Source organism: Dermacentor andersoni, chromosome 11, assembly GCF_023375885.2.
Source record: "Dermacentor andersoni chromosome 11, qqDerAnde1_hic_scaffold, whole genome shotgun sequence".
NCBI lineage: Eukaryota > Metazoa > Arthropoda > Arachnida > Ixodida > Ixodidae > Dermacentor > Dermacentor andersoni.
The window spans coordinates 4,185,242-4,761,957 of NC_092824.1; the positions used below are offsets into that span (position 1 = coordinate 4,185,242).

The following is a 576,716-nucleotide window of genomic DNA, read 5'->3' on the forward strand; positions in this document are numbered from 1 at the left end:
TCTTGTTTGCTCATTCAATATTATGTGCCAGATATGAGTCCTGAGTGGGCGATAGATTGCGGTTCTTTTTTTTACTTCTAAAGTTTCATGTGTGACTCGGCGTGAATAACCTACATAAGGCAGGCTTGTTGCGGAAATAAACTTAATTGTGAGTGATGCCGCTCCTGTCGTTTGTGTTCTTCTTCTTGAGTCCTGGTCTTCTGCAACTTGCCTTTACTACTTCAACTCACCATGTACATCATAAACAACAGCAGGGATAAAGGGCACCCCTACCTGAGTCCCTTGTTGATATGAATTTTCTCCTCGCTCCTCATCCCTTCCCATTCAATGCAGACGGTATTTTCTAGGTAAATCTCTCTCAAAAGCTGTAGACAATCGCTACTTAAGCCTTCCCCTTCCAGAAAATCACAGAAAATGTTAGGGTCTACGTTGTCGTATGCTCCTGTAATGTCTAAAAAGGTCACATACAATGGTCTACTTTCTGCTTTTGATATTTTAAAACACTGAGTAAGAACAAACAAGTTATCATCCAAACGCCTACCTATTCTGAAGCCATTCTGAAGCTCTTCCAAAATGTCATTCTTCTCTGCCCATGCTTGAAGTTTTAATCTGATTGCCTCCATTGCTAGCCTGTGTATTACCGATGTATTGGTCAACGGTCTATACGAGTGAATTCTGTCTTTCTCCCCCTTACCTTTATAAATTAAATTAATTCTACTTTGTCGCCAAGTGTCTGGTATTCGTCTATCGTTTAAAGTTTTTTTCCACTGCTTTCACCAGAGCTTCCTTACTTTTTGGTCCTGGTTCATCTATCAGCCTAATGGGAACCTCGTCTAGCCCTGTGGCTGTGCGCTTGGGAATTTTCTCTTCCACTTTCTTCCAAATTAAATTTGTCAGCACCAGCTCCACGTGGGTCTCTTTCATGCTCTTTTTTTTCTTTAAATATAACCTCGTCATTGCCTTGGAAAGATTCGGCTGTTACTTTTCGGATCTAATTTATTGCCGCTTCTCCTTCCAGTCTGTTTTCATCTTCGTCTAGGATATGTTGTTGTATTGTTGTTGACTTCCTGCCTAATAATTTTATGTGGTTCCAAAATATTCTAGGTGCGGCCTTCTCTTTCTAACATATTTTTGACAACCTACGTTCACTTTCGCCTTTTAATTTTGCTTGCACCAGTATTTGAACCATAGACTTTTTCTCCCGGTATATTTCCCATTTACTGGTTACCTTATCCTGCGGCAACTGCGCCTTCTTTGCCTGCCTGTGCTCTCGAGATGCTTTGTGTCGTTCGGCGATCGCTTCTCGTATCTCCTTGTTCCACCAGCATTTCGGTTTCTTTTTTTCCTTTCCAACGAACATGTTGTTTCTCTTACCGTATTTCTGTCGTTATTACACTTAGAAGCTCACCATATTCCCACTCTTTACGTGGCCATTTGCAAAGTTCTTCCTCATCTCTAGTGACTATGTTTGCTATTTGTTCAGCGTTCAAATTTGGACTGGCCATTTTGCTCTCCTTGCTCTCTTTCCCAACTACATATCCCATTTTCAATATGATGCTTTTATGGTCACGTCCCATGCTGCTAAACCTTTCCTCATCGATGACCATTTCTCTCAACTTATCATGAATCCCTTCTGTCATCAGACAGTAATCAATGATCGATTGCCGGATTGCCGGATGCGCTCATGTGGGCGCCATCTGGTGGTGCTTCAAGGTGGCGTCCTGCACTTACCTCCTCGCGCACTCTTCGCTATCGCAGTCTTCGGATTTTCTCCTCACCCTTTCTCCGTACTCTCCTCTCCTTCTTTCTTCCTCGCTCTCTTTCCGCCATCGCATTTCATTCCTTGCTGCGCTTCCCGTTCGCTGGGTTACGCTTAGGTAGGACGAGGCACACCGATGCTCAACGCTGGAATGGGCTCCTAAGAGCTGCGCTTTATAAGCAGGAGTAATCTGCACATCCACTGTGTATAGTATGGCTTTTATCGGGTTAAGGAAAACGGGTTCTGTGCCGCTACAGACACCAAGCAGCACGCAAGATTTTTGAAGCGTTTCCCGTGATCCGCAGAGGTGACGTTTGCGGCTGAGCTCCTTCGATCGCTCTTATTCACAAAGAGTTTAGGTATCTCCGTCTCTGATCTTTTAGTGCATTTTATTTCTATTCTCCCTAGTTCACATTTAAGATCACATGACGCATGTGCGGCTAGAAGTGCGTAATAATTTCCCCTCACCACAATCTCCTTTTCAAACGTATATTTCTCTATGCGAATAATAAACCCAAGTAATTGGCAATCAGAACTTGTGTTGTATCCCTCTCTAGTCCATGCTTACTTCGCGCTCTTTTTCACCGATGAAGTACACAGCGCAAGAACAAACCATGAACTATGTTAAAGACTTCTTCGTTTTCAGGGTCGATCAGTCAATTTCATAGTTCCACCTGAGAATTGTTCAACTCTAAGGCCAACACGTTTATTAGAACTGATGTCAAGAGTGAAATGGCACAGGGCTACCTACGAGATTTAAGCCGTACTTCATTCTTGCTGTGAAATTGCGCTGCTGATATCTGGGCCACTTGACAGCTGTGAATCGTGTGAGCTGCTTTGTAAGCTAGTTGGCATAGTCACTGCGACGTTGCTGTTTGCATCGACCTTGTCAATGCTTTCGATGTTCGTTTTCGCGCATTACCTCATTTTCGGCACATCCGCTACCGTGGGGGGCTGGGGCATCATTACACTGTTTTGTGCCTCCTTTGTGCTACCGACGGTGTTTTCACGAGCATGGCAATGAATAATCACATTTCTGCCTATTGCCGTATTCTCAATTACAATTCCTGCGCCGTGCAGTTAATTCATCTTCACAGTATTTATCGTTCTGGCCTCCAAACTGCATGCGCATACGACACTTCTCTCTGAGTTTGTGCCTCAGATATACTGCTGTTGGCGGTAGTTCTTCAACAAGATCTTTACACAGGGCCCTACGGTTCACTAACGCAAGGTGTTGCAACGAGAAATTCATTTGTATAATGCGAAAAATTGGCACAGCTTGCTTTGATTCTCTGTGACCTTTCTGGCCGTCATATCGCGTGACGAGACAATCAACTCTCACTTGTTTTGAATTCGCGTTTATGTTTGCAAAAAGATATTGTCGTGATCCATTAGAAAGAGGAAGAGAGAAACTTCTTGGTCTGATAAATTAACTGGCGAGTCCCAACACCCCTCACTTGACACTCCCGAACCCTTTACTTTGATTAGTGCACTCCGAAACCAAAGCCCACATCAAAAACCCAAATACATGGTGGACGTTCTACAGAATAAACCACGACACACAGAAAATGCGAATCTGCAGCACCCTAACATAGTTAACATCGACGTACCTAAATGAACAAGGTCTCAAGATTTCGCCAGAAGAATGCACATTGGTCGCATTTAGCGGAAAGCTAATGAAATCATACGATGTCTCTATCGACGGTCGAAGCATACCTTATGGCAGGACGCACGGATTTTTAGGCGCAATCATCGATCGTGACCTCTGGTGGAGTCCTCATGTGGTCTAGCTAAAGAAGCGCCTGGCCGATTTTTCTAATGTGTTCATCTTGGAGGAAAAGACTGGGGTTATGTCAGTACATGCAATGACGCAACTATACAGGACGATCTTTTCGGGTATTTGCGATACAGCTTGTCTGTGCTGACCAACACCTGCAGAACTAACATCCGTACGCTCGAAAGCGTCGAGGCCCAGACACTCAGAGTGTCTTGGATTGCCGCGATTCTCCTCAACAGCCGAAACAATCACGATTGCACACGACTTCCGAGCCAAAACCCATATAGTGATGGAAGTGCTCAGAGTACACGTAAGGCACCTTGCTGGAGCCCCTCCCATCATCTAGCCTCACTGCCTGAGGACCGACCACGTGCGTCCTTTTGTCAGACAATTCTGTCTTATTGTGCATACCTTCCATTGGGTTACACAGCTCCTGCGAGATTTCCGTTTCTCCCATGGTGCTTGGCTCAAGAAAAAGTTCGACTAATGGTACCAGGAATATGAACAAAAGCACAACTCTTATCTCCAGCACTCAAGCAGATTTCACTGCTCTTGCTGTGCGAGACCTGCAACGAGCGTCAACATCTATATACTTACGCTTCAACCACGGTGAATGAGTCTGCAGGATCGGTAACCTCTCCGGCAAAACGCTCCACCGTAAAAATTCGACTGTCACACCAGACTACATCGACTGCCGCGGAACTCACTACTATTTGTTGTGTACTTCGTGTAACTTCTGATGAACTACCCAAAAAATGGAGTCTGTTCTGTGACTATAAGGCTGCTCTTCATTGTTTGGTTTCTGATTTACGCCGTGGATCCCAGGAACTAGTTCTAGAAGTCAGACTGCTGCTTCACCACCTCGTCAAGCAAAGACGCGACATAACGTTACAGTGGCTTTCAAGCCACTGTGTCATAATGGGCAATGAACATACCGGTGCAGCAGCACGATCTGCACATGAGGTCGGCTTGCAAGACGCCATACCATTCTCAAGAAAAGACGCAGCTCTGAAAATACATGTGCTTGCAAATGAAGATATAAGATCTTTATGGAACACACCAAGCTTGAAGCACACGTCAGCACCGACTGGACACGTCCCTTCGACTTCGAGCCCCCTCTGGACTCTCTCGACTCGAGACAACTCTACTTTGCCGACTGTGGCTTGGTGTCGCTTTGACAATGTATTTTGCCTTTCGCGTCTTTATGGACCAGAGCCTGGTTTGCAGTCACTGCGGCGGCGAGGAGACTATAGAACACATACTTTCCCGCTGTCCTCGATACAGCGAGTACCGGCTGTCGCTAGCGGCCGTATTGGCACACCTTAACGACAGGCCACTTTCAGAACAAACAGTCTTGGAATGCCGACATGAACTGTCATTGCACCGAAAGTCGGTCAAGGCATTGCTGTCCTTTTTACGTGGTAGTGGCATATTAGAAAGACAATGATGATCTCGTCCTTTTTTTTTTGCACGCGTTTCTTTTTGTCCACGCTCCTTCCGTCTCTACTTCCCCTTTCCCTTCCTATAGTACAGAGCAGCAAACTGGATGCTTTAACTATGGTTAACCTCCCTGCCTTTCTCTCATTTGCATCTCTCTCTCTCTCTCTCTTTTTGCACCACTCTAGCTCACACGAACATATTGCTTATGGTCGTTCCCGTGAACGTGAACCGAGCGCGACTGCGCCAACTCTCGGCTTTGATCTTCAGCGTTTCAGTCTCCTCATTCCAGTACGTTTTGCTTATACACCAGTGCTGCAACAGTGCAGCCAAGTACTTGTTGAGTTTGGTTGTGTGCTGCATTTTTCCGAAAACAGCGTGCTTTTGCTTCCAGCCGTCATGCCACATGCCTTCGTAATTGGCGCAATTTATTACGCTGTAAGATTGAGTGCCAAATTACGCCGCGCCCTTGACAACTGGGCTCACGCTTTCGTGGTCTGTGCGGAATACTGTGGCATCATCTGCGCAGGATAGGACATTAATCTTACAAGCCTGAAACTGAGAACCCCACACGGCCTGAGTCACGTATCGACTGTGAAGGTCGCAGATGCGATGTGTTAAAATTAGTTAAGCGAATGCCAATAAAACCGCTATGATAGAACCTTTTATTTTAGTTGCGGTATTTGCACGTGAATAACGCGACCATGAATGTAAAGCGAGGGGAAAATTGCCCTCTGGAAAAAGAAAAGAGTATATAACACAATTACACGCACAATAGTTGCGCATAAAACAGAAAGTGGCCCATTTCATCTTTCGTCGCCCTGCAAAATGCCGTCGCAGTGTGAAAGGACCAGTAATGCATGATTCACTCGTTGCCATTGGGGGCATCTATGGAACTGTTTGCGAGAACGCTGTCCTTCCCCATACCACCAAGGCTGTGGGATAGGCAGCACTTCAGTTATTCCCGTAACACATTCAAACATGTCAAAGCTTTTCGTGCACTGTACCGTGGCCCACCACATGACTTCAAAAAGCACTGGCTTGACACACCTGCCAAGGATCTCCAAACGCCTTGCTTACGACAGCAACTAATACACCGTAACCACATAGCTGTGGCACTAACAGCGCTAAAAAGCGTTCTAAATTAGGAGACGAAAGACCGCGCAAAACGCAAAGCGACGATTCAGAGCTGTTGCACGAGGCGAAGCGGCAACGGGCCTGGAGAGGCCTGCCAGCAGGCGAGCCGAGCCACGTTCACCGGTGCCACTTGTTCTTACGCCACTGAAACCGTCTGTAGGCACTAGCCTACAGACGGACTCTGCCTCATACCACAATTACGGCGGAGCAATACGGCGCGTTTTTTTCGCGAGCACTGCGATACGCCAATGTAGCAGGCGCGGAAGGCCCTAGTTGCGGTCACAGTGGTGCCTAGTGATTTCGCTCAATGCGGTTTTAAGCACGAACGAAAATAAAAATTAAAAAAAAACGTGTTACACTTGTGCCGAGAACCTGAATGTAACGCGAGGCCTGTCCGAAGCTACAAAATTTCAACAAATAAAACTCGTTATATTCGTAGAAATACGCTAAAAACCTTCTTCCAGTGAAAGCTTGGTTACAGGTGATGGATTTCATTGTGCAATGGGCCCTAAACTAATTACTCTACAACAAGCCGAAAATAATAGAGCATCCATTCATATATTGCGGTAACGCAGTATCACAAGCACGTCCATCAGTGCAAAAAAAAAATCATTACCTAGCGCGGCACTTGCGTAACAATCACGGCGTAAGCTGGAGGAGTGGCTCTATAGGAGGTCCATTTGCGGCATCACCCACTACGGCATCTTCATGGTGAAGTCTCTTCGCGTCGTTTTCACGAGAACGATATGTACTGTCCGTACAGCGTCGACAGTAAGCTGCGGCTTGTGCAGCTCTCTGCGCTGCTGTATGCTGATCCCAATGCTGCCTGGTTGTAGCCACACGTATAACTCTACGATTCACTTCTTCAGCAGCCGTTCGTACCTTGCGACGAGGCGCCATAACGTGCAATGAAGAGTGAATACAGATACACGGACTCCGCGGCGCACATCACATTCTTGACCCGTGGCCCGGTATGCTGATGTTGTTGATGATTATAATGGTTTACTGGCGTCCCACTCGAAACGCGGTGCTGATATTCACCCAGCCTGCTTGAGCTAACTAGGTCCAGCTACATGCTGCTTGTACCTGCTATATTCAACTGCTGTTTGTCGGGACACCTGGTGGAATATAACGGAACTACGATTCAAAGTTTGTACGTATCGAGGCTAGACGGCGCGCATGTCACATCGCGAGTCCAATGGCACGATACGATGCTAATGACGATGGTGATGATTTACTGGCGTTCCGTTTCAAACGGCACCGTGACTATCACATAGCCTGCTTGAATTGATCAAGTATGCCAAACATGTTTTCATTACAGAAAGATCTGCACACTGTTGCAGCGGTAGGTTATGTCTCGAACCCGGTCCATATGGTAGCGTTTCGAGGCTTCGGGCTGAATAAATCAGAAGCTCAGAAGTTAGGAAAACGGTAACCAACAGGTTTACTGGCACTTGAACGATGCTCATTTACGTCGTTGAATGGGCCAAACAGAAAGAAGTCAAGTTTGTAGCAACGAGCGTCTGAATGAGCCACATTTTCATGGCCCAGAGCAGTTTCTTTTATCTCCACCCTCCCGGCGGTAGCCAATCGCACACAGGTCACAACCTACCAGGACGACAACCCACGAAGAAGCACATACAACACGTCGCAGGCGGAATATCGGACAGACCGATCCCTCCCCTCCCCCCCAATTTCCAGCGAAAGCAAAGGTGGAGAGTGGGTCTAGCTGTGGTAGTGGCAGAGAGAGGTCATCTTTACTCTCAACTGGTCTGCTCTGCTGTTTCTTAGAATAGGGCAGGCATTGGTTCGTGGCGCCTTTCCTTGGGGAAACGTCCATGAGCTCTTCGCATCGTCTCGCCTGCCCCGGAGTGGCCACTCCTTCTCTTTGTGGCGCTTCTTCTCTAACGAGGGGAGCTCATTACGGAAAAATTAGCAGCGCCCAGCATCGCACGGACACTGTCCTCAGACTATCTTCACAGCGTGGCTCTCGCATTGTACTCTTGCATTTCACAAACAGCATGTTGACTACTGCAACCATAACAGTTTCCTCCCCCGCCAAAATAGACATGTAGGGTAGCGGTCACCGTTTGTGCACGGAGAGACGACTTCTTTTTCTGCTGATGAATGCCAGATATTCGCCGTCGATTGCAACATTGTCGGGTATGGGGCAATCAACGGCGAGTTTCTGGCATTCGTCTGCGAAAAGTGAAGTCGCCTCTCCGTGCACTATGGTATGTCGTCACTACGTCATCACTACGGTATGTCGCCGACCAGATTCTTCGAGCTGTCTCTGAAACTCAAGCACGTGCGTAAGCAAGCACTCAGTCTGCTCTGAACAAACCAGGCCAAAAGAGGCATTGCGATGAATATTTCTTTAGTAGCTGTTTGTGAAATTCACAAACTCAGAACTATCTGGACTCGCTTATGCTGATAAACCAGACGTGCTACGTTAAGCATCTGCACACACACACATATCATCATCATCATCATAATCATCATCATCATCATCACCATCATCATCATCACCACCGCCAGCCTAATTTTTGTCCACTGCAGGACGAAGGCCTCTCCCTGCAATCTCCGATTACGCCTGTCCTGCGCCAACCCATTCCAAATAGTACCCGCAAATTTCCTAATTTCGTCGCACCACCTAGTCTTCTGCCGTTGTCTACTGTGCTTCCCTTCTATTGGTACCCATTCTGTCACCCTAATGGTTCAATCTAATCTGCGTATTACATGACCTGCCCAGCACCATTTTTTCTCGTAATGTCTATTAGAATATCGTCTATACTCGTAGGCTCTTTGTTCCAAACCACTCTCTTTCTGTATCTTAAAGTTATGCCTAGCATTCTTCGTTCCATCGCTCTATGCGCGATCCTTAACTTGCTCTCAAGCTTCTTTGTCAGTCTCGAAGTCTCTGCCCCATATGTCAGCACCGGTAAAATGCACTGATTGTATACTTTCCATTTCAATGATAACGGTGAGCTCCTAGTCAGCAGCTCACAATGTCTGCCGTATACGATCCAACCCATTTTTATTCTTCTGTGAATTTCCTTCTCATGGTCAACGTCCCCTTGTGCGACCCCTTTCTTGATAGGTATCTTCCTGATTTTCTTGTGTAGAATTAAGGTGGCTGTGGAATCTCTGCAGATATTTTCCAGGGTATTTACGTAAGCGGTCTGTAGTCCTTGATTACGCAATGCCTCTATGACTGCTGGTATCTCTACTGAATCAAACGCTTTTTCGTAATCTATGAAAGCCATATAGAGAGGCTTATTGTATGCTGCGAATTTCTCAATAACCTGGTTAATGACGTGGATGTGATCCATTGTACAGTATCTCTTCCTGAAGCCGCCTGTTCCCTTGATTGACTAAAGTCTAGTGTTGCCGTTATTCTATTGGAGATTATTTTGGTAAATATTTCTACACACAAACACACACACACACACACACACACACACACACACATCTACACACACAATTGCACAAACAAATAAAACTCGAGTAGCAATTTGAGTAATGGCGAAGAGCTACCCCGGACCGCTTAGGAAGACCGACTAAGTGCATCCGCGTTTTCAGTCAATTAGCTCTTGTTGTATTTTATGTCAAAATGAAATTGCTGTAGGATGAGGCTCCACCTCAGGAAGCGACTGCTCTTTGATGTCGCGGTTGGCAGCCAGGCCAGGGGACAATGGTCCGTCTCAACGGTGAGTTGGATGCCCCGAAATAGCATTGCAATTTCTGAATGATCCTCACAATACAAGTGCATTCTTTTTCCGACGCGCAGTAGGCCATCACACCAGAGCTATCTTTTCCGCTCAGATAGAGCACTGGATGTTCGTTACCGTCGTCATCCCTCTGGCAGAGAATGGCACCTGGTCCTCGATCACTGACGTCACACTGGACCATGAATTCTTGGTCAAAATTTGGATCCCGCAATACTGGACGGCTAATCAATACCGCGTTCAGGCTTAAGAAGGCAGCTTCCTTCTTTTCATCAAAAACTGCGTTTGTCGGCTCTGTCCCGCGGCGAGCAATAGTCAGCACGCTTGCGGAAGTTGAATAATGCCGGATGGAATGAGTATGATGCCTAGTGAGCCCCGAAAATGCCCGTATGTCCAACTTAGTTTTCGGTCGAAGATAGTCCGCTACCGCTGATAAGTTAACCTCCATGGGTGTCTTAAAACCTTCACCTATGTGGTGACCCAGGTAGTGCACGTTCTTTCTTGCAAAATAACACTTCTCGGAATTTACGGTGCGCTCAGCTTGACGCAAACGGCTGAGCTCCGCTCTAAGACGTATGAAATTGTTTGCCCTTGAATCAGAAAAGACTGCGCTCTCATCTAAGTAGGACACAGCAAATGCTTCACAATCCTCCAGAACCCTGTTCATGAGGCGTGAAAACAAAGGGGAGCATTTTTGAGTCCGAAGCTCATCATTGCTGGTTAATAGCTGCCTGTTGCTATGACGATTGAGGCGTATCTGCTGGCTCGCACAGTGAGCGCTACTTGCCAGTATCCTTGAGTAAGGTATAGCGTAATCACATAGGCTGCTCGACTCACGTGCTCCACCCTCTGCTCAATATTTGGAACTGGATACACTTGATCCTTTGTGAGAGCACTTAATTTCCGATAGTCTACTACAGGCCGCGTGTCTTTATACGGAACTTCCACCAGTATCACAGCTGAAGCGTATTCGCTCTCTGAGGGATAAATTATACTCCTAATTCGAACATGCGCTTCACTTCTCTGTCAAGGACTTCACTTCTCTGCCTAGGAAAGAATCAATAACACTTTGTTTGCACTGGGTCCTCCGACATCAGCTCAATACCGGGCTCCATCAAATCACTTCTTCCCGGTTTGTCGACGAAGCATTATTCAAACTCTGCTTTAATCATGCCGAGATCAGACAACAAGGATTCCTTTAGTTCCTCTCTCTGCTCAGTCCTCTTCAGAAGTTCTTGAGCGCTACTTCCCCTCCAATTAGACAAACCAGGTAGTTGGTACCACAGAACTTTGCATCTGCTTGAGCGGGCCCTTCCTCCGTACTTCGAGCCTGTTTGGTTTTGAGGTTTTTAGTAACATTACCTTCTCACCGATACGGAACGTCCGCTGACGGGTGGTCCCATTTTAGTAGACTTTGGATCGAGCCTGAACTGACTTCATGGAGGCCTCCACAAGTTCTTTAGCGTTATGCAGGGACTGCAGCAGATTCAAAACGAACTCCACCGTGGTAGGGTCTTCGCGCATTTCCCAGGTTTCCCGCACCATTCTTACAAGTGAGCGCAGTGGCCTTCGTGAACCAACTCGGCGGGGCAGAAACCAGTGGATTCATGTGGCACCGACCACAAAGCGAAAAGCGCTGTTGGTAAACATGCGTTCCAGTTGCGCGTATTTTCATAACACATTCCTCTAAAGACGCGCTTGAGAGCTGAATGCCACGCTTTGGCGCTGTTGAACTGTGGATCATGAATTTAGCTGCGCTTTATTTTTATGCCCCTTCGCTCTATGAATGACGTGGTGAAGACACTTGTGAACACGCTGCCTTGATCACTTTGGATCTCGGAAGGGAATCCAACTTCGGAAAATATCAACAGCAAATCCATAACACGCCCCGACGTCATCTAGAAACTTCGTGGCTGGGCATAATATAGTTAGAATCTACCGGTACCCTGTCTTTGCCACAGGAAGTGGCCCAACTGCATCTATCACTAAGTGCTGAAATGGCTCGGTAATAATCGGTACTAACACCATCGGTGCTTTCCAGTCATCCTGCACTTTTCCGACCTGTTGGCAAGTCGCATGACCGCACAAGTTTCTCCACGTCCTTAAAAAATCCATGGCAATAATACTCTTATAACAGCCTCTGCTTCCTTTTGCTCGTTCCAAGGTGACACGACCACCAACTGCCATGAGAAAGTCGCAACAAGTCTGCGCGATACTTCTGGGGAACAACTAGTTCATCTCCACTCTGTGCTTATCCTCGTATAAGCGATGCAACACAGCGCTGCTCAGCTGGAGACAAATGTTCTTTTGTGGAGTTTTCATTCTCTGGCGCTCTCTCATCTCCTGAGCGGTGGGGACCTCCAGTAGCTAACTCTTCTGTATTCCCACTTTGGAGTGTGGTGAAACTACTTGACACTGGCGGCAATAACGCATTCTCAACGACACCCTCGTTCTGCGGTTCGCGACACTGATTCTCCGGCTGACCGGACTCGGGTGTCTCGTTATCGCGGTTGTATGCACTGTGTTCATCTGTTTCTGCACAGTCTCATTGGGTTTGCCTCCATAATGTTACTCTCGGAAGCCAGTTGAGTTACCATTTCTCGCCCCCTTTGATGGGCTAATGCTTGTACTACCCGGTCACCGAAAATAATGTCCACTCTCGCAATAACATGTGTGATCTGTTTGATAACAAGTACGGCTAACATTTAGAGCGCTTTCCTGAACGGCTCCTTCGGTTGTTAGCTTACCGAAAAGACCCTCGATGACCACTGTCTCGATTGGCAAGCAGACGCTCTGTTCTTTCACCACCTGGTGGATCCATGCACATTGGCCTGAGTAATCCGATGGGGACACATACGATGGATGGACAACGTTCATTGTTACCGCCGAGTCGAGCAGTGTTCTGCACGGTTTCCCGTTTACTGCCAGGACCAGGTCAAGCATGTGAGACTTCAACAACTTGATGTTTTCTTTGCAGTCATTCGCATAAGAAAATGCAACCGCTTCTTTTGTGCAGTTTACCGCTATGTGATCCAGCTGATTGCCCTTGTAGCAAACCAGCGACTTCCTCGCCTCAAAAGCGCTCTTTGTCTATTGTGCGTTGGTTCACTGTAGTCCTTGTTTTATTTTTTTTTAATTTTTACCTGAAGGGACCTTGTTTTCCTCTCTCAACTCGAGGGCTTGAAGGGTGCTTCACATAACAGTTATCCGCACTTTGTTTGGAATCGGTGGCCCCACCAACTCCTAGGCTGCTGCCAAGCTGCTGGCGCGATGCGTACGCCTTGGCGACTTCAGCCGCTTTGTCGCAGAAGGCCCGCGACGCCGGTACTGTAACTAATTCCTTTCCTGTTCGGGGAGACAGTTGCAAAACTTCTCTAACAGAATCCTCTCTACTACAACGTCCCTGTCACTGTATGACTCAGTGCCTTTTAACCATGCGGTTAAGTTTACTCTTAAATTGTACAAACACTCGGATTGTTCTCGTCCCTTGGCTTCTTGGCGCGCCGAAAGCTTTGTCTAAGCGCTTCTGTGCTAAGCCTGTGCTTTCTCAGAAAACAAGCCTTGACCTTCTCGTGGTCATATGCGTCCTCCTAGCTAAGCCCTGCAAAAACCTCTGCTTTATCGCAGGGCAGAATCATCAGAAACCTCTGAGTCCACGTGTCTCGCTGAAACGACAGTTTCTCGCACGCTCGTTCTAAATTTGCAAGATAGAGACCGATATTCTCTGACAACACATAGGGCTGGGCATACCTAGACATTTTGAACACTGTGTCTTTGCTCACACGAGGTAGGAATTGCCCGACCGATTACGCAACTCAAGTTCCAACTTGCGCAGCTCAATCTCCCGCTCCAGCCTTTTTGCCTCATACTCCTGTCTTTTCTACTCCCTTTCCCTCTCTCGCTGCTGTCTGCGTTTCTCTCTTTCCTGTGCTTGTTGCTGTCTGAGTTCCTCTTCCTTTTTTTTGTTCAATGAGGCCCCATGCTTCACTGAACTCGTCATCGGCCCCGAAGTCAATGATTGTCTGTCTAATCATGGTTTTTCGTGCCAAATCCTTTGAATCAACCCTTAGCGTCCGGCTTCCGCAGCCTCTGCAAGTCCTAGATCCATTCCAGTGCCCGCTACTTCCATAACAACAATCCAAAAGTACCTAACCTGTAGTCTTTCAGCAAAGTTATCTGCCAGTTCTAAAATGTAACCCTCCTTTAGAACCTGGTTCACATCAAAGGAAAAGCCAAGCACTGACCCACACGTGATCGATGTATCGAAACAGCTGATCGCTCGCTGGCGAACTGTTGTCACCATTTTTAGCTTCAGATGAGGATAGCTATAGGGCCTTGTTGGTATGGCATATCTTGTTTTGTTGTAACGCAGGCAGTTCTTATTTAGCTTGCGCTACAACAAAATAACTTAGCTTCAGATGTCACCGCTGATGACCAGTTGTTGCTGCGCTAGGCTATGTATCAAATCTGGCTCCATATGGTAGCGTGGCGGAGACTTCGCGTAGAAGAAATCAGAAGCTCGGAAGTTGCGAAAACAATAAGTAACATGTTTGCTAGCATATGAAGAAAACATATTTACATCGTTGAATAGGAAAAACAGGAAAAAGTCGAGTGTTTAGCAATGAGCGTCTCGAAGCCTTGTTTCCATGGCCCTGAGCAGCTTCTTTTCTCTCCGCACTGTCATTATAACACCTCTACTGACACACTCCATCTCGGCGGTAGCCAATTACACAAAGGTCACAACCCACAAGGACGACAGCCAATGAAGAAGCACATGCAAGACTGTCGCCTTAAATTTATGTAGCTCTTTCTTTTTCTTGTTTTGCTGAAGATTCTGCTCCCATGTATTATAGAAAAAAAGCGCTCGCATGGCTCAGTGGTAGAGTAGCTGCTCATGGCAATCCATCTCGCCGCGCCTCGTGTGAGGGAAGTAGAAGCAGTGTCGGTCGGCATCAATTTTTTCACTGCACTATCAACGGATTGGGCTTTTTTATGTGCACAATAACCACGGGAACGATTTTAGACAGCCGTATCTTCGCGATTCGACCTCATATTAAGAATTCACTATATCCTGTATGATGGTCCACAAGAAAAATTAGACGACGATCCCGCAAGCTTCGCATTACGCGTGCGATGCTCTACCAATTGAGCCATCGCCGCACCGTTTCCCCCGCCACATTCTCGGGTATTAACGTTTCCTAGTAGAACCCTGGGAGTGTTAGCCAGCGCCACCACTCAGAAGCGGAGGTTGCGGGATCGTTCCCCACCTGCGGCAAGTAGTTTTTTCATCCACTTTCATTTTCCTTAATTTATCGTTTCTTTACCTCATTTATGGAGCACAAGTAATTTCCCCTATGTTGTCCTTGGTGTCACTGTTAGTTGGCTTCCTATGATATGGCTAATAAAAATCGGGGCCCTCGGTTAACCTTTGTTCTTCTCATTTAAGAAAAATTAGAGACAGACATATTCGGGATGAATAAAGTTAAGGAAGACATTGTCTATAAAAGAATAGCTGCAGATAAAATGTAAAATAGTCCACTTATCCTCGAATGTGGATACAGACAACTGGATTTACTGATGTTGAGGTCACGTTTTTTGTAAGTAATTTTCTTACGGCATGCATATTTATATGCATATTTTGCACGTGTTGACATGGACCCTATCAACATGTAATTCTATTTCGATCAATATGCGCGCATTCTTCAGTCTTACTTCCAGGAAGCGATCCTAAACAACCGGCTTCACATTATGAAGGACATGATAAAGTACTCCTACCCGATCGAGAGCCTTGTTCTACATTGCTTCATGAAGACCACAGCGGACACCTGTCAGCCATTCTCTTGCACCAACATGTAAGCGTACGCTATATTTCTATTCAGTTTTACTAACTGCTTTGGTGATGTGCATTGTGGTGTCTATGTTTTTATTCAGGATGTGTACAGCATATTTTGCACAATATTAAGTGAGCGTCGACCGTCAGCGCCTTATGACGGCTAGAAGAAGCATGAGCATGCTGAGGCTGCCGAGCACTCTCCAGTGTGAGCATCTACAATAGCTCTTTAAGGAGGACCCTGCAAGGGTGTCCTGCGCCTAAACTTACATGAGAAAAAGCTGTGAGCACACGTGTGTGGGCAAGGGCTGAAATCGGCGATCGGCTTTCCACTTTTCGTGCCACTGGCGCCCTCAGATGTGGGAGAATAAAGGGACACTAAAGGAAAATATAAATTCAAGGGAGATTGAAAGTTTAGCCATCTAAAATAAAGAAAATCATAGCTCTCCGCTAATGGAGAGTTGATACAAGCATCAAATGACTACCGGTAAAGCAGATTGGTTGGAGATGATACTACCTACAATCGCTAAATGGGTATAGTGCATGTTTGCAATGGCACACCCCGCCACACCACACCAAAGCACACGAGCCTGTTTTGAACTGAACTTCAATGCAAGTGTCATCTCGGCCAAACAGCCATCCGCAGCGCAGTGGACGCTGTCAGCTTGGTCACTTAGCGTGGCGCCATCTCTCGAGCTGCGGAACTCACGGACTGCTGGTGTTGAACAAGCAACAGTGTCTCAGTGCCAAAAAATAACAGTAAAATATATGGTACCTTGCATCTGCCTTTTGAACATCGCTCCCTCCCCCCCCCCCCCCCTATTGGAAATGACAAATAAAACTTCAGCGTACTAGAAGTTACAGCTTGAGTAAAATTGTGAACAAACATTAGGCTCAGTCGGAAGCAATATTTTTTGTAACTTGTTTGGGCAGTAATAAGCGTATGTAATGCGGTCCTGTACAGAGACCAGAGACCGCATTCTTATAGGTTTTGAGTGGTTGTCCAGATAATTTCTTGTGTTCTCTCAACTTGCCCGGATAACGGCTCTGGCGTTTGGATCAAGGTCACTTGAAGGTGGGCTACAACAGGAGCTAAAAGCATTTCATGCTTAAAAGAATCGTCATTTGTAAAAAATAGAGTTCTGTAGACAAGAAAATTACGAGAATGGAAAATCAGGATGGCCCCATCTATTGTCGTCTATGGTAGCTCTCAGGTATGGCATCAGCATTTTTTATTCAGGGCGGCTGCTATGTCTCACGTCCCGCCATTACGAGTGACATGATTTTTATCGCCGAGGAAACAACCAAGGCAACCATCACACCGGCTCCTACGGCCGCGAATGCTCAAGTGACCGTGCCCCCGTGTCGGAGAGCGACTCGCGCATCACCTGCGGTGGCCAAGCAGTACGCTTCGTACAGAGAGATAAATAAACAGCTTGCAAAAGACACAACAACGGAATATTTGGGGTGACCAAGGCTTCGTAGCGGACGGTTCATGTTGGACAGCAGAAACAAGACCTTCAATGGCCATCTTCTTACCAACAGAGCAACGTATTGGAACACAGAAAACATTAATTGACTTCTGGGTGGATAGTCCGTCGATCCAGCTCGACCTGAAATAGTTCTTTGCTGTCCTTTTACGATACAAAAAAAGAATATTTACCAAAGCACGCAAGACATTACTTCGTCGTACATTATCTGGCAGAACCCAACTCACAATGAATGTCAACGGTACTGCGTTTAACATTGAGTCAATATATCGACACGCTCCACTTAGAATAATCGCCACTGCGTTGTCAAAACACTAATGTGGGTGTTCCTATGGAAGAACAAGGGCGCCATCCACCTAATTGCACGTGCGAGTAACAGACGAGTGAACCAAAGCTCCGAAAATTCGGTTCTCAATGCCGGATAAATTACTATCACACAGAATAGGTAAAATGGATGATCCGATACGAATGACGGTCCGTTGGATATAAAATTGTGTACTATCTTCACTAACTACGGTGACGGACCCAGTTTCACCTTCGAATTGCGTAATAACGATACCCTTAAGGATGCACATATTTGACCTTAGTTGTTAAGCCCAGCAGACGTGATTATTGGTTGAGAATGAAGTCTGATATAGATATCAGACTTCATTCTCAACAAATTATCGGATCGACGCGAGTGGCTTCCCTGGACCGTGGCGGATGCTTTGCGACAATGCCCATTGAAAATTGATGAGAAGGGGCATTTCCCCAACCCGCATTCAAGCTGCATTTGACGAGCCCTGTGAGCACCAAATGAAAAATCGCTTGTTCAATCGCAAGAGCACCTAAAACCTGCCGGGTATCCGTCTTCCATCACCACACCTGTGCATGAGACACTTCTGAAAAAAAAAAGCTGTTCAGAGAGCCAAGTATATCCGTACTAAAAAAGGGAAGACCAGTGCACTTCATGCCGTATAATTACAGGCTTGTAGAAAGTATCCAGCAGACATCAAGCAACTTAGTGTTCTCCGCTGTCTCCAAGTTATCGAAACTGTGCAATGGTGTTGTGATAGCGCTGACAGGCGTCATTCAGTGTTTGTTATCGGAAGCGGATAAGCGACCGCCAGCGTGTATAAGAAGCACGCGCTGTTCCGAATAAAGCGTTCTCTGTTCCGGAGCCCGTTGGTCTTGCTCGTCACGCTGCGCGCCTGGGCGCGTCCCCGTCCGCACGTATTACACAACACATGGCGACGAGGATGGGATCGACGCGAGTGGCTTCCCTGGACCGTGGCGGATGCTTTGCGACAATGCCCATTGAAAATTGATGAGAAGGGGCATTTCCCCAACCCGCATTCAAGCTGCATTTGACGAGCCCTGTGAGCACCAAATGAAAAATCGCTTGTTCAATCGCAAGAGCACCTAAAACCTGCCGGGTATCCGTCTTCCATCACCACACCTGTGCATGAGACACTTCTGAAAAAAAAAAGCTGTTCAGAGAGCCAAGTATATCCGTACTAAAAAAGGGAAGACCAGTGCACTTCATGCCGTATAATTACAGGCTTGTAGAAAGTATCCAGCAGACATCAAGCAACTTAGTGTTCTCCGCTGTCTCCAAGTTATCGAAACTGTGCAATGGTGTTGTGATAGCGCTGACAGGCGTCATTCAGTGTTTGTTATCGGAAGCGGATAAGCGACCGCCAGCGTGTATAAGAAGCACGCGCTGTTCCGAATAAAGCGTTCTCTGTTCCGGAGCCCGTTGGTCTTGCTCGTCACGCTGCGCGCCTGGGCGCGTCCCCGTCCGCACGTATTACACAACACATGGCGACGAGGATGGGATCGACGCGAGTGGCTTCCCTGGACCGTGGCGGATGCTTTGCGACAATGCCCATTGAAAATTGATGAGAAGGGGCATTTCCCCAACCCGCATTCAAGCTGCATTTGACGAGCCCTGTGAGCACCAAATGAAAAATCGCTTGTTCAATCGCAAGAGCACCTAAAACCTGCCGGGTATCCGTCTTCCATCACCACACCTGTGCATGAGACACTTCTGAAAAAAAAAAAGCTGTTCAGAGAGCCAAGTATATCCGTACTAAAAAAGGGAAGACCAGTGCACTTCATGCCGTATAATTACAGGCTTGTAGAAAGTATCCAGCAGACATCAAGCAACTTAGTGTTCTCCGCTGTCTCCAAGTTATCGAAACTGTGCAATGGTGTTGTGATAGCGCTGACAGGCGTCATTCAGTGTTTGTTATCGGAAGCGGATAAGCGACCGCCAGCGTGTATAAGAAGCACGCGCTGTTCCGAATAAAGCGTTCTCTGTTCCGGAGCCCGTTGGTCTTGCTCGTCACGCTGCGCGCCTGGGCGCGTCCCCGTCCGCACGTATTACACAACACATGGCGACGAGGATGGGATCGACGCGAGTGGCTTCCCTGGACCGTGGCGGATGCTGACAAGCGCGGCAGGTAACTAGGCCAGGGCGGCGGAATCTCGAGGAAACGGCCACATGTCAAAGGTGGGAAGAATCGATTGCTTTGACGAGAAGGCCGAAAGTTTTGACTCGTACGTGGAACGGTTCGAGTTGTATGTGCAGGCAAATGAGGTAGCCGACAGCAAGAAATTAGCCGTATTCTTGACGATCGTAGGACCGAAATCATACGAAATACTGAAAAACCTGCTCGTACCCGATGCGCCGTCCAGTAAAACGTACGATGAAGCTAAAGCGGTTCTGAAGAACCATTACAGCCCCAGGAAAGCCATCGTAGCGGAACGGTACAGATTCAACCACCGCGTACAGTTTGAACAAGAAAGCGTGACAGGCTTCATACTCCAGCTGAAGAATTTAGCCAGAAGTTGCGCATTCGGTGACTTTCTTGACCAAGCCTTGAGGGACAGGCTCCCAGCGGGGCTGCGATGCGCGCACACCCAGCGGGAGCTGTTTGCGGCTGACGCCCGGGTTCCGACTTTTGAAGGGGCTTGCAATATTGCTCTGAACCGCGAAATGGCATCGAAGCAGTCGCAACAAATTAAGTCTGACGAAGCAGCTCGTCAGACGGACCTGACAGCTGAAAGCAGGCAAATAGGCAATCTCTCAGGCCAACAACGCCCTGTCAGAGAGAACCGCAGGCGAGGAGTCGCGACACAACCAATAGGATGTTTCCGATGTGAAAAAAAAAAAACACTCTGAAAGAACAAGTTGATACCGCAGGTACAAGTGCCACAAATGTGGCACGCAAGGTCATCTCAGGACGATGTGCAGGCGAGGAACCGAACCACGCAAAGAACTAAATTGAGTGGACGACTCCACGGAAGAATCGGATAATGATTTGCGGATTTGTAGTATCACCAGCAACAAGTCCGCGTATTATGTTGCCGTGGATGTAGAGGGCCACAATGTGACCATGCAAATAGACACGGGCGCCTCAGTGACGGTGATGCCAAAGGCAGTCAATCAGCAGAACTGGGCGCACCTGCCCCTGGAGGCGGTGGCTGATCCGTTAAGAACGTACACGGGCGAACTTGTCCCAGTTCTTGGTTCGGTCGACGTGCAAGTAAAATACAACAAGCAGACTTGCGTCCTTCCCCTGATAATAGTCGATGATGCAGGAAAGCAGTGGTCATGCCTATTGTGAAGAAACTGGCTGAGTCGACTAAAGGTAAATTGGAACGAAGTCACCGCCATAAGGTCAGTAGAGATTGTCACTGAGCTGAAACAGAAATTTTCGCCTGTATTTTTCGAAGCAGTTAGGAGCAATTTTCGGGTGCAAAGCGCAAATACTAATAAAACCGGACAGCAAACCCGTATTCTACAGAGCACGTAAGGTACCTTTCGCTCTTGTTGAACCAGTGGGAAACAAGTTGGATACTTGGGAGGAAGCCGGCGTCGTGAAGCGGGTAACACGGAGCGATTGGGCAACACCCTTGGTTGCTGTGCCAAAGGACGGAGGGGCAGACGTCCGGTTGTGTGGTGACTATAAGCTCACTGTGAACCCCGTGCTGAAAACAGAGCATTACCCGCTTCCGCTACCAGAAGACTTGTTCGCAGCTTTAGAGGGCTTGAGTGTTTATTGCGTTTTGCATCAAGCCTCTGCATACCAGCAAGTAGAGCTATGTGAAGACTCCAAGTCACTCTTGACGATAAACACGCATAAAGGGCTCTTCCAATACCAGCGTCTGCCCTTTGGTATTACAAGCGCTCCGGCAGTATTCCAGTCGCTTATGGACAGAATTCTCAGTGGTATTCCTCACGTAGGATGCTACATTGATGATGTAATCATTGGAGGTACCACCACGTTGGACTGTCGCGAGCGGCTAGAACAAGTACTCCAGCGGTTTCAGGCCCACAATGTAACTCTTCAAGAGGAAAAATGCAAGTTTTTTCACAGGGAAGTTCGGTACCTGGGCCACCGGATATCTGCAACCGGAATCCAGCCTTTGGGATCAAAAGTTAAAGCAATTACGGCTGCGCCAGAACCCTCAAACGCAACGGAATTGAGATCATTCTTGGGCATGGTGACCTTTTATTCCAAGTTCCTGTCGAACTTGGCGACCGTGGCAGCACCGCTTCACGCTCTTTTAAAGAAAGGCCTGCGGTGGCACTGGTCCAAAGACTGCGCTGCTGCTTTCCACAAAACAAAGAAGCTGCTCACGTCGAGCCCAATACTCTGCTACTACAACCCAAAGCGACCGCTTGTACTCAGTTGCGATGCATCCCAGTACGGACTGGGCGCAGTGATTTCGCATGTGCAGCCAAACGGGGACGAAACGCCTATTGCGTTTGCCTCTCGAACATTATCTGAAGCGGAAAGCGTGTACTCGCAATTTGAAAGAGAAGCGTTGGCCATAATGTATGGGTTGAAGAAGTTTCATCGATATCTGTACGGCCGTCGTTTTACGCTTTTCACGGACCACCAGCCATTACTCGGCATTCTAGTTTCCTGCAAGCCGATACCAATTTTGGCCGCTGCGCGCATGCAACGATGGGCGCTTATCTTGGCGGGATATCGTTACGAGCTTAGGTATCGGAAAGGGTCCCAATTGGAAGTGCCCGATGCGTTATCGAAATTGCCACTTCCAAGTCAAGCAAAGGATGAAGAGGCCGACTGTTTGGCAGTTTTTGAAACGACGCCGCTGTAAGCCAGAGATGTCGCCAAGGCTACACTGTAAAAAAAATTTTCCTTACCTTACAGCAAATTTGCTGGTAATTTGTGACCGAACACTCTTCCGTAAATTAAGAACGGTCATTTCCGTAGAACGGACAACTGTAAGAGAGAGACCGTAATACAAGATACGAGTGCTTCTGTATCTAGAAAACGGAAGACTCTGTATGCTGAATCTGTACTATAACCGTTAAAGTACGGTGCTTCTCGTATTCAGAAAACAGAACACACTGTATGCGGAATTTGTACTATAACCGTTAAAATACAGGTGCTTGCCGTATTCAGAAAACGAAAGACTCCGCATGCTAAATCTGTACTATATCCGTTAAAGTACAGGTGCTTCCCGTATTTCATCTTGCAGAGCATATCCATTGTTCGAAGAATGTGCCATCGGGGACACAATTGCCCAGGATGTGCGAGAGTCGACCGAATTTTATGGTGCACTATTTGCTGGGATCAGCCGTGCTACCATCTGCTTTCAGAATGTGCATACGTGACCCACTGTTTTCAGCGGTCTTGAACAGAAATGCAATTTGGTCAACGCTCGCACTTCCAGGGTACTTTTGTCCACGATAGTACATCGCCTTTAATGCAAATGTCATGAAGACAGCTCATAGACAAAGCAGCAGGTCACCATTAAGAAAATTGTCTTGCCAACACACTGACATGGCTGCAGAGATAAAACACTTTGCACTTTGTGATATGAATGCACTGCATAGCATATATACACAAAGGTGCAACATTTCAGTCCTCAAGTTCTTAGATCACAGAAGCAACTTTATTTTCTTCAATCACTCGTCTTGCACTTCTTCCTGGTGAAAGTTGTTCTTGACCCAAAATGCTTGCAAGGATAAACTTGCTGCTGTTAGGAGAAACAAATAGTATTCGTGAATATCCATCCTAAAGAAAGCGGCAAAAAAGTATAATCACAGAAAACGACAAAGCAGTAACTTCTGTGTTAGAAAAACATTTAAGTAGACCAACATTGTTGGAACAAGGGATGTTGCTATAGCCAACATTTCGACATAGGTGCTTGTCATTAGGGTAGCAAATGTTTTCCTTGGCTGTGTTGTTTTGGATTGTGCATAGCTCACTGGCCCCTAGCCTCATTGGGGGAGAAGAAACTGGTGCATATAATAGGTCAAGAGAAGCCAAAGTGTTAAAATAAAGGAAGGAAGGGCGTGCTTAGCAGTGGTGATTGTGATGGAGCGGGTATGAGCACTACTATCAGTTCTTGCAAAGAGTAGGGGTGACCAAAACAGAAAATGATGTACACATGTAAGCAGTCATTAATCCAGCAGACCTAATCTTCCGAGAAGACAAAATAGGTATCAAGATAAACAGTTTGCACTTTTGGAAAAGGAAAACGAAGAATTAAGGAAAATAAATTTTGTATCAAGATTCATCTGGTTAAGATCACTGTAAATGGTAAATGAAGGCACATTACGAATATATATTTTGTTAAAAGCCGATGAAGAAAAGATATATTAACGAAATATTAAAAAATAGGGACATTAAAAGTAATATGAGTATGACCATAAAACAGTAAAGAACAGCCTGTGGAAAAAAATGGGATGGACAATATGATAACCAGGTGCAAGATTGCAAAACGTCGAGCGCTGTTTATATTCATGCTGCTGTTGACGGCTTCAAGTTTCTGTCTTCCTGTGGAACCTTTGTCTTACTTGAACAAGGAAATGGGTCATTTTTTAAACAAGTCAGTTCATATGCAGTTCAAAGCTTCAGCATTATTATATTGAAAGAAAATATTATGGTCAGTTCTCCTGGGTGTGCTTTCATTCACCAGTTATTTCCACCGGTGTAAGCTCAAAATTTAATGGTCTAAATGAACCTTAGCTCCTCGCAAACCATTAGCCGGTCTTTTTTTCAACACAGATGCCTGCACATTATATGTGTTGGCAGGAGTGCTAGCGAACTACATTAAACTTGTTGCCACAACCAAAGTGAAACTTGGTAACAGTGATTGAAAAAAAAAAACCAGCATTCCACAATATTGATTCAAGTCGTCTGGAAAAGTTGCTTAAGTTAATGTACACCCCCCACCCCACCAGACAATTATACACCACACTGACTCTCATGGTGTCAACCATGCTAATATAGCACTAGGCATCAAGTAGGAGAATTAGAAGATAAGAGGGCACAATGCTTTTTGTTAGAACATCAAATGTGCTTTACATAAATGCTACATTCCAACTAACAAAGGAGCAGCCGATAGTGACCAATGCATACGAAAGCTAATGACATTCTGTGCAGCAGAATGTTGACGATGAGGTGTTATGCGCACAAGTGCACTCATTCACACAAAATGACATCCCGCAGACAAACCTTGTGCCAACATTACAGTTTGAAAAACAGCACAGTGGAAAGCAAAGAGTGCTAAATTTGTTGAAAATTACTAAAAATTATTCGATTATTCATTATCCTTACTGTTCGTTAAAGATTCACAGATTGTTCCCTACGGGTGCTGTAAACTGCTTTTATAGTGGTAGCAACAATGATCTGTGCCACAGACAAGAATAAATGCTCATGAAGTTTATGCAAGAGTATACCCTACAAATTACACCCCATTTCACATTCCAATGTGGTAGAAGAGGAAGACGAAAAAAACTACTTTCTCGTGGAGGATGCATACCCCAGAACAGAAGAAACAAGTGTACCCTAACTATTGCTGCTGCCGATGCCAGTGCACTAGCAGTTACATATAATATGGCAGTTACAATTGTTTTTCCACAAGCACTGCAAGCTGCTGCCAGTTTACCAGTACAGAGCTGTAATAAATTTAGGGCAAGTTAAAGCTCTCTAATGGATTCATCTCATATGACACAATTGGAATGCAATATTCTGCAAATAAGTGAAGAGCGATGTGCCGTCCCATCATGTGCAATCCCGTTATCAGCATGATAGCATTCCCTTTCGGGAATGCTATCATGCTGATAACGCGCATGCCGTTCGTTACTGGAAAGTACAGGGCTCGCAGCGTTAAAGAAAGGAAACGCAACAAGGCAGATGACGATTATCGTTGTGTGGCACAAGGGGCACTCCAAAGGGTGTAACTTTGCCTAAGAGTGTGGGCAGTGATGAGGTAAAAGAGTGTGTTCTGTGTAAAGTAGTGCACCTGTATAACCTAAAGCTGTGGAGAATGTATTTAGTATCAGCTGTGAAGGTTTCTAATTTTAACTGCACACAGTAAAAACCTCCATGCAGTTTTGCAAAACGCAAACCCCCTACCTTTTTGTTGTTCAAAGGCAATGACACGTAGGGCCATAACATGTACATTATGAGTTTTGTTCCCAAACAATCAAAGTGAATAGCACCACCTTGTGTGTTATGTGCCTTCTGTCTCACATTTTCTGTCAAAAATTGTTAGTGTCAAATGCTGCGATCGGCAGAGAAATGGATTTGTGGAGCAATATAAAGTATTAAGTACCGTGATCTCAGTTCTTTCACTGCTGTTTAAGCATTATCGGGTCTTAAAGTAAAAAAGCGAGGAATAAATACACGCATATTTTACGTCACAACCCTCATGAGGCATTTAGTAGTCTGGATTATAAAGGATTCCAGATTTACAACGCAGGACAGATTTTATTCCACTGAAAGAATGGCATCATGCCAATGATTCTGCATTTGGTGCTATATTTATTAGTATTTAGTTCCGTTGGAATGTGTGTGTACTGTCAGCGATATTGCTTGACATGTTTTAGATTGACTGTTTTCTAAATTTAGGCAAATTCGTATTCGCAAATAACCTTGTATGACACCAAGAACTTGCTTAGCAGGAGTATTTCTAACATCTGCAAGATATTAGGCTCTTGAATGCATATCTAAGCCTGGGGTGCACGCCACCCCCTAATCTCATCAGCAAGTTTCTGGAACTCATCTACAAGGTATGTTATGATGAATGTAAAGTTGCTTGAACGGGAGAAATAGGGAATTTAAACAGGTGAATTATGCAGCATAAGAATGATGTCAGCAAGAAGCAACCATCAAGAAGCACTGTCACTCAATGCGCATAGACTATCAAACGCAAGAATTATTTGGGATGATTTAAAATTCTGGCATTGGAACGAAATGTCTTTTAATCTATACATAAACTGATAATTCGCTCTACTACCACTACCTTTACCAGAAACATTCATAATCATTATCCTATCTATGCCACATCATCCTAGCTAATATTCAAGCCTTCATAAGCTGCTGTTTTTACTGCTAATTCTCTGTGGGAAAGAGGTGTCCGTATGAAGACCATATCATATACTTATTACCCGTTTTTTGATAAATGATAAGGGAAAAACTTCACACCAAAAATACGTTGAGCTTGAGCAAGTTCTACGTCTGAAGCTGTTGATCCTTTTTTCCCTTTGCCATCATTGACCCACCTGGTTAGCTAAACAGACAGAAAAGCTGCAGGAGAAAGGTAGGGGTCCCAAATTAGACTTGTGCCCCAGGGACCTTTTCACGGTCACTGGAGGAACTGCCTGTGGCCTCGGCATCTTCCTTGAGGGCCATGGCCATGTCTAAGAAACCTTGTCTCCACAGGCTGCATAAAGAAGGATAATTTTCTGAGCCAAGTCTTTTTCTTAAAAGAACCCATTTAAGGTGTATTCGTGGTTTTGCACCACAAAACTGACACATGACTGGCCACTCAAGACACTTTATGTGTATTCGCAGGCTTATTCCTTGGAAAAACACTTTTATGTAGCACACAATGAGTAACAGTAACAAAAAAGTGTATAAGGAGGCTTTCATATTGCTCTACAACTTTTCATTGACACATTTCATATAATTATTTGAGATATTTATTAACTAATTAACAATTATGTAATTAGGCAGAATGCAAAATATAATCAGAGTATCTCCAAGCGACGGCAAACAACATTACCTTCATTTTGTCTAGTTACATCGCATTTACATATTTCTAAATCTTGGTGCACGACAGTTAAGACACCCTGGAGATCAAAAAACAATATTACAATTTTCATAATCAACTCTTGCGTGTTATTGGTGGTTATGGCTGCTTCAAGTTATTCTTTCAGTACGGTACAAGCAGTTTTGAAGTGAAATTGTTTTGCATCGAGGGCGGTAATCTAGAAAATCAAGCAAAAGGTCAAGTTGTGTTCACTATTCAGATGTTTAACTAAGAAGCTGCAGGAAAAGGAAACAGGACACAACACCTAATAAACAATGCGAAATTTGAAAATTTAAACTGAACAAGAAACCAGTTTTTGAAAACACAGAAAAAAGCCAGCAGCTTACGTCGAATACGCCCTCGCTATGTACTCCAAGTGAAGTTGTTACCGCAATGCTTGGGCACCATATGAACGTAACAATCAACAACTTTGAGCAGAATATTAACACCACTAAATGAACCGGCCTTTCAAGATTCTTGATCTGAAATCCTCAACGACTTGTTCTAGCGTTTAATCTGTCGAGCTCAATCTGTATTCTCAAAAGCTGGCTCTCGGCCATAATTTCTCTAAACGCAACATCAGCTTAAATCTCAAGATAGGGTTGACCTGTAAATAAAGTGGATAATGCATGGCAAACATCATGAACACTCTTACATGTTAACCAGAGGGTTCACTCATGCAGCCATGAAATTGTGATGCAGACACGATATATTGAAGCTGGTTTTGTGAAGTGTTTCATGCTTCCAAGGCTTCTTCTCCAGTTGTGAAAGCTGTCTTCACTAGCTAAATAAGCGATGAGAATAAAAAAAGAACTTCAACATGCTCACAATACGTTGGCCATTTGAAAGTAAACAGCAGCCCTTTTTGGGCGCCCAGGTTGCCTGGTGCAAATCTACTATGCCACAGTACTTGCGTTACCCAGTAACAGCCACTTTAAAATGCAATGTGTTCAGAGCCCTTTCCCTCTGTTTTTTTGCTTTGGAAACAGTTTACCAGGTGTTCAGTAGGTGTCGAGAAAGGGGACAGAAAACACTGTGCACCAGTGATTTCTAATGTTTTGCTGGATGCAGCACACCGCACCGGATGCAGGTGAATCCAATGGAAATGCGGTGTCATGCAGGCGCTTGTCCTGGAAGCAGGGCATATGGTGGACTAACTAGTGCATGCGATCAGATAATATTGCTGCCGAAAAACATTTCTTTGTGGTTTTTCACATTTTAGGAGGTCTCTACATGTCTGGTAAGCGCTTTTATGACAATCTGAACCCGTATACGATAGTGTTCTCTTACATCAAGTTTTTTCTCATTTACCAGTGTTTCCATTGCACGCCACTTATGTTAGCTACACTGTAAACACTGCAATGGAAAAATTCTGGACACCTCGAAACACTGCTTGTGTAGTTTATGGCACATCTGGCAGGCATGTTAGGGGAAGAAATGCCACACACCCGTGCAAACGAAGTGCTGCCGCAAAGTTGTGAAGCACCAACTTCCGGGACAAGGTTGGCTTCAGTCGAAGGTGCTCGATGTGCTGTCCATCCCTTGTAGTAGAGATCAGTGGTGTGGACCCTTTTATACTGGCTGTCTTTTCTGGTCGGAACCTTGGCAACAGCTTCCACCATACTTTTTTGAACCTGCAACATGTGCAGAGAAAGTCACATCACTGTGCGTTGATTGTATGGCTTTATTGTTCTACACATTCTATGAAATTATTAAAAAATACAGTTCGCACATTTTTACTACTGTATATAGACAGTCTAGTTGATAGACACGCGAAACATTACCATCCCTCTGACAGAATGCAACAATAGAAGCGTACACTGTAAAGCTACACTAAAATTTAAATTGATGTGACACCGTATGAGCATACAGTATGCTCACTGTATGCTCTAGCCCTGTGTCAAGTAAAAGTTAATCGTCAATCATTTATGGTGTATTTCTACTTATTCTGGGTCACCAAACTGTACAATCAATGTTCCAAGTTTACACATTGTTGGCTTTTGATTGCCTATGTGATCCGTTTCCTACTTACACATGCAGTAATCCCACTGCAATAAGGAAAAAGAGTTAGAAAAAGAAATGCCATGATAATCTTCCACATTTGCTGAGGGCAGGAACAATGGCCAATAGCATGTGGTTGAAGCTACATAAATACTCAGTTTTCACACAGCTCAATTGTTCAGCAAGTAATAAAGAGGTACTTTGTGCGCCTCTGCATAACCAATAAAATCGGACTACTTGACAATGTACTAAGGCTGCTGCTTGATAGTGTTCGGCAGTTCGGCTTTGGTTTTCTGATATACAGAACTGTTTAGGTACCAGTAGTTTACTTTGCGATAAAATGGAACTTGGAGCACTGGTCATTTGCACATAAATAATGCGACAGCAAATATAACACAAGGATAGGAATATGGGTCTCTTAGAAAAAGTACATACACATTATGAATATAATGTGATGTGATGCCACAATGAAACAGAAAGTAACGCATAGAAGTGGACGGCACTTCCATGCCACCAAGGTTATTGGACAGACAGTACTTCAGAAGCGCCCGCAACACAGTCAAAGAAGGCAAAGCAGCATTTCTTTGCGTTCAACACAATGCATCGGCGGGCTAGTTGGTGCGAATCCATAAATACTTTGTTTAGCGCAAAACAATGGACACAAGAAAGACGACCAGCACAAGGCGCTACTCTCAACTGGCATCACTTTATTGCGTCACTCCTTTATAGATAGTAGAATCTAGAAGAACATGTGCAGTGAGCACCATGTGCAGGGACCACCAACAACAGATCACAAGAGCGCACTCATGCGACGGGATCCAAAAAACCATATTGAGCACTGCACAAGGTTAAAGAAGGCACACTAATGCACTGTGACCCCAATGACTGTATGAAGAAAGCTTCCGATAACTCTCGGGCGGTGGTATCACAGCACTTTTTCAAAATCATAGTGTCACAAAACATGGCTTTGCACTTCCATATTTTACAATGTTGAGCCAAATGGGAACCTGTGCCTGTTGGTATGGATCGCTTATGTTCGCAATGTTTCCTGATACTACGATTTTGAAAAAGAGCCGTGATACCACCGCCAGAGAGTTATCGGAAGCTTTCTTCATACAGTCATTGGGGTCACAGTGCATTAGTGTGCTTTCTTTAACCTTGTACAGTGCTCAATATGGTTTTTTTGGATTCTGTCGTATGAGTGTGCTCTTGTGATCAGATGTTGGTGGTTCCTGCACATGGTGTTCACAGCGCATGTTCTTCTAGATTCTGCTGTCTACAAAGGAGGGACGCAATAAAGTGATGTCAGTTGAGAGTAGCGCCTTGTTCTGTCGTCTTTCTTCCAGTGTTTTGTGCTAAAAAAGCAATTATGTATTCCTCGTGTGTGTTTGAAGACAGCTCCACACGCAGTAGCGATTCCAGTATTGCTGCCCAGTGGTTTAGCTCGCCGCAGCTTGAAGTGCCACAAAATATAAGGAGAGAAACCTGCATTATACTTTTGTTGCAAACAAGAATATAACGTGAAGTGCATTCTGAGGCCAGAAACTATAGAAAAAAATTTCATGATGCACCACTGTGCAGGGTTTTATAGCAAAGTCAAATACATTTAGTGTAAGTATCACACTATGATGGTACACAATGGTGGTAATCTGTAATAATATAAAGGGCGCCTTAATGTTACAACAAAAGTTGACATTACTTAATAATAGCCCTGTAAAATTTAGCATGCAGGGGCACCACTTGGTTAAACAATAGTGATGTAATGTCTATGTACACAAGTATTGCCCATGCATTTCTGCCATTGTCCACATGGCATAAATGAATGGGTAATACTTGTATACATAGATATTACATCTCTATTGTTTAACGAAGTGGGTAAACTATGTCTGCCTCATACAAGATTAGAATTAAACCATAAATTATATATAGTCACCCGAACAGTAACACCTCATTTGAACTTCACAGTAAGTAGACGTCACCTATTCAAAGTTTATATGTTGAATGTAACGAACCCTCATTACAGCAGCGCAGAGCATTCCTCACATTTCCTTACGTACACAGAATTCAGTCATCACCGCAACACATATGCTACAACATCGTCACACAGTGCAACTCACGCTTACACTACACAAATAAACCAAACATGTTTAGGCCACTTGTACGGCAGTATGAGCAATAGTGTCGGGATTATGAAATTCCCCACGAAGTCCTCCAGGTTTCCAAGAAACCAGAACGGTTGGCCCCGTGGTACGATTTCACGCAGTTGTGCGACTGGACATTAACACATTTAAGGAAAAGAGACACACCTCACGACCACATTCTACAAGAATTCCGTGCTCTTCAGGACCAATATCAAAATCACATGCAATTCTACACTGATGGGTCCAAAACAAAACAACACGTGGGTGTAGGGGCCGTAACAGAAAATTGGGAAAGAAGTATTCGTCTACCAAAACATGCCTCTGTTTTCACTGCTGAAGTTTACGCTGTATGGGGTGTAGTGAAAAAGATTATCACTGGCAAGCACAAAAACAGTCATTTACACTGATTCCTTAAGTACACTGAAGGCTCTAAACCTAAAATCTGCGTGTGAACCCCTGTTTAGGGACATACTAAACATGGTCGCACTTAACAAATATGGGAGATCAATCCACTTCTGCTGTGTACCAAGTCATGTTGGGATACCGGGTAACGAAGCAGCCAATAGATATGCATCGATGGCAGCGAACAAAGAGATAACAAACACAACACTTCCATACAAAGATAGCATCCGCGCGATTAGAAAAGCCTTAACGGCGAAATGGCAACGCGAATGGGACCATTGTGCTGACAACAAACTACATCTCACGAAACCCATAGTTGGCGAGTGGAAGTCATGCTACCATCAGGAGCGGTTCATCAATGTAGTTTTATGCCGACTACGCATTGGGCACACACACCTCACACACAATTACTTACTTACGAAAGAAGACACACCAACATGCGAGAAATGTCAACAGCCACAAACAGTTATGCACATATTACTCACATGTACGCAGACTGAAACACACAGACGAACACTTTTGCACAAATTATATCAACTACACATACCTTTACACCATGCTCTAATTTTATGTGATGATCCGCTAGTCCCATTATGTGACGTTCGTAAATTTCTAGAAGACACTGGATTTTTACACATAATATAGATTATTAACAAAGCCTTTTCCTTCATTAACTGGATTTTAAAACACCTCATGTTTTGCGCAGCACAGCCTTAGCCGCTTTTGCGCCATTAAACCCCATTTAACTAAGTAAGTAGACGCCTCTTAATGCCAGCCTCCCCCAATGCTAAACTGTGCTGCATGCTTTACAGAGAAATTATAGTGGTATCACTAAACTCTGAAGCTATTCAGGACTGCAGCATTGTAGAAGACATCTACAAATGTCCCATTTCATGTGTAACAGCCTGAATTGCTTGCACATCTAACCAAGTGCAAATTAAAATTACTTCTCCTTGTTTAGCATTTTTGCCTGCTAGACTACAATCCAATGTCATCAATATATTAACATATTACCTCAAAGAACCTAATTTGGCTTATAGATTAACACCTTCGCATACTGCCACAGCTACACTCTGTCATATGCGTTGCAATCATAAAGGAGTGCTTGTCCACCAGCACTCCAATGTCACTAACAGTGATCATCTACACAGCTTGATTCAGGTGGCAGTCATGATTCAGGTGGCAAATAGCTAAGAGAAAAAAAATCCACCCACTTTGAGAGCTACAATACTGCGATAACTTGAGAGATGGACCCATTGCAGGCAGCAGACCTCTTCTCAGCTCCAGCACAACAGCAACTTGCCTTTCAGTAAAAGAAAAGGATTGATTAGTAATGATAAGTTACCTTGTTTTTGCTGAGTATCAATACAATCTGACTTTCATGCATATCCACTCTCCGCTTTAGTAATACAACTGAATTATTCGTAAAATAAGAGAGTCAATGAAGATACCATTCGCTTCTCTTGTATGTCCAATTTTTTTCGCACTGATACCCCGTTTACTGCTTGCTTACTGACACGAATGCCTTGACTGCCCAGACATCATTCGAAGCAACACGTCTTGCTGCACTGCAAAAAGTTGCACCGAGGAAACACAGCAGAGCAGCCAGAGCAAAGAACTATTTTTTCTGGTCACAATTAAAACGTGCACCCAAGCAAGAAAGTAACGATCACAGGTAGTGAGCGACTGCTATTGCCTCGAAAGTTTATTTCCGTATTTTAACAGAAGTTCTTGTATCGGATACAGTATGCTCTCAAGCCAATACAAGCGTCAATACAAGTGCGCAACTGAACGCAGTTTTATTCTACGCTTTTAACGCGAGTGAGCAAAAGGTTAGAAGTACCTCACGGAAATTGCGATCGAGCCGATCGCGCTACGACTGGAATCGATCTGAAAAGATAGGGTGATCCCTTTCCCCATTCATGCGTCAGTTTTGCCCTAAGACGTTGCATAGTGGTCTTTTGAAAGAATATTTCTGTTCGCGACACCGGCTTACCACACATCACTTTAATACCTACGTTATGCAAACGAAATAAGATTAAAATGGGCTTACCTCATGAGCAAGTTACGAGTGCGCGTAGACTGTTGAACACCCGTTGAGAGCAAACAGGATATATCCGTGTTCAAGCGCATACGTGCACCCAAACACAGGACAACTTCTTCGATGCCGCAGCGTGCAGAGTTTTGTACACGAAGTGAAAGACATCCAGCGGAAATATCTCGGCGCGATGACGGCAAATGACGAGCGCACAAGCGTACAAAACACAGCGACTAATTCGGAACTTTGCCAATTCGAACGTGCCGAGACCCAAGCAGCGTAACCATCCATCGTTTCTGTTCTTCGCTCCCGATGCGTCAATCTCTCTTCCTTGGAGTCTTGCTTCACTCTTGAGTACAAATCAAGAGATATTTACGGCAAATTAACAACTTTTACAACACGACACGAAAAATTCCGGCTGACTACACATGTGCAGCTCCGTCTGCCACTCCTAACGGACGCGCAGCGCGCGCTGCCCCCTGGTGCCGCACTCTGTGAGCGCGGAGAACAGAATCGGTTTCGTTTTCGCATTTGTGCTCTAGTTACTGTATCGTATCAGTTCAACGAGCACAAGCTATCTTGGCAAGCTGGAACGACACGTGCCTTTCCTTGCCCTCTATTTCCACTACCCCCTTTCCCTCGCTCTGGTATAAAATGCCCAGCGCAATAAACATAACTGTTCACTGTTGTCTTGAAACGCCTGCTGTTGGTTTCTTCGACCGGGACCCGGTCGATACAGCTACTGGAATTGCAATATAATTGCTTGACAATTAATTGAATTCTAAAAGAGGAGAACACTTTCTCTCCCACAAGTTAGTGCGTTTTATACAAAGGGAGAGAGAATGCAAGAAGCAGAAAGGCAGGGAGGTCAACCAAAGCGTTCGCTACTGGGGATAGCTAACCCCTGTGCTGCAATGAAGTGCAAAGCAATGCACTGCGATGCGTCCATAATCTCTAGCATAGAGACAATTTGGGCTGGTTGGTGCATGTAATGAACGGGTAAATAATGAGTTGTGTCATAACATTACCCATATATAAAGCACATGGAACTAATGGTGTTGCATGCTAGGTCAAAAAGAAATAAAGCTTGAATCGTTACATCTCGGCACTGGGCATTCTTTCTTTCCGTATTATTTTTTTCTTCTTTTTGACAGTACACACAGTACTAGCACGGTAATAGGTCCTTCATCTTCAGTCACCTTCCAGTAGTTTACACACATGTCGGTGCATGTTCGCGTTCTGTATTCTACCGTACAAGAACGAGCGCGCTTACCGGTCTTGGTTCAAGATGAAGAGCCAAATGTTTGCGATTACATCTTATCGCAAGAATTAACACATGAACAGTGAAGATTATGCGTAATCGATTTGTCTCAATGAATGGGCAGTTATTGTCAGAGACGAGATATTTTGTAAATATTATGGGAATGAGTTAAACCAACTACATTGCAGTTCAGCAATGCCCTTTGACACTTGGGTTAATTGCTTGTTGCATTCGAAAATTTCATCCCACCGTTGTACTTGGATCTATAGGCCGCCAGCCCCCTTCGAGACCATTTGTTGCAAAATGTAAATGCCGTTACGGTCATTATACCACTCCCTGCGTTTCGGTACTGATTTAGAGTGCACACAATTTTTGGCGTATACAGAGCACCAATGTCATTCCCAGTGCACCAGCAACTGAATGCTGCAAGCTTGTTTACGTATGCACGTATGTCCACGGCTCTTCGTTCACTTAAACTACAACTATTAACTAGAAACCGTTTAATTTGAGAACATTGCGAGAACACGCATATATTTGCGCATATGATCAGCGAGGCCCATATGCGCGGCAAACTGCGACCGCAATAGAAGATGCGTATATATATTTATACGATCTGTTATTGCAGCTTTTGGTAGAAGGCTAGCTCTCACATTTTGTACGCATCTTCATAATGCGTACAGTTTGCGTGTTCAATAACATATTGTTGGCTGAAACTTTACGAGTACGAGCGCTCATTCAGACAGCTTAAGTTTTCTCACAATAATACGGATGTTCGCATAACAAAAATACGGAATTCTGTATGTTTCGTTCAAAGCAGTGTATAGCCGTACATATTGACACGTGTACTTATCTTTATCGGGCAACCACGTTTCGCCGCTTAACAACTGTAATCGCACAGCGAGGGACGCGCCTGCATGTATCCGACGTTTCTGGAAAGTTATCGACGCTTCTATCCGCGTGTCTGTTGTCGCCGAACCTTGTGTTATCAGATTTCATCGCGTGACACGAATGGTGTAGAACTTTGTGGAAGACACGCGGGTCCCATCAGTTAATCTGGAACATTCGACGACTGATCTATAAAAGCCGATGCGCTTGACCCGCTAATCAGTTTTCCGACGATCGCCTAGGCCATGTCATCAGCAAATCTGGAGTGCGCCCCGACCCGCAGAAGACAGCTGCCATCGCAAAGTTCCCGCAGCCAATCGACAAGAAGGCAGTGCGCAGATTCCATGGCATGTGTGCCTACTATAGGCGCTTTGTCAAGGACTTTTCGCGCATCGCGGAGCCGCTAACACATCTAACAAAATCTGATGTCGAGTTCAATTGGGAAACGCCGCAGGCCGACGCATTTCAAGAACTCAAACGACGCATGCAGTCGCCGCCGGTACTTGCACACTTCGACGGGGACGCCGATACTGAAATCCACACTGACGCCAGCAGCCTAGGCCTTGGTGCCGTCCTAGTCCAGAGGAAAGAAGGACTTGAACGGGTGATATCGTATGCTAGCCGGTCGCTGTCAAAAGCGGAAAGCAATTATTCTACGACTGAAAAGGAATGCCTCGCCATCATTTGGGCTACAGCTAAATTCCGCCCTTACCTCTATGGCAGGCCATTCAAAGTCGTCAGCGACCACCAGGCGTTGTGTTGGCTAGCTAACTTAAAGGACCCTTCAGGACGGCTGGCGCGGTGGAGCCTCAGACTACAAGAATATGACGTAACGGTAATATACAAGTCCGGAAGAAAACACTCCGACGCCGACTGCCTATCACGCGCCCCAATCGATCCCCCGGCGCAAGACGACGTGGACGACGACGCCTTCCTTGGGATAATAAGCGTGGAAGACTTCACTAAACAGCAACGAGCAGACCCGGAGCTAAAAGGCCTCGTCGAGTATTTGAAAGGGAACACCGACGTTGTCCCTAGGGCATTTAAGCGCGTGTTGTCTTCGTTCACGCTACGAAACAACCTGCTCGTGAAGAAGAACTTCTCACCAGTCCACGCCAGCTACCTTCTTGTGGTGCCGTCAGCGCTGCGTCCAGAAATACTGCACGCCCTACACGACGATCCAACCGCTGGGCACCTCGGATTCTCCCGGACGCTGTCGAGGATAAAGGAAAAGTATTACTGGCCGCGTCTGACCGCCGACGTCGCCCGTTACGTCAAGACATGCAGAGACTGTCAACGACGCAAGACACCACCGACAAGGCCAGCAGGATTACTACAGCCGATCGAACCTCCTCGTCGACCATTCCAGCAGATTGGGATGGATTTGTTGGGGCCGTTTCCGATGTCAACATCCAGGAATAAGTGGATCATCGTGGCGACGGACTATCTCACCCGCTTTGCTGAAACCAAAGCTCTACCAAAAGGCAGCGCAGCCGAAGTGGCGAAATTTTTCGTCGAGAACATCCTGCTGCGACATGGTGCCCCAGAAGTCCTCATCACCGACAGAGGAACGGCTTTTACAGCGGAGCTCACCGAAGCCATTCTGCAGTACAGCCAGACGAGCCACAGGAGGACAACTGCCTACCATCCGCAGACGAATGGTCTCACGGAGCGCCTGAACAAGACCCTCGCCGACATGCTAGCAATGTACGTCGACGTCGAGCACAAGACGTGGGACGCGGTCCTGCCGTATGTCACCTTCGCCTACAACACGGCGGTGCAAGAAACAACACAGATCACGCCATTCAAGTTGGTTTACGGCAGGAACCCGACGACGACGCTCGACGCCATGCTGCCGCACGTCACTGACGAGGAGAATCTTGACGTCGCTACCTATCTCCAGCGCGCCGAAGAAGCCCGACAGCTCGCCCGCCTACGGATCAAGACCCAGCAGCGTACCGACAGCCGACACTACAACCTCCGACGACGCTTCGTCGAGTACCAGCCCGGCGACCGTGTTTGGGTATGGACCCCGATACGCCGGCGAGGACTCAGTGAGAAGCTGCTGCGACGCTATTTCAGACCCTACAAGGTCATCCGACGTATTGGCGCACTAGACTATGAGGTCGTGCCAGACGGCATTTCGCACTCACAGCGGCGCCGCGCACGATCTGAAGTGGTCCACGTGGTGCGCCTTAAACCATTTTACGGACGCTAATGAACTTCCTTAGTTTGTTGTTTTCTTTGGTACGAGTGCTTTTCTTTGTTACGTTCGTTTGTTAGCAGCATCGGGTCGATGCTTTTTAAGAGGGGGGTAATGACACGTGTACTTATCTTTATCGGGCAACCACGTTTCGCCGCTTAACAACTGTAATCGCACAGCGAGGGACGCGCCTGCATGTATCCGACGTTTCTGGAAAGTTATCGACGCTTCTATCCGCGTGTCTGTTGTCGCCGAACCTTGTGTTATCAGATTTCATCGCGTGACACGAATGGTGTAGAACTTTGTGGAAGACACGCGGGTCCCATCAGTTAATCTGGAACATTCGACGACTGATCTATAAAAGCCGACGCGCTTGATCCGCTGATCAGATTTCCGACGATCGCCGACCGTGTTCGCCGCTATCGTTGTGCTATAAGTGTAGCCTGTTTTGTGGGCACAGGTTCGCCCAATAAAAGCTAGTTTTGTATTCCACCGTATTGCTTCTTTCTTCACCGTCACTACCACGTGACAATATGATTTCAGTGAAAATGTCCGTAAAGCTGAAAACGGAGAGCACTTTCCGTATATTAACGGCAGATTTTGCCGTATTTTTGAAATATGACATAGTTTCCGTATTTTTACCCTGCAGTTCTCCGTATAATGACGGAAATTTTTTACAGTGTACCAGACAGGACGAAGTGCTGTGCAAGGTTGCTGAACTTACGCGGAGTCGATGGCCCCTGCAAGTAGAAGCCGAGCTACGACCATACCAATCCAGACGAATGGAACTATCGCTAGAGCAAGGATGCGTGACATGGGGTAGCAGGGTCGTTGTTCCGCCCAAACTGCAAGAATATGTGTTGGCATTACTGCATGCTGAGCACCCTGGAATAGTCCGAATGAAGATGTTAGCTCGCGGCCTAGCGTGGTGGCCTGGGCTTGACGCAGCCATCGAAACCGTCGTGAAAAGTTGCAAAATCTGCCAAGCAACGCAGAGTAGCGTTCCCCGCGGCCCTTTGGAACCCTGGCCATTTCCCGCTCGCTGCTGGCAACGAGTACACGTTGATTTTTTCGAGTGCGAAGGCGCTTCATTCTTGCTATGTGTTGACTCTTAGTCGAAGTGGATTGTTGTCTTTCACATGAAGTCGACAACGGCCTTGAACACCACTGAACGGCTTCGTACCCTCTTTGCTGCATACGGGTTGCCGGAACGGCTAGTGTCAAATAATGGCCGCCAGTTTACGGCACGAGAGTTCAATGATTTTCTCGAGTCATGGGCAGTGCGTCGCACGTACAGCGCACCTTATCACCCGCAGTCTAATGGAGCAGCTGAGAGGTGTGTGCAAACAGTAAAGAAAACCTTGCGTAAGCAACTACTCCATGATAGTGCTTCCGGCAGCCACAGGACGCTACGAGAACGCCTAGACCATATTTTGCTTGCCTATCGGACAACTCCATGCGCAGTAACGGGCCGCTCACCAGCCGAACTGTTTCTAAAAAGGGCGCCGCGTACAAAGCTGTCGCTGCTAAAGCCATCATTTCAAAACGATATGCTAAAGTGGCAACAAAAGTCCAAGGCTTAACGCGACCGAGGTCGCTCTCCATGGCGCTTCTTCACGGAAGGGGACCGCGTTTACGTTAAAACGGTCAGAGGGGAGAAAACAGCGTGGACTGAAGGCCGAATAGTGAAGGTCATTAGCCCTCTGACGTACTTGGTGGACACGATGAGCAAAGAGCATTTCGTTCACGTTGATCATCTTCGTCTGGCCACTTATTCCCAGCACGCAGATACGTCTACGCTACATGCCAGTCATGCCGTACGCGGGCCCCCAGACAGTCCCGGGCGGGTATGCCCGGGAGCACGACGGGTGTGCACGAGCGGGACCAACCCATGGAGGGAGACCGTAAGTCAGTGGGTCAAAGAGAGCATCTTCAAATAAATCCTGAGGATGAGGCAACCATTCAGCCCACGACCCCCACACCAGCACGGCCCCTATGTCCGGCACCCATCCAGCCCACGTCACCCGAGCCCCCTGCCGTATTACGTAGAAGTTCACGAAAGCGGCACCAACCTGTTCGTTACGAGTCGGAGGACTTTCGCAAAGGAACTTAATTTGTGGGGGAAGGAATGTGATAGCGCCGACAGGCGCCGTTCAGTGTTTGTTATTAGAATCGGGTAAGCAACCACCAGCGTGTATAAGAAGCACGCGCTGTTCCGAATGAAGCATTCTCTGTTCCGGAGCTCGTTGGTCTTCTTGCTCGTCACGCTGCGTGCCTGGGCGCGTCCCCGTCGGCACGTAGTACACAACAGGTGTAACATATATTTATTTATATATATGTTTAATTATTTATTTATTTGTTTATTTATGCAATTTATTCTTGGATTGTAGCTAGCTCTAAATGTAGATCTGAAACGCCCACAATGTTCTATAATTAGGAAACCAAATTCACCATGTGCAGTTTACATACAGTCTACGAAGTACCTTTAAGCTGTGGAAATGTGTACATTGGAGAATCTTGCTAATGTTTCAATGATATAGCAAGTCAACATAACAGAATTGTAAAAAAAATAGGTTAGGTAGCCATGTAGCCAGTCATTGTAATAAGTGCACATGCACTCCACAGTTCAGTAGTACTTGTTTGCTGAAATATAAGATAACCAAAAAAGAACGAAAACTCATAGAGACATACTGCATAGCTGAAGCATAAGAGGTAGTGAGCGCGGCGCCACCTACACTATCAAATTTAAATGATGAATAAACTTCATTTATAGAAATGAACTGGCGGTGGAATCGCCTCGGGCGGGCGGCGTCCACACTCCAGCATGATGTGGGCCTGAGCCGATAGTTTAACCCTGCTGATCAGACGGCGCTGGTTTTCAGTGCTTGGCCTTGTCAGTTCGGCCTTCCACTGATCGACGGATGGTCGGGTGATGTGTGGTGTCGATGGCCTGTGCCCATACTGAGAGGGTATGTATTGGGCGCCGAGCAAAAGGCGCACTTGTAAATGTATCTCGAAAAGATACATGGCGTGCAGCAGGGTGCCGTGAGAGAATGCGTCGGTCTGTTATTTCCAGCCGTCTGTAGTTTCCGGTCACCACCACTTCTTTGGTGAGCTTGGGATGCGGGTGTGGTTGGTCCTCCTATCTAGACTGTAGTGGCTCAAGATATAAGTGTATCCTTCCGGGACGTCATCGTGATTATCCACCGCGGCTCGTGCAACCGGTGGCATAGCCTGGAAAATGTCATCTCGGATATCGAAATGAGCCGCTACACTACACGCCAGGGACTCGGGTCCCGGTGCCCAAACAATGGATATTTCTCGAAAACTCTCCAGTTTCTCTGGGACACTCAGAACTTGCTCAGAAATGCCGCTGTTTTAGTCATTTCTGCATGCAGTTTGTGTGTCCAGTATGACTATGATGTGATTTTCCTCTCGCTTGCCCGTCGTTGGCGCCTGGGTTATCACCGTTTCTTTCCCATAGTCGTTGTCTGGAGTGTTCACTGAGGCTGTTGCTATCTGTTCTGTCCGGCCGTTGATCACGCTCTGATCTTGTACTTTGTCACGTCAGTGTATCTGACTTCTCTTGATTCTTCGTAGGCCTTAAGTAGGGCTTGTACTCTCGCTTTCCTCCTTTCTCGTTTGTATTCCGGGTACATGCTGCTCAGGATGCTGGCCACCATGATCTTCCTCAGGGGTAGAGGGACCTGCTGTTTTCTGGATTCATATTTGACTCGGTAGCCCAGTCTTCTTAGCATATCCTTGCCCGTGCTGGTGAGCTTCATTCGCTCTACCTGACTCGTCTTGTTGGCCTGTGGAAGTTCCTCCCAAGTATTGTAGGTGCCCAGGCTAAGTAACTTCACCGTCGACATCGTCGGGGAAAGTCCCAATGCCAGCTTGTAGAACTTGCGTATTAGAGTATTCAGTGTGTCCCCCTCGCGGTTCTTGAGACCCAGATACGGGGCACCGTAAGCGACTCCGCTGATTATTAGGGCTTGTATTACATTATCAAATCAGAATCCACTTTATTTCCAACACACTAGTTCAAAAAAATTTCAGGTGGTAAACAGTAACTACTTGAAAGACAGAAAATTCCAGGTGAGAGTTGGCGATACATTTGCCCTCCCCCCCCCCCACCAACAACACAGGCCTACTACAAAAACACTACAGTCTAAGGCGGACTACAGTCTATGGCGTACTACAGTCTCTGGGAAAGCTATCTTATGCAGAAATCAAGCATGATGCAACAAGCTCTCGACAACACTGCTAACTTTCTTGGCCAGTCTGGCCTCTCGCTTTCCGATAAGTCAGCTTACATTGAGGTCGGAGAAAAGACTATAATCAGGAACCACCCAGATAGCACATTCTACTCAACATAGCTGGACAAATATACCCGCAAGTCAACATCCACATATCCTCAGCTAGTGTAAGGCCGTCACGGCAGAGCCAGCACGTGGGTGAAACTACTATGCCATGCCTGGACGCAAATTCTACAGCTGGTGAAAAGAATAATCTTGAAATCGTAGGGGGGTGGACGAGTCGATACTGTGGAAAATTGCAGATGCGATGCTTGTGTGCAAGGTATTGTACGGTATGAATTACCAGCAGCGCACAAAAAAGGCAACTCGTCGAATACAGACATCGGGTAATAACAAGTCTTTCCGACTTTACCATGCTTGAAGACCTTTATGAGAAAGAGCAGACGTACAAGGGCCTAGACAGAGTAGAGTTGCACTTTGCAGCACAAATCATTTGCCTCAAGAGCAAAGAATCCGGTCCCAAGATACTATGCCAGCTAGCATATGAGATGCAAAGATTGCTTCCCCTTCCTTCAGAAACAACTTTGGGAGCAACTGAACTTGAAACACAACAGGCCCATACCGTGCAATAAGGGGGCAAACAATTAGACCAGGAGACTATATGAAACTGTCAAACACACAGAGGAGGTTGCCAATCACGAAGATGCAAGCAAACATCAGGCACATTTAGTACACTGATGTGGCAATAGCAGTGTAACAGTGGTATGACACTACATAAAATTGAACCACATATAACTGAATACCATTCCAAGTAATCCTACACCTAGAAAAGCTGAACTGAAAGCAATCAAAGCTGCACTTGTAGGGCAAATTAACAATGCACAACACCCTGCACACCTGCATGGATTCACCAGAAACTGCCTGGGTCTGCACATCACAGGAGATTGTCAGGAAAATCAGGAGATTGACACGCGACTTGCAAGTACATGGCCAAGGATTAAAAAACAGGATACAGAGCCATGCAGATATTCCAGGACACAAGCGGGATTATAAGCCTGACATAAGAACTGAAAACTGGAAGAGTTGGTGTGTACTCATTATTAACTAAAACGCAACAGATAGACAACGAACAAGAACGAAGCGCTCTCTGTGCTCGCTTCGTTCTTGTCCATCGTATTTCTGTTGCACTATAGTTAATGAATTCATGAGGCTGCACAGGAGAAGAATGATACCTCCGCCAAAGGGACCGATTTCACATCCAAATCCATATGTGCGCACGCGCGCGCGCGCGCACACACACACACAAACACACACAGACACACACACACACACACACACACACACACACACACACACACACACACACACACACACACACACACACACACACACACACACACACACACACACAAATGTTGCAAGGGTGCATAGCATGAAGCAGTATCAACAGCATGACACTAGAGATGGATAAGGACTAACTTTCAACTAAGGTTCTTTGTAAAAAAGTGGTGACTTTTACAAATTACCAGAAAAAAACACATCTTTGAAGGCTAGATAAAAATTAGTGCTAGATGCAGCCAAACAAAAATAAAAATGCTACAGAAATAAAATACAGAAATATTCCAAGTGCAGGAAAAAAATCATTACAACTGCCAATCCTGCATGCCAGCACCTTTCAAACACTGCTCTTATTCCAATAGACAGACTGACAGCTTGCTTATGCAAGCACACTTTTTCAGTTTCATGCCATTGGAAATAAAAAAAGGAACGAGTTTCTTGGAAGGTAGCCACATGCGCATTTTGTGGTGAGAATGTTTTCTTACCTAGACTTGTATATTTATGTGTATTTTCTCCCTTTCCCATTGTAATGTTTGGTTTCATGAAGCACTAGTTTTTATCAGGTTTAATTGGTGTACTACTTTCTGGCAACCTTTATAAATCACTGTATTTTCGCAACAAACTTTTTAATTAAAAGTTACCGTACCCTGTTCTTACTGCTTCACACATACATTCTTGCTACATTGGCCAAATAAAATATTTTATAAGGTACCCCGAAGCATCATAAGGGCCGTCAAAGTGACTTATTGCAGTCTAAAACAATGAAGAATAGCCAGGCGGCAAATGGTACCAGAGAACATTTGGACGAACAAGAAAACCGAAATGATCTAACAACCAAAAGTTTAATGTACACGCCGAGTAAATGCTGGCTGATAAGCAATAAACCGAACACACAAAAAAGGAAAAGCAAAAATTAATATGTGTTTCCTGACAGGAAATGCATCTATATCTAACGGAGACCATGCTGACAAGATTCTCCCAGCGTTTTTAGATCTACAGCTTCCATAATATCCCTAGGCAGCCGATCTGGACATGTATGGCTGCATCTAGCACCAATTTTTATCTAGCCTTTAAATATGCCTTTCTTTTTCTGGTAATTTCTATAACTCGCCACATTTTTACAATGCTAGCTTTTTCCTGTACAATGCACGCTCAGAGGTCGAGAGTGCATTGTGAAGGAAGAAGTTAGATCGGCTGCCTAGAGAAATTATGGAAGCTGTAGATGCAAAGACAATGAAAAAATCTTATGTCAGCATGGCCTCTGTTACACTTTCAGAGATGGATTCGTTTCCTGCTGGGATCTGTATGAACACACATCAGTTTTTGCTACTGCTTTTTGTGTAACTTTGGTTTATTGATTATCAACCAGCATTTACTAGGCATGTTCAATTAACTGCTAAGAGATTTATTAGCAACGGGCGCGAACGGTTAGCCGTCACAAGCGTTCGGCGAAAGACAGCAACCAAGAGCTCATGCCGGTAGCGATGGTGCTGTGGCGCAGGCAGGCTACTCTTCTTCGTTACAATCGCCCTCCGCAGAAAAAGGCGCCATCCTGGCGGCTTAAGGCGAAGAGACTACTATTGGGTTGTAGTACAGCTTAATGCGAGAGACGTGGACAAGTTCGCGGCTGCGATGGCGTAGGTCCGTCGATGGTGTGAGGGGCTCTACGATGTAATTGACGGAGGACGTTTGCTCCAGAACGCGGTAGGGTCCTAGGTACTTTGCGACAAATCTTGAGGAGAGGCCGGGTGTAGCAGCGGGTACCCGAAGCCTTACGAGAGAGCCAGGCAAAAAAGTTGGTGCAGAACGGCCGGCAGGCTGACGGGATTGCTGCTGCCACTGGTCCTCGATGGAAAAAGAGCGGGCAAGCTGGCGGCATTCCTCGGCATGACGAGCAGCTTCAGATAGCGGAGTACTTTCGGAGGCGTCAGGTGTATATGACAGAATGGTATCGAGAGTAGTAGAAGGCTCTCATCCGTATAGGAGAAAGTAAGGGGAAGAACCAGTAGTTGCTTGGGCCGCAGTATTGTACGCATACGTCACGAAAGGGAGAACTTGGTCCCAGTTTGAATGATCAGAGGCGACGTACATGGAGAGCATATCGCCAAGAGTACGGTTGAAGCGCTCGGTCATGCCGTTAGTTTGTGGATGGTACGTTGTACTGGTGCGGTGAACGATTCGGCATTCGTCGAGTAGTGCCTTCAAAGCATCGGAAAGAAAGGCGCGGCCTCTATCGCTCAGAAGTTCGCGAGGGGCACCGTGGCGAAGAAGGAAATGTCGTAACAGAAACGATGCAACGTCGCGGGCGGTGGCACTCGGCAGAGGAGCTGTTTAAGCATAGCGGGTCAAGTGATCCACTGCAACAATGATCCAGCGGTTGCCTGCTGGAGTGGAGGGTAGCGGTCCGTAGATGTCTATACCAACACGATCAAAGGGCCGACTAGGGCTGGGAAGGGGTTGTGACGGGTAGACTTGTCCGGGAGGTAATTTTCGGTGTTGGCACTGTGCACAGGAGCGAATGAACTTTCTGACGTAGTTATACATGCCGCGCCAATAAAATCGGATGCGTAGTCGAGCATAGGTCTTGAAGAGGCCGGCATGTGCGTACTGAGGGTCTGCGTGGAAAGCGTAGCAGATAAGGTCACGGAGATGGCGGGGTATCATGAGAAGCCACTTGCGACCGTCAGAGAGGTAATTACGACGATAAAGAAGGCCGTCGCGAATGCAGAAGTGGGTAGCCTGGCGGCGAAGAGCGCGAGATGGTGAAGAGGTGGATGGATCAGAAAGGATGCTGATGAGAGCACTGATCCAGGGATCCTTGCGCTGCTCCGACGGCATGTTGCGCAGTGCATGAGATGGAACTGTGGGCTCGAGGACGGATAGGCAAGAGCAGTCAGCGGAGACCGGTGAGCGAGAAAGGGCGTCAGCGTCCGTGTGTTTGCGGCCGGAGCGGTAGAGAACGCGGATGTCGTACTCCTGTAGCTTAAGAACCCAGCGAGCAAGTCGGCCAGATGGGTCCTTAAGGGTAGACAGCCAACAAAGGGCGTGATGGTCAGTGACGACATCGAAAGGGTGACCATACAAATAAGGAGGGAATTTTCCAAGGGCCCAAATAATGGCTAAACACTCTTTCTCTGTAACAGAGTAATTAGCCTCGGCCTTTGTCAGAGTTCGGCTCGCGTAGGCAACGACATATTCATAAACCCCGCTTTTCGTTGCACGAATACGGCGCCAAGTCCGACGCCGCTGGCATCGGTGTGGACCTCTGTGGGCGCTGCAGGATCGAAGTGGCGGAGGATAGGGGGCGAGGTTAGCAGGCGGCGTAATTTCGTGAAGGCGTCATCACAGGCGGGCGACCAAGCGGAAAGTTCTTTGTCGCCACTTAGAAGGGCTGTCAGGGGTGCACTTATGGAAGCGAAATTTCGAATGAAACGTCGGAAGTATGAGCATAAACCGAGGAAACTTTGAAGCTCCTTTAACTTCTTTGGCTGCGGAAAGTCGGGGACAGCGCGGAGCTTGGCTGGATCCGGAAGGACGCCATCTCGTGATACAACATGGCCAAGAATTGTGAGCTTTCGTGCGCCGAAACGACATTTTTTTTAAGTTAAGTTGAAGTCCCGCGTCAGTAAGGCATTTCAGAACTTGCTCGAGACGGCTGAGATCCCTATTGCAAATCCCAGTGCCACTGGGACCCAGTGCGCCGGATTATGGGCCCAGTGCAAGGCGCTGAATGCTGGGGCGCTGGGAAGACGCAGGGTACTGGGAGGCACTGGCTATTCGTCCAAAAAACAGCTCTAGCGCGTTAAATCTGTGGTGCCTGGACGCCGCATATATTTTTTTTGAATACAAAAAGCAACAAAGAGCGTTTTAGTGCAATAAAAAAAGAAAAAAGAACACGTAAAAATAAAACTGGTCCGACCAGGACTCGAACGTCCTACCTAGAGATCCCAAGTGCGGCAGCGCAGCACTTCACCGCTACGCCACGCCAGCAGACGGAAATAGGTGGATAACTTGGCATGTCAAAGCCGAAAAGCAGTTTGTTTCGCAGAGCTACGTCTCGTACACACAAGGTTGATGCGCTATCGCCCAGCAACTAAAACTCACGCCTGTACCAGAAAGAAAATGTTGTTGTCCGTATTCAGCAGTATCCTTTGTTGGAATCTCAGCGCTGACTCCCGTTATTGCAATCGCACCGCTGGCACGAGTTGTTGCAAATTGGTCGCAAGCCCCAAGGTTAGCGTTGGCCTGGCGGCTTGGGGCACAACTGGAAGCATCCGAAGGTCCGAGCAAAGCATGAGTCGACTGCTAACAGAACAACTTGTTTATTCTAGCATGGCAAAAGAGCGGGCGGTCAGGTCGACCAAGGTGGAGAGACTGGAGAGCATGTAACTCAACGGAAGAAATCGGAGCCTCTCTCTTGGCGTCCGGGGGCAGCTGCTCTTATACTCTCGGAGTTGAGGGCAAGAAGGAACGTCTCGATAGAGGCGCACGTGACGGGTCACAGACACGCTGAGAGACAGGTTGAGACGAGGGTAGTGACGCGTCCGCCAGGCCGGCGCCGGTCAGACCTCCTCGCTTCACACTTGGGGAGCTCCTCTCCCCGGCTGCCGCGCTTTGACAAGCGTGGGCACCAACATGCACACACACACACACGCACACTTGAAGACACGTGGCATTGAAACATGCCTGGACGCGCTTGGCGGGGAGGCGTATCGGCGGCGCTGAACGGGCCAAAATGTCCGCCGCTTTGAACAAAGCCCCGGCGTCCGTTGCATCCGCGCCGTCTATACCGCGCGTCGTAGGCGAAACGTAACAGACCGCCCCGCCGGGGGAAGGAGATCCCGATGGTCAGAGGACTGCATCGCTGTCCGGAGGGATGTCGCTCGATGATGCTCATAACCGAAGTCGGGCGTCCCTCGGCGTTTCTTGAGCGCAGCGCACAGAGAAGGCCTCGTTCTCACGTTCAGGTTCACACAGGACACTGCAAAGTGACTTCGGGAGAGTTGCCATTTTTCTCTCGTTCCCGGCAAGCGTTAGAACTACGCCGAAACTCAACCGCTCAGTCAGCAAGCACGAAACAACCCACACCAAGTCCTGCCAGGCTCTTTCCCCTTTTATACCACTGCCTAGTTCCTTACTGTAGTCTAGCAGCACTCGGAACGCGTCCACAAATTGGAAAATTGCACTAGAAAGCACATCATGACTTTGAAACACTAAACAAAAGCAATATGTTAAAAATCTTGCCTCAGGAAGAAAACATCAGTAACAAACAACTCTGAGGCTGATTCCTACGTTAGGGGCTTCGACTTAAGCCATCGGCGTTACCGTTGAGTCTCCCCTTTTTGTAACGCACCTCAAAGGAATATTGTTGCAAAGCTAGGCTCCAGCGCAGGAGGCGGCCATTTGTGGAAGAGATGGTCTGCAGTCATTGGAGAGGGCAGTGATCCGTGATCCTCATCGCCCACTTCAAAACGACGGGCCCTGGCTGTCCGATCATAAACCTTGGCCCTCTGCTGGGCCTTTGCCATTGCTTCACCTGACAACTCCTGTGCCCTTCTTAAGCGTTCGAGGAGCCTAAGCACGTACTCCACCACGACTGGGTCGTCGCCCCTGCCTTCCCACGATTCTCGAAACATGCGAAGCGGAGACCGCAGCGAGCGATCGTACACCAGCTCAGCTGGCGAAAACCCCGTAGCCGCATGCGGCGCGGTCCTTAATGCAAACATCACCCCAGGCAGACACAGCTCCCAGTCAGTTTGTTGTTCAAAACACAATGCTCTCAACACGCGCTTCATGACGGAGTGGAGCTTCTCAACGGAATTCGACTGTGGGTGGTACACTGAGCTCTGTAACAGCTTTACCCCACACCTTTCGAGAAAAGTTGTCGTCAAAGCGCTAGTAAACACTGTGCCCTGATCTGATTGGATTTCCGCAGGAAAACCAACTCGCGCAAATATGGACAGCAGTGCATTGACTATCTCAACTGAGCTGAGTTCTTTAAGCGGCACTGCTTCAGGGAACTTTGTCGCTGGGCAGATCACAGTCAAAATGTGTCTGTACCCCGTGGCTGTTACCGGCAGAGGTCCCACTGTATCAATAACGAGTCGTCTAAAAGGCTCCGTAATGATAGGTACCAACTTCAACGGCGCCCTCGATTTGTCCCCTGGTTCGCCCACCCGTTGACAGGTGTCACATGTCCTCACAAAGTGGTCTGCATCCCGAAAACACCCTGGCCAATAGTACTCTTGCAAGAGACGGTCCTTAGTTTTCCTAACTCCTAGGTGTCCGGACCACGAACCCCCATGCGACAAGCGCAACAGATCCTGACGGTAGCACTGAGGCACGATCAGCTGATCGAACTCCACTCCCCTGCGGTCTAGATACTTCCGGTACAGGACCCCACCTCTTTCCACAAAGCGAGCATTTTTCTTGGCGATACCTTCCTTGACAATGCAGCGTATGTTTTCTAGGCTGCGATCCTTCTTTTGCTCGGCTATCAAAGCCGCCCGGCTGACTTTTAGCAGCCTATTGAGTCCATCTGACGTAGGCGGGATGAGCAAACCTGCAGATAGCTCTTCTAACTTTCCCGTGTCGGGCATTTCCTCTCCCGTATCTGGTGCCTTCAACGCTACAGGCTCAATTTTATTCAGTTCGGGCGTGCTCTGAATATCAGCTTGCTGCACCTCTGACCCTTTTTCATTGTTCGACAACGTCGGCCCCGCAACTACCGCCTTTGCAGCGAGCTCCCGCACTTTCGATCTGGTTAAGGCCTGAACGCTAGCCTCACCAAACAAAAGCCCCTTCTCGCGCAGGAGGTGATCGGACCTGTTCGAAAATAGGTACGGGTACTGGGGGGGCAGCATAGATGACACTGCGGCCTCCGTCTCAAGCGCTCCGAAAGGTCCTTCAATAAGCACTTTTGCTACGGGCAGACACGCTATGAGCTTCCACGGCTTGCTTGATCCATGCGCACTCGCCCGTGAACAGATCGGGTTCTACGCAGGAGAGGTGAACTACATGCATTGTAGCTGCGGAATCGCGAAGCACTCGGCACTCTTTCCCGTTCACGAGGAGGTCTCGCATGTAAGGCTCGAGAAGCTTCATGTTCTCGTCGGTGCTGCATAATGACAAAAACACGACTTTTGTTTTTGTTTCTGGACACTGCGCCGAAAAGTGACCCGGCTTCTGGCACGTATAACAAACGCGCGCTTGCCTCATCTCGAACCGCTTTCTGCGTTCGGCTTCGGCTGCCGCCGTCTCCTTATGTTCGGTCGGACTGCTTTCACTCGCATCCGCACTACGTGTGTCCCCATTTGCTCTCATGGGTGTGAACTTCGGCCATTCAAACTTGGAGCCAAATTCACCCTTTTGACCGTCTTTAGCTCCACGAGCCCGACGCGTCACAAACTCCTCGGCTAGCTCAGCGGCTCTAGCCACCGCACTAACATCTGGCCTATCCAAGACCCAGTACCGCACGTTCTCAGGTAACCGACTATAAAACTGTTCCAGCCCGAAACACTGCAGAACTTTCTCGTGGTCACCAAACGCTTTCTCTTCTTTGAGCCACTCCTGCATGTTTGACATAAGCCTGTAGGCAAACTCTGTATATTGACACGTGAACTTATCTTTATCGGGCAACCACGTTTCGCCGCTTAACAACTGTAATCGCACAGCGAGGGGCGCGCCTGCATGTATCCGACGTTTCTGGAAAGTTATCGACGCTTCTATCCGCGTGTCTGTTGTCGCCGAACCTTGTGTTATCAGATTTCATCGCGTGACACGAATGGTGTAGAACTTTGTGGAAGACACGCGGGTCCCATCAGTTAATCTGGAACATTCGACGACTGATCTATAAAAGCCGACGCGCTTGACCCGCTAATCAGATTTCCGACGATCGCCGACCGTGTTCGCCGCTATTGTTGTGGTATAAGTGTAGCCTGTTTTTGTGGGCACAGGTTCGCCCAATAAAAGCTAGTTTTGTATTCCACCGTATTGCTTCTTTCTTCACCGTCACTACCACGTGACATCTGGTGGAGGTGCTTTTCGTCCATGTACAGGACGCCCCCGACAAGCCGTGATCCCAGCCCAGACCACAAACAGAACACCAACGTAGTCCCGGACCACCGAGCAAGCCGCCGTCTTCAACAGCTGCCCCCGGAGCACGGACTTCTACTTGAGAAGACCAAGAAGATTGTGGCCAAGGCAACCGCAATGGCAGCCCCAGCGTCCCCCATCGTGCTGCAGCAGCCCAGGGAACCACCAACGTTCCGCGGTTCCACATTTGAGGACCCGGAAACCTGGCTGGAAACGTATGAGAGGGTCGCTACGTTTAACAACTGGGCAAGCGACGACAAGCTACGACATGTCTATTTCGCATTGGAGGACGCCGCCAAGACGTGGTTCGAGAATCGAGAAGCCACCTTGACGACGTGGGACCTCTTGCGAAGCGGCTTCCTGCAAACATTTCAAAGCGTCGTGCGAAAAGAGCGAGCCCAAGCTCTACTGGAGACAAGAGCGCAGCTGCCGAATGAGACGATCGCGATTTTCATTGAGGAAATGAGCCGTCTGTTCCGCCACGCCGACCCAGAAATGTCCGAGGAGAAGAAAGTACGTCTACTGATGCGTGGTGTAAAGGAGGAACTTTTCGCCGGTATGGTAAGAAGCCCACCGAAGACCGTCGACGAGTTTCTTCGTGAGGCGACGAGCATGGAGAAGACACTGGAATTGCGGAACCGGCAATTTGACCGACGCACCAAGCCAACAAGCTACTCCGGAATTCAATCACTGGCCACGGACGATTTATGCGAGACCATCAGGGCCATCGTGCGCGAAGAACTGCGCAAGGTCTTGCCATCGTCGCAGCCTCAAGTGGCCTCGATCGCCGACATCGTGAAAGAAGAGGTGCACCGATCGCTAGGAGTTCCTGAGGTGCAACCACAATTACCGCAGCCCCAGCCAGAAGCGATGACTTACGCCGCCGTCGCACGCCGTCAAGCTCCCCCTCCGCGACAACGCCAGGGCCCTGTAACGCCACAATTCCGTCGTCCACCGCCGCCGCCGCCAGCACGCCCACCCGTCGCCCAGCGCACCTACGCGAGGAAGACTGACATTTGGCGCGCCCCCGACCACCGCCCGCTCTGCTACCACTGCGGCGAAGCCGGCCACGTGTACCGCCGATGCCCATACCGCGACCTGGGATTGCGAGGCTTCGCCGTGAACGCACAGCGCCCGAGGGAAGGTGAACGCCCTCGTGACATCGCCGACTACCTCGCCGCTACTCAGTGGAGCCCTCGACGACCGTCCCGTTCGCCGTCACCAGGCCGCTACCTGTCGCCGCAGCACCGACCATACACCGGCCCAGCCCGGGGCCGCTCTGCGAGCCCATATCCGGAAAACTAAAAGCAGCAACCGATGGAGGTGCGGTTGCTGTTCGTCGAACTGACGAAGATCCTCCGCCGCCGACGAAGACGACGAAGAAACCATCTCGACGACCTAATGACGACACGCCGCCGTCCCGACGAAGTCAGGAAGCCAAGACTACACCGACGAAAGACGACTTGACGAAGCGACGTTCCAGCTTCAGTTCAACACGACGCAGCCGTGATCCGACGCCACGACCTAACTGCAACGCCAGACAAAGAACCACCGACCTTGACGTGCTTCTCGACGGCCACGCATTCACTGCCTTAGTCGACACAGGGGCCGATTACTCCGTAATGAGTGGACACATCGCCGCCCAGTTGAAGAAGGTTAAGACTGTATGGGAGGGCCCCCAAATTCGGACCGCTGGAGGACACCTCATTACGCCGACTGGAGTCTGCACGGCAAGAATTACCATTCATGACCGGACTTACCCTGCCACCTTCGTTATCCTGCAACAGTGTTCACGAGACGTCATTCTCGGCATGGACTTCCTGAACCAACACGGCGCAATCATCGACCTGAAGTCGCAGTCAATAACGCTGTCGGAAGATCAAGCGATACCATCGGAGAGCCCTTGTAGTCACCACGCCTTGAGTGTGCTCGAAGATCAAGTGAGCATCCCGCCTCGCTCCAGCATCGTTATTTCGGTCGGCACCGAAGCACCCGCTGACGTAGAAGGCGTCATCGAAGGCGACCAACGTCTACTACTCGACCGTGAAATTTGCGTCGCAAGAGGGATCGCTCGACTGCATGGAGGAAACACGAGAGTGTTGCTGACAAACTTCAGCCAGGAGTTCAAGCACATCAACAAGGGCACGACGGTCGCATTCATCGAGGAAATACAGGAAACCAGCGATGCCTTTGTCCTCTCGGATTCTGTTGCATCTACCCCGACGACCGCAGTTCCCGAGCCAGACTTCAACATAAATCTAAGTCTCCCCGCGATTAAGCAGCAACAGCTCAGAAGTCTGCTTCGACGATACAAAGACTGCTTTTCGACGTCATCAAGGATTCGACAAACACCAGTCGCAAAGCATCGCATAATCACCGAAGAGAGCGCTCGACCACTACGCCAGAGCCCTTACCGAGTTTCGACGCGAGAACGCGAAGCTATAAGACAACAAGTCGACGAAATGCTGCGCGACGACATCATCCAGCCGTCGAAAAGCCCGTGGGCGTCTCCAGTTGTTTTAGTGAAGAAAAAGGACGGAACCCTACGTTTCTGCGTCGATTATCGTCGACTGAACAAAATCACGAAGAAAGACGTATACCCCCTCCCACGGATAGACGACGCATTAGATCGGCTCTGCAATGCTAAATACTTCTCATCGATGGACCTCAAGTCTGGCTACTGGCAAATAGAAGTCGACGAGAGAGACCGCGAAAAGACTGCCTTCATCACGCCAGACGGCCTCTACGAGTTCAAGGTTATGCCATTTGGACTGTGCTCGGCGCCTGCAACGTTCCAGCGCGTGATGGACACGGTTTTAGCAGGATTGAAGTGGCAGACCTGTCTTGTTTACTTGGATGACGTCGTCGTCTTCGCCGGAAATTTCGACGATCACCTTAAGCGGCTTGCGACAGTATTAGAGGCCATCAAGTCATCAGGGCTCACCCTGAAGCCGGAAAAGTGTCGCTTCGCTTACGATGAGCTTCTATTCCTAGGCCATGTCATCAGCAAATCTGGAGTGCGCCCCGACCCGCAGAACACAGCTGCCATCGCAAAGTTCCCGCAGCCAATCGACAAGAAGGCAGTGCGCAGATTCCTTGGCATGTGTGCCTACTATAGGCGCTTTGTCAAGGACTTTTCGCGCATCGCGGAGCCGCTAACACATCTAACGAAATCTGATGTCGAGTTCAATTGGGAAACGCCGCAAGCCGACGCATTTCAAGAACTCAAACGACGCATGCAGTCGCCGCCGGTACTTGCACACTTCGACGAGGACGCCGAGACTGAAATCCACACTGACGCCAGTAGCCTAGGCCTCGGTGCCGTCCTAGTCCAGAGGAAAGAAGGACTTGAACGGGTGATATCGTATGCTAGCCGGTCGCTGTCAAAAGCGGAAAGCAATTATTCTACGACTGAAAAGGAATGCCTCGCCATCATTTGGGCTACAGCTAAATTCCGCCCTTACCTCTATGGCAGGCCATTCAAAGTCGTCAGCGACCACCACGCGTTGTGTTGGCTAGCTAACTTAAAGGACCCTTCAGGACGGCTGGCGCGGTGGAGCCTCAGACTACAAGAATATGACGTAACGGTAATATACAAGTCCGGAAGAAAACACTCCGACGCCGACTGCTTATCACGCGCCCCAATCGATCCCCCGCCGCTAGACGACGTGGACGACGACGCCTTCCTTGGGATAATAAGCGCGGAAGACTTCACTAAACAGCAACGAGCAGACCCGGAGCTAAAAGGCCTCGTCGAGTATTTGAAAGGGAACACCGACGTTGTCCCTAGGGCATTTAAGCGCGTGTTGTCTTCGTTCACGCTACGAAACAACCTGCTCGTGAAGAAGAACTTCTCACCAGTCCACGCCAGCTACCTTCTTGTGGTGCCGTCAGCGCTCCGTCCAGAAATACTGCACGCCCTACACGACGATCCAACCGCTGGGCACCTCGGATTCTCCCGGACGCTGTCGAGGATACAGGAAAAGTATTACTGGCCGCGTCTGACCGCCCTCGTCGCCCGTTACGTCAAGACATGCAGAGACTGTCAACGACGCAAGACACCACCGACAAGGCCAGCAGGATTACTACAGCCGATCGAACCTCCTCGTCGACCATTCCAGCAGATTGGGATGGATTTGTTGGGGCCATTTCCGATGTCAACATCCAGGAATAAGTGGATCATCGTGGCGACGGACTATCTCACCCGCTTTGCTGAAACCAAAGCTCTACCAAAAGGCAGCGCAGCCGAAGTGGCGAAATTTTTCGTCGAGAACATCCTGCTGCGACATGGTGCCCCAGAAGTCCTCATCACCGACAGAGGAACGGCTTTTACAGCAGAGCTCACCGAAGCCATTCTACAGTACAGCCAGACGAGCCACAGGAGGACAACTGCCTACCATCCGCAGACGAATGGTCTCACGGAGCGCCTGAACAAGACCCTCGCCGACATGCTAGCAATGTACGTCGACGTCGAGCACAAGACGTGGGACGCGGTCCTGCCGTATGTCACCTTCGCCTACAACACGGCGGTGCAAGAAACAACACAGATCACGCCATTCAAGTTGTTTTACGGCAGGAACACGACGACGACGCTCGACGCCATGCTGCCGCACGTCACTGACGAGGAGAATCTTGACGTCGCTACCTATCTCCAGCGCGCCGAAGAAGCCCGACAGCTCGCCCGCCTACGGATCAAGACCCAGCAGCGTACCGACAGCCGACACTACAACCTCCGACGACGCTTCGTCGAGTACCAGCCCGGCGACCGTGTTTGGGTATGGACCCCGATACGCCGGCGAGGACTCAGTGAGAAGCTGCTGCGACGCTATTTCGGACCCTACAAGGTCATCCGACGTATTGGCGCACTAGACTATGAGGTCGTGCCAGACGGCATTTCGCACTCACAGCGGCGCCGCGCACGATCTGAAGTGGTCCACGTGGTGCGCCTTAAACCATTTTACGGACGCTGATGAACTTCCTTAGTTTGTTGTTTTCTTTGCTACGAGTGCTTTTCTTTGTTACTTTTGTTTGTTAGCAGCATCGGGTCGATGCTTTTTAAGAGGGGGGTAATGACACGTGAACTTATCTTTATCGGGCAACCACGTTTCGCCGCTTAACAACTGTAATCGCACAGCGAGGGACGCGCCTGCATGTATCCGACGTTTCTGGAAAGTTATCGACGCTTCTATCCGCGTGTCTGTTGTCGCCGAACCTTGTGTTATCAGATTTCATCGCGTGACACGAATGGTGTAGAACTTTGTGGAAGACACGCGGGTCCCATCAGTTAATCTGGAACATTCGACGACTGATCTATAAAAGCCGACGCGCTTGACCCGCTAATCAGATTTCCGACGATCGCCGACCGTGTTCGCCGCTATTGTTGTGCTATAAGTGTAGCCTGTTTTTGTGGGCACAGGTTCGCCCAATAAAAGCTAGTTTTGTATTCCACCGTATTGCTTCTTTCTTCACCGTCACTACCACGTGACAATATGACTCACTTTTGCCTTTCTCATTTTCCCGAAACTTCCGACGGAACGCCTCCGCTGACAGCCTGTACTTTTTTAGCAGACTCGATTTCACTTTGTCGAAATCCTCTGCCTCCTCTCTCTTCAAGCGAGCGACTACGTCGGCCGCCTCGCCGGATAACAAGGTGAGCACGCGCTGTGGCCACGTTTCCCGAGAGAACCCCTGCTTCTCGCACGTTCGCTCAAAGTGAACCAGGAACAAGCCAATGTCCTCTCCAAGCTTAAACGGCCGCATCAGGTCAGTCATTTTGAACAATACTCGTTCTCCTGCACCGTGTGCCTGACTTCCATTACGAGCGCGTTCCATCTCTACCTCGAGACGCTTCATTTCCAAAGCGTGTTGACGGTCGCGCTCCTCTTTTTGTTTCTCTTTTAGCTCTTTAAGTTCGCGCTCCTGTCTTTTTGCCGTCTCCCTCTCCTCAATGGTCTCAAGGCATTCCGACAGCTCGTCATCCTCAGCTTCTAACTCCAGAATAGCCCTTAGCAGTTCTGGTTTTCTGAGTTTGTCTGAGACATCCAGACACAACTCTCTTGCAAGCTCCAGCAATTTCGGTTTGCGCAACGACTTCAAATCCATGGCTGCTCTGAATGCTGCTTTCTCTACTGCCTACTATTGTCTTGCCGCAAACTAACCCGGCAGCAACGACAACCACAATTACCAGCTCTGTTTCTGACACTAACAAAAGCCTGGCAAAGCTCAGAAGAAGAAAGTCCCGCACTCACCAAACCTCGCAGCCAAGAATTCAGCGCAGTCGTTCCGCTGCAGGCAACCAGTCATCACACAGGGCTCGTTGCACTGCTCCCGGATGGTCGTTGTTCTGCTCAGCATACAGTCAACCGCATATCTTCGCTGCTGGCCTCCGTTGTCGCGATCTCACCGCTGGCAAACAGTTGTTGTAATCTCAGCGCTGACTCCCGTTATTGCAATCGCACCGCTGGCACGAGTTGTTGCAAATGGGTTGCAAGCCCCAAGGGTAGCGTTGGCCTGGCGGCCTGTGGCACAACTGGAAGCATCCGAAGGTCCGAGCAAAGCATGAGTCGACTGCTAACAGAACAACTTGTTTATTCTAGCATCGCTAAAGAGCGGGCGGTCAGGTCGACCGAAGTGGAGAGACGGGAGAGCATGTAACTCAACGGAAGAAATCGGAGCCTCTCTCTTGGCGTCCGGGGGCAGCTGCTCTTATACTCTCGGAGTTGAGGGCAAGAAGGAACGTCTCGATAGAGGCGCACGTGACGGGGCACGGACACGCTGAGAGACAGGTTGAGACGAGTGTAGTGACGCATCCGCCGGGCCGGCGCCGGTCAGACCTCCTCGCTTCACACTTGGGGAGCTCCTCTCCCCGGCTGCCGCGCTTTGACAAGCGTGGGCACCAACATGCGCACACACACACACACGCACACTTGAAGACACGTGGCATTGAAACATGCCTGGACGCGCTTGGCGGGGGCGTATCGGCGGCGCTGAACGGGCCAAAATGTCCGCCGCTTTGAACGAAGCCGCGGCGTCCGTTGCATCCGCGCCGGCTATACCGCGCGTCGTAGGCGAAACGTAACACCATGGAAGTGCCACAACATCGATTTTCACTTGCGATTGCTATTTTAACTTCGAAAAATGTCCTAAATAAACTGCCGACCCGGGACGGTGTACGCGCTGTTACTGCCGATTTCGATAGCCGTTTCTTGTTCTTCACGCAAAGGATATGCAATGTTTCCTTAGTTCAGTCATGCCTTTCAGTCAACACGCCTGTGTAGTCCTATATCTTCGTCAGAGAAGCGCAGGCTAGTACTGGGAGCCTTCGGTGATAGCACATATACCTGTGTTTATGACGCGTCACATCTGCGGTCATCGCTTCTTGTGCTGGCACTGTAGAGATGAAAAAATTTTTTATTTAAGAACACTGATGCGAAAGCTGAAATAGAGAGTGATTTATCCTTGTTAGATTTTGTGATTCCTGAGCCTAGACTCACCGATAGCGTGAGGACGAACTCGGCGGATACGCTAGGCCTAAGCTTCGGTTGGGACGGATCTCGGCGCGGGTAACTGGCGAAAGCTAAAATGTCTGTATTTGAGCTTTATAACTTTTTTTAGTACAATAGGGAAAGTGGAAGCGCACGAATCACCTCAGCTTTGTTGTCGGTGCGATAATATCAGTCAGCGTTAGGCTTCGAACTCGGGTTCCGTTCGCGCGCGTCTGAACAACTTCTGCATTTCATGTCCACTCCACAACACCGCGATAACGGCGACAACTCCCAGTCATATGTTACGTGCGAACTACTAAAAAACGCGGCGTTCTCTGCATTTACGTGGTTTTGTTCAAGAATTTAGCTATCCGCCCAGTCAAAAGGGCAAACGAAAAAAACAAAAACGAAGGTGATCTTCAGTTTCAAATGTCCATAAATAAACAGGGCAGCTCACGCACCTTTATTCCAAGCTGCGACATGAAATAGGGTTTTATAACCCCGAGATATAGCCTCATTTAGGACAAGAGACTAGTATCAAGCGATGAAATTGTATAAAGCATGTATTATTCAGCAGCGCTCGTCCTTGCGTACTGGAACCAGCGCGGAACAAACACAACCAGCGCAGTTTCCAGTGCGAACCAGCGAACAGCAGCGAGAACCAATGCCTGTACAGCACAAACCAGTGCGCCCCAGCGTCATGGCAGTGGAACCAGCGTCTCTTCCAGTGTCACCCAGCCCCTTTCCAGCGTTCTCATTGGTGTCCCACTGAGTCCCAGCGAGTGCAAGCGTACCCAGTGCCACCCAGCGCCAAAAAGTGCGCTGGTTTTACACTGGAAGACGCTGGTTTTCGCAATAGGGATGGATTCGGAAATCAGCGGAAAAGACAACTACGTCATCCAGGTAGCATAAACATGTGTTCCATTTGAGGCCGCGTAAAATATTATCCATCATTCCCTCAAAAGTGGCTGGAGCGTTGCACAGGCCGAAAGGCATTACGATGAATTCGTACAATCCATCAGGCGTTACAAATACTGTTTTAGGTCGATCAGATGGTGCCAAGGGGACTTGCCAGTATCCGGAACGTAAATCCAGCGAAGAAGAGAACTCAGCTCCCTGCAAACAGTCGAGGGCGTCGTCAATGCGCGGTAACGGGTAAACGTCCTTGCGCGTTATCTTGTTCAGACGTCGGTAGTCGACGCAGAATCGAATAGAGCCATCCTTTTTCTTAACGAGGACGACCGGTGATGCCCAGGGACTGTTGGAAGGCTGCACAACGCCGCGCTTGAGCATGTCAGCAACCTGGTGGTCAATGACACGGCGCTCAGAGACGCATACTCGGTACGGGCGCTGCCGTAAAGGTGCATGACTGCCGGTATCTGTCTGGTGAAAAACGGTCGATGTGCGGCCCAAACCGGAAGCATGGCTGTCGAAAGAAGCGCTGAACCTCTGCAGGAGAGCAATAAGCTGGCTTCGTTCTGAAGATGACGTGCCATCGTCGATGGAGCAATGGAAAGCGTCGAGGAGTGACTGATGAACCGCAAAGTGACAAGTAAGTGCGTCAAGGCCCGCAGAAGTAGAAACGGCAGGAGCGTCAAAGATGCAAAGGGTGTCGACCGGTTGAACAAGGCCTAGGCATTGACCATGAAATAAAGCTAAAGGCCAGGCTGTGGGATTGCAGACGACCATTTTCGTGACGCCATTGCGAAGAGTAAGGAGAGCAAAGGGCAGCGGAGAACATCGGCGGCGAATGAACAGCTCAGAGGGCGTAAAGAGAACATTGGCATCAGAAATAGCGGCGCACGACACCGGCACAAGCAGGGAAGAGCGTGGAGGGACGGAATTGTCTGCGGAAACAAACAGTTTAACACTGGAAGGGTCGTTTTCGATAGTCTCGACGTCGGGAAGTGCAGAAAGTTCGAGTTCGGCGTGACAACAGTCAATAACGGCGTTATTATTTGCAAGGAAGTCCCAGCCTAATATGATGTCATGGGAACACGTGGGCAGCACGACGTATTCGACGGTATACAGTAGACCTTGAATGAAGACGCCAACAGTACAGGCAGCGAGAGGCGTTATATTTTGAGCGTTCGCGGTTCGAAGGGAGAAGTCGGAGAGAGGCGTCAAAACCTTTCGTAGTGTGCGGCAGAGTTCGGCGGAAATTACGGATACGGCGGCTCCTGTATCTACAACTGCCAGGACGGCGATTCCTTCGACAGAGACTTCAATTACGTTGGCTGGAGAGGGACGAGGACTTGGGCATTGCGACGTGTACGCAGTTCGTGCCTCGGGAACTGCGACCATCAGTTTTCCTGCTCGGTGGACACGGGACCGCGCCGCATCGGAGAAAGCGAGCGACGACGGGGAGATGGTGAGCGGCGAGTAGAGGCGGTTGGGCGGTCAGGGGAAAAGGAAGAGGTAGGAAGGCTGGAAGGCGAAGAGGAAAACGGAGCGGGAAAAGGTGGCGCTCGCCGGATGTTCTGAAGAGGAAGCATGCCACGACGACAATGGCGCGCCACGTGACCAGCACCACCGCAAGCAAAACATATTGGGCGGTCATCGAAGGTGCGCCACTGGTGGGGGTAAGGTCCGAGTCGCGGTTGAAAATTCGGAAAATGCTGTCGGTCGGGCAGCGGCATAGGAGGAAAATGCCGTCGGTCGTGAAGTGGCATAGATGGCGGCAAAAATGTCGGTGGTCGATGCATAGAGGGCGGCAGGGGCGTTTGTGGACGAGATCGGGAAACTGCTTCAGCGTAAGTGAGAGGAGCCGTGACTGGTGTCTGCTCAACGGCTGGAGGAACGGCTTGAGATACTTGCTCTTGAATGAAGTCGCGGATCGTAGGATGCAAAGCAGGTGGTGGTTCCTGGACAGAAGATATCAGATAGCTGGCGGGCGACCTCTGAGCGAACGAATTCCTGGATTTTTACGAAGAGAGCAGCATGGTTGTCGTCGACTCTAAGGCTTGATAGAGAGTCGGCGGGCGGGGTGGGACGTCGGGTGTGAAGCCGTTGCCTGCGCAACTCGTCGTAACTCTGGCACAATTCTATCACTTCAGCGACAGTGTGAGGACTCTTAGATAATAACATTTGAAATGCGTCGTCCTGAATACCCTTCATTATATGTTTGATCTTCTCCTCTTCTGACATCGACGCATTCACCTGTTTGCAAAGGTCGACAATGTCCTCAATGTAGCTGGTGAAGTTTTCTCCGGCCTCTTGGGATCGTGTGCGCAAACGTTGTTCTGCACGAAGCTTTCTTACTGCAGGCCGACCGAAAACTTGGGTAAAGTTGGTCTTGAAGACCAACCACGAAGTGAGGTCGGCTTCATGGTTTAGAAACCATAGTTTCGCAACGTCCGTAAGATAAAATGCGACGCTTCTCAACTTGGTAACGTCGTCACATTGGTTATGGGCACTCACTCGCTCATAAGACGAGATCCAATCTTCAACGTCTTTGTCATCTGTGCCGGAGAAGTTAGGGGGATCTCACTGACGCAAGGCACCGGCACAAACCAAGGTGGCCGGCGCCGTTGGAGGAGCTGGAGGAGTGCGTGCATCGTCGGGCATGATGGGGGTAGAGTGCGACTCCGAAGTTCCAGGGTGGTCGAAACCGAGCACCTCCACCACTTGCTAAGAGATTTATTAGCAACGGGCGCGAACGGGTAGCCGTCACAAGCGTTCGGCGAAAGACAGCAACCACGAGCTCATGCCGGTAGCGATGGTGCTGTGGCGCAGGCAGGCTACTCTTCTTCGTTAGAAAACTTTCATTTGTTAGTACGCCTCATGATCGTCTTGGTCTCTAGCAAAAATACGTTAATTCTTTTCACAGTGAAGCTGTATATGCCTAGGCGAAACGTGGTCCGATCACAAAAAACCCTTGTGGGGGGGGGGGGGGGGGGGGGGCGTATGAGCCACTGCATTCTGCTTACATGATGGACGGAGATATTGCTCGTTGGGTAGACATTGAAATGCTTATGTATTTAAAACATGTACATTTATCTACGTATTATTGCATGGAAGGGACACAGAGCGGGACGGGGTTAAGACAAGAACATGATATCATAATTATCTCGCAGCAAAGGTGTGGTGGGCATTGGCTGCAGCGATAGTGACGTCGTTTCGCTCTCGCAGCAGAGCACATATGCAGCAGTCTCTTTCTCACTTCCCAATAGGTTCAAAAATGTGTCCCTGTATTATAAGTAAATGAAATGTGCAGCCACGGTGTCTCAGTTGGTAGCTACAGTGCATAACCTAGTCATAAATACTATGATTAACGCATTACAAAACACAAAAATTCTATCATAATTCAGAAAGACATTGATTGACCCGCTGGATTAACAAAGTGAACCACTCATTGCACTTTCCACAATGGTGATGTTGTGAAGCGCGGCGTGTGGCATTCCAAATAAACGTGATAAATCCAAGCCAAACGTGTGCATAACTTCATTAAGAAACAGACGTAACCAATAATTGAGAAAGACTTTAATAAACCGTTGGAATTAACTAAGTGGTAAAGAGTGGAGCCGCACATTTCAGCTTCGCCGGTTTACCATCTGTGCGGGGTGCATGGGCGGTAATTTTTTCTGTTATTGCTTGTTGAGTATTGTATAATGTTGTACCCTTCTTCCTGTTGTAACTACTTTTTAATTCCCCCTCACCTAATATTCCAACCTTACAGCCTGTGAGGTATATAGATAAATAATGAATTAGAAGAATTCTACGAGGAATTCAAAACGGCCTTTCAACACCAATCTCATCAAACAAATTGGCCTCTTTTTCAGAAAAAAAGTGCCACTCTTAAATGAAAAATACATACCAACATTATCGATTCAAGCTAACCGCCATAAACCATGGTTCACAAGAAATGTAAAACACTCGGGAATAAGAAAAGCGCCTCTTTCGACAAGCTAAGCAAAACCCGAAGGATCACACGTGGAGTAAGTACTACGAAGCAGAACGCATTTATCTATCAGCAATCCGCTCACGCAAATACACTTTTTTTCATTTCGACCTGCCTAACGTGATAAGTGAGAATCCAAAGAAATTCTGGCAAATAATTAGCCCGCTGCGATCACGCGCTATCTCCTTGACGAATGAGCAGGGTGAAATCTTATGAAACTCGGACATTGCTAACACATTTAATACAGCCTTTTCTTCAGTGTTCACTAAAGAACGAGACACTCCCTTACCTACGTTTCTTGCACCCTCTCTACCTACAATTCGGGCCATCACTTTCTCGATACATGAAATTTCAAATATAATATATCATATTGAACTTTCGTTATCCGTAGGTCTCGACGAAATAACATCCAAGTTTTAAAAAAACATTGTTGTTTTCACAGTCGTTGTCTTCTGGAAACCTCCCGAAAGACTGGAACATGAGCAAGGTCACTCCAGTCTACAAATTGGGCATTAAAAGTTTGCCTTTGAACTACCGCCCCATTTCCATCACGTCTGTGCCCTGTAAGATCATGGAACATGTTATATACACCCATATAACTAACTTCCTTGACACTAAGAATTTCTTTGACCAATCCCAGCAGGGATTCCGCAAGTGACTAACTTGCGAAACACAATTGGCTATTTTTCTTCATGATTTACACTCAAATCTCGATATTAACATACAAACTGACGCAATTTTCCTTGACTTCGCAAAAGCATTCGGCAAAGTAGCTAACCAACGACTGCTACTAAAACTTTCAAAGTTAAACCTACATCCTGCAGTTTTAACATGGATAGTACAATTCCTCACTAATCGCATGCAGTGGGTGTACGGAAAGTACAACACTTCTGAGCCCCTACCCGTAACGTCAGGCGTCCCTCAGGGCTCTGTACTAGCCCCCCCCCCCCCCAATTTTAATATACATTATTGATCTACGATTACAAGTGTCATGCAAAATCTGCATGTACGCTGATAGCTGTCATTTACCGCTCAGTTACTAACGATAATGATCCAATCGCTCTTCAGGAAGACAAACAATATTCAAAATTGGTGTCAACGTTGGTTACTGGTCCTAAACCCTACTATATGTAAAGCAGTGTTGTTCTCTCGTCATTCTAACCTCTTGGTATTTCAATACGAAATCGCTAACGAACAAATTCAGTGTGTAAACAGTTATACGTACCTGGGTGTTACCGTCTCAAATGATCTGGACTGGTGTGTGCATGTGACTAACGTTATCTCTTGAGCTAACATTTCACTTGGGTTCTTACGACGTCACTCAAAAAATGCACCGCAGCAAGTGAAACTATTAGCTTATAAGACACTAATACGACCCAAACTAGAATACGCAGCAGCCATTTGGAGCCCTCGCCAGACTTTCCTCATTACCGCCCTTGAGGTATTTCAGAATCCGGCCATCCGGTTCATTCACTCTGCTTTTTCATACGATGTCAGCGTAACTTCGTTAAAAGCGGAATCTGGCATACAAACCCTTTCCCACCGCCGCCTAATTGGCAGCTTATCATTATTTCACGAATTCTGCCACAGCATACTCAATCGTGCAGCACATATCACCATATGCCACCATCACGCATATCCCATCGCATAGGACACTCCTTAAGCGTAGCTCGTCCACACGCGCGTACTATCACTTTTTCAGCTTCTTTTTTCCCTCGAACAGCCAAAGACTGGAATGGCCTTGCGCACAACATCGTTTCCATACCCAGCTCATCTACCTTATATAAGAAATTGCCTCGCATTATGCCTTGTAACATTTTGATCTTCTTTGTTTCTCATATTCTTTGTAACCCACTCCTTATGTAATACCCGAAGAGGGGTCTTTAAAGGGACACTAAAGTGAAAAATGATTTCTGCTGCATCAGTAAATTACCGTTCTACAACACCAAAAACACCACTCTTACAACGATAAGACGTTTGGTAAGCCAGAAAAAGCGCAAGAACGAAATACGGGTGGCGACGCCTACTTAAGTTCCCGCACCTGGGGGCTGTGACGTCGTGGATTTTGATGGCATCTTCTAGGGCCTACTAACTATATATAGCGGTACAGATTGACTACATTGTGTTCTAAAGGAGCCAAATATTAAACATGGCACGTTTCGGGAACCTTTATTCAGCCAACGCGGCCCAAATGCGAAAACATACTTTGGAATCCCTGACGTCACGCTGACGCACAGGCGCTGGGGTTTCGGCGCGAAATTCAAATACTGATACTTGGACCTTCATTTTCTCATCTAATAATCAAACTATTTTTTTTTTCAAATGACTGCCTGCAGGGTTCTCAAACAATGCTTCATTAGTCTAAATTGATTTAGTGTTTCGCTTTAGTGTCCCTTTAAGCAAATAAAGTCAAAGTTAAAGTGAAAGTACATAAGCACATGTCATTCATTCATCTGAATGCACCTCGCACCATCCCACCCTCAACAAACGTCATGGCGTTGATGTCTCGCAGTGTGCATCTACATTAACTGCTGTTTGCATTTTGGTATAGTTTGTGAACAGTGTAGCGCATAAACATTACATAATATTAAGATTGTGACCTATGCGGTTCATAAACAAACCTTGCAATAGATGACAAGTTGGATTGTTGAAAATAAGATCAATTGTATATATCGCAGTTATGTTAACAGCATTTAATTGACCTCTTGCATAGATTGACCACTTCGCATAGATTCCAACACGTGTACTGAGTCTGCAGTTTGTTTTATGCTTAGTAATATGTGTGCGTGCGTGTGTGTGCGTGCACATATATATATATATATATATATATATATATATATATATATATATATATATATATATATATATATATATATATATATATATATATATATATATATATATATGTGTGTGTGTGTGTGTGTGTGTCTCATCGTGTCTCACCGTGTCTCATCGCACTGAATTTTCACGAAATTACGTCGCATTACAGACACAGCGGAAGGAAATTCCCTCCTCCCAGCCCGAAACTGAACAGGGCTCAGGCTGTTACTTTCGGGCTTTTCCAGACGAGATCCTACCTCCCCCCCAGAGCGCTTAGTTGGATAGACCCCAACTTCCCGCAGTCGTGCTCCAAATGCAGTCACGCGTGCTGGTCCTTCGACCACGTGCTCTGGCTGTGCCCGTACAACGCTGGCTCTAACTTTCAGTACAAGTCCAAGTGGAACGCCTTGCTGAAGAGCTCGGATTTCGCAAACCAACTATAGGCTGTCCAGAGGGCCCGCGACGTGGCGGAGAGTCACCACCTCCTTGACCCGTCGTGGGCGGAGCCACCAACTTGATTGCGGAGCCTTCGGTTCCTCCAATCAAGTTCCTCAGGACACTCTAAAAAAGTTCTTGTCACTGTTACTGAATTTGCAAAACCGCCTTTGCGCACTCCAAAACAAATCTTAACTTCAACCCGTTTTTAAATTACAAAACACGCATATTATTTGCTCCTAATAAAAAAAAGCCCACAATATTAAGATGTAAACCTTTTATTCATTACAATAAATGAATTATGCAGCGTGTGCCACGAAACCTGGCAGTACGCAACCCTGGCCGTCGCCCCAGTTGCATTGCTGAAGTCGCAATCATGTGAAATGGGCCCTCTAAAAATCGCATTGCGATGCATGCGACTGCACCGATTTTCGTCATTCCAGTCGCCGCAGGTAAAACAGCCTTACGGCTGTTTTTTTTTTCAGCCTGTTTATTCCTTGTGACCTCGACTACTATACCTTGAAGTTGGTTCTTCTTGACTACACTGTTTGTAGGTGAACTTGTTTTTAACATTTATTAGTTTATTACAATCGTATTCTTACTATCATTGACGTTTCATGTACACAGGGCACTCTCACGCCCTCAAGTCTAATGCTTTGACATTTTACCTGAGCGCGTCCTCATCGTGATGAAATAAACGCAACTCAACGTAACTGATTTGCTCAGAACCAGAGGTGGAGGAAATGCTTACACCATCCCGAACAACGTCAAGGGCCGCACTGCTCAATCTTACGATGTCTCAAATTTCAAGCTTGTTTTTTTTTTTTCGGGTGCAATCTTTTACCATAGAAAAGTCCCCCCGATGTCTCTGACATGTAGATGTTATCCTCTAGCACCCAATAAAAACTATCATAGCGCAACTTCATGAGGCCCTGGTGCATGAGATCGTGAAATGTCACGGATGTCTGACCATGCTGATTCTTTTGGGATGGTTTACACACTTCTGTGCGTCGTTACGTCGCCATATACGATCTCTGCCAAAGCACAAAATAGCCATTCAACTAACCTGATTATCTTTTTTGATAACATACGAGCCCTTTCATTGTGATGTGGCTTTGTCTTTCTTTGTCTCCGTCTCAGTCGCACAGTGCCTTTGAATACACTTTCATTTAGTTATTTTTCAGCTCACTTGGCCTTCCCCTTTGTTCATATTAGCGATGTGCGTATCTGCTGCTGCGTTTGCCAAATACGTCAGTCAAGCTAGCAGTCAAGCCATCCCGGCTGCGTGCGCTACTGATGTTGCCGGCTGTCTTCTACGCAACGTCCACATTTCAATATGGTGATCCTATCGCGGACTGAGGTCACCGCTTTCTCTCCAATGTCATCGGTGGCATTACTCGCTCGTCGTAGGCACAACGCAAACACGCCACAACCTTAATGAAGTCTCAGTCAGACTCATTTCTACAAGCTGTTAACGTACATTTGCGCTCATCGCCTGGATAGAGACGTGACCCGATCTTTGGTGCCGTTCGCTTGTAAGTGCTCGCTCTATGACACCACTTGTCAGCCTTAACTGTTCCTGTTATTGCGATAGCAATTATATGGACACTCCAGGCGCAGTTCTGCCGTCAGCGTCGCTGTGAGGTTCCGTATAAAGTCCAAAGGCGATATAATCGTCGCCGCCCGCCGTATGCTGTATGCGCGAGTGAAAGCGGGTGAAGGTGAGCCCATAGAGAAAAAAAATTAACAAGAGAGGACACTTGACGAAAACTGGCAACAGGAAGCACGTCACGCCTAGTGTCAATCTCATCAGTTAGTTTACGCGAGCATCGGAAAAAAAGAATGCGAAATGAACTTACAGACAACGTTTTATTTATTTGTTATTCTTTCCCGCTAAAACTACAAATTTTTGCTTATAAGTTCACGTATACTTCGCGACCTATTTTTCTTGCGTTACCTAGCAAGAATTCTCAGCTTAAGCTTACAGCGCAAACACCACAGATGGACAACAAAAGGAAGATACGATACACACTGGCGCTTGTGTGCGTCGTATCTTCCTTTTGTGGTCCGTCTTAAGTGTTTGTGCTGTAAGTTTAAGTTCAGAATTAAGTACCAACTACACCCCAATGACGTTTTACTGACCTAACAAGAGGGTAGCGGCACGCCAAACGCGCCATATGATGCGTCATGCGCCAAACGTGCCACCGAAGCGAGCGAGGCCGGCTGCGCATGTGAAGTTCGCTTTTTCGGCGACCCGTGTCTTTTGGATGTAGCACGTTTGTCGGGTTCCTGGTGTTTTCTTGCGTTCCTTCTGCATTTCGACACGCCATCACTGCACTATTGGACTACGGCAAGGGGAGGAATTTTGTTCGACTGTGTGAGACACTTTTCAAGCAAATTTAGGCTTACGTAACAAAACCTAGATTTGGTGGAGGCATAATCTTTACAAGCCTAGGTGGAGGCTTCTAAAGATCGTCCGCAATCATTTTTACTAAATAATAAAGAGATTCCGCGCCAAGGCCGCGCGCGTTTCAGCAGTAGAAGCGAAAGAAAAATAGATGCCGCGCCGATCAGCGCAGCCGGCGTGGCGTATACCAGCTGGCGTTCAAACCGCGTGCGTCCAAAACTGCAACGGGAAGTCGACTTCCTGGTCATCATGACTGGATGTAGGGGCGTAGACCTGTACGACCTTCAATTTGTACCTCTTATTAGGTTTCACAACAGGACCTGCCCACTCTTGTTAATGCTACAGAATTATTGTATGTTACAAGCTATATTCTTATTAATCAGGAATCCGACTCCAATTTCTCTTCTCTCCGCTAAGCCCCGGTAGCACAGAACGTGCCCGCTTTTTAGCACTATGTGCTTCATTTTTCCTCCTAACTTCACTGAGCCCTATTATATCCAATTTACTGCCCTCTAATTCTTCTAATAGCACTGCTAGACTTACCTCACTACATAAAGCTCGAGCGTTAAACGTTGCCAGTTTCATATTCCAATGGCGGCCTGTCCCCTGTCTCGCTCATCTCCTATTTACGGGAAACTGACGGGTGCAGCTTCGAGAGGTGAAACTGCTAGAACAATCGGAATTGCAATTGCTCTACTGACCTTACCGACAGAAAGGAATTTCCTTGATGTGACGTAGATGGTGTACCTGTCGCTGCTCTTCTTGGTACAGGCGCGTACGTCTATCTGATGAGCGATCAGCTTCGTAGAGTCCCGACACCTGCGACGTTCTGTCTTGTGCGACTCGCTAGCGGAAGAACACTGGCCACAATAGGAATGTGTGCCGCTCTCGTTGGTGTCTGTGCCCGCCAAACATCTGTTTTGTTTACTGTTATTCGAGTGTCCCCATGCTAGGCCTTGATTTCCTATCCGCTCACTCCGCCCGTATGTACGGCTCTGCTGGTCTTGTTCCACTTGATTTACTTTGTACTGACCCTCCTGAGGAAGTTCCCAGCAGGCTCTGCTTCGTTGAGCAGATTCGATTCGCCCCACAAGCCTTGACCAGCGTCCTGCTTTATACAGTTCCTCCTGTTCCTGATGGTGACTGTGTTGTGTCTCGTCTCGAGGAAGTCCTCCTTGCTCATCACGTTGCTCTTCCACAAACGGTCGTCGGTTTCACCAACTCTACCAGCCTTCACCTCGTCAACTTCAGAATCAGTGACCACGTCCTATCACAAGGCATAGCCTTAGGTAAGCTGTCTTCCTCCCAACTTTGCCTGTTTTCAGTCTTGACTGCATATATTAAGTCGTCTCCCGTTGACTCTTCTTTGCCGGCTGTCCTTCCTCAGCTCACAAACGTAAGTTCTCCCGAACTTCCGCCTCACCACGCCAACTAGTTATGGCAACTGCTCTATGCGTTGAGCGACATTTTTGACCTAGGGCGCTCTTCAGGCCAGACCTCTCTCACGACACAACATATTGACACCGTTGACGCACAGCCTACTCACAGGCGACCATGCCCTCTGTCCTTGCACGAACGAGAAGTAATTCAAACGGAGGTGGGGAAGATTCTCTCTCGCGGAATTGTTGAACCATCATCCAGTCTTTGGGCGTTTTCTGTCGTTCTAATTAACAAGAACACCAGCTGGTGCTTCTGCGTGGAATATAGGCACCTCAACAAGATCAACAAGAAAGACGTTTATCCTCTACCAGGCCTTGATGACGCCTTCAACTGCTTCCACGGTGCGAAGTGCTTTTCTTCCATCGACTATGGTTCCGGTTACTGGCAGACTGCCGTAGACAACATGAACCACGAGAAAACCGCCTTTGTAACACCCGATGGCTTTTACCAGTTCAAATTTATGCCCTTCGGCTTATGTAATTCTCCATCTACTTTTGAACGCATGATGGACCTACTCCTTCATGACCTCAAGTGGTCCATCTGTATTTGTTACTTAGATGACGCCGTCGTTTTTGCTCCTACATTTGTCACGCACCAGGAGTGCCTCTCGTTCGTTCTTTCTGCTTTTCACAATGCTGGCCTTCAACTTAATTCGTCTAAATGTCACTTTGGACGCCGCCAACTGGCTATCCTCGGTCATCTTGTTGATTCGTGTGTTGTGCGCCCAGACCTGGGCAAAGCTCGTGCCGTACAGAAGCTTCCCGTGCCAACGAGTGCCAAATATGCCCGGAGCTTCGTGGGCCTGTGCTCGTACTTCCGCCGCCTCATGCACAATTTTGCGGAGGTCACCCACCCTCTGTTCTTCTGAAGGCAGACATTTCATTTTCTTGGGGACCTGAACAAGCAACTGCCTTCTCGAAGTCTATCTCTCTCCTAACATTTCCATTTCTTCTTGCGCACTTCGACAAGACTGCTCCAACAAAAGTCTGCACTGGTGCCAGTGGTCATGGAATCGGTGCCATTTTTTGCGAACGTCAACTCTAGGTTACTCGCCATTTTATTACTTGCAGGGCAGAGATCCAGTATTGTCTTTTAATACAATGCTGCCTACCGCTCAAGAGCCCGTGTTTCAGTATACCCGCCATGTCATTGCTCGAGCCCAAGAAACATGTCAGGTTGCTCACCGTCGCCTTTGTGCTTCTTAGAAAAAGCAGAAAAGCATTTGTGACATTAATCACCGGGACGCCGATTATGTTTGCAGGGATCTTGTCATTCTGCGATCTCCCACCCGCCGCTTCTGCCGCTGGCAAAAACGAATGCCCCGCTATTCCGGCCTTACCAGGTCCTTTGTCAGGTAACCGACGTAACCTACGAGATCTCTGCGATCACAACTACTACTCGCTCCATCCAGACGTCCCATGACGTCGTTCTTGTCAGCCGCCTAAATCGCTACTAGTCCGTTTCCGCATAAAAAGCAGCGGCATGGCGCTTCCACGCGAGGTGGAAATACGTTGCACAGCTCTGCACAACGCTGAGGAAGATGGGCAGGAGCTTGGGACTGAAGAAGACAATGCTTCAGGGACCAGCCTGCAGTAGTATTGTCTTTGACAATTGCTGTAAATCACTGCAGATTCTGTAAATTCAAAAATTAGATCATGGAGTTTTACCTGCCAAAACCACCATCTTATTATGAAGCACGGCATAGTGGGGGACTCAGGAAAATTTCGACCACCTGGAGTTCTTTAACGTACACCTAAATTTAAGTACACTGGTGTATTCGCATTTCGCCCCATGGAAGTGCGGCCTCCATACTGTAAATACGCTACCCGTCTTGCTTCTCCTTTCAGCGACAATATTCTAAATCGAACCTAACGGGAAGCTTTAGCTCCTACATGGAAAATGAACAATCCTTTCTACTGACAACCACTGCCCGAAATTAATGAATTATGTTGAACTCAAAAGAAACAGTCAAAATGCGATTTCAGAAAGCGAATTTTATTTAACTTCCCCTTTTTCTAAAATTCGAAAAAACATGCGAAATTTGAAGAAACAATATCTGAAGTATACAACCCTGCACCTCAGCAACAAAAATTATATCGCAATTCTGTAAGCTGCACCTAATATTTAATTTAATGCGGACGAAAATGATATATCATATGCCTTCCCTGAAATACACTCTAACTCCTGAATGTGGCATTCGCAGAACCTTGACAAGTATTGTAGCAACTTCACATACGTCATAAATTCATACGTCAAATTTGCCCGATTGAGATGCTCCAACGGATGCAGTTTATAGAGATGTGACATTAGTTTTTGATGCTATCCAATTTGTACACTTCGCACTTCTATTCTTTTTGCAGATTTACCGATTTCCGACCAGTCTTGTCAATGCTGCCATTGACTAAATCAAAATTATTTTTGCTGCAATCACTGTGATTCAACGTTCTCTCTTAAATGCAACAATTCTTTCAGATCGTTGAGCAGTTTTCTCATAACATCATGCCTTTTATATTTATTTGAGCGGCCGGCATTGAATATAGGGCCGAGCTAAAGCTTCCTCTTATTGCATCACACCGGTTCTATCGGAAACCCACGAAAGATAAAGATGACTATACGGAAGCCCGCGGCCGCAGTGGTACACAAATAATAGGAAAAAACAATGAAGGAAACCAAAGGGAAGGTTTGCGGGAGCGGTTATCTCGGCCAGACATCTCACCCAGAATGCCAACGAGCTGTCTGGCAAGGTGTCTAGCAAAATCGTCGATTCATTGCCAGTCGAGCACGTTGTCTTCAACATAAGGCTGATACATGAACGCGCTCGTTTTCAAGTACCAAGGTGAAGCAACAGTCTCAGGGTTTGCTTCTCTTATTATGTTTTCCTTTGTTGTGCGCCATCGCATACGTCACGGCGCGAATTTCAAATCTTTAAGGTCGATACACCACGTGGTGGCGAAAAAGGAAACTAAACGCATGTCCAGAATTCCTGGGTATGGGTGTTCATCCCATCTGCTTGGTGCGCTACAGTCATTTCGGCCGCCGGGCTCTATGGGAGTGTCCTCTCTTGTAGAATCACTTTCTCTATGTTGAGCCGGCGAGCGCGCCGTCTCCTGTCGCGAACGAGGCACGGGGCTGAAGCGAGGGAGGGGGGGGGACGATCTTCTCCGGCCTCTGCTGCTTACGGTGCGGTGGTGCGAACGCCGTATCTTGAAAGCGAGCAGCGGCTTGACCGAATTGCGCCTTCACGTGGACCTAATCTTCAAAGCGATCTGCGGTGTTTGCAAAGTGCGCGCAGTGCTCGTAGCTTCGTATGCGGTGTGCTTTCGACGTTCCGTTCACGTTGAAGCGAGAGACGGACGAAGGTTAATTGCATCGCTGCATCGGCTGCGATTCATCACTCCAGCATTTTCACAGCGAGCTTCCGCGCTCATCGAGCGAGATGTGTTCTGTGTTCCTGGGCGCGCGTGACGCTGTGCTTGTTAAGTTGAAACACGTTGGCGGGCTGGTTAGCTCAGATCCGTGATAGAATGTTTAAGCGCGACTGAACCAGTACGTGGAAAGAAATAACCACACGGAGACAGCACTGTCTCTGTGTGCCAGTTTTTTTTCTATGTCCTCGTTCACTCGCGCCTACACATAGTCGCATTGTTCATTTAGGTAGGAAGCGAATGTTTACATTTTATTTGACCGATAAAACTTCTGCTCTTATTTATTTATTTATTTATTTATTTATTTATTTATACAATACTGCAGGCCCGAATGAGGGCCCAAGCAGGAGGGGCAGAATACATAAATATTTACATTTGATATATACATACACATGCACACATGAAAAAGAAATACAATAGCAATGCAACATATGTAAATATCAGAAGAAAATATCAGAAGAAAACTAAAATGAAAGCGACGACTAATAAGATTAAGAGAAGGTACACTGAAGAAAGACAACCCGCCAAACATTAGAACAGTATCACACGCATATATGAGCACTTGCAACCACTATCAAGAGAGGAAAAAAAGGAAAAGAAACACCAGAAGTTGAACGAGCGACCATTGCAAAATATTGAAAATAATATAACAGGGGAGATCAGGAAAGTATCAAACAAAATTAACGTTTTAAAGAACAAAAAAGGGAAACAGTAACGAGGCTTGCCGACATGGCAATACACTCTAAAAATTTTCACACCCTTATGGGTGTAATGCGGGTGTATTCATATTTTCACCCTTGTAAACACCCTTGAAACACCCTTTTTTAATGGAAAAGGGTGTTCAACAAGACAACACCCTTGGAACACCCCAGTCTTTCTAATTTACACCCTAATTATAAGGGAGTAAGTGAACGAGCTTACAGTATATGATAAATGAACATTGCCACTTAAGGCGTTGATATTGGCTTTACATGAAACGCGCGCTACCTGCGCTTGAATCAGGTAGCTGGAATGATTAGATCGGGGCATCTAGGCAGCAGCGCGCTGGCTCGGAACAGCGGTCAAAAATAAAGTTTCCCACGAATGTTGATGTCGAACGGATGCCACTAACGCGCAGACTTTGCATAGCCAGATATCTGCAAAAGGCTTCATATGATCAATTGCAAAATATTTACAATGCTATCACTGAATACTTAAAGGTGTGCAACCAGTTAGACTGGGAATTGTTAGGAGTGAGGGCTAACGGTAAATACCTCACCAACTTACGGTTTCTAGATGACATTGGCATACTCAGCAAAGCTGCAGACTATTTGCAACAAACGTTTGAGGACCTTGGCGAAGAAAGTGTAAGAGTCTGATTGAGAGTTAGTATGCAGAAGAGAAAAGTAATGTTCCGCAGCCTGGCGAGAGAACGAAAGCCTCTAGAACCTGCGCAGAAATACGTTTATTGAGGTTAATTACTCGCAGGGGCCTCTGATCAAGGAAATTAACAAAAATGAAAAATTAGCTGGAGAGCTTACGGCAGGCATTACTAAATCATGACCAGGGAGCTAATCATTGCTTTCTACCGTTACTAACGTATGGGGCCGAAACTTGGAAGTTACCAAAGAAGCTTGCGAAGACGTTGAGGACCGCGCAACGAGCGATGGAATGAAAATTCTTAGGCATGACGATAATAGACTGGAGGACAGCGATGTGGATTAGAGAGCGAACGGGGATAGCTGATATTCTGGTTGACATTAGGAGGAAGAAGTCGTGCTTGGCAGACATTGCAATGCGTAAGGGAGAGAACTGCTGGTCTATTGGAGTTGCAGAATGGGTGCTAAGGGAAGGGAAGCACAGTCGAGGACGGCAGAGAATAATGTGGACGTGATGGAATTGGGAAACTTGAAGACACATGGAACCAGTTAGCACAAGACAGGGGTATTGGAGATCGCGGGAGAAGCTTTCGTCCTGCGATGGACGTCAAAATAAGCTGATGATGATGATGATGATGTGACGACATCCATGCCAGCTTCGCGGCATGTCATTCATGTTATGACATGCGTGCGTGTCATGCACGTTCTGATAGCTCGATTTGCGTCGATTGCGGGGTGCGGGGGGGGGGGGGGGGGCTAGTAGCGGCGTAGCCAAGTGGGGCACGCCGGGCACTTGTAACGCTCACTAACAGTAAATTTTTTCCTACTATGGCAATGGCCACGCTCCTTCCCCCTCCACCGTCAATTGGGGCCCCACCCCCCTCACACGAAAAAATTTTCTGGCTACACCACTGTGGGGAGGGGGGTGTAAGATTGCTCCAGACCCCTCCCCCTAACTTGTCAACGGTAACGGGGGAGGGGTGGGCCGCTGCCACCGGGCCGCAAACCTTAGGCAGCCCAATTACCGGCTGCATTTCCCTTTGGACGTGAATACTGCTCTAATGTCATTACACTGTAGGATTCGTGGCGGTGCGAGGGCCCCCATGCGACAATAAAAAAAAAACACATACAGCCATTAGCAAGTTAGCTTGAGCAGATCTTTGGGAGCTGGGCAAGACTCTCATAAAGAAAAAAAAAAGCTTGGCACCCCTCTTACATGCATTGTCAACTCTGGGTCACCGCTGACTGCACATTTCCGGTAAAAAAGATCACACAGGAACTCCTCTCGGATTTGTCTAAGTATGCGTAAGCATTGTGACTCTTCCTCATCCACACGCAGTCCATGTCGTTATCAATGTTATGAGACTTGATCCGACGAGTATAGGCGACAGCGCTGCGGCGACACGAGCTGCTGTGGTCGGCGGCGCCAAGTGAATGGCGCAAGCAAAGTACTGCAGGTGGCGGGGCCAGGTGCGCTGGTGACGTTACGTTCGTTTTGAGCCGTTATCGCTCTTTAGCACTTCTCATCCGTGTCGAACCATTATCAACCGTTCTCCGGCGGCGGCTGCTTGTGGCACGGCCGCGCGAACCGTATTATGAAAGCGAACTGCATTGCGGACAGAGTGTGCCCACTGCTGAAAACTTCACGCGCTGTGTTCTCACCGTTTACTTCGCTTTGAAAACAGACGCGCGTACACCTATCTTGAAAGTGATCTGCGGAAAGCGCATAGTGCGGCATGAGCTGAAGGCTTCGTGAGCGCAGTGTTCTCGCCGCTTCGGTCGCGTTAAAGCGAGAGCTAGCACGAAGGTGAATTCACTCGCTGCTGCGGGTTCTATCTTGAAAGATATCGTGCGGTACGGTCTGACGGACAGATGGTTTTTCTTGTTGGGTAAGCATTTCTAAAAAGATCGCAGGGTTCGCGAATTTCGCGATAACAACCAACACCAAGCTACTCCCCCGCCCCCCGCTGAGCGATGCCGTCTTGATCGCCCCCTCCCAACCCCGGGAAAAGGGACACTACCCCTCTATCTCAGTTGAAGAAACGATGATGAAACGTTAACAACGACGAGAACGGCATTTCCTCACGCGTAGTCTTATGGCCTCCGAGATTTGCGCGCGAACCTGGGAGGCCACAATTGGCCGCTTAATAGCATAAAAAGACAAAAAAATAATGCGAAACGACACAGTAAAAAATTCACACAAAGAACTGATCTTAGCTATACTGTTTGGGGAAAAGAAATAAAAAATTAGACAGCCGCAACACACGCCACTAAATCCACCACCGCCGGCATAACGCGGAACCAACAGTTGGCAACATTCATTCGCGCTTCATTGTCCGCTTCGTCTCCGCAGCGAACGCCGCCATCCTTTCGCGCCGGCCGTTTTGTCATAGTTTTGTTTTTCTGCAAGTCCGCGCACGTAGCTCATCGGTAGATGCACGGGTGCACGGCGTCGCATTGCGACCTGCGGCATTTTCTCGTGTTCGCGCAATCGGTGTGAGACATGTCGCATGTGAAATATTTGATAGAAGTGCCTCACGTCCAAGTCAAGCTGCCGTACGGGTGTATGGCTGTGTGCCCCGTTCTCGGAAGCGTCGACGGGTTCCCGGCATGCGGATTTCAGGTACGTGCAAATGCGTTTCGCCCTCCTATTGAGCTCCGGAGCAAAGCGTGCAATATTTCATGTGAAACCTGCAGTGCCCGTCATCATGGTGTGAATTTCGAGCGGCAAACGAGAACTGTGGCACTTAGAGCACACCGCGGCTGCTAAGTCAGCGTGGAAATTGTTTTACGTTACCGTAATATGTTGCTGTCAGTCTAATCTGCGGCTTGTGGGCAGCTAGCCCATTGACTTTTGCTTGTGGCAGCGATAGGTATATAAATGGAAGCGGTAATAATTTTCGAGAGCAGACAGTTGTTTCGCGCGATGTTTGGTCGTGTTCATGGCGTTATGAAAGCTAGAAAACTAACTGGCTTGATCGTGCTTAGTTCCAACTCTAAGGGGCGTAACGTTGGCGCTGTATATGTTTGTTTTCCGTGCCGCGAATACCACTTTCATGCTTTTGTTGCATGAGAGTGGTAGCTGCTGCATGTCGTCTGGGCAGAATACAATAAAAGCAATTTCCTCACTTTCATACGTCTGCAATGTGACGTAACAAAATTTCCAGCGTTTTATTCGGAGCGTAAATATCCAGTATAGTTTAGTAAGAAACTCAAATTCCGTCTTAGCTTAGTAGGCGTGAAACAAGTGAAACTCTCATTCCTTTTTGAATTGTTCGCCCAAACCGCACCGCCCGCAGATGCGTCATCGGGTAATTGACAGTAGCTTCGCTACGCGAGTTGTTTTATGCGCCAATATTGCCCGGTTAAGTATCCTGTTAATTTATGCTGACGCTCGTTCATCTTGATTTTAAGCGATTACTATCCCCGAGTACCGGACGATGCCAAACTTGTTGTGAGGTGTAGCAAACGCGGGAAATTCAAAGTGGCATGGCTGCAAGTTCCTATTTTTACGTTTCTTGCATTCAAAGCCAACAGACACAGTATCACTGATTTATTTCCATTTCTGCTGTACTTGATCAATCTAATGTGACAACTGCATTTGCTCTTTAATGTTCTCCATTTATGTGTATTCAGCTTGGCTGCCAGAAAACGCTTGAATTTTTTTCAGTATCCAAGTGACGAAATATTTCACTTACGGCCGTGTGTGAAACACGCAAGATGACAAAACTGATAGCAAAATGATGAGATGTTTCTTTTATAGCGTTTGGACTTGACTTTTGGTGAGGATGTCGATCAACCTTGGGCCTGGTGACAGCACACCCGACATGGCCAGAGTGCAGCCTATCAGTTGAGTGCCCCCGAATGGACCATCAACATCGGAAAATGAAACAGAGCCAGGTAGGGGCAATTTTTACTTTGGAACAGAATACTGACAGCTGCCTCTTTATTTAAGAACTAAATAACATATTTACAAACCCATCCTTTCTCTTTGTGCAGCCTACATAGAATTGTTTTTTGCTTGTTATACAGATCTTCAGAAAGCAGTTCTTCTGAACCCTTTTTGCATGCACAAATAAATAAAGAGGAGTGCACTTTCTGAAGAAATTGATGCACTGAAATGTGCGTTCGACACACAATGAGATGCAAAATAACCAATAACTTTAAAGCGGTAAAAAAAAAACAAGTTTGAAACATGTTCTAACATCATAACCCGCCTTGGCATACGGATCTAAATATAACAGAAACAGAGGTGCATGCAGAGAAGTGTTTGTAAATGTTTGCAAGATATGTACATTGTCTAAGAAATTGTTTTTACTTACTCGGAGCTTCTTGGTGCCATGGCAGTGCAGTAAAAGCTCAAAATGATGCCCCTGCTCCTAATAAAGCACCTTTAGATTTTAAAATTAAATTATGGGCTTTTACATTCCAAAGTCACAACCTGAAGTTTTGGCAACCTGGCCTTCTTTAATGTACACCCGAATCTAAGTGCATAAGCGTTATTGCATTTTACCCCCATTGGAGGGCAGCTGCCATGGCCTACATTGAAGCTAGGACCAGCTGACTGAGCAGCATGGCATCATAGTAAGTGGGCTATAACACCAGGTCAAAATGAGAAATACTGCTTAGAACTACCAACTTCTTGGCTCACAAGCACTTTGCACTAAGTTAAAGGAGTATGGAGTACTGACAGCGACCATTTATGTACCAATTTCTTTTTAGGCTGACTCCGTTATTAGGGTGCGAAGCTTCGATTAGTCAAAACCAGCCTAAATTACAGAACCAGCTCAAAACACGCACCATGTATAGCTGGATTTGGACACGAAAATGGAGTCAATTCATGTCGCCGAAAATGGAGGTGGCAGTTACACTATTTCATGCATTTTGCCTAAAACATAGTCAATAATAATTAATCAATTTCTAAAATATTCCTTTCAAAATTTTTTTCAAGCATAAAAGGAGGAGCCAAATGGTGTTCAGGTGCACGAGTGCTTAGTTGCACGGCACTTTTTGCATGTATTCACTGGCTTCTTTCAAGCTTGAAAAAAAAAAAACTTGTTGCACCTATTGAGCAGTAGAAAGCTGGATTGGGAATTATTCAGGATGCTCTACAATTTTCGCACTGACACTTTTGCTTTGAATATAATATTTAAGCAGTTAAATAATCGTTAATAACTAATTACCTAATTAGGAAAAATGCAAGAATTGGTTTCACTTCCTCAAAACAATGGCAAACGACATTACCTTGGTGCTGTCCAGCTACGTGGCACTTTTACATATTTAAAGCTTGCACATGTCAGACAGACCACCTGGTAATTACAAGGCATATATAGCAGTGGCTAAGTTGTGTGAGCCAGCCATGTGTAGCGAATCATGCGAAACGGCCATGTTTCTTTGACCTAAGGGCATGATAAGATTTACATGCTCGACACCTTGTATCAGTGTGTTCTAGGCCTGTTCGTAGTTTAGCTGCTACATAAACAATATTTCTCCACGTGTAAGCTCATATGCATCTTTCAAGTATATTGCCTCGTGTGTCCAAAATAAACCATCCTCGCGCTTCCTTCATTATGTCTTCATCTGTTGCTGTGCTAAATTTTTAACATGCAACTGCACAAATTTTCATCTAGTTTTCATATTTCCTCGTTGTTTGGTGGCTTTTTTCTGAACAAGTTGTTTTCGTTAAACCCTGTTGCACACAGCAGTGCACAGTATTTCTGCCTAGAGTGGGATTTTTTTTTTCAGATTGACATTAATACACCTTGCCTGGGCAATGTAAGGCATTCTACATAACACGGCCCTGCAATAATGCTTTATGTTGCATTCCAGCATCATGCAAAAGCTGTTTACTTACCAGATTAGAATATGTATAAGTGTTGGAAGTAACAGAACTGGAAGAAGCCAGCAGATAATGAGGCCAAGGAAAGCATACAGGAACATGTTTTAAGTTTTTTATATGAAGTATAGAAATGATAAATTCTAGGTAAATGAAAGTGGATTAAAAGATATCCACCTGTGGGTGAGGAACGGACCCATAACCTTCACATTACGCATGTGATATGCTAACCACTGTGGTACTACGGCCGTGTTCGAGCGTCGACAATCTGAGGGGCCATTGTGGACGGTTGAATGCTGCCTCGGTGGCACAGTGGTTAGTGCATCGCATGCCTAATGCAAATGCTGTAGGTTCGTTCTCCCCCCATGCCTGCTTTTTACCATTTTCATTTCCCTTTATCATTTCTACATTTAAATAGAAGATTACAAATAAGTTTCCACGTGCCTTCCCTGGCATCTTCCAGCTGTGATTCAGAAAAATTTTGACCCTCAGTATCCTTTCTTCTCATTTGGAAGAACAGCAGCTTCATTTTAAAAATAATGAGTTCACTTTGTTCAGCATCATGAATGTGGTCTCAAATCTTATCACAGCATGTGTATTACTAAGTGAAGTTTTTGTTAAGATGATGATATAGCATGGGACCTAATTAGTAGCCTTTGTGTACAGATATATGACGTCTAATTAATAGGAGGATTTTAAGAAGCACATCTAACATGGTCTGATCATGTGTTTAAAACAAACTAATCTAGCATGATTTCAGGTATAGCTGTTGCCCCTAAAAATATTTGGATCATCTGCATTGGTATTGTTTTTAGAGAGCACCAATACTGCTTTGATTGAAGTAGCCTCGTGGAACATGAAGCATCGCTTCTTGCTGAGTCAAGGAAATATCTGCATATCTGAGGTGCATGTGTCATATGCTCGAATGCTGTTTAAAGGCTGCTAATAAGAAAATTACTTCACTTGCCTTCCAGAGATTGCTTCAGTAGTCTATGCTACTCGATCATAAACAATTTACCAGAGTGAACATTCATCACAGTTGGCTTTGCAATGTTTATGCAAAATACCACAATTGCCTACTAGACATGTGACTGCACTAAAACTTGGAATTAATGACCAGTAAGATTTATGGGACAGCAAAACTTGTGTTTATTACTCCAGAACAAAATGCCAGGCACTTCGGGTATTTCTGCCATGGAGTTTCTTACAGTAATTACTAGAGGGAACTCTGACGCTCCAGTCGTACCACCATGGGAATGATGGGAAGCACATGGATTTGTCTGATATTCGTGCTTGTGAATTCAGACGTTCTTGTGGCTTCGTATATTATACGCTATATAAATCTTATTGTCGTAAATTTCAGCGCAGTCTATACTCTTCGAAGTGCAGAAGACGGCGCCAACACGCACAATTGCTATTAATTGCAACGATTAAGCTTGTCCAGGTGGCCAAATCGAAAGGCGCCAAGCGTCTCAAGGCACTGGTATGCCCGCGATAAATTCATCAGGGCGTTGCACTCGCTTGTCGTTACATGCCTCCGTGGCTGAATGGTTTCAATATCAGACTTCTGTTCTAGAGTTCCTGTGTTTGAATCCTGTCGTTGGACGATTTTAGTGTTTATTTATTTATTACACAGTATATTGTTGAAAATGACTAGTTTACAAAGTCACAAAGCCGTTTGAAGCCAAACAGACGAAGTTTAGGCAAATCCATGTACTTCCCATAATTTCCATGCTGGTACAGCCGTTCTTGTTTGATCTCCTGTAGACACTAATGTCAGAGTTCCCTCTAGTAATTATTGTATGAAACTGATTTCTGCACCTAACTTTTGCAGAAGCGGCACCACACCTGCTGCGTAAACATGCACTACCTTTCGTCCAAGTGCAGGGAATGCTGTGAACTCGCCCTGTACAAAGCCTGCACTAAGTAAAACAAATCACAACGTGCAGTTGCTGCCACGTTGAACTGGTGGAATGAGTATTGAAATGCAGCACCTCCTGAACTAGTTCAGGAAGTGCAGGTTAATCAAGTGGAGATTATATAGTAACAGAAGTTGAGTGATTCTGCATTACATTCACGAAATATACTTCATGATACTTTTCCATTTCCTCAGTTATTAAGAATCCATTTTGCATTGTTGGACAAAACTACAGAATGCCAACATATTTTCTAGCATTCACTGTTAGCAAACGTGTCAAAACTTGTTCTAGTTTCTGGATTGCCGCTTTAACCGTTAACCCCCAAGTTAATTCCGGAAAAAATGTACAAAATTTTTTACGTACTCAATTTTTCGGTGTCATTCTCATTCTAAAAATATATTACTTCATTGGTCTCTGGTTAGAAATAACACAAAAATAAGAGCTGCTCTTGAGGGCAGCTTTCGCTCAATGCCGACTGTAACTCATCTTTGACAATAAGAGCAGCATAACATCGGGCAGAAAGAGTGCGACTCGTCATTGGCGACATTGGTACTACCTGCAGTCACTAGTACAGCTTGGGATCAAGGGTTAAAGGTTGCGACTTCGTTGCTGCCCAATTTTAATTCTGCAGCTGTTACACTTGGGTGTAGCGTGTGTATGTACGTGTGCATGTATTAAAATGACTTCACGCTAGAGCAAAGCAACTGTAGCGCAGAGAGGCATTAGTCATCTTTATATATTTGCTTTGTAAAGATGCGCTAAGTTTATCTTTTGCAATATAGACTTGGTGCTCTTTGGCCAAAGATGACCTTGTGCTACTAAAACCTATCAATTAATTAGCTTTTTGCAGTAGCAGGTGCTTATTCCTTTTTCGGGATTGGTGTGTGAGTTTTAATTTGTTTTTCTTGAACTGTGCAATTCCCACTCAGAGGACTGCATGTCATCTGAGGTGTTCCTTTTTCAATCAAGAATGTTGAGGTTGTGTTTGTGAAACTCGATTTCTTGCCTCAAACGAGCTTGTACAAACTGACCAAGCTGATAATTCTACCTGCTTATATATGAAATATGTTGCGGTTATGAACCCTCATAATGAATGACACATAGTATAAAAATTTTATCTATTAAAATTATTTAATGAAATTTTTCATGTTTTTCGCGTTCGTGTGCACTTCTCTACTCTCGTGTCCTGTCTGCATGCCTCACCTCTTTTTTACCACAATGCAGGGGGAAAAGGTTCCGGTAACACCATGCATTCAGTATGGTGGCCCAGACGTTTATGCAAGCAATCTCCTTCATGTGGACCAAGAACTACTGTGCAGTGTCTCGCAGACTTCCATGCGAAGTCCTCAACATTCTCGTCTCAGTGGAATGGCTGCTCATCTATCTGCGTGTCCATCACCAAGACGGCCAGTTGTAAAGCTCCTGTACCCGTTTAAGAAAGCTTAATGATTTTTTTATTTAGTTTTTACGGTTGGCCGTAGAATCTTAACATTTTTGATGTTTCTAACATTTTTACCTGGCACAAAGTGGTGCAATAACTTTAAACCAGTGTAATGTATTTAAGTGATGCTCACTCTAATGCCTATCTGGTTTTGTTAGTGTTTAAGAAATTTGTATGTCTGATGAGGTAACAGCATTTGAATTTGTCATCGTGGCTCGTTTCAATGAGCTGCTAGGAAATAAGTCGCAAAACTTATCACACGCCAGTTGTAGCATTTTTGTTTTCATGACTACAGTATACACGTTTCAAAGATGGAAAGGGGGGAAGAAAGCCTCAAGAACATAATCATCCTAGGATTGTCATGTCCTTACAACTCTGCAACGATAATGCCTCATACATCTTGGGAGCACATTGGTCACAATGCCTACAGGTATACTTGATAAGAGAATAGCTTGCACCCAGATTTGCCACACAGTTGATGGCTGATGGCTTTTGTTTGTCGTCTTCATGTTACTACTATGTATTCAATATTCATTTAGATGTAAAGTACACTACAGGCACTGAAGTACCAAATGGCACTTGCATTTCAGGGGACAAAGTGCCCAGCATGCCTGTCACAAAACGTGTTCTAGGGGCTACCTTGCCTCTATAGGTAAATGGACACCAGATGCTCTGTGTACAGTGTAATCGGTGTACTTGTCTGAAGTGCTTGAAAGATGTGCTACGGGCCGTACTGGCACTGTCTGAAGATAATGCATGGTTCTAGAAAGCCTGCAGCTGAGCATCTGCCACCATACTGAAGGAACTGTCCTAATTTTGTTGATGTTGAAATTTAGGAGCTGCAATAAATAGTTGTGAATGTGGCAGTGCTGCCAAACTAAAGCACAAATTACACACCTCGACTCACACAATGCACTCTGAAAGTTTTGCTACGTGGTATCTGTGTTTGCTGCCTGACCTTACGGCACCTTTACGAGCAATCGCAGGTGATTGCAGCTGCTGAGGCTTTATCAACTGGCAAGTTGAAAAAATAATGCTGTGCCACCAGTGTGGCTGCACATTCCGAGATGCAAGCTATCTTGAACCAGGTGTTCGGTAGACAGTACCTGTGCAGCCAAAACATGGTGTTTGAGCCCTATAGGCAACTACGTTCACAACTGCCCACAAGTGTGCTGTCGGAACAGAAAGTTGAGAACAAGCACCATTTTTACCGGGGTTCAAAACATTAGTGCAAGTCAAAGTCATTCTTTCACCAAGGCTGGTAATCATGCATATGTAATGAGAACAGGGCATTTGTTACACACAAGGGGTCATGTGTCAAGTTTAATTAGATCAGTAATCTGTGAGATGGAATTATAAAAAGTATACCTTTTGTTCCTCAGTGGTCTCTTGGAGAGATGACCATTTCCAGCAGTTTAGTTTTGACTTTTTATGTCTAGATTTGGTGTGCATATTGCAACTATAACTAACAGTCAGTGCTCTGTCCTGCCCAGTTTTTATGCTGCCTTTGTGATATTTGCAATATTTTGCAGTTCAACTGAGAAATATTGTCTATACTATTATATATTGTCTATGCAAGTATATGTCTTTACTATTACTAGTTTCCATGTTCAACTTTTGTGCAGTGCTCACTAGTTATTACTAGCCACGTTTTCTTCACACATGCTCTTGGATTGTTGCGCGAAGTGACACGGACACAGACTACAAGCAGACAGGATGAGCGCTAACTCTCAACTAAATATTTCTTGAAACGAAGAACATATATATATATATATATATATATGTATATATAAAGTGATTGCAGAAAACCGCAGCATAAGAACATGACAAGGTATGAAGACATCAGTTAAACATATCAGGAAGTAGGGAAGTCAAAAAAGGAAACAACAAAAAGACGCTACTTCAGATTAACACACGTTTGTGAAGATACTGAAATTCGCATTCTAACAGACAAAGATGCATGGCTAATGCAAGTCTCTCCTAATCTTTTAATGTGGAATGCCTTGATTATTTCCCGTGTGGTTTGACATTTGTCTCGAAAGAATTTTTGTGTCTTCAAACAAAGGTTTACAACCGCAATTGAAACAATGTGATGCTAGATGTGAAGCATTAGGGTTGTAAAGTGAATGTTTGTTTTCTTTTAGTCTAATATTAATGCACCTGCCGCTCTGTACAATGCAAGTCTTCCCGCACTTGAGACGAATCTGATAAACTATACCAGTGTTACAAGGCACAAAAAGGGACACATGTCTAACGCAGCAATTATCTTTTCTGTTTTGCCACCCTGTTCAAGTTTCCTATTTATCACAGGCACATGATAGACAACTTGCGGGGCCGAGAAAACTTTATCCACATCATATGTATTGGCCACGTTCCATAAACCATCTGATAATCTATGTACATAGGGCACCACAGGAAACCTTCTTTTTCTGTTTTTCTTGTTTCTTAGCCTGGCCTTTTACCCATTTTAAAAGCTTTTCGCAGGTTAGTGATAATAAATGCACAGGATAACTAGCCTTCTCGAGCATATTTGTTGTGAAAAACTGTTTCATATTGTGTGGACATGACTAGCTTACTCAGCTCTTAAGTTTGCCATTACTAATCATGTCCACACAATATGAAACAAAGTTTTTCGCAACAAATAGATAGAGAGGCATTCCACATTAAAAGATTGGGAGAGACTTACATGAGCCATGCATCTTTGTCTCTGTTAGGATGCGAATTTCAGTATCTTCAGAACACGTGTGTTAATCTGAAGTAATCTTTTTGTTGTTTCGTTTTTTTACTTCCTTACTTTCTGATATGTTTAACTGATGTCTTCATACCTTGTCATGTTCTTACGCTGCGGTTTTTTGCAGTCACCTATACATATATGTTCTTCGTTTCAATAAAAATTTAGTTGAGAGTAAGCGCTCATCCTGGTCTGCTTCTAGTCTGTGTACGTGTCACTTCGCGCTACAATCCAAGATCATGTTACTGTACCAACTCGCCCAACTTTCTATCCTTGTGTTTATATAGACACACTCAGACTTGTTCTTACTTATGTGACCGGTTATTTTTGTACTTTATAATAAGATGCAGTGCTTTTCGAATGAAAACATGTGATAGTTCGTAGTGAGGTTATTTAAAAAACTGTTCTGCTTAAAATTTAATTGAGCAAGCCTGTGCCATTATTCGGTGCTTATGTCTTTGTATTGGTATGGTTTTACTCCTTATCTTCCTTTTTACTATTAAAATGTGCAAACATTATTATGTAACCATTTCTCTTTAATGAAATAATAAATACTTCTGACATTTCGTCAAGTTTTACAATGATTTTGTTCAATTAGGTAACCTTAGACTAGCTGATTGTTATTCTGGTAGCTTAACTTACTATGCCTGTGGGATATTCAATGCAAGCACATGGTGAAAAATAAACTAAATTATTGGGTATAAGCAGGTCACTGGCAGTAAATGGAGCATACATATATTTCAGGAAATAGTGCATGCTTATATATTGAACAGCATGCACAGCTACACATGCTGTTTTGTTCGTAAATGCTGAAACAATATTCGAAGTGGAAGCGCTTTGTTGCACTTTGTTCTTTGGCTTTCAGTGCTACCTTAAAGTCATATATGTGAAAGTACTAGTAGAAGCATCCCGTGGAGATAAATGACAACTTTGATGAATAGAGGTATAATATGTGCGCTTAAAACGGCAAAAAACTGCTTCACAGGCAAACGTATGCTTCTGTAGTACTGCACTTGTTACCGTGGCCAATCCATGCATTGCTTGCACTCTATTGCATTCAATATGAGCTACGACAACGAGCTGTGGTGTCTTTCCCTCCTGGTCGAGCTGGTGTTGCGAAAATTTTTCACCAAGAAAAGTGGAGGTTTTTAATTATTTCTAGAATTCATGCAACCGTGCTTTTGGCTGTGTGCTGTTTCCACGGAGTGATAAGTACTGGTGCACCAAGGTGCGGGAGATCCTGTGTCCTTAGTGCAGCGCGCGTTGTTATTGCGCTCTGCATCCTGCCGGCAGTGTACTATCACTGCAGAGGAAGATTACGAAAAGCATAGGATGTGTGCATTTCTGCAATCATGAAACTTAAATTTTTTGCCTGAAAGAGTCGCACGTTATGCTACCACATGACGGACCAGAAGCGCAATATGACGACGCCTCACAGATTCGGTCTCATACTGAACAAGGTAGTACCATAGCTAAGGCTAGGCAGCATTCACAACAGCTAGTCTGCCCATTAACTACATGGCTGTAGTGAACGCTAAAATACTTGCAGGGATAACGCCCTTTTGGAAGGGTGTTGTCCATGCTACACCCATATTGAAAGGGTGGTGTCTGTGTTACACCCCATATAGAAAGGGTGTTGTTTGTTTTACACCCATAGGCAAGGTGACGTCATATTAACACCCCTTCTTTTGTGGGGTGTTAATTTGCACCCCTTTGCTTGGGGTGTAGCAATACACCCAAAAAGGGTGTCACCCATGGGACAAGTCATTTACACCCTTAAGGGTGTTAAAATTTTTAGAGTGTACCCCTAGTATTAAAGACACATGCGTTCAATAGAATCGGTGTTTATCAATTGTGATAATGGCAGGCTGTTCCAATCTGTTACAGTGGGCGGGAAGAAGGAAAACTTAAAGAGGTTAGTTCGGGTGTTATAAGGTGTTAAAGAATCAGCGTGACGATGCCGTGTTCGGCGCGCTGTAAGTGGTTTAACATAAGCCTGTGGGTCGAGAGTTTTTAAGCAAGAAAAGAAACTTCAGTCGTCGTATTTTCCTGGGTATTTGTAGCATTTGAATATTGTGTTGATTCATTAGGCTAGTAGGAGAGTCACTCAGTCGATATTTAGAAAAAATAAACCTGACAGCTTTACGATGGACCATCTCTAAAGCGTTAATGTTAATTTTCTTATAGGGATCCCCCAAAATGCATGCATATTCTAGTTTCGGTCGGATGAGTGAAGTGTAAGCCAATAATCTAGTATCAGAGGGAGCGTGTTTTAGTTTGTGCCTGAGGAGACAAAGCTTCCTGAAAGACGAGTTACATACGTTAGAAATGTGGCTATTCCAGCTGAGGTCACTGGTTATTGTGATTCCAAGATATTTATACTGGTTAACTTTGGTCAGCGGTTCAGAGTCGAGGTTATAGACAAACGACATTTTTTTTTTTTTTTTTTGTTATGGGCATGTAAACAGTCTTTTCTCTGTTCAATTCCATGCCCCACCGACTGCACCAGGAAAGAATGTTTTGAAGGTGCGAGTTCAGCATTAATTGATCTTCGTGGCAAGTAACCTCGTTAAACAACACACAATCATCAGCAAATTGTATTGCTATCTACAAATTTCCTATCACAGTCGGTGCTTCGCCTTTTGGGCTGAATTAACTGCTACTTTTTTCATGGACAGGTGCATCGCATCTAAAGTATATTCAGAAGAGCTATAATTGCCCACAGTTCCGGCTCTGGTAAAAAAAAAAATCTACGAACTGTTACGTTGTAAACGTTGCACAAGAAAGAGTAGCGTTGAATTGTTGACATACTACGTTTCCTCTCAATATACTTTATAATTTAAATGCAGCTGCATAATATGCTCGTGGCTGTGTTCCCCTGATTGTGCGACAATCACCACCGCACACAAGTCAACTAACTCGCTCATGCGCACTTATCCCCACAGCGGCACCAAAGTCTTCATGCGAAAGCCAAACGTGGGTCGCCTGCTCATCACCAGAGCCGGTTGTGCTTGTCAGTTACCCTTGTTGCGCACAGCACCAGCGTCGGTGCTCTGAGCCTGGATCCTTATTGAAGCGACAGCATCGAATGGCCCATTGAGCGAAAAAACCGGCGTCTGTAGCAGCGAGGCGGCTCCTAGATTCCCATTGGCTGCGACGCCATGTCACGTGCGTGTCTCGACGGAGCGGTGCGGCAGAAAAGGAATACCTGCTGACTAGCTGGCGCGCCGCGTGAGGGCATCGCTACGACGCCACGTGACCCTTGCTATCAGAAGGCTGCGTTATCCACACATCTTATCTGCGCAAGCTCTCATCTGCGTTCTAACTTCGCCTCGTTAATCGCTATAAAGAAATTAATTTATGACATGTAAATAAATTCAAAATGAAGAACCCTGGCGGTAGTGAGTTTCGAACTTACGACCTCTCGCTCCAAAGCCGAGTGCGTCACGCACTGTGCTAAGCCAGCGCCTCCAAGAAAGCAGGCCTGTTTAGTCTGCTTTGAAAAATCATGCTACCTAAATGTTGGACCCAAATTTCCATTGGCATTAAACGCGGCGTGAGGAGAGTGGTGACGTCAGAATCACCGTGGCTTATTCTGGAGCGTCCCCATTAGATTCTGCAGCAGTCGGGCAAGGCAGCATGACATCGCGGATAAAAGTGCACCGGGCTTGCGCTATCTAGGAGGCGCTGGCCAAGCCTCTCGATCAGCTCGCTTCTCCGCGAGGAGATAATAACTCGAAGAACCGCTCAGCAGCGTTTATTCGGGCATTATTGCTTTTGAATTCACAAGTCATAAGAACTGCTTAGGTGTCCTAGAATATTTATACGTACTCTACCTGTACATGTGAGCGAAACAGTACATGACTGCCCTCTTTTGATGTCACTTCACAGCTCTCCATTGCTGACAATTACACTCTGACATGTGGAAGTATCAATGTAAATTCAACTTTCAAGCGTATAGGCGAATGCGAACTACAGCAGAAAGCATGTCCTTCATTATTCCTTCTTTATACGCTTTCACACTAGCATAAATCACTCGATTATAAGTTATAGATTGCCAGATGTTTTACTTGTGCGACGTTCTTCCAGAAGCCTCTCGTCCAACTAGTAATGGTATTTCTTGTGTATAGTAAAACAAGGTAACGCAGAGCTTCAACGTCACTCTTTCCTCGGTAACTCTTACGATGTTAGAATTCGGAGATTTTTTTTACATGAACAGAAACTGTGGAACACGCTGTAGACTTCAGATTTATAGTGCAAGCTAAGTGCAATCTACAATGTGCAGTGGATGTTCCTTAACTTGCTGCCTTAATTATGCAGCGTTGCATTCGTATTTATAAGTATTTTCTACTTTGTTTTCATTTGTTATTTTCAATGTTGTAACGCAGCCCTGCTCGTAATAAAAGAAAAGTGTGAACTGCATTGGAAGATTCGGAACAAGCAATTTCTCCCACTTTAAGATTGGTAATCGGTAGTGGAGAACTTTCACATCAACAGATTATGTTACTGTCAAACTGCGAATCTCCATATGCGTGCGAAACCAGAAATCGGGCGCTGATCAGCGCATTCAGCCGCGCCCTCAAAGACATATAACTGGTTCTTAACACAGATGGCGTTTTATTAACTGTTCAACGACATACAGCCCTATGGCAAAATCCAGTGTCCAGTGTCATGCGGGATTATGGGCCCAGTGACGCGCGCTGGGTTCTGTGTTGCTAGGAAGGTGCGGCGTACTGCGAGGTTACTGGTGCGAGAAGGAGCTGTAGCGCTTAAAATACGCAATGCTTGGGCACCGTATATATTGTTACGGTGGAAAAGCGGACAAGGTCGTCGATGGTGAAGACGACGAAGTGGCAACAGCCTCTCGAGATTATCGGCTGTTGTTTATATATGCCTTGTAAATACATCTTGTAAATAGTTTTATCCTCTTGAAATTTTGGTGGACGAGTGGGGTACGCGTATTCGCCACGGAGCTCCGCAGCGGACGTGTCACCCAGCCTGGGACTATGCTTCCATTGGAAGGCACCGCATCTGGAGCTGCAATGCCTGTTTTTACTTACGTTTGAATACAGTTGGTTTAAAAAAGTTAGTTGGTGGTGTTCTTTTGTTTAAAGAAAATTATTGCAGTTGTATGCAATTGATTCATTTCCTCATTTAGCACTGCGACAAAGAAGCATAACATGTAAAATTGGTAATACAATAATTAGTACGAATACCACAGTATCACAGTGATAATTATTTTGTGCAGTTTAAATGAAAGCAAGGAGACGGAATAACTTTTTGCTTCGCACACACATGTAATCTGCAGAAACATAGCTGAAATACATTTGCCCTATCCAGTGAAATTGTCTATATATAATGTTTCTTCTACTCTAAAAAAAGAAAGACTTCCATATATTAGTAATCGAACCATTTACTTCTCCGTGTAAAGTAGAAACGTTACCACTGCTCTATCTAAAATAGTTGCACTATTGTATTTTTTGACATATTGTAAGGCTGTTTAGTTTTGTTCGCGATGCTTCTTTATTTATCTCGGCTTGTTCAGAAACCTTTCTTATATTATTATATGCAAATTATACACAAAACTTGCTTGTGTCACAAATGCAGTACCTGCGGTCGCTGTTACAAGTGTTTTCCCTTTCATAACTGGGGGTGTTCGCTGTGTTAAGATGGGTGGTCGAGGAGATGTACGACAGCACGAATTCCGCAAATGCTTGCTTGGGTGCTCAAATGAATAATTTATTATTGTCTGGCTGAGCAATGAAAGTAGCGAAAGTAAACCTAGCGCGGCCGTATCTGTTTGTTTACACGTGCGTACAAATTGTACGCTTGTAGCACCTCGGCAGAAGCTCCAGCTGCTGCAGCACGACAGCCATCGCCACGTTTTGTCGTCTTTATTCCTGACGTTAAGAGGAAATATGGTTTCGCTAATTCAAGATGAGGGCACAGATTATCAAAAAGACGGCACTTGGTGCCATAGGAAGCCTGCGTATGACCGGTGGTTATGAATTCGTGCTCGGTAGTTGTCAAACGAGCCCGTAGGCCGGCCGCCATTGCAAGCAGACGTGGCTGCACGGGCACCACGTTTAAATTGCTCATGTTGCCCAACTAAAGTTCGCTCATCGTTCGGCTTAAATCCCTGGATATGTTTATAAACGAGGAAGCCTACCCAGGGACTGTAAGCGCAACAAAGGGGGCATAAATACCGGCCCTCCTTCCAGCTACGACTTCCTTTGAGTAACAAAATCGAATCTCGAAGGGCGTGCTTTTGCAAACTGCATGCGCCTGAAGCGGATGCGAATCTTGGAGGCGAGATCTGCTTTGTTAACCGCAGTATGGCGCTGCTGCAGTGTTTGTTTTAACATCCCTTAAACTTCGTAAAGTAGCGACACTTTCCTCCGATACTGCTCGTTTCTCCTCTCTTTCCCGTTTCCCCCTCGACCATGGCGCCGCCTACACCGCTCGGGAGTAGCAACTGCGCCAGCAGGCGCTCCTCGCCACTCCGTAGGCGCTTCTGGAGCGAAAATGGCGCTGAAGCACGGCCAGAGGTCCCACGCGGTGCTACTAGGTCAATAGCGACGCGGCGTCGGCCAGAGCCCGCGAGGAAGAGACGGCAATCTTCACCGCGAGAGGCAGCATGTTCCTCCCTGCTTTCCCCCGTTGCGTGCGCGCGATTGAGCCTCGATCGCCGGCTCACCCTCGCACATACATGCGGCGCACGCCGACGTCGTCCTTGATACGGAATCTCACGGCGACGCCGAGGGCACAAATGCACCTGAAGTGACCAAGTAATTGCTATCGCAATAAAAACACACGGTGAAGCAGCTATAGCCCAGCTTTAATCGTACCCTCTTTCGATTGTTAATCGTACGCTACGGCGACTTGAAAACCTACCTCTTGTTAGGACTCTGGTCCGGGTTCGTGGTTCTGAGTTCGCCGTCACACAGCCTATGCCGTCGGGGCGCGTAAAACCTTTTGGGTACACCGGGGTGCGCACTAAGCCAGCTCATCGGACACGCGCCGTCATCCGTGTGTATCGACCAGAGTGCTTGTCGGTGAGGATATCAAAGCAGAAGCTTGAAGGAAACAAATGGGTTTATTTTGCATTTTGCAAACGGGTTTAATACATGCCTTTCGCATGGAAGTTCAGATTCATGATTGGAATCACGTTATATCGTGTACCGACGCAGATAGCATGTACGAAGCGTTCATTGTGGATTTTAAAGCTATATGTAAAAAACATTTTCCAGATATCGTAATCAGAAAATGTAAGAACTCTCCGAAACCTTGGATAAACACTTCCCTTTACAAGCAGATAATCTTGAAAAACCGCATCTACTGGGAATTTGTGAAAACTAAGGACATTGACAAACTTAAGGCCTTCAAGGTGTTTAGAAATAAGCTCAACGTTAAACTAAGTGCCGCGAAAAAGGAGTATTGCCAAGCCTATTTTAACGATGAGGTGAGCAACCCTGCTCTGTTCTGGAAGTGACTAAACAGCCTTATAAAACAGACCAATGTTTCTAATGTTAACAGCATGCTTGTGAACAACCGCGTTGCCGGCGTAGCATATCCTTCAAATGTTTTGAATTATCATTTCATAGCTGTTGGAGAGCCTACAAGTTGCGACAGAACAAGCATACCCTCGATTCATAAAACAACACAAATTTCTGGTAGTATGGTATTTTTTCCCACAAGTGAGAATGAAGTTAAAAATGTGTTGTATAGCCCAAAAAATTCCAAATCACATGATGTAAATGATGTGCAAGTTAGGCCTGTCAAATTCGTTATAGACATAATTGCGCCCATTTTAGTTGAAATCTACAACTTATGCTTAGAAAAGAGCTGCTTTCCGAAGGAGATGCAGATTACAAAAGTGGTAACAATCCACAAAGGTGGAAATAAAAACGAACCAAATAAGTTTAGGCCGATTTCCATTTTGCCTGTCTTTTCGAAGGGCTTAGAAAAAATCCTACACAAGCAATTGTATGGTTTCTTAGACAAACACTCGCTCATCTCGACATCATGGTATGGTTTTCTCAAAGGCAAATCAGCGGAATTGGCTTTAATAACACAAAAAGAATTTATAGCTACAGCGTTTGATGCAAAAGAACTGGTCATAGGTATATATTTAGATTTCACGAAAGCATTCCATATTGTTCATCATATTACGCTTTTAGCTAAGCTTGAACAACATTGAGTACGTGGTCACGCAAACGAGCTTTTGTCTTCGTAACTGCATCATCGGTGTCAGTACGTTTGCCATAATCACTCAAACTTAAAGATAAAGCCTATCCCACATGGTGTGCCACAACGGAGCATTCTCGGACCACTTCTTTTCATTGTTTACATGAACGATCTTTTTTCGACCGCTGAAAATATCAAATGGATAGGCTATGCCGACGATACCACCATTTTTTCAGGGGCGGAAATCCGGACACTCTCGTCAATTATGCAAACATTGTGCTCCCGGATATCGCAAACTGGTGTGATAGAAACTGTTTAAGAATTAATGCTCAAAAAACGCAAGCGATCATGTTTCGCCCAAAGCATAAGGCCCTAATTCTTGAAGACAGGTTGTATTTAAAAAGTGAGGACATTAAAATATTAAATGACGTTAAAACACTAAGAGTTATATTTTCAGAAAATCTGCTTTGGAACAAACATGTGGAATCTCTTTGCGGAATGCTAAATAGAATAACGGGACTGTTACATAGACACCGACATGTTTTGCCTACCACTGTCAAACGAACTGTATATAACTCACTTTTTCTTTCTATACCAAAAAATTGTCATCTAGTCTGCGCAACAAAATCAAAACAAAACATCGCTAAACTAAAATTATGTCAAAAACGAGCAATTCGTGCTGTAGCTAGTCTTTCCTCCAAAGAACACACGTATAAATATTTTTACGAATACAAAATAATGCCGGTTGAATTCATTTATTCATTTCGTCTAGCATGTATGTACAGAACAACGTTGAGCAGGGGAAATGTTGATTATGTAAATTTGTTTAACCTGAATCGTCGCGAAATTCCCTATAACACGAGACAAGCCGACATTTGGTTAACAAGCTTTTGTCGTACTAATTATGGACAGCAATCTGTATTCTACTGCATAGCTGATCTACTAAACACCCTTACTACAAGTGGATTAAGCCTGGATACTATGTCTCCTCGTTCTTTTTTCACTTATTTCCTCTCGCAAAATCCCGCTCTGTGATTCCTGTACATGTATTTGATTATCGTATACATATTAGTGCATATATTGGTATTAGTATACATCAGTATTAGTGTATGTATATATATATATCTGCAGATATACGTATGTCGTCTATGTATATCGAGTTTGATGCGTCTGATGTATACAATTTTGTTTTCATTTTCTTTTTACCTGCGTTATCACAACTTATTTTCTGAAATTATTTCGTATGCACCTTTCTTTTCTTCCTTCTTTTGTTGTTCTTTCTGCACAAAAAGAATTTACTGCCTGTACGTCCATGTTACCATTTCTTTTTTTTTCTTCACATTTCCTGTAAAGTGCCTAGATTTATGTTGCTATGTACCTATACTACTGCTGCACAGTGTCGAATTGTATCATACGGGACCGGGCTTAGTCAAGCTGCAGTAATGCAGCTTTTTCCCGCCACCCCCTTTGTCTCTTTGTTGGGAGATGAAATAAAATTTAGATTTCGTTTGATATTTACAACTGGCACCATGGTTATGGTAACACGCTATATCTCAGCAGTCTGCATGACCGAATGAATCACACTACATGTCGCAGCACTTTACACGCGGCACATAGCACCTAAGATGCCCACTCTTAAGCAGTTGTCTGCCCGAAGTCAATAGATGAGGGAAATTGATTACCTTGTCTCGGCCAATAAGAATGGTCGAACTCTTCGCAGTATCCCGCCCACGATGTCGCACTATCCCGCTGGACTCCGCCTTTGATGCTGCGCCTTCGCAACCGCATATCACACAGTGATGAGGCAATCGGGAGGCAGATGTCGAGGCCGTTACCACAGATGTCGGACGTCGGCTCTTTTGCAGCGAATAATGGAGCCAGGCCCTGAGGGTTCTTACCGCTTTCAGATTGGGGCAGCTGCAGACAGATCAAATAGACTTTGTTCTCTTGCATGACAACGAGGCACGTACGCAAGCTTTTTCTTCGGAGAGGCAACCCAAGGTAATTTTTATATACAAATGAGGAGGGCGAGCACCTTTACTAGTACAAGTGGAAACAACGCCCACCATTCGCCATAAAGATGCGTAAACCCGCAAAAGAGAAATGAAATAAGGTGTACCTCACATGTACACATGAATACTTTGTTTAGCGCAAAACAACAGACACAAGAAAGACGACAAGACAAGGCGCTACTTGAGAGTAGCGCCTTGTCAAGTAGCGCCTCAAGTAGCGCTTTGTCCTGCCGTCTTTCTTGTGTCTGTTGTTTTGCGCTAAACAAAGTATTCATGAATTCACATCAACTAGCCCGCCAACGCATTGTGCTGAACTATCTCACATGTACACCTTTAAGGTACACCTCTCCTTGACTTGTCGAACAAGGGACTACATCAAATGGATTCACGTAGGAAGGAATCGTAAAATGAAAATTACTATAGTAGAGTACAACTTAAAAAAAAATATAGCCGTTGGCAACCAAGGCACACGGACCGCGCGGGGTTGTGTTACTCCGCCAGCGAATCACAGAAGCAAACAATATCGTCGTCATGTGACCTTTTCAAAATGGCGTCGTACTTGATACTCCCGGAGCGTCTGCTGTTCTTGAAGAGTCTTTTCATCAGCGGAAGCAATGAGATATGCAACAGACATTGGCAACGTGTATGGAGCCTGACCATTTCACTCTTCAAAAGTCTGCGGCACAGTTCATTTCACTGCTGAATTCGTTTTACTCATGAAACTTCACTGCCAACTGAAGTGAAACTTTACAGAAAATAGTTGCAGCAAAGCAAGCGTTTTATTTCAGTTCAATGAAGAATTAGGCTTTCACCGTCCCGCTATAATGGACGAATGAAAACGTACAAAATTACACGCTAATAACTTTATTTTTGTGATTACCGCCTTATTTAGGTAACAGGAAAGGTTTGAAGTACGAGTTATTTACAGCCTGGCGGAGTGGCTGGCGGTTATGAGGGCGCAGGTGGGGCTTCGCTGCAGATTTGAGTTGCCATGACCGAGGTAGTTGAAGAAGTATGGGAGAGGCATTTGCCCTGCAGTGGGCGTAACCAGGCTGATGATGATGATGATGATAGTAGCGTTTTTTGAATTAGCTCTGGAAGAATTTTAGAGAAATATTTGCGGAACAATCAGTTATCTTGCATTCCTCATTTACTGCTCTACCAACATAAGTGCCCAAACCGACTCGTATTATTATTTGGGAGGTTGTGTAACGACGCGTGGCCGCCAGTACCGTACAGCCGCGTAAAGCGCAGGACGCTGCGGTTCTAGACGTACTGCGCCCACCGCGGAAGGTTAGAAAAACACCCACTTAAGCACAGCAGAGAAGTGACTACGTCAGGCGGCTCGACTGATAACTGCACTAGACGTGTCATTGAAAACACACAGAATTGTTCTCCACTTCCGGTAGAGTTTTCTGTACTTCCTTTTTAAATAAAATGATGTTCATCCATAAATATTTTCATAAGCAGTTAAATCTTTTAATTCTCGTTTTTCTTTCCTGTTTGGCTGTTACCTTGGCTCTCTCCCTTAGTAGATTGCTTAATTTCTCAACTCCTTGCAATTTTTGTTTCCAGTTGCCAATTTCGCACAAAAAGTGCTGTACAATTAGGGAAAAAACCAGACGAGGTAATGGGTGACAGTCATATTGCTTATGGAATAAAGGTTATTGCAGGGTTTGATGATGGATGCTGTTTCGCATGATTTTATTTTCCACCTTATCTAACCCATATCGCGGGTATATGGTTCCGAGGATCTGCCAGCGTCGCGACGAGTGGTCACTCGAGGAAATAATAAAGCGAAAGGAAAAGCCAAACGCAACTGGCGTCTTCTTCGGCCGCAGCTCGTTCCACTAGCATGTAGACCAGCTGACCACGAACCTAATGACTTTCCTGGTCGCTGCATGACTCTACACAAAGAAGGTTGAACTAATGAAGCAACAGCGATGCGCGTTACCGTTGAATAGATGGTGACAACTTAACGCATCTCGAGTTAATCGCTCGGGCACCGAATCGATGAGAAAATTGAAAATTGGCCTTCACATTCCAGGAGACGCCAATAACTACAGCCATCGAAAAGGAGGAAAACCGGCAGCAAAATGTTGACCGCCGAATAGCTGTCAAGTCTCAACATTGATTTGGCGGCGCTTTAGGAATGTGTGTGAGGAGTGGTGGCGTGGGCAGGGAGAAGGGGGGTATGCCGTTTAATTTCGGGAAGGGGGGGGGGCCCGGGGGGGGCCCGGGCCCCCGTCTGGTACGTACCTGATGACACCGCAATCCCGGACGCACGTGGATCTGCCGTTGTCTGGTCTTGTCAGCTGTTCTATAACTTCTATGACTGCGAAGTCCAGTCTTGACGTTTGCTGTCCTTGTTTTCCCATGGCCTATGACGTTTGTGCTGTGAACTACAAACGTTCTACTGGCACTGTCTACAGTGACTTGGCAGGAATAGCGTTGTCAGTTGTGGAAAGGCTTGTGTTCTCTGAGGGAATCATTGATTCAGCGCTTTTTTTTCCTTTTTGCTAACATGTACTAACTGGTACAGCTCACCACATTCTTGCACCTTTTCCTTGCAGCCTCCAATAGGGTACGTGTGCTTTGCTCAAGATATCTAACACTCTATAATTGTACATGGTATTTCAATCGCCTGAGTTCACAGTGGTCGCCGTAGTCTTAGTCCTCCTCTGAATACAGGTGGTATATCGAGTACTCCTACTACAAGACAGGCGTGTGTTACACCATGGACCCAACGCACTCTGAAGTGTATCGCTCGTGCGGAGAGCCTTGGAAATACAGTGAGTATCACTCATCTCCTGCTAACATAAAGTCAAAATTGTGCTAGGGCGCCACGGTGAAAGACGACGCTTGTCACTGACAATTCTTGGTACAGTGAGGAATGTATATATTACCCAAACCAAATGACATCTCAATACTTGTTCTGTTGATAATCCTGCGGCCCCTGCCAAACACACGCAATATTACTCTCTGAGTGCCTAATAAGCAACTCTTTCTTGTGTCCCAAGAATCCCAGACAGCGAAACACACTTCGACAGGCCAAGTTACTCATTGTGCAGAAAAATCACACATCCTTTTAGAACGCTTTGTACCTATTTTTAAAGCGGGCAATAAGTTATTCGCGGAAAACCATCGGCCAATTTCCATTACATGCTCCGCGTGTAAAACGTTAGAACACACAATATCGAAACATCTAGTTGAATATATAGAAAACAACAACTTATTCTACAGTAAGTAGCATGGCTTTCGCCAACGTCTGTCAACAGTGACGCAGCTTTTTGAGGTGTCTCATGCTTTCGGCGTCGCAATTAACACCAACGAACAAATTGATGTTATAGCAATTGATTTTTCGAAAGCTTTCGACCGGGTGTGTCACACAAAACTTATTGAGAAATTGTATAAACTTGGTGTTAATACGCAAATTGTGAAGTGTATCCATGCGTACCTTACAAATAGAAAGCAATATGTTCAAATAGCAGGCGAAAGATCTTCCTCCTTACCTGTTTTAGCTGGTGTGCCACAGGGTTCGGTTTTAGGACCAATTTTGTTTCTGTTATATGTAAATGACATTGCTAATGATCCTAACATTGAACTGCGTCTATTTACGGATGATTGCCTTATTTATTGTCGCGTTAAGAATCTCCAGGATCAAATGTTGTTGAACGAATGCTTGCAAAGAATTTATGACTGGTGTGTTATGTGGGACATGAAAATTAATTTCGATAAATCAGCTTACATGACTGTATCTAACAAGAAAACCCCGTTGCTTTTTTCTTACAGAATAAATAATAGCCCACTTCAACATGTTAGTAAGCTTAAATATCTTGGGGTCACAATCACGCACAATTTGAATTGGAACGCACACATTGAAAACATTTGTGGTTCTGCTCAACGCAAACTACTCAACGCAAGGCGAAAGTTGAAAGGTGCTACACCCGAGGTAAAGCTCAAGGCGTACAAAACAGTTGTACGGCCCACACTGGGATACGCATGTATAGTCTGGGATCCGCACCAATTGGGCTTGATAAATAAACTGGAACGAATTCAAAGGCTAGCCGCACGGTTTATCTTTAATGCTTATCAAAGGACGCAGTCTGTAACTGCGTCATTATCTCGTGCCGGTTTGCCCGAATTCGCAACGCGCAGAAAGATAGCCAGGTTGAAATTCTTGTACCAACTGTATAACAATAAGTTCAATTTGGACTCCAGACTGTACTTGCGTCCCCCTGGACGAGTGTCCCCACGTACAGCTCACCTTCATGCTGTAATGCCCTATGTGCCACGCGTTGATGCCTTCAAATTTTTCTTTCTTGTGGAAACTATAGTCGATTGGAACAAACTTGATGCAGATGTATTTATTGAAACGCACACAACTCAATCATTTGAGCGTAAACTGTCATGTGTTTGCTGAATGCATTGTTTGTTGATTGCGGAACTGGTGTTACGTGTTTGAGGAAAATTCTTTTGCCCCACCCCTGTAACAGCCCGCAAGGGCTAACAGTATTACAAATAAATAAATAAATAAAAAGTCACGCAGTGGACGCAGTGCAGGAACCCCTACAAAATGTAGGCGACTGACTGCCGTCTCTCGAACGATTATCGGTACCTTCACACGATGCGTGACTATGAGGTGATGGAGGTGCCACTTCTAAATGGCTGCCACACTGGCAACATATTTTAATGCAGGCGCCACGTTCAGGCTGGCCACAGAGCTCGAAGGTGTTCCGGCCAAAGAGGCTATCATGTCCGCCCTCTTACACCAACAGGGACAGTTCACGGGCGGAGTCAGCAGTAGCGCCATGTTCCGACCCGGAAAGCGCTACGTGCTAAGCGCGCAACAGGTACGTCAAATCCTTTGGGATCGGCTCTGAAACCTCACTATAAGTAGCTTAATTGTAAACATTGCACCGGGCTGGCACACACTGCGGGCTTCGCGACCCAAGCAGTAATTTCATCAATAAACAATGAAGGTTAACCAACCTGCGGACCAATATGCGGGCGTAAAACGCGCCAAAGAGCAGCATGTAAACATTTTCCTTATTTACGCTCTCTATTTGTCACCTCTTTGAGAGCCGAAACTCATAAAGAAGAATATCGGCAAGTTCGGAATTGCTGATTTCATCAATTTCACGTAGGACTGGAAAGCCTTACGAAAAATACCGAGGAGTTCCATCGAGAACTAGGTCATATGAAAACCGAGAATGAGCGACGTCGCATAAAAAATGAAGACTTGAGTAAACAACTGGGAATCTACGTGAAAAACTAGAATATGAATAGCACGCAAAAAAGATGAACCTTGATGTAAACGGGTATACTCTAATCCAGAATGAGGACGTGAAACCATGAAGAAAATTGCGGACCGCTTGGGCTGTAAAGTGCACAAAGAATGAAATTTTCTGGATAAGGCTCTGTGGCAACTGGCTACGCGCTCAACCTTCACGTCAGCATTGTATGGGCATGCTCCCGGAATTCGTTTCACGCTTGCATCACATTCAGAGAGTTGAAGTGTTTGTTTATAGATTTGTTTCATTTCAGTAAAGGTTTGAGTTCACAGTTCAGCGTCTGTCCTGTCGATTGCTTTGCTCTTGTCCCTGTCTGTATTGCGCTATTTACTCAATAAGAAGATATACTAAACAAGGCCAAATATCAGACAGGGACGACATTGACGCCGCACATTGCGTGCAGTTAACAGGTAAGAAGAAATCGCACCTCGTTGGAAGTTTCAACCCATTGAAACAAACGTTTTTTGCCAATGAGCACCGTTGCACTGAAAACGAAATTGTTCTGAGCAAAATGCGAAGGGTTGGGTGAGAGTGGAAATTTATTTGTTAATATTCGAATGAGGAAAACAGAGCAATCACGTTAAATGTGTTGGAGATCTGCAGCAAGTAAGTTTTGTTTAATAAACGGCTACAATTCGCTTTCTGTCACCATAATGACATCCTTCTTAAAATATAGAAATGAAAATAGAAAATACAATTAAATTTGTTAACAGTAATGGTAACTCCAGAGTTAGTTGTGCTGGCAACACTGTCCAAGTAGACAAAGATGGCTGTGACATCCACGTTCGCGGCCGCTCTCTCGATTGGTGATGTGCTCACGTTTGTCGTTTCTGGTGTCGAATCGAGGTTTTTCGTCGAATCCAAAATGGTTTTTGTTGCCGATCACCTAATACAGATCGGCCTCAAGGTTTCCGGCGATGAAACCGCGGAGATAGTCCCGCTGTGCGTGCAAACGTCCAGCTTGCCCAGCGAGCCGCATCAGATTTTCTCAATTGCGAAGAGCCATTCGAGCTATCCGTAGGTTAAAGAAAGGAGGTTGTGCATAGCCAGCCTCTTCGAAAGGTGCAAGCACTTGTTCGAGGCGTTGCTTCGTGGTACAGGTACGATATATGCCTGTTTTTTACCTTCATAGGTAAATTCACGCTGCGACTCGTGTTGTACTACATCTCATATACCATCTCGCAATATATAGGCAGTAATTTCTGCTGTTCTTTTCAGAAGCTAAGTACAGATATTCCGCACAGACAGAACGAGGCTAAAAATTGTAATGTTACCTTATCAGTGTGTCTGAGGATAAAAACAAATGATAGTTACGTTTGTTGGTCACGTCCACGGAGGAAGACATTTAGGAGGTGAAACTCCCGTCAGCGCGAACGAGCGCGCGCGACCAGATAAGGTCACAATTGTATGCGCCGACGTAGCCGTATGCAGTGGCGGCGCCATGCGGCGCGTAGAAGCCGCAACGAAAAAACAAAAAACAAAAAAAATTGGAAGACGCTTAAGCTTCGCCTTCTAGAGTGGAACGCGACAGCGTTCCCGTCGACCCGCCAAGGGGTGTAAAGACAATGGGCTACGGCGCAGCGATCACTTACGAGGCGCCCCGCATCGGACGCGGTGAGCGTCGAGCCACGGAGCGTTCGGTGCGGCAACCACCTCCGCCCCCGGTCCAGATCGCATTCCCAACAAACTCCTCCGAAATCTTGATGCCCCTTCGGTCGTAGCCCTCACTTCGTTCCTGAATGAGTGCTGGCGCTCCGGCAACCTCCCCCAGTCGTGGAAACACGCTCGCGTGGCTTTCATCCCGAAGCCGGGCAAGAAACTCATAATCGAGAACCTCCGGCCCATCTCACTCACTTCGTGCGTCGGCAAGCTCATGGAGCACGTCGTCCTAGCTCGCTTGCAAACGTACACAGACGCTCACCACCTCCTTCCCCACGCCATGATTGGTCTCCGCCCCCACTTCTCCACACAAGACGTCCTCTTGCAACTCCACCACGACCTTCTCGATCCGCCCACCTTCTCGGACACTCTGCTTAGCCTCGACCTTCACAAGGCGTTCGACAACGTCTCCCATTTGGCTATTCTTACCGAACTCGCCACCATCAACCCCGGCTCTCGCACCTACCACTACATTCGCTCCTTCCTCACGGCCCGCACGGCCGAAATCATCGTGGGAGATCTCTCGTCTCCCACGTATGCGCTTGGATCTCGTGGTACCTACCCCTCAGGGCGCCGTCTTGTCGCCTTTTCTTTTATGCGAAGCATACTAGCCGCACAACCACGCTCTTCCTTGCTGCGCCGCGCGCGGCCGCGTAGCTACCATATGACGTCATAACAGCTGCAAAAGCGGAGGCTCAACTCGTGCGCTCGCTTGCGGCCGCGTAGCTACATAGCCGGGTCTCAGCTCGTGCGCTCGCCTGCATGAGTTGTTTCTTCGTCTAGCCGAACCAAATATAGCCAAGCAACAGCAGTTCACCAGGCTAAACAGTGCTTCAACAACTAAAATAAAGGCTAGTATGCTTCGCATCCTGGGCTTAACCTTAGCTAAGCCACAGCCATTTTTTTTAATCTCGCCCTTCGCTCACTTCCCGACAAGCTCGACCGTATCCCCGATCTCAAACACACCCTGTACGCGGACGACGTAACTCCTTGGGTTACGTCTGGCTCCGACGGGCACATTGAGCAGACGTTGCGACGCGCAACTTACGTCATCACAAGTCACGTGCACGCGGCCGTTCTCGCTTGCTCGGCGGCCAAATCCGCCCTCCTCCTCATGCGGCCCCCCGACCAGCGTCGCCACAAGACGCCTCACCCCACCAACACGATTCACGCCAATTCCACTCCCGTTCCCGTCGTCTCGCATCTCCGGGTGCTCGGGCTGATAGTACAGTCAAACCGCCATAATGCTCACACCATCGACCAGCTCTCGCTTTCGGTTCAGCAAACCGCGCGCATGCTCGCTCGTGTCCGAGCGCGGCGCATCGGCATGCGCGAACACGATCTCCTCCGTCTAGCGACGCTTTTGTCGTTTCCCGTCTCACGTACGGCCTTCCTTATATTGGTCTTCTCAGATCGGAACGCGACAAGGCCGACGTCCTCATCCGCCGTGCATACAAGACTGCTCTCGGCCTTCCCCCCAACGCGTCCACGGCGCGTCTCCTCCGTCTGGGAGTCCACAACACGCTCGACGAACTGATCGAAGCTCACCGCACCGCTCAGGTGCAACGCCTTCATCGTTCGCCGACCGGTCGCTACATCCTCTCTTCCATCGGTCATGACACGTCTTCTCACCCGCCAGACCTGGTCTCACTACCTCATGCTCTTCGGGCAGCCTTTTCCATCAAGCCGCTACCCAAGAATATGCTCGCGGGACACCACGACGCCCGTCGCCAAGCCCGTGCGGCCATGCTTCACGCCAAGTACGCCGACCACCCGGCCATCGCCTACGTGGATGCGGCCCGATACGCCTCGCCCGGGGACGCCTTCGCAGTCGTCTCCGTCTTGCCCTCCTCGGCACCCTCGGCACCCTCGGGGCCGACAATCACGGCCGCCACCTTTCGAACGCCCTACGTCGTCGAGGCTGAGGAGGCGGCCATCGCTTTAGCCGCCACGTCGACGGACGCCAGCGTCATACTCTCCGACTCCAAGCACGCCATCTCCAATTTTGCCCGAGGTCTCGTCTCGCCTACCACCTTACGGCTCCTTCGCCCACTTCTACTGGAGGACGAATCGTGTCACATTGAACTGGTCTGGGTCCCCGCCCACTCGGGTCACACTGGCAACGAGTCGGCTCACCAACACGCTCGAGGATTCGTCGACCGAGTGGTGAGCCCCTCCACGTCGGACGCCCCGGTGCCGGAGCCCCTGGTCACCTACCACGACATTAGCCAGCACTATCGCCTCGAACGGTACGCCTACGCACCCCCACATGGCAGTCTTCCCAAGCGGTCCGAGATCGCCTGGCGTCGCCTCCAGACCCGCACCTTTCCGTGCCCCCTAGTGTATTCGCACATCCACCCTGGTGTCATTGATCCACGCTGCTGCCTGTGCGGCGACGTCGCCTCCTTAAACCACATCCGCTGGGGCTGTCCGGAAGACCCCCCGCCCGCCGACCTCGTCTCGCCACCCCCCACCGACGAACAATGGGAGGCCCTTCTCTCCAGCACCGACCGAGACATCCAAACACGGGTCCTTTCACGAGCTGAAGCACAACATGGAAGCCTACGTAGCTTAGCCTCCCTTATCCCTTCTAATAATAAAGTTGATACTCACTCACTCACTCACTCGGCGCGGCAACGAAACGTGCGCCTGAGCAAGCGGAACGAACCAAAGAACTCGGTGTCTCGGAGCCCCGGGGAAACGATGCACGCCAGCCAAACATCGTGATCGGCACGGGCAGAGAGATAGACAGATAGTGATCTAAAGAATGGAAGGACGCTTGATTCTGCAACCCGTGAGGAAGCAAGGAGAAACGTCGTCAGGGGAGAGGAGTCCGGGACGCGACGCGCCTCGCACCTGTCCCGCACAACCCCAATGCGCGCGTGGCGCACCACCTGTCGGGGCAGCACCGTACATTGAGAGGAGGGGGTCTTCTGTGTTTGCCGCAAGATGGCTCTGCGTGTGCGGAAAGCGCTGAAGAAATGTAGCGCAAGCGCACTTCGCTACTCATGTAACTGCGACTTCTGTAAGTTACATGTTCATAATTACCGATATACACCGCAGTATAACTTTCTACGGCTCGTTTCTAAGGCAACACCGCATTCACTAGAGGCGCTTTTGCACCACTTTGAAGCGTCGAACTCGTGGCTGAGTGGTAACGTCTCCGTATCACACTCCGGAGACCCTGGTTGGATTCCCACCCAGCCCATCTTGAAAGTTGTTTTTATTCATGAAGTGCCTGCCGGGATTTATCGCTCACGGCCAACGCCGCGGACGCCGACACCGACGCCGACGACACCGGCTTTTCTGCGACACGAGCTCCTTAACGCTGTCGCATTAAAATGCAGCGAGCGGGCAGGTGGTTCTGGCGCGCTCTCCGGTCACTTCCTCCGTGCCCTCAATAGAAGTCAGGCGTTCGCGGCCGAACGGGAGCAATACGCTCGACCATTTGCCCTGGCAACCGAAGCGGTGGTAATTCCTTTCCACGCCGCCAGGCGCCGCCAGCATGAGAGAGCCTCTAAAACCCCTTGATAATTAGAAAGTAGCGACACTCTCCTCCTCACGGCGCTTTCCTCCTCGATTCTCCTCGCCCGCCGGCTGCGCCCGGCGCGCTTTTCCTCCTGGGCTCCCGCGGACGGGCCGCAAGATTCTATGGAGGCATGTTATTTTGGGCCAGTTGCGCGGCCCAGTGGGGTTGAAAATTTTGAGAAATGCTAATAATAGCATCGGTAATGCTGGAGGCAACGTTTATGAGGAGGTTGGTTTTTTTTTAAAGCGATATGAACTGGGTATACCATTGTAAACGGAGCTTTGACGCGAGTTCTATACTCCACACAATTTTTCGGCCACGTGATCAGATGCTTTACTTCGTGCGTCTGATCTAGTATTGCTTGTGACACATCCCTTTGTGTGTGGCTTATTAAGCGAAATGCTTAGACCTGTTTCAAGGTGCCGTTCTGATCTACAGAAAATATCACGTGACCGAAGGAAGGCGGGAAGCGAACTAAAGCATGTGCAGCTGCGTTAAAAGATTATTAATGATTAGCAAAGTAATTATTGATTAGTGGTTGGATTAAGATGAATTCGGGTGTATTAGGGAGGATTAAGGTGATTAAAGTCGATGAAGGTGCATTAGGGTGGATTAAGGTGCATAAAGGAGGACTAGGTTGGATTAAGGTTGATGAAGGTGAATGAAGGTGCGCTGAGGTGCATTACGGACGATTATGGTGGATTAGGGTGGATTAAAGTGCAAGAAGAAAGATAAGGGTGGATTAAGCAGGAATAAGGTGCACTATAGCGGATTATCGTGGGCTAGGGTGAATTAAAGTGAATGAAGGAGGATTAGGGTGGATTGAGGTGGATTAGAGTGGACAAAGGTAAATTAATGTGGATTCGGGTGGATTAAGATGGACTAAGGGCGATAATTGTGGATTAGGGTGGACTAAATTGAATGATGGAGCATTAGGGTTGATTAAGGAGGATTAAAGTGCATTAAGGAGTACTTTCGTGGATTATGGATTATGAATGAAGGAGTATTAAGGTCGATGAATGTGGATTCGGTGGAATAATGTGCATTAGGAGGATTATGGTAGACTAACCGGTTTTAATACTCAATGAACCCTAATTCACCTTAGTCCACCCTAATCCACCTTACTGCTCCTTCATTCACCCTAATCCAGCTTAGTACTCCCAATCGACCTTAAAACAACCTAATCAACCTACATCGCCCCTAATGCACCTTAGCCTACCCTATACGGTCTTAATCCTGCTTTACCAACCCTAATCCATCATATTCGGCCTTAATCCTTCATCCACTTTAATCCTTATTCATGCGCGTCAATCCAACTTAATCCTCCTTAATAGTCCAAATCTACCTTGATACACCGTAATCCACCTTTATCAAACCTAATCTAGCTCGATGTCCGTAATCCACCTTAATCTATCCTAATCCAACCTAGTCGGTCTTAATCTTCCTTTATCAATGCTAATTCACCCTAATCCACATTATTCGACCTTATTCTTCCATTATACACCTTAATCCTCCCTAATCCTCGTTAATGCACCCTAATCTACCCTAATCGGTCTTAATACCCTTTCATCAACCCTTCACCCTAATCCACAATAATCTGCCTTAATCCACCTTCACCCACCTTAATATTTGTTCATGCACCTTAATCCTTCTTAATGCACTCTAATGCACCGTAATCTTGTTTAATACACTCTTAGCAACCTTAGTCCTCCCTAATCCACCTTGTGTCAATAACTAATGATTCATTAATTAACTTGGGTAATCATTCTCTTATACAGGGGTGGAGATCACCTCTGGCCTTACTTGGGTCACGTGATACTTCCAGTTTACAACGCGACCTTGAAACATACAGATCTAAAGGCTTTCGCCTTAAATGTTAAAAACAAGCTCGATGTTGACTAGCTAACGTTCATCACCTGCAATACCGGATATAATATACGGGTATAATTGCCACTAATTTTTTCAGGCGCAAAGCAGAATCTATAATGCTGCACTTCCGACTGAACACAACAATTAGCGACTTGCAAGGTGATGGAGCCGCCCCAGAATATTAAGCATTCTGAGGACAACCGCAACAATAACGCTGGTGAGCAGGCCGGAAGAATGAAAAAATAATGCAGCATTACGCGATGCTTTGCTACGAGCTATAAGAAAGACGCCTCAGCTCGCAAACAAAGCTGTTCTATGTCGGAACAAAGTTCTTTCGGCCAATGTCATGCAGCCACAGCCTCCTGCGCAAGCCGTCACCTTTCCTTGTGGTATCATAAAAATGGTATAACCATCTTGAGGCTTCTTGCTGCAGTTATATGCACAACAGCCTGGCGTAGCGCTAGCACCTAGAGCAGGAAACAGCGCACAACGTTCGCTACGCCGAGCTAAAGCGCCGAGCCAGCCGTGTTCAGGAGGAAAATGGCGCGAACGAAAAAGAAAAACACAAGCAAAACTCAAGATCCGCGCGTTTCCAAGGGCAACGGTAGGGAGACCAATCGTCGTGCAGAAAAACGAGGGCAAAACTGGTTGCCGCGGGGGGAACGCGCAAGGGGCGAGGAGGAGGCGAGGAGATCGCGCGGCGGCGGCAGAGTTCAAAGAGTGTCCCTTCTTTCAGATTATCAACGGACTTTAAGTGCCTCTCAAACCCCTTAAATTTCGTAAAGTAGAGCCACGCTTTGAAGAATGCCGCCTCCTCCTCGAGCGCTCTGGCCGAAGCCGACGCCGCGTCGCTATTGGCCTAATGGCATCACGTGGCCCCTTGCGCCGGCTTCGTTTGTTTACAGTCACGCTTCAGTGCCATTTTTGCTCGAGCAGCGGCGCTTGTTGGCGCCATTGCTTCCATTCCTATTCTGTGTTGTTTTGATATTGTGAACGCCTTGAAGGATGTTTTGTGGCAAGTGCGATGTCGCTTCACGTCATTTTCTGTGACCATGACCTGCTGCGCGTCCGGATGCCAATGTAGCTTTAGCAAAGGCAAGAATCTGTTCGCGTTACCGTCCGGTAAGCGCGACGGGTTAAGAAGAAAGACATGGCTTCACCGATTCGGGAGGGGAGAACTGCCGACCAACTTCCTCCGCGCGACTATGCGAGGTAAGTTTTGAGTCTCTCAGAGTATAGTATGTGCCAGGCTTCCGTATTGCGCTGCGGGTAATAATGTAGTAGATATTGCACAGTTCACTGTGCATGTAGTCATTTGTACGCACGCTTTAACACGATTTTTACGCAACGTCTGCTTTGTTTATATACGCACTACGTGGTCGTGTTAGTCATATCTGGTGCGCTTAATTGTTTTGTACGCCAACTGGCTTGAGTTCACGGGCACGCGAGGTTGCGTGCCATAACATGATTACGAAATTTTTAAAGGATTCAGCGCAGTCCTTTTAAGAAAATTTCGGTCTCGATCATGAAAGCGCCTCAGGAGAGCAACTCTCTGCATTTTGTGGTTACTTACTAGCCTTCTTCAGATAGAATAGCTTTGTTTGTCTCACTTGTTCGTGTTCCTCGTTGCCAGTCGCCCGGTGGATTTGCGATACAGAGGCACCGATGAAAAGCGTGCGTGCTCTCCCGAAACCGTGTTACGCGGTGCGTTCGTTGCCGAGCGACAGCATGATAGGTAATTGAGACGTGTGTGCTAATTCGCGTGAGCTTTAAAGTGTGCGAAGCTTCAGATGCGGTGGTGGAGCACTCGCAAAGAAAACGTGCTGTCGCCCGCCCGCTCCCTGGCTGATTTAGTCGCCGTTCGTGCTTAGTCGTTTGCTCGTTCGTTCGCACACTCGTTTAGTCGTTCGTTTAGTCGTTTGCTCGTTTGTTTAGTTCGCTTGCTCGTGCATTCCACTATTAGTTTCTACAGCCACTAGGCCTAATTGAGACGCGCTTGCTGTAGGACTCTTAGGCTGGTGTGTTTATTTACGCAATGAGACAATAAATGGTGCACACGGACTTTTGATTGCAAAGGCAAATCTGTAATGCATCTATGCTTAAGATAAACTGTTAACTTTCAACTCGAATGCCGTTTCATATCATTTTGACCTATAGATAAAACATTTCACTTGCCACAATTTCGGCCGCGTTATGGCGGGGGGATTCTTTGCGCGATCATGACTTCACTAATAAAGTCATGTCTCGCAAATGTTACTTCGGAGGGAGTGCAACCGTCCTTAGTACATTCAACTCAGTGCAACTCGATTCGCGACAAGTACGTCACTTAGTAAACGGACAAACCGACGCACAATGAAGTGTTATTAGTGATAAGTCATTAACCTGAAAAAAATTACTGACGCCCACAGTGGTCTTGTTTGAGATTGAGTCAAGCATTGTTATCGCGTTCCCGCTTCGCGCACGAATGCTAAAAACTTATTTTATTTTCTTGTGTACGCAGAGTCCCGACTCGATGATAGGCCGCGGTATTTCTCTCGACGTCGAGACACGAGAAACATAATAGCACCAGCGCCCACCTCTGAGCCTTTGCGCGCGCTTAGATTGGCAAGCACGCACGTTGGCGGCACTGTAGCTTGTAATACACTTTAGAACCTTCAGAGCAGTGATCTCCGTCAGCCTTTGTACGTCATAGCTGATACGCGCCGCGAATTCACATGGTAAGGCCGGCGCGGATTCTTTAGGCTGAGGGCTTGCTGAAGTCAAGATGTTGTCATTCGATCGTAAACGTGTTATTTACAACCATTCGCAACAAGATCTGACGACACGCCCTTGACAAATGTTGCGTACCTAATTGCAGGGCACGCGATACATTCGCAGTTGTCAACGCACAGCGTTAACGCTCCTTCATATACTTTTTTAGGAAATTGTTAAAAGAAAATGAAACAAAAGCTTCCGTTACTGAATTTGTATAACCATCAGACTAGAAATTCTATGCTGTACACGAAGTTACACGGAGCTGGAAAGCCAGCGTGAACGCCTAAAGAGCACTGCCTTGCTATGCGTGCATTGACTCTGCGAAAGATCGTTTGCTGCGCTCGAGCATCGTAGGCTGCGCCACGGTCTAGGAGGGAGCGTAAAAGAGAGGAGAAACGAGGAGGAGTGAAGGCGGAGAAGGAGAGTGTCACTACTTAACGAAGTTTAAGGGGTTTTAAGTGGCTCCGCGGACTTGTGACCTTGTCTGGTCGCCGCAAACAGCGGAGTTTCCACTCCTAAAGGTTCCTTGGTCCGGGCGCACCTTTCCTTTCATGCTTACCCAATACGTGTGATAAGATTGTCTGTGTACGATGACTGGCGCGTGTTTGCGCTCACAGTACGCAGTGTTCAAGGCAGGACCCGGGCTATCGCGAACACAGCGGACACCTGCCGCCCGTAGAAATTTCCCAAGCGCCGGTTAAGCCTGAAAAGAGAATAACACATTTGACCAAGTGGAGTCTCTGCCACCGGGCTTCCAAAGTAGAGCGATGGTTTTCTTTTGGGCAAGGTGACTTGTACTACGGTAAATGCAATGCAAACCGATTGCACCAGTTGTAAGAGAATTTAGCTGTGCGCACAGTACCAGAAAGCAAACTAGCCGTGCTGTACGCCGGTCAAACGCTCCCAAGCTATTTGCAGTTGCTTCGAAATTTCTTATGGGGAAATAAAGTGGCACTCACCGTGCTGAATAAAAAAGATCTACTGCTTGTGCCGCTAAACGGAAGTATGCAATGAAGACGATATGTCGCCTCGCGGCATGATTTGCATGATAATCGGCTTCAGACCTTCTGAAGCAGTTCTCATTCCTGCTACCGCGCCTGAAGACAAAATTACATTAACGAGAGTATGCCTGCTCCTAAAAACGTTAGTAACACTAATTCTGTGACAGAATACCATGCACAAGGAAAACCAAATGTAACCTAAGCTTACATCACTGTAATTTAATAAGTGACTGCCTATAAACAAATTTGACTCCGCGATTCGAGGCGACAGCAAGATGTTTAAAATAAATTTAAATAAAGGAATTGTCTACTCGCCGTGAAGAAAGAAGTCGACCCGATTGAAGTGTTTGGAAGAAACCAGCATAGTGTCAGTCACCTTTTCCTAATAAGGAAGCTTCTTATCCAAATCGCTATCCGATGCGCGTCGTCTGCTTCTTTTGGGAAAAGACGAAATCATATATTGTTGTCTTTCATTCACGATGAGACGCATAAGGACACGCAACAAAAGTATTTCGACATTAACGGAGAAAGTTGGGATGGTTGCTGTTGAGGCAGTTGCTGTGACGTAGTAGCTAGCGCGAACAAGACTAACGGAAAGAAAGGCGGGACAGGACAGAGCGCTGGACTTCAACTAACCAGCTTCATATAGAAAAACATGCAGATGCCACCGTATGCTTAAATAAATGCGACAGACGCATACACGAATGTTACACGTAGGAGGCAACCAAATGCGCGACAAAGCCGATAAGCGCCCACAGCAAGCCATTACAAAGTATTCACCAGGGGCCGACTTCACAAAGCGTTTCGTTTGTAAGTTCTGTTTTTCATTGGCTGACCGCCTTCGCTGGTAATATGTCCTACATCACTATTGGCTGACATGAACGCTTCTAGCGTAAGAACGCTTTGTGAATACGGGCCGAGGTTCTTATCGAGGTACAAAACTTCTTTATCAGTGAGTACCAGCGATGAATGTGTTATCGCTTACGCATTTATCAGCAGCTTTTGAAATGCAATACGCTTCAAATATTTCTCTACCTAACTGCCTAGCGAACCGTATGAGCAGATGCGTGTTATGAAAACACGGGGAACCTTTACGTGTACATCTGCGGAAGTGGTCAGCCAAGTGGCCAGGACCTGCTAGAGTGTTCTAGCGTTCCCGAGCTCCCTAAGCCGGTAATTCAGGCACCTGCCTGTTTGTCCAATATAGCACTTTCCACAGGGAAGTGGAATATTGTATACCCCCCCCCCCCCCCCCCCCATTGCAATTAACTAAGCAGGTGGCATGCTCCTTAAGGCATGTACCTTGACTCCCGGCGTTGTTTGCGAGGTTGCACATTCTTGCGAGCTTTAGTGGCACTGAGAAAACACCGCACTTGTTCGCCACCTCTTTTAGGCGGTGGGACACCCTGTACACCTATGGCACACCCACAGGGCGCCCACTGGGACGTGCGTCATTGCGCCGAGAGACTGCAGGTCAGCTTTTACTTCTTTAACGAGGCCCTCAGTGAATGACACCAAGGTGTCATTGGGATACCCGACCCTACGTAAACGGCTCGCTTGTTTCTCAACGCTGCAGGAAGCCTGGTGTACACAAGATTTAACCAGAGCAGCTCTCAGGCAGTTAATAGCTATGGCTGTTTTAACTAACTTAATGTGCGCCAAGCCGTAGACAGGCAAGTGCTTCTTGCTCCTAGGAGAGTACGTCCAACAAAGAAAGCTATCATTTAGAATCATACGAATATCTAAGAACTGTAGGTGACCATCGACCGGCCACTCATATGTGCACTTAAGTCCTACTGCACACTTTTTAAGAACACCCAGAACGTGTTAAACAGCATTGCCGCTTCCCGCAGGCTTCAAGCTTTTCAGCACAGGTACAAAGTGATCGACATAACCTAAAAGACTTGGCTGCAAAGTATTATCAAGTACCGAGAAAATTCGATTGTCAACAAGAGATAAAAGAAACGACTTAAAATAACCGCTATGCGCGAACCGCTGCACACACCATCTCATTGGAGAAATGTGTCTTTTTTCATTTTCGAGCTTCTGCGCGGCAGCACAAGGACGATTTGAGAACTACGAGGAATTCAGCGTATGCTTTGATAGCAGAGCCTCTCTCGCTTCAAGTCAGAACCGGGATCGACGGTTTCTCGGTGCGATCACAAAGTGGCGAGCGTTTACTTGGAGTCACGAATGCTCTTCAGGGGGCTGAGGTCATGTAGAAATGGTGCATACGTTTTCAATCAATTATGGGGTTATGCCTGCCAAAACCACTTTCTGATTATGACGCGCGCCGTAGTGGAGGACTCCGGAAATTTCGACCACCAGGGATTCTTTAACGTGCGCCTAAATCTAAGCACACGGGTCTTTTTCTATTTCGCCCCCATCGATATGCGGCCGCCGCGGCCGGGACTCGGTCCCGCGACCTCGTGCTCAGCAGCCCAACACCATAGCCACTGAGCAACCACGGCGGGTTATTGGCATCTTCAAGGGGGTACGGTAGCGCGATACAAAGACGGGACAAAAGAAGACACAAAGGGACACACACTTCTTTTGTCCCGTCTTTGATTCGCGCTGCCGTACTCTCCTTGAAGATGCATTACCAACAAGCCCACATTGCAACCCTCGTGAACTTTATTGGCATGCTTTACAATGTGCCTTGGTTTGTTTCCATAACAATGTATGGAATTCTGTTCTTTTTTCACTATTTTATTACTGCGTTCCCATTTGCTTTTCTTACAATTGCAACTGCTTTTAGTGGCTTTCAAATTTTCTAAGAATGTTGCAAAAGAAGTCATGTTGTACTTGTACAGACTGTGTATTTCTCTATTTTGTACTTGTATAATTACTATGGTATTCCTCCCCTCTGTCTTGCTTCATCACGAAGCCCGAGGGTATCACTATTAACTGAATGAATGAATGAATGAATGAATGAATGAATGAATGAATGAATGAATGAATGAATGAATGAATGAATGAACCGTGTAAACGCGCCTATTAGGCGAGGACCAAACAAAGGACAAGGCAAATGTAGACAAAGAAAGATACGTTTCCTATGTCCTTGTTCTTTTTTTTCCTCACATAGTATTCGCGTTTACAGGCTAGTAATGATGAAAAAAAAAATGCGAGGTCACCTAAACACTATTTATGAGTTGTGAATGCTAAAGCATTAATGTCGGACTAAACGCCGCTGAGCGGCCCTTCGAGTTATGCTCTGTCAGTGATGTTTTCCAGTTTTCCTTCGGAGTACGTAACAGAGTTTTGCGATTAAATTGGTGCAGGTTATTTTTTTTTTTTGGCGTTTCTACGTTAGCATATTGGCTGTAGACAGGAATCATTTGGACGATATTGCGGGGGATCAAGACGCCGCATGCCACCGACGTTCTGCACGAGGAGAGACTGAGGAAGCAGTGGCGGCCACCATGGCGGCAGGTACGCGCAGCAGCTAAGCCCCAGGGGTGCGAGATGCACACCGCTTCTGAGACCCAGACGGTGACACCCGCGCGCGCACACGTCACGCGACTGCCACGCCGACGACCACCCGTCGAGGCGCGCTGGTGACATTGCGTCACGGCGTTTCCCTCTCGCCTCACGCAACATCTGGGGCGCTACGCGAAAGACGCTGCGACTCGCCCGCTTTACTACGTCGAAGCGCGCTCGTGACAGGGCGTCGCAGCCAACGTGAATTTAGGTGCCCTTTCACTGCTACGGCTTTTTAGCTCAATGGGCAATTTTGTCCTTTCACATCGTTAATTCTCCCAACTAGCTTCGTTGAAGAAGTCTCGGTATGGCGCAACTAGTACGTAGAGACATATGAAGAACAAGACACACACACCTCTTACTTCAATCAAGGACTTTCCTTCCGGGAACAAAGAACAATTATAGCTTCCGCACTTCACGTCATGGACACGTGTCCACTCGCAGTTATAACTAAATGAGTGCTAACATTTGAAACACTGCTGAACAATCCATTCGCTACTATCACTAGTGCATGTGTAAGAAATCTCCTTTCTCTGACAGTGACAATAGCAATGACGCTCATTAATGCTTCGTTGTATGCAATAATGCGGGTGCCTTCAAGGATTAGGCTGGTCAATTCACATTTTTTCCCTTTATTTTCATTGACAACTGCACATTCAAAGCGGGGAATGCAACCTCATTTGGGACATTCCATTTGTTCAGTCTCTTAGAGTGCTCTTAAATCTGTTCATTCACCCACCTACGAATTTGCCCAATATACCTTTTCCGATAGAATATATATTACACAAGTCCTGCATTGAGCAAACTTATTTTGGTTCTTATTCTCACATGCGTCTGCTATTTTACTACCTGGTTTACTTTCTTGGCACAGAATGACTAGATTGTTCGGCGTGAAAAAAGAACGTTCACATTTCGATATGTAGGCCTGCCTTCTTCAAATTATGTGACCGATCTTGGGCAATCAAGATCGCGGCGAAAATTTTCTTCTTGTTGGACTCAGCTAGCTGGTGTTGAGGATACACTCATTTCTTATTGTGCTTCGCTGTAAAATATTTCTTCGATCGACACCCTCACATTTCTCAGAAACGTAACCTTGCTTAACTCGTGCAAACGGCTGTTGAAAAGTGTAAGACAATAAACAGGGACACGACTTTGTTAGTGCATTGATAAAAATAAATCTTGCTATGGCCTCTGCAAAATGTGAATTGGCTCAATGGTATGAAAGAAGTGGCTTATTCGCTTGAGGATGGTAATACCAGAGTGTGTGGTCTTCAGAAAACACAGGTTTACTTCGAAGATTCTGGTGGTTTCATCTAATGGCATTTCGCAGGTCACTTTCTAGGATATCTTTGTTGGAGAAGAGTAAAAAATTGAGCTCTTTATTGTTTTGCGCAACGCATAGCGACCTGTCAACGAGATACAAAGCTAGGCGTTTTACAGGAATCCTTGAAAAGTGAGCGTTAGAGCGTATTAGAGTGTCGATACATTCTGAGGTAAATCTTGCTTCTTCGTCCTCAGGGCAGGCTGGCATACTTGACGCATCAAGGAGAGAAATTAATTTCTGGTCTTCGTGGCCTCTCCGACAAACTTCGGTCCAGGTTATAGAACTTGTCGAACACACTGGAAGAAGGAGTCTCTCAGGAACGTAGACATTGCGAACAGACGTCTTGCGGTTTCTTGTCAAGCGGCCCTGGAGATACATTAGCTGAAGCTGCCAAAGGCCTTCAGTGACCTGGTCCGCCTTGCGCATGTACTTATATGAGTGCGGGCAAAGTGTCAAACCGCTGGCACCAGGAAGTGCGGCAGAATCACCAAGCGTACTCCCTTCGTACTCCCTTTCACTTCAACGCCAACTAGACTTTGGACCTGTGTAGTAACTGGAGACCTCTTTCAATATAGGGGTGCGTCTAAATGTACAAAAATCCGTCACGTGAGCAGATTCTAGATGCCTAGGGGCAGAATCGTTTGAGGACTTTTGAGAAGGCAGGACGGTGGCGCAACTGACGCCGTGGCGCGTTGGTTTTCTAGCGCACGCCGACCAAGTGTTGTTCAATGGTGGTTTTGTGATCTCTTAGCAGTGGTCTGTATCTTGGCGAAAAACTTGGCAGTAGTGATGGTGTGGCATGGCGGCATTTCGTCTTGGTGAATTATGGTAGTAGTTTACCCATATTTCTGTATAATTACGTTGTATTAGCTGACGATGAAAACATTGAAGTGGCATAGCGCATCGTCAACGGAGTTCGCGAACCAGCTCAGCGGCGCTATGGGCACTTGCTTAACCGACTACGAGTGATGTTCTGCACCCTACAAGCCGGTAACTGATTGCGTCAACCGCGCGCCTGCACGAAGTGTGTGGCAAGACAGCAATGCGCGTTCCTGATTCTTCAGACTTCGTGGAAAACATACGCAATATTTCTCCGGCTGAAGACGACGTTGTGGTGCCCTTTGACGTCAAGTCGCTCTTTACATCTCTTCCCGTCGACCTGGCCCTAGCGACGTGCAGGGATGCCCTGCTGACGGACGATAAGCTCGCTGAGCAAACACATTGGAGGTAACTGAGTAATACTTCTTGGGGGGCTAGTTGGTGCATGTTTCTAGAAGACGGTTGTAGCGCCGAAAAAGACAACACATAGCAAGCGAGATGGGACAGGCGCAACTTCCAACTGTTTATTCACCGCGTATGCGAATGAATATAAGGACAAATCAAGATGGGTAGCATGAACCACACATGCGCGCGAGGGTTTTTTTACAAAAAAAGCGGATAAAAGACAGGTGAGGCACACACGTATCTCACGCCCGTGTATCTAAAAAAGCAGTTTTATTCTTATAAATGAAGATAGATGGGGCGCTACCACAATCGCTACAGTTTCTTTTAATATAGAAGGCCTCCAACAGTTCACTGGCTGTCTAGTCCTTACTTCTGTTTAAAACCTTTGCTTCTTTCAGCCTTGTCACACACTTCATCTTCCTTTCTTCTTCGCAGGCTTTACAATGATGCGGCAGATGAGAACCAGTGCCATTTTGTATATCCCGATTATGTTCCGCTAATCGGTCGTTAATACAGCGGCCAGTTTGTCTGATGTACTTCTTTCCGCATGTGAGAGGTATTTGATATACGACTCCCACGGAACATTTAACAAGCGGAGCTGCATGTCTCTTTTTACATTCAGTTTTGTTTACCTTGTTGGGATGAGTTTTAACGCACAAGCCAGCCAGTTTCTTTGGGGCGCAAAAAACCACAGGAACCTTATATTTTGTCGCCACATGCTTCAAATTGTGCGCTACATTATGGGTGTACGGGATGACAACCGGTCTACTTTTGCTTTTGGTGACATCATCTTCGTCGCCCTTTTATCTACTTTCTTTCTTCAATTTTCACATAAAGGCTTCAGCTACTCCGGTTAAGATCGAGGTTGGAAAGCCTGCTTTTTCCAACTTCCGAATCTGGGTGCGAAAGCTTTCCTCTGCCTTATGGCAACAAGATTTCTTCAGCGACGCTTCCAGGCACATCTGAGCAATGGCGTGCTTTACTGTCTTTGAATGGGAGGAATCATAGGGCATTAGTTCTCTTTGTGCGCGAGGGCGATACATCCAGCAAAAGCTTTGGTCTTTAAGGGTGATGTCAATGTCTAAAAACTACAATCTCTTGCCTTGGGCAAGCTCATGGGTGAAGTACAAACCTTTTTCAAGTAGTTTAAAACCAGATAAACCTTCTTCCACTATTTGTGGGTAAGATGGGGCAACCTGTTTAAAATAATTAAAAGATCGTAAACATCGTCAAACAACAGCTACTTCACTCTGGACAAACAGTTTTATAGACAGATGCACGGAACTGCTATGGGAGCCTCCTTTCCGTGACTGCTGCTAACCTGGCCATGGAGGTGACAGTTCTCGCTGACTTTGCTCTTGCACCTAGCATTTTCGGTGCGGGCGTTTGGGGCTTATCTTGCCCCACAACGATAGACAGTTTTAAAATAGCGTTTCCAGCCAAATCTAAGCGCATTACGTAGGTAAAGAAATGGCGTCTCTTTACTGCGCATGCTCTGAATGTTATTGGTTTTCAGTGGTTTACGTGTGCTATGATAACGTAGGTCATTGGGCGAGTTTAACGTTTGTAATGTTTACGGGCGCTAAGAAATAGCGTTGTCGAACATGGCGGCACCGTTTGCTGCCACTTCAGCGTGAAGTCTCGTGAAGGGTACGCTCTCACTCGCGCTGATTGCCGGTAACTATTGAAATGAGCTCTCGATCTTGATACTATACCTATGAGCGCAGTGCGCGTCCAATTGCTGAGATTCTTCGGTGATTCCTGTGCCTTTAGTCCTAACGGTACGCGTCCGCAGAGAAATAACAGGATGGTTGCTAATGAATTGTCTTTGCTTGTATTCTTTTGGCATGAGGCACCAGACGGCGCACTGTTTTATGACGTCTTCTTTACGTTTGCGTTCCCGCACGGTATACTAAATGTCCTGAAAGGACGTGCACCATCCCGTCCCGTGATGTTGCTTACGTTTCACACACGTAAGGCGACAAACACTATTCTCAAACTGTCTAATAATCATCGTCTGTCTTACCCGCATTTACTCCCTTTAACTCTGCAGGCCCAGTAATTCCAAGTCACAAACGGCATGCGCGCTTTCAGCGTGACATTGCTATCTCACAAGAAAGTACCGCGTTCAGAGTTTTCAAGAAAGAAAACGGAACGAAGGCGGATGTCTAGTATAGTTGAGGAACCAGAAAAGGCCCAAATGGTGCAAATTTTCTTCTAAGAGTGTAGGCGACTGCGTCTGTATTGTGGAAAGGCAAGACGCCCCACGCCTTCCGCACTTTCTCAACTCAGTAGAAGCGGCCATTCAAGTTTTTACAGAATAAGACTGCGACAACAGCCTCCCACTCCGCGACGTCCCCTTACGGAAAACCGGAACTGTACTCTCGTTTTCTGTCCGGAGGAAGGTAAGCCATACAGGCTGTTATCTCAATTTGAGCTCGTGCCACCCGGCTAGCACTCACAAGCGTTCGTATATATATATATATATATATATATATATATATATATATATATATATATATCTACGAACGCTTGCCACTGTTACTCATTCGCCTGCGCCCGTTGCTCACAAATCCCTTAGCAAGTGGTGGAGGTGCTGGGTTTCGGCCACCCTGGAACTTCGGAGTCGCACTCTACCCCCCATCACGCCCCACGACGCCCGCACTCCTCCAACTCTTCCTACGGCGCCGGCCACCTTGGTCTGTGCCGGTGTCTTGCGTCAGCGAGATCCCCCTTTCTTCTCCGGCACAGATGACAAAGACGTTGAAGATTGGATCTCTTATGAGCGAGTGAGTGCCCATAACCAGTGGGACGATGTTACCAAGTTGAGAAACGTCGCATTCTATCTTACGGACGTTGCGAAACATTGGTTTTTAAATCATGAAACCGACCTCACTTCGTGGTTGGTCTTCAAGACCAGCTTTACCCAAGTTTTCGGTCGGCCAGCAGTACGAAAGCTTCGTGCAGAACACACACGATCACACACGATTTGCGCATACAATCCCAAGAGGCCGGAGAGAACATCACCAGCTACATTGAGAACATTGTCCACCTTTGCACACAGGTGAACGCATCGGTGTTAGAGGAGGAGAAGATCAAACATATAATGAAGGGTATTGAGGACGACGCGTTTCAAATGGTATTATTGAATAGTCCTCACACTGTCGCGAAAGTGATAGAATTGTTTCAGAGTTACGACGAGTTGCACAGGCAACGGCTTCACATCCAACATCCCACACCGCCCGCCGACTCTCTGTCAAGCCTTTGAGTCAACGACAACCATGCTGCTTTGTTCATAAAAATTCAGGAATTCGTTCGCGCAGAGGTCGCCCACCAGATATCTTTGATATCTTCTGTCCCGGAACCACCACCCGCTTTGCCTCCTGCGATCCGCGACTTCATTCAAGAGCAAGTATCTCAAGCCGTTCCTCCAGCCGCTGAGCAGACACCAATCACTGCACCTCTCACTTACGCTCAAACAGTTTCCCGATCTTGTCCACAAACACTCCTGCCGCCCTCTATGCATCGATCGCCGACAGTTCTGCCGCCATCTATGCTGCTTCACGACCGAGAGCATTTTCCTCCTATGCCACTGCCCGACCGACAGCATTATCCGACTCCTCAACCACGATTCGGACCTTAACCCCCCCCCCCCCCCCCCCCGCCCCAGTGACGCACCTCCGACGACCGCCCAATATGTTTTGCTTGTGGTGGTGCTGGTCACGTGGCGCGCCATTGTCGGCGTTGCGTGCTTCCTCTTCGGAACATCTGGCGAGCGCCACCTTTGCCCGCTCCGTTTTCCTCGGCGCCTTCCAATCTTCCTACCTCTTTTTTCCGTTAACCGCCCAACCACGCCTACTCGCCGCTCACCATCTCCCCGTCGTCGCTCGCTTTCTCCGATGCGGCGCCATCCCATGTCCACCGAGCAGGAAAACTGATGGCAGCAGTTCCCGAGACACGAACTGCGTCCACGTCGCAATGCCCAACTCCTCGCACCTCTCCAGCCAACGTAATTGAAGTGTCTGTCGAAGGAATCGCCATCTTTGCACTTGTAGATACAGGAGCCGCCGTATCCATAATTTCCGCTGAACTCTGCCGCACACTACGAAAAGCTTTGACGCCTCTCTCCGACTTCTTCCTTCGAACCGCGAACGCTCAAAATATTACGCCTCTCGCAGCCTGTACTGCTCGCGTCTTCATTCAAGGGCTACTGTATACCGTCGAATTCGTCGTGCTGCCCTCGTGTTCCCATGACATATTAGGCTGGGACTTCCTTGCAAATAATAAAGCCGTTATCGATTGTTGTCACGCCGAACTCGAACTTTCTGCTTTTCCTGACCTTGAGACTATCCAAAACGGCCCTTCTAGTGCTAAACTGTTTGTGTCTGAAGACAATGCCATCTCTCCATCTCTTCCGTGCTTGTGCCTGTGTCGTGCGCCACTATTTCTGATGGCACTGTTTTCTTTACGCCCTCTGAGGTGTTCATTCGCCACCGATGCTCTCCGCTGCCCTTTGCTCTCCTTACTCTTCGCAGTGGCGTCAATGCCACGGCCTGCCCTTTACCTTTATTTCATGGTTAATGCCTAGGCCTCTTTCAACCGGTCGACACATATTGCATCTTTCACGCTCCTGCCGTTTCTACTTCTGCGGACCTTGGCGCACTTGTGACCCTGCAGTTTTTCAGTCACTCCTGGACGCTTTCCACTGCTCCATGGACGATGGAGCGTCATCTTCAGAATGAAGCCAGCTTACTCTCCTGCAGAAGTTTCGAGCTCCTTTCGACAGCCACGCTTCCGGTTTGGATCGCACATCGACCGTTTTCCACCAGATAGATACCTGCAGTCAAGCACCTTAGCGGCAACGCCCTTACCGAGTATTCGCCTCTAAGCGCCGTGTCGTTGACTGCAAGGTTGCTGACATGCTCAAGCGTGACGTTGTGCAGCCTTCCAACAGTTCCTGGGCATCACTGGTCGTTCTCGTGAAGAAAAAGGATGGCTTTATTTGCTTCTGCGTCGACTACCGACGTCTTAACAAGATAACATGCAAAGACGTTGACTTGTTACCGCGCATCCACGACGCCCTGGACTGTTTGCAGGGAACGGAGTTTTTTCTTCGTTGGGCTTACGTTCCAGACACTGACAAGTCCCATAGGCACCATCTGATCGACCTCAAACAGCATTCATAACACCTGACAGATAATACGAAATCATATTATGCCTTTCGGCCGGCGTAACGCTCCAGCCACTTTTGAGAGAATGATGGATAATATTTTACGCGGCCTCAAATGGAGCACATGTCTATGCTACCTGGATGACGTAGTTGTCGTTTCCGCTGATTTCCGAACACACCTCAGCCGTCTCGAGCACGTTCTGAAATGCCTTACTGACGCGGGACTTCAACTCAACTTAAAAAAATGTCGTTTCGGCGCCCGAAAGCTTACTATTCTTGGCCATGTTGTATCGCGAGACGGTGTCCTTCCGGATCCAGCCAAGCTCCGCGCTGTCACCGACTTTCCACAACCAAAGAAGTTAAAGGAGCTTCAAAGTTTTCTTTGTTTATGCTCCTATTTTCGATGGTTCATTCGAAATTTCGCTGCCATAAGTGCACCCCTGACAGCCATTCTAAGTGGCGACAAAGAACTTTCCGCTTGGTCGCCCGCCTGTGATGACGCCTTCACGAAATTACGCCACCTGCTAACCTCGTCACCTACTTTCCACCTCTGCGATCCTGCAGCCCCACAGAGGTCCATACCGACACTAGCGGCGTCGTACTCGGCGCCGTACTCGCGCAACAAAAAGCGCGTTTTGATGGATATGTCGTTGCCTACGCGAGCCGAACTCTGACAAAGGCCGAGGCTAATTACTCTGTTACAGAGAAAGAGTGTTTAGCCATTATTTGGGCCCTTGGAAAATTCCCTCCTTATTTGTATAGTCACCCTTTCGATGTCGTCACTGACCATCACGCCCATTGTTGGCTGTCTACCTTTAACGACCCGTCTGGCCGACTTGCTCGCTGGGCCCTTAAGCTACAGGTGCACGACATCCGCGTTCTCTACCGTTCCGGCCACAAACACACGGACGCTGACGCCCTTTCACGCTCACCTGTCTCCGCGAACTGCGCTTGTCTATCCGCCCTTGAGCCTACACTTACATCTCATGCACTGCGCAACATGCTGTCGGAGCAGCGCAAGGATCCCTGGATCAGTGCTCTCATCAGCATCCTTTCTGATCCATCCACCTCTTCACCATCTCGCGCTCTTCGCCGTCAGGCTACCCACTTCTGCATTCGCGACGGCCTTCTTTATCGTCGTAATTACCTCTCTGACGGTCGCAAGTGGCTTCTCATGATACCCCGCCATCTCCGTGACCTTATCTGCTACGCTTTCCACGCAGGCCCTCAGTGCGCGCATTCCGGCCTCTTCAAGACCTATGCTCGACTACGCATCCGATTTTATTGGCGTGGCATGTATAACTACATTCGAAAGCTCATTCGCTCTTGTGCCAGTGCCAACGCCGAAAATTACCTCCCGGACAAGTCTACCCGTCACAACCACTCCCGTGCCCTAGTCGGCCCTTTGATCGTGTTGGTATAGATATATACGACGGCTACCCTCCACTGCAGCAGGGAACCGCTGGAATATTGTTGCAGTGGATTACTTGACCCGCTATTCTGAAGCAGCCGCTCTATCGGCTGCCACTGCCCGCGACGTTTCACCGTTTCTGTTACGACATTTCGATCTTCGCCACGGTGCCCCTCGCGAACTTCTGAGCGATAAAGGCCGCGCCTTTCTTTCGGACGCTTGGAAGGCACTACTCGACGAATGCTGAATTGTCCGCCGCACCAGCACAGCGTGCCATCTGCAAACTAACGGTATGACCGAGCGCTTCAGCCGTACTCTTGGCAATATGCTATGGATGCACGTCGCCTCTGATCATTCAAACTGGGACCAAGTTCTCCCTTTCGTGACGTATGCGTGCAATACTGCGGCCCAAGCAACTACTGGATTTTCTCTTCGCCAAAGTTGTCGCAAAATACCTAGGACCGTACCGCGTCCTGGAGCAAACGTCCTCCGTCAATTTCGTCGTAGATCCCCTCACGCCATCGACGGACCTACGCCATCGCGGCCGCGAACGTGTTCACCACTCTTGCAATAAGCCGTACTGTGACCCAATTGTCTCTTCGCCTGAAGCCGCCAGGATGGCGCCTTTTTCTGCGGAGGGCGATTGTAACGAAGAATAGTAGCCGGCCTGCGCCACAGCATCATCGCTAGCGGTATGAGCTCGTGGTTGCCGTCGTTGGCCGCCGAACGCATGTGACTCCTACCCATTCGCCTGCGCCCGTTGCTAATAAATGTCCTGCATTATATATATATATATAAATATATATATATATATGTATGTGTGTGTGTGTGTGTGTGTGTTGTAACAAAGAAGAAGCGCCGGTTAGCCCGGCGCATCTCCAGCGTGTGAAATGTAACGGAGAAGTGCCAGTCAGTCAGGCGCATCACCAGCGCTTTACGCATGGGGCCAGTTCTGACTGCGCGCAGGGTTTTGACTACCGCACCGCGTTCGACCTCTCACTGCTTGCGTACCCTGTGAATAAACACCTTGATATTTGGTGGAGAATGCGGGGTACGACTCCATCAACGCTGGATCTTCGAAGCGGAAGCCTTCAACCATCTCGGGCTATGCCGGACGATCCTGCCCAGCCTTCTCGAAACACGCCTGACGATCCAGCTCAACAAGCTGCAGTCACGGCATCAACTGTCACTTGTCCTTGCGCGCAGCGACAGCGGGATCTTGCTATTTTTGCGCGTACCGGTGATCAGGACGTTGAGGACTCGCTCGGCTCGTACGGGAGAGTCAGCGCGAACAACCACTTGCACGATACCGCATAGCTCAACAACGTAATTTGCTACTTGAGCAGCGTTGCACATTTGGGGCATCGTAACCACGAATCTGACATCCCGGCATAGTCGGCGTTCAAGACCAACTTCACGGAAGTGTTTGGTCGTCCTGCTGTCCTCAAACATCAGGCCAAACAACACCTGCGCGGACGCGCCCAGCAACCAGGTGGGAATTTCACCCGCTCCATCGAAGGCGTCCTTAAACTGTGCAACAGAGTTGACGCAACGATGCCAGAAGCCGACAAGATGAGGCATATCCTCCAGGGAATTGAGGACGACGCCTTTCAAATGTTGGTCGCCCGAAACCCGACCACAGTGTCCGTCGTTATTGCGCTGCGTCAGAGCTACGACGAACTTCGAAGGAAGCGAGTAGTCACACGACATCCGTCCTCAGAATTCGCCGCTGTCTCAGGTCTGACGCTAGATGTTGACGACTCGCCTCTAATGTACCAGATAGAGGAATTCTTACGAGAAGAAGTTGCTCGGCAGCTTTCCCTGGTGCCTTTTACGAATGCGCAACCATACTCTCCATCGACACCGGGGTTACAGAGTGTAATCAAGGAGCAAGTCACCGAGAGCCTGCCAGCTGTTATTCAACCGCCTACCGTCGCGGCGCCCCTGACCTACGCTGACGTCGCTGCGAGGCCGCCCTTCGCTTCACGTCCACCTCTCGAAGCTGTTGCGTGACCGCCCCCAATTCCCTTCTCACCGTGTGCACCACAGCTACCACGTAAGCCAAATCCATAGGGCACCGCGGACAACCGCCCAATTTGTTACCATTGTGGTATTCTGGGAACGTTGCCCGCTTTTTCCGACGCCGTGTGCTGCATATTTATGAGAACCGCCATTCCATGAGCACTTACGCCCCTCGACAGCTACAATATCCTGTGCTGCCGGATGAAACCCCTGTTTTCAACCATGCTCGTCGTTCTCCAGCCCCACGCCGCCGCTCCATCTCACCAATGAGACGCCGGCCAAGCCCTATACCTCAGCGAAACTAGTGTCGCAATTCCATAGGCGAGAACTGCGTCCCCTTCGATTTGCCAAAGGCCTCGAAATAACCCCTGCAACGTCATTGATGTATACGTCGAAGGTATTCGAACATTCGCACTGGTCGATACGGGCGCAGCAATTTCGGTGTTACGCGCAAGACTTTGCCGACGAATAGGAAAAGTAACGGCATCACTTTCCAGAGTGTATTTTAGTACTGCGAACACACAGCCTGTCAGACCACTAGGAGCCTGCACTGCACCTGTTGTCATCGAGGAGTCGCTTCATGTCATTGAATTCGTTGCGCTGCCATCCTGTTACCACGATGTTATCCTAGGCTGGGATTTCCTTTGGTCAAACAATGCCACTATTGAGTGTGCCCGTGCCGAGGTGGAGTTGTCTTGCCGATGCCGCCATGGACCAAGATCCTGTGACATCTACAAAAATGCTTGTGACCGAAATTACTCATATCCCTGCTCAGTCAGCCGCCGTCGTCTCCGTATCTTGCGCATCAGCATGTGACGCAAACGTGCTATTCACGCCATGTAACTTCGTCCGTCGCCGTTCCCTTCCGTTGCCCATTGCCGTTATTGCCCTCAGTGCTGGCCCTCATGTCATGTGTGTGTGCAATGCGTCTTTTCTGCCAATTACTTTGCATCGCGGAGACTGCTTCGGTTACGTGCAAACTGTGGATTCTTCAATGCTCTTCGATGCCCCCGACGGCGCACATTCGACGTCCCTCGCCGCCCTCGACAGTGCCAATCGACCGCTGTTGGAGTGCTTCCATCCGTCGATCTCCGGTGATCTGACAACTACACAACGCGCGCACCTTATCAGCTTGCTCCGCGAATTTACCGCCTCCTTCGACTGCCATCGACATTATCAAGGCCACATCACCACAGTATCGCACAGCATCGACACCGGTTCGCACGTCCCACTACGGCAGAGTCCTTACCTTGTCCTCAGCTTCAGAACGCCGTGTCATCGACGAACAAGTGAGCGTTATGCTTCGGCGTGGCGTGATTCAGCCGTCCCATAGCCTGTGGGTATCGCCAATCGTCCTCCTAAAGAAGAAAGATGGTTGTATTCGCTTCTGCGCAGATTACAGACGCCTTAACAAAATTACGCGCGAAGATGTATATCCTCTACCACGCATAGACGATAGTCTTAACTGTCTACAAGGTGCCGAGTTTTTTTCCTCTTTGGATTTGAGGTCTGGATATTGGCAAGTCCCCGTGGCAGAGGCTGACTGCTCGAAAACCGCCTTCGTCACGTCGGACGGATCATAGGAATTTAATGTCACGCCATTCGGCCTATGTAATGTTACCCCTCATGTAATGTCCTATTTTGGACCCTTGAGGTATTTGTAAATAATAAATAATAATGCGCCCGCTATTTTCGAGCGTATAATGGACAGCATCTAGCGCGGTCTGAAGTGACACACCTATTTGTACTACCTAGATGATGTTGTTGTCTTCTCACCTGATTTTCCGACTCACCTCCACCGACTAAGAGAGGTATTAAGCTGCCTTACTAAGGCTGGCCTGCAGCTCAACATAAAAAAATGCTTCCTTTCTGCCCGTAAGCTTACCATTTAGGCCACGTCGTATCCAGAGAAAGTCTGCTTCCGGATCCAGCCAAACTCCGTGCAGTTGTGGAGCTCCCCAGACCCATAAACCTGAAGACACTACATAGTTTCGTCGGCCTCCACTCCTATTTCCGCCAATTTGTGAAAAACTTCGCTATGATCATCGTCCATTTGAATCAACTGCTGGCTGGAGACAACGCCCTATCCGCCTGGTCGAAAGCATGCGATGACGCGTTCACGACCCTTCGCCATCTGCTCACCTCTCCTATTTTGCGACATTTAGACCCCGCTGCACCAACTGAGTTCCATACACATGCTAGTGGAGTCGGCCTTGGGGCGGTTCTTGCTCAACGTAAACGTGGTCCTGAGGAATGCGTCTTTGCTTATGCTAGCCGCACGCTGACAGTCGGAGCTATATTACTCTGTTACAGAAAAGGAGTGTTTAGCCATACTCTGGGCTCTTAGAAAATTTCGACCTTACTTATACGGTCGCCAATTTGATGTAGTAGGGACCACCATGCGCTGGGCTGGCTCTTGTTGGGGTCTCGGTGCTGACGCCCGTTATTGCGAATGGGTCGCAAGCCCCAAGGGTAGCGTTGGCCTGGCGGCCTGGGGCACTGGAAGCATCCGAAGGTCCCGGCAAAGCAAGAGTAGACTGGTAACAGAACAACTTGTTTATTCTAACATAGCAAAAGAGCGGCCGGTCAGGTCGACCGAAGTGGAGAGACGGGAGAGTACGTAACTCAACAGAAGAAATCGGAGCCTCTCTCCTGGCGTCCGGGGGCAGCTGCTCTTATACTCTCGGCGTCGCGGGCCAGAAGGAAGGTCACGGGATGAGCCCACGCGACGGCGGAGCATGAGCCCACGCGACGGCGGAGCACGGTCGAGCCGAGAGACATGTTGAGACGAGTGTAGTGACGCATCGCCAACCCGCCGACGGACAGACCTCCTGGCTCCTCACTTGGGGAGCTCCGCTCCCCGGCTGCCGCGCTTTGACAAGCGTGGGCACACACACACACACGCACACACGAAGACACGTGGCACTGAAACACGCCTGGACACGCTTGGCGGGGAGGCGTTGCGGCGGCGTCGAAAGGGGCCAAAATGTCCGCCGCTTTGAACGAAGCCCCGGCGTCCGTTGCATCCGCGCCGGCATTACCGCGCGTTGTAGGCGAAACGTAACAGACCGCCCCGCCGGGGGAAGGAGATCCCGATGGTCAGGGGACTGCATCCGCTGTCCGGAGGGATGTCGCTCGATGATGCTCATAACCGAAGTCGGGCGTCCTTTGGCGTTTCTTGAGCGCAGCGCACAGAGAAGGCCTCGTTCTCACGTTCAGGTGCACACAGGACACTGCAAAGTGACTTCGGGAGAGTTGACATTTTTGTTCTCGTTTCCGGCAAGCGTTAGAACTACGCCGAAAGTCAACCGCTCAGTCAGCAAGCACGGCACAACCCTCACTAAGCCCTGCCAGGCTCTTTCCCCTTTTATACTGCTGCCTAGTTCCTTACAGTAGTTTAGCAGCACTCAGAACGCGTCCACAAATCGGAAAATTGCACTAGAAAGCACATCATCACTTTGAAACACTACACGAAAGCAATAGGTTAAAAATCCTGCCTCAGGAAGAAAAACATCCGTAACAAGCAATTTTGAGGCTGATTCCCACGTTAGGGGCTTCGACTTAAGCCATCGGCGTTACCGTTGAGACTCCCCTTTTTGTAACGCACCTCAAAGGAATATTGTTGCAAAGCGAGGCTCCAGCGCAGGAGGTGATCGGACCTGTTTGAAAATAGGTACGGGTACTGGGGGGGCAGCATAGATGACACTGCGGCCTCCGTCTCAAGTGCTCCGAAAGGTCCTTCAATAAGCACTTTTGCTACCGGCAGACACACGCTATGAGCTTCCACTGCTTGCTTGATCCATGCGCACTCGCCCGTGAACATATCGGGTTCTACGTAAGAGGGGTGAACTACATCCATTGTAGCTGCGGAATCGCGAAGCACTCGGCACTCTTTCCCGTTCACGAGGAGGCCTCGCATGTAAGGCTCGAGAAGCTTCATGTTCTCGTCAGTGCTGCATAAAGACAAAAACACGACTTTTGTTTTTGTTTCTGGACACTGCGCCGAAAAGTGACCCGGCTTCTGGCACGTATAACAAACGCGCGCTTGCCTCGTCTCGAACCGCTTTCTGCGTTCGGCTTCGGTTGCCGCCGTCTCCTTACGTTCGGTCGGACTGCTTTCACTCGCATCCGAACTACGTGTGTCCCCCTTTGCTCTCATGGGCTTGAACTTTGGCCTCTCAAACTTGGAGCCAAATTCACCCTTTTGACCGTCCTTAGCTCCACGAGCCCGACGCGTCACAAACTCCTCGGCTAGCTCAGCGGCTCGAGCCACCGTACTAACGTCTGGCCTATCCAAGACCCAGTACCGCACGTTCTCAGGTAACCGACTATAAAACTGTTCTAGCCCGAAACACTGCAGAACTTTCTCGTGGTCACCAAACGCTTTCTCTTCTTTGAGCCACTCCTGCATGTTTGACATTAGCCTGTAGGCAAACTCTGTATATGACTCACTCTTGCCTTTCTCATTTTCCCGAAACTTCTGACGGAACGCCTCTGCTGACAGCCGGTACTTTTTTAGCAGACTCGATTTCACTTTGTCGAAATCCTCTGCCTCCTCTCTCTCCAAGCGAGCGACTACGTCGGCCGCCTCGCCGGGTAGCAAAGTGAGCAAGCGCTGTGGCCACGTTTCCCGAGAGAACCCCTGCTTCTCGCACGTTCGCTCAAAGTTAACCAGGAACAAACCAATGTCCTCTCCAAGCTTAAACGGCCGCATCAGGTCAGTCATTTTGAACCATACTCGTTCTCCTGCACCGTGTGCCTGACTTCCATTACGAGCGCGTTCCATCTCTAACTCGAGACGCTTCATTTCCAAAGCGTGTTGACGGTCGCGCTCTTCTTTTTCTTTCTCTTTTTGTTCTTTTAGTTCACGCTCCTGTCTCTCTTTCTGTTCTTTAAGTTCACGCTCCCTCTCCTCAATGGTCTCAAGGCAATCCGACAGCTCGTCATCCTCAGCTTCTAACTCAAGAATAGCCCTTAGCAGTTCTGGTTTTCTGAGTTTGTCTGAGACATCCAGACCCAACTCTCTTGCAAGCTCCAGCAATATCGGTTTGCGCAACGACTTCAAATCCATGGCTGCTCTGAATGCTGCTTTCTCTACTGTCTACTATTGTCTTGCCGCAAACTAACCCGGCAGCAACGACAACCACAATTACCAGCTCTGTTTCTAACACTAACAAAAGCCTGGCAAAACTCAGAAGAAGAAAGTCCCGCACTCACCAAACCTCGCAGCCAAGAATTCAGCGCAGTCGTTCCGCTGCAGGCAACCAGTCATCACACAGGGCTCGTTGCGCTGCTCCCGGATGGTCGTTGTGCTGCTCAGCATACATTCAACCGCATCTCTTCGCTGCTGGCCTCCGTTGTCGCGATCTCACCGCTGGCAACCAGTTGTTGGGGTCTCGGTGCTGACGCCCGTTATTGCGAATGGGTCGCAAGCCCCAAGGGTAGCGTTGGCCTGGCGGCCTGGGGCACTGGAAGCATCCGAAGGTCCCGGCAAAGCAAGAGTAGACTGGTAACAGAACAACTTGTTTATTCTAACATAGCAAAAGAGCGGCCGGTCAGGTCGACCGAAGTGGAGAGACGGGAGAGTACGTAACTCAACAGAAGAAATCGGAGCCTCTCTCCTGGCGTCCGGGGGCAGCTGCTCTTATACTCTCGGCGTCGCGGGCCAGAAGGAAGGTCACGGGATGAGCCCACGCGACGGCGGAGCATGAGCCCACGCGACGGCGGAGCATGAGCCCACGCGACGGCGGAGCACGGTCGAGCCGAGAGACATGTTGAGACGAGTGTAGTGACGCATCGCCAACCCGCCGACGGACAGACCTCCTGGCTCCTCACTTGGGGAGCTCCGCTCCCCGGCTGCCGCGCTTTGACAAGCGGCTTTGACAAGGGCACACACACACACACGCACACACGAAGACACGTGGCGCTGAAACACGCCTGGACACGCTTGGCGGGGAGGCGTTGCGGCGGCGTCGAAAGGGGCCAAAATGTCCGCCGCTTTGAACGAAGCCCCGGCGTCCGTTGCATCCGCGCCGGCATTACCGCGCGTTGTAGGCGAAACGTAACACTCTCCTCATTGAAAGACCCCTCTGGCCGCCTCGCACGCTGGTCGCTCCGTTTGAGTACGACATCCGGGTCGTGTACCGCTCTGGACGCAAGCATACCGATGCCGACGCTCTCTCCCGCTCGGCCATTCCACCTGACGAGCACAGTCTTCGCCCACTCACCTTTGTACTGTCAGCACTTGCCATCGATGACATGCGATCTGAGCAGAGCAAATACCCGTGGATTTCTTTGCTTTTGTGGTTTCTCGCTGATCCTCCCACTGTTACAGCATATAGGACGCTACGCCGGCAGGCGCATCACTGTTGTTCGCGACCAACTCTTCTACCGTCGCGACTATCTCCCCGAGGGTTGGTAATGGCTCATCGTAATACCGCGTCATGTCAAGGTGTTTATTGACAGCGTACGCAAGGAGTGAGAGGTCGAACTCGGTATGATAGTCAGAACCCTGCGAGCAGTCAGAGCTGGCGCCGTGCGTAAAGCGCTGGTCATGCACCTGACTGACTGGCACTTCGTTACATTTTGATACGCTGGAGATGCGCCGGGCTATCCGGTGCTTCTTCTTCGTTGCAAGATTATATATATATATATATATATATATATATATATATATATATATATATATATATATATATATATATATATATATATATATATATATTGCAATGGGGTTTATTGCAGCTCGTTCGAGGGATCGCAGGTAGCTCTAGATCACGAGTCCTAGCGCTTCGCATCAACAGCGCGAGATGGGGTCTCGTGCCGCAGCGGTGGCAGTCCGCACTGTGCCAGTTGCATATTACCCACTACAACTTCCCCCGCGGCGAAGAGGAGTCATCCTGGCGACCTAAGGTGATGATACGATAAGGGGGTCGTGGTACGGCTTCAGGCGGCTGACGTGAACGATCTCGCGGCCACGGCGGCGTTTGTCCGAAGATGGCGTCACCGGTTCGACCACATAATTCACAGGCGAAGTACACGCGACGATCTGGTACGGACCTTGATATTTCGGAGCAAGCTTTGGGCTAAGGCCTGGAGCTTGGAAGGGCAGCCGATGCCAGACGTGAGAGTCCACGGCGAAGGACTGTGTGGGCTGGTCGTTGTCGTGGCGATCTTTGTGGATTCGTTGGGTATCCGACGTGAACGAGCGAACCAGTTGGCGGCACTCTTCAGCATGGCGAGCAACTTCGGAAAGAGGGGTGAATTCAGAGGCATCCGGGTGATATGGTAGTACGGTGTCGAGGGTAGTGGATGGTTCACGTCCATAAAGAAGGAAAAATGGTGGGAAGCCTGTGGTAGCCTGAACGGCGGTATTGTATGCGTACGTCACAAAAGGGAGGACATCGTCCCAATTGGAATGATTAGACGCAACATACATGGTCAGCATGTTACCAAGAGTGCGGTTGAATCGTTCCGTTAGACCGTTGGTCTGTGGGTGATACGCCGTAGTGGTGCGGTGAATAGTGCGGCACGCGGCGAGTAGTTCATTAATAACTTCGGACAAGAAGACACGCCCTCGATCACTAAGCAGTTCTCGCGGTGCGCCATGCCGTAAGACGAAATGCCGTAAGATTAATGCGGCGACGTCACGAGCAGCAGCCGAAGGAAGTGCAGCAGTTTCAGCATATTTTGTGAGGTGGTCTACTGCGACAATTATCCAATGATTTCCGTTAGCACTGCATGAAAGAGGCCCATAAAGGTGAATGCAAACCCGATCAAAAGGACGTGCAGGACACGGTAAAGGTTGCAGAGGGCCTGTCGTATGAGATGTCTTGCGTCGCTGACGGGCTGCACATGACCGAATGTATTTGCGGACATAAGAATACATGCCGCGCCAGTAGTACCGCTGGCGGAGCCGCTTGTAGGTTTTCAGCACGCCAACATGAGCTTGTTGTGGGTCTGCATGGAAATACGACGCGCATACGTCGGAACGCAAATGGCGAGGGATGACTAGCAGCCATTTGCGACCGTCTGGCTGATAGTTTCGGCGGTACAAGATGGCGTCCCGTAGCACGAAGTGGGTGGCTTGGCGACGAAGGGCTCGAGGGCATGTAGACGTTGAAGAACTGCTAAGAATGTCAATGAGAGGCACAATCCACGGATATTTTCTCTGTTCAGACGGCATGTCAGTAACAGCAAGCGTAGCAACCGGGCACTCTATGGATGAAGGTGGCGTTTCGTCGGATCGCATGGGCGAAAGGGAGAGCGCATCTGCATCAGAATGTTGGCGCCCGGATCGATAAATGACGCGAATGTCAAATTCTTGGAGCCGAAGAGCCCAACGTCCAAGACGCGCCGACGGGTCTTTCAGTGACGCAAGCCAGCAGAGCGTGTGGTGGTCTGTCGCAACGTTGAGCGGACGGCCATACAAGTAAGGGCGAAATTTGTTTAAGGCCCAAACTACAGCCAAACATTCTTTTTCCGTCGCAGAATAATTGGATTCTGCCTTCGTGAGAGCATGACTCGCATATGCAACCACATATTCTGGAAAGCCAGGCTTCCGTTGTGCAAGGACGGCTCCAAGTCCAACGCCGCTGGCGTCGGTATGAACTTCAGTCGGTGCACTCGGGTCGTAGTGGCGTAGAACAGGCGGTGAGGTAAGCCGACGATGCAAAGTGATGAAGGCTTGGTCACATGCCGGAGTCCAGTCGCGAAGGTCACCAGGGCCAGCCAGGAGCTTCGTCAGGGGAGCGACGATGCAGGCAAAATTGCGCACGAACGTCGAAAATAAGAGCAAAGACCGGCAAAATTTCGGAGCTCTTTCACTGTAGTCGGCCGCGGAAATTCTGCGACAGCACGAAGTTTTTCAGGGTCGGGAAGGATGCCGTCTTTGGACACGACATGGCCAAGTATGGTCAGCTGGCGGGCTCCGAAGCGGCACTACTTCAAGTTAAGTTGAAGGCCGGCGGTGGTAAGGGAAGTAAGGACTTCGCGTAGACGAGGGAGGTGAGTGCTGAAATCAGGGGGGAAAACTACCACGTCGTCTAAATAACACAAGCACGTCTTCCATTTCAGGCCTCGTAGAATATTGTCCATCATCCTTTCCAATGTCACGGGTGCATTGCAGAGGCCGAATGGCATTACTGTAAGCTCATACAGGCCATCAGGCGTAATGAAAGCTGTCTTCAAGCGGTCGGATTCATCCAATGGCACTTGCCAATAGCCCGATCGCAAGTCCAAATAAGAAAAGAATTCGGCCTCATGAGGACAATCCAGGGCGTCATCTATGCGCGGTAGAGGATAGACATCTTTTCGTGTAATCTTGTTGAGGCGACGATACTCCACACAGAAACGAATCGAGCCACCTTTTTTCTTAACGAGTACTACAGGAGACGACGAAGGGCTGCAGGATGGCTTGATAACACCACGTTCAAGCATGTCTTCAACTTGCTCGGCGATGACACGACGCTCGGTGGATGACACGCGGTACGGACGCTGGCGTGATGGTGCGTGATGTCCCCTATCAATGTGGTGGGAGACGGTACTTGTGCGGCCTAATGATGCTTGGTTGCAGTCACAAGAGGCGTGAAAATCATTTAAAAGAGTAATAAGCCGCTCACGTTGTGTCGGCTCGAGGTCATCGGCAATAGAGCGACAAAAAACATCCGGCGATACTCGGTTAGATGGCACATGGGGTGCCAGTGCTGTTACGTTGGCAGTATCCACGTCGTCGGGAACAGGGAAATGCACAACAACGTCAGCGTCCACAGTCTGGATGGTACCAGTAGTCTCGCCACAGTGCAAAGCCAAAGTGTACGAATTAGGGTTAGAAATCAGTATTTCTGCAGCCCCATGGTGAACCGTGAGGAGGGCGAAAGGCAACAATATAGGCTGGCGGCGAATGATGACGGAAGCGGGTGAAAACATGACCGTCGCTTCGGCAAGCGATGGGCATGAAAGAGGGACAAATACCGCGCTGTGAGGGGGAAGGTCAGTATCTGAAGCTACACAGATCCTGGTAACATCATGAACTTGAAAGTCGCGAGGTGGCAAATCGCACAGAACGGAGAACTGAACCTCAGCACGTGCACAGTCAATGACGGCGTGATGGCGCGACAGAAAATCCCAACCGAGAATCACATCGTGGGAGCAACAAGTTAACACAAAGAAATCAATCGAATACAAAATGTCTCGAATCAGCACCCTGGCAGTGCACATAGCGACTGGCTGAACTTGTTGTGCACTGGCTTTTCTAAGCAATAGTACCGAAGGCATCATGGTCACTTTCCGTAATTGACGGCAAAGTTTCTCACTATAATCACGGATACAGCAGCACCTGTATCGACGAGCGCAAGACATTTGGTGCCATCAACGGACACTTCAATAACGTTAGTGGGGGAAAAACGAGGACTTTGATGTTCCGACGATGACGCAATTCGTGCCTCAAGAACTGCGGAAATAAATTTTCCGCCTCGGTAGTACTGGCACTGGGGCCACGACGCATGGGTGAGAGTGAGCGCCGACGAGGGGAAGGCGAGCGACGAGTACTGTAGAGCTGTGACTGCGGTGCTGGTATGTCATCAGCAGCGTAGACTTCCGGTGGTGGTCGCTGAGGCATACGGAATGGTCGGAAGCCGGAGCTGGGTGGTGGCTTGGTGCCCACGAAGGCCGGCAAGCGCCGGCGGCAGAAGCGCGCTACATGTCCCGGTGTACCGCAGGCATAGCATATTGGGCGGTTGTCAGCAGTGCGCCAAGTATTTGTACCTTGCTGCTGTGCGCTGAAAAAGGGAGCCACCGGCTGGCGAGGCGAAGGTGGATGAGAGAACACCGGCGGTAGAGGCGCTGAAGGCGGAGGAGAGAATCCTGGCAGACGAGGCGCCCGTGCAGTGGCTTCAACATACATCAGAGGCGCGGCCACGGGAGCCGGCTGACACGGAGGTGGAAGAGCTTCGGTCACTTGCTCTTGAATTACCTGTCGGATCGCTGGAGCCAAATGTTGAGAAGGCTTCTCCGTGGTCGGCAAAATCGAGAGCTGTCGTGCGACCTCCTCGCGCATAAATTCTTTTATTTGCGTCAGCAAAGTTGTGCGGTTGTCGCAAATAACCAATGCTGCTAACTGAACTAACGCAGAAGAGCGACAACGGTCCAGGAGCAGAAAGGCAACTGTCTTTATTGCCAAGAACGGCTTGTTCTTATACAGAAAACCCTATGACGTCACAGGGTCATGTGGCGTCACTATATCAGAGCATAGTTAGATATCGCAAGACGTCACACACGAAGCTTGCGCTACGAATCTTCCGTAGGCGGTGGGCGCCCAACTAAGAGGCGTTGTTTCCGTAGCTCGTCAAAACTTTGGCACAAATTGATAACTTCGGCCACGGTACGCGGATCCTTCGCTAACAACATTTGAAATGCGTCCTCATCAATGCCTTTCATAATGTGTTTTATCTTGTCCTGTTCCGCCATTGACGGATTCACGCGCTTACACAGGTCAATGACATCTTCAACGTAACTTGTGGACGTTTCACCGTGATGTTGCGCGCGCCCCCGTAAGCGTTGTTCTGCGCGAAGTTTGCGCACAGCGGGGCGCCCGAACACTTCTGTGAAACTTGTTTTGAATCTTCTCCACGTTGTGAAATCGTGTTCGTGGTTTCGCAACCAGAGGTTCGCGACGCCGGTTAAGTAAAACAGCACGTTGTGCAACTTGGTGACGTCGTCCCACTTGTTATGCTGGCTCACCCGTTCGTAAGATGACAACCAATCCTACACGTCATGATCATCGGTGTCGCTAAAGATGGCAGGATGACCGTCGACGATGACGAAACGATGACCGTCGGAGGCTGTGGTGCATCTTCCTGAGTGGTTTCGTCAGGCATGGTCGCAGCAGTCGGTAGCGTCCGGCTTCGGAGTTCCAGTTTTCAAGGTTACCCCGGAGCTCTACCCAATGAAATGGGGTTTATTGCAGCTCGTTCGAGGGATCGCATGTAGCTCTAGATCACGAGTCCTAGCGCTTTGCATCAACAGCCCGAGCTCGGGTCTCGCGCCGCAGCGGTGGCAGTCCGCACCGTGCCACATGCATATTACCCACTGCAATATATATATATATATGTGTGTGTGTGTGTGTGTGTGTGTGTGTGTGTGTGTGTGTGTGTGTGTGTGTGTGAACTTGGGGCACTGCGTAAGTGCACAAATAAAGAACATGTTGCTGGCTAAATTAAGGCACAGTAATAACTTCAGCGTATGGTACGTGCTACTGTTAAGTGCTCATTCTTGAGTTACCCCTAGGTACGAATGAGCCACTGTGACTGGAGGGGTGTCAAGCCTTTAAAGTATTGAGATATGTTTCGTATTTCACAGTATCACTGCAGGGCCATCTACTCATGCTCACTCACGTTGCCGAGCTGCAGATAAGCTCAACATTTCCCATCATGAGTTTGAGCACATTCTCGAACTAGGAGTCACGCATATGATTTCTAGCCAATGAGCATCTCAATTGCACATGGTACCCAAGAAGACTACAGGTGACTGGCGCTTATACGAGAACATCCGTTGTTTAGCGCCGCTATCCCCGAACGCTACCCATTGCGGGCTTCGTAGCGGTGCTGCACGGAGCTGCACTCTTCTCCAAAACCTCTCATCTCACTCAGCCTGTCAACAACATTTTTCCCTTTACAAGCATCATACATCGCCTCCATCTTTGACGCAATGAGCTAACAGCTACAGGCGATGATGCTGTGCTCGTGTAGATTGCTACGGCTTCTACCTCACAAGCTCAGACAATTTTTGCACCATTCAAAATTCAACGCTGCGTTAGGTCTGCATGTTTCTTTATCGTGAAAGGTGTAGCCACTATGCGATAAAAGATAGGGTACGGAGAAGGGCAACTGATTATATATTTTTGAGAGAACTCCTTGCCTTTTTTGTTTTTGTGAGGCTGCGCACATTTACGTGCCTACCGTAATGCATTTTTTTTCTGCATGCAATGCAGAGATATATTTGTTCAAGCTGTTTCTTTTCAACCCTAGTTCAATAACAAACAAATTTAGGAGCTGTAAATCTAGCTAACTTGAGAAGATTCTGTTGTTTTAGCTACCGATAGTTGCTTGTTGCTTGGTTAATTTTCTAGTCAGGTATGATGCGCTGAAGAGCCAAGCAGTTTACTTGAGACGCATTAGAAGCTCTAGGTTTAAAGAACGAACTTTTCTAGGACTCCATGGTGTTATACTGGAACAGGCAACACTGCCAGCGAGAGCACTGCTTTTGTCGCAAGATGAGGCAACGCGCAACGCGGATGGTGCTACGCTTGTGTAATATTTAGCTTGTAAAGAACATAGAAGAAACATAAAATTCGAGTTATGAAGTTTGAAGCCCTATGGCTACAGCCTCTTTTTATACTGCTGACATTCGAGACCTTTAGGTTAGAGGATGCAAGCAGGATGTCTGCCCAAGATCTAATGTTTGAGTTTCGCTGGGACCCATCTGGCTAGCATAATTAAAAACACAGCTAGCTTGCGTCCCCTTACCTGAAACTATTGTCTTTATTGTGAAACAACGAGCATCACGTAAGCTTGATTTACCTGTATAAATGCTAAAGTACTTTGTGAATTTTAAGCAGTTCAGGGGCGTGATCGGAGATCATTCGAAACGAGCTTTCTGTTTGCGTTCAGTTTCGCCTCACGCGATTTGCAAATAAAGTTCATTTCACCTCACCTCACCTAGGCCGGGCCGACTCGCCAGCCGCCAGCCGCGGCTCTCATCCTACGTATTCGTGAGTGCCCACCAGAAATGGGGCGGTACTCATCAACTGCCAATTTTGCAAAAAACTCTGCGCTCCATTTAAAAAAATACAGGCGCGAAAGACAGATAGAAATGCAGATGACCACCACCGGACACGTTACTGAGCTCTATTCACTCCGTTTATTGCGCTCTTAGTACCAATAATTTCGAGCATCTACTTTGTATTTTAGTGTGTGATGTTCTGGCCGCCTATCTGATATTATTAGAGCTTCATTAGGTTCAGAGCATAAGGCGATAATTGCCGTAAAGCTTGCAATACAACTAAACTACATGAAGTTACAAACAGCGCTCTAGCGCTCAAGGAAGAAGAAAACATTCGCTTGCTCATTGCACGGACGCGTGAACACGTTGTGAGCGACCACCATTTTAAGCATAATATTTGTGACGAAGAAGACAGGCGGGTGCTTCGGGCGCGTCGTCAAAGCCTCGCTCGAGGGTAGAGCTCGCGAGCTTGATGCCTCGCGCTCGATCAACCGACTTGCCTGTATGTCGTTCTGGCTTTGTGATTAAACCACGTAGTATATTGGTGGAGGTTGCTACGCTTTCCCCAACCCTGGAAATTCGCTGTCGGAAGTTGCCGCCCATCATGCAAGACGACGCAAGCCAAACACCATCGCCGGTCTCGCCCACCCTTTTATGTTCCGGCTCGTTGCGTCAACGAAATCCAGCCATAGAGTTTCTCACCATATTACCTAGAGGGGAATCTGGTGCTGCTGCACTGCGGTATGCATGGGAATGCCGCTATAATCTGACTTCGGATTGGCATCGTTCTCGGAGAGCCAGGACACCTTGAAGACGTGCCTGGCAAGCACGGTTCCGTCCATCAAAATGATTCGTTTTCTACTAAAACAGCACGTAAAAAGCTGTTTAACTTTATTACTACACAAAAACATGTTTTCTTTAACTATGAATACTTGTTATTGCATCTACAGTCTGTTTCACACTTAGGGGAAAACTCGGAGCGCATTGCATCGCGATTCGGCGAGCGCTTGAGTCAGGCGGCGGCAGCAGCTCGCACAGGCGCTCGAGTGGCGGGGTCTTGAACGGCGTCATCTGCTACGGCGGCGCGCGCTGGCCGCATTGTCGGGAAGCGTGCTACTGTCAGGGGCAGTGCGTGGATTTTATCGTTACTGCGTGAAATGAGCCGGTATTCCTTACTGAGCGTTGTGCGACGCCCACTGATATGCCTCGAAAGTAAGTTCATCGCTGAAAGGTGCAGGGAAACCATAGACGATGTACTGATTCCATACGTTCTTGACGGTGCGTTCCCGGAAGGCGACTATGGTATATTCCAACACGATAGGCAGCCGATCCACACTGCTCGTGTTGTGCAACTGCTCGAAGAGCACGCCGTCACTCTCCTGGAGTGACGGCCCCAATCCTCGGGCGTTAACATCATTTAAAATGTCTGGGGCTCGTTGAAAGTATCGCTGTCACACCACTCTCTCTATCAGTCGCCTGAGAATAGGCTTTGGTCCACCATCGCCAGCGAATGAGACGTGCTGCGAATGAACACGTCACTGACCAAGTCAATCTACACTTCACTGCCTTCCAGGATGAGCGCTTTTATCGCTTCCGCTGGGGACATGACGGGATACTAATGGTATCTTCGACTAGTCGCCTCCATCCCCCGAAGCAGCGTCGGGCAGATCCGGCGTTCCCCGAGCTCAGACGTAGAGGACAAGCGCGCAAGCCGAACGTGCGACTCGTTCTCAGAGGAGGAAATGGTAGATGTGGAACCACGTGACTACTGCCAACGTCCAATGATTCGTCTATCCAAAGCTCCCGGCGCTGTCGGGAAGAGCGGCGGATGCGCCGTTGGGACGAGCGTTCGTCGAGACGCCAGCATTCAGCGGCCTAAGTTGCCTAGGTTACGGTGGGCCGTCGCCAGCAGCAGCGACGCAGCACTGCAATGACGTTTCAGTCTCGACGACTGCTCCGATGACAGGGCTCGGAACATAGAGTTTCCTACAAAAATTACTAGAGGCAACTCTGCGCTGCAGTCGTTGTCCTACCATGGGAATGATGGGAAGTACATGGATTTGTCTGATCTTCGTGCTTGTGGATTCAGACGTTCTTGTGGCTTTGTATATTACGCTATATAAATCTTATTGTCGTATATTTCAGCGCAATCTATATTCTTCGAAGCGCTGAAGACGCCGGGAACGCGTACAATTTATATTAATTGCAACGTTGAGCTTGTCTATGCGCCCAAATCGAAACGCGCCAAGCGTCTGAAAGCACTGGCATGCCCGCGATAAATTCATACGTGCGTCTCATTCGCTTGTCGATACATGCATCCGTGACTTAATGGTTTAAATATCAGGCTTCTGTACTAGAGTCCCTGTGTTCGAATCCTGCCGTCGGGCAATTTTAATGATGATTAGTTAATTATTTATTACGCAATACACTGTTGAAAATGACGAGTTTACAAAGTCACACAGCCGTTTGAAGCCAAAAGGTCGAAGTTTAGGCAAATCCATGTACTTCCTATAATTCCCATGCTGGGACAACCGCTCCGATTGTAGCTCACGCAGACACTAGCGCCAGAGTTCCCTCTAGTAATTTTGTAGGAAACTCTATGGCTCGGAACACCTCAGAGCGCTCGAAGATGGAGGAGAGCAATCGAGAGGAACCAGCCGAACGCAGGGCGGGCACCCTCTTTCAACCAGCGGCGATGACAACGCCGCTCGCGAGAGCGCTTCAGAGTGCTCAGAAACAACCAGCCGAATATGGCATAAGGGAAGTTCAGCGTCTAATACCCCGCCGGCGGGCAGGGTCTGTCTGGTGTAGTGAATTATTGTCGACAAAAATAACTTCCAGCTCATTGTATTAATCTAAAACATTCCTTTATTCGTATCCGTTTGTTTCATCGTGTTCGGCCCCCGTAGTTATCATGGTTGGGTGCTTTGTTTTATTTTCGAGTCGAATAAAGACTTAGCATGTTGCGCACATCTTGGTGCGTCTTGTCACTGCATATTACGGTAGCACACACAGTGAAGAAATATACGTGCACACGCGCAGTACCCCGGTCTTTCGAAAGAACAAACGAGGCATGCTGTGAAAAGAAGTTTATGGAACTCCCTTAACTTGGATGAGGGCTCAGAGTTTGGCGTGGCACAACGTTTAGTAAAGAATATCAGCTCAGTCCCCGCAGTAGCAATGAAATCAGTGCACTGCCCCTGACAGTAGCACGCTTCCCAACAATGCGGCCAGCGCGTGCCGCCGTAGCGGACGACACATATCACGACTCGCCCCCAAAGGGGCCCCTGCGAGAGCTGCTGCCGCTGCCCGACTCCAGCGCTCGCCGCATCGCGATGCAATGCATTTCGAGTTTTCCCCTATGTGTGAAATAGACTGTACAATTATATGAAATGTAAAAAGTATCAGCGAGCCGCTAAAGTTGGAGGATAGATGGCAAGAGTCGGGCTAGCTTTAGGACAGTTTGTCGTCTATTGCTGCTTTTCTTCGTTTTGTTATGCATTGTAAGTGAGTAAACTTCACTGGAAGATGTAATATCTGTGAATGTAAACATCTTATGAAGATTGTATTTTAGGGATGTGTTTTTGTGCAGCCATATCCAGGTTTTAGGCACAACACCAGCCAATAGAAGCCTTGCAGACTCATATACCGTCATTCCAATGACGGCACGGTGTCCCTTATGGAACTTCCATAGATGGTGACGACCCATTTCCATCTAGGTGTTATAGTGAGAAACTTTATGGATCCAGCAACCTTCACTGGCCCCGACGAAAACGACGACGAAGACTGGCTCTGATCCCATGAACTCGTACGTGAGTGCCCACAACTAATGCGACGATACTCATAATTGGAAGAATGCGGTCTTCTACCTCACGGGCACCGCGAACGTGTGGTTCCGCAACCCCGAATGTGACCTTCGCACATGGTCCGACTTCAAGATGAGTTTCACGCAAGTTATCGATCGCCCCGCGGTGCGAAACCTTCGTTGCGAAGAGCGCTTGCGCATCCGTTCCCAACATCCCGGTGAGAACCTTCCCAAACATATAGAAGACGTTGTCGACATTTGCAAGCGCGTCGATGCATCAATAACCGTATCAGACAAGATCCGTCATATCTTGAAGAACATCGAAGCCAACGCCTTCAAATGTCCCTATCGAAAAACCCACAAACCATCGTCAAGTTCGCGGACCTTTGTCAGAGTTTGATGAACTCCGTAGGCAACATCTCCTGACCCGGTGTTCTTCAACGAAGGGTGTCTCGGTATGAGCTTAACCGCAGCTCCCAAGCACAGCCCCCTGCTCTGCGATATCAAGAACTTCTTTCGTGCCGAATTCGCTCGGCAGCTCTCTTTACTCACTGCCGCTCCAAGCCCTACACCATCTTCGACTCCAAGCCACAGGCGATGCAGAAGCAAGTATCTGATGCTATTTCGTGTCCGCGTAAACCGCCGTCGGTGCTGTACCTACAACTAGCGCTGAAGTTGTATCGCGGACGCTGCCGCCGACGTTCTCGCTACCACTGCCTGCCGTGCCATCATGTCGACATCTTCCCGAGTTGCCCACCAGGTTACCAGCCAACACTGGACCATGGAACACGCCCGACAATCGCCCAATATGCCTCCATTGTGGTTTCCCTGGTCATATAGCACGCTCCTGTAGGCGTCTCTCATGGCTTCCCCGAGCTGACGAACCTGTGTACTATTATGCCTCTGCAGTTCTTTTATTCTCGTCATCTCCTGAATCACATCACACTTCTCCACGCACCGCCAATCCATCCGCTTATGACTGCTGCGCGCCAACTCCATAACGCCGTTCGCTTTCCCCAATGCATCGTCGTCCGGCTCCTACCGAAGAGGAAAACTAGTCACCGTATTTCTCGAGACAAGAACTGCGTCTGCGTCGAACAGCCTCGCGTTTCGCCTACGAGCGTTTTCAAAATATCTGGAGACGGAATTGTTGCACTTGCGATAGTCGACAGAAGAGGTGCCATTTTTGTAATTACTGAATCATTTTTTCGCTCGCTAAGAGAAGTAATGACGCCCTTGTCTGCCCTGTCGCACCGCACAGTGCAGAGCACATTACCCCTGCTGCTGCATGCACTACCCGCATCAGCATTCAAGGACTCACGTACACAGTAGAGTTTGTTCTGTCTTTTTGCTCACACTACGTCATCTTGCGGTGGTATTTTCTTTCCAATCACAAGGCCGGTATTAACTGTTCTCGCGCCGAAGTCGAATGGTCACCACTTCCTGACGCCCAATTAGATGATGCTGATGATTCCGTCGAAAAACTGCTCGTTGCTGATAACACTGCGATAACACCGCACTCATCTATGATTTCGAATGCCTGCTTCAACTGTGTTACAGATGTCATTGTCCTTTTAAAATGCAGCTCTTACGCGCCCGTTCCTACGGCGAGCGTTGACGTTGTCCCTCGTAGCCGAGCAATCGAACACAGCGAAGGATGAACGCGAACGCGAAACGTAGCAGAAACGCGGGAATGACAGGTGACTTCAAACTTAAAGCAGAAGCAAAACAGCCATGAAAGGACTGCATAAACGCAGGGAAAGGCTACAGTAACCTTCACCTCCAAAAAGACCGTAGTCCTGAGATGTGTTGATATATCAACAGTTTGACAACACTTCATTTGCATTTATGGTAAAGCAACATTTTACGACTATTTTGCTCATTTTTCTAAAAAGCTGCAATGCGTATGAGAACTAAACTTTCGGAACATTCAAGCTAGTTCCTGATAAAAATCTGGATCAAGGAACATTATCCGCAGGTTATTGACAGTTTCATGAACAACTAAAATGCACGTCGTAGTGGGTGTTGCACTGTGAGAAAAAAACTCTGCCATGCTTTTTTTTCTTTACCTACATAGTTGTAGTTCTGGTCGTTTAGAGTACAAGTGTCCTTTCATGTGAAAAAATTTGAAAGCTCTGCGTCTGTACATTTATGAAATGTACATTTATGAAACAAATTTATTTAAAAAAATTTAAATATGTTCTCCTAATGCAGCAGAAGCTTGATGTGGGCGAGTTGGTTTAACATCTTAACAATGTGAACATTGTCAATCTTGTCTTTAGCGCACCATGTAAATTGGGTAAGATATGCCCTATGCGAACAAAAGCAAAAGCCGAACCATGATCTAAGAAACATGCAGCGCAGTACAAGGAATGTACTAGAAATGTCGTATATTAGATACCCCTAATTTGCTACCAGGTTTTTAACTGGCAAACGGGAAGGTGTTACAAAGAAAGGGCAAAAGGTGTGAGAGCACAATTGGGCCGTAAATAAGAATGCGAACGGTCATCTGGATGAACATTGTAAACGTCACAAATTCCGCCAGTATCTTCGCGACACCAAGTTTCTGGCTCGTTCTAGAGATATACTAGAAAGAGAGATATTAGGGCGTTTCACATTGCTAGGGCCGAGGGCATGTGCATTAGCTGCCCGTCAGTGGCACTTGCCGAAGAAGACATTGCTTTTCTGGTGCGATAAAGAGGTCGTAAGCTCGCGGTGATAGTATATGTGTTTCTATTTATATAAACCGTGTTTCTTCAAATAAACATTTAGTTGGAAGTTAGCGCCTGTCCGTCGTACACGTTCTTCTTTTGGTCCGCCTTTTCGTAGCGCTGTTTTTCTTCAAGTTTTGCTATTGATTCTGAGCTTTATAGAAAGCCCAACTCTAATTGATAGCATACAAACAATTTTGAAAATACAACCGTGTTCCCGACCCCTCTGATTGCACTTTTTCCTTAACCCCGTTCAAAATTTCACACCACCTTAAGTACGTTTTACTACCTATATATAAGTCGGCTGTCTGCGTGTATAGGCGGAAGACTTTCTTCGTTGAGATTCTTTTTCTGCGGTCTGGATAACAAGGGACTAGAGATAGCACCTTGAAATCTATTTTCTTTCTTTGGCAATGTTGAAGGTTTGTCCCATGTAGTGTCGTATTAACAGGCTGCCACGTGCACCGTAAGTCCATTGGAAACGACATTCTTCTTTTTCCACTTGTATTTCACTTGTCAGTGTTATTTTTACATCATACAAATGTTGCTGCAAGCGCTTTCCAAACTCCACTCTTGCCGATGTAAAATTAGTAACGATTTGCGCGGTTTATTTAGTATACAACGTCTGGAAACCTCTCCTTCTGCACCTCCGTCACATACCAGCTCATACTGCAACTAGCAGACGAGAACCTTGGCTTCATTGATTCATGCGTTTTCCGAGCATGTGCCAAGACCTGACTCACTCAAAAGACATAAGGAATGACGGCGAAAGCTTCAGGGCCCATGATATGAGATGTCGCGAGACTTCCTAAACAATATTTCACGGCACGAATTAAATTTTCAGGTTCTCCTCACTCGGCCGTACTCTCACGAAGTCTCTGCCGTGTCCTAATAAAACAGATATTACAGCTACCACGGTACATTTGCTCTAATTAGGGTGCTCATCGCACGCCGCGAATTTACCTATGGCGGGTTCCGAGTGCGGAATCTTGTAAGCGCTTGAAGCTGCACATGTACCAAGTCAAAGTGGGAAATTTTTTAAAACGTCTACACTATGTTTAGAAAAACCTGATATTTCAAAATTGCTGGCGCTTGTAGCCATCCTGAAACCGTCTGGTTTCACGATGGCTACAGGACCTCTCAAGTTAACCAACAAGGTTGCGTCCAGACGGTCGCACCTTATGAATCATGCGAAGGCTTCTTGAAGACCTCTTGTGGACGTTATTACGTAATTACCAAGACGGCTTGCTAATATTATCCTTGCGCCTTCTAGATGGCTAAGAGTAACATGCATGCTGAGTGGGTTCCTAGCCTTATTATAGCTAAACGCTTTTCTCAAATCAATGTCTCTTCTTTTCCCTCCTTTCTTTTCAGACGAATGTACTTTCCCTAAAAACGCCGTACGAGACTCAGTGCACTGACTATGAAGAAATGACGAAGCGATTCAACTACACAAAGGACGTTATTCAACAAGAGGTATGTAAACAGTAGATGATAGATCACTCTGTTACATTTAGCACTTCGTCTATAGTATTGTTCATAGTTGACATTCTGTATCCGTGATACGTAAAGCACATTGAACCCAAACACATAATTAGTCAACCAGCTGGGATAACATTATGCAGATCACTTTACACATCATAACCTCCTCACAGTGTTCAGCAATGGTCAGCCTGTTGAATTCTAGGGCTTTCGTGTTGTAGATATAATGAAATTGTTTTTCACTTTCTCTCCGACGCCCCGGTATTTAGGCAAATCTCGTGGATTTGCAGCTGCTTAAGAAGGAACGCGCTACTGAAACTACCCGTTGGATCATTTGTACATGTATTGTTTTGGGTAGGGGCACTGTTTTGCACGAAACCAAAAAAAGGCTAGAAAAGGGAACATGACGGGTGTGTATTCGTTTCGAAGTCCTTGTTGGTTGTAGCAAAACAGTGCGCTCACTCGAAATAAAGAACTGCTCCTTAGTGATTTGCATAGGTTGCGTTGAAGGCGCGCTGCTTGATGAAAGTCAACTACACCGAAGCAAAACATGGCAACTTAACAATCTCTACACATTCACATAACTGTTTAGGCAAATGTCACACGGAAAAGTGGCGGGCTGCGCGATCACCTGTATAGAGAGTGTTGACACCGTGGACCACTCATGCAATCGGTGTGTTTTGTATGTATAAAAGCTGGTATATTTTGAGCCATCATCACCAGCACTTACGGACAACGACAGCTGGGTCCGCTATAATCATATATTATGTGCACCGAAGTGGCCGGTGCGAATACACTAACTCAGTTGGTGATAAGAGGACGAGGAAAACTGACAATAAATCGCTAGGTAACTTTCAAGGCAACAACCACAACTACTCTCGCAAAATTTCGGGCCGCATAAAAAGTGTTGTTTGAAATAATACAGAGCAGCCTCCATGCAATGTTTAGCTTTTAGCTAATGTTTAACAAAACCGCCACCATTATCGCTAGCTGGGAAGAACGCATCTGCGAGAACTCACGGCTCCTCCGTATGACCTCGAAAATAAGGCGATGCCCACGGCGCGCTGAAAAATAACTGAGGCAAATGACTCGTAGGCGTCCTCGGGTCAGGGGCTATGTATATGCTACTAATGAAAAACTAAACAGTTAGGAGCCCTTTTGCCTTGCCATGATAGGTTCAGGAGTATATACTACCTTTGTATATCCCGTTTAGCCAAAATGAAACTTCGTTAAAGGTGGCCTTCGGAGGAGTAAGGGCAAAAAAATGGTTAATTCCTCTTTGGAGTAATTAGTCGTAGCACGAAAGTGAAACGTGTGTTCAAGAAGAAGTGACAGCTTTGTTGCAAATTAGCAAATACAAGTCCTTAAATGAGTGATCCTTTATCAATTACACTTTTTCTCGAAGGGCGAAGCAATGAGTGCGATAGCAAGCGCGCTAGGTCTGTGTTGGTGCGCAGCGTATGTAGCAGCATTACCAGATTCATCTTGCTAATTCGTTTGCTTCAAGTACGTGCGCACATGCCCCATGGTGTCCTCGTCGTCGTTCTTATTTCATCGTCAGTCGCGAATGATGTTTTCGAGAAGGTAGCCGCCGCCAAAGTAGACGTGTCCGATCTTGTACATGCGTAAGAAGCTTAAAACTGACCGCATTTTCCACGTGGTAACCCTGCCCATTCTGAGAACTTAAAACAGCAGGTTGCCATTATCCCTCAAGAGAAAAGTTTATGACAGCTGTGTTTTACCAACACTCACCTACGGGGCAACAACCTGGAGGCTTACGAAAAGGGTTTTACTTAAGTTGAGGACGACGCAACGAGCTATCGAAAGAAGAATGATGGGTGGAACGTCAAGGGGGGTGGGGGGGGAGGAGAAGAGAGCAGAATGGGTGAGGGAACAAACGCGAGGTAATGACATCTTAGTTAAAATCAAGAAAAAGAAATGGGCATGGGCAGGGCATGTAATGAGGAGGGAAGGTAGCCGACGGTCATTAAAGGTTACGGACTGCATTCCAAGAGAATGGAAGCGTACCAGGGGGCGGCAGAAAGTTAGGTGGACGGATGGTTAAGATGTATATGGCCACAAATAGCACATGACCGGGGTAGTGGAGAAGTATGGGAGAGCCTTTTGCCCTGCAGTGGGCGTAGCCAGGCTGATGATTATGATGAACACTGCTGGAACAGCTTCTTTGCCTTCCGCAGATAGATGCCTGTAAGCGGCGACCCAAGTATATGATACCACCGCACTCGGTAGCAGCCTCACATCCACATGGACGAAAGCAACTTGGTATTTGTTTTCTTAAAAATAGACAAGTAAGAGCAGAGTGTTGCGTGGAATTATCATGGCAAAGAAATGCGTTCATTCTTCAAAGTTTCATTAAGAACAGAGGCGAGGTAAGCGGAAAATAGCTTGTAAGCGCGAAACGCATGACACGACTAGAACAGCGTTGCGCCACGGGTGACACTTGAGGAAAACTGCTGAAGCAGCCTGCTTTAAAAGGCACAGCATCGTAATACCGGACCAGCGATGAGCAAAAGCTCAAGCAACATCAAAGCATAGTAGGCACAATTATCATAAAAGCGCGTGATATATCGTTGTTGTAATAATACACAAGACTGGTTTTCTAAATATATTGTCACCCAGCTATGACAACTAAAACAGTTTAGCACCGACAGATTGAGAAAAAACGTCTGCCTTTAGCGATGGCTGGTCCTCGGAGAGCACGTGCGCAACCACGAACTTCATCGTTCTCGCCTTAAGGGTCCCGTGTCAACATGTGCAAACCTATTTCGCGTCATTGCTCCCCTCTCAAAAGCGACCGGCCCGGTCGCTTCAAGGGCAGCGGGCGCGCACTATGGGCAAGAGTGCCAGCATGAAAAGACAAAAAAAAAAGCGTACAGGAATGTACACAATGCTGAAGCGGTTTGTGAAGGTTGCTTAGCCCTGGCGTGCGTAGTACGGTTTCATCCGTACTACGTGGACGACTTCAGCACGGGGACGGCGTCGGTTCGAGCCAGGATCAGAGGTTTGAGGCACCACATCGTAGTTCACATCACTGAGGCGGCGTACAACTTCGTAGGGGCCGAAGTAGCGGCGCAACAATTTCTCTGAGAGCCCGCGGTGTCGGATAGGTGTCCACACCCACACGCGGTCGCCTGGTAAGTACTGGACATTCCGTCGGGTCCGATTGTAACGGTAGGCGTCGGTATTCTGCTGGGTGCGGATGCGATTCCGAGCAAGCTGGTGAGCTTCCTCGGCTTTCTCGACGAAATCTTCAGTGTTGTCATTCCTTGTGGCTCCGTGGTCTATCGGGAGCATGGCGTCTAAGGGGGTTGTAACGCGACGTCCGTAAACAAGCTCGAATGGTGTAAACTCGGTGGTCTCCTGCACAGCGGTATTGTACGCAAACGTGACGTATGGCGAAATTTCATCCCATGTTTTGTGTTCCACATCAATGTACATGGAGAGCATGTCGGCTAATGTTCTGTTTAGGCGCTCTGTTAAGCTGTTAGTTTGGGGATGATAGGCTGTGGTCTTTTGGTGGTCGGTGTGCGTCAGTGTGACGACTTGTAGCAATAACTCCGCTGTAAACGCCGCACCGCGGTCAGTAATGAGTACAGCGGGTGCACCGTGGCGAAGCACGATGTTGTGGACGAAGAAGCTGGCGACTTCAGCAGCAGTTCCCCGCGGCACAGCTTTCGTCTCCGCATAGCGAGTTAAATAGTCAGTTGCCACGATTATCCACTTATTTTGCAAGGAGGACGTGGGGAACGGCCCAAGAAGGTCCATTCCCACTTGCTGGAACGGCACCGGAGGCGGATCCAAAGGCTGAAGGAGGCTGGCAGGCTTGACGGGTGGAACTTTACGCCTCTGACAGTCACGGCATGTTCGCACATAGCGCTGAACCGACGAAAATAGGTGTGGCCAGTAGTATTTTTGCCGTATGCGCGCTAATGTCCTCGCGAAGCCTAAGTGGCCGGCACAGGGATCGTCGTGACACGCCTGTAAAACTTCCTCGCGCAGTGCCGCCGGAACGACGAGAAGGAACGTTTCCTGGCTGTTCTCGAAATTTTTCTTGTACAGGACATCGTTTCGCAGGCAGTACGATGTCAATCCTCGTGAAAGTGGGCGTGGGACAACAACGTCAGCTCCCTCGAGATATCGGATGACTGGAAGCAGCTCAGAGTCTGCACGTTGATAGTCAGCCATGCGCACCACGTCGACGACACCAAGAAACGGCAAATCTAGCTCCAAGTCGGAGGATGTCAAAGGAATAGTAGAACGTGACAAGCAGTCAGCGTCGCTATGCTTATGGCCGGATCTGTAGACAACAGTTATGTCGTATTCCTGGAGGCGGAGGCTCCAACGAGTGAGGCGACCTGACGGGTCTCGTAGATTGGCAAGCCAGCAGAGCGAGTGGTGATCACTGATCGCTCGAAATGGCCGGCCGTATAAGTAGGGTCGGAACTTGCTGATGGCCCACACGACTGCTAAGCATTCTTTTTCGGTCGTTGAATAATTAGCTTCTGCTTTTGTCAGACTACGACTGGCATACGCAACTACACGTTCTGCGCCATCTTGCCATTGAACCAGAATGGCCCCGAGTCCTACGTTGCTGGCGTCGGTGTGTATTTCAGTTGCCGCGGTGTCATCAAAATGCGCCAGCACTGGAGCGGATTGAAGGCGTTAACGCAATTCGGTGAAGGCCTGCTCTTGTTCTTTCGTCCACGCAAAGGGCACATCTTGTCGCGTCAGTCTCGTGAGCGGTTCAGCAATCCTTGAGAAGCCTTCAACGAAACGACGGTAGTAAGCGCAGAGGCCCAGGAACCGCTGAACAGACTTTTTGTCTTTAGGACGAGGAAACTCGGCAACGGCAGCGAGTTTTTCTGGGTCTGGCCGTAGTCCTTGGGAGCTGACCACGTGGCCTAGAAACTTGAGTTCCTGGAAGCCAAAGTAACATTTTTCAGGCTTGATGGTGAGGTTGGCCTTGCGTATTGCGGTAAGAACACTTCGTAGCCGGGTGATATGTTCATCGAACGTGCTGGAAAACACAACAACGCCGTCTAGGTACACTAGACACGTCTGCCACTTTAGTCCAACGAGTACAGTGTCCATCATTCGTTGAAACGTAGCAGGAGCGGAACAGAGACCGAAAGGCAGCACTTTAAATTCGTACAGCCCATCGGGAGTCACGAAGGCGGTTTTTTCACGGTCACGCTTGTCCACTTCGATTTGCCAGTAGCCTGACTTTAGGTCTAACGAAGTAAAGAACTGAGCATGATGCAGACGGTCCAAAGCGTCATCGATCCGTGGCAGGGAATAAACGTCGCGTTTGGTGACTCGGTTAAGCCGTCTGTAGTCAAAGCAGAAGCAAAGTGTGTTGCCTTTCTTTTTTACTGGTACGACAGCGATGCCCACGGACTTGTCGACGGCTGGATGACGTCATCCTTTAGCATTTCTTGAACTTGACGCTTAATCGCCTCCCGCTCCATAGGTGACACGCGATACGGATGCTGACGAACAGGCCGCGCCGACTCCTCTGTAACTATCCGGTGTTGCGTAACGGAAGTGCGCTGGACTTTGGATTCCGTGGAAAAACAGCCGGAGAATTCTGTCAGTAGGCCCAGCAGCTGATCCTTCTGGACATCTGCTAAGTCAGCATTAATGTGGACGCGGGTATTCAGGCTGGCGTGAGTTGTTGCGTCCGGTGAAGTCACTTCTAACGTGCCGATATCGGAGAAGTCAGCAATTTCGTTCAGGAATGCCACAGCTGTACCTTGAGGGACGTGCTGATACTCATGGCTGAAGTTTGTCAACAAAACTTGCGAGCACTTATGCTGTATTCGAACAAGGCCCCGGGCGATGCAGATGTGTTTTTCAAGCAGCAGCGGAATATTTGCCTCGGCAATACCCTTATAGCCGTCGAATGCGTCGCAGGTGACGAGGGTCAATACGCTGCTCCTTGGCTGCACCGTGATGTTCTCGTCAACAATCCTCAAGGCGTTGACATACGTGTCGTCAGTGCTGCTCCCTGCTAAGGCCTGCGCCGTCGAAAACGTTACCCGCGACTTTTGTAAGTTGATCACAGCTCCATTAGCCTGCAGAAAGTCCATTCCCAGAATTAGGTCCCTCGAGCAGCTTGGGAGGATAACAAAATCTCCGAGGTACGTAAACCCACGAATGCTCACTCGCGCTGTGCACCTCCCTACCGGGGTTAGCAGATGGCCTCCTGCAGTTCGAATCTGCGACCCTGTCCACTCGGTAGAAACTTTCTTCAGCTTGCAGGCAAGGTCCATGCTCATAACTGAGGTGTCCGCTCCAGTGTCGATTAACGCCGTTATTTCTTCGTCGTCTATGGTGACGGGAATGTTCGACGTTACTACCTCTCGTAAGGTGTTCGACTCCGTCTGTACGTCTGCGTCGTTCTGTTTTCGTCGTTGTCGTCGTAGTGGAGGATATTGCGTACGGTCGTCGTCAGCGGCCTCACCTCTGGAGGTCGCTGAACTCAGCTTTCCCGACCCGCCGGGCTAGGCGAGCGGCGTCTCAGAGCGCCGCGAGTAAAAGCTTGGCTTGGTGATGGTGATCTGTAACGAGCAGGAGACGACGAACGGGGCTCCGGCCATCGCTGATCATCATTGCGACGATTTGTGACGAAACTCTCTATTTCCGGCGGCCGCTCACTAGGTCGTGGACGAGGTGCATTCGGCGAGAAACCACGAAGCCCCAGATGACGATAAGGACACATTCTGTAGATGTGCCCGGCTTCGCCACAATGAAAACAAAGGGGTTTGTAGTCTGTGGTGCGCCAGACGTCGCTCTTCCTAGTCCTTGCTTCGGCGATGTGCGGTGGGCTGCGAGGCGGCCTGAAGCTTACGTCCATTTGTTGAGTGGGGTGTACCATGCTGCACACGCTTGAGAGTGGCGGACGGCGTACTGCTTCAGCGTAACTCATTTCGGCGTGCGGTACCTGCTGTGGTGCCTCGTACTGTCCAGGAACATGGACGGCCTGTCGGACCTCGGCGCGCACCATTTCCGCAATGGAAAGTTGTCCCACAGGGGCAGTGGTCGTCTGCATCTTCTGCAGTTCCTCCTTGATGACAGCCCTGATGAGTTCTCGCAAGGCGCCAACGTCGTTACCGAGGGTAACGGCAGAGAGCTCCCTTGAAATCACGGCGTCGCGGTTGTTTTGCCTGGCCCGCTGTTGAAGGGCCTTTTCCATAGTACTGGCTTCGTCATGGAACTCTGCAAGTGTCGTCGGCGGATTTCGAATTAGGCCAGCAAAGATTTCCTCTTTGACGCCGCGCATGAGATGGCGCACCTTCTTTGTTTCAGTCATCAAAGGGTCCGCACGTCTGAAAAGCCGATTCATGTCTTCTACGTACGCAGTCACTCGCTCATTCGTACCTTGAATTCTTGCCTCCAACGCTAACTCCGCTCTCTCCTTCCTGTCCGCCCTGGCGAAGGCATTGAGGAACTGCCTACGAAATTCTTCCCATGACGTCAGTGTCGCCTCGTGGTTCTCAAACCATGTTTTCGCGGAATCTTCAAGAGCGAAGTACACGTAACGTAGCTTACGCTCGTGGTTCCCAGTCGTTGAGGTTGGCAACCCGGTCAAAATGGTCAAGCCAGACTTCGGCGTCCTCTGAAGCACTTCCGTGGAACAGATTCGGCGTCCGGATGTGATTGACGACAACGTGCGATGCTGCAGGAGTGGCAGGAGGTGGTTGGGTCGTCATTCTAGTTCGTTCAGGTAGCAGACCGTGCTGTGGCTGGAGTCCCTGGAGGCGTCGGCTGGCACGTACGTACACAGGGGTAAGCTCGGTTGAACTACTCGCCGGGCTTAGGTCTGGGGTATGCTCCGGAGATCTTAACATCGACCGTACCCCGCACCTCCACCAGAAATGTCACCCAGCTATGACAACTAAAACAGTTTAGCACCGACAGATTGAGAAAAAACGTCTGCCTTTAGCGATGGCTGGTCCTCGGAGAGCACGCGCGCAACCACGAACTTCGTCGTTCTCGCCTTAAGGGTCCCGTGTCAACACGTGCAAACCTATTTCGCGTCAATATATACGAGGGCCAATCAGAAAGTCTCTGCCCCTATTTTTTTAGCCACATTACGGCTGTCCATTCCCAGTGGTGGATCTTTTTTGGACTGGTACGGTCTTATCTGCGGGTAGCTCGGCGGCACAGCGCTGCTGTCAATTGATGAAGATGGCAGTTCTGCTTCACACGTCCACGCCGTTCAAGCAACGATTTGTGATTCGTTTTCATCGAGCAGTGGACAAACGCCCATCGAAATCCACAGGAAAATGCAGCCCATGTATGCGGAAACGTGTTTCGCTTTCAAAAGTGTGAGGTGGTGGTGTGCGTTCACAAAACACCGTGAAGACTTGCATCACAAAGAGTGTTCGGGGAGGCCGCGCGCGCCGCTGCTACCACAGGGGCATGTAGGCTTTAGTGTTGCGATGGGACAAATGGTCTGAACCGGTGCGGGGACTACGGGGAAACATAGTGTTTAGTACGTAGAATAGCACGTATATTTGTAATTACCTGTATGTACCTTACTTTGGCCAATAAACAACCATACCCAGGAATTCTGGACATGCGTCCAGTTTCCTTTTTCGCCACCACGTGGTGTATCGACCTTAAAGATTTGAAATTCGCGCCGTGACGTATGCGATGGCGCACAACAAAGTAAAACATAATAAGGGAAGCAAACCCTGAGACTGTTGCTTCACCTTGGTACTTGAAAACGAGCGCGTTCATGTATCAGCCTTATGTGGAAGACAACGTGCTACTTACTCGACTGGCAATGAATCGACGATTTTGCTAGACACCTTGCCAGACAGCTCGTTGGCATTCTGGGTGAGATGTCTGGCCGAGATAACCGCTCCCGCAAACCTTCCCTTTGGTTTCCTTCATTGTTTTTTCCTATTATTTGTGTACCACTGCGGCCGCGGGCTTCCGTATAGTCATCTTTATCTTTCGTGGGTTTCCGATAGAACCGGTGTGATGCAATAAGAGGAAGCTATAGCTCGGCCCTATATTCAATGCCGGCCGCTCAAATAAATATAAAAGGCATGATGTTATGAAAAAACTGCTCAACGATCTGAAAGAATTGTCGCATTTAAGAGAGAACGTTGAATCAGTGATTGCAGCAAAAATAATTTTGATTTAGTCAATGGCAGTATTGACAAGACTGGTCGGAAATCGGTAAATCTGAAAAAAGAATAGAAGTGCGAAGTTTACAAATTGGATAGCATCAAAAACTAATGTCACATCTGTATAAACTGCATCCGTTGGAGCATCTCAATCGGGCAAATTTGACGTATGAATTTATGACGTATGTGAAGTTGCTACAATACTTGTCAAGGTTCTGCGAATGCCACATTCAGGAGTTAGAGTGTATTTCAGGGAAGGCATATGATATATCATTTTCGTCCGCATTAAATTAAATATTAGGTGCAGCTTACAGAATTGCGATATAATTTTTGTTGCTGAGGTGCAGGGTTGTACACTTCAGGTATTGTTTCTTCAAATTTCGCATGTTTTTTCGAATTTTAGAAAAAGGGGAAGTTAAATAAAATTCGCTTTCTGAAATCGCATTTTAACTGTTTGTTTTGAGTTCAACATAATTCATTAATTTCGGGCAGTGGTTGTCAGTAGAAAGGATTGCTCATTTTCCATGTAGGAGCTAAAGCTTCCCGTTAGGTTCGATTTAGAATATTGTCGCTGAAAGGAGAAGCAAGACGGGTAGCGTATTTACAGTATGGAGGCCGCACTTCCATGGGGCGAAATGCGAATACACCAGTGTACTTAAATTTAGGTGTACGTTAAAGAACTCCAGGTGGTCGAAACTTTCCCTGAGTCCCCCACTATGCCGTGCTTCATATTAAGATGGTGGCTTTGGCAGGTAAAACTCCATGATCTAATTTTTGAATTTACAGAATCTGCAGTGATTTACAGCAATTGTCAAAGACAATACTACCGCAGGCTGGTCCCTGAAGCATTGTCTTCTTCAGTCCCAAGCTCCTGCCCATCTTCCTCAGCGTTGTGCAGAGCTGTGCAACGTATTTCCACCTCGCGTGGAAGCGCCATGCCGCTGCTTTTTATGCGGAAACGGACTAGTAGCGATTTCGGCGGCTGACAAGAACGACGTCATGGGACGTCTGGATGGAGCGAGTAGTAGTTGTGACCGCAGAGATCTCGTAGGTTACGTCGGTTACCTGACAAAGGACCCGGTAAGGCCGGAATAGCGGGTCATTCGTTTTTCCCAGCGGCAGAAGCGGCGGGTGGGAGATCGCAGAATGACAAGATCCTTGCGAACATAATCGGCGTCCCGGTGATTAATGTCACAAATGCTTTTCTGCTTTTTCTAAGAAGCACAAAGGCGACGGTGAGCAACCTGACATGTTTCTTGGGCTCGAGCAATGACATGGCGGGTATACTGAAACACGGGCTCTTGAGCGGTAGGCAGCATTGTATTAAAAGACAATACTGGATCTCTGCCCTACAAGTAATAAAATGGCGAGTAACCTAGAGCTGACGTTCGCAAAAAATGGCACCGATTCCATGACCACTGGCACCAGTGCAGACTTTTGTTGGAGCAGTCTGCTCGAAGTGCGCAAGAAGAAATGGAAATGTTATGAGAGAGATAGACTTCGAGAATGCAGTTGCTTGTTCAGGTCCCCAAGAAAATGAAATGTCTGCCTTCAGAAGAACAGAGGGCGGGTGACCTCCGCAAAATTGTGCATGAGGCGGCGGAAGTACGAGCACAGGCCCACGAAGCTCCGGACATATTTGGCACATGTTGGCACGGGAAGCTTCTGACCGGCACGAGCTTTGCCCAGGTCTGGGCGCACAACACACGAATCAACAAGATGACCGAGGATAGCGAGTTGGCGGCGTCCAAAGTGACATTTAGACGAATTAAGTTGAAGGCCAGCATTGTGAAAAGCAGAAAGAACGAACGAGAGGCACTCCTGGTGCGTGACAAATGTAGGAGCAAAAACGACGGCGTCATCTAAGTAACAAATACAGATGGACCACTTGAGGTCATGAAGGAGTAGGTCCATCATGCGTTCAAAAGTAGATGGAGAATTACATAAGCCGAAGGGCATAAATTTTAACTGGTAAAAGCCATCGGGTGTTACAAAGGCGGTTTTCTCGTGGTTCATGTTTTCTACGGCAGTCTGCCAGTAACCGGAACCATAGTCGATGGAAGAAAAGTACTTCGCACCGTGGAAGCAGTTGAAGGCGTCATCAAGGCCTGGTAGAGGATAAACGTCTTTCTTGGTGATCTTGTTGAGGTGCCTATATTCCACGCAGAAGCACCAGCTGGTGTTCTTGTTAATTAGAACGACAGAGAACGCCCAAAGACTGGATGATGGTTCAAAAATTCCGCGAGAGAGAATCTTCCCCACCTCCGTTTGAATTACTTCTCGTTCGTGCAAGGACAGAGGGCATGGTCGCCTGTGAGTAGGCTGTGCGTCAACGGTGTCAATATGTTGTGTCGTGAGAGAGGTCTGGCCTGAAGAGCGCCCTAGGTCAAAAATGTCGCTCAACGCATAGAGCAGTTGCCATAACTAGTTGGCGTGGTGAGGCGGAAGTTCGGGAGAACTTACGTTTGTGAGCTGAGGAAGGACAGCCGGCAAAGAAGAGTCAACGGGAGACGACTTAATATATGCAGTCAAGACTGAAAACAGGCAAAGTTGGGAGGAAGACAGCTTACCTAAGGCTATGCCTTGTGATAGGACGTGGTCACTGATTCTGAAGTTGACGAGATGAAGGCTGGTAGAGTTGGTGAAACCGACGACCGTTTGTGGAAGAGCAACGTGATGAGCAAGGAGGACTTCCTCGAGACGAGACACAACACAGTCACCATCAGGAACAGGAGGAACTGTATAAAGCAGGACGCTGGTCAAGGCTTGTGGGGCGAATCGAATCTGCTCAACGAAGCAGAGCCTGCTGGGAACTTCCTCAAGAGGGCCAGGACAAAGTAAATCAAGTGGAACAAGACCAGCGGAGCCGTACATACGGGCGCAGTGAGCGGATAGGAAATCAAGGCCTAGCATGGGGGCACTCTTGAATAACAGTAAACAAAACAGATGTTTGGCGGCCACAGACACTAACGAGAGCGGCACACATTCCTATTGTGGCCAGTGTTCGTCCGCTAGCGAGCCGCACAAGACAGAACGTCGCAGGTGTCGGGACTCTACGAAGCGGGTCGCTCATCAGATAGACGTACGCGCCTGTACCAAGAAGAGCAGCGACAGGTACACCAGCTACGTCACATCAAGGAAATTCCTTTCCGTCGGTAAGGTCAGTAGAGCAATTGCAATTCCGATTGTTCTAGCAGTTTCACCTCTCGAAGCTGCACCCGTCAGTTTACCGTAAATAGGAGATGAGTGAGACAGGGGACAGGCCGCCATTGGAATATGAAACTGGCAACGTTTAACGCTCGAGCTTTATGTAGTGAGGTAAGTCTAGCAGTGCTATTAGAGGAATTAGAGGGCAGTGAATTGGATATACTAGGGCTCAGTGAAGTTAGGAGGAAAAATGAAGCACATAGTGCTAAAAAGCGGGCACGTTCTGTGCTACCGGGGCTTAGCGGAGAGAAGAGAAATTGGAGTCGGATTCCTGATTAATAAGGATATAGCTGGTAACATACAATAATTCTGTAGCATTAACAAGAGTGGGCAGGTCCTGTTGTGAAACCTAATAAGAGGTACAAATTGAAGGTCGTACAGGTCTACGCCCCTACATCCAGTCATGATGACCAGGAAGTCGAAAGCTTCCTGAAGACGTGGAATCGGTGATGGGTAAAGCCAAACAAAATGCACAATACTGATGGGCGACTTCAGTGCCAAGGTAGGCAAGAAGCAGGCTGCAGACAAGTCAGTGGGGGAATATGGCATATGCACTAGGAATATCAGGGGAGAGTTATTAGTGGACTTTGCAGAACCGAATAATATGCGGATAATGAATACCTTCTTCCGCAAGCGGGATAGCCGAAAGTGGACGTGGAGGAGCCCGAATGACCAGACTAGAAATGAAATAGACCTTATACTCTGCGCTAACCCTGGCATCATGCAAGATGTGGACGTGCTCGGCAAGGTACGCTGCAGTGACGATAGGATGGTAAGAAATCGAATTAGCCTAGACTTGAGGACGGAACGGAAGAAACTGGTAAATAAGAAGCCGACCAATGAGTTAACGGTAATAGGGAAAATAGAGGAATTCCGGATCGAGCTACAGAACAGGTATACAGCGTTTACTCAGGAAGAGGACCTCAGTGTTGAAACAATGAACGACAATCTTATGGGCATCGTTAAGGATTGTGCAATACAAGTCGGTGGTAACTCCGCTAGACAGGATACCAGTAAGTTATCGCAGGAGACGAAAAATCTGATCAAGACACGCCAATTTATGAAGGCCTCTAACCCTACAGCTAGTATAGAACTGGCAGAAGTTTCGAAGTTAATCAACAAGCGTAAGACAGCTGACATAAGGAAGTATAATATGGATAGAATTCAACATGCTCTCAGGAACGGAGGAAGCCTAAAAACAGTGAAGAAGAAACTAAGAATTAGCAAGAATCGGATGTATGCGTTAAGAGACAAAGCCGGCAATATTATTACTAATATGGATGAGATAGTTCAAGTGGCTGAGGAGTTCTATAGAGATTTATACAGTACCAGCGGCACCCACGACGATAATGGAAGAGAGAATAGTCTAGAAGAATTTGACATCCGACAACTAACGCCGGAAGAAGTAAAGAAAGCCTTGGGAGCTATGCAAAGGGAAAAGGCAGCTGGGGAGGATCATTTAACAGCATATTTGTTGAAGAATGGTGGAAAGATTGTTCTAGAAAAAGTGGCCACCCTGTATACGCAATGCCTCATGACCTCGAGCGTACCGGAATCTTGGAAGAACGCCAACTTAATCCTAATTCATAGGAAAGGGGACGCCAAAGACTTGAAAAATTATAGGCCGTTGCCTACAAAGCGTCCGTTGCGTACAAAGTATTTGCTAAGGTAATCGGAAATAGAATCAGGAACACCTTAGACTTCTGTCAACAACAAGACCAGGCAGGATTCCGTAAAGGCTACTCAACAATAGACCATATTCACACTATCAATCAGGTGATAGAGAAATGTGCTGAATATAACCAACAGTTATATATAGCTTTCATTGATTACGAGAAAGCGTTTGTTTCGTTCGAAAACTCAGCAGTCATGGAGGCATCGAGGAATCAAATGCTATTCACAGCGCGTTTACAGGAGGTATTCAGTGACCTGGATTGGCAAGAATACCTTAGTAACTTGCGATTCGCTGATGATATTGCCTTGCTTAGTAATTTAGGGGACCGATTGCAATGCATGCTCACTGACCTGGAGAGGCAAGGCAGAAGCGTGGGTCTAAAACTTAATCTGCAGAAAACTAAAGTAATGTTTAACAGTCTCGGAAGGGAACAGAAGTTTACCATATGTAGCGAGGCACTGAAAGTGGTAAGAGAATACATCTACTTAAGGCAGGTAGTGAGCGCGGATCGGGATCGTGATACTGAAATAATCGGAAGATTAAGAATGAGCTGGGGTGCGTTTGGCAGGCATTCTCAGATCGTGAACAGCAGGTTGTCATTATCCCTCAAAAGAAAAGGGTGTGACAGAAGTGTCTTACCAGTACTCACGTACGGGGCAGAAACCTGAAGGCTTACGAAAAGGGTTCTATTTAAATTGAGGACGACGCAACGAACTACGGAAAGAATAATGATGGGTGTAACGTTAAGGAATAAGAAAAGAGCAGATTGGGTGAGGGAGTGAACGCGAGTTAATGGCATCTTAGTTGAAATCAAGAAAAAAAAATGGGCATGGGCAGGACATGTAATGAGGAGGGAAGACAACCGATGGTCATTAAGGGTTACGGACTGGATTCCAAGAGAAGAGAAGCGTAGCAAGGGGTGGCAGAAAGTTAGGTGGGTGGATGAGAATAAGTTTGGAGGGACGACATGGCTACAATTTATACATGACCGGGGTAGTTGGAGAAGTATGGGAGAGGCTTTTGCCCTGCATTGGGCGTAACCAGGTGATGATGAGGCAGGGGTCGTCATAGTGAGGGTGAATGACCCTGCCGTGTAGATCAGGACGCCTGCGTAGGGTTGTATGGCTCTGTTGAATATGCCGTGATAGACAAGTACTGTACCTGCCGAGTGGCGGTAATGTTGGAGCGCAGACTGGTATTGGCATGACGTTCAAGTACTGTGGCAGTGGCGAGAAATTTGGCCAACGTTCTGGTACTTGATACATATCGGCCGGTCATCGGATGTTCACCATTCGCTTGGTAGTGGGAAGGCCGACAGGGGTACTGGGCTCACGAAGAAGATTTTGTTGGAAAATGTAGGTGTCCCCTCGGTTAACGGAATAGACAGACTGAATTACAAGGTTCCCCAACTCTTCGCGCACAACAGACTGCACAAGTGAAATCATCGGTCGAGAATAGGTTGAAGAGGTCTGGAAGCCAACCAGTGCCGCGGCTCCTATCTTCCGGTGAAGGATACGGACGAGGCTCTCAGGCGTTGACGGCTGATGCACAGAGTGAAAGTTCTCGCACGAAGACGTAGCAGCCGTATTTCGAATACGCATCAACTGGTGTGCGTTGCGAAGTCGTTTTGCTTCTTCGAAGCGTCGACATTCATTAATGACGTCGGCTATGGTGGAAAAAATTTTATGCACGAAACGATAACAAGCGTCGTCTGCTATGCCCTTGAGTACGTTGTTCACTTTCCTCTTCTGACATGATCTCGCCAGCCTTTCGGCAAAGGGCGAGAACGTCCTGGATGCATATAACATGATTCGGTTCACACCTCTACGCGGGACCCAAATTTCCTTTGCGGAGCTCGCTGACGGCCAACAGGTTCCCCGAACAACTCGTGGAGTTTGTGCTTACATTGCTCCCAGCTCGTCAGTTCTTTGTTGTGGTTTCGAAACAAGAGCCATGCCATTCCTTTCAAGCAGAAAATTATTTTCGCCAGCATAACAGTTTGGTACCCCCTGTTGTGGGCGCGGAGACTCTTGTACATTTGAAGCCGCTCATCGACGTCAAGATTCTCGGTATCAGAAAACGTTCCTGAGTCACGGGACTACGACGAGATGACTGTCGGCGTTGCAACCCCTCGTAACAACATATGCGCTTGTCCCACTTAGTCGGAACATTGATGGTGCGTTAAAGCAGTGTTTTGGTCACGAATCAGCGTTGAAGCCACATTTCACTTCAGGAGCAGCTTCTTTTGCACCCTCCCGGCCAAGGGAAAGTTAGGGCTATTTTTTTACCTTGACTTCGTGCAGACTTCTGTACACGAGTGTAGTGCTGGGCAGAGGTTATGACTTTGTGTGCTGCACTTGGATCGCTGGGCTGTCGCCAATCACAGCAGACTGCGCGTCGTCTTCTGCATCAGCAGACGAAAAGCACGTGAATTTGCACTTACCGGCTGCATATTTGTCTTAGCGGTGACAACAGCCAAGGGAGCATCACATCGAGCCTTTCTAGTAGCCGCTTGCCATCGCCCCTCGTAGGAGCAGGTATCGCCGCCACACACGATGGTATCGCGGACTGACGTCAACGCGGATGGCCGTAGCATTAACCACATCACGCTACCGTGAAACTAACTCCAGTGTACGATTTTTCTTTCGTCAACAAATCTATACAATCTGCAGCTAAATACATGGCCAATGCGCACTGTACGAAGACAACCCGGAGTCCAAAACAGCCTGCACCATCCATGAGTTCTTGGAAGGAACCTTCTTGGAAGGTTAGCTCACCTCCCTCTGTGACACATGGTCGAGCATGCACTTCGCCACCGTCTTCAGCGAATATTTACTATCGTCGCTAAATGACTAATATTATTTGATGTCCGCCGCCTGCATTTACTGAGACTGCAGTGTAGAAAGTGTAGTTTTCATGCTACACTGCAGCTACAAAAAATGACTTCGTGTAGGTAGGCGGAGGTAAACTTTTCTACGCCAAGTAAAAATATGGCGACTTCCTACACTAACTACACTCGTGTAGCCAGTGTAGATAAAAAATAGCCCTATTGACTTCAAGAAGCACCAAATTTAAATCGTAAGGCGATTAACTACAGCTGGCATTGGAACTGTAATTGCAGAGGAAGGGGGATCCACTCCGTGCGCAGTAGCTTCTTGAGAGGCAGCAGGGAGGCAGAGGGGAGTGTATATGCGTGTGCACGTCTTGAGTGTGCGTGCGCGTGTACTTGAGGTTGTGTGTTCGCGCGCGTATCCAGCTTTTCTGGACATGAGTGTTTAGTCCGCGTGAGTGCCACCACGTGGCGTACTAACCTTAAACTTTTCAAACTTCCCGCGGTGACGCGTGATGACGTCAACCAAACAAAATAAAAAATAATAATAAAAGCTATCCCTGCGCATTGAACTTCGCCACAATGCTAGTCCCACCGATGTTATCAATGTTCTTGATCAAGCGTATTCGCTCGTCGCCTAGAAATTACTCGTCATCCTAAGAGCGTTTAGTCGCGACGAGCAGTGGTTGATTCTGGGCTTCTGATGCAGTTCTTTTCTTTCTTGTTTTCTTGTCCTTTTGTTTTTCTTCTTTTTTTCATTCTACGGAGTAAAGAAGCTAGCCTAATCGTCAGAAGTACTTCGCGGCAGCCTTTCTTCAGTCGGCACACATTGTTAACGTCCGAACATCGCACAGTGTCTCCTAGAGATGCCGTCGTAGACGGATTTTGATTTTCCCCTATCGAATTCGTTAAGGTGCACACAATTATTTCACTAGCGACTTTGCAATGCGCACTCATGGGCTACCGCCGCAGCTGCAAATCTAGAAGTGCTTAAGTATTAAGACATATACATGGATAAATTGGTTTTTCACCTTGACACAAAAGTCACGATACAAGAGTTGAGCAAACTGTCCCTGTGTCGTCGCAGGGTGTGAGACCGGGCTAGTTGGCATTCCATGCTAAAGAGACTAGCGCAAGAGTGGACACGGCACACTAAAGAGGCGACAAGGATAAGCGCAAATTTCCAACTGGGCGCTTGTCCTTGTAGCGTCTTTAGTGTTCCCTGTCCACTCTTGCGTTAGGCACTTCAGTTTGTGTCGTCGTCCGTTAGCATGCTATGGCCGAAGCTGCTCGCAATATTACGTCACTTTTACGGGCCACCAGGCCAGGTACACCCTTTGGTACGACATATACAGTACTTGCAGTTAGTTTCCAAAGTAGTCTCCTATGGCGGTTATCCACGTGCGTGAAGCAAGAACGATATTTAAAATTATTGTGCAGTAATATATGCGGGATTTGTATGTTCTCCACATTCTCTACCATGTTGCCGTTCCGCCTTTATTATATAGCCGCAATGTAGACTAGCAGCTATCGAACGCCATAAAGGCTATCCACATACTCAAAGACCTCGCGCAGAACTCCTGACACTTAGTTGTATTCAAGAATTGTGCGACTGCACAGGACATCCTTAACGAATGTTACATAACACGTTATGAGGTTTTACTTGCCAAAACCACGATTTAATTATGATGCACGCCGTAGTGGAGGATTCGGGAATAATTTAGACCACTTGGGATTTTTTAACGTGCGCCTAAACCTAAGTACGCGGGTTTTCGCATTTCACACCCATTGAAATACGGCTGCCGTGGTTGGGATTCGATCCCAATACCTCGTGATTAGCAGCCGAACCCAATAAAAGCTAAGCAACTACGGAGGGGAAGGAATGTTGGCAGTAGGAGGAAGGTGACAGCCGGCAGGTGAGACAATTTGTTCCCATCCTCACTGCGCGAGAATCGGTACTATCTGTCGAAGAATGACACCGTAGAATGCACTGTATTCAATGTGATGGAGTCCGCGTCCAATATTTCAGACCCGAATCGTACTGTAACTACTGACGACCAGGCATCTCGCTAATACGTGCAGTCGCTTGACAGCTGCCCAGCGCTGGCGTCGGCCACAGGACCTACTTGACCTTTGTTCAACACTTGCCGACATTCTCGCCTTATTTCGCACCATTGCGTTTCAACTGAACTGCTTCAACAGCCAATTTATTTGCGCCAAAATTTGGCCACCCTGTCAACGTTATGGTTTCTTATTTTTAAGTCATCTTTTATATTTAGGCTAATGCTATCCTGAAATTTCTTGCTGTTTCACCTTTCCCGAAATTCCTGCGTTTTTGTCGGCCCTTGTTCATATTTTGGCGGATTTTTAGTAGACGTGGAAACCGTTGCGTGGCCCCCTGACCAAGCTGCCCAAAAAGTCATTTTATATCCCTGAGGTCTTGTGCAAGCTTCTGCCTTCTTGCCGTTCATCAACCTCCTGGTTTCCCTGTGAACTGTATCCCATTTTGACGACTGCAATCCCACGGAAGTTGGCAACGATATAATGTCCACGGGATTAAAGCCAGTTAAATCAATTCTACTGTGGATACGACAGCCGCTTTTGCTCACTGTGAATGGAAATATTGCGTTAATGAGTGCCATTCCTAAGCATTTAAATTGACAGTGAAAAAATTATGCGAATCCCATGTATGTGCGAATCGATGTAAACAAAGGTTTCTGCGTTTGTTGTCATTGCCATACGTAATCTCCACAGAGTAGAGAGGCACTCTCTAATGAAATGCTGTTAATGTTTGCCTGATTACGCCTGCCATTGTGATGCAAATAAACGGGCCTTCAACTCTTTTTCTCCGGAATAAACGCTGAATGAAATGCTGGCGTGATTGTAAACAAGATCAACAAGCGCCGTAGTGCTCGATCTTATGACGTCCATATTCGGAAGCTTAAATTCGTGAATTGTTTTTTTTTTTTTGGGGGGGGGGGCGATGTGCTCTTGTACTTTAGAAATGTCCCTTGGACGTCTCTTATGTGCTCGTTTGTATTCTCAAGTACGCAATGAAAACTCTCATCGCTGCAACTTCATGATGTCCTGGTGGCAGGCCACCATGGCGTGTCGCGCAAGTATGACTACGCTGATTCATTTGGGTTGACATATACTATATTGTGCGTCATACTTCGCCACATTCATTTTTCGAACAATGCCAGAGCTCGAAAAGGGCGGCCAACTCACTAGGTCCCTTTCCTCTGTTTACTTCCGCAAAATGTGTGTTTATCGCTGTGGTTACCAAATACGCCCAGCAGTATGCTACGACTCAAGTCTTTCTGGCGGCTGAGCAACTGAAGTCGCAGGCTTCATTCCACATGGCGTCGACGTTCAATATGGCTATCCTCAATTACTTTTCGCGGACTTCGCTCACCGCCTTGTCTCCAGTGTCATCTCTTACGGTACTCGCTCCTGCTAGACAGAACACAAACACGCAACGACCTTAATGAAGTATCAATTACAGGCTAGTTGACACACTGTCGACGTATATTTCCGCTGAGCACCGAGATTGGAGCGTTGTCCTGTCTATGGTGACATTATCCGTCTACAGCCTCTCTCAACAACACCGCTCGTTACTCATCACGTTTTTTTTTTTTTTTGTCGGCAAGAGCATAGCGTATTTCCTCTGAATGTACTTTCGGCTTTAAGTGTGACCTTGCACGCCCGCTTATTCTGTTACGTTGACGGCGACCGTTGTCGTCAGGATGCCCCCTCATACTGAGCTTCGCAGTCACCAGAGAGCACAGAAAGCTGTCTTCACAAACAAACCACCGAGATTCGAGCCCATCTCCCAAATGCTCCATCTTACATTTGGGAAATGGGCACGCTAACCATTACGCTACCACCTGCCTCCACCAATTTCTGTTTATCTATCTGCCTGGAGCAATTGCCGGACTTGTTCGCCAGGCTAAACCCGCCTGCTGCTACAATTCACCACCACCATCCCACTTCACGTTTTTGCCGCAGACGCAGGCAGAATGGATGCAAAAACGAAAAAAAAGTAAAGATTGCTTGAGCGGCCAGCTGGCCGCATGACCTTAACTTTGGCAGGTTATTCTCATTGGAGCGCATGTAGGCTTGCGGCTGTGTGCAGATTGTGGGTCGCCTTAGCTTTATTGTAAATTTGCTTTCACAGACTCTTTTCAGCTAGAACTCAAATGCCGGAAAAAATGATACCTACCGTTGAACATTTTTTTCTTGTTTTCTTGGTTTCAACCGAAAACGCTGATTTACACAAATAGTGATCTTTTTAAGAAGTGGCATAAAGATACTACATTTCGAGGTCATGTAATTGTGTCAATACGGGCCGGCACCACGTATCGACGAAAGGGCTTCACAGTGCCGATGCACGCGGCAGGTTACGCAATGAAGAAAACAGGAAGCGACTGTTTTTCAGTTCTCGCAACATATTGTAACAGATACGAAAGGCACGGACAAGAAGAGAAGAAAGAGAGGACGAAGAAAACGAGGAGGTTTGAGAGGCCGGGCTGCGCTGCGATCACGCTACCATCATCGTCCAATTCTCCTGTAAATAGAACCATTTCTTCGCAACTCCTCGTAACAGTTGTGGTGGAAGGCGCTGCGTAATCGACACCCGAAGACGGAGGCTGAACCACAAGTTCTTCGACGGAGCCGTCGCCTTGCTGGACTCCCACCGAATTCACCGGAGCTGAACATGTCCCGCGACGCAGAAGAACAACGGCCCATTCCAACTGCTGCCCCGACAAGTTCTGTTCTGCAACTGAGAGATTCGCGTCCCTTCGCCTGAAAATCGGACGAAGACGTCGAGGAATGGCTCATCCATTATCACCGGGCGAGTGCCGCCTACAGGTGGAACAGCGCTTCTCAGCTTTCGAACGTCGTGTTCTTTCTAACGGATACTGCGTTGGTGTGGTTCGACAACCACGAGGAAACATTCACAACATGGGGAAGATTTGTTTCGGAAATCAAAGAGCGATTCGGCGACTCCGCGACGAAAAAGAAAAGGGCAGAACAGGCGCTACTGCAACGTGCGCAAGTACCAGGCGAAACCTGCACGACCTACATTGTGGCAGTAATAAAACTGTGTAGGATGGTGGACTCTGGAATGTCCGAGGAAGACAAAGTCGGGCACATCCTAAAAGAAATTGCCAAGGATGTTTACAATTTCCTCATTGCAAAAGACAGCCTGGCTTCCGTCGCTGACATCATTCGGCACTGCCGCACTTTCGAGCAACTAAAGACGAGGCGCATAACGCCGAAGTTTGGCAGGCTAGCCAATGTAACGACAGTTGCAAGCGTGGACAGCAACCAGCCCCTTGGTCTTGAATCAACGATCCCACAAATAGTTCGGGAAGAACTCAGCCTGCACGCGCAAGTGACACATCCAGGCACACATAGCTTCCGCCTACCCCTAGATTTTGAGCCAAACGTGGCATCCTTCTCCCCGTATCCTGCGGCAAGGGGCACTGAGGATTATGAACTCACGCCCCGACAGCAGTCACGTCTCTACGACAGAGGCCCTACTTATGACGCTCGGCCACAACGAGAGCAGCTGCGTTTTTACCCCCGAGGCCCTGCGACTTCTGTCAGGCCACGACAAGAACAGCACCGACCCTACTACCACGACGCGACTTATGAAAGATATAACGGATTTCAGCAAGCAGCAGAGACACGTTATCCACATGACCACGAACTTTCTCGCCGCCCGCAGCCGTCTACCATTCGTTTCGAGGAAGACGCTGAGAACCGCGACCCTCCCGTGTGCTGCAACGGCGGTTCCACAGGCCATATAGCTCGGTATTGTCGCCAAGCCCGTCAATCACGTAGGACACCATCGATGTTCTCGCCACTCAGAACCCGTACTTCATATGACCTGCGGACGACCGATTTGCTTCCAAGGGATCACTTCTCACACGAGACCAGACGCAGTGATTCGCCAGCATCTGAGCGGAGTTTGACGCCACCAAATAGCCGTCCCCGTCGCTCTCCGTCCCCTCGGCGCCGTTCTTCCTCACCGCCCCCGGGAAACTAGCATCCGCGACCAGTGGATGTGTGGTCGCCGGATAGTCTTTGCAAGAAATACCTCTGCCTGTTGTGATGTTCAAAAACACAGTGAATGTCTCGATTAACGGAATACCGACCATGGCGTTAGTTGATACTGGGGCGACTGTGTCTGTGATGAGCCTCGCTTTCAAAAACCGGCTAGGCCATAAGGTTATGTTTTCTTGGAACGACGGTATTACCTTTCGTGGAGTAGGCGGCGAGTGGCTTCATCCCCTTGGTGTTTGTGCTGTGAGTGTTTTGTTGGCTGGGAAAGTGTTTGTGTCGGAATTCCGTGTTCGTTCTCGTTGTTCGCACGACGTTATTCTTGGTATCGATTTTCTTGAACAGTGCGGCGCTTCCGTGGACTGTGGTTGTGGCGAAATCGCATTGAACATGTTATTTATATCAGCACATTCCGAACAAAGCTTGAGGGGTGAAGACGGGGACACAGACACACTCAGTGTTCTTGATGAAGTGATTGTACCATCGTGGTGCCTGACGCCCGTTCGTGTTTCTACAACTACTGTTGATGCTGATTGTGTTGACCTTGTATAGTTAGGCTTCTCCGCAAAAAACTGTGCTAAAAAATATACTTGTGCCCTGCTCTGTCGTGTGAATGACGAAAGGAGCCGCCACATTGTGGGCGCTGAACTGTTCCGCCACGCCGGTTGCCCTTCCTCGCGGTATGAAAATCGCTCTTTTCGATGAAGCCGCATGTAGTTCAATAGCGGCACTAACTACCGACGTCTCTACAGCTTGCTGTCCTTGCGATAATCGCCATTCTCAAGAGCTAATGCTTGGCATGATCAGCAAGGCTCTCGGTACATCGGAACGGCAAGCACTGGTACAAGTCCTTGCCAGGCATGAGGCCGCATTCGACTTCACGCATGGAGATGCACCCCTTCATTTACCGTCGTCCCGCGCTCGTCACAGAATAGATACCGGCTCAGCATACCCCATCCGCCAGAAGCCCTACCGAGTGTCATCGTCCGAGCGCAAAGTTATTGCCGAGCAAGTCAAGGAGATGATGAACAAAGGTGTCGTTCAAGAGTCATCTAGTCCATGGGCAGCCCCAGTAATCCTGGTCCGAAAAAAAGATGGCTCCTGGAGATTCTGCGTGGATTACAGACATCTAAACGCAGTGACGAAGAAGGATGTCTATCCACTACCGCGAATCAATGACATCATTGATTGCTTACACGCTGCTTCTTACTTCTCAACACTTGATTTGCGATCGGGGTACTGGCAAATACCTATGGACCCTGCCGACAAGGAAAAGATCGCTTTCGTGACTCCAGATGGCCTATTCGAATTTAATGTTATGCCTTTTGGCCTTTGTAATGCTCCTGCCACCTTTGAAAGATTCATGGACACAGTACTACGTGGTCTAAAGTGGGAGATATGCATGTGTTACCTCGGTGATGTTGTAATCTTTGGCCGCACGTGTGAAGAACATAACGAACGCCTCAGCCTCGTTCTCGACTGCATTGAGAAAGCTGGACTGGTCCTAAACTCAAGAAAGTGTCGGTTCGGCGAACGTCAAACACTGGTCCTGGGACACTTCGTCGACAAGGATGGCGTCAGACCCGATCCTCGTAAGATTGAAGCAGTGAGCTCCTTCAAGCCACCGCAGTCAGCACGAGAACTCCGCTCATTCATTGGCCTATGTTCGTATTTTCGTCGTTTTCTTCCCCGGTTTGCCGACATCGTTTACCCGTTGACAAGTATTTTGCGACAAAATGCATCCTTCAATTGGACACCAGAGTGTGACGCATCATTCTCTCAACTGAAGTTTATACTAACGTCAGCACTCCTCTTGCGTCACTTCGATCTATCTTGCCCGACTGAAGTTCACACTGATGCGAGTGGAATCAGGATAGGAGCGGTGCTTGTACAACGTCACAGTTGCGCAGAACATGTTGTCGCATATGCCAGCCGTTGTCTGAGCAAATCTGAACGCAAATATACGGTTACGGAACAGGAATGCCTGGCAGCCGTTTTCGCCGTACAAAAGTTTCGATGTTATCTTTACGGTAGACCATTCAAGATTATCGATGACCATCATTCTTTATGCTGGCTGGTCGGTTTGCGTGATCCCTCTGGTCGCCTCGCACGTTGGGCGCTGCGCCTCCAGGAATACGACTTTGTGGTATCGTACAAGAGTGGCCGTCGTCACGCTGGCGCCGACTGCCTCTCTCGGATTCCTCTTGCGACTACCGACTGCGAGGCTGAGAATTTTGACGACTGTCTCGCTGCTGTTACTCCTACGTTCCCTGACGCGGCAGACTTTCAGCGAGAACAACAGGATGATGTTACCCTTGATCCGCTTTTTGTCGCCGCCCGTACTTCTAAAGGCAGCGGTCGCTTTACTGCCCGTGATAAATTGCTGTACAAAACTAATTACTCCGGGCATGGAGCGCGTTTTCTGCTTCTTGTCCCCGAGAGTTTTCGCTCCGACGTTCTACGCGCCATGCATGACGATGTGACATCCGGCCATTTCGGCTTCGTACGAATGCTGCACCGCACGCAGGAGCGCTTTTACTGGCCCAAGATGTACGAAACAACCAAGCGCTATGTCGCTAGTTGTGAAACGTGCCAACGTCACAAGCGACCGACCACCGCAGCCCCGGGCCCCCTTCGGCCATTGACACCGCCCAGTACGCCGTTCGAGCAAGTAGGCATTGACCTTTTGGGTCCATTCCCGTTATCTAACAACAGGAACCACTGGATAATTGTCTGCGTAGACCATCTTAGACGGTATGCAGGAACTGCAGCCATACCGTCTTCCACCGCTGCTTGCGTGGCGGCCTTCCTGCTCCGTTCCGTGGTCCTTCGTCATGGCCCACCACGTGTCATCATCAGCGACCGTGGTCGCCAGTTCACGGCTGATGCCATTAAAGAGTTACTTCGTTTGTGCACTTCACAGTTCCGTCATTCCACGCCGTATCATCCACAGACCAATGGCCTCGTTGAAAGGACAAACAGAACGCTAACTAACATGCTTGCCATGTACGTCTCCTCCAATCATAACTGGGACGACGTGCTGCCCTTCATCACTTATGCATACAACACGGTGAAGCACGAAACCACGAACTATAGCCCATTTTATCTCCTGTATGCAAGGTTACCGCGAAGCCCTCTGGACACTTTCTTACCCTTCGTTCTGCACAGTGATGATCCTGTATCGAAGACTTTGTGTCTCGCCGAAGAAGCGCGTCGAATAGCTCGTCTTCGTACTCTGGCCTCGCAAAGTCGTTCGAAAGAGCGATACGACGACCGTCACGTACAAGTATCGCTGCAAAAAGGTGACTTATTCCTCCTTTGGACACCGCAACGCAAGCGTGGATTGTGCCAAAAGTTCTTGTCACAATATTCAGGCCCATTTGTAGTTGTGGACCGCCTGAGCGAACTCACTTACGTCATAGCTCCCCTCCTGTGCAATGGTCGGCCATCAAGTAGAACTCAGCTGACTCATATTGCTCGCCTGAAGCCTTTCTACCCTGCTTGTACATCCTGACTCGCCCCACGGGCTTCGTCTGCTTGCGGGAAAATGTAACAGATACGAAAGGCACGGACAAGAAGAGAAGAAAGAGAGGACGAAGAAAACGAGGAGTTAGAGAGGCCGGGCTTCGCTACGATCACGCTACCATCATTGTCCAATTCTCCTGTATATAAAACCATTTCTTCGCAACTCCTCGTAACAATATTGTACACAGAACACAAGGCACCCACCATCATGACGTTTTATTTTTGACAACTGCGACACAAAATGGCGGACTGATATACTTCCTAAAGGGGTTTAATTTTATTTTTTAATCGCAGAACCGCAAGCACAGGTTGCGTCGCGCGTATACCGCAGCCACGTACTGTGGCCGCACTCCTTTTCCTCTAACAATGTGGCCCCCGGCGGCTTCACGCGCTCCCGTAGGTGGCGGATTGGACTGTCACTCCAGAAGTTTAAATACACAACCTCTTTGCATAGAAACGACGGCATGACTGTTATCATATTGTTGGCTTGGATATGTTTGGCACGAGGCCCAAGACCCTGTCTTCTAACACGTTCTTATGTTTGCGTTCGCGTCTCTGTCTTGAAGGGACTCACACCGTGACATGCTACAATGGTGCTTGCGTTTGGCGTATGTAAGGCGAAAAACGTGGTTCTAAAATGTCTGTTCACTAACTTGTGCAGTAAACCCATGTTTATAGTATTCGCGCAGTATAGTAGTAGTACAGTAAGAGTCACGAGTATGGCATCCGTAACCGCAAGCGCCACGTTATGGTCGTAACTTGTCGGGACAGTGTAGTTGTAATCCACAGACCCTGCCACTAAGGAATACGTGGCTAGGCATGGCTGATGAATAAGTAATTGCGAAGATTGGTTTTCAGTAAAGGTTTGTTACCAAGAACGGTGGGAGCCTAGACTGCCGCAAAGGGCGGATGCTGGGCGGTGACTCCAATCATTTACTCGGCACATCACACATCTACACTGGAATTCAACTGGTTTCGCCAACTCTTGCTTATATTCTCTCGCCTCTAAGCTGCGACTTCGCCTGCCACCCAGGCCCCAGCTTTTCCTCTTTTTCCCCCGCTTCTTTCCCAGTCTACTGAGACGTGCTTCCACTGATGCTTGCTCCTCCCTTTTCTCAATAAATAAAGGCATTCATCCATGCATGCCTAAGCTACTGCAGAAAATAGCGTGTCTTTATCTCCATAACCACACTTTCTCTCACCTGGACTCTCCCATCGCAAAACAAAGTTGCCGTGTTCCAAATGGCTGGGCGTCACATATACAATTTTCTAGAAATGGCCAGTAGCACGGCGGGCAATTCTCGGTGGGTGACGAGACATTATATGGAACACCTTCTCTGCCATATCCACACTCAGTGCTCTGCTTCGTGAGCTACTATTAGCCGCTACGACGATGTACGAAATGAAAGAAACCTAGCTGGGCTGGTCGCGCGCAGCTCTTTTTGGATTCGTGATGCGTCAGTTTAAAATAATAATATTTCTTATCTAAGCCTAAATGACAGCGATATAGGCGAGGTGAGTTACGGTAGCTAGTTGGCTTGGACTAACGACGCTCTTCACGCAGCACTTTCGTCTTATGCGTGTTTGCGAACGGGAATGAAAGACAGGAGGGTAACACGCCTTCCTGAAATGAAACATTCAGAATAACCCTTTGTTTGGCGGTTGGACATATGTCGAGGGTGCCCAATACGAACAATCTGCAAGTCTGTATCACCTTGCAAAGGGGAACTCAGATGAAACGTTGTCAAACGGATAGGCTTTTAATTATCGTAAGTAGATCTTTATTGAAATTCCTTACCATGAAGTGAAAGCCGACTAATAAGCATTTAAATTTTCTGTGTTATTAAAACATCCTGTTAGTAAAAGGTTGCTGTGCTTTACAGCCCCCTAAATTAAAACGTAAGATATGGAAAATAAATTGGTGCGGTAAATATGTAAACGCAGACGCAAGAAAAGGCCTAGTTCATTTCCCAGTATTCTCTCAATAAAGATGGAGCACCTCTATACTCTCACGTTGTAGAAATGTCAAGAACAAAACACTTCCAGAAGAGTCAGTCACGAATGTTACTCATTATAAGATGAGCTTGCGCTGGAAAAGAAAATAACACTCAAAGATACCGATGGCTGCGCGCAAAGTGCTTCCTCTGATTCCGATCTGCGGATCAAGGCGTCGGTTCGTCAGATTGGAATGCTCGTACATCGCAGCGCAATCTCGGGTCGGCAAATGTGATGGAGAATGTACGCCAGTATTCGCTTCACGCGCACAATCTGATAAGATAGCGCTCTTTCGCTATTGAATTCGTGCCAACATACTGGATATTAGAAACACATGCAGGCGCATCTTGAGCTAACTGATAACTTTGGAACTGTGGTTAGACGCTAAAAAAAGCCCCCTCCCCCCCCCCCCCCCCCTTAGAAGAAAGAATAGAGTTGCTTTCAATATTAGCTGAAACATAGTGCTGGTGGTATAAAAAGGGCCCCCAACACTGCACAGCGGCGCCGATTGACATACAGGAAATTCAAGAGTGAACCACTTTACAATTACTGGTATTTATCAAACCAGCATATCGTGGTTTAATGTAGCCCTGTATTCCAGGGGCCAGTTCCACCACGGGTACAGTGTCGGAGCTCATATTTCATGTCAGCATTAATTGTCACAAAATCAAAGCATTTTTTCTTTAGATCTTAACATTAGACAGCCAAAATACATGCAGCGAAACCCTCACCTTAATATTTCAGTACTTTTCGTTCTAACGTACATATCCGTGCTGATCCATATGTTACAAACTGCTGAAAATGTACCCAATGCTTTCCTACAGGAAGCTGTTTTTATTCCTTATGATGCCAGGAAACCGAGTCTGATGCCACCAACGCTCAGAAACCTAATCGGGAGCGCGCACAGTGTTCTCGCACACCTTGTGGGATGTGCCGTAGCGCTGAGGTGCTTCTTGTATAATGTATGAGAATCGGTTGTAAAGACAGACGTGCAAGGTTGGGTCATGTGCTTAAGCTCATGAAGTTGATTTGTGCTAAGATAAGCTGTCCAAGCTTTCACACTTACTTTATAAGAAGCCTATATACAGCACCATCAATATGCCGGCTGCTTTTAACTGCACGAAACAAAACTATTCGAACGATGCAAACAATGTTAACATCATTTTATCATTCAAGTGTTCAGATTGGTAACCTCTAGATGCGGAGTAAGTTGAGAAGTTGTTTGCGTAATTAACAAAGCTACGTTAATTAAATTTTCAGTAATGGTTTTTACGTGGTTAAAGAAAATGAGCAGTTTGGAGCCCGTCCTCGAGATTAAGCGGCCAAGCGAACAAATTTCGACTAAACATGCTTCTGTAAGAGCAATGCGAACAAAAATTTTCCAGGTAAACACTCTTGGAAGACGTAACTGATGCAGAAAAAGAACATCTGTAAAGTCAAAGAAAGAACAGCACTTCACGACGGGACACACACAGGGGGAACCACACACAAACTGCGCTAACATTAGGCGCTGTTGTTTATGTGATAATGAAGCAACTAGCCCGTCAGTCATTCCTTCCAAACCTGTAAAGTCAACCTGACCACATCTAGCCTTTTGTGATGCTATGATCAATAGTATGGCCCCGTGAACATGTGCCCATGGTCACATAGTCGCGTTCCATTTTTATTCACGCTGCTTTCTCGAAGGCAAGCATTTAAAGTTTTAATGTCAATACGGCAGTGAACGTGTGCCGCCGAAAGCTTGCTTGTTCGCAGAAAAGATGCATGACGGAATGATGGTGCAGATTTAGCGTGTCGTCGGCATCAAGACAGTGCACTGCCGCCGAGGGAAGGAAGATAACGAAAGTGAACAGCTTGGTAGCTGCTCACGGAGCCGTGCCGATGGTGGCGGTGCCATCATGACAAAATCTGAGGCGGCGATATTCACGGCTTTTTTTTTTTTTTTTTTTTTTTTTTACAACGAAGTCGTTAAGAGTATGCTTGAACTCGGGCCCACCTCCGACGTGGCTTATTCACATAAATGTAAAACGCCGAAGCGATTTTCTGAGATAACCCCTTGGCCGATTTTAATAAATTTTGCTGGATTCAGGAGAGAAAGGTAAATTCTAGTGACTATTGGAAGCGGAATTTCTATTTAGGGCTTGAATTCTGGTAAAAGATTTTCAAAATCCGAAAGTGCGAAAAATACAGAAGCACGAAGTTTACAAATTAATAACTCCGCATCAAGAACTGATATCGCGGTTATGTAAACAGAATCCTTTAGACAATTCAAAGCGGACAAATGCAATATGCCGATTTATATCTTACATGAAGTCGTTACGTTGTGAACAAGGGTTGTGGAAAAGGTGTATTTCCACATTACTAATTTTTTTTTAGATTCATGCGTAATATATCAATTTTTTCCGCTTTAGATGTGCTGTTAGATGCAATGTACAGAATTGTGATATCAGTTTTGATTGCCGAAAGACAGAGTTGTAAAGTTGGTTTCGTTGTCTGAAAATTTTTGATTTTTGCCAATTTTGAATAAACAAATGATGACCTAAATAAAACATTCTAAACCAACAGTCACTAGATTTTAAGTATTTTTTCTAAGTGCAACAAACCTTGTAAAATTTGATGCAGTGGTTGTGGAGAAAAACGAATTATCCTTTTACACGTATTTATATAGGACCACCAGAGCTAAAGGTTCCTCTTCAGGGCTACTTTCCCCACTATCGCGTCCGCGCATAGAGCAAAATCCCGAAGATAGCGTAATACCGGCCTCACCCGCAGAAGAGGTGCAGCAAGCGTTCAGCTCTCCCCATACGTGGGCTGATCCCGAATGTAACGCCATGCCAGGCCGACCAGCGGCGGAGGTGCAGTTCGCCATTAAGGGGCCCACATAAACAGCTTTGCTGGTCATCTTCCTTCACAGAGTGGGAGGGCACTGAGATTTTTTACTTAACAAACATTAGGTCATCGACGGCGAAACCAGGGACACCAAAGCCGTCCTCGGGCTCCACCTAGAAAGCGCCTTCGACAAGGTTACGCACTCTGCCATCCTGGCGCAGGTACCGCGTCTAAACCTAGGCGAGAGGGCGTACGAATATTTCAAAGGCTTCCTCACCGGCAGATGGCGGAGCTCAGACCCGGCGACCTGAAGACGGACGAGAAGACATTAGGGAGCCAGGGCACTTCCCAAGGCTCCGTCATCTAACCCATGCTATTTAATCTTGTTATGATTCAAGTTGCCAAAAGACTATGCCAGCTTGAAGGACTGAAGCACACGATATACGCGGACGACATTACGCTGTGGGTGGACGGGGGCAGTGATGCCCGCACAAAATCCACGCCACAGACGGCAGTCGACACGGTCGAAGAAAGCTTGGAAGGTACGGGACTGCGTTGCTCCCCAAGTAAGTTGGAGCTCCTGCTTTACCAACCGATCAAAACGCACAGAATCAAGAAGCAAAGGAAACACGAAAAGATCAAGATCCGCACCAGGGATGCTAACACAATACCGACGGTCAGCAAGATCCGAGTCCTGGGCATGACGATCGAAGCGCTCGGCAGGAACGGAGACACCATCACCCGCATCATGGGTAAGGCGTCCAATGCCAGCAGACTGCTCAAGCGCGTTACCACCAAGAAGGGAGTCATGAAGGAGGAAAACTTCATCAGGCTTATACACTCCTTCGTAGTCTGCCAGTGTACGTGGCAGCCTTCCACAAGTGGGTGTAAAGCGAAAAGAACAAGCTAGACATCCTAATCCGGAGGGCTTACAAGACACCCCTCGGTCGACCTGAAACTACCAACACGAAACGTCTCCTCCAGCTGGGCATACACAACACGCTCGACGAGATCGTCGAAGCGCAAAGAGCCGCTCAGTTTGAAAGATTGTCATCAACAAAGGCCGGCAGAAAGATTCTGTGCAGTCTAGGCATCGGTTATCACGAACAGCAGGGACCAAAATGCCCCGTCCCCGACCACGTACGTACGAAGCAACGTGGAGCGAAGACCAAGGAAAACAACTACAGGCCGTCCAGCAGGTCATCGAGGCGATGGCTAGGCAGGAGCCTGGAGAGCCGGCAACGGTGAGCGGGGATCCTCGCAGAGCACCCGATGTAAGAGTTGGCAGTCGTAGCTGTAGGGAGGACCTTGTGGCGACAGGACTAGGCGAGCAGGATTTATTTACCATTTTAAGCAAGATACATTGGCAGTTTAGCGCGACTCCCATATGGAGCCCGCAAGACTATCATACAGCAAACAGCTTACGAGCACACAGCTCACTAGTACATTTCTAGCATGACAACGAACACTCACCTCCCGACGACGAGCACGCTCTAGCAGCCGGTAAACGCTGCTTATAAGCTCTCCGCTCGACGTCATAATTCGACGTCATCGTTCGACGTCACCGTTCGATGTCCCCGTGGACCAGCCCTTCTGGCGGAGGGCTCACAAACACGTGCCGCACACACGCACAGGGGAAAAGGGTCCGGAGCCGACGTCAGAGGGCTTCGTAGAACTCTGCTTTGTCTCGGGTGGCGCAGCCGAGTACCACATTCCTTAGTTGACCGCGCGCCACGTGGCTGTCGGTCATCCGCAGTTCTCTGAAGTGCGCCCCGTCTGGTGGGATTGGAACACGTGCTGCGGGCTGAAAGCTGGTACGTTGCCACCCCGTACGGCCATTCCGAACACCGCCACGATGACGACGTAGGCCATGTTCGAAGCGCGCCTTCGCGCTTTACTGCAGGCTCAATAAACGTTTTCCCAATCTAATCCAATTACTTATCCGCGTTTGTCCTGCATGCGTGTGCGATAGAAACCAGAAGCAGGTATGCATAGAAAATCTGAGGTGGCGGCGGCAGGTCGTAGCGCAGAAGTTAGCATGCCCAGCCCCTCCACGTACTTACATCTGCATTGACATGAGTTCGTGGTAGTGATAGCGACCACAGCTCTACTTTTTCTGCGCGCGCTAGCCATTGTGAAACTAAGGATGTAGTTAGCATGCCCAGCCACTTAATGCAAATTGCAGCAGTTACGAGTGGTGGAACCCCGCTGGGGCTGATTGTGAAGAAAGCTTCCTTTCTCTGCCCACTCTCGCGATGGTGAAGCTAAAATGAGGAGGAGGCCTGACGGACGCAACGTTGATGGCCATCATAACAGAATGGATGGACGACCTGCGGAAAGGACGAAGCACACCAAGTTTTTAGCACTTGGCCTAGAGTAAAGCGCTACAATGTCTAGTATGGCCTCACGGAGATGATAGACCGAACTGCTTCTCACTGCTAACACTGGACTGATACTAAGAAAATACTCCGTTCGCAGACACCACGCTACACTGAAATTAGCAAAACAATATCAGTTTATGAACTGATAGTGTCAATTATCTGGTGTCCTTATTGTGCGTGTGAATGGCATAAAGGTCCTAGCAATGAAATGGTAGTATCTTTGTGTTTGCTGCTGTTGCACACAAACAAAATTTGTTGAAGTGATCGGACAGCGATCTACCAGCAGAGAAGACCAACCCGCAAATTAAAAATAATTGCTGGTTTCAGATCTCCGATGTACTTTGCGCTCAGCTACTATCTGTAATATTTTTTTTTCTTTTTGTGCTCTTATGAAGAGGAAAACTCCACATTACTACAATAACAACAGTACACAAAATAGACTGGCTTTGAAGCTGTGACCACGCACCGCACTTTTGTACATTCAGCCCATGTAGTATTGGGGCAACGCGTTTGAGCAAAATCATTAGGTCTTCGGTGAAAGCGCTGTGACAGGCGGGAAGAAATCGTTGTCATGCCCGGTCGAAATAATACTATCTGAAATCTTATTTACCTAACATATTTTTTGAGAAATCACTATAACCCTTTATACTTTTGCTTCGTACGAGTTATGTACTAGCTTGCCTCGTCAATCTCAAAAATGTATTGTCTTTGTGGGAGAAGGCTTCCGAAAAAACGGCCCAACATAACAGTAAAACATCCAGCATGGTTTCTATTCAGGTGATTGACGAAATTCTGCACTGAGAACGTGTCGACTAGGTGCGATCGAAAGTTGAATTATGATCGTTGTAAGCTTGTGTTGCGTCTAGCATGAGCGAGTAGTGTTAGCGGTGTCATTGGCGTGAAAATGGTTAGCTCGGTCTGCGATTTGTTTTTGTGGATCTCCACATTGAACGTCGCAGTCGTTACGATGAGAGCACTCCCGTGACATCATTAGCTCAGTGGGCTGGGAAGGCTCGAGTGGTAGCTCACCTTGAGAGATATAGGTAACAATTATTGATATACGTACTTTGCGATGATGAAAAATATGCAGAAACACCACTGGTGTTGTCTAACTATTCGTAAACAGGCCCCAACTTTCAATTGGCCCATCCCAAACATTAAGTAGGCCCATCCCCAAATTTCAAGTTGGCACACCCTCAAATTTAAGTTGGCCCACCCTCAAGTTTAAAGTCGGCTACGCCCGATTTTCTTTTTCCCAGCCTTAAACTTCAAGTTGGCTCAACCCCGAATTTCAATTGGGCCACCCCTAATTTTCAAGCTGGTCCACAGAGGAATTTCCATAAATCGTCCTCCAAATTTCGAGCCGACGCACCCCAAAATTTAGGTTGGCCCACCCCCATATCGGCCCCGAATTCAGATTGGCCGACCCCGAGATTGCTCCCACATTTAGGTAGGACCAATCCCATATCACCCCCAAATACAGATTGGCCCGCCTCCACAACACCACCAAATTTAGGTTGGCCCACTCCAATACGACCTGCCACTCGAGGTTGGCCCACCCCCATATCCGCCCCGAACTAACGCTGGCCCACCCCTCGATCACCTCAAATTTCGGATGGCCCACCGCAAATCGCCCGCCAACTAAGGTTAGTACACCCATATATCACCCTCCAATTCAGCGTGGCCCAGCCGCGCATCACCCCCATGGTTAGGTTAGCCTGTCCCCTTGTCAGCCCCAAATTTAGGTTGGCCCACCCCCATATCATCCCCAAATCCAGGTTCTCCCACGCCCATATCAGCCCCAAACTTAGCCTAGCCCACACCTCTATCACCTCAAATTTAGGATGGCCCACCGCAAATCACTCCCACATTTAGGTTAGCCCACCCCCGTATCACCCCCGATTCAGCTTCGCCCAGCCCCATATCAGCCCCATGGTTAGGGTGGCCCACCCCCCATATCCCTCCCAAATTTAGGTTCTCCCACCCCCGCATCCTCCCCAAATCCAGGATGGCCCACCCCCCATATTCCCCCAAACTTAGGCTTACCCACCCCTATATCACCTCAAATTTAGGATGAGCCACCCCCATATCAGCCTCAAATTCAGCTTGGCTCACTACCATTTCACCCCAAATTTATGTTGGGCCAATCCCATATCACTACCACATTCAACTTGACCAATCCCTGCATCACGGCCAAATTTATGCTGACGCCACTTCCAATTTCAAGTTGGCCACCCCACCCCTTTTTATAAAGACCTATGTATTCATATGGGAAATGCGTCAAGTTTTTTGGCGTTACAGACACGATTTCGCACGATTTTGCTACCAGATCACTGGGGCATTCACCAAAGAATGCTTCGCATTAAAAGCAACTGAACCGAACGAGCGACGCCATATGTTGATCCTAAATACTGACGGCTAGCCAAGCTAGCTTCTCTGTAGAGCGACCGGGGCAGACACAGCACGGGACATTTATTCAAATTATTTTTTTATGGCCACACCTACGGATTCATACCACTTGGCTGTAGAGAACACATTACCAGTAGCTATTAATTACACACTGCACATCTTCTCCTATTTGGTGCATTTCTTAATTGGATGAATCTTTAGAAATAATTAACGTTCGGGTAGCGACTCAGCTTAGCAGACACTTTGTTCCGCACGAATGTTGCATAGGAATGGCACTGGCCACCGGGTGGCATTGTAGCCCAGGTGGACCTCATTCGCTCGGAGTATGTGCCATTAAGGACAGGGGAAAGTCGAAGAAAACGCACCTTCCAGAAGGACGCAATAAGAATGGCCATTTTGTTCTCCCAGGTTCCACGCTACAAAGCACGAAATGTTTTTTTTTTTTGCATAGCACAAAGCTTTGCGCAAGCTTCTAGTTATGATGTCCAATAAATAAAACCTTCATAAATGCGATGACTTAACAAATGAACACGACATTGCTGTGTTTTAGGAAGGAAAAATAGAAAACATAATATTTCAAGAGAACGACTCGAAAACCAGAACCGAAAGCAAATAATGAGTTTTGTGTTTTTTCCATCTGGTGGGAGACTATAAAACTAAGTCCTATGCGGCTATAAAAAAAAAAAAACTGCGCCGCTGAAAAACCAGAACCGAAAGCAAATGCTGGGTTTTGTGTTTCTGCCATCTAGTGAGAGACTACAAAACTAGGTCCTATGCGGCTAAAAAAAAAGTCCGAAGCGAGAATCGAACCGCGGCCACCGCGAAGCGTGACTAAAGGTGCGCACAATTCTACCGCTCGGCCACGGCTTCCGAGGGTTCGCGCAGTGGTACGAACATCTTTTTATAGATACCACATGAAATTTCACGACAGTGTTACAAAAAACGCTTTTGGGAACAGTGTTACGCCATGTGTGGAGAGTCGAGCTAGGCATCAATCGAAAGCTGAGTCTCCGGACTACATACGCTGCACTGCGTATTACGATAGAAGCCCTAGTGTAATCACAGCCACGGTTCTTGCCTCGAAAATGGAGTACAAATTTTCGTCGTTTCCATAGGCTTCCATTGCTAAATCTTTAACCGCTGTGGGAACAAAATTCTTACGTGCCATAGAGTGATCACTGCAGTTGGCTCGTGTGGATTGTCTTCCAGAACACGTCTGTCACCTGCGTTTTTTGATAATCGACCTGCAGCTTTTGTTATTCGCGAAAACCCCGCTCGTTCCATTGAAAACGCGCTAGCTTCGTGCCGGGGCCGCTTGGGGCGCTAGTTGGTACGTGTCCAGGAAAGCTGGATATGTGCTTCTGTCTTCGTATTCGAATCTGCGTGCGCACCAGCGCGTTTATGCGTCTGCGAGCATATGCGTTGGTGTATGCGTGCATTTTCGTGTGAGTGCGTGCGTACGCACATTCTTCTGCGTGTGTACATGCGTGGGCGCGTGTAAATGTACATGGATGCAAACGTGTTTGTTATCTGTGCATCTCTATGCGTGAGAGAGAGAGAGAGTGGTGAATGTCTGTTTGTGGGTATATGTGTGCGTGAGCGAACGAGCATTTCCTTACTTGCACCTACTCTCGGATGCAAATGAAATATAGATATTGAAATATGGGGTTTTTACGTGTCAGAATCACAATCTGATTATGAGGCACGTCGTAGTGGCAGACTCCAGAATAATTTTGGCCACCTGGGGCTCTTTAACTTGCACCTAAATCTAACTACACGGGTGTTATCGCCATCCTCCCCCATCGAAATGCGGCCGCCGTGGGCGGCACTTAAACCCGCGACCTCGTTCGTGCTTACCAGCCCAACACCACAGACACTAAGCAAGCATGGCGCAGATATAGAGGTTATTTGAACCTTATTTATATCCACAGAGACAAGAACGAATGACACTGCCTTTATCGCATTATCACTTTCTGAAAGCGAAACCGACGCAAAAAGAAAAAAAATAATAGGAGCCATTCCACTCTGTGAAGAATGATGATCAGCTAAGCTGTAGCACATCACACAGGATTACACAAGGGGACATGTATTTATTTTAATCATTTGGCAATGGTAGCGATGATAGCCTTGTGATTACTGTGATATATACGGGTTGGTCCGGTTACAACCTTAGACAGAATCTTGGCCAAAATAGAATCTATACATGACCGTTGTTACTTAATTGAAGTACTTGGATTGGTATAGCACTACTAACGAAATTCTTCTTGCAGAAACTCAGTGAGCCACTTCTTTTCTGGTTTTGAAATGCTCACATTGAAGTCTCCAATGGCGATCACAAGGGTAGTGTGATCGCGGCTAACCAATGCAAAGTGCGGGGTCATGAACTTCTCGATATCACACTTGGGTGTGCCTGAATATATATGGACAGTGGATATCATAATTCCATCTTTCGTTTGTACGGCACAAAGAACCCCACAGTCGGTGCCCCTGTCCTCTCACGAGTCAAGGTTGTCAGGTTGTACATACACTTCGTCCTCTGCATATATGGCCAAGCTTTCTGCTCGTGAGTCCATGTGCTGTTCAGAAACTATTCCAGCCTACCCATCGACTTGAAACAACGCATCTTATTTTATTTCCTCCTCTTCTTCTTCTTCTTTTTCTTCTTCTTCTTCTTCTTATTATTATTATTATTATTGTTATTATTATTATTATTATTATTATTATTATGACGGGCGCAGCATGACGGCCCGATACTCTGCAACTTCCGGGATCGGCCCACATTTTTGCTCATTGGCACGACAAACGCATTTCGAAGCAGAGGTACACAGCTTCGCTGTGAAAGCGCCTGTGCAGTCAATATTGTCGTCCTATATTTTGTTTTGACAGCACCATCACCATCGACACGCTCCCGCGAGGAGTTGCTACCCGTTCACGTTCGTTATCTTCCTTGCATCGAAGGCAGCCCATTCTCTTGACGGCGATGGCGCGCTAAATCTGCACCATCATTGCATCGTGCATCTCTTCTGCGACCAAGCAAGCTTTCGACAGCACACGTTCGCTACTGCATTGACATAAAGACATTAAACTGCTTACTTTTGAAAAAGCAACGTAAATACGTATCGAAAGCGGACTAGCCGCAAGGAACACGCTCCCGCAGCGATGCAATTGATGACAATATCACAAAAGGCTAGGCTCGGTCAGGTCGCCCTTAAAGGCGTTCTTTTTCAGTATCAGATATGCTTTAAAAGAGCTTATCTGAAAATATTTGTGCAAAACAGAAGCATGTTTATTATTTATTCGCTCAGCTAGATAATCTCGAGGACTGGCTCCGAACTAATCATTCCTATTAGCCGCCTAGGATTAATTATTGAACATTTATTTTCGCAGCTTCGTTTATTGGCAAACAGCTGCTCAACTCACTCTCTAGCTAGAGCTTACTAATTTGTACACTCGAATCATAATAATGTCAGCAAGATTTACATTGCTCTACTAATGTTTGGCGCCGTTAAAAATACCTGCCTGGATATTCATTGTGCATTACGCTTCTGATAAAGCAGGTGAGAATGCTTGGACGAGTTTTCTTGGCGCAATTCAAGTTCATAAACTTAAGCTCATGTGCCCAACAGTACACTTCTGCCTTTAGGACGGACCCTCCTACATTATACAGGAAGCACTTCAGTGCAACGGTATATCGTACAAGGTGCGCAAGAACATTGTGCGCGCTCCCGATTCCATATATGAGCGTTGGTGGTATCAGGCTTGGTTTCCTGGCGTCATTAAGAATAGAAACAGCTGCCTGGCGGAAAGCAATGGATAATTTTTACTACATTGTATCAAATGAAGTTGCGCGCACGTATATGTTAAAACAAAAAGTACTGAAGTATTGGGATGAGAGCTTTGCGGAATATATTTAAACTGTCTATTGTTTACACATAGAAAAAATACCGCCTTTTTTAGAATTAATCCTGATATAAGTATACAGTCAAGTGAAACGTGCGTCCGACCTAGTGCGCGTGTTGGAAGCAGCCCCAAGCAGTACGGCCATATTGGCACACGAAATATTGGTTTCTTAAGGCGAAGGCCTGAACTGACCAGTAGCAATGGCTAATACCCGCAAAAAATAAGCGGCGTCTAGTCTAGTGATACAGAGTAGAAGAGTGACACAACAGAAGTAGATGAATGGTACAAAAAATATGAGCAGCAATGGCTCATTCCCGAAAAAAATTACAATCAGGATTGGTTCATACCCCCGTAAGCAAGCAAAGAGGCAATGGCTGATTATGAAGGAAGAAATAAGAGAAAAAAAGACGAAGAAAAGAAAGAAGGAACAAAAGAACGTAAGAGATAACAAAGAAACAGAGAAAGTAAAACATATCATGGGCCGTTCCACTCTGTGAAGGTAGTTAGCCAGCGAGGCTGTTTAGCATATGACATGGAGGTGACACATAATTTTGAACAAAGGTACGAACTCATTTATTGTCTTGATCAGTCGTCATCATTTCACTCGCAACTGCGATCGCATTCTTTGATAATGTCAAATCAATGCACGTACGCCGCTAAGTAGTCGGTTGGGTCCGGTTGGCGTCCGGTTGGGTCCGGTTGGCGGATATGTCTGCAACACGGAACGCGTAAACCGCTCCCTTTTCGGTATCGACACATACACATTGAAGCCACCGACGACAGCAGAGGTAGTGTCATCGCAGCTGATTCACGCAAAGTGAGTAGCCATGAACCTTACGGGACTTATGAGTCATTGCATTTTTTGCTCGCTTAGGAGGGTATGAGCCATTGCTCACGGGGTATGAGCCATTGATGACGTTTTTCGACATTTGTATGTTGCATACGTGATTAGAAAGAATTCGAGTACTGTTCGCTTCACTTTGCTGAGTGCTTGTAGCCTCTGCCTTACGGGGCTATGAGGCATTGCTGTTAAAGCGAAACAGTGCGCGCCGCTATCGTTGTGCTTTGACCGTTACTTCTTTTCCAGAGGGCAAGTGCACAAAATATGGAGTTAGATTCGCGACTCCCAATTGTGGGACTGTCTTCGTTCTCCACTATATCTTCTACGTGACAGTAAAGACATGCTACATTTTCGTTGATTGAATACTGGTAAATAGACCATAGACATTTGCTCCGCTAGCGCTTACTTTTCTAACACAATATTTCATAAATCACAACCTAATTTTTCCTCTAACGGATTGCAGAGTATTACCATGGGTGTTAGTAGGGTGTCTCAAGAGAAAAGATTTTATTGCTTATTAATAAGGTTTCAGTGGACGGCAGAAAACGGAAATTCAACAAAAAATAACCTTAGTATATTTAAAAGTCTGTCCACATTGAAACGATTCATTTGAGTTCCTGCTTTACATGCCGATACCGACTAGAGGAAAAACGAGGGAGAGATAAGCAAAAAATAAAAGATAAGAATAGTGAAGAGTGAACAACAGAGTGAATAGCCAGAGTGAACGAACTCCAAGATCAATGATCGCAAACAGTCACAAGCGTTCGTATATAGTCTGCAGTCGTTTTCGTGAAGCACAGTTGGTTTTTGTGGCATTAAGCATCTATTAGTACGTCGGACAAGTTCCCGAGACATTTTCCTCCAGGCGCCGTCTGCCATCCAAGCGGCTAATACTGAGCTCCTGGAGCCGGGCAAGGAGCGTCAGGCGTTGAGCGTCCAGCCTCCGTACATCAACGAGGCCTAGAAACGACAAGATGGTTACTCATGCATTTTGATGACTTGGATATGTTTGCCAGGAGACCCCAGAAGACCGTGTCGTCTAACGTCTTATTATGCCAGGCGTTCCCGTCCAGTGAACTAAGTTCGGAAAGGACGCGCACCATTAAATGTGTTAGTGTTGCTTACGTTTAACATATGTAACGTGTTTCTTTTACGTATTTGAGCCGAGATACGTTATTCAAAAGTGCCAAACTGCAAAATATCCCAGTGGCTCATCCGCGCAGGCTCCGTAGGAACCAGGCACGGGAGCGATAAAGCAAGGTGTTTGATGCAAAATACTGGCCTTCGCTGCCACGCCGAAAAGAGAAGCTGCACAAAAAACAGAAATGGTTTCGGCACGCAGCTGACGCAACCCAAGCTGACGTGCCCACTGAAAAATTGTCCGCTGGCGGTTCCTTTATATTTGACCCTGCCGATGTTAATCGTAGCGGGCGTAACCAGACCAAGTTATTCCCATATCGTCGTGGCTTATACGCAAAGGCTCCATAGGAACCAAACGCTGGCCTTCGTTGCCACGCCGAGCAGAAGAAGCTGCACAAAAAACAGAAAGGGTTTCGGCATGCTGCTTACGGGTGGCCAGCTGACGTGCCCACAGAAGAAATTGTCTGGTGGTGGTTCCTTTATACTTCACACTGTCGATGTTGATCGTAGCAGGCTTGACGAGTCCCAGTCATTCCCATATCGCAGTGGCTTATTCCCGCAGGCTCCGTAGGAACCGCGCACGGGAGCGATGAAGCACTATGTTTAATGCAAAACGCTGGTCTTCGCTGCCACGCCGAACAGAAAAAAACTGGACTATCAACAGAAATGGTATTGCCATGCTGGTGACGGGAGGCCAGCTGACGTGCCAACTGAAGAAATTGTCCGGTGGCGGTTTCCTTACACTCGGACACTTTCGATGTTGATCGTACCGGGCGCAACGAGTCGCAGTCATTCCCACATCGCAGTGGCTTAACCACGCTGGCTCTGTAGAAACCAGGCAGGGGAGCGAAGAAGCACAGTGTTTGATGCAAAACGCTGGCCTTCGTTGCACAGCGAACTGAAGAAGCTGCAGAATATACAGAAATGATATTGGCATGCTGCTGACGGGAGGGCAGCTGGGGTGCCCACTAAAGAAATTGTCCGGTCGCGGTTCTATTATACTTGATGCTGTCGAAGTTGATCGTACCGGGCGCAACGAATCCTATTATTTCCCATGTCGCAGTGGCTTATCCGCGCAGGCTCCGTATGAAGCAGGTACGCGAGCGATGAAGCACCCTGTTTAATGCAAAACACTTGCCTTCGTTGCGACGCCGAAAAGTTGAAGATGCAGAAAAAAAAAACAGATTGTTTCGGCATGCTGCGGACTGGAGGCCAGCTGACGTGCCCACTGAAGCAATTCTCCGGTGGTATTTCCTTTACACTTGACACTGTTGCGGTTTATCGTACCGTGCGCAACGCTTCCCAGTCATCCCCATATCGCAGTGGCTTATCCGTGCAGGCTCGGTAGGAACCAGGAACGGGAGCGATGAAGCAGGGTGTTTGATACAAAACGCCGGCATTCGCTGCACTGAACAGATGAAGCTGCACAAGAAACAGAAACGGTATTGGTGACGATAGGCCAGCAGACGTGCCCACTGATAAAATTGTCCGGTCGCGGTTCCTTAATGCATGACGCTGTCAATGTTCATCGTACCGGGTGCAACAAGCCCCAGTCATGCCCATATCGGAGTCGCTTATCCGCGCAGGCTCCGTATGAAGCAGATACGCGAGCGATGAAGCACGCTGTTTGATGCAAAACGCTGGCCTTCGCTGCGACGCCGAACAGCTGAAGCTGCAGAAAAAACAAATTGCTTCGGCATGCAGCTGATGGGAAGTCAGCTGACGTTTCCACTGAAGAAATTGTCCGGTGGCCATTTCTTTATACTTGACGCTGTCGATGGTGATCGTGCCGAGCGCAACGAGTCCCATTCATTCACATAACGAAGGGGCTTATCCGTGCAGGCACCGTAGGAACCAAGCGCGGAAGCGATTAAGCACGGTTTTTGATGCAAAACGCTCCTGATGCTCCTGATGGGACGCCAGCTGACGTACCCACGGAAAAAACTGTCCGGTGATGGTTCCTTTATACTGGACGCTCACGATGTTTTATCGCACAGGGTGCAAGGAGTCCCAGTCATTCCCATATTGCAGGGGCTTGTCCGCGCAGGATCGGTAGGAACCAGGCACGGGAGCGATGAAGCACGGCGTTTGATGCAAAATGCTGACCTTCGCTGCCGTGCCGAACAGAAGAAACTGCACAAGAAATAAACAGTTTTGGCATGCTGCGGACGGGAGGCCAGCTGACGCGCCCACTGATAAACTTATCAGGTGGCGGTTCCTTTATACTTCACGCTGTCGATGTTTATCGTACCGGGCGCAATGAGTCCCAGTTATTCCCATATTGCAGGGGCTTATCCGCAAAGGATCCGTACGAACCTGGCACGGGAGCGATTAAGCACGGTGTTTGATGCAAAACACTGGCCTCCGCTGCCACGCCGAACAGAAGAAGCTGCACAAAAAAAAACAGAAATGATTTCGGCATGCTGCTGACGGGAGGCCAGCTGACGCTCCCACTGAAGAAATTGTCCTCTGGCGGTTCCTTTAAACTGGACGCTTTCCATGGTGTAACCTACCGGCCACAAGGAGTCCCAGTCATTCCCACATTGCAGGGGCTTATCCGCGCAGGATTGGTGGGAACCAGGCACGGGAGCGATGAAGCATGGTGCTTGATACAAAACGCTGGCCTTCGCAGCTGCGCCGAACAGAAGAAGCTGCACAAGAACAGAAATCATTTCGGCATGCTGGTGACGGGAGGCCAGCTGACGTGCCCTCTAAACGAATTGTCCGGAGGCAGGTCTTCTACACTTGACACTGTCGGTGTTTATCGTACCGGGTGCAACGACTCCCAGTCATTCATATATCGCAGTGGCTTATCCGCGCAGGCTCCGTAGGAACCAGGCTCGGGAGCTAAGAAGCACGGTGTTTGGTTCAAAACGCTCCCCTTCTCTTAAATGCCAAACAGAAGAAGCTGCATAAAAAACGGAAATGGTTTCCGCATGCTGCTGACTGGACGCCAGCTGACGTGCCCACTGAAGAAATTGTTCAGTGGCGGTTTATTTATACTTAACGCTGTCGATGTTGATCGTACCGGGTGCAACGAGTCCCAGTCATTCCAATATCGTTGTGGCATCTCCGCGCAGGTACCATAAGAACCAGGCACGGGAGCGATGAAGCAGGGTTTTTAATGCAAAACGCCGGCATTTGCTGCCGCACCAAACAGCAGAAGCTGCACAAGAAACGGAAATGGTATTGGCGTGCTGCTGACGAAAGGCCAGCGGACGTGTCCACTGATAAAATTGTCTTGTTGTGGTTCCTTTATAGTTAACACTATCAATGTTCATCGTACCGGGTGCAACAAGCCCCAGTCATGCCCCTATCGCAGTCGCTTATCCGCGCAGGCTCGGTATGAAGCAGGCACGCGAGCGATGAAGCACGCTGTTTGATGCAAAACGCTGCCCTTCACTGCGACGCCGAACAGCTGAAGCTGCAGAAAAAGCAAATTGCTTCGGCATGCTGCATACGGTAAATCAGCTGACGTTCCCACTGAAGAAATTGTCCGGTGACGGTTTCTTTACACTTGCCGCTTTCGATGGTGATCGCACCGAGCGCAGTGAGTCCCATTCATTCATATATCGAAGTGGCTTATCCGTGCAGGCGCCGTAGGGAACCATGCGCGGAAGCGATTAAGCACGGTTTTTGATCCAAACGCCGCCCTTCGTTGCTATTCCGAACAGAAGCTGCACAAAAACACAAATGGTTTCGGCATACTGCTGATGGGAGGTCAGCTGACGTGCCCACAGAATAAATTGTCCGGTGGCGCTTCCTTTATTCTTCACGCTGTCAATGTTCATTGTACTGGCTGCAACCAGTCCCAGTCACTGCCATATCGCAGTGGCTTCGCCGCGCAGGCTCCGTAGGAACCAGGCATGGGAGCGATGAAGCACTGTGTTTGATGCAAAACGCTGGCCTTCGCTGCCACGCTGAGCAGCTTAAGCTGCACAAAAAACAGAAATGGTTTCGGCATGCTGCTGACGGGATGCCAGCTGACGTGCGCGCTAAAGAATTTGTCCGGTGGCAGTTCCTTTACACTTGACAGTGTCGGTGTCAATCGTACCGGGTGCAACGACTCCCAGTCATTCCTATATCGCAGTGGCTTATCCGCGCAGGCTCCGTAGCAACCAGGCGTGGAAGCGATGAAGCACAGTGCTTGATGCAAAACGCTGTCCTTCCCTGCTACACCAAACAGAAGTTTCACAAAAAACACAAATGATTTCGGCAAGCTGCTGATGGGAGGCCAATTGACGCACTCACTGATAAAATTGTCCGGTGGCGGTTCTTTTGTACTGGACGCTGTCGATGTTCATCGTACTGCGTGCAACGAGTCCCAGTTATTCCCATGTCGCAGTGGCTTATCCGCGCAGGCTCCGTAGTAGCCAGGCACGGGAGTGATGAAGTACGCTGTTTTATGCAAAACGCTGGCCTTCGCTGCCATGCCGAACAGAAGAAGCCGCAGAAGAAACATAATGGGTTCCCGCATGCTGCTGACTGGACGCCAACTGACGTACCCACTGAAGAAATCGTCCGGTGGTGCTTCCTTTATATTTGACGCTGTCGATGTTCATCGTACCGTGTGCAAGGTGTCCCATTCATTCACATATCGCAGTGGCTTATCCGCGCAGGCTCCGTAACAACCAGGCGCGGAAGTGATGACGCACAGTGCTTGATGCAAAACGCTGACCTTTCCTGCTGCACCAAACAGAGGTTTCACAAAAAACACAAATGATTTCGGCAAGCTGCTGATGGGAAACCAACGGACGCGCCAAGTGATAAAATTGTCCGGTGGCACTTCCATTATACTTGACACTATCGATGTTGATCGTACCGGGCGCACCGATTCCCAGTCATTCCCATATCGCAGTCGCTTATCCGTGCGGGCTCTCTAGGAACCAGCCACGGGAGCGATGAAGCACAGTGTTTGATGCAAAAGGATGGCCATCGCTCCCACGCCGAACAGCTGAAGCTACAAAAAAAAAAAATGGTTTCGGCATGCTGTAAACGGGAGGCCAGCTGGCGTGCCCACTGAAGAAATTGTCCAGCGACGGTTTCGTTATACTTGAAGCTTTCGATGGTGATTGTACCGAGCGCATCGAGTCCTATTCACTCACATATTGAAGTGGCTTATCCGCGCAAGCGCCGTAGGAACCAGGCAGGGGAGCGATAAAGCACGGTATTGGATGGAAAACGCTGGCGTTGGCTGCAGCGCCGTAAAGAAGAAGCTACAAAAAGAAAAAAATAGATTCGGCATACTGCGGATGGCAGGCCAACTGACGCGCCCACTGATGAAATTGTCCGGTGGCGGTTCGAGTCCCAACCATTCAAGGAGTCCCAGTCATTCCCATATCACAGTGGCCTATCCACGCAGGCTCCATAGGAACCCGGCACGGGAGCGATGAAGCACGGAGTTTGATGCAAAACGCTGGCCTTCGTGCCGCGCCGAACAGAAGAAGCGGCACAAAACAAAAGAAATATTTTCGGCATGCGGCTGATGGGAGGCCAATTGGCGCGCTCACTGATAAAATTGTACGGTGGCGGTTCTTTTGTACTGGACACTGTCGATGTTCATTGTACTGCGTGCAACGAGTCCCAGTTATTCCCATGTTGCAGTGGCTTATCCGCGCATGCTCCGTAGAAACCAGGCACGGGAGCGATGTATCACGGTCTTTGATGCAAAGCGATGGCCTTCGCTGACATGCCGAACAGAAGAAGCTGCACAAAAATCAGAAAAGTTTTCGGCATGCTGCTGACAGGATGCCGGCTGCCGTGCCCACTACAAAAATTGTCTGGTGGCGGTTCCTCTACACTTGACACTGTCGATGTTGATCGTATCGGGCGCAACGACTCCCAGTCATTCCTATATCGCAGTGGCTTATCCGCGCAATCTCCGTAGGAATCAGGCACGGGAGCGATGAAGCACGATGTGTGATGCAAGACGCTTGCCTTCGTTGCACAGCGAACAGAAGAAGCTGCACAAAAAAAAAAAATATTTTCTACATGCTGGTGACGAAAGGCGAGCACACATGCCCACGGACAAAATTCTCCGGTAGCGGTTCCTTTTGCCTGGACGCTGTCGTTGTTCAACGTACTGCGTGCGACGAGTCCCAGTCATTCCCATATCGCAGTTTCTTATCCGCTCATGCTCCGTAGTAACCCGGCACGGGAGCGATGAAGCACGGTTTTTGATGCAAAACGCTCCCCTTCGGTGAAATGCCAAAGAAGTAGCTGCAGAAAAAACAGAATTGGTGTCCGCATGCTGCTGACTCCACGTCAGCTGACCTGCGCACTGAAGAAATTGTCCGGTGGCGGTTCATTTCTACTTGACACGGGCGATGTTGATCGGATCGGGCGCAACAAGTCCCTGTCATTCCCATATTGCAATGGCTTCTCCGCGCAGGCTCCGTTGGAACCAGGCACGGGAGCGATGAAGATCGGCGTTTGATGCAAAACGCTAGTATTCATTGCCGCACCGAACAGCAGAAGCTGCACAAGAAACAGAAACGGTATTGGCATGCTGCTGATGGAAGTCCAGCAGACGTGCCCCCGGAAAAGATTGTCCGGAGACGGTTCCGTTATACTGGACGCTGTCGATGTTGTATCGTACAGGGCGCAAGGAGTCGCAGTCATTCCCATATTGCAGGGGCTTATCCGCGCAGGATCGGTAGGAACCAGGCACGGGAGCGATGAAGCACGGCGTTTGATGCAAAATGCTCGCCTCCGCTGCCACGCCAGACAGCTGGAGCTGGAGAAAAAAACAGGAATGGTTTCCGCATGCTGCTGACTCGACGCAAGCTCACGTGCCCACTGATGAAATGGTCCCGTGGGGTTCCTTTATATTTGACGCTGGCGATGCTGATCGTAGCGGGCGCATCTAGTCGCAGTCATACCCATACCGCAGTGGCATATGCGCGCAGGATCCGTACGAACCTGCCACGGGAGCGATCAAGCACGGTGTTTGATGCAAAACGTTCGCCGTCGCAGCCACGCCGAACAGAAGAAGCTGCACAAAAAAACAGAAATGGTATCGGCATGCTGCTCACGGGGGGCCAGCTGAGGCGCCCACTGAAGGTAGCGGTTCATGCCTACTTGGCACTGTTGATGCTGATCGCACCGGGTGCAACGAGTCCCAGTAATTCCCATATCGCAGTAGCTCCTTCTCACAGGCTCCGTAGGAAACAGACACGGGAGCGATGAAGCACGGGGTTTGATGCAAAACGCCGGCTTTCGCAGCCGCACCGAACAGAAGAAGCTGCACAAGAAACAGAGATGGTATTTGCACGCTGCTGACGAAAGGCCAGCAGACGTGCCCACTGATAAAATTGTCCGTTTGGGGTTCCTTTTTACTTTACGCTGTCGGTGTTCATCGTACCGGGGGCAACGTGTCGGATTTATTCACATATTGTTAAATAATATGCTCCGAAAAAGAAGGGAAGACGAAGTGAGAAACGAACGTGGAGCCGAGCGCGCGCCTGCATTTTTTTAGTTTTTTTTTTACAAGCGTCGAATAAAGAAGACGTTCACAACTTCGGCTCCGCTTCCTGGTTTTCAGCATATGGTACCCTGACGAGGATATCAGATCTACAGTTGAAAACCGCTGACGATGAAGCGAGCTACCTGAAGAGGACGACCGACCGACGCGATCAACGCGACGACGCTGCGACAGAATGGAAGAACGATCCACGTCATCACGAAGCCGCCGATTCCCGACGTGACGACATGAAAAGACTACGACGGAAGCGTGCTATCATTCGAGCTGTGGTCACCAGGATCATATACGACGTGACAACTCTGATGCAGACGGAACCAATGGCATATGGTGAGCTGGCCGACTTTCTTAACCTATTGAAGATAAAGGAAACTATGCTTACGGACGTTGACAACCAAGTAGAAGAGCATGTTACCGATGATAACCTTGAGAATGAGCTTCAAAGCGTCGGACAGTGTCAAGAATCTATCGTCCTCGCGAAATTCCGCGCTGAACGCATTTTATCCGCTCAGAAAACGACTACGCACGCATTTCACGATGACTTTCATCAAGCACGCGCACACGTTAAGCTGCCTAAGCTCGATGTACCGAAGTTTTATGGTGACCCCAATAAATGGCCAGAATTTTGGGATCAATTTCAGTCTACTGTTCACCAGAACCGGTCCATCACAAACGCAGACAAATTGAAATGTCTTCGGGGCTACTTGATGGGTAAAGCTGCAGGTGTCATCAGCGGCCTGTCGACAACTAACGAAAGCTATAGCACAGCTATAGAACTTTTCAAAGAATGATTCGGTCAGAAGTCACTGTTTCTTAACGACCACATGCGTTGTCTTCTAAATCTACGTAAAGTTCGTTCTAGCGAAGATTTCGAAGGGCTTCAAAGATTGCATGAAGTGCAGACGCGCGTGAGATCCCTGCACAACCTCGATGTCGAAGAAAAAGAATATGGATTGCTTCGACTACTGCTATAATACAAAATCATCCGCAAGAAATGGTACTCCATTATAATCATCGCACCTTGTCTTCCACAAATAATGGCGTTACTAGTGACAGGCTAAATGAAATGTCTGTTCTTCTAGACTTCTTGAGCCTTGAAGTAAGAAGCCGGGAACAGAATATAATGATGACTTCTGACAAGAGATTCCCGAGGTTCTGCATCTATGTTAACCTTGAAAGTGACTTCAGAGAGTTGTACATTATGCGGAGACAAAGATCACTCGGTGGATGTCTGCCCAGCGGAACTAACATTAGACGAGAAGAAAGAGAAACTACGCAAATTAGGATGTTGTTTCCGCTGCGCTAGACAATTTCACAAAGCTAAGGAATGCCGAAACTGGAACAGACTAAGCTGTGCGAAATGCAAGGGGCGACATATCACCACAATGTGCTACCCAAAATGGAAGAAGAAGAATACGCAAACGCAAACTGTTTCCAGCTTGTGAACAGATATGCCAAAGCGCGCAGTTCTTCTGCAGACCGCCCAAGTTTGGGTTCTGGGCACTGGAAGCAAATGCTTTGTAAGAATGTTGATTGATGCTGGCAGTCAACGCAGCTTCATCATAGAAGAATTGTCAAGGAAGCTGAAAGCCACTGTGTTAGGCGAAGACAGCTCACCATCTCGGAATTTGGAAACATTTCAGCACCACGGAGATATTATCGGAGAGTACGAGTCACGTTGCATAGCCAGTACGACTCAAACTCACTTGAAGTAGAGGCTATACAAGTTCCCCAAATATGCTATGACTTGTCAGCATTAACAGAGACAAATGTACTTGCAAAGTTCAAAAGCAAGAACTTACGTTTGGTTGACGTCAACGCTGTTCAGGTCTCGGCGTAGCCTGGAATAAGAGTCCTTATAGGTGCAGACTATTACTGACAGCTTGTCAGCGGAAGAATTCATCGATTGGACGACTCCTTGACCGCCATCGAACCTATCATAGGATGGACACTTCATGGAGATACCAGAAGTCCACCTAAGTTCTACAAGCCGGCAACCGTAAGGAACTTCAACATATGCCTAACGGAAGCCAATGTTTCCCAGCAACTGAGGTCTTCCTGGGAAGTAGAACATCTCAGACTGACTAACGAAGACAGACTTTCGAAAGATGACGAACACGTCCTGGAGAACTTCGTGGAAACAACTGTTAGAAACAGTGGTCGCTATCAAGTTGAACTGCCGTGGCGCAAGAATTGTTCCCAGCTTAAAAATAACCGGGATGTCTCGTTAAAGAGGCTGGAGTCCTTGCAGAGAACGCTACATCGAGAACCAGAGTTTCAGAAGGAATATGACACTGCCATTAGGAGCTACTATAACAAGTACTTCGCTCAGAGGGTCACAATGGGCAGTACCAGTGAAGATATCACGTACTATATGCCACACCGAGCAGCAGTGTGACGCCAGAGAACTACGACTGAAGTGCGGTTGGTATTCGACGCCTCTTCTCATGCTTCGGACTCACCTTCACTCAACGACGTCATGTGGACAGGGCTGAATTTGAACCCCAACATCATCGACTTACTGCTGAAGTGCCGCAGCCTCAAGATTGGAATTTCCGCCGACATCAAAAAAGCGTTTCTTCAAATATCGCTGGCTGAACAAGACCGAAACGTGTTTCGTTACTTCTGGTTTGAAGAAGGGTCTTCCATTATTGACTTGCACATGACAAAGGTTCCTGTTTGTGCCTGCAGCAGTCCCTTTCTCCATGCTGCAACTCTGTGACACCTCTTCCAATGGTAGAAGACAAATGCCCTTCTACTGCCGAACTGTTGAAAGATCTTCACAGAATGGCGGCGACTAATAGTGTGTCGGCTATTGAAGGACAGTCATGGAATTCTTGGGCCGAAACTATCTGCTTGAGGAGTCCAGAAAACAAAGAAGCCGATACAGAGGCAGAGACAGCGAAAAGAGAAAGCCATGCCATGAAATTAGGAAAAGAGTATGTGGAACTTGTCGGATTTTGTCTAGCGTGGGATGATTTCTATTTGGTTGTATGGGAAATATGTAACCAAGTCACAAAACCAAAGGCTCTGCGATATCACTTGGAGCAGTGGCATGGGAGCATTGACACCTTTGTTCGGGGTGACCACACTGCTAATACGTCCGTGCTCCACCGTAGAGGAAAGTCGTCGGGGCACAGCTCCTTGTCATTGTCGTCATCATCGTCGTCTTCAACGTCATCGTCTTCCGCCCCGCGACACTCGAGCGGGCCTGCCGGACGCCCGTCGTCAACAGCAAAGGCTCCGTATGGGTCCTCAATGTCAGGGGGGCACAGCAGTGGGGTGAAAAGGCTAAAACGCAACAACCACACGCTGGCCCCCGTTGTCCGGGTGGAGCAAATGCCACTTCCACGACAGCCTGAAGCCATGGCCGCTCGCAACAGCTCGCCAGGCCTTGAAAACGAATTACCTTCACCCCAGCGGCCACCACCTTTAACCCCTGGAGGGCTAGGAATGCTGTCTGGGCCAGGGCGAGGGCAGGCCAATCACATAACACCCGACGCATGCACCAACAGCACGTCCGCAATGGTGGCTGCGATGGCTCCCAATGCGGCACCTACTCCCATCAGGAAGACACTTGCCAGCAATAGTTCCACCACGAGCACAGCAACAAAAGACACACCGTCGTCACGCGAATTATTTCAACGAAAATGGAAACACAGAGAACATGTGTTAAACAATTTCTGGAGCCGGTGGCGACGAGAGTACCTCCGTTCCTTCGTTCAGCTCACATTAATTAAAATAGACACTCAAACTCAGTGAAGCTTGGAGACAGTAGTGATAAAAGAATTAAACTCGCCAAGACAATTGTGGAAGATTGGACAAATGACAGAATCATTTCCGGGCAGCGAGTCCCAGTCACTCCCATTTAGCAGTGGCTTCTCCACCCAGGCTCCATAAGAATCAGGAACGTGAGCGATGAAGCACGGTCTTTGGTGCAAAACGCTGGCCTTCGCTGAAACATCGGACAGAAGAAGCTGCAGAAAAAAACAGAAATCTTATCCGCATGCTGCTGATTCGACGCCAGCTGACGTGCCCACTGAATAAATTGTCCGGTGGCAGTTCCTTTATACTTGACGCTGTCGATGTGTATCGTACCGGGCGCATCGAGTCCCAGTCATGCCCACGTCGCAGTGGCTTGTCCGTTCAGGCTCTGTAGGAACCAGGAACGGCAGCGATGAAGCACGGTGTTTGATGCAAAATGCTGGCCATCGCTGCCACGTAGAACAGCTGAAGCTTCAGAAAAAACAGAAATGCTATCGGCATGCTGTTCACTGGAGGCAGCTCACGTGCCCACTGAAGTAATTGTCTGGTGGCGGTTCCTTTACACTTGACGTTGTCGATGTTTATTGTACCGGGCGCAATGAGTCCCAATCATTGCCATATCGCATTGGTTTATCCACGCAGCCTTCGTAGGAACCAGGCACGGGAGCGATGAAGCACGATATGTGATGCAGAACGCTGGCCTTCACTGCCGCGCCGAATAGAAGAAGCTGCAGTAAAACAGAATTGGTTCCCGCATGCTGCTGACTGGATCCCAACTGACGTGCCCACTGAAAAAATTGTCCGGTGGCGGTTCCTTTATACTTGATGCTGTCGATGTTCATTGTACCGGGTGCAACGAGTCCCATTCATTCACATATCGCAGTGGCTTATCCGCGCGTGCTCCGTAGGAACCAGGCACGGGAGCGCTGAAGCACGGTGTTTGATGCAAAACGCTGTCCTTCGCTGCCTGGCCCAACAAAGTTGCACAAAAAAAGAAATAGTTCCGGCATGCTGCTGATGGGAGGCCAACTAACGCGTCCACTGATAAAATTGTCCGGTGGCGGTTACATTATACTTGACACTATCGATTTTCATCGTACCGGGCGCAACGAGTCCCATTCATTCCCATATCGCAGTGGCTTATCCGCGTGGGCTCCGTGGGAACCAGGCACGGGAGCAATAACGCACGCTGTTTCATGGAAAACGCTGGCCTTCGCTGCCACGCCGAATAGTTGAAGGTGCAGAAAAAAGAAATTTTTCGGCATGCTGCTGACGGGAGGCCAGCTGACGTGGCCACGGAAAAAAATTGTCCGCTGGCGGTTCCTTTATACCGGACGCTGTTGATGTTGATCGTACCGGGCGCAAGGAGTCACAGTTATTCCCATATTGCAGGGGCTTATCCGCGCAGGATCCGTAGGAACGTGGTACGGAAGCGCTGAAGCACGGTGTTTGATGCAAAACGCTGTCCTTCGCTGCCTGGCCGAACAGAAGTTGCACAAAAAAAGAAATAGTTCCGGCATGCTGCTGATGGGAGGCCAACTAACGCGTCCACTGATATAATTCTCCGTTGGCGGTTTCTTTATACTTGACGCTGTCGATGTTGATTGTACCGAGCGCAACTAGTCCCATTCATTCACATATCGCAGTGGCTTGTCCGCACAGGCTCCGTAGGATCCAGGCGCGGAAGCAATGAAGCACGGTGGTTTGATTTTTTTTTTGCGCTAGAAGACGAGGGCAAAGAAAATAGTGTACAGAACACACGAAGCGCTTCGTGTACCGCTTCGTATCCTTTGCCCTCCTTGTCCTGGGGCAGCGTGCACGAACATTTATTAACGAAAATAATAAGGAATTTAAGAACGCATTCCTAAATGTTCCATTGACAACGCCTAGTCCGCAGAAGAACACGTTCCGAAATTTGTTGTTATTTTCGTTATTAAATGTTCGTGCAAGCCGCTTCTGGTCTTCTAGCAAAAAAACCATTAATATGCAGGACGCTATCTAAATTTGGGTTCTGTGCAACCTGCTTGTCACAAATGGGCCGTTGCTTTCACGCTTCTGCGATGCGCAGAAAAATTCTGCACAATACAAGAAGGCTGCGCAGCAGACGTACGGCGCGAACTGTCAGTCTTCGGCTTTTCGTGCTTGAATGGTGTTGAACCACACATGGCATGACTACCATGTGCTCCCCGTGGTCAAGATGACGCAGGAACTGCATATATCCCGTCCATAAGAGAAGCTCTGAGCGCCGTGTTCTGCTTTCTTAGAAGGTTCAAGTGGGAAACGTTCCAAAACAGAAACTGCGACAATTGCTCCTTAATCTCAAGGACAAATTACCAAAACGGAAATGCCGATACGTAGCGTACGTTGTCGCATGCCCCGATGGCGACTACGTTGCGCAACCGGCCATTTTGAAATGTGTCTTAAACAGCCCATCTACGACTTGACGAAAGGTCTTGTGAAATCCAGTGCTACGGCCGCTGGATAAAAAAAAATCGCAGTTCCGCCCGAAAGGCGAAGCAGCGACTGCGATAGCAAATTTGTAAATAGCTGTACTAAGTAAGGATAGTAGCTTTATTGGCAGTATAAACTGGTAAATATTCGCTTACTAACTAAATTAACGACGATAGAATGTGTAACTTGACTCAATGAGGACATAGAAAGAAACAGACAGGCGTGTCTGCTTCTTTCTATGTCCGTGTTCAGTTGCGCTTGCCCATTCTATCATGGATTTAAACCAACTAGTCTGTCAACGTGTTTTAACCAAATTAACGAGCACGGTGTCACGCGCGCACAGGTAAACGTGAACACATCTCGCTCAATGACAGCGGAAACTGTCTGTGAAAACGGTGGAGTTAGGAATCACGGCAGCAGTCGCGAGCCAATTTAGCTCCGTGCATATGTCGCCTCAACGTGAACGAATCGTTGAAAGCACAGTGCATACTAAGCTACCGGCACTACACACACTCTGCAAACATCTCGGATAGTTTTGAAGATGAGGCCTGCGCGGGCGCGCACGTTGGCCACGCCGCAGATTGCTTTCAAGACACACGAGCGCCGGCAACGCGTCCCTACAGCGTCCGCCAATGGCGTATACTACGGCGTCCGCGATTCGCTTGGCCAACGCCGGAGTAAACGCCGCAATAGAGAGTTTTAGTTTAGGGGACGCAAGCGGCTTGCGTGCGCAAGAACTATGGGCGGCGATACTGCGCATGCGCGGTACCGTGGCCCCTAGTTCTTTCGTACGCAAGCCGCTTGCGTCCCCTAAACTAAAGCTCGCTAATATCACTACTCTGTATGTAGCACCAGGCGAGGAGGACATCAAGGCAGCCTGGCAGCCGCTAGCAGTCGCCGGAGAAGAACGCCCCTCCTCCCTTGCCTGGCCCCCATTGCCTGCATTGCCTCGCGCGCCACAGGAGAGGGCACGAGTTCGGGCCGCGTTCCTCGCGCGCGCGCGCAAGATTGCCGCGTTCGCCGGCTCACCCAAATACGAGTCATAAATACAAGTCATAAATACAAGTCATAAATACAAGTCATAAATACGTCATAAATACAATTCACTCATCAGGTGGAAATAACGTCGACGCATATATAATAAAATTGGCTAATGAACACATTTCACTTAGAATAAGGACAAAGGACATAATTAAAACATAAGTTTGTTGAGAACAAGGATAACAGATTTGTGTTGTTAACTGTCACGACAGCAATGTAAACACTAAAGCGTTGATTCCACCTGTGAAATTCTGCCGATCCACAAGAAAATGGTACGAAAAAAGCAGACGATAGACATGTACTACTGTGGTGCGCCGAACGAACTAAACAACTGGCAAATGAAGCGATCTCGTTCATTGATCACTCATGAGTATATGACGGTTTTTACATGTAATCCACATGGATTTGATGATTACTAGTTATATGATCCTTTTATGCAAATAAAAGCTTTCAGTTGTTCGACCAGCGCTTGTCCGGTCTTTCTCGAGTTTCTTTGGTGTGTGCGCTGCCCAAGAATGGAAACCACTTCTGTTGCATGCGCCAGCAATGGCTGGAGTTTACGCGTGCCGAGATATAGAATACGTGCGTGATGCATTGAACATGAACGGAAATAATTCCTGCATCACCACTGCGCCGATAAATCGAATTACTGGACGATACACGCCCGCGTCTCGGTCGCGCTGGCATAGCTGAAGCAGGAATGATTACTAATACTTTCAACTTCCGTCTCTTCAGCACTGTTAAAAAATGACCATTGCTGCCTCTATTATATATTGTAGGGGACGTACTAGTTAAAGTTGCGTGCGCATGTCGTATTCGGGCTATGCGGCGATATATTTTGTTCATTTCCGCACAGTGTCGATGGAAGTTCGTTGTCGCCAACAAAGGCAACACGGGTTCGTAGGAAACATTTTGTGGGAAACTGCAAAATTTACTTTAGCTAACACGCATCGTATATGCCGACGATTTTTTCCGACGGCACATATGATGTCGTTTCCAATTACCCGCTCAGTGTCACTTACGTGGCTAAGCAGGCGCTGCCCTTTTGCCGCATTGCAGCCATAGAAATAATCTTCAAGCGTACCAATATTCTTAAATGCAAATGGAAGCGTATACGTCGTCCTTCGAATAAAAGGTCCACGCACACACATGTAGGCACACACCGCGCGCGCTACGAAACGTGCCCAAGCACGCGCAGTGCAAGAGGCAATCAAGGCGGTGTGAACGAGATATCGGAGAGCTTTACACCCGCTTGTTCAATTTTGCCCCGCGTGCGCCGCTCGGCGGTGCCCTTCTTGTCTATACGGAACCTCGCGGTGACGGCAACGGCAGAAATGCGCCTAGAGTGTCCATATAATTGATATCCCAATAAAAAAGTGCAGTCTGCCGTGTCGGGCGGGCTGCAATGGCAGTGAACGTGACTGCCGCAGTTGCATTCTCGGTCTGGGCTGTACGGCTCTAGTTTTGGGGAGACTGGATGCGTCGGGCAACGGCGTTCCAAGAGTGTTCCTGGCGCGTCTTCTATGCTGATCCCAGACAAGCAGCCCCGGCTGGCGGCGCCGCGACAGAGTGCAGCCTTTTCGAGGCACGAGAAAGGCTGCACCGGGTTTTCCTTTTTTTTTATTCAGCAGCCGTGCCAGTGCTTTGGCTGAGCATGCCGCTTCGACGGGACACACAATCGTTTGGAGGAAGGCACGTGTTCTTGCCAGAGAAAAAAGGACTATCTCAATGCTTTTATCTCGAGTCGCTCATGATCTCGAGTCGCTCACTCTTCAAACAAGAGGGACGGCAATCTGCCGTTTGTGTATTGCTGCCTACATTGCTGCTACATTGACTCACTGTACAGGTGTTTAAGCCTATTTAAGTGAACACTCCAAACACATTTTCTTTTTCGTTTTTACCTGTGAACGAGGCCCCTCGTGTAGAAGCGAAAACGTCTTTTTGTTTATTAAATCTTCACTTTAGTTAGCGTAGTACCACAGATTCTTTCTACCCTTTCAATGTTTCATCCCTACCAGACGGGTTTCTATCAAGCCCTAATGTTCAGGGAAGAGATTTATAGAACCAGATCCATTACATGCATAGATAGCGGTACAAGGTTGATAAAGAAAGAAGTGAAAAAATATGGAGATCTGTACAAAAATGCTAGACTGAAAAGCATATATATATCATACCTGATTAACTGATTTCATTTTCTGACATTGACCCTCGATAGACACTGTAGGATAAATATGTTTTTTTTTTTTTTTTTTTTTGCGAAACCTTCGATAAAGTTCCTGATAGTAAACTCATTTTCAAACTTGAAACAATAGGCATTCCTCATATACTTGTTTAGATTTTAGCCTACTTGAATAATCGCAAACAATGCGTTGATGTAGCTGGTCAACACTCGCGCTGTCTTCCGGTCACATCCTGTGTATCTCAGGGCAGCGTGTTAGGCCCTTTGCTCTTTATATGTTATAATAATGATATTGTTGACGTTGTTCGCCCTGGTGTAAAGATAAGAGTGTTTGCTGGTGATTGTATTTTGTTTTAAAAAATTAGTTCCGCCAACGATTACAACAATCTCAACACTAGTCTGGACAATATACATCAATGGTGTGTAAAATAGGGAATGATCCTTAGCACGAGCAAATGTATCTGCCTTCCAGTAACTCGGCAAGAAAATCCGCTGTCATATACCTACATATTAGGGTCTTCACCATTACAAGAAGTAAGTTGCTACAAAAATCTCGGTGTAACACTCACTTCAAACCTGTCTTTGAATATTCATATTGATAATGTTTGCTCATCCGCCTTCTTCAAGCTTTGTGTCCTTAAACATAAACTTAAAACTGCTACCACTAATGTTAGGCTGTTCTGCTATACTGCTCTTGTACGGCCAAGGCTGGTATATGCGTGCATTATATGGGATACTCATACTAAGGGCAACATTGATTGTCTTGAACGTATTCGAAAAAGGCCGTAAAATTTATTTTTAATAAATTTTCAGCATTATATTCACCGTCCAATTTAATGCAAGCAAGTTGCATTCCCCTATCACAGGCACGAAGGCAAAAATTTAGATTAGGATTTCTTTCCCAACTCTTCGAAAACAAACTAGCGCTAGATGCGTAAACATATTTGTCACGCTTAACTAGCAGACTCACCCGACACCACAATGAAAACGCTCTAACTCCAAATTTTGCTCGCACATACCTATTTAAGTTTTCTTATTTCCCGAGAACCATTAGTGAATGTCCTTATCAAAAAAAGTGCACTGTGAAGTAACCTATCTGAGCCTGTATTATTGTTGCTTTTTTTTTCGTAGCTGTTTCTGTTGTATTTCTTTTGTATTTGTATCGACCACCCTGCTTGGACCATGAGTCCGCAGTATTGTATAAATAAAAAAGAAACCAAGCAGGCTAGGTCACTATTTGTCACCGCCCCGTTTGAAAGAGAATACCAACATGTCATCATCATCAGCGTAAAACGGACAAAAGGTTCAAAAGAAGGTTCCCGGGCTGATGTGTGCGAACGACATACTACTGCTAGCGGAGAGTGCGATAGATTTTAAGACACTTGCGAATATATGTGCCAATGCAGCGACAATCTATGCCTTAAGTTTAGCATAAAGAAACGGTGAATTATTATTCTTCATTGAAGAGATTGAGTAGTGGCGTAGTATCAAATCAAGAGAAGTCATACCGACAGTTAAGCAATAAGAATATCTGCGTGTATATATAAACGAAGGGAAGACCAACTGAAGCGTCCGCCAATATCATCTAAAAATGAGATGAAAGCCCAATGCAGCTATAGTGAAACATACAGACCTTTTGGGGAACTGTAAACTTTCCAACACTAGCGTTAAGTTGTGTGCTCTAAATCAGAAGTCTTTTCACTGTCCCTGAGAAATCTCAGGAACTCGCTTTGGTGGCCCACTGCAAAACCAGAAAGGAGGCAGTGGACGATGAGATGGGTTGGGCTTCTTTTGAAGCCATAAAACACATCGCGAGATTAGTTTTGAAGAAAGACAAGGAACATGGCTGAAAATAAACAGCTAGATAAAGTGCACAAATATCTATATCTCATAACCGTGTGCAGGGAATGGAGGAAGAGTTGAAGTAAGCTGTAAAGCAACTACAGGGTAATTTAATATATAAATACAAAACCAGGAGGTATAAACATTAAAGTGAGGGAAACACAGACAGTTATTTAGATGCAAAGGATGAAAAAAAAAGACAATGGAGATTTACAAAAATGGCAAGATGGAAATTGGGAGTGAAAGCCTGTAGAATAAGCAAAGGGAAGTGCCTTGCTTTTTTGAGGCCCGAGGAAGCTGTATGAGGTAAAAATATAGGGGAGCAAATGTGCGCCGCAGGATGAGGCCTTTGTGTGCCGGAAAAAAAAACGCGCAAGTGATTTGGCACATGGTCATGGAATGCGAGAATGTTCCCCCTCTGAGACCTGTAGGGAGCCTTTCTCTTTTACAAGCGTTGGAATTCAAAGAAGATTAACTGATTAGAAATCGAAGTAGTATTGGTGAGAAAATACAAGGATGCGATTGATAGAACAGAAGTCATTGCGAGCTTGGGCAGCGGTACGATATAGTGATGATAGAGGCTTTAAATACGAAACTTAAGATCGAGATCAGATAGGGAAATAGACAGATGACGATAGATGTAGTACAATCTGAATATATCAAGCAGGTTTGGTTAGTATTTGCCCCCTCTGCATTTCAAAACGATGGCAACAAACATCATCATCAATCTGAAATGATATTTCTTCAGTAAAATTACCAGTTGGCAGTTTTTGCTCAAGTCGTCTAGTATTTTAAAACACCGGCTGGCCTCCGCACGTGGCACAGTGCTTGGCCAAATAGACGCAAGGAAGGAATCGTAACGAATAGCTGCGCTATTATCAGGTGACCATTTAGAGAAGCAATTGTCTGGCCGATATAGCATCGGCCACGTGTCATTTGTATCTTACATGCAGATGTATTATTGACAGTGCGAGAGAACATGGTTTAGCTGCAATAACTAAGACGCTTGATCACAGATCTGCACATGGCGAAGGGTGCTTGTACAAACCATTGTTTGGGTGTATTATGGCAGTGTCTTCAAAACAGCGCTATGGTCGAGGACGAAAAGTAGACAAACGACACAACGTGCGCTAACCTTTCGTTTCCGTACTTTTCGTCCGCGTCCATAGCGCTGTTTTAAAGACACTGAGAAGATTAACCAAACAGCTTAACCAACCAAAGCAAGCTGAAGAGGCTTGCTTTATTCCTACGGAATTGTGAAGTGCGTAGTGACACCTGTTCCGCAAAGCAAAACTTCTTTCAATAATGGTCAACAGGCCTTTTTCATTGCCTTTTGCCTATGCTTGTCTTTATTGTGCGGAAAGTTTACCTTAGGGATTGTTTCTTTTGATGTGGCGCTTCCAATCGACAACAGTTGGAAGCGAGCAGTGTGCTCCCTCGTCCATGTCAATATTGCCCTCGTTCCAACAATTTAAGTAGATGGAAGAGTTCGTTTTTTGTTTTCTATTTTAAATAAAACTTCATTTGGTGGGTAGTTGTGAAATGCCGGACATGTTCTATTCATTTCCTCATTAGAAGACTACATAACATTGCATTAATTGCATAAATTGTTTTCTGGTTTGAGTGCACTGCTTTATTTAAAAATCATATTTGTACTTCATTTGTAGTCCGAAAAATAAAATTATAGGGTATTACATGCCAAAACGACTTTCTGATTAAGGCATGCCATATTGGAGGACTCCGGAAATTTCGATCACCTAGGATTCTTTAACGGTTACCTAAATCTAAGTACACGGGTGTTTTCAAATTTCGCCCCCATGGAAATGCGGCCGCCGTGGCAGGGATTCGATCCCGCGACCTCGTGTTTGGGGGCCCAACACCATAGCCACTGAGCAACCTCGGCGGGTATTTGTGCTCTTGAATAGCTCCTGCATAAAACAAGGTTCTCAATTTTTTGTCCTTTCAATCTTTATGCTTGATGGAGAAAAGCAATTCTAGATTGTTGAGAGTAACTGAAGAATTGATTACTTTAGCCCCATGGGGTCCTCCTAACGGGCGTGAGTAAAAAGAAGCACCAAAATGTCGATTCAAACAGAAATTCATAACACAAGATATCTTTCCCAATCACTAGGAATGCAGCGAAAAATGCCTCGCCGACCAGTGGAAGAACCAGTGCGACTGCTACCCCAAACTCTACTCTATGAAGCACGTTCTGAAAGGAAACCTGTGCGAATACCTGGCCCACTGTGAGCGCATGTTTTGCCACTGGCACTGCGAGGCTTTTCTATGGTTTCATGTGAGGCTTTTCTCTTTCAGTGAAGTGCAACGACTACATGAAGACGATGAACTGGCTACCTTACTGCCAGAACCAGTGCACCAGGCCGTGCAGGTGAGCTGCGCGCGTCGAGCTCGAACGCCGCTTTACGACAGGCACCTCCGAAAGGCACGATGAGCGCGTGCACTGGCGTGGCCTCGTTGGTGAGACATTGTGAAGCGAACGAGAGGATATAAATCAAACTTTATTCCAACGTTCGGGACGCTAATGGCCGTGGTCAAAAAGCTTGTACACGGGCTTTTCTAGGACCACGACCCAGTGCAAATGGCAGGGACAGACAAATAGAACAACGTAAGGATGCATTTAAGGCGAAAATATAAATAAGAAATTGCGCATAATAAACGAAATAATAAACTCAGACATACTGTGAGTACAGATCCAAAGGAAGCCTAATTGCAATGCATGTTGGTAGTGTCAAAGGCAGTCGATGAATACACTATATTTCTGTAAATGCAACATCAGCAGTTAGAGCAGAATATAAAAAAATACAAGTGAGATGGACCGAATCACCCGGTACCAAAAAAAAAGGAAAAGTGCAGCAGGCATAGAGGAAGCACACAAACCCTTGTTTGCGCCTGCCTGCTAAGTCTGCTTCCAATTGTGCGCTCGACCTTTCTTCGGCATGCATCTGTCGTACGGGAAGTAGACACAGCCAAACCATTTACTAATAAATGAGTAGACCGATTACTGCACTACAAAGAAAACACGAAGCTTTGTTAATGACACTATAGCCAATCGCTGGGACCCCAGACGATCTTTATAAAGCCACTTTTTTAGTAAACGAATAAATAGTTCTTGTATTTTGTGAATGGTATTGGTGGCATGCTCGGCGATTATACCGCGCGTTCAGACGATTGACTTTTCCGCTCCGACCAACCTTCTTATTTGCCACAGGCGGAACATTTTCATATTTACGGGGGGGGGGGGGGGGGGGGTAGCTTTATGGACACTCCAGGTGCATTTCTGCTGTCGCCGTCGTTGTGGCTGTAGCCGTGAGGTTCAGTATAAAGTCCAAGCGCGAGAAAATCATCGCCGCACGCCGTATGCTATACAGCAGGCGATCGCGGATCAATGTCGCCCCGCAATGAAGGGACACGAGGAGGAAGCGCGTCGTTTTCCGTCGCGCGCAAGGCTCCGGAGTTAGGGTAAATAGCAGGTTGACGCGTGCCTGCGCATTTTAAACTGGAGATTTCCTTGCCGAATTCGCCACTGTTCCAGAGTGTGCCACACTGTTCTCGTCCCGCATGCAGTTGGCTACACATGGCAGCATAAGCAATAGATATAACCAGCGAAAACACTCTAGAAAATTTGGCATTAACATTGCAATAGCAGTGAAAAGCGGTTATCGCAAAAACATATATACTGCACACGTGTCGTGTACAGTATTTGTACAGTCGTGGACAGACAAAACGTTTGACGCACCAGCTGGAGTGGTGGTGATTGTGCGGAACAAGAAGAGGAGAATTATTGATGGCGATTACTGAAAATGAAGAATGCGCGCCACGAAGGATGCGACGTGTGGAGACCGTGAGGGCGTGAGAGCGAGCGGGAGGCTCGAACGGCCGCCCGGCGGTCGAGACTCGGATACTGGCGACCTGGTGTCCTGCTACCTGGACTAAGATCTCGCTCGTGGCTGTGCTCTCCTGCACACCTGCGGCCTAGTTTCATAGCGACCTGGCGCAGTGCTTCGCGCTCGGCACCGAGACGTTCCAGAAATGGCTGGCGAGCCGCTGGCCAGTTACAACAGTGGCCTGGTGCTCTTGCGGCCTGCTGTCTTCCGTGTTGCCACGTGCCGACAGGTGTGGCGTGTTGGTGACGGCGAAGAACGTGTTCGTCGCGAGCAACTTACCGGCTGTGCTGAGGAGTCGGACTACGCAGCGACGCCGCGGCAACGACAAGCGTCACGGGCACCGCAACGAGGACGCACACTGGCGAGTCGTGGTGCATGAGTGCTAGGCATATCACTATATACAGGAACAGACGTCTTTAGAACTATTACTCTAGTCCGCATGCATGTAAAGCGTTCTGTACCGTGTTAACGTGTCTGTGTATAGTCTGTGTTGTACGTGAAAGGCTCTCATGTGGCGCGTCATTATTAAAAGGATCCTGGGCCTAAAGGAACCACCAAGTTCTTTCACACACACACATTTAAACACATACACATTAAAACATACCGAACTGCACCTAAGTGGGGCGTATACCAGGTGCCTCCCTCAGCCAGAGTAACGTTCGCACGGACACGCACCAATGCCTCTTCGCGGTGCGTGCTTCGTTACTCCCCAGAACTCGTCATGAAATGTGGGAGGCTCGACGCCGCAACAAATGAGGCGAGCGAAAAAGAAATAGGCGGGGCTCGACGCTGCGGTTCGTCATTTTGCTCCGGTGTGGCAGAAGGCATGGAAGGAACACCGCTTGTGAACGCTAATAGAGAGTGAAAAGCTGCGATGGTGAGCTGACAATGGCGGCTCGATCTAGCGCGCGCGAGGGAGGACAGCTGGAAGGAAGCGCACCATCTTCGATCATGTGCTATCTCTTAGGGGAGGGAAGGAAGGGAGGTAGGGGGCGTTGCATTCTGGCAGCAACTGCGGCAACCGCGCACGCCATGTTATGAAAGTGATCTGAGTTGAGGGCACCGTCTAGGTGCTTCGACGGCTCATACCTTTGTGCGTGCTGCGTTCTCGCCACAAGACGAATGCGGTACCGCCATACCGCACGCCCAACCCACAGCAACTGCCAGAGAAGGTCAACCTAGCGCACCTCCACCTACCCTCCTCCTCATGTCTATATCTCCGCTTCGCTGAACGCTACCTACATGCCGTGCGCTCATTCATACTTTCCCCGGCGCGCGATTCTCTTCACCTCCAGGTGCCTTCCTCCTTCAGCGCTCGTTTACTTCGTGGCTACCGACATCGCATCGCCTATTTCACTAGCGAGGGATGTACGATTGCTCGTAAAAGTTTGACGACTTATCTCTACATACAGGCATCGTCCTCATATGGCGATGCAAGTCGATATGACTTTCGAAGTCACCAGCTACAATTCGTTAAAGGGGGCATGACACCCAATTTATGATCATAATCTGTATTGTGTGAGATAATCCTTGGGTGTTCAAGAAAACGTTGGCACCATTTTAACGCATTTGAGCGAGCCCGTAATTTGTAATTGAATTTTTATATTACACTCGAACGACACAACAGTCGAGCCACACCGCTCGCGAACCGTGACGTCAGAAGTTGCATGCTTGCCGAGCGAGCATTTAATTCCGGTTGTCTACTCCAGCGAATCATTTGTGCTTTAGCGGTGCGCGCGTGCGGGAAACGTCTCCTTTGTTCAGCTTGCATTAGAATTGTTCACCTTGCAGCGACTGAAACAAGGCCACCGTGGCGCCTATGTGATGCTGTGGAGTGCAAGAGCGAACAGAGCAAGGAGTGCTCCGTATCGTTCTTCAGGTTCTCCAAGGAGCGCGTCCAGCCTAAGGCTTGGGAGATGAATGAGGGCAACATGGACTGGCGCGCATCTGACGCATTTGTTTTCTTCACGGAACAGCTCACGCCAGACAGCTATAACGACGATTTGAGCCTGCTTGCCATGTTTGAAATACCTGTGAAAAAGCTGAGGCTGCGGCCAGACTCGATACCGACCGTGTTCGTGCACCGACCCATCCGGCACGTAGTGCCCTGGCCAAAGGTCATCCTTGCTATTTTTTTACTCATATCGCATGCCGTAAATTACGTTCAAGTATAGGTTCAGCCAAAGCGTACAATTTGCGCGTGCGGCGCAAAATCCTTGCGCCGTGGACACATATGCACGGGAATTAGTTTACATATGCCGCACGCAAACTGCTGAGGAAACACGAACTACTGTGTTTTCATATCCCAGTGTTTCCATATCGCCTTCGTTTATTCGTATATCACGTTATTTATAGTCTATTAGCCGAGGTATTTTCTGGCCCTCTATTGCCACTGTCTGTTCACTGTTTTCATTGAATACGATACCAACTGAATTTCTAACGCTAAAATTCCAACCTAAATTCTCGCCTTCCTCTCCACAGATATTAGCGAGACGTTGCAAATCAATTTGCTTGTTAGGTAGCAACACAATGTCGTCCACATAAAATAAACCTGGAAACTACTGCTCTACTACTGTACCCGCCTGTTTGCATGATATATTAAACCCAATATTACTTTCTTCTAGCGCCCTCTCCATCCTCACCATGTACATCATAAACAGCAGTGGGGATAAAGGGCACCCCTGCCTCGGTCCCTTGTTGATATCAACTTTCTCCTCGTTCCTCATCCCTTCCCATTCACCGAAAACGTATTTTTTTTTACGTACATATCTCTCAATAGCTGTAGACAACCGTCGCCTAAGCCGTCTATTTCCAGAATAACCTCCAAAAATGTTGTGGTCTACGCTGTCATACGCTCCTCTAATGTCTAAAAATGCCACATATCACGGTCTGCTTTCTACTCTTCACATTTCAATACACTGAGTAAGAATAAATAAGTTTAGCTTCAAACGCCTACCTATTCTGATCAAAATTAAGAAAGGGGCTGACAGATGGAATACCACACTGTGGTATCAAGTTTGTAAACAGGCTTAAAGTGCCTCAGAAAGGCTGGCCGACGTTTCGATAGGAGGATCTGCCTTCCTCAAAGGCGGCCTCGTCATCCTCGGCATGATAGTTTTAAAGGGTCAGTGCAGCGACGTCACGTGCATTCGTCGTCGGTGGCGGCTGGTTATAAAAGGAGAGACTTCAGAGATAATGAGCGCTGTCGCCCGACATCTGTGAGCGCCGTTCCCAAGACGAGGGGTCAAGAGCAGGGCATTGGGAAGGCGTGGAGAAAAGAAAAAAAGAAAAGGAAAGGCGAGAGCAAAAACGGGCGGGAGGGCACCAAGGGGGGAAAAGGGGAGAAAAAGAACAAGAAAAAAAAGAAGGGCGTTGGGAGGGTGTTGAGGAAGCGAGAGGATAGGGAGCATTCAGAGGTGTCGTTGGTGGCATGCTTTGTGGCATTAGAAGAGCCGGTTAGGCGGTCAGTGCGCGAGTAACACAACAGGCAAAAAAAAAAAAAAACTGAGTTGAAATCCTGACTTTAGTAGCATACAGCAATGCGTCGAGTAATGTTGAAGTAGTTAAGATGGCGACAAGGAGTCTGGGATGCAATGTAGGGCGTACCTGGAAGGCAGCGGCATGATCTCTCAAGGGCCGTTAGCCCCAGTAGCTCAACGTAGGTGTCGATACGACAGCATACAGAAATGGCAATACCCTGTGTGGCTCAGGTGCCGAAAAGGGTATAATGATGTCTGGGACTTCAGAACGTGTTGGCGAGGGCGTTTCAATAAACATATAACAGAAAACAGACAAAAAAAAATAGGAGGGGGGAACCGAAACCGGAATAAAAAATAGGAGGGTGACGTGCGCAGAAGCGGGCAGGGGCTGGTGTACATGGGGAAAGGTGGTCGTACAGTTGATTGATATAAACGTAAAAACATAAAAGAGTATATTAAATTGAGTAGTAGGAAGGAAAAAATTTTCGAAATGGAGGAATAGGTGACGTTAAGAGTTAAGGTTAGCTCGTGGCATAATGTGTTATTTGTCTTCGCTGATGATATGAGAATATCATATTTAAGGTACCGCTTTTAATGATTCTAAGTTGCCACGTGCCAAATTAATTTCCGTCGGGTGTAGGCAGTTAAACTTCTGTATGAGGTATGATTCCGTATATTTCCTTTCGCGAGGTGAACGGAAATTTGTTTGTAAATATAGAGCCTTGCTATGTCAAATATATGACCATGTCCATTAAAGTGGCTGGCTACTGCTTTAGGTATATTGTGTTTTGTGTCCGCGCGGTGACCGTTGAGTGTTGTACGAATTGGTTGTCCAGTCTCACCTGTGTATTGTTTGCTGCAAGTGGCACATTCTGGACAGTAGACTACGTTGCTTGATGTGCAGGTGAAAGCCGAAGTTACCTTGTGTGCGTAATTTGACGCTGTACTTTTTACTGTAGTAGTAGATTGAATACGTTTGCATGTAGAGCAACCGGGGCGGCCACAGGGACCGATTCAGAGACAACAAATTCACACAAGACTCAACGGTCACCGCGCGGACACAAAACAAAATATATCTAAAGCAGTAGCCAGCCACTTTCATGAACATGGTCATATATTTGACAAAGCAAGGCTCTGTACACTACAAATTTACGTTCACCTCGCGAAAGAAAATATACGGAATCATACCTCATACAGAAGTTTAACTGCCTACACCCGACGGGAGTTATTTTGGCATGTGGCAACTTAGAATCAATAATGCGGTAACTTAAATCTGAAATTCTCATATCATCATCCAAGACAAAAAACACAGTATGCCACCAGCAAACCTTAATTTTTAAGTCTGGTTAACCTCCCTGCCTTCCTCTCATTTGCATCTCTCTCTAATTTTTAAACTCACCTTTTGCTCCATTACGAAAATTTTTTCCTGCCTACTACTCAAATTATATATATATATATATATATATATATATATATATATATATATATATATATATATATATATATATACACAGTGAAGCAGACGCGCGACGTTTCGGTCGGGGTCCGGCCTTCATCAGAATGCATTGCATGGTGTCAGTACAGTTAATATGCATGTGCCTATCAACCAAATGAAGATACCCTTACATGACAAACGAATAAAATGGGCGAACAAAATGCATCCGAATCGTTCAAAAGATAGCTGACACGTGTAGGGACCAATGGCGATTGCAAACATATCATCTAAAATACAAAGCATAAAAACGCATCGAAATGAATTGTAAAAAACCAATCGCCACGTGACAACAAAACGTGCGTTCTGTGTTTGCTTGATAACATAGCACATATTGAGCACATTGAGCCCATTGTTTTCACGTGGCGATTGGTTTTTTACAATTCATTTCGATGCGTTTTTATGCTTTGTATTTTAGGTGATATGTTTGCAATCGCCATTGGTCTATACACGTGTCAGCTATCCTTTGAACGATTCGGATGCATTTTGTTCGCCCATTTTATTCGTTTTTCATGTAAGCGTATCTTCATTTGGTTGATAGGCACATGCATATTAACTGTACTGACACCATGCAATGCATTCTGATGAAGGCCGGACCCCGGCCGAAACGTCAATAAACCGCTTCATCCGCGCGTCTGCTTCACTGTGAATATTTACCCGGACCCAGAACTGCCTTTGTTCTGGTACATATATATATATATATATATATATATATATATATATATATATATATATTGTTACGTAGGAAGACACCGACGAAAAGCTATTTACAAGTATATTTACAAGGCAATACGCCGCAGTTGGCCAAGAGGCAACAGCCCGCGCTAGCTTCCAATCGTCGTCGTCGTCTTCTTACTGCTCGGCTCTTCGTCATTGGAAAGACTATCCCGTAGCACTAACCCCGGCGGCAAAAGCGCCGTCCCGGAGCGACTAAAGGCCGGACTCTGAAGCAGTGTAGTAGGTCTTCAGCCTGCTGATGTGCACGAAATCACTAGATGCCAGAGTAGATGACGAAGTTGAGCTCACAGGAGCAATTTCGTACGTCACAGGCGTCACCTGGCGCAGCACGCGGTAGGGCCCTGTGTATCGCGAAAGGAGCTTTTCTGAAAGTCCGACGTGACGAGAGGGCGACCACAGGGGCACGTGTGCACCAGGCGAAAACTGTACGTCATGGTGGTGGGCGTTGTACTGACTCTGCTGCGTGGTTTGCGAGTCCGTTAGTCGAGCACGGGCAAGCTGGCGTGCATGGTCGGCGAGGGCGATGGCGTCGCGCGCATACTCGGTTGTTGAGATCGCAGCAGGAGGAAGTACCGTGTCAAGGGGCAAGGTTGGTTCGCGACCGTAGAGTAGATAAAATGGAGAAAATCCGGCGGTGTCGTGCCGGGAAGAATTATAAGCAAAGGTGATGTAAGGAAGGGCAACGTCCCAGTCGTGGTGGTCCATCGAAACGTACTTGGACAGCATGTCGGTAAGAGTACGGTTAACCGCTCTGTCAGGCCATTGGTTTGAGGATGGTATGATGTAGTCAGCTTGTGTTGAATAGAGCAGGAACGCACAATGTCGGCGATAACTTTCGAGAGGAAGTTACGACCACGGTCAGTAAGCAGCTGTCGCGGGGCGCCATGCACTAAGATAATGTCACGCAAGAGAAAGTCCGCGACGTCAGTGGCACAACTGGTAGGGAGAGCCCGCGTGATAGCGTATCGGGTGGCGTAATCAGTTGCGACGGCTACCCATTTGTTCCCAAAGGATGACGTGGGAAAGGGACCGAGGAGGTCTAATCCAACACGAAAGAACGGTTTCACAGGGACGGTGATCGGCTGGAGATGACCTGAAGGTAGCACCTGAGGTGTTTTCCGACGCTGGCAGGGATCACAGGCAGCAACACAGCGTCGGACGGAGCGAGCGAGACAAGGCCAATAGAAGTGGCGGCGGACGCGGTCGTACGTGTGGGTTACTCCAAGATGTCCTGCAGTGGGTGCGTCATGCATCTCAAAGAGCACAGTCTGTCGTAGATGTTTTGGCACGACAAGAAGATCAGGGCCATCAGGGAGGAAGTTCCTTCGGTACAGAATGCCGCCCTGGAGGACATATCGGCGAACGGATGCGTCGGTAGGTGTAGAGCACAGACGCTTGATGAGTGCTCGCAGCGATAGGTCTCGGTACTGCTCATCGGCGATGTTAGCGAAGGCAGACACAGAGAAAATGCCGTCGGCGGTACTACTGTCGGCGTCGTCAGGCTCGTCTACCGGGTAGCGAGACAGGCAGTCTGCGCCGTTGTGTAGTTGGCCAGATTTGTAGGTGACAGAGAACGAATATTCTTGGAGGCGTAAGGCCCAGCGACCAAGTCTTCCTGTAGGGTCTTTCAGTGAGCATAACCAGCAAAGCGCGTGATGGTCTGTGACAACGGAAAAGGGTCGGCCATATAAGTATGGGCGGAACTTCGCAACCGCCCAAACTAGGACCAGACTCACGCTCAGTGATGAAATAGTTGCGCTCCGCGGGTGAGAGGAGCCTGCTGGCGTAAGCGATAACACGGTCGTGGTCAGGCTGACGTTGTGCCAGTACTGCGCCAATTCGGTGACCGCTGGCATCAGTACGGACTTCGGTAGGCGCAGAAGGATCGAAATGGGCCAGAACGGGAGGCGTTGTGAGAAGGTCGATTAGAAGCGAGAATGCAGAGGCCTCGCTATCGCCCCACTGGAAAGAGGCGTCTTTTTTCAAAAGCTCGGTTAGTGGTCGTGCTATGGCCGCGAAATTTTTCACGAGACGGTGGAAGTACGAGCAAAGGCCGATGAAGCTGCGCACATCGTTGACACACTTTAGAACAGGGAAGTGCGTAACAGCATGGATCTTGCCTGGGTCCGGTTGCACTCTGTTCGCGTCAACGAGATGTCCAAGGACGGTAATCTGGCGACGGCCGAATTGGCACTTCGATGCGTTGAGTTGAAGACCGGCTCGCCGAAAAACGTCCAGGACTGCTGAGAGGCACTCGAGGTGCGTAGCGAATGTTGGGGAGAATACTATAACGTCGTCCAAGTAGCACAGGCACGTGGACCATTTGAAACCGTGAAAAGAGTCCATCATGCGTTCAAAATTGGCAGGAGCGTTACATAGACCGAACGGCATCACTTTGAATTGATAAAGACCGTCGGGTGTCACAAAGGCAGTCTTCTCGCGGTCGAGATCGTCCACGGCAATCTGCCAATAGCCGGAGCGAAGGTCAATAGTGGAGAAATAGCGAGCACCGTAGAGGCAGTCAAGGGCGTCTTCAATCCGAGGTAGGGGATACACGTCCTTTTTGGTAACCCTGTTAAGGTGCCGATAATCCACGCAAAAGCGCCATGAGCCATCCTTCTTTTTTACCAGCACAACAGGTGACGCCCATGGACTACATCATGGTTCAATAATGTTCTTGGCAAGCATTTTGCGAACTTCGGTGTGAATAACTTGATGCTCAGCCGGTGATACTCGATACGGGCGGCGATGAATAGGAGGGGCATCGCCGGTATTAATGCGATGTTTAACAGCTGTTGTTTGGGCAAAAGGACGATCGTTAAAGTCAAAACTATCTTGGTAGGAAATCAGAACGCGGTAGAGCGCACGAGCGTGCTCGGACGGCATGTTGGGTGCAATCATTTTTTGTAAGTTGGCGATGGTACAAGTTGCCGACTGCAATGGTAGAGGAGGATCGGCTGAATTGTCGTCTACTGAAATCGATGCTACAGAGTGATCCTCGAATGAGCGAAGTTGGGCCAGAGACATCCCGCGTGGCAGCACTTGTGTCGTCAAGCCAAAATTGACCACTGGGAGGCAGACGCAATTCGCCGTAATAGATAAAACTGTATGAGGCACTGCGATCCCGTGTGTAAGGAGGACGTCTTGCATAGGAGCCGCGATGTAGTGACCGTCGGGGACTGGTGGGGATGACACGAAGTCAACGTAAGCCAGTGCCGAAGGTGGCAAGCGAACGAAGTCGACGGAACTGAGACGACTGGGGTGTGGTTCAGCGGGATCCAGAACATGCAGGTCAAGGCGGAGAGTACTGGCGGAACAATCGATGAGAGCAGAATGTGCGGAGAGGAAGTCTAAGCCGAGGATGATGTCGTGGGGACAGTGAGCGATGACTGAATAGCACGGTAGTGGAGCGATCGGCGAATGAGACGCGGGCGGTACAAATACCAATTACAGGGGCTGTTCCGCCATCGGTGACACGGACAACAGGCGTCGTGGCGGGCGTGATTATTTTCCTCAGCCGGTTACGAAGGTCAGCGCTCATTACCGACAAATGCGCCCCAGTGTCTATGAGAGCAGATACAGGAACACCGTCGACTTGCACTTCAAGAAGGTTCAGATGAGTGGGCAACGTCAGGAGAGGATTTGGTGGCGTAGGGAGCACTGCAGCGTCATCTCGAGGCGCTGCATCGTCTAGTTTTCCGGCTTAGAGCGGCGTCCGAAGGGAGTCGGCGAATAGGAGCGACGGGGCTGGGGGGAGCGAGATTGTCGTCGTTGGGGCGAAGGCGAACGAGAATAGGGGCGGTTCGGCGCAGGAGAATCGGTGGTGGCATTATCTGAGCGGGCAGCATAGGGACGAGAAAGGCCACCTGGGGGGCGAGAGTAGGCAGTATATGTAGACTGGTTCGGGGAACTCCAGCGACTGCGACAGTGCCGAGAAATGTGCCCAATTCGATGGCAGTGAAAACAAATTGGCTTGTCGTCTGCAATGCGCCATTCAGAGGGGTTGCGGAAACGTGGTGGGTAAGAAGGTGCGGGACGGGGCGGAATCGAAGAAGCCGGGTGGGTATCAGGGCGATGGGCCGAGCAGATGGTGTGAATACCCATGTTGGCGAACTCCTGGCGGACAACTTCCTGGATCAGGGAAACAGTGACTGCAGGTGCATTGGAGGGGCTGGAGTGGAAGGCAGCCGGATAGGCGGCCTCGATCTCACGCCGGACAATCCTGGTAACATCGCCAGTGTTGTTGGGGCGAGGAGCGTCGGCACAGGAAGATGTCGCTGGGGTGTTGGGCAGATGGGCAAACTGTTGGTCGATACGTCGGCTTTTAGCGAGTTCCAGGCGGCGGCACTCTTTTGTAACTGCATCCACCGTCGCCACGTCGTTAAATACGAGCAAGTTGAAGGCGTCATCGGCAATGCCTTTGAGGATGTGGGAGACCTTGTCGGACTCAGTCATCTGTGCGTCAACTTTGCGGCACAGAGCCAAGACGTCCTGAATGTACGTGACGTAGGGCTCCGTTGACGTCTGCACACGACGGGAAAGCGCCTTCTGCGCGGCAAGTTGGTGACCGTAGGGGTTGCCGAACAAGTCTCGGATCTTTTGCTTAAGCGAATCCCAACTGGTGAGCTCATCTTCGTGCGTCCGATACCAAACTCGAGGTGTGCCACCGAGGTAAAAGACTACGTTGGCGAGCATGATAGTAGGGTCCCACCGGTTATTGCGGCTGACGTGTTCGTACAGGCTGATCCAGTCCTCGACGTCTTCCCCATCTTTTCCCGAGAACACGCCAGGATCACGGGGAGCGGGGAGAGTGATGTAGGTCGTCGAAATGGCAGCAGGTGTCGGAGCCGGCGGAGTCGAGTTGTCGTCGCCGGGATCCATGAAGCAAGGCTTGACGTACTGTCCACTGCGAAGCTCCGTGACGAGGTACAGGGAACGTCCACCTCCACCAGATATGTTACGCAGGAAGACACCGAGGATAAGCTATTTACAAGTATATTTACAAGGCAGTACGCCGCAGTTGGCCAAGAGGCAACAGCCCACGCTAGCTTCCAATCGTCGTCGTCGTCTTCTTACTGCTCGGCTCTTCGTCATTGGAAAGACATCCCGTAGCAATTTATATATATATATATATATATATATATATATATATATATATATATATATATATATATATATATATATATATATATATATATATATCTCACTGAGACAATATATATATATATATATATATTGTCGTGAAGCACATTGCGCAGTAAATGTTCGCGACTAGAACGTTGGAGCAGCGAGAGGTAGTGTAGCCGACCGAGCACCGAAACAAGGTTGTTCTTTCTCGTCGTCGTTGTGTCTCTCCTAGACACAGCCCCATTGCCCCCTATTTTACAGTACAGTTATCTCCCCCGCGGCAAAGGAAGCCATTCCGGTGACTTACGGGTAGGACAGCACACGCGGATCATAGTAGGGCTTGAGACGCTGGGCATGCACAATTTCGTGTCCACGACGGCGATGATCCAAAGGTAGCTCGAGGGGTTCCACAATAAAGTTGACTGGAGACGCTTGGTTGATCACGCGGTATGGGCCTTGGTACTTCGACGCGAGTTTCGGTGACAGTCCAGTGGTAGAGGCTGGAGCACAAAGCCACACTAGCGAGCCAGGAGCATAGGATACAGGAGCATTGGAACTTTCTCGATGGTGCTTCTGGCGTTGCTGGTCTTCTGACGTAAATATTGTCACGTGGTGGTGACGTTGAAGAAAGAACACAGTAGCAATACTGTGAACAAGAAAACTAACTTTTATTGGGCGAACCTGTGCCCACAAAACAGGCTACACTTATAGCGCAACGATAGCGGCGAACACGCTCGGCGATCGTCGAAAATCTGCTCAGCGGGTCAAGCGCATCGGCTTTTATAGAGCAGTCGTCGAATGTTCCAGACTAATCGTTTGGACCCGCGTGCTTTCCACAAAGTTCTACACCATTCGCGCTACGCGATGAAATCAGATAACACAAGGTTCGGCGACAACAGACAGCCGGGTAGAAGCATCGATAACTTTCCAGAAACGTCGGATACATGCAGGCGCGTCCCGCGCTGTGCGATTGCATTTGTTAAGCGGCGAAACGTGGTCGCCCGATAAAGATAAGTACACGTATCAATACCCCCCTCTTAAAAAGCATCGACCCGATGCTGCAAACAAACGAAGGTAATAAACAAAAGCACTCGTAGCAAAGAAAAGAACAAAATGACGAAGTTCGTCAGCGTCCGTAAAAGGGTTTAAGGCGCACCACGTGGACCACTTCAGATCGTGCGCGGCGCCGCTGTGAATGCGAAATGCCGTCTGGCACGACCTCATAGTCCAGAGCGCCAATACGTCGGATGACCTTGTAGGGTCCGAAATAGCGTCGGAGTAGTTTCTCACTGAGTCCTCGTCGGCGTATCGGGGTCCAAACCCAAACACGGTCGCCGGGCTGGTACTCAACAAAGCGTCGTCGGAGGTTGTAGTGTCGGCTTTCGGTCCTCTGTTGGTTCTTGATCCGTAGGCGGGCGAGCTGTCGGGCTTCTTCGGCTCGCTGGAGATAGCTAGCGACGTCAACATTCTCTTCGTCAGTGACGTGGGGCAGCATGGCGTCGAGCGTCGTCGTCGGGTTCCTGCCGTAAACCAGCTTAAACGGCGTGATCTGTGTTGTTTCTTGCACCGCCGTGTTGTAAGCGAATGTTACGTACGGCAGGACGGCATCCCAGGTCTTGTGTTCGACGTCGACGTACATCGCTAGCATGTCGGCGAGGGTCTTATTCAGCCGCTCCGTAAGACCATTCGTCTGCGGGTGGTAGGCCGTGGTTCTCCTGTGCCTTGTCTGACTGTATTTCAGAATGGCTTGGGTGAGCTCCGCTGTAAAGGCCGTTCCTCTGTCGGTGATGAGGACTTCTGGGGCGCCATGTCGAAGCAGGATGTTTTTGACAAAGAATTTCGCCACTTCGGCTGCGCTACCTTTCGGCAGTGCTTTAGTTTCAGCGAAGCGGGTGAGGTAGTCTGTCGCCACGACGATCCACTTATTTCCGGTTGTTGACGTCGGAAAGGGTCCCAGCAAGTCCATCCCGATCTGCTGGAATGGTCGGCAAGGAGGCTCGATTGGCTGTAGTAATCCGGCTGGCCTTGTCGGCGGTGTCTTGCGTCGCTGACAGTCTCGGCATGTTCTGACATAACGGGCGACGTCGGCGGTCAGGCGCGGCCAATAATACTTTTCTTGTATCCTCGATAGTGTCCGGGAAAAACCGAGGTGTCCAGCGGTCGGATCGTCATGTAGGGCGTGCAATACTTCTGGACGAAGTCCTGACGGGACAACAAGAAGGTAGTTGGCGCGGACTGGTGAAAAGTTCTTCTTCACGAGGAGATTGTTTTGAAGCGTGAAGGAAGATAATCCGCGCTTAAATGCCCTGGGGACAACGTCGGTGTGCCCTTCCAAATATTCCACCAGGCCTTTTAGCTCCGGGTCTGCCCGTTGCTGTTCAGCGAAGTCTTCCGCGCTTATCATGCCAAGGAAGGCGTCATCTTCGTCATCTTGCGGCGGCGGGTCAATGGGGGCGCGTGATAGGCAATCGGCATCGGAGTGTTTTCGTCCTGACTTGTAGGTTACAGTGATGTCGTATTCTTGTAGTCTGAGGCTCCACCGTGCCAGTCGTCCTGAAGGATCCTTTATACTCGCTAGCCAACACAACGCGTGATGGTCACTGACGACTTCGAATGGCCTGCCATAAAGATAAGGGCGAAATTTAGCTGTAGCCCAAACGATGGCGAGGCATTCCTTTTCGGTTGTAGAATAGTTGCCTTCCGCTTTTGACAGCGACCGGCTAGCGTAAGCTATCACCTGTTCAACTCCGTTTCTCCTCTGGACTAGAACGGCACCGAGGCCTAGGCTACTGGCGTCAGTATGGATTTCTGTATCGGCGTACTCGTCGAAGTGCGCAAGTACCGGTGGCGACTGCATGCGTCGTTTGAGTTCTTCAAATGCGTCGGCCTGCGGCGTTTCCCACTTGAACTCAACATCACATTTAGTTAGACGTGTCAACGGCTCGGCGATGCGTGAAAAGTCCTTGACAAAGCGCCTGTAGTAGGCACACATGCCAAGGAATCTACGCACTGCCTTCTCGTCGGTGGGCTGCGGGAACTTTGCGATGGCAGCTGTTTTCTGGGGGTCGGGGCGTACTCCGGATTTACTGATGACGTGGCCTAGGAACAGAAGCTCGTCGTAAGCGAAGCGGCATTTTTCTGGCTTCAGAGTGAGCCCTGATGACTTGATGGCCTCTAGTACTGTGGCAAGCCGCCTAAGGTGATCGTCAAAATTTCCGGCGAATACAACGACGTCATCCAAGTAAACGAGACAGGTCTGCCATTTCAATCCCGCTAAAACCGTGTCCATCACGCGCTGGAACGTTGCAGGCGCCGAGCACAGTCCAAATGGCATAACCTTGAACTCGTAGAGGCCGTCTGGGGTGATGAAGGCGGTCTTTTCGCGATCTCTTTCGTCGACTTCTATTTGCCAATAGCCAGACTTGAGGTCCATCGAGGAGAAGTACTTAGCGTTGCAGAGCCGATCCAATGCGTCGTCTATCCGTGGAAGGGGGTATACGTCCTTCTTCGTGATCTTGTTCAGACGACGATAATCGACGCAGAAACGTAGGGTTCCGTCCTTTTTTTTCACCAGGACAACAGGGGATGCCCATGGGCTTTTCGACGGCTGGATGATGTCGTCGCGCAGCATTTCGTCGACTTGTTCTCTTATAGCTTCGCGTTCTCGCGGCGAAACTCGGTAAGGGCTTTGGCGGAGTGGTCGAGCGTACTCCTCGGTGATTATGCGATGCTTGGCGACTGGTGTTTGTCGAATCCTCGATGTCGTCGAAAAGCAGCCTTTGTATCGTCGGAGCAGACTTCTGAGCTGCTGTTGCTTAATCACTGGGAGACTTGGATTAATGTCGTAGTCTGGTTCGGGAACCATGGTCGTCGGGGTAGATGCGGCGGAATCCGAGAGGACAAACGCATTACTTGTTTCCAGAATTTCCTCGATGTACGCGATCGTCGTGCCCTTGTTGAGGTGCTTGAACTCCTGGCTGAAGTTTGTCAGCAACACTTCAGTTTTCCCTCCATGCAGTCGAGCGATCCCTCTTGCGACGCAAATTTCACGGTCTAGCAGTAGACGTTGGTCGCCTTCGATGACGCCTTCTACGTCAGCGGGTATTTCGGTGCCGACCGAAATAACAATGCTGGAGCGGGGCGGGATGCTCACTTGGTCTTCGAGCACATTCAAGGCGTGGTGACTACGAGGGCTCTCCGGCGGTATCGCTTTATCTTCCGACAGCGTTATTGACTTCGACTTCAGGTTGATGATTGCGCCGTGTTGGTCCAGGAAGTCCATACCGAGAATGACGTCTCGTGAACACTGTTGGAGGATAACGAAGGTGACAGGGTAAGTCCGGTCGTGAATGGTAATTCTTGCCGTGCACATTCCTGTCGGCGTAATCAGGTGTCCTCCAGCGGTCCGAATTTGAGGGCCTTCCCATGCAGTCTTAACCTTCTTCATCTGGACGGCGATGTGTCCACTCATGACTGAGAAATCGGCGCCTGTGTCGATTAAGGCGGTGACTGCGTGGCCGTCTAGAAGCACGTCGAGGTCGGTGGTTCTTTGTCTTGCGTTGCAGTTGGGTCTTGGCGTCGGATCACGGCTGCGTCGTGTTGAATTGAAGCTAGTACGTCGCGTCGTGAAGTCGTCTTTCGTCGGTGCAGTCTTGGCTTCCTGACTTCCTCGGGACGGTGGCGCGTCGTCATTATGTCGTCGAGATGGTTTCTTCGGCGCTTTCGTCGGCGGCGGAGGATCTTCGTCAGTTCGACGAACAGCAACCGCACCTCCATCGGTTGCTGCTTTTAGTTTTCCGGATATGGGCTCGCTGACCGGCCCCGGGCTGGGCCACTGTATGGTCGGCGCTGCGGCGACAGGTAGCGGCCTGGTGATGGCGAACGCGACGGTCGTCGAGAGCTCCATTGAGTAGCGGCGAGGTAGTCGGCGATGTCACGTGGGCGCTCTCCAAGCTGTGGACGCGGCGCGTTAACGGCGAAACCTCGCAGTCCCATCTCTCGGTATGGGCATCGTCGGTAGACGTGACCTGCCTCTCCGCAGTGGTAGCAGAGCGGGCGGTGGTCAGGAGCGCGCCAAACGTCAGTCTTCCTCGGGTAGCTGCGCTGGGCAACGGGTGGGCGTGCTGGCGGCGGCGGTGGTGGTCGACGGAATTGCGGCGTTACGGGGCCCTGGCGCGGTAGTGGAAAGGGACCTTGACGGCGGGCGACGGCGGCGTAGCTCATCGCTTGCGGCTGAGGCTGCGGTGGTTCTGGTTGCACCTCAGGAACTCCAAGCGATCGGTGCACCTCTTCTTATACGATGTCGGCGATCGAAGCCACTTGAGGCTGCGACGAAGGCAAGACCTTGCGCAGTTCTTCGCGCACAATGGCCCTGATGGTCTCGCGCAGATCGTCCGTGGCCAGTGATTGAATTCCTGCGTAGGGGGTAGAGCTTGTACGGCGGTTGAATTGCCGGTTCCGCATTTCGAGTGTCTTCTCGATGTTCGTCGCCTCACGAAGAAACTCTTCGACGGTCTTCGGTGGGCTTCTTACCATCCCGGCGAAAAGTTCCTCCTTCACACCACGCATGAGTAGGCGAACTTTCTTTTCCTCGGCCATATCCGGGTCGGCGTGGCGGAACAGACGGGTCATTTCTTCCGTAAAGATGGCAACGTTCTCGTTTGGTAGCTGCACTCGGGCGTCCAGCATAGCTTCGGCCCTTTCCTTGCGCACGACACTTGTAAAGGTGCACAGGAAGTCGCTACGGAACAGGTCCCACGTAGTCAAGGTTGACTCCCTGTTCTCAAACCACGTTCTGGCGGCGTCTTCTAAGGCGAAGTAGACATGCCGCAGCTTGTCGTCGGAGTGCCAGTTGTTGAATGTCGCGATTCGCTCGTAGGTCTCCAGCCAAGATTCCGGGTCTTCAGTCGCTGCTCCATGGAAGGTCGGTGGGTCCCGGGGTTGTTGTAGGATAACGGGGGACGCTGGGGCAGCCATTGAGGTTGTCTTGACCACGATCTTCTTTGTCGCCTCAGGTAGAAGTCCGTGCTCTGGGGGCAGGCCTTGCAGTCTGCGGCTAGCACGCTGGTCTTGGGCGGTGTCGGTTTTGTCCTCGGGCTTCGGGCTTGGATCGCGGCTTTGCGGGGGCGTTCGGTACATGAACGCACAAGCACCTCCACCAGATGTCACGTGGTGGTGACGTTGAAGAAAGAACACAGTAGCAATACTGTGAACAAGAAAACTAACTTTTATTGGGCGAACCTGTGCCCACAAAACAGGCTACACTTATAGCGCAACGATAGCGGCGAACACGCTCGGCGATCGTCGAAAATCTGCTCAGCGGGTCAAGCGCATCGGCTTTTATAGAGCAGTCGTCGAATGTTCCAGACTAATCGTTTGGACCCGCGTGCTTTCCACAAAGTTCTACACCATTCGCGCTACGCGATGAAATCAGATAACACAAGGTTCGGCGACAACAGACAGCCGGGTAGAAGCATCGATAACTTTCCAGAAACGTCGGATACATGCAGGCGCGTCCCGCGCTGTGCGATTGCATTTGTTAAGCGGCGAAACGTGGTCGCCCGATAAAGATAAGTACACGTATCAATATACTGGAAAGCTCGCGACACGCTTCTGCGTGTGCAGCAGCTTCGGATAGGGTAGTTGTTTTCGTGGAGTCTGGGCGGTACGGAAGGATAGTATCCATTGTAGAAAAAGGTTCGCGTCCGTACAGGAGAAAGAAATGCGAAAATCCCGTGGTAGTCTGCGTGGCGGTGTTGTAAGCGTAGGTCAGAAAAGGTAGAACATGGTCCCATTTAGTTTGGTCGGATGCAACGTACATGGCCAGCATGTCACCAAGAGTGCGATTAAAGCGCTCGGTCATGCCATTAGTCTGCGGATGATACGCAGTAGTGGTGCGATGAATGATGCGGCATTCTTTGAGGAGAGCCTCGATGACGTCGGAGAGGAATACGCGGCCTCTGTCACTGAGTAATTCCCTGGAAGCTCCGTGGCGAAGGATGATGTGGCGCAGGAGAAACCCGGCGACGTGACGTGCAGAAGCACTGGACAAAGGGGAAGTTTTCGCATAGCGCGTAAGATGGTCGATGGCCACGATTACCCAGCGATTGCCATCTGATGTGGTTGGCAGAGGTCCATAAATGTCGATGCCTACTCGATCAAAAGCACGTGCTGGGCAAGGCAAAGACTCTTGCAAACCCACAGTTCTGCAATAGGGCGGTTTAACGACGAGCGGGATCTTTACGGCGTTGGCAAACCAGACAGGAGCGGACATGGTGGATGAATCGATACATCCCCCGCCAGTAGTAACGAAGGCGTAGACGCGCGTATGTCTTCAGTACCCTTGCATGCGCGCACTGGGGATTGTCGCGGAACGCTGCGCAAATATCCGAACGCAGGTGTCGCGGGATGACAAGCAACCATTTGCGGCCGTCCGGGAGGTAGTTGCGACGGTACAAGAGCCCGTCGCGAATGGAGAAGCGATGTTCTTGGCGACATAATGCGCGATTGGTAGTGGGTGTCGATGGGCTGGACAAAAAACGCAGCATGGACACAATCCACGGGTCTTTCTTCTGCTCCAGAAGAATGTCCGTGGCAGCGAGGGAAGACTCGGACAATGAGGCCTTCGGGAAGCTAGCCTCGTTGGTTAGGGGCGAACGAGACAAGGCATCCGCATCCGAATGTTTTCGGCCAGAACGATTTAGCATGCGAATGTCGTACTCCTGCAGTCGAAGAGCCCATCGAGCAAGACGACCGGGCGGTTCTTTTAAGGACGACAGCCAGCACAGCGAATGGTGATCAGTTATGACGTCAAAAGGGCGGCCATAAAGATACGGACGGGATTTGGTTATGGCCCAAATTATAGCCAGGCATTCCTTTTCTGTGACAGAATAGTTCGATTCAGGTTTAGTGAGTGCACGACTGGCGAAGGCAACGACGTACTCATCGAAGCCAGCCTTTCTCTAAGCGAGAACGGCCCCAAGGCCAACGCCACTGGCATCCGTCTGTATTTCAGTTGGAGCACTTGGGTCGATATGGCGCAGGATTGGGGGTGACGTCAAGAGACGACGCAGCTTTGTGAAGGCGGCATCGCAATCCGGTGACCAGGTCGAAAGGTTGTGGCCACCATGAAGAAGCTGCTTTAAAGGTGCTATTATAGTTGCAAAATTTCGGATGAAACGGCGAAAGTATGACGCTAATCCAATGAAGCTGCACAGTTCTTTCAAGGTCGTTGGTCGGGGAAACTGGGCAACAGCTTGTAGTTTCGCCGGATCAGGGAGTACACCTTCTTTCGACACGACATGGCCGAGAATGACCAGCTGCCGGGCAGCGAAGTGACACTTCTTCAAGTTAAGCTGGAGGCCAGCATCAGCGATGCACTTTAGGACGCGTTCAAGTCGAAGTAAGTCGGAAGGAAAGTCCGGCGAAAAGATAACGATGTCGTCCAGATAACACAGGCATATCTGCCATTCGAGGCCGCGCAAGATGTTGTCCATCATTCTTTAAAGTGTGGCAGGCGCATTACACAGGCCAAATGGCATCACGGTGAATTCAAATAAACAGTCAGGTGTGATGAAGGCCGTTTTCGAACGGTCTGACTCAGCCACTGGCACTTGCCAGTACCCGGATCGTAAGTCTAAGGATGAGTAGAATTCAGCGCCTTGGAGGCAGGCTAGCGCGTCGTCAATACGGGGTAGCGGATAAACGTCCTTGTGTGTAATCTTATTAAGTCGCCGGTAGTCCACGCAAAAGCGAATTGTGCCATCTTTCTTTTTTACCAGCACTACAGGAGAAGCCCAGGGACTGTGCGAAGGTTGTATGACACCGCGTTGGAGCATGTCTGCAACTTGCTGAGCGATCACGCTACTCTCCGTGGCGGATACACGATACGGCCTGTGGCGTAAAGGCGCATGGTTGCCGGTGTCGATGGGCGTCTTGCGCTGGAGCTTGAGGTATAGTAGCGGCGCCTGGTGGCGGCGCGGGAAACCACATCTGGGTCGTACCAGCTTGGGTCGTATTGAACCGTGGCTGTGGCGAAGCACGTTTCTAGGCCGAGTTTTGCGTCGATTCGCACTTTTTTCTGCCCTGTTGCGAGTGAGAAAAAGCTCGTCACTTCTCACAGACCACGCCGACCACGCTGCGAGCTCTCCACGGACTCTCCATGTGCCGTGGCACGTAATGCTAGGAGCAGAAGGAATCGGTGACGCCGATACGGAGAGACCTAGCCCAGCCTCGAAAAGGCGTCACCGTCATTACTTCTGCGTCGTGGGCTGCCATGAACAGGAAGGCCTGAATCCCAACATCAGATTCTACCGTTTTCTTTCAAGGCCTCACGAAGTGGAGGGTCGGGCGCGCTGCATAGCTGAAGTTCGTCGCGCTGAGTAAGCGAAACTTCGCGCCATGCTGACTGCTTCGCCTGTCTTGAAGCTTGCTTGATTATCTGCGTTCTAAAGTTCGGTCTTTTGCACCTACAGTCCCGACAGCAGACCGACATAGCAGCAGGCATGGCTGGTAATTCACGATTCGAGACCCGGCCACAGCGACAATTAACAATTCGACCGATGCGAAGTGGTGAAGTGACCAGGTGTGTGCAAATGAGCACAAATGGTCGGGCTCATTCGATGACAATTCACTACTGCACTACGAGCAGCACAGGTTAAGAGAGTTAAATGCGCTCATCCTTGATCTCAAGCCAGCACGTTGAGGCAGTGCAGCAAGGCAGTATTGATTGCAGCACATCGATGTTCGAGCGCTGTCATTAAAACCTACATCAAGCGAGCAGCGCACGAGCTCGCGCTGCAGCGCGATTCGCACGTACGTGCGAGCTCATATGCATTGCATCAGTTATTACCAGTTATTAAAAGGGACAGATGGCCGCTACTACAACGCAGGCATAACTACTTGTGTAGCGGCATGCAGTCAACAAAGATTGCAGGAGGCCCGCCGTTTCGCGGCATGTCGAAAGACCGCTGCCGTCGCGGCGCGTACGATCGTGCGCTCGAGCAGTTCGTACATCGCGGCGCGTACCGTCGTGTGCTCGAGCAGTTCCGTACACATGATGCCTGCTTATCGCTGCTGTGGATTCATTTATAGCAAGCATTTCCACGCGTTTGTGCGCCTGAATCTTGCAGCTAGCGTGCAAACCTTACCTGAAGTTCCACTTCGTACGCGACTCGCTTCACATGCGATTGACACGGTGCTAAAACTTCGCCGCCTAATTCTTGAACGGTGTACACGTATTCGACACTGCATAATTTCTTGCCTTTACGCAGCGTGCCACCCCTGAAAAAATCTTCGGCGCCCGATATTCGCTGCAGGCCGTGAAACAACACAACCGAAAGTGGCGGGTCCATATTGTAAACGTGCTTTCCGAAGCAGACGACCGAGCTTGGTACGACCCATTTTAGCACAGAGGGCGCTTTTTAGCACTTTTTTCGCAGCGCCCCCTGGGCAATGCAAGAGCCCCATGTGATGGGCAACAGTGGAAGTACGGCCTAAGCGAGATTGTTGTAGGTCGAATGACGTGCGAAAGCGGTCTAGAAGATGGATCATCTGGGCGTGCTGCGCTGGAGAGAGGTTAGGATCAATACACTGGTAAAATGTTGGGTCACACGGCAGCGTGGGAGGAGAAACTTGAAGGGCCAGAGCGTCAACCGGAGGAGAATCCGGGTCGTCAGGTACATCGTAAAGGAAGCTTGGTTCGATTTCGTCGGCATAACCAAGACACTCATTGTGGAGCAGCCTAGCAGGGCAAGGAAACAGGTTCGATACATAAAGTGCGCTCGAACCTTGTCGAATGGCAAGAAAGGCAAAAGGAAGCAAGAAAGGATGGTGGCGAGCAACAAGCTTAGACGGCGTGAAAAGAACTGTGGAGTCGGAAAACCCAACGCAGGAAACGGGTACAAGTGCGGCAGAGTATGGAGGAATCTCGGTGTCGGCGGTGACGAACACACGACTGGAAATGTCATCAGTATCTTCAGAAACGTTGGTTCCGAATGGCGACAGCGCGAGTTCAGCACGGGCACAATCTATAACGGCATGATGAGAGGACAGAAAGTCCCATCCTAAAATCATGGCATGGGAGCAGCGAGGCAGAACTACGAACTCAATATGGTATAAAGCGCCGCTTATAACAACACGCACGCTACACTTCCCTAAGGGTTCAATGGGCGCAGCGCTTGCTGTACGTAATGAAATGGCTGAATAAGTCGTCGCGACTTTTGTAAGGGTAAGACGAAGCCGGACAGGCCGCCATTGGAATATGAACCTGGCAACGTTTAACGCAAGAACATTATCTAGTGAGGCGAGTCTAGCAGTGCTATTGGAAGAATTAGAGGGCAGTAAATGGGATATAATAGGGCTCAGTGAAGTTAGGAGGCCAAAAGAAGCATATACAGTGTTAAGGAGCGGGCACGTCCTGTGCTACCGGGGCTTAGCGGAGAGACGAGAACTAGGAGTCGGATTCCTGATTAATAAGAATATAGCTGGTAACATACAGGAATTCTATAGCATTAACGAGAGGGTGGCATGTCTTGTTGTGAAACTTAATAAGAGGTACAAAATGAAGGTTGTACAGGTCTACGCCCCTACATCCAGTCATGATGACCAGGAAGTCGAAAGCTTCTACGAAGACGTGGAATCGGCGATGGGTAGAGTGAAAACAAAATACACTATACTGATCGGCGATTTCAATGCCAAGGTAGGCAAGAAGCATGCTGGAGACAAGGCAGTGGGGGAATATGGCATAGGCACTAGGAATAGCAGGGGGGAGGTATTAGTAGAGTTTGCAGAACAGAATAATATGAGGATAATGAATACCTTCTTCCGCAAGCGGAATAACCGAAAGTGGACATGGAGGAGCCCGAACGGCGAGACTAGAAATGAAATAGATTTCATACTCTGCGCTAACCCTGGCATCATACAAGATGTGGACGTGCTCGGTAAGGTGCGCTGCAGTGACCACAGGATGGTAAGAACTCGAATTAGCCTAGACCTGAGGAGGGAACGGAGGAAACTGGTACATAAGAAGCCGATCAATGAGTTAGCGCTAAGAGGGAAAATAGAGGAATTCCAGATCAAGCTACAGAACAGGTATTCGGCTTTAAGCCACGAAGAGGATCTTAGTGTTGAAGCAATGAACGACAATCTTGTGGGCATCATTAAGGAGTGTGCAATAGAAGTCGGTGGTAACTCCGTTAGACAGGATACCAGTAAGCTATCGCAGGAGACGAAAGATCTGATCAAGAAACGCCAATGTATGAAAGCCTCTAACCCTACAGCTAGAATAGAACTGGCAGAACTTTCGAAGTTAATCAACAAGCGTAAGACAGCTGACATAAGGAAGTATAACATGGATAGAATTGAACAAGCTCTCAGGAACGGAGGAAGCCTAAAAGCAGTGAAGAAGAAACTAGGAATTGGCAAGAATCAGATGTATGCGCTAAGAGACAAAGCCGGCAATATCATTACTAATATGAATGAGATAGTTCAAGTGGCTGAGGAGTTCTATAGAGATTTATACAGTACGAGTGGCACCCACGATGATAATGGAAGAGAGAATAATCTAGAGGAATTCGATATCCCAGAAGTAACGCCGGAAGAAGTAAAGAAAGCCTTGGGAGCTATGCAAAGGGGGAAGGCAGCTGGGGAGGATCAGGTAACAGCAGATTTGCTGAAGGATGGTGGGCAGATTGTTCTAGAAAAACTGGCCAGCCTCTATACGCAATGCCTCAAGACCTCGAGCGTACCGGAATCTTGGAAGAACGCTAACATAATCCTAATCCATAAGAAAGGCGACGCCAAAGACTTGAAAAATTATAGACCGATCAGCTTACTGTCCGTTGCCTACAAAGTATTTACTAAGGTAATTGCAAATAGAATCCGGAACACCTTAGACTTCCGTCAACCAAAGGACCAGGCAGGATTCCGTAAAGGCTACTCAACAATAGATCATATTCACACTATCAATCAGGTGATAGAGAAATGTGCGGAATATAACCAACCATTATATATAGCTTTCATTGATTACGAGAAAGCGTTTGATTCAGTCGAAACCTCAGCAGTCATGGAGGCATTGCGGAATCAGGGTGTAGACGAGCCGTATGTAAAAATACTGAAAGATATCTATAGCGGCTCCACAGCCACTGTACTCCTCCATAAAGAAAGCAACAAAATCCCAATAAAGAAAGGCGTCAGGCAGGGAGATACGATCTCTCCAATGCTATTCACAGCGTGTTTACAGGAGGTATTCAGAGACCTGGATTGGGAAGAATTGGGGATAAGAGTAAATGGAGAATACCTTAGTAACTTGCGCTTCGCTGATGATATTGCCTTGCTTAGTAACTCAGGGGACCAACTGCAATGCATGCTCACTGATCTGGAGAGGCAGAGCAGAAGGGTGGGACTAAAAATGAATCTGCAGAAAACTAAAGTAATGTTTAACAGTCTCGGAAGGGAACAGCAGTTTACGATAGGTAGCGAGGCACTGGAAGTGGTAAGAGAATACATCTACTTAGGACAGGTAGTGACTGCTGATCCAGATCATGAGAGTGAAATAATCAGAAGAATAAGAATGGGCTGGGGTGCGTTTGGCAGGCATTCGCAGATCATGAACAGCAGGTTGCCATTATCCCTCAAGAGAAAAGTGTATAACAGCTGTGTCTTACCAGTACTCACGTACGGGGCAGAAACCTGGAGGCTTACGAAAAGGGTTCTACTTAAATTGAGGACGACGCAACGAGCTATGGAAAGAAAAATGATAGGTGTAACGTTAAGGGATAAGAAAAGAGCAGATTGGGTGAGGGAACAAACGCGCGTTAATGACATCTTAGTTGAAATCAAGAAAAAGAAATGGGCATGGGCAGGACATGTAATGAGGAGGGAAGATAACCGATGGTCATTAAGGGTTACGGACTGGATTCCGAGGGAAGGGAAGCGTAGCAGGGGGCGACAGAAAGTTAGGTGGGCAGATGAGATTAGGAAGTTTGGAGGGTCAACATGGCCACAATTAGTACATGACCGGGGTAGTTGGAGAAGTATGGGAGAGGCCTTTGCCCTGCAGTGGGCGTAATCAGGCTGATGATGATGATGATGAAGACGAAGCTGGTCCGAAATCACTGATATTGCAGTTCCCTTGTCTACAAGCGCATGAACGGCAATGTCTTCTGCATAAACTTCAAGGACGTTCGCAGGAAATAAATTATGTCTTGAGGAGTTCGCTGAGATCGCAGTTTTTGCCTCCGGAACTGCGGTCCTTAGTTTTCCTCTCGGATAGCTTCAGGACGACGGATAAGCGGCGGTAGAGAACGCCGACGGGGAGACGGAGACCGACGGGTATTGAAGGGTCGGGAAAGAGGAGATGAGGCTTCGAAGGGCTGAGCGGCAGTAGCAGAACGGGACGGAGAGTCGAAACCGTTACTTTGTGCCCTCGGAGAATCCGAAGGATACCATCCACGCCGGCGGCAAAGCCGTGCTACATGCCTAGGTAGGCCGCACGAATAACAGATAGGCCGATTGTCATGGGTGTGCCATGGATTGAGAACAGCGGGCGGAGACTGTTGGAAATATTGGCGAGGTGGGCGCACAGGCTGCTGTGGCGGCCAGTAGCTGCTTGGGGGAGCGGGAGAATATGTTGCAGCTGCTTGCGGAGGTGAGGCAAAGGCGCTAGTAAGTCTGGATTGATTACCTGCAGAAGGAGGCCTTCGATTAGCGGCAACGGCAGCGTACCTAAGTGGCACAGGCGTAGGAGGCGGTTGATGAGCAAGTGGTACTGCGTTAGCGACTTGTTCTTGTATCATGTGACGGAGATCTGGAAACAAGCGCGGCTCTGAGGCTGGAGCGGCTGGCAGAAGAGAGAGCTGGCGCGCCACTTCTTCTCGTACAAATTGCTTGATTCTGTCGAAAATTTCTGAACTGCAAGGAGTAGAAGTGACACCATCACTCAGAGCTGAAAGCGCGACGTCCGGAGCGAGTGCTTGGCGCGTAGAAAGCCGTTGTTTGCGCAGCTCCTCATAGCTCTGGCGAAGCGTTATGAGGTCGTTGACCGTCTGAGGATTCCTTGCCAAGAGCACTTGGAAGGCGTCATCTTCTATGCATTTCAGGATGTTCTTGACCTTGTCATCTTCAGTCATATCTGGGTCGATACGCCGGCAGATGTCAACTACATCTTCAATGTAGCTCGTAAAAGTTTTGCCCTTTCGTTGGGCACGACAGCGAAGCTGTTGTTCCGCCCGAAGTTGGCGCACAGCAGGGCGACCGAATACTTCTTGAAGGGTCGTACGGAATGCTGTCCAGGTGGAAAAGTCAGCCTCATGGTTGCGGAACCAAAGATGGGCGACCCCGGAAAGGTAGAATGGCACGTAACCAAGCTTGTCAGCTTCAGACCATTTGTTGTGGGCACTCACTCGGTTGTATGACAGCCAGTCCTCTACGTCATGATCGTCAGTGCCAGTGAATATGGGAGGATCCCGTTGGCGTGGCGCACCAGGACATGACTGGAGGCGGTGCCATGGGTGGCGCGGTAGGACTAGTCTCCTCAGGCATGGGAGATGTGACAGGGATCGTCCGGCGTCGGAGTTACAGGTTTGCAAAAAGTCCAGCACCTTCTACCAAATGCCGCGAAGCACTTTGAGCAGTAAGCGTTCATGACTAGAACGTTGGAGCAGCGAGAGGTAGTGTAGCCGACCGAGCACCGAAACAAGGTTGTTCTTTCTCGTCGTCGTTGTCTCTCTCCTAGTCACAGCCCCACTGCTCCCTATTTTACAGTACAATATATATACTCTTTCATGTTTATGCGTTTATATCAACTGTACGACCCCCTTTTCCCATGTACACCGGCCGCGCCCGCTTCTGCGCACGTCACCCTCCTACGTTTTATTCCAGTTTCGGTTCCTCCCCATCCTATTTTTTTTGGTTGTTTCTGTTTTCGATTATATGTTTTTTGAAACACTCTCACCAACACGTTCTGAAGTCCCAGACATCATTATACCCTTTTCGGCACCTGAGCCACACAGGGTATCGCCATTTCTGTATGCTGTCGTATCGACACCTACGTTGAGCTACTGGGGCTAACGGCCCTTGAGAGATCATGCCGCTGCCTTCCAGATACGCCATACATTGCATCCCAGACTCCTTGTCGCCATCTTAACTACTTTAAAATTACTCGACGCATTGCAGCTATGACACTAAATTCACGCTTTCAACTCAGGGTTTTTTTTTTTGTCGTGTTACTCGCGCACTGACCGCCTAACCGGCTCTTCTAATGCCACAAAAACATGCCGCCAACGACACCTCTGAATGCTACCTAACCTCTCGCTACCCCTCCCCTTCCTTTTTTCTTGTTTTTTCTCCCCCCCCTTTTTTTCCCTCTTGGCGTCCCCACCCCCGTTTTTTCTTTATCCATTCCTTTTCTTTCTTTTCTCGTCACCCCGCCTTCCCATCCGCCGCTCTTGTCCCCTCGTCTTGGGAACGGCACTCACAGATGTCAGGCGACAGCGCTCATTACCTCTGAAGTCTCTCCCTTTATAACAAGCCGCCACCGACGACGAATGCACGTGACGTCACTGCACTGACCCTTTAAAGCTAACATGCCGAGGATGACGAGGCCGCCTTTGACGAAGAAAGGTCCTCCTACCAAAACGTTGGCCAGCCTCTCTGGGGCACCTCATTCCTGTTTACAAATTTTACACCACAGTACCTATTCTGATGCCATTCGGAACTTCTCCCAAAATGCCATTATTATTTGTCCATGCTTGCAGCTTTGATTTGATTGCCTGAATTGCAAACCTGTATATTACCAATGCACTGGTGAAGGGTCTATACGAGTGAATTCTATCTATCCCCCTTTCAATATCCCCCTTCTACTTATCCCCCTTTCCTTTGTAAATTAAATTAATTCTACTTTGTCGCCAACTGTCTGGTGTTCGTCTAGCTTTTAAAGTCTTTTCAATTACTTTGACCAGAGCTTCCTTACTTTTTGATCCTAGTTCAATATTCAGCCTAACGGGAACCTCATCTATCCTTGTGGCTGTGCCCCATTTCCAGTTGAAATTTGTCAGCACCAGCTCCTTTTCCCATCTGGTTCTCTTTCATGGTCTTTTTTTCTTCAAATACATCCTCGTCGTTGCCTTGGAAAGAATTGGTTGTTATTTTTCGAATTTAATTTATTGCCACTTCCCCTTCCAGTTTACTTGCAACTTCCCCTAGGACGTGTTGTTGTATTGTTATTGATTTCTTGCCTAATAATTTTCTGTTCTTCCAAAATATACTAGGTGGGGCCTTCTTTTTCTCACGTATTTCTGACAATTCCAACGTTCAAAGTCACCTTTTATCTTTGCTTGTATGACTATTTGAACTATACAGCTTTTCTCCCTCTATATTTCCCATTTACTGGCTACTTCATCCTGCGGCAACTGGGCCTTCTTTGCCTGCCTGTGCTTTCGGGATGCTTTCTGACGTTTCGCGATCGCTTCCCGTATCTCACTGTTCCACCAGTTCTTCGTTTTGTTTCCTTTTCAACGAACCTGTTGTTTCCCTTTCCGTATTCTCCTTGTTATTATTCTTAGAAGCTCATTATATTCGTACTCTTTACTTGGCCATTTGCAAAGTTCTTCCTCGACTCATGTTACTATATTTGTTATTTGATCAGCGTTCAAACTTGGACTGGCCATTTTGCACTCATTGCTCTCTTTCCCAGCTACATATCCCATTTTCAAAATGATGCGTTTATGGTCACTCCCTATGCTGCTATACCCTTCCTCGTCAATGACCATTTCTCTCAACTTATCATGAATTCCTTCTGTTATCAGACAGTAAGCAATGGTCTATTGCCGATTTCCCACTTCCCACGTGATCTGCCCTTCACATTTAGGCCCTGTATTCACGATAACGAGTATGTTGCTCACAAAGATCTAGCATTACCTTTACATTGTTGTAGGTACAGACATCTAAATCCTCTATGTAGGCATTCATGTCACTTAATAGGATAATTTGGCATCATTCCCGAAACCCTTAATATCAGCACTTGTGCATTCCACTAACTCTTGGTTCTTCTCTGTGCAATTATTTCTGGTCCACAAATACGTTACGCCCAGCCAAGTTTTCTTTTACCAGTCATTGTACCTGATAACCAAAGGTGCTCTTGACATCTTGAATTTACTCTTTTCCATTTGGCTCCCTGATGAATCAGTATTCCAACTCCTTCTCCCTTTCTTTCCGACTTAGGTCCATTTCACCCTTCCCAAACATAATTCTCAATCACTGGCAGTTCTTCCGAGTCTCTAGGGCGCGTTTCTGTAACCGCATCAAACCATATTTGTTCTTTATTTAACTGCTCCTCAATCTCTGCCCACTCTTCCTTTCTTCTACCGCCATGCATGTTTATGTTGCCTGTTGCGTGCAGAGCTCTTTTTCTTGTTTCCCCTCCTCTTTCTGTTAGTGACCGCGATGCTATTCTGAGGTTCCCCTAGGGGACGTTCTTCAGTTCTACCGACTCTGGCCTGCTGAGCGCCCGTGAGCCCGATAAGAAAGCAACAGCGCGACCAGCTAGTCCACAGCCCACTTCTCGTGCAAGCGGTTAATTGATGCGGATCCCGTGTTGTGCAAGACCACCATAGCTTCTCACTTCCCTGTTTACTTTGGCAACCTCGAAACCTTTCCCTCGGCTCATTTTCTATACCGCCTAATTAGCAGCCACTATCGCTCTTTGTCCATGACTGCCACGTAGAAACACCTCCGGCACCGTGCACGCCACGATCTGCACCTGAGCGCACAGCTCGTGCAAGTCGTCTACCCCCTTCGCCAAGCGCTGGGCTAGTCCTGTCCCTTTCCTGTTTAGGACGTCATTTAGCCCACCTGCCACTATGACAAGCTTGCGCACATGGGCATTTTCCGCGAGCTTTGCGTTTGTCTGCTCTATGACAGAACCCAGTATCCACTCCCGAAATGTCCCTACCGCCACTCTTTTATCGCCTTTCACCCTCTCCAGAATTTCTTCTGAGCACCTAGGCAGATTTGAGTCGCCTGATAATCACAATTTCACTCTCTCATTCCTCTCCCTGCTTTGCGTCTGAACGCACTAGCCTGCTGGCGAGAAAGGATGTTCTAAACCGCTTGTCGAAGCATGCGTCCGTGGCTTTCGGCCTTAGATTCAGATAGGTATGAAAAAGTACCTCGAACTCTTCAAGAAAACTTTGTTTTTGAAATAGAAGACGGCTCAGTGAATGTCTGTGCTGGTTATCGCCGATTAAACAACAATAAACGATAACATGTTTACCCCTTAGCACGAATCGACAACACTCTGAACCACCTTAGACGAGTTGCATTCTTTTCTTTGCTGAATTACCGCTCTGCTGCTTGGGCGATGTTCGAGGCCTTAATCATCCTTAAACAATTTTAGTGACCCGATGGAGATTGCGTCACCTTTTGGCCTCGGTAAAACGCGTGCCACTTTTGCGAGATCTATGGACCTCAGGAGTTCGAACTGACGCGCGTGTTTTTCTTGCTCAGACGACAGTGCAGCGTTTTCGTCAGATCTTACATTTTATCCAACATGTATTGTCGTATATACAGTATAATGACTCTTCCACACAAAATGTTATTTATTCGATTCCTTTTTCTTGCGGCCTACATTATATCGGGATACATCATGTGATGTGACGTCAGGTCACGTGATGTGTAGTATATACTGCATGTTTTCTTGCGTCAAACTTTAATTCTTAGTCAGCGCCCTATTGTGTCTCCTTCTATTTCTTTCGTCCGCCTCTGTCACACTGTAGCTACCATGAAACTTAAGTCCGCACAGGCGCATCAATTTGTTTCAGTGTAAATAGCACCTAATGAGTTAGGCATCTAAAAGCAACTGCCTTCACTGGCCCTTTTCCCACTTTGTTTTTGTCGGTCTTTTTGTGGCTACTTGTGACTTTAACCTTGACACGTGCCTGAGAGCGCCTAGAAGCAGTAGAAAGGTTGCAGATTGGGGGGTTCTTACCTGTGCTCTTTGGCCAAAGGAACGACATCACAGTAGTGCAAACCATCACAAGGGCATTTATTGCACCTTTCATAGATCAATGCCTGCTAGCCGAGTTGCTATCCCCAAAACATGCCGATGGGCGCGCGACAAATCGCGGGAGTCGTACTCACCGCTACCGAATACCGAGCGAATATGTTCGCCCCATGCTGGATCCCAACGCCTGGTCGTTCGCGCGTACGGTCATGCGAACGGTGGCGCGTTCGAACGAGCCCCCGCGGACGGTCTCACAGAAGCATGCTTCGGCGCATGCGCGGCACGTCCGCGTTGCTTGCCGATCTCGAACCAAAGAGGAAGCGCCTTCTCCTTTCCGTGCCTAAGTAACCCTACCATGAGACGGCGTTAGCAGCGCAACACTCGCGCCATCTCTCGTATTGCGCTTCAACCACACCGACCGCCGCGGGCCCCAGACAACGCGGCGAAGCCGGAGAAGAGGAGACGAGAGCTATGCGGGAAAACAACGTATCAGGGGACGCGTGAGAGTCGCGCACAATCCCCACAAGCTGGGAAGCGCTTCTCGTGTTCTCGAAACGACATCGCTCAAAGGGAGCTCCACCCAATGGGAACACAGCCGTGGGGTACACTTTTACAGGTTTCCTTCATGCAAGTTACCACCTGTAGACTCTTGGTACGTTAACCACGTTGCATAACGACAATTTTCTTATACAAGGTGGCTACTTACCTCTTATGGCTGACGATGCACAAATTACGGGACGCTGACGTCGCCGAAATTGCCTGCACATGTATTATCGTATGTGGCTTTGGGGCGTGTTTCCACAATGTTAAGTTTATTTTCAGATCAGCTTCTTGTCGTCGGGCCATAGTTGGCGACGCGCACGTATTGCGCGTAGGGCGAAAGTAAAGACATACAGAGGACCAATTGGATCATGCTGGCTACTTCGTCTGTGTGTGTATTTATTTGTGTCCGTGGTCTATTACCACGCGTCTTCTAAGTGCACATGCCTTAATGCTAAATAAAACTTACCTTTGCTATACGAGGTTGAACATGGTGGCCTAAGGATGAGTTCGTCACTGAAATTAGCAGCGCATGTTTTCACCTGACCCTTTCAGGGTCAATTATTTTAGCCATAAGCGACCACCCAGGGTCAATTTTTTTTATTTCGCATTCCAATTCTTCTGAGGAACATATTTCAAAAAAAATTTCCGTAATTTTTAGGGTGACCGTAAAGTCAGAAAAAAATATTTTGCGTTGGTATGTATGTACAGTTTATTCATGAATAACATCAATGAAGAAAGGAAATAAACTTATAAGAATTAAAAATTTGATGCATTGTTATACACATAGTTCAAGGCTTAGAAAATGCGCCACACGAGAATACTTCGCAACTCTCAAATATTCGTGCTCCTTCACTAATATTTACGTCCGTAGCGTAATCGAACGGCTTAGGTGAGCGCACTCAAGAAAACTGTATAACTTTGTGCCCGTCAAGAAAGCAAAACATGTGACAAACTTCCGCTAATCTTCACCTTATCGCCAACCAGAGGCAATTAGTTTTCGCGCGTTTCCAAAAAACAAAGAAAGAAAGGAAAGGAAATGCATGAACGGTGGCATCCTTCCTATGCCCACCCCTGTGAGCAGTAAACGAGCGACAAACAGGCGGTCGCCCTTTGAGCGATTAGTAATGAGAAGGCCATGAGTTTTACGAGCGCAAGAACCCGAAAGAGTCTGCGGGAAAGAACCCAAACCGTCACCCGCCCGCGCGCACGCCAATGCGCGAGTGGTAGTATATAGACGCGCCGGAGTAAATTGGCTTTTAAACAAACCATGCAATGAAAACCGAGAGGGGAAGCGCGAGAAAAAAATTCCCTGTATTCCCACATAGTGGTAGAACATGTAAGAAAAGAAAAAGTTAGGAAATACGCGCGCTTCTTAAACGTAAATATGTCGACCATCGACCATTTTTGGCTTGTTAGCGGCGCCGAATACTTACGTCGTTGACCCTGAAAGGGCTAATGCGACGTTTTCCCTCGCTGGATCAATAAAGATTTGCATACGCAGATTCCCACAGAGCGCGACATCTGTACAAATCTTTACATGAAAAGATTACGCTGTTCGTAGCGCACACAAGACTAAAAGGGATGCGGACAGCGTAGAAAACTGGTCGCGGTGTTTTCTCATAAGACCCTCAACCATTCCTTATGTTTATTCTGTACATTAGTTAAGAACGGAAATAACGGACCAAATCTTCTTTTCCCTCAACAAGATTGGGATTTTCTATTCAACAAGTACGCAGTTCAATGTAAAGTATGGGTGCACCGTATGCAAATCACCAAAGTGCAATAAAGAAACATAATTGAGAGTCAACAATATAGCAGCACAGTATCTTATGGGCGAGTATATGCAGCAAATCTTAGTATTATTGCAGTGAATCTGCCCGCATTAGAAGAATTGTTGTTGGAGGAAACGAGGAGGAAGAGAGACGACGTGTCGGCCCCCAGTTTGAACCTCGCCTCGAAGCCTATTCAATAAACAGCATTTGTTGCGCGACGTAACATTGTTACCACTACAAAATGAGCATTAGGATTCCAGCGCCAAAAAAACAATGCATTTAAGCCTAAATTTTCTTCATACCATCTTTCATGCGTAAATCAGAGCCACATTATACTTCCAGACGAACAGATCCGGAGCCCAATATCAGGGAATGCTTTGCTGAAGAAAACTTTTCGAAAGTATGTTTGACAAGTTTTGGTACAATTTATAATGAAAGCTTTGTGCCATAATTTCTTTTCGGGCTTCAGTCATTACTGATTTCTTTCCAACATGTTTATTGAGGGCTGTTTGCCATGTTGGTTTTGCTGAAGCTTCCAAGGCACACCCTGAAATTTGTACATTAGAATAGTCATCACTATCTTTATATATTACCTCTGCTGTTAACTTTGTTTGTCTTTTTGCTGTCTTGCGGTCATCGCACTCACAGATCGTGGGTAACAAGGATGTAAATATTAAAACAAAATACATTTTCGAACAGCGGCAACTTATTTCAGAAAACAAAGTAACAAGGATAAAAGTATGACCTCACGCATCAAATTAGAGTTCAACCTCACGGCAAGTTTATGCACCCGCGCATCTTCCGTCACCCTCGTTCTGTATGTCCTCTCAGTTGCTGAGCATTCTCTTCTTTTATAATGTTATTAACGGTCAACGTCCGTCTAGTAACATTACGTGGAAAACATAATCAATACAACAACAACAGATGGCATTAGGTGTGACAGTTTGTGCATGTTCCAAAAGGACTTCTTCTTGGGCAAGTTGGTGCTTAGATTTCCTAGGTATACTTTGTGGCGCAAAATACATTTCTTGAAGGGGGACAAAAGAAAGCAAGACACTGAAGCGCCAACAAAGTATACCTAGTCTGTGCATGGTGTAGCTTGCTGTCCTTGCTATGCCTCCCCCGAAACAAAAAACTTTAATTGCTGGATGGTACAAGTGAGTAAATAAATAAATACTTTCATCGCTAAGCGACATACTTTTTCAGTGTATAAGAGGCCGTTCTACAACTTGATTAAAAAATCTTACTGCTGTTTTCCCTTATTTCAGAGAGGTGCGTTACAAGTCCTACAGCTTCCAGACAGGAAGCGTGAAGGATTACAATCGGTATGGGTAAGTGAAGAATTGGCACCAAGACAACAAAATTGAATCGCGAGCTAACGCACATGTGGTGCGAAACTTACCAGCATATGGAAAACAAACAACGACGTAGAATGACAATCCAGGTTGTTATGTGTGTAAGTAAGAGGGAGGATACGTCTTAATTAGCCTACCACCCCAACAACAAAAAATACTTTTGATTGAATATAGTACACGTGCTCATTTCATGCCAAATGCTTGAAAAAAACCACACCCTGTATTTTCACGCTGTCAACGAGTTGTATCACGTAATAGTCTAAACATACGGTAAACTTTCTGACATTCTTGCTTTTTGGCAGGCGCAACACGACTTTTCTTTTACTGGAGTTTGTGCTTTATTCTCTTCTGCCCACGCATGTATGCCCCATAGCGCTGTATTTATCTTTAGTTAAAATTCCTCTTCTGACTTGCCAGAAACAAACAGTTTTATCATTCGCATAAGACACCATATTGATACATGCATATTGCGTGTTTCTTGTGGCCGATGCGCGTGGGCACCCCGACGAAGACGATGAACGCTCTCTGGCTCTAGAGCTGTCGGCTGAACTCGCCAGCGCTGCAGTTACCTCTTGTAAATATACTTTGCATGTAGTCTCCAGTCTTAATCCTTTGTTCTCGTAACATTTTGCTGGAGCGTGCCGTTCCCTGTCCTCGCCACGGAGATCCGCAGCAGCCGCACTGTCCTGCTTTCGGCCATGGCTCCCAGTGACAACACCTCGTCTCCTTGTACTTCTGCGACCCCGACAACAACGTACGTTACCGTTCCCTATCCCCGCGATCCTGGCATATTCTCCGTCCCAGCTAATGTCGACGTTGAGGACTGGCTCAACCTGCAAGAGCGTGTTAGCCAAAACAACCGCTGGGACTCTACCATTATGCTAGCCAACAACCGCTGGGACCCTGTCATTATGCTAGACAATTTCCTATTCTACTTGAACGGACCTCTTCATGTCTGGTTCCGGACACACGAGAACGCGATCTCTAGGTGGGATGCTTTCGAGAAGCTCGTCAACCCCTTTGGAAATCCCACTGGTCAGCAGCTGGCTGCTAGAAAAGAGCTTGCTACCCGCGTTCAGTCTTCTACTGAATCGTATGTCTCGTACATACAAGACGTGCTCGCTCTTTGCCGGAAAGTCGACGAGAAAATGGCCGAGGTTGACAAAGTCGGCGACGTATTCAAAGGGATCGCGGACGACGCCTTCAACTTGTTGGTCTCCAACAATGTGTCCACCATCGACGTCATTTTCAAGGAATTCCGCGGCTTTGAGCTCGCCAAAAGCCCTCCCATCATTCCACAGTTCTCCCGGCTCCCTAACACGGCTGCGACGTCGTTTTGCGTTGACCTTTCCGCTTCACCACTCTAAAATGAGCACGTCACAGGTATTGTTCGCCGTGAACTCGAGGTTACAAATCCTGCGCCGTTCCATTCACGCCCACTTGAACTCGTCATTCACCAACCAGCGCCGGCGGTCTCTCTCATTCAGGCAGTTGTATGGCAAGAATTTTCAAACCTAGGTTTTCCTACCGTCTGCTCCGTCTTCCGACCTTACGCTCGACTGGTGCTGACTGCTCCGTCTCCCGACCTTACGCTCGACTGGTGCTGACTGCTTCGCCTCACGGCGATCTGTATTCCTCTCCCACATACCGCAACCCTACTGAGTGGAGACCTCCGGACGACAAGCCCATTTGCTTCCGTTGCCTCCGCATTGGCCACGTCGCTCGCCACTGCCGCACCTCCTGGAGGTCACCGCACTCGAGCTCCTTTTTCCCGTCTGTTTGCCCATATGCCAACCCTCGCCGTTAGGGCCAATTTACGCTCGAGCCGCCCATCGCCGCATGCCGCTTCGCACGCAGGCGGTTCATGAAAAGCGGGCGGTCGTCGTAATCGGTCACAAACTTGCATTTACGCTGAAACCGCATGGTGCGGTGCGGTTCGCATGCGCCCTCTTGTCTAAATAGGTAACCAGCAACTGGCAACAGGCATCGGCGAGTTGGAAACCTCGTGTGCTTGCGACCAGCAAAGTTTCGCGCCATGCCAGGATTTTGTTATTACGTACGTTTGCTCTCTTATTAGTCATTTTTATTAACTCGAGCGGTTCGCATGCGCCGGCATCCGCACTTCGATTTGGGGACATGACGTCTTCTGAAAGCTGCCAGACATTCTGCAGTACGCAGAGCAATGCTGTTCGAAGTCGGCAACTATCGCCAGCAGCAGACGATACTGGCATATTTTTGTCGATGTAGGTTGAAGCTTTCGCGTCATGGGGAAAACGCGACTCTTGCACTGTTACATTCTGTGCTGCATATGTGGCGTTTACGTGGTGACTCACCTTTGGAACACTGTGCAGTCGTTTTACCTGTGCCGCTTTTTTTGTTTATAGCTACCGCATAATGTTCTGACAACATACGTACGTCACTATGTGCTCGATTGTGTAGGGCGCGGTGGCGCACTTTTTGTAGCTGTGCTAGTGAAAGCTTGTGTTGTGGACAAGCGACGCATACCGCTCTTCGGCTGGACAAAGCACCGGCGCGGAAGAAACGGAAAGCGACACCATCCCGAGTCGAGTTCTGAGAATCTTCCATCGCCCTCAGCGTCTCGGCTACCGGACAGGGACCGAGAGTTTGCCCCCTCGAACACATGCAGCTCTCGCCTGCGTCTTTTGTAGAAAATAAACGCGGTCTGTTTTCTGCCACCAACCGATACGCACTCCTTTCACGGACAGGGCCAGACCCCGTACGTAACACTGGCGGCGAGGCAGGCGTTGCGAAGCGGATACGTTTTCGAAGGTATGACCTTAGGATGAATTCACGGCGCTGTCGAGCCCCTCTCGGGCAAATCTTAGGAATCCTGGACCTAGCGCCTCGACTTTTACTCCGTGGCGAGTGACGTCATCGACGAAGCGAAAAAGCGGGCACTTCTCCTCTCGCTTTGTGGAGCCGCCACTCTCGAACACTGTGTGCGCGCTGATAGCGCCGAAGCTCGATCCCCGGAGAACTGAACTTCAATGATTTAGTGACACTTTTCAGGCGGCACTTCGACACCAGGACATCCGAGCTTTACAGCCGGTGCGTGTTTTAAAGACCCGACCCAGCTAGACGAGTCGATCAGCAGCTACACTGCGGCTCTCGAACCTTGACAGCTGACTGCAACTTCGGAGCGCTGCCTGCGGCGACAATATCGACGACTTCACCTGACACCCGAACGACCGCTTTAGCAGCGAACCCAACCATGCCGCCCCAAGATGTAATGCTCCGGGACAGGTTCATCCGCGGCGTCTGGGACGAACATCTTCTGCAGAGACTCTTCGCAGAAAAAGCCTGACATTTCAACGTGCTCTGGACTTAGCCCTGTCAGCCGAAAGTGCGTCAAGGCATCAGCGAGGAATCAAGGGAGTGGCAAACTCAGGAAAAATTAACAGGATGTCGCAAATTAAGCCAGGAGGCAAGCATACGTCAGCACGACATTGCTATCGATGCGACGGCTTGCACGACCCTGAAACATGCAAAGTCGAGACAGCCGAGTGCCGGTTCTGCTCCAAGGAAGGTCATGTCGAGCGTGCCAGCATCTCAAAGAAAAGGGAAAACACGGAACCACGCTCCGACAACAAGCAGCTACGGGCACACAGTGTCAACCCACCACCTTTCAGTAAGTCTTGCTGCAAGCTGCTCACAGTGAGTATACGTACACACTGCCCCAAGTTCCTCGTGAACTTCAGAGTGGAGGGAAAGCCAGTCCAATTTGAGGTGGACACAGGTACGGCATGCTCGCTGATAAGCGAGGACAGGACTACAGGATGGGGAAGAAAAACACTCCGTAGCTTTTAAGCGAGCCGCTCGATTCGCGCATATGGCCAGGTAAAGGATTACCCGTTCTGGGCTCCGCACAAGTTCGTGTGAGGTTGAGATCAAAAGATTTATCGGCTGCCGTTGTTGGTTATGACGGGCACCGGGTGCAACCTCCTAGGAAGCGATTGGTTTTCGGCACGTCATATTCAGGTGAAGGGGACCAACTACGTTGGAGAGCAAGCACCAGAAATTACAGAGGTCCCGGGATGACACCCATATGTATTCAAGGAAGACATTGGCAGCTATACGGGTGCTTTAGTTCACCTGGAACTCGAAGACGGTGCGATAGCAAAGTTTTGCAAGACTCGTCTGCCTTCAGTGGCACTGCAAGCGCTTAAGGAACATGAGCTTGATTGTCTACAGCGCCAAGGCATCCTACAACAATGCAGCATACGAAATGGGTAACCCCATTGCTACTTGTTCGGAAGACCGACGCTACACTCAGTGTCTGTGGTGACTACATGAGCACTGTTAATGTAGCAGCGAAGAATGCATCGTGCCCGCTACCAACTACAGATGAAGTGCTCGCAAACCTACATGGTGGAACCCTCTTCGCAATGTCGGGTCTTTATCAAGTATATCAACAACTGAACGTGGACGAAGAAACAGCAGCACTGCTCACAGTGAACACCGCAAAATGACTATTCAGGGTGAAAGGCCTCCTGTTCTGAATTTCCACTGCACCAGCTAGATTCCAGTGCATGATGGAGTATATGGAGTGCATTCCATCTCCAGTGAGACGGAGATGGAGCGCATGATTAGCCCCCAGGCTCCCCTGTATTCTTTCACGCATTCTACAATAGCATAGCTGTGCTCAATCGCCTCTTTCCATTCCACTGAAATGAACATGGCATATATTTGTTACCAAAAAATACTTTAAAGTATATCTGTTTATCATTCTTTACGCCTCCGAGAAGTAAGGACGGATGTTCTGCTTTGCTGTTGTGGCATTTCATAGGTTCTAACCCACCGTCATATTTCTAAAGAAGCAATGATGAAATTATATAGTCAAGCCATAAGTACAACTGAGGTATTGCTTCCCCAGGGAGTCTCACTGCCAGCTCCCCAATTTCGTAAATACTTAGAGATGTTGACAACGTAGGCATGTTGAAGTTAACTTTACAGCCTGCGTTTTAACACGATAAATAAACCAGATTAACCTAACAGACCCTATGTCATTATCTTAATCACTTGAAATACTAACTAGCACATGGCATGTAGTCATATATTCTGTTTGTATGTTTGGTGAATAGCACAAATTATTATTGTCGCCCTAACAGCCTAGCTGATGCTGCCTTTCTTTACAACAATTAAGCAACAACCTCACTTGGTGCATTGCTGTGAGAACTATAACTAGCTTCACAGTAGCACTGCATATGTATCCTCAGACCACATCATACACATGCTTCTATAGATACTAGAGGCTGGCCACAATCAGCATAATTTTGAAATCTAAATGAACAGGGTGCGAATTCATGTGTATCAAATAAATGTCTGTTCCATGGAGAGGCTGTGTATTACAGTGCGATACAGTTGTCAATTCACCATACTTATGGCAGAACAGACTACACAAAACAACAAAATCAAGTTCTCTTTGAAAAGCTGCTTTTTGCCAGTATTTTATGCAGCAAAGTAAGACATCAGAAAGCACACATATGGCTTGGGCGCATCTTTGTGCATTGTATTAGAAGTACAGATGGGCGAATATTAATTTTTTTTCAACACAAGTTTCACAAAAATAGTAAGTATCAAATAATGAATAGTGACACGACGACGTAGACACTTGTAGTAGCAATATTTATTGCCATATATTTAGGTACTACATCTTAACCAACTAGTACAAAAGAGAGCGAACTATTGAAGACAAAGGATAGGTGTTAAATGCAAGCCTACTAATTGTTAATTAAAAAAACTACTTCAGTAGTCTATCAACAACTTTAGAACCTTGTTCCAAAGAAGCTTTCCAAGAAATAATGGCTGCTGTATGAAGAGCTTCCAAAAATGCGCAATAAATTGTTACCAAAAAACATGAAAGTTGTAGAAAAAATAAGCCTAATGAAGGACCAATGTTTTGCGGACACATGTAAAAGGGCTTGTTGCAAAGAAAACAGCACAGACTTGTCGCATAAAAGATCGATCTGTGGTTGTGGTTGGCCAAACCAAAAGATTTGTGGTTGGCATTTACCAAAAAAAAAAAAGCCTATGGGAAATTTTTGTGCCAATATGGCTAAAAGATATTTTCGTCACCGTGCTTGCCTTTGGGAGGCCACATACGCTTGTTCACATGCAAGTACTTGTCACATATTCGTTGTTAAAAAGTTTCCACTTTATATATTGACAAAAGCCTCCTCTGACCACGGAAAAAGAATAGAATTGTCATATGGTATACATAACATTTTGAACATCAGGGTACTATTTTTCACATTACGCAAATACTCATGAAAGACAAAACTGCGAGAAACAGAATAACTGATTATGTCAATAAGTTTCCCATTTCATGCGGCAAAGTTGCATAGGGTAGATGCGATGTGACATCTGCGATTCGGAGATGTGTTATTGTATCTGGGTACAAGTATTATACAACTGATCATTGCAGGAATAAATAACAGGCATTGATTACCACTATGTCATCATGTCACTTCTATCTGAAAAGTGACTATCATTTCAAGCCAAACTTGCAACTGGGAAACTTGCATTGAGCATCATGTATATGTGCCCATATATGTGCACCCAATGAATCGTTGCTTTAAGTTATGACTAGTGTCATGTCATTCCTGTAGGTAATTGCAGTTTTACACATTACACCTATAATTCTTTTGATCAGCATCCTAGTACATTTTCTTGCATTTGCACACAGCCTTTCCGTGGCAACACCCTCTTCGCACCCATGATAAATGCTGCACTCAGTAAAATAGAGCTTTAGATTATTTCCTAAACTGCTTTCATTCCAGCGAGTAGACGCCGAGCAGACGTGGTGCCGCAAGTGAACATTTATGAATACGTTCATCCTCACTGTTTATTAAGGTGGCCGCAAGGTAAATGGAAAGAAAGTGTACAGGTGAAGCGAAGCTCCACTGTTGCATGAACGTAAACAAAGCTTATGGTTATGGCGTGAAAAAAATTGTTTGCGTCAATCCTCCAACCATGGAGCATGTACTGACAGAATGGAAAGCAGACACCGAGCAGACGGTGCAGCGCGATGAACACATCTTGAAGGGCATTCAGCCGTCCTATTAGCTAAGGAGTCCAGCAGCTTCTCCAGTGCTGCAAAGAACTACTGAGATGGAGCACAGCTCACAGAACACATTGTTAGCGTGAAAGGCTGGTGTCGTGTTCCAGGGCTTCCGTGAACCAAGAGGCAGACTATACTTGAAACATGTTTTATTGCATGGCAGCAACCTAACGTGGCAGAATGACAACCAAGAATTATAAGCACAAAAAGCACACCACAGCTCGGTGGCCAGCGATTATATACATAGTGGGCGAGGGTGATGGGATCGAAATATGTGCCGCGCGACAGAAAGGGAAACGCTATCACACATGTACACTTGTATAGATATGCGACAGTTGGGCAGTGGCAGAGAAGGTGCTTTGCTGTGTCGCCACGGAATAAAAAAATTTGCATAAGGAGCATTTGCATAGCTTACATTACAGAAGATGACACCTAGCCCAAAATAAATAATAGCAATATGTGGAGCAGTGATATAACTTCTAAGCTGTTCCCTAGCCTCCACTCTTCTTAAAGTGTAAGATGTGCAGAGACAGCTTTGTAAACAAACGTGTACAAGGCAAGGAATCTGCTTTGATACAATACCTATATTGAGATGCATAAGAGCATACCCGACCAGCGATTTTTCTGCAATGTTTATTACTTCAGAGCACATGCAATTGACAGAAAAAATATCAGACGAATACGATACTCCCTAATACAAAGTTTTAGTGCAGCTCAACACGTGTTGTCATTTCGCTGGTCTCGTATGGCATGTTTCAAACGGAGCGAAGTGTGGTGCCGCTGTCTTGCTAATGTGGAGATCGCGTGAGCCAGCGCATGTATGATGTGTGGGCATGATTCACAACAGCCACCGCCAACAAACCTATCAGACAATGTATGCTATTCTAGCACCATCTCGTAGCTTCCGTCACCGCACTTCGCTTTTATTCGCACACTTTCGCCATACACTCCTCTGCTTTCTGCCTCATGGTTGTGCTGCATCTTGCTCTAGGCTTTCCTCATCATGCCTCTTCTCACCTGCCGCTTTATTCACCTCCCACTGCATGCTGCGTTCGCTCTCATCTTTTGGTGAACTCGTTCGCTCGGTTAAATTGAGCGAACGAGTTGTCCTCACAGCACGACAAAAGCTAAAGGGAATGTGCTCAAAATTAAACGGAATGACCAGCGAAAAGAAAACCCTGAATGCATGCACTACAAACCACGTTAAAGGATTGATTGAATGCACGATAGACGTGGTCTCCAAGATACCTTTGGCACATGGGGCTGATTACGTGGGTCAAACAGACAGGTGCGTAAATGATTGACTGTGTGAACATCGATACAACTACAGTCCGATAGAAGCCCCTAGAGACCTTGCCATATATTGCGCTTCATGCCGTATCTTCCACAGGATGGGGAGCTTGCTTAAATGTAGTAACCAACGAGAAAGAAGTCGTGGAAGCCTACAACATCAAGATGACACCATGTGCCATCTACATCACTCAGCAAAGAGATTCCCTTAATGACTGACAATAGATGGCATGGGTCGACTGCGAAGAGCATCCCTGCACATGCGAGTAGGCTATATGAAGGTCTCGTTTTCCAACAACTAAATAGTTGTTAACTTGCACTCGGGTGTCGTGCATTGTTTTTCTCTCTTAAGTCATGTCCCTTAGTCACTTTGTGCAACAGTGTTATGTCGAACCACCTAGCCCACTGGGAAATTTTCGTAATTATATGTAATATGGTCAGAGTGCACATTTGTGTGAGTCTTGTTTTGAATGCACACGTGAAAGACAGCACAAAAAATGCAATATTACAGGTGAGCAAATAGGGATTTTTGAAACCGCATAGAATAGTGCCAGAAGTAAATTGAATCGAATACTTTTCTAAAAATGGATAGCCATTATCATAATTAATATAAACTGATGATTACATCCCAGTTTTCTTGAAGTTAGCAAGTTTCTGTCATCGTATAGTACCTTGTACGTATTGTATCTGAAAAAAATTGGCTGTGGTTTAGCTCTGGTTAAACCTGGTTGAATTGCGAAAACAATATCTGCGTAGCTACGCTTGCAGTTCTGCCGGTGGTGTAACTTGATGTTGGACTTGGTTTAGCTTGGACTTGCTTCGGCTTCTCGTCGTTTTCGGAATCGTTCCTCTCGTTGTTCCTCTGTTCCCTGCGCACGTTGCAACCTCTTCCTCTCATTCTTCCTAGCTTGCTTAGCTTTCGCCTTAGAATTTAGATGTTCCGATGCAGTAGAGCAACTAGATTGAGATATAGACTCTTCGTCGGTATCTTCCATAGCGAGACTAAACAACCAACGCGTAGGGCACCGCTATACATCCCAGTGAAGCCGCCACGGAGCGAGCGCAAGGCGAGGATGCCGTCATATCAACGGAGAGACCACCTGTTAGGCGCGGCGCCGGCTAGGGGTCACGGCACACGCGACGAGCTGCTCCCTTCTAGCTGAGGCGGGGTGCAATCTGACGTCACGCGTTGTCATAGCAACGGTAAAAGCTGACGCCACTCGACCTGCTAAGCGCCACGCCGGCTCTGGGGGGGGCACGGCATACTCGACGAGCGGGTAGACCTGGCGTAGTATTGTTTTCGCAATAAAACACAAACTGAGCCTTACGAGCTCAGTTTACTTCATTCGAATGCACAAGGTTCTTCAGAAGTTGCAAATGATCACTGTAGAGCCTGTAAAGTGTGGCTACCTGAGTGACCAAGCGTGCTCCACTACGCAAGTTCTCATGTTTTATGGCTATAGTATGCCTGTCGTGGTGAAAATTTACCATACCTTTCTTCAATTTAATGTGTATGTGGGTGTGGTTGGCATATTGAAATACCCGAAAGGTATGAAAGAAACATTCACATTTACAAAATGTGATCAGTGAATTTAATAGCGCACTATTCGGTGCATAGCTACAAAGTTGCAAATATTGGCACACCCCTATGCAAAATCAACAGCTTCAAATAACGGTTTCGACGCTAATATACATGCTACGTGCTCCAGAAGCCAACAGAATATCATATTGTCACGTGGTGGTGACGTTGAAGAACACAGTAGCAATACTGTGAACGACAAAGCTACCTTTTATTGGGCAAACCTGTGCCCACAAGATAGGCTACACTTAAAGCACAATGACAGCGGCGAACACAGTCGGCGATCGTCGAAAATCTGATCAACGGGTCAAGCGCGTCGGCTTTTATACATCAATCGTCGAATGTTCCAGACTAATCGTTAGGACTCGCGTGCCTTCCACAAAGTTACACGCCATTCGCGTCAGGCGATGAAATCAGATAACATAAGGTACGGCGACAACAGACAGCGGATAGAAGCATCGATAACTTCCCAGAAACTTCGGATACATGAAGGCGCGTCCCGCGCTGTGCAATAACATTTCTTAGGTGGCGAAACGTGGTCGCCCGATAAAGATAAGTACACGTGTCATTACCCTCCTTTAAAAAGCATCGACCCGATGCTGCAAACAAACAAAAGTAATAAAGAAAAGCACTCGTGGCAAATAAAGTAGCAAAATAAGGAAGTTCGTCAGCGTCCGTAAAAGGGTTTAAGGCGCACCACGTGGACCACTTCAGATCGTGCGCGGCGCCGCTGTGAATTCGAAATGCCGTTTGGCACGACCTCATAGTCCAGTGCGCCAATACGTCGGATGACCTCGTAGGGCCCGAAATAGCGTCGCAGTAGTTCCTCACTGAGTCCTCGTCGGCGTATCGGGGTGCATACCCAAACACGGTCGCCGGGCTGGTACTCGACGAAGCGTCGACGGAGGTTGTTGTGTCGGCTGTCGGTCCTCTGCTGGTTCTTGATCCGCAGGTGGGCGAGCTTACGGGCTTCTTCGGCGCGCTGGAGATAGGTAGCGACGTCAAGATATTCCTCGTCAGTGACGTGCCGCAGCATGGCGTCGAGCGTCGTCGTCGGGTTCCCGCTGTAAACCCGCTTAAATGGCGTGATCTGTGTTGTTTCTTGCACCGCCGTGTTGTAAGCGAAGTTACGTACGGCAGGACTACGTCCCACGTCTTGTGTTCGACGTCGACGTACATTGCTAGCATGGCGGCGAGGGTCTTGTTCCGGCGCTCCGTCTGCGGTTTCGGTTTCGGTATGAGTATGATGGTAGCCTCTTTCCATTCTTCTGGCAGTTCCCCGTCGTCGGACCATACATTATCGTTGAAATAGGTCGCAAGCTGCCGCAGTGATTCCTGACTCAGGTTGCGCAGCATCGCATTTGTAATGTGGTCCGGACCCGGTGCGGTGTTCTTACGGAAAGATTGTGCGGCTGCATAGAGCTCTGCCGTTGTTATTGGTGCGTCCAGCTCCGCGTTGTCTGGTCCCTCATAGTTGTATTGCACTGATGTTGTGTCCGGTACTCCTATGTAGACGCTCTTAAGGTCCTCAATAAGGGCATCGGCCGTGCCAGCGTATTCATTTTCAATTAATTTCAGTGTTCTGTTTGTGGTGGTCCGTGTTCCTGTCGGATCTATCCTACTGCGCAGAATAGCCCATGTTCGCTTTGTGCTAAGCGTTCCTTTGAGTGCATCACAAAACTGAAGGAAATTGGTGTCTTGCAGCTGCTGCGCGTACTCACTGGCTTCCTGCGCAAGTCTGGCTGTCCTGATCCTGAGTTTTCTGTTGTGTCTCTTCTCTTCCAACGTTTGGTCAGACTTCTCCGCGCTTCCCACAGGTGTAATAGATGCCTGTCTACTGCCGGTGTTTCGACTGTTGTCGATATTTCCCGTGTAGTGCTTCTGTGTATCCTCCTGATGAATTCCGTCCATTCTGTAGCACTATCGCACGGTGTGGCCTGCCTTTGCTTCTGTCTATAAGCTGTCCAATCGGTTATGGTGGCTTTTCCTAATTTCTGGCGAACCCGCGTCGTGTTAACTGAGACACTAATAATGCAGTGATCACTGCCAAGGTCTTCGCCTAGGTTGGTCCAGGTAACACCTCTGTCATTGTTGCTGAAAGTTAGGTCCGGCGTGGTATCTTTGACTACACTGTTTCCCGTTCTGGTTGGCTCATCCGGTGGCGTCAGCAGGACCAGCTTATGCTCCTCCGCGAGGTCGGCTAGCCTTTGGCCCTTAGGAGTGCCTCGATCATAGCCCCAATCAGAGTGCGGAGCGTTAAAGTCGCCTAGGATAATTGCCCGGTCGTTGCTTTCACTTCGCGCAATGCGGCCGTCACTAGCACGTCGAACTTTGCCTTCCTATCTCTAGGTGGGCTGTAGACGTTGGCAATAACTGTTTTTGGCTTGCAGCGTCTACATGGCCAGACCGTGAGAACCTGATGTTGGACACCGCAGTTAGGGACGTAGTCCACGCTCACCGCTATGTCCGCCCGTGTCAGTGCTGCTATCTGAGGATGGTCAGGGTGCGTGTGCATCTTGTATCCTCTGAGGTTCGGTATGTTCTTGCCTGGTTCTTGTATGCATATTATATCCGGGGGAACAGGCGTCGCATCTATAAAACTCAAAAGTGCTGCGTGTTTAGTTCTAAGAGTCCTGCAGTTCCACTGCCAGACCTCGAGGTTTTCGGCTACTCTCGTGTGGCGATTAGCCATCTATAGTACTTTCGCTGTAGGTCAGCTCTCTCTCTTTAGGTCTGCGTGGAGGAGCTCCCGGGCTGGCACATTTTCGTTTGTTCGGTCCCTCTTTCGTAGCATGAGAAGAGGAGTCCTCACTCTGTCGTTTGAGCTTGTACAGCTCTGCGAAAAGAAGTTGGATTTGTCGGGATATGGTATCCAGTTTATCGTCTTTTCCTGTCACCTGTGTGTTCGCGTTCTTGGTTTCTCCTGGCTTGGCTTTGCTCGTGTGGGGCTCATTCCTTTGTTTCAAATCAGCTAGCTCCCTTAGAATTTCTGCAAGGCTGTCCTTTAAAATTCTGTTCTCCTCTAAGATTTTTTGATAGGCTGGAGTCTGAGTTACTGGATCGGCAGTGGGAGACACTATTCGCGCCCAGTTTACCTGTTGTGAGGCGATGGCCGCCGTCTGATGTTTAGGCTGCGGAGCCCTCTCCTGTTTGGGGGCTAGAGGCTTGACATTGCGTGCCAAGGATGTTGACCTAGATCTCTGACGACTCGGCCGCCTGGTACGCGATCTTGATCTGGATCTCGATGTTCCTTCTTGTCTGAATTTGGAGGGGGTCCCCTCTTGACGTTGAGGCAGCTCCGGAAAGTTACTGAGCTCCAATTCTTCGTCTTCTGTTGCAAACCACCGGGGTCGGTGTTGTTGAGCAGCTTTGTGCGATCCGCTTCTCGGTCGGTCTTGTGGTCGTGTTTGCTTCAGGCGTTTTTTGCAGCTTCGGTCGCCCGTGAGGTGCTGCCCCCCGCAAGCGGCACATCGCGGTGAGCACTCGTGCCCGTCTTCGGGCTCGAGCGCCCCACAGATTCCACACACTTTTGTGTCCGGTTGCGGGCAAACGTCCGTGCGGTGGCCGACGCTGTGACAAATCTTGCAAACCTGCACCGAGTTGCGGTATGGATGACACGCCATTTCCCCACCGCAATAGTAGACGAACCGCGGTAGGACCGTGCCGAGCAATGTGATGACTGCGCTCTTCGAGTCCCCTAGCATTCTTGCCTGGATTATCTCGATGCCCTGGGTACGGACTCGGAGCTTTGCCTTGATTGTCTCTCCGGGCGTGTGCGGCGGCAGTCCATGAATGACACCTCTGACGGCGCCTTCTCCTGTGGCAGCGTACGCATTGAACCCGTGCGTCTTGCCATTGACTGTGAGAGCTGTGATCTTGCGTAGGAGATTAGCTGTCTCTTCCTCAGACGTTGAGACTATTGCGATGTTTGAGCCCTGCTTTATGCGCAGTATAAAATGCTCACCCTTTACTTTGTTGTGGCAGGCCGCGATCACTGCTTCTGCGAGCATCGGACTGGTTAGAGTTTTCAACGGGAGTCCTTGTTGCGGGCGGAGAATGATCTTGAAGTCATCCCGCGGCAGTGGTGGTAACTTGTTCCGTCGCACCTTGCGTCGGCGGATGGGGGGCGAGTGCTGTTCCTTCTGCGAAGGGTCGTTCCGTTTTGCCTGCAGGCGTTCCTTCGCTTGCTGCCGTTTTTGGCGGAGCGTTAGCACCGTCTGCCATCCCTCTTCGTCGGCTTCTCTCGTAAACCGCCGCAGGTCCTCAGCGTCCGTGAGAAGCGTTGTATTAGTTTCATCTTTACGAGGAGTTAAGGCTTCGGAAAAATCCATGCCGTCTTCCTCCGTACCAGTCTGGGTCGGTATAACGTAAAACTATTCCGTTCTGTTTCTATTCCAAAATGGCCGACACCGCTCGCTCATTGGCCGAATTTTTTGAGGCCGCGCCCATTTTTCCTGCCTGTCAAGCGACGTCAGGAATGCTCAAAAACTGCCACGTCAAAGTGACGTTTACGCACTCATTATGCTAAATTATGCCGAACAAACCCGGCAAATTCGTGGAATAACCGGTGAGTGCCCCGTTCCGTTTGGAATAGAAAAAAATGGCGGCCTTCGTGATTGCGTTGGCGGTGGCGGCGGCGGCTCGTCAGTCCGGGCGCGGGAGGAGGGAGCCCGAGGATGCGTTTGACATGCCAGACGATCAGTTTCGGCGGCACTTTCGCCTGAAGAAAGAAACTGTGCGGTGGCTGTGCGACGAAGTGGCGGAGGAACTCGGAGGCGTGAGAACTTCAGCGCTGTCGGTGGAGCGGCAAGTGTTGTGCGCGTTGCGATTCTTCGCAACGGGCAGCTTTCAAGCCTCGGTAGGGAGCGAGGAGACGATCGGCGTGACCCAGCCTGCGGTCAGCAAGTGTGTGCGACGCGTGGCGGAGGCAATCGTCCACGCCGGGGCCCGCAACAAGTGGGTCCATTTCCCGAGGACGTTGGAGGAGAAGGCGGCCGTGAAGGAAGGGTTCCTTCGACGCGGCTCCATTCCCGGCGTCATCGGATGCGTGGACGGCAGCCTTATAGCCATCATCGCACCGAAGGGCGAGCAGAAGGCGGCATTCAGTGCCGCAAAGGCTACTACGCCCTCAACACAATGTTCGTAAGTATCTTAATTTTTGTCTAATTTGCCCGTCATAGCAACGCGTGGCTTATCTGCTGTGCGCGCTCTCGTCAGATCTGCGACGCAGGCATGCGGATCCTCGCCGTCGACCCTCTGCGACCGGGGTCAGACCACGACGCCCACGTCTGGAGAACTACGTGGTTGCGTCGTCGGTTCCTGGAGGGGCATATTGCCAAGGCCGGCGAACACCTCCTCGGTGAGCAGCGGGAAAATTTTGTACAGTTGCAATTCTGGCAGCATGCAGCAAAGCGTGCTCGCGCCGTAGGAGAATATTGAAGCCCGAACCCCTTATGTCATAGTCAGGTTATTAAGTATAGGCGAGATGTAGAAATTTTCCAATGATATCTGCACGAAACAAAGTGACAACACACCTGCGTTGCAATTTAAACTAATTCTTAATGTGAGTGTACAGTGCACGCGTTGTCACATTCTTTTTTACACTGACAGTCATTTGTGAATGGAGACTACACAAAGAGCTGCCTTGCTGCAAATAGGGATGCTATGTCCCAGCTATTGTTATCTGTGATCACAGCTGCGTCAGGTGCTCAGCCTGTATATTTCTTTATTGCAGCCTTTCTGTAGTAGGTGCATTTTACATGACCCATGCTTCGCCTACTAAACTTTGTGCAGAGTTCATACCATGTTTTATGATCCTGCAGGTGACAGCGGCTACCCCCTGGAACCATGGCTCCTGACCCCAGTCACAGGCCACCCTCCCATACACACTGCAGAAGGCAGGTACAACACTGCACATGCTGCCATGCGGTCCGTAGTGGAGCGGTGCATTGGGCTCCTGAAGAGCCGCTTTCGCTGCCTTCAGCGGTACCGCGCCCTCCACTACGAGCCAGAACGCGCTGCCAACATCGTTGCAGCATGTGCAGTGTTGCACAACTTGTGTCTCGACGAAGGTGACGTGTTAATAGATGATGTTAGTGATGACAGCAGCAACAGCAGCAGTGATGATGAAAGTGTTAACCCCTCCCCACAGAGAGTTCCCCGAGTGAGGGCATCACGCATAATGTACCTGAGAGGCTGTGCTGCCCGGGACAATGTTATTCGCTCATTTGGCACGACACGGCAGCAGCACCAGCACTACCTGCAAAGGGTGCGAAGGCGGCTGCGTCGGCAGCAGCACCGACAGCAGCAATAAACACGTGTCTGACACTGCAGGCAGATGTTTATTACTGCTGTCTACACACCTAATAGAGAGCAGGAACCAATGTGAAGAAATGTGTGCAATTAGTGGATAGCGTGCTGTTTTTTTATAGTATCCGCTCAATCATAACCACCGTTTTCACGTGTCCTCTGCCAGTGAGCTGTCACTACCGGAGATGATTGCATCATTCCACTGTGACACTACATGAGAGCCTTTCGTTTAGTACCTGTAGATAGAACACTTTGTGTTCATCAGCAGAATGTTGTAGCCACTTCTCTGGGCAGCTAGGGTTTGCCAAATGATTTGCTGCTGCTGCTGTTGCTTCTGTCATCACCGACACTGTCACCGCCATCTGCACTGTGCATGGGAGGATGGTCTTCGTCTTTTCGCTTCCTATTTGGGCTGCTGCCAAGCACAACACTTCTCGCTCCACCATGTGTACTGTTCTCACGCACCTTGTAGGCCCTGCGCTGTTTTGCCACACAGCCACCGCACAGTTCCTTGACAGAAGGCCAAGTTATGCCGAAAACAATCGCCTGGCATGTCGAGCGCGTTCTTCTCCCTTGGGAGAGTGTACATATGTAAATAGAGTTCTGAAATTGAAGGAACACAAATTGTAAATAGTCATTTCAAGTGCCACTTGTATTGTTTAAAATCGTTTATTTATATCTGCATTGTAAATAAAACCATGTGATCCATCTTCAATGCCATCTTTCATCAAAGCAAATGACAGACAAGTACACAGAGCATGGCTTCATGGCGCCAAAATAGCCGTGTGATGTTCACTACATGGGACCCAGTACACTACCAGTGGCAGATGTTAAATTGCATAAATATGACACGAGCATAATGATATTTTTTTGAACTCGCAGACAACCATTTATCTTCATCCAGCAACTTAACAGCAAGAAAGATGTCTTGTCTATTATGTAGTTGGCATGTTTGTAGTACAAAACAGTTTCTTTTCAATGACTAGTGCCGTAATAAGATCACAGTATAAAGCAGCCATGACATGCTTTTAAGGAACAAGTGAGAAAATGCTTGGCACTTCAACGGTATTTCATATAACGGCTGCAAGAGCAGCCTGGCAGTGAATGTCAAAATAGCGGCCACATCGATGGCTCCGTTACATATGTCGCAAACTGTGCTATACTACAATGGGGACTAGATTGTATTGCTATCATAGGTAAGGACACATGAAATATCACAATAACCATCACAAGTAACAGGTGCTTGGTGTTAACAAAAATACCAATTCGGCCACTTTGCGTAGGCACGAATGGTTTGACATTGCAAACATGACATACATATGGCATGAAAATTGATTTCCAGTTATCACAGCATTGTAGTTATTAAGTGCACCTGTATGGTGTGCGAGACAATGTCGTAGTTGCCGTAAAAGTGATTGCATAGTGTATGTTCCGGGGAAGAACGGTGCATATTGAAACATATCAGTAACAGCGAAACAAAAGTGAACAACACCAAATGAAAATATGGCAAAAATTGTACATATAAGTTATACCGTCTCACTTGGTCAAATAATAATACACACGAAAAGGAATGAACTTGGGGAAAAAATACGGTTAGGAACAGAAACGCAAAAGTTCTACATATAAGTTATATAATGCCTCACTTGGGCAAACTTGCACTACAAATGAAAATAAACATAAGAGAAATTACCTTGCAAAAAAAAAATATGATTAGGGACAGAAATGTACGAAAAACAGCCATATCATCCTTTAGTGCTACATACAAAAAAAAAACCCATGCATTCGTGTTTCAAGTGACATCACAAAACTGTCAGTCTTCGCTGCCATGGTCACGCATGACCTGCACATCAGTTCAGAAGACTGGCTACAACTTGGCAGCACAACGGCTTGTGAGGATGTATGGGCACCACCACCAAATGCTGCAGCGGTGATTTGAACGGAAAGATAGGCAACACTTGTACCTACACAGCACTAAAGGATGATATGGCAAAAAAAAAAAAAAGCTGTCCCTTATGCCTGAGGCGGCTCGCGCAGGTGAGCGAGGGCAGCCAGCAGCTGGCGCAGCGTGGTTGCAATGAGAGTAGTCGCCTCTCGCGAACCACGCATCTCGGCTACCAGCTGCTGCAGGACCTGCCGCGTTGCCCTCTGTTCTTCCACCAGCTGCGAAACAAATTCACTTAGTTAGCTACAGGTTATGCAATGTAAATGCTCGATTTGCACTGTTTGCAAGTGTTGCAGTTTCAGCAAGGTTACTCTTGAGGGCAGCGAGATCATTTACATATGACATGACAAATGGCCGTGCAAACGTACATGGTCTGTTATGTTAAAAACGTGTGAAACGTAGCAAATCCTACCAAGCTGCCTCTGCCTGTCAGAAGGCAGTATTGGTGACTAGTTGAATTGTTGAACAAATGATGATCATGCTGTGGCGATACATGCAACCATGGAAATGTTTTGTAAGTTGCTATGTGTTAAAGAACACCTCAAAGGAGATGTATAAACGTGCATGAGCCAAATGACTACAGATGCCTCTCATGTGTAACATGGTTGTAATGTACATTATTACCATGTGCACTAATCACCTCTTCAAAAAATGACCCGGCCAAGTTGTACGCACCTGCCTAGTTTGCTGCAGCAACAGCTGGTGGAAGCTTGCCGCCTCCGCATTCGCCGCCTCAGCTTGCTGGCTTTGCCGGGCATAGTCGGCGGCCGTCCTGCACACCGCGTCCTCGAGGACCTGTTGGCGGGGTGGCGGCCTGCGGGGCTGCTGCCGAGCTGATGGTCCGTAAAAATAAAATCAGTAAACAGGTTAAAAAAACTAATTTCGCTCCATCCTGCGTAGACATTTTACTGGTTCATTATCAGGTGGAAGCCCAGAAAAATAATTCCAGCAACACACCGTTCAAAAAATGAACAGTAAATTTGCATCAACAAAAAGGCACTACACCATCATAAAATACTACACTGATAGTACTTTCAGCTTGTACGCTGCACAAGCTGCATTACAAATGGTGTTAACAGTCAGATTATTGTTCCATTTTGCAGCGACCTTTAGGCAGGCACTTTTTCTTTGCCATGTAAATAATATAAATACACAATTTCTGTTTCAAAGGTCTTAATAGATACTGCTTGGAGTGATGTGTTCGTATTGCAACAGCTGCTGAAGTGCCTTACGTGCCGTGCCACTAGTCCCCGGCTCCGTGCCTACTGAAACGCGGGCAGCTGCTGGTGGGGCAGGGGGCACATCGCCATGCGGCTCCTCTTCACTGGAGGTGTCCTCCTGGAACAATAAAGTACAGGACATAATGTGATTAAGTTCCATCAACTGGTTGCAATGTCTATTTCACTTATAGTTTTTAAATCAGAAAATTCTTAATCCAGCATGCGACATACTAATGACTTGGAGCTTTGACAACTCGTTGCTAATGCTTTTCGGATTAACGAGCCATGAAATCCACCACAAGGTGTTTCTTAACAGCAGTGGGGCAGCATTTCCGTCCTTCCAAAGTACGGATATAATGTGCTGGCATGTGTGTTGAATTGTAAGAAAACACACACAAGCACACAACGGCAAAATATTCACCACGGTGTAACTGCCCGACATCGGTACACATAGCAACGAACATTGCTACTCACCTCGGAATCGCCAGGGAAAAAATCCACAGGGGCGGAAGCTGGGCCGGTACGGCCGAGCACGGCAAGCACGCGACCCTCCAGGCCGCCCAACTTTCCGCCTCCCGTCTTCCTGCAAATGCATGAACACCGTCAGCTTATACGTTCCTAAGATGTTGCTAGTCGCGGGCTCACCTCTTCTCGGCGCCGACCTGCGCCGCGACCTTTTTGCAGTCATAAGAAAGCCGGGCCCAATAGAGGCGCCAGCGCCCGGCTGCCTTTGCTGCCGGTCCGACGGCGTTTAGGGCGGCGGCAATTTCCTCCCACAATTTTCTTTTTTGAGCAGCACTCATACTTGGCGAGAGGCTTGTGGAGCCTCTCGCCAAGTATGGATGCTGCTCCATAAACTGAACTAACATAGCGGCCTGCGCGGCCGAAACGCGCGCGCTTTTTCCATCCGCCATTTCTTTTTCGCGCTCAATTTTCGCCGGACCGCAGCGAATTAATACCAACAAATCGTACCGTTTCAGATATAACATAACAACATAACATAACGGTTACATTCATTTAATGTGTTGGTATTTTATCACGCCATAAATGCCACGTTAGATTTAACACAAGTGAATAACAACAACAAAAAAACTTTTCTCGTGCAAGTTATATCCAGCAGAAGTATCTGTACCGCCCGCACGGGGGAATGGATCACTGCGCAGCAGTGTGTGGCAAAGAAAAAAAAAATGAGCCTCTGTTACAAACCACCCTCGATTTAAATCATGACCTACATTCGGAGATAGTTGCGATCGTTTATAGAAAACGTTTTCTTACCAGCTATCTGTTGAGATGCCTTCCAACCTTCATCGATTCTTCCGTATCCTATGCGAATAAAAGCAAAAGTGAACACCATGCGATCACCCAGATGTTCAGATGCTACTGCTCAGTCACTAAGCACAAGAAAGAATGATGTGTTTACTCACCGAGCACTACGCTTTCACAGTCTTCATGATGTTCACAGCTTCCAGAATTCTCGGGCGAAAGTACCTCGTACGGCGAGATTTCATCTAATTACGTTACGGACAAAAATACACCAAGAGCGGCCCACAGAACCGATCAGCTGTTTTCACGCAGCCGCCATCTTAAGTGTGCGTAGCAAAATGGATTGGATGCGGAATTGGCACGTGTGTGGCTATGACTCCAAAAATTAAAATATTTGTGTTTACATTCAAGCGCGCTTCAACTTCTTTTGCGTTAAAAGATTACGAAACACTTTTACTCTCAGCTACATACAATTGTTCTTTTATCAGACGTTTATATCTAAATGTCACTTGCTATACGGTCCCTTTGCAAATAAAAAACAAGCAAAACATGCTTCCGGCAACGATGGAGGCTGCTGATTGGGCAGATTGAAAAACGTCGCTTGTTCCCGCCCCCATACGCAGAAACTGTCGCGTCATTTTGACGTCCGGAGTTTGGAACAGTTTTTGTTTGGAATAGAGTTACGTTATCGCGCCCCTGGCAGGTTTCGGTTGGGACGGCACGCCATTTGAGGCGCCCGCCGCAACGGAAGCGATTTCTTGAGACGCAATATGCGTCTGTGTCTTGTGCCAGACGCTGCACCGACGCGACGCGGCGGCCGCCGCCGCGCCTAGCTCTGATGCATGCTAGCTCCGACGCCGCGTACCTGGTAGCTTCTTGAAATTGTGGAGCCGCCGGAAACGGGCCTAGGTCCAAGAGGATGGTGTCCCTGGGTTCCGTAGACGTTCACAATTCTGATGATACACAATTTCGGTTGGTTACTGGAACTGTAACCAACGAAAAACATGGATATTGCGGAGCTCGAAACGGGTGCTGCTGCACACCTCGACGCCGCCTATCGGTTTCCACGGTCGTCGAGAGCTCCACTGAGTAGCCGCGAGGTAGCCGGCGATATCGCGAGGGCGTTCACCTTGCTGTGGGCGTCGAGCGTCGACGGCGAAACCTCGCAGTCCCATCTCCCGGTATGGGCATCGTCGGTAGACGTGACCCGCTTCCCCACAGTGGTAGCAGAGCGGGCGGGGGTCAGGAGCGCGCCAAACGTCTGTCTTCCTCGGGTAGCTGCGCTGGGCGACGGGTGGGCGTGCTGGCGGCGGCGGTGGTAATCGACGGAATTGCGGCGTTACCGGGGCCCTGGCGCGATCTTGGAGGGGGACCTTGACGGCGGGCGACGGCGGCGTAGGTCATCGCTTGCGGCTGAGGCTGTGGCGATTAAGGAGCTGCTCACGTACGGCGTCGGCAATCGAAGTCACTTGAAGCTTTGATGATGGGAACAGCTTCTTTAGTTCCTCCCGTACGACCCCTAGGATAGCCTCTCCTAGATCGTCGGTGGCCAGTGACTGAACTCCGGCGTAGTTTGTCGAGTTCGTGCGACGGTCGAATTGCCGGTTTTGCATCTCGAGTGTCTTCTCGATGCTGGTGGCCTCGCGAAAAAATTCGTCGACGGTCTTCAGTGGGCTTCGTACCATTCCGGCAAAAAGTTCCTCCTTCACACCACGCATGAGTAGGCGGACTTTCTTCTCCTCGGACATTTCCGGGTCGGCGTGGCGGAACAGACGGCTCATTTCCTCAGTCAAGATAGCGACCGTCTCATTCGACAGCTGCGCTCGGGTCTCCTGTAGAGCTTGGGCTCGCTCTTTTCGCACGACGCTTGTAAATGTTTGCAGGAAGCCGCTTCAGAACAGGTCCCACGTCGTCAAGGTGGCTTCTCGATTCTCGAACCACGTCCTCGCGGCGTCCTCCAATGCGAAATAGCCATGTCGCAGCTTGTCGTCGCTTCCCAGCTGTTAAATGTAGCAACCCTCTCATACGTTTCCAGCCAGCTTTCCGGGTCCTCAAATGTGGAACCGCGGAACGTTGGTGCTTCCTTGGGCTGCTGCAGCACGATGGGGGACGCTGGGGCTACCATTGCAGTTACCTTGGCCACAATCTTCTTGGTCTTCTTAGGTAGAAGTCCGCGTTCCGTGGGCAGCTGTTGAAGACGGCGGCTTGCTCGATGGTCCGGGACTACGTTGGTGTTCTCTTTGCGGTCCGGGCTTGGATCACGGCTTGTCGGGGGCGTCCGGTACATGAACAAAAAGCACCTCCACCAGATGTTACGGTCTGGTGACGTTGAAGAACACAGTAGCAATACTGTGAACGACAAAACTAACTTTTATTGGGAGAACCTGTGCCCACAAGACAGGCTACACTTATAGCACAACGATAGCGGCGAACACGCTCGGCGATCATCGAAAATCTGATCAACAGGTCAAGCGCGTCGGCTTTTATACATCAATCGTCGAATTTTCCAGATTAATCGTTGGGACCCGCGTGCCTTCCACAAGGTTCTACACCATTCGCGTCAGGCGATGAAATCAGATAACATAAGGTTCGGCGACAACAAACAGCGGATAGAAGCGTCGATAACTTTCCGGAAACTTCGGATACATGCAGGCGCGTCACGCGCTGTGCGATAACATTTGTTAGGTGGCGTAACGTGGTCGCCCGATAAAGTTAAGTACACGTGTCAATATCCAGCCTTTTATCTCTTGTATCATCGCGACCCCGCACTGCCGTTTGACAGCATCGTCCCTTCTGGGACACATGCTGCAACTGAGTACGCTCGTGAAGTCAGCGATCCCGCTCGCAAGGCACGTCATGTCCCCCAATCTCGTTTATTAGCCTCACAGCATATGCAGAACGAGCGTTAGGACCACTGCCATCGCGAAGTTAAGTTCGAACTAGGTGCTCTGGCCACCATATCCTCGGGCTGGCCTATCCCAGAAGCTTCTCTCTCGCTACACAGGTCCTTATGAAGTCCTACACCAAGGTAACGACGTTAATTACGAGATTTCGCCGCTACACTTTGATGCATCCTCAAGACAGACGCCTGTCGACGTCGTGCACGTTTCGCGGCTGAAGCCATACTTCGCTTGCCATTCTTCGCCTGCCATGCGCCGAGACGGTGCTTCGCCATCCGGGGGTCCTGTTACGGAAGGATGAGAGAACAGGGAGGAAGAAGATAGGAGACGCTGGCTGCTGCGTGTTGTTGGTGGTCAGTCACCTTAGCTATTCTGATTCACCTTGTATATATATTGTAAATACACTTATTATATACTCGAAACATCCCCATAACAATATATTGACGTCGGACGCAACAAAAATTTGTCCTTAATCTGTGTCATGTTTGCCTCTTGTCATCATCGCCCTGTAATGAGCGCTGCTATCTTGAAGCTAGCAGCGATGTCGCGCACAATATTTCTGCAGGTCAAGTGGGCGTTAATAGACGTGCTTCGTAGTTTGAACCATCGTCACATTCTTTCCCATTTTCCTAATTGCAAGGCGACACTGAATTTGAATCTAGATAGATGCAGTTAAGGACTACGGGCAGAAATAAAGGTGGCAGCAGTGCGCCGAGAAAAGTTCCTTTAAAGTCTGAGATGGAAGCAATAGCTTGCAGTTGTTCAGCACACTCCGCTGTCGGTGTAAGGCAGACCAGCACGTTACGTATTGCGTCCTCGTTTTCCCTGCTCTGTTGAATTTGCAAGTGGAGCCAACTTGCCCACGATCTAATGTGTGGCGGTTGAGGAATACGTGGGACCATTTCCGACACCAATGTCGCCTCCCGCTGCCCTTCTTTACTTGCATTCCACTGCACTTCAATGGCTTGCCCAACATGCCTTCCTATTTTTTTTATTTTTAAGGTATAATAACCAACATATTTTTTCTATATTTTGTTAACCGCAAGTTCGTGCATAATAAAATAACTTGTAGCAAAAAAGTTCACATTAATGTTAGTGCAAGTAATTAATGAAGGGAAAATCAGACGTCCACCCGTTCGTAGCAATTGCTACAAAGGAAACTCATACGGGTTCCTGGAAAGAAAAGCCTCGCAGTTGAAGAAAAATTCGTCCTGGTCCGGGACTCGAACCCGGGACCACCGCCTTTCCGGGGCAGCCGCTCTAGCATCTGAGCTAACCAGGCTTTTTTTTTCTTTCTTTCATGGTATTTATTATAGTTGCATTCAACCAGACGTTCACCAGTTCTGCATTGTCAGAGAATGGAGGGCACAATAAAAGTCACACACAGAAAGGCAGCGTTCATACTGTGAGTAGAAACGTTCTTGTCACTTTAGAAGGGTGGCAAGGATAAGCACCTCACCAAAATAGGGTACCAGTCCGGTTGTACACCGAGTCCATCATAAACCTGCTTTAGGTGTAGTGTCATTTGGATGAAATTTGCCCTTGTAGGTACAACCCTTTCGGCGTTTCTGTCCATCATTCGCGTTTTCTACAAACTGTGCATTCCGATAACAAAAAACATATCGAAAGGTGCACTATTATCAGAGGTTGGCAGCAGGTATCGCACAGTATGAGCGTTAATTTCAAAGTCTTTCTTTAAAGTCCGTTGCAGGACATCCCAAAATAGGATGGCGTCAGTGCAGCTAATAAAACAATGTTCAATTGTCTCTGGTACATCACAAACGCGACAGTTAACAGAAGAGACAAAGATACCCTTTTTTTGTAGCCATGTTTTAACCGGTATGGTTTCACTATGAACTTTATAAAAGAATGTTTTGCAGCAAGGGGATAAATACATTTTGCGAACTCGCTTTAGCACATCGTGGCCTGGCAATTTAATGTATATTGATCGGTAAAGTGGAGGCGGAAATAGCATGGATAGTAAGTCTTTGTACAACGTTTTGCGCGACACAGAATACAAGTATTCAGTGGAAAACCGAACTGTCAGGAAACGAACCGCCAAGTAAACTTCTTGCATGAACCCCCGCAAGCATAAGCGCGAAGAAAAACTTGAAGAAACAACTAAATCAGGTAACGCATTAACAAGTGTGACTTGCATGTATGAACGAATTACAGGATGGGAAGTATCGCGAAAAAAGAAGAAACGAGACACTATCTGCTGCACATAAAGATGTACTAAGCCCAGCCCACCTTCACTAACAGGCCTAAAAATATTGTCTCGCCTCATGGGCTCAAAAGTTGAAGACCATACGAAGGTTGCAAAGATACGGTGAAAGCGTTGGATGTATAGCCTAGCACAATGGATAACTTGCAATACATAGAAAATTTTTGTTGCCAAGAACTTATTGCAGGCTTCGGCTTTCCCAAAAATAGAAAGTCGTTGTGGAACGAATGTCTGGGCGTAACTTTGTAGTACCGAAACCCGTTCTTTCCAATAGTGTGCGCTTAATTTATATGCGTCTAGCGGCACGCCAAGATACTTTGGCGGGACATCAGTCCACTTAACGCCTGCAAACTGTTCTGGTGTATAGCACCATGAGCCAAACCATAAGCCTAAACTTTTTGAGGAGTTCATTCGCGCTCCTGATACGCTGCCAAATTCTTCTATTTTCGATACTACTTTTTCAACACTGGACTTATCCGTGCAGAAGAACGCTAGATCGTCTGCATAAGCTAAGACTTTAACTTCATTACCCAGTATATTGAAGCCATGGATGTGACTCGACTGAATTACGCTTAAGCATAGCGGTTCCAGGTAAAGAGCGAATAGTAGTGGGGACATCGGGCATCCTTGTTTTACTGATGAGCAAATAGAAATGGGTTCGGAGAGTTGGCCATTAATAACTAAACGAGTAGTACAACATGTGTAGCAAAGCCTAACGCCTTTAAGCACAATGGAGCCAACATTGACATGCTCCAGAAGGGAAAAGAAATAGGAGTGAGTGACACGATCAAAAGCTTTAGCAAGGTCTACCTGGAGCATTGCAAGCTGCTCAGTGGAACCATAACAGTATTGAAGAAGGGTACGGGCGATATGTATGTTAGTTTGAATTGATCGGCCCCTGATTCCACACGTCTGATGGGAACCAATTAGAATTGACATCGCAAATTGCAATCTATTGGATAGAACTTTCGCAAAAATTTTGTAATCCGCGTTTGACAATGTGATTGGTCGATAGCCTTCTACGGAACGCAGTTTCTCTTTATCTGAACTTTTGGGAATGAAAACTGTGTGGGTTTTGCAAAAAGACTGCGGAAGGGCGTCAACCTCTAAACTTGTAATAAGAATATCCAATAATATGGGGCTGATAATTGATTTGAAAGCTTTGTAAAATTCACTTGATAGTCCATCGGGGCCGGGTGTTTTCGACAAAGGCAACTGATCAATAGCTAGCTCAATTTCTTGAATCGTAAGGCTACCACTGATGACTGCACAGTCATCATCCTGTAATGGTTTGACAAGAGATACAAAACTCTCTAAAACTTTTGCATCGTGATCGTCCGGAGGTGCACTAAACAACATAGTGTAGAAAGTTTCGAACTTAGAAATTATGTCATTAGTATTTGTTAGAAGACTACCTTCGGAGTATATTTCCGGAATTACTTTGGAAATACCGTGACGTCGCTCGCCAAGTAAAGCTTGGCGTGTTGGTTGCTCAGATTGCAGAGCACGCCTGTTTCGAGATCGAATTCGCGCACCTCTGTAACGTAGCGCGTCATACTTTTGTAACTCACATATAATGTTTTCTATGTCGACAATGTAAGTGCCTGGCATTTCGCATTCAATCTCATAAAGGCTACATAGGCTCTTAAGAAGCGTTTTTTCTTCATTCTTTCTATAGAATGATTTCACCGATCCAATTTCTATAGCCACTGTACGAACCTCTTGTTTAAAGAGTTCCCAAGCAGCAAATAATGGCAAGTCACTAGAAAGGGAATTGGTTAGAGCCATGCGCACGCGATTAATAAATTCCTGATCATTTAGGAGCTCAGAGTTAAGCTTCCAGAGTGCCCACTGTGGTCGGAAATTAGTTACAGATTTTTCACCAATGTTTGCGATAACCATACAATGATCAGAGAATGAAACGGGGATAGTAATGCAGGATAGTCCTCGAGAGAGGAGTGATGAAGAAACATAAATCCGATCTAGGCGGGCGTAGGAACGACCTTGAATTCTTGTATAAGAGCGAGCTCCCTGTCCCGACACTCCTACATCAACGAGCCCTGAATTTTCTATTATGTTAGACAAAACTTCACCACTCCGGTCCCGCTGAGGGTTAAAGCCGCTTCGATCGTTCGGATCACATACACAATTGAAATCTCCCATTAAAACAATGCAGCGATCACAGTCCAATAGACTAGACACAGTATCAAATAAAAGAGTTCGTTTTGCAGCGTCATTAAATGCATAGACGTTGACTATGCGCCATGGCACACCCTGCAACACAAAATCACAACATATATATCGACCTTCAGTGTCGACATGATAACTAAATGCTGAATAAAGTAGGCTCTTTTTCAGAAACAGGAAACAGCCCGCGGATAAACCAAGAGCGTGTGCTAACCAGGCGGCTAGCAGATGGTAGGGCGAAGTCGAGTTTGTCAACAACTCGAAGCAAAAGCAGGAGTTTGACGTAATGGTTCTGCGGAAACCAGGTGACGTCCACCGTTGCTGAACTGGGCTCCGCACTGCTGAAGATAAGGGGCAGAATCTGTAAAACAAGCCATGCGTGGTTATGCGCCATTGCCGCTGCCATGCTGCCACCCCCATATGGTGACCATTTGCTATTTCGCAATAGAACACATATTCAGGCAGCCTTGAACATACCTGCCTACTAAAAAATTCTTTCTAGAAAACAGATTCAAGCCATGCATATAGTGTCCTTGTTTTTGTGTTTGTGTGTGTCTGAAGGGGATGTTCTCTTGAAGGAGGGGTTGTCGCGCTACCATTTTACAAGCATTTTAAAGATTTTTACTACATCTAAAGATCATCTCTATTTGGCTAGTGCAATATTTCATTTGCAGGACCATATTTGCAGAAACAAAGAAATAAAAGTGACCGTCGTCCTTGGCACAACGAAGCGCCGGATCGTGCAGACCCTTCCACGAATGCTTGTAAGTGACCCATTTTTGTTTGAATTCAATTCATTCGGGGAACGTTTCGGCTAGTTGGTTCAACATCTTGAACTAGGCAACAGTGTGGTTGCTGTGCGTTTTCTCTGCGTCCTAGTCTTTCACGCTGTTCCCTAGCTATACTACAATTTATTCAGCCGGCACACAAAACTCTACAAGAAGATCCGTGTGAAATAACCTGACTGATATCTCCAAACTTTATATATTTCCTCACCAAAAGTAATTAAAAAAAGCTTCTTTATCAGCAATATACTAAAATTCAAAGAAAATTTCAACGACAAGCGTGCTCAGCGGCACTCTGTAAGTCAGTTTATTCTGAAGCTACTAAATTTACTCCGTGCAGAAGACTATTTTTATACTGGATGCTCAAAAGATCTAATTGCTCGGCTGCTAGGCAACATTCTGACTGGAAGTGATTTTCAGTAGAAGTGGAATATTTGCTTCATTCCATGTATCAGACAGAACTCGTAGCTTCCGTAAAGGAGTTCATTCGGTGATTTTTCTTAATTCAGTGGGTATGTGTATCAATAACATGAAGTCGCTAATGCAGTTTTATCTTATGTCTATTGTTATTCGTTAGAGAGCGGAAAGGAAAGGCACATTTGTTGGTTTGTGCATCTAAGTTCTAACTTTATTTCAAATAAATTGGCATTCAGTGATATAAACATATTCAGGCACAACAAAATGTTGTATAAGGACCATAGACTAATCATTGCCCTTAGGTTCTGCAATATTTTGCTGTCGTGCATTGACTGCAAATTACTGTTTATTTCATGGCACAATTTGTTTATGGTTTTAGGCATGTTCGTCACATTTTATTTGCTCTAAAGAAGAACCGCGATCGTAATTTCAACTCATAAAATCCTTTCCCATAACTTGCTCCTGTTTTTAAGCAATTTCATATCCTTTAATGAGAGCCATGTAGTGCAATATACGTGGCTCATATAACCCATGTTGCGGAAATCTCTCATTTGTTACCATTTAGAGCACTGAAAATTTACCCTCTTAAAATGTTGTACCGAAGCGATGCAAGCCGGTTTATACAAAGGATCCGTGAAGCTCCTTGCAGCTGCCAACCGTCCTCGGTATTTAGAGTGATCGCGGAAGCCCTCTTGCAAAATGAAGGTGAATTTCCTGTAATGCTCAGCTGTAATTTTCCTTCATGTAACGGCCCGCAAAGAGCCTACAGTATCGTAAATCAAAACCCGTGAAAAAAAAAAAAGACGCTCGCCGCTACTGCGTCCGTTTATCACGCCAGCGTTCTGGCAGTGAGCGTGCCGGGTCATCGAGTGAGATGTGCTCATATTTGCCTCAGCGCACGTAACACTGTTCTTGTTAATTCACTTAGTAGGTTAATGTTGACATCAGTTTATATAATGTCAATATGACAACCATCCATGATAATTTATATTTATGTATAATAATTTTCTATCGTAATGAATGTTTCGAATTCAGAGTCAAGCTGCACCTTTTTTCTTGTGCATGCAATGCTGTAAATTCAATGCGATGGGACTTGAATTTGTGATCTAAATTTCCTCTCGAAGATAATTTGAAAATTTGTTCTAGGTAATTGTATGCTAACTGATTAGGACATGAGGTGTATTAATTATGAGACGCTTGCAAGAGCTGAAAGCAACGAGTTTTGTTGTTAAAGGTATATCAGCACTTTACTTTCAGAGCACCAGTCTTGCATATTTGGAATAACAGAGGGTTAGATAACGTTATTAAAAGGACAATTGGCGGAATGCAGCGCTATACAGTCATCGGCTCATAATATGTATTTGTAGTAAAGTAGGCGTCTTGATATATTATTAGATACATTAAAAACAGAAGACCTACATAGGCCCTTGGGGAAACCCTACACTAGTAGTTTTGATGTTTGAGACATCATCAGAATAAATTACTATTCCACTAGCAAATAACTTTCAAACGTACGAGAGAAGGGCCATTTCCTCAGAATAAGTCAATGTTTCTAAAGAAAAACTGGTAAATTGCGTTCATTGTTTTAGTGAGCCCGAGAATGTTTACCCTATGAATAATTGTGTGAAAAGGCAGGGCCTAACTAAAATCATCGATGAGGAAAACGACGTCTACGGTTATACGTCTGCCTTAAAAGTAACAAGCAGTTTTTATTTTTTATTTTATTTACCATAGTGCGGTTAAAAGACCAAGCATGGGGGCGTAACAAAATTAGTTGAGAAAGGAAATTCGAAAAACGCAATAAACATGGTAATACGGTGGAAGACTGCATAATACATAATTATAATCAAAAGTCAGCATGACAGCGCAAAGTGCAAAGCATAGCCGAACAGACACACAATATGAAAATAAACACCGTAGTTCGTACTGTGTGGTCACACACAGAAAGGTACAGAGCTTTCAAAGCCAGGATTATCCCCATCACAAAATGATTCCAATGATAACGCATTCCATTCTTTTATGGTCAGAGGAAAAAAGCATACATTGAAAAATTTGTGCGCGCAAAGTAAGCTTCAATAGTATAAGCATGCGTCTGTCTAGTATGCCAAAAAATTCTGTGTACTAAGTAAGTTTCAGGTTTATTGTTACATTTACCAAAATATAGTGGGTCGAGGAATTTCAGCCTAGCGATTCCTCCTCGGTGTTGTAAAACAGGGATGTTATTACTTGCCATGAGCGTTGACGGCGAGTCATTTCTCTGATAAGCATTAAATATAGTATGCACCGCTTTTCCTTGCACCATCTCAAGTTGCTTAATATATTTATTGGGATATGGATCCGAAACGACACTAGCGTAATCTAAGTTAGGTCTTATAAATGCATTATAGGCCAGTAGATTTATTTTTGATGGAGCTATATTTAGTTTGGGCCTCAAGAAACAAAGCCTTTTAGAAGCGGATGAGCATGTTTTAGTAATATGACTTGTCCATGGGAAGCAGTTTGTAATTGTAATACCTAAATATTTATATTCATCAACCCCCGCCAGAGGGCAATTATCGAGAAAATACGTGAAATTAAATGGGCATTGTTCGTGTCTAATGCGCATGAAGACTTATTTATCACTGTTTAGTTTCATGGACCAATCCTTACACCACTTGGAAACCACACAGAGGTTAGATTGTAGGCATTCTTGATCACTAGGAGTGATAACGTTTTTAAAAAATATGCAATCATCTTCAAAAAGCTTTATATTTATTTTTGACGTCTCTGTGGAGGTAACAATGTCATTTACGTACACTAAAAAAAGAACAGGTCAACAAAACGCTACCTTGAGGGACCCCTGATGTTACAGGCAGAACGCCAGACGCGCAGTCACTCACTTGTACGTATTGTTTCCGATCACAAAGGTAGGAACGAATCCCGTTAACCAGGTTAACAAGTAGGCCTATGACTTGTCATTTAGAAATGTGTTTGCTATGCGCGACGAGGTCGAACGCCTTACTAAAATCCAAGAATATAGCATCAATTCCCGTATCAAGCGATGCGGCGAAATCGTTAATGGTTGTGACCAGTTGTGTTGTTGATCATTGTTTCCTAAAGCCGTGATAGAAAGGCGACAGATAATTATTTTCTTTAAGAAAGGAGGAGATGTAATGGTGTGACTATGTGTTCTAATAGCTTACATGTCGTGCAAGTTAAAAAATTAGGCCTGTAGTTTGCAACGCTCAGACGATCGCCTTTTTTTAAACACTGGCGCTACGCGTGTCGCACGCCAATCATCAGGAATAAAGAAATTTTTGAAGGAAAGACGGAAAACATATGTTAAAATTAAAACTGGTTCGGCATACCTACGCAAATATGTGTTCGGAATATTATCCGCACCAGCTGAGGATTTTTTTTTTCAGGTTTAGAGCAAACACAGTACACCTTAATATGTTATAAAATCTGGTTATATATTGCCACCTGGTGTTTTGAGCCAGCGTTGCGTGCGCAGCAAAAACGGTGATTGAAGACGACGAAGTCAAGGATCTTGCGCCAGCTGGTGAACCGTCCTCCTTGTGTCTGACATTTTCGTGTCTGGCTGCTGATACTGCTGCTTATTCTTGCCTTAGCGCGTGACAAACTGGTGGAGGTGCTGGGTAATCTAATCTATGCACCAAACCCCTCCGGGCAGCAGGAGCTCCAGCCCCGTACCGGTGGTTACGCCTGTACACCGCGCCAGCAGAAGGATCCGTGGACAAGCCCCTGAGTTTGGACTCCTCCCAGAGAAAATGGCAGCTCCGACCACCCCAACCGGTATGGAAGGCACAACGCCGATTCATTGTACGCTATTCAATCCGCGAACGCCGAATCCCTTCCACGGCGCCATACATGAGGACGTTGAAGATTGGCTGGTGCACTATGAACGTGTCGCCGCGTTCAACAAGTGGGATGACGCAGACAAGCTGAAAAATGTCTATTTCAGCCTTAACGATGGCGCACGTGTTTGGTACGAGAACCGTGCAGATGCCTTAACTTCATGGGCAGAATTCAAACGGCGGATTCTTGAGACGTATGCCAGCCCTGATCGCCGAGAGCGAGCTGAGCGTGATCTCCAGTCCCGCATACAAATGCCGAACGAGGGTGTCGCAATGTACGTCGAGGACATGACGCGTCTCTTTCGACGAGCCGACCCCAGCATGTCGGAAGAAAAGAAGGTGCGGTACCTGATGCGCGGAGTAAAAGAGCAGCTGTTCGGCGGTCTCGTGCGCAGTCCTCCCAAGACTGTGTCAGAATTTCTTTCCGAGGCCATCACCATGGAGCAGACTCTTCGCCAGCGGACACCATCATACGAACGTCAAGTGAACACTGCCTCACCTACGGACTTCTTCGGAGCTCTCGGGGGTCACGTCGATTTCTTTCGAGAGCTCATTCGTTCCGTGATCCGCGAAGAACTCCAGAAACTGTCGGTACCTTCACAGCCGACGCTCAGCTCCTTGTCCAGCGTTCTCCGTGACGAAGTCCAGCATGCGCTAAAAGAACCACCCTTCAATACAGAGGCTCGACCGCCAAGAAATGACAGCCCACATATGTCATATTCGCAAGCCTTGAGGCAACCTGCCCCACCTCCCTCCCCGCTTCGCGCCGCGCGCCCGGCCATGCTAGAGCCCGTCCAACCTGCCTCGTATTACCAGGACCACCGACAGGCCCCGAGGAAATCAGACGTATGGCGGGCACCTGATCGCCGTCCCCTTTGCTTTCACTGTGGCGAAGCTGGGCATGTCTACCGACAGTGCTCCTATCGAGAGCTCGGACTACGCGGATTCTCAGCGAACTCGCCGCGACCTAGGTTCGGCCAGCGTCCTCCTGAAATTGAAGAATACGTTGCCCAGCAGCGCGGATCTCCATCAGCTCGACACCAGTCACGCTCCCCTTCGCCGCGGCGGTTTTCTCCGACTCGCCGTACGTATTCAAGCGTGGTGCAGGGTCGGTCGCCCAGCCCACGACGGGAAAACTAACCACAGCGACCTTTGGGGGCGAGGCCGCTCAGTCTGGACGTGCTCAAGGACCCCTACTGACGCGTACACGAACCGACGATACATCGACGACGACAGTACCTACTGATTACAGAAAAAGAATTTCCTTGGACATTCCTGTACTGCTTGACGGTCGTGAATTGACTGCTTTAGTGGACACTGGAGCGGATTATTCTATAATCAGTGAAAAACTGGCCACCCTTCTGAAGAAAGTGACCACGCCTTGGAATCAAACGCCAGTTCGTACAGCTGGCGGGCACATCGTCACACCACTCGGCATGTGCACGGCACGAATACAGAGTCGCGGCTCTACGTTTGTTGCCAGTTTGAGCATTCTCCCCCAGTGCTCTCGAGACCTAATCATCGGCATGGACTTTCTCAGGGAGCACGGCGCTATCATCAACATTCGACAACGCCTCGTCACTTTCTCGACAAAAAGCGCCACAGCGACGACCAACACCATCCACCCTCGAGCACCTCTTCGTGTTATCGACGACGCTGTCACGTTACCACCGCGTGCAAGTGTCGTGGTTCAAGTGGCATGTGACAAGCTCATACACGGTGAAGCAGTCGTAGAAAGAAATCGCTCTCTCCTGCTTTCTCATGGTGTTTGCGTAGCAAGAAGCCTTGTCGATCTCCACGATGGCCACTGTGAGGTTCTTGTCACCAACTTCAGCTACGAACACCGGCACCTTTTCCCCGGTACTGTCATCGCCTACGCCGACCCGATCGCCGATGTCACTGAGTGTTTTGTTTCCGAGGCAATCGGCACTGCTGAAGCACCTCTACGCAACGTCGACATTAGTCCAACGCTTCCTGAAGAGAACAGACAACCCCTGCGCGAGCTGTTGCTTGAGTTCCACTCTTGCTTTGCACGGTCGTCGAAGGTACGTCAAACATCGATTACGAAACACCGTATCATCACCTATGACGACGTGCCCCCCATACGGCAACAGCCTTACCGTGTTTCCCCGACCGAACGACATGCTATTCAAACGCAGGTGAAGGAAATGCTTCAAGACGGCGTAATCCAGCCCTCATGCAGTCCCTGGTCATCGCCAGTCGTTCTTGTTAAAAAGAAAGATGGCACGCTTCGATTTTGTGTAGACTATCGGAAGCTAAACAACGTCACAAAGAAAGACGTGTACCCGTTGCCTCGTGTCGACGATTCTCTGGACAGGCTGAGGCACGCGAAGTATTTCTCCTCTATCGATCTGAAAAGTGGCTACTGGCAAATTGAAGTAGATGAGCGTGACCGCGAGAAAACTGCTTTCGTGACTCCTGACGGCCTTTACGAATTTAGAGTACTCCCTTTCGGCCTCTGTTCCGCTCCAGCCACATTCCAGCGAATGATGGATACCGTTCTCGCTGACCTCAAATGGAAAAGCTGCCTCGTCTATCTCGATGATGTCGTTGTCTTTTCGGAAACTTTTGACGAGCACCTTCGACGCCTTCGGAATGTACTCGAAGCCATTCGATCGGCTGACCTTACACTCAAGCCAGAGAAATGCCATTTCGGTTACGAGGAACTGAAGTTCCTTGGTCACGTCGTAAGCGCGGCAGGTGTTCGGCCTGATCCTGAGAAGACTGCTGCCGTAGCAGCTTTTCCCGCTCCAACCGATAAGAAAAGTGTGAGACGATTTTTGGGCTTGTGTGCATATTATCGACGCTTCATTGAAAATTTTTCAAAGATTGCAGATCCGCTATTTCGCCTTACGCGTGACGACACGCCATTCCTCTGGACTGATGCACAACAGACCGCCTTTACGGAGCTACAACGTCGCTTGTCTTCTCCTCCCGTGCTCAGTCATTTTGATGAGGATGCCGACACAGAAGTACGCACTGACGCCAGCAATATCGGTCTCGGAGCTATCCTGGTGCAACGACAAGACGGGACTGAACGAGTTATCGCCTACGCGAGCCGCACTCTGTCACGCGCAGAGTCCAATTATTCCACCACAGAGAAGGAGTGCCTCGCGGTTATTTGGGCTACCACAAAGTTTAGGCCGTATCTCTACGGGCGGCCATTTAAAGTTGTGACCGACCATCACGCTTTGTGCTGGTTGACCAACCTCCGAGACCCTTCTGGACGATTGGCACGTTGGAGTCTGCGACTCCAGGAATTTAACATCACCATCGTGTACAAGTCAGGCAGGAAACATGAAGATGCTGACACGTTATCACGGGCACCTGTTAAATCTCAGAATCCTGATGAGGAAGACGACAGCGCCTTTCTGGGAGCACTCAGCGGGCCGGATCTGCTCGCTAAACAGCGATCGGACGCTGAGTTAAGACCCGTCATCGATCACTTAGAAGGCGGCATCGCGTCCATTCCTCGCCCACTTTCGCGACAGTTGTCGTCATTTTGCCTACGAGGGGGCATCTTATACAAAAGAAACACAGGTTCCGGCGACAAACCACATCTGCTAGTAGTACCTCAAGCCCTTCGCGACGACATCCTATTAGCCTGCCACGACGAGCCAACATCTGGTCACTTGGGCTACTCAAGGACTCTGGACAGGGTACGGCAACTGTACTACTGGCCTAGACTGACTGCTTGCGTCAAACGCTACGTGAAAGGATGCCGTGAATGCCAGCGCCGCAAGTCACCACCCTTCAAGCCTGCAGGCCTTCTACAACCCATCGACCCTCCGCGTACGCCGTTTGATCAAGTTGGAATGGACCTTCTTGGACCATTTCCCTTGTCTTCCTCCGGCAATAAGTGGATCATTGTCGCAACTGACTACTTGACGCGTTACGCTGAGACGAAGGCACTACCACGCGGGACAGCATCTGAAGTTGCCCAGTTTTTTATGCATCACATTGTGCTTCGGCATGGCGCACCGTCATTCATCATCACTGACCGAGGGACGGCATTTACCGCAAAGCTTCTGGATGACATCTTCAAGCTGAGCTACACGAGTCATCGAAAGGCCACTGCATACCACCCTCAGACTAACGGCTTGACAGAAAGACTAAACAAAACACTGGCAGACATGCTCGCTATGTACGTGGATGTGCAGCACAAAACGTGGGACGAAATCCTGCCGTACGTAACGTTTGCGTACAACACTGCCACGCAGGAAACTACACGCTTCCCGCCATTCCGCCTCGTTTATGGTCGAGATGTCCAAACTATGCTACACGCCATGATGCCATATGAAGATACCGACCAGATCGACCAGTTAGCTCCTGACGTGGAGAAGTACATTCAGCGCGCCGAGGAAGCGCGTCAACTGGCCCGCGTGCACATAAGACAGCAGCAGTGTACCGATGCAATAAGGTACAATCTCCACCATCGACAAGTGACCTATGAGCCTGGTGACCAAGTTTGGGTTTGGACACCCATTAGACGGCGAGGCCTCAGCGAGAAACTCCTCAGCAAGTACTTCGGCCCATACACAGTACTAAGGCGTGTAAGCGACGTGAACTATGAAGTGATTCCAGACGGAGACCTGCCATCGCCCAAGCGCTGTTTACCACGCGCAGAGATTGTACATGTGGTCCGCCTCAAGCCGTATTTTACACGGTGAAGTGTACTAGTGAAACAACCTTCTTCTCTTCTGGTTTTTTTTTTCGCTGTCGTCGCGTCTTCCTCCAAAGAACTTTGAAGCGTTCTTTTTTTTTTTTGTTCCCGACCACAGAACACATTTTTCCGTGTGCATTTCCGTATGTGTGCTAGCGCGTCCCCCCCCCCCCCCTTTTTTTTGTTTTACCTAATTTGTCTAGTTTCCATGTACGTTTTGTGTTTGAGCATCGAGTCGATGCTCCATTGGGAGGGGGAATAATGCCACCTGGTGTTTTGAGCCAGCGTTGCGTGCCCAGCAAAAACGGTGATTGAAGACGACGAAGTCAAGGATCTTGCGCCAGCTGGTGAACCGTCCTCCTTGTGTCTGACATTTTCGTGTCTGGCTGCTGATACTGCTGCTTATTCTTGCCTTAGCGCGTGACAATATCAGACATTACTAAGAGTTATCATGCGTTGCCTCGTTCTCGAAAGTGGCAAATACGGAACAGTAGTGATGGTTAAACTACTCAACAATTTTTGGTTAATCATTCACGAGACATCCGTGAATGAATATTTCACGGGGTACAGCATTTGTCTCTTCTAGATATCGCCAGAATTTATCAGGGCTTTTTATCAAGAAGTCAGGCAATGATTTCATAAAATATCTAACTTCGGCGTCGGAAAGTTTAGTAACAAGCTTGTCTTTTAAATCAGTAATTATGCTAAGGGATTTCTTCTGTTCTTTATCTCGTTTTAGCCTACGGCGTAAATGGATCTCGTCCCTGGTCATCCGCGAATTGTTTTTGTTAGTACGAACATATTTGTCAGGAATGAACTTGTCAATGCAATAATGAAGTCTCTTTTGGAGCATCCGAGAGTGTCGTGACGCTGCCCATCATGTTATCACGAAAGTCTCACAAACGGTCCGTTATGGCGTGGTCGTCAGCTTTAGTAAAATCCTTAATTCGATTTTTTTTTCTAGTTTTTTCTGCGACTTTGTAACTCTTAGCGGAAAGGAGAGACACACCGCCTTATGATCCGATATGCCGTCAACCACAACGACAGTGTATGTAGATATGTCCTTACTAATAAAAATTAAATCAATTGTTGAACAGGCGCCAGCTACTTCTCAGATATACTATGCAACAGTTGTTTTAAATCACACATGATCATAATATCTACTAACGGGTTAGGGTCAGCATCAAACAATGAAGGGAGTTACGCCAATCAATGCAAGGAGTATAAAATCACCAGTGAGTATAGCCTTCTTATTAGTGAGAAACGCCATGTAATCGAATAGCTCAGACATGTGTTCAGGGGAAGCCAGAGGGGGTCTACACGCAGAACATAAAATAAAAGAATTGCCCCAGTAGTTAACCCGTCGGAAAAAACTTTCGTGACTATCTATTTCGTTCATAACAACACCAGACAATGGATTTTTTAAGACTATGGGTACGCCACCACCCCTAGTTGAGATCTCGAGGGAAAACGATATAGTTTGGAAGAGATAGAGCCGAATCACTAATGTTATCCTGTAACCAGGTTTCGGTAATTAATGTTATATTTGGCTCATGCTCAAGAAGATACTGTTCAAACTTTCCTACTTTATTTACGAGGCTTCGAGCATTGAAATTTAGTTTCCTTAAATGTTTTGTTTCCGCACGCGCACTACGTCAGCGTGGGACGCCCTGTTGTTTAGATAGTGCTACACGTTCGCTCTTAGCGCCGTCCCATAAAACCGTGAATAAGAGAGACACCCTTCTTATTCTCTCGATCATGGTTGCCCGAAGAAGCTTACGCACGTGCAGTATTTTGTGGCTGTAGTCGTCTTGGATGAAAATATTTGTTCTTTTAAGCTTGCTCGCATTTAGAATGACAGTTCCTTTTTCAGTGTAATCTTGGAAACAGGTAACTACTGGGCAGCGGCCTCCATGGCGGCCAAGACGGCGAATACGGGCTATAGATTTGCATTTGACTTCGAGGTTTCCCTGGAATACGTAATTAACACTTCTTCTGAAAGATGCGTCGCTTTCTTCGCTCTCTTCAAAAATGCCATAAACAATAACGTTCGACCTTCGACTGCAATCTTCGAGGTCGACAAGTTTTCTACTTTGTAATTCCCTATTGGAAGAACCACCGTCTTCCAGTGTGCTTTTCCAGCGCGCTTTTAGGCGCTGGGTCGCACTGGGTACGCTGGCACTCGCTGGGACTCACTGGGACACCAGTTAGAACGCTGGATAAGAGCTGGGTCACACTGGAAGAGACGCTGGTTCCACTGCCATGACGCTGGGGTGCACTGGTTTGTGCTGTACAGGCGCTGGTTCTCGCTCCAGTTCGCTGGTTCGCACTGGAAACTGCGCTGGTTGTGCTTATGCAGCGCTGGCTCCAATACGCAAGGACGAGCGCTGCTGAATATTAAATGCTTTATGCAACATTGCTTGATACTAGTCTGTTGTCCTAAATAACGCTATATCTTGGGGTTATAAAACCCTATTTCGTGTCGCAGCTTGGAATAGAGGTGCGTGAGCTGCCGTGTTTAGTCACTGACATTTGAAACTCAAGATCACTTTCGTTTTTTTTTTTTTTCATTTTCCCTTTTGACGGGGCGGATAGCTCAATCCTTGAACGAAACCACGTAAACGCAGAGGACGCCGAGTTTTTTAGTAGTTCGCACGTAACATATGACGGGGAGTCGTCGCCGTTGTTGCAGTCTTGTGGAGTGGACATGAAATGCAGAAGTCGTTCAGACGCGTGCGAACGGACCCCGAGTTTGAAGCCTATCGCTGACTGATATTATCGCTCTGATAACAAAGCTGAGGCGATTCGCGCGCTTACACTTTCCCCATTGTACTAAACAAAGTTCTGAGGCTCAAATACACACATTTTAGCTTTCGCCAGCTACCCGCGCCGAGATCGGTCCCCACCGAAGCTTAGGCCTAGCGTATCCGCCGAGTCTGTCCTCACGCTATCGGCGCGTCTAGGCTCAGGAATCAAGAAATCTAACAAGGATAAATCACTATATTTTAGCTTTTGCGTCGGTGTTCTTCAATAAAGATTTTTTTTTCATGTCTACAGTGCCAGCAAAAGAAGCGATGGCCGCTGATGTGACGCGTCATAAGCACAGGTATACGTGCTATCGCCGAAGGCTTTCAGCACTAGCCTGCGCTTCTCTGACGAAGATATATGACTAGAAACGCGTGTTGACTGAAAGGCATCACTGAACTAAGGAGACGTTGCATATCCTTTGCGTGAAGAACAAGAAACGGCTATCGAAATCGGCAGTAACAGCCCATACACCGTCCCGTGTCGGCGTTTCATTTAGGACTTTTTTTCGAAGTTAAGATAGCAATCGCAAGTGAAAATCGATGTTGTGGCACTTCGAAGCATACTGCTGAATACGGACAGCAACATTTTCTTTCTGGTACAGGCGTGAGTTTTAGTTGCTGGGTGATAGCGCATCAACCATGTCTGTACGATACGTAGCTATGCGAAACGAACTGCTTCTCGGCTTTGACGTTGCGAATTATCCGTTTATTTTTGTCTGCTGGCGTGGCGTAGCGGTAAAGTGCAGGACTTGGGATCTGTAGCTCCGACGATCGAATCCTGGTCGTGGCAGTTTTATTTTTACGTGTTCTTTCAATTTTTATTGCAGTAAAACCCTCTTTGTTGCTTTCTGTACTCAAAAAAATATATATACGGTGTCCAGGTATCGCAAATTTAACGCGCTAGAGCTTTTTTTCGAACGAGTAGCGAGTGCCTCCCAATACGCCGCGCCTTCTTAGCGCCCCAGCATCCAGCGCGCTGCACTGGGCCCATAATCCGGCGCACTGGGTCCCAGTGGCACTGGGTTTTGCAATAAAGTAAGGTTAGCGTATTCTGAAGGGACACAGACGATGATTGAAGCGCTGAACTTATCGCAGAGTTTTCTGTTGATTCTTTCACAAGTTGTCCTAGCGATCGTAGACGTGAGTCGAGATCACAAATGAGTTGCTCACACTCGCTAAACTTCGTTTTCATCTTGTAATAAGCATGTGATGCCTCATCGGGCATAATCTTTGTGGCCTGCCAGGCTCAGTCAGGCAACATTGGTCACCGCACCAATAAACACCGGCGAGCACAGCTGCTTGGTGGTCAGTAATCGTTCATCACCACCACGCTGCAGAACGTCCGTCTAACGTAGGGTGCCTCAGCCCTCCCTTGTTCACGAACCCGGGCGGGTCGTGACACAGGCTACGAGTACTCGAGTACTCACGCATCGTCCCACGCCACCGCGAGCGGCGAAACACCGCCCCCCGTTGCTGCCGCCATGCATCTGTACGGAAGGCTCGAGCCATTCGAGAGAGATGGGTCCGCCTGGTCAATTTACGAGAAACAAGTCCACATGTTCTTACGGGGAAATGACACACCCGAGGCCAAACAGCGGGACATTTTCCTGGCCAGCTGCGGGACCGGCGTCTTCAGTCTCATGCTCGACCTTCTCAAGCCAGCCACGCCGCATGTTATGACGCTGGGGGAGCTGCTCGCAATACTGCGCTCTCATTTCAACCCAGCACCGTCCACACCAATGGAGCGCTTCCGCTTGAACAACCGGAGCAGCCGGGAAGGAGAGACCCTCGGGAAGTTAATTGCTGCACTGCGAGGGTTAGCGAGTGCATGCGTTTTCAGGGACCGGCTGGACTCACTGCTCCAGGACCGCTTAGACTGTGGCATCAACAACCCCGCCATGCAGACGCGACTCCTGCAGCTTCCCGGCTCCTCGCTTGACGGCGCCATGAAGACAGCGCTGGCAATGGAAGCTGCCGCCAAGGACGCCGGCGAGATCGCCCGTGCGACTGGCTCACCGTCTGTGGAAGCATCGGTCAACAAGTTGGCCACAAAGGGTAGTACCTGCAGTCGCTGTGGTGGTGTCCAATGCTTCACGTGCGGGGAAACTGGGCACCTGGCACGGTTATGCCGAAGGGGGAGGACGAACAGCAAACAGCAGCAGCAGCCTGGTTCAAGCCCAGTTACCGCACACACCCGTGACCAGGCTAGCCGTCGCAAGGGTACGCAGTGGGGGCGTGCAGCAGCAGGCTCAAGTTCATCCGCAGCCAGGCTATACGTCGTGGCCGAGGACCCGCCGATTTTCGACATGTGCCACACAGGCCTTGTACCATCATCTGTGCCGCCGTACATGCTGAACGTCTAAATCTGCGGGCGCCCCATTTCCATGGAGCTGGACACATGGGTCAGCGTGTTTGTCATGGCGAGGAAGCGGTTCAAGCGTACGTTACCCGGCGAGTCCATCGAGGCTTTGGGCGTGATGCTGCGCAGCTACTCCAGGCAGCTCTTCCAGGTCCAGGGTCAGGCACAGGTTAGCGTTCACCTTGCCGACAGGGAGGCAATCCTTCCCCTTTACTTGACCAAGGGCTCGTCGCCGACGCAGCTGGGCCGAAACTGGATTCATGCACTGGGCGTTTGTCTGCCATAATACCAGGCAGCCAGCCTGCATGCGGTGAACGACATGCCCAGCCTCCTTACCGAGTGCAAGTCCCTGTTCCAGCCAGGGGTGGGCACATTGGCCCGCATGACGGCTGGAATCAATGTACCTGAGGGAGCCCGGCCTCTTTTTTCAAGCCTCGCCCACTGCCGTTCGCCCTGAAGGACGGGGTCACCCAGGAGCTGCAACGATTAAGCGAGAGGGCATCCTGGTGCCCATCAAGACGTCTGAATGGGCCGCTCCCATCGTACCAGTCCTCAAGCGCGATGGCAGTGTCAGGATCCACGGGGATTTCAAGGTTACCATCAACCCCGTCGCTACCGTCCAGAAGTACCCGCTGCCCCGTATTAAAGATCTCTCGTCAGCGTTGTCCGGTGGACAGAAGTTCACCAAGCTACACCTCAGAGATGCTTACCAGCAGCTGGTGCTCCAGGATGCCTCCCGGAAGTATGCCACAATACCGACAACGTTGGGTTCTTCCAGCACACGCGCTTACCGTTTCGCGTGGCCTCAGCCTCAGCCATATTTCAGAGGGAGATGGACAACCTCTGCAGGGGCATGAGGCACGTGGCGGTGTACTTGGATGACATCCTGGTTACTGGCAGCGACGACTGGGACCACCTGCAGAACCTGCACAACGTCCTGGCACGACTGCAGGACGCCGGTCTCAAGCTAGAGCTGGAAAAGTGCTTTTTCCTGACCCCCAGTGTTCAGTACTTGGAACATGTCATTTCCCAGGCTGGCCTAGCCCCGGCTCCCCGCAAGGTTGATGCTGTGCTCAAGGTGCCTAAGTCCCAGAACAAGAAGGAGCTTCAGAGCTACCTCGGCCTCATCAACTTCTACTGAAGTTATCTGCCAAACCCGTCGGAGCATCTTCAGCCACTCCATCTTCTGCGTCGAGGTGGTCAGCAATGGGTCTGGAAGAAGGAGCAGGACCGGGCCTTCCAGCGCAGCAAGGAGCTAATCACGAAGGCTCCAGTGATGGTACACTTCGATCCTGCCAAGCCTGTAGTCCTAACCGTAGATGCGTCGCCGTATGGCATGGGCGTCGTTCTGGCGCACAGGCACAAAGATGGCCAGGAACGCCCTGTGTCGTTTGCTTCTCGTCGGCTTCATGCTGCAGAGCAACACTACAGCCAGCTGGACAAGGAAGGCCAGGCCCTCATGTTCCATATCAAAAGCTTCCACCAATATCTGTGGGGTCGGAAGTTCGAGGCGGTCACGGACAAGCCACTGTTGGGGCTGCTGGGGACAAGGCAGTTCCTGTCTCGCATCACCTCGAGTGGTACGCTGGGCCTTGAGGCTGGCGGCTTACAGTTACCAGCTGGTTCACTATCCGGGAAAGGACCTCGGACCTGCTGATGCCCTGAGTCGCCTGCCCCTGCTAGAGGTCCCTGCTGATGTTTCAGATCCTGCTGAAGTATTCATGCTGGAGCATGCGTATCCGGAGGTACTCTCCCGATCTGTGGTTTCCCAAGCGACCAGCCGGGACCCAGTCCTGCTCAGGTGGTCAAGGCGGTGTGCCGTGAGGAGGAATTGGTTCCGCAGGCCTATAGCCACAAGGCCGCTGAGCTGAGCTTGCAGCAGCGCTGCCTACTGTGGGGTTCCAGGGTGGTGATCCCACAAAGTCTCCGGTCCAGGGTCCTGCAGTTGCTGCTCGCGGGTCATCCTGTAATGGAAAAGACCAAGATGGTGGCCCGTTCCAATATTTGGTGGCCTGGCCTGGGCCAGGACATTGATCACATCGTGCAGAGCTGCCAAATCTGCCAGGAGCATTAGCGGGCCTCGCGTCATGTAGAAATCACCCCCTGGCCGTTCCCACAGAGACCCTGGTCCCGCTTACATGCAGATTTTGGGGGACCTTTCAAGGGTTATTACTTCCTGGGGGTGGCGGATGCCTTTTCAAAGTGGATGGAGGTTCTACCTGTCACCACTCCATCAGCAGGCACGACCATTGCAACTCTACGACAGGTCTTCGCCGCCCAGGGGTTTTTGGACGTCATCGTGACCGACAATGGTCCTGCTTTCGCCAACGCAGAGTACCTGGCCTGGCTGATGAAAACTGAATCCGCTGGATGATGGTTCCGCCATACCACCCTGCTCCGAATGGTGCAGCCGAGCGGGTGGTCATCATCATCATCATCATCAGCCTAGTTATGCCCACTGCAGGGCAAAGGCCTCTCCCATACTTCTCCAACTGCCCCGGTCATGTACTAATTGTGGCCATGTTGACCCTCCAAACTTCCTAATCTCATCTGCCCACCTAACTTTCTGCCGCCCCCTGCTGCGCTTCCCTTCCCTCGGAATCCAGTCCGTAACCCTTAATGACCATCGGTTATCTTCCCTCATCATTACATGTCCTGTCCATGCCCATTTCTTTTTCTTGATTTCAACTAAGATGTCATTAACTCGCGTTGTTCCCTCACCCAATCTGCTCTTTTCTTAACGCTTAACGGTACACCTATCATTCAACTTTCCATAGCTCGTTGCGTCTTCGTCAATTTAAGTAGAACCCTTTTCGTAAGCCTCCAGGTTTCTGCCCCGTACGTGAGTACTGGTAAGGCACAGCTGTTATGCACTTTTCTCTTGAGGGATAATGGCAACCTGCTTTTCATGATCTGAGAATGCCTGCCAAACGCACCCCAGCCCATTCTTATTCTTCTGATTATTTCAGTCTCATGATCCGGATCCGCGGTCACTACTTGCCCTAAGTAGATGTATTCCCTTACCACTTCCAGTGCCTCGCTACCTATCGTAAACTGCTGTTCCCTTCCGAGACTGTTAAACATTACTTTAGTTTTTTGCAGATTAATTTTTAGTCCCACCCTTCTGCTCTGCCTCTCCAGGTCAGTGAGCATGCATTGCAGTTGGTCCCCTGAGTTACTAAGCAAGACAATATCATCAGCGAAGCGCAAGTTACTAAGGTATTCTCCATTTACTCTTATCCCCAATTCTTCCCAATCCAGGTCTCTGAATACCTCCTGTAAACATGCTGTGAATAGCATTGGAGAGATCGTATCTCCCTGCCTGACGCCTTTCTTTACAGGGATTTTGTTGCTTTCTTTATGGAGGACTACAGTGGCTGTGGAGCCGCTATAGATACCTTTCAGTATTTTTACGTACGGCTTGTCTACACCCTGATTCCGCAGTGCCTCCATGACTGCTGAGGTTTCGACTGAATCAAACGCTTTCTCATAATCGATGAAAGCCATATATAATGGTTGGTGATATTCCACACATTTCTCTATCACCTGATTGATAGTGTGAATATGATCTATTGTTGAGTAGCCTTTACGGATTCCTGCCTGGTCCTTTGGTTGACGGAAGTCTAAGGTGTTCCTGATTCTATTTGCAATTACCTTAGTAAATACTTTGTAGGCAACGGACAGTAAGCTGATCGGTCTATAATTTTTCAAGTCTTTGGCGTCCCCTTTCTTATGGATTAGGATTATGTTAGCGTTCTTCCAAGATTCCGGTACGCTCGAGGTCATGAGGCATTGTGTATACAGGGGGGCCAGTTTTTCTAGAACAATCTGCCCACCGTCCTTCAACAAATCTGCTGTTACCTGATCCTCCCCAGCTGCCTTCCCCCTTTGCATAGCTCCCAAGGCTTTCCTTACTTCTTCCGGCGTTACTTGTGGGATTTCGAATTCTTCTAGACTATTCTCTCTTCCATTATCATCGTGGGCTCCACTCGTACTGTATAAATCTCTATAGAACTCCTCAGCCACTTGAACTATCTCATCCATATTACTAATGATATTGCCGGCTTTCTCTCTTAACGCATACATCTGATTCTTGCCAAATACTAGTTTCTTCTTCTCTGCTTTTAGGCTTCCTCCATTCCTGAGAGCTTGTTCAATTCTATCCATATTATACTTCCTTATGTGAGCTATCTTACGCTTGTTGATTAACTTCGAAAGTTCTGCCAGTTCTATTCTAGCTGTAGGGTTAGAGGCTTTCACACTGGCGTTTCTTGATCAGATCTTTCGTCTCCTGCGATAGCTTACTGGTATCCTGTCTAACAGAGTTACCGCCGACTTCTACTGCACACTCCTTAATGATGCCGACAAGATTGTCGTTCATTGCTTCAACACTAAGGTCCTCTTCCTGAGTCAAAGCCGAATACCTGTTCTGTAGCTTGATCTGGAATTCCTCTATTTTCCCTCTTACCGCTAACTCATTGGTCGGCTTCTTATGTACCAGTTTCTTCCGTTCCCTCCTCAAGTCTAGGCTAATTCGAGCTCTTACCATCCTGTGGTCACTGCAGCGCACCTTACCGAGCACGTCCACATCTTGTATGATGCCAGGGTTAGCGCAGAGTATGAGGTCTATTTCATTTCTAGTCTCGCCGTTCGGGCTCCTCCACGTCCACTTTCGGCTATCCCGCTTGCGGAAGAAGGTATTCATTATCCGCATAATATTCTATTCCGCAAACTCTACTAATAACTCTCCCCTGCTATTCCTGGTGCCTATGCCGTATTCCCCCACTGCCTTGTCTCCAGCCTGCTTCTTGCCTACCTTGGCATTGAAATCGCCCATCAGTATAGTGTATTTTGTTTTCACTCTACCCATCGCCGATTCCACGTCTTCATAGAAGCTTTCGACTTCCTGGTCATCATGACTGGATGTAGGAGCGTAGACCTGTACAACCTTCATTTTGTACCTCTTATTAAGTTTCAGAACAAGACATGCCACCCTCTCGTTAATGCTATAGAATTCCTGTATGTTACCAGCTATATTCTTATTAATCAGGAATCCGACTCCTAGTTCTCGTCTCTCCGCTAAGCCCCGGTAGCACAGGACGTGCCTGCTTCTGAGCACTGTATAGGCTTCTTTTGGCCTCCTAACTTCACTGAGCCCTATTATATCCCATTTACTGCCCTCTAATTCTTCCAATAGCACTGCTAGACTCGCCTCACTAGATAACGTTGTAGCGTTAAACGTTGCCAGGTTCATATTCCAATGGCGGCCTGTCCAGAGCCAGGGATTGTTAGCACCTTCTGCAGCGTCGCAGGTCTGACCGCCGCCGTGGTCAGTTGCTTCGAAGCTGCAGGGGACTGAGGGCCGGGGTTTGATCGTTGTGTTCATATAGGAGGTTGTGGCCAAGTACTGCACCAGGGTGGCCAATCCTGCTCTGGTGAGGGAGTGCGTTACCGGTTCTAGTCACCGGGATCAGGCCACACTCCAGGCCTGTTTATGCAATTTTATCAGCACGCGGATTTTTTTTTTAATCCGGTGGAAAATTGCGCGGCACGGGGATTAGAACCACGGACCTCTTGCACGCGAGGCGGGTGTTCTACCTCTACGCCACCGCTGCACACTCTGGCAAATGCGGGTGGTGCGAGCCATCAATGACAAGCTCACGAAGAGCCATTCCGGACGCTGATTGCCCGGATACTGTTCCAATCCCGGTCCACGCCGCACGATGTCACGGGCCGTGCCCCCCGTGAGCTCCTGCTGGGTCGCATGGTCAAGACACCCTTGGACGTCTTGCATCCGGACCTCCGATCCACAGTGCTCCTGAAGCAGCTGAAGCAGAAGCTGGCTGCTCACTAAGGATGCCGTACCGGGCCTTTGCCGGAGTCGGGAGCTCCACGTTTCGCCAGGAACTTCCGTCCTGTCCCATCCTGGTCCGCCGGACGGGTGGTGTCTCCCGCCAGGGCCTCATCGCTGCTCACCCGCATGTCAGACGAGGCCACGTGGCACAGACACGCCGACCATGTTAGGCCTCGTCTCGGGACCTGGCCAGCACCCTCGACTGCCACTTCCAAGTTCCAGCCCGCAGGAGGACTGGTGGCGCACCAGTCGCTTCCAGCGGAGCACCGTCCACCTCGGAGATGGCAAGCGTTGCCATTGGTGCGGCGCCTGTTGGGCCGGTGTCAAGTCCGGCACCACACACACGGCCGACCACTGCGGACGCTACGGATGGAGCGAGGCTGTCTCAGGCAGCACCCGCCGTTATCACACCCGGCCCGTCAGCACTGGTGCCCAGGCGGAGTACTCGGCGGCGGAGGCGACCAGACCGTTACTCGCCTGGGTAGCAGGCACTGTCGACCCGGCTAGAACGGAGGCAGAGCCTCGTACATTGAACTTAGCAGTTTTTTTTGTTGACGACAACCAAACTGGGGGTAGGGGGTGTAACAAGCATGTGACGCCCCCTCGGGCATAATCTTTGTTGCCCGCCAGGCTCAGTTAGGCAACATTGGTCACCGCACCAATAAACACCGTCGAGCACAGCTGCTCGGCGGTCAATCATCGTTCGTCACCACCACGCTGCGGAACGTCCGTCTAACGGAGGGTGCCTCGAGCCCTCCCTTGTTCACGAACTCGGGCGGATTGTGACACATCTCAGCAACATCAGCGCGGATATCGGCTTGCCCCTCAGAACATTTTGAAGCATTGCAGCTGTAGTGGGTCCCGGGTTGGATTCAACGTCACCAAATAGCAAAGTTGTAAGAACTACGTAACAGTCATAAGCAATACTCAAACAAACACCTGGGCACGCCAACACCACTAAGAATTGCTCGTCTCCGCACCTGACTTTAGAGAAGGAACAACTGACCTGCACAACGAGAACAAATTTCTTGGACAGCGGCATGGTGTCAGCCGTTTCATCGTGCCCACTGGTGAAGAAATACTGTGGCCATGGTTTTATACTGCCCATAACATAGAGTCTCTCACTATATTACCTAGAGGGAAATCTGGCGCTGCTGCGCTGTGGTATGCATGGAAATGCCGGTATATTGTGATTTCGGATTGGCATTGTTCTCGGAGAGCCAGGCAAGCACAGTCTGTCACAATGAATAATTTTCTAGTAAAACAGCACGTAAAAAGCTGTTAGTTTTATTATTACACAAAAGCATGTTTTGTTTGACTATGAGAATTTGTTATGTCATGTTCAATTATATGGAACGTAAAAAGTATCAGCGTGCCACTAAAGTTGGCGTACAGGCGACAAGGTTCGTGCTCGCTTTGAAACAGTTTGTTGTCTGTATTTGCTTTTCTTCTCTTGGTTATGCATTGTAGGTGAGTAAACTTCATTGGAAGATGTAATATGTGGGAATGGAAACATTTTATGAAGATTTTACATTAAGAACGCGTTATTTGTGTAGCAATATCCACGTTTTAGGCGAAGCCTCTTACCTCTTACAACACCAGCCAACACAAGCCTCGCAGACACATATACCGTCATACCCAGGACGGCACAGCACACCCTTAAGAAACTCCCAAGAACGGTGGCGCCAGATTTCCCTTTATGTGTTATAGTCAGAAACTCGAAGGTCCGTGGCACATGACGTCACGGACATGCGTATATCTTGGAGGAGTGTGTCCAACGTGACTTGCTTCAGTGCTGATTTTGATTGCCACGATGCGTGAGGATTTGTGTTGATTTCGAAATGTCCTCGACCCACGTTGCGTGAAGTTGTACCGGCGATCGTCAGCAGGAAAACCTTCATAACGAGAACAAATTTCTTGGTCAGCGGCATGGTCGCAGCCGTTTCGCCGTGCCCACTCAAGCAATAAAAACATCCTTTTTTCGGCAATGCTCTGCGTTCCGCTCTTCAGAAATCATGTCGAACCAACTAGCCCAACAGCTTACTATTCTCAAACAATATCAAAGTACACATCTAACCAAAATGGCGAAGAAATTATACATATAGTTTATACCATCTCACTGGGACAAACGTGCATGAAAAGTAAAACTACACATGAAAAAAATATTATGCTTGTAAAATGGTACGATGTACCAACACACATTTTGAACCTTTTGTGCGTGGCTGTTGGCTCAGTAGCTATATTGTGTAGCCACTGTTTTTCCTGCGAGCGGAAAACTGTCATATTATCCTTTAATGCGCCATATAAAAAATCTGTGCCATGTGCATTTGTGTTTCAAGCGATATCATAGCACTGTCAGCTTTCGCTGCCATAGTCATTCATGACCTGCACATCATTTCACAAGGCTGGCTACAACTCGTCAAAACAGCTTGTGAGTATTTGTGAGCACCACCTCAACGTCAACTTGACCGGAAAGATAGGCTACACTTGTAGTGCGGTCGCACTAAAGGATGATATGAAAAAAAACGCGGATGTTCCTAACGACGGAGGCTGCTCATGGTGGTCATGCGCAAGGGCATCCAGAGACTGGCGCCGGGTGCTTGCACTGTCAACTGCTGCTGCACCAACTGCTGCTGCGCCGCTCAACTATTCCACAAGCTACTGCAGATACTGCGAAACAAATTCACTTCTGCCAGATACAGGATAGGCAATGTCAATGCTTGTTCCGCAGTGTCTGCAAGGGTTATAGTTTCAGCAAGGTTACTACTGAGGGCGGTAAGAACATATGCATATGACGTGAAAAACGATATTGCAAACTGTATACGATGTGTCATGTTACAAACATGTTAAAAGGTAGCAAATGCTTCCAAGCTGCTGTCGTATATGCAATAGGAAGAAAGTCGCATGGGGACAATAAAGAAAGGATGATGACGGACATGCATTGATTGCATCGTTCTTCTGCCTTCTTCTAAATACATCATATTGGCGACGAGGATTCAACCCATGCAAGGGTACTTTCCTGGTGATTTGCCCTGCTAGATCATTAGAATGAATGTTCCGGCATTACAACCACCACCGCCTTTCCTGTCTTCACCTGGTCAGGCGGCTGTCCCTTGTGACCAGTGGAAGCAGGACTTGGAGACTTACATAGTGGCCTTCGGAGCTTCCGAGTTTCCAGCTGAACACCGCAGAGTGATTCTGTTCGCCTGTCTTGGCATGTAAGGGCAGTGGATTTTCTCGGCACAGAAGTCAGCGGACTTGCCGTGGGGCTCTGCTGCCGGCCCTTCGTATGCAGATGACACCGTGTCGGCAAAAGATGCGTACGACTCTGCGATCTCCTTGCTTTCTGACCATTCCAAGCCTTCAATCAACGTCATCGTGGCTCGACAGCGGTCGGTTGCCGAGCTCAACATGCAGGTGAGACAGTGGAAGAATACATCGCTGCTTTACAAACCCCCATTGTCGACTGTCTTTTCGAAGCCTTACCGATGAGCTGCTACGGAATCAGCTTGTCTCGAAACGACGAACCACGATTTGCGTGAGCGGTTACTTTTTGAACGCCCCTTACGAGCTCTCACGATCGCAAATCAGTCCGAACAGGCCGTGAGTCCAGCTAAGGAATTTTGCGATGATGCCTCAGTTAATCACGCTAAAAGCGCACAAAGCTTTCCTCAATCATCAGACCATACAAATGACCGTGTACATTGTGATATGTGCAAAGGTAAAGCAAGCAGGCATCCAATACAACGTGCCATGAACCTTCGAGCATGCTATCGTTGCGGAGCGACTGACAATCTTGTGAATAGTCCTGCATATAAGGCGCGCAAGTGCAGATGTCGGCGCTGCGGGAAGATTGGGCATCCAGATTTTATGTGTAAGTCGTCTGGTCATTCAGCGAAAGTTTGACAAGTCGACGACGACGACTCTCGCTCACCTGGCAGTGAAAAAGCAATTTGTGCTGTCAAGGGACACAAACAGGACATTTACGTGATTGTCTGTCGATGTGATGCGTTTGCGTGGAAGATCAGGCTATATCGTTTCTGGTTGATACGGGATTGTTTGTCGCTATTCTCGCAGAAGAACTCTATCGCCGTTTTTTCGCAAGTACTTGCCCTCTGAAGCCTACCTCAGTACAGCTTTTCGACAACTCCAATTCAAAAATAGGAGTTCAAGGATGCTGTAATGCATCAGCTATGTTCCACGACCGAAGTGCTTGCATTATTCTGTGTGTTGTGCTTGAGGGCACCACTGTCCACGGCCTAGATGCCACTGTAGTACTACAAACGAAGATTGAATGTACATCACTTCAGTGCCTTGTACTGATCCCTTGCATTCCTGTATTGCCATCTGAGCTACGTTCAGAGTACGAAGATCTGTTTGACAAAAATGGATTCAACCCTAGAGTTAGGTTCGCGAGGCCGTTTCACCCGTTACCAGCAAGCTCCGAAGGTTGCCTTTTACTGTTTTCGAGCAAGTGTCAGCTGAATTCCAGAAACTTGAAACACAAGACATTATTCAACATTTTGACGACTCTCAGTGGGTTTTTAGAATAGTGGTATTTCGGAAAAAGGATGGCTCTATACGAATGTGTGTTCACCTGAGAAAACTCAATAAAGTTGTAATTGTTTCCTGATGTAGATTCCGGAAATGGCCCGAGAAGGTCTAAGCCGACACGATGAAACGGCTCGGCAGCGATGTCGAGAGATGTCGTCGAGGTAGCCGAGACATGTGGACCATTTGAAACCACGGAGCAAGGAGTCCATCATACGCTCAAAGGTGGCAGGGGCGTTTTATAATCCAAAAGGCATTATTTTAAATTGGTATAGGCCATCGCATGTGATAAACGCAGTTTTTTCTCTGTCTATATCGTCAACAGCAATCTGCCAGTATCGAGAACGAAGATCAATAGAAGAGAAATAGCTGGAACCGTGGAGGCAGTCAAAGGCGTCGTCTATACGTGGGAGAGGGTAGACGTCCTTCTTAGTGATGTTGTTCAGATGGCGGTAGTCTACACAGAAGCACCACGTGCCATCCTTCTTCTTAACCAACACTACAGGTGACGCCCAGGGACTCCAAGAAGGCTCAATGATGTTTTTGTCAAGCATTTCGTTGACTTCACTTTTAATTACTCGGCGTTCCGACGCAGAAACGCGCTACGGTCGTCGTTGAATAGGAGTAGCATCGCCAGTAAGAATCCGATGCTTGACCGCGAGCGTCTGGCCTAAAGGGCGATCGTCGAAGTCGAAAATATCTCTGTAGGACGATAATACTTGATAAAGGTCTTCAGCCTGCGCAGAAGACAGGTCCGTCGCAACCATTTTCTGTATCTTGGAATCGGCAGCCGAGGCTGGCACGATGGGCCTGCTAAGCTCGCAAGAAGCATCGGTCGATAAAGTTGCACGTGATGGTCGCCAAGACAATCAACGTTGGCAAGGTAAATATCTTGCGGTAGAATTTGCTTTGCCAATCCAAAGTTAAAGATAGGCATGAAAGTGCGGTTGGCAGTAATAGTAAGTATACTGTGAGGCACGGTAACGTCGTACTGTAGTGGAATGTCGGGCAGAGGAGTGACGAGGTGCTCGTCGCCATCAGGGACTGGTGGGGAAGACAAGAGTTCGATATAGGCTATTGATTTTGGCGGCAGGCGAATAAAGCCGGTGGGGCGTACGCGGCACTGGGGTGTGTCAGAAGGTTCTGCAAGAATCGGCAACTCAAGGCGAAGGGTACTGGAAGAGCAGTCAATAAGAGCAGAATGCGCGGAGAGAAAATCGAGGCCGAGAATGAGGTCGTGGGGGCAATGAGCAATCACGGTGAAGGGGACAGGAGTGTGGCGGCCGGCGATACTGACACGTGCTGAACACATGCCGATGATAGGCACACTTCCGCCATCCGCAACGCGGACGACACGTGCCGACGCTGGGGTGAGGAGCTTGTTGAGTCGTTGTCGGAAGGCAGCACTCATAACAGAAAGATGCGCACCAGTATCGAGGAGTGCCGTGACAGGATAGCCATCAACGTCAACGCCACGTAGGTTTTCGTTCGTGTTTAATGTGAGCAGAGGATTTGAGGGCAGGGTGGACAATGCAGCTTCACCACCAAAAGCTGCAGTGCCTAGTTTTCCGGCTGGAGCAGGGAGGCGGTAGGTGACGGAGAGAAGCGACGGGGTTGGGGCGAACGAGACAAATGGAGTCGAGGTGAGGGAGAGCGGCTGTAGCGAAGGTTTGGGGCAGGAGCATCAGCGGCAATGGGTTCATCGCGGGTGGCATAGGGAATAGAAGGTCCAAATGCACGGTGGTGTATATCCGAGGAGGTGGTGGCCATCGGTTGCGGCAGTGACAAGCGATGTGGCCGATGCGACAGCAGTGGAAGCAGATCGGCCTGTCATCAGGGGTACGCCATTTGGACGGGTTGCGGTGAGATGTCGCAGAAAAGTACTGCCGGGGACGAGGAGGGCTGCTAGACAACTGGGGAACCATGCGTGGAGACGATGAACACACGGAGTTGAGACCCATGTTCTCAAATTACTATCTTACGACGGCCTGAATAAGAGCAATCGTGGTTGCTGGTGGATCGGGACGCGTCGCGGAGAAAGCTGGCAAACAGGTGGCCTCGAGCTTTGGCGAACAATACGGGTTACATCGTCACAGGGGGTAGTCTGACGCGGTCGACCCTCACATGTCGACGTAGCAGCAGCGTTGGGTAGCCGCGTGATGTGATGTGTGTTACAGCGGCTCTTTGCTTGTTCAAGGCGACGGCATTCTTTGATGATGGCGTCGATAGTCGACACGTGACCGAAAACAAGCAAATTGAAAGCATCGTCGGCAATGCCTTTTAGCACATGCGACACTTCATCTGCTTCAGACATCGTATCGTCAACATTGCGGCAGAGAGCCAAGACGTCGAGAATGTATGAAACGTACGGCTCTGTAGATGTCTGAACACGAGACGCAAGAGCCTTTCTAGTGGCAGCTGTGCGCCCAATGGGGTCGCCGAACAGTACCCGTAGCTTCTCTTTGAAATTGTCCCAACTGGTTATCTCGTCGTCATGCGTTTGGTGCCACAGGCGTGGGGTGCCGCCGAGCTAAATGATGACATTGGCGAGCATAATCGTTGGGTCCCACCTGTTATTAGCACTGGCGTGTTCATACAGCTTGATCCATTCGTCAACGTCCTCTCCCTCCAGGCCAGAGAACACACCAGGGTCGCAATGTTGGGCGACCGTGATGATTGGAGCACTCGGACAAGCCGAAGCCGTTGCAGAGGCTGCCTCTTCACCGGGAGGCATGGTGACAAGCTCGATGTACCGACCACTGCGGAGTTACGTGGTGAGGACGGGGATCGCTGACCTCCACCAGAATGTTACGTGTGGAAAAACACAGCTGAAAGAGGCTATATACAGGGTATTTACACTGGAGCCAGACCACCAGGCCGACACTCGCCCGCGCCAAGGGCACAGACCCACTTCGTCGTCGTTCTCGCGGCGGCTGGTTCCTTGAGCATCGCTCCATGATTTCGTAATAATATCTTTCCGCTTCCACAGACAGAAGAGCTGCTGCATAGCTTGGCCGGCGCCCAGCAATTTTCGAAGCTGGATTTAACGTCTGCTTACCACCAAGTGGAATTCAACCCTGTGAGTCGTGATCTGACAGCCTTTATTACGCATGATGGGTTCTTTCGTTTTAAGAGAGTGTGCTTCGGCTTGGCTTCAGCTCCATCAGCATTTCAGAAGATGATGCATGTCATACCTAAAGGATGGAAAGGTGTACTTTTCTACATAGACCACATTATTGTCTACGACCGTTCTCGAGAAGATCATCTCTAGAACCTCCGACCCGTCTTCTAACTGCTTTCTAAAGCAGGCCTACAACTCAACCAGAAGTGCGTTTTGCCATGATAGAACTCACGTTTCTGGGGCATACTGGGAAAGGTAAAGGACTTTTTCCGCTAGCGTCATCTATTCAACCGACAAAAGAGGCTCCTGCGCCTTCAAACATAAATGAACTTTGTTCTCTACTAGGACGGTTGGGATATTACTCCAAGTTTGTTCCACATTTTTCGGATGTTCTGGAGCATTTACGGGCATTGCTTCGAGGCAATGAACCATCTGCTTGGGCGTCAGTTGCTGAACAGAGTTTCGTCCCTTTAAAATCGCTACTGACAACTTACAACGTCCTACATTTCTGCGACCTAAACCATTCCTGTCATCGTCACGACCGATGCCCCTGGGTACGCACAAGGCACCTTGTTGCAACGAGATAACAAGGGAACTCAACAGAGAGTTATATTTGCCTTCAACATATTTAGCCCACAAGAACGAAGATATTCCGCAGCTGAACGTGAAACCTTAGCCTGTGTTTGGGCCTGCGAACATTGGCCCGTCTATCTTTGGGGTCATCCCTTTCTCTCGCGAAGTGACCATAGTGCTCTCGTCATCTTGTTGTCACCAAAAGAAGCTGGACATCGGCCTATGGGTATTTCGCGTTGGTCAGCGCGCCTACTTTGTTGCACCTACACCATACAGTACCGCAAGGCAAGTGACAATGTGGTGGTTGATGCGCTGTCTCGACTATATTTGCAAGGAGAACCTAATAAGGTTGCTGTTGAAGATGAGGTTGAAATCAAAAGTTCAACGAAAACTCGTCGAGTCAAGATTGCTTATGGTCAACGGTAAAACGGATGCCGACCAAGAACACTAAAAGAAACCAAGACATTTCGGCCCACATAGGGGGGCCTTGTTCACAATGAAAGTAAACGAAGAACATGATTATGAACCTGTGAATAGATGGCGCAAACAGCGGACATAAACGGAAGGAAGGCTGCCGTCATTGCGGTTCAGCGTGGTATCAGTATGACTCGAGATGGAAACGCGAGGTGAGACTACTTTCAGGGGCTACGACACGTGCCCTACCCCTGTCAATATCATGTCCTTCTGTTACAGAATGCTCGGCAAGAGCGTTACAAGAAACTTTTTGTTTTGTTTTTTGACATCATGACAGTGTTCCTTGATGCGCCTTTTAAAACTGACCGTCTCGCCGATGTAGACGTAACTACAGTCTGCACAAGGAATATTATACATTACACCTGGGTACCTTCCTTTCGGAATTTTGTCTTTGATATTTACAAGCACATTTTTCAGCTTTTTCGCAGGCACATGCGCAACGAGCACATCAAGAGAACGAAGTATACGGGCTAAGGCCTCGATAGCACCGGGAGCACAAGGTATTGCAGCATGCTTACGAGGAGCAAACATGGAGGACGCACTCGGCGGGCGGGGATAGGTTATGCTGCACAGAAGCCACAGATGAGGTAGGATAGTTTTTACGTGAAAGTTCAAGATGCATGGCTTCTGAGGGCCCTATAACGTAAAATTATTTCAATATGTTTTATTCCAACCTCCTTACGTCAAATTTACGTAACCACCAAAGCAAACTTGGGCGACAGCACCTAGATAGCACAAGGCCTGTTTACTCTGATTCATGACGTAACGGTAACTGGCCCGAAATTTCTATTGACAAGGCTGCTGTGATGAAAACGGTGACGTCAAAATCACAGTTGACTACTCGGGAGCAGCCCCATTAGATTCCGTGGCAGTCGGGCCAGGTAACGTGACGTCATAGATCGGAGTGAAAAGGCCTTGTGCTATCTAGGTGGTGTTGGCTTCGGGCAGTGACCCGCAGCGTTGCCTGAACAGCGCAATCAAATGCTCTTCTTATTTATAGGAGGTCACTTTTGTTTGCTTTCAAAACGAATACTATCGCTTGCATTGAGCAGTTTTTCTTATCTAATTGGCTAACAAGAGGCGAGGAGCAAGCTAAAGTGAAGAGGGTTTCGATTGGGCCGAGGCAGCGCACTGAAAATAGATAACCGGAGAAAAAAGGAGGCACCGGCGTTTGCAATTGTTCCGTTTTCCCTTACCTAGCTTGCCGTGGCTTGCCTGAAATTGCGGCGGCGTGCAACGGAAGGTTGAAAATGCCACAAAAACGGACCCCCAGCGAAGAAGAGTTGGCAGAGCGATGTCGTATACGTGCCGAAAGGGCTCGATAACGTTATAGGGCCACGCAAGAAGTTTTGTTAGACGCAAATAAACCCATGCTATTCGGCATATGCGAGTAGCCAGTGCCTGAAGCGGTAGATTCAAGATGCGGTCTTTTTCTTGATAGGCATATTTTTTTGCCATGTTTGAAGCGTCGGCTTTTGTAAAATATGTTGTTTTGAACTTGCGGTATTGAAGTCTATTTCTGGCAGCTTCGTCCGCTCTTTCGTTTCCCGAAATGCCGGCATGGCCAGGTATCCACTGGAACTTTATGCAATGCCCAGCAATCTTAGCCCTGTGGTGAAGATAAGCAATGTCAAATGCTGCTGGTTGATTATTGCAACGCTTGTGCCTTTTCCACACACTTTGTAGGGCTGCTTTTGAGTCTGTGAAAATCACCCATGTCTTTGGTGGCTGCTGTCGAAGTACATACATAAGGGCCTCCTTAATGCCATATAGCTGCGCTGAAGTAGATGATGTCGCTCGCTCAAGACGAAACGAGAATCGTTGCCCTGTAGAGGGAACAAAAAGTCCGCATGATGAACGATGTGGAGTTGTAGAGCCATCTGTGAAAATGTGCGTTGCGGCTGCGTATTCTTTCTGCATATATTCTAAAGCTATCTGATAAGTCGCTGCTTGAGGCATTTTCTTTTTCGCACTGATTCCAGGTATATATGGCACGATTTCCAGTGGGGACAGTGTCCACGGTGAAATGTTTCGCGGCATAATTTGTGACGCCTGAGCAGGAATCGAAATAGATATGCTTCCGACGGCCTGCCCAAAGCTAGATATAGCACGGGTTCTGGAAATATCCTTTAAAGAGTGAGTCTTCGTATGAATGACGTGGCGGAGGTGTATCCGAAGTGTCTCGGCGAACATAGCACTTCCAGGGGCAGGCATCCAGCTTCTGCTACAGTCCCTGAGCGGGACGACCCCTTCGGAAGGCCAAGACATACGCGAAGGCAGTTGTTTCATGCTGCCTCCAGTTTTCTCTTGCTTGTGGGAGATATTTTGTGCAGGATCGGGAGGTAATATCGTAGTGTTCCGTCGACGTAAGCCTTATGGAGGAGCACCATTGATCTACAGTTGCTGCCCCACTGTGATCCGGCTAAAAATCGGCATACGTGCGACGCCGAGGAAATCTTCTCACTCAGTTTTTTCACTTGGGGCGACCATGTGAGGTTCCTATCGATCGTCACTACAAGAAACCTTTGCGCTTCACCAAGATAACTTCCTACGTTACATTGACCCAGAAATGAGAACGAAAATTCCATGACCACTTCCTCGACACTTAGAGACATTGTACCGTCGTCTTCGACTGAACGTGGCATACACGAACCGGCATCTGTACCGCATAGGACTTAGCACTAACCCATACAGTGATAGCTGTCGCAACTTAGAGACAATTGAGCACATATTACTAGAATGTGCCGCGTACCGCGACGCGAGGCAATTTTGAGCACCAAATGGACATGATTTGCCACGAACCGTTAACATTACCGAGCATCTTAGGTCCAATGCCCGGCCCTTCAAATCAGCGACGGGTTTCAGATTTATTGTTCAAATACCTCACAGAAATTGGTCAAGTAGGAAAGCTTTAAAAATTGCATCCGTCCTATACAAAAGCCTAAATTTACCCGCCATGTCACCTGTAAATATTAGTGTTTGGTCCACTCGGACATTTCATATTTACTTTTATCCTTTTTTTCTCCCACTCTTTTCTGGAATCTTTTAATCCCATTCCCCATCCCTATACATAGTAGCATGCCAGCGGTTATATACGCGCCGGCAAATTTCTCTGTTTTTCTAATAAATAGCCCTCTCTCTCTCTCTCTCTCTCTCTCTCGCCAGTGCCTGAGAGATCGGGGGCAGCTATCTTTTATTCCTTTAGGAACGGGGCCGGCTGCGGCTATTCAGAGAAACATTCATTTTTGTTCGGCATATTAATGCATCTTTAATGCGTACACGGCACTTTGACGCAATGAGTTTTCGCGGCTGTGTCAGGTTCAATGGCAGACAGGTGAGGTGGGTGCAGCCTGAAATTTTTGATCAAAGCAGAGGGTTAATGGCGAAAAGGCGTCGAATCAGGAATAATTATGTTTATTTCGTTTGGTCGAAGTATGCATAATCAGTGTGTATATGTCATGTGAGATTGGGACCTATCGCGGTTTTCGTAACGTCGCATGACGGACAGACGAAATAGGAATGGCCCAAAAAAGTTTTTTGCCAATCGCGTAGGGCAGATTATAGAATTGGAATAGAAAAGTTTCGAAAACCTTTACGTTGTAGTGTCTTTGACAAATATTTTTCTGTCTTTAGGAGAACTGCAGGTTTATTGCGAACGTTGTATGAGGGATGCGGCGACGGAACGCTTGTGGCAAGCAGGATGAATTCAAATGAAGTTGAAGTAGCGTCTCGTGTTCGTAGTCATTCGAAACACATTGAAACGAAGTTCGGTTCTTTCACGTTGCACCATAACATCCAGAAAAGGCAGGTGACCAGCCTCTTGCAATACAACCGTAAAATTTATGGCGTGTTCTATTGAGCTTAAATGCGACCAAAAAGCATCCAGGATATCCTTCTTTATCACACAAGAGCAGTCGTCCACATATATAAGAAATATTATTGGTTGTGGCACGAACATCGCTATAGCCCGACGTTCTACTGCGTCTATCGTTAGGTTCGCAGTGGTGACCGACAGGGAGGCACCCATCGGCGTTCACTGAAGCTTCTTGCAGGAGCAGTGTTGGAAAACGAAAGAAGTCTTATTTTCAAGGCATAACTGCAAATGCTTGCGCAGTTTCATAACCCCGAACGGTGTCCTCTCGGGCAGCGAAGTGTAATATTGGTGGGTAGCAGAACACATGTGAACGGTGACGCCGACCGGCACACAAGTAACTAGGGACGTGGCGTTGAACGATACCACAGTGTCGTCATTGTCAAGCCTAAGATTGCGTACTTTTTTTGATGAAGTCGCTTGAGTTACGCACCTGTCGAGCCACAGCCGTTAATTGGCGATAGGACGCTCTGCAAGTATTTGGAAAGGCTGTGAAGTAGAGACCGTCTCTGAACCACGATTCGACGCATTGGTACAACAGGCTTGCGCATCGTGGGTAGGCCATAGAGAGCAGGAGCGGAACCGTTGTGGCAAAGGAGTCTATAGTGAAGATGGTTGTGCTTCGGAGGGGTCAAACGAAACACACCCGTGAGTAAGTATTGCAACTCTTTCTGTACTTTGCTGGTTGGGCCCTTGTCAAGACAAGAATAGGTGCTCTCGTCCCGCAGTAAGGACAGCATCCTGTCGGCCTAATCATTCCAATGCAGAAGCACTGTCGCATTGTCTTTATCGGCTTAGAGGATGACCAGGTGACCGTTTCCTTGGAAGCTATGGATTGCCTTGCTCTATTCTGGAGTCAGAGCTGACACGAGTTCTCTGGGACAAAGTTTTCACAGCACACTCACGACCCATGTCCGGTCTTCGTTGCAGCGAGAAGGGTCACGGCATTTTCCACTGCGCAAACCAAGCGTTTGGCGTCCAATGTTGGTCCTCCATTGAAGTTGAGGCCAAGGTTAAGAATGGAGAGCTCAGAAGCGTTTTCACTATAAGATGATAGGTTGTCCACAGTTGTAGTAGTCACGCTTCTGGTTGACGTCATGTGTAAAAAACGGAAACAGTCCAGGTTGTTCTTGTGGGTAGCTTTCCCTCGATACGACTGCCGTGCAGCCTGGAAGTTTGCTTGAAGAAAGACGCTGGCACATTCATCAGGGTACAGGAACTCCAAATGACGACGAGAGAAGCGGGCTTCGTTTTCGGGTCCTCTTATCTTTTCTCTGCAGTGAAGCATCCTAGCTTGAAGAAGCTAGTGTTCAGGCTTGGCAACAACGCTAAGGCCAAAACTTGACATGAAGGGTCGGCCGAGGTGAAGAGAACGAGGAATGCAACCATGGTACTTGCAGGACAAGTTGAACTGAAGATGACCTTTGAAGGCAGAAATACGGGTGGTGAGGGAAACGCAACGGCGAATTTCGGCCACGATAGTTTGGCCGTACACCCGGCGAAGATTAATGATATCAACAGTTCGACGAAAACTCGTATGGTCGGGATTGCTCATAGTCAAGGGTAAAATGGATGCAGACCAAGAACATTAAAAGAATGGAACCAAGATGTTGCGGCTCCTGTACGGGGGCCTTGTTCACAATGAAGGTAAACGAACAGGGGGAAATGATTATGTACGCGTGAATAGATGGCACAAACAATGGGCATAAACGGAGAAAGGCTGCCGTGATTGCGGCTGAACGTTGTATCAGCATTTTCGATTAGTAATGACTCGAGAAGCAAACGCGACGCCAGAGTTATTTATTTATTTATTTTCAAGATACCTTACAGGGCCTTCGAGGCATTGTGTAAGAGGGAAAGTACACTAAACGTTTATACAATAATTAGAATGTATATATGAATACATATACAAAATGTACAGTGTAAGAAATACGCTAACATACAGTAATGTGGTGTTACAATTGTCCAAATGACAAACCGAATGCTTTTGATCGCGAGAGGTCAGTGAACAAGAAAGTTTCACGAAGTAAACTATTATCAATAGAATTACAGAGCGACCGGGGGATATTTGGCTATAACAAAACAGTATTTAAGGGATAATAGCACAATAATAACGGAAAACGCAAGAAAAGTAGCACGTTAGGTTATGTTGACTGAGAAATGCGTTGTTAGAAGATGCCGCAAATTTTCTAGGTCACTCTCATAAGCGATGGCGTTAGGAAGATTGTTCCAAAGGGGAATGGCTCTTGGAAGAGCGGAGTACTTAAATGAAATAATCTTTCCGTAGGTGCGCATGAAATTGAACTGATCGTACAGCCGGTGTCACCTGTAATGAGGAATTTCAAGAGGCAAAACTGATGGCGGTGTATTATGGGCATTTTTATGAAATAATGATAGCAGGGCTATATCGCGACGATCGTGCAATGGCGGTAGCGAGAGGTCGAGTTTAATTTGTGATATGCTTTTGTTATAGTCTTAACAACGTGAAATAAAACGCGCAGCCCTATTCTGAATTGATTGGAGTTTTTCGATCAAGTATTTCTGTTCGGGAGACCAGACCTGAAGTCGAAAAAATGTTAGATAAGCTAGTTTACGAATGTCTTACGGAGAATTATGCAACTTGCGTCTTATGTACCCTAATGATCTCGAAGCATTGGAACATATGTATGCAGTGTTCACGGTAATAGCAGTTCAGGGTAATTAACAATTTCCAATCCTCCCTTTCTCACGTAACTTCGGGCGTACCACTGGGCTGCGTTCGCGGCCCCCTATTGTTTTTAATCTACATAAACTACTTGCCAGAAAACATTTCTTTCTGCATGTGAATCTTCGCTGATGATTGCATCACTTAGGAAGGAAGGTGATCGTGTGCGCCTTATTTTTGACAAGCTGTGCCTTAATAACGACACTTACATTTGGGACACAAGTTCTAATTGCGCGGTGTGTGTACCACGCACCGACGCACGCTCATCAATCGCCCCAGCGACGTGACGTGCCCCTTCTAAGCGTCAAGCAGATGTAACCACCCCATCTCGTTCAGACGGAAAGGTCTCTTTTTTTCTACACTAATATCAGAAGTGTTATTTCCAAAAGTGTTGAGCTATCTTCAGTTATCAACTCAAGTTCGCCTTCCATAATCGCACTAACAGAAACGTAGCTCAACGATACTGTTTCCGATAGTAATATTCTTGTCAGTCAAGTAGATTTTAACTTATTTCGCTGCGATAGAAAGGATTGAAGAGGCCGTGGTGTGCTTATTGGAATTTGTAAAGATTCCATTGCTATACCTATCCTTGTTAACTCATTTCTTGAAAACCGATTTGTATCCCTGAGGCTTGGTTCCACTGATCTCATTGTTGGTATTTTTATCTCCCCCCGGACATGAATGCGATCTTCGAAAGTGAATTACATCTCGTTGTTGTTGAAATATGTGGGCGGTTTCCAAATACGGTTCTTATAATCTTCGGAGACTTCAACTATCCCAATGGTCTACACTATCTGTTTCAGCCAACGATACTCAGGCACAGGAATTTCTTGATTCGTGCCTTGATTTTTCGTTGTGCCAGCTTATCGAAAAACCTACACGTTGCTCGAGCACACGCGCAAACATTCTTGACTCAACTTTAACTTCTCTTCCTGACCTGTAGACTGACATAGCCCATCTCGATAGTCTTTCTGATCATGACATAATTACTGGAAGGTTAACTTGTTCACTTAACAAAAAGAGAGTTGCTGGAAAGTGTATAAGGTGTTCTTATCTTCAGTGCAGCGCTCGGCGCATGGTGGAATTTGAGCGATTTCCATCGACCAATCGCCGCTGGAGATCGACGCCCACGTGACCAGAGGGGACACTATATAGATGAGCAACGCTTCAGCCTCGTGGGATTTGGAGCCGGCACGCTGGCAGACATGCAGCTGATACCCCTGTTGTTCACGCAAGTTTTCGCAAGTCTTGGAATCATCTTCTGGCTCGGTGTGGTTGTCGGCAACACAGAATTTCATCATGGCCAAAACGAAACTTCAGCGGTACTTTCATCTTCGGCGAGTATCACATCCGACGACTTGTTAGGCCACATCGACAATTCAAGGCCCATTATCTTCAGTGCAGCGCTGGGCGCGTGGTGGAATTTGAGCGATTGTCATCGACCAATCGCCTCTAGAGATCGACGCCCACGTGACCATAGTGGACACTATATAGCTGAGCAACGCTTCTGCCTCGTGGGATTTGGAGCCGGCACGCTGGCAGACATGCAGCTGATTCCCCTGTTGTTCACGCAGGTTGGTTTGCATTACCCTATTCGAGTCTCACGGCTACTGTGTGCGTTGCCGGCTCCTCCCGCTATGGTGTTTTCTGATGCTTATTGTCGTAAACGAACGCGTGCGCCTCGAAGTACCTCTTTTCTATTTGTCAACAGATTTTGGTACGTGTTCCTACTTTTGTTGCTTTCCGGCGATACCGAACTTAATCCGGGTCCTGTCGAAATTGAAATATTGCAAAGCCTGCAAAAAGGGCAGACTGTAATCTTGAATAAGCTAGATGCTATTGAATCCAGGATCGCCGCACATGGAGGAATGATAGGGGACATAAAAGGCAGCCTTGAAGCAACTACGAAACAAGTTCAGGACCTTGGCAAAGCAGTTGCAGAACATAAGGATGAACTTGACTCTTCAGAAAGTATTCAAGGATTCGCAGATTAAGAATATTGACCTAGAGAACAGAGGTCGGAGACAACCTTTTGTTTTACGGAGTGGATAAAAGGGCGCAAACATGGGACCAATCGGAGGAATTAATTAAAAAGAGCGTTGGCGACAAGCTGGGAATTGAAGTTACACGGGGCACATCGGACTGGTGTATACCGAGAACATAAAAAGAGGCCGATTATCGTAAACCTCTCTTCGTATAAAGAAAAACAAGATATTTTGTCGAACGCAAGAAAATTTAAGGGGTCAGAGTTCAGAGTTGATCAGGATTATGCGCCAGCTAAGTGTGGAAGCGATTATGGGAATACGGTAAGACGCACAAACGCGAGAAAACAAAAGGTAAACTGAATTTTGATAGGCTTACTCTTGCTGAAAAAACTTACGTATGGGCTGACAAAAAGAAGGAAGTTGCTCCACTAAAAAGACAGAAATCATGCTTGCCTGAAAAACAAAACCCGGCACTACCTGATCGCCGTTTTAATAAACTGTAGAAGTGTAACGAATAAGACGTAAGAATTGGCAGGACTAATTGAGACGGTGAGAGCTGACGTAGTTATTGGCACGGAATCATGGCTGAACCGTGATATCGGCGATCGTGAGGTCTTTCCGAGCGAACTTCTCGCGTATCGTAGAGATAGGCCGAGCCACGGGGGCGGTGTATTTTTACTTGCGCGAAGTTCCCTGAAATCTGCCGCCTTAGACATCCCGTGTGATTTCGAATCTGTTTGGTGCACAGTAACCCTAATGGTAATTCTTCGTTCGCCGTAGGTGAATTTGACCGACCACCGAACTCTGATTACAATACACTTCAATCGCTGAATGAAATTATCTCGGAAGTTTCAAGCAGACCTTTCATTCTTGCTGGTGATTTTAACTTGCCAGACTTAGAATGGCGTGATGGAATATGTGTAAGCAGCGCTGAGTGCCGCGTAAACATAGAAATGAAAAATATTATTTACAATTTTGGTCTTATCCAATTTGTTACTTGCCCAACTCGAAATAATAACGTTCTAGACCTCGTGTTCTCGAATTCCCCCAGCTTGGTGAACAATGTCAGTGTCATTCCAGGTATCAGTGACCACATGGAAGTTGTTGCAGACATTCAAAAAGAGAGCAGTAGAACCGTAAGTTGTGCAAGAAGAAAGGTTTTCCTATTCAGCAAGGGTGACGACTCAAGCAAAGCTCAAGAGCTAGAAGATTATTTGCCTGTGTTTGAGTGCCTTGCTTAAACCGATAGTGTAAACGATTTATTGTTCAAGTTTAGGGATAAGTTGTTAGCTCTTGTGGATAAGTATATACCTGCGATACAAGCAGGCAAGATTAGTAAATGCAAGAAGCCATCGATGACGTCAGGTATATTGAGAGAAATCAAGAGAAGGCGACGAGTTTTCTGCAAATTAAAGAAAACTGGAAGCAGTGAGCACGCGAAAGAATTACAAGCATTAACTGAGCAGTATAAAGCAAGTGTGGAAAAAGCAAAAGAGATATTTCGAGGGGCTTAATAATAAAATGAAAACTAATCCCAAGTCGTTCTGGCACTATATCAAGGAGTGTGGATCTGATAATGTTGGAGTCAGCGAACTGAATTTTATTTATGCGGTTATAGGAAGCTCAAGCCACATCTTTAAATACGTATTCCCAATCCGTGTTTTTACCTAAGCATGAAGCTCCTTCCCAACCGCACCCAATCTCGTTTCCACTGATGCCACCGGTAGAGCTGAGTGTTCGCGGTATACGTTCTCTTCTTGAAAGCCAAGACGAATCCAAAGCAGTTGGTCCATATGGTATCTCTCCTCGTGTACTGAAGCGATGTGCTGCGCCCATTTCGCTTTACCTTTACATCATTTACACTAAGTCGCTTTTAACAGACACTTTACCCGATTATTGGCAAATTTCCCGTGTTGTTCTGGTTCACAAGGGTAGCTCAAAAAAGGATGTAACAAATTACCGGCCCATTTCATTAACATCGATATCATGTAAACTCTTTGAACATATCCTATTTAAGCACATATTGACCCACCTTACAGATAATAATGTTCTGATAAATGAGCAGCACTGTTTTCGCAAAGGCTTTTCTTGTACCACGCAACTTGTAGAGTTTTTTCATGAGTTGGCTTCCAACGTTGACGAGGGTGGGCAAGCAGATTGTGTCTTTTTAGATTTTCGAAAGGCCTTCGACACCGTGTCGCACTCCTTTCTCCTCGTCAAACTGCAGATTCTAAATTTTGACCAGAATGTACTAACTTGGATAACCAATTACTTGTTCGACAGGCGTCAATGCGTGCTTTTAAATGGGAGGTGTTCATCCTATGTTGGTGTCAGGCGTGCCACAAGGCTCCGTCCTTGGACCGCTCTTATTCCTCATTTTTGTTAATGATATTTCTGTGGGTATTTCATCGCGCACACGTTTATTTGCCGACGATTGTGTTTTATATCGGCAGATTAGGAACGCAAGTGACGGCGTTTCTTTGCAGGACGATTTGGATCGTATTACAAGGTGGTGCCAGAAGTGGCAAATGACTTTCAATCCAAAAAAGTGTGTGCACATGCGTGTTTCAAAAAAAAAAGAAACAAATTGAAACAGCTTACAGCCTAAATATGTATGTGGTTACTACCGAACCAACATGCAAATATCTTGGTGTTTTATCGCATGATTGCTGATGGAATGCCAATATTGATTATGTTGTTGGTAAAGCAGCAAGGGCTCTTAACTTTATCCAACTGAACCTGAGATGGGCACCCAAGAATTTAAAGAACATGGCCTACCTCACCTGTACTAGGCCGATTTCGGAGTACGCATGCCCTGCATGGGACCCGGTGCAGGCCAGGTCTATAGATACACTTGAAAACATTCAGAATAGAGCTGCGCGGTTTGTTTTAGGGCGATACAAGCGGACAGACAGCTGTACCGCTATGAAAACGGAATTAGGTTGGGAATCGCTTTCTTGGCGCAGAAAAAAAACAGCGATTGAAGTTTTTCTTTTGTGTTTTTCATGGTAATACTGGAATTGCTTGTAATAACTACTTTTATCAACCCAGTTACATATCCAGTCGAAATGACCACCGATACAGTGAAAGAGTACCGTGTGAGGTCAACTATGTTTTACAATTCCTTCTTTTGATGACTATCAGCGATTGGAGCCGGCCCCAAGAGAAGCAAGTGTGCTGTATGGATGAACAAGTGTTTTATTTAGGTCTGTAACCCCCCTGCTGCAAAGCCTTTCTGTAAGAGCGGGGCACTCACTGGATAAAATAAAAAAGCGAGCCAATTTTGATGCAATATGTATCGAATTATTCCATTTCACGGAACATTTTTTAGATGCCCACCTCTCACGTTCCATTTTTAAAAATACTCTGTCAAACTTAATTGAAAAATTCATTCCAGTTATGACCATCAAAACAAGCAACATTTCTCCATTGTTCAATCAGCAATTATGTCGACTTAATAATAAAAAGAAACGACTTTTCAGAATGGCAGACAAAAACAGATTATCGGCTCCATGGTGTCGCTATAAAAAGTGTGACAAGGAGCAACAACAGCTTTTAAAAACTACTCGTCGTCGATTTTTTAGTCGTGATTTTTCATCTTTGCTGATAAATAACCCTCGGCGCTTTTGGCGGACAATAAATCCCAACAACGACCCCGATGTAACTCTTTCTAATACCAATGGCTCTCCTGATAGTGAATCCAAATGTGCTAAGTTAATAAATGATTCATTCTCAACAGTTCTTACTTTTCAGGATATTACTGCATGCCCTAACATTGATGTTGTTTCCGGTAATTATTTGATTGAAATAGTAATTGATGAAGCTGGTATTTTATTTCTACTAGGAAAACTAAAAACTTCATCTGCATCTGATCATAATGGCTTCAACAACAAAATACTTAAACATATTTCTTCTGGTATCTATCGTTGCTTGGCAGCCATCTTTTCTCTATCGTTATCGTCAGGCACCATTCCTCAGGACTGGCTAATAGCAAAAGTATTTGCCATATTTAAATCGGGCGATCGCTCGTCCGCACTTAACTACAGACCTATATCTTTAACTAGTACCATCTGTAAACTCTTGGAACACATTATACACTCACAAGTAATTACATATGTAGAGGAACACAATATCATCTTCAAATACCAGCACGGTTTCCGCAAGGGCTTCTCATGCGAAACATAACTTGCAGGATTTACTCAGGATTTACAATCATCAGTGGACGCCGGCATCCAAATTGACGCCATATTCCTTGACTTCTCAAAAGCGTTCGAACGAGTTCCTCACCACCGGCTCTTACTAAAACTTAGACAAATTAATATTAATCCACTTGTTCTGGTGTGAGTGCAAGCCTTCCTCTCTAGTAGACAACAGTTCAAGTCGGTCAATAACTTTGACTCTCCTTTCGTCCCAGTCTCATCCGGTGTTCCTCAAAGAAGTGTGCTTGGTCCATTGCTTTCCCTAATTTATATAAATGACTTACCCTCGTCCATCAAATCTTGAGTTAGGCTATTCGCTGTCGATTGTGTTATTTACCGCAACATCTCTTCTGAAGCTGACCGCCAATCTCTGCAATCTGACCTTGACTCCGTAACTTCGTTGTGCACAACGTGGCTAGTGACACTAAATCCTTCAAAACTAAGTTGATGTCTGTCGCTAAAAACGCTTCTAGCATTCCAACGCCTTACTTGCTTAATAATATTTCAGTGGAACTTTCGACCACGTACAAATATCTTGGAGTTGAATTTCAGTCTGACCTGTCCTGGCATTGCCATATTAACGTCACCCTTGCTTCAGCAAACCACTCACATGGGTTTCTTAAACGTAACTTGAAACACAACCATTGCACTTACGTAAACTGGCTTATATCACTTTAATCCCTCCTGAAATAGAATATGCCTCAGCCATTTGGGATCCCGATCATGACTACATTATTAAAAACATTGAAGCCCTGCAGAACCGTGCTGTGCGTTTTATTTTTTCGGATTACTCACGTCCCACTAGCGTCACTTCATTGAAGAATCGTGCTGAACTGCATGTGTTATCATGTCGCCGTACGATCGCTCGCTTATCACTTCTTCATAAGCCATCACGTATCACTGCGCGAGGTCTTCTTTCCCCGCCGTGATCACCCTTTTAAAGTCGAACGCTTCACGTGTCGCACACGAACTTATGCCAGATCGTTCATACCGCGCACCATAACCGAGTGGAATAACTTGCCATCACACATCGCAACCGTCACCGACATGAATGAATTCCAGAAATTTCCAATCATAAATAAAAGTGCGTTAACCTTTCTTGTGTCATGTCCCCGCCCCCCCCCCCCCCGCATTTCTTTTACACTACGAATGATGTTAAAAAATTTTCTTGTCTTCTCTGTAACATACATATCTTTATGGCTATTGTTTCTATTTTTATTGCGGTGTTCTGCCTTTTCCTTTTAAGTTCACGTGTTGTGTTGTTTTCTGATTTGTTATGCATTAATGGTCTGAGTGCTGTCTATGACCCAGATTACCCTCCATTCTTGTGCGCTTGTGATTCGTATTCTCTTTTTGTAGGCTTCTGATTATTATTAGTACTACGATAATCTTATTGACCTTGTATTATTATTTTTTGTGATTATTGTTTTTCAGTTCCCGTTTTTTTGGACCTATTGCTCACTTATTACATCTGTATGCGTTACTGCACCTATGTAATATATGATATGTAATACCCTCCTGTAATACCCTCCTGCGAGAGGGCCTTTAGGGGTATTCTGAATAAATTAAATAAATAAATATAGCGTCCAATAGCCTGTGCCGACGACCACTTAACGCTGCAGAACGACCTTTACCTCATTAACTGGTGTAAAAAATGGCTCATGTCACTGAATACAGAAAAATGCAAAATAATGTCCTTCACACGCAAGCGAAACATTTACGACTACTGCTACACCATTAAGAATTACCAACTGGCACAAGAGGATGGCACAAGTCCCCTTAAATATAAAGAAATAGAAGAACTCAAGCCTCTGAATCGGAAATGCACGCCAAACGATCCTTATAATCGCCCTTTTACGATTGCCGAACTTAAAGCCTCCTTGTCAGTATGTCGGAGCTCTGCACCGGGCCCCGATAGAATCATGTATGATATGCTTAAACACCTGCAATCCGACGCACAAATCACGCTACTTACACTTTTCAATGCTATCTGGGCTGCTGGTTATCTCCCATCGAAGTGGAAGGAGGCTATTGTGATCCCTATATTGAAGCATGGTAAAGACACTTCATTGCTCACTAGCTACCGTCCCATAGCGCTTACAAGCTGCCTCTGTAAGCTTTTCGAAAAAATGATCAATCGCCGTCTGATACATCTCCTAGAGTCTAGTAAAATGCTTGACCCATTTCAATGCGGTTTTAGGGAAGGGCGATCTACAACCGACCATCTCGTGCGCATCGAAGCGAGCATTCGCGATGCCTTCGTACACAAACAATCTTTCTTATCTGTATTTCTGGATATGGAAAAAGCATACGACACAACCTGGCGGTACGGAATCCTGCGCGACCTTTCGGTGCTGGGCATCCGCGGCAATATGCTAACTACCATAGAGAGCTACCTAGAGAACCGTACATTTCGGGTGAAAATAGGTCCTGCACTGTCGCGTACATTCATACAGGAAACTGGGGTACCCCAGGGTGGCGTACTCAGCTGCACGCTCTTTGTCGTAAAGATGAACACGCTTCGGGCATCATTACCACCAGCTATTTTTTACTCCGTCTATGTAGACGATATACAAATAGGCTTCAAATCCTGCAACCTCACAGTCTGCGAGAGACAGGTACAGCAGGCCTTAAACAAGGTGTCCATGTGGGCAGACCAAAATGGATTTAAAATCAACCCCCAGAAAAGTTCCTGCGTTCTCTTCACAAGAAAGAGAGGTCTAGTCCGAGATCCTTTTCTAGAGCTGGGCGGACAACAAATTCCTTTTAACAAAGAGCACAAATTTCTAGGTGTTATACTTGACTCCAAACTTACCTTCATTCCACACCTAAAATATCTAAAAACAAAATGTCTAAAAACAATGAACCTACTTAAAATCCTATCCCACACAACATGGGGTAGCGACAGGAAATGCCTGTTGAATCTTTACAGGAGCCTAGTTCGATCACGAATAGACTATGGTGCCGTAGTATATCACTCTGCCGCCCCGAGTGCACTAAAGATGTTAGACCCCGTTCACCATCTGGGAATCCGCCTGGCCACTGGCGCATTTAGAACAAGCCCTGTTGAAAGTCTGTATGCCGAGTCCGATGAGTGGTCACTCCATTTTCGGAGAACATACATCAGCTTTAACTACTTCCTGAAAGTGCGCTCTAATAAGGAACATCCGTGTTTCACAACCGTTAACGAATTGTCGTGTGAAACACTTTTTCGTAATAGACCCTCTTTGAGATTACCTTTCTCAATACGTGTAAGAGAACTTGGCGAAGAAATGGACGTCCCATTTCTAGAACATCGCCTAATGCCTGCTGTTAAGCTAATACCGCCCTGGCAGTGGCAGGTAATAGAATGTGACGTATCGTTTCTAAAGGTCACAAAGCACGCTCCTGAGCTTGAAATTATCATGCATTTCCGGGAGCTTCAATTGAAGTACTCCTGCTCCGAGTTTTACACAGACGCATCAAAATCACATGCTGGCGTATCCTACGCTGCTGTTGGGCCCTCTTTTACTGAATCTGACGTGTTGAACCCCATAACAAGTATCTTCACTGCAGAAGTCTACGCAGTACTGTGTGCAGTAAAACATATAAAGATACTGAAACTGGACAAAGCCATCATATTCACAGACTCGTTAAGCCTTGTAAAAGCACTCATTTCTTCTCAAAAGCATACTAATCCTGTCTGCAATGAACTCTACTCACTCTTATGTAACATCTACTTATCACATAGGCATGTAGTAATATGCTGGGTTCCTGGCCATAGAGGAATCGAGGGAAATGTGCTTGCCGACGAGATCGCCAAATCAATAGCATCGCAAGGTATTCGTTCTGCTGCTGTCCCTGCCACAGACATGAAGCCTTTTCTAAGACACAAACTCCGAAGCCACTGGCAACGCTTGTGGGATACAGAAACAAGTAATAAGCTTCACCTAATTAAGCCGAAGCTAGGTCTCTGGCACCCAACTACGAAAATACGAAAAACAGATGTCCTATTCACTAGACTGAGAATAGGACACACATTTGGCACTCACAACTTTCTCTTGTCCGGTAATGAGCCTCCAACCTGCGGCAGATGTGGCGATCGGCTGACCGTCCTCCATGTCTTGCTGGAGTGCCGGGAAGCCGAAAGAGACAGGAGGAAACATTTCTCGTTTGCATACCGCCATTGTATTCCCCTGCATCCGGCTATGTTTCTTGGTGAAGAACCGCTTTTTAAGACCACAGCAGTCCTCGCTTTCTTAAAAGATGTTGTACTACATGTTATAAGCCCATTCATTTCGTAGCGCGTCCTCTTTCCGTAGGATATCGCTAGGATAGATTCTCTGTATAGCACACGCCTCTCGGCCCTTGCGTTTCAAGGGCTCTGGCGAGGCAGTAGTGCTTTTAGACAATTTTAGCATCTCTCATATTTTATATAATGCATCATTATTTCTTAATGCATTTTAGTGATCATAGTACACGTCATTAATCATTGCCATAATTTTATTACGTGTAATTTTTATGCAATTTGCACCAACTCTTTTAGGCCCCTTTACAGCCACGTCTCATTAAATTCACAAAACCCATCAGACCACGACATATTCAATACCACTAGCATGGCGCTCTTTGGCCACACCTGGCCCTTGCGCCATTAAACCACAAACATCATCATCATCAAGAGGATGAGCAAAACGTGAACAAGGTGAATGCAGGAGCCAACGTTTCGATAAGTGGACTTGTCTTCTTCAAGGCGACATATGCTTTCCTCGCCACAGTATATATAGGTGGGGTTCTTCTAAAGGGGAGAGGGTGTGAGGCGGGAGGACGCGAAAACGAGGGAAAATGTGTTAGCGTGTCGAATTGAGTAACCCATGGTTACCTATCGCCGAAACAAGAACAATAAAGACATGTTAGTGCACTCAAAAGTCAGCCAGCCGCATTCCCCCGTAATCAAAGCATGTTGTCGCCCTAGGTGCAAAACCTGCAGGCACCTTCAAAGTGACATTAAAATCAAAAGCACCGCAAATAGTTATACACATGAGGTCAAATCTAGCTTCACTTGCACAAGTCCGGATGTGATTTATATGCTTGAATGTTCCTTCTGTAAGAAACAATATATCGGTGAGACAGGACTATCAATGAACGTCAGATTAAACGGACATCGCGCGGACACAGCTAAAGAGCTTCCCAAAGCCGTCGCCGAGCATTTCAACCAACCAGGTCATAACTTTGATGAACTTAAACTCTACATCTTAGTCAAATTTCCGTTCTGAACGAGAAAGAAAATACAGAGAATCATACCTTATGCATAAGTTGAAGACATTGCAACCAATAAACGTTTCAAAGGGAGCTTTAGAATCTATTCGCTATTCTAAACTTCAAGCTATAGGCTGCAACACTTAGTTTGATTTCTTGGCGTACCCCCCCTTTCTTTTTTTTTCTTCCCTTTCCTTTCCTTTCTTTTTTTTTTATTGTCAGCCGTCGTGTCAGACGCCCTTGACACGCCGGCTAACGCGCGCGTGTTGACAGACCAGGGTGGGGGGGGGGGGTGGCTTTGACCTTGTACACAGTGTTTCTTTACTCTCAATTCGACACGCTACCACATTTTCGCTCGTTTCCGCGTCCTCCCGCCTCACACCCTCTCCCCTTTAGAAGAACCCCACCTATATATACTGTGGCGAGGAAAGCATACGTCGCCTTGAAGAAGACAAGTCCACTTGTCGAAACGTTGGCTCCTGCATTCACCTTGTTCACGTTTGGCTCATCGTCTTGAATTTCCATCTCCCGCATTCGCCGTCTTTCAACTGGCACAAGCGTCATCTTATAAGTACCTTGGTATTCATTTCTAGTGGCGTAGCAACAAGGGGGGCCGCGGACCCCGGGTGCAAGGGGCCAGTGGGGGAGGGGGGGTGTCATTTACGTCTGAAGACACCCCTCTTTCCGCCGGCTACACCCGGGGGGGGGGGGGGGGTGACAGAAGACCTATGGGCCCCGGGTGTCAGACGACTTAGCTACGCCACTGTTCATTTCACACCCAGCCTCTCCTGGTCTCACAATATTACCACCATATGCGCAAAAGCTTGAAAATCTCTAGGATATTTAAGTGGAAATTTGCATAACTGCCCCACTCTCGTTCGTCAACTAGCTTATCAGATCTTCGTTCGCCTACACCTTGAATTCGCCGCATCTATCTGGTCTCCCTACCACAATTATGTAACTAACATACTTGGAGCGGTTCAGAATAGGGTCGCCCGTTTCATTTCACGCATTTATGACAACCATAAAGGCATAACGCAAATTAAGCTCAATCTTTCACCTGAACCCCTTAGTACTCGTCGTGACATTGCCCTGTTACGCTTTTTTTCACAAATACGCATATAGCAACAGAGCATTCCCCCTTCATCTTGATGCTCCTTCCATTACATCATGTCGGTTGCATAATCACTTAAGTTTCACGCGATTATATGGGTCAACTCACGACTTCAACTCATCTGCTCTCCCTCGAGCCATACGTTTGTGGAATGGTCTTCCAGACAACATCGCACCCGAACCAGACCACGATAGTTTCCGTGAGCTTTATCACTCTTTCTTTTCGCAATAAAAACTTGCCACTAGTTTATTCCAATTTTGTTTTAGGTTTTAGGCTGCTGAGCACGAGGTCGCGGGATCGAATCCCGGCCGCGGCGGCCGCATTTCGATGGGGGCAAAATGCAAAAACATCCGTGTACTTAGATTTAGGTGCACGGTAAAGAACCCCAGGTGGTCGAAATTTCCGGAGTCCTCCACTACGGCGTGCATCATAATCAGGAAGTGGTTTTGGCACGTAAAACCCCATTGATTGATTGATCGATTGAGTAACTTTTATTTTACAGTCCTGCAGAACGCGTATTAGCACGTCGCGGGCCGCTCCCACGTCGGGACCGACAGGCCTAGCCTGCCAGCCGCATCGTGGGCCTGCTGGACAGCTCAACGTTGCTCAGCCAGGAGTGGGTTGCGGAGGGCCGCCTCTCACCTAGCTGAGCTGAGGTCAGGGCTTGCTATAGAGATACATCCCCAGAGCATGTGCGAAAGTGTTGATCTATCCCCGCAAGCAGGGCACGCGTCATCAGTGTAAATCTCCGGATATATCGCATGTAACGTGAACAGGTTGGGATAGGTTTCTGTCTGCAACAGTCTGAATGTCAGTGCCTAAGGCCTAGTGAGCGTGGAGTGAGGAGGAGGGTATTGTCACCGCGAGAGATAGAAGTGTTTAAGAAGTTCATTATAAGTGGCAGGCGCGTCTCTACCATGCGTAACTCTCTCTTCGGCCGTTACAGCGCCAGCGCGGTCAGTCAGTGCGCGCGCGGCAGCGTGGGCCGTCTCATTGAGGTTCGTGGGGACACCTGCCATGTGCCCAACGTGGGCTGGGAACCAAGTAAGCAAGTGATACTTGATACTGAGCCCAAAAGCCTGTTCTGAGATCACTCCACACTGAAATGCCCTAATGGCCAACCGTGAGTCACTGTAGATAACGTCGCTGCTGTCATCAAGCATCGCCAAGGCAATGGCCACCTGCTCGGCTATCGCCGGATCTCCGGTTCGTACAGATGCACAGTTCGTGAGTCGCTGTTTGGAATCCACCACTACTGCAGAAAAAGAGCACCCCATCCTATATGCGGCCGCGTCAACAAAGCAGGCTCTACGCCCCTCTGTCTGGATCTGTTTGAGTATGGTTGAAGCTCTTGCTTTCCTCCTACCCTTGTTATATTCAGGGTGTACATTTCTTGGTATCGGCGATACGGAGATCAAATCTCGTATGTCCCGTGGTAACTGGCATTTTCTTGGTGCTTCTGCAGATGGTGGGTAGCCGAGCTCTTGTAATATCCTCCTACCGGCGGCGGTCGTGGAGAGTCTGGCAAGTTGCGCTCTTTCCTGAGCCTCTGCAATCTCCTCCAGAGTGTTATGCACACCTAGGTGGAGGAGGCGATTGGTGTTGGTGAAGATCGGTATACCCAGGGCTCGCTTAGCTATTTTCCTGAGCAACGTGTTCAGTTTGTTCCTCTCTGCTCTTTGCCATCTGTGCATAGCCACCACGTAGGCAAAGTGGCAAAGCACAAAGGCGTTAATCAACCGTAACAGATTGTCTTCTTTAAGGCCATGATGGCGGTTAGCCACCTTTCGGATGAGACGTACTGCGTTGTCCGTCTTGATCGTGAGCTTGATTATCGTTTGCGCGTTAGAGCCAGTAGATTCGACTACCATGCCGAGTATTCTTATTGCGTCGACCCTAGGAATCTTGTCTCCCTTGCCCGTGCGAAGACAAATGGTGCTGTCAGACAGTGGTCTCCAGCCCATGGGCTTACGGCCTCTTCATAAGGGGCGGTAGAGTAAAAGTTCTGACTTCTTAGCCGAACAGTTTAATCCCGTGGGTCGAAGATAGCCCTCCGTGACCTCGACGGCCTCCTGTAACGCACTCTCAACCTGTCCGTCACTTCCTCCAACACACCAAATGGTAATGTCATCCGCATAGATGGTATGCCTGATGCCCTCGACTCGTGAGTGTTCTGGAAAGGCCGATCATGGTCAGGTTAAACAAAGTGGGCGAGATCACCAAGCCCTGTGGAGTGCCCCTTGTTCCAAGCTCCACCTCTTCCGCGATCATGTCTCCTGCGCGGAGAGTCGCTCTTCTTCGGTGCAAAAATGACCTAACGTAATCATGGAATCTTACGCCCAGACCAAGCTCGGATATCGATTGCAGTATAAATTGATGGGCTATCTTATCGAAAGCCTTCTCCAAATCTAATCCAAGGATGGCCCAGGTGTCCCGCGTGTCATTGTCGATTATCTGACTCTTGATGAGCTTCATGGCGTCCTGTGTGGACAGACCTGCCCTGAAGCCAATGATCGTGTGAGGGTAGAGTTCCTTGTGTTCGATGAACCTCGTGAGCCTGTTGAGTATGACATGTTCCGCGACCTTGCCTACGCAGGATGTGAGCGATATTGGTCGTAAGTTGTCCAGGCTTGATGATTTGCCAGGTTTGAGGATCAGTACTACAAGTGCCCGCTTCCATGCTTCCGGGACCTTGCCTTCTTTCCATGTCCCGTTGATGACTTCTGTCAGGTATTCTATCGAGTGATCGTCCAGGTTACGGAGGGTTCTATTTGGGATGCCGTCGGGACCAGGAGCAGACTTGCTATTAAGCTCATGCAGCGCCCTCCTAACCTCTTCCGTGCTGATGTCTGCATCCAGCTCGGAGTTGGGTGGCCCAAGGTAGTCTGCGTAGGCGACCGATGTCCCTTGCCGGGGACCAACAGGGAGGTACTTCTCCACCAGGCTCTGCAGGACTTCCTCCGTGGTCTTGGTTCGTGTGGCTGTATGCAGAAGCTTTGCCATCACATGCTGCTGGTTGGACCTTGTGTTGGTGTCATCCAGAAGATGCTTTAAAAGTTTCCAGTTTCCAGTTTAAAAGATTCCAGTTTCGACCATTCCGCATTTGACCATCAACTGAGTTGCACACCTCGTCCCATTGTTGCTTTGAGAGGGTGTGGCAGTACTCCTCTGTGGTTCTATTGAGTTCAGCAATCTTTTTGCGTAGTCTGCGATGTAGCCGTTGGCCCTTCCATCGATTGAGGAGTGACCGCTTAGCCTCTAGTAGATGGGCTAGACGACTATCCATCTTTTCCACGGGAAGGTCCGTGCATATTTTGTGAGTGTTACTCTTGATATCTTCCCTGATCTGGTCCATCCACTGTTAAAGGCTCAGTCTGGTGGTTGGAGGTTGGCGCTCATTCCTTATCTTGCGGAACTTGTCCCAATCCGTGAAGAAGAATTCCTTCGGCCTCTTAAGTGTTGTTGGAAAGTGTGTAGCGAGGATATAATGATCGCTGCCAAGATCAACAGCAGTGTTAGTCCATTGCGCCTTTGAAAAATTCTTGACGAACGTTAAATCCGGAGTCGAGTCCCTGCACGAAGATGTTCCCATTCTGGTCGGAAAAGACTTATCAGTGACGAGCGTAAGGTCCAAGTCTGTAGCATTCTGCCATAACTCCTTTCCCTTGACCGTGTTGTACATGTAGCCCCACGCGTAGTGCGGGGCATTGAAGTCCCCGGCTATCACCAAAGGATTAGTCCCGGCGAGGTTGATTGCCTTCCTTAGAAGCGCTTTGAAACGCTCGCGAAGGTCATTGGGGCTACTATACACGTTAAGAATGAAAACGCTCTGGCGTCTCAATCGGCCTGGTATGATTTCTATCATCACATGCTCTGCCTCACAGGTGGCCATCCCCAGGTCGTGAGTGATATATGTGAGCTTACGACTTACAAGGGTGCAGACACCTCTCCTCCCACTTTGGCCAAGAATCGTTTGATATCCCGACAAATTGACTTCAGCAGATAGGTTTTCTTGAACATGGATTACATGTGGTTTTTCGGAATTGCTGCGAATGTACTGCTGCAGAGGCGCTTTCTTCTTACGAAAGCCCGTGCAGTTCCATTGCCAAATGCGAAAAGATTCATTTGAGCCCGCCATCTTGTTCCTGTCTACTTTTGTCCCCATATTCTGCGGATGAATTGTCCCCAGTTATAGGGGACCCGATGGTAGTATGGGGTACGACATTGACGCTAGGACCAGCGATTGGCAACATTACGTTCTCTAGGAACGATTCTATTTTGGACACACGTTTGTTCATACTTTCAGCTTGAAAGGCCATCTCGCTTTGTATCTGGGAGACCTTCTCCGCCAGTTGCCTTACGCTGTCGCTTAGCGCTGAAAACATTTCGCGAATTTCTGACCTTGCGCGTCCCGGAAGACTATCCTGCTCACAAGCCACTGCTCGTTTTTTAGAGGGTCTCGCCTCATCTTGTTCGCCCTCCGCTATAGGAACCTCCATAGGTTGGGGTGTTTCCAACGGAGCGGACGCAGGCGGAGAACGCGTTCCTCTCGCGTGTTTGATATCCGCGATTTCGGACGTAAGCTTTTTAATAACCTCCCTCATATTCGCATTCTCGCGTTCAAGTTGTGCTATTTTATACGCGCTTCCTGTCGCATGCTCTGAGGATGCCCCCGACCTCACCTCTGCCTGTCCTCCACGGATAATGTCAGCCCAGGTGGTTGGTCTCGACGATCCAGGAGCCGGTCCTGTCTGGTGCCCTCTGGGTCTGGAACTGGACCTACATAATTTAATTTTTAATTTATTTTGTTTTACTTCTTGTGCCATGTCTTGTATCCCACCCATGTATTTATTTATTTGTTACGTTACCGCTTTAAGACCAAAGACATCCGTCATTTTTTGTACCACTGCACGTGTATTTCTGTTTGTTTTGTACCAGTATCCCACTTTGTGGCCGACTGCATTTTTCATATTCAAAAATGTTTTTACTGTGCACGCGATTAGTCCCTGCGTTTTTTATCATGCCCTACCGTTGTGCGTCTTTGAAATACTGCCTACTGTTTTTGCGCCTAGAATCCGCATATTTGGCTGTCCATCCTTGATTGTAGTTTCTTTTCTTCTTACTGTCGTCATTGGGACTGGTACACTATAGTTATCGCTTGCAGTTTTGCCATATGTATAATTCCAGCCAATATTTTTTTTCCATTTTTTTTTCGTGTTACCCTCTTTCCTGCCCAACCTTATATTTCCGTCATAACGCATTATTATCGATTCCTCCATTTCTTTGTGTTAAATTGCAAATTTGACCCATATGTACTGTGTCGAGGTACTTTGTACTTTCTTTACCCCCCCCCCCCCCTTAGACAAGGGTGACGAAATAAATAAATATGTGCGTTGATCACGAAAGAGTTGAAGTTAGGTTAACACCAAGATATTTATGTTGAGTATCATGCAAAATAGTGATGTAATTATTGTCATAGAGAAGCGCATTCTTGTGCAAAGCAATGGTGGTGTGATCCTGATCAGGGCTTTTAGTGTGCCAATAGAACTTTCTGGGATTGGATTTTATAAGACATCGTAGGTCATGAGTGATGTATATATATTCAACTGAAAACAGAACAGAACAGTGAATTTTTAAGCTTTGCTTGCACGTGTCCAAAGCTGTTTGCGGGCGCAAGCACTTAGCACCTTCGTTGTGGCGCTTCTTCCTGTTTCTCAGTAAGCGTAGGTTTCTGGTGAACCATGGGTTAGATTTCTCATTGATTACCTTTTCTTAGATGTATTTTAGAATATATATATATATATATATATATATATTCACATACATATATATACACATATATATTCACATATATATATACACATTCATATTCACATACATATTCACATATATATACACATTCACACACATATATATATATATATATGTGTGTGTGTAGATTACATTGGTTATTACTTTTTAGTTTTTGGTCGGCGTTCGTTTTACCCTTGATTCTGAAGATAAGTTTGTTTGCTTTCTTTATCCGATGGTAACGATCACCGAACTCCAAGTAGCGAATGCAACTGACAGTGCTATTGGAAAAGTTATCGACGTTACTTCGTCATCCTGGCCTCATAAAAAAGGTCTAGAATCGGAGCTAGTGTCATATTTTCATCTACATGAAAAACTGTCAATTGTGCACGACTTACTAGTGGTTTGAGGTATCCTTACTCGTCGTTTGATGGAAGTTCCACACAAATCCCACCGGGAATCAGTCGTACGCAAAGTCAACCGCGAGAGTTCTACTGTAGGCCTCGAATGGTCGAGCATGCTGAACAACTGGCTAAAACCTCTGTTGTTTGTCAGACCTGTGATAAGTCAGCGGGACGAGCTGCAGCACCGATGCAGCCAGTAGCTCCCCCTAGCAAACCTTGGGCGAAGATTGGTATTGATATTATTGGACCCTTTGAACAAGCTCCCATCGATCGTCATTCTGCAGTAACACATCATCACAGCAAATGCCCGGAAGTAAATTTTTCAACAGGAGTTTCTACAATGACGGTGAAGAATTTTCTGGTACAAGTGTTTACTCGTGAAGGCTACCCCAGTCAGATAGTTTCCAAACATGGACTGCGGTTCAGCTCGGCTGAGTTTAAGAGTTCCTTCAGGAACGTGGTATACACCATTGTTTCTCGTCCGTCTACCACCCCCAAGCAAACGGCCTTGTCGAAACGTTGAACAGAGTTCTGAAATCCGTTGTCCAGATGGCAGTGTACGAGAGGCGTGATATTCGTGTCGCCATCATAGATTACGAGGGCGTCTACCGATGCACACCTCAGGCCACAACGGGAGTTTCACCCGCGGTTTTGTTGCATGGATGACTGCCACGAAGGCGAATAAACATCGTTCACCTGCCGGATAACTCTTTTTATGAAAATCCAGCACAGGCAATGAAAATGCTGCGTCAGCGGGTCAGACAATAACAAGCTTCTTCAAAGGTTTACACAGATGGACATCGTGGATCCCGAGCGAGACAATGTGCCGTTGGCGACCACGTCCGCATAAGGAAGCCATAGTTCGCAGCAAGATTTCTTCAGACTTTTCAGACCCCAACAGAATTATCGAGCAACAAGGACCGGCTTCCTTTGTCTTGGAAGACGGTCGAGTATGGAATGCTTCCAGGTTTCAAGCAATCCACCCAGAAGCTGTGAAGAAGTTCATTCTTAGAGTAGGCTCTACCGCTGCCTGACCTGTCTCTTGCAGTTAGCGCGTTGCCTTCGGCTGAGCAGCCTCCTAACTGTCCACCTACGCCACGAGAAGAGATCACACAAGCGCACAACAGTGAATCAAATCGAGAGGCGGTCTGTTTTTTTCTACTGCAGAAAAAAACAGACCGGCCCATCACCAAGCAGGAGTAAGAAAAGTCCCTCAAAACTGACGGGCTACGCCCTGCGTAAGTAATAGGCTTTTTTTTTTTTTCTTATCAGCTGAGCATATGTCGTATATGGAAGAAGAAGGAAGTCGCGTAGAAACAATAAAAAAAGGAAGATAATGGACATGCATCGACTGCATTGTGTTTCTACCTTCTAAATACAACAGCCGCCTCTGCCTGTAAGTAGTCAGTGTTGGTGATTAGTTGAATTGATATAGAAAAGATGATCCCAGTGTGGTGGTACAACTAACCATGCAAATCTTTTGTAAATCGCTATGTGACGGCCTGAGAAAGCAGTTCAAAGAACACCTGAAAGGGATATATAAACGTGCGTGAACGAATGAGCACTTGAGCCCAATCAATACAGATACCCGTCATAAATAATCTGGCTGTAACTTACATTACCATGCGTACTAATCCCCGCTTAAAAAGCGTGCGCAGCTTGCACTAGTGGTGCAAGGCTGCGGTCAATAGCGGAGCTTATGATCACCTAGCTTTTACGTGGCTTGCCTAAGTTTGTAGGTTTGGCGATGTTATGTTAGGTTTTGCTGAGTGGTTGGTAAGCTTGGCTAAGTCGTTTCTGGGTTTTGCGATGTTATGCTAGGTTTTGCTAAGTTGTTGTTTTGGTGAGCTTGACGCTGGATGTTTTCGAGTAGTCGCAGGCCGGGATCGCTTTCTCGGCGACGTTGATCATTCAGGCGCCGACTCTCGCGTTCCCTGGACTGAAAATTGGGATCCTCGACGCGGTGTCGCCTCTTCTCACCCACAGCTTCGGCGGGGTGTTCCGGATCAGCTCGGGGTCGATGCATAGTTTCTCGCTTGGCAGGACGGCGCTCTTCCTGGTTGGCCGCATCTTCTTCGAGCCTCCAGAGTTTCTTCGGTCCTCTCATGCCAGCAGCACGTACGAACGGAGAAGAGGAGGCGAGAGGTGTGTCGTCGTGCGGACTGTTCCGAGCTTTTACTCGCCTGTGACCTCACGACTCCACACTACCCGCGTGGGGTGCGAGGAGTTTACGTGACTCGGTGCTTTCGCAGGTGGTTGCTAGGCAACGCGAGGCGGCAAACAGCTGGGCTGAGTCTTCTGGTAACGCTCCACGATGTAACTGAAAGCTTAAACAGCTCCGCTGTTAAAAGTGACAACCTGGGCGAGTTGAACGTATCTGCCTATTTTCCTCCTGCAGCATCTGGTCGAATCCGACAGCCTCCGCGTTTGCCACCTCCCCCAGCTGCCCCAACCTGCGTACTCATCCGCTGCCCTTCAGGCTGCATGGTCCAGCAGCTGTTGCCGCGGTGGCCTGTGGGGCTACTGCCGAGTTGATAGTCCTTAAGCATAAAATGAGTAAAGATGATAAAGAATTGATAATTGCTTGCCTATACGTCATTACGAATTTGTTTCAAGGTGCGGCCTGAAGTGTTTTTCTGGGTAATTGGCATCGCAATAGAATTTTATTTCGGAAATCTAGTACTAGGCAGTCTAGCTTCTAGGCACTGTAGTTGCTGCGCAGCTTGTCCTTTCTTTAAATCACTTGTGGCTAGTTGTGACAATCATCTCTCCGGAGGTATTTATTTACGAAACGAGAAGTACCAGATATTCTGTTGTTGTTCATCGAAGTAGCCATATTATTTTCAATGTATCAGCAATATTGAATATCTTTGTTTTTTTAAATATTGAGCCCGATTAAATAATATTTGGTATGATTGGCCTTGGATGATACGCAGGACAGTTTTTCAGGAAGATACTTTCTATCTTAACCTGTGTGGTGGTTCCGAACACAAGTACACAGTACTGAATGTGTGATTGCACGAATGTATAGTACGTACAGCTGTTTCTTTAACCGCACTGGAATCAAGCTTTGAAATTTGCAGATAATACCAACACTTCAGACCCATTTGCACGTTTCCGTGCATAGACCAGTCTAAGCATTTGTTGTACACCAAGTAATTGCAATACTGTAACTTGGTCTATTAATTGAGCAGGAAACTGAATCGAATTCCCGTATGAGGCTACCTTTTTACATAGTCTAACAATGACATACTTTGTTTATTTTTTTGTTTGAACTCTTAGATGTTAAGCATTTTGCACACGAGACTTAGTTCTGAAGACAGAGTTTAAGATTTTGTCTATCGATAGCTGTGAGTATATCTTCTTTCTTTCGTCTTCATGAACATTCGTGGGACATGTCAGAAAGATTTATTGATATGGCACCTGTTTCGGTTTTCTGATGTATAGTTGAAAGTATGAGCCCGTCCTGTTCACGTGGCCTTTGGCTGTCCGTGTTTCTGAGTGCAGCTCTACCTGTGCTTTCCCAGCGAACCTAGTAGTCCAAACACAAGTGTTCATTGTTGGCCACAAGCTTGAAGTGCATTAGCATATCTTTAACCTCAATTAAGAAGGGTATGTTCTGCATACTGTGCAGATGTTGCAAAGAAACACGGATATCTAAAGCTTTCGTTTTTGAGATGGACAATAAAAAGGCGTACTTAAAAATAAAAACTATTTTCAGGCTTATTAAACAGCCTGTTAAACAGCGCAAGAATGAGACACCACGAGAAGAACACGACACACGCTGCCTATGCGCTTCTGTCCTGTCTGTCCTGTGAAGCACTATAAGAGCAACTGTTTTACTGACTCGTGTGGGCGTGGTTTATAAAATTCCCTTACCTGTGGCCAGTTCTACGTAGGGCGAACGGGACGGTGTATCAATCAGAGGCTAATGGAACATAAAAGGTCGTTAACCGGTGGATCACCTTCTAATATTTCGCTACATTGCCGAGATTGTAACTGCACGCCAGAGTTAGACGAATGCGCGATATTGTACAGGCATAAGAATGCAGATACGCGCCTTATGGTAGAGGCACGGCATATCTATAATGGTGAAGCTGCGTGCCGGAGTCAGCCTTCGATTACTTTACATAAGGAAGAGATTAAGTGCCTTAACAGTTATCTCTCACGTAGACCAGCACGTGTACCCGACTGACACCTGGTGTTACCATTCCTGAGCATGCGCAGATGAGTTTTCTGTCTTCTTTTTTTTTTTCGCCTCAGTGCTCCCTTCAGTTGATAGTCGGCGTTCGTGTTCTCCACTTCTCTACTCTTGTGTCCGATCTGCACACCTCACTTCTTCTTTTTTGCATAATGAATCCTTACCAAGTAGCTCAGCTTTTTGTCGTTCTAATATTCAGGGCCCTTTAATATGCCGCAAATGAAGCCCGGTAGAGAGCGTGCAACCTCAGCGCGCATGCGTGTTTCATAGTGCATTACTTTGCGAAATATATTGTGCAGCACTAGACACACATTTTCTGTGGGCAACATTCACAGTGAATGTTCGCCGCGATAAAACGACTCGGTTTTTTTGTTCGAGGTGGACAACTTGTAGCCTTAACGCTAAATTTCGACAGAAATTCTTTGTTCTTCAGTAAGAGACAACTCTTATAAAGTAATTGCATGAACCGACTAGATCAAACCAAAGTTTTGTTGCAACATATTTCTAGTCCTCTGGGCTATTATGTATGTCACCAAGTTAGGCACGTTGCCGAAGTCATCTGCATGAATATCATCGCTCTGACTGAGTGGCATTCTGGAGTTCCGCCTGCAGAGGAAGCTGCTCGGCAACCGTCCTGTTTACGTGCCTTTTCTTCGTCCGTGCTTTTCGCTCTTCCCCGTCTATACCTTGTGAATGAGACCACTACCCCAAACCAAATCATTATTATTCCCTTTCTTTATAATCTGTGACATTCGCTCAGTCACCAAGCGAGTACGCCATGCCTTTTGTCTACTATTGCAGTGCCGGTGAATGTCCGCAAGCGTATCCATTGCTTATAGCGATGAAGCAAATGCGATCTCGTTCCACTCACCCGTGACAAATTGTGACAGTGCTCGTACCACAAGTACGCGGGAAAGTAGAGCCAAGACAGTTATCCTTTCTGAACTTGTCTTCCATGTAATCCGGCAAGGAACACCTTAGCGATGACATACCGTCACGGTGGTGGACAAAGTGTTCCCACGCAAGCGCTTATTATCTTACCTGCTGGACGGACTAAAGTCCGCACGTTTAGGGCACCTGAAACAGCGCACCGGAGATGCATGCGACAGAATTCTTGACAAGCTTTTTCTCGCATGCTTCGTCCTTTTTCTTTCGCGCGTTTGTTATTAGTTTCCGGAGTCCAGAAACGGATATGCGTTTACTATATTGCCCGTCTTTTTGTCTTGCTGCGATTCCACGCTTTGTGGGGTGGCACCATCTGATGCTGGAGTATATTGTAGCCAGGGCTGCACAGAACCACCTGCTCACTGAGCTTAATTTTTCCCTGCAAGACTTCAGCGACCACTGAATTTGTATTACTGGTAATGCAGCTCTTTCAGTAGCCGTAAAAGCCACGCACCCGAACTTGTTACAGGATCTTTTCCCACGTAGACTCCTGAAGTCATGTAGCAATGACTTGTTGTTTTGTCTTCGCCTTTGTTGCGTGAAATTCAGCATGCACGACTCACCCAAGATCTTGCAGTACCTGGACCTGCTGTGCTACTTTGCTCTTTGTAGACCCATTGACCACCGTTGACTAATGGGAGGAGAGAAATATGTTGCATACATACCTTTTTTCGTGCAGGGCTCAGACCTCGTCACGTACTTCTCTGGTCACGTGAGTATGTGGCTAGGAATCTCTCTGCTGCAACTGGCCGACATCCTCTGCAAGATGTACAAGAAGCTCTGCTCTTTGAGGGAGTAAGTTTTAAGGTGGTAGTGAGTCATCCAGCAGAACAGTAACTCTATGTTGAGAATAGAGTGTCACTGTCTGACTGATTGCCTAAGAGGGCTTCACATAGGCTTTAAGAAACGTCTTATAGAAGAGCTGAAACGAACTTTTTTTCCATGATCGATAGTGGAGGAGAGGAAAATGTTTTATAAACATCTGGAATGGCCCTCAACCCCCCCACCCCCCCTGGATACAGCAAATGACGCACCAGCAAAAAAAATACAAAAAAATTTTATAACAAAGAATTTTACAACAAAAACAAAAATTGTAGATTTCAGTTAGGCACATGTTCAAATGAATGCGAAATGCAGACTGTAAATTTGCGTTGCAAAAGGTATTCTAACCTACAAGAACAGCTAAGAGGAAACAGGAAGTATATATATGCTAGAAATACACACATGCACATATATTTATGCATATGCATATATACATATACACATTCAAATTATAAGCAGAGTATGATATCGAGAAGATGGCAAATATAAGTAGTCGCAGCAAAAAAATAAGCAAGAAACGCAGTGCAATAATACTGTAGTGCCAATCAGATCTAATTGCCAAATTAAATCCTCAATTTCTTTTATCTTCATTCTCAAAATATCAATAATATTTTTAAGTAAATGTTCAACTAGGTCAGTGGTGCAAAAGTGATTCTCCCTTGTAGTGGCGCGGTAATAGTGCACTTCCCAATACTCTGCATTTCGCGTGCTCTCGTCTGTAGGAAGTTTTTGAAGTACGCCGAGGTTAACAAGCTTATTTTTGTTTTATTTAGATTATTTTATTATTGTTTTCCACAGGTTGTAGTTATACATATTTTCGATGTGCAATAAATTTAGTTTGTCAAGTAATGGCTGTACCGGAAAGCCATGTGGCGAGTGGGTAATCATCCGAATAACTATTATTTGTAGTCTGCTTAGCTTATTCTTATTTCCCATATTTGTGCCCAAAACCAGAATGCAATAATTTATCGGGTACAGAAACATCCCGTTATACAGAAGAAATGACACATTAAGGGAGACGATATTTGTGTTGGTAAAGTAGTCCCGTTAGTACCGCCAGTTTTTTTTATATTTGCCCTATATGTGGGTCCCATGAGATCTTTTCTGTAAAAATCACGCCTAAAATCTTAGTTCATTTACTGTCTCAAAATCGGAGCCAGACAGCATAAATTTTATACACGGTTTAATTACTTTTATCTTGGCATGGGATAGTATTGCTTTGGCCTTGCTGGTGTTTATCACCAACTCATTTTTCATTGAACAAACACTAGTGTGTAATAATTCTGCGCTAGCACAGTCAAAAAATGGTGTGGTAGTTACCGAAGATAAGAAAATACCGGTGCCTTCTGCGTAGATTATGAGTTTGACTGGTTCATCGAGATTGACGATATCATTTAAGTATAAATTATACTAGAATTGTCCGAGGATGCTGCCCAAGGGCACTCCTATCAGAATAGGAAGCAAGCTTCAAGAACAGCCATTCGTTTCTACATGCTCATAAAGATGCAGAAGATTATATTAGTTGCAACGGTTTATCTCGTATTCCACAGAATTCAAATTTGTTTATTGGTCGTTTTCAGTTAAGGTAGTCAAATAGTTTTGTACAATCAACAAACATCCCTAATAGAAATTTTCTATTATCTGTATTCTTTATCATATACTATGTCTGGGCAAATAAGGACATTGAGTTGGCCGATCTGGTTGTAAACCATGGTTGTAAAGGCGTCGGATAGAGTATTGAATTTATTGAAAAGCATTGAAAATAGTTCCAAATCAGTTTCTCTAAAATCTTTGGAAAGACTGGCGGTACTGAAACTGGACCAAGATAATTTCCAAGGTAGTTTCGAATACATTTTTCATATATCGCAGCCAACTTAGCAATCTGCATCTTTTCTGCAAATATTCCTGAGCAGAAACAAGATTAACTACATGTGGTAGTGCTGGTGCTATCATATCGACGACGAATTTAGCCCGTTTATTTAGTATACTTTGTGCATCATAGCTGGTAGTCTTATTCAATGATAATAATGTGGACTGTACTTCAGTAGCTATACCGGCGTAAGAAACATACTACTAAAAATTGGTAATAGATGTTATGTGTATCTGGGCACGTATTGTTGGGATAGATAAATTCGTAAAATATGTGTTGAAGGCATCAGATGAATTATGCCCCCTAACGACTTCACCGTTCATCGTGAAAGGACCTATGACACGAAGAATCTAAGCGGTTTACAACTTCACTTAAACCTCCATGTGCCTTTGATATTGTCACGGGGTTGTGACGGTCACAAACACAGTAGTAAAATTGTAAATGGCGAAACTAAATCTTTATTGGGCGAACATGTACCCAGAAAACAACAGGCTACGCTCAAAGCACAACGATAGCGGCGAACACAGTCGGCGATCGTCGAAAATTAAAAAATTATGGGGTTTTACGTGCCAAAACTACTTTCTGATTATGAGGCACGCTGTAGCGGGGGACTCCGGAAATTTCGACCACCTGGGGTTCTTTAACGTGCACCTAAATCTAAGTACACGGTTGTTTTCGCATCGTCGAAAATTTGATCTGCCGGTTAAGCGCGTCGACCATTTTACATGACACATCGACGGTTCCAGAGTAATCGCTGGTGCCCTCGTATCTTTCAGAAAGTTCTACACCATTCGCACCGCGTATACAATCAGATTACAGAAACTTCGGTGACAACAGACAGCAGATAAAACCATCGATAACATTCGAGAAACTTCCGATACATGCGGGCGCGCCCCGCGCTGAGAGCTATCATTTGTTAGACGGTGAAGAGTGGTCACACGCAAAACAAGTAAATGGGTCAATATCGTGGCTCACAAACATAAACCTGGTAATCAGTCAGGGCTTTCCTTAATTCTTTATTCAGGTCATTGCGGGACTTCTCAAGTTCTCACTGATCTAAGAAATCTCTAGTCTGAATAAATTTTTCATATATCTCGTTCTTTAGGGCGATCTTCCCTTGTTTATCCATGGTATTGTTGTTTTCCTAGAGGCCGGAAAGGTTTTGAAAGGCAAATACGCTTTCTCCAGATGCATGAACTTATCTAAAAACAAGTGAAAGGCGGTGTTCATATCGCCAGCACTAAAAATGTATGAAAAGTGAGTGCCTGATATATCGTGCCGCAAAGCAGTCAGAATCGATGGCAGACTCTTTGGTGCTTGACAGCCGTTCGCACCCGTGTATGCTTTTCGACCTTGTAACGCATATTGTCACAAAGTAGTGAGGGTGAAGAAAGCAGCAATACTGTGAACGAATAAACTAGCATATTGCTACGGAATAGTATTACCAATGACGAAGAGGCGATCAGTAAGAAGACGACGACGACGATTGGAGGCTAGCGCGGGCTGTTGCCTCTTGGCCAAGTGCGGCGTATTACGTTGTAAATATTCTTGTATATAGCTTTTCATCTGCGTCTTCTTACGTAATATATCTGGTGGAGATGGACGTTCCCTGTACCTCGTCACGGAGCTTCGCAGTGGACAGTACGTCGAGCCTAGCTTCATGGCTCCCGGCGATGACCACTCGACTCAGCCGCCTCCGACACCTGCTGCCACTTCGACGACCTACATCACTCTCCCTGCTCCTCGTGATCCTGGCGTATTCTCGGGCAAAGATTGGGAAGACGTCGATGACTGGATCAGCCTTTACGAACACGTCAGCCGCAATAACCGGTGGGACCCTGCTATCATGCTCGCCAACGTAGTCTTTTACCTAGGTGGCACACCTCGAGTTTGGTTTCGGACGCACGAAGAGGAGCTCACCAGTTGGGATTCGCTCAAGAAAAAGCTCCGAGACTTATTCGGCAACCCCTACGGTCACCAACTTGCCGCGCAGAACGCGCTTTCCGGCCGTGTGCAGACGTCAACAGAGCCCTATGTCACGTACATTCAGGACGTCTTGGCTCTGTGATGATGCACACATGACTGAATCAGACAAGCTATCCCACATCCTCAAAGGCATTGCCGATGACGCCTTCAACTTGCTCGTATTCAACAACGTCGCGACGGTGGATGCTGTTATAAAAGAGTGCCGCCGCCTGGAACTCGCTAAAAGCCGACGTATCGACCAGGAGTTTGCCCGTTTGCCCAACACCCCAGCGACATCTTCCTGTGCCGACGCTCCTCGTCCCAACAACACTGGCGATAATACCAAGATCGTCCGGCGTGAGATTGAGGCCACCTATCCGGCTGCCTTCGACTCCAGCCCCACCAACGCACCTGCAGTCACGGTTTCCCTGATCCAGGCAGTTGTCCGCCAGGAGTTCGAAAACATGGGCCTTCACACCATCTGCTCGGCCCATCGCCCTGATACCCATCCGGCTTCTTCAATTCCGCCCCGTCCCGCATCTTCTTACCCACCACGTTTCCGCAACCCAGCTGAATGGCGCACTGCTAACGACAAGCCCATTTGTTTTCACTGCCGTCGCATCGGGCACATTTCTCATCAGTCATCTCATCAGTCATCTCATCAGTCATCGCCCACTGTCCCCACGACATCATTCTCGGCTTAGACTTCCTCTCCGCAAATTCTGCTCTCATTGATTGTTCCGCCAGTACTCTCCGCCTTGACCTGCCTGTTCTGGATTCCGCTGAACCACACCCCAGTCGCCTCAGTTCCGTCGACTTCGTTCGCTTGCCACCTACGGCACTGACTTACGTTGACCTAGTGTCATCCACACCAGTGCCCGACGGTCACTATATCGCGGCTCCTATCCAAGACGTCCTCCTTACACACGGGATCACGGTACCTCATACCGTTTTATCTATTACGGCGAATTGCGTCTGCCTGCAAGTGGTCAATTTTGGCTTGACGACACAAGTGCTGCCACGCGAGATGTCTCTGGCCCAGCTTTGCTCATTCGAAGATCACTCAATAGCATCTATTGAGGTAGACGACAATTCAGCCGATCCTCCTCTACCATCTCAATTGACAACTTGTACCATCGCCGACTTACAGAAAATGATTGCGCCCGACATGCCGTCCGAGCACGCTTGTGAGCTCTACCGCGTTCTGTTTTCCTACAACGATATTTTTTACTTTAACGATCGTCCTTCGGCCCAAACTACAAGTGTTAAACATGGCATTAATACCGGCGATGCCCGTCCTATTCATCGCCGCCCGTATCGAGTGTCACCGGCTGAGCGTCAAGTTATTCACGCAGAAGTTCGCAAAATGCTTGCCAAGAACATCATAGAACCGTCATGTAGTCCATGGGCGTCACCTGTTGTACTGGTAAAAAATGATGGCTCATGGCGCTTTTGCGTGGATTATCGGCACCATAACAGGGTTACCAAAAAGGACGTGTACCCCTACCTCGGATCGACGACGCCCTTGACTGCCTCCATGGTGCTCGCTACTTCTCCTCTATTCACCTTCGCTCCGGCTACTGGCAGATTGCCGTGGACGATCTCGACAGCGAGATGACTACTTTTGTAACTACGGACGGTCTTTATCAATTCAAAGTGATGCCGTTCGGTCTATGTAACGCTCCTGCCACTTTTGAACTCATGATGGACTCCCTTCTTCACGGTTTCAAATGGTCCACATGCCTTTGTTACTTGGGCGACGTCATAGTATTCTCTCCAGCGTTCGATACGCACCTCGAGCGCCTCTCGGCAGTCCTGCACGTTTTTCGTCGCGCCGGTCTGCAACTGAACGCATCGAAGTGCCAATTCGGCCGTCGCCAGATTACCGTCCTTGGGCATCTCGTTGACGCGAACGGAGTGCAACCGGACCCAGGCAAGATCCATGCTGTTACGCATTTCCCTGTTCCGAAGTGTGTCAAGGATGTGCGCAGCTTCATCGGCATTTGTTCCTACTTCCGCCGTTTCGTGAAAAATTTCGCGGCCATAGCACGACCACTAACCGAGATTTTGAAAAAAGACGCCCTTTTCCACTGGGGCGATAACGAGGCCTCTGCATTCTCGCATCTAATCGACGTTCTCCCAACGCCTCCCGTTCTAGTCCATTTCGATCCTTCTGCGCCTACCGAAGTCCGTACTGATGCCAGCGGTCACGGAATTGGCGCAGTACTGGCACAACGTCAGCGTGGCCACGACCGTGTTATCGCTTACACCAGCAGGCTCCTCTCGCCCGCGGAGCGCAACTATGCCATCACTGAGCGTGAGTGTCTGGCCCTAGTTTGGGCGGTTGCGATGTTTCGCCCACACTTATATGGCCGACCCTTTTCCGTTGTCACAGACCATCACGCGCTTTGCTGGTTATGCTCACTGAAAGATCCTACAGGAAGACTTGGTCGCTGAGCACTACGCCTCCAAGAATATTTATATACTGTCACCTACAAATCTGGCCGACTACACAAGGACGCTGACTGCCTGTCTCGTTACCCGATAGACGAGCCTGACGACGCCGACAGTAGTACCGCCAACGGCATTTTCTCTGTGTCTGCCTTCGCTAACATCGCCGATGAGCAGTACCGAGACCTACCGCTGCGAGCACTCATCGAGCGTCGGCGCTCTACACCTTCCGACGCGTCCGTTCGCCGCTATGTTCTCCAGGGCGGCATTCTGTACCGAAGGAACTTCCTCCCTGACGGATCTGATCTTCTTGTCGTGCCAAAACATCTACGACAGACTGTGCTCTTTGAGATGCATGACGCACCTACTGCAGGACATCTTGGCGTAACCCGCACGTACGACCGCGTCCGCCGCCGCTTCTATTGGCCTGGTCTCGCTCGCTCCGTCCGACGCTATGTTGCTGCCTGTGATCCCTTCCAGCGTCGGAAAACACCTCAGGTGCTACCTTCCGGTCATCTCCAGCCAATCACCGTCCCTGTGGAACCGTTCTTTCGTATTGGATTAGACCTCCTCGGTCCCTTTCCCACGTCTTCCTCTGGGAACAAATGGGTAGCCGTCGCAACTGATTACGCCACCCGATACGCTATCACGCGGGCTCTCCCTACCAGTTGCGCCACTGATGTCGCGGACTTTCTCTTGCGGGACATTATCTTACTTCATGGCGCCCCGCGACAGCTGCTCACTGACCGTGGTCGTAACTTCCTCTCGAAAGTTATCGCCGACATTGTACGTTCCTGCTCCACTCAACACAAGCTGACTACCTCATAACATCCTCAAACCAATGCCCTGACAGAGCGGTTAAACCGTACTCTTACCGATATGCTGTCCAAGTACGTTTCCAAGGACCACCACGACTGGGACATTGCCCTTCCTTACGTCAGATTTGCTTATAATTCTTCCCGGCACGACACCACCGGATTTTCTCCCTTTTATCTACTCTACGGTCGCGAACCGACCTTGCCCCTTGACACGGCACTTCCTCCTGCTTCAATCTCAACAAGCGACTATGCGCGCGATGCCATCGCCCTCATCGACCATGCACGCCAGCTTGCCCGTGCTCGACTGACGGACCCGCAAACCACTCAGCAGCGTCAGTACAACGCCCGCCACCGTGACGTACAGTTTTCGCCTGGTGCGCTCGTGCTCTTGTGGTCGCCCTCTCGTCACGTCGGACTTTCACAAAAGCTCCTTTCGCGATACACAGGGCCCTACCGCGTGCTGCGCCAGGTGACGCCTGTGACGTACGAAATTGCTCCTGTGAGCTCAACCTCGTCATCTACTCTGGCTTCTAGTGATGTCGTGCACGTCAGTAGGCTCAAGGCCTACTACACTGCTTCCGAGTCCGGCCTTTAGTCGCTCCGGGACGGCGCTTTTGCCGCCGGGGGTAGTGCTACGGAATAGTCTTACCAATGACGAAGAGGCGATCAGTAAGAAGACGACGACGACGACTGGAGGCTAGCGCGGGCTGTTGCCTCTTGGCCAAGTGTGGCGTATTACGTTGTAAATCTACTTGTATATAGCTTTTCATCTGTCTCTTCTTACGTAACAATATTACTGGAACCTGTGCCCTCAAAAACAGGCGATATTCAAAGAGCAACGATGACAACAGTCGGCGATCCTCGAAAATCTGATCAGTGGGTCAAGCGCGTCTGCTTTCATACGGGTGTCATCGAATGTTACGTACGGCAGAACGGCTTCCCAGGTCTTGTGTTCGACGCCAACGTACATTGCTAGCATGTCAGAGAGAGTCTTATTCACGTGCTCTGATGAACCATTCGTCTGTAGGTGGTAGGCAGTTGTCGTCCTGTGCCTTGTCTGACTGTACTGAACAATTACTTGGGCGAGCTCCGCTGGAAAGGCCGTTCCTGTTTCGGTGATGAGGACTTCCGGGGCGCCATGCCGCAGCATGATGTTCTCAACAAAGAATATCGCCACTTCGGCTGCGCTACCTTTCCGCAGAGCTTTCGTTTCAGTGAAGCGGGCGAGGTAGTCCATCGCCACGACGATCCACTTATTTCCGGTTGTTGACGTCGGAAAGAGTCCCAACAAGTCCATCCCAATCTGTTGAAATGGTCGGCAAGGAAGCTCGATTGGCTGTAGTAATCCCGCCGGCCTCGCTGGTAGTATTTTGCATCATTGATGGTCTCGGCAAGCCCTGACGTAACGGGCGGCGTCGGCTGTCAGGCGCGGCCAATAATACCTCTCCTGTATCCTCGATAGTGTGCGGGAAAATCCCAGGTCTACAGCGGTCGCATGGTCATGTAGGGTGCGCAGTACTTCTGCACGCAGCCCTGATGTAACAAGAAGGTAGTTTGCGCGGACTGGTGAGAAGTTCTTCTTCACGAGCAGGTTGTTTGGTAGCCTGAACGAAGAAAATCCGCACTTAAATGCCCTAGGGACAACGTCGGTGTTCCCTTCCAAATACTCGGCGAGGCCTTTTAGCTCCGGGACTGCTCGTTGCTGTTTAGTGGTCTTCTGCGCTTATTATTCCAAGGAAGGCGTCGTCGTCTTAGTGGTCTTGTGGCGCGGAATCGATGGGGGTGCGTGATAGGCAGTCGGCGTCAAAGTGTTTTCGTCCGGACTTTTAGATTACCGTGACGTCACATTCTTGCAGTCTGAGGCTCCACCGTGCCAGCCGTCCTGAAGTTTCCCTTAAGTTAGCTAGGCACCACAACGCGCGATGGTCGCTGATGACTGTGAATGGCCTGCCATATGTACATGTATGGGCAGAATTTTGGAGTAGCCCAAATGATGGCGAGGCACTCCCTTTCAGTCTTAGAATATATGGCTTCGGCTTTTGACAGCCGACGGGTAGCATATCACTCGTTCTAGTCCGTCTTTCCTCTGGACTAGGACGGCACTGACGCATAGGCTACTGACGTCAGTGTGGATTTCGGTATCAGCGTCCTCTTCGAAGTGCGCAAGTACGGGTCGGCGACTGCATACCTCGCTTGAGTTTTTGAAATGCGTCGGCCTGCGGCGTTTGCCACTTGAACTCGACATCAGATTTGGTCGGATATGTTAGTGGCTCCGCGATGCGTGGAAAGTCCTTGACGAAGTGCCTATAGCCTTCTTGTCGATAGGCTGCGGGAACATTCCGATAGCAGCTGTCTTCTGCGGGTCGGGACGTACTCCAGATTTGCTGATGAAGTGTCCTAGGAAGAGAAGCTCATCGTAAGCGAAGCGGCACTTTTCCCTCTTCAGAGTAAGCCCTGATGACTTGATGGCCTCTAATACTGTCACAAGCCGCCTAAGGTGATCGTCGAAATTTCCGGCGAAGACAACGACGTCATCCAAGTAAACAAGACACGTCTGCCTCTACAATCCTGCTAACACTGTGTCCATGACGCGCCGGAAAGTTGCAGGTGCCTAGCATAGTCCGATTAGCATGACCCTGAACTCGGGAAGGCCGTCTGGTGTGATGAAGGCGGTTTTTTGGCGATCTCTCTTGTCGACTTCTATTTGCCTATAGCCAGTCTTGAGATCCATTGATGAGAAGTATTTAGCGTTGCAGAGCCGATCTAATGCGTCGTCTATCCGTAGTAGGAGGTGTACATCATTCATTGTGATCGTGTTCAGTCGACGATAATCGACGCAGAAACGTAAGGTTCCGTACTTTTCCTTCGCCAAGACAACACGGGATGCTCACTGGCTTTTCGGCGGCTGGGTGATGCCGTCGCGCAGCATTTCATCGACTTGCTCTCTTATAGCTTCACGTTCTCGCATCAAAACTCGGTAAGGGTTCTGACGGAGTGGTCGAGCACACTCTTGGGTGATTATGCGGCGCTTTGCGACTGGTGTTAGTCGAATCCTCGATGACGTCGAAAAGCAGTCTTTGTGTCGTCGGAGCAGACTTCTGAGCTCTTGTTGCCTAATCATGGTGAGACTTGGATTTATGTCGAAGTCTGGTTCGGGAACTATGGTTGTCGGGTTAGATGCGGCAGGGTACGAGAGGACGAGCGCATTGCTGGGTTCCAGAATTTGCTCAATGTACGCTTGGACTACGCTCAATGTTGCTTGAACTCCTGGCTGAAGTTTGTCAGCAACACTTTCGTTTTTCATTCGTGCAGTTTTGAGATCCCTCTTGCAACGCAAATTTCAGGGTGTAGCGGTAGACGCTGGTCACCCTAGATGACGCCTTCTACGTCGACAGGAGTTTTGCTGCCGACGGAAATGACAATGCTGGAGCGGGGCGCAATGCTGACTTGATTCTGGAGCACGCTCAAGGCACCGTGACTACAAGAGCTCTCCAGCGGTATCGCTCAATCTTCCGAGAGCGTTACCGACTTCGACTTCAGGTCGATGATTGCGCCCTGTTGGTTTGGCGAGTCCATGCCGAGAATGACGTCTCGTGAACACTGTTGGAGGATAACAAAGGTGGCACGTAAAGTCCGATAATGAACGGTAACTCTTGCCGTGCAGATTCCAGTCGGCGGGATGAGATGTCTTCCAGCGGTCCGAATTTCAGGGCCTTCCCATGCAGTCTTAACTTTCTTCAACTGGGCGGCGATGGGTTCACTCATGACGGAGTAATTGGCTCCTGGGTCTACTAAGGTGATATGACGCAGTAATCGGCTCCTAAGGTGGTGACTGCGCGGCCGTCGAGAAGCGCGTCGAGGTTGGTGGTTTCTTGTCTTGCGTTACAGTTAGGTATCGGCGTCGGATCACGATTGCGTCGCGTTGACCTATGGCTGGTACGTGGCGTCGTCAGGTCGCCCTTCGTCGGCGTATTCTTTGCTTCCAGACTTCGTTGGAATGGCGGCGTGTCATTGTCATGTCTTCAAGGTTGTCTTTTCGGCGTCTTCGTTGGCGTCGGAGGACCTTCGTCAGTTCGACGAACAGCAACTGCACCTTCATCGCTTGCTGCTTTCAGTTTTCCGGATATGGGATCGCAGACCGGCCCCGGGCTTGGCCAGTGTATGGACGGCGCTGCGGCAACAGGTAGCGGCCTGGTGACGGCGAGTGGGACGGTCGTCGAGAGCTCCATTGAGTGGCGGCGAGGTAGTCGGTGATATCGCGAGGTTGTTCGCCAAGCTGCGGTCGCAGCGCGTTAACGGCGAACCCTCACAGTCCCATTTCCCAGTATGGGCATCGGCTGTAGACGTGACCCACCTCCTGCAGTGGTTACAGAGCGGCTGTGGTCAGCAGCGCGCCAAAAGTCCGTCTTCCTTGCGTAGCTGCGCTGGGCGACGGGTGGGCGTGCTGTCGGCGGTGGGGGTGGATGACGGAATATTGGCGTTAAAGGGCCCTGCAGCGATCGCGCAGGGGGGCCTTGACGGCGGGTGACGGCGGCGTAGGTCTCCGCTTCCGGCTGGGGCTGCGGTGATTGTGGTTGCACCTCAGAAACTCCAAGGGATCGCTAAAGCTCTTCTTCGATGACTTCGGCGATTGAGGCCACTTGAGGCGGCCACCTCGGGTACAACTTCTGCAACTCTGCCCGTACGACCGCTCTGATAGCTTCGCGCAGATCGTCGGTGGCCAGTGATTAAATTCCAGCGTAGTTGGTAGAGTTCGTGCAACGGTTGAATTGCTGGTTCCGCATTTCGAGTGTCTTCTTGATGCTGCTGACCTCGCGAAGGAACTCTTCTCCGGTCTTCGGTGGGCTTCGTATCATTGCGCCGAAAATTCTTGCCTCACACCATGCATGAGCAGACAGAGTTTCTTCTCCTCGGGCATATCCGGGTTGGCCAGGCGGAACAGACGACTCATTTCTTCCGTAAATATGGCAATGTTCTCGTTAGGTAGCTACACTCGTGCGTCCAGCATAGCTTTGGCCCTTTCCTTGCACGCGACGCTCGTAAAGTGCGCAGGAAGCCTCTTTGGAAGAACTCCCATGTTCTCAAAGTCGACTCCCGGTTCTCAAACCACGTTCTGGCGGCGTCTTCTAAGGCGAAGTATACATGCCGCAGCTTGTCGTCGGAGTCTCAGTTGTGGAAAGTCGCGATTCGTTCGAAGGTCTCCAGCCAGGATTCCGGGTCTTCAGTCGCTGCTCCATGGAAGGTCGGTGGGTCCCGTGCTGCTCGCAGGAGAATGGGAGACCCTGGTCCAGCCACTGCGGTTGTCTTGGTCACCATCTCCTTGGTCGTCTCAGGTAGAAGCCCGTGTTCCGGGGTTTGCTGTAGCAGTCGGCGACTTGCTCGATGATCCGGGACGACGTAGGTTTTGTCTTTGTGGTGCGGGCTTGTATCATGGCTTGTCGGGGGCGTCCGGTACATGAACTAACCAGCACTTCCACCAGATGTCACGTGGTAGTGACGGTTGAGCTCACAGCAGCAAAACTGTGAATGGCGAAACTGACTTTATTGAGCCAACGTATGCCCAGAAAAAAGAGGCTACATACAATGTTCAACAAAAACGGCAAACACAGCCTGCGGTCGGCGAAAATCTGATCAGCGGGTCAAGCACGTCGGCTTTTATACATCAGTCGTCGAATGTTCCAGAGTAATCACTGGGACACGCGTGTCTTCCACAAAGTTCTACACTGTTCGCGTCGTGCATAAATGGAATCAGATTACACAACATTTGGTGACAGAGATCAGATGGAACCATCGATAACATTCCAGAAACTTCCGATACATGCAGGCGCGTCCTGCGCTGTGCGACAACATTTGTTAGGCGGTGAAACGTGTCGCCCGATAAAGACAAACAAGTACACGTTTGTCGCACAATAAAACGATAGTTTCGTGTTTCCCAGTTTGGCTGCTTTCTTCACCGTCACTACCCCGCCCCTCCACCAGATGTCACGTGATAGTAACGGTGAAGAAAGCAGACAAACTGGGAAAAATGAAACTAGCGTTTCATTTAGCTCTCAAAAACAGGCTACACACAATGAACGGTGACAGCGGCGAACACAGTCGGCGATCGTCGAAAATCTGGTCAGCGGGCCAAGCGCGTCGGCTTTTATACATCAGTCATCGAATGTTCCAGAGTAAACGCTGGGACCCGCGTGTCTTCCACAACGTTCTACACTATTCGCGTCGCGCATACATGCAATCAGATTACACAAGGTTTGGTGACACACATCGGATGAAACCATCTATAACATTCCAGAAACATCCAAACATGCAGGAGGGTCCTGCGCTGTGCGATAACATTTCTTAGGTGGTGAAACGTGGTCGCCCTAAAAAGATAAAGAAGTACACGTGCCAGTGTCGTCAAAACGTTAAGGTATTTGTTGGACTACACAAAGAAATCCAGTACCTCAGAGTATTGGTCGATCTTTGTCAGTAGGGGGACACGACCATCTCTTCCTTAATTTCTGCTCTGATTTGTGTTATGTAACCAGGAATGTTAAACGGTACATCTTCGTCCGGATACCGGGTTGCAGGTAACATGATAACGTTGAATCAAAAATAATTTCAGTTAGCAATCCTTCTAAAGACGTGTTTTCTTCTCGCGGAATAAGTATTGGCATGGAATACCGTAACAAACCGTTGGAATTTTATTCCTAACAAAGTTGCTTATGTTGCTAGGAGCTGGGTGTTTGTAGCGCCCACCGACGCCGCTATGCTCGGACGCTGTAGGTCGGCGCCCTCAGTGAGCATGGAAAAAGATGACGAGAATAAAGATGGGGGCCCATGCCCACGGCGCAAGCACGGCACGCGCTAGTCGGTTCTAAGAACCTGCTACGCTGGTCCTCTGACTCTCGTGCTTCACTGCGACCCCTCGGTTCGCGACGTTGGTGACTCCGGATGACGAGATAGCAGACCCCAGCAACCTACCGACCTCAGTCAACCTTCCGCGTGAAGCTACCTAAGGCCCACGAGATGTCGCAGCCTTTCAGCTCCGTTTGCCCGTATTCTTGCGCATGAACCTGCAGGTATGGTTCGCTAAGTTGAAGCCATCTTCGATCTATACCACATCACCTCGGAAGCTTCTCGGTTTCGCAACTTACTTTGCAGCCTGTCTCCTGAGGCAGCTCAACATGTGGTGTACGCCATTGCTGCCCCGTTTGTGGCTGCCCCGTACCAATGACATAAGCAGCTAGAGTTTGTTAGATTGCACCAGGGCGTTGGAGAGCGCGCGCCTCCAGCAGCTGCTCACCTTCGAGTAGCTAAAATATTGCCTCTCCTCACAGCTGCTGAACAGCATGCGGTAGCTCCTGCACACAAGCAATGTCGACTCGAACGGTGCGCCGTTGAGGGTGCTCTTCCTGTAGCGTTTGCCGCAGTCCATCCGACTTGTCTTGGGTGCTGCAGGAGACTTGGCTCTCAACCATCTCGACCAGCTCGCTGATCAGATCCACGACGCGACTGCTCCTTCCAGCGCCTCCCTCTCTTCTACACCTGAGACCTGAGCCATGTCCCGCTTAGAGTCTCTGATTGGCCAGCTCGCCGTTTCCATCGATGCCCTCCGGACATCCTCTTTTAATCAGCCCGGCTCCTCCTTACGCCCCAGCCACCGTTTCTCTTCCCCGAGAAGTCCCCGCTTATGCAGTCCTCGCAGCTTGCCTATTTCCGGGTAACATCGCACTTTCCAGCGCCATGCCTGTCAGTGAAAGTCCCCATGCCAGTGGTCGGGAAATGCCCTATGACATCACTGACAGCGTCTTGTGACCTCGCCTTACAGCCTGGCCACCTTTTCATCGTCATAGATCGTGTTTCCGGCCTGTGCTTTCATCAGCGTACTGTCAGCGTACTGCTGTCTTCCAAGCGTGACCGCGCTTTTAAGTCATCTGGCCCTACGCTCCGTGTGGCGAACTCTACCAACGTCGCCACTTATTGGTCTATGGTCCCTCACTCTCGGCCTTGGCCTGCGGCGCGCGTTCCTGTTGGTCTTCATCGTTGCCGACGTCAAACAGCCTATGCTCGGCTCCACCTTCCTGGCCCATTTCGACCTCGACGCCAGTATGCACCGCCGTCGCCTGATTGACAGCAAGACACGACACTCCATCCCTGGAGTTCTGTCGGGTGACGCTCCCACTGGCATCCGTACGCTGATTCCACCATGCTCGTACGCTCGCATCCTCGAAGACTTTTCTGAGGTGGCGAGGCCCGGCAATTAAATTAGCCACTCAAGCACAGCATAACCCACGACATGTCACGCGTGGTCCACCCGTCGCGCCTGACCCGCGCCGCCTTTTCGGTGAGCAACTGTACATTATTGCTAAACGGGAATTTAAGCACATGCTCCAGCTGTGTATCATTCCCCTATCGTCCAGCAGTTCAGCCTGCCCACTTCAACTGGTGCCCAAGAAAGAACCGGGTGACTGGCAGCCGTGTGGCAACTACCAGGTGCTGAACGCTCACACGGTCTGCGATAGCTATCCCTTTCCAGCTATTCAAGATTTCACAGGCCTCTAGGAAGGATGCAATGTCTTTAGTAAAGTAGGCCTTTCCAAGGCCTATCACCGAATCCCCGTTGAGCCTGCCGATATTCCAAAGACTGCCATTACTACACCGTTAGGCCTATTTGAGTATGTGCGCACGCCCTTTGGGCTAGGCAACGCAGCTCAAACGTTCCGAACATTCATTGCCGAGGTAAAGCGTGAACTGCCTGTTGTATTTGCCTACATCGCCGACGTTCTCAACACGGGTCCCAATCCACAAGATCATGAGTGTCACCTCCATGAACTCTTTCAACTCGTTGAACAATTTGACCTCATTGTAAACCCCCAGAAATGCGTCTTTGGGTCTTCCGAGCTCCACTTCCTGGGTCACCATATCTCCGCACTGGGAATCCGCTCGTTGCCCTCCCCCGTCCAGGAAGTGCCAGACTTCCCAGGACTCACTAACCTGCACCAGCTGTGTGAGTGGCTGCGCCTAGTAAATTTCTCCTGGTGCTTTATTCAGCACTGCGCTGAGCTTCTGCATCCATTGGCTGACCTTCGCACGACCAAGGGTTCCTCATACGCAATTTCCTGGTCTCCCGAAGCTCAAGTTGCTTTTAGGGCTGCTAAACAAGCCGCCGTCGATTCGGTGATTTTCATCCACCCAACGAGTAACGTGAGTACTTGCATCATGGTGGATTCTTCCACTGTGGCCATCGGCGCTGTTCTCTAGGAGCAAGTCGACTCCGAGTGGCGTCGACTGGGTTTCTTCTCTCGCAAACTCCAACCTGACGAAACTCGCTACAGCGTTTCTGGCAGCGAGCTGCTCGCTATCTACTCCACCATCAAGCACTTCCGGCACTTGTTGAAGGGCCATCGATTTTTTGTTCTAACAGATCGTAAGCCTCTAGTGTATGTCTTCCGTACGAACGTCGCACGTGAACTTCGTCGCACATGAGCTTATATGCTGGAGTTCACTACGGATATCCGACATATCAGACAACCAAAACAAACAGCTGATGCCCTCTCCCACATAACCTCCCTCGTCACTTCTACATGAACTGTATACTGGGAACGTGTAGCTCAGGCGTAGATGGAGGCCCTTAGCTGCAAGCGTTGCGTGACCATTCCCCATTCGCTCCGACTAGAACTCGTTCCTCACCCGTTTGTGCCCGGCTCACTCTGGTGCGACATCTCAGCGGGCGCACCACGTCCCTTCATTTCGGCTGCCTTCCGTCATGCAATGCTCCCATCCCTTCACGACATCTGCCATCCCAGCATCCGAGCCACGCAGCGCCTGGTTACACAGCGTTAGGCCTGGCCAAGCAATAACACCGATGTTCGCGCCTCGCGTACCAAACAGCCAAGGTGACGAGGCAGGGCAAGGAACCACGTTTGCACAGCGCAGCACGAAAATCGTTTCACGGCAAGTCTCGCACGTGTGGTGTATAAGTTCCCTCTCACATGCGAGAGAGTTTACATAGGCCAAACCGGTCGATGTATTAATTACCGACTGCGTGAGCACCACTACTCCCTCGATGACTATGACGGTGCAAATTTGTCTCGCCATTGCAATGAATGTGACTGTTACCCATTGTTCAGGAATGTCAAAATTCTTGGTAGATAGAGGCAAGGGCAAGGAAGAGCGAAAAATCCTGGAAGCGTACTACATCAAGTTATTAGGTGAGAATTGCATTAGTACGACCTCGGTGCGCTTACTTGAAAACGAATTTGCCTCTTTACGTCTGTCATGACAGATGTGATATTTTGTCTTTTCAATGATCTGTGGTTAGTGATGCTGCTATTGGGCATGCTCTGTTGGCCTTGCTGGGACTATGCCGTTTCTAATAAAGCTCAGTCGATAGTCCAGTCGTTATGTTGTGAACATCTCTCCTTCTCCTTCGTTTTTTGTGACTGGTTTTTTCCTTCAACTATGCACCAAATGGCCGGGATGTCCACCCTTCTGGAAGGTGGCTCGCCACACAAAGTCTCTCAAGCAGTCTTTCTTGCCACCTGGCTGTCGCTGTTACCACGTCCATCTTGATTTGGTTGACGCGCTTCCTCCCTCTCGTGCCTGCCGGTACATTCTAATAATGATTGACCGCTTCACTCATTGGAACGAAGTCGTGCCCGTTCCGGAAATCACTGCGGAAACGGTCGCCAAAGCCGACGTTTCAGCACGGTTTTCCTGCTTCGGCTGCCCCAGCACTGTGATCACTGATCGCGGCTGGCGATTTGACTGTACCCTCTTTACTTTCCTCAAGCACTTGCTAGGCGCTAAACACTGCTGTACCACTGCATATTAACGCTGTGCCAACGGCATGGTTGAGCCGCTCCACCGCCCACTCAAGGCTGCCTTCACTACGCGCATGGATCGGGAGCAGTGGGTCGACCACCTTCCTATGGTGCTTCTCGGCCTACGCGCTGTCCTTCGTCGCGACGTTGTCTGTTCTCCGGCCGAACTCGTGTGTGGTTTACCCCTGCAGTTTCCTAGAGACTTGTTCGCTCCTTCAGGCCCCTTGCCTTAGCCGCTACAGTACTTCAATACCTTCAGTACCTTCAGTACCTTCAGTACCTACAGTACCTTCAATGCCTACAGGACTGCATTCAGCAACTGCGCCCTGTCCCACCTCGATCTTTGGTCCACAGCAGCATTGTGCATCCACAACTTGCTTTGTCAACCCACATTTTTGTCTGACGAGACACTGTAAAGGCACCTCTTACACCCTCCTACGATGGGTCTTAACGTGTCCTCCACAAGACGCCTAAGTCCGCCACCATGCTATTGAATGGTCGCGAAGAGTTAGTCTCATTAGACCGCATCAAACCGGCCTACCTCGAGACGCCTCCCACAAGGTTCCCTGCGGATGTCGCCGGCGTATGCATGGATCTGCAGGTTACCCAGACAGCACCACCTCCACTTCGTCGACGAGTAAATTTCGCAGCTCCGTCTCTGCGGGGGGCCCTGTAGCGCCCACCGATGCCGCTACGCGCGGACGCTGAAGGTCGGCGCTCTCGATCGGCAATGCAAAAAGATGCCAAGAATAAATTTGGGCAGCACGTGCTCGCGGCGCAAGCACGGCACGCGCTAGTCTGTTCTAAGAGCCTGCTGCTATGGTCCTCTACTTCTGGCGCTCGGCTGCGAACCCTCGGTTCCCGACATGCTCATCCGGCATCAGGGGAGCAATACCTATTAACTACAGTCTACTAGGTGTTGCTTGTGGCCTTTGCCTGGTCTTCCGAGCTTTAGACCAGCAGCGCAGGCTCAACATCATTCTGCCTGATGAAAATCTTTCCGCTGCTATGCCACGTGTATAGAAAACTATTGTCCTTCGGCCATTTCTTCGTTCCAAACAAATGTGCCCGGGAGTGCTTAGTCAAATTTTTTGGTACGTGGATGTGTTGTACGGTGGCTTAAGGCATATCCTTCTGGGGACCATTATTCACTTGTGTCAGACCTGGAAAATCAAACTATCACACCGTGCGTCTTCTGAGACCTAGTCCCGCACTTCTTTACAGTGCGTTGTCGTCTGACGCGTTGTGGAAAAATTCGAAGTCGTGCTCGGAAAACTGATCAGCGGGTCAAGTGCGTCGGTTTTTTTACATGACTTGTCGAAGATTGTGGAGTAATCACTGGTGCCCATTTGCCTTCGAGAAACTACTCTCTAGTTCGCGTTGCTTATAGAGTCAGATCACACAGGGTTCGGTGAGAACGGATAACGGTTAGAACCACTGACAACATTCGCGAAACTGCCGATACAAGCAGGTGCGTCCGGCGCTGAGCACTTACGTTTTACACCTGCTAGCCGGTGAAAAGTGGTCACCAGAGAAAGTTAACAAGTACGCGTGCCAATACTGTCACGTAGTAGCGACGGTGACGAAAGGAAAAAGACTGTGAATGACGAAACTAGCGTTTTACTGGGCGAACATGCGCCCTCAAAAGTCAGGCTAGACTGAAAGAACAACGACAGCGGCGAACACAGTTGGCGAGCCTCGAAGATATGATCTGGCGGTCAAGCGCGTCGGCTTTTTTTTTTTTCGTGAGTCATCGAAGGTTCCAGAGTAATCGCTCGTGCCCACGCGTCTTCCAGAAAGTTCTACACAATCCACGTCGCACATGCAGTCAGGTTGCACAAGCTTAGGTGACAACAGACAGCAGATAGAACCATAGATAACGTTCTAGAAACTTCCGATACGTGCAGCCGCGTCCCGCGCTGAGCGATGAAATTGTCAGACGGTAAAAAACAGTAACCCAAAAACGATAAACACGTAGACGTGTCAATACAATGGATTTTGTCCTAATAGTTTTAACTTTTAGGCAGTTTTGAATCTATGCCTACCCAACGCGTAAAACCGTCCATCCATCACGTAAGACTAATATCGATGAAAGAAAATTAACGTATAAAATTAATTTCCAAGGAAAACATTGGCGGTTGTGAGTTGTGAAGGTACGACCACACGCACAGAAGCCGGGGGCAGCGCGCCCGGGTTCGATACCGGCTGGAACCGGGTATTTCTTTCTTATTCCCGGCGACAGCCGCTACGGACACCTGGCACAACGGGCAGCGGAGCCCATTGCCAACCGAAATGGCTACTGACATGAGCCCACAACAGCTTACGCTGTAATAGTCATATTCGGAATAACAACACTTGGAAAAACAAAGCAGCAATTGATGCCTACAGACGGAGGCACCATGATATGCTATAATGTGTAGTGATATCATCGTCGACATTTTCTTTTTTCTCTGCTGTCACTAAACTTTTATCCACATTTGACCGGCTCATTTGTACATTTAACCTTCGAAGGCTGCACCAAGCCATCTGTCACGGACACGTGAAAACATGAACGATAGCTGTTTAGGCATGGTAATTTCTCTTCATGTCAGACAATTTAGGACTCACACACGTGCACCAGCGATACTTTATATTCCAGGCCTTGTTCATAAGTCGCAATTCGTTTATTTGTCTTCACAAAACATCACAGTCCTCAAATTAGGAAGTGTTCTTACATTTGTGACAATTCAGCCGAAGTTTAAACTGTGTTCCACCGGTCAACGATTGCTTATACTCAATCTTAACACATTGACCGGTATTACCTGAGCAATATATACCGCAGCTACAATGAACATTAGTCGCCGGCCTTTGCATAACAGTGACTTCATTTCCACGGATTGTCAGTGTTAGCATACGAACTTCCTATTGCTTCCTTTAACTTCATTCCTTTCTATGTTACTGCGATTCTGAGGCAAGCGTGCAGAACACTTGCGTTGATCCAGAGCATCAAAAATATTTTAATTCACTTGCGCACCCCTTATCTTCTTTTTCTTCTTTTCAGACCTGCAACTTCGATGCCAACACTGTTTTAAGGACACAAAGAAGATGGATCGCATGCACCAGTGGTTGCCCAGAGAAAGTGTTTGTTAGCTAATGTCATTTATTATTTTTGTATGCTTAGTGCGCGCATTTATTCTTTAATCACAATGAAGCTACTCCGTAAGTATCATAGCGCAGATTTTAGAATCTCAGAGAATCTTCACACATAAATTAAGTGATACTAAAGCCGTAGTTATAGGAGATCTACTCCTGTGTACCTGCTTAATGCTACTCTTTGTAGTTGAGGTAGACCCGCATAGTTGATCGGCATAATAAGTTCAAAATAAAAGGCTTGTGACTGCACAGATATCGCGCAGTTAATCAAAGGTCGGCCCGTCAACACCTCTGATTTCATTACCTTAGGGTGGGCCCTCCCCGGTACAACACAGACACAACAACACACAGTCACCAACGCAGTAAATACCTCTATAATACAATTCCTATCCCTATAATAACTGGGACATTTTGTATTCGGATCAGTATGGAAGTGAACCCTTTTCAAGAAACGGTTGTCTCTTAGACAACATGGAAGCTGTTTTCCGTGGCGTCACTATGTTTCGGCACGTAGCGACACCTCACCTGCACTTCCACTTCTTCGGTGTTTATAAATGCTGCGCCGTCGCGCCCCAGCCCGTCGAAGTCATCTACAGGGACATGTACGACATCAAGTTTTGAACCGCCGTTCGATACGTAAGGTTTTCTTGCTAAATTAGGTCAAGGTTTAATAATATGCAAAAATACTGTAGCAGGACGTAAGGCATGTGTATGGTATCCTAAGCAACCAGTATATTTTGGGACACTCCCTAGCATAGTAGCCAAGATTGACAAACTATATTAGCAAGCAATAACGGTATGGATAAACTTCCAATAAAGGAACGTGTAGAGTGTCCTAATATCTAATGCTCAAACTTAAACTTCATACTCGCGTAATCTCCACATTTTAAGTAAACCCCGTAAAACATGAAAAGAAGCACGCCACAAGCCTACTTGCATGCCGCCGTTGCAACATTCTTCAACCTGCTACGTATAATTGAACAGTGCACCAAGCCTGGTGAGTGGCCGTTGTAGACAGGGACGGAAGCAAGCAATGTGGTTTCGATGGGGTAGTTGAAATACACACCTAAACAAACTAACCTCAGAACTAAGCAGAACAGTTATTTTATTATTCAAATTGTCAGATCTAATTACTCTGCAGCTAACGAATGCGATATACTATTCCCACTTCTACTCGCGTTTATCCTATTGCACATTAGTTTGGGGTACTACAACATCAATGAATTATAACAAACTGGAGGTATTGCAGACGGAAGTGCTGTGCATTCTTGGGAATTATCATGATGAACCCAAACATCTACCAATTAATGCTTTGGTTATTAAACACAATTTGGTCAAAGCGAGTAAAATATAAGACTACAATCTCCTGCTGCACATACATAAACATAACCTGTTACATTCAGCACAGACAACGTCAGCTCGTTATGCACTGCGTAACGAGTGGATAACTACACCACGAACACGCACAAATTATGCAAAGGCTGTCCTCGCCTAACAAATACCGGCACTAATCATCATTATCATCATCTCCAGCCTGTTTTATGTACACTGCAGGACGAAGGTCTCTCCCTGCGATCTCCAATTACCCTTTCTTGCGCCAGCCGATTCCAACTAGCACCCGCAAGTTTCCTAATTTCGTCGCACCACCTAGTTTCCGGCCGTCCTCTACTGCGCTTCCCTACTCTTGGTACCCATTCTGTCACCCTAATAGTCCAACCGTTATCTACTCTACGCATTACTTGACCAGCCCCGCGCCATTTTTTTTTCTCAACGACTATTAGAATATCGTCTATACCCGTGTGCTCTCTGATCCAAACCGCTCTCTTTCTGTCGCTTAAAGTTATGCCGAGCTATCTTCACGCCATCGCTCTTTGCGCAGTCCTTAACTTATTCTCAAGCTTCTTTGTCAGTGTCCAAGTCTCTGCCCATATTGTCAGCACCGGTAAAAAGCACTGATTGTATATTTTCCCTTTGAATGATAACGGTAAGCTTCCAGTCCGGAGCTCACGATGTCTGCCGTCTGTGATCCAACCAATTTTTATTTTCCTGTGAATTCCCTTCGCATGGTCAGGGTTCCCTGTTATTAGTTGACCTAGGCAAACATACTCCTTCACAGACTCTAGGGGCTGACATGCGATCTTGAGCTCATGTTTCCTTGTGCGGTTATTTATCATTATCTTTGTCTTCAGCATATTATTCTTCAGCCCCAATCTTACACTCTCCCTGTTAAGGTCCTCAATAATTTGTTGTAACTCGTCCGCAGTGTTGTTGAATAGAACAATGTCAACAGCAAACCGAAGGTTGCTGAGGCATTCGCCGTTGATCCTGACTCCTAAACCTTCCCACTTTAATAGCTTGAATACTTCTTCCAAGCACGCAGTGAATAGCATTGGACAGATTGTGTCTCCTTGTCTGACCCCTTTCTCTATAAGTATCTTTCAACTTTTATTGTGCAGAATTAAGGTGGCTGTGGAATCTCTAGATATTTTGCACGGTATTTACGTAAGCGGTCTGTACTTCTTGATTATGCAATGCCTATATGACTGCTGGTATCTGCATGAATCAAATGCTTTTGCGTAGTCTATGAAAGCCATATAGAGAGGTTTATTGTTCTCTGCGGCTTTCTAGATAACCTGATTAATGACATGAATGTGATCCATTGTAAAGTACCCCTTCCTGAAGCCAGCCTGTTCCCATGGTTGACTAAAGTGCAGTGTTGCCTCTATTTTATTGGAGATTATTTTGGTAAATATTTTATATAATACAGGGAGTAAGCTAATAGGCCTATAATTTTTCAGTTCTTTAACGTGTCCCTTTTTGTGGATTAGTATGACGTATTTGTGAACTCAGAAGTAAAGTTCACCATGCAGTTCTATAAATTCAAGTCGCAAATAAGATTTTTTTTTGTTGAATGAGTGAAGAACACTTGAACACGAGTGCATATTTATTTTTCATGTTTCTATGTTTTCAATGTGCATGAAAAGATTTTCGTAGTTTCCATATCTGTATTTGTTTTTAGTCTGCATCGTATATATTATTTTCACTATTTCAAGATACCCTGCGATGTAAAGTCTTTCAAATTGTTTTGTGAATGTATCACTTTGCCTGCTGCGTGATGGTCCTCCTCAAGGTCCCCAGGTCCCCTCAAGTTATCTATGACAATTTTTTTGCCCGGAGGAGCCCCAACATTGTGTTGGAAATCAGCTGAACGGAACTTAACATACGACTCCACGCTGAGAAGCCGAGTGTCATACAGCCTGGTCGATGCCAAGGCCTTCTAGATAGCAGGCATGCTCACTCTGCTCTATGGCATTTTATTTATTTATTTATTTATTTATTTATTTATTTATTTATTTAGTGATATTGTTAGCCCAAAGGCAGATACAGGGTAGAGTAATAAAATAAGCATCAAAGATCGCCACAAACACAAGCTCTACACAAATCAATCCAGAGAATACAACTGCTTAGGTGCGCCAATTTTACACAAGAATATAAGCATTGTATAACAGGCACCGACCATTACAAGCAAAAACTGTACTATACAAAATAATATTTTCAACATCAGAAACAGAAACTTCAATATCGCGTAGGATCATTTCAATCATGTCATGTTGCACACGCTGCTTATCATTGCACAAAAAAGATAATAATGTGAGAGGATGGTTACATAGAAGAATAATAGGCCAATACAGATTTTTCACACTGTTCTAGAGAATCGATTTTCGTTATGCTATGCGGTAGCGCATTCCAGTCTTCAATAGCTTTAGGAAAGAGGGAGTACTTAAATGAGTCAACTTTTGCTGTTATGGACACATATTGGCCCTCATGGCTAGACATAACGGACCGTGATATCCGTGACGTCCTCTTTTGTAAGTACCTTTGAGTGTCGAAATTGAAGTGGTTATGTTTCCGTAAATAAATCAATTTTGGTCCAGCCACGTTTCGCCGCAATGAAAGCTCGGGCAAGTTTAGTTGAGTGAGCATCTCAGTCACAGAATCAGTGTACCTATATTTTGACATACAAAACCTTGCTGCACGCCTCTGTATTTTTTTGCAATTTTATTTACTTCATTCTTCTTATACGGATCCCATATTATACTAGCATATTCTTCCTCGGGACGTACCAATGCCAGATAAGCAGTTAGTTTAACATCTTCGGGAGCAATTTTAAGCCTCCGTCTTAGTGACCAAAGTTAAACCTCTGCGGCATTACATAAATTAGTGAAGTGTTTTTCCAAGATAAGTCATCTGATATCGTAATGCCTAAATAGTTGAAGTGGCTCACTTGTTTTATTGGTGTACCGTCCAACTTGTAATTGTAATGTAACACATTTCTTCTTTTTCTATTTATTCGCGCACAAACAGTTTTTTCGTAATTCATTTCATTTTTCATCGCTTGCACCAATTGGTGATTGATTCTAGTGCTAAATCTAATTTTAATTGGTCCTCATGACACGAGATTTTAGAGTATATTAAGCAATCATCTGCAAATAAAGGAACCATTATGTTATTATTAAGACCATTTGTCATGTCATTAATGTAACATAGAAACAATACAGGTCCTAACACAGACCCTTGAGGGACACCTGATGTTACTTTTAGAATTTTCGATTTGTTTCCTTTCACTTCCACATACTGCGATCTGTTAGTAATGTATGAAAGAATCCACTTAACTATATTTAAATTAACTCCGATATCAAGTAGTTTACCAATCAAATCCGAGTGTGAAACGTGGTCGGAGGCTTTTGATAAATCTAGGCAGATTCCGTCCACCTGACCTGTTTCATTAATTACCTGAGCGAAATTGTGTACTGTTTCTGCAAGCTGGGTGATAGTGGACAATCGGTTCCTAAATCCGTGTTGCCTAGAAATAAATTTGTTCGAGCTTTCGATATAGTTAAACAAGCTTTTCGATAGGATATGCTCGAACATCTTGCAGCAAGTACATGTAATGGAAATGGGTCTGTAATTTTTAAATCTATGTTTGTCCCCAGTTTTATGAACTGGCACGACTCGCGCCGCTAACCAATCATTTGGTAAATTGTGCTGTTCAAGAGGCGCACGGAATATTATCAGCAAATATTCCGCGACCCATTCAGCATATCGTCTCAAGAATACATTAGGGCTGCCATCTGGGCCAGGAGACATTTTCGTGTCTACACCTAAAAGAAGTGAAAGTATACCTTCTACAGTTAAGGTAATGTCTGGCATGTCTGAACGAGCATTAGTCATTTTCTTTCTTATTTCTGCAAGCAATGGTAGGGGAGGGTCAAACACTGAATGGAAAAATTCGTTGTATATATCAGCAATTTGCGCAAGGTCTGTAATTATACATTCATTGCTGGTAACATGACTCACATCCTCACGTGATGTAGCAAAGTGACGCCATAAACGCTCTGGCGAATCTTTCATAAACCGTGATAAAGTGTGGGAATAGTAATGTTCTTTAGCAGAAGATAATTTTTCCTTCAGTATTATCGAAAGATGTCGAATCTCATTATGATCTTTATTTTTAATTCTCCTTGTACGTTTTAATTTTCGCTTTACCTGAATGATTTCTAGGTTCACCCAAGAATTTCGCTTTTTAATTTTTTTTATCTTCATTGGAACATAGTTATGGAAACGGTAATTGACAATACCTTGAAACTTATGCCACAACGTGTTGACCTCAGCTACTTCATCAAGCGTCTCCAATGCCACCTCCAGGTAATCTAGGATGCTGACATCATCTGCTGCAGCAACATTTCTTACGTGTATTGCTTCTCTGTGATGCTTGACTTGCAACACTTTTTTATGCCCAATAGGACAAGTTTGTGGTCTGAAAGTCCATCGTGAACAGAAAACGGCACAATCAGTAATCCTGCTATCTATACATAGTATAATATAAGCACTGACTGGGTGGTTGGTCCAATTCTAGTTGCTTCATTAACAACCTGAGTAAGTTCTCTACTAAATACCAGGCCAAATAAAGCATCACAGTGTTTCAAGTCTGCCGAGTCAGTCTGCGGCACATCCCAACGAATATCTGGCAGGTTAAAATCACCTGCAATAATGAGACGTGTTTTCATCAGTCAAAAAGTCGTGAATTGATTTTAGAAAGGCAAGACGGCCATTAGGAGGTCTATAAACATCACCAATTATGCAAGAAGAGCCACACAGCATTTATCTACACCAAATAAGTTCATTATCGGGGCATTCGCGTATCGTCACAAGCTCAACATCTTTTTTATGAACGATCGCTACGCCACCACCACGAATTTCACGATCCTTGCGGATAATTTGATAAGAGGGGGTATCATTTCGCTGTCGCCTATATCCGAGCGCAACCAGGTTTCAGTCACAATGACAATATCGGGGTTATACAGAAAAAGAAGGTGTTCAAATTCAGTGGTTTCGTTCACTAAGCTGCGAGCATTCATAGCGGGAAATCTCGAGTTTGGTTTCTACAGTGTCATTCAGACTCACGTGCAGTTGCGGTTTTCTTGCTTGTTTTTATTCTACAAGTCTGCGCATCGTTCCATGCATACAACTCGTTGTCGATAACAACCTTGCCATACACGAGTCGAACCTTTAGGCCCCGTTCCCTTTCTGCTTTCGCGCTTTGCCATAGATATTTCAGCTTTGGTAGCGTGTTTATAGAATAATCATCCGAGACAGAAATACCGGTCCGTTTTAACTTTCTGCAGCTCTTGAACACCACAGCCTTTTCTTTGTAGTCGAAAACCCTCGTGATAACTGGGCGTACTTTTCCTTCCTGCTTTCTACCCAATCTATGTATTCTTTCCACTGTGGTTATGTTAACATTAAGTTGCTTTCGGAAAACATCAGTTAACCCTTTGTTTTCAATCTGTGGAGCAGTCTCGTTTTCACTTTCCGGAATTCCAAACACTATAATATTATTTCTATGGCTGCGGTCTTCCAGGTCAGCCATTTTCTCTTGCTGCGCTTCCATGGTTGTTTCAAGGGGGTAAATATTTCCTCATACTTCGTTACTATTTTCAATGTGCTCTCTACTTCAAGCATTCTTTAGTTCAGCTTGTCTAGTTGAGTAGAAAAGGAAGATTGGTCAGCCTAATTCCTTTTATACCCACTGTGGTTGCTCAGTGCCTATGGTGTTAGGCTGCTGAGCACGAGGTCGCGGGATCGAATCCCGGCCTCGGTGGCCGCATGTTGATGGGGGCGCAATGCGAAAACACCCGTGTACTTTGATTTAGGTGCACGTTAAAGAAACCCAGGTGGTCGAAATTTCCGGAGTCCTCCACTACGGCGTGCCTCATAATCAGAAAGTGGTTTTGGCACGTAATACCCCATAATTTAATTTTTTTAATTCCTTTTATGTCCTTTCTCATTTCTTTTTACCCGTCCAAAAGTTTCTGCAGCATATCCTCTACCTTAGGTCCGGGGTTTTGCTCTATATCGCCACTAAGCATAAGCAACATTGACAAGCATGCCATGGCGATATCAACACAAGCTTTGGGGCACGACACAACAACAATAAACCTATTGTCACTTTTGAAGCACTTTCCAAACTTACTAACCTGCAAATACAGGACACGGAATTTAGTTGGCTTTATCTTAACAAATTCCCCGTGCCCACGAAAAACCTCGGTGCCAACTGTCCTTAAGTAGCCAGCACACTCCGTTTTCACAGCGGGGGCGGCGGCCATCGTCGTTCCATACACATGTGTCAGTCCGCACAAGATAACATCAGAGGATAGCTGCGTGGCATTTTTTTAAGTTATGATGGTCAGTAGTGCTGATGACCAGGCCCGTTCGTGGAGCGTCCGTGAAGTCCGTGGCATAGCACAGCAAAATCTGCAAATACAGGACACGCAATTTAGTTGGCTTCATCCTAGTAGATTCGCCGTGCAAATCAGTCGTCATGCTACTAGAACCGAAATTTGCATTGCCAACCCGGCATTACGCAATAGGTGTCGTCAAAATCACTGCGGCTTACCTCAAAATTCTCCCTATCAGATTCTATGGCAGTCGGTCAAGGTAGCATGACGTCACCGATCGAAGTGCACCGGCCTTGTGCTGTCCGTGAGAAGTTCGTAACTCGATGTACCGCTCAGCGGCGTTCAACTGGACCCATACATTTCGCATGTTTTCGCATTCACAACTCATAAGCGCTTACGTGTCCTCAGGTCATTTTTTCCTCAGAACATGTATCCACAGTAGGAGACCCGTCAACCCTACCGCCGATGACCATAACACAAGATAGGCCTACGAGGGTTCGCTGTCAATTCGCGGCGTCACTTAAAAGGCGAACGAACACGTGAGACGTCCGACTACATCGCACTTTCAGCCAGTGGAGACCCGACAGCCTTTTCGTTCATTGGAGCCAGGATGCTGCACGCCAACGCACCACCGATCATACATTGGCCAGACACGCGGCCGTCAGATCTTATCCGGACAACTGAAAGAAGCGACCGATGAAGGTGCAATTACTGTTCTTCGACATGGTGGAGATCGCACACCGTCGAGGAAGACAATGTTTGAAGATCCGTCTGGACTAGCAACGACGAAATGCCAACGACCCATGACGACCCGACGTAGCAAAAACGGGACAATGCGACGCCGCTCTAACCCGACGTCACAACCTTACTGCAATGCAACACCACGAATGTACCTTGAAATGTTTCTCGACGGCCACGATGTCGCTGCATTTATAGAAGCACAAACCGATTATCCGGTCGTTAGTGTAGCATTCTCCACATAGTCATGAAAACAAATGTCAGATTCGTTTGCACACAATTCATGTAAGGTTCTTCGAAACGGTGAAGATCGCACACCGTCGAGGAAGACAATGTTTCAAGATGTGCATAGACCTTAATTCGGGACGTGCTGCAACAATCTTGTGTATGAGATTCCACTGTCGTGTGGATCTTGTTGCATCGGCCAGACGGGCAGGTGTATAAACAAAAGGTTACAAGAACATTCCTCCAGATTAAAGAATGGTGGTCTATCACATTTGGCGACCCATTGCGCACCTTGTAGTTGCAAGCCCATTTTTGAACGCGCACTCTAATCTGCACAAACAAAAATGACAAGGCCCACCTCATTCCAGAGGCCTACTTAATCAATAAATGTGCTGACAGGTGCGTAAGCCAGGCGTAACTCGCACTACACAACAAAGAAAAAGCTGTTTTAGACACATCTAATCGTTAAAATTAGCGGGCTTCTTGCTTTATTACTGCATTTCTTGCTTTGTTTCTCGTTTGGGGAATGCTGGTGCGCGGGTGTACGCATTTGTGAGTTTTCCTGTATATATATATATATATATATATATGTGTGTGTGTGTGTGTGTGTGTGTGTGTGTGTGTGTGTGTTTAGGCGCAATGAACTTTTCTTTTTATTCGTGAGTCAGCGCTCGTGTTTGTCTATTCTTCGTCCGTATTTTTTAGTGCGCGCTGTGTGTAATAGTTATGAAGATATACCGACTCGGCCAGGTAGCTACTGTACTCAAAGTTAGGACAGAAACGAACGGAATCTACAGGGAAGGGCTCAAGTTCGTGAAATGACTATTCATGATATTTAAATGTTATTAATAAAACAAATGGCTCCCAGCAGGCGAGCTTCTGAACAAAGTAAGGTTAGTAAAGTGCTCTTTGAGGGATGTAGCTCCCACACTGGTGTGAATTTACGTTACCGTTTTCTCTACATCTGCAAGTGATTTGAACACCCAAGAATAATATGAACTGGTGTTGTTTAGTGCAAGTCACCTCCACGAGCATATACGAATGAAAATTTCCCTCCACGTCTTCTAGTGCTGGTGTGAAATAGACGTGCAGCCACCACGGAAAGAATACGAGAAAGAAAAGCCCTTATCTTTCTCGTTTTCCTGTCGTGGTTGTTGCGTATCTATTTCACACCAGTTATCATGTAGCAACTAGCCCAGCAGCAGGTTTTACTAACTTCTAATACTAGCGCGCTTCGGCTGCTGCAGTCCTTCGTAAAACGAGTATCTGTCGCTAAAGGATTTTTGAAACAAAGTAAGGTTTGCTTTGGAGATTTCAAACTATTAATTCACGATACTGTTATTTACCGCAAGAACGGCAGACGACATTGCACACTGCGCAAAGGTATAAACTCGTGGGCAGTTCAGCGCAGGTCACCTGTAAGACCAAATACGAATGAAATATTTAATTCCCGATATCCTGGTAGAGGCGTACTTACGCTGATGTCATTCATGGTAAAACAAATATTTAGAACCTTAACATCATAACAAGTGCTAAGGAACGTTAACACAAAAACGTCGACGGGCGCTAGACAGCAACTGAAGGCTTAATGACGAAAAAACAGCAATATAAGACGAACTGGGTAGAAACCTAAAAAAAGAAGCAGAAGGTACAGTTGTCACTCAAAAGCATTCCTATGCCGCTTGAGTTAGGCTTTTTTTCGTTGCATACAAAGCCAGTGAAGGTGTACTCACACATTTATTACTTTTAAAATTAAATTGTGGGGTTTTACGTGCCAAAACTACTTTCTGATTATGAGGCACGCCATAGTGGAGGACTCCGGAAATTTGTACCACCTGGGGTTCTTTAACGTGCACCTAAATTTGTCAGTTTCGTTGCTAATGCACAAGGTCTCAAAGATTCTTATAGCTTGCAGCGTCAGAGAGCTTCGGAGGAAACGGGTGCCCTGAAAGCGAGGCATACACGAGCACCAGCGGCAGTGGTCTGCCAGATGTGCGCCCACAGCCAATGACTTCACAGCCGCGCGATGCTCTCTCAATCTCACATTCACACAGCGGCCGGTCTGGCCGACACAGCATTTGCCACATGAAAGTAGGGTGCAATACACCACGCCCACACGGCACTCCAAGAAACCTGTTATATGCTGTATTGTGCAGCCGCCCTTCGCAGTGCCATTCGCGATATTGCACATACGTGTAACCTTACCAGCCGCCGGAGAAGCACCATTTCCAAGCGACGTTTTCGAGGCGGCGGGACAGGTGAGGAACGTATGGCACAACCACAGTATGCGCCTTTTAATGCGTAAGCATTCTTTCGACAGCTCCCCAGCTTTGTCACGCGAAAAGTTTGACGCTTTGTGTGTGCACAAAAAAGCGTAATTTGAAAAACTTAGGGCAGCTAATCCTTGGGATGGTGTACAAGTGGACAAATGGAGCTTTTAAGCGATAACGAACAATTTAAAGAACAAAAAAGAAATAGAAATGAAATAACTATAGAGATACATAGGTCTCCAAAGAAAATGCGTGTGGAAGCCTATAGCAGATGTTACCCAATTGAAATTTGACGGTCGGTCAACTTAACTTTTGAAAGTTGGTCCGCTGAAATTTGGGGGTGGGTCAACTTAAATTAGTGGGTGGGTCAACTAGAAATTTGAGAATCATCTAAGTTTTGGAGCGCGCCAATGTAATTAGAACGCGGACAATTGAAATGAGGGGGTGGGAAAACTTGAAATTTGGTGTGGTTCAGCATAAATTTGGGGGTGGGTCAACTCGACATCTTGGGGTGACCCAAATTAATATTGCGGGTGTGCCAACTGGAAATTTGGGGGCGTGCGTGACTGATACGTCGCCATGTTCGGGGCCAGCCTCCTACAGTTGAAGCACGCTACGTTTTGTTCTCTATTGCCGCAAGAGTAGAACGGGCATTCTACTCTCTCTCTGAAGGGGAGAGTGAAAAGCACATTTCACTCTCTCCTTGGTGACAGAATGAACAATGCATCTCACTCCACTCGACATTTGGAGAGAGTAAAACAACGCTTTGAAGAGTAAATCGGCCGCTTCACTCCTGCGGTACCATGTCTAGTTTTTAGAGTGTATAAACAACGCTTGTGACTGCGAGGAGGATGATGACGTCGACAAACTATTGTCTATAATTACTCCCTCGAATCGTGATTCAATAGAGGATGGCCATACAACTGGAATGCAAGGCGTTGGCTCCTCGGAGATACATTTCAGCGACGACTCTGATGGTGACAACGAAAGTGACGAAGTTTCTGCGCTTGGGTGGCTGGTGTGCACGGTCACTGCCACAAAGAAAGAACATACCGATCTTTGTCTCAAAGCCGCCAGCCTCTTCCAACCAGGCACCAAACGTCACGCGCCTTGTGATATTTGAGGCATTGTTTGAAGTGCAGTTCATATTATCGTGAAACAAACCAACATGTATGCTAAACAGGAGAAATTAAAGAGCTTGCAGACACAACCGTGGAAGAAATTAAGGTTTTCTTGGCCATGATAATCAAAATGGTGTTTCTTAAACTGGAAAACAGGAGAGACTACTGGTCCACGGATAGTGATTTACCAATGCCTTCAACAAGTTCGACCAAGGAGAGGTCACGGTTTTTTCAGCTCTTCCGTGCTCTGCATGCCAATGACATCTCGACAGCTAAGCCCAAAGGTGACCCATAGCACGACCCGCTACACAAGCTTCGACCTTTGATTACGTGAGTTGCTGAAAACTTCGAAAGGTGCTACCAGCCGTCTGTCCTCCACTCAATAGGCGAGAGCATGATTCGTTTCAAAGGCAAGAAGTCGTTCAAACAGTACATGCTGCTGAAGCCAATCAAGCGTGGATTCAAAGTGTGGGTTCGTGCAAACGCCAATACAGGTTTTGTGATGCAGTTCGAAGTTTACACTGGAAAGGAGAATGGCGGGAGCGGTCTGGGTACCCGTGTGGTCAAGAAATTTACTCAATAACTTGTCCATACCGACTATTTGGTCGTATCTGACAACTCTTCACAATGGTGGACCTGCTGCAAGACTTTTTTGACAAGGGAATCTACTCAGTGGCTTCTGCCCACCGACAAAGAAAAGGACTTGCCGACATTCTAAAGAACAAGAAGAAGACCGAAGGTGACCACGTGTACAGAGTGAAGTTGAATGTAGCAGCCATACAATGGGCAAGAACAAGGAGCTTGCGATGTCCTCGTGACGTCCCATGATCCCTGAAATACTGTCGCAAGGTCCAAAAAAGCCAATGACGGCTCAAAGAATGACGCGTAGTGGCCAGCGGCTGTAGTGAATTACACCAAGTATATGCGCGGTGTTGACCGCTTTGACAAGCTCAGAGAGTACCACTCCGTATGTACAAAAGGCTCCTGTCTTGTAAGTAGTGGCTCCGCATATTTCATTTTAGACTGCTCTCTTGTCAACAGCTGCATCCTCTACCACCTGTACAATAATGGTACGGCGGGCCACTTACGTTTTCTTATCATGGTATTTAGGGAACTTCTGATTGGTTACAGAGGAAGAAAAAGGGCAGCAACGCGCGCACCCTGAAGGCCTTCCAAGGTGACAGAAAAAACATTCGGTGCACCAAAACAAGTGCGGCTTTCAGCTGTACCGCATTTTCCTAGAGGAACAGCAACCTTAAAACGCTGCTGGTGCTTCTAAAGTAAACAGAATGACAAGACGTTGAACATTGCTCTTCGTGGTATGTTGACCTTTGCACCACGCCTTGCTTCGAGAAATTCCACGAGAAGTAGGCTTCTGCAAATCGCCCACAGGGAAGTATGTTCCCACCCTAAGAATTTTTATCTTGCGGCGTTTAGAAACTTTTGGCATTGCGTTATGTTCATCGGACAATAAACAGTGTTTTCAAAAAATCTCGCATTAGCGTTTACAGTAGACACCTTATGGGCGTTATTGCGGTGTTTACTTTTTACTACGGTGCAAGAGAACCAGCTTACATATTGAACCATAATGGTGTTGAAAAATTACTCGAAGTGTCTTCGGTATTACGTTGTTGAAGACTTGCTTTAAAACTCAATCGTGAAGACATCTGCGGCGCTATAACGTAAGACTATTCCAAACTTTTCTATTCCTATTCTGCAATCAGCCCTGCGCGATTGGTTAAAAACGTTTTTGGACCACCCCCACTTCGCCTGGCTGTCACAGGACGTCACAAAACCCGCAATAGCTGCACATCTTACATGACGTGTGCACACTGATTATGCAGAATTTGAAGGAACAAAAGCAAAATAGGTATTTCTGATTCGACGCCTTTTCGCCATTAGTCCTTGGCTATTGGTCAAAGGCTTTCGGGCTGCACCCACTTCACGTGCCTGTCAGGCGACGTCACAAAAACCACAAAAACTCACCGCGTCAAAGTGACGTGTACGCGTTAAAATGCGTCAATATTCCGAGCAAAACTGAATTTTCTTCTGGATTGCCGGTGGCTGCCCCGTCCCGAAAGGAATAAAAGATTGCTGCCGCCGATCGCCCAGGCACTGACTACTCGCATCTACCAGAACGCATGGGTTTATTTGCGTATAATAAAGCTTCTTGCGTAGCCGCGTAACGTATTCGAGCACTTTCGGCATGTTTACGACCTCGTTCTGCCAACTCTTCTTTGCTGAGGATCCATTTTAGCGGCATTCTTAAACTTCCGTTGCATGCCGCCGCGATTTTCGACCAGCCACCGCGAGTTAAATAAAAGAAAGCGGACCAATCGAAGACGCCGGCACCACCCTCTTCGTCCGGTTATCGATTTTCAGTGCAGTGGCTCAGCCACATCAAATCCCTCTCCACTTGAGCGTGCTCCTCGTCTCTGGCCAGCCAATTAGATAAGAAGTTATGGGGCTTTACGTACCAAGACCACTTTCTGATTATGAGGCACGCCGTACTGGAGAAAACCGGAAATTTAGACCACCTGGGGTTCTTTAACATGCACCTAAATCTAAGCACACGGGTGTTCTCACATTTCGCCCCCATCGAAATGCGGCCGCCGTGGCCGCGATTCGATCCCGCGACCTCATGCTCAGCAGTCCAACACCATAGCGACTGAGCAACCATGGCGCGTATCCAATTAGATAAGACAAGCCACTAAGCGTAGGCAATGTAATTCGTTTTTGAAGCAAACAAAAATGACCTCCTATGAGCGAGGAGAGCGTTTGATTGGTCTGTTCATACAACCCTGCGGGTGACCGCCCGATCGCCGCCGCAAGCATCTTTGTGCCTCAGGGCGTCATGCTGCGACTGACATGAAAAACAACAATGGTGCTATAATATACTTATCGAAGCATGATTGTACAGAGCTCAATTAATCATTTCAGCACAATTCTTCTTTTGGGCAAGTCTGGTCAACAAAGCCCTGTAGTGTGTGTGCATCTGAGTACCGTGTGGGAAGCCACTTCCAAATAATGTTTACGCCAGACAGACGACTAGATCGTTTCCGGTAACTGCAGAATATTAGTACGGGGCCAGTCAGTGGCCCTGTATACACTGAAACAGCACTCACCATAGGATAAAATGTACACGCAACCTCAGCCCTCACGCACAACACGTACAAAACACGCATGCATAACAGAGACACAACTTCATGTTGGTGGTCGCTGTCTGTTTCAAAAATGTCGAAATTTATACAGAACATTTCATTAACAATCTAAATTTTGGTTGTTGTCGATATGCAATAAGCTAAAGGATTTGTGAACCTCGGGTTGAATGCAGTTAAGCTTAAACAGACACCTTCGCCAAGACAATTGCTACACTTTCAGGGAACAACAGTCAATGAAGACACAGAAAAGAATGATCCCAAGTTAACCTCCACCGATTCAGCTGCGAGTGTAATTACCACCCTTCCGCTATCTTGGTTGTTTTGTAAGTTTGGTTTTTATGTCTGTCAACTATTCATGACAATATTAAGAAACCGTCTGTGAAACTATGGCTTAAAAATTTTTTTAAACCATGCAGCCAGGCGGCTATAATATCCAAACGAGTACCCACATTCTCTTATGATTTCCTTTCTTATAACTCTTCCAACGTAACTATTCATTTTAGGGCACATGTTGAAATTGTCGAATTGAAGCCGACCAGTGGAGAAGTGATGCTTGTTTAGCGGACATCGTAAGCATGGCAACTTATGCAACAGCGCGAAGCACAAGGAATGGACGACGATAGAGACCGAATGAAAACAGCGCAGACTTCCAACTATTTTTCTACTGTCGATGCGTTGCCTATGCATACATGCGAAGCGCCAGCTGAAAAGGAAAAAAATGTGCGAAAGCAAAAGAACGACAGTTAGCATGAGTGGCACAAGATGATATCACCAAGCTCCTCATTCCCAAACATCTAAAAACTTTAGCTCATTTTTTTAATGTAAGAGATGGCGTGCTTACACACCCCTCTCCTGCCTCAGCAATCTTGACCCCATTGAAGATCTCTCTGACGCTCTGATCCCTGTGTCGAGAAACAATCCCGCTCTTTTCGAACTCAGGCACGCATGGCTTCTTTCGATGACGTGTGGACTTATCACATTTATGGTAGTGTAAGCTGGACCTCATTATCTTCAATTATATTCTTGTGCTTTTTTAGTCTGGTGTTTATGCATCTGCCAGTCTGTCGAATGTACTCGCGTCCACAAGACAACGGCACACGATAAAAAACACCCTCGTTGCAAGACACCAATTTTTCTTTTTGGTTTTGCATCTTGCATGATTTATTCTGTTCGCTATTGCACGGGTATGTTTTGTTGCACAGAGTTAAAAGTTTTAGCGGAGCCGAAAACACAACATCAACGCCTACGTGATTTTCAATCTCTTCCGGGTTGTGGGAAGCCTAGTAGATATAGTGCATAATGGCTATTTTATGATGCACAACCGAACCTGCCACGTCTTGCATCTCAGATTGCCGTACTGTTTTCGTTTCCCAGTTTTTGCCGGTTCTCATAAATCCAGTAAGTGAACACAACGTCATTGTGCATGTTGGTCGCCTCGGTAATAAACATTTGAGGATGACGTTCAAAGGTGACTGCTTTCCATCCTACGTGAAGGTTGGCCACTTCCGCCACCAGGTTCTACCATTTATTCCAAGGCCAACTTTCAACTGTCAAAAAATTGGCCACGTGAAGGGTGTTAGCAGACATTCCGCCGTGTGACCTCGATGCTCCAAACCTCACTCAGAAGCCAACTGCAGCACAACCAAGTTGAAGTGTCCTAACTCTCAGGGTGATCACTGCGCATCTTCCAAAGACTGTCCCCAGATCAAGAAAGGGATTACTACTCTTAAACAAATGGCGAGAGACAACTCTACTCAGAAAGAGGCCACTGTGAAAGTGTGGTAAAAACGACGTCACCGTCGAAGGACTTCACGACGGAAAATATCAAAGAGAGAGGAAGAGAGAGAGAGTAAGAATGAAGAGGAAAGCCAGGGAGGTTAACCAGATATGAGCCTCCGGCTTGCTACCCTACACTGGGGATGGAGGATAGGGGTTAGAATATTGACAGAGAGGAAAACGGTGAAAAAAAAAGAAACACGCACACATGGAGACACACACGAAAGGCGTTCCAGTTAAAGGCGTTCGCAAAGGCCAGTAGATCGCAAAAAGCGCAATAGCCCTTGCACGGCCTTCTTCTGTGACGTTAGCTTCCTTCGATGTTGTAGAATTCTTTTTGCGGATAGGGGTTGGTCGTCCAGTTGGTCAAGTTCGTGGCGAAGGCATTCCCTCTGTCGACCTTACTGTGGGCAGGCGCACAAAATATGGACAGTTGATTCTTCATGGCCGCAGTGGTCACAGGTTTGGGTGTCGGTCATCCCTATGCGAAACGCATAAGCTTTCGTAAAGGCAACGCCCAACCACAGTCGATGCAAAAGCGTGACGTCTCCACGGCGAAGCTGTGATGGCACTCGAAGATTTAATGTGGGATCAAGTGAGTACAGTCACGTATTTCTTAAAAGGGGGTCATTCCATTGTGACATGGTGTACTGCCGAGCAAGCAGGCGGAGCTTCCGTGTTGCGTCAGTTCTTGAAAGTGGAATTGGTACGTGGTGCTCCTCAGTATTGGCTGAATGGGCAGCTTTATCGGCCCATTCATTGCCGATAATCCCGCAGTCACTTGGAAACCAATGGAAAGATATTTCATGGCCTGCATCACTTATATGGTGTAACTTCTCTGTAATGTGAAATATTACCTGTCCGTGCGGTCCGCGCCGTAAAGGTGACAGTAGCGACTACAGTGGCCATCTTAGAATCACTGAATATCGTCCACGTGGACAATATTCAAATTTCAAGAAAAGTCAGCTCGTCAAGCAGCATCATCAGTGGAAGATTCCAGCACTCCAAACACCAACGTTGGTACGGAGAAAACTGACAGATCTCTCTCTAAAAAGTAATGGCCGCCACTTTCGCGTACACGACCGGCACAAGAGCCGAAGAAGCCGCCCCCAGTACAGCAAGGTGCTATGCGAGGAGTCGGGGAAAACAGATGGGCAAGTGAAAACAGATTAGAATGCCGCTCTTATGAGGCTTTTAATGAATACCATTCCCGTGTTGCTAAACAATATGCACACACCGTCTGTCAGAAGTGCGCTTCAAGTACTGGTCGCTCTGAGTCCGGTGCTGGCAACGCTGGAGTACATCATGACTCCGCAGCCAGTGCCCTTTTGGGATGAGGTCTGACAAGCAGATATTCTTTAGTGGAATGCCCGCGGACTCAGAGCGCGCATTTCGGATTCCCGTCGCTTCATGCATGCCAATATTTTTCCTATTGTCATCATTTGTGAGCCGAACTTATCGAACACGATCAGGTTTTGTGGATATGAATCATTTATGTCGTCAACTCTTGGGGGAAACAGTAACGTTTTGGTTTTTATTCGCCATGACCTCAGTTACATTCCTCAGCCGGTGCCACCTAATGATGATAATCAATACATATGCGTAACAGTAAAGAAAAATAATTTTACCTTTACTTTTGTGGGTGCCTACCCATCTCCGTCAAGTCCATTTGGTCACAAAAGACTACGAGACGTCCTCTCCTCAACTCCCAATACCTGCGTCATTATTGGAGGTTTCAACGTCCATTATACACTCTGGAGAAGTTCGAAGATCACCGCGCGAGGCAGAGCTCAGGTATTTTTCGTCTCCAGTAATGAACTTTGGCTGCTGAATGATGGAAGTCCTACGTTTCTACGCGGCTCCACATACAGCAGCTGTCTTGGCTTTTCTTTCACGAAGCTTGTCAGACGTGCTGGGTGGTTTGCGGAAATGAGACGCACGGAAGCGATCATATCCCTCCGAACGTCAAGATAAGAGAATCCTCTGATCTTGGCGTACGGAGAGATATGGTCGCATCCGTGCGTTTCGATGTCCGCAAACCACCCAGCACGTCTGACAAGGCTTCTGACAAGCACGTCTGACAAGGTCCCCTTCCAAAATACGGGATATAACCCAAAGAGTGGATTGGTCTAAATTTCAGTTTATCATGGAAGAACACTGCGAAGCCAATCCATCTTTCGACTTGGAAGAGGCAATCAAGAGCGCGCCGCAAGACACTATGCGTGGTCTCATATGTTCTTCGAAACTGACGCAATTTGATGTGCAACGGGAAGAACTTCGAGCAATTCGACGACGTGCTGCACGAAGGAACCGACGTACGAAGACAATGGACGATTTACGGACCGCCAGACGCAGGCAAAAGAAGAACCAGCGCCGGTTAGAGAAGCTCGAATCGCAACGTTAGACTGCCTTCTGTGAGTCGCTAGATCCATGCAAGCCTTTATGGCAACCATGGAGAACGATGCACGGTCTCCGGACACTCCCTGTACAGTGGTTCCCCTTCAAGGCTCTAGTCCTCTCTCAAAAGAAACGGGATCCCAGAAGATTGAGTAGTTGCTCGCTACCACGTGATCGCAGCGTGTATCTACCATTCTCAATCCACGAACTTAAGGCAGCATTAGCTTTGTGTGGCCGTACATCAGCGCCAGCACTTGATGGAATTTCCTACTGAGCCCTGTGTCACCTTGGTGAGCGAGCGAGAGGTGTTCTTCGTGAGCTGTACAATGAATCTTGGAGAGATGACACGCTACCAACAAGCTGGAAGACAAGTCGCCTTGTTCGACTGCTGAAGCCAGGTGAGTCGTCGTTGGAACTCTTAATTATATCGCCCGATCGCTTTGGCAAGCTGCGTGGGCAAAGTACGGGAGAGTATGGTCCTAGGACGCCTGGAGAAGTACTAGAGTGGTGGGTGGTCATAAGTTTCAATGGATACGGAGCTATCTCTCCATACGATCTTTTTTGGTAAGCAATGAGGAAGGCCTTACTTCTCTACATTATAGCTACCGCGGTGAGCCCCCAGGGCGGTGTACTGAGCCCTATGTTATTTTATATAACCCTAATTGCTCTCTTTGAGCATGTGCCAAGCAAAGTCAGGCTATCAAAGTACGCGGATGACATCTGCATATGGACGTCTGCAGTAAGATGCCTACAGTTGCGAGCGAGAATTCAGAGATCCGCCACCCAAACTGCCTCCGTAATCGAGGTCCGGAAATTTCCTCCGAGAAATGCGCACTAGTGCCATTTACGTACAAGCCATTGAAAAAATACAGAGTAGCGATAAATGGACAAAAATTACCACATGTTCGATCGTACAAGTTTCTAGGTGCCATAATCGACATTGACTTGCCATGGAGCCCTCAGGTATCATACGTGAAAAAACGGTGGACAGGCATCCGCCACCTGTTCAATTTTTTCCCTGGCAAAACTTGGGGAATGTCGACATGGGCCATGTTACAACTGTACAGGGTGCTTTTTCTAAGCTTTCTGCGGTACAGCTTGCCAGCAATAACCAACACAGGTAAAACGAATCTACGCACAATACAAAGTGTTCAGGTTCAAGCGCTCCGGATCTATCTAGGCCGGCCTCAGAGTGCATCAACAGTGGCTACGATAGCAATCGCTAGAGACCAATTACCTTGTTAAGACCATCATTGAAATTGAAGCGCTCAGGACCCACATAAGGCATCATGCCACAACTCCTCGTCACCACTTAGTCTCTCTACCAGCGGACAGACCACGCACACCTTTCAGCCAAACGATAACAACACATGGTGAATCATTGCCAGCTTGTTTCACTCCGGCTGAGAGACCTTCGATTCCTCCATGGTGCCTCGCTCAGCCAAAAATCAACCTCACAATACCTGGCATCACGAAAAAAGCTGATCTATCATCACCAGCCCTTAAAAAGCTCACGTTACTACTTTTGTACGAGAACTGCCGTGACTGTACTCATATCTACTGATGTATCTGTCCGACCAAACAGCTCCGCGGAGGCAATCGTGATAGTACCGAAAGTTACAACAATGAAATTGAAGACAACTCACGTGACAACATCGACCGCAGCAGAGCTCGCAGCACTCTTTACTGCCCTTTATTACTTTGGTGATGAATCACCACACAAGTGGACGATATTCTGCGATTCAAGGACGGCACTGTAGTCTCTACTGTCACCTTTAGGACGAGGACCACACGAACAGCTAATATTTCAGATTACAGAGACGTTACATCATACAAGTGATGCAGGCCATAACATAATTTTCCAATGGCTTCAAAGGCACTGCGGGATTATCAGCAATGAATGGGCCGATGAAGCTGCCCGTTCAGACCATACCGAGGACCACCAAGTTCGAATTCCACTTTCTAGAACTGATGCAGCACTGAAGGTCCGCTTGCTTGCTCGGTAGTGCACCACTTCGCAATGGATTGAGCCACATTTAAGAGAGTTTCCACTGTATTCACGTGATCCCATATTAACTTTTCGAGCTCCATCAAAGTTTCGCCGCGGATACGCAACGCTCTTGTATCGGCGGTGGTTGGGCGCAGCCTTTACCAAAGACTGTGCGTTCCTCATAGGGGTGACCGACGCCGCAACCTGTGACGACTGCGGCCGTGAAGAATCAATTGGCCGTATTTTGTGCGCGTACCCGCCGCACAGTCGACAGTGGGAATGTCTTAGCCACGAACTTGACCAGCTGAACGAGCAAGCACTACCGGAAAAAAAAAATCTACACCATCGAAAGACCTAACGTCACAGAAGAAGGTCGTGCAAGCGCTATTGCGCTTTTTGCGATCTAACAGCCATTGTGATCTGTCACGGCCTTTGTGTGTGTGTTTCTGTGTGTGCGTGTGTTTTTGAACACTTTACCCTCTGTCCTTTTTCGAACCCCTATTTCCCTTCCCCAGTGTAGGGTAGCAAACCGGAGACTGATATCTGGTTAACCTGCCTTTCCTATTCATCTCTCTCTCTCTCTTTGCAACAGGCCCTTGGCCACAGAGACCACAGGAGGCGGTTCGTATGTATGCATATGCATAGTATCAACAGTTAAATACACAGTTCGAAGTCAGCACTCTTCTCACTCGATCTGTATCACAGTCACTTCCTTGTGTTTCGCGCTGTTACATAAGTTGCAATGAACCGACTAGAAACCATGCTATTAATCTGACACCACAGGTCGCGGGATGCAATCCCAGCCACGGCGGCTGCATTTCGATGGGGGCGAAATGCGAAAACACCCGTGTACTTAGATTTAGGTGCGCGTTAAAGAACCCCAGGTGGTCGAAATTTCCGGAGTCCCCCACTACAGCGTGCCTCATAATCAGAAAGAGGTTTCGGCACATAAAACCCCACAATTTAATTTTCAATTTGAGGTTGACTTAGCGACGATCTTCCTGATCGTTTCAGGCAAAAGTCCGCGCCCCGGCGCAGTCATTGTAGCCTGCGGCTATCTAGCTTGTCCTCGTCGACGCCGGTGTTGCCCTCGCGTTTCCGGCTTGGATCGTGGCTTTGCGGGGGCATTCGGTACATGAGCACACTAGCACATGCACCATATGTCACGTGGTAGTGACGGTAAAGAACACAGTAGCAATACTGTGAAAGACGAAACTAAATTTTATTGGGCGAACCTGTGCCCACAAAAGCAGGCTGCACTTAAAGCCCAGAACACAGTCGGCAATCGTCGAAATTTGATCTGCGGGTCAAGCGCGTCGGCTTTTATAAATCAGTCATCGAAGGTCCCAGATTGATCGCTGGTGCCCGCGTGTCTTCCAGAAAGTTCCACACCATTCGCGCCAGGCGATGAAATCAGATTACGCGAGGTTCTGTGACAACAGACAGCAGAAAGAACCATCGATAACTTTCGAGAAACTTCCTATACACGCAGGCGAGTTCTGCGTTGTGCGATAACATTTGTTCGGCGGTGAAACGTGGTTACCCGATAAAGATAAACAACTGCACATGTCAATATTGTTACGGCGATGCTGGGAGTACAGAACGTTATATTTGCAATATATATATATATATATATATATATTGCTCTTGACTACTCACACCAAGTCTGAGTAGTCAAGATGGCTGACCAATAGCAACACGCAGCAGCCAGCGTCCCGCGATCTTCTTCCTCTCTCTTCTTTTATCCGTCCGTAACAGGACCCCTGGGTGGTGAAGCGCCATCTCGGCGCATCGTAGGCGTAGAATTGCGAGCGAAGTATGCCTTCAGCCGCGTAACGTGCACGACGTCAACAGGCGTCGGACTTGAGGATGCACCAAACTGTAGCGGTGAAATCTGGTAATTTACGTCGTTAACTTGTCGTAGGACTTCATAAGGCCCGGTGTAGCGAGAGACAAGCTTCTGCGAGAGGCCGACCCGACGACATGGTGACCAAAGGAGCTCCCAAGCACAAGGCGCGAACTTAAAATCGTGATGACACCGGTCATAACGCTCTTGTTGTATATGCTGCGAGGCTACTAAACGAGATCGTTTGACTTGACGTGCCATGTGACCGCGATCGATGACTTAACGAGCGTACTCAGTTGCAACACGCGGCACAGAAGGGAGGATGGTGTCAAACGTCAATGTAGGGTCGCGACCATGCAAAAGATACAAGAGTGAATATCCTGCGGTGTCATGTCGAGACAAGTTGTACGCGAACATCGCGTACGCCGGCGTGGCGTCCCAGCCGCGGTGATCGTTGGAGATGTACATGGACAGTATCTCTGTGATTGTCCGGTTTAGACGTGCCGTAAGACCGTTCATTTGTGGGTGGTAGGCGGCGGACAGCTTGTGCTCCGTGGCACAAGAGCGGAGGAGGTCGTCGACAACTCGAGACAAGAACGAGCCGCCGCGGTCTGTAAGTAACTGTTGAGGTACACCGTAGCGGAGAATGACGTCGTGGAGTAGAAAATCGGCGACGTCTGTTGCGCAACTAGTCGGCAACGCCTTCGTTATCGCGCAGCGTGTCGTGTAATCAGTAGCGACGGCGATCCACTTATTCCCTTTAGTCGTCGCCGGAAAAGGGCCAAGCAGCTAGGTCAAGGCCTACGCGAAAGAACGGTTCAGAAGGAACTTCAATTGGATGGAGTCGTCCGACAGGTGGCAGGGTAGATTTCTTCCGGCGCTGACACAATTCACAAGTTGCGACATTACGACGCACAGAGCGGTAGAGACCCGGCCAGAAGAACCGGCGTCGTACCCGGTCGTATGTACGCAAAACTCCAAGGTGTCCTGCCGTCGGTGCGTCGTGAAGTTGTTCGAGAACGACGGGTCGCAGATGACGAGGAAGGACAAGCAGCAAGTCAGGGCCGTCAGGGTTGCGGCGGTAGAGGATGCCTTCATGCAGCACGAACATGCGGCACGTGCGTCGGCGCTGCCAGATTGCACTAAGGCCATGATGGACTGTAAGGACTCATTGCGTTGTTGTTCAGCGCGCATGTCGGTCATGTCAGTAAAAGCCGTCACGCAGGTCCCCGGATGATTTGCAACAGCATCGGGAGGATCCGCGGGGTGACGAGAGAGCAGTTAGCGTCCTTGGGTAGACGTCCTTTCGGGTGATCTTGTTTAAATGGCGATAATCAACGCGAAAATGCCAGGTACCATCTTTTTTTTTTGTTTTTTTCGCAAGGACGACAGGCGAAGCCCAAGGGTTGGCTGATGGTTCGATGAACCCTTCGCGGAGCATTTTGTCCACTTCTGATTGGATGAATCTACGCTCAGCATGCGATACACTATAGGGACGCCGACGGATAGGATTTGTGCCTCCAGTGTTGATACGGTGGGGAACAACAGATGTTTGTCCTAAAGGCCTGTCGCCGAATATCAAAGATGTCACGGTGCGATTCAAGGAGGAGACGTATGTCCGTGGCCTGTGCAAAGGTGAGGTCAGGTGCAATCATCTTCGCGAAGTCATCCATTAGGGAACCAGAGCTGTGAGCTGCGATTGGCGCTAAGAAACCACTCTCGACATCGAGACTTTCAATGTCAAATTCGGAAATATTATAAAGGCTGGCCAAGAACATGCCGACTGGAAGCACTTGAGGGCACAGGCAGAAATTCAGAAGTGGAAGAACGACGCCGTTATTAGTAATCGTCACCAGCGTATGCGGAAGAGCAACGTTCCGGTTCAAAAGCACGTCCATGACGGGGCGAAGGACATATTCACCGTCAGGAATCTGTGGCTGTGCGGTTAAAACGACTTAAGTGACTGCCTCAGGTGACAGACGCACATCTTGAAGCTAACACAAGTTTGGTGGAGCGGTGCTCGGGGCATCGGCGACTTGAGGCAGTTCTAACTGAAAAACGCCGGCTGCGCAGTTGATGACAGCGGAATGATGGGATAAAAAGTCCAATCCAAAGATACCGTCGTGAGGGCAGTTTTCGGTCACAGCAAAGAGAGCATAAAAGGGCGGCCGGCTATACTTAAACGCGCAGTACACATTCCAAGAACAACTAGCACGCCGCCGTCGGCCACACGAAGCACTCGGGCAGCTGCAGGGGTGAGAACCTTCTTTAAGCGTCTACGTCGGCTAGCACTCATCACAGATACGTGGGCTCCTGTGTCGACGAGTGCTTGGATAGGTACGCCGTCTATTTTAACGTCAATTACACTTCTCCTTGTGGGCACAGACAGAGGATTTGCTGCAGTAGTAGGCAATGCAGCGCCACCTCCGAGGGCTCCATTTCTTAGTTTTACGAGAGGGTGCGGCCAAAGGAAACAGGGAACGAAAGGCGACGTGTCTGTGGCGAACGGATAATGGGCGACGCGTTTGCCGTAAACGAGACTGGTGTCCGCGCGGCGATGGTGAGCGACTGTACCACGGGTTCCCAGCGGAGTGGTCGGCGCTGTTAGACTGGGCGGTGGGCGAAACATTATTTCCATTGAAACGGCTCAGGTTGGTCGGCGTGCAAGGTGTTGAGGGCCACGAGTTGCGACAGTATTGGGCAACATGACCAATGCGGCGATAGGTGAAACATATCGGCTGGTCGTCCGCAGTTCTCCACTCAGTCTGGTTGCGATAACGCGGAGAGAAGCGTCTAGGTGGAGCGAAAATAGTAGAAGGGCGTTCGTTAGCTCTGGAATCGGTGACAGCACAGACAGAACGTAAACCAATGTTTTCAAGTTCCTGGCGAACGATGCTTGTACGAGGGGAGCTGAAAAAGTGGTAGCATCAAGGCTACGCGAACAGAAAGCTGCGGGCGCCATCGTGTCCATTTCAAGTCGAACGATTCGCACCACGTCCTCTGATGGCGACGGATGGTGCAGTGCCGGTTGATCTTCACACGTCGACGTTATGGTGGTATTGGGAAGTCTGGCGAATGGTTGCAAGACGCGTCGGATTTTGGCCTGCTCCAATTGTCGGCACTCTTTAATGATAGCATCGAACGTAGAGCAGCTGTTGCATATGAGCAGATTAAACGCGTCGTAAGCAATGCCATTAAGCACGTGCCTGACCTTCTCATCGTCTGTCATGTCGTGATCGGCTTTACGACAAAGTGCGCGCACGTCTCGGTTGTACGAGACATAGGACACCATGGGGGATTGGGCACGGGAGGCCGGTTCCTGCAGTTCCTAGAAAATACCCTTTGCGTTGATTGGGAAGCGTTGAGGAACGAGGAGAAGATATCAACAAGGCACTGAGGCAAGGGTGCCATTTATCCCTACTGCTGTTTATGATGTACATGGTGAGGGTGGAGAGGGCGCTAGAAAGAAGTAATTTCGGGTTTAATCACTCATACAAACAGGCGGGTACAGTAGTAGAGCAGCAGCTTCCAGGTTTATTTTATGCGGACCACATATTGTGTTGGTAGCTAACAAGCAAATTGATTTACAACGTCTGGCTAATATCCGTAGACAGGAAGGTGAGATTTTAGGCTAGAAATTGACCGTTATAAAATCAGGTGTTATGGTTTTCAATGAAAGCAGTGAACAGACAGTGGCAATACAGGGCCAGTAATTCCTCAAGTGAAGGAATATAGATACCTGAGTGTATGGATGAACGAAGGCAATACATATATGGAAACAGGATAAAAACAATAACTGTAAAGGGTAAGCAAAATACAGCCATGATGAAGCACAGAGCGCTAAGGGTATACAACGGGTACGAGGTGCTCTGGGGTATGTGGAAAGGTGTAATGGTTCCAGGACTTACTTTTAGAAATGCGGTTGTTTGCTTGAAATCAGGGGTGCAATCAAGACTCGAAGCCAACCAAAGGCCAATGGAACGCGTCGCATTGGGCGCTCACGGGAAGACTACAAATGAAGCTGTGCAGGTTGTTATGGGCTGAACTAGTTTTGAAGTGATGTAAGCTTACAGTAAACTTGATTATGAGGAACAACTGAGGAATATGGAAGAAAGTAAATATGCTGGGAGAGTGTGGAGGTATTTCTACAGAGAAAAACATTGATTCACAGTGGAGGAAAAGAACTAGGAAGCTTACCAGCAAGTATGCGGCCTGTAGGGTGAGCAGCACGCAACAAAGGACGTCAAGCATAAAGTAAGAGAGGTTGAAATAATCTCATGGGTGACGGCAATGGAAAAGAAACCTGACATGAGCAATTACTTAAAAAGAAAAAGCGAAATCAGGAAAAAGCCATTTATAACTCATAGGGGAGCTCACTACTTTTCGAAGCGAGACCAGGGTGCCTTAAAACAAGCACGTATAAAGCGAGGTATTAGGAGGAAGAAGACACATATGTGCTTGCTGCGATAAAGCTAGGGAAACGATGGAGCGTGTTTTTTTAGAGTGTGAAGATATCTCCCCAGCGGTCGATTAAGGCACCACTGGCCTCCAGCCCTTGGGTTCAGCGAAAGCAGCTGGAAAGTAAACATGTCTGCAACAGAGATTAGTAAGAGGCAATTGGAAGATTGGTGGGTGAAAAGTAGAGAAACGACAAAAAACGGGGACGCACTAAAATAAAGTTCTACATATCACCTTCCCGTCCACAGATATTAGCCAGATGTTGCAAATCACTTTGCTTGTTTGCTAGCAACACAATGTCATCCGCATAAAATAAACCTGGAAGCTGCTGCTCTACTACTGTGCCCGCCTGTTTGTAAGAGTGATTAAACCTGATATTACTTCCTTCTAGCGGTCTCTCCATCCTCACCATGTACATCATAAGCAGTGGAGATAAAGGGCACCCCTGCCTCAGTCCCTTGTTGATCAACTTTCTCCTCACCTCTCATCCCGTCCCATTCAAAGCAAAGGGTATTTCCTAGGTAAATCTCCCTCTAAAGCTGTAGACAATTGTCGCCTAAGCCTTCCCCTTCCAGAATATCCCACAAAATGTTACGGTCTACGTTGTCACACGTTCCTGTAATGTCTAAAAAGGCCACATATAACGGTTTACTTTCTACTCCTGATATTTCAATACAATGACTAAGAACAAATGATTTATCATCCGAATTCCTACCTATTCTGAAGCCATTCTGAACTTCTCCCAAAATGCCATTATTCTCTGCCGATGCTTGCAGTGTTAATTTGATTACCTGCATTGCTAACCATTATATTGCTGATGTAATGGTCAACGGTCTATACGAGTGAATTCTATCTTTCTTCCCCTCTTATCTTATAATTTAATTTCAATCTACCTTGTCGCCAACTGTCTGGTTTTCCTCTATCTTTTAAAGTTTTTTCCACTGCTTTCACGATAGCTTCCTTACTTTTTGGGCCTAGTTCATTAATCAGCCTAATGGGAACCTCGTCTGGCCCTGTGGCTTTGCGCTTCGGAATTTTCTCTTCGGCTTTGTTCGAGTTCAAATTTGTCAGCATCTGGTTCTCTTTCATGTCCTCTATTTCCTCAACTACAACCTTATCATTGCCTTGGAAAAATTCGGCTCTTACTTTTCGGATATAATTTAATGCCGCGTCCCCTTCCAGTTTCCATCTTCGTCTAGGATATGTTGTTGTATTGTTGTTGACTTCTTGCCTAATAATTTTATGTGGTTCCAAAATGTTCTTGGCGCGGCGTTCTTTTTCTCACGTATTTCTGACAACCAACGCTCACTTTTACCTTTTATCTTTGGTTGCATCGGTATTTCAACCACAGTCTTTTTCTCCCGGTATATTTCCCATTTACTGGCGATTTCATCCTGCGGCAACTGCGTCTTCTTTGCCTGCCTATGTTCTCGGGATGCATTCTGTCATTCGGTGTTCGCTTCTCGTATCTCCCTGTTCCATCAGCTTTTCGTTTTTTTTTTCTTACCAAGAAACATGGTTTTTCTCTTTCCGTATTCTGTCATTACTACACTTAGACGCTAACTATATTCCCACTCTTGGCCATTTGCAAAGCTCTTCCTCGACTCTTGTGACTATATTTGTTATTGGTTCAGCGCTCAAATTTGGACTGCTCATTTTGCACTCCCTGGCCTCTTTCCCAACTGCATATCCCATTTTCAAAATGATGCGTTTATGGTAACTCCCAATGCTGCTTGAAGTAGTAAAGGCAAGGCGCAGAAGACCAGGTCCTGTCGTTTGTTCTTATTCTTGAGTCCTGGTCTTCTGCGCCTTGCCTTTACTACTTCAAGCATGAACCAACTAGCCCAAGCAAGAGTTTTACTATGGTTGCTATACCCTTCCTCGTCAATTAGCATTTTTCTCAACTTATCATGAATTTCTTCTGTCATCACACAGTAATCAATGGTCGATTGCCGGTTTCCCACTTTCCACATGATCTTTCCTTCACATTTACGCCCTGTATTCACGATAACAAGGTTATGTTGCTCACAAAGATCTAGCATTGACTTCCCGTTGTTGTCGGTACAGCCATCTAGATCCTGTGTGTGGGCATTCGTGTCACCTAATAGGATAATTTCGGCATCATTCCCGAAACACCTAATATCAGCACTTGTGCAATGCAGTAACCCTTGATGCTTCTCTGTGAAATAATGTCCGGCACAAAAATAGGTTACGCCCAGCCAAGTCTTTTTTTTTCGCTGATTGTTTCTGATAATCAAAGTTGCTCTTGACATTTTTAATTTACTCTTTTCCATGCAGCGCTAAAGCAGAACAAATAGCCGTAGCCATCGCCATGGCAGACCCCACATTTACTTATGTCTTCACGGACTCGCGTGCCGCAATTCGGGCCTACGAATGCGGCAACGTATCTAAAGAAGCAGCGCGTATACTACTAGCAGAGTCCTTCCATTTTTTTTGGAAGGAAACATGGAAGGACTCTGCTACTAGCGAGCTCAAAAGAGAGCAAACGGTGCCTCTCCTGGTTCCCCGCTCACATGGGGAAAGGCATTCACCCGCAAAAAGCTAACCTCAATGAAACGACCCACGACCGTGCGCGAGAACTTGCCCGCCAAATTCCCGCTCCCACACGCCAAGCTTCAACGCGCGCAGGCGGCCGCGTTTCGAATGCTACAAACGGACTCGTATCCGTCACGAGGCCTACTAAGTCACTATAACTCAGAAATCCCGGCGAATTGCCCAGACTGCCCAGAATTTTATTGCTCACTCTCGCACATGCTATGGCAATGTACCGCGTTACCAAAGGGCCCTCTCTCCAGTGAGCCCGAATGGGAAGAAGCCCTCAAAAGCCCGGACCTCAAACTCCAACTCAAGGCCGTCCAGAGGGCCCAAGAACTGGCGGAGCGTCACCACGTTCCCGTCCCGACTTGGGCGTCGCCTACGGTTTCTGCCGGAAGAGTTCCACGCCTGGGATCTCCAACGGCTTGAAACTCCTCAGGACTTCAATAAAGTTCTTGAGTGACTGACTGACTCTTTTCCATTTGGCTCCCTGATGGATGAGTATTCTGACTCCCCCCTCCCTTTATTTCCGACTTAATCCTGTTGCACCCTTCTCAAACAGAATTCTCAATCACTGGCGGCTCTTCCGAGTCTCTATGGTTCGTTTCTGTAGCCGTATACGCCATTATTTGTTCTCTATTTACCTGTGGCCACTATTTAATATGTGACCACTTTTCCTTTCTTCTGCCACCCTGCACGTTGATGTAGCCTATTGCATGGCGAGCTCTCTTTCTTGTTTTATTCCTTTTTCTGTTATTGACGGTGATGCTATTCTGAGGTTACCCTAGAGGACTTTCTTCATTACTACCTACTCTGGCCTCCTGAGCGCCCGTCGGTCCCCTGAAAAAGCAAAAGCGCGACCCGCAAGTAGCACTTCTCGTCCAAGCCTGCAATCCGCCTTTTTCACGACACGAAGGCGCATGCGCCCTGCCCTAGCGGATTAGTCGCGAAACATTTTGGAAGGGACGCGCGTGAGACCGCGCGGCCAGATATTGGGGGAAAGTACCCCGAAAAAAGAAAAGAAAGCGCATGGACGCTCATTGCAGTGAACACTTGTGCATGGTTCTTTATTCAATCACTTGTGCCGCGTACTGCGTTGACACTCTGCTGGTAGCTCGACGCCGGTGCGGTGCCGGAAAAGTGCATAGCGTACGACTGCAACTCCACTTTAAAACAGATAAGGGTCAGGGCTTTGTCCGGACTGCACCATGAACCACGTAGTTGCCGCGCTGCATTGACGGCTGTCAAATTTATCAATAAATCCCTGCGTTACACTTGGACGACATTTCAAAAATATGTTACTGAAGCAGTCTTCTTGCAGAGTCAACCCACTCTTGCTGATGGTGGCAGCGCATGCCCGACTTCACGTACTCGTTTAAGGCGTGGTAACACTGGGTCGATACGAGACCGACAAGACGTTGACGCCGACGATTGGACGACTATTCAGCACTGTTATCACTGAGACCATTTGATCAAAATACGCCAACAACGCCGTAAGAGACGGATGCGAGTTGTCATACATCGCGACGGGCGTTCTTGTCGACGGCACCGACAAAATCAGCGTGCCGACCATGATAGCTTGAACCGACAACGCGATAGCTGCAGCTCATTCACTTGTATATATAATTATTCGTGCTCAAAATGCGTCGACACGCCTTCGAAGTTGAAATGCACAAGCTTCAGTCCTCTCAAGCCCTGCACGTGAGCCAATGTTGACCATGTTTAGCAAAGGTTGGGTTAGGCCTCCGCCCGTCGAGTTCGCGCACCCGCTACCGATGGACCTGAACTTAAAGAAATAAGCAGTCAGGGGGGACGAAGAAAACCGCTCTTATAGTTCAGTTGTGATATTTGACAACTATTCTTCACTTCGCACGGCACGTACACAATAAGCGACAAGCGGCAACACAGTGCTGTGCCAACATCTTGTTATTTAATGGTCACCGTTCTTGACGCAGCCAGTCGCATTCGCGTAGATGGTGGGTCTGTGTGTGTTTTTATGCTGACACATTTCTGAATTCCAGAGAAGTACCTTTTACCTCTGAGTCAAACGGGAAAGAAAAGACAGTGCATTCGGTACAGCAGCATAAACTCGCTCAGTTATAAACGGTGTCAGCGATGACATCCGCGTTATCGCGAGAAAACTACATGTCCTATAAGTGAGGCCTTATGCCGAGCACCGTTTTCTCTAATACCTTATGATACGCGCAAACTGCAAGTATGATGAAGGTAAACAAAAGCGAGGATAAATAGTAACAATGCGTAATATATATGTCTCTGGATCACAGTTGCAGTTGTTTAACTGACTTGGCTGCTCATAATGACTCGTCTCAGGGTGGAACAATTCGGCTCATAAGCGCAGATATCTATGTTTTGCTACACTTTGAGAATCAGCGATGCGCCGTTTCTGCAATATCCGAAGCTAACAGGGATCTGAAGCTGTACATGTAAATGTAAACAAATGCACCGTTTTGGCAAATCTGACGTGGAAGGCTGGGCTCGAAGGCTTCTTCAATATGCAAAATGTTTAGTGAATTAGTAAAAGGAATACAGAAAGCGATGTGCAAGCGCAGACATCAGCGACAACGACCTCTAAGCAGCTGCATCGGCAGACGGAACCCAGCGTGCCTTTATCGGCCGCACTGTTACCACGACAACGCAATCGGGCCTGTTCACCTAGTATAGTCGATGGGTGAATGACATGCTGCCCTGGAGAAACCATTAATAATCAATTGCGATCCACGAAACGCACATCCGACGTACACTAAACATGGGCGCAGGCACACAAATCAACCGGCACCCTTCCAAATCGTTTCCAGCGGCGCGCGTCAGAGGGCAGCACAGGAACATGGAAGAGGCTGATTGAAGTGGATCCCGTGTCGTTCAAAACTACCCCACCTTCTCACTTCCCTGTTTACTTCGACAACCTTGTAACCTTTCTCTCGGCTCATTTACCATATATCGCCTCATTAGCAGCCACTACGGCTCTTTGTACGCGACTGTCACGTACCGGCACCTCCGGCACCGTGCACACCACGATCTGCACCTGAGGGGACAGCTCGCACAAGTCGTCTACCCCCTTCGCCAAGCGCTGGGCAAGTCCTGTCCCTTTCCTGTTTTGGACGTCCTTTAGCCCAGCTGCTACTATGACACGGTTGCGTCCGTGGGCATTTACCGCGTGCTTTGCTTTTGCTCGCTTCATGACTGCACCCAGTGTCCGCCCTGGAAATGTCCCTACCACCACTCTTTTATCGCGTTTCACCGCTTCCACAATTGCTTCTGAGCACCAAGCCAGGTTTGAGTCGCCGGCGATAATCACTATTTCACTCTTTGCTACCTCTCCCTGCTTCCCTTTGTCCTTTTCCGCGAGGTTCGGACTTGACAAGGGGCATTGACCCCTGCGCTCCTGCTTTTTAGTGTGTGGAGGCCTCAAGGTAGGTGCCGCACTTTCCAGCTACCCCTTGTCAGGATCGGCCTGCAGGGGTACTGCTCTGCAAAGCTATTTCAGCCTACTGCACGTGCTTCGATCGACCCGCGGTGGGGGCGCCCTACAGAGAACCAGCGAGGACAGCGCTAACCAACTATGAACTTACTTCACTTACCACTTACCATGAACTGCGGCAGCTCTGGAATTTAAAGGCGCCGGCTGGAGTCGGGCGTGACCACCTGGCTACGGGGACGCAGGACAATGGACACCACGACGGCCGCGTTGCGAAGGTCAGCTCCGAGTGCTGCGAAGGTCGTCTGCCCTCGGAGGGGGGGCAGTGAAAGTGCGTACGTGTGTGTGTGAGCCCTCCTCCTCCAAAAAGGCGTGTCGTCTACGATGACGTCGAACGGAGTGTTTATAAGCAGCTGTTTCTCGCTGCTACAGTGTGCTCGTCGTCGTGCTCTGTGCTCGCACTCGTGAGCTGTGTGCTCGTATGCTTCGTTTTGCGGGCTCCGTTTGGGAGTCACGCTAGACTGTAAATGTATCACTTATTTAAATTGTAAATACTGCAAATAAACCGTGTTCACCTAGTTCCTCCCAAGTTCCTCTCTACGACCTTCAACCCTTACAAATGGTGGCAGCGGCGAGATCGTCCGACAACTCCCACAACTGTATGCCAGCGGTGGGATCGCCCGACAAATCTTACACCCTCGCCACGTGGCAGGCATTCAACGTGCTTTGCTTACACTCCCTCTCCTGTTACGTCGGGGGACTGCATTCCATTGTCACGACCATTCTCGTTCACAATAGCAGCCCTGCTCAGGTTTTCCTCAGCTGCTTGAATTCATTTTTGCCACTACCTCCCGTGCATCACGCTCCATATTTAGCTCATTTTTCGAGCTCTTTTGACCGGTTTGAGAAGCTCATCCTGGAAAGCCTCAATTCTTAACATTGTTTTAAAAGCAATCAATGCTGCACAGGCTTGAGTTATGACACGTTTTCGCACGTGTTCGACGACGCGACCACGCTATCACTTCCCTACCAAAGCAATATTCCCGATACCAAAGCAATATTCCCGATACCAAAGCACACACAGTAAAACCCCTAATAGCTATTAGTCTTGCCACTTCCAAGCTGCTATTTTAAGGCTATAAAGACTTACGTCCCACCCGGTTGCACGGGCTGAAGCGCGTGGCGCAAAAGGACGCTCTATCCTGCAAAAACAAATATACACGAAAACATGCACGAAACACACCCGCGCACACGAAAAAAGAGATAGAGTAAAAAAAAAAAAGAAAACTACCCATTTATTATTTAAAGGCTAAAAATCAGCAAATCAAAAACAGAAGCAAGCTCAAAGCCATAGAGTTTCTCACTACATTACCTAGAGGGAAATCTGGCGCTGCTGCGCTGTGGTATGCATGGGAATGCCGGTATGTTGTGACTTCGGATTGGCATCGTTCTCGGAGAGACAGGACACCTTGAAGATGCGCTTGGCAAGAACCGTTCCGTCTGTAACAATGATTCATTTTCTACTAAAACAGCACGGAAAAAGCTGTTTTGGTTTTATTATTATGCAAAAACATGTTTTGTTTAACTATGAGAACGTGTTATTGCGTGTACGATTATATGATCCGTAAAAAGTATCAGCGGGCCGCTAAAGTTGGAGGACAGACGACAAGGTTCGCGATCGCTTTGAAACAGTTTGTCGTCTAACCTTGCTTTTCTTCGCTTGGTCATGTATTGTAGGTGAGTAAAGATGTAATATGCGTGAATGGAAACATTTTATGAAGATTTTACTTTGAGAACGCGTTATTTGTGTAGCCATATCCACGTTTTAGACGAAGCCTCGTACAACACAAGCCAACACGAGCCTCGCAGACACATATACCGTCATTCCCATGACGGCACGGTGCGCCCTTAAGAAACTCCCATAGACGGTGGCGCCACATTTCCCTCTAGTTGTTATAGTGAGAAACTCTATGCTCAAAGCCACGACCTATTGAACTCCAGACCTGCACAGATCTCCCTCCTCCAGCACGCCTGGTCTAGTTCACACCTTTTGCCGCTAGGGAAAGAACGTACGAGCAGAGTGGCGCTAGTTATGACCTGTTCGCTGTCGTCTGCTTCTGCGATGTGTTCAGCCAATGCCTCCTTTACTAGTAAAGGAGGCATTGGTTCAGCGCTCGTGCTGCCATTTCGGCAGGCACAAAGCGCTTGTATTGGTGGTAAACGAATAAATTCACAAATATACAAAAGAAAACATATTTTGCGAATGCTTTGCGTTTGAATAGTGAAATTAGAAAAGCAGGGGCGGTGCAAGAAATGTAAACAACGAGCATAGGTGGCAGCTGTGCTAGATCGACGGCATTAATTTCCTTTTCCTAGCCTCCGTAAGAGACTGGAAAATTGTTTTGAAAGATTCATAGGATAATCTAGCTTTTTTTAGTTGATTACAGATAGCCTAATGTTGTAGATGACGTTAGGATGTACTGATGTGTGCCGCAGTGAAATACAGATGGTCTGGTAAAAGTATAGTAAAAGTATTCACGAGTAAGCTTCCTCCGCCCGATATGTGCAATAGGTTGATCGATTCTGTTTCAAGGAAAGGTACGCGAGCATATCTTGTTTTTAATGTGGTTGGATGTCTAGCTCAGTAGAAAGCTTGCAAAAGCGATCCCAGTGCTTAAAAACGTGCTGCACTGCAGGCCTTAAATCGTGTCACGGAACTCTTTTCAAACTGTAAAGCTAGCTTTTCTGCGTGGTACGGCGGCAGCATAACGGTGGTGCTTAATAGCGTCCTCGATCACCCGCACCGGTGCGCACCGGGGCGCCTTGGTGCGCACTTTTATCCTCGATCAACCGCACCGGTGCGCACCGACCATCCTCGATCACCGGAAGCGCACCCTGTTGGAGCAGTTTTTTGTTGCCCCGTCTCGCACCGAGAAAATTGGCGGTGCGCCGGGGTGCAATCCCAGCAAGCACTGCGGGACGCGCGACGCGCGCGCGCGCATGCCGACTGCACTACCGCGGGCGCTCTGTTCCGATAGCTGCGGCATCGCTGCGGTTGCAACGGAGTTGACCGACCTTGCTAGTGGAGATGTCGCCAATGAGAAAGAAAGCGCTGCTAGTTGCCGCAATCGATGAGCTTTTTTCAAGTTCGTCTGACAGCGAAGACGACATGCTGATCGACCTCGTCCAAAAACAATGTGGTGAAGAGCGGCCGAAAGTGGACAGGTTCGTTGAACGGGTCGTCAGGCGCCTCGACGACACCGGAGTAAGGAGCCTGTCTATTTGCATTTGTTTACTGCTGCCAAAGCATTGTGCAATGCCACCGCCATGTGATGTGTTGTGTCGTTTACTTGCAGTTCCGAAAGCATTTCCGGGTAAGCAGAAGCGCCTGCTACCGTCTGATTGCGGATTACGAGAACTCCAGTTTTTATCCAAAGCATCATGGAGGTCCACATGCGCAAAAATCGGCTGAGGAGCACGTTCTTTCGTTTCTTTGGTGAGTTGTTTGTCCCTGTTTGTTTCTAAATAATTTTAGTCAGGCACCTGCATTCGTGACAAGTTGTTTACTTCGTCAGGTTTGCAGGAAATAAGACTACCGAGCGAGCCGTCGCCGTCATGTTTGGAATGGCGGAGAGCACTGTGAATGGAATCATCGAACATGTGGCGGGCTTCTTGGACAGCATCAGCGCGGATGTGGTGCGCTTCCCAGACACGCCTGAAAAAAAAAGAGCAGCCAGCGCCGAGTTCGAAGAAGTAAGGCGACGGTGTTGTCATAAATGCTTTTATGGGGCAGTTGTTTATTTAAACCTTTTTTTAAATATTAGAATCCAGAGGAGTTTGTTTCTGGACCGCTGTTTGCTGCTTGTTATGCATCCCGCAGCATTCGAAATCTCGGTGAGAGAGGCCCTAGTTCTCTCCTCTTTCACAAATGCGCTACCATTAAGAACATGGCTTACAAACAAACCCTGCCTTGGGCTCTTAAATTTTGACAAATGCTCTACGTGTCTGTTGGGGACTGCATATGAAGTCGAATTGAGAATATATGAAAGAAAGGAATAATATGAAGGAATTGTATTTTAAGTGCAAGGTTTAATCCCTCCTTTGCCCTGCATGCTTTTAATTCTAATCCATCCTCAGGCTGACACTTTTTATGGCAACTGTCTCGCCGTGTTCACTTTTTAGTCACCCACTGCTTTTATTCTCTGGTGAGCACTACCTGTGCATACTGTAATCACAGGTAAGGCATTTACCCAGCGTTAATTTTCTCTCCCTGTATGACTGGCCATATTGTAGTTCTTCCCACACATTTTAGCAGCATTTTTTCGCATATTGTGTATTTAAATATAGTTAATATTGGTATTTCAGCATGCTAAAGAAAGTAACTGGGAATGTAAATTCAAAACCCATTAATGTTTCACTGGCTTCAGATTTCAGGTTTTCCAAATGTCTTGGGATGTATTGACGGGACATACATAGAAACGAGGTGTCCAGCCGGGAAGATTGCCTCAACATATACAAACAGGCATGACAAGAAGTCATACGGCGTTCAGGCAATTTGCACTGCTGATCGCAAGTTTGTGGATGTGTTCCTTGGTCCCACAGGCAAGATGCACGACGCTGACACATTCAAGCGCAGTTTTGCTTTAGATAAACTGCCAGGAGTTTGTGAAGGCAAGTATCATCTGCTTGGTGATGCTGCCTATCCACTCCGAGAATATCTCCTGACACCATTCAGGGGCTATGGTTCCCTGACCCCTGAATGTGTAAAATATAACTTGCGCTTGAGCCAAACACGAGTACGCATTGAAAATGCTTTTGGCTTGCTGAAAGGACGTTTCAGGCAACTTTTGTACTTGGAATTCTGGACAGTGAAGAAGGCCACATTGTTCATTCTTACATGCTGCGTACTCCACAACATGTGCATTGAAGGAGGGGACAGTGGCCTTGACTATGAGGATGTGGGTACCACAAATGCCAGCAGGCCAAACCCGATTGAAATGCTAGCTTCTGTAGACTCAAAAACAGAAAAAGTACTGAAGCAGCTAGGAGAAAAGAAACGGAAGCAAATTGTACGGTACCTTCAGACCATTCAGTGAGCCACGACTATTTAGTACTGAATCTGGCTGTTCATCTATTTTTTCGGTTTAGCTTCATAATGTCTTCCAACCGCTTTCGTGGCCGTAAGAAAAATGAGGGTTCATTGCAGGTTCATATTATTATTTTCTAGTGGCAAATTTTACATTATTGATATCAGCATGCAGCACGAGAATAATGCAGGCAATTGAATATAATATCTTATTACATTATGGTGGCTTTTCGTAGTGGTAACAGTAGTCCTGCTTAGATAACAGATGAATGAAGGAAGCTGTCAAAACAGATATTTAGAGCATTTAAGGACTTCATCATTTTCAAAGATATTGTGCCGGCAGGTTTTTTGTAAGTAGTAGGCTACAACAAATTGTCTGCTTGTAATTACCACGTAGAATAACACAGAAGTGTGGGAGGCAAGAGAGAGTGTACGCTGCATTTTAATGCTAGCTGCACTTGCTGCTGTTGACCAAGCATGGCTGAGAGAGGGCCACCTGTACACTGCATTTCCATGCATCAGTGCCAAGAGTCTCGTGGTTATGTGCTGCACTTTCATATTCTCGTTTTTGCTAAGCCACAATTCGTAAGATACCCTTACCATGCCTTGTTCTCGCAGCTTGTTTTGTACAAGTGATCCACAAATAAATATTCTTTACCTTACTTAGGTTCTCTGTCATGTGTCTTGAGCCAGACGCAGTGAGTTGTAGTAAAATACATCATGAATACTCACAAGGTGTATCGTTCAATGTATTTATTAAGTATTATGAACAGAAATGAAATGGAGGATACAATATGATTTAAAACGTGATGATCACAACAACACATTGCACAGCATTGCCACTTTTGCCTAAGTGGTGGTAAGTAAAATGCATAATGACGTGCTTCGCAGGTAAGAGGTAGACTAAATGCACACTCATCTTGTCTATATTTTTCTTGTCCTATTCTCTGTATCTCATCCTCCGGGCAGTTTTATGTTCTTTTAGCCAAGGACCAAGTACAGATGTCGCACACTACGGACTCCAGGAAGACGCTGCTACTGTAGGCTGATTTGGTGCCCCCAGCAGGTGTTTCAACAGCTCCACCTTCTCTTTGTGTCGTCGCTCTCGCTGCTTTTCTCTATCTTCATGAATTTTCCACATCATTTCCGGGATGCTTAGTTTTGATCTTTTGGGTGGAACTGTGTCATTTTGCTTCTCTGATCTATACTCAACCCTTCCTGGTCCTCGCAAAAGCTCAGGTTCAAAACTGTCGTCTATGGATTTAATCTTGGCCAATTCGTCGTCAAAGGGAATTTCTGTGGGCTCGGCACCTGAGGTTGCATTGTGTTTTTTTGCTTCAGAGCGCCTCTTTTTTATGGTCTTAAATCTGTTCTGGCACTGCTCTGCAGTTTTGAAGTGTCCTGTTTCATCTTCTATATCTAGAGCAATTGCAGCCCACATGGCCTTCTTGTTCTTAAATCTTTTCATCGGGCCCACTTGGCTCAAGTAATCATAAAATTTGTCCAGAAGGACCCTTGTTTCCCCTTCACTCCATTCACTTGTTTGAGAAATCTTCGCGTCCTGGTCATTTCTTTCATCGGCATCTGGTAATGAGAGAACAAATTCATTCACGTAAATAAATGTACAAATGGCTCTGTCAGTACCATCCAAGAAATAATAGCCACAAAATTGACGATGGCAAGGGCAATACATGTGAAAGAAAGCTAACTGTCGACTGAACATACCCAGTCAAAAAAATAATAATAATGAGCCCTGTTGGCGCCAGTTGAACCCAATAGGTCAACTGATTGGGCTCATGAATCCAATTGCGTATTCCTTTGGGCCCAATAGGATGGTGCGCCATTGGTGTTATTGGGTGAAGTTATTTCCAATTGGAAGCACCGATTGGGCTCAAATGATTGAGTTCAACGGGTGGCAAAAACACAACTGGTGTTTGACCAGTAATTCCAGTTAGAAATGTTCTAATAGGGCCTTTTTTCAGTGGACATGCATAGTTTCAGAATTCCAATTATATTTATTTCGTAACGAGTCTCGTTTCTCCTGCACTTTAGTGTGCTCGGTGGGCGATATACTTGAACGTCTATAAAAAACTCGAAGAAATGCAATACTTGCCAGGGCTGCTAGACAAGCTGCTGCTCGCAATTACTGATGGTCCTGCGACTGCACTCGGACCATCGGCTTTCGCATTGCTGTTCGCACTGCCGGTGATCGACTCTACCAACGCATGCAGCTTTGTCGGATCTGTAAAGCGTAAAAAATTATTTCGTATAATTATGTGGCTTCCCATATTTGTGCTACTAGAACTTGCTGGGAGCAGGCCGCGGAAGCGCATCGCGCTGTGTTGCTGACAGTACGCTCGACTGCCCGCGCGTACGTTGCTAAAAACGAATACTTACTGGCCAGAACATCGTTCATTTCATCCACAGACATCGCCACATGATGTCTCTTGCCATTAATTATAAAATCCATTTGTGTTTGATTGCAGCCGGGTACGCCGGAGCACGCGGTTTGACAAGGTTCGAGTTTGCCGCGGATGCTCAGCACCTGTAAACAACCAAATGTGCGCGCGCGCGCGCGTTCGCGCATGTTTTGCGCGCCAGGGGCATGGTGGCGCTGCATGCAGGCACCTGCACGGGGGGCAGTTTTGTCCTCGATGTTGACCCTCCGCAGTGCGCCACCACCTCGGTGCGAAGCGCACCATTCTGGTTTCGGGGCAACCCCGGGGCAAGGTGATCGAGGACGCTATAAGATACGTACGCAGTGAAACTGTGTGCGTAATTCACTTTTTGAACTCACGACGCATTCACGGACAACTTTTAAGAGTTAAAATGAGTGGTAATCGTTCTGTCGTCGAACATTACGGTGGTTTCAAGTTTCTAAACAGCGCAGAAGCGAATTTTATAATGTTTACAATGAAACTGTTGTGTACGTTGCGATCTCTATACACAATGTGATTTATAATAATCTGCTTGAAAAAGGCAATAGGAGCGGATTAGAGAGCAGCGAACTACACACTCCGACATTTTTTAGGTTCGGGCAGTCAACTTTTGGAGCCAAGTGACCGATCAAAGCCTTGTGACATCACTGTCGCTGTGTTAGCAAAAATCATCAACTAGACAAGCAGTTCGTCACAACACAACAGCTGCCATACTAATTACAACGCCGCACAGCCGCCCACCGAGTAGCAGACGAACAGGTTATAAAAGCGCCACCTACGGCCGTCGGTTGAACGAAATTGGGCGCAACACGGCCGCCTCGATCACGCGCGCACGGGGCTTGCTCCGGCCGTTCCATTCGGACGGAGAGGGCGTAATTGCGGAGAGTGGCGCGGCCGCTCTTTTCGCCGCACCGCGGCGCGCGTGCCCGACCCCTCGCCTCCCCTGCTATGGCTTCGCAAGAGGCGATTTGCGGCGCCTTGGACGTATTGCGTGATGAAGAGTGGCGGAAAACCGCGATGAATACAAATTTACACAAGAACACCAATTACTCCTGCGGCTAGGTATTTATTTTCTTACTAAGCTCCAGACGCTGCGGCCGCATGTTGCCCGAAGCGGGCACTCATGATGCCATGCGAAACGAGTGCTCCCCGGAAAACAATCATATCTGCGGGTTTTGGGCGCAGCAGGCCAATGAAAGCATGGAAGTATGGAAAGGCATTGCTTCTTTATAAAAGAAGTGCCACGTCTCACGAGGCAACGCAGTAGTAATTTTTTTCCCCTGTGTATTCATGAACGTTTGTGCATGACGTACAAGCTCGGTCAGAACGTCTTTACCGGTCAAAAAACAGCCTGGAAGGAAAATGGCAATTGTACTATGAAGAAAATGGGCAGGCGTGTTGCACCCTGAGCTGTCAATTTTATATTCCTTAGGCGAGCTCATCACTGTTCCTCCTGTACGAGAGAATCTGCTCACCATGAGTCGACAGCCGCGGAGGGCAACGTCCTGTCGCTCTGATTAGTCTGTATACTTGAATATCATGACTATATTCGTGGTAAAAATTACCAGCATAACAAAGTCAGTGTATGCAGGAATTTATTTACAATAAAAAGTTGTCATCTCGCGCGCGCTCGAGCTGTTTAAACGCGCAAAACCTTTCGACTGAGCGGCTTAGTGTTTAATTTTTTGCGATAGGCCACTCTGTCCGTAACAAGAGCAACAATGTTTGATAGGAGGGGCTTTATGAATTTCTTTGCCACTATTGACGATGTGACCGAGGCATATGGTCTTCTCTTGCCTCGCATATAAAATAGAGGACAACTCTCCAGATGCGGCAAAATCATTGCCGTGATCTTGCACACATCGTTTGTGCCAATACGTGGCACTGCGATGTCGATGGCCTTCTTTACTTTTACAAGAACATTGAACCTCGGGCTTTGGGAACACCAAACCCCCTCTAGTTCGGTGGTTAATAAGTCCCATCACTGGTGATATTGATGGTTCCGAATCATTCAGTCTCGGGCAGGCGCTGCACATCCTTTGTTCTTCTATCGCTTTCACGACGAAACCGGCGACGTATGCTACTGCAGCGGTTTCCACTGTTGAAGGCGGCCGCTGCACTGAAAAAGAAAAGGTAAGAACAAAGTGCTCATATATCAGGACTAATTAAGGAATATGGAGCTCCAATCCCGGCTTGAAAAAGTAATAAGCTCGAAAGGCTATTATAACTGCATGCGCAATACATGAAGTCTGCCTACTTACAGGGCATCACTTTCAAGGGCGCCAGCAAACTGTTGACATCATCCACGAAACTCGGTGGTTCAGAAATGCTAGAAAACAAAACGGTACAGAAACTACATATTAGTGACCGGCATGAAAAAGGTGCAAAAGCATGGGGAAACAGCACTAGCTTGAAAAGCACATTTTTTTTAAACGGAGCTGGGGCCTATGCATACCTAGGTAGGAAATCGCTAGTTGCTGCTGACACACTGCTTTGATCATCCGCAATATCGGGTGGTTCAGACAAGCTGAAAAACAAAACAGTGCAAGAACAAGAAGTTGGTTACCACTGTATGTGGTGTACAGAGGTAAAAGAACCAAAGGAAGCGCGCGTCCTTTTTGAACAACTGACATCAAATAAATGGTGCTGCAGCGGATGTGCATACCTGAGTAGTGCACTACTGGTTTTAGCCGAGGTGTTCTGAGGAATGCTCGATGTGTCCAGTCCTGAAGATGTCCCGCTCGGCACAGCTGGATCAACTCTGCTCAATTGGGTTGATGTAGAAGCACTGTACATGCTGGAGAACAAAAAAATGAATACGACAGAAATGACATCAGAAGGAAAAAATGCCAAGAAAATTTTCTAGCATGTTCAGCACAGACTAGCATTAGTGAACAAGTGAAATTAAACCGCAAGAACTTGATATACAGTGAAATACACTTAACCTTGCAGCAAAACTTGTGTGCTTACCTCATAACACTCTGACCATTTCCAACCTTTGATGCCTGCGATGCACACAGGATGCCAGTCCGGAGTAACTTTTCAAGGCCGAAGGTGACAGCTCTAGCGTCTAGACAGTCATTGCAACCCGCCATTTGACGCAAAGCACTGAACAGGACCTCAACCGGATCACTTGACAGATTTCTCGTGAGGACATAAAAGAACCCACTCTCCAGCAAGTACTTAATACAAAGAACAGAAGACTTGCTTGTGAGCAGCAGTGCCTCGTAAGTTTCTGGGCTTAGGAATTTTTTTCCACTTGATTTGCAGGCACTGTGGAGACTCTCAAGGTACTGCGGGAATTCGTCCTCAAGCCAATTCAAGCGTCCATCTGTCGCACAGAAGAAATGCATCTTGTCGGGCTTGTCGGACTCCGATGTATTCGCTTCTCCAAGCATGTGCCATGCCGCCGCGCCGTCGGCAGGAGTGGGAGAACAGCGCCGCTCCGCGGCGCGCGAGGCAACTTCTCCGATTACACCTCTCCAATGGGGTGCGCGCTGAATGGGACCGCCGGAGCAAGCCCCGCCGTGCGCGCGTGATCGAGGCGGCCGTGGGCGCAAGCACGGCCGGTCTCTAGGGGAGCGCGCGCTTCCTTCGCATTCGCCGCGGAAGCAATGCGAGTTTTTCTCCAAGAGTTACGCCTTTCGCCGCCGCCAGGGGCACGACGACCCTACTGCTAGGGACCGCTCTCTGCCCGCCTGCTTCTGCGGCGGCGGGCGGTGATCGCCTGGTGTCGTGCTGTTTTTCCGCTGCTTCTTGTTCAACGATTCACCGAAACAAAAGAAAACAAAAAGCAAATGATTTATCTACATGTGAGCCAATAAGTTCACACGTGAACGGAGTTTTCATAGAAAAATTCGAACCATAGAAACATCAAAGGTCTAATCACTCTCGTTCCTGAAAGGTATGACAGGGAAATGACAGATGTTGCGGTCTGAAATGCCGAAGGTCGTATTTCGGTCAATTTCTTGGATAGAAACATCAAAGGTCTAATCACTCTCGTTCCTGAAAGGTATGACAGGGAAATGACAGATGTTGCGGTCTGAAATGCCGAAGGTCGTATTTCGGTCAATTTCTTGCATGTGTCATATTCCATGCCGAAGTTAAGTGCTGGTAGAGAATTTAGTTAATGCGAAGGTTAACGGAATGGTTTATGGGAGTTTAACGTCCCAAAGCGACTCGGGCTATGAGGGACGCCAATGTGAAGGGCTCTGGAAATTTCGACCACCTGGCGTTCTTCAACGTGCACAGACACTGCACAGTACACGGGCCTCTAGAATTTTGCCTTCATAGAAATGGCTCAGTAGCTTAGCACTCCAACCACTGAGCCATCGCGGCGGATTCATATAAGTTTCAATGCCGCCATATTCATTGCTTTCTTTTTTTCTGGCCACATTGTCAGGAATAGGGGGTATCGTCTCCTGACTCGGCTACCTGACGACGCCATTGTCGCCGCTGCTTCCGCGAACGGCATTCCTCGCAGCTGCGTGTCGAATTATGTCGCGAATTCCGACTCATCCGCCTTTACGTTGGTTTTCTGAGAATCCTCCCAAGGTCCGAATTCGCCGATCTTAACAATGTGCAAAAAAGCCTGCCAACTTGACTTCCCTGTTATGTGCGAAGCGCAAACGTCACTGTGGGTCTGCGCTTGCTTTTTTTTTTTTTTCGAGCCTCGCATACTTCTCTCTTCGACGGGGAGTGCTCTCATCGCACTGTGTGCCGGCAGGCAGCGTGGCCTTTAGTGTTGTGAGCGCTGGTGCACGTTTCTACCTGTTTCTTCCACGGATTAAGTTATTTGCTGTGCGACGGTGTTTATTGCCCGCCGTTGATCATCCAACGCGGCGATGGTGTACTGCTGCGTACCGCCAGTCTTTCCATGTTTTTCTGGTCACGAAACTCCGCCGTCACGCTATGGGAGAGGTTCATATGCTGCCCAAAGGTGCCGCGACGCGGCGCCACTGTGCCACAGAGGGTTAAGCCCCTCAATCTCCCAAAGTAGCGCCATTCGCTTCCCTCCTCCTCCGCTCGGCGCGGCCTCGACGGTGGCGCCGCCGGTGGTGGGCCTGCCGTAGCAGACGACGGCTAACACGCTACGGGACAGAATCCGCAGAAAAGTTCGTTCGAGCCCTGCAGAGCAGTTTTTTCAATCGATATCTTTCTTCGTCAGTCGGTAACTGGCCTTTAGAATTTCGTGTTGGAATTGCGGAAGAAATAAAGAAAATGACCATTATTCAAGGCGTATTTAAGGCGTAAAGCGCGCGACGTTCAGAGTTCGTGTTGCTGAAACACGACGCAAGCACGCGGTGTACTCAAACACGCGCGTAATTACCAAAGTTTCAAGTGTTGACAGCGTGAAAGTATGTGTACGTGGTTTCCTAGGTTCATTCACGTACCTGCAGGACACTTTTGTTCGGTCGGCGCGTGAGAGATTCTGGCTGTGTGCGGTCAGCAATGCCTGGCAACAGGGCCGTTTTTTCATTGCGGGGTGCTTTGGTAATCGTGACGATATATTGTTTTTTTTTTTTTTACAAGTACTGCTCCAGGAGGGCACATGTAATGGCTAACGGAGGCCTCTGAAGAGCACGTAACATTACACTAATGCAGGCGTCGCAGGGAGTGTTCGCATACAAAATTGGTTGTCCGCGATCTTATACCCCCTTGGCATGCACAGGCTTCGGCGAGCCCCATCCAGCGCTGGTTCTAGCTTTGGTGTTCCCGTTGCCGCTTTGGTGCCCTGGAGGCGCCGTCAATAATACGAAATAATGACAAGTTGTTACACCAGTAAATAAAATTTTTTGAAGAAATACAATCGCGCCGAGGCGCCAACTTCTAAAGCAGCGCTAGCGCGCGAGTATTATGAAACTCCAACGAGGAATTTACCGGCCCACATACGACTCTACGATCAAAGTGCACGTTAAACATCCCCAGGCGAGCTAGATAAAGTTATCCGGAGCCATCCACTACGACCTCCATCCTAGCTTTAGTCGCTTCGGAACGTTAAAAACATTAATCACCACAAACCAAATCAATACATGCGGGCGTACATTCGAAGCTAAAAGGCTGCATCGTAAGTCATAGTGAGCCTTGCAATAGCGTCGAGAATGTGCTAACTTCTGGTGGAGCTCAAAACACACCCTGAATAAAGTCGCTTTTACGTCACAGGCCAGCTGCCGATGCGTGCATTTCACCGCAAGACGATACTACATGAAACAAAGAGAGCACATTCGAAAAAAGAAAGTCAAACAACGCGCTAAAAACCACGCTGAGCATGAACACCCACTTTTTCGAAGCGGAAGGCGTGAACTAGGCTCAAAATAAGAGGTTGTGAGTAGCCGTGGCCCTTACTTCACTAAGCCGGGCGTTCTTTGCCACTTCATCGAAGTCAGCCCGCCCGATCCTGCAATCCACACTTCTTTTTGCGTTGCGCCCGCCGGACGGCAAAGCAAAGCTTTTTGCCCTCGCTGTGTCTGTTGCGGCAACCGAAGGCGCAGCAGCGTGGCATCGCAATTAAGTCCTCGGCCTTGCACATTCTATTACGCTAACGCACTCCGTCAGTCCGCCTGCCGTACTTTCGTCGCACAGGCCCAACAATGGAGGTCGGCGCGCGCTAGAAAGAAAAAATATACAAAAGCGCGGCGCCTGCTTCGCGCTGGAAAGAAAAAAGTATGCAAAAGCGCGGCGCCCGCTTCCACGTGACACAGATTGGCCAATGGGGGAGCGGAGGAGGCTCGGGCGACAGGAAGCGTGGAGGAGGACGCGCCAGGGTGAGCGCGGTGGCGGAAAGATCTAAGAATGGCGCTACTTTTGAAAAATTGAGGGGTTTTAACAGAGGGCATCGTTCGCGTACCGAAACGCGTGCGCAGTGCGAGGCGAGCTGAGTGATCGGGTGCGTTATGTGCATGTGCTGCGCTATTTTTCTAATGCTGGACTGTTTAGTTGAAGGGGCGGGGTGGGACAACGATGCCGAACACGTGTTGCGAGTAACCGCTGAAGAAGTATAATGGTGGTATCTCTAACAAGCCATGTAAAAAAAAAATTGCTGTATTTGTGATGTGGCTACTTGTGTTCGTTTAGAGAGTTGTTTTGCCATGTGTTATGAAATGCTTATGCTTTACACTTTCTTGTTTATAGAAACAATCCATTATGCATTCTGTATTTATTGTCATTCGTTTGCTGGTGTTTGTTTCCTGCCCCCAATGCATATATCTCACGTTTGATGTTATTTCTTTATGCTTATTATATCAGTCTCATGCTTTTAACAAACTTCTTGCATTGTGAATGGTGGACCATTCGGGACCGGACGCCTCTGTGCTGTCTGTATTTCGCTCCGCTTAGTTTACGTGATAAATAAATGATCGTGCTTGTATGTTGTTTTTGCACCAACACGTTCTATTTCTTTTCTTAATCGAATTATAAAGTTTTTAACATATTGTAAATAGTTGCACATTAAGAACCAAAATACCTAGTCTCGTCGTTTCAGCGTCGGAACCACGAGCAGGGTGAATAAGTGCTGGGCTTACGGACGCTTCTAAACGACTGCTTGCTAAGGCAATTGCCTAATTACAATACAGCTAGTTTCAACTGTGCAAGTCCTAACACTTTACGTTCGCCTTAATCAGTTGCTAAAAGCCGCACCGAAGACATTTAGTAGCGAAGTTTGTCTTGCATTAATCCTGCCTAAATCTCATTCAGAAATGGCATCGCTTTGCATAGAAACCTTAAGGGCACGGAGCAGCTCAATTTCCTGTTCTTTGTCATTAAGTATTCTACGGCAGCAGCCCTTAGCAATAACCATTTCATTCTTTTGATCTCCTTATAAGATACTACCCACAGTCAGAGACCTTCTCTGCCACAATTTACCAGAAAGTGAACAGCTGTGCTCGGCGAAAAATCTGGCCCTATGCGCAATGGAGAGTTGGCGCTTACTTAAGGGTAAGCGGGGGTGCAACAGCCCATATGTTTGCATCTGGTGATAAGTGGGACCACTGGCGCTTTGTTGCGAATGCGCGGTGTTTAAATTAAATTATGGGGTTTTACGTTCCAAAACCACTTTCTGATTATTAGGCACGCCGTAGTGGAGGACTCGGGAAATTTTCACCACCTGGGAATCTTTAACGTGCACCTAAATCTAAGTACACGGGTGTTTTCGCATTTCGCCCCCATCGAAATGCGGCCGCCGTGGCCGGCATTCGATCCCGCGACCTCGTGCTTAGCAGCCCAACACCATAGCCACTGAGCAACCACGGTGGGTGCGTGGTGTTTAATTTCAGGCAAATATTAAAAAGCGGAGCCCACTGAAGTGTTGAGGCGAACGGCGATAATAAAGAAATTTGGACCGAGACCGCCCGGCCGTGTACAGCGGACGCATTTCGACGGAAGCGAAATGCAAAACACCCGTTTATTTAAATTTAGGTGCATTTTAAATACATTTAGTAGCGAAGTTTGTCTTGCATTAATCCTACCTAAATCTCATTCAGACATTTATTTACGTTTATTTAAATTTAGGTGCATTTTAAAGGATCCCAGGTGGTCAAAATTAATCCTGAGTCCCCCACTACGGCGTGCCTCATAATCGTATCACGGTTCTGGCTCTTAAAATCCCAGATTCCTAAATTTTTTTTTGGTCTGAAACCGCCGCAAGCTCCATGATATGAGCGTCTTTTTTTTTCGTCCCGGGCGCTCATATCATGGCAGAAGACGCGCTCAGGCAGTGATTTAAGCATATTCAATGTTAAAAATAGTTACGTGAAACTAAAGCGACGGTTGAGGAAGTTGAGAAAGCTAGAATACCGAGGCTGCCCCACACATAACCACAGGGGTAGCGGCGTTCGCATGCCCTCTCATGCACGGTTGCGCCTCTAGCGGCGGGCGCTGGCTCTATATGAAACTGAGGCGGCAGTTTCGTGACCAGAAAAAAAAAATGGAAGGACTCTGGTACCGCTTTGCAAGTCGCAGTTGGGTAAGACTCGGGGCGTTTCTTTTCATCAATTCCCGAGTGATTCAGAACTGTTCGCAAAGTGGCTCAAAAACATCTCCAGAGAAAATTTCGTCTTCAACGACAAGTCGGCATCGAGTGTGGTTTGCAGCCGGCATTTCCTCGCGAGTGACTACGTTTCAGGGTGCCGCATCAGAAAACTTTTGCCTGGTGCTGTGCCAACCCTGTTCGATGAGTACCCGTGCTACCTGGTGCCCAGTGTGAAAAAGCCTCGCAAGAAGCCCGCAGACAGAACCTGTGTACCTGGTCGAAAGCCGCATAAGCGCAAAGCGGAATCGCAAGAAAGCACGGACATTTCCGAGCTGCCAGATGACTATTCTGCTAAGAATCCTAGCATCTCTATTCAGATTATAAATAATGAGGCAAAGCGAGCAAGCGGGTATGTATCCCTGATTGGAAGGCTTCGGAAACAGGTTGCTTACCAACGCTCAAAATGCGGTAAGATACAGCAGCAACTTGACGCCGAAAGAAGAATTGTCGCCTTCTATTGTGGGAACAAAAAGCATGCGTCAGTTAAGAGAATTATTGGCGATGCCGGAAAGGGGGACAAAAAAGCCACCTTTCTTTTACATCAGATAGACAGCTATGGGCAGAAGCGACTAGCATATCCAGAAGAGGTAATAAGGGAATGCGTTGTGTGGCGCTTTCTTTCGCCTAAAGGATACGACCACACTCGAACGTCTCAGCTGCTTACACTTCCAGCCAAATGCACTCTTCAACGTTACGTCGCTGGATACATTCTCAAGTTGATCAGTGACTTCGGATGTGACGCTTGCAATATCCTTCTTCAATCTAGCGAGAGGGCTGGTCCTCTCTACACTCTTCTGCAAGGCCAAGATTCCAGTGGACTGCACTACCCAAAACCAGAGTTTGTTGCCCTCTTGGACAAGGTCGTATATTTCTTTGAAAAAGTTGTCTTGCACCTGCCACGCACAAATGTTCTGGAAATACTTCAAGTCCTCATTCAGCCACAGCTTGAAAACTCGCCTTTGCTCAGTTGTTCAGAAGCAACCGAAAACAGCCATGCCATGAGGTCTGCTTCTTTGATATCTGAAACATGTCTCAGAATACTTAATTCTTGTTAACTACACCAAGAAAGTCACCGACAGGAACGAGAAGCCAGCTAATTATGTGCATAAACCATCCAGGAAGCTTTTCAGACTGTGAACTTTTCTTCTTTTTGTTTGGCGCTCTTCTCACTTCCACAGCGTTGTTCATGCCATTTTCTTTGATGGGAAGTTGTTGATCACTCATGTACTAAACCGACTGAATGTGCAATAGATGTGCGTCAGTCGCGATGCTATAGATATGTAGAGTGTTTCAGCCAACCGATATGTTCTGAACGTAAAACATATTGAAGTTATGGATCTGACCTTGAATTTAGCTGTGAATAAATTTGTTTTCGTTTCTCTGAATCCGCCCAGCGTCATGAATTCATGCTAAATCCGCTTTCGTGCAAAACAAAAACGGCAGCGCTTGAGATCACGTGGGACGGACTTGGAGCGGGCGCGCGTTCTCCTTCCGCGTGAACGGCGGTCGCAGCGGCGGAGCAGTGGGGCAGTGGCGACCCCACCGCGGTGCGGTGGGAGGCGGAAACAGACCCCATTGCGAAGGCCGTAACAAGAGAAGCGCGCGCACCCCTCGAGACCGGCCGTGGGCGCAAGGTGCTCCCATGGGGCTCTTGCATTGCCCAGGGGGCGCTGCGGAAAAGGTGCTACAAAGCGCCCTCTGTCCTAAAATGGGTCGTACCAAGCTCGGTCGTCTGCTTCAGAAAGCACGTTTACAATATGGACCCGCCACTTTCGGTTGTGTTGTATCACGGCCTGCAGCGAATATCGGGCGCCGAAGATTTTTTCAGGGGTGGCACGCTGCGTAAAGGCAAGAAATTATGCAGTGCCGAATACGTGTACGCCGTTCAAGAATTAAGCGGCTAAGTTTTAGCGCGGTGTCAATCGCAAGTGAAGCGAATCGCGTACGAAGTGGAACATCAGGTTTGCACGCTGCTAGATTCAGGCGCACAAACGCGAGGAAATGCTTGCTATAGATGAATCCACAGCAGCGATAAGCAAGCATCATGTATACGGAACTGCTCGAGCACACGATCGTGCGCGCCGCGACGGCAGTGGTCTTTCGACATGCCGCGAAACGGCGGGCCTCCTGCAGTCTTTGTTGACTGCATGCCGCTAAACAAGTAGTTATGCCTGCGTTGTAGTAGCGGCCATCTGTCCCTTTTAGTAACTGGCAACAACTGATGCAATGCATATGAGCTCGCACGTACGTGCGAATCGCGCTGCAGGCTTGATGTAGCTTTTAATGACAGCGCTCGAACATCGATCTGCTGCATAGAGTTTCATATTAGTATACCTAGAGGCAAATCTGGCGCTGCGATCGTTCAACCATCATGGGAATGATGGGAAGTACAGGCTTGGGATTGGCATTCTATTGACTGGCGAACTAGTCTACAAGTATTTTTTTGGCAGTTTTGGTTTCGCTCCAAGCGCAGTTGCTATAACTTGCAGTGGGACAGTGCAACGCAAAGCTATCTGTCTTTCTTATGTTGCTCGGAGTGGCGATAGCGCGCTGGGCCAGCGACTGGGACGATGCTTGTGTCGCGGTGTGGCGTCGAAGCCGTGACGAGAAAGCGGCGGCATCGTAAACGTTGAAAGAACACTTTTTGAGCGTTTGGACCTTGGTTCGTTAAGGGTGTTAGGTTGGCACTGTAGCGTTACGTCCTTTATGAAACTTCAGAATAGGACAAAGAAGGCACTGCTTATACAAGACATATACAGTTGTACTTCTAGTGGCTTGACAATCAAATTTTATTGAGGGCTTCATTATGTGCTCGTTTATGTGCTCATTGAAATGCGTGTTTTAGGACTTTGAGAACACAAACGTACTTGTGGTAGGAAAGATAGCTGCTTCCTAGCTGTAGTCTGGTGTCGCACAATGGGTACGCGCAAAGCCACGCTGTAATGTTTCGGAAGCGACACTCCAATATAAAATATGATGAAGCATACTCGTAGGAGGCCACTAGCGTCCCAGCTAGCACTGCAGCAGATGTGCTTAAAAGTACTTGAAGACGTTCAGCAATCGTGACAGCCGGCGCAACCTTTCGAAAGAGTGAGAGAGTTCGCAAGTGCCTGTCGTCTGCGAGAAAAGTCTCGCGTTTGCAGCAAGCAGGCGTCGTAGCAGACGACACCTGTAGCATTCCGCTCAAGCGCGCAACGCTTTGTCACAATACAACATTTCTATTTCCAGAAATACTTGAGTATTTTTATATAAGTACAGGCACGGTTGTTTTGCTGTTGCAAAAATGAATAAATAATTATTCTTTGGCGTTAAGTTGGGAACAGAATCGCACAAGTATGCATACCCTGGTGTGTCCTGGTGACAAACCATAGTAAACCATGCTTCCATCTCAAAGTCATACAAAGTTTATGTAGCGTGTTGTACATTATATAACACACTGCAGAAATAAAATTAGATTTTACGCGATAATATTTGAGTATAGCTTTGTTTACTGCGCCAGAAGCAAACGCCACTAGTCTAAAGACCGAAGTCAATCCGAAGCCTGTACTTCCCATCATTCCCATGTAGGTTGAGGCAACGCTCATGAGAACCCCCGTAGACACTAGCGCCACATTTCCCTCTAGGGTATATATTTAGAAACTCTATGATCTGCTGTAATCAATACTACCTTGCTGCGCTGCCTCAACATGCTGGCTTGAGGTCAAGTATGAGCACATTTAACTCTCTAACCTGTGCTGCTCGTAGTGAGGTAGTGAATTGTCACCGAATCAGCCCGGCCATTTGTGGTCATTTGCACACACCTGGTCACTTCACCACTTCGCATCGGTCGAATTGTTAGCTGTCGCTGTGGCCGGGTTTCGAATCGTGAATCACCAGCCATGCTTGCTACTATGTCGGTCTGCCGTCGGGACTGCAGATGCAAAAGACCGAATTTTAGAACGCAGATAATCAAGCAAGCTTCAAGACAGGTGAAGGAGTCAGCATGGCGCGAAGTTTCGCTCACCCAGCGCGACGAACTGCAATTAATTATCCAGCGCGCCCGACGCTCCGCTTCGTGAGGCCTTGAAGGGAAACGATAGAATCGGATGTTGGGATTCAGGCCTTCTTGTTCATGGCAGCCCACGACGCAGCAGTATCGACGGTGACGCTTTTTCGATGCTGAGCTAGGTCCCTCCGGATCGGCGTCGCCGATTCCTTCTGCTTCCAGCATTACGTCCCACGGCACACGGATAGTCCGTTTTCGTTAAACTATAGGCTGCGGCCAGCTCGCAGCGTGGTCGGCGTGGTCTGTGAGAAGTGCCGAGCCTTTTCGCACTCGCAACAGGGCAGAAAAAAGTGCGAATCGACGCAAAACTCGGCCTAGAAACTGTGCTTCGCCACATCCAGGGCTCAATACGACCCAAGCTGGTACGACCCAGATGTCGTTTCCCGCGCCGCCACCAGGCGCCGCTACTATACCTCAAACTCCAGCGCAAGACGCCCATAGAAGCCGGATATCCGTGCAGGTCTGGAGTTCCAGTAGGCCGTGCTCAAAGCATGCACAAAATACGTACGATTTCGTCGCTGCCATAGAGTTTCTCACTATAATCGCTGCCACGGAGCCCCTGTGGATGGATGCTATGAGCGTCCTCTTCGGAACGGGGCGATGGGTTGCGCCACCAAGCTCTTGCGGTTACACTGCTTAATGTCCTACCCAGGTTAAGCAATAAAAAAAAAGCGCTATGAACTCCCGCAACCAAATTTTATGATCCCCTATTGCGCACTGTGCTTTTGTACGTCTCCGGTTTTTGTCGTTTCCCTACTTTTATTCCGCCAATTTTCCAATCGCCTCTTACTAATCCCTATTGCGGACATGTTTACTTTTCCACTGCTCTCGCTGAACTCAAAGGCTTCAAGGAGGCCAGTGGTGCCTAAATCAACCGCTGGGTAGACGTCTTCACATTTTACACTCTTAGGCAAAGTTACACCCTTTGGCTTGCCCCTTCTGCCACACAACAATAATCGTTATCTGCCTTGATGCGTTTCCTTTCTTTAACGCTGCGAGCCCGGTACTTTCCAGTAACGAACGGCACGCGCGTTATCACCATAGCGCAGTTTACACCCTTTGGAGAGCCCCTTCCGATAACGCGCGAGCCGTTCGTTACTGGAAAGTTCCGGGCTCGCAGCGTTAAAGAAAGGAAACGCATCAAGGCAGATAACGATTATTGTTGTGTGACAGAAGGGGCAAGCCAAAGGGTGTAACTTTGCCTAAGAGTGTAATAATACATGCTCCATAGTTTCCCTACACTCTTAGGCAAAGTTACACCCTTTGGCTTGCCCCTTCTGCCACACAACAATAATCGTTATCTGCCTTGATGCGTTTCTTTTTCTTTAACGCTGCGAGCCCAGAACTTTCCAGTAACGAACGGCACGCGCGTTATCAGAAGGGGCACTCCAAACGGTGTAAACTGTTCTATGCTGATAACACGCGTGCCGTTCGTTACTGGAAAGTACCGGGCTCGCAGCGTTAAAGAAAGGATACGCATCAAGGCAGATAACGATTATTGTTGTGTGGCAGAAGGGGCAAGCCAAAGGGTGTAACTTTGCCTTTCCACTTCAACACTGGAAGGCACAACTCCTACAAATAATTACGACTCTTACTTATTTGAATTTTTTAAGGAGATTACCGACTTGCATTGGCGAGTGTTTACTTCAACAAACACTGCATGATGTAAGCTTCCTGCGCATATTTCACCAGCTACTGCATCATTGTTTCACATTATGAGTGAAACTGCAATTTTCCTTATGCCACAACTTGCCCAATTTTGTGTTTTGCAGTAGGATGTTAGCAGTGCTATTAAGGCACTTAAATACTTATGAATAGTAGAGAGAAAAAAAATAAAAGAAAGCAGTGGCTTTTTGTGCGTAGACTATGCATACACCTGGTGCTCTTAGTCATTTTTGCCCTATCCGCTAAACCATTCTAAACAAGAAAAGTTTATACACAATTAGTTTATACGCAGACCACAACTAAACCACAGGTATCATTGGTAAGCAAAGTATATTTATTCGGTGACATTTTCTGCAGCCCTGCTATTGGGCTTTCCTTGCTTTTCAGCTGTGCAGGTTCATTAAGAAGTGATGAGACAGTTTGACAATTTTAATCGTTGAAAGACTTAGCGAAACCTTTTCCGGGTTGTTTTTTTTTCTTGTTTTCAGACTCTGCACATTGCATTTTAAGGCGTGTTTTCTGTGTTTGCTTTTTCTTTATGGGTAGGGCATGTCAACATTTTTTATACCATGTCAAGTATGTGGTGCTATAGATTGTTCTTAGATAGAGTCTTGCCCTTTCATTCTGTACAATATGATGTCAGTTTTTTGTGTCCAAGGCTGTTTTACATTTGAGTGTGATTGTAGCATTTTGCTGTTTTGCCTCTGTCACCCAAGCTTGAAAGATTGCTACCCACTGCTGATGGCATGACACATGTGACATTTGCAATATATGGCCACCATAAATGTAATAAATAGAAGTTAATTCAAGAATAGTGCCATTGCATGGTGGTGCAGCCATAAATTGTGGCTATAAGGTACCAGCGGTGCAGGTAGCACTGCTTGTGCAGAATATAGTGCAACTCTACTACTTTCAAACATCATTGTTATTTGCATTTGTATAGCTGCAGTTCTTGTGAACAACACACACCTGGTGGAAGAGTAGCTTGCATTTGCAGTTGGGGCCAACGAATAGCCAAATTTCTGCCTGTTTTCATGTTATTAGCATGTTAGTAAAGGCAGTCAAACCCCGGCCCTCAGTCCCCAGCAGCTGCGAAGCAACTGACCACGGTGGCGGTCAGACCTGCGACGCTGCAGAGGTTGCTAAGAATCCCTGGCTCCGGACAGGCCGCCATTGGAATATGAACCTGGCAACGTTTAACGCTAGAACGTTATCTAGTGAGGCGAGTCTAGCAGTGCTATTGGAAGAATTAGAGGGCAGTAAATGGGATATAATAGGGCTCAGTGAAGTTAGGAGGCCAAAAGAAGCATATACAGTGCTAAAAAGCGGGCACATCCTGTGCTACCGGGGCTTAGCGGAGAGACGAGAACTAGGAGTCGGATTCCTGATTAATAAGAACGTAGCTGGTAACATACAGGAATTCTATAGCATTAACAAGAGAGTGGCAGGTCTTGTTGTGAAACTTAATAAGAGGTACAAAATGAAGGTTGTGCAGGTCTACGCTCCTACATCCAGTCATGATGACCAGGAAGTCGAAAGCTTCTATGAAGACGTGGAATCGGCGATGGGTAGAGTGAAAACAAAATACACTATACTGATGGGCGATTTCAATGCCAAGGTAGGCAAGAAGCAGGCTGGAGACAAGGCAGTGGGGGAATATGGTATAGGCACTAGGAATAGCAGGGGAGAGTTATTAGTAGAATTTGCGGAACAGAATAATATGCGGATAATGAATACTTTCTTCCGCAAGCGAGATAGCCGAAAGTGGACGTGGAGGAGCCCGAACGGCGAGACTAGAAATGAAATAGACTTCATACTCTGCGCTAACCCTGACATCATAAAAGATGTGGACGTGCTCGGCAAGGTGCGCTGCAGTGACCACAGGATGGTAAGAACTCGAATTAGCCTAGACCTGAGGAGGGAACGGAAGAAACTGGTACGTAAGAAGCCGATCAATGAGTTAGCGGTAAGAGGGAAAATAGAGGAATTCCAGATCAAGCTACAGAACAGGTATTCGGCTTTAACTCGGGAAGAGGACCTTAGTGTTGAAGCAATGAACGGCAATCTTGTGGGCATCATTAAGGAGTGTGCAATAGAAGTCGGTGGTAACTCGTTAGACAGGATACCAGTAAGCTATCGCAGGAGACGAAAGATCTGATCAAGAAACGCCAATGTATGTAAGCCTCTAACCCTACAGCTAGAATAGAACTGGCAGAACTTTCGAAGTTAATCAACAAGCGTAAGACAGCTGACATAAGGAAGTATAATATGGATAGAATTGAACATGCTCTCAGGAACGGAGGAAGCCTAAAAGCAGTGAAGAAACTAGGAATTGGCAAGAATCAGATGTATGCGTTAAGAGACAAAGCCAGCAATATCATTACTAATATGGATGAGATAGTTGAAGTGGCTGAGGAGTTCTATAGAGATTTATACAGTACCAGTGGCACCCACGACGATAATGGAAGAGAGAATAGTCTAGAGGAATTCGAAATCCCACAGGTAACACCGGAAGAAGTAAAGAAAGCCTTGGGAGCTATGCAAAGGGGGAAGGCAGCTGGGGAGGATCAGGTAACAGCAGATTTGTTGAAGGATGGTGGGCAGATTGTTCTAAAGAAACTGGCCACCCTGTATACGCAATGCCTCATGACTTCGAGCGTACCGGAATCTTGGAAAAACACTAACATAATTATAATCCATAAGAAAGGGGACGCCAAGGACTTGAAAAATTATAGACCGATCAGTTTACTGTCCGTTGCCTACTAAGGATTTACTAAGGTAATTGCAAATAGAATCAGGAACACCTTAGACTTCCGTCAACCAAAGGACCAGGCAGGTTTCCGTAAAAACCATATTCACACTATCAATCAGGTGATAGAAAAATGTGCGGAATATAACCAACCTTTATATATAGCTTTCATTGATTACGAGAAAGCGTTTGATTCAGTCTAAACCTCAGCAGTCATGGAGGCATTGCGTAATCAGGGTGTAGACGAGCCGTATGTAAAAATACTGAAAGATATCTATAGCGGCTCCACAGCCACCGTAGTCGTCCATAAAGAAAGCAACAAAATCCCTATAAAGAAAGGCGTCAGGCAGGGAGATACGATCTCTCCAATGCTATTTACAGCGTGTTTACAGGAGGTATTCAGAGACCTGGATTGGGAAGAATTGGGGATAAGAGTTAATGGAGAATACCTTAGTAACTTGCGATTCGCTGATGATATTGCCTTGCTTAGTAACTCAGGGGACCAACTGCAATGCATGCTCACTGACCTGGAGAGGCAAAACCGAAGGGTGGGTCTAAAATTAATCTGCAGAAAACTAAAGTAATGTTTAACAGTCTCGGAAGGGAACAGCAGTGTACAATAGGTAGTGAGGCACTGGAAGTGGTAAGGGAATACATCTACTTAGGACAGGTAGTGACTGCGGATCCGGATCATGAGACTGAAATAATCAGAAGAATAAGGATGGGCTGGGGTGCGTTTGGCAGGCATTCTCAGATCATGAACAGCAGGTTGCCATTATCCCTCAAGAGAAAAGTTTATAACAGCTGTGTCTTACCAGTACTCACGTACGGGGCAGAAACCTGGAGGCTTACGAAAAGGGTTCTACTTAAATTGAGGACGACGCAACGAGCTATGGAAAGAAGAATGATTGGTATAACGTTAAAGGACAAGAAAAGAGCAGATTGGTGAGGGAACAAATGCGAGTTAATGATATCTTAGTTGAAATCAAGAAAAAGAAATGGGCATGGGCAGGACATGTAATGAGGAGGGAAGATAACCGATGGTCATTAATAGTTACGGAATGGATCCCAAGGGAAGGAAAGCGTAGCAGAGGGCGGCAGAAAGTTAGGTGGGTGGATGAGATTAAGAAGCTTGCAGGGAAAACATGGCCACAATTAGTACATGACCGGGGTAGTTGGAGAAGTATGGGAGAGGCTTTTGCCCTGCAGTGGGCATAACCAGGCTGATGATGATGATGATGAAAGGCAGTCATTTTCATAGTGACCTGTTTGCCCAGTGTAGAAGCTGCTGCAAGGTGTCAGGATCTTGTACACATCTTCAGCTTTGCAGGGGACACAGCATGTGGCACATAGTTTGTCACAGGCCATGTCTTTGGGGCAAGTTGAGTTGACCCACTTGCAGAGGGAGAACCAAGCTTGTTGGATATGATGTAAACCACCTGTACACTCAGTGCCCTTCTTTCATTTTGTGTGACATATGTGGTTATAGCGACCCTTGTTTTATGCACTTCTTGTCCGGCAGCAGTCTTTTGCATTTGAAACACTCGACATAGCTTTCAGCAAATTGGACAGGAATAACACTGAAAAACCAGCAGATGTTAATCATTGCACTTATCATGCGAAGCTTCGTACAGTATGATGAGGGCGTAAATAAATGAGGGTGTTCCTCAAGGCCTTGTAGCATATGTCACGAGTTTGGAGCAACATGATGTATAGCACTTTTTTGATCGCATGCTATAGGTTTAGCAGGTGTGGCCATGGTTGAAGTTCAGTGCAAGGTCAAGAAAACAGATAACTATGAGCAGCACCCTGGTAAAGGAGACTCTGGGAAAACTAGTGGGAAGCCTGTTGAACATATGGCTGACCCACTTGCTGGCTCCATCAGGCAAAGTATGATAAAAGAGAAGGAAGTCATCAACACATCAGAAGGTTTTTACATATAAACACTGTGCTAAGGTCATAACATGCCAACAAGTCTTAGTGCGAAGCTGTGCACGACCAACTACATATGCCATCTGTTCGGACATTGCTTATTGCATTGCTTATTGTAACTAACCAGGATGGAGTGGACAAAAAAAGAACAGCAGCTCCATTAATTTGGTTTCACTGGTATCAACAGTGTTTTGCAAGTGTACATTGCCATACTCCCCAATGCCTTCTTGGGTGACATCAGCAAGGACCAGCTTGAGGCAAGGGGTAATAGAAGTCTTTACAAGCTAAAAATGCATGCATGCATGGAGAGCACATTGTGTCCAAAAAGTAGGCACTTCACAGGGGCACTGGAGAAGGAACAGATTATTAACAGTGGGCAAAGACAAGCTACTAAACACCCAACACTGCTGCCATGAAATGACCTCTGAAACAATCCCTCTTAAAGAGGAAATCATCTTTGTGTATCCATAAAGAGGGCAGATGGGCAAAGCCCCTTCAGTAATGCTGCCAGCTTCAAAAGCCCACTTTGCACGTCCTGAAGACTTCCTTCTTACGACTTTGCTGGGTGCAAGCATTCTACTGTCCAAAAGCTGTCATTGAGAGCACTGGTGGTTTGGTGGCAATACAGTTCAGAAGCAATTGCAACAAACCTCCCTTCCTAGTCTGCTTGGATGCTCATGGTGCTTATGAAGCAGCACCACGAGGCAAGCAAGGTGAATGGATGCGTCCAAGCTGTAAGGTCGTTGTGGATGTTCGGCTTGGTGAAGCCCATATGTGCATTATTTTCGTTGCTTAAGTGCGTGCTTCCCCGACGTCTCTGAGGCCCACTCTGTTTTTGTGTATGTGTTTCATGGCAATGTTGTGCTGTTGGCTCGCACCCCGGCCGCTTCCAGAGAGCGCCTGCTTTGGGAAGGCGGTGGCCGGACGCTGTTCGGCGAAAAAGGGACCGGCAGGGGTTCTCGCGCACTGGTTCTGGCGAGGGCCATAAATCGCGCAGCGAGCCGCTGTAGCGGCATCTGGAGAAGGGAGTAATTGGGGAGTGTTTTGCCTCGGGCTGAGGCGCCGCGGGGGGCTCGAGCGGCGGCCACCGCCGGTGCGAGTTACGCAGCCCGGGGACATGGTCCCGCGGCTGGCTGGGGGGTGCTAATGGGCGCGGCTGAGCGGGCAGTGTGAGCTGAGACCTGAGAGACGACGGACCGCTCTCGTCAGGTGCCCGATCGGAGCGACGGACTGCTCCGAGGCCTTGCTCAGCCGCATTCGTAAATGTGAAGCCGTTTTCCTTGTTTGCTTGTAACTCCTTGTACTCCATATACTCCTTGTAACCGTTACTGTCTGCCTGTAAATAAATCAGTTCGAATGATTGACATCAAGCATCGTTAGTGCCGAGATACCGAAGCAGAGAGCAGGGAATCGGCTCAGGACGAGCCGAGAGCGAACAACAACCACAAAGAAGGAAGAACCCGGCGGAAGAGGAAGAAAGAAGAAAAACTTCACTCAAGCCTTGTTCCTTTATCGCACTGTTCTGCTAGTAACAACCATGAGACTTGAAACCAACAAGCTCAAGTTCGGCACTCGCGTGGTTACTGCGGAGGATCCATAAACAGCACAAAAACAGAAAACTCAAGGGAAAGGATAAAGCACCATTTAACACTTAGTATTGCTGCAGCCCACTCCCTTCTTTTATTTTGTCTGGTCGTGCTACATCCTTTTACTATAGATAGGCATGAACTTCGGTGATGTCCCCAATCAGTGTCGAATTTTTATATATACACTATGTGCTGGTTCAAAGAGGCTCGAAACACTGCAATAGAAGCTTCAAGTAGAAAAGGTGCCTGGAAGAAAAAAAAAAAGATGTGCTGCAACCATCTCGGCAACATCTTGTCCCCAAAATAAAAATTGTGCTTCCATATCAACTTGAGCCCTCCAGTTTACAGTAAAGTATCAGTGCACTTATGAACAACTAATAAATTCTCAAAGAGCATGTGCAGTCGAGCCAAATCATGGGCACGAATCCACATTGTGCTCCTTCATTGAAAGTGAATAAGGTTACAAAATGGTGAATGCGCTTTAGTAAGCTTCCCTGCAATATGAATTTGTAATGTACAAAGGATTGTCAATGAAGCTTACCACAAGCACAGATGCACTCGCAAATTATGTCACAATTGAAAATAATGAGCACAGTGTAAACCCATGTGCCCTTTCCACTCTTAGTATGCTTTACTGCACAATGCTTATTTACACCCCTGTATTGCGGTGTAGCAAGCTACGAAAGAAACGTTGCATAATCAGGCTTTTTACGATTATCTTTCTCGCAAAACACTAATATTTCGCGGTGAAGCGTACTAAAAGTGAAAAGGGGCCACTGTCACTGGACATAATAAGAGTTCTTTAATTATACACTTGCGCACACGCCGCCTCTCAGGTCGCCTAAGTGGACATACTATGCTGGCTGATAGCGGCCCCCTCCCACTTTTAGTATGCTTCACCGCCTAACTAAAATGTACTGCGGCGAAGAAGCCGTACATTTGTATTGAGTCAATAAACAAATGGTTTTTACAACAGTACAGAAATAAACGCGCACCATGCATCAGTCCGCCACACGGAAGGGCGTCGCAACATACGGTAGCTGATTCACACAGGCCGTGTAGCCCACTTGTCAGTCGTAAAAGGTATTATGGGTAATTCAAAATTTCAGACACACATATGTGTTTATGTTTACGTTCGCACTCCTTGCGTAATAAGACTCCCAGAACTTCCACAATAGAAGGTAATTTACAAAACGCAAAGAACACAGACACGTCTCGTTTTCAACTCTGCCGTCATGCAAATGACATATAGCGCGGGAAAACGTGAACATGCTGTGTGTTAGCGTCGTAAACTTCATACTAGGCAAGGAGCTACCACACCACAATCCCGCCGCTAATGAGACCAAGACGGGAGCACATATCTGTGAACGCGCAAACGGAGCCCCTAAGCCACTCTGCTCCTCCGCCACGCGCGCTGCACGGCTGCACCACTCGTTTCAAGCACAGCACACCAAACACACATTCAGCGCTTAACAGTGGGCGGTCGACGCAGTTGCATTTACATGACTTGCAGCGAGCAGCACAGCACATCCCTCGATGTCCGTTAAACAAGCGATGTCCGTTCGCAGAACTTTGCTGCCGAGGCGCTAGGCCACTTCGATATTTCAATTGTCACCACCGCCGGGTTCTCAAGAAAGCACAGGTCACACAACGCTGATTCTGTACTGCCAGAGCTCACCGAGGCCCAATCCGCACTGCCGCACCGCCACAACTCACGGCTTTCCGCCAAGTAACACAGAACCTACAACCAACAACAAGCAACGCACGTACATTCACATGAGCAATGTTGAACAACGCGCGGTCCAGAGAACGATCATGCCGAGGACGAACACGCCAACGCGTCGCTCGGTGTCAGCATCGCGTCTTCTCAAAAATCCCTAAACGATGCTGTCCCTAAGCACCTAGGATCAGGTCACGTGAGGGATTTTTGTACGACAAATAGACGCGCGCCAACGAAAATAAGCGTAGCGGTGGCGTCGTGAACTAAAGTATGCGACCACAGGAGGCGCTGTACAACAGGAAACGGGGAGACTACAAATGAAGCTGTGCAAGGGGATATGGGCTGGACTAGTTTTGAAGTGAGGGAAGCCCGCAGTAAAATTGAGTATGAAGAACGGCTGAGGAATATGGAGGAAAGTAAATGGGCTGGGAGAGTGTTCAGGTATCTGTACAGGCAAAACATTGATTCACAGTGGAGGAAAAGAACTAGGAAGCTTACCAGCAAGTATGCGGTCTGTGGGGTGGGCAACACAGCAACAAAGAAGGTCAAGCGGAAAGTCAGAGAGGCTGAATTAATCTCATGGGTGGCGGCAATGGAAAAGAAACCTGCCATGAGTAACTACTTAAGGGGAAAAAACGAAATTAGGAAAAAAACCATTTATGATAACTCAAAGGGAAGCTCATTACTTTTCGAAGCGAGATCGGGATGCCTTAGAACACGCACCTATAAAGCGAGATATAAGAAGGAAGAAGAAACATGTGCGTGCTGCGGTAAAGCTAGGGAAACGACGGAGCATATTTTATTAGAATGTGAAGACGTCTACCCAGCGGTCGATTTAGGCACCACTGGCCTCCTTGAAGCCCTTGGGTTCAGCGGGAGCAGTGGTAAAGCAAACACATGCGTTTCCCCGCAGGCCGGCTGAGGCCGGTGAACAATAGAAGGCAGCATCCACGTGACCCTGCGTTCCCGGATGTTAGTTCCCTAAGTTGGTTTCCAACTGTCCCTATGGGGCCACTGAATACCTAGTGTGTCACGTGATTGGGGAGGTTTCTTCTCTGTATTGCTGCCGGATTATACAACCCTAGTGCGTGCAATGTCGGAATGGCGCACGTCTGTGATCGAGCTGCCATCGGTGATGACGATCGTCGCTGCGAATTTTGCAGCAAACTATTCATACAGAGGAAGAACATGCTGCAACACCTCAGGAACGTTCACAAAATGGCCGTGGATGTCAAGAAATTGATGAAATGCGACGTATGTGGCACTTCCCTGCCTACAATGGAGAAGTATTCGGTGCACCAGATCGCTGCGCACAACTTCGGGGCTGATTACGTGCACCTGGTGTTCCGGAACAATAAGGGTGAGGAACAGTTTTATTAAGTTTATTCTCAGTCATCGTGAGCAAATGACGTTTAAACGCAATATTATATCTTGGACTTTTTTTAATTTCTTGTTGCGCAGTGTGCCTCCAAAAAGGCAGTTGTTTATGCTTTGCGGGCCTTTGTTTTCTCTTTCTCTATCTGTTTCGCGAAGGGCAGCTTTTGCGCAGGTGCCTAATTTATTTCCTTGGGGTATTTTGAAGTTTGTATCCTCGTTAAATATAATTTGTTTGTTTATCCATCTATAGTATAGTCATGTGTGCGCGCTCCCAGCGATGCGCTACATGACATACGTTTGGCATTGTCTGCTTTCCTGCACAGCAAGTGGAGTGAAATTTGACGTTTGTACATCTTATTTTTTTAAGCGACAGGAGTAAGCTGTTCTGCGTTCTGACGTTGCTCTGTGCCACATACGTGCGTGGCCTAGTCTTCGCCTCAGTGTACGTTGCAATGCGGCAGAGACGCAGAACCGGTACCATACATGAATTTGCGGATGTCGCCGGGATGGTTTCACAGCGTATTGTGGGCAAACTCTTTAGCAGTACATTTCATAGAATAGAGCGAAATGTGACGCTCGCGCAACCCCCCCCCCTTTTTTTTTTACTTAAACGAGAGGAGGGATTTGCTCTGCGTTCTGACGTTGCTCTGCGCTACTTGCGTGCGTGGTGTAGTCTTCGCCTCAGTGCAGGCCGCAATAGGTCCGAATGCAGGCCGACGTAGGTCCACGACCACACTTGCAATTGCGGCTGTCAGCGGCTTGGTCTCCCGGCGTACTTTGGGAAAATTCTTTAGTAGTACCACAGTCCCTCAATAGAAGGACTCTGGTTGTAGATTTCATAAAGTAGAGCGAAATTTGACGCACGCGCAATCCTTTTTTCTTTAAGAAGAGTGTGTTAGGAGGCTACTTGGTAAGACATCTTTTTGTGAACTTAAACTGCGCTTGAGAAAAGACACCAACGTAGAAGAAGACAGGACGAACGCAGACTAGCAACTGGTTTATTGAAATCACACATAATGCTGCCTCTTCGAACCAGGCGCATGCCCAAGCCAGATCATAACCGCGTGACGATGGAACACTCCCTCGCCAAGCCCCTATCTACAGTAAAAAATCAAGCTCTTCTTGAAAAGGAGCTTTTCAAGAAGAAACTGAGAGAAGGGATTCACACTGTTCTGGGGCGTAGCTTGCACCATGTGCTCTCAGTTCGTCTTTGTCTTATCGTAACAGCATTGCTATGAATGTACAGTCTGATTCAATATTGAGGAAGGAGTGAGCATAGATCATGCTTAAGTTTCATATTTGTTTCTTATTAAAACAAAACTAATAGGATAAATTTTTGAAGTTATGGCGCATTGCATTTGAAATTCAATTTTAACATAAATTTGAGCAATATCAAGGGTGACCTCATGACACAGTCAAGTTGAAGGTGAGGGAGTAAAATAAATGCTACATTAGCCCGTGTCCAAAGCCTTCAGAGTGATTATTTTTGTTTGCATCTCTCTCCCAATAGTACTTGTCACTATCTAATGCTATTTTGTGCTTTTATTACAGAATTTCATGAATGGAAAGCAGAAGAAGAGGGTAGCCAAAACTGTTGGTTCATTTTGCCCAGGGACCCCAAAAAGCTGGCCAGTGGAGAAACAAGGATCCACTATTACTGTAATAGATCAGGCGAGGCAAGGAAAAAGGAAGGTCATAGTGACCGTCGGGAGAAAAGTCAGGGGAGCTGTAGGTCTGGTAAGATATGTCTTTCATTTATTACCGTCACAATTACCGTCCGACACCTGAAGGCACCACCATAAAAGTCAGGTATCAAAGAAACCATTACGGTCATAAACCAGAAATTCAGCACTTGAGAATGAGTGACAAGGAAAAGGCCAGCGTAGCAGAGAACCTAGAAAGGGGTGTGCCCATGAAAACCATTCTAAAGCGAGTAAGAACATCTGTGGCATCCAAGCTGAGGCCCGTGCACTTGGCAGAGTGCTCAACCCTGCATAACATCAAACAGCAGTTTAACATTGCTGCTCCTGAATATTGTCACACTAATGACGCTATCAGTGTAGACATGTGGGTGCTTGTGATGAAAGAAAAAGGTGAAACACTTGTCCGCCTGTACAAGGCACAAGGTGCAGTGGACCCAAGTGGTACATTTCCTTCAGCAGACTTTGCTCTTGTTCTGATGACAGAGTCTCAGAAGGAGCTACTAGAAAAATTGGGCCCTGCAGGTACTGTATGTCTTGACTCCACACATGGAACTACAGAGTATCAGTTTGAGCTGACCACTCTTCTGGTGCTAGATAAAATAGGATCAGGTGTAGCTATAGCTTATTTCATCTGCAACCGGATGAACGAGCAAACTTTGACAGCATTCTTCAAATATCTGGAGTCGGCCATGGCCAAAAAAGTGGCTGCTAAGACATTGATATCTGATGATGCGTCGCAATTCTACAAAGCATGGTCCATGGTCATGGGTGCCGCAAAACAGAAACTTCTCAGTGCCTGGCATGTGGATAACAATTGGCGTAAGAAGATACTCGAGTGTGTAGAGAAACAGCTAAGGCCACATGTTTACCATAGTGTGTGGCTACTCTTAGAGTTCCTCGCGGAAAAGGCATTTGAAGATTATTTTAAGCAATTCCTTTCTAGTGAGGAAGAAAAACTGAGGGACTTCCTGAAGTACTTCAATGACCACTATGCAGTTAGGCCGCAAGAGTGGGCCTATTGCTTTAGGACTAGAGCAGCTGTCAACACTAACATGCACCTTGAGAGCAAGCGCAGGACGTTAAAGCATACTATGCTGGAGAGAAAACAGAATAAGCATGGTGACAAACTTATTTCTGCCCTCATGGACTTGACAAATCATTTTTTAATGAAAAGGGCTATCCAGATGATGAAAGGGGCAAAGGGTAAGAAGCTGAGCAGAATTCAGAAGAACCACAGGTCTGGCAGTGAAATGGCAGCTTGAGCCAAATTAAATGAAGATGGCTGTGCCAAATTAAATGAAGATGGCATATAGACTGTGCCATCTCAGTCTATTAAAGGGCTCTCATATAAAGTGTCAAAAGTGGGAGATGGTGCTTGCTGTCCTTTGAGGTGTAAGGAATGTGCAGTGTGTGTGCATACTTACATGTGCACTTGCTATGACCATCTTATACACTTTACAGTGTGCAAGCACATTCACTGTGTGGTCATCGCTAATCCAACTAGCAGCAACAAGGCCCATGAGAGCTCACCCGAAGAAGCATGTGAGGCAAGTCGGGCATTGCGCATTGTACAGAGTATAACAAAGCTGGAAGCAGCCAAAGCAGTGTAAAGCTCAGCACTCTTAAGAGCAAAAATGGACTCGGTCAGACAGGCAATATCAGATGGTGAAGCCTCTGAGGGTGTGGCTGAGAAGGCAAACAATTTGTTTGAGCCAGTTTTCATGCTTGTTGAAAGTGAAAGTGACCCAAAAAGAAAGATGCCAGACCATTCAAATGAACCAGCCAACAAAAAAGTTGTGCACCTGTTAAGATTTCACTCTACAAAAAACCCTAGATTGTCGCAGCCATCATCTAGCTTTTCAAGGCCCACTGAAGCTCAAAAGGAAGTCCTTAAATAACAGCTTAGGGACAGCAACATAGAAACAAGAGATAACCATGTCAGCAGGGCACGATTACTGGTAACAAGCCTCCAGTGCAGTTGGGAAGAGAGAAGTGGTGCAGTAGTGCTGTGCTGTCATGCCTTATTGAAGCAGGTTGAGGGCTCGCATGTTAACAAATCATGACATGTGGTCTCTGATGATTAGCCCGTCTGTTTTTGTCTGTGGTGTGCAGCCATATGTCACAGCTGGATGGTATGTGTGTTAGAGCACGAGAGATCCCTCCATGCTTGTTGTATGAGCTGCTGGTTAGTGTTCTGTGAAGATAGGTACAGACCCAGTGGTCATCTCTGGTATGTGGCAGCTGTTGGATGGTAGTGTGTTAGAGCACGCCTCCATGCTTGTCATATGAGCCGCTGGTAAGTATGTCTGTACATAGATGTAAGGAAGTGCATTGGATGGTGTGTAGTGTTTCAGTGTGCAAAAGCCTCCAATGTGTTTTGCTACTTATAAATTTGTGTAAACACTCAGTAGCGCAGTAGTTATGATGTTGCACTGTTGAGCACGAGCTTGCGGGTTCAATCCCAGCAAAGGTGGCTGCATTTCAGTGGTGGTGAAATGAAAAAAAAAAGTGTGTAGTTGAATTTAAGTGCACATCACAAAACCCGAGGTGGTCAAAAATATTACTGAGTCCCGCACTGTGGCATGCCTCATAATTCGATCTAGATTTTGTGTTCCATGTGATGTTCTTATTGCCCATTTGAATAAACTTTTATTTTTCAGATTACCAAAATAGAGGGCATATGCAGTGGTATTGTGTGCAGTCTGGATAAGTTGCTCTGGTCATGAGCACTCAATTAAAACTTCTGCATATTTGGCTGCAGCAGACAGTGTCATAATGATTGTAAAGACTATGCAGAAAGCTTTAGGCCACTCTACATATCAGATCAGTTTTATATTGCATCCCTTATGGTGCATCTCTTACTTGAGTAGGCATAATAACAATTGGCAATGCTTCCTTACACATTTAATATTTTTCTTTTTTTCTTTTGGAAGAGTAGCCTTCGAAGAATAATCTACAACAGTGCTCCTACCTTCTCTTTCACTGTCTCCCCATTTCTTTTCTACACTTCAACTTCATTCTATGCACTTTCTTATTCTCCTCTTCATCCTACATTGAGGGTGTGGGAAAGTGAGCTAAGCGTGCATAAAGATTGCTGTGCCGAACTTAATTGCGGCACTGACGAAAACAAATCTTTGTCAAAAGGTTCACTCCAGCTATATTCCCCCTCCAAACACTGTTTATCACTTCAAGCCTTCATATTCCTGTGAGCTTTTGTCTTGTTTAACAGTTGTAACAGTCATACTATTTATTACTATCAATAGCCAGCATACATTTAGCACTGCAAAGGGCTGTTTAGAAGATGTGCGAGTTTCTACTTCCCTTATGATAAATACTCCAGACATTCAGTCTCTATTTTATGAAAATCTTTCAAACATTGCCAGTGATGACCACCATATAGGTTAATGTCGGCATGGGACTGAGGCTTTCCCGCAAAAAGAATAGTTATGTTGTGCTCATATCATGTGACTGGCAGTTTCTGCTGTAATTTTTGCACTTGTCAACTGCACTGTGAAGAGTTCATTTCTGTGAATATGTGCTGGCCTGATTCTTCTTGTTCACGCATTTCAGATCTTGTGCTATGAGATGAGGAGGTGTAAAATAAAAACACCGTGTAGATTTCACAATGCCTTTAAGAAACCATGCGAAGCTTGGAGATGAAGCATTACATGCACCTTGAACCAAGTGTCTGGACACAGCGAGTGAAAGTTGTTTTGTCATGAGCGAGGGTGTCGGTGTTACTTGTAACTACCTTTAAATAAAGGTTTGTTTCAAAACAGTGGCTCAACTCTGTGTTTCCCCCGGTAAAAAACACAACCATTGCGATTTTCATGAGCGAGGGTGTCGGTGTTACTTGTAACTACCTTTAAATAAAAGTTTGTTTCAAAACAGTGGCTCAACTCTGTGTTCCCCCGGTAAAAAACAAAACCATTGGGATTTACAATTCGCTTTTTAAACATAATTGAACAACATGAATAAAAAAAACTTGATGAATCAAGATATAAGCTTGCCATACCATGGAAACACTTGAAACACCTTTTGAGAAGCTTACTCATACACGAACACACTATAGCAATTATTTTCAATCGTATACCCACAATTTGCCGTGTCACCACGTCAAGTTTCAAGGCAGATTTTTTTTAGACTCCAGGAAGCTATATGCCTAATTCTATCCATTGTTTACTGCATTGCATTTGATTTTCTATAACAAATAAAATTGAATTCTCCATTGATTGCGCCGACGCTCACATTATAATTATATGCTATTATTATTGACTAGTCATATATTTTCTTGGCGGGTGGGGGCTGCACTGGTGGCGTTCTACGAATTTGCGCCGCGTTTGTGCGGGTAAGCTTAAGTGCAGAATTTTTTTTGCGCGTTATGAAAACAATGCACTGCAGGTATTTTAATTAATGCAACGAGCTGTATGAAATATCGGTCAAGGGGTTGGAAACGTCGTTATAGAGAATCCCGACGATTTTTCTTTTGCGTGTGTGTATTTGGAGTTGATTCACAGTTTTATTTCTTTATTTTGGCTACATTGCGCCAATTGCGCTTCCATAGAATAAAGAAACGCGCTTCCACGCGCTTGCCGACTCGATCGCAAGGGGACAGCCTGATCAACATCAATATCAGCAGCAATGGCGGATTTGCGCTTGCCATGGCGCTTGCAAAGTTTTCAATAGTTTTCGACTATTAAGTGATGCTTTTGCTATTTTAACGTGTGGAGGTTCATTGTACGTCTGTTTTTTCAAGTTTGGCATGTGTTTTAACACATGTGAAGGTGTAGTCTTTTCTTCTTCAGCGGATATTTGTACAAGACCCCGTTCACCGTCTATCAGGTAAGATGTGTACATATGCTACACGCAATCGTAGTGCTTCACTAAGCCACAGTGCACTACAAAGTTAAGCATGAGCGGTACACAAAATTCACAAGTTCTTAGTATTGCCAAGAACAACCATTGCTTGGTGAAGTTCTCACACGCGTTGTAGAAGTTGTTGGGCGCGGCAGTGCTGAACGTAGCGTTAGCGGCTTAAATCGTGTTTTTTACTAGTAACAACGTGTCACTATTTCATATTATTGGCGGCGTCTCCAGGACACCAAATCGGTAACGGGGACACCAGAGCTAGAACGCGGACTGGTCCATGGGTTGGGGCTCGCCGAGGCCTGCGCGTAAGTCGTACTTTCCGAATTTTCTGACGCATTTTAAGATCAGCTGTCCGCTTTCGCGGACAAGGCTGGAGTCAGGGTGGTCCGTGAGTTGGGGCAACATAACCTGCTTCCAGTTTTGATCCCTCCGCTGCCCCTTGGGTACCCTGCCGCCTCCTTGATTATAATCTAATGCTCTCCTGAGGCCTCTGTTTGCCGGTTACATGTGCCCTCCTGGAGCACTACTTGTAAATGAATCCGATCTATCGTCGCAACGAAAAAAGCGCCCCGCGACTTCTGCAACACCAGTCAGAACCTTGCCCATTGGTTTACATATGTGTGGCCGCAAATATCTGAAACTTAATGCCAGTTCAACAGGTTTGTTGGCAAGGGTGTCAGGTCGTTGCTTTGTGTTGAATCGGCCTTTTCTCAATTCTTAAGAATTTAATTGGAATGCACCTGACCAGTGCTGCTTTGTGGTGCTTGCCACCAGTCCCTTGGACAGGGAAGATATATGAGAATCCCTGTGCATACACTTTATACGCAGTGGTGTGACCGCTTCCTTTGGGAAACTGCCACGTTAGCGATATTGTGAGTGCAATGTGACTTTCCTTCATCTTCCTTATCCGTACGTAGTGTGTGTCGCTTCTTCCTCGCCATAGCTCTAGCTCGGCAAGAATAAAGCGGTTCCTTAGAAGTGGTGGAGGTGCTGGGGTTCTGCATACCAAGGACGTATAAGGTAACAGTGTTTGTGCCTTTAATATGTCTCATTCGATCATTTTGAGACATGGTGGTGTTCATGCGTTAGCACAGTGCAAGGACATCCACAATGTAAGAGGTACATGATTCTCGAATTGTATACTCTCTCTGGGCTTTTCTCGCGACCTCAGCACAAGTAGTGGGAGCATCAAAAAACTGACAAAGCTGGTGCATGAATGTTGCCCAGTGTTGGTGTTCCTTGGTGTTGAAATTATCCTTCCTTTCTCTAAATCCAAGAGCGAGATCTTGCATTCTGAATGTTTGCTTGCACTCTCATTATTCGCCTTCACCATGCTTTCGTCAGCGGTCGTCTGCTTGGTGAAGTGGGAGCGCCTATTGAACACTGCCTACTCACTGATGTAGAAGGTGAAGCAAACAGTCAGAAAGCTAGAAGCTTGCCCAATCTCATCCCAGGTTTTTAATCCAGTTTGACATTGAAGCAACCTGGTAGTATTAAAGTACTTTAGAAAGAGGTTCCAGAAGCATTGCCAAGTTTGCCACTTGGTGAAATTTGTAGTTTGGAAACAATTTAGGCTCTTAGCAAGATTAGTAGTGAACAGAGGTTTTCACATGGCGATTGGTGTTGTCCAAAATGCATGAAGAGGTCACAGTACGAGTACTTAAGCTGATAGTGTCGGGTAACCATAAGCACCAGCAGGGGCCCCGTAACAGTGTCCCCTTTAACTTCAGATATGCTTCACTGCATGATGCTAAATATGCTTCGCCGCATAACACTGCTCTGCTGCAGTGAAGGTGATTTAAACCGACAACAGCCGAGAAGGTGCAAACAGCACTGCGCTGCCTGGTTCTTGCTGTTGGCCTTTTCTTCTTTTCACAGTGTCCTTACTGTAAGTGCACTCCAGAGTTACAATGCAGGAATATGCATGTGTGCATAAGCTTTCATTCAAGAGTAACTCATGATCATAAGTTACGTCATCATGGTTTCGTACCATGTCACGGCATCATAAGTGAGACATAATAAAGAAGCCCTCAAAGTCTGCGGGAGAGACTAATCTTTTGTGCGAGATTGTGCTATCCTTGCTGCACGCAGTGCAATATTATATGACTCTCATGTCTATGGTGGCATTGTCGATTATGAATGTTTCCTTACTGCGTTAAAAAAATGTGTAGTGCATCTTTCAGATAATAATGGCATTATAGCTTCAGAGTTGTTCAAGCTTGGGGTACTTGTTCACTAAAAGTACATTATCACAAAAGCTTTAGAATGTCTAGGTCATAATTGCATTTGAAGAACTAAGTCTTCCTACACATAGCAATTGGTAGCTTACTGTGTAATGTTGAAGGTGGTTTTTATTCATAGGCCCTACGCAGAGAGCCGCAACACAATGCCTGGCATGTGACCAGGGTTCGTCACAGTGTTTGCATTTCCAGTGCTCGTAACTGATTCCAAGCATAAATTTGCTTTATGAATTCTTTGTAGACAGAAGGTGCTTGAATATTGGTTGCATGAAATGCTCCAATGCACACTGTATATGTACAGGGTGTCTTATTACCATACAGATTTTCTTGTTTTAAAGTTATGAGCGCAGCAAATGTGGCATTCTTGCAGAGGAATTCCTCTATTTTGGAACTCCACAAATTTGGAGGCAGTCACATTTTATAGCACTCTCATTTCTTACAAATCTTGAAAGTTGCACCTAATTCAAGATATTCATCATTGAATTTCACTGGTAAATCGAGACAATATTGGAACAGAGTGTGCTGGGAGCGCAGAAAAGAAGGTCCCGCTACCTCATCAGATGGAAACACCCCCGACAACAGGCTCGAGAAAGTCTGAAACAACATCTTGGCCAGTCATTGTAGCAGCTGATACGACACACTTTGCCTTGCAAGCATGTGCATCAGTGTGCCGTGTCAGGCTATCATTTAAGCTTTGTCCCACACTTCTTGACAGGGCACTGCCGCCTGATGTGGAGCAGGATGCACCAAGTTTTGATTGTACTCAATTGAGCGCGATAATGAATATTTCAAAATAAGTGCAATTTTCGAGATTTCGAAAAAGAAAGGGTGTGCGTTCACATGTGACTGCCTCCAAATATGCCATTTAGAAGGCTGCCGCCAAGTTACTAATAAAAAAGTGACTGAATTTTTCAAAATTAATTTTCTGAAACTCGCATTAGCAGCAAAGTGTGTCCTCCTCACCTAGAAACTCCTTTGCAAGAACGACAGGCTCTCTGTGCTCAAAACTTTTTGCTAAATATCTGCATGGTTAAAAAAAAAATAGATATGCATAATTGTTAATGTATGAAAATCGTACACTATCGCTTTTCAAAATTTTTGTCCTATGCAACACCAGAAAAATTGGAAATAGAAGCTTCAGGTGACCTATCTGATGTGCAAGTTGCATGGCCATATTATTGTTTTAATTTTTCGCTATTACCTTTTACTGTGATGTCGCCACTGCAGCAGCTCGATGGCTGTGGCTTTTCATTCCAGGTCACAAAGCTGCACCCAGGTAGAGGCAGAATCCAAAAATGCTTGTGTACTTCAAGTATAGCTGCACATTACAGAATCCGAGGCCCTCAAGATTTATCCGTAGCCCTCGTGTAGCCCACGAGTTCCATATTTTTTATTGGGATTGAAGAGTAACGTTTGTGCTGTATCCCTCTATTTCAGACTAAATAATGTGCATGCAAAATTATATCTTCATTACTTTACACCATTGCACCAATATCTGTTGTGCGTTGATTTTCTGATGTCCTTGCATTTGCTATAGCAAGGATTTTTAAAAATCAGCCACAAAAGAAAAAAATAAATGGTCAAGGAACGAAGTGGTGTGTAGCAGCTCCCTTTTTTTTAATCGGCGGCAAGTTTTGCACTCGTGTGTTAGCAACACTGTTTCGCCAGTTGTGTACTTCAAAAGAAGTGTTACCTTTCTGCTTTGGAACTTTGTGGTTTTGTTCTGCCAGCTGCTTGACCAACACAAGCAAAATGTACTTTGGATATTCCACAAATTTATTCTGTATGCATTTGGTACAATAAAATTTGTTTCAAGAATGGACAAATGCAGTGATGGTTAATTGAAAACTGCAACATGCTGAGTTTCATGCTTCATTAATTTTCTCAGCCCCAAAGAAAGCATGCGAGGTTTGAAAATGTATCATGTGACATTAGTGCACTCGGTCTAGAGAACTGATTAATGCTGCACATACATTGAACATGGTGGCCATAACCATCCCTCATGAATTGGCATTCCCTGCCTAAACCACCTCACCAAGACAGCTTGTTAACAGCAAGAAAGCTGACGGGGCTTCCAAGAATTTCTATGCACTATTTATTACTATCGCCCTACTGAAATTGCTCCATTGCTTTGCTGACAATTGTCTTGACAAAAGTGGAAGCCGAATCTGTTGAGGTCGATCAGTTTTATTTACATACAACCTATTATAAAGTGGACCTTTCTTCGCCTCTTCAACTGTTCCCACAGCTGCTGCTGCCATCTTGCACGCCACATCGAGGAGGAGGGCAATGTACATGGTAGGTGCATGGGAGGATTTTCCAAGGAACTCTGGAAAGCTGTAATCAGATTGTGGGCAAAGTTAAAAACTTAAATACAAAAAGGGTGTAGAGTATTGTAACCTTGTACATGTTGATCACACCACATGTTTCAGCTACAGCTATAAGTGCCTTGTCTCATCAACCAAGCTACAGTTCTTGCAATGTTACACTTTGTGATACTCAGTATGAATTGACAAGACTAGCTGCTATTCTAGTGGTTGTGCAGGCCACAAGGGAACAGTGCCTGGCCTTTGTGCTTGTATGTGTCAATTTCTCTTTCAGTCTCGCCCAAGCCACACCAAAATGTTATCCACAAGTGTCGTGCCAAAATGGCCTGGCGACATTTCGTATTAAGCCGTTTGACCCATTTATTGCACTGATGCACACAGTGCAACCAAATGAAGGAAATGACATCGCCTAGGTGATTATTAAATTACCCTTCTAAAATACCACAAGAGGAATTTTGCTGTGGCAAGAGCCTTAGCAAAACCATAAGAGACACAAAAATGAAGGAAAAGCGACACCTTCAAGTTCCCGCACCGACTCACCACGAGAAGCACGAATTTCGGCAGTGTCTGCTTGAGCTTAGTTATTTGGAGATACATGCAGTTGAATGCTTTTACACGCATTGAGATGCCCCACTATACTAGCTTGCCTTTTATGGCTATAGAAAGTTGTATAGTGCCATAAGTCTGCCTATTCTTCCGATTGGAATCTATATTGAAGCTGCTTTGAGCAACGGGCGGTATTCTATTTCAGCGCTAATGATACATTGACAGTAGTGTGCCTGGAAGGAATAGACAAAAGCATTGCAGAAGCTGCAGCACTTTGTGCTCGCTGAATGATCATACGAGAAGGTAAAGATGCCATCAGAAAGCATCCTTCGTATAGAGTCTCTTTAAAAGAAAAATACTACATCTAGACATGGTGACAGTTGTGGTGGCAAACTAAAAATATTATGATAGTTCAAGGTGTGGTATGGCATGTTTATGCTATTTCTGAAAAAATAAACACGGCAAGTGTGTCCATGCCAACAATTGAGGCAGGATGTGCAGATGCAAAGCTGCAATACAGCACCACGGCGTCAAAAGGACAGTATGCAAGTGGTGGTCCAGCATCAAAACTTCAATGTCCCTACACTACAACACTGGGAGGCCATGCTGCATGACAGAAGCCTGTGTGGCCAGCAGGCGCTGCTCTGTCGGGCACAGGACGTGGCAGCAACTATTTCTCCTAAGGATTCAATAAACGGATTTCTCTACCTCACCCGCCATGCGATGCGCCGTGAGGGAATGACAGTGCCACTACTCTCACAGGATATGGATGGTGCACAGCACCACCTTGAGCATCGGAGCGCACGTCTGCCTATGAGCTCTGTGTACTACGAACACAAGTGGTGCATGCGAGGTAACATTTAACATATCACTGCCAAATGCCATCAATGAACACAAGCAGCAAAGAAAGCTGCTTACATAATTTTCACAGTGTGTCGGATCTGCATATTTTTTACATCCTGTCTGCATGCCGCATTGTTCATTTGTTCGTCACTGCTAAAAAGTGCATAGTTGCATGGTACTTTTTTTGATTTTGTGCACTTTCTTTTGTCCTGAAAAAATAACCACAGCAGCTATCTTCATAAAAATGAAGCAGTTAGATGTTTCTCAATGAGCCGTAAGTATTAAAGTTGCTCAACAGGGTAGTCTACTGAATTGATTGTATTTGAGTACTGCAGGCCTAGTTGTTTCTTTGTGCCTCGGCACTAGTTAGCTGAAACACCCTGTATACTGGACGGCTTGCCTGGCTGCCCGCACCGCCGAGGCGGAGCATCTAACGTTTTCGTGGCGCACTTGTCGCCGTCTCGTGGCACCGGTCGTCCATCCTTATCGCGCAGCACACGCCAGCGTCGTCTGGTGTTCTGATTGGCCGCGGCAAATCGGACAGCTCTGGCGGGCGGGAAAAGTGGTCCGCAAGCGATCGGGCTTGCCGCCTAGTTTAACGCCTACTTTTATCCCCTGGCCAAGAGCTTTGCCCGGTTTAGCCGCTCCGTCTTTGGTGTGAACGTGCCTTTAGAGTAAAAAATCAACAGCTTACGCTTCCACATTTTTTGCTTGGTAGCTACATTCAATTTGCTTGCTCCTCGTCTTTTAGATGTCTAGGCTCCCCACATTTTAACGTGGCTGAATAATGCACAAATCAGAAAGACGAGTTTCTGTGGCCTAGCCTTCTCACACTTGCAAGGATACCAGCCAAAGTTGACCTATTTTTCTTATGGGGTGCCCACTGATTATGAGGATGCTGACATCGAAGGATCTCAAGTGGTTCTCTAGCATTTTGGTGACAGAATACAGTAATGCCGAGCTACAACGGACTTGATATCTGTCAGCACCAATGAACGCAGTAGTTAGTAGTCTCACTAAATTGAGAGTTCAGCCCAACAGCAGATGGACACCAGTGGTTTGAATCCCCATGTTGGCAAATTTAACTGGCTGAAATCAAGCATCTAAAAGACACGCACTTAGTTCCATCCCTTCAATCTGTGAGCATAATGAAGATCAAAGGTCAGGTTATGTGGCTGCAGCACCTTCTGTTCATGCAGCATACCTTTACTTTTCTTTACCAAGACACTTAGCATGCACATACCTTGTGTGCAAGCCACATCTATTTATAACAGAAACAGCGCTTTCCAATCGTGAGCAAAAGTTTGGAGGTAAAATATGGTAGAATTTTTTGTCCAGCCAACGCATGCACGCTGAAATCCAAGTGGTACAGCCAATATGTGCCTGTTCAATCACTGCAATGCATTGAGACACTTCGAACAACGCATGGCTGTACCAGAAAAAGTTTAGATGTTTTTCACTAATGCAAGCTTTCGAGTAGCTCGAACGTAAAGTGGCCTGTGTGTTATTGCTATTCAGCCGGAGTGCAATAGGAGCCAGTCAAATTGGTAAAACATGAAGTCAATGTGCACACAAAGACTACGTGTACCCTTGCATGACTTTGTGCCACAGGTAGCTAACAGCTTCCAATTCACAGTCCTTGTAATATGCTTGTGGCCGCCATATACAGTGATCTATTTGATTTAACGGGGATGTGTATGTTGGCTGAAAACAAGAAAATATGCTAGAAAATATATTAACACCGATGGATGCAATATGTCCTTTCCGGTAGTTTCGCAAGGGGGAAACTGTAATTCGAACTTCGTGGCAGCGTGCACCGCACAGCTGCACCTCATTTTATATTCTCGCGCATGCGTCAGTGTTGCCGCAGCTGTCTGTAGTGACACCCTCGCGTGCATTTCTTGTTCAAGCTTTGTTGAAGGGTTTGAAGAAATGAAGGCAGTACGGTGTTGCTCATTTCTCCTTTTAGTATCCTGCTGCTTGCGGAGCATAGTAGCGCCTGCAACTCAGTTCTCAATGCGACCTTTGAATAGCGTGTGCATCTTAACCCTTTCATAGACGCAAGCAGAGAACAGGCCGCTTTGTGTCCGAGACATTACAAGTGCTTTTTTTTATGAAGCATTTTTTACATAACGTAAAATCTCAAAGCTGACTATGATTCAGTAATAGCGAAAAGTGGGAATATTACGTCCCACTATACAGCCTCAAGGCCCGTTTCTACCTACTCGTGGTCACCTGTAATGTGATTAGAAGCAGCCAGAGTACCCAGTACATTATACATTGTTTGTGCATGTTTTCATTATACTTACTGAGCATGCTTTGTATGAGAATCCTCAATCAGGGCTTTCCAATATCGCAAGGGTTCTTAGAAAAAAGATGCTTCTTGAAAATTCTTGAGGGCTCATATGTAGCAGCTCGCATATGTAGGAATGCGATTTGTTCGCGATGCTAATAATTTGATCAACTGTTTTGGTAGCTGTGGGTACGAGAAATTTAGACACCTAACCGCACCAAAATTCAGCTATTATGAAAACGCGGAATTTCGATAAAAAAAGTCCATTTGCCGCTGTGGTGGTTTGAAGGAAGGCGACAGAATAAACTAAACATTGTAGAAAGGGAAGTAAACAATCTGCGCAATCGCTCTATCGTGTTGTTTGACAAAGAAATGGACGAAAAAATGTGCTTAACGTGATTCAGAAACGCATCTACACAGGAATGTTCAATGGTAGCAATTACACTTCACCGCTACATAATAGCGAAGTAGCTCTGAAAAGTGGGACCAATATTTTCCGACCGCCCAACAAAGGGTGAAATGCGCACAGTATGTACGGCAACACTTGCTTTATTCACCGCAGTAATGCCACCCTGTAATGGAGACACAACTACGACAAACGGTCCGCATTTCTTCCGCAGCGAGAAGCGAGAAAAAGTGAAACATTTTTTACCGAGTCAGAAATAAGCCAAGCGTGTTCCTGACGGTATGTAACGGCATGCCGCTGGAAAAAGGGGGTCCATACCTCGGGGTTCAAATTCCGCAGACACGGTATGCGCTTCAGCGTAGCCGTCAATTTGCGGTTGAGCAAGCGACGTTTTTGCATTTTCTATTCCGCATCAGCATCTTCTAGGCAGCGAGGGAGCACCTTGAAAACCAGCACGACGGGGGCCGTCTCGTTGAACAATTAAGGCCTAAAATTTAAAAGAAAACACAACTATTAGCGCTTATTGTTTCAAATTTTGAGATTTCAGTAGACTTACCTTGATGTTGTCGCACAAGGTCGTTAACGCCAACATAAAGAACGGCGAAATCGACACGCTCGAAGCGCATCGTGGAGACAGCTCACGCCAGCCGCACTGCATTGTAGCTAGCAAAACTGAATGTGCAGGCTTTTATAGACTCGATTAGGCGCAGGCGCGACCTATTTAAGAATTTAACCTGACTCACCGACAATCACGCCGCGCAAGGACGGCATGACTGAACACGATCCAGCGAGGCGTAACAAGACCACGCGAACGAACCTACGTGAGCCGGCAATGGCCGCATGTGGCTGGCAGCAGTGATGCCAACTCAGGTCAACGTTTTATCCCTAAAATGAACCCCCAGAAATCCCTAGATTAAAGAAAAATCTCTAGCTTTTCTTTGTTTACTTGTTAATGTGGCAATTTCAGCTTTAACAAAGTCTCAGCGCAGTTCACTCTTTGTTCCATTTGTTATACATTTTATCAGAGATAAATAAATGTGTATTAGCCGCATCTGTAGCTTTTTTCTTAATTTTTTTTGTAGAGTTATCATGCATAGAGGGTCGACAGATGGCACCATCAGATAGAGGGGGAGTTAGCAACGACACTCTGCTGACTCCCTCTGTATCTGAAGTGAACTTCGAGCAGACGACTCCCGTTTCACCGCACCGCCTTCAGCAGGCTCATCTTCACGCGCAAAGAACCCATGCAGCCCTTTAAAAAAAGAATGGTCCCAAGTTGAAAGAGCTGGACATTGTCTGCTAAGCCCCGTCATCACATCAAGGTATTTTATTCAGACAACATTAACAGTCTTTTTATGATGCGCACAGAAAAACGAACATGTTGGACTTTGTTAAAGTCCCCTTCTCGCCTCAAATAGAACACTCAGAAGCGGTGAAATGGCGTACCTCACCGCACAGTTTTTTATTTATCAAAGTCTCAATCAAAGATTGTCAAACTGTAGTTGGAGCGATTAAGAAATGACATCACGAGAAAGTGACATCGCCAAATATGTAATCTTGCTAGTTATAGAGCAGTGATTAAGATGTAGAGTTGGTAATTACAAAATCAGAAAATGGTTCCTTAAAACTGAGAATATATATGTTGTTCTGGTTGCGCAGCACGTTGCAACGAAGTGGTCTAGCATACGTGGAAAATGCTTTTCTTTAAAAAAAATCGCTGCACAGTAGCACTTCCTTCAATAACATAAAAACACGTACGACGCAAATGATACTGTATGCAAAGATAACGTAAACGCGCGTGCAGTGTCGATGTTGACGCGTTAAGATAGGTTTCTTAACACTTTAGAATTATTATATGGCACACAAACAAGGAATTAAGACGCGCACACAATCTTAAACTCTTAATCATCGTACATATCTTTGTTCATCCTCTTCAAATGAGAAGGAGTGATCTTGAAGCTGTAACAGCAGCTGTCCATCAATGTTCTTTTTGCGTGCAGCAAACCGCACAACGCGTCTGTCGACAATCTGTTTCTTTGCTTTGTTTTCAGCAGGTTGACTTGCGAAAATACGCGTTCGACAGCAGCGCTGGAGTGTGGTAGGCACAAAAGGTTCTTCATAAAACTTGACAGCAGGGGGTAGTCTTGTGATCCGTCTCCTTTTTTCATTTGAGACACTTTGTGCCAGAACTGGCTCGCAGTCAAGTCAACGTGGTCGCTCAGCTCCATGTTGCGAAGAAGTCGCCATTCCCTGTCCAGTTCGTTCACTTCATTTTCTTTCACGATCAGGGGAAAGGAAACCGCAAGCGACGCGATTGATGGTACTGTCTTTCCCAGGACAACTTTCGGGTCTATGACTCGAAGGTTTTTCATCTGTTCACTTTTTAGGGGGAACCGCAGGTAGATCTGGTGAGCTGCTTCAATAAAAAACTCTAAACACCGCAGCCGAAAGTTGTGAACCTGATTATCGTTTAAGCCGTGCGTGTTACCGGCTAGTGCGGCAGTTGGCTTTGCTCCGAGGTAAATTTCTTCCAATGGCAGGAACTTGGCTGGGTCTTTGTACCGCACATCGGACAACGGCGTGGCCTCCAGGTAGTCTCGCTTGATGTAGCATTCCAGTATGCATTTCAGCATGGCCGAAACCTTTTCATGGAGCAAGTGAATTCTGGTTTCTTCCGACTGCATTTCCTTATTTAAGTTAGTGAAAAAAGGCAGGACGTACTCAAGAAACTCGAGGTAGAGTTTCGTTGACGGGTCAGTCAGTGTTTCCAGAATGGCTTCTGCAGCAAGCAGGCGGTCGTCAGTGGCTGCTTTTTTGAAAAACAATATCAGGGCAGGCATCTGCTCAAGCAAGCGTGTCACAACAACTTGGAGAGACAGCCACCTTGTTTGGCTTGGGTGCAAGAGCTTGTGCGGTTTCACCTCTGCCAGCTTCTGGAATTCTTGGAAGGCAGATGTCTGCTTCGGCGACAAAAAGTAATTGAAAACATCGCGTGCCAGATCTTCAACTCCTCTTGGAAGTGTTTTACACGCATACGAGGCGCACAGATGGAACGAATGGCAAACGCACTTCATAATGAAGAGGCCTGGAATTTCTGCTTGTAGCAGCGACGCGACGGAATGATGTGCACCCATCATTACGTTCGCTCCGTCGGCCGCAAAACCAATCAAATTTTTGTCGTACGGAATTTCCGCAGCACTGAACACCACCTTTAAACTAGTGTAGAGAGAGCTGGCAGTCGCATCACTGACTGGTACTAAGTCCAAAAAAGCATCCATTATGCCGCCGTCGGCGTTCATTACTCGGGCGACAAGTGACAGATGCTTCACCGTAGCCTTGTCAGTGGATTCGTCCACCAGAAGGGAGAACTTCTGTGTGCGCAAAAGCTCACAGAGCTCTTCGCGACTCTCCTCTCCAAGCACATTCTTTATGATTGCAGCACACTTTGTCCGGCGGCAACTTAAGTTCTTTGCAATCTGCGAGTCGTCACACGACGCCTTGACAACATCAACTAAATGCCCCATGGCATTAAAAGGTAGATTGTGTTCCGTGACAAACGCGGCAAGTCTGATTTCAGCTTCTTTGACCGATTTGTCTACTTGAGTTTGCCCACTTATTGAAGGCATGGATGTCAGCGTGCGGGTCGATTGCAAGCTTGCAGCGCTTTTCTTGCGCTTGGAGCTTGCAAGGTGGCGGTCGATTTCTGATTTTCCACCTTTACAATCGGATCTGCATGCTTTGCAGGAAAAGTACAAGGGCCCTTTTTTACTGGCTGACAACCACCCTCTGTACTTCGGATCCGCTTCCCATTTGGTCAAATATTTTTGGTCGTACGCTTTCGCTTTCTTTTTGCTTGGCTCACCATCATCAAAGTCTCCTGGTCCAGAAGTTGCCATCTGACATGCAGCACGTTTGAACGGTGAAGGTACGCGGTGAGCGTAAACGTAGCGCGTTGATGCTGACACTACAAGTCAAAATTCAACTTTTTCTTTCGTAGAGCAGCAGTCACTCGTAGCGCAGGAGATCACACGCACGATTAAACAGTTTGAAAGTCATATGGTTTCGTTTCACCTCACTGTGCAGCAGCCGATTATTTCGCGTTGCAGAACTGCTGTCGCCATCTATCGGCTTGGCAGAACACCAAAAATAGATGAGCAGTAACTAGCATTTTTCATAGTATTTTCTGTTTAGAAGGCAATATAATCAGATACGCCTGCATTGAGGCCGCTTAAAGTAACAATTATACGGCCTCTTAAAATCCCTACATTTCGCAAAAAGACGCTAGATCCCTAAAGCAAAGAAAAAATCTCTAGATCTAGGGATAAATCCCTAGGGTTGGCATCACTGGCTGGCAGAAACCACAGGGATTTAGCAGCAGCACCTAGCAGCGTCTTTCCCTAGGCGTACAAGTACCTATCTGGGGGCAGGGAGTACGCCACTGGCACACGTCACATCCGGTTTGCCTCCAAACCGGGTACAGCCAGCCTGCGGGGATACTGTAGTAATCGCACCGCTGGCACGAGTTGTTGGGGTCTCGGTGCTGACGCCCGTTATTGCCAATGGGTCGCAAGCCCCAAGGGTAGCGTTGGCCTGGCGGCCTGGGGCACTGGAAGCATCGGAAGGTCCCGGCAAAGCAAGAGAAGACTGGTAACAGAACAACTTGTTCTGTTACATAGCATAGCAAAACATAGCAAAACTAACATAGCAAAACTAACATAGCAAAAGAGCGGCCGGTCAGGTCGACCGAAGTGGAGAGACGGGAGAGCACGTAACTCAACAGTACAAATCGGAGCCTCCTCCCTGGCGTCCGGGGGCAGCTGCTCTTATACTCTCGGCGTCGCGGTCCAAAAGGGAAGGTCACGGGATGAAGGTCACGGGACGGCGGAGCATGAGCCCACGACGGCGCGCACGGTCGAGCCGAGAGACCTGCTGAACCGAGTGTAGTGACGCATCGCCAACCCTCACTTCGGGAGCTCCGCTCCCCGGCTGCCGCGCTTTGACAAGCGTGGGCACACACACACACACGCACACACGAAGACACGTGGCACTGAAACACGCCTGGACACGCTTGGCGGGGAGGCGTTGCGGCGGCGTCGCACGGGCCAAAATGTCCGCCGCTTTGAACGAAGCCCCTGCGTCCGTTGCATCCGCGCCGGCATTACCGCGCGTTGTAGGCGAAACGTAACAGACCGCCCCGCCGGGGGAAGGAGATCCCGATGGTCAGGGGACTGCATCCGCTGTCCGGAGGGATGTCGCTCGATGATGCTCATAACCGAAGTCGGGCGTCCTTTGGCGTTTCTTGAGCGCAGCGCACAGAGAAGGCCTCGTTCTCACGTTCAGGTGCACCCAGGACACTGCAAAGTGACTTCGGGAGAGTTGACATTTTTGTTCTCGTTTCCGGCAAGCGTTAGAACTACGCCGAAAGTCAACCGCTCAGTCAGCAAGCACGGCACAACCCTCACTAAGCCCTGCCAGGCTCTTTCCCCTTTTATACTGCTGCCTAGTTCCTTACAGTAGTTTAGCAGCACTCAGAACGCGTCCACAAATCGGAAAATTGCACTAGAAAGCACATCATCACTTTGAAACACTACACAAAAGCAATAGGTTAAAAATCCTGCCTCAGGAAGAAAAACATCAGTAACAAGCAATTTTGAGGCTGATTCCCACGTTAGGGGCTTCGACTTAAGCCATCGGCGTTACCGTTGAGACTCCCCTTTTTGTAACGCACCTCAAAGGAATATTGTTGCAAAGCGAGGCTCCAGCGCAGGAGGCGGCCATTTTTGGGAGAGATGGTCTGCAGCCATTGGAGAGGGCAGTGATCCGTTTCAATGATAAACCTCGAGCCGGCTAGGTAACATGACAATTTCTGAACGGCCCACACGATACACGCACACTCTTTCTCGGTGGCGCTATACGCCTGCTCACGACTGGTCAGCTTACGACTAGCATACAGGACGGGGTGTTCTACTTCTCCATTTTCCCGTTGGCACCGTACAACGCCCATGCCTCGCTCACTAGCATCACACTGAACAACGAACCCTTTTGTGTAGTCGGGCGATCGTAGCACAGGCTGGCTTGTTAGGGCGCTCTTTAGGGCGCTAAAAGCTCTTTCCTTTGTCTCATCCCAGACGACTGTTTGCGGCTCTGTCTTTCTTAGAGCATCCGTCAAGGGAGCCGCGATATCAGAGTACCTGGGGATGTACCTCTGATAGTAGCCGGCGACACCTAAGAACGACCGAATATCGGTCTTCGTGCGCGGTTGCGGGAAGTCTCGCACAGCGGCCACCTTTATTTCAGAGGGGCGGCGACGACCCCGACCAATCACGTGTCCGAGGTAGACAACCTCGGCCTGTGCTAACTGGCACTTGGGAGCCTTGACTGTCAAGCCCGCATCGGGCAGGCGGGTTAGCACTGCCCGCAAGTGCGCCATATGTTCAGGCCAGGATGCGGAGAATATCGCTACGTCGTCTAGATACGGTAAAGCGAATTCTTGCTGTCCCCGCAACACTTTATCCATGAGGCTTGAAAAGCAGTATGGCGCGTTCTTCAAACCAAAACTCAAAACTTTAGGACGGAATGTCCCCATTGGTGAAATGAACGCCGCATACCTACTAGCCTCTTCTGTAAGTGGAACCTGCCAATAACCCCTGACAAGATCTAGGGTGGAAATAAACTGAGCGCTACTCACTCTCTCAAGGCGCTCCTCGATGTTAGGGATCGGATAAATTTGATCCTTAGTGATGGAATTAAGCCTGCGGTAGTCGACGCAAGGACGAGGTTCCTTGCCCGGTACCTCAACTAAAATCAAAGGGGAGGTATAATCACTCTCACCCGCTTCAATAACACCGAGCTGTAGCATTTTCTTTACCTCAGCCTCCATAATATCGCTCTGGCGGGGTGACACCCGGTACGCCTTGGATCGTACTGGCTCTGGGGAGGTAAGTTCTATGTCATGAGTAAGGACAGAAGTCCTACCAGGCCTCTCAGAGAACAGACCTTGAAACTCTTGTAAGAGCTGGTGTAGTTCGGTTTTCTGCTCAGGCGACAGCGATGCTTTACTTATTAAGTCACTAATGACTTGATCGGTGTCTTTCCTGTTCGTCACTGAGCCTAGTCCCGGAAGCTCGACCGGAAGCTCTTCGGGCACGTTTACCATCATGCACACCACTGCTTCCCGTTGCTTATAGGGTTTGAGCAGATTACAGTGGTAAACTTGCTGTGCTTTCCGCTTTCCTGGCAGACTCACCACGTAGTTAACGTCCGACAGTTTTTGAACAATCCGTGCTGGGCCCTCCCACTGCACGTCGAGTTTGTTCTTTAGCGATGTGCGCAATATCATGACCTCATCGCCCACCTCAAAACGACGGGCCCTGGCTGTCCGATCATAATAAACCTTGGCCCTCTGCTGGGCCTCTGCCATTGCTTCACCTGACAACTCCTGTGCCCTTCTCAAGCGTTCGAGGAGCTTAAGCACGTACTCTACCACGACTGGGTCGTCGCCCCTGCCTTCCCATGACTCTCGAAGCATGCGAAGCGGAGATCGCAGCGAGCGACCGTACACCAGCTCAGCTGGCGAAAACCCCGTAGCCGCATGCGGCGCGGTCCTTAATGCAAACATCACTCCAGGCAGACACAGCTCCCAGTCAGTTTGATGTTCAAAACACAATGCTCTCAACACGCGCTTCATGACGGAGTGGAGCTTCTCAACGGAATTCGACTGGGGGTGGTGCACTGAGCTGTGTAACAGCCTTACCCCGCACCTTTCGAGAAAGGCTGTCGTCAAAGCGCTAGTAAACACTGTGCCCTGATCTGACTGGATTTCTGCAGGAAAACCAACTCGCGCAAATATGGACAGTAGTGCATTGACTATCTCAACTGAGCTGAGTTCTTTAAGCGGCACTGCTTCAGGGAACTTTGTCGCTGGGCAGATCACAGTCAAAATGTGTCGGTACCCCGTGGCTGTTACCGGCAGAGGTCCCACTGTATCAATAACGAGCCGTCTAAAAGGCTCCGTAATGATAGGTACCAACTTCAACGGCGCCCTCGATTTGTCCCCTGGCTTGCCCACCCGCTGACAGGTGTCGCATGTCTTCACAAAGTGGTCTGCGTCCCGAAAACACCCTGGCCAATAGTACTCCTGCAAGAGACGGTCCTTAGTTTTCTTGACTCCTAGGTGTCCGGACCACGAACCCCCATGCGACAAGCGCAACAGATCCTGACGATAGCATTGAGGCACGATCAGCTGATCGAACTCCACTCCCCTGCGGTCTAGATACTTCCGGTACAGGACCCCACCTCTTTCCACAAAGCGAGCATTTTTCTTGGCGATACCTTCCTTGATAATGCAGCGTATGTTTTCTAGGCTGCCATCCTTCTTTTGCTCGGCTATCAAAGCCGACCGGCTGACTTTTAGCAACCTGTTAAGTCCGTCTGACGTAGGCGCGATGAGCAAATCTGGAGACAGCTCTTCTAACTTTCCCGTGTCGGGATTTTCCTCTCCAGTATCTGGTGCCTTTAACGCTACAGGCTCAATTTTATTCAGTTCGGGCGTGCTCTGAATACCAGCTTGCTGCGCCTCTGACCCTTTTTCATCGTTCAACAACGTCGGCCCCGCAACTACCGCCTTTGCAGCGAGCTCCCGAACCTTCGATCTGGTTAAGGCCTGAACGCTAGCCTCACCAAACAAAAGCCCCTTCTCGCGCAGGAGGTGATCGGACCTGTTCGAAAATAGGTACGGGTACTGGGGGGGCAGCATAGATGACACTGCGGCCTCCGTCTCAAGTGCTCCGAAAGGTCCTTCAATAAGCACTTTTGCTACCGGCAGACACACGCTATGAGCTTCCACTGCTTGCTTGATCCATGCGCACTCGCCCGTGAACATATCGGGTTCTACGTAAGAGGGGTGAACTACATCCATTGTAGCTGCGGAATCGCGAAGCACTCGGCACTCTTTCCCGTTCACGAGGAGGTCTCGCATGTAAGGCTCGAGAAGCTTCATGTTCTCGTCAGTGCTGCATATAGACAAAAACACGACTTGTGTTTTTGTTTCTGGACACTGCGCCGAAAAGTGACCCGGCTTCTGGCACGTATAACAAACGCGCGCTTGCCTCGTCTCGAACCGCTTTCTGCGTTCGGCTTCGGTTGCCGCCGTCTCCTTACGTTCGGTCGGACTGCTTTCACTCGCATCCGCACTACGTGTATCCCCCTTTGCTCTCATGGGTGTGAACTTCGGCCTCTCAAACTTGGAGCCAAATTCACCCTTTTGACCGTCCTTAGCTCCGCGAGCCCGACGCGTCACAAACTCCTCGGCTAACTCAGCGGCTCTAGCCACCGTACTAACGTCTGGCCTATCCAAGACCCAGTACCGCACGTTCTCAGGTAACCGACTATAAAACTGTTCTAGCCCGAAACACTGCAGAACTTTCTCGTGGTCACCAAACGCTTTCTCTTCTTTGAGCCACTCCTGCATGTTTGACATAAGCCTGTAGGCAAACTCTGTATATGACTCACTTCTGCCTTTCTCATTTTCCCGAAACTTCCGACGGAACGCCTCCGCTGACAGCCGGTACTTTTTTAGCAGACTCGATTTCACTTTGTCGAAATCCTCTGCCTCCTCTCTCTCCAAGCGAGCGACTACGTCGGCCGCCTCGCCGGGTAGCAAAGTGAGCAAGCGCTGTGGCCACGTTTCCCGAGAGAACCCCTGCTTCTCGCACGTTCGCTCAAAGTTAACCAGGAACAAACCAATGTCCTCTCCAAGCTTAAACGGCCGCATCAGGTCAGTCATTTTGAACAATACTCGTTCTCCTGCACCGTGTGCCTGACTTCCATTACGAGCGCGTTCCATCTCTAACTCGAGACGCTTCATTTCCAAAGCGTGTTGACGGTCGCGCTCTCTTTCTTTCTCTTGTTGCTCTCGTTCTATCTGTTCTTTACGTTCACGCTCCTGTCTCTCTTTTTGCTCTTTAAGTTCGCGCTCCTGTCTTTTTGCCGTCTCCCTCTCCTCAATGGTCTCAAGGCATTCCGACAGCTCGTCATCCTCAGCTTCTAACTCAAGAATAGCCCTTAGCAGTTCTGGTTTTCTGAGTTTGTCTGAGACATCCAGACCCAACTCTCTTGCAAGCTCCAGCAATTTCGGTTTGCGCAACGACTTCAAATCCATGGCTGCTCTGAATGCTGCTTTCTCTACTGCGTACTATTGTCTTGCCGCAAACTAACCCGGCAGCAACGACAACCACAATTACCAGCTCTGTTTCTAACACTAACAAAAGCCTGGCAAAACTCAGAAGAAGAAAGTCCCGCACTCACCAAACCTTGCAGCCAAGACTTCAGCGCAGTCGTTCCGCTGCAGGCAACCAGTCATCACACAGGGCTCGTTGCGCTGCTCCCGGATGGTCGTTGTGCTGCTCAGCATACAGTCAACCGCATCTCTTCGCTGCTGGCCTCCGTTGTCGCGATCTCACCGCTGGCAACCAGATGTTGGAATCGTACCTCTGGCACGAGTTGTTGGGGTCTCGGTGCTGACGCCCGTTATTGCCAATGGGTCGCAAGCCCCAAGGGTAGCGTTGGCCTGGCGGCCTGGGGCACTGGAAGCATCGGAAGGTCCCGGCAAAGCAAGAGAAGACTGGTAACAGAACAACTTGTTTATTCTAACATAGCAAAAGAGCGGCCGGTCAGGTCGACCGAAGTGGAGAGACGGGAGAGCACGTAACTCAACAGTACAAATCGGAGCCTCCTCCCTGGCGTCCGGGGGCAGCTGCTCTTATACTCTCGGCGTCGCGGTCCAAAAGGGAAGGTCACGGGATGAAGGTCACGGGACGGCGGAGCATGAGCCCACGACGGCGCGCACGGTCGAGCCGAGAGACCTGCTGAACCGAGTGTAGTGACGCATCGCCAACCCTCACTTCGGGAGCTCCGCTCCCCGGCTGCCGCGCTTTGACAAGCGTGGGCACACACACACACACGCACACACGAAGACACGTGGCACTGAAACACGCCTGGACACGCTTGGCGGGGAGGCGTTGCGGCGGCGTCGCACGGGCCAAAATGTCCGCCGCTTTGAACGAAGCCCCTGCGTCCGTTGCATCCGCGCCGGCATTACCGCGCGTTGTAGGCGAAACGTAACAATACGCTTCTAAGCAAACAGGTCCGCAATAGACATCAGTAAGAGGCGATTGGAGGATTGGTGGAAGAAAAGTAGGGAAACGACAAAAGACGGAGACGTACAAAAGCACAGTTCGCAATAGGGTATCAGAAAATTTGGACGTGGTAGTCCATAGAGGTTTTTTTTTTCTTTTTTTTTTCATTGGTGAACCTAGGTAGGATATTAGGCAGCATAGTAGCAAGAGCTTGGTGGCGCAAGCCACCGCCCCGTTCCAAAGGGGACGCTCATAACATCCATCCATCTATCCGGGGTTTTGCACAGTATGGCCGCAGGTGTTCTATGGCTTTGCTCGGTTTCTGGCTGCTGCGCCTCGATCGTGCCCCGGCCAGTTTGGTTGCTGTGTGGCAAACGTAGCGCCTACGTATGTAAATATATGTAGCGCTGAGTCATATCGAGTTAAGGCACACTCTGAACTGACTTTTAAGGGCATCCCGAGCGGTTTTTCGTTTATTACGCCGCCGTTACCCCGAGTTGTGCCGCCGCGCTCCAGCTGTTGCATTTTGTGTAGGGCTACTGACAGAATGCGGTTTCCAGGCGGCACGATGGCCTCGACTGGAATAAACGCACACGACACCAAAGATTGACTAAGCCTGAAAATATTTTATTTGCATTTTACAAGCACAACAAAAAGCGCTCGTCTACGCATCCACACAAACGTGGTTACATTATTCAAGAACAGTCAAGAAATGGCTCATTAATAAGGGTAGCACAAACGCACAAGAAAGAAGACCTAAGCTACAAAACGTACGGTCGGCTGCTAAGTATAATAATTTCCCTGTCACCGCGTGTCACTTTTATACAGCATCTTTACAGCACTACCAGGCCGGGTAGTTTGGCGGAAAGAACGCAACAGCTTACGGCCGTCAGCTGCCTCTTCTTTACGGGTGTCATAATTATTCTAATCTCCGCATCAACGTCGTGCAAGTCCGCATACAGGTATCTGTATCTGAACCATATGTGCCAGCTTAATACATGTGTAGTGAAATTATGATAACCACTGCGTCTTATCAAACATGTATTGGTTTTGCAAATGCGCATTACAGCTGACGGAACGACATACTGTAAGTGAAGCAGAAGAGAACGAGGACAAAAGGAGAATACAACACTTGAAGAAGAAATGAAGGATTAGTAGGCGTACAGCAAGCAAGCGATGACGGAGAACACAATGATGCATCGGGTGTTCCGTGACATCGGTTTGCGTACTTACGGTGTTATGGAGATCAACGGCATAAAAACGTACCTTCAAGCGTACTCCCTCAACCTCCGCCGCATTCATTATGATAATCAACGCCTAAACAATATGAGGCACTATTTTTTGCCAAGAGTTGACCTCTTTATAGCAAGCCTATGTAATGACTCGCAGACGAAACCAGCATGCTTTTTGAAAATGTTTTACCGCCGTAGCATAGCCGTAGTATTCGAACGCCAACGGCCAGGAAACACATCGATACCGATAGGCTGTCGGTGGTTAAACAAGTACAAAAACCTTGACGCTATGACTAAAAATCACCTTCAACAATCCAATTAAAAAAATCAACTGCCTATTTTCCTGAGGTGAAAAACATCCTTAGATCCCTTCTTTGTGTAAAGTAAAAAAATTAGCATGCTCAGCGCGCCTAGCAGAGAAAGCACAAATTAAAGTATGCGACCAAATTACAGTAGCTCCACTTACGCGCTTATGCTGAAACGTGCCTCGATTGATTTTTCGCCCTCTGTGGCCGTTTGTTGAGCTTGAGTGTGCGGGGCCTGCTACCACCGTCATTCGGAAACATTCCTCGCTCCTGTCGGCGGGCGGTATACTAGCCAACAACAACGTCCTGGCAGCTTCTTCTAAGGCGAAGTACATATGCCACAGCTTGTCGTCAGAGTTCCAGTTGTTAAATGCAGCGACCGTTTCGTATGTTTCCAGCGAGTTATCCGTGTCTTCAAAAGGTGATCCACGGCGGACTATCCGATGTTCTGAGAGCCTGGAGAGCGCTGACGAATGCAGCGCCTCTATGGAAGAGGCGGCATCAGTATTTGCACGGTGGTGGTGGTAGCGATAGTAGTAGTAGTGGTTCTGCACAGGCACTTCGTGGTCTGCTGGGGCAGCAGGGGTGTCGGCGCAAGTGTGGGTAGTGGGTAGGCAGTTGCCTCTCAGTGTGACTTCGCTCGTAGCAGTGAGAGTAGTGCGCTTCCATGTGCCTCTGAGTGCGGACATTGCTGTGTTTTCCGCGCGTGCGAGGAATTTTGTGCACGGGACACCGCGGGTAGGCCCGAAAAGGTGATCGTGCAAACGACAGTGCCGGCAGCCTACAGAGCACCGCCACAATGACGGAATATAAACTAGTTGTCGTCGGCGGTGAGTGTTCCCAGTCCTGTGGCTTTCACTTCGTGATCTCGTACCCTTTTTACGTTGCCACCACTGGTCGCGCAAGTATTGTACGCTGTCGTGCCTTGGTGCGATACCTCCACCCCTTCTGGTCGTTGCACACGGAATTTCTCGTTTGCCTCACGTGGAGCTTGTTATTTCGTTTGAACGCCTTTTATTTTTCTTCCAGAACTGCGATGTATTCGCGCTTAACCGCTCTTGTTGTATCCCGGTACACCGCATTCATTCGACAAATCCTGTTGTGGTACGCCGCTGTCGGCTAAACACGGTACGGCCTCGGCAATACACGGGGGCGCAGTACGTTGGTAGAACCGCTGTGCGCGTCGGTGGAAAGAGCTAAGCATTAACCTCTGCACTTGCAGTCTGATCTCCTACGGCGTTGCTTTGTGCCGTCGCGAATCTCGTGAGAAAAAGCGCCCCTCTTGGCGAGAATGACCGCACATAAAAACGCACAGTAGAGAAAAAACGGAGGGGAGGAGGAGCGGGTCTGACCGCGTGAGAACCTCCGAGATAAATTCGCGCAATAAAACATAAAAAAGAAGCGGGAGAGAGACGCTTGGGGGTGGGGGGCCGGGTTTTCTTTCTTTCTCACCCTCGTGTTTTTTTTCTTGTCCGGTTGCCTTGAGGCCTTAGGCTTAAGTGAATAGGCCTAAATCGAGGAAGCAAACGCCGGTGCTATTCGATGCTGTCTTTCGCAGTGTGTGATGACTCGGATACTTGGCGTTTCCACATCTCCTCGCGCGCGATATATTTGTATATGTGTGTGTGTGTACGTTTCTGAACTGCACTTCGTGTTTGAGCCTTTAGCAGGTGGAATAAATATTTTTACGAAGCATCATTCGCCGTCCTCACATACTTTTTTGTTAACGAAATTTTGCGCGACTAGTTTTTCGTCTGTGACGCCTCTTCGTGACACACAACTCCGCTGCGCTACTTCTACTTGCGTATGTCAGTTCATTAAGAAGCGCCCCCTCTGCTCAACATTCTTGGCAGTTTTCCTTTGTTGGCGCTGTCGGACACCGACGAGATTGCTCGAGAACAATCAGTGTCGGTTTCAGCTTGGGCGCTTTTTTTTTTCTTTAATCTCTCGCCGAGTGAAATCCAAAGATGACATGAAAAAGCAGTATTGTAGGCAAGAACTACGCTGTGGAAACCATCGTGTGTTCTGGTGGTTCGTACTGTTCTAGCTTCTGAGCGCAACGCTATTTGAGCGTGGCGACTGCAGTCAAATAGCAGAAATGCATTGTCAAAGCCTGTTGCATGCTTGTGTGCCAGTCGATGGTTATGGAACGTGAAAATAAAAGGGCGCAGTGGGTCTGCGCCACTGTGGTAACATTGTGGGCATCATGAGAGTTCACGGACCTAGCGGAGACCAGTGATGACAAAGCGTGTTTATCCACGCAGCGCACTGTACCTCTTTAAGCATTCCTTACGCTTTTGTGTGGTTTATTCATTTTCTGTTCAGGTGTTGGCACAGCTTGATGGGATGTAACCTCAGTCGATATTTTGTGTAGCATGAAATCTGACATTGTAAACTTTATGGCACAGTTGCTGGGCAGCTAGCAAAACATTCTCCCAGCACATTAGAACTGCAGACACAAGGAACATGCACTGACTTTAATCTTTCGTAAGAATGTGCTTTTAACACCTGCAACCATCTATAGAACACAGTGCAAGCCAAGAGAGGTGGCTTAATTGTGCACTTAATTTGTTCAGAAATTGCTAGTGCAGAATCTGCTCGAATTTGTTGTGGGGTGAGAAGCTGTCTCTATTATGGGGCTCTTGCATTGCCCAGGGGGCGCTGCGAAAATGGTGCTAAAAAGCGCCCTCTGTCCTCAACTGGGTAGTACCAAGCTCTGTTGTCTGCTTTGGAAAGCATGTTTACAATATGGACCCGCCACTTCCGGTTTTGTTGTACCGCGGGTTGCAGTGAATATCGGGCACCGAAGATTTTTTTCAGGGGTGGCACGCTTCGTAAAGACAATAACTTATGCAACGCCGAATACGTGTACGCCATTCAAGAAATAAGCGGCGAAGTTTTAGCACGGTGTTAATCGCAAGTGAAGTGAGTCGCGTACGAAGTTGGAACTTCAGGTAAGGTTTGCATGCTGCTAGATTCAGGCGCAAACGCGAGGAAGTGCTTGCTATAAATGAATTCACAGCAGTGATAAGCCGGCATCATGTGTATGGAACTGCTCGAGCGCACGACGGTACGCGCCACGACAGCAGCGGTCTTTCAGCATGCCACGAAACGGCGGGCCTCCTGCAATCTTTGTTGACTGCATGCCGCTCGACAAGTAGTTATGCCTGCACTGTAGCAGCGGCCATCTGTCCCTTTAGCAACTGATAAATAACCGATGCAATGCATATGAGCTCGCAGTAATGTAGGTGCGAATCGCGCGAGCTCGTGCGCTGCTCGCTTGATGTAGCTTTTAATGACAGTGCTCGAACATCGATGTGCTGCAATCCATACTACCTTGCTGCGCTGCCTCAACGTGCTGGCTTGAGGTCAAGGATAAGCACATTTAACTCTCTAACCTGTGCTGCTCGTAGTGGGGTAGGGAATTGTCACTGAATCAGCCCGACCATTTGTGCTCATTTGCACGCGCCACTTCGCACGGGTCGAATTGTTAATTGTCGCTGTGGCCGGGTCTCGAATCGGAAATCACCAGCCATGCCTGCTGCTATGTCGGTCTGCCGTCGGGACTGTAGGTGCAAAAGACCGAATTTTAAAATGCAGATAAGCAAGGTTCAAGACAGGCGAAGCAGTCAGCATGGCGCGAAGTTTCGCTTGCCCAGTGCGCCCGACGCTTTGCTTCGTCAGGCCTTGAAGGAAAACGGTAGAATCTGATGTTGGGATTCAGGCCTTCTTGTTCATGGCAGCCTACGACGCAGAAGTAACAACGGTGACACTTTTTCGAGGCTGAGCTAGGTCTCTCCGGATCGGCGTCGCCGATTCCTTCTGCTTCCAGCATTACGTCTCACGGAGAGTCCATTTTCGTTAAACTATAGGCTGCGACGAGCTTGCAGCATGGTCTGTGAGAAGTGATGAGCCTTTTTGCAATCGCAACAGGGCAGAATAAAGTGCGAATCGACGCAAAACTCGGCCTAGAAACGTGCTTCGCCACAGCCAGGGCTCAATACGACTCAAGCTGGTACGACCCAGATGTCGTTTCCCGCGCCGCATGAGGTTGCAGGATCAAATGCCAGCCATGGTGGCCACATCCCAATGGGGGCGAAATGCAAGAACACCCATGTACTTGATTTAAGTGCACGTTAAAGAACTCCAGGTGGTTGAAGTTTCGAGAGTCCTCCACTACGGCATGCCTCATAATCAGAAAGTGGTTTTCGCACGTAAAACCCCATAATTTTTTTAAGCTATTGCATCAGGTCGTAAAATTCTTTAAATAGCATGGCTGATATAAACGACAAATGCTGTTTATGGCTCGGACATCTACAGTGGTCACAATGTTGGGGTGGCAAATTATAAAATTACCTTCTTTCCTAAACTGGACTCATTTTCTCCACCTTACATTGATAATGGCTTCTTTTTCACAAGTGTGGCAAAATGGGCTTGTTGGTACATCTTCAATGGCAGTAGTTGAGCGCTTGATAAAGATGAGGAGAAAAAAAAAGAATGTGTCCATGCGTCTCCTTTATTTCTTTTTTTTTTTTGTCCTCATCTTTGCTAAGTGCTCAACAGCTGCCATACTTTTTCACACCATTACTTAGAATTGAAAGGACATAAATGTTGCAGGTTTGAAGAGAGTTAGAGTGAGTGGTCATTATGCAGCTTGAGATATATAAAATGGCGCTAGCTCTCGTACTGGAGTCTCCTTTCAAACTGGTGATGCAGCTACTTCTCAGGGAGCCGCACAATATCGAGTTGACATTGAGAGAACTCACTTACCACATTAATGATTGCCTTGTCTGGAGGATGCTCACTGCAGCCTAATCCAATATCCAAAGCTTTGATTAGAACTTAAGGCTCATTGCTTAGACTTTGGAGCTGTCTATAGTCTCATGGGTCTCTCTGCTTCCGTAAACTGTTCTTTTCTCAATTACTTTGCAACAGTCTTCTGCAGACATTGGTAGTGAGGAAGTTATGCAGGCTTACCCCAACATGAACTGTTCTGTAGCATAGAGGCTCAAACCATTATTGTGAGCACCTCTCTTAATGGCCCAGTTGTTTCAAGTGGAGGCTTACTGGTGCCGCAGTGATGTGCAATGCATGTACACCATGCATTGTAGACCATGGAAACTTACTTTGAGCAATAAGTTAGAAAAATGGGCGAGCACTGTCTGACAACTGAAATTTATTGAACAAGATGTTCGAAAAAGAAAACACGAATAAACCAGCTGCTTGCGTGCACAGGAAATTTTAAGTCACCTGGAAATAGTTGCTGAGCAAGTGCATTTCACAATCTAACAGAACGACAGATGGCTCACACAGTCTTCGCGCAACCTTTCTATATTGTCGGATGTCTCCAGAGAGGACTGGTGACATTTCATGGGGACAGCTGGGCTTCTGAAAACCGGGCTATCGACTGGGTCGGGGTAGCATGCGCACTACTTCATTCTTCCTGCTTCTTGCACTGTGCCCACTACTGCAGGTGGCATTTCAGCCCTTCCTCGAGAAGGGAATTGGCTCGATGGTTAAAAAGCGGTGCAAGAAAAAAGGGCGAAAATAAAACATGGTCAAGGCAGATTATCGCGCGGAGAACACAGTGACAGCTACAGGAAGGACACTAGTACATCAGAGGGGGAGCATGTTGTGCAGAGTATAAAGAAACAGATAGGTATCTGCATTAGCTGCAGATATGAGTGCAAATACAAAAATCAGTAAATGAAAAAAAACCATACATGCGCCCAACATAAGGCTTCCTGCGTACAGTGTGAACGCTGTCAGGGCTAGGTTATTATCTATGCTTGAGCTGCACTGTCTGGAACGACTTCGTGGTTCACGTCACTGATGAAGGCAAAGCACTTTGTATAGGCCAAATACCGGCTCGGCAACTTTTAGCAAAGGCCATGAAGGTGAACAGGGGTCCACATCCACATGTGGTCTCCGGGATTGTAGCACACTGGTCAGTGGCGGATGTTATAACGCCGTGCGCCTGCGTGCCACTGCTGACCGATCTGTGGTCGCACAAGCTGGCGAGCTTCCTCAGCATGCTGAGCAAGTTTTTTTGCGTCAATAGTTAGGTGCTTGGTGTCTTGGCATGGAAGCGTAGCGTCCAGCATCATCTGAACTTTGCGGCCGTAAAGAAAGCAAAATGGTGTGAAGCATGTTGTTTTTTGTACGGAGGTATTAAACACGAAGGTCAGATTAGGCAAGATATAATAATAATAATAACCTTTATTACATCCAGCCGTGTCATGGTTACAAATCCAGCCCGCATAAGCAACATTGCTTGTGTGCGAGGCTGGGCAGTCAGCTGGTAGTACTGGTATGTGTACAAATAAATAAATAAAAAAATATAGGAAAAAAAGTAATATTGCAGAAAAAGATAATATTGCATCACCAGGAAGAAAAGACATTTACGTTAAAGATAACTTCACAATCAGGTTCGCATGCTTCAAGTCCCGAAGAAAAAGTTTTAAAAAATATGGGCATTATGTATCACCCACGACCTTAAATGTGATTTTATTTGTTTAAATGTTCCTGCGGTATCATTCTCATTCAATTTATTGAAATTAGCCGGCACCTAGAAAGCACGAGTCCTCTTGCTGTAGTTTGCGTACACACGAGGTACCACATATTTTTCTGTTTGACGTAAGCGGTGAGATTTCACGTGTTCAAGTTTTTGAAATTAGTAGGAAAACAACTCTTACACATGGCGTCGGACAAAACTTGTTGCTTTACAAACATGTGACTGGTACATGCTCAGCAAGACATCTTCCCCATGACCAAGTGTGCCATACAAGAGGCTATAGCAATTTTTTTTTAGGATGCGGTTAATTATCTTCAGTCTACTAGGAGAAGCAAAGCCATAAATTGTTATTCCGTACCTTATGATCGATTCACCAAGTGCTTCGTAAGCCATCACAGAAAGATTTTAGGGCATACAAATGAGCGCATACAGCACGTAAGCACCTCGCGAGCTCTTCAGTGTGGACATTCCATTACAACGTGTAGTCGAAGTGTAGCCCCAGGTATTTTGCGTTATTTGCCAGAGTTGCCAGAGGACATGAGCATGCAAGGCAGTCACTGGTGTGGACATAAACAGGGGAAATATCCGTGACTACTTGATATGGGCTGTGAAAACGTATCATGTTAGCCTTCGATTTATTAATAAACATTTTGTTGTTAATGATCCAATCAAGTAGTTTACAGACATCATACTGTAATACTCTAGCGGCTTCGTTTGAAAGTTTGTTTGATGTAACCAAAGCCGTGTCATCAGCGTATAAATTTTTGATTTTAGTGGTAAGCAAGCAAGATCATTCATGTAAATGTTAAACAAAAGCAGTCCCAATACGGACCCTTGTGGTACCCCTGATTTGACACACAACAAAGAACTATAGGACTCCGCCACACGGACACACTACTGTCTGCCTGTTAAATAATTTTTAAGAAAATGAGCAATACGGGCCTCTGAAGCCACATCAGCTTAGTTTTGATAGTAACTGTTCGTGATCTAATGTGTCAAATGCTCATTGTAAGTCAACGAAAAGAGTCGAAACAACATTGTTTTTATCGATTTTGTTACAGATATAGTCATTAAAATCTTCCAACAGGCCCGCAGTACTCTGTCCTGAGCAAAAACCAAACTGCACTGGGCTAATAAGGCTAAACGTTTCACAGAATGAGGCCATATTAACATAGACTATTATTGCGAAGCAATACTACTTTAGGTCGCACTTCAGCCCGTTTCGTGGCGAGGCGGTGGTAGGCACCATTGACCTTTAGCATGACCTCGCTGCGTGACGTCACACCAGCTGTGTAAAAACGGGGCCCCATCTCACGCCGTCGCGAGGCGAGGCGGTAGCCACCAACGGCGGCCTAACTCCCGCTCCTCTCACCAGGGGCGCGGCGCGGCGCCCGAGTCATCCTCGCATGTCGCAACATCAGCAGCGGCCTCCTCGCAGCCGCCGACGTTCGGCGGGTGTCGAGCATCGAGAACGTCGTCATGCGCTACTTGGACCTCTCGTCCTTTAGCTCGATACGGGCGTTCGCCAACGGCGTGCTCAAGTCCGAGATGCACCTGGACGTGCTGGTGCTTAGATGATTCACTGTAAGCCGTAACACTAGCATAACCCAAGACTACCACCAGCCATACTACCAGCTGATCCAAGAATAACACACTATTGCTTCGCAATCACCAGGCTTAACCAAGCTAAGCCACGGCCGTTTTTTTTTTCCAATATGCTTGCCAAAGACAAACAAATTGAAATTGGTCGGTAATTCTCGTAAAGTTTTCGAGATCCTTTCTTATAAAGACGTCTCACAATACTAACTTTCATGTTTTCATGTATCTGACCGGTTTTTAATATGATCCCATGTAAAAACGTTTTGTGCGCAAACGAACAGGGACAAAGAAGAGGAGCAACACAAGGACGAGCGCTTTATAACACTGGTTTTATTTTTGAAGAACTTCCTGCTTCCTGACCGGGTGGCTTTGGCCCACGGCATTTTATCTGTGGACCAATATATAGTGTTATATGCGCTATAGGCGTGCTCTGTTTGACTAGATCGCATAGATATGTGGGTATTTAAGCAGGAAGTTCTTCGAAAATAAAAGCAGTTGTTATAAAGCGCTCGTCCTTGTGTTGCTCCTCTTCTTTGTCCCTGTTTGTTTGCACACAAAAAGTTTTTAAATAGTGAATCTGTTCCAACTAGGCCGACTTGCAGTTATGATCCCATGTGTTGTTCTGGACGTCATTGTACATAGAGATCATGTCAGTGATGGTCTCGTTTAAGCGTTCCGTAAGTCCGCTGGACTGCGGGCGGTAAGCAGTCGTTTTTCGATGCCTTTGAGCAGTCATTTTTCGACGGCGTTCAGAGCAGTGCTGTGAACGCCATCCCTCTGTCTGTGATTAGAGTGAATGGGGCACCATGATGGGCAGGCAATACAATGTGGCACACATTGCGGCACCTGCGCTACTCGGAAGCCGTGGCTCACGGGAGCGTCTCTGTCTCGGCATCGCGGGTTAAATAGTCAGTCATGACAATCACCTACTTGTTGCCATCAGTTGACAGAGGAAAAGGACCAAGAATGTCCAAGCCGACTTGGTTGAATGGCTTATGAGGTGCTTCGATGGGTTGCTTCAGGCTTTGTGGGCGGCGGCTTTCACCACTGAGATTCACGGCAACCTTTAATGTAGTGTTTGGCACTTGCTGAAAGCCCGGGAAAGTAATAATCTCACTACTCTAGCAATCGTTCGTGAGGAGCCTAAGTGGCCTGATGTGGGCTCGTCATGGCAAGCGAAAAAGAACGTTGTCCCGCAAATCTTTTGGAACCACGAGGAGGTAGGCTTAGTCATTCGAACGGGCGTTTTTCTTGTAAAGCACGTTGTATCGTACATAGAAGGGCGTCACTACGCGACGTAGCTGGTGTGGAATGGTTGTCGGGTGGCCCTCTAAGTGGTTGATGATAGGTTGAATTTCATCGTGTCATGCTGCCGTCTTATCAAGTCCGATGTAGTAATGGCACCCAGCAAGCCATTGCGCCTGTGTTCGTCTTCCTTTCTGTTGTACCACCCCATTATAGCAAGGTGGTCCTCTTGAACATACTATGTTGCTGAAATGTGGACATTTGCCGCATTGGCCATTATTTTCTGCACCTTTCTGCATTTGACACGGCCTGGTCCATTGCTGTCGCCTATCTTGATGTGGGTTCCCCGCTAGTGCCCAGTGCCCAGCTAGGTCCAGATTTCGAAGGGGGAATCACAGTGTGGCCCAGATCAGGCTGAGCAACCCGTGTGCGATATTGTGTGACCGCCACCTCAAATTTTCATGATGTATGGAGGTGTCCTGCTTAACACGGCACGAAGCTGCATCCCACCTTGTGTGCTTTTAATTCGTTGCATTGAAAGATTGTATAATTATAACAATATGCTGCACATCTGAGGATTAGAGGCCTGACACTGTGCTTAGAGAGCCTAGAGCCATCTCATAAAACAAAGCGAGGCAAAAATTCTGCAAGTACATGTATTTCTTCAGGAAATCTCCACGTTTGTAGGACGTGGAGATTTGCACACATATACTAGGTGCTCACTCTGGCACCTAGTACATGTGTGTGGTGTTGCCTCGATGTTCACATCTTGGCTATTGATAAACTGCTAGTTGGTTATGATGTAAATACCAAAAAAGAAAAATGTAATTGGCCAAAGGTGCAGTACTCTACAAGTTTGACTTGGTTTGACCCTTGGTGTGTGTGAACTTCCTGCACTGTGCACCCTGATATAACCCTGGTGATATAACCCTGATATAACCCTGGTGAATGGTCTTAAACTCGAAGTCTGATGAAATAATTTGTCCTGGAAGAATTGGCCCCTGTTCATAGTGAAGTGGTGAGCAGGGAGGGTGCAAGGTTATATGTGTCTGAGTACATGACATTGGATGGCTGCATAAGTCAGGTTAACATTTCTGGTGTTTCGATTCAAAGCTTGTGCAGTTGTCTGGATAAATAGCAACTCAAGATCAGGTCTTGCATAACTTGAGCATGCGGTTGGGTAGCGGTAAACTGCTCTCGGTTGGGTGCAAACCTCGTCAAACGGTTGACTTCCACGGTTGCTGCAGATACCAAAGCAAAGTCCAGTGTGGACCATTTGAACCGACATAAATGCAAGAGTGACTAGATTATCCTAAAGCTTTCGTGGCACTCATCCATTTGGCATGACAAATTTTCTTGTACTAAGGTCTAAATCCAAACATGTATACTCTGAGTTCTCTGCAGCATTGCCTAGACTCGCGAGTGCAGATTTTTGCACACCAAGATGCAGTGCCACAGTTCGGAACCCGTTAGACAAAATGGTCTTCTCGGCAGCTGTTTACTAGGAAGCTTCTCTGCAGGTTACCAGGCGGTTTATTGGGCAATTTCGCTTCGTTCTTTAATAAAATATACGTTGAGGCTCTATGATACTGAAAATAGTTGTCCACTTGTTTTATTGACAACATGCAGAGAAACAAATAAATTAATGCAATGCTGCTGTACGGACATTAATTTGCATTAATAAATTATAGCAATTAGTTGATTTGACAGTGGCTGAATTCGTACATGTAATTGGCACAGCCACAACACCGTAGAGTGCTGACACTGCGGAGGACTCCTTCCTGGGTAGTGTTTTGTCCTTCACAGAAAAGTGGTCTGCAGACCTGCCTGTGTTCCAAACAGCTCTTCTTTGTGAAAGAGGTGAATAAGTTGATGTTGAACATGCTTAGAACAGTGCAGAAGAAGTGCAGTAAACGTGCAAGAATTCTAATTAAGAAAACGGCTGCACTTATGAATGTCAGCGAGCACACTGTGTACAAGTAGATGTTACAAGAGGGACCAAGGGATGGCACCAACATACTGCGCGATGCGCTGGCAGAGTCCTGCTTGTGACTCCTCCACTTCCACAGTCTCTGCAACCTCCTTTCTGCTCTATCTATGAATATATTGAAAACGCCAGTCCTTTTGGTGTCGAAGTGAATATGGAAAAAATCTTCTACCGCTGCTATCATGACAGCTAATCTTGTTGTGCAGTTTCAGTCTTCGTACATGCTGCCGCCGCCTGTGCTCCCCGCTAGCAGATGATGGGGCACATAAACAGACCTTTAAAATGTGTTCGCAAGAAGCCGGAAGCTTCCAAGCACAAAACTACTGAAGCAGAGTACAGGTAAAGCAACATCTTAGAATGAAACAGTGCAAAAGACTGCGAGTAGTGCTCTGTGTGTCTGTTAGCCACTCGTCCAAGCTTGGCGCTGTTCCATTCAACAATGGCTGAAGAAGGGAAGCCTCATCTCGGAGCCGAGCATTTCGACAGGTGTACCTTCATGGTGGTGCGGCAGAGCAACACTGACGATGCACACTGAAGAAGACCTTCGTCTGCCACCATGAACCAACTCTGTCCTAATGCAGAACTTGTCATGGCTCTACACTGGGGCTTCCTTTGTCTGCCTGCAGTCTTCCACTGCCTTGTTTTTTCTATATTGATCTACATTGGGGTCCTCATTGTGAAAGTTCCAATGCTTGTAGCTCGCATAATATTTAATGTGAGGTTGCACAAAGCAAAAGAACAAGGATGCTTGTTGTGGGCTGCCTGTTCAGCCTTCTGTGTGCACTGGTGCCTCATTCTTTCATGCAATTATGTTGCAGCGGGTGGCGTGGGAAAGAGTGCCTTGACAATCCAGCTCATACAGAACCAGTGAGTCTTCCGTATTCTTTCCATTTAAATGTGCTATGGCATTGAGTGTGCATGCGAGAACCAACTCTGTCCTCACTGCATTAGAACAGGGAAAGCTCAACTCTGTCTTGTGTGTAAACCTTTCCTGCAAGGTTGGTTGAAAGCACTTTGCATATCGTGTAAAGTGCGTGCAAGAAATGCAGGCACTGGCTCTCATCTTAATGGCACGTACACATTGAGAGTGAAACATGTGGGTAACAGTGCAAACAGGCGACCCCAAGAAGGGAGACACAAGCGCTGGTGCTTGCACTGTTAGCCATGTGTTTCAAGATGAACCAACTCGCCCAAAAAGAAGTATCGACTTCGAGATTACAGTAATTTTTTTCACTGTGGCAGCATGAATCTGAAATTATCGTAGAGAAAAATGACTTTCTTAAACAAAATTTGTAGGTACCTACCATTGTTCTGATATGAGTGACATCAGCATTCACTCTGGTAAAACTGTTTTCGTTGAATTTAAAGCATAATTTTTTTCTTTCTTTTCCTGGAAGAACATATATATATGAAAAAAAGTGATATTTTTTTTTATGTCATTAGTTTTACATCATTCATGAACATGGTATCAGTCATATGCTACCAATAGTTTATTTTGCGATTCGCAGGTGTTGAATCACATAGACAATTTACTCAAATGTCTGCACCGGTTAATTCTAATTTTCATGCTTCTGGGAAATGTTTCTCCTTGATAAGATATCGCAAGCTCGTCATTGAAAAGTAAAAGCAGTAAACAGAAATTAAGATGGCCCACCACCAATTGCACCATCTTATTGTCGCAAGTTCTTTGTATAAGTTTAACCCATAATTGCTACTTCTGACAATGGGAATAGTCTGGTAGAGTTTTTTAATGCGACTGTACAGGCATGCCCTAGCCATTTTGTTCCACTTAAAATGAAGAAAATAAATGTTGATGTGCTATAGATGACTACACATATTCATCATCTTTCTCACCTCCTTGCTAGACAAGGCGACAAAGATGCACTAGCGACTCTCGTGCTATCACCCTGTTCTAGACTGTTAAGGAGGAACTCCACAGCCATCACTTTACAGCAAAATCGAACCTTAAAAAAATGTTGGGATCGAATTTCGGCTGGAAGATGATCCAAGTCCTTCACAATGAGCGATGTATGCACTAATGATCCTTATGTCATTGCAGCTGCTTTCAACATGTATTTTCAGTCAGTCTTATTGTGGACAACTACAAGCTTCCACCTTTCAGTTCACTCATGGTTTGTAATAAATAAAAATTTGCCGGGTGTCGTAAACATGATTTTAAACTTCGAGTCAAAAGGGTTGTGGTTCAGTTAACATTCATAATTCTTTTCTCATGCGGTGTGGGCTCTGGCCCAGCAGGTTCCTTGCAGTGATGTTTCATAAATCCTTGCAAATGAGTTCTGTTCTTTTAGCATACAAAGTAGTGAAAGTAATTCTGTTGCACAAGTCTGGGACCAAACATCACCTATCCAACTACAGACCAATTTCTTTAGCTTCTATTTGCAGCATATTTTTAGAGCGTGTAATCTAAAAACATATTATTGAGTTTCTTGAAGCTAACAATATTTTATCTACTTATCAGCATGGATTTCACAGTGGCCTCAACACCATTACGCAATTATTTGAATTCGCTCACATCTGCTGTTCTCTAGACAGATGTCTTCAGTTTGACGCCATGCTTGTAGATTTTTCTAAGGCCTTCAATACAGTTGTACATTCCAAGCTTTTGCATAAGCTAAACAGTATTTTAAGGAACTTTAGCTTAGTGACCTGGATTTCTAGCTTTCTCTTAGATAGGTCGCAATACATGTGCTTCAATTCCTCTTCGCTAGGAGTCCCACAGAGTTTTAAGTATTATGCCCATTCATTCTTCTTGCGTATAACAATGACCTGCCTGTCAACGCATCAGCTAAAAACCGTCTTTACGTTGATGACTGTGTTATGTATCACACCATCAGCAGTCATGAAGATTGTGATTTTTTAAGCAGAGCACTTGCCAACTTTTGTACTTGGTGTAATAATTGGCAGATAAATGTTAACTTCCATAAAACTGTCTTTATGTCCTTCTTGACACATACCACATAATTATGCTTCGCTTATTGTTTCAGTGGTCTTCTTTGGAAAAATATGTTGGAATTCTCCTCACACGCAATTAATCGTAGTCCAAACAAATTGATGCAATGCGTACTAAAGCTCTAGCGAGCCTAAAGCGTTCACTGCGCTCATCCCCTAAGGATCACTCAATCATAAAAACCTAGTGCGGCCCATCTTAGAATATGGCTGTGCAGTTCAGAGCCCATATTTGAAATCTGACATCTAAAATTCACGCAGAAACTCCTCTGGGAGTTGTCTAAGTATGCGTAAGTATTGTGCCACTTGCTCATCTTCTATCACTTCAGTGTCATTATCAATGTTGTCAAACTTGATTCGACCAGCATAAGCCCTTACCAACTCTCAGCGGTCGTTATGAACTTTGTCGAACATGATCCTCCGACCCTTGTCAACTCTTATCGGTCCTTATCAGCCTGGATGTGCAGCGAAGCTGTTGCAAAACCACCACTACAATTGCTGAGGGGTATGGAATGCTTTGTTGATGATTGGTATGCTTGTCGTGAGCTTGTTCCTTATCGAAACGTGCTGTTCTGTGTGTTGTACGAGTGATTTCAGTGAATGTATGCACTGTTCGCTTCACTTTTCTGATCACTTATATGGGTGTGAGCCTTATAGGGTGTGAGCCATTGCTTAACCTGCCATGGTTGCTTAGTGATTTTGGCGTTGCTGCTGCTAAGTATGTTGGTTGCGCTGCTAACTATTTAAATTTCTCGAACCAATTGCCCCCTCACATTCATGGCTTCCCATTTAACGAGTTTGTTGCTGCAATTGACTGTTGCCAACCTACTTCTTAGGAGCACATTTTTTTTCTAATTTGCATTATCTGTATTTCGTCTTCTGTTCAGTATCTTTTGTGGTTTTTGTATCCTACTCCTTCCAACACCACTGATAAATAATAGCAGGCATTTATTTTGAAAATAGTTGCGTATTGAAAATGACGTGATGATGTTGGTTCCTCACTGCTGCAGTAAAGATGCTGTCTGCTGCCAGTGAAACCTGGCGTTTCCTCTCGTGACAATATCGTCACATAAAAACCTTGTGACACACTTTTCTCAAGTTCCAATCTTGAGTTTTTCAGCTTTTAAGTAAAGCATGAAGGCTAGTTCTTTGGTAACTCTAATACAGGTCCCAAATGTCCAAGATAATATAATCATCATCATCATCAACCTGGTTACGCCCACTGCAGGGCAAAGGCCTCTCCTATACTTCTCCAACTACCCCAGTCATGTACGAATTGTGGCCATGTCGTCCCTGCAAACTTCTTAATTTCGTCCGCCCACCTAACTTTCTGCCGCCCCCTGCTACGCTTCCCTTCCCTTGGAATCCAGTCCGTAACCCTTAATGACCATTGGTTATCTTCCCTCCTCATTACATGTCCTGCCCATGCCCATTTCTTTTTCTTGATTTCAACTAAGATGTCATTAACACGCGTTTGTTCTCTCACCCAATCTGCTCTTTTCTTATCCCTTAACGTTACGCCCATCATTCTTCTTTCCATAGCTCGTTGCGTCGTCCTCAATATAAGTAGAACCCTTTACGTAAGCCTCCAGGTTTCTGCCCCGTAGGTGAGTACTGGTAGCACACAGCTATTACACTCTTTTCTCTTGAGGGATAATGGCAACCTGCTGTTCATGATCTGAAAATGTCTGCCAAACGCTCCCCAGCCCATTCTTATTCTGATTATTTCCGTCTCATGATCCGGATCCACGGTCACTACCTGCCCTAAGTAGGTGTATTCCCTTACCACTTCCAGTGCCTTGCTACCTATCGTAAATTGCTGTTCTCTTCCGAGACTGTTAAACATTACTTTAGTTTTCTGCAGATTAATTTTTAGACCCACTCTTCTGCTTTGCCTCTCCAGGTCAGTGAGCATGCATTGCAATCGGTCCACTGAGTTACTAAGCAAGGCAATATCATCAGCGAATCGCAAGTTACTAAGGTATTCTCCATTAACTTTTATCCCCAATTCTTCACAAACCAAGTCTCTGAATACCTCCTGTAAACACGCTATGGATAGCATTGGAGAGATTGTATCTCCCTGCCTGACACCTTTCTTTATTGAGATTTTGTTGGTTTCTTTATGGAGGACTACGGTGGCTGAGGAGCCACTATAGATGTCTTTCAGTATTTTTACATACGGCTCGTCTACACCCGGATTCCGTAATGCCTCCATGGCTGCTGAGGTTTCGACTGAATGAAACGCTTTCTCGTAATCAATGAAAGCTATATATAAGGGTTGGTTATATTCTGCACATTTCTCTTATCACCTGATTGATAGTGTGAATATGATCTATTGTTGAGTAGCCTTTACGGAATCCTGCCTGATCCTATGCTTGACAGAAGTCTAAGGTGTTCCTGATTCTATTTGCGATTACCTTAGTAAATACTTTGTAGGCAGCGGACAGTAAGCTGATCAGTCTATAATTGTTCAAGTCTTTGGCGGCCCCTTTCTTATGGATTAGGATTATGTTGGCGTTCTTCGAAGATTCCGGTACGCTCGAGGTCATGAGGCATTGCGTATACAGGGTGGCCAGTTTCTCTAGAACAATCTGCCCACCATCCTTCAACAAATCTGCTGATCCTCCCCAGCTGCCCCTTTGCATAGCTCCCAAGGCTTTCTTTACTTCTTCCGGCGTTACTTGTGGGATTTCGATTTCCTCTAGGCTATTCTCTCTTCCATTATCGTTGTGGGTGCCACTGGTACTGTATAAATCTCTATAGAACTCCTCAGCCACTTGAACTATCTCATCCATATTAGTAATGATATTGCCGGCTTTGTCTCTTAACGCATACATTTGATTCTTGCCAATTCTTAGTTTCTTCTTCACTGCTTTTAGCTTCCTCCGTTCCTGAAAGCACGTTCAATTCTATCCATATTTTACTTCCTTACTTCAGCTGTCTTACGCTTTTGATTAACTTCGAAAGTTCTGCCAGTTCTATTCTAGCTGTAGGGTTAGAGTCTTTCATACATTGGGGTTTCTTGATCAGATCTTTCGTCTCCTGCGATAGCTTACTGGCATCCTGTCTAATGAAGTTACCACAGACTTCTATTGCACACTCCTTAATGATACCCACAAGATTGTCGTTCATTGCTTCAACACTAAGGTCCTCTTCCTGAGTTAAAGCTGAATACCTGTTCTGTAGCTTGATCTGGAATTCCTCTATTTTCCCTCTTACTGCTAACTCATTCATCGGCTTCTTATGTACCAGTTTCTTCCGTTCCCTCCTCAGGTCTAGGCTAATTCAAGTTCTTACCATCCTATGGTCACTGCAGCGCACCTTGCAGAGTCCACATCTTGTATGATGCCAGGGTTAGCGCAGAGTATAAAGTCTATTTCATTTCTAGTCTGGTCATTCGGGCTCCTTCACATCCACTTTCGGCTATCTCGCTTGCGGAAGAAGGTATTCATTATCCCATATTATTCTGTTTCGCAAAGTCTACTAATAGCTCTCCCCTGCTATTCCTAGTGCCTATGCCATATCCCCCCACTGACTTTTCTCCAGCCTGCTTCTTGCCTGCCTTGGCATTGAAGTCGCCCATCAGTATAGTGTATTTTGTTTTGACTTCACCCATCACCGATTCCACGTCTTCATAGCATAGAAGCTCTCGACTTCCTGGTCATCATGACTGGATGTAGGGGGCATCCAGTGATGATCCTGTACGACCTTCATTTTGTACCTCTTGTTAAGTTTCACAACAAGACCTGCCACCCTCTCGTTAATGCTATAGAATTCCTGTATGTTACCAGCTATATTCTTATTAATCAGGAATCCAACTCCTAGTTCTCGTCTCTCCGCTAAGACCCGGTAGCACAGGACGTGCCCGCTCTTTAGCACTGTATATGCTTATTTTGTCCTCCTAAATTCACTGAGCCCTATTATATCCCAGTTACTGCCCTCTAATTCCTCCAATAGCACTGCTAGACTCGCCTCCCTAGATAACGTTCTAGCGTTAAACGTTGCCAGTTTCAGATTACAATGGCGGCCTGTCCGGAGCCAGGGATTCTTAGCACCCTCTGCTGCGTCGCTGGTCTGACCGCCGCCGGGGTCAGTTGCTTCGCAGCTGCCGAGGACTGAGGGCCGGGGTTTGATTGTTGTATTCATATAGGAGGTTGTGGCCAAGTATTGCACCAGGGTGGCCAATCCTGCTCTGGTGAGGGAGTGTGTTACCGGTTCTGGTCACCGGGATCAGGCCGCACTCCAGACCTTGTTTATGCACTTTTATCAACACACGGATTTTCTTTTTTTTTTTTTAATCGGGTGGAAAATTGTGTGGCACCGAGATTCGAACCACGATCACCTCGCACGCGACGCGGATGCTCTACCTCTACGCCACCGCTGCACCCTTAATATCATGCCTGAGTGCAAAATAAGAAAGGAAGCAGTTTGTCAAAACAATTCCCATCTGCCATAAATCTAAGGCTGTGTCTACTTTTCTGGCTCTAGAGTGTTTAGTGCCTGCAGCTGCGTGGTAAGATTGTTGGTGACAATATTGTTATGAAGAGGAAGTTCAATGCACAAATGTATGTATAATGATTTACATAGGAAAAGTGGTAAACGTGCAGGCTGGTACAAAGATCAAAACTCCAGTAGACAGTCTACCACTTGCTCTTCATCTCCCTTTTGTTCGTCCGGTCCTGCCCAAATGCACCATAACCATATAAAAGTTTTAAATTGGTGGCAAAGCGGTGTGTCTCATTTTAATGCTCATGGCAGAGTGGAGAAGCGCCAGGCGTGAACCATTACAGCATTCTCTCTTTCTCAGCCTATAGGTGGTACTGGGCACACGCAGTAAAAGCTGTCCACTGGGCGGAGCCACAGTGGACAGCCGTTAACATAGCAATGGTCTGCCTTTTCATACGTGATAGGGTCCTACTTGTCTAACAGGACATTTAGTACCTGTCATGGGGCATAATAATTGAGGATGAGAGTGGATGATGCCCTCCTAGCAGATCTTTTACTTTGTTGGTAAAAAAATTTGGACGTGATTTAATGGTAAATGCCGAGTCAAATGCACTAGTAGGAAAGCTGCTGCTCAAATCTACTACATTCTGTTAAAGCTGCTACATCCTTGCTGCAACTGAGAGGAAACTGCTTCAAAACTGCTCGAGTACCTGCCACACAATCTCGGAGGCTTCAGCAAAGGAGTGGTAGTAAACGTCAGGTGTGGCGGTCACCTTCACCTTATTTATTTTTGTTTATTTATTTATTTCACACACCCTCAGTCACCAAGGCATTACACAGGAGAGTGCGGTACATGCGTAAAATAATAACGATTGCAACAAATTTATGTAATGGAAGTGACATGTGCAGTGGACATAATCATTAAGAAATTAGATAACAAGAATATTATGAAATTCGCATCATGTAAACCAAGCGACATCTGAACTGGAAAAAAGAAGAATGTGAAAGTATGGCACTACAATGCATGGGCAAATACAGTGCAAGTGGTCACGTGGTCACAGTTGAAAAAAAAGCAAACAAGGTTCTGCGGAAAAGTGTGCTGTCTTCGATTGACACGGTATCATCAGGAAGGTGGTTCCAGTTGTACAATAGTGTGGTTTGCTGGGCGAGTTGGTGCATGGTCAACGTATAGGGTGTTCTGGCAGGTACAGATGTGAGCACAAGTAAAAGGAACGGACAGGACAACGCTGGACTTGCAACTGTAAGTCCAGCGAGTTGCAAGTTCAGCATTGTCTTGTCCGTTCCTTTTACTTGTGCTCGCATCTTTACTTGCTGGAACCCCTTGTATGTTTGTTGTATGTAAAATAAATGAATATAAAAACCTGTTTGCGTGACATGACGGTGATCAACTCGAGATGACAGATAGTAGGTGCTTGAGTGATGGCTTGCTTTACCTCTGTGGACGTGCGGTATTTTCTTTTTTGAGCATGCTCGTTGACTCAGTGCAGCCATATGACGGTTGAAACTTGTTCGCGAGTGGTTGCATATGCACATTATCTTCCTCGAGGATATTCCCAATGATGTGCACCAGCACTGCAGAACCATTTTTGACACTCAGGAGTAGTGTCAGGTGGATAACCATGCAGAATAATCATTGTTGACTGCTGCAGAATCTGCGACAAAACCAAAACGCTTTTGGCCATTCCCACTGTGGGAAATGTGACATTACGCCACACCTCTTTGAGGTTCCGGATCCATGTTTTTAACCACGTTCACCACATTGCAAACTGTTGTTCAGGAGCTCATTCAACACACATCCTGCCTCTTCGAGGGGCGAAGTGCAACTGACAGTGGTCCAGTGTAGACGGAGTACACCACAGTCAGTTGCACTGTATGTGTGCGCATATATATATATATGTATGTATATATATATATATATATATATATATATATATATATATATATATATATATATATATATATATATATATATATATATATATATTATACACACATGTACACACACATTTGCATACACACACATCTACCACGTGACCGGCGTTGCGCACTTCACACACATACCCTTGTTTTTACTTTTTGACACTTCTTATGCTAACGCATTAGGAAAAAAAATATTTGAAGGTGCTTCAGATTTGGCTTGGCTGTGGTAATTAAGCTGTAAAGCTTGGCACTGAGCCAAGGCACCACACGATCTGTTTGTCTGCAGGATTTTTAATCGATATAACGAAGGAAAACCGGGGAGTAGCAGTTGTCTGGCTTGCATGCATTGCAAAGAGCTACACTGTGGCGCAGCTCAGCAGTGGTTGCAGAAAGGGGCTGTGCATGTCTCCAGTTTTTCTGTTGCAGAAAGCACTGCTGCGTGGGGAAATTGTTAAAGGTAGACAGCTGTATGAGTAAAAAGCCTTTCAAGAATAGCAAGAGCCTCTTACTGCAAGAGATAGATGAGATGCGGAAATTAATGATGGGTGGCAACACTGCCTTCTTGCACCAGCCAGCCGACAGTTTTTGACAGCATCTGCACAGGCCTAGTCAGTTTCCTTATTGATAAAGATGTACTGTGTTGCACTCTAAAAGAGCTAAATACTGAACTTTGCACATTTTGGTGTGTGGCGCTGGCCCAAATGCAATACTTTTGAAAGCCACGACCTCAGACTTATGATCGGCACTCTGGTTTTGAGGTGAAATATTTATCTCCTCATATATAACTTCTTACCGTAAAATTAGTGCAAATAGTTTTCAGACTACTTTGTCAGTCTAAACTAATGGTCTTATTGGTGTCACTTTAACATGCAAACTTGTCTGAGTATCCATGACAATTTGACATCGACTGGGGTGCAGTGGGTAGAAATTCAATACCACTTGCTGTCTCGCTGGCATAGTACCATGTTACGAGCATGCAGGAGAGCACCTCGTTGGGGCTCTTTCTTTATACTGATGGTAGACCTAAGATGGCATTTTTTTTTTATTTTCAGCTTTGTGGACGAATACGACCCGACAATAGGTGAGCAGACGTGCATTCTGATTGCTACTGTGCCCAACTCCGGACTGACTGCACGATGCATACAATCACAGTTGTACTTAACAGGAACATGCCATATCAGTGCCATTTTGCTTTCAATGCGGAGAGTGCTAGAGATCTGGTTAGGGGTCCCTTGAACATGCTATAGTGTTCCTTACAAATCATTGGATGCTTGCTTCTAACAGCCCATGTGTGAAGGCACTATGTTGATGTTTTCATTGTTTGGGCTATATCTGATGGCCACTGCCCTCTCGTGCTTTGTGAGATGTGTCTGTTGCTCACAACACATGCTTCTTTCACTTAGTGCGTGTAATAACTTTTTAATGCTACTGCTTTCATGTAGTGCTGCATTGAGCATTGTCTGTTTTGAATTTTGGGTAATGGAGGCAGTTCCATCCTGTGAAAACTTCTCCACGTTCAGTAGGAGGCTTGGTATAGCAGGAAATGTGCAAGAACAAAAGTATAGGTAGCTGTGAGTTTTTTGCATTGTCCCAAAGAGGTGTCCTCTGGGCTCACTCTTACAGCTGCAAGACTGATGGCTTGACATCTGTCAGCAAAGGTGCATTGAAAACAAGTTATTGCCCATTCTGCAGGAAAAGCACTGGAAAAGTAGGCACATGCCCCCCATACCTGTTTTACAGCTGTGTCTTGTTTAGTAGTCCAAGTGTTAAGCAAAACTGTTCCGTAATGTACAGTCAGATGTCTTGCAACAAATGTCTCTACAACAAAATGACCTGTATAATGAAGGATCCTGCATGCCTTGGCCAAATTCCTATCTTCTGTATGTATTGTGAACACATCTGCAGTGCAGACTACTGTATAACAAATTTTCCTGTGCAACAAATGAATTTTTGCTTCCCCAACAGCTGATTCATTGCTTTACAATGAATGTATGTTGTGGTGAAGCAGCAGCCCTTCACAGGCGCCACTAAGATACGATACTTCGCTTATGGGGGAATGCTGGTTGAAACCACGAGACTGCACTGAAAGGTTTGGAATCCCAGCTTCCTGACGCAAGAAAAAGCTATAAACAGTACCGCACTTTAACAAATGGCACTAGCACGCTGTGGACTTAGATAAGGCCAGCTGCAGTCGTGCATTCGATCTGAAGTGTGCAGAAGAAAATTGCCGGTGTCTTTCGCTAAGTGTGATAACTGTTCTCTTTTGCTTAGTAGTGTGCGTAGCCGCGTGTCTTGTGAGTGATAGGGCATGCGACCATTATAACAAAGTGACCTGCGTAATGAAGGATTTTGGAGGTTCCAAGAGCTTCATTACAAAACATTTGACTGTAGTATAGGGAAAGTGTGCCTGTGTAACAAGGCATCTGGCATCGACTTCCTTTGGTTTCTGGAAAAAAAGAACTCAAGTTCGGCATGGCCCTTTAATTTGACAATTCTGTTAGGATGTGTGAAAATATTGCATGCCTCAACTCCATGATGGACCTCAAGGCAGGCATGAATGAATTGTTACTCATGCTTCCAACTTGACATAATGTCCTAACAGGGTCCTCATTTCCTGCTTGCACCATTTGTCTCTTAGTTGCACTATTAGCATGTTGTTCACTGTCTGCTCTGCCTGCATTCATTTATCATCCATATGTTAAAGTGGGTCATACACTAAAGAAACTATAAATCAATTTTATCAAATCTTTCTTCATTAACTTATTTTATATATTTCAAGATACTCCACAAGCCCAGAAGGGCATTGTGTAAGGGGCTCATAAAGAAATTGTAATGATTAGGTCTTGCAAATGCTATAACAAGTTATGCAACAATTATAAAAAAGCTACAGAAAGGACAAGGACAGGAAGAAAATCAAAATATCAGCAGTAAGCTAGTGTCAGTTAACAGACAAGCACAACCACTGTAGTGTTACAGGTGAATAAGCGTGTAACTTTTGTGAGAAAATTAAGTCGAACTTTTCAGAGTTCATAGAATAGAATAGCTAGTGTCACATGTTACACAATCAATACAAGTTGGGAAAGTAGTGTCGATAAATAAATTTGGATGTAAAATTTCAAAAATCGATAAACAGCAACATTACATGCTGTTGCACAACAGTTTTGCGGCATCATTATGCAACATCACTACGCAATGTCATATTGTCTTATTAGCAAAAATGCTTGTCCAGAAGACACCGAAAAGTATCATGGTCAGTCACCGAAACAGTAGTGTCGGAAAGGTCATTCCACATCTGTACCACTCGTCGAAAAGCTGAGGAGTTGTATCCCGCCATAGATACGGGTGAATCTGAGACAGTTATATACCCTTCTTGACGTACAAAGGGGGATAAATATTGCATGTGTTTATGTAACAGGGTAAAGACATTGATGTTGGGATGCGTACGTAATGGTTGTAGCAATAGGTCCTGTTTGATTTGTGTTATGTCTGAGTTATAGCTGTATGAACAATAAATTGTGTGGCCCTGCTTTGAACTGCCTCCAACATTATAAAGTATTTTTGGTGGGGTGACCAAATGGACGAAGCAAACTCTATTTGAGATTGGACAAAGCTTATTGCCAACTACGGCGTCGATTCTAGAAATGCTAGAGGGGAGATGCTGGTAGAATTCCCAGAAACGTATAAGGTTTGGATAATGAACACCTTTTTCAGGAGGCATAGCAACAGAAAGTGGACCTGCAAAAGCCCTAATGGTGCAACAAGAAATGAAATTGACTTCATACTTCTGCTCATCCCAGCACAGTGCAGGGTGTAGGAGTGATAGGTAGGGTAAAGTGGAGTGATCATAGGTTAGTGAGGGCTAGGATTCACCTCATTTTGAAGAGAAAGAGCAAAATTGGTCAAAAAGAAACAGGTCAACCTAGAGGCAGTAAGGGTAAAAGCAGACAAATTCAGGCTGGTACTTGCAAACAAATATGCAGCCTTAAAACAGAGAGATGATGATGACATTGAGCTAATGAATGAAACCGTAACTAGGTTGGCTTCAGAGGCAGCAACTGAAGTGGGAGGCAAGGCACCAAGGCAACCAGTAGGCAAGCTCTCTCAATTGACAAAGGACCTAATGAAGAAACGACAAAAAGTCGAAGTGTCCAACTCGAGAGATAGGATATAATTCGCGGAACTGTCAAAACTGATCAACAAGGTGAAAACAAGTAATATTCGAACCTATAACGTGAGAAAAACTGAAGAAGCCGTAAGAAACGTACGCAGCCTGAAATCAGTGAGAAAGAAACTTGGCATAGGACAAACCAAGATGTAGTCACTGAAAGATAAGCAGGGTAATATCATCAGCAATCTCGAAGGTATAATAAAAGCAGCGGAAGAATTCTATACCGACCTGTACAGTACCCAGAGGAGTCAGGATACCTCCATAGAAACAGTAATGAACAGGGTACAGAAACTCCTCCTTTAGCTAGCGGTATCACAAGGGCCTTGCAAGGCATGAAACCAGGAAGAGCGGCAGGAGAAGATAGAATAACAGTAGATTTAATCAAAGATGGAGGAGACATGGTGCTTGGAAAACTGGCGGCTCATTAGACGAAGTGTCTATCAACTGCAACGGTCCCAGACAAATGGAAGAATGCAAACATTATACTAATCCACAAAAGGGACACATTAAGGAATTTAAAAGTTATAGGCTCATTAGCTTACTCCCAGTATTATATAAAATGTTTACCAAAATAATCTATGGAATAAGGGCAACACTGGACTTCAGTCAACCAAGGGAACAGGCTGGCTTCTGGAAGGGATACTCTACAATGGATCACATTCATGTCATTAATCAGGTTATCGAGAAATTGGCAGTGTATAATAAGCCTCTCCATATGGCTTTCATAGATTACAAAAACTCATTTGATTCAGTAGATATACCAACAGTAATAGCGGCATTACGTAATCAAGGCGTGCAGAATGCTTACGTATATACCTTGGAAAATATCTACGGACGTTCTACAGCTACCTTAATTCTACACAAGAAAAGCAGGAAGATACCCATAAAGAAAAGGGTCAGACAGGGAGACGCAGTCACTCCAATGCTATTCACTGCATGCTTAGAAGTATTCAAGCTATTAAACTGGGAAGGCTTAGGAGTAAAGATTGACGGCGAATACCTCAACAACCTTCGGTTTGCCGTTGACATTGTTCTATTCAGCAACAATGCAGGCGAGTTACAACAAATGATTGAGGACCTTAACAGGGAAAGTGCAAAAGTTGGACTGAAGATTATTATGCAGAAGACAAAGATAATGATAAGTAACCTAGCAAGGGAACAAGATTTCAAGATCGCAGGTCAGCCTCTAGAGTCTGTGGAGGAGTATGTTTACCTAGGTCAACTAATCGCAGGGAACCCTGATCATCAGAATAAAATTCACAGAAAAATAAAAATGGGTTGGATCGCATACAGCAGACATTGTCAGCTCCTGACTGGAAGCTTACCATTATAATTGAAGAGGAAGGTGTACAATCAGTGCGTTTTACCAGTGCTGACATATGGGGCAGAGACTTGGAGACTGACAAAGAAGCTTGAGAACAAGTTAAGGACCATGCAAAGAGTGAAGGAACAAAGATTGCCAGGCATAACGTTAAAAGACAAGAAGAGAGCGGTTTGGATCGGAGAGCAAACGGGTGTAGACGATATTCTAATTGACATCAAGAGAAGAAAAAAGAGCTGGGCAGGTCATGTAATGCGCCGGTTAGATAACCGTTGGACCAGTAGGGTTATAGAATGGGCACCAAGAGGAGGGAAACGCTATCGAGGCGGACAGAAGACTAGGTGAAGCGATGAAATTAGGAAATTCGCGGGCGCTATTTGGAATCGGTGGGCGCAGGACAGGAGTAATTGGAGATCGCAGGGAGAGACCTTCGTCCTTCGGTGGACATAAAGCAGGCTGATGATGATGATGCAAGATTACGTAAGCTAATTTACATTTTTCAGTAGTCGTGGTATGGAGATTAGAATGGCAATATTCTAATGATCTAGATGCATTAGCACAGATGTATTTTCAAATTTTTCGATTATTTGCACACCTTTATTTAATGTCCCTTTAAGGGAAAATATTCCTCTGTGAAGAAAACAGTGGTGATGTCGTTATTAATTTTCAGAGGACTCCTACCGGAAGCAGGTGGTGATTGATGGAGAGACATGCCTCTTGGACATCCTCGACACTGCAGGTCAAGAGGAGTACAGGTGGGATTTTTATCGATAGAAATTATACGGCACATGAGGCACGTTTTTGTCATCACCACCACCATGCTGTCATGGTATTGGCAGTGCATTCGTGACCCACGTGTACAGGATTGTAAGGTTGTGCTCTGCATCACTTGTTGCTCTGCTGGGAGTCATCTAAACCATCATGCTGGTCTGAGGATTGCAGCCCTCAGCGGGGTGATCAGCTCAGCCGGGTGTGCCCGAGGCGGACGTTCGTTCAGTCTCTGCTGGGAGCGAGACAGCACCACGAGAAAAAGGCCCAGAGTACAAGGAAAGTGCATATTGGGCGACCACCTTGACATTGTCTAACTGTTACACCCTGTGGTGTGCACGAATCAGAGCTCCCGCAATCGAAGGGTCATGCAGCAGTATAAGAAAATGCTGCAACACGTCCCCATACGGAAGGATGGCTCCCAGCGATGGTGATACCAAGGCAATGTTATAATGTGCTGGCTTGGGCTGCTTGGTGCATGTCTGAAGAAAACGAGTAACTGAACAGCGGGACGTGACTGAGACAGACAGCGCTTCGTCTGTCTCAGTCACGTTCAGCATTGTTACTCGTTTTCTTGAGGCAGTGTTGCTTCAGCTCAATGTAGCCTCCGAGAGCGACCTGGCGCAGTACGACGATGCACGTGAAGTAAGCCACATCTCTGCATGGCATTCAGAACAACAGCAGCAGGAACAGGTGCATGCCCGCCTTGGGTCAAGGACCGTAGGCGGGGCCTGCCACTAAAAAGGCTGACCAGGAGAATTAAAATTGAGTATGCACCGTTTGTATTGCGATCCGAGAGCTTACCCCCCTCCCCCCCCTCCGTGGTTGGCTTGAGCAGTCGGGGAAGAGGGGACGCTAGTTCCCGCTCGAGCAGATAATTGCCATGACATGCCAGACATGCCGCGTGTTGTCCACTTCTCTTGTGTTCTGTCTGCACGCCTCACCTTTCTGCATAATAATTCCTTACCAACTAGCTCAGCTTTCTGTCGTTCTATTCTTACCTAGTTAACTTTCTTCAATATAATTCTTTTTTTCACATCTCGTCAGCATAGTTTCAGGAAGACATTCTCCTGTGACATGCAGTTAATTTCATTTACTAATGAACTATTAGTAGCTCAAGACTTAGGACCTTATATTGATTGTGTATTCTTAGATTTCTCTAAAACTTTTGACCTTGTCTGCCATGAACTACTTTATCTTAAGCTCAGTAAACTAAATCTTGACGAATCCCGGCCACGGCGGCCGCATTTCGATGGAGGCGAAATGCGAAAACACCCGTGTACTTAGATTTAGGTGCACGTTAAAGAACCCCAGGTGCTCCAAATTTCCGGAGTCTCCCACCACGGCGTACCTCATAATCAGAAAGTGGTTTTGGCACTTAAAACCCCACAATCTTGTTTTTTAATTCGTGACCCTAACATTCTTGCTTGGATAAAAACATTCTCTTTTTTAACCGACCGCAATTTGTGACTGCAAATGGCTACGATGCTTCTCTCTGTCCTGTCCTTTCAGGAGTGCCTCAAGGTTCTTTCCTTGAGCCCCTTCTTTTTCTAATTTACATAAATGATTTACCAGATTGTATTAACTCCTCTCTTAATCTTTTTGCAGACGACTGTGTAGTATATTGCTTGATTTCCCCTGATAATGACACATGACTATCTTAACATTTCTGATTAGTGTAACACATGGAAAATGAAACTCAACGCGACAATTTGCAAACTAATGAAAATTTTTCGTAAACTTTCCGCTAACGCTTGCAAGTATAACATAAATGGTTCCCGTCTCGAAGAAGTGACTAGTTACAAATACTTAGGAGTCTGCATTAATTCTAATGTCTTGGCGACCACACGTTAATTATATTGTTAGTAATGCTAACTGCATTCTTGGGTACCTGCGGCGAAATTTTTCAATGGCCCCTTCTTCTCTCTTAAGCTCCTTCTTTATATAACTCGTTCATTCCAAACTAGAATATGCATTCGCTGTGTGGGATCCATTTACTGAAAGTCTTATTAGTCACCTTGAAGCTGTACAGAATCGTAGCGCACATATAATTTTTTCCAACTACTCCCATATTTCTTGTTTCATCTATGAAATAAGATTGATCTATGAAACATCTATCTTTGCTTTCATCTATGAAAGCAAAGAAATAGCAAATGTGTTTAACAAATACTTTAAGTCCGTCTATACAAATGAAAATGATGTAATGCCACCTTTCGAAATGTCTTTGCCACCTATACCCGATGTTCAAATAAGCGAACCAGGTATACTTAGCATGCTTTTACAACTGAACACTAAAAAATCTTCTGGCCCGGACAACATTCTAAACACATTTTTAAAACGGTATGCAGAATGGACATCAAAGTACTTGCACATTCTGTTCACAAGGTCATTGTGCGAGGAACAAGTACCGAGTGACTGGAGGACAGCCAGAGTGAAGCCACTACATAAAACGGGATAAAAGCACTGCGTTCAAAACTACCATCCAATTTCTTTAACATCTACGGTATGTAAACTTTTGGAACACATAATCCATTATCATATCTCAGAATTCCTGGAAAACAATAATATATTAACAAAGCATCAACACGGATTCAGAAAAGGCTACCCTACAATTACCCAATTAGTTTTAACAGTGCACGACATTGCGAAAGCAAATAACAATGGGAAACAAATAGATGCTATTTTCATGGACTTTTCAAAGGCTTTCGACAGGGTCTCTCACAAAAAACTACTTTACAAGTTGAGCAAGATATTGAAAAACTCGACTAATTAATTGGCTCACAGCATACCTTGATGGCAGAGAACAATTTGTTGTTTTTAATAATCATTCTTCTGAACGACTTCCGGTAGACTGGTGTTCCCCAGGGCTCGGTCCTTGGACCTCTCTTGTTCCTTTTATTCATTAATGATATGCTGCGTGGTGTTCCAGTTATGGTTAAGCTTTATGCCGATGACTGTGTATTGTACTCAGAGATAGACAATATTACTGACCAGGAGTTGCTCAACGATGCTTTTCGACAAATTGTCGACTGGTTCGATGCCTGGCAAATGTCAATTAATTTCGAGAAAACAGTTTTTATGTCCATTTCACATAAGAAGCATAAACTAATGTTTCCGTACGGTATCAATAACATAATTATTTCCGAAGTAACACATTATAAGTATCTCGGACTCTGGATCACAAATGACCTCACTTGGGCTAAGCACCCTGAATATGTAGTAGCTAATGCTAACCGCAAGCTTTATTTTTTAAGGAGGGCTTTGAAACTTTCTACTCCCACTGTACGCCTACTCGCATATAAAGCTGTAATTCTGCCGATGCTAGGTTAAGCATGTGTAATTTGGGACCCTTTTACTAAAACTGGCACTAACAAGATAGAAATGGTGCAAAGAAAAGCAGCTCGTTTCATTTATAACAGCTTCGGACGCACTTCAGTGACAGAGCTCTTAACAAAAGCAAACCTGCCACCATTAATGCAAAGAAATCGTGTATCACGACTAAAATTCCTTTTTCAACTTATTAACGGTCAGTATAAGACAGATCTCACGGGAATAATTACGTTTTCACCTGGTTATGCTACTAGGCAGCGACATAGCCAAACAATAACCCCATTTAGTACGCGTAATAATTGTTTTAAGTATTCCTTCTTTCCCCAAACAGTGGTTGAATGGAATCATCTAACCAATGACAAAGTTTCAAAATCATCACTTTCGGAGTTTGTTTCAAGTATTGAGTAACAATTTGTTATCTTGCTGTGCCACTGCTGTGTTCAAGATCTGTTAACCTGATTTGTATTGTTTTCGATGCCTATGCTATAGTGTTCTTTATATATGTGTTGTTTCCCACCCGGCTAAAATCCCCAATGGGAATTGCAATATTGATAAATAAATAATAAATGAAAATAAAACAGGGTCACGGCTTCTGTCCCTTTCTTTACGCAGGAAAATAGCACGTATCTTCTCATTTCATAAGATTTACTAGCATAACCCTTGTCTTAAACAAGAATTACTTTCCCACATAACATCGCGTTGGTCGCATGCTTTCATAATTGCTTAGTCGCCATCCATGATTGCATTGACAGCGGCCGCAGATTCTTCTGCACCGGTTGCGGAAAACAGTAGTTTCGTTCTGACTCAATATGCGCATTGGCCACGTACCTAAAGAACAGTGTAGTCGCCATCCATGATCGCGTAGGTAGCATCTGCAGTTGTTGAAGCAAACGGTAATTTCGTTCTGACTGGGTGCGTGCATCGGCTGCGTGGCTTCAGCACCGCAAAGTCACCATTCATAATTGCGTCAGGAGTGGCCGTGGTTTCCTCCACGGTGGTTGCGGCCGACAGTTGTTTCCTTGGTGTACTTCAATGTTGCGCGAAATACATTTAGTGAAAAAGGACAGAAAAAAGAAAACGGTGAAACTCTACCAACTGTTTTCCGACAACTGAGAAACATACAGAAAAAAGAAAACTTCTGTGCGTGCCCAGAGAGCCAGGGTGTACCGTAGAACAACATGGTCGTAACATATTTTGAAGAAAGCACATTTATGTAGAATACAATATAATAAACGTATTGCTAACACAATCAGACCCTTTCTTTTATTGAACGCTTCCAACAACTCCCTGGCAATTTGGTCCCTACTTTTGCCAAGAATCAAAATTTTTTCAAAGCATGGCCTACAATGACAGGCTTTGCAGTGTACAGGAAGATGCGCATTGTCACACTTACCAATAGTATTAGCATGCTTTCTCAGTCTGTCATTAATACAATGTCCCTTTCGTCTAACGTAGGACTTGCCACAATGTAGGGGTATCTCATAGACCACCTCTTGAACACAGTCCCTGAAAGGTTTGGCATGCTGCTCTCTGGCATCCCCACGGCCTATCGCTTTATCCGGGGTCACAATTGAGCCAGCTTGTTGGGAGCTGAAAAGACGACCAGAATGCTGTATCTAATCGCACCTTCTTGAGGTTGTGGCTCACACAGTGCACACAAAGGACCACCTCTGGCTTAGCACACCCCCTTTCCTTCGAGGACATTTTCACACTGGCAGTGCTAGCCTTCCCATTCTGTATCAGGGACTCCATGACGAAATCTTCGGATACGCAGAAGGAGCATATCGTGTTCCATTTTGCTCGACAGCGTGACTAGTGGTCGATGGTCCATTTCAACAACAAAATTAATACCATGTACAAACTCGTCGAATCTCTGTATTGCCATGTCGCTGCCAGGGCTTCCTTCTCTCTCTGGCTGTACTGTTGTTCGGTGGCTGTAACGGAGTGAGAAGCAGGCGCTACTGGTCGACGTTCTCCTGAGGGTTGCGTTTTTGAGTCCAAAAGAACTGGCATCCGCCGAACTTGTGTGGCATACGAAGGGTGGTACTTCACCATACACCTCTCTGATACTAACAGTTCGATTTTGCTGAAGGATGACTCTTGGTCAGGCAACCACAGCCAGGCTGTTTTCTTGCTCAGGAGAGCCTACAGGAGAGCTGTAATCTTGGATATGTTGGGAAGGAACCTGGCTAGATGGTTCACCATCCCAAGAAGTTGGCGAAATCCGGCAATATCCTTGGGAGCTTCAAGAGTCTTGATGGCCTCCAGTTTGGCTGGATCGGATCTGATGCCGTCAGCTGAGACGACCACACCCAAGAAAAACACTTTGGACACACCAAAGCAGCAGCTATCTTGGTTGAGAGTTACACCGGCTTTGGAAAGACAAGAGAGGACTTGCTCCAAGCAGGCATCATGCTCTTTCTTGTCACGATCGAAGACAAGAATGTTGTCTACCATATTTGCTACACCGTCTTGGTCATCGAGGTTCCGTGCCATCTGATTTTGGAAATATTCTGGAGCTGATTTGATGCCAAATGTCAGGTGACAGAAACACTATCAGCCAAAAGGCATGACGAAAGTCATTAGCTCCTGAGACTCTGTAGCGAGCTTCACCTGGTGAAAGTCGGCTGTAGTATCCAGCTTCAAGAAAGCTTTGAGTCGGCTAGAAGACCAAGAATTTGTGCTCAATGGTTGGCAATATGTGGTGCTCCCAGAGCACAGCTTCATTCAAACGAGTCAGGTCGACACAAAGTTGGTAACCACTTGAGGACTTTGCAAATACTACGATTCCTGCATACCAATGAGTCGGTTTATCAGTCCGACAAATTACTCCTTCAGCTTCCAACCTGTCCAGTTCCTGTCAAACAATACTTTGCAGTGGGATGGGGATTCATCTATAAGCGTTAAGTAAGCATGGTACGGCGCCAGGCTTAAGTCTGATCTGGTACCCATCTTTCAGCATGCCGAGGCCTTTGAACAGTTCCGCATGATGCTGCAGTTGAGGGGTCGCTACGCCTCCCAGTAAAACTGATGGTAGTCAGTTTCCTCAAGGTATCAAGTGCTTGTAGCACTGGGAAATGTAGTAGTGGAGTAGAAAGAGACTGTTTGACGTACAGTTGCTGGGCGCTTGTTTTCTCTTGCCAGATGAGCTGTGCAACGTACAATCCAAATACTCGATTAGGTTGACCTCGTGGACCTGTCAACAGGTTGTCCATAATGTCAAGCTGTGGAGGCACTGTAGAAAAACTGTCTGGCACTGCCGAGACTTCCACACCAGAGTTGAACTTGAAAGAGGCAGTATAACTGTCTACTGACTATAATTGTCTTCTGACGTCCTTGTACTTGGCGTTCTCGGGCACTGCAACGGTATCCAGGCAGGTAGTAGCAAGCTTGGTCGGCTTTGCTTTGCTGGAGTGGCATACCTCAGCGATATGACCTTTCTACAGTTATTGCAGAGCGACGCACATGCTGGTCATTCTGAGCGTGGATGCAGCGAACACCTGCAGAAAAAACAAGTAGCGTTTCTGGAGTGTTCCATCCTGGGTGGCATCTGAGCGTCGAAGGGCTTTGAGAAATTTGCTTGCGTCTCGTTGAACTGATGTGGAACCTTCTGCGGTTACTTTTGTTGCCTTTTCTTTGCCAGTGTCTTCCCATTGACGTGCTCGAGTCCAAGCTTCCTTTAGTGTCAACTTGCAGAGTTACGGCACAGCTGATCCTATAGACAAGCCTCTATTAAGCCCGCTAAAGATCTGCCCCGCACAAGACACTCATCGACTTGGGTCAGCAGGTAGTTGCAACACCTGACTAATCTGCACAGTTCTGCGCAATAAACCTCAACGCTTTCGCCCAGTTCTTCAGTACGCTTGTGAAATAGAGAAGATTCATAGAGCTCATTATGCAAAAAAGAGAAGTGAGGCGTGCAGATTCATAAAAGGTCATAAAAGAAACATAAAACGTCGTTAACCGGTGGATCGCCTTCTAATCTTTCGCTACATTGCCGAGATTGTAACTGCATGCCAGAGTTAGATGAATGCGCGATATTGTACAGGCATAAGAATGAAGATACGCGTCTTATGGTAGAGGCATGGCATATCTATAATGGTGGAAGTGCGTGCGTGAGTCAGCCTTCGATTACTTAACATAAGGAAGAGATTAAGTGCCTTAACAGTTATCTCTCACGTAGACCGGCACGTGTACCCGACTGACACGGGGTGTTACCATTCCTGAGCATGCGCAGATGAGTTTTCTGTCTTCTTTCTTTTTTCGCCTCAGTGCTCCCTTCAGTTGATAGTCGGCATTCGTGTTGTCCACTTCTATACTCTTGTGTCCTTTCTGCACGCCTCACTTCTCTTTTTTGCATAATGAATCCTTACCAACTAGCTCAGCTTTCTCTCGTTCTAAGCTTCATAGAGCTCATTAGCTGGGTGAACAAAGTGCTCCGTGAAATGCGTGACGATGGCCTCGCAGGATAGCAATTCATCTGCAGAAAGTGAAAAATTATCAAGCAGGGGAGGACATTCAGGGCCCATACAGTATAAAAGTGAGTGTACTTGTACTTTGGGTGAAGCGTGGCAAACTCCACAGACTGCTGTGTAGTCATCGTAATGCGTTTTCCACATTGGCCAAGATGCAGCATTGGTGAAGTCGAGCGGCTTCGGTTGCTGAAGAAAAATACCGAGCTGCTTGATATTGGAAGTCTGATGCTCGCTGGCCATGGTTTCTTTTGTGTAGATGAAGGCAAATCAAGGCATTCATTTGGGCACTTCTGACACCATGTCAATACCTGCCAACCCTCCCGATTCGCCCGGAAGACTTCTGATTTTGGACTGAACTTTCCGATTGTACGATCACTGTCTTATATCTTCCGAAAAGTTGTCTCTGTTCACGCAATAATGGTTTTTGCGAAATCGGCACCGCAGAATCTGCAGCCACATCGTAATAGTCAGCATCACCAACAATGGCTGCACTAGCGCCATCGGTATCAACTAAGCAGCCAACTACGGTGCCTAGTAAACCGACCAAAGCCAGAGCCAATGTAGCTCTTGTATTCCATGCATGCCTTCCTACATCGTGCATTGTTACTGCTGTTTGTGTGTATGATTAGCGTTGGCTAGGCCGTGTATGCGGTGCACCATGTAAAGTTAAAAACCTCGTGTGCTTGATGCCATGGCGCTATCAAAGCCCAAGAAAAGGTATTTGCAGAAGTTCTTGCGATCTTTCACTTCTGAATTTCTGTGCTTTTTGACATTAAGAAAAGATCATTTTGCATTTTGTACAATGTGTGAATGTGACGTCAGCGTGCCTCACAGTGCCAAAGGTGATTTCAATCTGCACGTTCTGCGGCGAAGCATCAAAGCTATGTTCGCACCGCTGGGCAGCAAGACAACATAGTGAATTTTCTCTGGAACAACTGCGACAACAGTGTTATACATGATTCCTTGCCGAACACAACCTACCCCTTAGTGTCAGCGATCACATTGGGCCTTTTCTGCGGAAAATGTTTCCAAAATGCGACGAGGCAAAGCATTACTAATGTGGACACAACTCTAAAGGATGCTGAGGTGGCATGGATGTCGAATGTTGAGGCAGCTCGAACACCGCGTGTGAAGAAGAGACAAGTCTACCTCATCTCCTTGAGCGTCGCAACATCCAAGTGCCTTTACTGCCCCATCGCAATCCTGGCCCCGACACAGGTGGTGCCACCAGACTCATGGATGCATAGATCGCAGCCACAACAGTTGTGACTTGATGCAGAGCTGTGGAGGATGAAGAGCACCGGCTATATTGTGATGGAGAGACGATCTGTTGGCGATCAGCTCACTAGCGCAAAAAAAAACAAAAAAAAAAAACGGGATGTGCGCACGGTAGTGCAAACCGTGTTGCAAATGAAGGTGCTCGCTGTGGCCTTGCTGTAAAAGAATTCGTGAGGCCTCGATTGCCGCTTCGTTACCCAATGAGTCGCGAGATGACAAGAAACACAGCTTCCGCACTGCTTATGTGCAAAATAGAAACAAGATTTGCTCATTCATTCACTAAATAAAAGCGTGTTGATGTAGTCAGCATTTGCGAACTGTTTTCTGAATGCTCGCGATAATTCGACATTCAGTTAATTCAGACATTTTTTTTGTCCCGTGAAATCCGAATTAACGAGGTCTTACTGTACTGTTTGCTGCAACCACTGTGGACGAAACCGTGGCTGCTGTCGACACAATCATGGACAGTGACTGCTCAGTTATGCACGCACGCGGCCTACGCATGCACAGAGTCGGAACAAAACTACTGTTTGCCGCAACCGCTGTTGACAAAATCGTGGTTGCTATTGACGTAATTGTGGATGGCAACTACTCAGTTGGGAAAGCGCACCATGGCACACGGCTGGTGTTTGTGGCGGTTCACGTACAATTTCTGCTGATGACCATGGCAACAAAGACTCCACTACTTAGTTTCAGCTCTTTGGTGTCGCAAGTTTATGGTGCTTGCCAAGCTTCAAAAGTTATCCGAATTAACTGGTGTGCGGCCAAATAGTCTGAATTGATGAGAGTTAGATTCCATTCGATAATGCACACGCCTGCTGGGACCAGAGGATGAGTCCAAATAATTTGCATTAATGAGGATTGAAGTAACGAGGTTTTGCTGTAAATGCGCTCCTTGAATTCCTCGAACAGGGGTAGTGAGCAAATTTTCAACATTCGAAGAAACAAACTCCGCATCGAGGCAGTACCATGGACACTGTCTATAGGGAAACAACAGGTTTGTTTAAATTGAAATTGCCGTCATGGAGCTAGATGAAGCCAGGCCAAGCGTGGAATTCGTACCACTAGGTGTTTGTTTTGCCAGTTGGTTCACACCTCGGCCATCAAGGCTCCATTTTTGACCCATAGACTCTAGAAATGTGTGGCTGAAGGTGAGTTTCAGCCATTTGACTATGACAAATATCCTCGGCTGAAGCCAGACGCTAATAACCATCATGCCTGAAGGCAATTGACGTCATTACAGTGGGAAAGTAAGCTTTGAAAAGCCAGCTTTTGAAGAGCGTGAAATGCTTATTCAACTCGGCTGCAAAAGATTGCAACTAAGAAGGAGATTTTACTATTTTTGTTGTGTATTTATAAATGTTTGTTTACCCCTCCTTGAATTTCGGCCTTCAGCATTCTTGAAATGCTTGAATTGTCCTTGCATCTTCAGTCGGTTCTGTATGAATCCTTTTGAGGTGTCTTCAGGGGAACAGTGTCTGCAGCGGAAATGGAGAAGAAATTTCAAATTAAATGAGACAATTATTCAACACTATTGTGAGTATGGTTAGTTGGTTGATGTTCATGATAGACAGATCTTGTAGCTTACCAGCACAATAATTTATTAATTAGGCCTAATGTTTCAAAGCAGTAGTGAAGTACCATAGGGCATTACTCGAGATGAGTCTTTACCACCTGGTGCTCTCAACATGCTCACAAAGCACGGTACACAAGCATTTTTGCATTCTAACCATGTACATCGGACTGCAGGGGAATGGGACTGAATGGGAGCTTTGACAGACGTGATTCTGTGAACAGGGTCTTGTTTGCCTTGTAGCTGCAAGTGTGTATGTGTTTGGCCTCATCTACAGTGCCATGAGGGACCAGTACATGCGGACGGGTGAGGGCTTTCTGCTTGTCTTCGCAGTCAACAACGGCAAGTCATTCGAGGACATCAGCATGTACAGGGAGCAGGTGGGTGAGCCTTGCTGCTGGGCAGCTCTTCACACTAAAATGATTTGTCTAATGATGTGCACTCGGGTGCTGATAATGGCGAAAAAGAAAAACGCTGACCGAGGTGAAAGAGGTAACGTCATTGTGAACAAGGCTTCCACGTGGGAACCAAAAATGTCAAATTTTAGTCATTTCTCGCATTTGTCAGAGCCTGTGTTGTTTTTCACCATGACTCTACCCGCCCAGACGAGATTTCGTCAGACTCCCGACTTTGTGTATTGATAACGCCACCAGAATAGGTGGCGAAATATTTTAATCTATCGCCGAGTAAAGCAAGCTCAAAGAAATTTACAAGTAAAACGATTGCATTGTGACACACTCGACTTGGAGTGACGTGTCTCACAAATCTACATGGGAGGGGAAGATCACAATGGGATAAAACACGGGGCATCGTGATATGAATTTTGTGACAGTCATCTAGCCTTCCCTGCACTGATACTGTGCTGTTCAAAGGTGAAGCAGTGCCGCATGTAATATTGCACAATCAAAAGAAACGTGATTCTCATACGAAATGTGAATGGGCTGTTGAAGTGGATAACATCAGTGCACTAGGTGGTGTACCAGTGGCGAGAGGCTTGCACCAGATAAAACAAAGGACAGAAAGGAGATGTTGCTGTTTCCTCTTCATGTTGCCACTGCTTTAGCTACTGCTATCCTTTAGATCCGGTGTCATGAAAAATGATGCTTATATGCGTAACGCAGCTTACCTAAAACGCAAACCTTCTCGCTCTACACACTGATATATTCCGCCCTTGCACATAAACTACGAATTTCAAATGTTAACGTATTGCTTGCCGGAAACCCTCAAGTTCATGCTTACTGATGAACACCTATGCAGATTATCTAGTGACTCTACTTAACATGCTATATATATATATATATCTATATATATATATATATATATAAAACTTGCTTTTCTTGTTGCTTTATTTATTACTGGTGTTACACTTGCAGAAGACACGCTGTCCAGCTCTTTTGTAGTTTTTGTGCATTTGATTATCGATAATTGGAACTCGAAGTGGCCCAAATTTTTTTTCCAACTTATGCAGGAGTTGAAATTAATAAAAAGATCTCAGTGAATTGAGGGCTTCCATGCAGCACTGCCTTACTTGTGCTGAGCCAACGTGAGCGATGATTTCCGTAAGTGTGGCTTCACAGCAGCGCAGCGTATGATGCCGTGACGCCACACTTTGAGACAAATTTTTTGCTGCTGTGAAGCTACAGCTCAAGGCAAAATTTGCATATAACAATCATTCCGACTTTACTGTTACTTTTTGAGCTTTCGATGGGGATTATAGTGCGAAAATGTGGTACGGTACAAGCTTGTTTAATTATTTCTCATTAATTAGGAAAATCTGATAATTTGGACTCGTCCTGTGGCCCCGGCTGGCGTATGCATTATTTAATGTAATTAAACTCTCCTTAATTCGAATGTATTTGACCTCGCACCAGTTAATTCAGACAACTCTCAGTGTGGCGAGCTTTAAACGTACAATGCAGATGCGCAAAAGGCTGTGCAAGCGTCAAACCGAAACGAAGTAACGGGGTCCGCATCACCATAGTCATCGGTGGGAACCGTACGAGAACTACAGGAACGGCGGAACTTCTCGAGCCTAGTTGCGCCTTCATAACCTTTATTCTAGCATATACCGTCATGCATGACAGCGCCTTGTCTGCATGCCTTTAGAACTGTGTAGTTGCTGGTTGCCATCCATCATGATCGTGTTGATAGCACGTGTGGTTTCATCTGCATTGGTTGCAGTGAACAGTAGTTTCGTTTTAACTTTATGCCTGAATGGGCTGCATGCGTTCGGAAATGTGTGGTCACCAACCATGATCACACACGTCAGTGGTGACCGCGGTTTCGTTTGCAGCGGTTGCCGCAAGCATTAGTTTCGTTTTGACTCGATACAATGCACGTGCAGCGTCACAAACGCGGTGGAAGCTATCGAGGATGGATTCTTCCGCAGGCTGGCATCAAACCTGCCAGCTACATTTGCGATGGATGTATAATCTGTAACCGCCCAGCCCCTGGCCAAGAAATCACCAGGATGTGTGCGTGGTTTTGAAAAGAAAGTCTTCGATACTTCTTTGTTGGTCAGCAGCCACGACGACGTTGTCAAAGGGTCGACGGCTGCTGCCTCCCCGGAAATGACTTTGGCCACAATGTCGTGGCGGGCTTTGAAACGGCTCAACCAGCCAGGGCTAGCCTTAAAATCAGCGTGCCCGAGAATGCATGCGAAGTCCAGCGCTTCCTGCTGAAGAACTCTGCCAGACAGCGGCATTTTGTTGGCACGCTGTTCACAAAACTATGCAAACACCGCCTTGTCAACGTCTGGAAAAGCCGCAGCGCTCACCGTTTTGTTTTTCGCACTCACCATTTCCGAGCGCGCCGAGAATGGAGGCCTTGTTTTTCAGAATTGTCGATATCGAACTGCACGCAATTCCAAATTCTTCGGCGATATCCATTTTCTTCCTGCCCTTTCCAGCTTGGGCAATAATTTCAGCCTTATCCTGCAGTGTGATAAATTTCCTCTTTTTGGCTGGAGGCGGCATCTTAGCAGGCTGTCAAAGCAAATGGTCCGATCGGCACACAGACACACAATTGACGCACTCTAGCACCAACGACACTGAGCAAACGACCATGTGCGGCGGTACACAAAGCCTACTGATACTGAAGCGTCATCCGGGTTATCGGAGCCTTCACGTGTAGTAGATGTCGATTTGGCTGCCACGCACGCAGGCGTTTCGCTCCGCATTTAGCACAAGCTGTAATGGCACACAGGATTAAATAAAATGTGCTCACTGCGAGATCGCCTACGGTTCTTGTCTTCTTTTTTTTAATTTGTATCATTTAAATGCTAATTGCATTTTTGGCCCGGACACTGCGCAGTCACCCGTTGCGATCGTCCCGTTGTGACGGGCGAACGACCACCATCATCATCATCGCTGTCGTCTGTCACGAGAGGTGGTGCGAGGCTTTTTTTATTGTAAACAATGATGGCGGCGGCCACGCAAGTGTGCTGTGGCGGTAGTTAATGCAATTTAAGCGCACAAGGAATGCATTTGAGCAGTTTCCGGACACTACTAGCGTTACATGAGTAGATTATTTGCGGACTGTCGTTTCAGAAAATTTTGTTGATGAGGGATTGCTATAGAAAAAGTTTCGTTGTCGCGAGATAGGAAATGCATTGACTCCTATGGCTGTTCGCCGGGGATCCGAAAATATTTCGTTGCGGCGAGAATTTCGTTCCCTCGGGATTTCATTACCGCGGGTTTCGACTGTATCAGTTAGATTGCCACATGTGATTGTTTAGTATGTTGTGGAAAGTTTGTAGGCTCCTGCACGTGCCTATATTATCGGGTAGGTTGTTCCATAGCGTTATACTATTGGGAAAGAATGAGTTATTCATGGCAGAACTTTGGCTGTTGATTGGTGCTATAGGGTGGCTGGGGTTTATGTGGGATGAAGTTCGATGTGATGGTTGCAGGAGGAGGTGTCGTGATTGAGAGTGATAGAAAAAACCATGGATAAGGCACAGTTGGGAAAAGATACGACGACATTCAAGGGACGGCATATTCAGTGATTCTTTCAGTGTGGCGATGCTGGTATCGTTTGAGTACTGGGAGCATATCAAACGGGAGGCGGGGTTTGGGATCCTTTCTAAATCGTTAGTAAGATATGTTTGTGAAGGGTGCCAAATTGAACAAGCATACTCGAGTTTCGGTCACATGAAGGGTTGATAAGCTAGCTCTTTTATGTCCGTTGATGCTAATTTCATGTTGCGGCGAATGTATCCGAGTGTGCGCGAGGTTTCTGTGCAGATGGATTGAATATGGGTTGACCATGATAGCGACGGTGACACATGCACTTCGAGATATTTGTATGACAATGTACGGCTAACCGGAAATGACTTGATCCTATAGGTGTAATGTGCTGTGCTGATTTTGCGGGTGAAAGACTTCATTTTACATTTAGTAAGGTTTAATGGCATGAGTGATTTATCACACCAAGTTGCGATTACTACAAGGTCATGTTGAAGTGTAGTTCTGTCGTCTGGATTATGGATGGGAGAGTATAAAATGCAATCATCGGCAAAAAGTCCTAACTTGGCTAGTATGTTGGTGGGCAAGTCGTTTATGCATATTAGAAAGAGAAGCGGGGAGAGACAGGCACCCTGGGGTACGCCTGACATTACGTCAGAGAGAGGCAAGTCCTAGTTATTAGCGCTTGTGAACTGCTTCCAGTTTTCAAAAAAAAATTTCTAGCCAGGAAATTATGTTGGGAGAGATTCCAAGGTTGCACATCTTGGAGAGTAATTGGTTATGAGGGACACGGTTGAATGCCTTAGAAAAATCTGAAAATATGGCATCAATTTGGAAGGTTTTCGTCCATGTAATGTAGTATATATCTTGTGTGAATTCTGCTAGTTGTTTCACACAACTGTTTCCAGATAGATCATTAGGTCTGAAGCTATATGTTCGAGCATTTTCGATTGGATGCTGGTTAAAAATATAGGACGGTAATTTGCCGGGTTTGTGCAATTACCTGTTTTAAAAATTTTGATAATCTGAGCTTTCTTTCAATCGGCAGAGACGTTTCCTGTTCGTAATGATTGCGTGAAGATGAATTGTAGTATCTGGCTTGAAACTGATACGATACCTTTTAGTAATTTGCTTTTGATGTTGTCACAGCCGGCTGAGGATGAAAATGTGAGATCATTAATCAGTTTAACTATTCCCTCTGGGCAGATTTCAATTCCTGGCATTGCTGTAGAGGCAGAATCGGGCAATGTTCCTGTATCAGTGGCTTTATTAGCAGCGGGACACACAGACGAAAAATGGTCGTTTAAAGCAGAAGCGCAATGCGCAGCATTGACAGGGTTAGCGTTTGTAAGGTCTATTCGATTGGGTTGTGACGCAGAGGAAAGCATGCGCCAAAATTTGTTAGGGCTTGTTTGAAGTATTGAGAGTAGGTCGTCAGAAAAGAATATGCTTTTTGCAGCTTTGAGTTTGTTTCTAAGTATTGTTTAATGCATGAGATGTACCGCTCCCATGCAGTTGCATTTTGGCTTAGTTGAGCCATTCTGTAGAGGTGTTTCTTGCAGTTGCATAGCATTTTAAGCTGTCTGTTAAACCATTGGAAGTTAGAATCGGATTTAATAACTAAAGTAGGAATGTTTTGTTCTTGAGGTTGAGCATTGTAGTCTTAAAAAGTTCCCAATTAGCACTGACACTCCAAGTTAGGTATGTATTCCTGAAGTTAACTAAGAAATTGGTGAGTTCAAAATTAATGGCATCAAAATTTCCTCTATTGCAATCTGTGATTACTTTCTGAGTAGGCGATTTCAGAGGAGTGATGATGCAAATATGAATTTGATTGTGGTCACTAAGACCGGGGAGCATATTAAAGGTTTTTATGTCGTCAGGGCCTACAGTTAGTAGTAGGTCAAGGATATTATTACCCCTGATAGTGCACGTTAGGGCCTGGTAAAGATTGAAATCAAGTACAGTGTTTAAAAATTGTTCTTTTTGCGGAGACCCATTCGACACTGAAAGCAACGGCCAGCTGATTGCTGGATAATTGAAGTCCCCGAATAGAAATATTGGTGCCTTAGGATATTTATTTGTTACAGTAGTTAGGGATTCATGAAGTAGGTCGCAGAAGTCAAAGTGGTTGTCCGGCGGCCTATAGCAGGCACCAAAAACAAATTTCAAGGCTCCATTTGATAAGAGTACCCACATAAATTCTATGTTTTCATCATTGAGGATATTTGAGGAAGGTAGGGTATTTTTAATGGCAATAAGGACGCCACCTCCTTTCTTGCCTTTTCTATCGCGCCAAAAAATAGTGAAATTCAAATCTGAAGGAAACGCTTCTGTATCTATGATGTCTTCGAGCAACCATGTTCAGTTAGTACAACTATGTCAGCACTGATGTCATTGATGAAACTGTGCAGTTCGTCGTGTTAAGGGATTATGCTTTGTATGTTAGTGAATGCAGTGTTTAAGTTTAGAAATGTCATAGGGCGGATACACGTGTTGCACGAGGCGGAATGTTTCGAAACATGTCATGTGCAGCCATCAGACGTGGCATCTGATGACGAGTTGTTCTGCAACGTAATTGCGGGAGAGTTGCCGAATTCCGTGATGCTGTCAGTTATTGCATCACAGAAGTAGGTCTCGTTCCCAACAATAAGTTTGCCCACCCTCAACTTAAACGCACGCTTTTGTGGCCGAATGAATTGCAGCAGCTTAGCACGTGCAACGCGAGTGGTTGCAGCAAAGTCCTCTCTCACAGCGAAGACTGTTTCTTTTAGCTTATTTCCGCAGTTGGGAATTTTTTCTTTTGTTTTAAAGTGAACCAGCTTTATCACGATTGAGTGTTTTTTTCTCATGCGCAAATTTTCCAATTCAATGAGCTCGCTGAATGACATTTGGTTCAAAGGTAATACCTAGTCGATTATTGCAAAATTTTATTATGTTAAGCTCTGATTCTACCCACGTTTCTTTTGCCGAGTCATCAATTCCTGGGAAAAGAAAATTGTTACGGAGCAGGCGATTACTAGCGTCGGTATTAGCAGCTTTTAGTGTTTCCATTTCACGTTTAATTTTGACTGCGTCTGCAGGTATGGCATTCGGTGAGGGCTTGATTTGGACAGATTCCAGCGATGTAATTCGGTTTGTTAGTGTTGAGAGAACTGTTTCATGGTTAGTTTGCACTGCTTTGAACCGGTTAATTTCTGAGTGAATTGTTAAGATGGTTTCCTCGAGCTGCTTGATAGCCTCAAAGGTAGCTTCTATCTGAACTTTAGTTGGGCTAGGGTTTAGCTCCACATCGCCGGATAACAATAAAATTAACTGTGAAAGCAATTGCAGGGCGAACACATCGTAACGCGTACATAACGAGTTGCATAATTTGAAGTCGTAGGGGCATGACACCGCAACAAGGAAGTAGTTACTGGTCGAGTATTGCTTAGAATGGCTAAGGTAACTAGCCTGGAATGATACGAGCGGCGTGATCATTCTGCACCAAACGGTGTCGTGCCCTGGGCTTTCGGCGGTCGGTCATAGATTAAGTAGGGTGCACTCGCCCCACGTGATTGGATATGCATGAATTAATTGTTGCAAACACTTATGCATTCGAATTACAGGTCGTTTTTGCTGATTGAAATACATAATTGTGGTTCTGTCACTAATTTTGAGAGGGCCACAGCGTCAGTTCAAACCAACGGAAAGTTTTAATGAAGTGGGTTTGAATTAATGAGATGCTACTGTATTATGGGCAAAGTACACATAATTATGTCACCTTCAAGCTGCTATTGTAAAATTTGGGGTACCATCAGTAAACTATGGGTGGTAGTTAAATTTCTCTACTAGTTCGAGCGGAGTGCACAAATGTGGTCAATAACTATCTTTTATGCTCTCTGGTGCTGTTTGCCACCTACTTTTATGCTCTCTGGTGCTGTTTGCCATCTACCAGAATCCAACCAGCCCAGCAGTACGTTTCGACTACCAGTGAAAGCTTACTTCACAAATACATGTGACGTGAGGCGTCAAAAGCATCTCCAGGGTGTCTACCCACCGGGAAAACCGGGAATTCTCAGGGATTTTGAGTAGTTTGGCAAAACTCAGGGAAAACTCAGGGAATTTGTGCCTCTATCGGGGAAAATTAGCGGTAATTTTGTTGAAAGGGTCGAAAGTCGCGGTAATGCTGGCTCGAGTAATAGACAGGAATCGTAATGAATCGTCTTTGACGCCCTGTCGTCGGCTGGAGAAGTTTTCAGTGTACAATCAACGACCGACTTTCCGGATGCTCGATAATTTGGACGGCTTCGCGGCACCACCAAGTACCCCATATAGTCAATGTATCGGAATGTATGAAATTTCTGAAGCAAGAACCCTTTGCCGTCCGATTTTCCGGACTTTCTGCCATGACCGCAGGTCCAAAACGTCATTAATCAAAGTCAGCACCGCTGCCGTTTTGATTACATCGAGCCGGCTCACTAGCACGCAGTTCCGCTGGCAGCCGTAGCCACCACTGTGGCAACGCTAGGCCTAGCTGCTTCGACTTTAGTTATTAAGCTTCTTGACGTTGGGTGCCGTGTTTTTCATTGAAAGAATTTGCTGCTGTCAGCAATGGCTCCGAGTGCGCCTTTGTGGTCCTCGCAATTGGCTTCGAAGCTCGGAAAGCATAATGCGTTAGAGAACACCGGTTTCTGAAAGTCAGCTTCGCCTCAGTACATAAATGTTTCGTGGTGAAGCATATGCAAACGTATTGCGGTGAAGCATTACAAGCGTCGGAAGGGGCAATTGTCACGGGTCACAATACGTATTCCTTAAAGGGACACTAAAGCGAAACAATAAATCAGTTTAGACTAATGAAGCATTGTTTTAGAACCCTGCAGGCAGTCATTTAAAAAAATATTTTGATTATTAGATGAGAAAATGAAGGTACAAGTATCAGTGTTTGAATTTCGTGCCGAAACCCCAGCGCCGGTACGTCAGCGTGACGTCGGGGATTCCAAAGTATGTTTTCGCATTTGGGCCGCGTTGGATGAATAAAGGTTTTCGAAACTTGCCCTGTTTAATAGTTGGTTCATTTAGAACACAATGTAGTCCATCTGTACCGCTATATATAATTAGTAGGCCCTAGAAGATGCCATCAAAATGCAAGACGTCACAGCCCCAAGGTGCGGGAACTTAAATAGGCGTCACCACCCGTATATCATTCTTGCGCTTTTTCTGGCTTACCAAACGTCTTATCGTTGTAAGAGTGGTGTTTTTGGTGTTGTAGTATGGTAATTTACTGATGCAGAAAAAATCCTTTTTCACTTTAGTGTCCCTTTAATTATACATGCGTGCATCCGGGATCTCCTGTCACAGTATGAGCACCGATATGCCTAGTACGTGTACTGACAGGCCACTATGGACAGGCCTTCAGAGCGTTTTCGAATGTGCCTGTGGCGATTTCAGCCCTAAGGGCAGTAGAGGACATGCATTTATTTTTTCCAACTGGCCGCTTTTTCGGACGTTTTCGCGGCCCCTATGGAGTACGAAAAATGGGACGTGGACTGTGCAACAGACCAAGGAGATGCTTCAAATGGTCCGTGGGGCGAACGAGTGACGGATGGAGGACAGGAACAGAAAGAACCTATGCATTGAGGAATTAACAGGAAAGGAAGCGTGTTGCCTCCCTTTTGAAGGAGCTTAGGCTAAAAAAAAGTGTTGGCTGATGCCGGGACGCAGGTGTCCATCATCCACACCAAAATAAACTTTTTAAAGCAGTGAAACACAACACAGGCGTCGTGCGCGGGCTGAGAGTGTCAGGACAGCTGAGGTTGACTTACGAGCTCTTGAGAGAATCTCAATTGTGACAAAGTTCGGGCCTCATACCACTGAGCTTGCTATCAGTTGATAAAAATAGCTTATATTCGAAAATATTTGCTTCTGTATGCATCTCCTTTTTATTCGTATGTGAGGATGTCCGACTCGATTTGCAATTTTTTTGAAGGCATTCTATTTGCTGTGCATATTACTAACCCCTCCTTTCTATTCTCTTTTTGAATAACATAAACACTACTCCTTAGTATTCAAACTGTATTAAGTCGTTTTGTTTTTTATTTTTTCATATGTTTGTTAGAGAGTGACAGCATCAGGCGACGTGGTTTCAGCCCGTCTTGACATAAAACATAGTTCTGTGTCACTCAGGGAATTTCGCAAAGTCACTCAGGAAAAACCTGGGAAACTCAGGAAATTTGGATATGTCAACTTGGCAGACACCCTGATCTCTGTGTGGTGTTCACAAGGTGTGCATCCACTCTGGGAATTGTGCAGTGGTAGGCACTGTCTATGAAAGGCAGCACAGGCATAAGGAGGCCAGGAAATGATCCTTGCGAGAACACCAATGCTTGGTCTGAGAGCGTTCTCCCTGCAGGCTGTCATTTGCAAGAAGAGCTGAAGAGGAGACTGGCATACCTGTAGTGTTTCATACGATGTGAGGACACGGCACACTTGATGCTGTGTGGCTACAGCTGACGAAGTGCGTGAGCTGCCCTTGTAGGAGGTCATTTCCAAAGTATTTTTTCTCTGGAATATTTAGGTCCAAATTTATGCACTCCTTTCGTACCTTGCGATTTCATAACACTACACAAAATTTAATGTAACAATGTTGAGTGCCACCGTTTACAGCTTTGTTATATGTAGGGGGACTTGCTTCTGCTCAAAGACAAAAGCAGCCTCTGTAGAAGAGGCACCTGATCTGCACTGCCGCAGCAAGATGCTAGGAGCGCAGAGCACGCCTTTTCCTCACAACATGTCTGGTGGCATGCGCAATAAACACGGGTAATTTTGCATTATTGCAGATATTGGAATACAGTAGAACCCCGCTGTTACGTTCCTCACTGCTGCGTTTTCCCGGCTGCTACGTCCTTTTCATCCGGTCCCGGCATAGCTTCCATAGGATCCAATGTATAAGGAACCCCGCTGTTATGTAGTAGCTGCGAAAACAATCCCGCATGATGTCTCGCAACCCGACCCCGCCTGGGCTAAAGTAGGCAACGCGCTCCAACCGCCATTTTGGCTTTTGACGAGTTTTGACCGGGCTTGGCTATGGAACTGGCTGCAAGAAGCCGCACGCCAGTTCGAGAAGCCGCCGCCACTAGGTGGCCATTCGTGAAAAATGCTCTCGCTATCATCACTGTGATTACGGTCACTGCATGGTTTGTTGAACAGGTCGACTCGCGGAGGAAGGAAACTCAGGAGAGGCCCTGACATCACTTGTCGTGAAGCTATAGCTAAAGGGAAGCCGGAAGTTGGCGTTGCTCCGCCTATCGGGCCAGCTCTCCTCTCTTGTTTACTAAACATTTCTCGCGAAACCACGCCGCGCTGCGCGCAACCGGGCTGCTCGGACGCGCGCGCTCCGCAGCAACACTAAACAATCGTTAGCACGTTAGCATGATTACGCCAAAGAGGACAAAATTTCCCGCGGATATTCATTCGTCCGTTGCCATTGCCATGGCGCGGTGACGACGAGGAGCACGAGCCGCATGATGCCGAGGAGTTGCCAAATCCTAGCTTTGGAGAAGCCGTCGCGGCTCTGGACCTCCTCCGCAGGTACGTCGCACCTCACAGCGACGCTGACAGCAATGCAGCCTTCCAGGCTATTGAGAAACGTGTGGTGATTTCTAGCGAGCGAAAGAAACGGCAAGCCACCATTCTAGAATTTAATTTCTAAGCGCACTCTGTGGAAATAAATTGTCTATAGTTGAAGCTGCGCTTTTTTCATTCATTTTCGGAGCTTTCCTCACTGTTGCGTTTTCCCGGCTGTTACGTTTTTTTTTCCTTGGTCTGGTGAAAAACGTATGAACGGGGTTCCACTGTACACAGTATGGACAACTATGATCGAAGTAAACGTGAGAAAGCGAGAGTGCACGGGTGCCTACGCCAGCTGCTGCACTCTCTATGGGCCACTGCCTGAAGTGACTACTGACTTTGTGGATATGCCTGCTGTAGGTCTTTAACATTGCCCCATATTCATGTAAAAACATTAGGAGCAGTTTCCCACTTGCCACTCTTCCTGACAAAATTTGTGCCTACGGACATCGTACAGGAAAACAGCACATAAATCAGATAGGCGAGGGGAGGCATAGAGAAGACGAACACAGCAGTGCTACACGGATATGTTAGCATGCATGCAATGTGTTGCCTGCCAACAACCTTCTTTCAGAGGTGGGAGATAAAAATTGGCTTAGTTCATGCATTGTTTCACGGACTCTTATAATTTGTTTATCCAAATCGTAATAAAATCAAAAGCACAACAAGCACAAACTGGATTACAAGTTGCTTTAGTTTGCCACCCTGATATGTACCGTATTTACTCGAATCTAGGCGGGCCCCGATTCTAAGCCGACCCCCGAATGTCCAAAGCCAGAAAAAAATAAACTTACCTCGAACGTAAGCTGAACAAAACAGTGAGGACAGCATTCACAAAATGAAAACAGCATTTATTTCATTTGAAAATGCCGAGCTCACTCTACATAATCATTGCTTCTAGCCTCATACTCTTGTGTCTGCGCACTCACACATGCGCAGACAGTGTAGCACAGCTCATATGCGTCGAAGCGTGGTGCGATCTCAGTGAACAGCTCCTCTCAATTATCGCGCGCTTCCTTATCGCTATAATTTCCTTGTGGCAGCACACGCAAAAGTCGTCTCCTGTTGTCCTCTTCAGCGATGGAGGTTTTTCTCATTAATGCTAAAGTCCCACCCGACTTGGAACGTTTGACAGTACCTCTATGGCTAGCACAACTTTTCGTTTGTGGCATTGCCTGTTTGGTGCCATTATGATAACGCCATGCCGCACACTGATACTTAGCCACCATACCGATACGACACAGGTCTAAATGGCAACATCGCTCGTATACTTTGGTTGGCTGCTGGTGTGACTAGTTGTGGCTATGATACTGACTTTTTTACATGATGCTAGCTATGGATCAGATTTATCATTTTTAATTACAAACATAAATTTTTTTAAATCCTCAGATCTAAGCCGACCCTAGTTTGGTACGTGATTATTTGAAAAAAAGGCTATCGGCCTAGATTCGAATAAATACGGTATGTACTACCAATGTTTTCAGGGCCCATTATGTGAATATGTCATGATGAACATGTGGGTGTGGGGAGATGAGAAGTGCCTCTAGCTTATGTGAAGAAGGTGAAGACAAATGATGTCCATGCACTTTTTCAGTGTGTGTTGTTTTCTCTGATTTGTTTCAGGCACATCTTCCAGAATGAGTAGATACCAACTCTGCTAATTGAGTGCTCCTAGAAGCTGAAGTTCCTTGGCATGTGTGGATTGTGCTGACTTGCACAACTTTTATACTGGCTGTGTCTTGTATAAAGAGGAGCTATCTGTGTAAATTGCTTGTCCTATAATTTCACTGCATAGTCAAGTGTGGACATATGACTTGCTTTTTTTGAAGCCAGAAAGCTCATCTTGTAGCCTTCAGCGGGTGCAGTCATCTTGAGTGTCATGCACTTGACCATTTCATTCAGTGTGCTACACTAGTCCCTTGAAGCCCTGCCTATTGTTGCTCTGAAGAGCTGCTGCCTTTTCTTTTCATGCGACCAGCGCTGAAATGCTTGTGCTGGGCATTGCACGGACCAGATGTCTGTGAAACCAGCACAGATTGAGCTCACCACAGTGTGCATGCTATTGATGGAATGGCAGTAGTGTGCTTGCTCTCACTCCCTCTTTTTTCTCCAATTTCAGATCAAGAGGGTGAAAGATGCAGATGACGTGCCCATGGTCTGTAAGTAGCCTGTGTATGTTTTTCAGCGTGCTTTTGTTATGTCAGGTTGTTGCTAAACTTGAAGGAAGCAGCACAAAATACGTTTGAAGATGGCAAATGACAAACAGTACTGACTAACAACCAATATTTTATTGCCATTAATGTCAATATTTACTGCGTACATTGTTTGTAATTTGTTTAGCGTTTTTCCGGGGACTGCTTTCAACCTGCTAACAACTGTTGATGTACAGTTGAGCCCGCTTATAACGAACCCGAGCGTCACGCGGAATTCGTTCGTTCTATCCAGAAGTTCGTGGTATGTGGGCCACACACAAAAATTGACATCAATCAAAACAAAAATTTATTGAGAAAAAAAAAATCGGTGATCGTTGTCTGCCTCGTCAGAGCACACCCAATGACGGCGGTTTCAAGCTTGTTCAAAGCTGCGATGTGTTCGTCACCCAAGGCCTTAAAATACACAAGATTTCTAAGTGCCTCAATATGGCTCACTGCTGTGGTCGCGCTTACGGGTGCTGGCTCCGACGGATCGTTGTCATCGTCCGATGCTTCGGCGTCGCTTGATGCCCGCACTTCCTGGACGGCGGTCTCGGCACAAAACGACTCCACAACTTCAGCAGCATCGTCCACATCAACAAAATCTTGCCAATCAAGATCGCAGCCGGCCAGGTTAGCGTCAACAGCGCGTCGCCACAAGTCGTCGTCAGGCTGGCTTTGTTCAGTGTCTTCAATGCCTGCTTCAGGTGCGTCAGCGAAGCCGGCCTTGCGAAAACAATTCCGGATGCATTCAGGTGTCACTTCCATCCACGCCGCTTTGATCATTTCTATCGCCGAGTGCAGCGAGACCTGCAGAGGCACATTGGCAGCGGGGCGATCAACTGCAATCAGCATCCGCTGCACAACAACGGCGCCTGTAGGCCGCTTTAAACGACCGCATTACACCCATGCCCAGCGGTTGCGCTTTTGAAGTTACATTTGGCGGCAGAAAAAGCAACTCAACTGCCGTTAAGACAGCTTGGACATGGTGGGCAGTACAGTTGTCGAGAATCAGAAGAACTTTGCACCCTTTCTTCGCCATGCTGCTGTCAAAGTCAATAAACCATTCCGCGAACAACTCGCGTGTCATCCATGACTTCGAGTTATGCCTGTAACGCACTGGTACATATGTGTGGAAGCAACGTGGCCTCTTTGATTTACCGATGACAAATGGCAAGCATCGATCGCTTCCATCCATGTTGGTGCACAAAAGCACAGTTATGCGAACTTTGCTGTGCTTGCCGCCAGCACATTTGTCACCCTTCATAGCGTGCGTTTTGCCAGGCAGCATTTGATAGAATAGCGCCGTTTCATCGGCGTTATACACATCAGAGTATTTTTGCCACGAGTTCCTGTGTTGAGTATTTCATTTGTTTAGTATGCCGTGTATGCTCCCTTATTGGCTAACAATAACTGCTGTAAAACCTCGATAACTTGAACTCTGTTAATTCGAAATTTCAGTCTCAAGAATTTGAGCGGTCCCGTCATTTACAATGCAAATTCTACTGGGTAACTTGAATAGCCTGTGCCGCTCTACCTAGAGAATTCATAGTTTCCAGCTGGTAGCAACGTGCGGCTCTTAGGTTGGGGCACTACATAGCTGCCCCCCACCGTTTCAAAGGGGATAACTGCAGCTCATCGTCATTGTCACCGGCAACCTCGGCAAACAAATAGACAGCATTGCCAGCGACATTGCATTTTTCAGTTCCTTGTTTTCCACGTGTAGGGCTGCATCACATTCTGGGCTTTCCTCCGTGCCTCTGCACCTGCATTGTTATCCGCCAAGCTGGTCGGGGGGGTGTGCGCAGCTGTCTACTGCGTGCATTGCTTGTGTGCTGCTCATCTGCCAAAGAAGACATTGAGAGAGAGAGAGCACTTTATTTCCACCCGTTGGGGAGTACGGGTGATCGAGGTGAGATGCAGCTCCCCCTTTCATTGTCTACTTCCCCACTAGACGTCGGCTGTAATTAGTTGGCTTCCGGCGGCAGCCTGGGCTTAACCGATGACTTGTTTTTGGGCTCGTTCTTCCTGGCTACGGAGGGAAGATTCCTATGACTCTTTATTTCCACGTAGACCGTTTAGTGCTGGGTAAGCCCAGAGCATGTGATTTAGGGCAGCTATGCCTTCATAATTTTTGCATCTGGAAGAGTGCACCTCAGCATGCCATTTGTGTAGGATATGCGGGTTTGGGAAGGTACCCGTCTGCAGTTTTGGCCAGATTACTACTTCCTTCTTTGTGAGAGATCTATGGGGGGAGGGGAAGGGTTCTCCTGCCCATTCTATAGCGTTCTAGAATTTCTCTGTATGTGGTTAGGTCTCGCTTTTTGGACAGGGAGTAGTCTGCCTGCTCTGGGGCCCGGTGTGTGCGAGTCCTCGGGCGACCTCGTTGGCGATCTCATTCCCTGTGAGTCCACTATGGGCGGGCGCCCATATTATTCTAATTAGGTCATTGGGTACGTTCTCCTTGCCTACCTGCAGAATTTTGCCGGCCTCTTTGGACACCTTGTCGGTGTCATCGGCTTTGATTGCAGTTTTACATTTGGCGATAATTGTTCTGGTTGATGGGTTTGTGATTGCCAGGGCAATCGCCGCCATCTCTGCCTCCTCTGGTGAAGAGTGTCTCGCGCTACAGCTTGAGGTTCCAGCCACCATTCTAGACTTTAAGTTCTAAGCGCACTCTGTGGAAATAAATTGTTTACAGTTGAAGCTGCCCTTTTTCATTCATTTTCGGAGCTTTCCTCACTGTTGCGTTTTCCCGGCTGTTAAGTTTTTTTTTTCCTCGGTCCGGTGAAAAACGTATGAACGGGGTTCCACTGTACTAGGTATGTGCATACAAGGAAATGGGAGAAACACCGAAACAATAAACAGACTAGAAGCCATGACCAACGAAATTTGCAGGCTTCTCAAGAGGATAGCAAACAAAAATGCAGGGATGAAGGAGGCGAACCTACTTAGGCTTGCCCACTCTTTCATCATTAGCCGAATCAAGATGTTGAGACGTTGATGCTGCAGGAGAAGGTGTGCCTTGTTGAGGATACAGAAAAGTCCACATGCACGAAGGTGCAACTCTCGGAAATGCAAGACACCTTTGTCAACGCTTTCAGCCATTTCGAAAAACAAGGCAATGGTTATTGAGGCATACGGGAAGACGCGTTCATCAAAGCGATCAAGGATCTGCTTCCCAACCTGCCCGGACATCAAAGTCGCTTTGATGAAGTGGCTACAACACGCAAATACTGCTCGTCTTCCCGTGAACAGCATTATCCTATGAAAAAAGGCTGATAAGCTGGCACTGCGCTTGAGCCACAAAGAATTCAAGTGTAGCAACGGTTTGTTTACCCATTTTAAACAGTGAAACAACCCAACCTACCTGACGGTATGTGGAGAAAGCGACAGCACGGACACATTGTTGGTGACTGGCGGAAGCATACATTGGCTCCGCTGCTTCAGGAGTACGGAGTTGGTGACGTGTACAATTTCTATGAAGCAGCCTTATTTTATAAGATGCTTCCTACTAAAACATTTGCTGCAAAGGAGACCGCTATCTTGGGGAGGAAGCAGCCCAAGGACAGAATTGCCAACCTGTTCGGCGTGAACATGTCTGGAAGCAGCAAGCTTCCATTATTTGTGATTTGTAGAGCGGAGAAGCCCCGATGCTTCGAGGATGCGTGTCTTCCTCTGAGGGATGTCGTCATCTACAAACATAAGAAGGCCTGGATGACGCCAGCAGTACTTCAGGAGTATGTGCGGCTTCTCAACTAGAAGTTTGCTGCCAGAGGGTGGAAAGTTCTTTTTGTTATCGATAGCTGCTCAGCCCACAGTGACATCAGAAATCTGAGAGCCAAGAAGATTGTCCTCCTCCCTGCAAACACAACAGCCATATCTCAGCTGATGGACCACAGAATGATACTGCAGATGAGGAAAATTTGCCGTCACCACCTGTTGAAGCACATTCTGCTCTGCTACGACAATGGCAAGCTGCACCTGATTGATTTCCTCAGCCCAATTTGCCCGATTGTCTATGCCTGGAGAGAGCTCAAGGCAAATATCGTAAGGCGCTGCTTTGAACACGCCAGGTTTTGTAAACAACTTGGAAAGGACCACAATGACGCTTGCAGCTTTTCCTGCCCAGATGATGAGGGAGACTCGATGTGTGCCCAGATCACCCATAGACTTCACCAAAGAAGATGGTAGCAGGCAAGGCTTCGCGGAATATTTCAACGTATAAGCAGATCTTCAAACAACGTATGCTGACATTGATGATGAAACCACCTACAGATTGGCAGTTAGTTGCGACGGCGACGATAGCAAACCCAACCGCATGCCCGCTTTAGCAGTTGTGAGCCAATCGGAGGACACGTGACTTGAGGTGGCGAACTACCTCACCAAGCAATCCCACATCAATGATTACGTCAAGTGACATTCCTCAGATATGGAAAATAAAGGGGGTTTCTTTTTGTTGGAAATTCTTGCTTGTTTTTTTTTTCCTTCGAAAACCAAAAAATAATGAAAAAGACACTTTTTGGAAAACCACATGTTCGGGCAGTGCGTCTTATAAACTACCATTTTTGTAAATATCAACATCTAATTAATTTTGAAACTATTTCGAATAAAGGTTATAACGAGCTGTGGCAGTCCAGTGGAGCTGCGGTGGAGAAATGGCGTGAACGCCATTTCTCCTCCACTCCCCCGAGCACCGCCATTTTGGTGTTGTTTTGTTCGTGCATTCTTGTGCTTTTTTTTCCCCACCACTGGCGGCGGCGGCAGCACAGGCGTAAATTGCTCATGATTGGAGGGCTTGCAAGAGCTTTCAAGTTTCCTGCGGCTGAGACGTGAAGCTGAGATTGGGCGAAGCGCGCGCTCCTCAAGGATGCGGGGGAGCCTGCGACTCTCATTGGCTGCTGCGTGTGATGACATAGTGGTCTCCTGCATAATGCATCTGGCCGTTGTCTGCTTTGCCTCTTCCATCGCCGGCGCCCTTTGTGTTTTCTGCTTGCCATCATCTATCTTTGCAGCCGTTCGCATATTCCCCAAGTTTCTACCGTCTTTACGAGACCGTTGTTGCGTTTAGCCTGCTGATTGTTGTGCGGTTGGCCACAGTGGGCCCAAAGAAACTCAAGCTGCTACACGCGTTCGGTGCAAGGAAGCGTTCTATCAAGCTCCCGCTTGCCCGCGCGCCGTCGATGATGGCACCAATGGTTCCTCTGGGGCAGTTTCTGCTTTATCTACGCAAGAATTTGTGATGATAAGTGCGCCTGGTGTCTCGTGCTTGTCACAGCGGCTTCCACATCCTCTTTTTCATCTGCCTTGGACAGTACGATCGCGTCGTCTACTGTGCACTTGAAAACATGTTTCCCGATGTGTGAGGAGAAAGAGGTGGCGAATAAAAAACGTGATGCTGTGCAACGAGGACTTGATGCTATGTCAGCGAGGGAGCGAAAATTTCAAGCAGTGGAATGATCCTGACGCTGCCACTGCTACAAGTGAAGGCGAAAAATTTCTCCTTGTGCAAATGGATGCCCTAGGCGACCTGCTATCCGGAACCCCGTGCCAGCGGTGCTTCGCGACTGGGATGAAAGTTCAAGGAGGCACCCAACCTGGGGTTGCAACAAAGCTTGAGCTGCTATGTTTACATTGCGAAGTAGTTGCAAGCTCGTGAAGTTCTGCTCGTCAGGATGACTCAGTGGCCTTTGACGGGGATATAAGAACCATTGTGGCGACAAAACAGATAGGGAAGGGACAAACAGCCCTCAATGATTTTTGGGCAGCGATGAACGTGTCCCATCATGGCCTGTATCGTAAGACTTTTCAGAAGCACTTGAAGAAATTCAGGGAACAGCAGACACAGTGCATAGACAAGTTCTGTGCAGAATCTGCTTCTGCTATGAAAACCACCTACAAGGAAATGGATCCATATTTCAGCAGGGATATCACAGTAAGCTTTGATGGAACATGCCACAAGCATGGCCACACGTCCCATATTGGAGTTGGTGCAATAATTGAATGTCATACGGGCCTCATCTCGGACGCCATTGTTTTATCGAAGCAGTACCTTGGTTACCAAGTAGGACCAAAGCCTGGAGACCCAGGCTATCCAAGCTGGCAGGAGGATCATGTGTGCCAGAAAAACACTGACTCTAAGTCTGGGAGGATGAAGGTTGAGGCAGCTGTCAACCATTTCTCGCGTTCGGTGCCAAAGCACAACCTCTGTTACACAACACCCGTGTCTGACGGAGATAGTGCCACCTTCTCTGCCCTTGTGCAAGAAAATGTTTATGGACTGGTCCTCATTTCGAAAGACGAATGCATGAACCATATCCAGAAGAGGATGGGGACAGCACTGCGCAACCTTGTGCAGAAAAGTGACAAGGATTTAGGAGAGAAGGGCAGGCTGACAAAGGCCCTCAGCAACAAGTTGACAGACTATTATGGCTGGGCCCTACAGAACAATCCCAACGATGTGGCTGCAATGCAGCGTGCAGTGATGGCATCATACCACCACGTGACATCGATGGACGAGGATCCTCACCACGACTTGTGCCCTGAAGGTGCAGACTCGTGGTGTCGTCATAACGCCAGCAAGAGTGATGGTGTGCCACTTTCGAAGTATCGGTACAATCTTCTAGGCTATGTTGCAGAAGCACTGCTACCTGTTTATGAGCGCCTCCCACAGGCTTCTCTTCTACAACGCTGCCTGGGAGCAAAGATGCAGAATGCATCAGAATCGTGTCACTCCGTGCTGTGGTCCCGGATGCCCAAAGAGCAGCATGTGTCGCTGATTGCTGTGGAGACAGCACTGTATGCGGCAGTTTTAAGATATAATGCTGGCTGGCACAGCACCACTCAAAAGCTATGTTCATCAGTGCGGCTAACACCTGGCCACCTGGCCATTCAACGGGCAGCCGAGAAAGATTTTCTGTGCTTAAAAAAGGCCGAGGAGTGATCGCAAGAGAAGGTGGAAAGGCGGCAAAAGAAGAGAGTGCCTAGGGACATCTCCAGTTATGCTGCAGGGTCATTTTAGACCAATATATGTGCTCAAAACTTTAAAACCTCATTTTCTCAAGATGACTTCTTTGGCAGGTCAGGATGCTTATTCCAGCCATATCTCTGTAAACCGTTCATCCGGTTTCCAGAAGATTTTTTATTGTGGATCTGAAGAAATTTCTGAGGGCAAGACAAGCCCATTTTTTTATGTTTTGTGTCTATGATTTGTGATATTTAATCAAAATTTGATTGATAAAATCTTAATCACCAACACTAAATTCGGTGGTCTGCTAAAATTTTTCAGGAAGGAAATTTTAAAAAAGGGCTCTATCTTGCCCTGAGGTATCCACCTGGGAATCATCACAGTGAATTCCACAGTTGCAGCACCTTTTGAAAATTCTCCAGTCCTGGAATGAGAAAACCATGTGCACCATTCTGACATATTGCTGTAACTTGAGAACTAGTGAACATAACTGCATGAAATTTTGTAGTTCTACTAATGCTTTTTCTAGGAGTCTATCCTGAAAATTTCATTAAGATATCTCAATAAACAAAAAAGTTGGTGTCCGAGGGTAGCCTTCCCCTTCAGTCAGTAAAAAAATCTGCTTAATTTGAAGAATTTTTCTGGTCCAGTGGTCTTCAAATTATCGAGGTTTTACCTTGATAATTGACCCAGTGACCCAAATTGGCGGGAAAATGCTTTGAACAGACAGACCGGTAGGTCCCAGAAAGGGGGGTCAAATAATACCCTAAGGATGCAAATAGCATGAATAAATCGTGTGGCTTAATGTCCTGAAGCTACACTTGGGATTATGAAGGACAACATAGTGGGGTGCTCCTCATTAATGTTTTTTACCACCTGGGGTTCCATGCACAGAAAGTGCGCGAGCATTCCACCCACTTTAGAATACAGCTGCGGCGGCTGGGAGTTGAACTTGTGGGCTGGTGGTCTGCAGCACTAAAGCACAGCTAGTTTGTTTCAGGGAGTGCATGCAGAAGCCTGCAGGGGGCTTAACCACTAGGTTTGTGCGAATATCAGTTGCTTGGCTCAAATTGAAGCGAGTACAGTCGAATCCGACTTTATCGAACACATTTACATCGAATTACCCTCTACATCGAACAGTTTCTAAACATGGTATGTTTACAATGAGTATGCAGTAAAAGCTTGTTAATTCGAACTCGGTTAATTCGAAATCCTGGATAATTCAAAGGTTTTCCGCAGTCCCGTTTTTTCCAATGTAAATTAGACTGGATAATTCGAACCGGCGGCCTAGGCCAACCCAGTTAATTTGAAGATTTGGGGGGCTATGTGGCAATTCCCGATACCCATTTCACCGTAAACCCGACGAAACGATGGCCATTCAGAGCTGCGAGGTGACCCCACATAGCGATTGCAATTATTAATAGACGAAGCGCCCGGCGGCCCGTAGTACTGCTAGCACAAAAATCGGTCCATGGTACGCCCTGCGCACCGCTGAAATGCGCGCCTGCAGAGAAGACGAGCTTGACTGCAATGCAGCGGGCATGCCGGTTTTCAGCACGTGCTCTCGTCCCCCACTCCGCATGCTCCTCGCAGTCGCAGCGGTTGCAGTGTCGGCGCATGTTCCGTGCGGCTGCCACTGGCTGCCGTTTGCCCATTCTGTCTCTACCCGCCGTGGTTGCTCAGTGGCTATGGTGTTGGGCTGCTGAGCACGAGGTCGCGGGATCGAATCCCGGCCACGGCGGCCGCATTTCGATGGGGGCGAAATGCGAAAACACCCGTGTACTTAGATTTAGGTGCACGTTAAAGAACCCCAGGTGGTCGAAATTTCCGGAGTCCTCCACTACGGCGTGCCTCATAATCAGAAAGTGGTTTTGGCACGTAAAACCCCATAATTCAATTGCCCATTCTGTCTCTGCACCTGCGGCGACGTGTGCGCGCAACGCAGGTCTGCGCCGTTTCTTTGCGTTAGGGGTGTTGCAGCTAGCATGATGTTCTTTTTTTTTTCCTGACCTGTGCAGAAGTGCCAGTGAGTGAAGATGCCAAAGTATGACTTTAACGCTGCAGCAGAAGTTCTGCTTGATCCAAGAAGCGGATAAGAACATGTGTTCAGGGTGTCTACCAACCGGGAAAACCGGGAAAACCGGGAATTCTCAGGGATTTTGAGTAGTCTGGAAAAAGTCGGGGAAAACTCAGGGAATTTAGGCCTCTATCAGGGAAAATTAGCGGCAATGTTATTCGAAGGGTCGAAAGTCGGGGTAATGCTGGCTCGAGCAGCAGACAGGAATCGCAATGAATCGTCTTTGACGCCCTGTCGTCGGCTGGATGAGTTGCCATTGTGCAGTCAACCACCAACTTTCCGGATTCCCGATAATTTAGACTGCTTCGTGGCACCGCCCCGTAACCCATAGTCAACGCATCAGAACGTGTGAAATTTCAAACGCAAGAACCCTTCGCCGTCCGATTTTCCGGACGTTTTGCCGTGACCGCAGGTCCGAAACGACAATAATCAAAGGCACCACCGCTGCCGTTTCGATTACTTCACCGCCTCGAACCGGCACTCTCGCACATAGATCCGCTGGCAGCCGTTGCCACCACTGCGGCAACGCTAGGCCTAGCTGCTTCGACGACGTTCGCTACGAAGCTTCTTGCCGTTTGGTGCCGAGTTTTTTTATTGAAAGAATTAGCTGCTGTCAGCAATGGCACGGACTCCGCTTTTGTGGTCCTCGCGATTGGCTTAGAAACTTAGAAAACACGGTGCGTTGCATAATGCCGGTTCCCGGAAGTTAGCTTCGCCTCTGTACGGAAATGTTACGTGGTGAAGCACACGCAAAAGTATTGCAGTGAAGCATAACAAGTGTGGGAAGGGGCTATTGCCACGGAAAACAGTATGTATTCCTTAATTATACAAACGTGCACATGGTATTTCCTGTCACAGTACGAGCGCCGATATGCCTAATATGTGTACCGACAGGCCTTCAGAGTGTTTTCGAACGTGCCTGTGGCGGTTTGAGCCCCTAAGGGCAGTAAATGACACGCATTTATTTTTTTCCAACTGGCCGATTTTTCGAACGTTCTCGCGACCCCTAGGGAGTTCTAAAAATCGGCCGTGGATTGTGCTACTGACCAAGATGCTTCAAATGGTCCTTGGGGCGAACGAGTGGCAGAAGGAGGACAAGAACAAAAATGATGTACGCATTGAGGAATAAACGGGAAAAGAAGCTTGCTGCCGCCGTTTTGAAGGAGCTTGAGCTCAAAAAACAAAGTTTTGGCTGATGCCGAGATGCAGGTGTCCCGCATCCAAACCAAAATAAGCTCTTCAAAGCAGTGAAACACAACACTCGGGCGTCATGCGCGGGCTGAAAGTATGTCAGGACAGTTGAGGTTGACTTACGAGCGGTTGAGAGAGAATCTCAATTGTGACAGAGTTCGGGCCTCATACCACTGAGCTTGCTATCAGTTGATAGAAATAGCTCATATATTCAAATATTTTTGCTTCTATGTGCATCTCCTTTTTATTCGTATTTGTGAATGTCCGACTTATTTGCAATTTTTTTCGAAGACACTTTATTTGCTGTGCATTTTACTAACCACTGCCTTCTATTCTCTTTTTGAATAAAATCAACACTACTCCTTAGTATTAAAATTGGATTAAGTCGCTTTTTAATTTTTTTCATCTGCTTACTCGAGAGTGACAGCATCAGGCGATATGGTTTCAGCCCGTCTTGACATAAAACATAGTTTTGCATCACTCAGGGAAATCGGCAAAGGCACTCAGGGAAAACCTGGAAAACTCGGGGAATTTGGAAATGTCAACTTGGTAGACACCCTGGTGTTCCAAGACCGTGTTGGCTGAAAGGCACAGCATGCTCCTCTCGACGTTGTCCACAATATTGAAGAACAAGTCGAAGGTACTAGAGGCCTACAACAAGACACATTTTTCGAAGCGGTCGCGAGTACGGGCTGCCACGTACCAAGATGTGGAATCGGCTTTACTTCGCCGGCTGCAGAAAGCAAACGCAGCCCACCTTCCCGTCAATGGAACGATACTACGAGAGAAGGCCAATGACTTGGCTCTACAACTTGGGCATGAACAGTTCAAGTGTAGCAATGGATGGTTCAGCCGTTTTAAAGAGCGCAATAATTTGACCTTTGTAGCTGTCTGTGGCAAGAGCGGCAGCGCAAACAAGAGCGTTGTAAACGACTGGAAGAAACATACGTTGGCTCCGTTGCTTAGCGAGTACGGTGCTGACGATGGGTACAACCTTGACGAGGCAGCCCTTTTTTACAAGATGCTGCCCACTAAAACATTCGCAGCGAAGGACATCATGGTCAAGGATCGAAAGTAGGGCAAGTAAAGAATTACCATTCTGTACGGCGCGAACATGTGCAGTAAACACAAGCTGCCACTACTTGTAGTTGGAAAGAATGGGAAGCCTCCCTGCTTTAAAAACGCATGGCTGCCGCCAAGGGATGAGCTTATCTACCGGCACAACAAGGAAGCCTGGGTCATAGGTGCAATATTTGAAGATTACGTTCGTCAGCTTGACCGCAAGTTCGCGGCCACAGGCAGGAATGTACTCTTCGTTGTTAATTGCTCATCGCATAGTGACATCCCACACCTCAAAGCTATCAGGATGGTATTTCTTCCTCTGAACACCATGTCAATCTCGCAGCCAATGGACCAAGGAGTCATTCACCACATGAGGAAGATTTACCGCCACCACCTGCTCAAGCACATGCTCCTTTGCTACGACAACGGCAAGGGGTGCTCGATCGACCTCCTTGGGGCCATATGTCTTATTGTGTATGCATGGAAGCAAGTGGAACCCACTTTGATCATGCGGTGTTTTGAACACGCTGGCTTCTCGAAGAAAAGCACCGTCGACGCTGATGCTGTCTATTCATGTGCACTTGATGAAGAAGGAGACGAGTATTGCGACCGCATCAATGCACTCTGCACAGAGGATAGCGAATCCGGTGCAGTCAGCTCCGCAGAGTATCTGAACTATCAAAATGATCAACAAACGTGCTACTCAGACTTGGAGAGTGAAGCTACTGCTGATGCAACCATGTGCGATGACGATGACAACACTAACGAGCCCTTCCGAGCACCCGCTCTCGGGGAAGTTATCGGATCGCTGAACGTTATCTGCAGTTTTGTTGAGTGCCATGGTGGAAATTATCAAATGGTGCACGTAGTTGGCCAACTAGAAAACATGATCCTTGGAGCCTTGAACTACAGGACATGGCAAACCAGCATCTCTGATTACTTTAAGTAATCCAAAGATCACCGAATAAAGGTAGCGCATTCCTGCAGCGAAATTTTTTGCTTGGAAGCAGGTTGCATTTTTGTGTGTGTTCGGTTAATTCGAAAACCCGCTTAATTCGAAGATTTTTTGCGGTCTGGATGACTTGGAATTAACGAGGTTTTACTGTATATCGTAGAAATTACGCTTGCATTGAAGGGAAATAGACTCCTGATATATGGAACGTCAAGCAGCACAAAAATGCTGCCAGAAGTTGGCTTTCCCTTACAGCGGCAGGGGAACCCGCCAACACGTCCCAAAAGTGGTTTAGTCCGGCTCCATCCATGCGCTCGGGCGGGTAACCATGCCGTGTTGGGCAAGCTGTAAACATCAGGGAATGATACCCCCCCTGCAAAAAATGATCCTGACCCACCCGTAGCACTTGCTCAGACAGCCATTCAGAGGCTCTTGTGCCCTTATTGTGCAAGTACCGCTTTTCTCACCGCTTTTGTCGTTTATTGCATTTGCGCCTTGTGGGCCTCCTGCTGTGATGGCTAATGCGAAGCGGAAGAATTTGCCTTTGGCCGTGAAGCTCAAAACTATAAATTGAGTTGAACGCGGTGAGAAGTTGGATGTCGTGCGTGAGTGCGTGCGTGAGTGCGTGCGTGAGTCAGCCTTCGATTACCTTACATAAGGAAGTGATCAAATGCCTTAACAGTTATCTCGCTCGTAGACCGGCACATGTACCCGATTGACACATGGTGCTACCATTCCAGAGCATGCGCAGATGAGTTTTGTCTTTTCTTTTTTCATGTTGTCCACTTCTCTTCTTGTGTCAGTGTCTGCACGCCTTACCCCTTTTTTGCATTATGCACTAATCAACCAAGACATACGTCATTAGGAAATTATTGCATCCTCTAAAGAAGCGTATAATGCGTGGTATTCGGTGTAAAAGCTAGAATCTCAAAAAAAAAAAAAAGCAATTTTGCTGCCTGTATCAGTCTGGAATAAGGCAGGCCAACTAAAAAGTTTTGTTTCGATAGTATGGTGGAGGCGGGTAGTATCAATGCGCATGTAACTTATTTTTTGCCATTGCGAGTGTGATCTGACATCTCCAGTGTAGCGTGTAGTTGGGGGACCTGATAACGCAGATTTGTTCATCATAGCCCTGGAATGCGATTTATTCCAGATATCATTAGTTTGGGTTGGATAGATTTGTTGTTGTTTGGTAAGGTGTGTTATAGCAGTGAAGAAAGCATGTAAAGCCCCACAATGTAATTTTTTAAGTACTACAAAGTTCTTCATTCGTCCTGATGGCTATGACAATCTCCTGCTGAATACGTCACTAGTTTTGAAGCCCTCAACTACAGCGGTCTCTCATGGGGCATTAAGCAACCATCAATGAATAAATGTTACAAGCAATTCCTCTGACTGAAAGCAAAAGCACCATATTTAAGTCGTGCATGGTGCTTGCAACCAGCGTGCGCAGTTTGAGTGCCGTCCACTTTGTGCAAAAGGATTTCGTACTTTAATGCTTGCAGTTGTTTTTTTGTTTGTGCAAAATTGAAGTTTGTATGCTTGGATTTCGCCACTCTGGAAAGTTGGTGGCCTGCTTAAATAAACAGGTGTGGGGCACAGTCTCTGGCATAGTAGGCTTTGCAGGAACTAGGAATATTGTATAACCCTACGCTGCATACTTCAGTCATGGCCTTTAGCAGCTGCACAGTAAGCACCAAACACAGCATGAAAGCGAAAATTGTGCGCATACATGCAAATGATCGCCAGTTGCTGCCTGTGTTCGCTGGCAGCCTATGTTGACGTCACTGCCATCACTCGGTGATTCAGGTTTGTAAACAAATATAGTGCTCAATTGTAAACGTTCCAAGTTACATCTGTAAACATTTGCACACTTTGAATTTCGCCTTGACCTAGAGCCGACCACAACCTGCCTGACTTGCCCCTTGGCTTTCTTGTGTCTGCAGTGGTAGGCAACAAGTGTGACCTGCCGACGCGGGCAGTAGACATGAAGCAGGCGGGCGAGGTTGCGCGCAACTACGGCATCCCATTCATCGAGACCAGTGCCAAGACCAGGATGGGGGTGGACGATGCCTTCTACACGCTCGTTCGTGAAATTCGCAAAGATGTAAGTCCCTGCTCCGCCGACTGTCAACAAGGGGCAATAGTGCCCTGGGCAATAGTGCCCTGGGCAACACAGAATGTGGTCCTGATTGTTGTAGAAACAGCCACATCATGTGCCTGTCAACACCTGCCAAGTGATGTTTCAGTGCAATCTGCTTTTTGCATTGCACCTTGGTGGGCACCACGGGGCACAGACACTGCATGAAGTGGGTTGAAATGTTTTTGTGTGTTTGTTCTTTTAATTTTCGTTTTCTGTTACTGAACGCTTCCTGGGCAGGACACTGATACCGATGACGGCTCCCCCGCAACCGACAACCGGGAGTCGCGCAAATGTGACAACAGGCTTTCGTGCAGCTGTGTTGACAAAACCAGTCACTGTGCGATAGGCTGCTGAACAAACACATCGTACTGTAATGCGATCGCCACAAGGACTATGCATGTTATTTAGTTGTGCTAAATATGGATTCATATTTAGCATGCTTCAGAAGTTGAAATGTACGAAAGCCGCTTACATCAAGTTTGAGCCGAGGTTGATGCCACTCAGCCTAGGTTAGACGTGGCAAAGCAGCCGAGTTCATGCATTTGCCACTGTTTGACCTGCACTGAACGTCCACAATAACTGTAAAAATTGCTCTTATACAGTCGCCGATTGATAAATCGGACACTAATAATCTGGACATGCTCAGTAATTCGGGCAGCCTCGCAGCACCGCCAATGGCCCCACAGGCGTAAAGACGACCAATATTTCGGACAACCACCAGCTCTACATTTATTTATCCGGACTTCGTCCTTGGCTGTAGCGTACGCCGATTCTGCCCCCATTAACTGCTCTGGCAACGTCGACGAGACATCAAGTGTGGCCTCCGAGATTACATGCTAGATGGGAATCTCTGAGGCCTTGCCTTGGTCGCAGCACTGCACCTCGGAGATTAACTGCAAATGCCAATCTTGAAGGCTTTGTCAGAATTGTAAGGTTGCATCAGCATGGTGATCATCACACCCATTCCGGTACCACTGCGTGTGGCTTGCTCTTGTTTGTTGAATTTGCCTTCTGGACAGCATTCTGCCATTCTGTGCTTGTTTGTTTGTTTAGTGTGCATTCCAGACAGCGCTCCGCCGGCTCCAAGAACTCTTTCACGTAAAGTTATCGATAGTCTGGGCCAAATGGCACCAACGGTGCCCTTGCAGTCCAAATGAGCCTGGCTCGGCAATTGAAGAGACTGAACTGCCACCTTCCACAACGAGCACAATTGCAAACATTATGAATTATCTGCTAGCCCGCGGTGTGTCGAATCCTGCCGCCGTTACATTTGAAGACTTTGCAGACGACAGTGCAGTGACAAACTGAACGATGACAAAATAATTGAGCAAGTTCTCCCACCATCAAACCGCGACTTTAACTTGGATGCTGATGATGTGCCATGTGCTCGAGAGCCTTCACATGCAGATCTGACTCAAGCCTTCGCAGTCCTTGCATCAATGTAAAGAGACAACATAAAACTAGCAGAAATACAGGTGGACTTCGTTGCACGTAAGCAGAAGTGCATACAGCAATGAATCGACCAGTTCTTTATTGACGCCGTTTCATGTACATCAACTACGAGTTAACCTTTTCGGTCTGGGATGTGCTTTGATTGATCAGCGAGTGGAACTTCGTCTGCTGCTCACAACGACGATTCGACGAATAGCCACTGACTTTGACCCATGTACCATGCCGATCAGGGAACACTGGTGCAGTGATCACCTTATTGTCAGCCTACAAATACCGCGATTTGGCAGTCACCCAGAGGGGCATGGAACCGGAATGGCAGGAGCAGTGCCGCTCACGTTTTTTTTGCAGCTTTGCAGGTTAGTAATCCGAACTTGCATTGCTTTCGCACACATATTGTTTTGCCGGTTCCACCCCAAGTGTTATTTGCTTGCCTGAAAACTCACTCACAAGTGAGACTATTTGTGTCATCGCTTTCGATTGTCGTCATATTTCCTTTTATCTGTTGCTGCTACTTTTAAGTGGCGATATTGAGCTTAACCCGGGCCCGACCACTGCCAAAACTCTGCAGAGGCTCCTAGATGGTCAAGATATGATTAAGGCCAAGCTAAATTAATAATCCTCTTGCCATATATTATTATTATTATTAATTCCTCTTGCCATATATCTTCAGGTAATTACCTAACTCCTGCAAAACCATCTAATAGTAGAAGTCACCATCACCTAAACGTCGGACCTTATTTTGCCCATACGGACACTTTTAATTACAGTTTATTTCCCTGTGTAATTGAATACTGGAATTCTTTGCTTGGTCGTACTTGTTCTCTTCCTTTAAACTTATTCTTGGCAGCCATTGAGTAGTTTTGCTTTGTATTGGTTTGTATTGTTCGTATTGCCTGTATTATTTATTATTTGTCATTGCTCTGCCTTTCACCCACTCCTGCTGTAGCCCGATTGGGCTGCAGTATGTACAAATAAATTAAATAAATGCAATAGAACTAACCCAAGTTGAAAGTTAACACGCCATGAATTATCTCGGCACCCGTATAGCGTCAATGGAATCCAGAATATCTAGTTTTGACCAAATTAACTGCGCAGTTAAAGACTAAGAAACAATGTGAAGAACATCAGTGGATGCTGGGTTCAGTTATGGCCACCAAGATCGACCATCTGGACAACCAGCGGAGGCATTGCAATTTGCTTTTTTTTTTTGTGTGTGTGTGTGTGTAGAGGATACAAAACCCAACGAGGCAAGTGAGGACTCTGGAGAATGTGTAATCGACATCTGTGAATCAAAATTAGGTATCCAATCAGTGAAAATAGCAAATGCTCACAGGCTGGGCAAATTCAAGTCTGGTAGCAATCGTCCCTTAATAGCAATTTTCGATTCCTATGTTGAAAAGCAAGAGGTTTTAAAAAGCACTTATAAATTAAAAAGAAGCAATGTCAGTATTTCAGAGGACTTTTCCGAGGATGTACGTAGAAAGAGAAAGCATCTATGGCAGTTTGCGAAATCGCAAGAACAAAATCGCGACAAGATCAGTCTTGATTACGACATAATGGCGAGAAGTACTTGTTCGGTGATAATATTGTAAAGAAGATGAGGAACGTGCGGACAGAGTCAGCAGCATCGGCAGCATCAAGTGCGTAGCAGAGGATCGAGCTCGGGAACTGCGCGGTGCATCCTAGAACCGGCGGTCGCTACGAACCCCAATAAATCTCCTTTGTAAGTAAGTGGTGGAGGTGCGGGGTAACATTCCATTCTACCATCCTGGAACTCCGTTCTCGGACACTACCCTCCGCCATGCCGGACGCCGACAAGCAGACTCTTCCATCGCCACCCGTCCCTTGCGCTGGCACCGTTCGCCAGCAGGAGCCTCCCATCTTCAGTGGAACCGATGACAACGGCGTTGAAAAGTGGCTGTCGTCCTACGAATGGGTGAGCGTGCACAACAAATGGAATGACTCAGACAAACTGGCTTAAGTAACATTCTACCTCGCCGGCGGGGCCAGTCTCTGGTTCAGAAATCACGAGAGGGATATCCGAATGTGGTCGGCGTTCAAGACATCGATTACAGAAGTATTTGAGTGACCCGCCGTCAGGAAACTCCGAGCCGAGCAGCGTTTGCGTACACACGCACAGGACACGGGTGAGGCATTCACCAGCTATATAGAAGACGTGCTAGATTTGTGCAGGCACGTGAACGCTGCCATGACGGAAGCGGAAAAGCTCAAGCGCATCATGAAGGGAATCGATGATGGCGCGTTCCAGATGCTTCTGGCCAAGGACCCGCACACTGTTGGCGACGTCATCAGCTTGTGCCAGAGCTATGATGAATTGCGTAGGCAGCGAGCTCTGACAAGGCGACATCCCACACCGAATACGGCGTCACTCTGCAGCCTGACCACCGGCCCAGAACAAGCCTGCCGATTCACTTCGGACGACCAGAACCGTCAAAAAGGCGTTCACGATGCCCAGAACTCGACACCCACTTTTCTCCTGGGCGCTCTCGTCTGGTTATTAGTGCCACACCGCACGCCTGGGTTCGCTTCAAAACTCCTTTGGAAGTGCGACGGGCCATACCGCATTCTCGAGCGAACATCACCCGTTAATTACCTGGTTGAGCCGCTAACGCCGCCGTCCGACATGCGACGTCGTAACCGCGAAGTCGTTCACATTCAGCGTCTCAAGCCGTACCACCATTCTACCGTCCTTCCAGAAAACTAAGTCGCCAGGATGGCTCCTTTATTTTCGCGGGGCCTTTGTAAGGAAGATAACGAATGTGCGCACAGATTCAGCAGCATTGGCAGCATCAAGCGCGCAGCAGAGGCTCGAGCTCGGGAACTGCTCGGTGCATCCTAGAACCGGCGGTCGCTACGAACCCCAATAAATCTCCTTTATTATATAAATGAGGTGCTACCAGTAGTACAGTGAAACCTCGTTAAACCGTAGTTGGCCAGAGCTCGGAAAGGTACGTACTAAATGGTACAGTGCAGTCCACTTATAACGATATCGAGAAAGACGAAAAATATGATCGTTATAACCGATGATCGCTATATCTGGACTGCAGTTATAAAAAAAACAACGTGGAACATACCTTTGCAGCTCCGAACTCGAATTCGCTACTTGCTCTAAGGAATAGATGATGTAGAAAGTCGGCTGTGAAAAACAAACTTTATTTGTAGCGCCAATGACCATGTCAAGGGTTAGGCGCGCCGAAATAGTCCGAAATCTGCACTTGCTTTTGCGGCAGCTTCAGCTTCACAACCGCGGTGTGCATGGATTCCAGCTGCTGCGCGAACAATGGCGGCAATCCTTTGGCATGCATAAAATCAATTAAGGAATCGATCGACGACAGTGCACTTTGCGTGGACATCGTGGTCGGGGTCAAGGAGCCACTGCCAATCACGTTGTCACTGTCGCTGCTGCCATCGCCACCGTCGCACAACTTTGCCGTCTGTCGAGACAGCACATCTTCGGCAATCGCCTCGTCGGTGACCTCATCGCAGAATGAGGCAGCACTGTCTGCAGTCAAAAACTCCTCCGTCGACGCACCACCTGTGTCACCAGTAGGAACGAGCTCCCAGAGCTCAGTTATGTCAGCGGCTTCCACCGTGTTGGTCTCGGTGGGTTGGGGAAGTTCGTCCTGACGCACAAAGTTCGCCTTTTTGAAGCAGTTGTACAGTCGCCGACCGTTTATTCGGACCTCACGGGGACTGCGGAAATGTCCGAATAAACAGGTGTCCGAAAAAGCAGATTAAGAAAAAAAAAATGAAATCCTTTATTTCCACTCACTTATTCGGGTTTGGCATTAGGCTTGAAGAAATCGTGAGTGCGCCGTTGCACGCTGTTCCGTTTACGCGCAATCAGATAAGCCTGAATCTCGGAGAGGGTCGCACGGTCACTATAGGCGGCTGAAAGCACAGTCACTGCTTGTGCACGCTCCGCATGCGACGGCAGCGTAGCACATGGTGCGTCATCTTCCGACTCGGAGTCATCGTCCGGCGGTGCAGCATAGAGAATGGGTGCAGCAGAAACCTGACGAATGATCTTGCCGTCGTCGAGTTCTGCGCATGTCAGTACAGCAGTGTCAGCACCTGTGAAACTGTCAAATGAGACGGTGTCTGGAATCGCAATGCAAGCACTACGCAGGTCTCGGCAGAACATTTTCCGCGTCAGTAGGGAGCACATCGGAAGGCGGCAAATCTTAGGCCTCCCGGCACCCGCTTGCCGGCATTCCCCAGCGCAGTCTGCGCGGGCACTGTCGGCGCCATTAGACACTCGACGCGATGTTTCCGTACGCCGCGTTGGAACACCGAAACCTCGACACCGCACACAAAGCAAACACCACCGTGCCGACACCAGTCGCACAAACGAAAAACGCGGCCTGCTCGCAGCGTCGTGCGCGAAAGAAACAAATCAGCTGCTGGATTGTCTTGACATGGCTTACTAAGCTGAAACCAGAACTGCTGTACGGCCACTCTATCGAACCAGGCAGAAATGATGATGATGAGCGGGGATTCCCAGTAGCGCCACTTCGTGGGGCAGCAAGGAGGCTCCGTTCAAAACAAAAATGGCGTTCAGCAAGTCGAACTATGCGCCAGTCAGAGTCTGTGCATGATGCCCTCGATCGAGTTGGCTCAAGGAGTGTCCGAAAAATCAGACGAGAGGTTGCAAGGTGTCCGAACTTTCGGCAGTTGTTATACATTATGGTCTATGGGGAGAACGGCGGTGCCGCGAAGCTGACCGAATAATCGGGCATGTCCGAATTTTTGGAGTCCGGAAAATCGGTCGGCGACTGTATATGGTTGACTGCTTTACTTCATACCATGCACCGTAAACGAAGCGCACGGCTTTCAAAAGGCTGATCTTCAGGTCAGGGGGCCCGTCTGCATGACCCAACGTTCCAGGAGCTGCGCGGTCAATGGCTAAAATTAGCCACTCCAGCATGCGCCGCCGATACAGGACTTTAAAGTTGGCGATCACGCCGGCGTCCAACGGCTGAAGGCCTGCCGTAGTATTCGGAGGCAGAAACATCAATTCTACAGATGTTAGCTTCGGATTAACGCTGTGTGCGCTACAATTGTCAACTAGCAACACTACTTTTCTTCCTTGGCCTTCAATTAAACTGTTGAACTCGAGCAGCCATTCTTCGAACAGGTCGCGGGTCATCCACGCCTTCTTGTTGCTGCGATAGCGGACCGGGATGTGCTGATTCTTAAAGCACGTTGGCTTCTTTGATCGCCCGATCATGAAAGGCTTGAGACGATGGCTCCCGTCCATGCTAACGCACAGCAACACGGTCACCCTAAGTTTCGAGTGCTTCCCGCCGGGGCATCGATCTCCTTTAAGAGCGTGAGTCTTCGACGGCAACATTTGAAAAAACAAAGCAGTTTCGTCGCAATTATATATGTCCTTCTCTAAGTAGCGCTCCAGCACGCCGGGCAGCTTTGTCTGCAGCCACTGCTGCTTTGCCTGCATGTCCAAAGACGCCGCTTCCCCTACCACGTTTTTGTAAACGATTCCGTGCCGCTCTTTAAAGCGCTGAATCCAGCCTCCCCCAGGCTCAAAATTTGGCCATCCCAGAAGAAAAGCGAAGTTTTTCGCTTTGGTGGCAAGTATTGGCCCACTAATAGGCACATTATGTGCGCGGGTTGTGATGAACCACTGGTAAAGCGCCTCTTCAACATCGGCGTACAAAGGGTCTCTAACCCCTTTCCGCTGATCGGCATGGCCGCTGATAGCTCCTGCCTTCACAATCGCGGTGCTCCCGGTTTTCAAGATGGTTGATATCGTCGACTGGGCGAGCTCATACTTCACAAGGGCGCTCACCTTGAACCCGCGTCGAGAGTCCTGCAAAATATCCATCTTCGTGTCAAGCGACACAGCTTTACGCTTTGTCGGCGCCATCTTCGAACTGGGTTGTACCGTTGGTCACGTTGGTTGGACGCTGTTTCGGTGGCGTCAGCCTGCTATCGCGAGAGAGAGAGACTGAGTGCGGGACGGGCGCCACCGCGCCGCTTTGCTTGTTGCTTTTTTTTTTCTCTCTCACTCTTTCGGAGCGACTGTGGCCGACGAGCATGAAGCAGCTAGCGCCATCTTGTGGCGCGCTGCGCCTACTCAAGTACTCTACGGTGTGCGGGCGGCGCGGGACGCGCAGCGTGGTAATGGCGGCAGATACGAACTTACGGAGGTAAACATCGCCTCGTCTCGACATCGTTCGTTTCAGGGAACTAAGCAACACAAATGTTACGATTATTTTGCACGGGAAAAGCCATCTGGACGGCAATATTTTGATCGTTATATCCGATATGCGGTGAATAACCTATCGTTATAAATGGTTTTTTTCCCCATAGACCTAATGCATAAAATGACTCTCATGTCGACCCATCGTTATAACCGATATATCGTTATATGTGGTATCGTTATAAGTGGACTGCACTGTAGTACAGTTCAACCGAAATAGCATGAAATCGCCCACTTACCTGTCGAAAGTGGAACACTGAACTCTGACAGAGTGTGACGAAAGGGGGAAAAAACATGCAGTATTTATTGACTTCGCGCGACAAAAGTGTTATTTTCGTTTGATGCCGCGGCAGCGTAGCACGACTACAGTGGCCTCAAACTTACTGAAGTTGTGTGCCAGCCTTCCGGCCAGCCCCATCTTCCCAGCAAACACATGCATGGTAGATTCCTCGTTGGCGTTACGTATTCTCCCAGCACGCGTGCGGTAGAGCTGCAGAAGTCCCGGGGGCGCCTTTTTCATTGCCGGGTGCTGTTCTTGTCGCGACAATAGCATTCATGAGGCTGACGTAACGCGCAGCTTCTGCCACTGTCGGGCCTGAATCGTCCGTGCTGTCGCTTTCCGTGTCGTCCTCATCACTGTCGCTAGTCGCCACTTCGGCAACATTGGCAACAATGGTGAAAAGTCGAACCTCATAGTTGACATCTCATCGCGGTCGCAGCAGCGCTGCCGAGCAACTTCTTAGCATTCCAAATGCCACACACCCTAGTCAACAGCAGATCCCTGTCGCGTGCCAGCGCCGACTTCTTCGTGTCGCATTCGATAGCAGAGACGATGTCTAATTTTCTATGCTGAGCACCTGGGGTCTTTTTTATCCGAGGTTCGGCATGACGCGAATCCTAGCTTGCACGACGCCACAACACTCTCTGGTACGGCCATGCACGCCGCCGAAGGGATGTTGATGTGGCTTCACGTGCAAACGTGCAGGGCACTTGGAGGCCGTTGTTCCGATCTGAGGCTTGTTGTTCTGCCGGGCCGCTTGATGGAGACGACACACCGCCGTGTTAGTGCAACGAAAAGTGGAAACGCTGCGTTTCAACCGATGCGTACCCAATCAGCTGGTGCGGTTTATGCGGATACAAAACGCATTATGTTCAATGGCCGCTGAGTCGGGATTTGACTTTACTACTTTTAAAACGAAACTACTGTTTAAGCGGGTACGGTTTAACGAGGTTTTCCTGTACAGTGGAAATTGTACGCAGCTGATATGAAATAATGACAAAATGCTGCAAAGCAAGCAGGTTTACACACCTGAGAAGCATTGTGTGACACTGAGAGGAGCAAATCTAAGCGTCCTGGTCATATCGGAAACGGCAGCTAGTCGCCAGCAGACTGTTAGAACTTCAAAAATTCAGACTTGATGGATATTCTGGACATCATATGCACCGTCAGGGTGCACAGACCCAGTGCATTTTTGGGACTAATTTTTCAGACGATTTTAGGCCCCGAAGTTTGATTTTCTGGGCTAAATTGCTCGTTCTGAGCTACAGTACACAATCTTGGAGATTGCCATGTATAATTTTCTGCTGGCTTGGCTTCCAGTGGCCTGCTTTATAGACACTTTTCACAGTGATCATGTGGGCACTACCCTGTTTCATCACATGGTAACGTGTCTATTGCTTGCCTCAGCTGCCTCCGCTGTTCTTATGTTTACAGTGCATGTGCATGCGCCGTCGCGGCTCTGCAAACCTGTTTTGACAGGTATCATAGATGCTGTGCAGACAACACGAAGCTTTGTCCACAGCTTAAGACGACATGCAAGTGCTTTCAGAGCTTGTTACACCTTGCCCAAACAGTGGGAGCTGCTTCTACTATGGCATGGTGCTTGTACTAAAAGCAGCACTTGAAATGAAATGCATTCCAAGCTGTCCAAACTTTCCACTTATGAATTAAATCAGGATCAGTGTGCTTTGCTGTTTGTTCTTTATTTTGCAAACCCTTTGAAGCAGTGGCTTGTCGTGCTTCTGACACAGTAACATTCTTCGGTGCAGTCACTGTCTATTTTCTGCCTAATCGTCACGGATGTGCTCAGTTGTGATAGATTTGCTCTGCTCAAGACTAGGAACCCTGTATTTCTGTACTTTCTTCTAGCTTGTAGGAAAAACTAATTATCACTAGTCCCCGACTTACTCTGAGGACCGCCACTTAACGTTCGGCTTCAAACATTTGCGTGTTGTCGGTGTGGTCTCCTCGACTCATGCTTCAGCGCATTGGTTGAAGTGTGCGCCCGTTCACTTATTCTTCATGCGTTGGGCAATAGAGTGGGCATAAGCTTGCCTGTGAGTAGGGGTGGATGTTTGTCAATAACGTGCGATAAACTTACTATGCCAGTAAATGGCACTACTCCCTTTTGTAACGGGCAGTGCTCCTAATTGCCGATGTCCCGTGGTTAAGTCCTTTCTTTCGAGGTTAGTGATACAGCGCTGGCGGATGAGTGGATTTATTTACCCTCAAGGAAAGCCATGCATTGCAAAAAGCTGGCAATGCAGGCAGTCATAATATAGCAGTGACTGCACGGATTCATTATATTCCTTAATATGCCAGTTACTATTTTTGCAGGCACAGCCTTGTTCCCTCTATCGTTCCACATTTTACATCATGAATGGAGCGCGGTGCGTTAGCGAACACCCAGTTGCATTTCTGACAGCTGATCGCACAGTAGCAGGGCAGAAGCAGTAATTGTTTTGTATTTGTGGCGCTTGCGGTGACGCAATGTGCGGCTCGCCGCCGAGAGCGCCATCTTGTTCCTCTAGAGCAAACTGCTCCGAGAAAAGTGTTAGTAGTCTCCAAGAATAAGAGGCACACACTATCGCTCCAGAGCGCGCGTCATCCTCCCATCTTGGAGGCAATCCCGCTCTTGCTTGGCTGACAAAACTCCAGGAGACGGGAGACGCCACTTTTCTTTTTCGATCACCACTGTCGTCACGATTATTTGGTGCGGAATCCGGTTCTGTCGCCGTTCTGCACGTGGTGTGCCTCAAAGACATAGCGCACATCCGTGTGTGCCATGGTGCCACCTCCTGTGTCTTTGCGAGAGCCAAGTGGTGCGAAGAAATGTTGAAAATGTGTGACCCTGACATTCCAAAAATTAAAGTAGCTATTGTTAAGCTAATAGAGAGTGAACATTCCCAGGTTGATGTTGCAAAAGAATATAACCAATCCGGCATTCGTGTTGTCCACTTCTCTTGTGTCCTGTCTGCACGCCTCACCTTTTTTGCATAATGAACCAATCCAAGCAAACACTATCCGACTACGTTAGAAACTACAACGTTAGCCATTTAGGAAAAACATGGGAAGGTGGGAGATGGAAATTCTAGACGATAAGCAAAACGAGAACAAAGTGAAAGCAGAAGCCAACATTTCAGCAAGTGGACTTTTCTTCTTCAAGGTGTTGAAAAAGACAAGTCTACTTGTCGAAACGTTGGCTCCCACTTTTGCCTTGTTCTCATTTTGCTCAATGTTAGACGTTGGCTGCTCTAAGTCTAATAAATTTAATTCTCTTGGCTGAACACATTTTTAGGACTATTTTTAGGTCCCCGCCAGGCCCAGAAGAACGGTCAACAACTGTATAGGGAGAGCAGTTACTGCGTGCTGATTGTAATACCTGGTTCGGGCTTTTCGTGCTCTTCATCCGGCATTTGTGTGCTTTATAGCATATTGTTTGAGGAAACTCTGCTCACCTAAGCACACGTTCAGAGAGTGCATAGCTTTTAAGTGAAAACATTGATGCCTGCTGTACTTGCACGGCAACTGAGCGAGATTGTTGTTTACACTGCAGTATCAAAGGGGCCGTCACTCGTTACTTGTTTGCCTTGCATAAGAGGCAAACTGTTTTTCGGTAAAAAAAAAAAATTTGTCAGCCTAACAATACACACAGGCCTGCCACGGTACGTAGCCCCGTTTCATTCATGGAAGCAGCAGCGTATCCAGATGTCAGCCTTCGATCAGGAACGGCGATGTTACTAGTGATGGCCCTGCTCCGTGTCACTGCATCCCACTTCTTGCGTGTGCATTGTGCTGTGCTAAGAGTGGTTCACTTCAAGATGATATGGCCAGGACTGAACTATAAAAGTAGTTTCCTTCATCCTACTTGCTTCTCCTGTACTTCAGGTCTGCCGGTTGTGCACGAACTCGTCAGCTGTGCTAGGACTAATGAATCTGTGTGCGACGTGGTTGACACTGCTTTAAACTCAATGTGGATGGCTGCAAATCATGCATCTCTACTTCAGAAGTGTTTTTAGCATGCAATAAATACAGTAGAACTCGCTGATACGATTTCCCGTTATCAACGTCCATGATTGAGAACCCAGAAAAGTGACCCATTACAGTTACGCTTATTTTTTGACAGCTCACACCATATTTACTCGCATAATGGCCACACTTTTTTGTCAAAAAAATTGAAGCAAATGCAGCGGTGCGATCCTTATGTGGGTTACATTTTTCCCAAAAAGGAAAAAAATTTTTTTCATCCCGCATTTGCTGCGGGATGACAACAGGTCAGCAAATAGGCGGCTGCTGCCGTAACAGTGCGGGACACCAAAACAAGAATGGCGGCCAGCGGTGCAAGCCGAACACACTGAACGGGATTTATTTTCTTCTCATAAGTACATTACGTGCACGAAACAGCTTATTCTGTATCGGTAATGAATAATATTGTTATTGATACACGTTATCGATACATACTCGTCGATACAGGGGCACATCTTTCTATTATGAGTGCTGCCTTCCGACGATGACTGAACAAGCTCCTCACCCCAGCGTCGGCACGCGTCGTCCGCGTTGTGGATGGCGGCACTGGGGTGCCTATCATCGGCATGTGTATGGCACGTGTCAGCATCGCCGGCCGCCACACTCCTGTCCTCTTCACCGTGATTGCTCATTGCCCCCACGACCTCATTCTCGGCCTCGATTTTCTCTCCGCGCATTCTGCTCTTATTGACTGCTCTTCCAGTACCCTTCGCCTTGAGTTGCCGGTTCTCGCAGAACCTTCTGACACACCCCAGTGCCGCCTACGCCCCACCGGTTTTATTCGCCTGCCACCAAAATCAATAGCCTATATTGAACTCTTGTCTTCCCCACCAGTCCCTGATGGCGAGTACCTCGTCACTCCTTGTGCTACTTGCGCACAGGCTGAAGACCTTTACCAAGTATTATCGTCCTACAGAGATAATTTCAACTTCGACGATCGCCCTTTAGGCCAGACGCTCGCAGTCAAACATCGGATTCTTACTGGCGTTGCTACTCCTATTCACCGACGACCGTATCGAATTTCTGCGTCGGAACGCCGAGTAATTCAAAGTGAAGTCACCAAAATGCCAGACAAAAACATCCTTGAGCCTTCTTCGAGTCCCTGGGCGTCGCCTGTAGTGTTGGTTAAGAAGGATGGCACGTGGCGCTTCTGTGTAGACTACCGCTATCTGAACAACATTACTAAGAAGGACGTCTACCCGCTCCCACGTATAGACGACTCCCTTGACTGCCTCCACGGTTCCAGCTATTTCTCTTCTATTGATCTTCGTTCTCAATACTGGCAGATTGCTGTTGATGATATGGACAGAGAAAAAACCGCGTTCATCACACCTGATGGCCTATACCAATTTAAAGTAATGCCGTTTGGATTATGCAACGCCCCTGCCACCTTTGAGCGTATGATGGACTCCTTGCTCCGTGGTTTCAAATGGTCCACATGTCTCTGCTACCTCAACGATGTCATCGTCTTCTCGCCCACGTTCGACACTCACCTTGAGCGTCTAACAGCTATACTTGATGTATTTCGAAAGGCGAAGCTGCAACTTAACTCGTCGAAATGTAGTTTCGGCCATCGCTAAATTACTGTTCTGGGCCACCTTGTTGATGCTTCCGGAGTACAGCCCGATCCCGACAAAACTCGCGCTGTCAGAGACTTTCCGGTTCCGAAGACAGCCGCAGACGTTCGAAGTTTTGTAGGACTGTGCTCGTACTTTCGTCGTTTTGTTCAAGATTTTTCAACAATTGCCAGGCCCCTAACTAATCTTTAGAAGAAAGGCGTACAATTCTCGTGGGGTACTGCAGAAGCCGCCGCCTTCTCTCGTCTCGTCACTCTTCTCACCACCCATTCTCACCCACTTCGACCCGGATGCCTCTACAGAATTGCGTACAGATGCCAGTGGTCATGGCGTAAGTGCCGTCTTAGCCCAGCGTCAGCGTGGCCTGGATCGCGTTATTGCTTATGCGAGCCGCCTCCTCACACCATCGGAGCACAACTATTCCATTACGGAACGAGAATGCTTTGCTGTAGTCTGGGCGGTTGCGAAGTTCCGTCCTTACCTCTACGGTCGCCCTTTTTCCGTAGTCACTGACCATCATGCTCTCTGCTGGCTCTCATCCCTAAAAGATCCTACAGGCCGGCTTGGTCGATGGGCTTTGAGACTACAAGAATTTTCATATTCCGTGGTCTACAAGTCTGGCCGCCTGCACCAAGACGCTGACAGCTTGTCGCGTTACCCTGTTGACGACCCTGACTCCTCCAATATTACCAGTGCTGCTTGTGTATTCTCTGTGCCGCAGCTGCTTCATTTCGCCGACGAGCAACGTCGTGATGCCTACATCAGAGCACTTATCGACCGTTTTGAACACTCTCCGGCCGACGCCACACTACGCCTCTTCGTCCTCCGCGACGGTACTCTGTACCGTCGTAACCTTCATTCGGACGGCTCTGAGTTCCTACTTGTCATACCTAAACACCTCCGCTCAACCGTTGCAGAAGAGCTCCACGACGCACCAACGGCAGGACACCTCGGCGTATCTCGAACCTATGACCGTATACGTCGCCGTTTTTTATGGCCGGGCCTTGCCCGTTCCGTACGACGTTACGTCGCCGCTTGTGAACTTTGCCAACGACGCAAGAAGCCTTCCCAGCTCCCCTCCGGTTGCATGCAGCCGCTCGACATCCCTGCCAAGCCCTTCCATCGTGTCGGCTCAGACCTTCTCGGCCCATTTCCGGAATCTACATAAGGAGGCAAGTGGATTGCCGTCGCGGCTGACTACGCGACCCGCTACGCCGTAACCCACGCTCTTCCGACCAGTTGCGCAACTGATGTTGCGGACTTTTCTTCTACGTGATATCATTTCGATGCATGGTGCTCCGCGTCAATTGCTAACAGACCGTTGCCGTACGTTCTTGGCCAAAGGCATTGACGACATCATGCGGGCCTGCTCAATACAGCATAAATTTACCACCTCCTACCACCCTCGAATGAACGGTCTCACTGAGCGTTTGAACCACACCCTTACAGACATGCTATCTAAATATGTTTCAGACGACCACCGTGACTGGGACCAGGCTCTACCTTACATTACATTTGCGTATAACTCTTCCCGTCTCGAAACTGCTGGCTTTTCGCCTTTTTACGTCTTGTATGGCCGTGAACCAACGCTACCACTGGACACTGTGCTTCCGTCCACCACGGCTTCAACTAGCGCTTATGCCCGTGATGCTATCGCCCATGCTGACCATGCTCGCCAACTTGCGCGCACTCGTCTACAAGTCTCTCAAGGCAAACAAAAGCAACGCTACGACCTCCGTCACCGTGATGTCCATTTTGTGCCCGGCACCTTTGTGTTGCTTTGGTCACCATCGCGTAAAGTTGGCCTTTGTGAAAAACTGCTTTCCTGCTACACAGGCCCACATCGCGTGCTTCGCCAAGTAACCGATGTCACCTACAAAATCGCTCTAGCCACGCCCACTACGTCCTCCGCTGTGACAACCAGGGACATTGTCCACGTCGCCCGACTCAAACCCTACAATTCTCCACGCGCCTTGGATATTTAACAGCACTGTGACGGCGCTTTTGCCGCCGGGGGTAGTATTACGATATCATTGAGCGATGCTCAAGTGACGAGCCGCCGCGAGAACGACAACGAAGTGGGTCTGTGCCCTTGGCGCGGGCGAGTGTTGGCCTGGTGGTCTGGCTCCAGTGTAAATACCCTGTATATAGCCTCTTCCATCTGTGTTTTTCCACACGTAACAATATCGTCAAGTTTGCGGCAATAATGTAGCCATGTCCACTTTGAGAGGACAGAAACAGGGATGGGCGCGCATAGCTGCCAGTGACATAGAAACACATGGCGAGCATGCTGCGAAAACTGCGGCATTTGTCTTCACTACTGTCCTTATACAGCACATTTCTGCTAAGGGTGGGCGAATATCTTAGCTGTGTTACAAGCGTCGGCGTATGAACAAGGTACACTTGTGATGTATCAGTGTAAACGTGGCTACTATTGTTGCTGCTCGCGATTTCTTGTGTGCCCACGAGTGCAGACGAGAGGAATCAATAAGGCGCCTTTTTTGTTGTTGTTCACCACAACCATTATAAAGCCTACAAATAATAAAGCCAAGGCAAGTTTGGTTGTAGTTCTTTTTTTTTTTTCATGCAAGTGTGGAAAGTGATGAAAGGAATGAAATGGCGCATCTGCATAAGAATGTTTGTTGGTTGCAGACCGCTTGGCATGTCTTGAACAGTTGTTCGCGTAGCATTGGACAGCATTCGTCAGATGGTAAGCGTGATCATCATTAGCTAGACTTGGCACATAGTGCTGCGGCTAGTTCAGGGTGCGATCATTACACGGGAACGAAAAAAAAACGTCGAATTTTGGCGACCAAATTCAGGGGTGCGATCATTACGCGAGTGCGATTATGCAAGTATAAATACGGTACATTCCCAGAAAACGCAATCTTTGCATCAATGTTCAGTTGATCGCCAAACCGTGATTGTATGATACGTATTCCAGCTGCTGGATCCCATATCGACAAGAAAAGCGCAAGGCACGCACAATCAAGAACGGTAGTCACCCGCTGCAGCAGCTTCCCCCCAGTACTCGCCCAACCATGTGTGAAAACACTGGTATGCGTTAAGTTTCTTCTACCAGTACCAGCAAATCTCCTCCTGGGTCGTCGCGCACCGCGTTCGCAGCTAATCACCACCAACCCTATTACAATAAGCATCTTCACTTGTCTGTTTCATAGTGCGTTGGCCATGGTGCCATTGAACGGGAACTGCATGCGATGATCCAAATGATAAACCAAATGCACCACTGTTCCCTGCTGCAGGCAGTGCAAAGGGAGCACCATGTATAGCGACATGATGGCCATCGTATGTTTCTCACCAGGTCGATTTTGTATTTCCCGGCTGTCTTAAAACGGCAGGCAATGGGAAAATGACAATGCGTGTCTTGGGTTGCTTGGGCCCTACCAGCTCTATGCGTGTCCCCGTCTTGTGCCGTGCCGAGTGAGCACTTTAACACTTCCCGCCAAAATGCCCCACTTGAAGAAGCTGCTGGCCAGGGCCAAATGTGTGGAGCATAAGTGTAAGCTTGCTGAAGTCGTGAAGACGACAATGTGTGGTCTCGTGCTACAACGATTCAGGCAGCACTTCGCGTGACATAAATGTCAACCAAAGTTGAGTCTGTCAATATTTTTTTACGACTTTCTCGGTTAGTACATTTTCTCGCATTTTTTTCAAAAGTGTATGATTGAGGTTCTACTGCGTGTATTCACGCATATATTACAGTAAAACCTCGTTAATTTGGATTTCACGGAACCGAAAAAAATGTCCGAATTAACAGAATGTCAAATTATCGAGGGTATCAAGAAAACAATAAGCAAGTGCATACTATGTCAACACGCTTTTATTTATTGAATGAATCAGCAAATCTTGTTTCTATTTTGCACAAAAGCAGTGCAGAAGCTGCAATTCTCGTCTCGTAACTCATTAGCGCTCACAGGAGCGAAGGCCTCGCGACTTCCTTCACAATGCGGCTGCGGCGCGCGTCTTCATCAGAGGCATGTTTTTCACTAGTGTACACATATCCCGATTATTTTTTCAACAGTGTTGCCGCCCATCGTGATGTCGACGGTGCTCTTCATCCTTGACAGCTTTGCACTGAGTAAAAAGGAAACTGTTTGCCGCAACCCTTGTGAACAAAACCACAGCTGCTCTCAACGCGATCACGCACGGTGACCTTGCGGTTCTGAAAGTGTGCGGCTGACGCCTGCACTGAGTCGAAATGAAACCACTGTTTGCCACGATCATGTATGGCAACTGTGCCGTCTGAAGGCATGTGGCCAGTGCGGTGCTAAACACAGCAGTAAATGCAGGAAGAAAGGGTTTATAGGCACAAATAGACATAAAGCGTTCAGGCGTTGGTGACATTCTTGTAAGATTTTCACCGATTATGGCGATGCGAACTCCGCCACTTCGTTTCCGTGAACGCTAACGTTGCTTTTTGCTCTTTTGCATTGCACATTTGCGGCGCTCCGTGTTGGCCGAGCTCTGAGAGTAGTCCGAATTAATCGATGTGTGACCAAATACGGCCAAATTAACGCGAGCTTCATCGCATTAAATAATGCATGCGCCTGCCGGGACTAGAAGACGAGTCCGAATTATCTGATTTTCTTAATTAACGAGAGTTGAAATAACTAAGTTTATAGCAGTATATGTATCCTGCTGACACAGTTTGGCTTCTAGTCGGCCGAATGTTGGCATCAGCATCAGGTCGACCTTTTGTCAGCATCGGTGTTGTGCCAGCCTGTAGTGCAACATACCACATGTTAACTGAATATTATTGTGAACAGCTCAAATTTCTTCCAAAATCTAGCACAGATACTGCGTCATCGGAACTGCTCCGACATGAGTTTTTGTCCTCGTTGCACCCTGGAAGCCAACTGTGCTATTCCATACATACCGTAAAAACCGGACTATAGGTCGGACCGGAATATAGGTCGATCCCCCAACTAACGAATCCTCAAAATGAAAAAAAAAAATATCCTTTTCAATGGCAAAAGTACCGAAAGACATGACACCCTTACCTTGAAACAAATGCGACTCGGGGGGTTGCACAATGGTGACAGTATTTATTTAAATGCTGCTCGCATGTGCACCCGGCCAAGTTTTTAGCGGTTTCGCGCGATCATGGACACGCGTGCTTGTCAACACCTTATTAATGGCGCTGAGCAGCGAAACAAACGAGATACGCGCATGTGTACACATGCCCTTACTTTCGCTATTTCGCCGCTCCGTGCCGTGATGATAAGGTGCTGACAAACACGCGGGTCGATGGTCGCGCGATACTGTTAAAAGTTCGTCGGGTGTACAGTACACAGAAGGGCACGAAGTGCGCAAGCGCTACTCCGAATCAGAGCAACGCCTTTGATCAGAGTCGGATGACGAGTGCTTCTCGCTGCCCAGTCCATAGGCGCGTGCGATCTCTACCGCTTTCAAACGGATGCATTCGGCAGTCACAGGCAGCGATCTTACACGCAGCTCGCGGACGGACTCCGCAACCTTGCCTTCCAGTTCTGCAGTCCACTGCTATCCGGCACGAAATGACGTTTTCTTTTGGTCGCTGCAAGTTGTAATACGTTGCTTTTGCCTCCGCCACTACCGAATGCTCTTTTCGGATACTTCAAGTTCGCGCTGTGCCGCCAGGTTGCCGTGGGCTTCCGCGTACTCAATCGCCTTTTTCTTGAAGGCGACGGTGAATTGACGTCGGCTTCCGCTCCCGCTCATTTTGAAACAAAATGAAAGTGCAGCCTTTAATTAATATAACTTTGCGACAATGGAAACGCAAAATGCCGGTGTCACAGGTGCCACAGCGTCGCCACGCCGCCATGCTGCTGATGGCGAAGGCGGCTGTTTACATTATCCGCCCATTGTTGCAAGACTTCCGTAGTTTTTCCGCCAATGTCCGGTATATAAGTTGAGGGTCGACTTTTCGCGATGGGTTTTTGAAAAAAAGTTCGACCTATATTCCGGTTTTTACGGTATGTGTCGTCTGTGCCATGAACCACCGACGTTATACAAAAGATGGAGGACGCTTAAGCTCTGCGTTGTGGGATGCGATAACATTCAGAGATCCCTGACTGCTTCTCACGCTTCCTGGCAACTGGAGTCTATGTAACCGCAATGTTTACTGGGAAACGCTGGCCACGAACGCTATGCACGAAGACAGACTTTGTGGTAAAAACGCGGCCTCTTGCATGGGCTGTGATGTGGCAGAGGCGAGAGCCAGCTGCAGGTATTGCAAGGAACCGGGTGGGGTCGCTCCATGGTCCTTGATACTCATGTGCCAGCGCGCGCAAATGGTGGATACTGTGGCCAGTCTGTGAATGCTAGAAATGCTGGAAAAGGGGTTTCTTTTTGAGTTTTCGCATAACAGAACTATGTTTTCTCGTATAGTCAAATTACAATTCAACACTGTCATGTCTGCAGGTTGTGTGTAAGTCGTACTTTATGATTTTGCTGCGTATTTTAGCTTCAGAAATTCAATTAGCTCAGTAGCTTCCTTGCGCCACATGGAGGGTCCAAGTATGGGTGGTTTGAAAATCTTTTTGCCCAAATGACCTCCGACACTGGATTTTCTGCGACACGTGGCAGAGGCGAGAGGCGAGCCCTTAGTGCTGTCATGTTAAAATGTTTTCAGGGCTTGTCGATAGGGTGCAGCACATGTGTGCTTGGAGCATGTAAAGGTGCCTATCAAACTGGCCACAGCACCTGCATATTTACAATGAGAAATTAAAAAAGCAAAGAAAACTTGTGGCAAGTTTGTGACAAGGTGGTTGTTTATATTGACAGATAGTATAGGATGTTGAAAGGAGTGCTCAAAAGGACAAATAGTTGAAGAGTTGAACTTATGAGATCTCATCAGTTCCTGTTATTGAATTGCATCCTTTAAGCGTGTCTGGCATATTGTTTTTAAGTAAGATAATCTCCCCCCCTCCCCGCCCCCCAAAATGTGCATCTTAGCCAGCAATTTCTTGCACACTGACATGAGTGAAATATCTGGAAGAGATTGACAAACAGTTTTCATAGCTCCAATTTCTTTTTAGTGCGATGGAAAGCTCACTGGTCAGTGAGCCTAATCATGAAGTGGTAACGTGGAAAACACTGTAAAACATTGCTTATCAAAATTTTTCCATGAGGATGTAGTAGTTCATTGGAAACATGCTGGAAACAGTTCCTATTGGCGGCGAGGGGCTACGGAGTCGCCATCTATCGGAAGCGCCTCGCTGGCGTAGTATGAGGGATCACACTGCGCGCTCCTCATTGGTTTTGCTGTCAGCGCTCACTGAAAACACCACGCAGGAGCTCTCCCGGACATTTGTGTAAGTACTTTCGATACAAGAGAAGTTTTTTACTGTCTAAATAATAATCTTGGGCAAACTGAAAGCACAGAATCGTTTACAGACGCTATCTCTTTACTGAATACGTACAGTGAACGCCACTGCGCGCGGTCGCCATGATGGAGTCTCCCGAACCGGCTTCTTGCGTGCAAGGTAGGCAAATGCTGAGAGCAAGCTATGTGAAATATGTTCTTATAGTGTTTGTATAACTAAATGGAGCGCAATAGAATGAAGCCTCAATGCAGCGATCGCACAGGTTCGCAGCGACCGACTGCGCGTCTGCATGCTTGACCGCGCACTGTTTCGCTTTCGCCGCGTGCGCGTTTTCGCACCGTGCCATGAGCTTTAGGCCGTGGAATATGAGCATTTGACAGTATACAAGGAACCATTGTTGCATGGCCGCTATCAGAGCTGTTCAAAAATAATTTCATTGTAGAGACTTCGACGCCTATGGGGACTGTGATGTGCTGTTGCGACGATTCAATCTTTTTTTTTTTCCTAAGTTCTTAAACATTTCAATATTATTTCTCGAGTTGCGTCACACTGTATGTTTGTCGGTGTTCTGAGCGTGCAATTTCCCGCTGCTTCTTTTCTGTAATCCAGCGCATTAATTCATAACATACACATGACCATATGTCATACTTTTTATAATGGCTTCTTACCGCTCCCTTCCCACTCCAGTGAACTTGCCAGTATTTATAGCATCGACAAGTTCATAGACCAAACCGTCATGACATTAGTCGGGCAGCCGACTCGGGCGAGCGTCTCAGTGCGCGTTTTCCGAACATCGCAGTCCCGGCGCCGTAGCAGAAATCTTCCTCACATCTGTGCTTGCTGCATACCCGAGTTGTAGCCGATGGCTATCTGCCGGTTTTATGTTTCGCGAGCCAAGCTTCACGTAGCTTCTTGTCCTGCAGCTACGTATGAATAAGGGTGACACTGGGCTCGGTTGCGTGCGTCTGCCACTGTGGCACCGAGCAGTAGCCTACCATGTTACACGCCTTCAAAGGCAGCCACTACCTATTGTAGTGCTTCCAATCGTTGTAAAGGAGACACTCGAAGTGGGAAAATCGCACCACTAAATGAGGACCGCAGCGTACGAGGGAAATTAAACTCTAGTTTTCAGCTCGCTTTGGCGCTCCCGAAGCAGCCGACGCGGCCGCTATGTCCACGTGATCCCTAATAGCACGTCACGCTGACGGTGGCGCCAGCTTTTCCAGTGGTGGAGCTCGAGGCCAATTTGCCCTATTGCGCCTATAGGTGAGCGCGATGGGGATATACGCCAGCATTAATGGGACGCAGACAAGTGCGGCTATAACTGTGAGAAAGTATTTCTCTGTTTATCAAGCTGATGTTCCTGCTGTACATGCTTTCCAAAGTGGTAAATAATTTCTACAATACCGTACTTACAGTCACCGACCGTTTATTCGGACCTCACAGGGACTACGAAAATGTCCGAATAAACAGGTGTCCGAAAAAGCAGATTAAGGGGGAAACAAATGAAATCCTTTATTTCCACGCACTTATTCGGACTCGGCTGTAGGCTTGAATAAATCGTGAATGTGCCGTTGCTTGCTGTTCCGTTTACGCGCAATCAAATAAGCCTGAATCTCGAAGAGGGTCGTACGGTCACTATAGGCGGCTGAAAGCACAGTCACTGCTTGTACAGTGCTCACGGAATGAAACGCGTCAATTTAGGGCTAAGTAATGCGCGTACTTTCATTTCAACCGGCTACAGTTCGTGTCACATCGACGTAATTCCGGCGCGTACACTTACATCAGAGTCCTCGTCACCTTTGGTGACCAAATTCCTAGCGACATGACATTGTGCTCTCGCGTACTTTGCACACATGTATGGTTCTACTAAATGTTCCGTGTCCCATTTCATTCTGTGAGCACTGTACACGCTCCGCATGCGACGGCAGCGTAGCACATGGTGCGTCATCTTCCGACTTGGTCATCGTCCGGCGGTGCAGTAGAAACCTGACGAATGATCTCGCCGTCGTCAAGTTCTGTGCATGTCAGTATAGCAGTGTCAGCACCTGTGAAACTGTCAAATGAGACGGTGTCCGAAATCGCAATGCAACCACTGTGCAATTCTTGGCAGAACATTTTCCGCGTCGGTAGGGAGCACATTGGAAGGCAACAAATCTTAGGCCTCCCGGCTCCCGGCTCCCGCTTGCCAGCATTCCCCAGCGCAGTCTGCGCAGGCACTGTCGGCGCCATTAGACAGTTGACACGATGTTTCCGTATGCCGCGTTGGATCACCGGAACCTCTACACAGCACACAAAGAAAACACCACCATGCCGACACCAGTCGCACAAACAAAAAAACGTGCCCTACTCGCAGCGTCGTGCGCAAAGAAACAACTCTGCTGCTGGATTGTCTTGACATGGCTTACTAAGCTGAAACTGGAACTGCTGTAGAGCCACTCTATCGAACCAGGCAGAAACGATGATGATGAGCGGGGATTTGCAGTAGTGCCACTTCGTGGGGCAGCAAGGAGGCTCCGTTCAAAACAAAAATGGCATTCAGCAAGTTAAACCATGCACCGGTCAGAGTCGGTGCGTGGTGCTCTCGATCGAGTTGGCTCAAGGAGTGTCCGAAAAATCAGGCGAGAGGTTGCAAGGTGTCTGAGCTTTCGGCAGTTTTTATACATTATGGTCTATGGGAAGAATGGCAGTGCCGCGAAGCAGACCGAATAATCGAGCATGTCCGAATTTTTGGAGTCCGGAAAATCAGTCGGCGAGTGTATTCATATCTAGGCTGAGAGTTTAGGCTAGTGTCATATACCATACTCTAGGGTCGGCTTAGATTCGAGGTTTTTCAAAAACGCGCTACTTTTTAATTGCAAGTGATAAATGTGGTGCATAGCTAGCGCCATCTAGACAAGTCAGTATTGCAGCTGCTACTAGCCGTGTCAGTAGCAAACTGAAGTACACGAGTAGCGTTGCCATTTTGACTTGTCTCATATCGGAGCTGGTTCTTTTTCCTGTGCTATCAGTGTGTAGCTTGGCGCTATTGTAACGGCACCAAACAGGTGGTGCCACTATAGTGCCACTTTCAAACGAAGTTAACTAGCCACAGAGGCATCGTCAAACGTTCAAGCCAGGCGGGACTTCGGCATCTATGAGAAAAATGTCCGTCGTTGGAGGGGTTAATGGGACATGCTTTTTTGCATGCACTGCAACGAGAATGGCATTTACTGTTTGAAGATGACAGCAATAAGGAAGATAGTGATGAGGCTAGCAGCGATGATGTCGTAGAATGAGCCCGACATGGTCAGTATTCAATAAATGTTGTTCTCACTTTTAAGGTAAGTTCTTTTTTTTTTTTTTTTGCTTCGGATTTTTGGGGCCGGCCTAGATTCGACGAAATACAGTAATAGCTATGAGTTTTCATGGTTTCCAGTGCAGCAGCTTTGGTCACTAACCGGTTGAGTGTTCTTCTTTAGCAAAGCCAAGTTATGTTTTCCAAAGTGAAACAATGCTTTTACATGTGATACGCAGTTTAGCTTGTTGCCATAGTCACGCGTATGCTGATATTATGGTGCTGGGACCCATTTATGGCACAACGAATCGAAAACATTTTGTTTCTTATAGAGGGACCTCACAACTCTGGGTACTTGTACTCTGGGTACTTAGCCAGCATGCATTGTGGGATGCATGAGCCATGTTTAGTGCAGACTTATTTTACTTCTTAATACGCATAGAATAATGTGCAAGTGTCTAATAATGTACGAACTGCTAATTTAAGCAATAACTATACTCAATAATAGCCGTCTTATGTACATACATAAAGTATTCTCATATACATCCGAAGTAACAACATCTCACTGCCAGGTCGTGCCACTTACTGGTTTCCTAGATTTACTGGTTTCTCTAGAAGACTGGTTTTATAGATTTAAAATTATAATTCCTACTTTAATTGTGAATGATGTGCTGGATTCTACAAATCATGGTCATCTCACTTCCATCAACATCTCGCAACACGTTCTGGCCAGTTGTCAGTCCCTTTGAACGGACACGAAAGTGGTGAGGTGGCTAAAGGGGCAGTGTGACAGGGGCCGTATGCGCGCCGTGGATGAGGAACGCATAAAGTGGAATGAAAATTTTGACCGCTGCCAGGGTCTCTCGGGGTGCCGTCATTGTCCGGAGCGCGTAGGGTTCCCAGTGCGGCGGCCGTGCGCACTTTGAGCTAGCCCGCTCGCGTGCAATGTGTTCGCGGTATTCTTTAAGTGCACTGTTTACTGAACGCGTTACTTCATTGTGTGAGCTTCACGGAGGTGGGATGCAGCAGCGCCGTGCTTTCGAAAGCAGGTATGTATTGTGTACGTGGCTGAAAAATTGGCACAATTCGTATGTGGCAGAAAAAAGTGTATTTTCTTGCAGCTCCGAGGGATGCTTTGCGATGGAAGAAGTTGGCCCATAGTATAAAACGGAGATACACAGAACTTGCGACTGCGTAATATGTAAACATCACTTTGACGCAGCTAGTTGTCGAAAAAGCACTTATCACTGCATAATCAATGGTGGAAATCGTGGAAATACCGTACGATCAGTCAGACTCATCTGACACCGGATTCCGCCCTGCATTTCCGTATGCACCGAAATATTATGCAGAAGGAATAAAAGTTCTGAAAAAGAAACTAGTGAAAACTGGTGCTGCTAGCTTTCAGAGATGTTATTCCATGTTACCCACCATGGTAGCCTATACAGTTCCTGTGGCGTCGTGCTGCTGATCTCGAGGTCGCGAGTTCGATTCCAGAGCAGACAACGCATTCCCGTGGAAACGGAATGCTCATGCACAATGGGCAGGGGTGCACATTAAAGAACCTCAAGTGATCTAATTAGCAGGGAGCCCCTGCTGCGGCGGGTCTGACATGATTAGATCATGGCTTTGGCACATAAAACTACATAATTTAAGTTTAAATTGTAACATTTCAAAGGGGGTTTGTTGCAGCTCGTACGCGGGATCACAAGTAGCGCTTGATCGTGAGTCCTAGGCGTTCGCATCAGCAGCCCGAGCTCGGGTCTCGCGCTGCAGTGGTGGTAGTCTGCACAGCGCCACATGCATATTACCCACTACAATTTCCCCCGCGGCGAAGAGGAGCCATCCTGGCGACCTAAGGTGATGACACGATAAGGGGGTCGTGGTACGGCTTCAGGCTGCTGACGTGAACCGTCTCACGGCCACAGCAGCGTTTGTCCGAAGATGGCATCACCGGTTCGACCACATAATTCACAGGCGATGTACACGCGATGACCCGGTACGGACCTTGATATTTCGGAGCAAGCTTTGGGCTAAGGCCTGGAGATTGGAAGGGCAGCTGAAGCCAGACGTGAGTCCACGGCGAAGGACTGTGTGGGCTGCCCGTTGTCGTGGCGATCTTTGTGAATTCCTTGGGTAGCCGACGTGAACAAGCGAGCAACTTCGGAAAGAGGGGTGAATTCAGAGGCATCCGGATGATATGGTAGCACGGTGTCGAGCGTAGTTCATGGTTCACATCCATAAAGAAGGAAAAATGGTGAGAAGCCTGTGGTAGCTTGAACGGCGGTATTATACGCGTACGTCACAAAAGGGAGGACATCGTCCCAATTGGAATGATCAGACGCAACATACATGTTGAGCATGTCGCCAAGAGTGCGGTTGAACCGTTCCGTTAGACCGTTAGTCTGTGGGTGATACGCCGTAGTGGTGCGGTGAATAGTGCGGCAAGCGGCGAGTAGCTCATTAAATTATGGGGTTGAACGTGCCAAAACCACTTTCTGATTATAAGGCACGCTGTAGTGGAAGACTCCGGAAATTTCGACCACCTGGGGTTCTTTAACGTGCACAGGCGAGTAGCTCATTAATAACTTCGGACAAGAAGACACGGCCTCTGTCGCTGAGCAGTTCTCGCAGGGCGCCGTGCCGTAAGATGATGTGCTGTAACATGAATGCGGCGACGTCGCGAGCAGCAGCTGAAGCAAATGCAGCAGTTTCGGCATATCTTGTGAGGTGGTCTACTGCGACAATTATCCAACGATTTCCTTTAGCAGTGCATGGAAGAGGCCCATAAAGGTCAATGCCAATCCGATCAAAAGGACGTGCAGGACACGGTAAAGGTTGCAGAGGGCCTGTCGTATGAGGAGATGTCTTGCGTCGCTGACAGGCTACACATGACCGAATGTATTTGCGGACACAAGAATACATGCTGGCAGAGCCGCTCGTAGGTTTTCAGGACGCCAGCATGAGCTTGTTGTGGGTCGGCGTGGAAATACGTGCATATGTCGGAGCGCAAATGGCGAGGGATGACTATCAGCCATTTGCGACCGTCCAGCTGATAGTTTCGGCGGTACAAGATGTCGTCCCGTAGCACGAAATGGGTGGCTTGGCGACGAAGGGCTCGAGGGCATGTAGCCGTTGAAGAACTGTGAAGAATGTCAGTGACAGACACAATCCACGGATCTTTCCTCTGTTCAGACGGCATGTCAGTAACAGCAAATGTAGCAACCGGGCACTCTATGGATGAGGGTGGCATTTCGTCGGATCGCATGGGCGATCGGGAGAGTGCATCTGCCTGGGTGGTTTCGTCAGACATGGTCGCAGCAGTAGGTAGTGTCCGGCTTCGGAGTTCCAGTTTCCGAGGTCTACCCCGCAGCTCCACCAAATGAAAGGGGGTTTACTGCAGCTCGTACGCGGGATTGCAAGTAGCGCTTGATTGCAAGTCCTAGGCGTTCGCATCAGCAGCCCGAGCTTGGGTCTCGCACCGCAGCGGTGGGAGTCCGCACAGCGCCACCCGCATATTACCCACTACACCTTCTATATCACAGCTGCGGTTCATGGCAAAACTTAAGAGCACACCGAGGATGCACCAACACTGTTTATTCCAGAAAAGGTTTTTGCTGTACATATTGCACGCGTGCATGACAAATGAAATGAACTGGGCACTATAACAGAACACGAATCAGTTAACAAATACACAAGAAAAAAAATGCAAAAAAAAAGGTCAAACGAAAGCACTGCACCACGTAGCTATCACTTAATCTCAGAATCTACATGGATGATAATTCTATTTCTGTGGGAGAGCTATTCAGGGCTGATTGGTGCACCCTGAGCATGCCTTTTCTTTTATATGATACTCTTATTTTGCTCGTCAGCTGGTCTGGGTGGTGCCGAACAACATTCGTCGCAATGCATTGCCAAATGTAAGATTGAAGTTGCAAAAGTTTTTAGTTGTGGATGACACCATTGCAGTATAGGTTTAAACCAAACAAAACAGGAATAACAGTATTTTATCTAGTACTCAGCTTTGCTCAATCCGATGCATGCACTGACGAAGAAAAAAAGAAAGGCACACCGCACCGTGTGTCAATGTTCTCCCGGCTGTCACTGCCCCGCTTTTCACACTTTTTCCACACACATGCAAAGCTTGGCAAATGGGTAAAAGCACATAGGTGCACAATGTATACAAAAATGACAAATTTGCAAAGAAAAAGTGAACAGGTAGCCTGCATTCAGCTGAACGCACTCCGGGCACATACTGAGCTCTTGAAGACGGGTGCCATCTTTCATTGCCAATTTGTGTAGTTCCCACCCATCACATTGCCCCTTCTAGCCACTGTAGCTAAAGGAACAAGACAGGTCGAGTCACTGTGAGCGGAGGCTTAGTTTGGATAGAGTCAATGCAGTGGCTCACTATGACATCACAAATGTTTATGGCGTCTAATTGGGTCTGGTTAATTTTTATCTGTAAAGATAGACTAATAAAGGAGCCAAAGCATGAACTTGGCAAGCTGCGATGACTTTCACTGTGGCGCAGCAGCCCAGATAGATACTTTGAAATCCATGACATCACGTCATGGGGTTTTTAGCGCAAAACTAAATGAAATGGAAGTTTGGATTTCATCCTTTACTCATTCTTTTTTTTTTTTTTTAATAAACCCCGTCAGCCAAAGCTGACTTAGTCTACTGTGCTGTGCTGACCCTCTTTCTCTCTCTCTCTCTCTCCTCTCCCAATGCAGCGTGAGTGGAAAGGCAAGGACAAGAAGCGACATCGTAAGGAAGGTCGCAAGAAGCGCTGCTTCATCTTATAGGACGGGTGAGTGTGTGCACAGCACAGCCAGGTGGGGTGAAAATAGTTTCTCGACACATTGCCTAGAGGGAAATTCGGTGCTGCCGTGCTGTGATATGCTTGGGAATGCCGGTACAGTAAAACCTCGTCAAACCGTACTCGCTTAACACTTTCCTGTCCGCGGGAAAATAAGCAGTTTTCGGGTGGTCTAGCAAACATTTTTCTTGCTGCTACACCAAATGTTTGATATTAAAATGTTCAGTATCAATTTGTAGAAGAGGGAATGTACTTTCTGATGGTGTTATTCGAAAGCAAACATTTATTACAAACTTATTGAAAAAAATCACTTAATAAAAAATTTGTAACAAAACGAGAAAACTCCGCAAAAACGTTGATGCTGCTTTGCACCAAGACAACATAAAAAAAATTCAGAATTTACATTATGAAGGAACAGGCCGTATGCAACATTCCTGCAAATATAAACTTTCTATCTGTACAAGTTATTTTTTTACAAAGGAAAATGTTATCCCTAGTGGCTATCGTGCCACCGCAACAAAGCAGTTGCATGATGTGGTGAAGCACAAGTTTGCGGAGCACGTCTCGCAGAAAACGTTCGTTTTTTGTTCCACTTTCTGTTCTTGATAGCACAATTTGCAGTCCCTGTATCTTTGTAGCTTCTGGGGCTTGTGCTGTTGATCCTTAGGGGCACATGTAGTGGGAACAGCAGGAGGAGCCTTGGGGTCTGGATGTTGTTACTCATCAAGTCCTATGAGCTGCTCCACCAGCTCTAGCCTGAACGCGAACCTCTTCACAATTCAGGCACTTCGGGATGCTGCCGACGGTGCTCATCAAATAGAATAAAGCTGTCAACAACAGCAATATCTATACTGTGGAAAAAGAGCGTTTTCCACCAGCGCACGCACTTCATCAGAACATTGTATATCCCAATCAGCTGGTCCGATTTATCGACGCCGAGCATGCCCACATTGTATTTGTCAATCAGCATTGGCTTTTTCACCGATACTTCTTCCCACTTATTGTTCACTTTCCTTCTGCGCTTCGCAAGTACAAGTTTCTTGGCTGTGTGGGCTGTCGACATCATGTGAACAACACGCTTGTCCTTCCATTGTAAATATAGAACGTCCTGATCCCGTAGCCTGCGAACATCTCCTCTCTTTGCTTTTTTTTCCCATTGGGTGTCCTTGAGCTCGGCTGGAAAGCCCAGACGATCCTTGCGCGTTGTGCCACAAGCAAGCGTCTTGCGCTCCAACAAGTGTACAAACAAAGATGTCGACGTGTAAAAGTTGTCTAAATAAATGATGTAGCCTAGATCTAGGTAGTCCTCTGCCAGTCGCGTCACAAGATCAAATGCCAGCCCACGTGCTTCACACTTTCCTGTGTATACACTGAACTGAACAGTGTAACCAGATTTGGAGTCCGCCAAAACCCACAATTTATAGCCCCATTTGATAACTTTGTCCTGCATGTACTGTCTAATTCCGGATCTGCCTTTGGACTTTACCATCCTCTCGTCAATGGAGAGGCTCCGATCAGGTTGGAAAAATTGGGCGGATGAGGCGTTGATGTGCTTCAGCAGCGAAGCTACGCGATGCAGCTTGCCATGGGATGCGGCAGTTGTCTTCTCAGGGTCAGACACACTCGGGAATGCAAGCAACGCTTTGAATCGATTTCTTGGCATTACCAAAGGCGGAAGAAGACCAGAAAATAATTTCTGCGTGTTCCAGTAGCAGTGCAAGCACGGCACTTGTACAATACCCATGTAAATGAGAAGTCCGATAAACTTTTTCATCTCATCGGGAGTCACTTCTTTCCAAGATCCGTTTCTCTGATTGTATGATTGCTTCTCCAAAATATGCATCCACGCATACTTATTAGTCATGTTGCATATCTCGGTGATTATTTCCGCCGTGAAGAACTGCGCGAAGAAGTCGACGGCTCTTGCAAAGCGCCGCGCGGCACTGCGGAGTGCAGTGCTGAGGTCAACTCCCGGCTGTCTTCTCTCGCAAAACTGCACTCTTTGTGCCGCCGCCGACAAGTGGTCCTGTACAAACGACGTTGACACCCTGCAGATAAGAGCCATAGCCTTTAGAACACGCCGCATGTCTTTAGATCTGATCGCGGCCGCAATAAAATGGCTCGGAGTGGAAAACGGAACTTACCGGCGGATACCTGTCGGCGTTCCGGGGCTACTTGACGCACTTTCACCGACCGTGCTGAAGTCGGATGAGTCAAAATCATCTCCCGAGTCTCCGCTGCTACCACCATCACAAAATTCTGATGCAGACTCATCGGAATCCGTCGAAACTCGCCGTTTCTGAGGAGCAGCTGCGCGCAACGTCGACGCCATATTCGAAACTACGCGTGCTCGTCAAGTGTGATTAAAAGGCATTTTAAAAATCCCTCCCGCGGCCAAAAAAGGAAACACAAAAGCGAAACTTGAAAAATAGTTGTCCTTTTATGCACTGGATGGCGCTAGCTGTCCATAAGCGCTCCAAACGGGAGAAAATCGACGTTGAAACCATCGACGACATACTGTCAATGGGCATGGGCGCGGACAGGAAAGTCTTAAACAGTAGTTTCGTTTTAAAAGTGGTAAAGTCAAATCCTCAACTAAGCGGCCATTGAACATCATGTGTTTGGTATCCGCATAAACCGTACCAGCGTAATGCGTAAGTATTGGTTAATACATACTGATTCCACTTTTCATCGCGCAAATCGGCGGTGTGTCGTCTCCATCGGGCGGCCCGGCAGAACAACAAGCTTCAGAGATAGAATAACGGCCTCCAAGTGCCCTGTGTGTTTGCGGGTGAAGCCACATCAACATCATTTCGACGCCATGCCAGAGAGCGCTGTGGTGTCGTGCAATCAAGGACTCGCATCATGCCAAAGCTCGGATAAAAAAGATGCCGGGTGCTCAGCAAAGAAGAAAAATTAAGACATCTTTCGTGCTATCGAACGTGACATGAAGAAGTTGGTGCTGGCACACGACATGGATCTACTGTTGACTGCGGTGTGTGGCATTTGGAATACGAAGTTGCTCGGCAGCGCAGCTGCAACCGCGAACAGATGTCGGCTACGAGGTTCGACTTTTTGCCATCGCTGCCTCTGTTGTTGTCGAAGTGTCGCCTCGCGACAGTGATAAAGATGACACGAAAAGTGACAGCATGGGCGATTCAGGCCCTACAGTGGCAGAAGCTGCGCTTTACATCAGCTTCATGAATGCAGTTGTCGTGACGAGAACAACACCCTGCAATGAAAAGGTGCCCCATGACTTCTGCAACGCTGCCACGCCTGTGCACGGAGAATATGCAATGCCAACGAGGAAACTACCATGCGAGTGTTTGCCGAGAAGAGGGGGCTGGTTGAAAAGCTGGCTCACAGCTTCAGTAGGTTTGAGGCTGCTGTCATCACTGCTACGTCGCTGCGGCATCAAACGAAAATAACACTTTTGTTGCGCGAAGTGAATAAATACTGCATGTTTTTTCCCCTTTCATTACACTCTCTCTGAGCTCCACTTTTGACAGGTAAGTGGGCGATCTAATGCGATTTCGGTTAAACAGTAGTACCGTTTAGTACGTACTTTTTCCAAGCTCCGGCCAACTACGGTTTAACGAGGTTTCACTGTATATTGCGACTTCGGATTGGCATCGTTCTCGGAGAGCCAGGACACCTTGAAGGCGTGCCTGGGAAACATCATTCTCTGTGTCGCAATGATTCATTCTTCACCAAAACAGTGTGTAAAAAGCTGTTTTAGCTTTATTATTACACAATAAACATGTTTCGTTTTTAATTATGAGAACATGTTATTGCACATACAATTTTTTAATTCTATGAAACGTGAAAAGTGTCAGCGGGCCGCTAAAGTTGGAGGACAGACAAGATTCGCGCTCGCTTTAGAACAGTTTGTCATTTGTTCTTGCTTTCTTCACTTGGTTGTGCATTGTAGGTGAGTAAACTTCATTGGAAGGTGTAATTTGGGTGAATTACAACATTTTATGAAGACTTTACTTTAGGAATGCGCCATTTGTGTAGCCATATCCACGTTTTAGATGAAGCCTCTTAAAACACCAGCCAACACAAGTCTCGCAGACATGTGTACCGTCATTCTCATGACAGCAGAGTGCCCCTTAGGAATCTCCCATATATGGTGCCACCAGATTTCCCTGTAGGTGGTATAGTGAGAAACTATGAGTGGAACACATTGCGCAGATATTGCTTTCTAGCTCATTTGTAGTCCCAACTAGGCCTGAGGTTTATTTCAAGTACCTCAAGGTAAAATAACATTAGACAAGGGGAGAATGGTATGAGAAATTGCATAAGAAAATTTGGTAGTTACTGCTTATATGGGCACGTGTACTTGTCTTTATCGGGCGACCGCGTTTCGCCGCCTAACAAATGTTATCGCTCACGGCAAGACGCGCCTACATGTATCAGAAGTTTCTGGAATGTTATCCATGCTTCTATCCGCTGTCTGTTGTCGCCGAAGCTTGTGTTATCTGATTTCATCGTGTGACACGAATGGTGTAAAACTTGGTGGCAGACACGCTGGTCCCAGCGATTAGTCTTGAACATTTGACGGCTGCTGTATAAAAGCCGACGCGCTTGACCCGTTGATCAGATTTCGACGACCGCTGATCGTGTTCGCCGCTGCCATTCTTCTTTGAGTGTAGCCTGATTTTGAGGGCACAAGTTTGCCAATAAAACGCTCGTTTCGTTAATCACAGTTTTGCTGCCTTCTTAACCGTCACTACCACGTGACGTCTGGAGGAGGTGCTAGCGCGTTCATGTACTGAACGCCCCCACAAAGCCGCGATCCAAGCCCGAAGCCCGAGGACAAAACCAACATTGCCCAAGACCAGCGTGCTGGCTGCAGACTGCAAGGACTGCCCCCATAGCACGGACTTCCGAGACGGCAAAGAAGATCGTGGTCAAAACAACCCCAATGGCTGCCCCAGCGTCCCCCGTTATCCTACAACCTCGGGACCCCCCGACCTTCCATGGAGCAGCAACTGAAGACCCAGAATCCTGGCTGGAGACCTACGAACGAATCGCGACTTTCAACAACTGGGACTTTAACGACAAGCTGCGGCATGTATACTTTGCCTTAGAAGATGCCGCCAGAACGTGGTTTGAGAACCGGGAGTTTACCTTCACAACATGGGACCTGTTCCGTAGCGGCTTCCTGCGCACCTTTACGAGCATTGTGCGGAAGGAAAGGGCCGAACCCATGCTGGACGCCCGAGTGCAGCTACATAACGAGAACGTTATGAACGAAATGAACCGTCAGTTCCGCCACGCCGACCCGGATATGCCCGAGGAGAAGAAAGTCCGCCTTCTCATGCGGGGTGTGAAGGAAGAACTTTTCAGCGCAATAATACGAAGCCCACCGAAGACCGTAGAAGAGTTCCTTTGCGAGGCCACCAGCATCGAGAAGACACTCGAAATGCGGAACCGGCAATTCAACCGCCGCACGACTTCTAGCAATTACGCAAGAATTCAATCACTGGCCACCAACGATCTGCGCGAGACTATCACAGCGGTCGTACGGGAAGAGCTGCAGAGGTCGCAGCCTGAAGTAGCCTCAACCGCCGGAATCGTCAAAGATGAGCTTGAGCAATCGCTTGGAGTTCCTGAGCTGCAACCTGAATCACCGCAGCCCCAGCCGGAAGTGATGACCTACGCCGCCGTCGCCCGCCGTCAAGGCCCCCTTCCACGACCACGCCCCAGCCCTACACGACCGCAATTCCGTCGTCCACCACCACCCCCGCCGCCAGCACACCAACCCGTCACCTCACGCGGCATTCCAAGGAAGACAGACGTTTGGCGCGCCCCCGATCACTGCGGAGAAGCCAAGCACATTTGCCGCCGATGCCCGCACCGGGAGATGGGACTCCAAGGGTTCGTCGTTAACGCGCCGCAACCAAGGATTGGCGAACGACCTCGCGATATCGCCGACTACCTCGCCAACACTCTGTGGAGCCCTCGACGACCTTCCCGTTCGCCGTCACCAGGCCGCTACCCGTCGTCGCAGCGCCGACCATACACCGGCCCAGCCCGGGGCCGGTCTGCGAGCCCAAATCCGGAAAACTAAAAGCAGCAACCGATGAGGTGCGGTTGCTGTTCGTCGAACTGACGAAGATCCTCCGCCGCCGACGAAGACGCGAAAGAAAATACCTCGACGACATTACGACACGCCGCCGTCACGACGAAGTCTGGAAGCAAAGAATATGCCGACGAAAGACGACCTGACAACACCACGTATCAACCACAGGCCAACCCGACGCAACCGTGATCTGACGCCAAGACCTAACTGCAACGGCAGACAAAGAACCACCGGCCTCGACGTGCTTCTCGACGGCCACGCAGTTATCGCCTTAGTGGACACAGGGGCTGATTACTTCGACATGAGTGGACACATCACCGCCCAGTTGAAGAAAGTTAAGGCTACATGGGAAGGCCCTCAAATTCGGACCGCTGGAGGACACCTCATCACATCGACTGGAATCTGCACAGCAAGAATTACCGTTCATGATGGGACTTAACCTGCCACCTTCGTTATCCTCCAACAGTGTTCACGAGACGTCATTCTCGGCATGGACTTCCTGAACCAACACGGCGCAATCATAGACCTGAAGTCGAAGTTGATAACACTGTTGGAAGATTGAGCGATACCGCCGGAGAGCTCTCGTAGTCACCATGCCTTAAGCGTGCTCGAAAGTCAAGTCAGCATGCCGCCTCGCTCCAGCATTGTCATTTCCGTCGGCACCAAAACACCTGCCGACGTAGAAGGCGTCATCGAGGGTGACCAATGTCTACTGCTAGACCGTGAAATTTGCGTCGCAAGAGGGATCGCTAGACTGCATGGAGGGAAAACTGAAGTGTTGCTGACAAACTTCAGCCAGGAGTTCAAGCATATCAACAAGGGCACAACGAACGCGTACATCGAGGAAAATTCTGGAAACCAGTAATGTGTTTGTCCTCTCGGATTCCGCCGCATCTACCCCGACTACATCGACATTAATCCATGTCTCCCCATTATTAAGCAACAACAGCTCAGAAGTCTGCTCCGACGATACAAAGGCTGCTTTTCGACGTCATCGAGGGTTTGACAAACACCAGTCGCAAAGCATCGCATAATCACCGAGGAGTGCACTCGACCACTCCGCCAGAGCTCTTACCAAGTTGCGCCGCGAGAACGTGAAGCTATAAAAGAACAAGTCAACGAAATGCTGCGCGACGACATCATCCAGCCGTCGAAAAGCCCGTGGGCATCCCCTGTTGTCTTTCATTTCAATTCATTTTATTACCTTAAAGGCTCCAATAAATGGAGCGTTACATAAGGTGTGGCAAGAATAAAAATACATAGTCACAATAACAGGACGTTTTTTACATTTTCGATGAACTTAAATGGGCACATAATGACAGCAACGTCGTTAGGAAGGCCGTTCCAGTCTGCAGCTGTGCGAGGAAAAAAAGAATTTGAAAATGTGACAGTGCGTGAAGGTGGACGAACAAGCTGTAGCTGATGGCTGGTGCGGCGAGATATGCGTGTAGGAGGAAGGATGTAAGGTGCGATGCGCATTGGCTATGAAAGAATTTGTTAAATAAAAATAGGCTGGCAATGCGATGACGGAGTGATAAGGGGGATAAATGCGGATGCAGTTTTTAAGGAGGAAACGGTGATGTCAAAGGAATATGACGAGTGGATGAAACGAGCGGCGCAATCTTGTACAGATTCAAGATGATTAATTGCGTATGCCTGATGAGGATTCCAAATAGGCAATGCAAATTCTAGTTTTGACCTGACAAATGATTTGTAGGCTAACAATTTTACATGTTGAGGAGCATGATGTAGATGGCGTTTTAGAAATCCTAACGTCCTGTTAGCGGATGATATTAGGTTAATAACATGAGGATTCCAGGAAAGATTGCTCGAAAGTGTTACTCCTAAATACTTGTACGAATGAACTAGTTCTACCGGAACTTCAGAGATTACGTAAGGAAATGGGAGAGAATTACGGCGACGGTGAATGGACAAATATTTACTCTTACGTGGGTTAAGCTCCATTAGCCACTCATTACACCAGTCCTGGACAACATTAAGATCACTTTGAAGAGAAGATTGGTCAGCGGTGGAAGTACCGTATTTACACGATTGTAAGTCGACCACTTTTTTAAAATTTGAAGGTCTGAAGTTGGGGGGTCGACTTACAATTGAAACTAAAACATGGCCCCGCCAAAAAAGCGAGACCAACAGGAGCTACAATGTAGGTACAATTTTATGTTTGCTCTATGGCCCTACCGGTATCTTTTCGATATCCCGTGTGTTTGTTCGCTTTTGGAAGGGGTTTTCAACATTTTTGAGAGTTTTACAGTGCATGCAACACTCATGGGGGGGGGGGGGGGGGGGGGGGTCGATAGTTGATGAAAGCGCCGCTGTTCCCATTTGCCGCGGCACCCTCAGAACGGCGGCGCATGCAGGGTGTATCGGTAGTTCATGGAAGAGCAGACACCGCTCGTAGGTTTCTCTTTCTCTGTTGAAAGGCATTGGCATTGGTTTGACGCGTTCCACTTGACTGCCAGCTACGTGCTACTTCTATGCTTCCCCAGTCGTCATGAGTGCTCCAGGCCCACTAATCGTTCAGCACTCGTTCACAGCAGCGTTCAAGAGGGCTGCCATCCTTTACGGCGAAGAAACAAATCACTGCTCAGCGGGCCGCAATTTCGATGTTTCTCAACGGGTGTTGCGAGAGTGGCGACTGCAGCGAACCGAAATTTTCACCTGTGACGGCAAGTGAGAAGTTTCCCACGTGCCGAAGTCTGGACTCTTTCCGGAGCTGCAGGCTAAGCTTGCGGCGTACGTCGCTGAAATGCGTGATCGGTCCCTGCCAGTGAAGTGCGACATGGTCATGAAACAAGCCCGGACCTTCGCCTTAATTTTAAGGCCCTGCTCCGCCGTGAGTAAAACGAGTGGCAGGCGGCAGAAGACTGCGAAATTACGCCAACCGGACCTGTCAAAAGAGCCTCCCTAACGGCTGCGTGTGGTCGGGTGCATTCGGCGTGGGCTGCTGTTCCACAAGATGTCCTGGTGCGGTCGTTTGCCAATTGTGAAATTTCGCTGGACCACGAGGCGCTGTGGGACCGCAGCAACGATGATGATGGCAGCACTAATGAAGACGAGTAGTCCAGTGACCATGTCAGCTACTAATAAATTTTCGTTATCGAATGCACCCTCGGGTATGCTCTCTATCTCTTTTTTTTTTTTTTCCTGTCACGCGATAGAGGGGGGCTCGACTTACAGTCGTGTAAATACGGTAATAGCACGATACATCACACAGTCGTCCGCGAACATATGTATGCTAGATGTTAAGTTTAATGGTAAACCATTTATGTATATTAGGAAAAGTAGTGGGACGCCTGAGGTTAGACTGAATTAGAATTCCTATTATTAATGGTGATGAATTGTGTACGATTAGTCAAGAATTCAGTCCACTTCGGTATATTAGGGTCAAAATTTAAGCGGATGAAGAAAAAGGACGGTACCTTACGTTTCTGCGTTGATTATCGTTGACTGAACAAGATCACAAAGGACATGTACCCCCTTCCATGGATAGACGATGCATTGGATCAGCTCTGCAACGCTAAATACTTCTCGTATAGGACCTCAAGTCAGGCTAGTGGCAAATAGAAGTCGACGATAGAGATTGCGAAAAGACCGCCTTCATCACGCCAGACGGCCTCTACGAGTTCAGGGTCATGCCATTCGGACTGTGCTCGGCTCCTGCAACGTTCCAGCGTGTCATGGACACAGCGTTAGCAGGATTGAAGTGGAAGACCTGTCTTGTTTACTTGGAAGACGTCGTCGTCTTCGCCGGAAATTTCGACGATCACCTTAGGCGGCTTGCGACACTACTAGAGGCCATCAAGTAATCGGGGCTCACTCTGATGCCAGAAAAGTGCCGCTTCACTTACGATGAGCTTCTGTTCCTAGGCCACGTCATCAGCAAGTCTGGAGCACGCCCCGACCCGCAGAAAACAGCTGCCATCGCAAAGTTCCCGCAGCCCATCGACACAAAGGCAGTGCGTAGATTTCTTGGCATGTGTGCCTACTACAGGCGATTTGTCAAGGACTTTACACGCATCGCTGACACAGCCAACTAAATGTGACGTCGAGTTCAAGTGGGAAATGCCGCAGGCCGACGCATTTCAAGAACTCAAACGACGCATGCAGTCGCTGCCCGTACTTGCGCACTTCGACTAGGACGCCGATACCGAAATCCGCACTGACGCCAGTAGCCTAGGCCTCGGTGCCGTCCTAGTCCAGAGAAAAGATGGACATGAACATGATGGACATGATAGCTTATGCTAGCCGGTCGTAGTCAAAAGCGTAAGGCAATTATTCTACAACCGAAAAGGAATGCCTTGCCATCGTTTGGGCTAAAGCGAAATTTCGCCCTTACCTATATGGCAGGCCATTCAAAGTCGTCAGCAACCATCACGCCTTGTGTTGACTAGCGAATTTAAACGGTCCTTTAGGACGGCTGGCGCGGTGGAGCCTAATACTGCAAGAATATGATATCACTGTAACCTATAAGTCCGGACGAAAACACACTGATGCCTATTGCCTATCACGCGCCCCCATTGACTCGCCACCGCAAGATGACGAAGATGACACCTTCCTTGGCATTTTAAGCGCGGAAGACTTCGCTGAACAGCAGCGAGCAGACTCGGAGTTGCAAAACCTCGTCGAGCATTTGGAAGGGCACAGCGACGTTGTCCCTAGGGCATTTAAGCGAGGATTGTCTTCATTCTTGCTTCAAAACAACCTACTTGTAAAGAACTTCTCACTAGTGCGCGCCAACTACCTTCTTGTTGTCCCATCAGGACTGTGTCCAGAAGTATTGCACGCCCTACATGACGATCTGACCGCTGGACACCTCGGATTTTCCCGTATGCTATCGAGGATACAGGAAAGGTATTATTGGCTGCGCCTGACCATCAATGTCGCCCGTTATGTGAAAACATGCCGAGACGGTCAGCAATGCAAGACACCACCGACAGGACCTGCAGAATTACTACAGCCAATCGAGCCTCCTTGCCAACCATTCCAGCAGATCGGGATGAACTTGTTGGGACCCTTTCTGACGTCAACAACCGAAAATAAGTGGCTTGTCGTGGCGACTGACTACCTCACCCGCTTCGCTGAAACTAAATCACTGCTAAATCATGAGTGCTTTTTTTTATTACTTTCGTTTGTTTGCAGCATCGGGTCGATGCTCTTCAAGAGGTGGTTATTGACACGTGTACTTTTCTTTATCGGGCGACCACGTTTCGCCGCCTAACAAATGTTATCACACAGCACGGGTCGCGCCTGCATGTATTGGAAGTTTCTGGAATATTATCAATGCTGCTATCCGCTCTCTGTCGTCGCCGAACCTTGTGTTATCTGATTTCATCGCGTGACGCGAATGGTATCGAACTTTGTGGAAGACACGCGGATCCCAGCGATTAGTCTGGAACATTCGACGACTGCTGTAGAAAAGCCGACGCGCTTGACCCGTTGATCAGATTTCAACGACCGCCGATCGTGTTCGCCGCTAGCGTTGTTCTTTGAGTGTAGCCTGTTTTTGAGGGCACAAGTTCGCCCAATAAAATGCATGTTTCGTTAACCACAGTTTTGCTGCCTTCTTAAACGTCACTACCACGTGACAATATAGTATTAGTTACGAGAAATAGAAAAACAAATATTCATTTATACTACTTAAAATGTAAAAGGGTGGCTCCTTGGGCTGTTCGATAAACATTCTTTGGATAAGGAAAAATCCTTCGTAGTGTGGAAGGCATGGGAAGGAAGGAAGAAGGCGACAGGATGGATCCCACAATCACAACTTGGTGCTTGGTGTGAGTGTGCCAGTTGGTTGCGTTTTCTTGCAGGCCCATTGGACACAAAGTGACCTTAGAGCATGTAACGCAGGAAATGTATGTACAGTCGCTCACATATATGGAACTCCTAAAAAAACATGGAAACTGGTTATATACAGTGCAATTTAGTATAGAACTTCTGAAGACAAAAACGCATACCATTTGTAATAGTATTTTATTGACAAAATGGCCTTATTTCAGTCATACTGTGGCACGAAATGGTCCCAAATCTTTCTTCTGCTTCAATATTTTCGTTGCCTGGAGGAGCACATTTTTTTCTCCTCCGAGGAATCTGAGAAGCTGAGGCCGCAGCTTTTCACGTTCTTACGGAAGTGCCGAAAAAGGACAAGCGCATGTGTCACGTTGGAGCAGGTGGGCGCAGCGAGCAGGATCAGAGAGCACCAAGTGTTCCCTTCACTCCCGTCCCTATTCACAATGTGAAAAGAAGTCTGCAATAAAGTCCTCATTCTCACTCACCCGTGGTTGCTGCACTTTCGTCTGTGGACACAAGCTTGTTGATAATTCACCCGTCGACGGCTTCTGGAAAATGCTGACAACTCGCTGATACCGACTTCATTGGACTCGTTGGAATGGTGTTGTCAATGGGAATGCGGAAATTGGCAGGACGAGAGCAGTTTTCATCATTTCCTTCATAATGTCGGCCTAGGGTGCTGCAGTGACGTTAATTTCCAACTTCGTGGTGAACAGCAGAATCTGCCATTTCACGCCAACCATAGCATAAAAACAAAGGCAACACGTGGAAAAACAAAACAACAAAGCAACGGCACGTATCACAACAAACGTGCAGAAAAACAAACTACGACGACGAGAAACCATAGAAACTGATTGGCTTGTGAGTAAGGTCTGCGGGGCAGATCAGGATCATTTTTTGTAGGGGGTGCCAGGCTTTGGCGCCAAGGAGCCACGCAGATGCAGCACGGCTAAACCACTTTTTCTGACGGGGTGTTGCTGGCCGCCGCAGGGGAAAGCAAACTTCTGGGGCAGCTTCATGCTATATACTATATTGGTAGTAGCTGATACTTTTGTTTGTAACCATGTAACCTATATAATCTCATTGTAAATTTACATTTTTGAGAAATTGTTCAGTGAACGGACAATTGCATGTTGACAGGTTCGATATAGTCAAGTCAACTGTACATACAGTAAAACCCTGCTGTTGCGTTCTTTGGTGCTGTATTTTCCTGGCTGCTACATCGTTTTTGGCCAGTCCTGGTATAGCTACAATATTGGGATCCAATGCATTGGGAACCCCACTGCTGTGTTGCAACTGTGGGACTGTTCCTGCATTATACGTTGCGAACTGCCACTCTACACCAGTCCGAGCGGCCTTGTTGACTTATTTTGGCTGGCTTGACAATGAGATTGGCCACCCAAAGTGCCGGGGGTGACACCTATGACGTATTTTTGGTTTCCTCCAGCAAAAGTATGGCCTCTGAAATCTGTATTTGCTATCTAAAGATGGTGTCTACGGCTTGTTTAGGCCCTAAAATTAGTTCTGGCACATATATAGTATGCGCTAAAATATGTTCCGTATAAAGCCTAAGGGTGATACACTGTCACTGTGCGCCGTATTCTGTATGTGCAAACGAAAGCATGCAAGGGGAACCCACAATCACGGCTCAACCTGAAACTGCAACTTTTTTTTCTAACGGAACAATTAAAACTGTGTGCAGTTCACCACTACTCTTATTTCTCAGTTTTTCCTATTTCTCGGCTCTTACAGTCCCATGAAAAACTTATCAGTGGGGTTCTACTGTATACAGATAGTAGTAGCACTATCTTGGTGGCTGTCCAGGTTAGATTATGCTGCAGACGTCTAGTGTTTGTCTGCGACACTACTAGTGGTTCCTCCAGGCTGTTTTTCAGTGTACATCAGTGTACTTTAGAGACTTGGTCATCAGTGTGTGTCTATTTGCACTTGCCAAAGTAGCGTTGTTTTACATGCTCATGCAGTGAGATATTTAAGCAACGACTGGTCTCATCAATGTATGATGTGTCATACGATGAATAAATACAATGTACAGCTCTTTTAACCGGTGGGGCATACTGGTTCACAGCAGTGCTGAGTGAATCACTGTTGTGGAAGCAGGTCTGGGCAGGTATTGGTGTTGTTCCTCAGTGTCCCCGTGCACTGACATGCGAGGTCAAACTAGTTTGAGTGTAAGTTGGGTAGTGATGTTGTTTTCCCTGCATTGCAGGTGGGCGCATAGCTACCAAGGACATCGTTGGACCTTTGTTGCCATACCAGCAGGAGAGGACAGCCTGTTGCAAACTGTTAGGGATGTGCAAGGGGGTACCTTTTGGGGTAGCCAGCTTGCAGCAGACTGGAGGACTGGCCACGATGTGTGCTCCGCCGTGTGTCTCACAGCGACCCTGTTCTAATTTGTGCTGTGTTTATCTGTGTCGTCCACTTCACGGGCGGTCTAGTAACGTGGAGCAGCAGGTGCTGCATTGTCTTACATTTTCACCACGTGCATGTTCAGTTGGATGTTGCCTGCCTCTGACAAACTTGTTAACCCCCTTTTCCTATGTGTCCCCAGTTTATCGAGCCATTTTTTTTTGTGCTGTCTCTCTGTCGGGCTGGTTTCTTTTAGCTTCTCACCCGCCAGAGTACCTTTCTGTGCTTTGTGGTGGGTTCTTATGCATCCTGGTTGGTTGCACACTGTTGGCTGGGGGCGGGCGATGTGATGCTCCAAGCTGGCCCTCGTGATGCAAAGCCCTGCTCCTAGTGCTTCCCAGGTGAACGCCAACGGCTAACTTTTGGAATTGAGTGCGCAGCAAACTCTGGCCTCGGCACATCTAACTGTGAATGTTTGGTCTTGACTTCTCTAGTGTTTGTCCAATAATGTAGCCAACTGTTTGTTCCTAATGTTTATTTCGGTTACATTTTCTGCCATGGTGTGAAGCTCTTGCCCTGGCAGAGCTAACTGTAGCTGACTCATGGTGCGAAGCAATTCTTTGTGTGCACTTTGGCTTACCCAAGCGTTGTTGCTTTCTCGGCCGTTCCACGCCTACCACGGTGGCAGCAGTAGCTTTTAATTCATGCCTCTGACCTTTTGGTGGCTACACAAAAACGATGCATTGGAATTGCATGATGATTGCCAAAGCTGGTAAGACTCGACAAACCAAAGCATGTGAGGGATGTGATGCCAAGACCTACCAGGTCTCGCTTAGTTCGTATGCTAGTGTCACAAGCGTGAATGCCTGGCTTTGGATTTACTGCCTCTTCCCCTTTCTTGATTGCTGTTGTGTGTCAATGGCATGGCAAGGGTTCATGACATTTAAATGTGTGCACGATGCCACTCCTGTCATTGTTTCATGCCGTTGGAATCGAGTCATACAGCACAAGCCTCACTTGTATAAACTGTTTTTTAACACTACTGTTGTGCATCTGTGTTTTATTTTGGGGCATGCGCTATACTTGTTCAAAAGGCATGGCTCAGCTCTGGTCGGCCAGACCTCGAGAGGGTGGATGTTGCTGGCAAATCCTACAAATAAACGGACACAAACGATACAAAGCCAAGGAAATAATGGAAGCATATCACAAATTTAACCGTCATTGATAATTTGTAATTGCAAATTTGAATTTAGAAAACGCCATGCTTTTCTTAGTTTCATATGGTTGTTATTGAATGTCGAGCCCCTCAGTGTCATTGATTGTTCTTGCCCGCAGACATGCATAAGCATGAGCAGTGGAGTATAGTGCATTATCTCACATCTAGCACCCGTCAGAAGTTTGTGCGTGCATTTTACTGGTTTTTTGGTGCAGTGCTGTCAAATACAGCAGGGCATACCCAGGCGCTTAGAGTCAAGTACATGCACGTAACTGCTTTCCGATTTTAATTATGTTCAGCTTATGCTATGGCGTTCACACTGCTGTGTGCACAAAGTCGTGTGTCATTCGCAGCTGTGGCGATGGGGGCAAAATGCAAAAGCACTAGTGTACCTCCCTGTCGCTAGTTGAAGGGAGGAGCCGAACTTATTTGTGATGTCTGTCTATCCTCGTGGTCGACATCGGTGGTCTGGAAAGGGGAGGTGCTCTTAGTATCTTAGTGAGCCGATTCACCACTGAAGGGCTGCAAAAGATCTGCTCTTGTAAGGCACACACCATGCTGCACATCAGTGATGCGATGGTTCATGCATTTCGCGAGTATGCTGGCAAATTGCTGCAAGCCCACGATTTCATACAATGTTTGTTGCTGTATGCAAATAGGAGCGTTAAAACTAGATTATGCAGATCCCACACACTGTGGGAATCAAAGCATTTATAGGTAACTGGCTATCCAGCAGTGTTCTAGGTTTTGCAAAGCTTTGCCAGATGGGCCAAAATATTGTCACGTATCTTGAAAAGGAACTGGTGGAATGTGTCCTGAAGAACACGTCGGTGGGACAGCGCCCTATTCCTGCAGAAAGTCAGCACTGAGAAACATTGCGGGAGCTTCACGTAGGACAAGGCAGTTCGCCACGAATGTCGATCCTTGAATCCGAATTCTTGTGCAGGTGCCCAGTGGAATGACACTGTGGCCACCAGCCGTTCGAATCTGCGAGTCGTGCCAGCGCGCATTACTTCCTTTAGAAACGTCGCCATAATCCTCTGTAAGATGGAATAGTCCGCGCCGGTATCCTCCGGACGGTATCCACGGACACAGATATTTCTAGGCGTGTCGCGAGGCACTGTGGCGGCTGTTCCATACTCAATAAGGAATCTGCGACAAGGACAACATGCACGGTTGTGCGAGCCTCGTCTTCAAAGCGACCTGCGATGCGTACAAAAAGTGCCGAGTGCTGGTAGCATCATATTCGCTGTGCTTTAGACACTTCGTTCGCGTTGAAGCGAGACAGCACGAAGGTCAATTCGCTTGCTGCTGCTGCCGCGCTTCCTCACTCCAGCGTTTTGGCAGCCAGTTTGTGCAGTCATCGAGTGAGAAATGTTCACGTTTGCTTGTGTGCACGTGACACTGTGCTTGTTCGTTTAGTTAGTAAGTGAATGTATACACGTTTATACAGTCGATAAAACTACTATCATCATCATCATTTATTTACCCCATAAAGGCGCTTGGCTTAGGGCATTACATAAGGGGGGGAGCAGTCGTTACATATACAATGGTCGGTAACAACAAAAAGCAATACAAAGTGCAGGGTTCATGTTCAACATTTACATCATCAGAAGCATCAACACTAAGATAGACACAGCGGCTCAAGAACAACTTGGAAACAAAACAAAACACGCATACACATTCAAAAACACGGCAAAATAACTCGGCCCTTGTTAATAAGTGCCTGAATTTATTAGGTTCTATTTCAGTAACTATGGAATCGGGTAAGTCATTCCACAATGTAATGGAGCTAGGTAAAAAAGGTTTATTAAATGAGTTTGTGGAGCCATGTATGCGCTGCAAACTTAGAGTTGAAAAGACGGCGTGAAGTGCGAAGCGGCGGGTGTAATACAGAATTTCTTAGCTGTGGGAAGGTATAGTACAATTTGTGAAATAGGCAAAGCTGTGAAATTTTACGCCGAAGTGCCAGGGGTTGAAGAAAAAGGGATGCCTTGATAAGAGTTATACTGCGTCTGTCATACTGCAATGTGATAAAACGGGCCACGCGATTTTGGATGGCTTCAAGCTGATCGATTAGATAGTTCTGATGGGGATTCCAGATCGCCGAGGCATATTCGAGTTTCGAACGGATGAATGTTACGTATGCGAGTTGACGGACAGAACGGGGTGAAAAAGCGAGGGATCGTCTGATAAACCCAAGCAACTTAGAAGCATCTGTACAAAGTTTTGCAATGTGCTCAGACCATGTTAGTTTGTTGTACACAATGATTCCAAGATACCTGTATGATTCTGTTTCAGAGAGTGGTGTAGAATTTAATGAATACGGATAGCCGAGGTTATTTCGCTTTCTTGATACATGCATGAACTTGCATTTGGAAATGTTCAGTTGCATAAGCCATGACGCACACCAGGTTTTTATGAGATTTAAGTCTCGTTAAAGCAGAGTCTGATCATCGGGAGTAGATATGCGGCGGTAAAGGACACAATCGTCAGCGAAGAGGCGGATACAAGATGATAGGCGTTGGGAAGATCACTTATAAATATCATAAAAAGGAGTGGTCCCAGCACCGATCCCTGGGGGACACCAGAGATGACTGTAGTATTTTGCGATCTGTGGTTCCCTATTACTGTATATTGTGAGCGTTCGCAGAGAAAGCAGTCAATCCATGACAAGATTAAAGGGGTAATGTGGAGGCAGGACAGTTTTGCCATTAAACGCCGATGTGGAACGCGATCGAAGGCTTTGGAGAAGTCTAGGTAAATGACGTCAGTTTGAAAAGAAGAATCTAAGTTTTAGTGAAGGTCTGTGGTGAATTCGAAAAGCTGGGATACGCAAGAATGGCCTGATCTAAAACCGTGCTGTTTTTCATAAAAGAAAGCGTTATTGTCGAGGTATGATGCGATCTGCGAATATAAAATGTGCTCCAGTAGCTTGCATGGAATAGATGTTAATGAAATTGGGCGGTAATTAGAAGGATCGGATTGATTGCCTGCCTTAAATACTGGGGTTACTTTACTAGTTTTCCAATCATTTGGTATTTCGCTGTTTGAAACAGACTGCTGAAAAATAATTAGCAAAATACGGCTAGAAATGCTCACGGTGCCCTTCAATATTTTGGCAGTTATGTTGTCTGGCCCAGGAGCGCTTGACAACCTAAGGTTGTCGATGAGTTTAGCGATACATTCATGGGTTATAAAAACTGGTGGCATTAGGGAAAAACTAGTGGCAGGTATTGGGGGAATTCGAAGTGCAGGTTCGTGGGTGAACACAGGAAAAATATGAATTCATGACATCTGCGCGCTCAATGTAAGGGACATGTAAGCCATCATGGTTAACCAAAGAAATGTTTTGAGTACGGCTTTTGCACGGGTTGACCAGATTCCAGAATTTTTGGGGGATAACGCGCATAATGTTTTCAAGATCTTCGTGAAAAATTTTTTTCAGAACGTCGTAGTGTGGGGGGGCGGGGGGGGGGGGGGGGGGGGGCTAATGTATTCTTGTAGGCACTTGCTGTACGTTTCCCATTTTTTTTTACAGAATTTGTGTGCTTGGCCGCACGATAGAGGCTTCTTTTTGTTTGCTAACTGTCTCAAGGCGTTGCTATACCAGGGCTTGTTACAGTCACCACGTATGCAGACAAGGGGGACATAGGTTTCGACGAGGGATAAGATTTTATTCTTGCAGAGCAACCAGTTTTGTTCTACTGATCTAGTGGGTGCGGTCTGCTGGAAAAGGTGGAAAAATGTTCCTAACTCACGGTTAATAGGGCGAAAATCTGCTTTACTGTAGTCGCGAATGTATTTTATGGAGCGTTGCTTTGTGAGGATGGTAACGGAAAAATTGAACACAAGCACCTCGTGATCGCTCAGACCAGTGATGCTTGTTAATGACTCGATTAACTCAGGTTTGGAAGCGAGAACAAGATCGAGAATGTTGTCGCCACGAGTAGGCACTTTAACTGTCTGGGTGAAGTTAAACGTGAGGACTAAGTCAATGAATTTGTTCGACGGACCGGAAGGTGCCAACAGTGTTTCCCAGTCGATATCGTGAAAGTTAGTCTCCACAAAGTAGGAAGTTCGCATGGACAAACAGAGAGTGCAGATCAAGTAGGACGGAGTGAAGGTCGGTAAGAAAGGAGGAGTCGGAATTGGGAGGCCGATAACAAGCTACAATAATGTTTGTACAGCTAGGAAGGGCCAATTTAACGCAAAGTATCTCGTGAGAGGAACTAACATGGACGGGGGATGTATGCAATTCCGATTTCAAAAGAACGAGGACGCCACCACTCCTTCCTGATCTGTCGAGCCTGTAAGCAATAAAAGGTTTCGTTTCGGAAAGAAGTTCTGTGTCTTCGATATCTGGAGTTAGCCAAGACTCGGTAAAAATAGCAATGTCCGCGGAACTATCTTCAAGAAGGGACCCTACTGCTTCTTTCTTTGGGAGGTAACTGCGGATGTTTGTCAATATTAGTCATGTTCTTTGAAGCCCGCGCATTTCTGTTAGCTAATGATGTTTGATGAGGATTGGCACACAGTGGGTGGAAAGCAGGCGGTGGTGATGGCTATGATGACAATAGCTCTGTTACAGTATCGGTTGTGTCATTGTAGACTTATTGCTTGCTACCAATAAGTTTGTTGAAACGTATCTTGAACGCAGCGTTAGTTTGCTGAGCATACGCAAAAAGTTTTTTCCGGGCCAATCTGATACGGGCTGAATAATCTTAGCGAACAGTATACCCTGAATTTTTAAGCTGAGATGTAGCTGAAAGTATTAGTGATTTGGTTTTGAAACGCGCAAATTTTACAATAATGGGACGTTTCTTCGCTTCCGTGTAACGACCCATTCGGTGCGCGCGCTCAATGCCAGCAGGATCAAGTGACACACGAAGTTTCTCGCGGCAGAAGGAAACATGTTCTTCAGATCGCGCCCACGTTTCTTTTACATCCGAAATTCCAAAAAAGATAAGGTTCGACCTGCGGAGGCGGTTCTCCGCGTTATCACATTTTTCGGCGAGCTGTTTGATTTCAAACGAGCGCTTAGTACTGTTCTGGCTTGTGTGGGCAGGGGCTACTCGATTGAACATTCCCAATATTTCTTTCCAAATCATCGACACGCAGCGACAGACGATTGACAGTTTCTTCTGTGTTTGACTGCGCCCCACGAATAGCTGACAACTCGGCAATTATTGTGGCATGAGATCGTTCGAGACGAGCGAAGGCTTCAGAAAGAGACTCTAATGACACAGGGGGCCCAGGGTTAAGTTCAATGCCACCTGACTGAACGAGCATCAAAAAAAACAAGGAATGCATTAAAGTAGTGGAAACATGACAGGCGAAGCATTCGGCGACAACAATCAAGCATTTAAGGGGGGCACGCCACCGCGAGTAAGAACGGGTCATTTGAACGGAACGATGCCGAGGACGGCAGGTAACTAACCTGCGTAAGAAGGGGCGAAATCATGACCAAGTTCCGAGCGGTGGCGTGCCCGAAGTGGCTCCAGAGCAGATGCGTCTTTTCTAGTCGATGCGTATCTCCCGCGCTGATAGTTCTCCAGGTTGCCAGGCGTCATACTTGACAAGCGGCTGGAACAGCGGCGGTAGGCGCGTTTCAAGTTCTTCGTGGGCGGTGACTGAAGGGTTCCAAGGTAAGTCGATGAAATCGAAGAATCCAATATGATAGTTGAAGCAGGAAGGCGGTGGGGTAATGCAGAGCAGAATAAAAGCCTGCGTAAGAAGGGGCGAAATCATGACCAAGTTCCGAGGGGTGACGTGCGCGTGCGTCTATTTGTCGTACAAAAATCCCTCACGTGACCTGATCCTAGGCGCCTAGGGACAGCATCGTTCAAGGATTTTTGAGAAGGCGCCGAGCGACGCCGTGGTGTGTTTGTCCTCGGCGTGATCGTTCTCTGGACCGCGCGTTGTTCAACATTGCTCATGTAATCGTGCGTGCGTTGCTTGTGTGTTGGTTGTAGGTTCTGTGTTACTTGGCGGAAAGCCGTGAGTAGTGGCGGTGCGGCAGTGCGGCTTTGGCCTCGGTGAGCTCTGGCACTACAGAATCTGCGTTGTGTGACCCGTGCTTTCTTGAGAACCCGGCGGTGGTGACAATTGAAATATCGAAGTGGCCTAGCGCCTCGGCAGCAAAGTTCTGCGAACCGCGATGTGGCGTCGCCGTGTCCGACTTTGCTTAACGGACATCGAGGGATGTGCTGCTCGCTGCAAGTCATGTAAATGCAACTGCGTCGACCGCCCACTGTTCAGCGCTGAATGTGTGTTTGGTGTGCTGTGCTTGAAACGAGTGGTGCAGCCGTGCAACGGGGGTGGCGGAGGAGCAGAGTGGCTTAGGGGCTCCGTTTGCGCGTTCACAGACATGTGCTCCCGTCTTGGTCTCATTAGCTGCTGTCGCGGGATTGTGGTGTGCTAGCTCCTTGCCAGTGGCGTAGCCAGAAATTTTGTTCGGGGGGGGGGGGGGGGGCTACGCCACTGGCCCCATGAATTTATATATATATATATATATATATATATATATATATATATATATATATACAAAATTTCTGGCTACGCCACTGGCCCCATATATATATATATATATATATATATATATATATATATATATATATATATATATATATATATATATATATATATATATATATAGGGCCAGTGGCGTAGCCAGAAATTTTGTTCGAGGGGGGGGGGAGGGCACGTTGCAGCTCGTCCTCCTCCTTAAGAGGAAGCTTTAGCTAGGGTACTCTGCCCTCCTGTTTAAATACATGTAGAAGGGGAATTCGTTTTTCCCTGCAACCACTTCACCGAACTTGAGGTTTGTTGCATTTAAAAGAAAACGTTTAATTCTAGTGACTGCTGGTTTCGAATTTTTCATTTAGGTGGTCAATTATTTATTAAAAATTGCTCAAAATATAAAATTTTCAGAAAACGACATTATCAAGTTTAAAACTCCGTGACTCAACAATGAAAAATGATATCACAATTCTGTGAACTGCATCTAATAGTACATCTGCAGCGGACAAAATAGATATGTTAGACATGAATCTCAAAAAAATTTAGTATTGTGGAAATACGGCTTTTGCACAACCGTTGTACACAACGTAACCAATTCACGTAAGATACAAATTGACATATCAAACTTGTCCGCTTTCACTGTTATAATACATGCCGTTTACAGAACTACAATATCTGTTCTTCATGCATAGCTATTAGTTTGTAAACGTCGTGCTTCTATTTTTTTCAAACTTTCGAATCTTTCGAAATATTTTAAACAAAATTCAGGCACTAAATCGAAATTCTGTTTCCAACAGACACTAGAATTTACCTTTCTCTCTCAAATGCAACCAATTTCAATAAAAGCGATTAGCAGGATTATCTCAGAAAAGCGTTTCTGCGTTTTACAAGTATTTGAATAGGCCGCGTCGGATTGGGCCCGAGCTAAAGCTTCCTCTTAAACAATTTGTCGAGGGATTAAATACATGAATAATAACTGCATTGTCATTGCCAAAGATGCTGCAAACGAATTCTTGAACGCTACGCACTGTCAAAACAATAAAATATGTATTTTTTCATAAAAGAATGTACTCGTATGTGCCAAAAATTTTGCCCAAAATAACTGATATCAATGCTTCCATATTTTTGTCTATTTATTAAGTAAAGAAAATATCACACGAACTTTAGAACTATATCAGTTCGAAACCAGGAAAGCAGTGCATGCCGCTGATATGAAAAATTAAAAGGCAATGAACTGAACAAGTTGACAAATATGTTAATGAAACTTTGTCATTCAAGAACTGTGCTTACATTCTTGTATGTATGCAATGGCCAGTGAAAAATCTCAATAACGCTGTCGTTTGTTCCGATGTATTACGCAGGAGTAGCTGTCCCCTGTCGTGTATCGTTGAGTAATTGCACCGAAGTTATAGTCGCGACAGAGAGCACGTATAAAAAGCAGGAGTTCTGCAAGATATACGAGGGCAAGTCAAATGAATGTGAGCCAACAACGGGGTATTTTATTTAAAAGTAGTCTTCATGAGAATTTAGACATTTGTCCCATTGACTAACTAGTCGCGTGATTCCCGTCTTATAAAACTCCTTGGGTTGCTGCTTAAAAAAGTCTGTATCTGGTTCCCTTGGGCTGTTTTTTCGGTTGCCCCAAATTGTAGAAGTCGCAAGGTGACAGGTCTGAGCTGTATGGCGGATATTGCAGCGTTTCCCACTTGAACTTTGCCAGTTTTGTATTAACCACATAAGCGACGTGGGGACAGGCATTGTCGTGGAACAAGATGACCCCATTCGTCAATTTTCCACGTTGTTCGTTCTTGATTGCGACACGCTGCCGTTCTGGAATTTCACAATATCGGAAACAATTGATAGCCTCTCAAGATTTAGCAAATTCTATCAGTAATGGACCCTGACAATCGAAAAAAAAAGTCAACAACACCTTTCCAGCGGAAATGATGGCCTTTGCGTTCTCTGGGCGTGGTAAATTCGAACGTTTCCACTGTAAGCTTTGCCATCCTGTTTCAGGCTCGTAGTAGTGGCACAAAGGTTCGCCCCCCATCACAATTTCAAACAAGAAGTCCTCATCCTCATTGTGATACCCGATCAGATGAGTCAAGGCAGCGCGAAACTTCGCCGTCTTCTCGCGATGGATCAAAATCTTGGGGATCCATTGCGCGCCAAACAGCCGATAACCGAGAAGCTCATGAATTATGGCGTGAACCGAACCGTGACTGATGTTCAGACGGTCTGCCAGTTCATCGATGTTTATCCTCCGTTCTTGTTTCATCAGCTCATGAACCTTTGAAATTGTGTGGGGGGTGATTGCACGATGGTTTGGTCCGGTCTTGGAATGAACCGTTTGAACCGTTTGCTCCAACGCTTCACAGTGGTCAATGAAATACAGTGTTCAACGTACAAGGCAGCCATACGGCGGTTAATTTCTGTTTTGGAAACACCTTCAGCTGTCAAAAACTTCGCGACACAGAGCTGTTCAATTTTCGAAGTGTCCATTATGTGACGCAACCATATTCAACCCAGTGTATGAGAGCCTTAAAGAACATTTATCTTCACACCTGCGTGTCACTTTTGTAAATGAGACATGCCGTTCTCCTACGCGCATGCCTCGCAGATAATGAACCGAACCATTATTGCGCGGTTAGAGTAGGCTCACTTTCATTTGACTCGCCCTCGTACATTAGAAATGCAAAGATACAATGGGATATACAAATGCGAAAATACGGCTTGATAAAGGACAAAAAAGTGTCACTGGAAACAAAGTTCACTGCATGTATACACAAAACCTCGCAACAAGATATTTAAGTATAAGTATAAGTCTCCAATGAGTCTGTGTATGTAAGAAAAAGTAACTGTATAATGCGTCAAACAAGGCAAATAAAGATGTTGCACGATCATAGATTCACAGAATCCTAGATTCCGCCCCCATTCCATCCACTCTCCCCGATGTATTGCACGCGACGGAAGGCTGCGCGCTTGCTCCCCGCTTTTCTCCTTTGCGCACACAAGACTGAGCCACCATCGTCGGCTCACCCATTCCACCTCCCCTCCTACGCTTTCACTCGCACATACAGCATGCAGCGCGTGGTCACGATGTTATTACCCTTGGACTATATACGAAACATGAGGGCGACGGTGACGGTCGGAATGCGGCTGGAGTGTCCATATAATTGTTTTCGCAATAATACGATAAACGTATCTGGCAACTGAAGCGTCCCGTCGCCCATTACTTTCCGCAAAAGAAGTATCAAAATCGAACTTTCACCATGCGACAATTTGCTGCGCCGAAACAATGTATTTTTTTTTTGCTGTGGGGCGGAGGCACCGAAATGAAAAAAAAAGGAAACGCATAGGAATGTTGGTCAAAATCGAATGCCTACTTCGGGCACCTAATGGGGTTACGGAAGGAATGCCGAAGAAAACGTGAGACGCTTGGTCCACTGAGAACCATACGCATACTGCTCAGTATCCTACACCGGCGAAACAAGACTATCCGGAAAGGTTCCGCTCAAGGAACGCGGTGCAATCCTTCGATTCCCCACAGTGATGGCGGCGAGCGACCATTGTTTTTTTTTTCTCGTCTGCTAGCCAGAAAGCGTCCAAAACTCTGTCAGGTGAAAATCCACTCGGCCAGAGCAAACCGAACGCGCACCGTACTGCACCGCGCGGTGGTCGGGGCCATACGAGAAAAACGTATGCGCTCTGGCTGGCTCTGGCAGCCCGCGGGTAGGGTAGCGAGAACAAAAAAAAATTGAGGCGGCTCAATGTGACCTCGCGAATAAAAGTCAAAGTAGAAAAAATAAATAAGAACGTAGTTACTTCGGCTGGCTTTAGTGTCTTGACATGGATGTTCTGGCGTAGGTTAAAAAAAAATTTTATATTTTTTATGTGACATGACGGCACAAATGAACCACCCCAACGCTTCGTCTCATTGGACCTCACTGCGTGCTTTGTCAACTCGTCTGCCATTGCTTTGATTTGGCTTGTCTCATTGTATGTTCCGATGTAAGACTTTAGAAAAGTCAATGAACCTTTGGCGTCAAATGTTTATAACAACATTAAACCCACAAAGTTCTGCAATTGAAAATCTAAAGCACAACTTTGGAAATGTCAATGCACCTTTCACATCAAGAGCTTATGAGATTTATACCCATAAAGTTTCGCAATTGATGTCCATGCGCTCCATAGATTCCGTGGCCTCAGTGAGATTCTGCGGTGAGCCCGCTCACCATCAAAGCGCCCTTGAAACTTTGTGCTCGGATGGGACTGCTTGGCGTTATGTGACTCCCGGTGTATGGGCGTGGCCACGAAATCCAGCCCGAGTTCGCAATCTTCGCGGTTAGATGGCTTTTCGAGCGCCAAAAGGCATGCTAGACAAAATCCAGAGTGATTTCCGGCGCCGGGGGTCGCTTTAGTTGGCGGTCCATGGACAGCCCGAAAAAATTTCGTGGGGGGCTGAAGCCCCATAAGCTGCCCCCCTGGCTACGACCCTGCTCCTTGCCTAGTATGAAGTTTACGACGCTAACACACAGCATGTTCACGTTTTTCCGCGCTAGTGTCATTTGCTAGACGGCCGAGTTGAAAAGGAGACATATGCCTGTGTTCTTTGCGTTTGTGTGTTGTAAATTATTTTGTATTGTGGAAGTTCTGGGAGTCTTATTACGCAAGGAGTGCGAACGCAAACATAAACACATGTGTGTCTGAAATTTCGAATTACCCATAATACCCTTTACGACTGATAAGTGGGCTACACGGCCTGTGTGAATCGGCTATCGTATGTTGCGACGCTCTTTCGTGTGGTAGAATGATGCATGGTGCGCGTTTATTTCTGTACTGTTGTAAAAACCATTTGTTTATTCACTCAACACAAATGTACGGCTTCTTCGCCGCAGTACATTTTAGTTACGCGGTGAAGCATACTAAAAGTGGGAGGGGGCCACTATCAGCGAGCATAGCATGTCCACTTAGGCGACCTGAGAGGCGGCGGGTTCGCAAGTGTATGATTAAAGAACTCTTATTATGTCCAGTGACAGTGCAGATCATTAACTGTAGCACCAAAGTAGTGGACCACTACCAGAACAAAGGCATGTAGTATGCCCATCTCAATTCTTGTGCTTATCCCAGTCTTCTTTGTTACAGCAATAGCTGCTATGGGCTAACTCCCCTGGTTGTTCTGATGTATACTGGTGGGTCACTGGAATTCCCGAATTTCTTGCTAGAATATTGCAAATAAAGTTCTCATTGTGCTGCGAGGATTCAAACATAGTGGCAGTCCACAATTCTACATTTCAGCCACCCTGAAGGTACAGTCAGGGTGAATACTGATCCCGGAGAGCGTGATCTAGCCAACAGGTGCCTAGATTGGCTAACACCTGCTCAATGTCTGCGTACTGTATATAGAGCTGGCATCCACACCTTCCAAGTTCTTACACATCACCTTCCCATTTGTGAAGGCAGTCCTATGTTAAGTTTTTTTCTTGCATGTGATGACAATGATTGGGTGTATCTGCTCCATTAATCTTCTAGTGCTTCGCGTCTCAGATTTACTGGATGGAGCTGTTGGTGTCTTGTTTTCCTCAAGCAAAGCGCGAGACCTAGCAATGGGTAGCCCAAATATAGATTTGAGAAAACCAAAACGAATTCAGCAGCAAGAAGCTAAAGGGTTGTTTTGGTGTAGATCAGTGGCTAAGTCCGGATATGAAAGAGGAGGAAGAGAAGCCGAGTCTTTCCACTTCAACACTGAGGCACAACTCCCACAAATAAACATGACTTTTACTTATTTTACTTTTTTAAGGAGATTACCGACTTGCATTGGCAAGTGTTCACTTCAACAAACACTGCATCATTGTTTCACATTATGAGTGAAACTGCAATTTTCTTTATGCCACAACTTGCCCAATTTTGTGTTTTGCAGTAGGATGTTAGCAGTGCTGTTAAGGCACTTAAATACTCATGAATAGTTGTAGAGAGAAAAAAAAAGTAAGAAAGCAGTGGCTTTTGTGCATAGACTATGCATACACCTGGTGCTCTTACGGTCATTTTTTCCTTATCCGCTAAACCATTCTAAACAAGAAAAGTTTATACACAATTAGTTTATACACAGACCACAACTAAACTACAGGTATCGTTGGTAAGCAAAGTATATTTATCCGGTGACATTTTCTGCACCCGTGCTATTGGGCTTTCCTTCCTTCCTTTTCAGCTGTGCAGGTTCATAAAGAAGTGATGATACAGTTTGACAATTTTAATCGTTGAAAGACTTAGCGAAACCTTTTTCGGGTTGTTTTTTCTTGGTTTCAGACTCTGCACATTACATTTTAAGGAGTGTTTTCTGTGTTTGTTGCATGGGTAGGGCACGTCAACATTTTTTACACCATTTCAAGTATGTGGTGCCATAGACTTTTCTTAGATGGAGTCTTGCCCTTTCATTCTGTACAATATGATGTAGGTCTTTTGTGTCCAAGGCCGTTTTACAGTGTGACTGTAGCATTTTGCTAAGTTTTGCCTCTGTCACCCAAGATTGAAAGATTGCTACCCACTGCTGGTGGCATGACACATGTCACATTTCTTTTTCAATAAAAGGAAGTCTGTCACTTATCCTGTGCACTGGTTGTCTTTTGTCTCATTGAATTGCAATTTGTTGCCTATATTTGCTCTTTTGTTGCATTTCAGATTAGGAATGGCTATCACAATTGACATTTAACCATATTGCACACAATGTGGATGATATGTAATCGCAATATATGGCCACCATAAATATAATAGAAGTTAATTCAAGAATAGTGCCTTTGCATGGTGGTGCAGCCATGAATTGTGGCTATAAGGTACCAGCGCTGCAGATAGCACTGTTGTGCAGAATATAGTTCAACTCTACTACTTTCAAACATCATTGTTCTTATCTGCATTTGTATAGCTCCAGTTTCTGTGAACAACACACATCTGGTGGAAGAGTGGTTTGCAACTGCAGTTGGGTCCAATGAATAGCCAAATTTCTGCCCGTTTTCATGTTATTAGCATATTAGTA

The 576,716-nt window shown here is 47.4% G+C and overlaps 6 protein-coding genes, 3 long non-coding RNA genes and 1 pseudogene across 13 annotated transcripts; 6 read left to right on the forward strand and 4 right to left on the reverse strand.

The window, feature by feature from the left end:
- Positions 1-23,052: 23,052 nt before the first annotated feature.
- Positions 23,053-34,475, reverse strand: LOC129381581 (uncharacterized). Of its 2 annotated transcripts, XR_008609762.2 has the most exons (5): positions 33,821-34,475; positions 32,982-33,070; positions 28,672-28,857; positions 26,694-26,854; positions 23,053-23,158 (listed from the first exon to the last, which is right to left on the reverse strand). It is a non-coding gene; the product is annotated as an uncharacterized lncRNA (long non-coding RNA). The 2 variants fall into 2 exon arrangements; XR_008609761.2 differs by lacking the exon at positions 33,821-34,475 and having other exon boundaries at positions 32,982-33,377.
- A 66,460-nt stretch (positions 34,476-100,935) lies between these two features.
- LOC126517640 (uncharacterized) lies at positions 100,936-359,916 on the forward strand. 2 transcript variants are annotated; one of them, XM_050167440.3, is made up of 9 exons: positions 100,936-101,032; positions 102,939-103,093; positions 150,647-150,748; positions 213,606-213,720; positions 213,791-213,863; positions 249,798-249,860; positions 278,568-278,643; positions 338,489-338,604; positions 359,581-359,916. In XM_050167440.3, the coding sequence occupies exons 1-9, from the start codon at positions 100,978-100,980 to the stop codon at positions 359,609-359,611; spliced, it is 786 nt and encodes a 261-aa protein (XP_050023397.2). In that variant the 5' UTR covers positions 100,936-100,977; the 3' UTR covers positions 359,612-359,916. The 2 variants fall into 2 exon arrangements, with proteins under 2 accessions (XP_050023397.2, XP_054920454.1); XM_055064479.2 differs by lacking the exon at positions 338,489-338,604.
- On the forward strand, positions 264,471-269,051 carry LOC129381539 (putative nuclease HARBI1; annotated as a pseudogene).
- Positions 359,917-396,171: 36,255 nt separating the features above from the next.
- On the forward strand, positions 396,172-399,133 carry LOC126530872 (putative nuclease HARBI1). Its single transcript, XM_050178176.3, has 4 exons — positions 396,172-396,650; positions 396,742-396,881; positions 396,961-397,138; positions 397,813-399,133. Exons 1-4 carry the CDS (start codon positions 396,474-396,476, stop codon positions 398,479-398,481), a joined length of 1,164 nt encoding a protein of 387 aa, XP_050034133.3. The 5' UTR covers positions 396,172-396,473; the 3' UTR covers positions 398,482-399,133.
- Positions 399,134-402,487: 3,354 nt separating this feature from the next.
- LOC129381463 (uncharacterized) lies at positions 402,488-404,257 on the reverse strand. Of its 2 annotated transcripts, none has more exons than XR_011890973.1 (4): positions 403,575-403,871; positions 403,365-403,436; positions 403,171-403,238; positions 402,488-403,028 (listed from the first exon to the last, which is right to left on the reverse strand). XR_011890973.1 is itself a non-coding variant. In XM_055064346.2 (4 exons), exons 1-4 carry the CDS (start codon positions 404,002-404,004, stop codon positions 403,163-403,165), a joined length of 405 nt encoding a protein of 134 aa, XP_054920321.1. In that variant the 5' UTR covers positions 404,005-404,257; the 3' UTR covers positions 402,488-403,162. The 2 variants fall into 2 exon arrangements, 1 of the variants encoding a protein (XP_054920321.1); XM_055064346.2 differs by adding an exon at positions 403,880-404,257 and having other exon boundaries at positions 402,488-403,238; positions 403,575-403,706.
- Positions 404,258-426,592: 22,335 nt separating this feature from the next.
- LOC126517538 (uncharacterized) lies at positions 426,593-430,492 on the forward strand. The gene is made up of 2 exons (XM_072285303.1): positions 426,593-428,258; positions 430,282-430,492. The coding sequence occupies exon 1, from the start codon at positions 426,753-426,755 to the stop codon at positions 427,971-427,973; it is 1,221 nt and encodes a 406-aa protein (XP_072141404.1). The 5' UTR covers positions 426,593-426,752; the 3' UTR covers positions 427,974-428,258; positions 430,282-430,492.
- Positions 430,493-430,556: 64 nt separating this feature from the next.
- On the forward strand, positions 430,557-437,405 carry LOC126517540 (uncharacterized). The gene is made up of 3 exons (XR_007596228.3): positions 430,557-431,553; positions 432,524-432,600; positions 435,078-437,405. It is a non-coding gene; the product is annotated as an uncharacterized lncRNA (long non-coding RNA).
- Positions 437,406-440,344: 2,939 nt separating this feature from the next.
- On the reverse strand, positions 440,345-441,081 carry LOC129381484 (uncharacterized). Its single transcript, XR_008609656.2, has 2 exons — positions 440,792-441,081; positions 440,345-440,722 (listed from the first exon to the last, which is right to left on the reverse strand). It is a non-coding gene; the product is annotated as an uncharacterized lncRNA (long non-coding RNA).
- A 12,363-nt stretch (positions 441,082-453,444) lies between these two features.
- Positions 453,445-562,990, forward strand: Ras85D (ras-like protein 1). 2 transcript variants are annotated; one of them, XM_050167281.3, is made up of 9 exons: positions 453,448-453,737; positions 465,071-465,119; positions 474,659-474,687; positions 479,766-479,850; positions 490,797-490,899; positions 504,212-504,251; positions 518,480-518,640; positions 547,597-547,673; positions 561,809-562,990. In XM_050167281.3, exons 1-8 carry the CDS (start codon positions 453,707-453,709, stop codon positions 547,666-547,668), a joined length of 570 nt encoding a protein of 189 aa, XP_050023238.1. In that variant the 5' UTR covers positions 453,448-453,706; the 3' UTR covers positions 547,669-547,673; positions 561,809-562,990. The 2 variants fall into 2 exon arrangements, with proteins under 2 accessions (XP_054920323.1, XP_050023238.1); XM_055064348.2 differs by lacking the exon at positions 547,597-547,673 and having other exon boundaries at positions 453,445-453,737.
- Positions 523,116-526,045, reverse strand: LOC126517539 (tigger transposable element-derived protein 4-like). The gene is made up of 2 exons (XM_050167283.3): positions 525,387-526,045; positions 523,116-523,656 (listed from the first exon to the last, which is right to left on the reverse strand). Exons 1-2 carry the CDS (start codon positions 526,034-526,036, stop codon positions 523,326-523,328), a joined length of 981 nt encoding a protein of 326 aa, XP_050023240.1. The 5' UTR covers positions 526,037-526,045; the 3' UTR covers positions 523,116-523,325.
- Positions 562,991-576,716: the final 13,726 nt, after the last annotated feature.

Bases quoted from the DNA above. Each gene is read 5' to 3' on its own strand.
- LOC126517640 (XM_050167440.3), top strand. From the start codon at position 100,978: ATGGACCCAACGCACTCTGAAGTGTATCGCTCGTGCGGAGAGCCTTGG. The intron at 101,033-102,938 runs GTGAGTATCACT...ATTTTAATGCAG, and splicing joins CGGAGAGCCTTGGAAATACA to GCGCCACGTTCAGGCTGGCC. The intron at 278,644-338,488 runs GTAAGTGACCCA...TTTTTCGTGCAG, and splicing joins AGACCCTTCCACGAATGCTT to GGCTCAGACCTCGTCACGTA.
- LOC126530872 (XM_050178176.3), top strand. From the start codon at position 396,474: ATGTCGCCAATGAGAAAGAAAGCGCTGCTAGTTGCCGCAATCGATGAG. The intron at 396,651-396,741 runs GTAAGGAGCCTG...GTTTACTTGCAG, and splicing joins GGCGCCTCGACGACACCGGA to TTCCGAAAGCATTTCCGGGT. The intron at 396,882-396,960 runs GTGAGTTGTTTG...TTACTTCGTCAG, and splicing joins CACGTTCTTTCGTTTCTTTG to GTTTGCAGGAAATAAGACTA.
- LOC129381463 (XM_055064346.2), bottom strand. From the start codon at position 404,004: ATGGCGGGTTGCAATGACTGTCTAGACGCTAGAGCTGTCACCTTCGGC. The intron at 403,437-403,574 runs GTATGCACATCC...TTTGTTTTTCAG, and splicing joins ACCAGTAGTGCACTACTCAG to CTTGTCTGAACCACCCGATA. The intron at 403,239-403,364 runs GTATGCATAGGC...TTTGTTTTCTAG, and splicing joins ACTAGCGATTTCCTACCTAG to CATTTCTGAACCACCGAGTT.
- LOC126517538 (XM_072285303.1), top strand. From the start codon at position 426,753: ATGTCTTTCATTTATTACCGTCACAATTACCGTCCGACACCTGAAGGC.
- Ras85D (XM_050167281.3), top strand. From the start codon at position 453,707: ATGACGGAATATAAACTAGTTGTCGTCGGCG. The intron at 453,738-465,070 runs GTGAGTGTTCCC...ATTATGTTGCAG, and splicing joins TAAACTAGTTGTCGTCGGCG to CGGGTGGCGTGGGAAAGAGT. The intron at 474,688-479,765 runs GTGAGCAGACGT...ATTAATTTTCAG, and splicing joins CGAATACGACCCGACAATAG to AGGACTCCTACCGGAAGCAG.
- LOC126517539 (XM_050167283.3), bottom strand. From the start codon at position 526,036: ATGGCGCCGACAAAGCGTAAAGCTGTGTCGCTTGACACGAAGATGGAT. The intron at 523,657-525,386 runs GCCTTTCATGAT...GGAGTTTTTGAC, and splicing joins GACGGGAGCCATCGTCTCAA to TGCAGACAGTGCTGCCTCAT.